Source organism: Lepidochelys kempii, chromosome 3 (genome assembly GCF_965140265.1).
Source record: "Lepidochelys kempii isolate rLepKem1 chromosome 3, rLepKem1.hap2, whole genome shotgun sequence".
Taxonomy (NCBI): domain Eukaryota; kingdom Metazoa; phylum Chordata; order Testudines; family Cheloniidae; genus Lepidochelys; species Lepidochelys kempii.
This window is the reverse complement of record NC_133258.1, coordinates 62,416,978-62,993,693: the sequence shown is the minus strand read 5'-3', so window position 1 is coordinate 62,993,693 and position 576,716 is coordinate 62,416,978. Positions and strand designations below refer to the sequence as shown.

The window sequence follows — 576,716 nt, the reverse complement described above, 5'->3', positions numbered from 1 at the left end:
CCATTATGAAACAATGAGACCTTTTATAATAGAAAATTATCTTTTGACAGATGAGGCAACTTGAGATCAAGACTTTACCTTTCAAGACCTATTTATATAAGATCTGGTTTTTTACATAAAATAAAACCTCTACATCTCAAGATCTGAAAATGGGTTGTGTCTCTCACGTTTTGATGTAGCTCCTCTTCCTAACTTCCCCCTCTCCCATAGGTGCTAGAACTAGGGATGATGGGGGTGCTGCTGGACCCCCTGACTTGAAGTGGTTTCCATCATATACAGGCTTTGCAGTTTGGTTCAATGGTTGTCAGCACTCCCACTATACAAATTGTTCCAGCACTCCTGCCCTTTCCCCTCTCAGATAACTAGCACCTGGGATGGGTCGGGGGTCCTTGGAAGGGGTCATGGTCTGCACTACCCAATGAGATTTTGGCTAGCTATTGTGCAAGAGCAGAAGAACTCCCTGCACTTCCTTGCCTTATGCACCATTCAGGGACTGACCAGAATCTGGCCCCAAATAATCCACTATGGCTCAGGTGATGCTCTTGGCAAATCACTCCGCATCATAGAAGATATTGACTGTTGTATAGACGTGGCACCATTCCTATGTAAGGATACAATCCCGAAAATATGGATATTAATAATATTAATCAAAGATTAAATAATAAGCTGCATTTTGGGCCAGATCTTAAACTGGTATTAATCAGCATAGCTCCATTGACATCAATAGAGTTATGCTGATTTCTGTCAACCGAGAAACAGGGTCTTTCTTGCATGACCTTGTAAAGGACCAGACAATTTGTTAAAGTATTGATAGATTCATGTAATGTGATAAAGATTACCTAAAGCCATATTACACATAGCAATAAATTCCCCCAGGATAATAACTCTTGTACTAAAATAAGGACTAAATTAAATGATGATGATTTTATTACAAGAACAACAGGTGAAACACCTGTAACCACATGTGTTTACATCATATCTGAGACCAGTTAACCTATTCAAGGGTATGTGTTGGATTGTGTAATGATGGTTAATATGACAGGTTTCAGAGTAACAGCCGTGTTAGTCTGTATTCGCAAAAAGAAAAGGAGGATTTGTGGCACCTTAGAGACTAACCAATTTATTTGAGCATAAGCTTTAAGTGAGCTGTAGCTCACAAAAGCTTATGCTCAAATAAATTGGTTAGTCTCCAAGGTGCCACAAGTCCTCCTTTTCTTGATGGTTAATATATAATCAGTTAATTTACATGCTTAACAGTTGTAATAGGGGAATTTTTAAGCTAAATATAAATATACTCTTATGCCATGGGCTATGCTATTAACGTAGAATGTTTGGACAGAGCTGTTCAAGTTGACTGGTGGTGAAAGTTTGTGTAGTTCAAATAATTACATGAAACTAATATATAAAACACCTGGTGACCTACGCATTTGATACATTAACCTCACTAAGATATGTCCTTCTTTTGGACTATACAGTTAAGGGGCAGAAAGTGTGCTTTATTCAGCTAATTGTTCAAGACAAGTCTCTTTTCTTGAGAGGACCTAAGAAGTGAGGCTCACCTAGCAGTACTGCCTTGCTTCTCATGAGCCAGAATACTCCATGGATGGGAGATCAGAGAGAGTTAGGTCCATGGCTGGCCCTCTTTCTTGTACTTATGCAGTGCTATAAGCGTGTGTGGTCCTTTAGAAAACAGATAAAGACTCGTTCCTTAATCTGAAAAGATTACAAACCAAAGGTCCCATTCCTGCAATGAGCTGTGTGTGGGCAGATCCCAGTTAGTGAATATTTAGACTCAGTTGATATATCTAAAAAGACACTAGATTCATGTTTCCTGAAGTCATTTCACTTATGATCTTTGCCAACTGTCAGATCAAAAGGTTTCTCCTGTAAACTTTTCTTGGGTGAGACCACAGATCTCCAAAGACAACAACAGCCTGTATAGGAACACTGCAGGGAATTTCCCCAGACTCACTAGTTCTCCTTTTATTATATATGGAAACGTGATTTGTGACAGTTTAACATTTTTGGCAGGACTTCATACAGCAGACTTTTTCTGTTTGGAAACTGTTATCATGATAAGAAAATTAAGGAAACAATAGTTCTCTCTAAAAACCTGATCCAATATTCATTGAAGTAAATCTGAGTTTTCTTTAATTGACGTCAGTGGAATTTGTCTCAAGCCTTAAATTGTATTTAAATTAGGAGACACTGAACTAGAGATGGGACCAAATAAACTTGAACATAGGGACTCAAAATCCAGATTTCCCACCAGAATTACTATGAACCAAAACCAATGTATTAGAGCTGTGAAAAATGATGCAAAGGAGAATCTAGAGTTTTGGTTCAAAATCATCTTTATAGTGAAGCTTAAAAAATAATTGAATCACAGCTTCATTTGAAAGATTTCCTTGCAGCAGGGGCTTTTCCTGATGAATAAATAATGGAGTCTTATCTTTTAAAAAGACTGGTTTGAAGAGATAAAATGGGACTTTATGGTCAGATTTTTAAAGATATTTAGGTGCCTAAAGACGCAGACTTTAGGGTCAGATTTTTAAAGATATTTAGGTGCCTAGTGGGATTTTCCGAAGTACCTAGGTCCCTAGGTAACTCCCACTGAAAGTCAGTGAGACTTAGGCTCATAAGTGTCTAAGTCTATTTGAAAATGAGACTTGACATAAAATGACTTGACATGAAATTAATATACAATATTGGTCTAGATCAGCGGTTCTCAAACTTTAGCAACCCGAGGACCCCCATTTTGATTCAAAAAAATTTTGTGGCCCCCAAACCACCTTCAAACTTTCTCCGGGAGTGCTCGACCCATGCTCAACCCCAGGCCCCGCCCCCACTCCACCCCTTCCCCCAAGGCCCCACCCCTGCACCGCCTCTTTCCGTGCCCTCCGCCAAGCGTGCCCCATTCCCACTCCTCCCCTGGCCTCCCAGCACCTCCTGCACACCACTGAACAGCTTCAAATTAGACATAGCACAGGAAATCCTGGTTCCATTGAAGTGACTGGGAGCTTTGACATCGATTTCACTGGGGCTAGGCTTTCACATAGTCATGTAAATTTGCTGTACTATCTACACAGGAAACACTATACAGTGCATTTCTGCCTAGTGCTTTCTTGTGTGCTGCCCCATACCTGGAAGATCTCAAGGCCATTATTGTCTCATTATTCAGAACCCTCTGTAAGACTAACTTGTATCAGTATCATTACGAACACACTTTAAAAAAATTCTTTACTCATGTTGGTTTGCACTAATCTTTGCTGAGTAACTGCAAATGTATTGATAGTCTTTCCTCATCCAACCCTTCATTACTGTTTTGTTCCCTTCTTTCATTGTGGCATGTATGAAACAGGTATCACTTTGAGGATAGGGTCAGTAATTTACCCTGGACTTTTGCATTATCCTTTGCATTTAACTGTCCATTAAATCATTCAAGGATATTTCATGAGTCAAGAGTATAGATTCTCAGACTGTGCGGCCAGCCTTTGGATTTTGGGTAGAGATTATTGTTACTCTCCGAAAGATGGCTGAGAAGTTATATTGTTTTAAAACCATCAAACTCTCACATGCTCTTGGTTTGTAAATTTTGCATTTTATCACTCTTTAAAACTGTGCACACTATAACTATGTATCAAAGCCAAAAATTAAACAAATTTTAGTAAAGACGGTTTCTGAGGAAATAAAGTAATCTAAACCACAGAGAAACACTTTTACTTATAATAAAATATGGAGAACAATGGGTGTTTACCCTATTGCATATTTCACTTAGTGCAAAACATCATTTTGGAAAGTGATCAAATTTGACACGTTTGTAATTGACAAAATTGATTGTAATCAGTCTTGTCCCAAATAGCTACCTTCCACTCCCAGTAGACAAGGTTGGAGAACAAACTCAGAGCAGTGGGTTAATTATTGCTGTTTTTACAAATTCTTCAATTTTGGAAGTAGGAAAATGATAACATTGAAACTGCTGCCCATTTGTATTAAGTGATTGTAATTTCTTATGCTATGCAGTGCTACAGTATGTTTCAGGTTGCCCTTCATAACTAAAAGATAGACCCAAACCCCAGATCAGTATGCATAGGGAGGCAGATTCTCAGCTGGTGTAAACTGCCCTAGCTACATCAGTCTATCACAGTATATGAGGATCTGCCCTGAGATGTTTAGATCTAAGGCTGAACTTGGTGGTTGGACCTTCTCTCTTGAATAAATCAGACCAAAACTTTGAATTCAAACACATTCAGAATTCAGATCTGGAGCCTCTGATGCTTAGTAAACATGGCTAGGTGTGGTAGGAAAAAAGAATTTAGTAAAAGTGAAAAATATTACTCAAATCAATTATCAGTTTTCCAGAAATGTTCCTCAAAGAGACTTTTCAATTAACAAGATCTGCCTAAGTTGCACTAAGGGATAAGGCAGAAAATAGAAGCACTGAGGAAGATTTAAAAAGGTATTCAAGCTGGATGAGGCAGACAGGAATGGAAAACTTAAAATGAAATCATTATTCTGGAATTTGTAAATACGTAAATATGTTCCATTGCTTATGCATATGGTTCTGTGCAGTGGCACCCGATCCATGAATATTTGAGAAATTATGGATGTTAAAAAAAATGTTACACTTAGATTCACAAAGGAACTTGGGCACTTAGAAAACCACTGGGATTCACAAAGTGGTAGTTCAGTCCCTTATACAATGAACGGGGAGAGAGAAGTGAAAAGCCTGCACACTAGGTCAGCACATTTAGGTTGCTCCTGGTCTACATTAGCCAATCGGAGATGCCAAAGTGAGGAATGTATCCTAAGTCTCTCTGTCAGGAAGTACAGCACCTAAATCTGGGCTCCCTCCTGCTTGGGATTATCAGTTGCAAATCCTCTCTTGGCTTTGGGCACTGTTAGGATATAGATATTCAGGTCTGTCTGTAAAGGCCTATACTCTAAGAATTTAGGTGTATTCTTATCACTTAGCTAGTTATAGAGGTATAAAAGAGAATCAAAATCACTGACTGCCAGTGTAAGGTCCTTCTCTTACTGTGACAGTCTGAGGCCCTGTTCTTAGGCAGAGATCTCTGGCTAAGCAACAGAGGCAGCCATAAACTGGGAAGCGAACGGTCACACCCTCACATTCCAACCTAGTCACATTGAAATAAGGTGCTATTGGTCTGTTAGGAATACAATCCTGTCCCTATAGTGCCTATCGCCTCCAGAGAAAGGGAAGTACCTAGAAGATGTAAAAGGAAACTTAGTTTGATAGCATCCTGTCTGGCAAGAACTCACTTATCAATAGCTGGGATGTGAAATCCTCACTTCTGTATTGTTTTGTCATTACAGTTTCCACTTTGCTATTGTTTTTCTGTATAATCTCTGTCTGGTTCTGTGATTGTTCCTGTTTGCTGTATAATTACTTTTGCTGGGTGTAAACTAATTAAGGTGGTGGGATATAATTGGTTACATAATCATGTTACAATATGTTAGGATTGGTTAGTAAAATTTCAGGAAAATGATTGGTTAAGGTATAGCTAAGCAGAACTCAAGTTTTACTATATAGTCTGCAGTCAGTCGGGGGGGGGGGGGAATGGGAACAGGGAATGGGGGTGGGGAAATTGGAATCATGTTTTGCTAAAGGGGAAAATGGGAACAGGGAATGGGGGTGGGGAAATTGGAATCATGTTTGGCTAAGGGCAGGAATGGGAAGAGGGACACAGGTGTAAGGCTCTGTGGTGTCAGAGCTGGGAAGGGGGACACTAAGGAAGGAAACTGGAATCATGCTTGCTGGAAGTTCACCCCAATAAACATCGAATTGTTTGCACCTTTGGACTTCAGGTATTGTTGCTCTCTGTTCATGCGAGAAGGACCAGGGAAGTAAGTGGGTGAAGGAATAAGCCCCCTAACAGGCACCTATGTCATTTTGGTAAGATGATGGGGCAGGAGGACCTCCCTCATAACTGGCTAGACACCTGTCAAGTTATAAGATCACTCGTCCTATTAGGAGGATTCCTTTGGGTTGTAAAGCGCAGAGGTTCAGCATGTCTTGTCCTGTCATAGGTAGGTTTATCTGACATTAAACATGTTAAAAGTTTCCCTGAAGTTTTGGAGTGGGGAGTGTGACTACATTGGGTTTGCTGCCAATGAGGACATGGCTTGTTTTCGTTGTGGAAGTGTGACACATCGAGTTAATCAGTGCACTAAGAAGAGCCAGGATAACCCTGGAAATGATGACCCTGGGCCTGATAACGTGGGGGTTTCTGAGAGTGGGGTGGCTGTGGTACAGACTGGGTCCCAACAGGCTTCAGATGTTGAGGATATGTGTTGTGGGGGAGGGTTAATACCCCCTTTACAACCTAGGGGAGACGGTATTCCTGGTTCTGAGAGTCCTGACTCAGGTGCTTCTCAACTTGAGCCTTGAGCCTAACTATGAAATGGAGGCTGAGCCTTTTACTATGGAATCCACAGCCTTTGCTGTGGATTCTGGCTTGCTGCCAAACTCCAAAAGGAAAAAATGGTTGTTAAGATGGAGAGACCTCTAGTTTCTGAGGGGCCTGCCAAGTGGGCTGGTTTGGTCAGTGCATTGGAAAGCGTGCTGTTCAGGGTGCTGCTGAGGGTGCTTCTTTCTTTGGGGACACAGAGAATTCTCAGGTGGTAGTTTTGTCCCAGCAGCCCCCTCCCGCTGGTCTCTCTGAGGTTCCCCCCTTCGAGGTTGGTAGTGAGTCTGAGGGTATGGGGGATGATGAACTCAGCTTCTTTGGGCCTGAACTCCTAGGATGCTTGTCATAAATATAAAGGGAAGGGTAAACCCCTTTGAAATCCCTCCTGGCCAGGGGAAAGCTCCTCTCACCTGTAAAGGGTTAAGAAGCTAAAGGTAACCTCGCTGGCACCTGACCAAAATGACCAATGAGGAGACAAGATACTTTCAAAAGCTGGGAGGAGGGAGAGAGAGGAGGGAGAGAAACAAAGGGTCTGTGTGTCTGTCTATATTCTGTCTTTGCCAGGGATAGACCAGGAATAGAGTCTTAGAACTTTTAGTAAGTAATCTAGCTAGGTATGTGTTAGATTATGATTTCTTTAAATGGCTGAGAAAAGAATTGTGCTGAATAGAATAACTATTTCTGTCTGTGTATCTTTTTTGTAACTTAAGGTTTTGCCTAGAGGGGTTCTCTATGTTTTTGAATCTAATTACCCTGTAAGATATCTACCATCCTGATTTTACAGGGGGGATTTCTTTATTTCTATTTACTTCTATTTTTATTAAAAGTCTTCTTGTAAGAAAACTGAATGCTTTTTCATTGTTCTCAGATCCAAGGGTTTGGGTCTGTGGTCACCTATGCAAATTGGTGAGGCTTTTTATCCAACATTTCCCAGGAAAGGGGGGGTGCAAGTGTTGGGAGGATTGTTCATTGTTCTTAAGATCCAAGGGTCTGGGTCTGTAGTCACCTAGGCAAATTGGTGAGGCTTTTTACCAAACCTTGTCCAGGAAGTGGGGTGCAAGGTTTTGGGAAGTATTTTGGGGGTAAAGACGCGTCCAAACAGCTCTTCCCCAGTAACCAGTATTAGTTTGGTGGTGGTAGAGGCCAATCCAAGGACAAAGGGTGGAATATTTTGTACCTTGGGGAAGTTTTGACCTAAGCTGGTAAAGATAAGCTTAGGAGGTTTTTCATGCAGGTCCCCACATCTGTACCCTAGAGTTCAGAGTGGGGGAGGAACCTTGACAATGCTATTGGTAAGTTTCTGGATAAGACTAAGGAGAAACATGGAGTAGAGGTGGCAGATTGGTTTCCTGACCTTAATCTGGTTTTGGTGTCTGCCCAATGTACTATGAGACATGTTACTGTGTCTGAGTTTGACAAACAGAAGCAGTATAGATTGAAACTGATGACCAAAGTGTGTGTCTTTTTGACCAGTAGAAACATTGGGGATTAATGGGTATAGGAGAAATTTGGCCATTTTGTTTGAGGGGTTTTTTGTGGGGAAGGGCAGATTCTAAGCCTGTCTATTGGCTCGCTGACTGGAGAGGGGAGGTTCTTCAGAGTCATGGTTCCACTGCAAGTGCAGGGATTGCCGTTCTTTTTGAAGACATGGTGAAGCCTGATTCAGCAGCTGTACAGGAAGTTTTCCACACCGTTTTGATGGTTCAAGCTACTTTTGAGCAATATTTTATTATTATTTCTTAATGTCTATTCTCCTACTGAAGGGAAAGCCAGGGTGTGTTTTTAAGTGCTTGAGTGCTCTCTTGACAAATTGTTTGAAAAGTGATATTTTAATGGAGGGGGAGCTATTTTAATAGTATTCTTAACGAGAGATTGGGTAGGAATCATTTGGAACTGCATGCACTGTCTGCTCAGCAAACTGCAGCTCATTTACAGGCTTCTGACCTGACTGATGTGTTGCGACACTTCACCTTTACCTGCCCCTCTACTCTTGGTTGAGTATTAGTGTCAGCTCTTTCTCTATGGCCCATTCGGACCATTTGTGTTTTTCCTTGTCCTTTGTCTCATTTGCTTGCTAATTGTATTGTTTCTCCTGGGATTTCAGATCATGGTTTGGTCTTATTTGTCTTGACTCTTCCGTCTATCAAGACTGTCAGCCATACTGGCATATTAACACTCCTTTTACTAAAGGTTCACTTTTGGGACTCTTTCAATTATTTTGGGGGTGCCTGTTTTGTCTCAAAGGATGCTTTTCCCTCCTTGAGGCAATGGTGGGAGGATGGTATAGTTGAATATTAAATGTTTGTCAGCAATACACTCAGTAGATAACCCTGGGCCTTCGTTGGAGTATGGAGGAGTTAAAGCCGGGGATTGTGGAACTAGAAAAGTATTTCATGGCAGTAATGATGCTGGATTGAATGAGAGCTTGAAATATAAAAAACAGCTCTTGCAGAACCTGTTAGATAGCAAAGGTCAAGGTTCACTGCTTAGGGCCCGATTTCCAGGCCTTTCTGAAATGGATTCATCTGCACAGTTTTTCCTCAGCCTAGAAAAGAAACAATGCTGAGCAGAAGATGATTGGTCTTTCAAGATGATTTCAAGATGTCATCAGGTCAAGAGTTTTCAGATCCTGTGTGGATTAGGAATTTTGCTGTGAATTTTTTCTCAGATCTGTATACCACAGAGCCTTGAGGATCTTCCTAGGATTTCAACATTGAATGAGGACAGACATGAATGGGACCTGTTACTTTCAGAATTGACTTCTGCCCTAAATGGCTTTGCTCCAAGGAAGGTACCTGGTATTGATGGTTTACATTTTGAATTTTATAAGGCCTTTTGGACTTCCCTTTAGGTTTTTCAGGAGAGCATCAGAAAGGATTCGTATCCTATTGCACAAGAAGGGGGACTTTGGGGAGATGAAGAATTGGAGAGCTGTGTCCCTGCTTTGCTCTGACTGTCAACCTTTTACAAAGGCCTTTACAAATAGATTGAAAACTGTGATTGGTATGGTCATGCATGTTAATCCAGACTACCAGGACTAATTTTGATATCCTTTTCCTACTGTGGCCTCAAAAATGTTTTGTTTGCATGTTGAGTTGATTTCCCTTGATCAAGACAAGGCTTTTACTTATGTAGATCATGGATATTTGTTTCACACTCTTTGTGCTTTTGGTTTTGGGCCCAGGGTTGTCTCTTGCATTCACTTACTGTATAATAATTATATATATATATATATATAGTCTGCTTAAGGTGAATATGGTTTTAAGTGCTCCCTTTCCAGTCAGTAGGGGAATCAGACATGATATGCTCTATTGAGCTTTGGTTATGCAAGTAACAAAACTGGTTCCTTTAACTGTGCTAATTTTACATGGGTCTCAGCAGATATCTTGCCTGTCAAGCTTGGTTTCCATTCCTTTCACTGGGTTTCTTGTTTTTTTTCAGAGGTGGAATCACCGCTTTCTAGGGACAATATTGCCAAGCTAGACTGTTGCCTCCTTGAGCGAGCCATTCCTGATTATACTAATGGTTCTATTTTCTACCTGTTGCTCTTACTGTGAATTGGGATGCTGACAAGCGTGGCAGCTTGCCTGCCTTCAGTGAGTCTCTGAATGTACTTTTAATGGTAAATGCTGTAACTCATTGTATATGCTTGTGATAAATATTTGTCATTTTTAAACACTTAGTGATTATCCCTATATCCTATATGGTATGGAGAAGACAGTTTCTAGTGACAGACTCCATCCATCCAGCCTGGTGAACTGTATACAAGCCTCCAGTTAGAAGAGGATGATGCTCTCCAATGTGAATTTGTCATGGAGCTATTGCCATGAATGTGTTTTTATATCATTTGACTCTGGAGGTGTCCTTGCAAGGTCCTTTTTGTGACATGGAGACAGCTTTTCATTTGTTTTTTCACTTGTTCCAAGTCACAGCCATTATTTGTTTTACTGCAGGATATTTTTTGGTTATCGTCACTTGATTTTTCTCCTACTGTATTTTTACTATTAAGTATAGATTCACAAATAAGTCGGTAGTATGCCTTGCAAACTTTATTTTGGGTCAAACGAAGATGTCCATTTTAAAAATATAGGTGATGTAAGTTATTTGGTAATGGGGTTGCTGACATTCTTCTTTTAGATTTTTGTTGGTTTTACACCTTCATTTGGAGTTTAGATATTACACTTCAAAGTGATTTGGATCAGTTTATTCAGCAGTGGGCTGAAATGCACTTTTTACTTTTCGGGAAGGGCACTCATTGTTGAATTTGTAATTTATTTTCTTGTTTTTACTGTGTTTCTGAGTTGATTTTATTAAGAGTATCTCTCTCTCTCTCTCTCTCTCTCTCTGGCTCAATGACTCCAATTATTTATTCACAGTGAAACAGCTTCAACAGAAGAGACTGAGGGGGCCCCCACATCTTGATATCCTATAACCCAGTGGTTAGTATATTCACAACAGAGGTGCCTGGTCTCTGTTCAAATCCCTTCTTCCCCTCAAGTGGAGGGGAGACTTGATCTGGGACATTTTCCACACCCCAGGAGGCTAACCACTGGGCTAAGCATTATGAGGGTGTGACTCTTCTTCACCCTGTTTTGTGTGAGCTCACTTATGGGGTCTGCTCAGGTAGTGGAGCTCTGAGCAGATTTACTGGATTGGATTAATTAGATGGAGCAAAGCCAGTCTTCCCCTGGTTTGTGCATCAGCATATGGGTCTGAACACCTAGAATAGGTCCGTAGTGCACCTGTGCGTAGGAAGAAACTTAGGTGTCTAGGAAACTTTTACATCAGATATTTAGACCCCCAAATGAGTTTTGCAGGGTTTGGCAGCAACTGAGCAGGGATTTTGTGAATCCCAGTGGGGTCTGATTCTGGGAATTTGGCACCTAAGTCCTTTTATGAATCTAGCTCCTAGTGTGGAAGATTAAGTTGAGGTAAAAAGGATAATTTATTAGGTTGAAATAGAATGTGTCTGACAGAAGTAGTCAAACAGGTTTTTAATTGGTTGAATGTCTTCCAATGGGGTTTCACTTAAGCTGCAATTATAAGTAGGAAAAGCTATTTGAACTCAGTTTAATTACTATTGCAGGGGAGATCTGGCAAAGCAGGGCTTTTTCTTTTGTGGGCAATTAAAAGTGAAATGTGACAAAGCTATAAGCAGGATATATGTATTAATCTTCTATATGGTTTTTTGTTTTGAATCTCATGTATTTCTCTCAGATGTCATTTTAATGTAGTATCTTTTATGGCATGTGATTAAAGATTATTTAAAACTTTATACTGCCAGTGTCCAAGCTCTGTTGGATTGTGTGGAATTGAAGAGTTTTCCCAGGAATTGCCATTGTTTTGTTGTCACAGAAACAACAATTAATTCAGTAACTTAAAAAAAAAAGTTCAAAAAGTCTCAGGGAGGTTGCAGGAGGAGATGCTTATATTGTAAAATAAAATATATTCCCAGTATTTTGGGGCCTCAGCAGCAGCTCACAGTTCCTGTCTATCTGATGATGCTGAAAGGGTTGGTCAAAAAGTTTTGCTTTATTACTTTAAAATTATTTCCCTGATTTGTTTTGTGGATTTCACTAAGACTTTAGTTACCACCTGTTTGGACTGCACATGGCTCAGAGGGAGTAATAAAACCCTCTAAAAATGACCTCATGTCAGTTTTCTAGAAGTGTCACGCATTTAAAGTCCATTATCACAGCCTTTCAGAACTAAAAGCAAATACTGCTTCCACTGGAAAGCCAGGAAATTCCCCTTTTAGTTTTAGTATTTCTGCTTCCTTTCTGCCACGTGCCAATTGAAGCACCAAGTGCTGGATTCAATCTGTCCAGGGATCCTTTGCAAAAAATAAATAAATAAAACAATGTTTGAGCCCCCACCCAGAGCTTTACTTCCACTGCCTGTTCTGGGAAATTAAAATGTAACCTCCTTGCCCTTTGCAGGAGGTTCTTCCACATTTGCAAGCACTCAGAGTCCATTGGGAACATGGACCCACAAGAATATTTTTGGGGGGGAGGAGAAAGGGCGGGGGGAAGAGAACTCAATATATATTACATACAACAGACTAAGTAACCCAAATCAGTGTTTTGGGAGTTGGTTAACGCCACAGTTCTAAGCAGTAATTGTTCAACTTACAGAGCTCCAGGTCTTTCAGACCCACTAAAACTCCACCCATTGAAAACCCCATTGCAGTCAAGGGACAGCTTTCTTACTCCAGTCTGCTCTAATCCAAAGAGAACTGCTCCACTAAGTCCCACTTGCTCTTATGTGTTGCTACCTGGTCCAGTTCTGTGATGTGGTATCTCCATTTCTGCTGGTTTGGTGGGCCAAGGTGCTGCAAAGTCAGCTGACCTTTGCCAAGATACTGCACAATCCTCACTGAGTCACCACCATCTTGGTTCCATCGGGCCTAACTTCAAAGGCAGCTGTGCTCTGCTGTTGCCACTGGTTTAAGCTGGGCCTCACTGTAATGTCAGATCTGCCCTACCACTGCCACCACTCCAATCAGACCTCACTGCAAAGTCATCTGTTTAATGCCACTGCTACACACCACACAGGTTGCAGAATCTCAAGATGAGGAGTCAGGAGCAAAATACAACTTCTGGACAGAGATTCTGCTCCTTGGGACGCAGCTCCTGGTCTCTAGGACAGAGCCGTTTTCTTTTCGTCTTTTCTGAGCTTGTGTTTGTTACCAACCAAAGTCCCCTATCCGTAATTCAGGGTGACCCATTCATTCCAGAGCCTATCTGGCACAATTCCTATGCCTTTCATTAGTAAAATATTATCATTTATATAATCTAAATAACAACAAATATCAACTAATGCAACAAAACTGGAGTTATGGATAACAATGTTATAATTCAAGGATATGAAACTGGCCAGAAATTCCTTTTTGCCTTTCTTCTTTACAAAAAGAGCAAAGTTCCATCCCTCTTAGACTTCTGGCCCTGGAGCTTACATCCAGGTTACAATAGTGCCTACAGGCCCCAAGCTTAATCTGGGTCCCATTGTGCTAAATGCTGTATAAACAGGTGGTAAAAGATAACTCCTGTTCAGAAGAGCTGTCTTAAATTATCCAGAGGTTTAGAACATTGGCATGAATTCCATAGAGTTGGATTAGTGGCCAGAGGGCAAGTAAGGCAGTCTAAGGTGCATGATATGTCTATTTATCAAATGACTCTGAAATTTATCACACTGCTGTCAGTTCAACAGATGTGATGGGCATATAAGTAATAAAAATACTTCCAAACTGGCCAATTTTTGTTACTTCTAAATAAGTGTGTGTATGTGACATTAAGCATCCCTGCATTCACATCCTCCATGCTATTGTAATAATCTTTGTACAAAATATGCCTTGCATGGTATCATGAAAATTAATACCTCACTGATCGTTAATATTCTTGTGTTGTATGTACATGATGGGTATTAAAAATTATGGATATCTGCTAGAATTATGACTAAAGTGCATGTAAACCAGACATGTCAGGAGAATTTGTTAAAGAGATCTATCCTAAGCAAATGAGTGGGTGTTTAACTTTAGTTTACAGAGAAGCAGTAAACAGGACCATCAATATAGCAGGCGGAGGAGACTCAGGAAACTGAACAATTTGCATTTCAGCAAACACAAGTGGGAGAAGAAAAAGCATGGAGCTTCCTTCAACACCAGACTCAATGTTGCCTTCCTCACAGTTTGAATAAACTTCCTTTTGTGGGGAACCCTTAGAAGATGCCATTTCAAAGGTTTACTAGTCTATAAAGACATGGGAGCTAAACCTCAAGTGATAAGCAATTGAATCAACTGATTTTACAGAATATTATTTATTTTAAAAAGTGTATACATGGAGGTATTTTTTTAAAGTTAATTACACAGTGGTGATTAATATCATTGTGAAATGTTTGTATTAACACTATATGAGCAAATACGGATAATTAAATATATTATGTTTTAAAGTCTGTAGCCAAACAGGGAGAAACTGATTCCATTCCAGGCAGAAGAGAAGGCACCAGGTTTCCTGTCTCCTCTGTAAATTAAGCATGGTGGAATCAAAACAAGGGGAAGTCCCATATACGTACAGGGGGATGGGAAGCTCACATTAAGAGAAGAACAGCATGAGATCATCCTGCTGCTTGAAACAAAGTCATTGAACTTTAGAAGATACAAGCAAGGCAAGAAGCCGTCTTTAGCACCCATCACTAAACAGACACAAGGGAAGTGTTCTTGCAAGCTAAGAAAAATGGGTCCTTTAACCAAGGTGGGGTTGAAGTGTCTGGGAACTGAATATAGGTGTGAAAAAACATCTTGAACAAAGCCCGAGTCTTGCTGGATTTTTAGTTGTGTGTTTTCATTTTGGTTTTACTTTTAACCCTTCCTAACTTTATTTCTTTTACTTGGCATCACCTAACCTATGTCCTTTTGTTAATGAATTTGTTTGCCTATTACTCTAAACCACCACTGCTATGTTTGAATTAAACTGAATGTTAGCTCCAGTTAATGTGGCAAGCTGGTGGGCTTTCTGGCTTTAGAGGAACAACCAAAGCATATTATTTCTCTGAATTGTCCAGGGGAGAGCTAGACATTACAAAGCACACGGTTTGAGGAAAATTCAGAACTAGGAGTGCGTTGGGGTCACCCTGCATGTGACAACGCAGACAGGTGTAAACCTGAGTGGAGTTGTGGGCTCTAGATAGGCTGCAGGGGGTCAGAGCTGCTGAATCAGGGGTGTCTAGCACAGAGAAACTCCAGGGATGACCTACATGTTTGTAAGCTGGTTGTGAGCATGCCAGGTTGGAAGCCACAGCAAGAGAGCATTTTGAGACACCCAGGGTCGCAGGGAACGTGGTGGCACCACCACTTACTGGCCTGGATTGCACCTGTCATAATATGTATTATACAATATACTGACAGTCCGAAGACGGTTTTCAGAAGTGATAAACCTGGTAAATGACTCAGGGCTGGATATGGCAAAAACTAGACAAACTGCATCAACAATCTGCACAAACAGTAACTTTCTACTTCACTGGCTGCCCTTGCTGTACTCTACAAATGCCATATAGAGTCAGGGATAAGTAGCAATGAAAACGATTAAATGAGTCATGGATTGAGACTCTGCTGCCATTGTTGTTATATTTAATAAGTACCTAAAGAGCAGAGCAATGGCACCATGAAAAAAATATTTTCAAGCACTATAATCTATGCCAAAATGCTTTTTATTTATAAAGTATACCAAAATGAAGCAGCATAGCAACATAAATTAGGAGAAAGTGATCTACTCTCTAGCAGCAACTAGCACTGAAGGAGTAAGTGAGGAGATTTTAAATCCTTCCATGCCCTTGCAGAACATCAGTTCTGGTGCAGAAGGATGGAAAGTGACCTCCTTACCAGCAGCAGCAGAGTTAAATAGCTCACCATAGAGACCCTCTTTCTAACTGTTATACCTTTGTTTTCTGACTACTGCACCTATAATTCTTTAAGGAGTCTGGTGTCCACATAGATATTTTGTATTCCACTCAATCCAGTCTGTTACAGTGGGACACACCAATCCCATGCTCTCTCATGGAGCACTTTTTTCTATCCTGTTTTAATGTTTTTTGTCCAAAATAAAATCATTCTGACTGAAAGAGGAGCTATTCTTTGTGTGGAGAAAAACATATCTTGCGAGGGGCTGGGTCTTGCTATCACCTCAAGCAGCTACTGGGTGGAATCAACTAGCGGTGGTCCCGGCTGTGGAAAAAACCCTCAGTTTCAGTCACAAAGGTGTCTCTGAAGGCCTTTGGGTTTTGTGGAGTTATGTTAAACTATCTGTAGTCAACAATATCTGAAGCACATAACGAAGAAGACATTAAGCAACATACTGAAATATCGCCAGCAAAAGTGTTCTAATGGTGAGACTTAACAGAGCAGGGAGAAGTCTCTCAGGGGTAACGATGGGCACCCTATTGCTTCTGTTATTTAAGGACTGGAGAAAGCAATCAAGAGCGTACTGTAAGGAACAATCCTGCATTAGCGAGTGGGTTCAAATCAGTTACAATAGGGTCTTTGGAAAACAGCTATATTATAAGACCTATCAGCTTCTATGGGAGCCAATTTAAATGTGCATTGTAATAAGAGGGATGACATTATCTGAGAATATTGTCTGTAATTTAGCTGCATTCCTCTCTTGCTAGAGGCTTGATTTTTTTCAGAAGTGCTGACCACCTGAGGTTTCCATGGATTTCATCTGCAGTTGTGGGTGCTCAGAACATCTAGTCATTTATCCTCAGTGATGAGCTCTGGGCATAAGGGACTAGAGCTAAGTGGCGAAAGGTAATTCTGTTTCATGGAAGAATTCTATATTTCAAAATCTGGTTTCATTCTACTTTGGAATGAAAAATGAAAAAAAAAAATTCTCCATGAAAGGAAAAGGTTCCCTGGCTCTGGGGCCCATCTGCCATGCGGTAGCCCAGAGCCACAGACTCTGGAAGCCCTGGGTACCTAACTTCAGGGCAGTCAGATAGATGGATTGCCTAGAAGTTGGGAAGATGAGCTGACAGGAAACAAGGTAACATGTTTCAGACCCTGCTTGTACCATGGGACTTCATCAAAATAGAATCACCTCTGGGAAACGTTTCTGAGCATAGTCTGACCCAGTATGGCAACACCTAGGTTCTGATGTTTCAATTTCAACAAACTGCCAACTTCTGAAGAAAAAATGTTTCATCATTTTTTTCTTACAGCTCTATAAGTAATTGCTGTAGATGGCTATAAGTAATCCTGAGTTTTAACTGGTAAATTTATTTACATCTCTTATATGCTTCCTTATTCAGAGACCTTAGTGTTTGGGCCTACACATTGGCTTGTAGGACTCTTTTCACCATAGAGCCAATTGTTTGTGATTTGACATGGTTTGATTTATTAAGAAGCATGATATTTTTTTTCCAAACATGTGTATATTCAGGAGAGACAGAGTTTTTTTCAAATAAAAAGACGATCAACGAAAATTATTTATGGTAACTTTTTACGTAAAATTGCATGTATCCTGGCCAATAGGGTGGTGGTCCTTTGAGCAGCTCATTTAACATGCTTTCAACCTCTGGCTGTAGACCAGGATTGAACAAGTCACTCCAACTCTCTCACCCATGCCCCACCTATGGAAGCTGCCAAGATGTTCTCATAGTCATGACCATCAATCAGTAACAAGACTGGAATGTGAAATGATCAGTTATACAACAGGCTCTAGTTTGAAAAATGGTTCTTCACTTTCCCATTATGAATATTTAAGAAAATGGCTGAGAGGAGCTCTGCTTGGCTATAGGAATGAAAATTGTGAAACTCATTACTATTATACTTATAAAGGAGGAAGGTGTTACAGACTTCTAATCTGAACCACAACAAAATAACCTCTCATCTCTAAATATTGTTTTTATTAAGCTACCTTGATATAGAGATACTCTGCCAAATTTAATTTTTAGATACAAAGCACAATCCTTCATTTATTCTTGTACACCTACATTTGAGAATAGAATGTGGCCCACTTCATTAACCTTCTAAAGTGTCCGTCTTACACATTTATAGGTATGCATCCGATGAAGTGGGCTGTAGCTCATGAAAGCTTATGCTCAAATAAATTGGTTAGTCTCTAAGGTGCCACAAGTACTCCTTTTCTTTTTGCGGATACAGACTAACACGGCTGCTACTCTGAAACCTGTCACATTTATAGAGTGTCAATGAAAACATCTAGACCCCAAGGTCTATAACAAACTACCCCTTTTAAAACACACAACTATAGCACTTCAGAAACGTGTATAAACTAAAATACCAATGTTATTTAATCTATGAATTTTGTTTTCCAAAAATGCCATTTTGAAAAATTATTGTCATCCTATATTGACATTACCATGAGTACAGTTGCAGTTGCGAGGTAAACCTGCAACTGGACCAGGGCTGCTCACTCAGCTACAATGACTTACCCTTATCTGGCACTGGGCCAGCGCATGGGGCTCTCCACCTCTTGCGTACCACATCATATACTCCAGGAGGTGAGAGCAGCCTTCTGTTTCTGAACCATGCCTAGGAAACAGCTGTACACATTCATCCTCTCTACCTTTCACTTTCTAACCCTCGTGTCTTGCCCCGATACCAAGTGGCAGGACCTCCTACCACCTGTGGACAGTGAGGGGCCCTGGTGGGTTAGTCTGTATTCCACCTTCATCCCCTGGCTTGCCAGGGATATTAGTTGGTGACCCTTTCTTGGAGCTATGAGCACAGGCGTGTAACTGGTGCAGTTCACCCTCCTCCCTTACATGTTCCCCTTTTGCAGCATAAAGGACACACATCTACCTCTAGTGCATTGGGCTGCAGCCCCTTTTCCAGCATCTCCAGAACTTTCTCCTTAGGTTCTGGCTGCACTTCTTCCCATACTTCCTAAATGACACAGACCCTATCTATAGCCCCATCAAGTCATGAGACCTCCTCATCAACCTCTGCCTGGCAGTCGCCAAGGTGGCCACCCATCATACCAGGAGGAAGATGCTGGACAGGGAGGTGCTCTGCAACTGTGGGCCTATTTCTGCTCTGTCCTTCGTTCCTATAGCCAAGCAGAGCTCCTCTTGGCCATGTCCACTGGCTCCCTAGACACTTTCAAGGAGCAATAGATGCTGCCAGGGGTTCTCTGCTCGGTGTCCCTATCTGGCTACCTGATTTTGATCCTATGATCTCAATCCTATCCCTGTTTTATCATGTGTTGCCCCCCAAATTCTTTGACGTCTGGGTTCAGTGGCTCCTTCCCTTAAGCTATGGGAGCAGCCTTTAGATGTAGGCAGGCTTGTGCCCACCCATCCAGAGCCTCAATAGGTACAATGATGCAGCTCTCAGGCATACTGCAGCAGCCTATCCCTGGGCAAAACCCAGGTTAGATGACCCCCAGGCACAGGTATTTCATGCTCACTACCAGATCTGCAAGTTGGTCTGTGTAACAGCACCACGTGCCTTGGAACCTTCCTGCTGCCTCTGGTGTTACAGACTCGCTAGATGTCCAGCCTTCCCTCAGTCATGCCGCTGTCTCTGTTCCTACCCCAGACTTGCCCGAGCCTTGTTCCAGCCCATTTCAGCCCTGTTTGTACCCTATTCAGACCTTGATCCAGCCCTGTTCCTGACTTGCTCCAGTACTATGCCCATCCCCTTACCCCCAGGCTCTGAAACTTATTCCACCCCAACTTTGACCTTCAGCCTGCTTCTGGACTCTCACCGCGATCTTTATTTGGCTTGTCCATAGACTCTGATCCCAATGGTGTTTCCATTATAAAGCCTGGTTTCTAAAGGGCACTAAGCAGAGAAAGTCAAGTGAAAGACAGATGGGAAAGTAACTTAGGGTATGTGTACATGACAAAATTAGGTCGAATTTATAGAAGTCGGTTTTTTTAGAAATTGTTGTTATATAGTCAATTGCATGTGTCCCCACACAAAATGCTCTAAGTGCATTAAATTGGCAGAGTGTTTCCACAGTACCGAGGCTACCATCGACTTCCAGAGCATTGCACTGTGGGTAGCTAGCCCACAGTTCCCGCAGTCTCCGCCACCCATTGGAATTCTGGGTTGAGATCCCAATGCCCAATGAGGCAAAAACATTGTCGCGGGTAGTTCTGGGTACATGTCGTCAGGCCCTCCCTCCCTCCATGAAAGCAATGGCAGACAATTGTTTCGCACCTTTTTTCCTGAGTTACCTGTGCAGATGCCATAACACGGCAAGCATGGAGCCCACTCAGCTCACCGTCACCGTACATCTCCTGGGTGCTGGCAGACGCGGTACTGCATTGCTACACAGCAGCAACTCATTGCCTTGTGGCAGCAGACAGTGCAATAAGCCTGATAACCATCGTCATCATGTCCGAGGTGCTCTTGGCCTCAGTAAGATCAGTCAGGAGCGTCTGGGCAGACATGGGCACAGGGACTGAAATAGGAGTGACTCGACCAGGTCATTCTCTTTAGTCCTGCCGGCAGTTGTATTGCACCATCTTCTGGCAAGCAGCCAGGAGATGAGGATGGCTAGCAGTCCTACTGCACCATCTGCTGCCAGCCAAAGATGTAAAAGATCAATGGAGTGGAGCAAAACAAGAAATAGACCAGATTTGTTTTGTATTCATTTGCTCCCCCTCCCTCCCTCCGTGAAATCAATGGCTGACAATCATTTCGGTGAGGTCTGTCAGGGACACCTTGAAAAGTTTAGTGGCAGTTCAGTCCTGCATGGAATACCAGGCGGGAGGGATAGCTCAGTGGATTGAGCATTCGCCTTCTAAACCCAGGGTTTTGACTTCAATCCTTGAGGGGGCCAGTCTGTGTGACAGTTGTGTCTGTTTTTCCTTGATGTAAAGCCACCCCCTTTGTTGATTTTAATCCCCTGTAAGCCATGTTGTCAGTCGCCCCTCCCTCCACCTGAGCAACGGCAGACAATCATTCCGCGCCTTTTTTCCATGCAGATGCCATACCACAGCAAGCATGGAGGCCGTTCAAATCACTTTGGCAATTAGGAGCACATTAAACACCACACTCGTTAGCCAGCAGTATATGCAGCACCAGAACCTGCCAAAGCGAAACCGGGCGAGTAGGCGACGTCAGCGCGGTGACGGGAGTGATGAGGACATGGACACAGACTTCTCTCAAAGCATGGGCCCTGACAATGTGGGCATCATGGTGCTAATGGGACAGGCTCATGCCATGGAATGCCGATTCTGGGCCCAGGAAACAAGCAGAGACTGGTGGGACCGCATAGCGTTGCAGGTCTGGGACGATTCCCAGTGACTGCAAAACTTTTGCATGCATAAGGGCACTTTCATGGAATTTTGTGACTGGCTTTCCCTTGCCCTGAAGCACCAGAAAACCAAGATGAAAGCAGCCCTCACAGTTGAGAAGCGAGTGGCAATAGCCTTGTGGAAGCTTGCAATGCCAGACAGCTACTGATCAGTCGGGAATCAATTTGGAGTGGGCAAATCTAATTGTTAGTCTCTAAGGTGCCACAAGTACTCCTTTTATTTTTACTGATACAGACGAACACGGCTGCTACTCTAAAACCTGTGGGGGCTGCTGTGATGCAAGGAGCCAACACAATCAAAGATCTGCTGATATCAAGGGTAGTGAGTCTGGGAAATGTGCAGGTCATAGTGGATGGCTTTGCTGCAATGGGATTCCCTAACTGTGGTGGGCCATAGACAGAACCCATATCCGTATCTTGGCACCAGAGCACCAAGCCAGCGAGTACATAAACCGCAAGGGGAACTTTTCAATGATGCTGCAAGCACTGGTGGATCACAAGGGACGTTTCAACATCAACGTGGGATGGCCAGGAAAGGTATATGACACTCGCATCTTCAGGAACTGTGGTCTGTTTCAAAAGCTGCAGGAAGGGACTTTATTCTCAGACCAGAAAATAACCGTTGGGGATGTTGAAATGCCTACAGTTATCCTTGGGGACCCAGCCTACCCCTTAATGCCATGGCTCATAAACCCATACACAGGCAGCCTGGACAGTAGTCAGGAGCTGTTCAACTACAGACTGAGCAAGTGCAGAATGGTGGTAGAATGTGCATTTGGATGTTTAAAAGCACGCTGGTGCAGTTTTCTGACTCGCTTAGACCTCAGCAAAACCAATATTTCCATTGTTATTACTGCTTGTTTGCGCTCCACAATATCTGTGAGAGTAAGGGGGAGACGTTTATGGCGGGGTGGGAGGTTGAGGCAAATTGCCTGGCCACTGGTTATGCGCAGCCAGACACCAGGGCAGTTAGAAGAGCACAGGAGGGCGTGGTGCACATCAGAGAAGCTTTGAAAACCAGTTTCATGATGGGCCAGGCTACGGTGTGAAAGTTCTCTTTGTTTTTCCTTGATGAAATCCCCCGCCCCTTGGTTCACTATACTTCCCTGTAAGCCAACCACCCTCCCCTGCCCCCCCTTTGATCACCGCTTGCAGAGGCAATAAAGTCATTGTTGCTTCACATTCATGCATTCTTTATTAATTCATCACACAAATAGGGGGAGAACTGCCAAGGTAGCCCAGGAGGGGTGGTGGAGGAGGGAAGAACAAGGCCACACAGCACTTTAAAACTTTAAAACTTATTGAATGCCAGCCTTCTGTTGCTTGGGCAATCCTCTGGGGTGGAGTGGCTGGGTGGCTGGAGGCCCCCGCATCATGTTCTTGGGCGTCTGGGTGAGGAGGCTATGAGACTTGGGGAGGAAGGCGGTTGGTTACACAGGAGCTGTAGCGGCGGTCTGTGCTCCTGCTGCCTTTTCTGCAGCTCAACCATATGCTGGAGCATATTAGTTTGATCCTCCAGAAGCCTCAGCATTGAATCCTGCCTCCTCTCATCACATTGCGGCCACCTATCAGCTTCAGCCCTCTCTTCAGCCCGCCACCTCTCCTCCCAGTCATTTTGTGCTTTTCTTCACTCTGACATTGTCTGCCTCCACGCATTCATCTGTGCCCTGTCAGTGTGGGAGGACAGCATGAGGTGAGAGAGCATTTCATCACGAGTGCATTTTTTCCGCCTTCTAATCTTCGCTAGCCTCTGGGAAGGAGAAGATCCTGTGATCCTTGAAACACATACAGCTGGTGGAGAAAAAAAAAGGGAAAGTGGTATTTTAAAAGACACATTTTATAGAACAATGGGTACACCCTTTCACAGTAAAGCTTGCTGTTAACATTATATACATAGCACATGTGCTTTCGTTACAAGGTCGCATTTTGCTTCCCCCCACCACGTGGCTAACCACTCCCTCCTCCCCGCTCCCCATAGCTAACAGCAGGGAACATTTCTGTTCAGCCACAGGCAAACAGCCCAGCAGGAACGGGCACCTCTGAATGTCCCCTTAAGAAAAGCACCCTATTTCAACCAGGTGACCATGAATGATATCACTCTCCTGAGGATAACACAGAGAGATAAAGAACACATGTTGTTTGAACGCCAGCAAACATATGCTGCAATGCTTTGTTCTGCAGTGATTCCTGACTACGTGCTACTGGCCTGGCGTGGTAAAGTGTCCTACCATGGTGGACGGAACAAGGCTGCTTTCCCCAGAAACCTTTTGCACAGGCTTTGGGAGTACATCCAGGAGAGCTTTATGGAGATGTCCCTGGAGGATTTCCGCTCCATCACCAGACACATTAACAGAGTTTTCCAGTAGCTATACTGGCCGCAAATGCCAGGGCAAATTAATCATTAAACATGCTTGCTTTTAAACCATGTATACTATTTAAAAAGGTACACTCACCAGAAGTCCCTTCTCCACCTGGTAGGTTCGAGAGGCAGCCTTGGGTGGGTTCGGAGGGTACTGGCTCCAGGTTCAGGGTGAGAAACAGTTGCTGGCTGTCAGGAAAACCAGCTTCTCCACTTGCTTGCTGTGACCCATCTACAACCTCATCATCATCATCTTCCTCATCCCCAAAACCTGCTTCCGTGTTGCCTCCCTCTCCATTGATGGAATCAAACAACACGGCTGGGGTAGTGGTGGCTGAACCTCCTAAAATGGCATGCAGCTCATCATAGAAGCGGCATGTTTGGGGATCTGACCCGGAGCAGCCATTTGCCTCTCTGGTTTTCTGGTAGGCTTGCCTCAGCTCCTTAAGTTTCACGCGGCACTGCTTTGGGTCCCTGTTATGGCCTCTGTCCTTCATGCCCTGGGAGATTTTGACAAATGTTTTGGCATTTTGAAAACTGGAAGGGAGTTCTGATAACATGGATTCCTTTCCCCATTCAGCGATCAGATCCCATACCTCCCGCTTGGTCTATACTGCAGCTCTTTTGCGATTCTGGGACTCCATCATGGTCACCTCTGCTGATGAGCTCTGCACTCACCTGCAGCTCGCCGCTCTGGCCAAACAGGAAATGAAATTCAAAAGTTCCCAGGGCTTTTCCTGTCTACTGGGCCAGTGCACGTGAGTTGAAAGTGCTGTCCAGAGCAGTCACAATGGAGCACTCTGGGATAGCTCCTGGAGGCCAATACCGTTGAATTGTGTCCACACTACCCCAAATTCGACCCGGCAAGGCCAATTTCAGTGCTAATCCCCTCATCAGGCTGGAGTAAAGAAATCGATTTTAAGAGCCCTTTAATTCGGAAAAAAAGGGCTTCATCGTGTGGCTGGGTGCAGGGTTAAATCGATTTAACACTGCTAAATTCGACCTCAACTCCTAGTGTAGACTTAGAAACAGTCTTTGAAAAGGGACATCAAGAGGTGTACAGATAAGAGTCATATCTATCAATCCAAGAAAATAAATGATTAAAAACATTTACTCATAGAATTTCTGTACATGGCAGCTAAAACAATGTACTGGTAAATAGTGCTGCTTGGAAAATGGTATTTTCCACACACACACAAAAATTGTTTTTTTCCAATTTTTTTCCCAAAGAAATAGTCTGTTTTTCCTATGAGAAGCCAAACCATTTTAGTTATTTTGAATATTGAAACATTTTGGGGTTTTGGAACAATTTAAAAAAACCAGGGTTTTTTTTTTTAAATTCACAAAAATACATTTAGAAGAAAAGTCCATACTAGCAAAGCTTGTGAAAAGGACAAGTAAGTAAATTTGGGATCCAATGTGCAAGCGCAGGCAGGAATGGCATAACTAGCTGCTATTGGCACTAGAAATCCAAGTTGTGTACATCCCACTGATCATCATACTTGATGACCAACCCGGCATTAGGCTCAATATTCACCAAAAATATTTTCTGTGTTTGTCCTGTCCTTTGCCACAGGTATATAAACCTCCACTAGAGAGTGGGATAATATAGCTATACATACACACACCTTCTGAAAAAGAGCACAAAATGTTTTTTAATTGTTTCTTTGGCTCAGTCAGGCAACCACCATCTAAAAAGCTCTTAAAAGCCAATACCTGCCACTTAGGGACCTACTAACACAGAGGCGGACAAACTTTTTGGCCTGAGGGCCACCTCGGGTTTCCAAAATTGTATGGAGGGCAGCACAGAGCACTGGGTCAGGCTGGGGCTCTGCAGCTGCGCTGTCCCAGGAGCTCACAGCCCCTCCCCACCCAGAGCATTGCGCCAGCCGTGCAGTGAGCTGAGGCTGTGGGGGAGGAGGAACAGCGGGGGAGGGGCCAGGGGCTAGCCTACTGGGCCAGGAGCTCAGCGGTTGGGCCGGAGGGTCCCGCGGGCCGTAGTTTGCCACCTCTGTACTAACACATACCAGAACTAGAAGCTGAACTCTAACAGAGGACTCCAATCCTGGGCTCTGATTAGCAGAACCCTTTGAGTCTGATTGGTTCCCTGCTTCTATTTAAACCTAGCACAAGAACAAGAAGTGCTAGGCTGGGTGGGCTATTTTCTGACCCCAAATGAAGTGACTCTGGAACCTGAAGAAGACTCTATTAGAAAGGGAGAACAGATGTAAAGTAGGGAAAAAAAGAAAAGAGCAGAAACAGATTGAAATTTTGATGATTCTGCAAAGGATGTGAGGGAGAGTCAATCACCTGAACCATTCTTTTTAGGTGACATATCTGAGGAATTGTCCCAGATTGAGGTGTCCATAGAAAATGTTTTGGAACAAATTGATAAATTAAACAGTAATAAATCAACAGGACCAGATGATTTTCATTTGAAAGAACTTAAATATGAAATTGCAGAATTATTAACTGTGATATGTAACCTATCACTTATCACTTCTCTGCAAATAGAGTGGCATGTAACCCAACACTTATTTGTTTTGGAATAAGAAATAATTTTTAATTTCAGTCTCAGAGCTTAGGGAGATAGAAAAAAAGGGTGTCTTGGTATGTAGAAGTGATTTAATCAATGAAGTTATATTTCTTATAACAGAGTTGGTACAGATGGGAATACATGCAGTATTCACTTGGATCCCAGTGCATATTGGGATAATGGGGAATGAAATGGCAGACAAAGCACCTAAAAACATTGTAAGAAATGGAAGGATTGACATAGAAATACTCTTGAATAAACAGGAATTCAAAAGCCAAGTACAGAAAAAACTAAGAGGATTGGAAAAAAATATTGGATTAAAGAAAAGAAAGGAAGAAGATTTTTTCAATTGTGCCCTAGAGTTGAGGATGATGACCTACATCAGGGCTTGGATAGGACTAATGAAGTGCTTTTGTTTAGAATGTGAACTGGCTTAAACAAAAATCTTTCTTAAATAAATAGGCACAAAGATGGACTATGTGCATTCTGCAAGGTGGAAGAAACAACTAGTCACTTTTTAAGTAGGGGTTTTGATAAAGAAAGGGAAAAGCTTCCTGAGGAATTCAAATGTGTTAGAGTAACAAAAATTACATTATGCTATTTAGCAGAAATACTGGGGGAATGGGGTATTATTAAAAAGGCATTGTTACAGTACCAGAAAGACACAGGGCGGAGTATAAACAACTCAGTACTGAGGAATTATAGCTGGTGGCAGCTGTAGACTATTCAGTCAAGTCTGCTTCACCTTAAAAAGGAGAAAAAGGAAAGACAAGAAAGGAGTTGTCCTGCTTCCAGGTTTCTCCTGCTTCCCTTGTGCTACCTGCTTCTACTGTCTAATTCTGATCGCCAGGTAACCTGATCTTGCTTACCTCCTGACGCCTGACTCTTGGTTTGCCCTCTGGCATACCCCACGCTCTGATCTCCTACTGTCTGACCTGGCCCGACTCCTGCTCCAACTACTTGGTCAGACTATCCCTGTCCTGCTTGTAACAGGCTCTAGGCAGTTTTAGAAAATTAAATGACATTATATAAAAATACATTCCAAAATATATGTGGAATGATGAAGTGCCTAGGGGATAGCAGAATATGATTTTCCCACCATAACAGTTGCAATAATTATCTGACACAGTAGCCCTCAATCCATTCACTCTCCAAATATCTGAGAAAAGGGGAGCTTTGCAACATACTCACATTAACAGATACAATGAATGCCTGAAGAAAACATTATTAAAGGGGATGTTCTAGAACGTTTGATAAAATGTATGGTCTATTTGTAGGTACATCTTAAGCAGCAATTGTGTGTTGTCCTAGGTGCTTGTAACAGTAATTCATTATAGATGTTGGTGTAACAAAGATTTAATAATTCTTACAAAACACATGCCCCAACTGTGTTAAGATTAAATTTTGTCCTAATTATGGTTGCTCTGTGTAATGTCCTTTTCAGTTGAGTATGGTAATATTACTAGTGAATACTATCTCTAGAAGGATCACAAGAGAGCAGCAGACATGAGGGATCAATGAAGGAGGAGATGAAGCTGGGAGGTGGTCAATCTGGGATTAGGTGGATGCCTCACAAAGGTAATAATAGCCAACAATGGGGATTCAGTTAAAATCTCCTAATACTATCTCATCCTCCTCTTCAAACAGAAAATCTGTATCCACAGTGGTACAAAATTAGAATTTCACTTGGCCTGTCAGATTCTGTAATTTCATCTGCAATTTGACAGTTGAGTCTGTAGCTAGTCTTCAAAATTTACCACATTAAGAGAAATGGAAAACAAAAGTTAACTTCACTAAGTGCTTTTGTTTTGGACTTCTCAGCTGGGGATGAAAGTTGGGCAAAAGCATTATTACAATCTCTCAAATCATATGAAACTTGTTTTTTGGTTTTGTCACAAACTCAAAAGGTTTGCTGAAGTTCATAAGCATTTTGCGTGAACCTGGGCTGTTTTATGGTTAACAATAGAAACCATGCAAAATGTTTGGATTTGCACACAATCATGTGAAACTTGGTGGTTTCAGCTGGAGTTTATCGTTGAATTTGAATATCCTTTCACACCCACTCACTTGGGGCAAAACAGAAGTTTTGTGTGAATCCTTGTGATTCAAAGCCAAGATAAATACAGGGTCAATGATCTTCTGAACTCCTGGAAACCAAAACCACCGAGTTATTTGTTATCCACAATTCATACAGGACAATAGCACAATGCTTCCATTAGCCAGGCTCTCTTCACTACCAGGCATTCTAGAAATTTTTATTTTGGGGCATAGGGTCTAGAAATACCAATGAAACCTGCCTGAAAGTGTTAATTCTACAATACCATATGCTCTTCTGTAAGGGCAAAGGTTCATTTGCCCTGCTGAAGTTGGTGATGACGACTCATGTCAGGCTGATCTGTTTGGTCATTTTGCAATGTTTCTCTGGGAATGGTCCATTTATAGGAATGCAAAAAGATTAGCAATACAAACAATGAATGTGCAATTTTTTTATTACTATGTTTATTTTGTGCTCGAATAATGCAAAAAACCTCAACGTTGGTTGATCAAAACTTCATTTTGGTAAATGTTTAGAACTCACAGTACAGCATAATCCCACTATTAAAATCTTAAAGACAAAGCTAAAACATGGCTAAGATATTTGACATTGGCTCAGGCCACTATTCAGGAAAGCTCTTCAGCACGTGCTTAACTTCAAGTTAACTTTAAGCAAGTGCTGTGATTTGCTAAATAGAGGCCTTCAATTCATGTACAGTGACTATTTTTCATGAGGATTGCTTTTGCCTTTGAACACTCTCAGTTCCCTCTGACCACCCACGAGACCAGAATAATTAATTGTCATGACCTAGCAGGAAAGTAATGAAACATCTTTAACATGTCTACATTAATCCTTTCAGAATAAAAAACAGACACAAGGGGCCTGATCCCAATCCCACTGATGTATTGACTTCAGCAAACTTTGGATCAGGTCCCAAGAAAAACATTGTAATCTAATGGCTAAGATACAATATCAGATTCTTCAATTTACTTTGTTTCTGTTTCACTTTTCATTTTATTGCATTTTATCCATTTTTGAGTGTGTCTGCTACGGAGAACACACTATCCCTTTGTTATTATTTCCATCATAGCAACTAGTATTTATACATTGAACACTGAGCATTGTTTTCTATTTTTCTTTGCTTTCATGAATTCATGGAACAGTAGGCCATCTTAAATGAAATAAGAATACCAGTATTGCCTTGCATCATTTATACTCTGAAGGTAGTAAATAGGATCATGATGTTGTTCATAGCAAACGTTACTGTTCATTTGTTAACTGAAAAGCAGACTCTGGACCAAATTCTACTCTCAGCTGCACTGGTTTTCATTCTCAGTAACTTTATTGACTTTAGAATGATTTACACTGAGGTATCCTAGAGGAATCTTCTGATTTAGGAGAGGGTAAATGTTGTCTTCTGGAAGAACAAGCCAAGCTCTCTCTTCACAAGGACCTTTGTAACAGCAAGCCACCTTCATGTGTTTATTGGTTTTGATCTCCTTTGTATTTAGAGATCTGCCAGTGAAAAGCACTATTTAAGAGTTAGCTATTATTATTTACAGTTTTGTTATAAGATTTTAATGAAAAAAATGAAGTATGAAAAGCATTAAAATGTCATCAATGGTATTATCTGGACAATTTTTTCACTCAGATTGGCAATGTGGGTTTCTTGCCCATAGTATTGACTTTATTGCACAATAATATTATTTATATTTCCAATTATTTCATAGAGAATTTAGATAAACTGTACAATGCATATAGCATGTTTTGTATCCAGTATCGTCAGCAATGGACTACCATGTTAACATAACACAGATTTACCCTCTTTTGTTAAATCCTTTTGGTTTCTTCATAGATCTTCTCTTATCCTCCCTTTAAATCAGTATGTTATCCAGGAATTAATCTAAACTCAGATTTTTAACTGAAGTAGCACTCATGAAGAACAGTGTTTCATACCCCACAATCTCAATAGCATAGCAGGGTTTGCATCAGTTTAACTAACTTGATTTAGTTAAACTAATAATGTTTTTCTTGTATTGACAAGATCTTATTACCCACTGTCCCGAATTGAATCTTTTTGAACTTTAAAAAAACCCAAAAATCTTTTTTTTTTTAAGTGGGAGAGGTTAAGAAGTCATCTTGACATGTCTGCATTTCCTCTACACAGGAAGACCCAGAAGCACTGAGTACTAGAAGAGAGACTACTGGTATTTCCATCTATCCAGAAGCAGAAAACACTAAATCTCATGGGAAAGCTTTGAGCCTGCAGGATTTCCAGAGCAATCTCTGGAGCAAAGAAATTCAGGTAGAGTGTTTATTAAATATGTTTTAAGGTGGAAGTTACTGAGGTGAGATAATTATTACCTAACTTCCCTACTTATGTGGTATAAAACGTGATGAAAAAAAGCAATAACTAATTTTCTTTTTTAAATCTGGATGCTTAATGACCCAAAACAAAATTTGAAACCCTTTGAAAAAGACCCCTGGCTAATAATTATGTAACCAGAGACTGGAATTATAAAGGGATGTTCTCTGTGGGTTTGATCCTATGACAGCCTTTCCACTAGTTTCAATGGGCTTTGGATCAGGTTCTATTAAGGCATTTTTGAAGATAACAATCACTGTGGCATTTAGTTGCCAGTTGCGGTAATATTTATTTGGTGATATCTAGTCAGAGCAGTAACAATGTCTTCAGTCTTCAATCTGTATTTGGTTCTGAGTTTTTAAATATGTTGGTGTTGTCTGGAAACATAGTAATATTGACAAAACTATAAAGAATTTTAGCCCCCACTCTAACTCACATTGAAGTCAATGGCAATAGTTCCACTGATTTCAATGGGAGTTAGATCAGACCTTACGAGAGCTTACACATTTTTCTCATCTCATTTTTCTCATCTAGTGACAATATCTAGGATAAAGCCCCACTCAGAAAAATGAGAAAAAATTAAATCAGAGTAAAAATAAATATTTTTCTCCTAATTCTTTGCACCATTCCCATTGCTAACATAATCAATCTTCTAATAAAGGATCAGCTGATGTGTAAACCTGGGTGAAAATGATCAGATTAATAATTTATTCACTGAAAAATACAGTTTGGGATCAACTGAAGCTATTCCTGAATTCAGGTCAAATTTGGCAAATAGTTTTGGCTGAAAAAAATCTGATTTTCCCCCAAAAAATCTAAATGTTTCATTTTGACATTCTCTAAATGAAATGCTTCAACTTTTCATTTTGAAATGGTTTCATTTTTGCATTTTGATAGATTTATTTTAAAGAACAAAAAAAGTAAAAAAAAATAGCCAAAACCAAACAATAATGAAAAAATATTTTGGATGGAACAAAATGTTTCATTTGACCCAAAATAATTTTTTTTTTTTGGGTGATTCTTTCAGTGTAGCCACCAAACCAAAAACCCATTAATTCACCAGCTCTACAGATAACAGCTCTGCACATACCAGTAGGGGGACACAAAACAGAAGCAGGATTTAATGAACACCACAGCGAAGGGCTGAAGCAATTTCAAAAGTGCTCTTCGAGCACTCGTGCGCAGCCATGGTAAGGCACAGCATCTCATCCAAAATTCTAATTTAGAACCACCACTTCTGAAAGACCTCTGTAAAACCTGGAATCCTACTGTGTGACCCTATTCAAATCTTTTGCAAATACTTATCCCCCAAGCTCTAGCTTTCACCATCAGAACCAGCTCAAGTAAAAAAACATACTTTAAAAAAATCATACTAAAATTGTATACATGTTATTAAAGTCCCGCTCCTAAAAAAACATTTAGACTATTTGTGCCATAACCTGTGCATAACGTTTCTTAGAAATATAATATAATTGCTTTAAATTTCAAAGAATTATTCAAGTCTCATAGCAACCAAATGATAATTTGTGAAAATTTTCTTTGGAAAGGAAGGAAGGAACAGTATAACTATTTTTTCTCCTTTTCCAAAATTCACATGTTAAGCTATTGCCAGAGTAGTTATCTGTTATTAGTCACAAAAATTCTCACTACTTTGAGGAGCTTATTTCACTTCACAGATATCAGAAACATCACTTTCCCTTTGAGATCGATACAGAGTTCACCTGTTTTGTTTATACTGTTTTACTGTAATTATATTACTAGACTGCTTGAAGCTATTAATTTATAGACTCAGTTAAAATAAATATTCACTATCTAGATGAATTTCATAGTTAGGGGTAAAAAATACCATACTGACATCTGAGGAGAATCAGTGAGCTGATGAATTTTCCTGTTTTTCTTTTCAGGTGCTCTGGCTGTCAATACAAGAACTGTAAATACTGTATGAGACACCCCCACTACCAATATCAAAACCCTTTCAAGTCATACTATATCTATCCAGAGAGTTCACAAAATGTACCAGATCATATATCACCCGGAAACAGAGTGCTCCACTCATCGTATCCCAGCATGCACATAGTTCAATGGAGACTCAGGCAGGTGGGGGAGGGCACTGCGGCTGGTCAGTCAGCTGAGAGATGAGTTTCTCAAAGGGAAAAGAGAAAGTGACAGATGGGCAGTGCGAGGACATCAGGTGAGGCAGCCAACCCAGACACCTTTTTACTGAATTAATTGAGAAAAATAACCCCAGCTCCACCTGTCATATCAAAACACCTGCACTCACTTTGGTATTCTGAACTACCCAACTGACTGGCAGAAAGTGGGAGTTGCACTAAGCAATAAAATACCCTAGTGCTTCTGGCCCAGAATTTTTCAACTAAATATTTTTTAATTAGAAAACACTTTATTGAAACCAAAACTGTTTGCAGGAAATGTTTGATTCCAACAACTTTCTTTTAAATCAAAAAAGTGTGAAATGTTGAAACGGGACATTTCTACCATTTACAAAATGAAAAATTCCATTTTTTTTTCAGTTCAAAATGTCATTTTGTTTCAAAATTGAATAGATTGGAAGCTAAACAAAATGTTTCAACAAAACATTCTGATCGACTGAAACAAAAGATGTTGCCAATTGTTGGCTTGCAAACATTTTCAAGACTTACTTTTCTGAACCAAAAAAAAAAAATTGAAATCTGGAAAAAATTTCCTGGGACAGGAAAATCGATTCCCACCCAGTTGTAATCTGTACACCCAAGATTTTGGGGGTAACAAAGCCTCACAAGCCAGTTTAGCTCACTTCTATAAAATTGATCTCGCAAACATTTTTTGTTGTTTTTCCATCCATTGCATCTGAACATGCCTGCAGCAGTGCCTGCCAGCTGGTACAGAGACTAGAACAGACTTAACAAATTAGTAGAGTCCTCCACCTTGTGGCTGAACTCTGTGAACATAGTTGCAATAATGTGCAGGAAGTAAGTCTTTAATTGGGGCCTTCATTATTCATAGGCACCATCTCTACCAATGGGATCTTCCCCGGCCAACTCATTGGGAGCTACACTGATCTTGTCCCAGCTCGAAGTCACTTACTGCCTGAATATCTTGCGTTGTGGATATCACATTCATTCAACTGGTGTTGAGTGTATGAATAATTTTTGTACATGTATTTTTATATTCCCAACTGCACATTATTCTCAAGTCTGTCACTCTCTCCACTTTTACTCTTTGCTAAGAGAATATGCAGAATTCTATTTTTAAGAAGAAACACATAAAATAAAACTAAATCACTAATAGCAGTTTCAGACATTATTCTTGCTAAAACTGATGGGTACAGGTTTTTGTTATGAACCTCAAAACATGTCTGTTGAAAGATTTACAACCCTTTCAGCACCACTTTGCATGACTAGGCACTAAATGAAGATATGGCCCAACAAGTGAAGGCCAAACAAAAGGGAATTGGTAGAAAGGCTAATCTGCTAAGTTTACAGATACACAATCCTGAGTTTACTTGAGTGTCTTTTTTAACAATATTTATTTTTAAAAAAATGCATCAGCAACATTGTTTTAAAGTGATGGCTTTAACTCTCTCATTCAGCTTACAATATCAATCCAACATTCTATCCACCGGTACAGTGCAAGTCTTGTAAGATTTCTTAATGGAGTGGTATGTCTGTCCATAGTCTCTGGCATCAGTGATTAAATGTCCCAAGTAAAGCAGTTATAAACTCAGTCTCCTGTGTTTAAACAGGTGAAAAGGCCTCCCAAAGAACATTGGGGTGAGATGGCAAACAAGATCTGCTTCTTCACTTGTTTATTTAACTGGAAGATATCAAGATCTTTTTCCCGATACCGAGGAAATAATTGGGATATAATTTGGTCCTCCCTGCATGAGTCTTCCCTTGCTCATTTGCAGATTAACTGCAGGTGCAATCGTCCCAATTCCAGTTCATATAGTTGCTGCAATTGCTTTTCTTCATCTTATTGTGCCATTTGCGGTCTCTCACCTCTGGCTGCTGCAGTTTTTCCTGCCCATGCCTCTTTCTGTCTTGCTGCTGAATGTTTTCATTAAACAAAAAAATGAATGTGACAAGGATGGTGAGCCAATATCTTTTATTGGACCAACTTCTGTTGGTGACAGAGACGAGCTTACACAGAGGTCGGTCCACTAAAAGTCATTACCTCACCCAACTTGTCTCTAATATCCTGGGACCAACATGGCTACAACAACACTGCACAATATATATATGTCAGTTACAGTTAATAAATGACCAAAACATGAAATAGACTGTTGAAAAAAACAGTGTCCCCTTTAAAAGTGTTTATTATGTGTTTTGTGTGGACACACATTCAATGCCTACAATTAAAGAATGATTATCAGTTGCCACTCAGTGAAATCTCAGCTCCCAGAATTATTTTCTATTCTCAGTTTAGGTGCCTACATATTATGATGGATGCACTAGATTTAACTTGACGGAATGATAAAAGGGCATTGTGAGTATGGGACTAGAAACCAGAGATTGACGTTTTAAGCCTAGTTCTAATATTTATTTGCTATGTGGCTTTGAGTAAATAAAAAAGGGAGCAGACAGGTTGTGATCTATCTCATAGGGATGGTAAGAGAACTAATTAGATAGGACCAGAAACTGATCTACTTACTCTGTACATGTAGTATCTTACTCTGCCAGTAGTCCCGTTTCAATTGGGACTACATGGAGCAAGGTGTTAGTCTGAGTACAATTATCACAATTTGTTCCTTATTGTTTGTAAAGCATGCTATGAAGTAAGAGTAAAGCATTGTTATGATATTATTTGTTTAGTTAGTTGGCATTACCTTTTACTATACATTGGTGTGTGCTAAAACAACATTAGTGGACTTGTTAATGCAAAGACATTCAAGGTGACTGGCACTCCATTTTTGTCTCAGCCTTTTCAACACAGATGTTTTTTTTATTATTTTTAAATTGAGCTCTCATAACAAAGAAAGGGCCTATGGTGCAGTATCATCTACTGCAACATCTAGACAAAACAATTTGCTTCTGGACGAAAATAAAACATTGCCAGATAATTATTTGTGGCAAAATAAAAGCTACCCTTTCTTGCAAATCTGGACGCAGCATTGAAGTGTGCCCTGGGGAAGGGTGACTATTAAACACTTTCATCAGATGTAACTATTTCAGGAAAAAAAAAATCTGTCTATGGCTTCTGTTCTGGCAACATTTTAGAGCTGTGATGAAAAAACGAATGTAGATACTTTAAATGATTTGTCTTAATAGCTTGAGTTGTAATGAATTTTGTAAACTTTTGCAATCTCTAAAAACCCATGTTAGCCATCATAATTTAATTGGTTAGGGCTTTAGTCATCAGAATTTTTTAATTCCAGTTTTGATAACAGAGTCAGGTTTCAAGTTACACATACACAAAATACTTATATTGGATTACAGAGTCATCTGCTGCCATATTAAATATATGGAAAAGCAGCTCCAAACAGCAATGACATCAAGATCTTTCCATTCCCTCTGCTCGGGGATCTATTATTCTGAACATGTAAATGTTTAACAGAATTACATGAAGACACAGCCACTTCACAATCAATCTAGTCAACAAAGATCTGGCTAACAAACAGGCAAACTCTGCGTGGCAGGCCAAGTTGAAAGGCACTGTGGCCCTACTATTACCCGAAGATTTGAAATCAATTATATCAAGCCAATGAGTTTGCCTAAAAATACCATTTTCAATTTAAAACCTTTATTTTCAATTTATCTATTCTGGTAGTAAAGGTTTTGGCCTGCCCTAAGGGATTTTCCAGGGAAAGCCGCAGCTAGCTAACTTTTTTCCTGAAGGACACAGATACAGCCCTCCGATCAAGAATAGGCAACAAGCAATAAATTCTTCAAAAACAAAAATAATATTTATTTAGAAGTGAACAGTAACAGTAAAAGAGTAGCGATAGAAGCAATAGGGTTACAGTATACAAATGAAGTGGCACAGGAAATAAACAATACTACAATTACAGTTTCAATTAACTCTATCACATATAACAATATAATCATGAACTTAATATGCTATACCTTATAATGTAACAATTAAACATATAACGATATATTAATTAACATTCAATACTAAATCCTTAACACTAAGCATCCAATTATTAGATGGGTAGGAAGATCTCACTCAGACCACAGGCATCCAGCTTTATTTACACTTGAAACCCATACAAACTATTATGTTAAATAGAAAAAGATTTTAACTTACAGAGGCTTCTCTAATATCCCTTTGAACCGTCTAGGAAATGGTCCTTCTGCTCTGTCTATTTTTGGGATATGGTGTTTGGGGAGCATTGTCCAGTGATGGGCTGCTGTCTGTTCAGCTGCTTGCTGTTGCGTCTTCCTTCAGGAAAGTAGCTCCTCAGGCAGGAGAGACGGAAGCCTGTTGGTTGCTGGGCTGCTGCGGAGGTCTCCTGATGGCCAGGCGGCAGAAGCGGCCATTGTCAGGGGCAATCCTGGAACCCTGGGTGGGCTGCTGCAGTAGCTGTTTTTCAAGCAGCCTTTCTTTTGCCAGGTTCCCCGGGAGCTGCTGACACTGTTCCACAACCACCTTCTTTCTTCCAGATATCCTGCAGCATTCCTCTCTCTTGGGGTCCTTATTCCTACAGAGCTTTAGCCTGCTGGCTATATACTGTTGGCCACCTAGGCTCAGCCAATCATCTTTCAACTTTTCGATGACATCACACCCTAGTCATGTGTACCTACATGTGACAGAAGCCCCATTCACTTCTATGGACATCAATGTATTCCTATGGGATTTCGCTTAGTCATTCTGATGCATCATTTACCCTTATTGTATCCTGTGGGGTGCAATGCATTCCTATGTGGGTTTCTTAGCTGACTTTTGGATGAACCCTAGCTACGTCATCTGACCTTTGGATGAACCCTAGCAAAAGTCCCATGTAGTCCTTTGGCCTGCAATGTATCTCCACAAGATGTTTCTCTGAAAACATCCACTCAGTGTGCAGTATCAGTCAAAAAAACAAACAAAATGTTTGGAATCATTAAGAAAGGGATAGATAATAAGACAGAAAATATCATATCGCCACTATATAAATCTATGGTACCCCGACAGCTTGAATACGGCATGCAGATGTGGTTGCCCCATCTCAAAAAGATATATTGGATTTGGAAAAGGTTCAGAAAAGAGCAACAAAAATGATTAGAGGTATGGAACAGCTGTCGTATGAGGGGAGATTAACAAGACTGGGATTTTTCATCTTGGAAAAGAGATGACTAAGGGGGATATAATAGAGGTCTATAAAATCATGAGTGGTATAGAGAAAGTACATAAGAAAGTGTTATTTACTCCTTCTCATAACACAAGAACTAGCAGTCACCAAATGAAATTAATAGGCAGCATGTTTAAAACAAACAAAGGGAAGTATTTTTCACACAACGCAGTCAACCTGTGGAACTCCTTGCCAGAGGATGTTGTGAAGGCCAATACTATAATGGGGTTCAAAAGGTAGCTAGATAGATTCATGGAAGATAGGACTATCAAAGGCTATTAGTCAGGATGGGCAGGAATGGTGTCCCTACCCTCTGTTTGCCAGAAGCTGGGAATGGGCAACAGGGGGTGGATCATTTGATGATTACCTGTTCTGTTCATTCCCTCTGGGGCACCTGGCATTGGCTACTGTCAGAAGACAGGATACTGGGCTAGATGGACCTTTGAGCTGACCCAGTGTGGCCGTTCTTATGTAAGAGATGATCCAATACAGTCTCCTGATTACATCATTCTATAGCTGCCATTACTGGATTTTCTTAATTTAAACTATTCTTAATTTTTATTTAATTAAAGATTTATCCCTAAAACTAATTACTGTTATAAGCATGTAAAAGGGTCCTGATACTATCACCACTCATTTTGTGTTCAGTTAAGTAATTTAATAATTTTTCTGAATTTAAACCCCTTCCGTGGTTTTTCTGCAGATTTTCCCATTTAGAGTTTGGTAAAGCATTTTGGGCAACTTAGTCAATATCTCTTGTCACACTACTGAATAAGGACCTGTGTTCTAGTCCAAGCTCTGCTAATGCTCTACTGTGGACAGGTAACTTTTCTTTATATACCCTTTGTCTGTCTTATGTAGAATGTAAATTCTTTGGGTCAGGGACTGTCTTTTGTTATATGTTTGAACATGACCTAGTACAATGGGGCCCCAATCTCAGATGAGGTCGGTAGGTGCTACAAATAATAATCTGGTTCCACCAGTTACTACATGCATTTCCTTTTTCTCCCTTAGGTTTTACTGGTGATAAATCTGATTCTTCTGTGTCTCTCAACCCAGAAATATTTCACATAGGAACTATTGAGTCTATTTCCCAGCAGTGTTCTTAGCAGTTAATAATACTGTCTCCTTTCCTCTCTCCTGTTCCAGCCTCTCGATATAAGAAAATAGTCTGGCCAAAGACAAAAGGAAAAATGTCCACTCTGCTCTAAGGACATTTGGAAGCTTGCCTTCTAATGTCTTATTACCTTGCCTTCTGTAGCAGGTTAGGGCAGGAAAAGCAGCAAAATTTTCACAAGGAATCTTGAATCTTACAGAAGGGACCCCCAACCAAAATACTTAGTCAGTATGTGGAGATTTTTTTGAACCAGCCCTGCTTTGTGGAGCCTCCTTTCTTCCTACACATCCACATAAAGTTTCAGTAACCCTAAAGAAATATTTCTTTCCTAAACACCTGACCCCGAATCTAATTCTTCCTTCTAGTATTGCTGTTTCCATGTTGCGTTTTTTGAAAGCTTTCCTAATAGGGACGAATTCCCTCCTTTTGACTTGTACTTCTGGGCTCATGTCCAGGAAGGACACAACTTGATAGGATTGTACAACATATCTCTTGCTTTTCCAATTCTGGCTGAAGTTCTCTTGTTATCACTGATGTTTATAATAGTTAATATAAGGGTCATTCCTGTAACCTGCCCAGACTTCTTACTTTCAACTCTTCGTTCGTATATACTTATATCAATATAGAGAGAAAGTGCACATCACACACTCTGCCATTAGACTAGGAATGCTCAGACTGCCATCCCAAATTGTTATAAGAAAGATCATTCTATAATTTTCTAAGGAAATATTCATGAATAAATTTATCAATACTGACAGTACTTTACATGCTCTTCTTCTATATATTTCAAAGACTTTTTATGGAATTAGCAGTCCCATGGGAACATTTATTTTCATATATGATTAATGTCACTTTTTTAACACGTGCCTAGTTTTTGGTGACATAATGTAATCTCTAGGAATTCAATGCTTACTGGGGTTTAGGATATAAAATTCTGCAAATACAGCCATATTTCTGTACTGTGGTTGCTAGCCCAAAATCAGAAAGTGCAGAGATGCACAATTTATTTATTAAATTAAGCATTATGAAAACACTTTAAAACCTGGAAAATGGTGTTTGGTTTGACAGTTAGGAAGTGATTTGGGTCAAACAAAGTAGTCTGACCATCTTTATCTTAATCTGTCCAATTTTTCAAAGAAAAATCCCAAAGGTGTTTTGCATCAAAACAGTTTAGTTGTTTTTAGGAGCCTTTTTTCCCAGAAAAAAAAAAGACCAATTTAGTAAGAATTGTGCCAAACATGTCCTTTAATCAGATAAATCTCTAAATAAACAGTACAAGCCTATTTTGGGTTAAGAAAAGATCCTCTCTCTTTGATAACTGTCACTGATTTAATTTTACATTAAAACTGAACATGTTATGTTTTTACTCAACTATGTCCTTTAAAAAAATTAAAAAGGCAGCATTCTTCAGAGACAACTTGTTCATTAAGAAATAAAACATGTTCTGGACTGGAAGCAGTTATACAAAAACACTGTCTATATATATATATTTTTAAGTATATCAGATCACGAGTTGGGAAACAATGTGAGGTTTGTCTCAAAGAATTGAAAAAATACATATAAAATATCAAGATGGGAAATAATGGCAGGATTGTCTCAAAGCCAGGCATAATTATGCCATTAAACACCTGAAATATTACTGAAATTCCGCCTGGTTGTCTAACACCTGAAATCTTTATATACCATACTTTGCAATAAGCACTATTTTGTGATTATTCCATCTTCTTCTTTTTCCCTTTCATATTACTTGGCATGCATTATATCTTCTGTCTATGTATGCTTTCAGAGCCAAGGAATTCCCATGTTTTTAAAAAACGCATATTGTGCAAGATAAGTTCATATGAGGTCTGAGGAACTATTTGGTTCCAAGTGCATCTTCTGCAGAGGACTTTGTTGCAAACACATTTCGTATAGTGGCATGATTATCAGAGCATTTTACAATCATTCATAAACTTGTATTGATTTTCTTATCAGAACTGAATAAGTTCAGGGGGCATTTCTCCAATAATGAAATTCAATTATATTAAAGTGAATTCTGAAGGAAGAAAAATAGCCAATAACTTTTGAGAAGTATTCAGTGATACATAACGCATGTCAGAAGAATGGCACAGGAGCATTGCTACAATGCTGTAGCTGATACCTTCTTCACTCCAAAGAATGATCTTTTTGCCAGTGAAGTCAATGGGAGTTTGCCGCTTAGTTTGGTGGGAGCAGGAAAGGGCCCTATAAAATAATATAGGTTGTTGAGCTAAAAAACTGAGTCATTTGAATGTTGCTCTGTACTGTTAGATCCACCTTTGAAACAACAGCTATGTTTAAAAATATTTTCTGTAGCTTCAAATTAAAAAGACAAAAACAATCTGATTTGTAATGTAATCAGAGCAGAGTGTTTGTAATTGTAAGTAGGGTTCTCCTGAGCAGTTTGTAAAAAGCAACTGGAACTTGACCTTGCATGCCTTTCTTACACGTATGTGATCTGTCAGAGCCCAAACTATTTAAAGAAAAAATATTTAAGAACATGTTTTAGTACTCATTTTCTTAAACTCTGTTTTTCATTTTTTTCCCCTGTAATGCATAAAACATTTGTTTCTAACCCTGATGATTAAATGTCAGGACTGAACATTGACAATCTTGGAGTTGAGACAAATATAATTTTTGGGAAAAGCTGTATATTTGGGAGAAAAAAGGAACAGTTTTCATAACAATTTTAAAAAATGGTACATGCGTGCAGTTGCTCAGAGGTTTGGAATGTTAGAAGCCATTACAGGGAAGGTGTGACTGTCAAAGTGCCAGGTAGAATTTGTGAAATGACTCTGCAGCTTATACCATTATGCAAAATGACACAATTTTATTCTTATTTGTTTTCTGTTAGGCATTTGTTTTACAATGCTTTCAGGAGAGGAAAAAGGAGATTCTCTTCACCCACGTAAGATATAACAGATAATATTTTCTCCTGATTTCTGTCAGAATGCAGCCTCAGAATGCACTCTCCTTCCATCAGATCTGACTCCTCAAAAAGTGTCTCTTGCAGAACCAGCTGCCACCTAGACTTTCTGCAAGAGATAGAAGAACAGGCTACCCTTGGGATATTTCTTTACAGTCAAATCTGATTTCATTTGGCCCATTGGTCAACTGCTGAAGATCTTGGAATATTAGTGAGGCAGAGAACAAGGTTGCTAATTTGTTTGTGACAATATCAGTGTGAGTGGTGATATGTAACAGAATCTGGAGACCAGTAAATGGACTTGCTAGTTATATGAAATATTGCTATATCAGCACCACAAGTATTGTATTTCTAGAAACATAGCCAGAGAATGAACCCAGTTAAATGAGATGGCGAAGGGTCCATGATCACACCCTTTGCAGCGAGGACTGCACAATGTCCTTGGCCAAAAGGACTAGCTTAGTGGCAACTAGATAAACCAAATATGGATTTGGCAACAAGCTCTGTAGCTGGAACACTCATACCATATGCAATTTCCCTGGGTGAATATGATGAGGAAAGATTAGTTTGCAGTTTGACACAAGTCTACAGTATTCAACACTACTTTTTCGAGCATGAAAGTCTCAGGAAACAGATTGACTCAAGTGGCACAGAATATTATTTTAAATTTTCCTAAAAATTTATAAATCCTAGAAGCCCAGTTTCTCCCAACTCCATAAATTGTCTGCACCATCTCCCTGAGATATCAAAGGACCATTAACTTAATTAGACCCTCTGCCTCTTTATTGCAGTTATACTCATTATATCAGAAAACAGAGAAACACATGACTAAGCTGACAAATCACAGCGACCAAAAAAATAGCTAAATGTATTAAATAAACTGAATCATTAGAAATAGTTCAACCAGATCTATAAAATAGTTTCCATCCAAGGAGCTGAAGGTTCTTTATTAAATGTGAGCTTATGACACTCCTGTGAAATACGTAAGTATTATTTTCTCTATTTTACAGTGGTGGGAATTGAGGAACAAAGAGGTCAAATAATTTGTTCAGGGTATAAAAACCCAAAATAAAACCCAGGTCTCCAACCAACCATGCCTGTTCCTTAACCAGAAAATCATGCTGCCTTTCTTTAACATCCCTTTAAAGTTCCATACATTTTATAACCATCAGAGGAATGTAACTTTTCTGGGATGTACAATATATGGACCATCATTAAAGGGAAATATGGATCACAAATCATCCATGCTAACTGAAACATCCAGATCAAAGAAGAGAAAAACCTGAGCTTGAAAGTAAACAGCAGGTATATTCTCCTGTTTGAGCAGGAGGTGGAATGTGAAACTTGGCTTTTTCCTGAGAGGGTCAGATCAAACTTGGATGGGCTCGGCATGATCCTCATCATTCTCCAGGTGACTCTGCCCAGCAACTGATGATGCTGCCTCTGATGATGGTTAGGCCTCTCTGATATTCCTAAGAGTCATCTCTGATCTTGACTACCTAGATAACTTTGTGCTATCTGACAGGTTTCAGAGTAACAGCCATTTTAGTCTGTATTCGCAAAAAGAAAAGGAGGACTTGTGGCACCTTAGAGACTAACCAATTTATTTGAGCATAAGCTTAAGTCTCTAACGTACCACAAGTACTCCTTTTCTTTTTGTGCTATCTGCAAATGTTTCTACCTTACTATTCAACCACCCTTTTCAACTCATTAATAGATGTATTAAACTATACTTGACCTACTATGGAACCTTGAAGCACCCTGATGATTAAAACTGACCATTTAATTCTACTCTGTTTTCTGTCTCCTAGCCACTTTTTGATCAATGACAATACTTTCCCTCCCACCCCACAACTCTTTGTTTATTTATTAGAACATTCTGAAGGACCTTGTCAAACCCTTGTTATAGCTAATTAGCACTTCATGTACCCATTACAATAATTTTGCACTTGACAAATTCTGACTAGCTCAGATTCAAGATGAGAAGATTATTGTTTTAGTGGGAACAGTTTTTTGAAGCCGTGTAACAGTATCATTGATCATTCTCAAATTGTTAAAAACCTACACATCAAGATTTAGGGAGGGAAAGATCTGGGGTGAATATACACTAGTATTTTGATTATCTCACATATTTTTCCTTTTTGAGAGCCAAAAATAAAGAGCTAGGAGCATTCACATCAAGAGCAAAACAGAGCATGTCTCTGTCTAATAAGACAAAAAGGCAGAATGTAATTATTGGTTTCACAGCCAATACACTAGAGGGTGGGGAAAACAGGGTTGGTTAGAGTAATAATTACCAATTACGCAGTTATTCAAGTTTTAGCTGTTTACATTCACCAGCTGCTAAAGTGTCTTTCGTGCAGCTAATGAGGTGGTATTTTTCTTTTTTGTATAGGATCTCTTGCTTTTTTTGAATAGAGTGACCAATGCCAACAAATGGAGGGAAACAAAAACACCTCCTCATTATCCTGTAATGACTAATACTTTTTATCTCAGGATAGTAAAGTGCATGATTTTGTTTATTAGTGGAATATATTACCTGTGTGTGCCATCAGACTTCTGTTAATGTAATTATGACTCAGTCATTACACAATTTTTTGGTATACATACTAAAGTATTTTGCTTCAGCTGCCAGAATCCTCCTACACATGTTCTAAGGAATAAAGTGTCTGATCTAATCATACTACACAAAAAACTGATAGTAGGCCACTGTTTCTGAACTGTGCGGTGGGATTCCTAGAGAAGCTGCCAACCTGTCTTGAGTCTTGCAGCTTGGAAAGTAAAATAGATGGTGCTCCACAATGGAAGGTAGACGATTAAGGAGTCTTTGGAAGTCAATTGCACTAACTCAGATTAAGTCTACTTTAATTCTGAATGAGAGTATTCACACAGGGGCTTAATGCCGTTTAACTAATCCACTATAAATTCACACTTTTAGGGCTTGTCTACATGGAGGAAAAGCCTAAGTAACGGGTGTACACTAGCTATTCTGCACTAACTACCTGTGTTGACATCTTACTGTTCATTAAGAGTTCCTTTGTGTACATTAGCTTAATGCACATTGGAAGTATATTAAGCTAACCCTCCTGAAGGCACTCTTAGGGTTTGTCTTCATTATGGAGCCAAGCAGCTAAGCAGATCCCAGATTTTCTCTGTGTCCTTTTTATCTGTGCATTAAAAGAATACAGCATAGACAGGGACTCTTTGATTACATTGTTAACATCTAACAATATATATGTTAACACACAAAAACACAAATATTATCTACCCAAATGTCTCTAAGGGTTGAATTTGGGTCAATTAGCCTGCAAGCTGCTTAACACTTCCTAGATATGCATCTCACTTTGTATAAGATTTGTTGCAATTATATAACAGTGGTAGCAACAGTGATTTGCATGGTCATATTTTATTCAGATAATGCCACACTCTGCTCCTGAGGTATTTCAGAGATTGGTCTTTCAGCTCCTAGATAATATCCCCAGTGCATGTTGCTATTTTGATGACATTCTTATCTTGGCTAGGACTCTTCCTGAGCATAATACTATTCTGGACCAATGCCAAAAAGCTGGCATAAAGCTGAATGCAGCCATGAGAAGTTTTACAAAAGATGCTGCAGAGTTTCTAGGGCATTGTTTGCTGGCTGATGGTGTGAAACCAACAAGCTGTTGCTTCGCTACTGTTACCCACTGTTCATAAGCAGTTTATATTTGTTCCTTGGCCGAGCTCAATATATATATGGCCATGTTCTGCCCCATGTTAGTACCCTTGCCAAGCCAATGGCACAAAGATTAAAGAAGCAAAGCAGACTTTGGAAACCCTGTGTCAAATCCTCTGTCAGAGCCAATCCCATGCTTATTTTGACCCTTAGATGCCCTTAGTGATTCAAACTGATGCATGCAATTGAGGTCTGGGGGCAGTTCTGCTCCAGGAGGGACTGCTGGTCATATTTGCATCCCATACTCTCACCCTGGCAGTGGTTTATTCAGTTTTAGCAATGTAACTTTGATTTGGTATACATCAAAGGAAAACATTATAGACAATACACTACCAATCTATAAAAAAGGGAAATAAGGATAACCCAGGGAATTGCAGAACAATCATCCTAACTTCTGTACCCAGAAAGATAATGGAGCAAATAATTAAGCAATCAATTTGCAAAAACCTAGAAGCTAATAAGGTGATAAATAACAGTCAGCATGGATTTGTCAAGAACAAATCATGTCAAACCAAACTGATAGCTTTATTTGACAGGGTAAGAAGCCTTGTGGATAGGGGGGAAGAGGTAGAGGTGGTATATCTTGACTTTAGTAAGGCTTTTGATACTGTCTCACATGACCTTCTCATAAATAAACTAGGGAAATGCAACCTAGATGGAACTACTATAAGGTGGGTGCAAAACTGGTTGGAAAACCTTTCCCAGAGGTCTTTATCAGTGGTTCACAGTCATGCTGGAAGGATATAAGGAGTGGGGTTCCCCAAGGATCAGTTATGGGTCTAGTTCTGTTCAATATCTTCATCAATTATTTAGATAATGGCATAGAGAGTACACTTATAAAGTCTGTGGATTACACCAAGATGGGAGGGGTTGCAACTGCTTTGGAGGACAGAATTAAAATTCAAAATGATCCTGGCAAACTGGAGAAATGGTCTGAAGTAAATAGGATGAAATTCAATAAGGACAAATGCAAAGTATTCCATTTAGGAAGGAACAATCAGTTGCACACATACAAAATGGGAAATGACTGCCTAGAAAGGAGTAATGTGAAAAAGGATCTGGGGATCATATTGGACCACAAGCTGAATATGAGTCAACAGCGTAACACTGTTGCAAAAAAAGCGAACATCATTCTGGGATGTATTCGCAGGAGTGTTGGAAGCAAGACACAAGAAGTAATTCTTCCGCTCTACTCCATGCTCATTAGGCCTCAACTGGAATATTGTGTCCAGTTCTGGGCACCTCATTTCAGGAAAAATGTGGACAAATTGGAGAAAGTCCAGAGAAAAGAATGATTAAAGGTCTAGAAAACACAACCTATGAGGGAAGATTGAAAAAATTGGGTTTGTTTAGTCTGGAAAAGAGAAGACTGAGAGGGGACATGATAACCGTTTTTAAGTACATAAAAGGTTGTTACAAGGAGGAGGGAGAAGAATTGTTCTTCTTAGACTCTGAGGATAGGACAAGACACAATGGACTTAAATTACAGCAAAGGAGGTTTAGGTTGTACATTAGGAAAAACTTCCTAACTGTCAGGGTGGTTAAGCATTGGAATAAATTACCTGGGGAAGTTGTGGAACCTTCCTCATTGGAGTTTTTTAAGAGTAGGTTAGACAAACACCTGTCAGAAATGGTCTAGATAATACATAGTCCTGCCATGAGTGCAGGGGACGGGACTAGATGACCTCTCGAGGTCCCTTCCAGTTCTATGATTCTATGATTATTTACTTGTCAATGCTCTTTTGAGAAATTCTTCTGGATTGGCACTCTCATATGCAGAAACGGCAGAGTACACTGTATGTTTGTTACTGAAAGATACGCCAATTGATTTAGGGAAGACCACTGATGCCACTATTCAAAATTCAGAACTGTGCAAGTTGATATACGTTGTACAAGTGGGCTGGATAAATTCCATGCTTAAGAAAACTTTGTCTACTTTCTCCAAATTTCATCCTGATTCCACACTGAGTACACATGCAACTTATGCAGAGGCGCCCGGGTGAGCATTCCATTAGTATTGTGACAAGCAGTTCTGAATGTGGCTCATGGAAGACAATTTAGGAGTTATGAAAATGAAGAAATTTCTGCGTAGTTATGTTCAGTGGCCAGGGCTGCACTCAGACATTGAGCATCATGTGAAGGCATGCTCAACCCACACAATGTGTAACAGCCCCAAAGCCTGTGGTTTAAACTGGGAAGAGATGCTGTCCAGAATGTAACAAGGGACAAAACCTGCCCTCTCCTCTGTAGCCCCACTGTGAGGGACCTAAACTAGGGTTGCCAACCCTCCTAGAATTAAAGATTAATCTTTAATCAAAGATTGTCATATGATGAAACCTCCAGGAATACATCCAAGCAAAATTGACAACCCTATCCCAAGCTGATTAAACTAAAGTGGGGAGCTGTGCAAGAGGTGTGCACAGAATAGAGCTCTGTCTGTGCCTGCATCCTGTGTGAGCCAGATAATCCACAACAGCTCAGAACACACTACTAAGGGCGGTCCGTGAGTCTGACTTTGTCCCTACATTTATTGGTCTGGGAAAAAAACAGCTGATGTGCCTTGCCTTTGATTATTTTCAAACTATAAATCACAGTAAGATCATTAAAAAAAGATAGAAGAATCACTGAAGGATCAAAAGACCCCTCTGTCTGAGTTAAAAGAAGCCAGCCTAACAATTCACTATTGTACAGTACTGGGCTGGAATTGGCTTCTTGGAGAAAAGCAATATTAATTTTCTGACACTACTGAAGGTTCATCATTGATAATCTTACTTCAGCTTTTACAGCTATTAATATTCCAAACTAATAAAATAAATGCTATAAATCATGCCTAATACATTCTGAATGTGACTGGGCTTTGTTATCAGTTCTTTAGCTCAGTCTCTAGGTTAATCAGTCTTGCTCTCCTTTTTTTTCCTGCCCTATCTAGGCATGAATTATCATACTTAAAGAAAACATTTTATCCTTTATATAACAAAAAAATCAAATCTACTGTATTTGACAGTACTGTCCCCCAAATGTAACAACTTCCAATAAAATTATTGTCATAATTTTGGCCTTTGATATATTATGCTGTTTGGAGTTTGATTTGGTATAGTTTGGCTTTTCCAGTTGCTTTTCTAGGAGCCTCAAAGAAACATGTAAAGATTTAGGGCCAAATTCTCTGTTGGTATAACTTTATTGGAACAAGCAGATTTATGTCAGTGGAGAATTTGGTATAGTTACCACCCTACAAGCTTATATGCTGAATGCAGACATTGCATCATGAGCAAACATTAAAGACAAGTAGGAAATCGTAAGATGGGAAGGAGAAGAGAGAATGGACCAGGGTAAGAATAATCATCAGGATTACTCAAAAAAATGTGCGCACATCATGGCTGTCCAGACAAACCACTTTTCAGATCTGATGCCATGTCCTGGTTCTGAAAAGAAAGGTCTGTAGGACAGGTGGGAATGCTACAAGCCTTTGACTTCTGAGCAAGTGACATATTGGGATTAACTGGTTAAAACCAGGGAAGAGTGTATGACTTTTGCGGGAGTTTTCCTGTATTTCTGTGATTATGAACCTGGAGAATTCCTGCTGGTATTGTAGAAACAGAGTGAAACTGTCTTGGTGGGCCACACTGTACAGCTGATATAGTTCCAAAGGTAGCCAGGGCCCAGACCACTGAGGGTCTAGTACTGTAGATTAGGACTAGAACCTTGGCTTGGCCACAGAGGTAGATGGAGAGCTTTTGGAGAATGCTGAACACTGCTCTTACCCGCTAGTCCTTTTGAAGAGCCAGGCTGCTACAATATTGAAAAAGCTGAAGTTTTTGAACTGGCCTTGACTGATAGTGGTAGATAAGGGGAATTACAGTATTCCAGCCTTGAGGTGGATCATGGTTGCAATGTCCTTGTCCGGGTATTATGGAGGCAGTTTCCTAGCAACATGAAAGTGGTAGAAGGCATTTCTTGCTGCTCTGTTAACTGGTTATCAAAGAGCAGAAGTAAATCTAGTTAATCTTGAGGCTCTAGTTAATCTTTACTTTGACAGAGTGAAGGACTCAGCAATGGGTAGTTCACCAAAGTTTTTCTTCTTATAATTAGTATCAGTTCAGCAGTCATTTCTATTCTGGCTTTAACTCTCTCTGTGGCAAGTCATCTCTTACTCAGTTTCTCCATGATCCAGAAATAGAGATAATATATAAAATTGGAGTAATATCTTACAGGTTGCAGTGAGGATTAAATAGATAATTTTCCAAAATTTCTTTGAAGATGAAGTTATCATATTTATACTAATTATTATATTTTGTAGTTGTTGGGGTAAAATTTTCAAAAGCACCTAACTCACTTAGGAACCTACATCCCATTTTCAAAAGTGCCTATGGCCCGGATCCACCAAGGTATTTAGGTTTCAGATAGTTAGTCTGTATCCGCAAAAGGAGTACTCCTTTTCTTTTTTCAAGGTATTTAGGCATCTAACTCCCATTGTTTTCAATGGGAGGAGCCACCTAAATACCTTGAAGGATCTGGGCTTATGTAACCTTTGAAAATGGGATGTGGGCTCATACGTGAATTAGGCACTTTTGGAAATTTTACCCTTAAGTCTTTTAATGGATGACGTCTCCCAATGCCCCCACAGCAGTAGGAGTGGCAGTCGCAGGATGCAGACATTGCTACTGTAAGTCTAATGCCAAACAACATTTATTCATGCAAGGAAGATTAGGTAAATGAGCTTTCCAAATTTCGTATGTTAAGATCCATATCAGTGTGGCGTTTAGGGTTTTGCGTAACAATACATGGAGGCCAGGTGCAGTACTGGTTATGATCATGCAGTGTTTCACATCTGCTTTTTTTTTACTTTTTCCACAGCCAGAAGAAGAGATCCAGGTCCACCTCCTGACCCAGCATCAATGAATTTTGAATTTGTTCATAATATTTATACAGTGATTGAACTGTTTAAGTTTTCTTAGAAAACATTATTTGGCATCATTCTTCTTTTATTGTTGTATAAATATGCTTATGCTGTAGGACTTCTGCATTTTATGTACTTTGTCAAATCAACATGTTAGTAATTATATCATGGGGCGAGAACCTCATGTGACCGAATAACTAACATGCTGTTTGGAAAGTGAAACCTCACATAGATATCACTTAACCGGGCACATGAGGAAAAATTTTCATTGCATTTCTAAAAATGCACCCAGAAATTTTCCAGATGCACCAGTTTGTGCTCAAATACCAAATCCAAACTCTCCTTTTCTTGACTCTATATTTAATATGTTTGCTTGTACAAATGGGAAGACCGTGGTCTATGGGATTTTGCTGCATTCAAATAGATGTCTCTAAAAAAATTTCCCAGGTATGGGTTATAATTTGTTTGCTGTAGAGGTCATATGTTACTATTGTCACAGAGATAGTCAAATGTCCCTCTTGGCCACCCACTAGTCTGCTGTGAGGGAGTTCAACTGATGGATCCCACATGCTTTAGGAGTCTGAACAGAGTCCTGGCACTGCCCCTCGTTGGGATCTCCAGGTACCCTTTTGAGGTGCAGAACATTTGTCTAGCACCTCTACAGAAAGCTGAGAACTCACAAACCAACTGCCCAGCCCAGAGACCAGTGCTGATTCCCTCAGACTCCTTTGTAACACTCGCTCCCTGAACTCTACCTGTGCAGGTGTTCTGGGTTCACAGCTTACGTCTTCAAGAGCACATGAGAGGTGTAACACATAATGCACCCACAGACTTTACACAGGATTCTAACACCATTGCTCTTTTTGCATCACACAAGAAATACACAGATCTATACAAAAATAATTAATCCTACATACATTTTCCCTACCTTAGTTTCCTTACCACTCTGGAGCATCTTTTGAGCTGGGGTCAGAGTCCTCTGGGGGCATCCGGAGTGCTCCTTCCACAGCACATGCTTTAATCCCACCCACGGACTCTGCCTCCTTCTCGTCAAGTCAACTTGGTTTGATCTTGATTGGTCCTGCACCTAACCCTTCCTAGGTCCCTCTACGAAAGTCTCTTACCAAAACTTGCTATATGGGGCTCTGAGTCTTCCCCCGGGCCCACCCAGCTTCTATGGATTTTAAAAGCTAGCATCAAAACCTTGGTTCTTTTTCCAGCTGCTGTTAATTTTCCAAACTCCAGGAGTAGGGAAAATGATTCTCCTATCTTCAGCCAACCTCCTTAGCATACCCAATGTGTGGTCAGAGTACAGTCATTAGGGTTAACTACTCTCCACTGTCCCTAGTCTGATAGGTATATACTACAAGCCCTGTCAGACCATGCTGGACTGCACATTTACATAAAGCATTCAATAATACAGCAATTTTCATAGTAAGAACTTCATGATGTCAACCATAATTCATAAATAGTACTGACCGAGTCCCCAAATAGTCACAATTATATTTCTATAGACCCTAAGGTATTATAAACCGTTAATAATAATAGAAGGCAATGAATTTTTGCATTTGAAGTTTTGGAAAGCTGTTAGAAAATCTGGAGTGAATTCCTGGCTTCATTAAAGTCAATAGCAAACCTCCCAGTGATTTCAGTGAGGTCAGGTTTTCATTGGTGGACCCTAAGTACACTAGCAATAATCCTAAAACTAATTAAATGACTTGCTGTACTCAATTCAGGATGATATTCAAAATAGCAGTGCAAAATTACACCTACACAGTGATTTAATATCGTTATCATATATTTATACTACCCTAGAATCCTTTAGATAGTATTATAACTCTAAACTTAGGAGACTTTGGCTAATGGCACATACAATTTCTGTGTTTCAACTGCATACATTTATTTATAAGTCCATTTTTACGTGAATTGTATGGATACTAGTATGCAGTAAGGACTAGCCTCCCACTTCATCCAATGTTCATCCCTTTTTGAGTAACTAATTCACACAATCTTATATTATATTAGGTCATGGCAATAATGTTAAGCTTCTGAGTTCGTATATAATTATGTCACAGAGGAAAGAGAAGAATCTATTTTACTGACAAAAAGAGAGAATGAAAGAGAAATGAAGACAATAAAGAAAAAACAAAAATGCAGAAAGTAAATAAGAGAATCATAGGGTTGGAAGGGACCTCAAGAGGTATTCTAGTCTGACTCCAGCCTCCTCCACTGAGGGAGAATTAAATATGCCTAGAACAATAAAATAGAATATCTAGAACTAGTGTGCAGGCAGTCAACCAGATATTATAGGGATCACAGAAACATGGTGGAAAAGAATTCATTACTGGAATACAGGTGTTGAAGGGCATGTGCTGTTTCAGACAGATAGGAATAAAGGTAAAGGTGGTGGGGTAACATTGTACATCAACAAAGCGGTAAACTGCAAAGAAATAAAAAGTGATAGTATGGACAAAACAGAATCTGTTTAGTCAAAATCACTTTGGGGAAGGAAAGTAAAAGGGTTCTATTGGGATAGTATTAGGGGTCAACTATAGACCCCCCCAAGGTCAGACTCAGATATGGACAGAGATCTCTTTGATATTATTAGAGAGATAAATACTTTGGGGAATTGTGTCATAACTGGAGACTTTCACTTCGCAGATATAGACTGGAGAATAAATGCTATTAATACTGGTGGGGGCCAGTTATTCCTGGATGTGATAGATGACCATTTTCTTCACCAATTTATCACCAAACCAACAAGAGATGATATAATTTTAGATTTGGTTTTGGTACATAGTGAGGAGATCATAAAAGAGCTGGTCATAGGAAATAACTTGGGCTCGAGTGATCACAACTTGATTCAGTTTAAGTGAAGAGGAAGGATAAACAAAATCAAGTCATAAGACATGATTTTTTATTTCAAAAGGGCAATTTTGTAAGTCTGTGGGAAATAAGGGAATAAGTTAAAGAAGGCAACTGGACTGAAGAGCTCAAGAACTTAAATATGGAGGATGCTTGGAATTTCTTCTGATCACTTATACAAAAACTATCTGTAATTTGCATTCCAAGAAAGGGGAAAAAACATGTAGGGAAAGGCTCCAGACTGAGCCAGATGAATAATCACGTCAAAAAGATCATTAGGACTAAGCAGAGAGCCTATAAAGAATGGAAAAAGAGGTTGATCAACAAAGAAAGCTACGTCATAGAGATTAGAAAATATAAGAATAAGGTGAGAATTGATAAAAGCCAAGCTCTCTTGTCAAAGAAATTAATATAAATAATACATTTTTTTTAGTTTAAAGGTAAAAAAGATGCGGTTGAGCCGTTATGCAGTGTGAATAGGAAGGAAATTAAAGATAATCTAAGTATGGCACAAAAACTAAATTAATACTTTGCTCCAATTGTCATACTGGAGGGAGGTTATTAGTTGAGTTCCTCAAGGACAAATCTTATAAAATATTTTTATTACTGACATTGGCACAAATAAGTAGGAGTCTGCAAGTGAAATTTGTTGATGATACAAAGTTCAGGAGGAGGATCAGAATATTATACAGAAAGATCTGAATGACCTTGAAGACTAGAATGACAGAAATGGGATAAAATTCAATAGAACAAAATGCAAGGTCATGCCTGTAGGGTTAATAATAAAAATTTCTGCTACAAGCAGGTGGCTCATCAGTTGGCAGCGACAGGTGAAGAGAGAGACCTGGGTGTGTAGGTTGATCACAGAACAACTAAGTGCCAACAATTTAACACAACTGTGAAAAAGGCAAATGCATCCTTAGGATGTACTAGGTGAGGCATTTCCAGCAGAGATAGAGAAGTATTAATGACATTGTAAAAGGCACTGGTAAGAGCTCATTTGGAATACTCTGGTCACACACGTTCTAGACAGTTTATGTCTTATGTTCCTAAAGGTCCAGGCTTCCGGGTTTCAGCCAGCAACCTGCAAAGGTCAGGAAGAGATTCCCCCAAAAATATTCTGGGAACTGGTGTAATCTCCTTTCACTGAAGCATCAGAGATGGCCACAGCTGGAGATGGGACAGGAAACGGGGCGGGCCAGGGCTCTGAGATGGTACTGAGCATTCTCTTTCAAGTGCTTGGCTGCCTGGTTCTTACTCACATGCTCGGGGTCTACCCCTCTTATGTGGGGTTGGGAGGGAATTTTCCTACAGGTAAGATTGGCAGTGACCTTGGGGCTTTTTTGCCTTCCTCTGTGCTTGTGGGTTCAGGTCACTTGCCCGCATTATCTGGCTATAACTCACTTAAATATTTCCCTGCCTTCAGAGGGGGCTCGGGCACTGGTGCACCTTGGTTCCTGCTATTCTCTCCATGTGCTACATAATAGTCTAATCTCCTGTGGGCTGTAATACTTTGGTCTAATTTATGTTGTTATGTGTGGGTGCTGGGTAGTTTTGGTAGCCTGTGATATACAAGAGGTCAGACTAAATGATCTGGTGGTCTCTTCTGGCCTTAGACACTCTGACCATCCCTCACCGGTGTTTGTGCAACCTGTTCTTAAAAACCTCCAGTGATGGGGATTCAACAACCTGCCTTGGAAGCCTGTTCCCGCACTTAACTATTCTTATAGTTAGAAAGTTTTTCCTAACATCTAACCTAAATCTCCCTTGCTGCAGATTAAACTGATTACATCTAGTCCTGCCTTCAGTGAACATTGGGAACAATTGATCACTGTCCTCTTTATAATGGCCCCTAATTTATTTGAAGACTGTTAATTGTTTTAGAACAGCACTGCAATGCCTTTTTTTCACCATACCCATTATAACTCAAATTTTTAGAAGGGAAGGGATGAGTAGTGATTAGCCATGACATTTCATTTGGACTGAATTTTAATGTACAAGGCCTGATACTCTCCTTTGTTCTGCTGGTCTTGTGTTATTCTAACACGACCAAATGCAAACCCACATCTTAAAAAATATTTAATATATGAGAATGAGCATGTTTGAGTATTATTAACTGGTTAAATACTGGGCTGGTTAATTTTAGTTATTTGCTACACAACTTTGACCCTCTGAAAACTCCATCAGATCCCGACAGACCTACTGAGCTTTGCCAGGTTTCAGAGTAGCAGCCGTGTTAGTCTGTATTCGCAAGAAGAAAAGGAGTACTTGTGGCACCTTAGAGACTAACCAATTTATTTGAGCATAAGCTTTCATGAGCTACAGCTCACTTCATCAGATGCATAAAGTGGAAAATACAGTGAGGAGATTTATATACACACAGACCATGAAAAAATGGGTGTTTATCATGCACATTGTAAGGAGGGTGATCACTTAAGATGAGCTATTACCAGCAGGAGAGTGGGGGGCGGGAGGGGAAGAAAACCCTTTGTAGTGATAATCAAGGTGGGCCATTTCCAGCAGTTAACAAGAACGTCTGAGGAACAGTTGGGGGGGGGATAAACAAGGGGAAATAGTTTTACTTTGTGTAATACTCAACCACTCCCAGTCTCTATTCAAGCCTAAGTTAATTGTATCCAATTTGCAAATTAATTCCAATTCAGCAGTCTCTCATTGGAGTCTGTTTCTGAAGTCTTTTTGTTGAAGAATTGCCACTTTTAGGTCTGTAATCGAGTGACCAGAGAGATTGAAGTGTTCTCCGACTGGTTTTTGAATGTTATAATTCTTGACATCTGATTTGTGTCCATTTATTCTTTTACTTTTATTCTTTTACTTTTATAGTCTTTTATAGAGACTGTCCAGTTTGCCCAATGTACATGGCAGAGGGGCATTACTGGCACATGATGGCATATATCACACTGGTAGATGTGCAGGTGAACAAGCCTCTGATAGTGTGGCTGATGTGATTATGCCCTATGATGGTGTCCCCTGAATAGATATGTGGACACAGTTGGCAAAGGGCTTTGTTGCAAGGATAGGTTCCTGGGTTAGTGGTTCTGTTGTGTGGTTGCTGGTGAGTATTTGCTTCAGGTTGGGGGGCTGTCTGTAGGCAAGGACTGACCTGTCTCCCAAGATCTGTGAGAGTGGTGGGTCATCCTTCAGGATAGGTTGTAGTTCCTTGATGATGCGTTGGAGAGGTTTTAGTTGGGGGCTGAAGGTGATGGCTAGTGGTGTTCTGTTATTTTCTTTGCTGGGCCTGTCCTGTAGTAGACATAATCTTCTGGACAGACATAATCTAAAAAGGAAGCAGCTAACAATTCTGAAGGAGGTAAAAAAAACCAGACTGTAGTATGTGCAGCGGCCTCTGAGCATCCCAGTGTCCAGAAGAACCCTAATATTTCCAAATTGGTTTAGCACAGCTCAGTTTCAACTATGTTAAAGAAAAAAGGCAAAAGAAATAGCCAAAGAAAGGTCAGAAATTGGGCAAATCCAAGTCGACAGGACATTACAGGATATGCATTCACCTATGATTTTCTTCTAATGCCTTATAGGTATGGAGAATTGTATTGTATAAACTTTGACAGACAGAGAAGAGGAAACAATATTTTATGTTAAACCTTCCAAAGGGCCATTGTTAAAATGGAGATCTTCCAAATGGCTTTATCATCATTTATTTCTTCCTTCCCTATCTTCCCAGAGTTCAGTGCTTTTCATGTAAAATAATCATCAGACCTAGTCACCCTCGAAATCTTCAAGAGCTTTTGACTGGAAGTGTAGAAACAGTACTTAGCAACAAGTTGGGTGTGTTTTTTTCAAATTGGGGTTGTTGATTGCTCAGAGATATACTGTTGTGAATTGACTCTCTTTATCAGGAGCAGCTTGACATTATTCCTAAAGTACAGAACACTTTCTAGTTTAATTCACTCAGGCATATTGTACCCATGGTGAAAAGTGATTCTTTTTTTGTCAGACACATTAACGTTCTCATTTAGCAGTATATCAGATATTGCATCAACCTCACATACAGAAACATGAAAATTGGAAGTATCAGCCCAGAAGAAAAGTAATAGAGTGGCTTATGTGTGTGTGTGTGTATATATATATATATATATATATATATATATATATCCTGGAGTAGACTATGACAACATAGGTAAGGTATGTGTCAGATTTTCATTTAACAGTAGTGTAAATGTATATTTATAAAATAAAGGTTTATCTTTAAGCACCCTTCAAAAATTCAAGAATATGTCTTCTTCACCTTGTATAAGATCACGACATTGAGAACAGAGCTGGAGAGAGCTCTTGTTTGGAAATCCAGTCACTGGAAAAATGAGCTCACAGACTCCAGCTCCAAAGCTCTCTGTCATGGGCAACATTCAGCTCACATCCAGCAAAGGCAAATACTTCTGACATCATTAGTAAGTGCTCTGATCTGGTCCACTGCTAAAACACTCTGTCAAACTCTGAGTCAAGGAGTAGCTTTCAGCTTGCAAGCAGCAATGGGAGAAGGGCACTTGTTGGTTCATTTTTAGGTTTTTATTTAACATTTTCATGAAACAGAAAAAAAAAACCACACAGGGATCTGGAGACAGAATTCTGCAGAGAGATCATTTTTAGGTTATACATAAATTAGACTGGTAATCAAGAACAGATAATTCCTATATCTGAAAGAAACCATGCAAAGGACACATTACTTGATCCATTTTGGGGGCATTGTGGTGCTGAAAAAGGGACAGCATAAAAATGGATTGGTTTAGTCCTGTCATTTGAATAGTCACTCCAGCTCATTAGGATGCTATACCGTTTATATTTGTTTTCCATTTGTTGAAAACAAACACTGAAAATCTGCCATGAAAACTTCCTGGAATATCTGTTTCTTATTTAAAGAAACAGGTATTCTATTCTCTTTCAAAAGAGATGTGTTCTGTTTCAGCAGATCTGTCCGCAAAGAAAAACAGTTTTATTCGCTAACATGTGGTAGATACCTTCCACGGCAAATGAAAACCAGTCTCAGGGTTGAAAGGAGGTGAAGTACAATGTATATATGCAGTGTGTGGCCCTTATAGGTACATAACTATACAGCTTCTATATATAGCATATACAACTCCAAGGAGACTGCAGAGGGAAGTTATTAAAACCTACCAATGTGCTAAGGAGACTTTATAAAATATTCCATTTTAATATTGTTCCAGCTTATTGGAATGAATAGCACTGAGACCTAGAAAACTTCTTCGTGTTGTCCAAGTAGTTAAAAATACCACAATGAGAATATGGTGAAAATCAAGTCTGACCAAACCTTTTCACTTGGTCTCCAAGTGTAGGATAGTAAGTGATGAGAAGCACATTATTTTGAGTAATTTCAAACTAGCCAATCATCCAGATCTTCTATAATCAACAACTGCGTTGTGTTTTAAAAGTGCAATTTATGTCTTCTTATTGAGTCTATAAACATGTAGGGCTAGATTTTGACACTTACATCAAAACCCAGTGCAGTGCTTTGATCACCCAGGGGAGTGCTAGAGAGATCGTGTCAGGATTGAAAACTTCTCTCTCTCACCAAAAGAAGTTGGTCCAATAAGATATCACCTCCTGCACCTTGTCTCTCTAATACAATTAATGAGGCAGATGACTCCCTCACTGTGTGGAAGAGGATTGACAAGATTACATCCATACCTCTTCCCTACCACTTTTCTTTGGATTCCTCCTGCGGAGAGCAAACAAGAACCTGTGCTCCCTATATATCCCTATGACATTACTTTGTAATGGGTAAGCCATGTGTCCACCATCCCCATTGTACAATAATAGTATCCAGAAATAGTCTCCTAGGCCTTGCTGCAGTACTTGCTTCCTCAGTTCATTTAAAACAGAGGTGCCCAGCTTATGGCCCGTGGGCCGGACATTGCCCACCGGAACATTTCATAAAGGTCTGCGGCCTGCTTCAACAAAATATACTAACGACCGATTCATTAGCGTTTTGACAAAATGAATTGTACATATTTTAATAAGATTTAAAGTCACCTGTGTTGATTTGTATTTTAAGTTCAGCTTGTTTTGTATGTATTTAGATAGGTTGTTTCTATGTACAATATTGTCTAATTACACGCTTGTCATTTTAGTTTACACGAGTGTGTAAATAGACAATACTGTACATAGCTTATTTCTACCTTCTGCCTTGCTCTGGAAACGTCAACTGAATATTTCTGAACCTCAAAAAAGTTTTCGTTCATTGGAGTTCTATGAACTAAATATAATATTTAGAAGAGATTGTTTCATTCAAGATTATTGGAAAATGGGATAAGTGACCACTGGAAATCATGTAAACTATAAGATGCATAAAGAAAAGTTTTAAATTCCACCACCATGTACTTTAGTTTGGTGATAAAAAATTGACTATCAAGCAATTCATAGGATTGCTCTTATCACTATGTGATTTATGGCTATATTCCTCAGTGTCAGATAATAGGCACACATGTTCCACTGAAAGCACCCCTGTTTTTGGAAAACTGATGGGCAGATCCAATGTTTTGAAAAATTCCAGCTACCCTGGTAATAGTGGTGACACTTTGGTATTAGTACAGGCCTTGGAACTCAGCAAACTGCTAAAACTACTGCCCCAAATGTTAATCTACCAGCCGAAAAACATATGCAGTATACAAGGGGCAGATTCATTACACAATCCATGATAGCAAAACCCAGCATAGACTCTCGTTGAAAGCACTTGGTCAGGGAAATCCTCTGGGAGAGAGGCTGAGGCAGAAGACAGTCATAATCTTGATTCTGGTGAGGACTGCAGTCAAATGGTTAGCACTGGCAAGTGTGGCCAGAAATACACTAATTCAGAGATACAGCCCATGGTTTCTGCCAGTAGGATTTAAGGTGCCTTTCCTTCCCTTATGGGAATCTCAACATTGCCTGTCCTCCCACAGCATAAACCTGCATGGAGTGCTGGGGAACTAACTGGAGCAAAGAAGTGCAAAGTACTCATCTCTCAGCTAATTGTCTTATAGCATTGCTCATCAGTGTATTTCAGCCAGGTAAGCTGCAATCCCTGTTTCATGAAACAAGCCAAGCTCTTAGCTCATCTCCTCAGTGAGGATGAAGGGTGTCTTTTTGCACCCTAGGTTGTATCCCCAACAATCTGTTGTCTTTACTCATAAACTGGATCCCACTGCTAGTTGTTCCTTTATATGTTCTCTTTTTTGGCCAATTTTAGTCTCTTGATTAGCATTCAGATCACCCAGGCCACCATTGTGAAGCATAAAATACACAATACACATGACCAGCAAAGAGAGATAAGGGTCTCTTCCCTTCTACCAGAAAGGAACATGTTTATCATATTTTCATAGAATATCAGGGTTGGAAGGGACCTCAGGAGGTCATCTAGTCCAACACCCTGCTCAAAGCAGGACCAATCCCTAATTTTTGCCCCAGATCCCTAAATGGCCCCCTCAGAGATTGAACTCACAACCCTGGGTTTAGCAGGCCAATGCTCAAACCACTGAGCTATCCCTCCCTCAAAGGGTGGTGACCTGCCTTAACTTACATACCTTAAAGACATAATTTTCAGGGTCGAGGCATAACTTCTTAAATATTACCAATCCACACATTTCACAGTGACTACGATGACCAGTAAACTTCTGGCTCTTGCTAGAGACCTTGCATGCCATCCTTTGGTGAACTATTACATAGATGTAATGTATATATGTATATATGTATAGCCTGACCATGGAGATCTCTGTAAACTCCTATGTATCTCTTATGCCCTCCGCCAGTTGGCATCAAAGGGTCCCTGGATCACAGTGAGAGGTTAGGAATTTTATTTAGTATCTATCAGTCAGCTACAGTATGGTAGGCATTTCACAAATGAGACACAATCTCTTCTCAAGGAGCTGGTTTACAATCTATTTCTGATATAGATCAAACAGTTCAGAGGCAGATGAGTCAGGGTAGCATGCTGAGCATTTTTGAAGGGTGTCATTCAAGAAGCAGATTTTAAAATGTGTAAGAGGTGGGGGTGTACAAGAAGAGGTGCTTCAAGTGACTGGAGAATGGGAAAGCATTGTAAGAAGAGCTAGCAGGAGACAATCTTCGGTTGAGTAAAAGAACCAGAAGTGAGAATAGGAGGAAATAAAAGAAGAGATTTTCCAAGGGCTGAGTTCTGCCTTGAAGGTAAAGAAGGTGAAAGGAAGGTGAAAAGGAAGCCACTGGAAGATTTCAAAAAGGGCAGTGTTGCAGTCTGAGTAATTGAAGAGAGAGATTATTTTATCTGCAGAATTTGGGATGATCTGAACGGGAATGAAATGAATGGCATAGAAGCCAAAGAGGAACAGATTATAATAATTGAGGATTAAAGTAATTAATAACAAAGCCATGGGAGGGATTGTAGTCAAAACAACAATCATTCAACCTTTGTTAACCTACTTAGTCACATCACAGTGAAAGAAGACAAAACACTCTCCTCCTTCTGAAATGATTTAAAACCAATGTCCTTTTCAGACATAGGTGATGCTTTATAAATATTTCCTAAAATGCTGAATTCACAAATTACTGATCTGAAAGCAACGTTTGTCAGAGAAATGCAACTTCTTCACTAGAACTGGGTGCATATGGGAAACGTTATTTGCAAACATTCAGATTTTTAAAGGAATTGAGCTGTAGTTGTGTCTGCCCCCCTTTTTAAATTCACATTTCTGTGAATGCTCTAGTCAAAAGGTTTACTGGCAGAAAACAGCACATTTTAAGTAACTAGTGGAGAATATTTGCTGAAAGGAATTTTAAGTTAGTAATTGTGAGCATTCACGCTGGGAGCCAGATTCTGAGAATTGCACTCATTCAGTCAAGGGACTGAACATACTACAACTGGAGCCCTGCAAATCTACGGATATCCACTTTATATCCACGGTTGATAGAATGTGGTTGTATTGTTTACCTTCTTTGCAGATTGTGGATCGAATACACATCCAAATTTTTGAATCCGTACGGGCTGTAACTACAACTCTTCCACACTCCCTCCTCCCCAAAAATATTATGTAACCAATTAAAACAGCTTGAATTGTGCATCTCAAGCAACGATGAAGTGAGCTGTAGCTCACGAAAGCTTATGCTCAAATAAATTTGTTAGTCTCTAAGGTGCCACAAGTACTCCTAATCCTTGTGCTGAAATACATTCACATAAAATAGACAAATAATTTCAGTCAAATTTGAAGAACTCATTATTTCTTCAAGGACAATTTGTGAAGAGAAAAAAGGGTTAATTACAACAAATATCTTTCCCCCTGTGAATAGTTCACTCACCTCTAGTAACCACAGAGAATATACTGGTTTCAGAGTAGCAGCCGTGTTAGTCTGTATTCGCAAAAAGAAAAGGAGTACTTGTGGCACCTTAGAGACTAACCAATTTATTTGAGCATAAGCTTTCGTGAGCTACAGCTCACTTCATCGGATGCATTCAGTGGAAAATACAGTGGGAAGATTTATGTACATAGAGAACATGAAACAATGGGTGTTACCATACACACTGTAACCAGAGTGATTACTTAAGGTGAGCTATTACCAGCAGGAGGAGCGGGGGGGGGGGGGGGGGGAAGAAAACCTTTTGTAGTGATAATCAAGGTGGGCCATTTCCAGCAGTTGACAAGAACATCTGAGGAACAGTGGGGGGTGGGGTGGGGGAACAAACATGGGGAAATAGTTTTACTTTGTGTAATGACCCATCCACTCCCAGTCTCTAGTCCACTTTTCTTTTTGCTAAACAATCTAATCTTTTATTTAAAAAGCACACACTCAACCTGTAGGCTTACAGCACTTGACCTTAAAAACCCGCCAATTTTACCTTAGATAAATAGATACGGTTGTGTCAGTACTCCCTTTGAGTATTATATACTCAGTATAACTTGCAAACGTTGAGTTATTAGCCCAGATTCTCGCTGGTGTAAATAGGCACAGTTCCATCAGCGTCCACAGAGCTACATCAAATTATACTACATGAGAATCTGGCCCAAAGTATTTTGTTACATAAGCCATTATCTAAGCCAACTGATCAGTTATGAAAATGTTGACCCCTTTTCAAGCAAATCCCTTTTCTGCTTCTTTAATTCAGCTTTTAGAATTCAGCAGTGCACAGAATCAATGGCTGTTCCATTAATATACACTTCTAAAGGTTTAGAGACACCCAGAGCATGGGGTTGTATCCCTGCCCATTCTCGCTAATTGCCATTCATGGACCCATCCCCCAAGAATGACCAGTGCTGAACTAAAAAAGTTGAACTGCAATTGTCTGACCACTTTTTCCACCTAATTTGCATGAGCTTCATTCAATAAGCAAAAAATAGAGTCTCTGGATAGCCATTTGTCTCCTTTAATTGACTCCTTTTCCTTTTCTGAGTCCCTTTAACTGTGGTCCACACAGTAATTAACATCCTGTGGCAGTGACACTATTATTGAGTCCCAGATTGACAATGACAACAATTATCCAGTGACTTACTGTACACAGTATTAAAAATGCTTTACAGAAGAAAGGGCCACTGAGATCACAGGGACACATCTCATTAGCACAGGGTCCCAAGCAGCAACAACAAAACAATAAATTATCCTGCACTCACAGTAACCAATGCTGTACTCTTTCAGAGAAAGTCTGCATATGACCTAGAGCTATTTTCCTTCAACTTGCTTTCCAGCTAGCAGTTCCTCCATATAGGAGGGATAATTATGTAAAACAAGAGACAAGGATGTTTGAGAACAAAGTAGTTTGCTTACCACAATAGTTAGGTAGTTGCTTAAGGAAAGAGGTGCTCCTGCTTTGTTGGCTATACATAATTACCCAATGAGATAGTCACCTTTTAGAATGCGTTTGTTGAAACAATGGAGGAGGAGGAAGGATAGAATTAATCTGGAAGGCCACGGACACATAGTTTAAGGGCTGAAAACTCAAATGATTATTTTTTCAGTTTACCCTGCTAAGCCCACACAGCCTCAGAGAAGATATTATTTGTTTCTGCTAAATTATTCATGTGCTCCTTCTTCTCCATCCTATTCAGTATTATTTACACAATTAAAGCTACTGCATGCTTCTTTTTCACCACGTCTATGCTCCTCAGGCAATGGCTTCTTACTCCCATTTATCAGCTGCAGCATGTTAATCACTTCAGTGTATGTGTTTGAAGTGATCCAGGAGTTGTGGTACCGCTTAACATTTGTGCAATAGCTGAATTTTTCTTAATCTCTGCCACTGTTCTGCTTAATTTTCAGCACATTTCCTCAAAGACACTAAAGAAAGAGAAGTGTGGGTTTTTTTCATCCTGCTCCTCTTTCTTCGTCTACTTTGCAGTCAAACCATTTTCCTTCCAAAATTGTTTGTCCTCCTCATGATTGGTTTCCCATCTTCAGATGCCTCGGCATTTGGTAACCTCCTCATAGGAAATAAGAAAATATTTCAAAATATCATTTGTTTTTGTCAGTATCAGTTTTCATACTGACTATTCAAATCCAAGTTAATGGTATCTAGTTTGTATGTAATATTAGTATGCTCTAATAGTCATGGTGGAATTTTGCAACAGAAAAGCTTCAAAAACAGACTCCAACGAGAAACTGCTGAGTTTGAATTAATATGCAAAGTAGATACCATTAACTTGGGTTTGAATAGAGACTGGCAGTGGCTGGGTCATTACATATATTGAATCTTTTGCATAATGACAGGTTTCAGAGTAACAGCCGTGTTAGTCTGTATTCGCAAAAAGAAAAGGAGTACTTGTGGCACCTTAGAGACTAACCAATATATTGAATCTATTTCCCTAAAGTTAAGTATCCTCACACCTTCTTGTCAACTCTAAATGGGCCATCCTGATTATCACTACACAAGTTTTTTTTCTCCTGCTGATAATAGCTCATCTTAACTAATTAGCCTCTCACAGTTTGTATGGTAACTTCCAAATTATCTGTATGTATACATAAATATATCTTACTATATGTTCCATTCTATGCATCCAATGAAGTGAGCTGTAGCCCACGAAAGCTTATGCTCTCATAAATTTGTTAGTCTCTAAGGTGCCACAAGTACTCCTGTTCTTTTACTATGCTCATGACTGTGGTATCCGAGTGTGTATACTGAAATGATAATATGATGTCATTTAAAAAGAATAACGTAGATGATGGCAGCCAGTGCTGGTCCAACATGTTTTTAGAGATGTAAATAGTTAAACCTTTATCATTTTGAGTTTATTTCTTTTCTGTTTGAGACTTGTACCTTTCTGGGTGTCATTGTATCACCCACATGCTCACCTTGCAGCATTTAGTGGTGAAAATAAGGAAAGAAACCGTTGGAGACAGCGTGGTGGGTATAATAGGCCAGAAGAAGCTAAGCTTCCCCGCCGCTCTCCCTGACACTGGATGCCTGGTCCATGGTGGCCCTGCCTCTTCCCCTCCCTACAAAAACGGGAAGTTTTTGCTTATTTATTATGCGCCATGCTGGTTCCTGGGTGACTGAGGAGGAGGTATCTGTTACTCAGCTTCCTGGGTCCCTTGGGCTCCCCAGGGAGATTACTGATGAACCCGGGAACCTGCAAGGCACATATAAAAAGCTCAGGTTCTCTGCCTGGTTGCTCCTCTCTAGCACTCTCCACCCCAACCCCTCTGGAGGTCCCTGCCGCTGTTCGCTGGTTCCTCCTCTCCTCCCTGCTCAGCCTCCTTGCCACCACTCGCCAGTCCCTCCTTCCTCTCCCTGCTAAGCCCCCGCCTCTGCCACTCACCATTCCCTTTTCCCCCTCCCCGCTCGGCCCCCCTGCTGCCAGCCTTTTGATAACAGGGCTCCCCATGCTGCTGGAACCAGCTCATGTAAGTGTAGATTTTTCCCCAGTAGAGAGCAGCTGTAGCAAAATGTTGTTGAGCCAGAGATGCTCCATTCTCCCTCCCAGCTCCAAGAAGTGACAACTTCACCCCCGCTCAGCCACAGGGGGCAGTGATACCCTCCTGAGCATGCAGCATGTAAGGCCTGAAGTCAAGGGAAGCCTTTCCAACATCTCCAGACCCTTAACACCAGCTGGTCCCTCCTCCCACTCCCGGCTCGCCCCCCCCCCGACTCTCCCCATGTCCCTCCACTGGTGGGAGGAAGGATAAGGTGAGGGGCGGCGGGTTGGTCAAGCAGGGGGGGAGGGGGGGAGGGACCAGTGAGCGTTGGTGGGCAAGCAGGGAGGAGAGCAGAAGGAAAGGAGGATCACACGCAGCAAGCAGCCATGTGAGGGTCACGCAGGGGAGGAGGGACCGGTGAGTAGTGGGGGTGTGTGAAAGGAGGGACACCTGCAGTGAGCAAGGAGGGAGCTGAACAGGGGAGGGGGCTGGGGCAGAGTGGGGGTGGGGTGTGGGTGGGGCCATGGGCAGAAGAGGCGGGAGGGGGAGCTGGCCTCCCCAGAGGAAAGCTGGCCTCCCCAAAGGGAAGCTTCACCTGATGACCGTGGTTGGAGGATACATAGTTCTTCTTTTATAGAAAGAAAAGGAGTACTTGTGGCACCTTAGAGACTAACCAATTTATTAGAGCATAAGCACTTTTTGTGCACCTGCAGACTTGCCAGAGCTGGGTGGGCTGACTGCTGTATGGGACAGAAGCATAAAAAAATGCTCAGTACCTATTTGAAGCTGTTTGGCTGCTTTCCATTATGGGCAAGTTGCAGCTCTGAGAATGGAACCAATGGGAACTCAAAAGGAGGGAGAAGAGCCTGTAAATAAAAGGCATGAGAACCAGACTGAAGAACTCTGTGGTTCTCATATAAGGACCATAAGGGTCTACTGTAAAAATTGTGTTCCAGGGACATTTCCAGTTTGCTGGATTTAGACTTCAAACTCATTCACACTAGAGAAGAGGACTAGAATTTCCTGCAAGCTGTGCAATTTGCAGACTGTCCTTGCAGAGCCTCAAGGGGAGTTTGAAGGAGATTGTGAGGCTATTTTTCTCAGACTTTAAGGAGCTTGCATGCCCTACAGAGAATTTGGACGACATTCAACAGAGAGAAAAGGGTAAAGCCTCCCAGAGAAGAGCCCTAGGGAAGTATATGGATATGTGCATACATAATTATATTTTGCATTTGAATGTGTCGCAGTAACAGGTACAATAACTTGGGTGGGGGGGCCCCTGAATGTGTGGTCTTTAAAAAGTTGTTACTCCCAATCTTCACAGTTGTTTCATGAGTTGTAGATAAACTGTTATGCATACACATGCACATACATAGATTCAGTTAATGGTTTTCCTTTACAGATTTTGTGCTACTTTTGTTCTCTTGGAGATTTAGCTCTGTATAAAGATATAAATAAAACTATTTCCCCCAAAAATTAAACTCTGGTCTATAACCCAGCAGAGAAGTAAGCTGAGGTACAGGAAAGGGGAAAGAAATATCGTACCTAACACTGGCACAGTGCTTTCCCCAAGCCTATTACAATTGTACATGTTTGTGCAATAGTCCTAATGGAGCACTCTGTAACCACCTCTGTTCAAGATTTAGTGTTTATAGTGTAAATAAACAAGTCACAGAAATCAGTTAGAAAAATCCCCTGACTCCACACCACTGATTTCTTCTTTAATGAAAAACTGACCAGTTATGCCCCAAAATCTGCTACTGCTCAAAACAGGGTCAAACACAAGATATTTAGATATTTTGAGGAACCTGTTTCTTCAGTTCTCTTTGCCTCCTGCCCACTTCAGGAAGCTCATGCCCCCTCTTCCCTCTCAATGGTCTCCCACTGCTGTTATTCCTTCCATTTTGTTTCTATTTTTAAAAGAAAAACTTACTTTATTGCCACTTCTCCTAAGTACAGCCAAGAAGCACTATGGGCAAGGAAACATCATGTGCAGTCACACCGTTTACACATTGCTGGAACTGCCTTCTGGGGACACTTCTGAAGTTGTGTATGGCAATTTCCCCTTAAGGCAGTGGTTCCCAAACAGGCCAATGGGAGCTGCTGGAAGCGGTGCGGGCAGAGGGACGTACTGGCCACCGCTTCCAGCAGCTCCCATTTGCCTGAAGCAGTGAACTGCGGCCACTGGGAGCCACGATCGGCCGAACCTGCGGATGCAGCAGGTAAACAAACCAGCCCGGCCCGCCAGGGACTTTCCCTGCACAAGTAGCAGAACAAGTTTGGGAACTACTGCCTTAAGGAAAGTCTCATTTTTGAACAGTTTCCCTAACTTCCTCCAAAAGAAACCAGTTCTCCTAAAATTACACATGCCACATCTCATACTTGGGTAAAATTTCTTCTGGAAAGATTATGGAAAGAAAATTAGAAAAGAATTTTAAAGTTTCTGGGCAAGATTATCAGCTGGTATAAATCAGCTAGCTCCATCAATGTCAGCGGGGCTAGGCCAGTTCACACCAGCTGAAGATCTGACCGATTTTATTTAAAATTTTATTTTGTTACTGATTTTTTGAAAATGGTCCTACTCTTTTATGGCTCATCGTATCTCCAAAATGGCCTGGCCTACACACCTTTTGGGAGTGTTGGACTGTGTCTACACTAGAAGCCAGGGGTGTGATTCCCTTGCTTCTGTACACATTCATGTTAGCTCCTATTGAGCTAGTGTGAGCATTTGCACACAATTAGGGGATGACTCCCCAGCTCAGAGTGTAGTCATAGCCTTAACTTGGGAACTACAGTGACGTAGAGCAGGTACGAGACTGCTTCCTTAGGGCATGTCTACACTAGAGCCGCTACAGCACTGTAGATGTGGAGCTGTAGTGTCATTATGCAGATACTTCCTATATTGACGAAAAGGGGGTTTTCCATTGATGTAGGCAATCAATCTCTCTGAAAGTCAACGGAAGAATCCTCCCGTTTTCACCTTGCTGCATCCACATGGGCATTAGGTCAACCTAACCATGGTGATCAGGGTGCAAAACTTTTCATGGCCCTGGGTGACATAGTTAGATTGATCAGATTTTCAAGTGTAGATCAGACCTTAGTGAAAGCTTCCCAGGGCATTGCAGTATGGGGTAAAATTAGTATTAGGGCAGTCAAGCAATTAAAAAATTAATTGTGATTAATCGCACTGTTACACAATAATAGAATACCATTTATTTAAATATTTTTGTAATTGATTTCAGTTACAACACAGAATACAAAGTGTACAGTGCTCACTTTATATTTATTTTTATTACAAGTATTTGCACAGTAAAAAAACAAAAGAAATAGTAGTTTTCAATTCACCTAATACAATTACTGTAGTGTACTCTCTTTATCATGAAAGTTGAACTTACAAATGTAGAATTATGTAAAAAAAAAACTGCATTCAAAAACAAAAATAATGTAAAATTTTAGAGCCTGCAAGTCCACTCAGTCCTACTTCTTGTTTAGCCAATTGCTCAGACAAACAAGTTTGTTTACATTTGCAGAAGATAATGCTGCCCACTTCTTGTTTATAAAGTCACCTGAAAGTGAGAACAGGTGTTCACATGGCACTGTTGTAGCCGGTGTCGCAAGATATTTACATACCAGATGCGCTAAAGATTCATATGTCCCTTCATGCTTCAACCACCATTCCAGGGGACATGCATCCATGCTGATGACGGGTTCTGCTCGATAACAATCCAAAGCAGTGCGGAGCGACGCATGTTCATTTTCATTATCTGAGTCAGATGCCACCAGCAGAAGGTTGATATTCTTTTCTGGTTGTTTGGGTTCTTTAGTTTTTACATTGGAGTGTTGCTCTTTTAAGACTTCTGAAAGCAAGCTCCACACCTTGTCCTTCCGGCACTTCAGATTCTTAAACCTTGGGTCGAGTATTGTAGCTATCTTTAGAAATCTGACATTGGTACCTTCTTTGCATTTTGTCAAATCTGCTGTGAAAGTGTTCTTAAATGAACAACATGTGCTGGGTCATCATCCGAGACTGCTATAACATGAAATATATGGCAGAATGTGGGTAAAATAGAGCAGGGGACATACAATTCTCCCCTGTCACAAATTTAATTAATGCATTATTTTTTTAACAAGAATCATCAGCATGTAAGCATGTCCTCTGGAATGGTGGCTGAAGCATGAAGGGACATATGAATGTTTAGCAAATCTGGCACATAAATATCCTGCAATGCCAGCTACAAAAGTGCCATGCAGATGCCTGTTCTCACTCTCTGGTGACATTGCAGATAAGAAGAGGGCAGCATTAGCTCCTGTAAATGTAAACAAACTTGTTTGTCTTAGCAATTGGCTAAACAAGAAGTAGGACTGAGTGGATTTGTAGGCTCCGCAGTGTTACATTATTTTGTTTGAGTGCAGTTATGTACCAAAAAAAAAACAACTATATTTGTAAGTTGCACTTTCACAACAAAGAGATTGCACTACAGTACTTGTATGAGGTGAATTGAAAAATACTATTTCTTTTGTTTATCATTTTGCACTGCAATTATTTGTAATCAAACTTTGGTTTCAATTACAACATGTAATACTATATATATATGAAAATGTAGAAAAACATCCAAAATATTTAATAAATTTCAACTAGTATTCTATTGTGATTAAAACTGCGCTTAATCACGATTAATTTTTTTGAGTTAATCGCGTGAGTTAACTGCAATTAATCAACAGTCCTAATTAGTATATTACAGATGACATGAAACCAATTCTATATAATACACACGTACAATCTTGTTGCATCCTCCACAACATGAGTTAAGAGATGAGTTAGCATCTAAGCCCCTGGTCTGAATGAGGCACAAATTAGTAGCAAATAAGGTGGTTACCATCTGGCTGCTATTCAGTGGCCCGTACTAAATGAATTGAACGTTGTTGTGAATGTTAAGGATGTAGAGTGACTGCAGTATTTCCAACTGGCCTTTATTCCAGGCTAATTGGAGATAGGTAATCTGAAATAGTTAGTGACTTCACTTTAAGTTTTAGGAAAAAAAACCTCCGGGCCAAAATATACATCTTATATTTGTATCTAATGACTACGCAGGCTCTGAAAACAAGCCTCCCAGCTCAGGTCACAGGCTTGGGCTAGTAGGGCTCGTGTCAATGCTTTAAAAATCGTTGTATAGACAGTGCATGGCTTCCATGAACAAGACCCATTCACCCACAGCGCCGCTGTTTTTGATTTTCAGAATGTTATTTACAACTATACTGACATGAACACTTTTGCCGAATATGTGGTATATAGATATCTTGGTCTTACTGAGCTGGCAAACCCAATGGGTTTTTTTTTTTTATTGCTTTGAGCAGGGGGTTGGACTAGAAGACCTCATGAGGTCTCTTCCAACCCTGATCTTCTATGATTCTATGGCATTGGTTTGTTAAGACAATAAGAGAAATGTTGATTTATTTTTGTATTCATGTAATTTGAATTTTAGCTAAACCATTTTGTAAAGCTCTGGCAAGCTGAGCCAACACACAGATTTTTACTTCAAGTCTCCTTCTCTCTGGACACTACTTTAATGCAAATCTGGAATAGGTGCCATTTAGTCAGTTGCTTTTAAAACATCCTAATTTTATAAGCAGATCATAATATACTCCAGGGAATAAATACTGAGGACTCTGACCCAATTTGTGGATCATCCTGTATTTCCAAATAAACTCCCCAAGTATCAAAACCTAGTTTCAGGTGCAATTTATTCCTTTACAGTGACCATCGGGGTTCTGGAACAATTTGTGTAGTGGAGGTGCTGAGAGCCATTGAACCAGACTACAAAGCCTGTATATGATGGGAACAACTTCAGCACTCCTAGTTCCAGCACCTATGGTGACCATTGGACTGGACAGCTCATCCAGATAATGTACTCTTTATTAAAATAATAAAGTACTCTATAGGAATTAGTCAAAATCCTGCCACATTGCTATGGGCACTTGTACTGTTTTGATCCATTACTGCAGAATAGCAAGTGTGGTGGGTTTGGTTTTTTGCTTTTAAAGGGATAACCTTGGACCAAGAACAAATATGATTTTAAAGAAACGCAGAAAGTTACTTTGATTTAAGCTCTTTTTAGGATTCCCAATCTGGAAAGTTTGTGGAACATATAGAACCTGATTAATAACTGTGGCTTAGATAAAATCTATCAGCAGTTCACAGCACATGATTTTTCCCTGTTGCATTCTGAGAAATCCTGAGCCAGTAATGTCATCATTAACTTCTTGCCATAGATAATAACAAGAAAGAAACCTTGATCATCATTTCCTACTAAAATCAAGCTTTTGATATCCAGCCCTTGACTGGATTACAGGGGTTTAATTAATTATGTGTTTGGATTGGAACAATCTTGTCCAAAATGTCAACTTTTTCCTTTTCCATTTGCAGATTTTTAATGCACTGGTGATACTGCCAAGAAAATTTGACAAAAGTAATTATAAGGTAACTTGAAATGTCCCAGTTCATTAGCCTTTCCCAATGTGAAGTATTCTTTTCCACATGCAAACTTTCATAGACTCAGCATATGGAAATATCTGGAAAGATCAATTAGAAATACACTAAACAGATCTCAACATTTCTAATAAAATACCATATTTGTTCTATTGGCAATGATGATTGCCTCTGTTCCAAATGACTTTAACGGTATTCAATCAACACAGTGTCCCAGAATCTGCTATTAGTCGGAGTGACTTAGTGTTACGTAGATATATGGCTAGTCCCTTTCCTTAAATTCTTTGCAGATACGTGGAGATCAATAGGAAAGAGCAAGAAGTTTGCCAGCACTTGAGAGTCTTTCTGGATGCCTTAGTAAAATGGTCATCTCCTGTTCTGTAGATTAAAAGTCAACGATACAGTAATTCTCGCTTTGGCTTCTTTATGTCTTATAATATCTAGCATTTACTGATGCTGCTGCAGCAAATTAATGTTATTTTTATGAAGCTCTACATTCCAGCAACAGTCAGATTATTCATCGTCAGGGAACATAAGCAAAAACTGTATTTACTGGGGCAGTTCTCTAGGATATCCATGTAAGAAAGCCAAAGGTGATGAAAAATAAGCCCAAGCCTTTTAAAAAAGTAATCAAAGGGGGTTTTGCTAGAAACGTTTTCCTTATGTATTCAAAATTTTCCCCTTCTAATGCAGAAAAAATTGGGAAAACCTTTCAAAGTAAAATCTTCACATGGAGTGTATTTGTCCACAATTGAAGCCTGGCACTGGGAAAGAATTTGGGGGCCAGACGATCAGCTGTTGTAAATCAGTACAGTTGCTTTGATAGAGCGGAACTACACTGCTACACATCAGCTGAAGATTTGGCTCATTGGCTCGTGTAACATATTTAAAGATTAGCGAGTAGGTCAACCTAACACTGCGAGCTATACTATGAGGTAGAAGGTGTGACTGCCCTGTTCACGCACACACGCTCGTGCTAGCTGTCCTTGAGCTAGTGCGCATATAAATAGTAGTGTCGCCACTGTAGCCCTGGTAGTGATACCGAGACACAGCTGAGCCATATGGTTGAGGCACAGCTGAGCTGAGCTGAACCGGTGGATATGTACTCAGCCTGGCTCAGCTGTACCTAGCTCAATGAGAGCTAGTTCAAGTATGTGTATATGAGCAAGGGAATCAAACTCCTATCTCGTAGCATAAACTTAATCTCATAGACACAGTTCCTTATACTGCTGATTGCTTTCCAGGTGGAGTTTAAAGTGCTGGTCATGATCTTTAAAAATGGCCAGAATCAACCTATCTGAGGGATTGTCTCTTCTTCTCGTGCCATACTTCCACAGAGTGTGAGCACGTGAGCTGGATCCCTGTCATCATAAAAGCGAAGGGGCAGCTAGGAGGGCATTCTCCGTGAGTGCTCTAGGCCGCTAGAACTTGTTCTCTCACTTGGTCCAAAAGAACCTGAATTTGGTGACCTTCCAGGCACACTGCAAAAGACATCAGTTTCATCAAGGTTTTGGAGAAGGCTGAAATATGCATCCTATAATAATGAACTTCTGAAAGGAATTTTGTAGGTGGCTGAGTTCCTGCTGAATGGATCATTTTAATGTTGCTGAGGCTTAATTGTATTGCTAATGTTGTGTTGGGGCAGCTAGGGCCATAGATAGGGGTCTTTTTAGTAATTATTTCAATTAAAATGCATAAATTTTAAATATGCTGGGTATACAAAGTGAATAATATTTTTATGAGAAAAGTAGCAAAAGTGTAACTTGTGATTTCAGCACATTCTATTGTATAAACAAATATTAACTTTGAGTTGTTTTATTATTAATTAATAATTATTTTACTTTTCTATTATATGATTATTATTATTATTTATGGAAAATCTATTAGATCAACTAGAACCAAACATTTCCTGGAAACTGCCTTCCCTCATTTAGGAATTATATCAATTCATTCTCCTGTTTGACTTTATTGTCATTGGATCCATCTAAAACGAAAGGCCAATTATTCCATCATGCTGTTACATCAAGGAAGTATAAAGGCCAATTTCCATTTCGTTACTTCTTGCTATAATAAGAACAGAAGCCTGGTTTTCAATAGAGCTCTTCTAAAGTTAATAAGTATGGAAGACATGTTAACTGCATTCCTGCCAAGTGGGGTGGAAAGTAATGAAAGAACAAATGACCCAAATTCCTCATTATGTAACCAGATTCTTCAGATTATCATCAAAATAACTGCGTTATAAAGAATACCTATTTAGAATGTTGTTATTTTGATTTTTGTAGAACTGATTTATTATAGGCTCACCAATGATCTGACCAGAAGATACTTAGGTTCTTGTCCCAAAATCAGGCTACAGAACTACAGAATGTAGAGAGTTCATACTTTGTACTTACCCTCAGAGTGTGTGGCAAGGACATTCACACTGAGGACAAAGCCAGGTGTTTGATATTTTCTTAAATAAAGGAAAGAGTTATCACAACTCCAAACCACAGTGCCAAAAATAAGTAGTACAGTTCTATAGGCACTTGTGGTACCATCCCTTTACCCAAAGCTCCTTAAACTAGCATACTCACACCCTTCCTTGGAGACCTGGTAGTGGGAGACAAACGACCAGCCGCACCTCTGGCATGTCCAATGAACTTGACGGTCCAGGTTCCTCAATCCTGAGATGATGGACATTAGGGTCGAGTGCTGAGTAACTAAGCTATATTGCAAAAGCTGGCCTGATCACTAAAGAAAGAGAACTTGAAACTAAAAGTCGCGTGCCTCCACATGGTGGTTTACCCTCTTATAAAGTCCTGCCATTATCCTGGATATGCATATCAGTGCCCAAACTTACATGCCCAAATCTTATTTGCTCACCCACATAAATCTTGAGGTACAGTGTATAGACTAACATATTCTTACATATTAATAACATATCCATATCTATTCGTGCCAATTATCTCATTCTTGAAACTGTTACCTTTGGCCTGAACTGTTACTTCCACATTCTTGCTATATACATTGTGGTTACCGGTATGTCCCAATATTTTGGTAAACACATTCAGTTCCCCCAAAATCAAAAAGGGTAACCAGTAGGCCATTTATCTATGCCAAATGTTACAAGTACTTATGCTAACCTGCTCTAGCTAATCATACAGGATACGGGCCTGTAGATTCTTGCATTATAGCCAAATATAATGAAGTAATGTCTACTGAAATTATTCAATACAAAAACATAAGCCAAAATAATATAATCAATCAAACCAATAAAGAAACACAAATTATATAATATAGAAAGCTAGCAGGCTAGCCCCATGGGTTACAAATGTCTTTGTGCATAGCTACATTATAAATAATAGTGTGTATATACATATGCACACACCTCAAGTGGTTTGGGTTTTCTGGTTTTGCAAAGTGAATTCAAAACCCTGATGGAAACAAGTTGTATTTTCTTTAAAACATCGACCAAAAATAATGAGGAATATTTAAAACTGATAACATATGACTGGACTGGCCATTCATTTTCAGGAATGCAAAGGAAACATTTCAACAGAGGCTATAGACATAGACCTCAAACATCACTGTGCTATACAGAGTATGACTATAGAGAGTTTACACTCATGTAATTCCCATTGACTCAATAATCTGATATCCAGTGGATTACAGAAGGGAAGAATCTGGCCAACAATACATAGTCTGACAGGTAGGAATGAGATTTGATATAAAGACAAAGTAGTTCATTTGGACTCACCCTGATTAAGTCATACTTTGCATCATATTAATTTGTTTTTAGACCTCCGTCCAGTACAATATAAATTTAACTTCTAACATAAACTGTAAGCTTCTTCCCTCCCACAAATGGTCATGTCTGTGTACTCATAACATTTCTAGTTGATCTTACAAAAAATAAGGGGATTGCCAAGGTGAACTAATGAGCCTTTACAATCTAACCTACCCTAGCTCCCAGTGGTCATAGGAAATCCACTCCTGCCTGAAGCCACCAGTTATAGCAAGCATTAAAGCAGAGTTTATCCCTCTAGCTCTGAGAGGTCAGCAACACAGGAGACAGCAATGGAGTGAGCACAGATAAATCCAAAGTTTGTTCCAAGAGGAAATTAGGTGCTGAGTATTAAACCAAGGTACAGTATTGACAAGCAGAGATAGGAATTTATAAGTTTAGCACATTCAGAAAGTTAGCAGTGAATAGGGGCTACAGAAGTGCTCTTGAGACAGCAGTGTCAGGTGACAGGGACAAGGGCAGCCTAGCCTAGCAGTCAGAGCAGGGATTAGCTCTAGTGATCAGAGCAGGGGTCAGGAATGAAAGAGGAGGGTCAGAGGTTGAATCAGTAGTTGAAAGCTTGAGCCATGGGCCAAGCTGGAGGTCAGGAGATAGATACCAGAGCAAGGGTCAAGCCAGTGTCAACAGTCAGAAGCCAGAGCCAAGGATCAAATCGAAGTCATAAGACGGAACTAAGGGCCAAACCAGAGGGCAGTAACTATTAACTAGAGCCAAGAGACAAACCAGAGTCAGAAGTCAGAGCCACAGGTCAAGCCAGAGGGCAGGAACTGGAGCAAGCAGTGTAGCAGGCTGGGGGAGCTTGAGAGGGACAAGACAGAGGCAAGGCTGAGTGCAAGACAGGAGCAGCAGTACCAAGGTAACGAAGGAGCCATCACAGTAGTGGGTATGAGCACTGAGCATCCAGAGAGCTGCTGCTCCCAAGGGCCTGGCTTGTTGGGTTAAGCATGATGAGCTGCATGCAGCAGATCCAGGGCCTGGACATGTTCTGGAGGTTCCCATGAACACTTGACTGGCCCGTACCCATCCAATCAATTAGCTATTGTAGTTTTCCTCATACTCAACAAGAGGCTAGATTCTGCTGAACCACATATTTTTCTTGTCCCTGAGCGGTTATATGTGGGGCGGAGGAGTAGTAAGCAGTGAGAAGAGATTCTTGGCTAACATTTTTAGAGGAGAGATTGAGGGAATCTGGTAACTTGACTGTAATCTGTTTTGTGATCTGGAAAGGTCCCAGGTACTTATGATCCAGCTTCATGGAGAGGCAAAGTTGATGACAGATTCCAGCCAAACAACCACACCTTATCCCCTACCCCAAAGCAGGGTATCAGCTGGTGAGACCCGTCAGCATATCATTTGTAAATTGCCTTGATGACTTGTAACTGGCCCTGGAGTTCTTGGTGTACCTGGTGTATGTGGGTTGTGAGTTTGGTAACAGTGGGCATTGACAATTCAGAGGGGATCTCTGGATGAGCGCAATGTTGGAAACCAGAGTTAGCAAAAAAAAAAGTGCATATTGGAGGCACTTGTGGCATTGTTGCAAGCAAATTCACTGTGAGGGATCAGAGACAGCGAATCATCTTGATGATAGTTTAGGAAGCAACATGTGTACTGTTCAAGGACCTGCTTGACTTGCTTCTCCTGCCCATTGGCGCTTGGTTGCTAGGCTGCATAGAGTATGTGTTACACTAATAAAAATGATACCAACAGGATCTTGTAAGAGGGACAAGGCAAATTGCCACGTTTATTGTAAATACAACAAAATATTCCTATATGCAATTTCTATATAGATCCATTCACACACAGATTCTACATAAAGGTTATTATAGTTACCAGCCTAGATGTTGCTCGTGCCAAGTCTCGTGCCAGGTGGCCTGGACACGAGAGTGGAGCTGAGTCGTTGTCTGATGCACATCTGATGTCCTGGAGTGTGGTTGTAGAACCAGACTCAAAGAACACAGTCCCTGGACCCAATTTTTATAGGTCTCTGATTCAATACAAGTCTATGGAAGTTGCTTCATCATGCTGAATTTACAATTGAGATGACCATCAATCAGCTCAATCAGCAGGTGGTACATCCATGACGGCTCCATAATGGCTAGGTGTTATGTTCTTGTTCTTCCTTGATGCGTTTTGGGTGGATTCCGGGTCGCCCTCCGAGGGTCATCCAGTTATCTCCACTTTGCCTATTCTTCAGCCCATCGATATCAAGGTTGAAATTCTTAGGATTAGGCTGGCACAATTTACTAACCAATTATTTCCCTGCTTCAGACTCTCAATTCCAGGCACTCATCATTCATTCTTTTACTTAACAACACAATCTATGACTCTTGATTCATTTAACAAGTTTTATCTCACTATCTATTTTTCCCTCCTCGGATACCAAGATTTACATAGGCATGACAAGGGGCCCCCGCAGGGGAAGAGCATCAGGGTGTTGTTTTAAAGAACAGCATTGTTTCCTCAAAGTTCTTATCACTTTCCAGCACAGACTCTTTGTCCTCTACCGGCCTGAAATAATTAGCACTTTGGCCTTGCATTTGTTACAAAGTGAAATTCAACAGCATGGAACTGATGTTCATACCTTTTACAATACCTATATACTCTTTTGTCTATCTTTATTTCTACTACTACATAATTATAATTCTATCATACTTATATAACTTTGAGGGCGACCCAACATATGAAAGCTGGTCTTCAACTTATGTCCCTCACTCATGCGCACCAAGTTATAGGCCCCATGCAGATCTAGTTTTGTGAAAATAGGGGCCACACATATCCATTCTAAGGGGATGGGGAATCAGGGAGCAGTTTCGTACAGTCACCTTGTTCAGGGCCTGATAGCCAATATGTGGTTGCAAAGAGCCATCCTCTTTCTTGACAAAAAAGATCCGAGTACCTGCCAGGAACATGGCCAGTTGGATGAAACTCTTCAGAGAACTTGAAGTTTGGGTTTGGAGAAGGCATATATCCAACCAAATGGAATCGCGGCTTCAGGCTGCTGATCAATCGGGCAATCATAAGTCCAATGCAGGGGCAAGATGTCTGCCTTCCACTTGTCAAAAACATCAGGAAGTCAGGGAATTTGTGGGGGATCTCAGACACTGCAGGCATCAGGGTCTTCCAGTCTTCCTCTAATCATCAGGGTCTTCCAGTGGGTGACATGAAACCACAGAGTATACCAGTCTGGTTCTCAGATCCTGGGAGGCAAGATAGCTGACAGTGCCAGGAGCTAAAGTGGAGGATCCCCCTCTGCCAATGAATTTGGGGGTCATGAGTAGTAAGCCAGGGCATACCTAGAATGTTGGGATAATAGGGGGACTGGATTAATCCAGATTGCAGGGTTTCCTGATGCCCCAGAGAATGATAACCATTTCTAGCAAGGTGTGGTAAGTTAACTATCTAAAGGTTTATTAACTAGGAAAAGGACATAAGGACGTTATTTACAAGGTTAAAGCAGATAAACACAAATGAGTTACAGCCTTAAGTTTCAAAAGACACTTCTATACTAAGAAAGCTCTATATGTCTCTTTTGGCTAACCCAGGCCAAACACTGCAGCTCTCTTGCTTATGCCTAGTAAACCTTTCCCCCAAGAGTCCAAGCACCATAAAGATACAGTTTCTTCTTCTTAGGGCTTTTTATACCATTCCCATTTTCTGAGCAGCCAGTTCATCTGATGGGAGCAATTCACTTGCATGTCTCTTCTTCATGTATGGGGGAGAGCAATCAACACAGTCTTTTGTCCTCTGATGTTCCACAATAGTTCATCTAGTATTGATGGGCCTTCTTTGTTGGGTAGGAGATAACATTTGCTGTTGAAAACTAGTATTTCATACTCATTAATCCTTCTCTCCAGCCTGGTGATTTACAGTTAGAGAGCAAACATTTAAATAATACCTTATAACATGGGAGACAGATTCTATAAGTGAGATTAATGCATGCAGCAACTTACAAGTATTCAATAAAGTCTAATCACTAAGCACGTTTTTGTAACTCTAATATCTATTTTAACAATACTAATACATAGCTGAGCCAGACTGTTTTGGTCAGTTAGCTATGTTTTGGTCAGTGTTCAGTTGATACCTAGGGGCCTTGGCTTGAACTGGCACCTGGTCTGCCAGCATCACCGGGTCATCAGAGATAATGGACATGACTTGAATGAATTCCTCTAATTGTTACAAAAGGGGGCTGAACTGCTCCACGGGGAGGGAAGCCCAGGCCAAGGCCTCCCCAGTCAACAACCTTATGATAAGCCCCACACCAGCATGGTCTGTGGGGAATGATGGAGGGCGTAGTAAGAACAGGAGCCCACACTGGTTCAGGTACCACTGAAACTTGTCCCAATCCATATCAAATTTGTCAGGCATGGTATCTTCAGATCTAGGGAGAGGCAGAGCCAGCAGAGCAACCTACACCTGCAGGGCCGCATTCTGTGATTGCAGGGTGGTTACTTGCACCTGCAGGTTCTAGGTGTTGTTCATGCTTGCACTGAGGACCCTTTGCCCTAATCTTCTGGCGCTGCTCAATCTGTTGGGTGACCAGGGCAAGGGTAGTCTAACCTAGTGATCAGAGCAGGCATCAGCCCACACAGTTAGCAAAGGCTTCAGGAACCAAGAACTAGGATCAGAGCCAGAGTCGGTAGTCAGAAGCCAAGCCAAGGGTCAAGCCACAGGGCAGGAACTGGATACCAGAGTTGAGGGTCTAGCGGCATTCAGTGGTCAGACACCAGAGCCATGGGTTAAGCTGGAGGTTGGGAACTGGCAAGGCGGGTTTTCAAGGCTGGAGCAGGACAGAGGCAAGGCTGGGTGCAAGACAGGAGTAGCAGGAACAAAGTAACACAGGAGCAGGCACAGTGGTGGGCACGAGCATTGAGCAGCCAGTAAGCTGCTGCTGCTGCTGTCTTAAGAGATAGCCTGCTGGCCCCCTCCAGCCAATCAGGTGGGGTGGCCAATCAGGCAGTCCACTGCAGGCCAGCTATACTGAGGCAACTACTTGGAGATTAGCTCTGCTGAATATCCTGCTTCCTGACAAATAATCTTTAACATGCTGTATTTACGACAACAGGCAGCAACAAGAGACGTCTTAGAATAAGAAGTAACTACCTCTAATGGCTCCCAGAAGGATCCAGGGCAGCCTGTTATGCAGTGTTCTGGTTTATAGATCAAGACAAAGTCAAAACTTCTTACTTTTTCTGGAGGAAAAGATGGAGAGCCTGGAAGGCATTAGAAATCACTGGGAGAGGTAATAGAAGCCAAACTGGACAGTGACATAGAGGAATAATTGTGATAAGAGAAACAGATTTTTAAGACTTAGACAGCTGGACAGTGAAAAAAGATAGAGGCTTAAGACTTAAGAAAATTAGAAGCAGTAAGGAGAGCAAAGGAAAACATGTATGCTTACCATTTAACACTGATATCTTCATTAGGTATCCTGCCCTTGACAAGGTGGGAAAATTAGACTGAGGGGAAATCAACGGAGAGCAGTAACCTAACTACAGTTAAACAGGCATGCACTGAAAAGAAGCAATTAGGAAAAAAAAGCCGGAAGAAATTGTAACTGATGAATCCATACCCATGAACATATCTGCAGAAATCTATGGGCCAAATATAGAAAACAAATGGCCAAATTTACAAAAGTAAATAAGCACTTTCTCACTGAGGCACCAATCTGGATCTTTAGGCCCCTTTACAAATCAGGCCCCAAATGCTATGCTGCTTTGCAGGTAGTTAACCAAAGGGTTGCTGGACATCTTGAGGAATTCCCAGTGAATATAAATCATACAGGATCACATGCCACCTTGGGAGGAAGCTCTGACAATCAAAAATAACTTCAGGGATCTGGAAGGGTCAATATAGATGGTCATAAAAATTTTTCCTCTGCCAAGTGTAAGTGAAGAAAAAAGGGCTGATGCTGAAAAACAAACACTGGATGCAGTCATATTATGAGGGGATTTGGGAATTAATATTCCTATTCCTTTTTTTTTCTGCTAAACTGATATCATTAAGAACAAAGTATTATGTTAATTAAATATTCTGTTTGAAATAGAAACCTACAAAAGTAAAGACATTCAGAGAATGTCACAGAGAAATTCATACACAGCAATTTTAATCTTTCCTTTTTAGATATATGAATTTTGCTAGAGTCTTTCATTACAAAAGTTAGTCAGTCTGAGCTACTGTTTGGCAAATATTTATTTTACAAATTTGGTTTAACTATGTGGAGGTATGGAAACATTCCATGGAGTAATTATATTAAAATTCTCACATTTACATATGAAAGAGAGTTTTCCAGAATTCTGTATATGAAGACATTCTTCTAGTAAATAATTTTTATACCAGGACATCTAACAAAGATTGAATATAATAGGCATTTGTCCCATAAAGAACAATAAACAAAATATGAAAAGCGTTGCTCAATAGTAAATACGTATCTATTATGGGTAAAATTCTACTTGTAGCTCTGTACATGAATTTAATGGGAGCTGTGTCTGGGTAGCAGAATTAATGTTGTCCTATATTTAACTGAGCATATTTATAGAAACACTGATGGTGTAACTACGAAAATTACATTCTTTAAAATGTGGCTCCATTCTGAAACCGGGTTACTAAAATAACAATACAGTTTGGCTTGATTACATCTCACCAATTTCTTCAATAAATTCAATCACTTTCCATGAAAAATTGTGTGTGTTTCTGCCCCGCCCCAAGTGCAAACTCACCGAGGGCTCTGAATGCCAAACAAGTGTCTTTCTTTTAAATGAATTTGAAGCCATCAAATGGCAGGAAGCCCAAGCCACCAAATTTCATGTGGTTTCAGGTTGAAATCATACAAAACTATTATGTTCCATGTAGCTTCCTTCACAAGACCCCTTCCCCTGCCTTCATCAGGGAGTGAGTGGGATATGCCGGTTTTGGGGAATCCCTATTACTGGAAAACACTGTAAAGCATGTCAGAGTCCAGAGTGAGGTAAAGCAGAAATCGGCCCTGGGCAGTTGAATCTGGTAGGTTCCTATGATGCAGCATTGAGAAGCATGCTGCCTTTAGCTCAGAAATTTTGTGAGGGTTTGAAGCTTGGGGAGCAGATCTGCCTTTCCAGCTAACCATCTCAGATACTGATGATGCAGAAAGGACAAGTCTTTACTCACTGAAGAACTCATGATGAGAGAGAGCCCATTTGCACATTCTCCAAAACCCTCAGAATGGGACGAAGTAAAAACTTCCAGCCTCCCAACATAAACTAGTGCAAAGGTAAGAGGAGCATTCCTGGGCCTTTGTGGGGAGAGGAGGCTTGTGGCGGGATCTTGCAGTATTATAGTTAATGGGAATTTTGCCATTAACTTCAAAGCAAGCAGGATCAGGGCCTAGATCAGGAGGTTCCAGATGGGACAATATTCCTCCCAAACTCTCTGAAAAATTCAAGAATCTCCAAGAGCCTGGACCAAGTTTCAATGTTCTCTGCTCATGTGGGTTTTGTTGTGAAAGTGTTGCACCATTCCGTTTACAGTATTACCTCCAGAGATGAGTACTCTACAGTTCAGGATGCCTAATTTGGTTTTCCACACACATAAGACAGGATGTATTTTCCCTTCAGAGTAGCAATTGTAACCTGAGTGGCTGCACACCCTGAGATCTGGATCAGGAGTCAGGAGACAACTCGCACTATGTCCACATGCAGAAAGACATGATCATGCTTTTCAATAGTATTTGCATAAAATCCCTTTTACTTCTTTGACTAGAGCTGGGCAAACAATACCAGATATTTTCTGCCAACATTTTTAAGGCTGTTTAATTAGCTTAGGCCATGTGCATGCTCCTTTTTGTATTTCCTTTCTAAGCACATTCAAATGACTGCATTTAATGTTCATGGGAAATGAATTTCAAAGTCAGATTCATGAGTATTTGTAGAAACCAATTTTTCATGTAATGTGCAGGAAGCATTCATGCTGTAAGTCTCTGTGCATTCATCTAATCAGGGGGCGAAAAATGTACCATGTGTCTTATCTGAACAGTTAAGAAACTAAGCAAAACTGACTACAAATTTCAAAATGAAGCAATATATACGGTAAAAAATTTCAGAGGTATTTGGATGACAAATAAATGAGAGAAAAACTGATCTGCTCACAGATGTTCCATGAGCAGAAAACAAAGCTAAATTCTTGGGTGGTGGTGCGGGAGAGGGAATAATTAATTAAGAGTTATTCATTCATTTCTATTTCTGAGCATGGAAAATGGTTATTAAAATCCAGTCAAACTGCCCTGTATAATATAAAGATCTGGTAACAGCAGGTAAATGTCAATTAAAATTATTCATTACTATGTTTAAGCTGAAACAAAAGCTGACTACAAATACATGTCCAAAAGAGTTTCTTTTTCATAATGAACCAGAATCCAGGATCCTGACAGACATCCTCAAACTTTGGTAGGGTATGTTTGAAATCCATGTGCTTTATGACATGTTATCAAACCAGATCTTGTTTCTACTATTTTTGAAGACACAGACACAACTGTAGCCAACTGGATGGCTCCTGAGGAAAAATTGAGCTAAGATGCAGCAAGATTCTAATACCTTTCCTTCTTCCTATCCCAAAAAGGCCACTAAAAGACATGATCTTGACTTCTGCTGTCTTCCTCTTCACAATGCCATGTTGATAGGTCTCAAAGACAAGAGGGAAGAAAGGAAAGAAAATCTCTAATTACTCAATACTATGCATACTCACCTTTATCTGGAACTATTAATGGGATAGGCAAGCACAACAGAGCATTCCCCTTTGCCATTATAAAGATAGGTAGATGAGGATTTTAGCAAAAACTCACAATACCACAGATGGAGCCAGAGAATGTGCCAAGTAATTTGTCAGAGACTCTCAGATATATGTAATATAAAGATGGCTAACATATCACAGAAATGTTTTTGTCTCCTCACTCTAAACGCTCTTCATTCCATTCTTCACATCGCATCAAAGAACTACCTTTGTTTTTTTAGGCTACATAGTTCTAATGAAAACTATTTACAACTAATCACAGCGTCTTCTAAGTGTCAGGATGCTGAATGTATCAGTGATCTTTGACATACTGTTGCTAGACTCGAAGGCAGTGTATATATGCTTTACTTATATTATTTTCTGATATGAAGAACCAGTTGTATCCATTCATAAATGAGACACCTGACCCTGCAAACACTTATTCAAACCCTGGACTTCAATATAACTATTTAGATGAGCAATGATTACTCACAGGAGTCAGGATTTACAGAATCAGGTTCCCAAAATGCCAGATTCCCTATTGTAACTTTTTTTCCCTATATCACTTAGTGGACACTAACTGCTCCTCCCACTCTTGAATTCTGAGCAAGCAAGCCCAGCAAAGCTTACAAGAATTAGCTCTTGTCATACACATGATCAATAAACTCTTCATGGGAAGTTTGAATTAAAGGTTTATAAAATGGTGGGCTCTTGGAGGTAGGTTCCACAAAACAGCTTACCCCTTCTTGCTTAGATGGGGGAATTTGCAAATAGGGGGTCCCCTTTTGTTCCTGAATATGGGATAAATAATTTTGACCAGAAATAATTGCTAATCTTACCTAGCACCTTAACTATTCACTTCAGTGAAGATTATCATAAAATGCAAAGACACACCAATAATTATATTTTAATATGTCTACAGTTCTAATATGGTAGGAATGTCACCTAAATAAATGTTAGTAACCGCCTATCCAATTCATTTTTAAATTGGAGCCCAAACAGTCCTGCCTGTCAGTTATGAAGCCATTCAGCATAGCTCTAGATAAAAACAGTTCCTCTTTACTTTTTCTGACACTTCAAACTGCTGCTTCCCACAGTATCTCATAAACCATAAAATCAGCTAATGGTACCCTGCCATTCTCTCCTCCACTACCACCTGCCAGATTTTGCTAAATGTTATTAGGACACCTGGATGAAGGTTCTTCATGAAAAAGTTAGCATCTGAATGATAAAGATACATTAATATAGGCTTTAAGGAATTAATATTAATATAAGTCTTGGGAAAAGCTTAGAATTGTTCTGCTATTCAGGTGTTTCTGGTATGTATGCTTTGATACACGCTTCCTGTGAAGTAAGCTTGAAACTGCTCCTGTCTTCCTAATTCTAATGATGTACTTATTACCAGATCTACACTTATTAGAAACTTTTTCTCTCTGCTATATTAATTCTGAGTTTTTATTCTTCCACAACCTATTCACAACTCCAATTAGAAAAGCACGCAATGAAATAGCCATTCGTTGATCTACTTTATCTATTCAATCTGACTGTTATGAAAAGGTGTGTAGAAGGAAAGCTGCAACTGGAGTCTGCACCCACTGCAGGAACTGTAAAGGATTCCAGCCAGGGTAATTTGAGAAGGACCAGCTGAAACTAATTAGGCTATTTGAATAGACTATGGGGAAGGAGCGCTTTGAGAGATTGATCAATAAAGGGCTGAAACCAGATTGATCCTCAGAGTAGAAAAAGAGGAAATTTCTTTTTCAAGTTTTGTTATAGGATCTTTGGAGCTGTGGTCTGACAGAAGAGACCCAAAATAGAGAGTTTTCCTCTTGTTTGGGATTTATGTTATATGAACATTATGTTTTGTGGTCTAGGGATAAAAAACTTGAAAGAGACTTAACCCACTTTAACTGACTGGTTGATTTACCTCTCTGTCCAGGGACATATAGCCAGCCAAATTGCAACATTGATACTAAAATTAAAAATATAACTTAAGTTTAGTGGTCTCAGTCTAGTCTCCAGTGAATGAGGATTCACATCAGAAAAACCACCATTACCACAGCTGAAACCTTTACTAAGATTCTCAGCAGAGAGGTCAAGCACAGTGCTACATTATTGAGAATAAACTCTCACCCCAAGAGATAGTCCCTCTTGGTCAGGGTTGAGGCATGTTGGCAGAGTAGGACAGGGAATCTTGCACTGGGTTGTATTTATTCTTGTCCTTTCTGAGGAAACATCTTTTTCCACCCTCCATGTGAGTGGGTTGGTGGGAGCATGAAGAAATGGGAGAGGACACCAAAACCTCTCTTTGCTCAAACCCCTACTGCACTTCAAGTTGGTCCTAAAAAGGATGCTACATAGTTGTATGTGTTAACATACATACATGGTAAGTGTTGCCAAAACTTAGTGAAACATGTTGTGGTTTGCTTTCAGTAAATCACTGTGAGACATAAAAGTAGAGATCCGCATTCCACTTCTGATCTCATCCAATCAAATTTAGCGAGGGTAGCATTTGGGAAGCACTGGAATCTTCTAGTGGCATGTCATTTGCTGTCATTCCTGTCCTCTTGGTCCTCTTTATAGATGATATTTCACCGTCTCCTGCAGACAACCAAAATACATTGGACCAGATCCTCAAACTGGTGTAAACTGGGTCAGTTGAAATGGAATTATGCAAATGTAGATCAGCATGAGGACCTGGCCCATTATTTGTGCACTGCAATGTGCAATATACTGATGACCTTTATGTTGATATTTCAGCACAAATAAATAGCTATTAAGTGCAGCATCACTAAAATATTTTATGAATACAAAACTAATCACTTCTGGAAAGGACTCAATGTAATATTTGCATTTGTCCTTTATTTTCAAGGATCTGCTTACAAGATTTACATTAAAGTGTCTTCAAGAAGCTATCATTGGAATGGCAATATATTACACCTCTTTTTGATCTATGGTCGTAAGCGATCATCACGCTGACCATTGCAACCATCCAAATGCCATTGTGAGTCAGTCCAATAAGAGGACATGTAAGGTGCCCTTGGACTCCTCTGCATCACAAGTAGCAATGCTGAGAGGCAGAGCAACTTCCCTGGGGCCACAACCTTCCTTTCTCCTGCACAGGTGGGGACCTGGGGTTCTATGCCCCTCAGAATGCCAGTCAGCACAGCTGAGCCTGCTGGGAGAGGGAAATTCGCAGAGTCAGGGATGGTGCTGGGGCTGCTTACTTCGCCTCAGGAGCAAAGTCAACATGTAGATACAAGGTGCTGATCAACACCTAAGAGAGTTTGTAATCAGAAGAGGGCCATTGTAGAATTTCTGTTTACTGTAACTGACAGACATTGCAGGCATACTGAGTCAGATCCTTAGACGGTGTACATCACAGGAAGTGACACTGATGTAAATGAAGCTATACTGATTTATGCCAGCTATTTGACCCAATTGTATTTCATACTGTATATATGTTTTGGGGTTTTTTTGTGATCCAAAGTAGAGTATAATCAGTGAAGGATTCTTAAAGGAAAGATGAAGTGAAGCAGTATTATGATCAAAGGAACTAAAATATTTATAATCACAGTCACCAAAATTAACACTTTATTACTGCAATTTTGGGGTTATTTTTTTTTCTTGGTCGTGTTTCTCTTACAATTTTGTGACAATACAATAGCAAGACTTGCTATGAGAGGGAGGCTGGAGAAACCACAGGCATTTTCCACATTTACTAGGTCAGCATACTATGAATTTTATGAGGGACTCCAGCTGCAAGATTTACTGTGTGAGTTTGCAATCAGTACTCTGAATTCTCTTCTTTCTCATCCTTTCCCCAATATCCAAAGCACAATAAATTAAATTCACAAACTCTTAAAGGGATTTAAAATACCTAACTTCCTTCTAAGTCTTTTGCTTAAAATCTAGATCTGTGTGCCATTAATCTATTTGGTTGGCTGAATATTTTCTTCAGCTTCACTTTCTCCGGGGCACTTACCACCTGATTTTCAGGTTGAAGCAACATTCAGTTGTAAAGGATGTTTCACAGGGTATGTCTACACTACAATTAAACACCCGTGGCTGGTCTGTGTCAGTTGACTTGGGCTCATGGGGCCTGAGCTATGGGGCTGTTTAACTGTGGTGTAAAGATTGAGTTGGACCCCAGACCCTGGTTCCCAGGATGGGGGAAGTGTTTAATTGCAGTGTCAACCTACCCACAGTGAAACTCTGCAAAATACAAATGCACAATTTCAATGCAAAACTATAAATTGACAGAGCTGATTGAATAATGAGAAAAATGATTTACCAACTGAGAGGCAAAAACTAAATAGTTTACCCAATTTGCATATAATACATTGTTTAGCTACTAACCCAAAAATGTATTCAATACACCATTCAGAATGTTTTGAATCTGACAGCCTGTAAGATCATCTTCCATTCTGATCTCACAGAGTTGTTCTCTTATCTTTTTTTGTTCTTCTAATAAAGTTCTGTTTTTTAAGAATCTGATTGGGTTTTTTGGGTCTTAAAAATCCAAGGCTGGTTTGTGCTCATCTTGTTTATTCTCAAGCCTCCCCAGGAAAGGGGGTGTAACAGCTTGGGGGAATAATTTTGGGGAAATAGGAACTCCAAGTGGTTCTTTCCCTGTTCTTTGTCTAGATCACTTGGTGGTGGCTAAATTCCATCTAACCTTATGCTCAAATAAATCGGTTAGTCTCTAAGATGCCACAAGTTCTCCTTTTCTTTTTACCATTCAGAATGTTGTTCAACTAGGAAACGGACCAGGTGCACAGGATAAGCCTGGGATTCTTTAGCAAACCCTTCAATAAACTTGGGGTAAAATACTGCTGCTGCACTGACAGGGGCACAAAACCTCACGTGCACAAGGCTTTGCAGAATTTAAAACTGAAGGCCTAGTTTCAATGGGGCTATTCATAGTAGTAAGCACTACGCCTGGAAGTTAGTGTTTGCAGAATCAGGCCAAGAGACTGCAAATAGCAATTTGGGAGGATGGCTTTCTTTGACAGGAAGGTGGAAAAGCAATAGTTTAATATGTCTGAATCAATCTGAAGAACGGTAATTGGTTGTGACAACACGGAGCAGCCTGCAAGCTTGCATTTAGGAAAAACTCAAAACAAAAAGCTTAATTCTGATTGCAACTTGAATTTTTTTAAAAGTCCTTTCTTCATCACGGAATCATTTATGCAACAGTACAGTTTGTTACAATGCTTTTCTGATACTGTGTCTGTGAATGTAATTTTCACCCTCAATGCATTTCTAATGTATTTTTTCTAATGAATATTATTGTGTATTGGATTAATCCCACTTTATCATCCATCATGAAAACCATGTCAGGATCGCTGCATCATTAAAATATTGAGATGGAAAATGCCCATTGTTCCTCCTCTGAAGAAAATTAAACATCCATTGCACCATATAATTATTTTGATCAAATAATTGTATTGTATTTTACATTATGTTATATTCCCACTGTATCACATATTCTTGCACTCTGTTAGTTCAGCTTTCTATATTTAATTTAATTTATTCCTTAACATGTAACTGTTAAACTTCAAAGCATTCGCAAACATTAGCTAAAATTACTCCTAGTATGTATTAAATATTTAGATTACTTATTGACATATATGTTTTAACAAAGAAATAAAATATCTGGGCAAAATTTTCAATGTAGTAGCTATAGTAAGGCATCTCAATAAACTATGGATTTAGACGTCTCGTTTCCAGCACCTGAAATAGAAAATACTGGTCTCAATCAATAAAAAAATCTGAATTAAATTTAGTTGAGTTATGATTATTGAAAAACAGAAAAAAAATAATCATTACCAATGAGAACAAAGTGTTTCAACTGAAGCAAACACAGATTTTATGCTGGCCTGCAACAGGACCATGCTCACTTATTTCATTTTTGGAAAACAGATAAATCACTTAGGTTGAGATTTTGTCTTGGGCACAATCCTGAGTAAGTGGTGACACACAAATTGTACAAACCCTAAAGTAGCTCTTGGAGTGGGAGATGTATCTCTGAGGCCCTGATTCAGCTAGTTACTAAAGGATATCCCAAACTTAAAGTATGTGAGTAATCACATTGACACAATGGCCCAGTTCATTGAAGGGACTTAGGCATTGTAACATGGAGCATCAGGGCATCTGACTTTTAGGTGCCTAGAAAATTAAAGGTACAACACTGCAAATCACAAAGCCTGAGTCCAACACCTTGGCTCCACATACAATGAATGGAGAAAGATAGGCACCTAAGGCTGAGAATCACAAAACCAGCACACTAGGCAGGGAGCCACCTAAGCTAGCCAATAGGAGACGCTGACCAGAGAGTCATATGCTAAGCCTACCCCTCTTGGGAGATAGTGATTCACAGACTGGGGGAAAGTAGCCATTCATCTGACTAAGCTGCGTACAGAGACAGAAACAAAATGGGAGCAAGATGGTGGAGGCGGCCCTCCTTTATTACATTTATCTTAATAGTTAGGGTATTTACCCAGGAGGGGGAGAAGAGATTTGACCATAGCTCACCCATCTCTCTTGCATGTGCCCTACCCACTAGGCTATAGAGTCACTCTAAAGCTTTCACTGGCCCAATTCATATTTAATTATTCAATTGTTTAATTAAGGTGGAACAACTTCAATAGGAGAAATTGAGAAAGACCTAGGTCAGAATAGCTTAATTCCATAGCACTCACCTGCAAAGGGGCAGCTCCCTGTTTAAATCACTTCTTCCCCTCAGGAGGAGTGGGGACTTGGACCAGTGGTGTCCCACTTCCTAGGTAAGTACCCTAACCACTGGTCTAAAGATAATAAGGGAGTTGTTTCCTCTTCCTCCTCCTTGCTGTTTTGTGTGAATTCACCTGCGGGGCCCAGTCTAGTAGGCATGCTCAGAGGCCCCCTACTGGATTGGGTCTTGCACGCGACTTAGGCAGCTGAGTGTCTATCTTTTACAGCTCATGGAGCACTTTGGGGTTTAGGCCGGAGATGGGCACCCACATGCCTATCCTGAGGCAGTAGCACATGGGCTCAGGCAGGAGAGAGGTGCCCAAGCACTGAGAGTGAGGCAGAAATACACATGCCCAGAGGAAAAAAATTGGTGCCATATGAGTTTAGGTGCCTACAGGTTTCAGTAGCAGCCAACCAAGAGTTCTCTGCACTGCAGTGGTGCCTAAAAACAGGACTTAGGCACCTAAAAATGGGAGTTAGGCACCTGAGTACCTTCATGGCTCTCACTCCATGAGACTACTCATGTGCTTCACTACTTTTCTGAATAGGAATGGATTTAAACGTGTTTAAGTGCTTTGCTGGGTCAAAGCCTAAATTGCTAAATGCCCCCATACTCCTTGCTGGCTCATCTAGTCTGGCCAGGCAGCAAAGGGAGGGAGTTAGCAGGTATCTGCCCAGACCTAAGGCCTAGGTAGCCTTTATAAAGATGTAAGGAAGATTTCTATTTCCTCATATATCTGTGTGCAGGCATATAATCTGAGCCTCAGTATAGTAGCAAAAACATTAATGGAACTGAATACTATGACTAGAAAAAAATGTCCTGCTTTCTAAACGAATTTATCTTCTATTAAAGCCTCAGCATTATTCTTACAGTAGAACACTATAATCCAGTTGCAAAGTTCATTTTCATTGACGTCTCTTAATTAAAATACTAATGATAGCAGTTCAAAGGCAAGCAGCAGGATGTATTCATTAGCACATAATGCATACATAGTGGTGTTGTGTTGGAGGACATCTTAAACGTTTACTGTACTTAGCCTATATTGGTTTTTCCCCTATAATTTTCAGTGTCAAAAACAAGGATATCCAATATGCTGTTCTTTTCTTAGTACTTTCACTCCAGGAAAATAACAGTTTTTAAATAACTTTTCCAAGTCAAGTAGACGAAGAAGAAGAAGAAATAAACAGGATCAATGAGGTTTTAAATCTAAATTTAATCCATTTTTAATGGCCTATGGATTTGGTTCACCAAAGTCTCCTGCCAGAAAATTCCGCTATTTCCTAGGAAAAAAGTAATTAACAAAACAAGTTGAAGCTTGTGCAGTCCTCTCCTAAAAGTGGTATTTGTACATTTTTCAATAAGGATCAGTAGCTGATTATAAAAGTACCTATCTAAGTGCTTAGAGCTGCTGGAACAGAACCTTCTGTTCTATGTGGGTTTATTAATGCTGTATTAGGGGTTTTTTCCATCTTTATAGTGAGAATGTTATCCCTCTGCTGCAAAGACATCACTGGATGTCGACTCATCACTGTCTCATCAGTGAGCTTTGACACATCTTGGTAGGAAATATAGACACAATCACTCAGCCAGATTTCATACCCTATTTGGATCCCTGTATTCAGAAAATAAAAATCTATGAAATATTTCAAATTTATGCAAACTCACCAACAATTTGCTTATAATGCCCAGCAGAGTGCCAGACTGTGAATCCTATATTTGCACTGGTAAGCAGTTACTCACCCAAGTAGCTCCATTAAGCTTCACAGGTCCATAAGTACTTACCAGTGTCAGTAAAAAGTTCCCAATCTGGTCTAGAGAGAGAACAGAGGGCTATTTGTACGTGGGTTCTCCCCTTTATACTTTTATTTAAATAAAATTACAAGTATATGATTGTAATAAAGGAAAATGGATGCATTATGAGATTTTGATGATTACAAATAGCTCAGAATTAAAGGAAAAGGGCTTGATCCTGGAATGAGCTAAAGTGGCCACAATCCAGCAAAGCACTTAAGCACATGCTTTATTTTAACCAGCTGCATAGTCCCAGTGGCTTCAGTGGAATTAGTCCCACATTTAAAGGTTAAGCGCATGCTTAAAGTGCTTTGCTGAATCAGGGCCAGCGTACTCAGCTCGTTATTAAAGCCCATGTAGAGATTTAGTACCCTCATTTTCCCTCTGTGCTTCATTAATCATGTGTCCAAGATTGTCCATGTTTTTCCCTCAACAGTTAAATGTCTTTGCTCCAAATGAAACATTTTTTTGCTGAGACCAGATCCAACTTTGATTTGAATTAATCAAATTGAGATTGTGGCATTTGAACAGCAACTAGAATAGTTTAAAGTGAAACTTCTTAATTTGCTCCTGATGGAGTTTGTTGAGGGGAAGTCTCTCAGCAGCTAATTGGACTATTTCAAAATCTATAATGGCAAGAAGATACTGTGAAAGGGACTAGGAAGGAGGACATTATGTGTTGTTCCTTGCATCTCTATTCTCCTTGCGTGTTACACATTTTACTGTGGTGCTTCTCTCCTTGACCTCTGCCTTCTTTCCAGGGATATAATCAAGGAAGAGGAGAGAACAAGGTTCTTTAAAGCCCAAAATCATGAATGACAAATTAGAAATGTAAGTACTTACAGGAAAAACAAAAATGTCTTGGATAGGAAAACTCTGTCGTTGGCTGTGCTGGGAAATTCAGCCTGAAACAATATTGCTATTACGAATACATAATTGGGACTGATCCTTGAGTCATTAAGACTCTAGATCCAGAGATCCATGCTAGCAGGTCTCATGAAAGATAAGGGCCTGTGTGACTTAAAATTTAAAAAGAAAGAAACAAATGCAGAGACAGAAAACAATTTTGCTTTAATTAGCCCACCACTTCCTTGAAATCACTTAATTCTCAAAGGATGAATCCAGTGTTAACAGAGAAGTAACATCAATATATTAAAATACGAGAAGAGACAAACCAACTATAGCACGCAGACTCACACCTAAGAGTGGGCTTTCCTCCTTTCCTAGTGTTGATGTTTCTTTGAGGTGGAGCTGGGTGGTGAGAGCCTCATTCCAGCAACAGCAGCCTTGCCTAAGTTGTATGCAAAATTCTCCTGTCTGATCCACATTGCTTCCTTCTCATAAAAATTCAGCCTGTGATTTGAAGATCCTTTAGTTGCAGCTGAAATGGGGAGTACAGTACTGCACCCAAGACGGTTCGGTTCATACAGTTTCAGGTCATCATTAAAATTTGTAGTGTGAGTTTTTGGGTCACAAAAATGCCAAAAACTCAGCACAAATATTCAGTGTCTGTCCTGGTTGCCCTAACATCCCACTGAAACACAGTGCTGTAGATCTCCAGCTCGTAGCTTGTTACTTTTATTGTAAGAAGCAGCATAAAATTGATCAGGAGAGATTCAAAACTGATTTAGGACTCCATTTTCGCAGCTGCTTGCATTCTGAATTACCATCAACTTCAATGGGAATTCTGAAAGGGGAGCAGCTACAAATTCAGGCCCAAAGAAAGCAGGGGTACATCAATAACTCACCCATCCAGCCAGTTCCAGGCAATCTCTACCTTCTGCTCAATGACCTGCCCTAACTCATAAAATTGAAACAGAGATAACTCACCAAGGGTTGGACACTGACTTACTGAAGATGAAGTCTATCATCATATTCCTTGTGCTTCCAGTGTCAACTTAATATATAAGGAAAAGGGATGGGTGCGAGCCAGTGATCTGAAATAAGAATAGACCAGAACCTTCATTCAAGCCATGACTTTTTTAAGATTTAAAATTTAATTAACATTTTTCCTTTAATCACTTTTCCTTCTCCTGTGCCTCTGCAATTTGAGGCTAGATGTGGGACTTCTTCTGGCCCAAATGAAAGCACAAAGTACTAGCCATCTTGGAAGTACAGATGAACACATACCCCAAAATAAAAATTGGCAACAATGCAAGAAATCAAAGGTGTAAGACGCAATTAACTATAGATGAGCCTGAATTTTTACCTCTAAATTTTCAGAGTTGTGCTGAATTTCAGCTTTAAAACACACATGGATTTGCCTATCAAATGTACTGGATTCTCGCTGTATTAGGATTCCATTTTGACTATCACAATTAACACTTATGACTATTTCACTCATTGTACTCAATTCCTTTGGAAACTTATTTTGTCCTTTTCAAAACTGGAAGCAAGCCTGCACCACAAAGTTCAGATCTGGATTTTGAATATGCCAATATTAGGCGTGTTGAGATCTGAGGTTTTGAGACTGGCCCATTTTATGGGTGGGCTTGCTGTATAATTTGGATCCAGATCTGAATTTGGCTGTTGAGCCCAAACAACCTCCTCAGAATTCAGGGATATTCAGCTCCTGGCTTTTGATTCAGGCCTTAATAATCTCTTTTCTAACAGCAGTGTCTTAGAGACAAGCAATCCCACGCATTCTGAGCCACATCAAGGCACACCAGAATTTCTTGACCTTCCTGTTTACTCTTCTTTTCCTACAGTCCTTCAATAGAATCAAGAAAATTAAATAGCAATATTCTAAAACAGAAAAGCTAGTATAAAATCCAGCCAAATGAGCAATATAGTCCATTAGACACAGAAGGCTGCTTAAGGAACAAGTTATACTCTTCCAACACTCCTGGTCAACTTCACCCCAAATATCGCTGTTAAGATAATGCATTAGCACCACACTGGGGGTGCTCAGTTTGTATCCAATTAGGCTAGCATGTAGAATTAGAACTGCGTAATTGTGTTTCATAAATCTTATCGTTCTAACCTAGGAGAAATTCTTCTTCAGCTCTAGCAAACGGATCTTGTGCTTTAGGAGCAAGAGGACATGTTTTCTGTCCCTGATCATGCTGTGAAATTCCAAGTAGTTGTGATATATAGGACAGTGAGAGTCAGAGTTGTTGGGTGAACAACAATGAAGGACAATTTGGTGAATATAGCTGTTTTCACTTTGCAAATTGTCTGATTTTGCTGCTTTGTTTGCTATTAGCAGCTTTTTAACAAATATTTTTGTGACCAAATTTCAACATAGGGATTGATCATGAACACTGAGACTATACATCCATTATTTGACCTTTGAACTGTGTGACTGGTCACCTATGATCCACAGAGCTACATTGGTTTAACATCAACTGGCATTCTGGCCCATAGTTTTGTTTCTGTTTCCTGCCTGGATGGAAAATCTTTTTAAAAACTACTTTTGCCCCAAACTAATTTGATCTGGTCATGAAACAAATTTGACTTTGTGAATAATCAACCATTGAGCATAGGCCCAAATTCACTTCTCATACAAACAGAAATATGTATCTTGAAAAGCAAATTTTAAAAGGAGAGGGTGGATCAGTGGGGAAAGGAATAGTGCATGTATAAAACTGACAGACTCTGGTTCATAGAATATAAGGATTGGAAGAGACCTCAGGAGGTCACCTAGTCCAATCCCCTGCTCAAAGCAGGACCAATCCCCAATTTTTGCCCCGGATCCCTAAATGGCCCCCTCAAGGATTGAACTCACAACCCTGAGTTTAGCAGGCCAATGCTCAAATGACTGAGCTATCCCTCCCCCGTTCTTGGCAGGTGGGATTGAACCTGGGGCCTCTGAAGCTTAGTGCATGAGCCTCTATCATATAAGCGAAAAGCCAACTGGCTCTTAGCTAAAAGCCAACTGGCTCTTAGATAAGGCTATAGAGCAGACACATTTTATCTCTCTCTCTCTCTCTCTAAGTGGTCTCGGTGCCACTGGATGGGACAGAACACCATACCCAGGAGGTGTGTGGGTTACATACTTCCCCTAGGTGAGGAAACGTGTCCCAAGCTTCGGAGACTTACCAGCTGAAATCCCGGATGAGCCCCCACTTTTAACGCCAACAGACCCCAGTCGTTGGCAGGCGCAATCGAACCTGGGGCCTCTGGAGCTTAGGGTATGAGCCTCTACCGCATGAGCTAAAAGCCAAATGGCTCTTAGCTAAGGCTGTAGACAAGACTCATTTTACCTCTCTCTAAGTGGTCTCAGTGTCACTAGATGGGACAGAATACCACACCCAGAAGGTGTGTGGGTTACACATGATCAAAGTGAAATTCTATTTACAAGTTTTTAAATATCCATGAACATAGTCTCCCATTATTTGCCTATTCCAACTCCCACTGCAGTCAGCTGGAATCTTTCCATGGACTTCAGTGAGAATTGGATTGGGCTCTATTTCTCCAGCTCCAGCGATAACTGTAAAGGCCTAAAAAGAACGAGGAGTATTTGTGGCACCTTAGAGACTTACAAATTTATTTGAGCATAAGCTTTCATGGGCTACAGCTCACTTCATTGGATGCATAGAATAGAACATATAGTAAGAAGATATATATACATACAGAGAACATGAAAAGGTGGAAGTTGCCACACTAACTCTAAGAGGCTAATTAATTAAGATGAGCTATTATCAGCAGGAGAAAAAAACTTTTGTAATGATAATCAAGATGGCCCATTTAGACAGTTGACAAGAAGGTCTGAGGATACTTAACATGGGGAAATTGATTCAAATTGATTCATGGGGAAATTGACCCAGCCACTCCCAGTCTCTATTCAAATTCAAGTTAATGGTATCTAGTTTGCAAATTAATTCCAGTTCAGCAGTTTCTCATTGGAGTCTGTTTTTGAAGCTCTTCTGTTGCAAAACTGCCACCGTTAAGTCTGTTACTGAGTGACCAGAGAGGTTGAAGTGTTCTCCTACTGATTTTTGAATGTTATGATTCCTGATGTCAGATTTGTGTCCATTTATTCTTTTGCATAGAGACTGTCTGGTTTGACCAATGTACATGGCAGAGGGGCATTGCTGGCACATGATGGAATATATTACATTGGTAGATGTGCAGGTGAATGAGCCCCTGATGGCGTGACTGATGTGATTAGGTCCTATGATGGTGTCACTTGAATAAATATATGGACAGAGTTGGCATCGGGCTTTGTTGCAAGGATAGGTTCCTGGGTTAGTGTTTTTGTTGTGTGGTGTGTGATTGCTGGTGAGTATTTGCTTCAGGTTGGGGCGCTGTCTGTAAGCAAGGACTGGTCCGTCTCGCAAGATCTGTGAGAGTGAGGGATCATCTCTCAGGATAGGTTGTAGATCTTTGATGATGCACTGGAGAGGTTTTAGTTGGGGGCTGAAGGTGACAGCTAGTGGCGTTCTGTTATTTTCTTTGTTGGGCCTGTACAACATACTAACCCACAGAATCCTTCCTATCTGCACTACAAAAAGTAGGATTCTGTGTGGACTCCTCCTGAAGGTCGAAACAACAGACTGGACTTCTACATAGATTGCTTCTGTCGACGTCCACGGGCTGAAATTGTGGAAAGCAGCATCACTTGCTCCATAACCTCAGCCGTGCTGAACATAACACCTGGCACTTTTCTCCATGCTCCTGACTGCTGGCCCACTGTGAAATTATACTGCGCACTGCTAAATAAACTGCCTTAATGGTTTTTTATTTCCTGACTGTGTGATGACTGGACATTGCCAACAGACAAAATATTTGTATAAAACAGAGGGCAATCTGGGGCTTTGGATTCTTTAAATAATTACTGGGGGCATTTGTATGTTCCCAGGTACAAAATTGCACATCCCTACAAACGTTTCACATAAACAGAAGCACAAATATAAATGCAAAATGAAAGACATTGTGTCATCTCTTTTGTTGATAACTGCTCTTGGGAATTGCTTCTTTTTCCTTGATGAGCATTTTAGAAACATAATCCAGATCCTAATCAGGAGAACTGTTTCATTTTCTTAGCAGTGACATCGTACCTGAAATTGCCATCTGTGCATCTTGTGGACGTGGTGTGAGTTTCATCCCATCCAAGTGATGTAAATCAGTATGGTTTCCTTCATCCATCAGCTTCTTGTTGAATATTAAGAGACTGTCTTAAACTCTTCTGTAATAAAAGAAACACAATGTATTTGCTTTTTTCCACTTTGCTATTAACAAGGTGTAAAAATACAAAAACAAACAAAACGCACAAGGTACTAAGCTGTCATAACTTAGCACATCTGTTTAGCTGCAGTATGTATGGAAGATCACATTGTTTCCTCATCACTACCTAATTATTTACACTTATTTAGACAGGCTAACTGTAACCAATTACACCTGTTCTAAAGAAAGATAGTCTCTGTTTCTTTAGATAGGCTCAATTTAATTCAACACTATATTTTAATTTAAAACTATTTTAATGTAATATAAAAAAAGCTGAACCACCAAATAAAGAGCTAACATGCAGAGATGATTCATTTGAGCACAGTCAGTTAATCTCTTTTAATGGAGCTCCTTTAAACACAGCAATTTTTTTTATCAGTTGCATTTCTGCTCTTTATACCCTTGTTGTTAAGGAACAAGCATTCTCCCAATGACGCACCAATGCTAGCAGGAAGCACATGCTAAGTGTATTTTGTGACTCATTTCAATTTGCTATCTAGTGCACTTGCAGTTTGCTCATTAGCATCAGCGCTGGTGGCTAATGGATACTCAGTAGGAAGTATTTTTTCTTCGTGACTGTTTCATGGAGAAATGGAAATGAAAACTAGGAAGAACTTCATCAGTGACAAAGCAATTCAAGGCTGACAAAGGCTCTGTGTGTGTGTTTGCGCGTGAGAGAGAGAGAATGGCATTGGTTATTTAGAATAACAGACACCTCTGCATAACACTCTTTGTCGTTCATCATGAATTGAGGTTTGTCAGTAAGACTGATTATTGTGAACCTGAACAGAGAGTACGTTTTGTTGAGTTATGGTTGAGGGTGTATCATTAAAAGACATAGGAGGGATAGAAATGGAGGCACCTGTATTTTACAGAATACTCCTTAGCTGCATTCATTCAAAACTGAAACTGCCAAACATTTTCTACAGAAGCTGTAGGGCTTGTTTCCCATCCTTTATTCTACTGGCAGAAACTGGCACCGCGTTAAGGACCTCGGAAGCCCCTGCAAACCATGTAAAAGAATAATCCTTGAACTAGATTATTCACAAACAGCTCATTGTGAAGATTCCCTATCTGAAATGTAAGCTACATGGTTTAGTTCAGCTGGTCAGAGTTCAGCTGGTACTGTTTGTGTTCCCTAATTGGATGGCCTTTTAAGAGGCCCAGATTTAGGAAAGCATCCCTGCTTAAGAAGGGCCTTTAAGGGTGTGTTTAACTTCCACTGAAGTCATAGAGACTTAAGCTCCTGTGGCCAGATCCTGTAAACATGTACTTGGATAATTTTGCACATGCAAGTCATCCCACTCACTTCATCTCCAAACAACAAATATTTGCATGGATAAAGTTAAACAGATGCATGTCTGAAGCTACCAGGCTCCCACAGAGCAATTGGAGGTGGTGAGGACATAGGTGAAAGAGGAAGATAAAGGAATTGTAGTAAATAGCTAAAAAAGGAGCGGGGGTAGGGGGAGGAGGTGGGGAAGGGTTTCACAGTGGAGAAAACTTGCTATCTAAGGTTAGGTGAGGAAGCTGCGGAAGTGCCAAGTTGATGGGATCAAGAACCACACAGGAAAAGGAGCACAACAGTTGGATCATCTAGTTCCAAACATTCATCTTGTGAAAAGGTCTGAGATTGATTTTTTTTAAATTATATTTATATTTTCATGCCAGGAACAGTGAATGAACCAATAGGCTCATTTAAAAATAAAGCCAACAATGCTTTTTTACACTCTTCTTAAGATTTTCGTAGCCTAAAGACACTTCCTCATGGGCACAACAATGATGTCACCACATGCAGCAACAGGGAATGACAGATATCACATAGCAGTGAGAAAATGCTATAGAACTGCAAAAATGTAGGATAATTCAGGTTCACAAAGGAAACAGATGCTTAGAAAGCATGGCCTGAACAATCAACGTCTGAATGAGTTCATTTAATATCAGATCGAAACCAGTCACACAGCCACTACAAACAATATAATACAATAAAAAAGCAGAATCTAAAACAGTGGGAGGAAAAGCCAAAGTGTATTAGAAGCCAAAATCCTTAATTTGCAACATTTTTTTAAATTCAGGATACTTCCATTGTTTGTTTTCTCCCATGTTCCTTGCCAGACCATTCTGCCCGAAGCCACAATTTACCCTGAGGTCAAACAGTTTCTAGGAATCAAGTAGGACATTCAAATCTTGTTTTCTTAGTTCAATCCTGACATATTAAAAATTCAGTTGCAGAATGAACATTGCTTTTAGCATTCACTCAGTTAAAGCTGTGCTGTTATTATGAGTGTTTGCAAGGCTTGGGCACTCTTGGTTTGTTTGTTTTTTTCCTTCTTATTTCAATAGCCCAGGTTCTATTACAGCATGCTTTCCAGAGCTCTTGTTTCCCCCTCTGTTTATTTTGCAATGCACATGCCTTGCTCACACGTGTATGATGCAGAAGCAGGGGACAGCGCTGTGAGAGCTTTGGGCAAAAAATCTGCCAGGTGAATAAGCTTGTCTCTTAGAGAACAAAAGGAAAAGAAAGATGTTCCCCAAGCCTGTGAGTTTAGGCATTATAGAGGCTAATTAAAGTTGCAGGTGCTGTAGAGAAACAAAAAAGGCTTCAAAGGTCTTTTCAGAGGGAGTCTGATTTCATGCTTTTCTCCCCCTCTGCCCTACGTACTCTCAGAACACCTGTAACAATTAAGCCAGGGCTCACGCAAACCAATCAGGAGAAAAATAACTCATCTGCAGAACAAGATCACAAAACAAGGAAAATTGTTCAGGGGGTGACATTATGGCTTCAGCTGCTTTCCTGGCTCCTAGGCCACTTTGGAGTACTGCAAAACTTTCTAACAGCTCTTTGCCCAGGTTTCAGATTCTCTCTTCATCATCGCAAACCTGGTGGGCACTTGGCAATGAGCTCATAAGCTTGGACAGAGCCTTACGGTTTAGGGTTCATATCTCTATATTTTTAAAGGTCTGTGGGGAAACAAATTGTTTATTTAGATATGGTTGTGTACCAAAACCCCAGGTCCAAATGTACTGAACTTTAGTGATGGTCACATCCCAGCCTGGATCTTCACTTTATGGGTTGGCCGCATCTCTATTTTTAGTTAAGTGAGACATCAGAATTTTATTTTACAGCATAACTGGGATTTTTTTCCCCTAAAGATCTTTTTTTATTTGTTTCATTTTCTTCTCATATTCTGCTTCAAATAGGCATATCCTTTCAATCTGAGGAATTTCATAAACCACAAATCAGAACGGCAGTGTGAGTTGAGTAAGTGCAAACAACTTTCCAGGATTCGTAATAGGAGGAAATGGAAAGGGAAATCCTAGCAATAACTTCTCAATGAGAACTGAGAGTAAAACTCCTTCTCTCCACTAGTCCTGCCTACAAGAACAGAAAGTTGAAAGTTGAACAGCATGAGAAAGAGAAGAAGCTGTTTGTTAAAAATGTATCAATATATTTACAGTGCTGAGTGACCCTCAGTTGAAAGATGTGGAAAGCTCAAGAGGGAAAGCTGTGGAAAGCTGTAGATCCTTCACGTCTAGTTGGTCACAGGACAGATTCTCTTGAATCATCACCAGAAAAAAAAAGACTTTGAAGGCATCTTTGGAAGGATGGAGAGAGGCAATATTTAAAATATAAAAGCAGTCAATAGCAATGGCAAATAAATATTTCTTTAGTTTCATCTGGAAGTGATATAGACTAGACACCAAGAGTAAAACAGAAAACGTGTTCTCTCATCATGGGGCATGTGCTAGTATATCCATTCCTCACACTGGATTTAGCCAGATTCTGACATCAGTGGGTAGCCTAGGACATACTGTGACAACAGTTCCATCAGGACAAAGTGCCTGCAGGCTTTCTTCTCGGCTTCCGTGAGCAGAGAAACCCAGAACAAGCAGATACAGACTGAGGGTTGCAAAAAGGAAAAGAGTACTGGCTCAGCAGCACTGTCTCCATTTTCCTCTGACTCAATGACTGGCGCCTTAGGAGGAGGGCAAGGAATGGGGCTGAAAATAGAGTTGCTTGCTGAAGTTAAAATGGAACTATACTGATTTACACCAGCTGAGGAGCTGGCCCTATATTTCCAGCACTAAGATGATCTTTTGTGAGTATTAAAGACAAATAAAGAATGAATGAGCAGCCTTTGTTGCACATTAGAAAAGGCAACACCTGGATGAAATATGATCACAGGTACTGTGTTGTAATGCAATATGTCAGTCTCACACGAAATAAAAAGGTGAAAACATTTTTACGGGCTATGTTTTAAAGCTTGTGCTACTTTATTTGAGGGGCATATTTAAATCATCAAACTATTAGGATTTTAGTTAGTTGTTTTACTCTATGTCATTCGCAGCCAAACTACGGCGGCAACAAGGAAGCTCCCAACTACTAGAGAGTTAGTATTTTGATCTATTCCTCATTTAACTCCTCCTGGCACAAATCACTCTGTAGTACCGAGCTGTGCAGCCCAACATGGTTCAAGATCAATGTCAGGAAGGACCTGCTCATATCCTAAGCTGCGCGCATGTTAAACATCTTCCCAACCCCTCCCCCCGCCCAAAGGGCAGCAGACTCCACGACTCAGACCATGTCTAGCTTCTGGGAGGTAATGTCAAGGAGACATTGTGCATATGCAATGCTACCCCACAGCTATATGGGTGGTAGATTTCCTCCAGCTGTCAACCCCTTGACTGTATATCCAATTTAAAGGTCCAAACCAGATTTTTGCTGGGAGAGCATACCAAGATCAGGAGTGGGGCAGTCAAAAGACTGTCTAGGACCCGCCCCGCCAAGCTGTGCTTGGGGTTGAGGGACAGGGAAAGATGACCAATTCAGTAACTCAGTCCTGTCCCACCAAAGCAGTTTTGCAAGAATTATTAGAACACTGAAGTAGCCTTTGCTGCCCTCGCAGATCCTAAGTGGCTCCATAATTTGTATTATAGAACAGTCACCTTTGCAGTCTCCATCTGCACCAGACCACCCATTGTCAGGATTGGTAGAAGTAGCTAACATCCCATTTACTCCTACTTAGCCAAAGGTCATGGCAGGTCTTTTCTTGTCCCAGCAGGTATGTTACTCACTTAAGAACAAGATTGTAGGAATTTTATGTCATATTAGCAAAGAACAGAACATGATACTGAGAGAGTTTAGCAATATGTGCTGCTAATTTTTATGATCTTGAACCTTTGGATTTTCTCAAAAGGCTAATTTCAAACTTCCCTCATAATGATCATTTTAAAAGATAAAGTTAAAAATAGACATGAAAGAATCTGACATTTGTTCACCAATTATTTTTCTCACTAGCAATGACAACATAATCAAATACTCATTATCCAGAACTTTAACATGCAAACATCTCCCACTTAACCTGCCTCAATGAAATGTCATATCTGGAAATACTGCCTCCCTGGCATTTGGAATAAAATTGCCCACTGCAGGTGCAGAGGAGAAAACCAAAGTTATTCTTGGGGCTGGCACATCTCTGTCACCCCTTACTTTATTATTATTTTTTTTTAATTTATCAGACAATATAATGTCCATGAAAATGAGAGACTAATATAGCACTGACTTGAATCAGTTATTGCATAGGCTCCTCATCCCACACACAGCTCTGCCATTAAGCCGCAATCCTTATCTGCAGCATTCCTGCTATTACAGCTCTGGGCACCTCTGGAGTAGAAACTGTCAAACATGTTGAATCATAGGCCACCATTTGGTGATTTAAAAAACATCAGGGATTAAACTGAGCTAGGCAAAGTGGGCCAGTTGTTAGGGCCTTAATCTGAGACTAAAGAAACATGGGTTCAATTCCTTGTTCTGCCATAGTCTTGCCTAAAGTCACTTAGGGTATTTCTATAACGGATAAAAGGGCCATGGCTGGGAGTAGTCATCTGACTGCGACTGAAGCTGCAGGACTAAAATCAACTGTATAGGTGCTTGGACTGGAGCCTGATCTTTGGATCCCTCCACCCTCGCAAGGCCCAGAAGCTCCAAGATCAGCCTGGCAATCTACACAGCAATTTTTCAGCCCCAGTGCCTGAGCCCAAGGACCCCGAGTCAGTTTATCTGGGCCAGTCGCAGTTTTTTTATCCCTGTGTAGACATAGCCTGAGGGTGCCTGGGGTGCCAGAGGAGGAAGTTAATATGGAAGGCTGCATGGGGCAAAGTTGTCCTGCCCAGCCACTCATGGAGTCCGATTGCATGGGCCACCCAGCCATGGAGTCTTCCAAGCTGCTTCTGGACTGCAGCACAAGGTAGCATGCAGGGGACTCAAATGATGAATGGGTGATGCAGCAGGAGCCACTAACCTTACGGTCATTACTGATACGAGCCAAACAGCTCTTTCTGCTGAGCTCTGTCCTCCTCTCTTAGCTGCCATTCCTGTTCCAGGAACTGTGAAGCAAGTGCCTGCTCCCATGTTGAAACCCTGTCCTCAAGCTGTGCAGCCAGCCTGAGCCTTTCTTCTTGGCTCTCACCATGCCTTTCCTCTGGCCGCAAGTCCCTCTGTCTTTGGAACTGGACCTGCTTGTGGGGCCTCTCCAGAACTTCAATCATAAGCTCATTATGGAAATGCTTCCTCTTGGAATGGTCCGTGATGGTACATTGGGACAGATTTCTGCTGAAGCGTGGGTCAGCTGTGGAGGTACTGCAAGTTGAGGGACCTGGAACAGGACAAGACACAGAGGGTGATTGTCTCAAATAGCCCACTGCAGCAGCACAGAAAACAATCCTCATGAATTTCAAGAATATAAAATGATACTTTTCCAAACTGAACTTCAGTATATCGTGAGAGGGATGCTTCAGTTCAGAGAAGCTCCTTAGACACAGCCTGCTTAGTCACAGCGAAAGAACTGTGGAGACAATGGCAAGTTAAAAATTCAAAGTTGTTTTTTTGTTTTCTAAAATTTGCAGAGCTACGTGGGTTTGGAGGGAGTGCCATCGATGGCAGTGCTACGAAAACTTTTTCTATTTTGGAGGACATAACAGTTCTTGTCATGCCCGAATGGCAAAAGGAGATGTTATTCCAAGCTACTAGTGGGAACCTGCAGTGTATGCAATAGGAGAAACTAAGAGACACAGCCTGACTCTGTAGCCTAGTGATTAGGGCACTCCACTGGGATGTAAGAGAACCACATTCTGCCTGACTTGCACCACAGTCTTATTGGTTTCCCACATCCCAGCTGAGTGCACTGACCTCTGGGGTGGCTATTTCTTTGCCTCTCACTTTCACCAGAAATTCCTCCCTGGACCTGAGACTAATTCCTGACAAATCTTTTGGTCAAAACCAGTAAGTTTCCACGAAAAAGTTTTGGTTTAGAAAAATCGGCATTTTCCAGCAAAAACCATTGATTTGAAAATTTTCTGACCAGCTCTAGTCAGTTTTTTTTATCTGAGGAAAAGTATGGATTGTGCCTGCTATATGTGAATGAGTGTTTTACTTTAATCTGTCTTCTGCTCTCATTAAATCAATTATTATTTTTAACAGACAGAGAACTTTGGTGGGTTTTTTTTTTCACTTTTAGATGCTTCTATCACATTGAGACTAGTTCTGGCACTCCAGAATATGTACAGCAGGGCCAATGATTCTTCTGCTCTGGATCTTTTAAAGCCATAGACAGAATATCAGTAGCTAAAGCCCCTTTTGCTGGGGAGCCTGAGAAGACTTGTTGCATTTAGAATGTAAGCTTTAGAAAGTGTACAGAATGTACTATGTTAATTAACTATTGTATTGAAGGTCATAATGTAAGCCTAATGCAGTAGCCTAGAATGTCATATAGAAATGGACTGAATTAGCTGCTAAATATTCAGTGACTCTGATCTTATCTACCTTATCTATCCTTCAGCACCTGAAATGCACTACAATCAATCAGTACTTTAAACAGCAGCATCACTTTAAAAGCTAAGATAGCAGATATGAAATCACGGCCAGTCTTCTGTGCAAACATGTCAAAATGTAGACTTTTACTTTTGATATTTATTATGTTGACTAAAGAGGCAGAATAGCATACAGAAATGACAAATAAAAAATAAGGTCTTCTGTGGAATTTTTTCCAGCTTAGTCAAATGGCACTTCCTGGTTCTTGCTGGCATCCTACAGAAAATAACAAGTTGGAGTAAACCAGGAGTCTACTTTAGCACTTCATCCTTATGGATCATTTAAAAAGTATGCATGCTTTGCACTTTTTCAGTAATACCCATCATATGAGGAAAAAGGGTAATACTCAAGCCCAGGAAACAATATTTCAGCTCACGTTATTGAAAAAATAAGGAATTTTGCAACTGAGAAAGTGCTCCAACTTAGGAAGTTCCTTAAACTTTTCTGCAGACAACTTCAAGATTGTACAACCTGCAACATGAGCTGAGGCAATCATGAAAAAGAAACAGAGTTCCCAGCTGTGTGAGCTCCAGCTTACCAATAATAAGAATAAAACCTACACATGCTCACACACTTTTGAACAGGAGGGATCTTTATAGGATCCCTTAAAATTTTGTTTCACTGCCCCACTTTTCAGTTTGCAATCCCTTTGACAAGACTGCAAGACTCAGAGATTCAAAGAATGGCATTTAAGCACACACAGGACAATGCAGTGCAGTGGCACCATTTTAAAAGATAAGATAGCAGATATGAAATTATGTTGATTAAAGAGGTAGAATAGCATACAGAAATGATACATAAAAAGTGAGGTCTTCTGTGGAATTTTGTCCAGCTTAGTCAAATGGTGCTCCCTGGGACAATGTGGTGCAGAACTGGGCACAAAGAAATGGAAGCATTTTCATAAGGGAAAGACAAGTGTCTAGAAAAATAGACATAAAAGATTTCTGCTGCCCAACTGTACATCTTATTTAGGACTCTCAGTTCTGGTCATTCCAGTAGTGCTTAATTTGTAATGAAAGAGGTGCCGGGGCTCAAGCAATTTTTTTACTTTCATAACTGACACGGCAAGCCTGGAGGTGCCAGGGCTATGAACTGCCAACCTTAGAGGTGCTGGGGCTGAGCCAATTGAGCCAAAGGGTCTCTACACAAGGCCTTAAATGCTTCTGCATGCATTACACCATTAAAGTGCTGAAGGCAGTTATCAATGGGTTCTCTGTCATTCTGCAATGCCATTTTCATCTGGATTCCCTTTGATCCAAAGAAAATGTTTATTATTGTTTAAAATGTTTATTACTAGTCTTATTGACAGAAGATAAAATAAGACTGAATTGTTTTGATCATGCTTTACACGCATAACTCATCATCGATGACTACTGCTCCAGAAACTGAACACCTGGTGTGATCCAATTCCCATTGGGTTCCTTTTCATTCACTTCCACAGGAGCTAAATCAGGCACTATAATTTGATTATAATAATGATATAGAGTTACAGATTGTTTCACTTGTGAATGAGAAAATTGCATACCAATTCTGTGACATTTCAAAAGCCTTACGTGACAATGCTAGTATTAAAAGTTCATAAAAATTAAGATGTAACAATATCTGGTGATTGCATTTGCTTGTAAACATGAGTAGTATACAAACCTGAGTCAAAAATTTCTCACAATCGGGTTCCTACAATCATTTGATAGGCCTCATTTCTAAAGGCACCTGCCCTTCCTTTTGATATCTGTAAGATTTCTGGAGGTCAGTACAGTTCTGGAATTTAGGTTTGTTAGTTAACATCCAGTATGTTTCCTCCGCTGGCTGGCTGGCTCTGCACAGAAAAATAAGAGAGGCATTCATAACAAGTGTCTATTAATTCCTCCGTGACTAAGCTGAACATTTTTTTAAAGAGGTACTTTGAATCCCACTAGACAACCACAACTATGTAGTAGATCAGACATTGTTAAAATGGTTCTTTTACAAAACTGAAGTCTATGTGACACAAGTGATTTTACATTCTCAAAATTAATGTGCTTGCCTTTCTTCGATATACTAGACTTGAAATAAACTCAATTAAACAGGGAAACTCTTAATTTTACAGACCGTCTTTACAAAAAGTTCATCATTTTCCTGTCTGAGGTATTTGTGGGGGGGGGGGTTGTTTTGGTTTTTTTCCTGAGAACTGTGGTGGAAAATATAACTAGTCTATGGGTGTATACAGAATGTTTAACTACAGTTAATAAAACTAAACTGAATGAAATATCCTAATACAGGATGCCAAGCCATATTCTAAACATGGAACAAATGGGGTTTAAAGGACTTTTTGTTATGTTACAGCATTATGTGCCAACAATACCTACAGGGTTATAGGTAAATCTCTAATTTATTATGCAGTTTTCCCTTGGCTATTTTTAAGTCTACCACACTTCATAGTGAGAAGCTAATTTACTATGTTTGTGAGAACAACGTTAATGCATTATCAGTGTGGTTCCAATCCTGTAACTCCAGAGATCTCAGTGATAAATTTTTAAAAAAGAACATGTACTTAGGGGGTCAGATGGCTCAGGGTATTGGTAATGGAATACAGAAAATGTCATCTCTAGGTAACCAGTCTGAATCTAGCACATGTCAGTGCCATTATTCCCTGAGGTCTATCTGGTAATCTCTTTTAATTTAATTTGTGTGCCCAGTCCACTGTATGGGAAGACTTTCAGATACCCTGGTGACAGGGCCATATAACAAACAAGATATGCTAGCAAGAAGTGGGGGAAAGGTACGTATCTCTCAAAAGCCACAGTGATAACTTCAACTTTGTTGTATTCTCCTCAGGTAAAAATAAGAACTGGATAGAAAATCAACTATGCGTTTATCCTCACATGTGGATCCTGACTAATAGAATTGGGACACATTGACCAGACAGTGAGGGAAAGTTTGGTCTTGTACCCATTTCTCTGTTTTCAATTTGGCTTTTTTAAGTGATGCGAAATTCATTTATTTGAATAGTTGCTACAGTGTCCTGAAATTATGGGTATTTGGGAAGTTTTTCATTATCATTTTCTATTTATATGTATATTTTCAGATCACATGCAGATTTATAGTTCATGAAAGCAAAGAACTTCATTTTTGTATACACCCACTGCTACTGTTCTTGATCCTGCAGAGTAGGAAATTAGTGAATAATTAAATAAGCTAAATAATGATTGGCCTCAAGGTACCAATCAGTTTTTAGGAAAAGAGGAGGCTTCATATTCTACTGAATCACCTAACCTATTTTCTTTGAGTGAGCTTTATTTACAACACCCAGACACACCAGATTAGAAAGCATACCATCCATTGTTTTCCTGGCATGCCACAAGGCATGCCACTTTGGATGGCATGCTGCACCTGCATCCATAGCAAGCATAAAGAAGACATTGGAAAATCCAACCACAAACTAGAATTTGGAGGACCACTCAGGTGATAAAGTATTTCCACATTTATTACAGTTAAGGCCTGACAGGCCGCATAACACTTTCAGGGGCTTTAAATGTTATTGTGTTTACAAAACTAAGATTCAAGGAAGTCAGTGGAGAAATTCACTAGCCAAGGGAGGTAAATAAGCTTCCAGTTATAAGTCAGTTCAAGTCCCTTTCCTCAGGATTCATTTTGTTAACCCAAAAGAAGAGGAAAAATAACTCAAAAACACTTGGCAACAACCTTCAGAGGCCTTTCCAGCTTTCTGCAACTGCAGGATTTGGATAAGGTGGAAAACAAATACACCCTTCCCCTTAGGCAGCCGTTCCTGGATCTGTCCTAGGCCTCCAGCAGGCCCCTCCTGGAGGGATCTTCTCTCAAGTCTTACCTCTTCTACCACAGAGTGAGTCAGGAGAATTCATTTATATAGTCTCCAGTAGGCAGTCATGTGATCTTAGTCATTTGAACCCTGCCAGTCATGTGACCTGTACAGAGACTACAACTTCCAGCAACCCCTGGATTTAAAGGGACTATGTCCAATAATGGACAACCTAGATGCTGCTGTGCTCTCACTCAGCTCGTGTTACAAATATTATGTCTGCATATATGGGATTGCAAATATACTTTTAATCGAATTACAGTGTTTGCATTAACAAGTCAAGTTTTATCCACAATTAGCTAATTGAGGGATCAATATCGACAGCCAGGAGATAACTGCTGTCAATTAGATACCACTGTGGGGGGTAAATCTTGACTTCCTTTTTTTAATTGTATCCACTATTAATGGCTACTGAACAAGGGCCAAGGCAATAGCCTCTTCCTTCCTTGTGTGCCCTGTCCAAGAGCTAGTCAAAATCATACTTGGAGGAGAGCACGATTGCTCCTCCTTGGGCTCCCAGAAGCACACGTAACCCTAAAGCAGGCCAATCAGAGTGGGGTAGGTGCACAAGGGAAGGTAGGCTACACTATCCTAAAGGTTTTGATTGTCCTTTCACAATGGTTATCATCATTGACTCTACTGAATTTATCCCTGATTTACAGTGGAAGTCAGAACTGCACGTCAGATTTCAGGTCTTACAAAATTCCAGTGCAACGATTTCCTGTAAACTGCTAAAGTTTAAAGACACATCAGCTAAACCTGGTTTGGGTGATCTCTGCCTTATGAAACTTTATCTTAGGAAAATGTCATTATCTAGAAAAAAGAGCACAGAAAGGAAGATTCTGTTTCTGTTTTGTGCTGGGGCAATTTTTACTCAGAAACAGAAACAAATTTCCAAACTGCCCCTCAAATTGAAATACTTTAAGTATACCATGAGACAGTGAGGTTTTGAATGCTGGCTCTAGCTTCAAAAGTGATCCAATTTTTCATACATGCCTTTCATCCTGAGCTTTGGACCCTGTGTGTATGGCATATTATCTGATGTGCTGTGACAGCCAGTGCAAAGGACTCTGGGGTACATCAAATCCCTGAAGGCATGGGCTTCTAAAGCTCAGCAGATAACCATAATTCCCACTGCAACTAGTTTGGAGAGGGGAGCAAAACAAATGAGAAAAAGTGTTCAAGAGGAGGAATTGCTAGACTACAGAGATTGCTAATCCTTCCCTTCCTCTCTCAGCTTTATGGGAGTACTAAAATATTTACTGTGTTGACCAAGATTAAGATCACCAACTCCTTTCACTTAGACCAAAAAATATTTAACATGGGTGGTCTGCTTCAAAAGGTTAAATGAGAGAAGGGGTGATTGCCTCAGGAGACCAGTAATGGAACATACAACTTCTCATATTTAGTACATTTGTGCGCATCTGACTCAGACGGCCAGGGACTGAAAGGCACTATTATTTGGTAGCTATTTGATGACCTATGTAGAATGATTTGGTGATCTCAGTCTGGCTCCCAGGGGACAGTCATCCACACCACAAAAACCATAAACACAATTAGCATTTCCTGACATCTTTTTTGACAATCCAGAAGCCAGCCAAAGGCCTGAATGAGCATTCCAACTGGTAGTCCCTCTGGGTCCTTTTCATGTGTTTGAGCAGGGTGGATCAAACCATCAGTGCTCATTCAAGACAGTAAAAAGAAAAGGAGTACTTGTGGCACCTTAGAGACTAACAAATTTATCTCTAAGGTGCCACAAGTCCTCCTTTTCTTTTTGTGAATACAGACTAACACGGCTGCTACTCTGAAAGCTGTCATTATTCAAGACAGTGTTACTGTAGGACAGGAGAGGGGTACTTCGGTGGGATGGTGAAAAGTGTATTGCTAGTACCTATATTGTGTAGGCAGATTGAGCAGTTCTATCTCCAGCAAGATCCAGCTGGTATCTTTCACAGACAGTAAAAAAATAACTTGGAAAAAGGACAAAAACTTTTTTTCTAGGCATTTCCATTTTGAAATCAGTTGGACACTTGGTCAGGAGTTTCTAACCATTTGATTATTGAGTTTAATCGTTACACATCTGTCTGAGGGATTCTTGTATTTTGGGCTTGATTCTCTTCTCAATTCCACTGTGTGATGGGGCAGAGTGGCCCCGCACTGGTACCACAGGGGTTAACCCTTCCTTCCTGGCAGAGGAAGCCCCGCCCCGGAAGCCCTGCTGGGCATGCTGCAACTGGAGACTAGGTACAAAAGCCTGTAAAGGTGCTCAGTCTGGGCTGACCATTGGAGGAGGAGGCACACTGTCAGCTCCTGAGGCGGGACAGCCAACACTCCAGGATCCAGGGGCCAGCCAAGCCGGGATGCACCCAGCCTCCCAGACGGAGGTCTCAACAGGAGGGGATGGATCGGAGGACCCCCCCACCTCCGGAGTGGAGAACATGACATTGAGGGTAGGAAGTCAGCCATGGGATCTTTCGAGACAAGCAGCGTTAAAGCTGCACTGACGCTCAGCGTGTTGCAGGTGGATCCCCGCCGAGCTAAGCACAAGGGGGAACCCTGCCAGTAGGCGAGCCCTGGGTTGGGACCCGATGGAGAGGGCGGGCTCAGGTCCCCCTACCACTCTGACCATTGGGATACACTTCCCTGCCTGAGAGGAGGAAGGCTATGGACTCTGGCCATTGGGCCACACTGCCCTGATATGTGGGGCGAGTTATACAGACTCTGGCCATTGGGCCACACTGCCCTGATACTCGGGGCGAGCTATATGGTCTTTGGCTGTTGGGCCATGCTGCCCTGATACTTGGGGTGCGACACATGGACTCAGACTGTTAGGTCCCACTACCCTGACCAAGGGGCGGAGCACGGGGAAACCGGCCATTCGGCCACATTGGAATGCCCTTAAAGGGATGGGCGTGGGAACTTAAGAGTGGCAAAGCCCCGACACCCCATCCACCCCTGCCACAAAGGGGGGCTGCGGTGCCAGCCCGTCACACACTGGTTTACACCAGAGTAACTCTAAGGGCTTCGGTAACATGCGCTGGTCCTTAAGTCAGGCAAATGTTCCATTAACTTTAATGGGAGATTTGACTGCGTAAAGATGTCAGGATCTGTCCCTCAGAGTGCAGAGCAGGAGGCTATTTTAATTAAATCATGTATTCTAAGCTAAGATGCAAAAAGTTGTGGATGCATGTACAAAAAAATTAAGGTGTAAAACCTACAAATTAGGACCAGTGTCTAAAATATTAAATCCTCCCAAGACCACCAAATGAAAGCACTTCCAGCCAACCCCTAAACCCTACTTTCCTCTGTCAGGCCCCTTTACATGCTCATGTGGTCTGAATCTGACCCTACATCTGAATCTATCAAAAAACCTATTGATTATGTACACTATCAAATCAATATTTAAGACATGTCAATGGACTGACACATAGCTATGCATCTTAGAAATTATAGCAAGCAATAAAAAAAGCCAGTGGCACTTACAAATCTCTTTGGGAATTTAAAAGACAAGAAGTTACATGAAAGGCACAGCAGGCTAATTCCATAGCCATGCACTACTGGACCCTTGACCACAACCAACAAAAGAATTAAATACATTATATTAGTCTCAGTACAGTGCTTAATGAAGCTCTGTTTATCACACAAACACCCCCCCCCCAAAAAAAAAAGATCAGCATTATTACCAGCCCCTGCTCACAGAGGTCCAATATTGGGACCTCTCCCAATATTGGGATAGCAAGTTACAGGTCAGGAATCAGCTGGACTGCCAGATCAGCATAAGGAAAGTGCCTATCATCTATCTGACAGATATCTGGCTCGTATCTGTGGTGGAAATCTATGATAGTGTCCCTGTCAGAGTGAAATCGAATCTAGAGCTCTGAGGTGATAAGAATAACTCCCTCTGAAGTAAATAGGAATTCAGAGCTTTCAACACTTCAATGGAAGAACTCAGCACTTGGCGAAATCAAGCCACTAGTTATTTACAGGAGAAACTAACACTAACCTGAGTAGCATAAATGGGAAAAGATATGTAGATATATAGAGATGTATAGTTGAATATTTAGCCCCTTCTAGCCTTATTTTTTCCCACAGGTTGGCTTTCCTTCTTTCCTAAAGCCCCTTTAACTCTGGTATAGTCCTTTTATTTTGTACATCTCTTCACAGACTCCTGCTTTCATAAACACTGAAATGTAACATAGTCAAGCAGATTTAAAGAGACTGAAGTTCATCCTCTTTCTGTTTTACCATATCACCCCTGCCCTTTTCAAATAAAGCCATCTAAAAAGTGAACATGAATGCAAGTCTCCTAGAGAAAGCGGTCAACTGCTGACTAGCTTTCATAATCATGCTATGCTATTTTTTCCCTCACTGTTATTATTTTTCCTCCAAATGTTAATTAAAAGTGGATATTCGTGTGTAATCCAATATGAACTACTCACTACTTCCTTGAACCTTACATGAAACAGGACAGCAGACAGTTTAGGGAAAAGGATACTCAGATTAATTAGTACAGCAATTGCTTTTACCTTCACATCGGAGGTTTTTGTTTTATTATAAATGGCCTGCCTGTCAGTTAGTCAGGAAATACTTTTATTTCCTTCCATCCTAACAGATTTGGTACAAATTGTTCACAAGTGGCTTGTTGGGAATTAAATTTATCATGTTTTAACATGTTTATACAAACCCGTGGAAGAAAAGAATAAAACTTTACTAGCCTACCATGTGAAAGAAATATAACTTATTCACCCCATTATCAAAATAAAGCAAGTTACTTTCCTTTAAGTAGACTATGAAGCTGAATAGAAAGCCAGTTTTCAAAAAGTACAATAGTAATTTAGTCTCTCTGAAAGTGGCTGTACTCTGCACCAGAGGCTAAATAAGACGAGCCCATTTCAGCCCAGAGTAAGGAGGTGCAAATCCAATGAGAAGCCTCTGGGTCAAATTCGGTTGTGGTATAAATGGTTGAGTTGCACATCGGGTATAATTTATATATTATTATTTGTATTGTGGTTCTTCTGCCTAAAGTCCCCATGTAGGGAGTAAGGCCCTATTGTACTTGGTATGATACAAATAACACAAAGATAGTCCCTGCCCCAGAGATCTCAAAATATGTGATCTAGACCCTTTCCAATTGGTGTATAAACATACAGCCATCATGGGAAGTCATGGGAAGGGCAGGTGCATTCACATTAGTTAGTGATCTCAGTAATGACAGGTGGTCATCAGCCTTCCTAATACCAGAGTGTAGTGATTTGTAGGCATCATGGCAACGGTTAGTTTTAAGGAGGGATTTAAAAGAGAAGACGATGATGGCTATGCAAACGTTGATGGAGAGTTCTTCCCAGGTGTAAATGCCAAAATAGTGCAGATTGGAATGTAGTGGATAGGTTTTTCTGTGGTGCACATTGACACACCTTCACTGACTTCAGCAAATTTGAACAAGTTGGGGTGCAAAATGAGCATAACTTACATGCCAATGGGGAAGAATGAGAGGTATGAAACAGGAAAAGTAGTTAACTTGAAGGTGGAAGTTAAAGCAGGCTCCCCTGCTATTTTATCTTACTCCGCACCATCCCTAATAATCCTGGGGAAAGACAGAGGGAGGCATCTGGAAACCCACTGCTAAAAGCATGTCCAAAATCTTTAAGGAGCTCATTCCTGAAGTGTCTCAGTCTTGCTCCTATTCAATGTGCCCAACATTACATTGCCCAAAATTTGAAACTTGACAGTGACCAGAATGAGTTTAAGAGGAAATAACCAGTACAAATGTAAAGGAAAACGTTGGCACCACATTTATTAGACCCTCTAGATCTTTAAATACCTTGTACAACTCTATGCTTAAAATTTTACATTTTCAACGTTTACATTCCTATACAAAGGTCACTACTTATCCATACTTATGTGTGTACTCACCCATACAGTTATAATCTATATAATCCATATACATATAGAATAGAGAGTGCGCACAAATTAATTAGCTATTGATTGAATGCTGCAACAATTTCCTAGATCCCAAGTTATGTCTCTATGATTTTCTAGGGTGTCTAATTTCAAAAATGGAATTAAAACTAAAAACTTATGAGTATTACACACATTATACAACTTTAAAAGATGAATAGCTGTTGACATCCATTATGGATTTCCCAAGTTAGTTTCTAATGTGTTGATTAGAAGATTATGGTGTGAGTATTAAATATGTCTAATTTTGTTATCTAATATTCAGGCCTGACCCCTGTGCTTATGCTTGATGGATCAGAGAAAGGTATGAAACAAGACCACCAGTTATGGCTTCCTGATTCTCTGTCCAGACCCTGGCTCCAACACAAATTAATACATGCTACAGGATACTTTAACCTGCACCAGTTTGCAATGGCCCTTGAAGGACTGCTCTCCATCTGTGAACTGCAAGCCCACCTTGTGCTCCTGACACAACCTTCTCAGCCCACGAATGCCCCCACTGAGACCCAGTATGATCTCTGTGCCAGGGACTACAGGGACTGTGGAATTGGAGATAGCTACATAGGAGCCCTAGGTAGTTGGGGGAATCCCCCCAGCTAGAGTCATGAAGTTAATCTCAGTTCCATTTGCACGCCTGAGCATTGCAAATGGAGCAGAGTATCTCCCTCATGCCATTTCAGCTTCTCAAGAAATGATACTGTACTACTGTTGGTTTTCCTTCCATGTCTGATCGTAATAGAGTTCTTGGTACTATAGAGGCAATGAAGAATAGTTGTGTGTGCGGGTGTCTGTATATGAGCTGATATGATCTAAGAAGTGATTTGTATCTTTCATATCAAATGAGCTGAGTTTACACTTCTGGGTGCGCAAACACTAACAGTTGCTGAAACGCACGTATAATATTCAATCTTGAAAAACTCTACGTTATTATGCAAGGTCTCAGAGCCACTTCTCTTGATTTGGAAGGTATGAGAAAAATATTTGAAGCACAAAGTCAAGACTGAGCAAAATAAAAGTAAAATAAAGCTGGTGAACAAACTGTATTTCAGTTTTGTATTTCTGTATTTCATTTGTTTTGAGGAAGATAATGCCCAGAAATCATGTTTTCCTGCTCTTTCACTTTTTGACCTTTCAATTTGCCAAAAATGTAGGAATATGTTCATTTGGGGACAACCTGAAACCTTTTTTTAAAAAAAATCTTTTCAGATCTGCCAGCAAAACGGAAAAATCAGCTGTTGGCACAGCTTTAGTCATGATCCCTGATATTCATTTATACCCCTCTGGGTCAGAATCCATGCTCTCTAGTAAACAGTACTCATGATCTATTAAACTAATATTCACCCCCTGTGATCATTAAAATAGGTTTAGAGTTCTGTTTTATTTTTTTCCCCATGTCTTAGTTTCAAATGTAACCAATTCAAAAACTATCTTCTTCATGGACACATATAAGCTGTGCACTGGTGGATCTCTGTGCCTGTCTTGAGCCCACATACTTCTGCAAACTAAAGACTTTCAAAGCATATATAGGGTATTTCTTTTATTATGCTCTTGGCTAGCCAATGATTTAATATAGCTTTATGATGTAGTGTGTGCTTATTCTTCATATGTCCTATCTAACTATTCTTAGAATAGCACAATTTTGGAAATAATATTTGAAAAGATACATTGACCCATAACACATAGTATAACTTTGTATCATATTTAGACCAAGAGGTTAGAAATGGGTCCCTGAATTTAGGCTCCTTCATCCATATTTTAGGCAGCTGATTTTTAAGAGTGGAGAACCCCAAAATTTCCCATCAAAATCCATGAGAGCTGCTGGGTGTTACCTATTTATGTGCTTCGATATGGATTTAGAGCCTGAGGGGTTGTTGTCTCTATCAAGAGTTAGTATGCAGTAAGCTGGGCTGCAAACTTACAGCACTCTAGCCTGCCACATTCTAACTGTCCATATGAACCCACCCCCACTACACACTAGAAGTTCTGTATTGCACTTTGATGAACTACGCTTACTTGAAAGCACACTACAGAACTTTTATTGAATGATAGCAGGGTCTACGTGACCCGTTAGCATGCAGCCGACTGGAGAGCTATATAGTTGCACCATAGCTTGCCACACACTAACTTTCCCTATACACAAGCTCTGACTTTAGGCACACAAATTAGATAACCTTTGTCTTAAGGTATGTAACCCTCCACCAAGTATCGTGAAGACGCTTCTCCCGCCAACACAGCACTGTCCACACCGGCGCTTATGTCGGTGAAACATTTGTCACTTGGGGGCACCCCTGAGTGACATAAACTATGCCAACATAAGCTGTAGTGTACACAAACCCTTAATCTGGCATTTTCTAGGCAACTAAAGTAGTCAGAATAGCAATGCTGATCTTCTACTGCTTCATCCTGGAAAAATAAAAGTGACCCACCCAGCTCTCTCTTTTTAACAGCCAGGAGGCACTGAGTGAGTTTTAGAGTTTTGGTGAAAACAGACTAAATTGCACAACCTATGGTCTCTCCCATGGTTTATTATGTTTGAACTGCTCCCAGAGAGAAAGAAAAAGAGAAAAAGAAGAGTTAGTATTGAACCAAAGTTATTTTTTCTTTCAGGATAAAAATAAAAATTTCTTTCCACTGCTACCAGGCTTATACAAAATATTTTGCAAAAGAAAGTTTAGCCAAAATAACACACAAGAAAGGTTTTAGATGGATGGTATCTAATTAACTCCTAACCCTAAAAGCAACAGAAAACTCTCCCACAGTCCACTTTGTTTCAACAGAAATCCATTATAGTCCAGAAGTGTACACCCAGCTATTTCACTTGCTGAAAAGTTAGGAAGTATTTGGTTTCATGACTTTCAGTCACTGATAGAGTAAAGGTCATAAACATGTATTTCACTTGAAAACAACTCTGTTTAACCATGCTTCATGCTCTCCACCCAGGGTGGATCTCCACAGATGCATTTGAGAAAGCACTATATAATACAGGATAATGCTATATTATTACAGTACTTGCTATATAAAGCCAGACAATCAAATTACAAATGTACATGCACACCACATTTCCTAGTAAATCTTGCAGCCAACTCCATCAATACTTATGATATGGACAGGGAGGGAAGACTTGGGGAAAAGGTTACTCCTGTTTAATTAATATTTGGGGAGCCATGTTTCCAAAGAAGCTTGAATCCAACCTCTAATTCAGTGCCTAATTTTTTCCCCTTCAGCAATCAGTTGCAGAGGTGAATTTGTGGGTGCCAGAGTTAGACTGTAGATACATAACTGATTTCTGGTCACAACTACCATTTGTGCCTGAAAATCAGGTAGTAAAAGACCTAAATTCTGTCATTTGGGCACACAATCAATTGCACCTGAAAACTGGAATTGGTAGTGAGTGCAAAAATTGAAGGCATAAAATTATTAGTGTGATTGAGTTCTAGGCCTGTTTATACTAAATCGGGGACATACCTAAAGTAAGAAAAATCAATATAGACAAGACAGACAAAAGAGTGGGAAAAAGCTAGTGTTAGGATTCTCATTTAATAGGTGGGAAACGGAGGCAAATACATGACTTGCTCAAGGTCTGATAGGAAGCCTGTGGCATCACCAGGAACTGAATCCAGCTTTCTGGAGCCCCAATCCATTGCCTTCACCAAAAAATACCTTTCCTCATTAGTGAAGTAACCCTGGAGGCTGTTTTTGAGAATGTTACCAATTATTTATAATTGAGGACATCAGAAGTGCATGTGATACTTCAGAAACAATTCAATAATACATCTGTGCTGCAAGGGGCTTACCATCTAGACATAACACCAAAAGGCAGAATGTCAATAACAAAGTGGAGTGGAAGAGGGTATAAAAAGATGACTGCTAAAAGTGAGAGATCAGAAGATTTGCTTTATGTCATATAGTCATGTAAATCAGCTCCTCTTTGCGTGTGGGGGGGAGCGGGGTTCTGATAAATTAATTTAATATTAGGGTTTGTAGACAATGTCCAGGATGGAGGCCAGAAAATCAAAGGCGACTGAAAGAAATGAACTTGCAGGAGAAATTTGAAGACACTGGGTTTGTATAGACCTACTGGTATTTAATGTTAATAATACATACATATAAAGACACAAAAAGAATATTTCAAGTATGATTTCCATTTCTGGTAGAAAAATTCTCTCCCTTCTAGTCTCCTTCTCCTGACACTAAGCAACCAGGTTTCAAACAGATAACACATACCCGACTCCTTTTGATCACGACAATCAGAACGTTGCAGCCTTAACCCATCTCTAGTCAGGGCATTCAATTAGTGTCAGCCAATAAAGTGAAAATCCTGCTTTCAGTCTCAGAATGTATTTATTCGTTTATTTATTGGTAGTCAGACACATAAGGAATAACTCTCCCATGTTTTCAATGAAATATAGTAATAAACAGACCATTTACTTTAGTCTTCTCTTCGGAATACTTTTTAAAATAAATGTTGTGTGTGATTCTATGAATAAACTATATTAATCCAGCATCTTATACACTCACACTAGTCATTTCTATAAATTGGTTTTAAACCTTGAAATGGTTCAATTTCTGGCTACTTTCTGTTTCTCAGTCTTTGGCGGTTTTCCAAACCAGTACATCAGCTTCTCATGTTCCACAGCTCTGTTCATCATATGTTAACTCCAGATAGGAAACATGGCAGAGCCCTTGCTGAATCTCTTAGGTATATGTCATGTTCTTATTCCCCCTTTTCTGTCTTGTCAGTAAGGTCTTTACGATTCTATGATTAACTGGTCAGAATCTTTTAGAAATGTAAGGCTGGAAGGGACCTCAAAAACTCATGATGTCCAGCTCCTGGCAGTGTGGCAAGACCAAGTAAACCTAGACCATCCCTCAAAGGTGTTTGTCCAACCTGTTTTAAAAAACCTCCCATGAGTGGGATTACACACAATCTCCCTTGAAAGCCTCTTCCAGAGCTTAACTATCCTTAAAAAAGTTTACCTAATATCTAATCTAAACTCCCCTTTCTGCAGATTAAGTCCATTATTTCTTGCCCTACCTTCAAGGGACATGGAGAACAATTTATTACAGTCCTCTTTATAGCAGCCCTTAGCATATTTGAGGACTGCTATCAGGTCTCCCCTCAGTCTTCTTTTCGCAAAATTAAACATGCCCATTTTTTTAACCTTTCCTCATAGGTCAGTTTTTCTAAATTTTTTGTCGTTTTTGTTGCTCTCCTCTGGAGTCTCTCTAGTGTGTCCACATCTTTCCTGATGAAGTATAGTCTTGTCTTCCTGAAAACTAAATTGGCACTCTCTCATCAAACTCTGCTTCTCCAAATATTTTGCCACTTGGCCCCTCAACATTTCTTATAGGTGATGTCAGCTAGTCTGTAGTGCCTTTTCCTATGGTATTTTTCCCTTTTTCCTGTTACTCAGTCCTGTTGGCCAATCCTCAGGGGTGCCTCCTGACTTGTGAAAATATCTGTGAAAATTTCTGTTATTTTTGTTTCCACTTCTTTTAGTTCTCAGTTATATTTTCTCTGGACCGAGTGACATGTCAAGTTTACAAACTGATAACATTAATAAGTATTTCTGCTGTTATCCATATAATTCCTAATCCCTCATCTTTCATCCTGTCACACCATGCCTCAGAAAATGGCAGAGGAGAGCTCTAGCGGCCAAGAGCAGCTATGTGGGAAACAACCAATCAGACCCAGCAGGCTAGTATATGAAGAGCTGCAGAGCCAGTGTGAAATCAGTTCCTTTCTGGAGGAGTATGGACAGCTGAGGGAGCTGCAGGACCTCGGACAGGGCAGTGCTGCCAGAAGCCAGGGAGAGCAAGAAGGAGCTCTGGGCTGGCTGTGGGGACTCCACCAGGACAATGCCCTGAGGTGAGGGTAAAGAATGTGCTGGAGCCATGGGGAAGTGGCGCGGGGAATTAGAGCAGCAGTGTGGCTTAGATAAAGGGACATAGAATGGCTGCTATCTATAAGGTCCCTGGGCTGAGACCTCGAGTAGAGGGTAGGCCTGGGTCCCCCCTACCAGTCACTGGGAAAGTGCCCTGGACTTTGAAACACCCAGAAGGGAAACTGAACTCTAGTGGCCCAGCTGGAGAGACCCTGAGAGGGCAAAGACTCTATACTGGAGCAGGGACAACTTGAGAGAGATGTTACAGATGGCACTGAGAGAGGCCCCTGTTGGACTTGTACCCCAGAAGGGGTTTGCTTTAGTTTTATCTCAGAGTGTGTATGACTTGGCCAGAAGGCTGAGTCACTGAAGTCACACCACAGTCAGAGAGAGAGTGGGCAGGTACACGCACTGAGAAAAGGAGTGCTTGTGAGAGGTGAGTGCACCCCGTTACACATCCCCAAAAAACCTGATTTAGGCAAAAAAATCTCCATTATTATATGTAAAGTCACATGCCAAATATTTCTGCTATAATCTTCAAGTTTCTTCTTTTCACTTTGTATAATTTTTAAAAGTACCCATTCTTATTTACCCACTGCATGTCTGGTTTAAAATCCCTTTAAGGCCAGCTGAAATGTTCTCTATTATTTAGGATTTGCTTGTCATTTTTGACTCTGTTTATTTTGTTATATTTTAGTCTTTTCTATAATCTTTCCATTCTCATTTGAAAAATACTTTGTGCAGGTTCCTGATTTTTCCATTGATTCATTGATTAGTACATTTTAAGGCCAGAAGGGACCATTGTGATCATCCTGCATAACCTGACCTCCTGCATAACACAGACCAAAGCACCTATTCCAGCTATTCCTTCAGGATTGATTTCAAGACTATAAGTGATGGAGAATCTACCAGGTCCCTAGATAAGTTGTTCCAACAGTTAATTATTCTCACTTCAAAATGTTTTACCCTATTTTTAGTCTGAAGTTGTTGAGCTTCAGCTTCCAATCATTGAATCTTATTATACCTTTTGAGTGTTAGATTAAAAAACCCTCTATTATTAGAAATCGATTCCCCAAGTAGGTACTATTTCACATGATCAAGTCACTCAGGCCCCTTTATCTTTTCTTGGGTAAACTCAACAGGTTAAATTCTTCTTTAGGCATTCATTAGTAGGCATGTTCCCCAGACCCCAAATTTATTCTTGTAACTCTTTTCTGAACCCTTTCAAATTTTTGACCATCCTTTTTGAAGTGTGGACACCAGACCTGAACAGAGTATTGCAGTAATGGTTTAACTAATACTTTACACCTCCTGACTACTCATTTCCCTGCTTTTGCCTCCAAGGATTGGGCAATCCCTCATGCCTCTCATGTTCAATTAATTATCCACCATACCTCCTAAATCCTTTTAGTATTGCTTCATTCCAGGAAACAGTTCCCCATCCTATAAGTGTGAAGTATGTTCTCCATTCCTAAATGTAGGACTCTGGCTATATTAAAACACATTCTCTTCAAGTGAGCTCACTTTACCAAACAATATTGACTGGTTTGTAGAACTGACCTGTTGCTTTCATTATTTACCAATCAACTAATTTTTTAGGCCATCTACGAATTATACCTGCAGTGATTTTATATTTTCTTCTAGATCATTGATAAAGATATTAAATATTGCACCAAGAACAGATCAATCTGGGACCCCACTAGAAACACCCAATAGGATGATTTCCCATTTGCAATTACTTTTTGAGATCTATCAGTTAACCAGTTTTTAATACATTTAATATGTCCAATATGATTTTGTATAGTGCTATATTTTTAGTAAGAATGTCATGTCAGACTAAGTCAAATGCTTCAAAGAAGTCTAAGTATATTGTATCAAGACAGTTACCTTTATCAACCAAACTTGTGATATATATATATATCAACATCAACTATAACAAGACTTATTTTCCATAAAACTATGTTGATAGGAACCATCCTTTAATTCTTTACTGATTGCGTCCCTTACCAATTTTTTCATGATTTTGTCCAACACTGATGTCAGACGAATGAGCCTACAGTTATCTGGATCATCCTATTTACCCTTCTAAAATATTGGCACATTAGCTTTTTTCCAATACTCTGGACCTTCTCCAATACTCCAAGATTTGTTAAATATCAACATCAATGATTCAGAGAGCCCTTTGGCCGGTTCTTTCAATAGTCTTTTAAATATTCAGAACAAGATAACTTGCAAATGTTTAACCTGTTTACTTAGAATCATAGAATATCAGGGTTGGAAGGGCCCTCAGGAGGTCATCTAGTCCAACCCCCTGCTCAAAGCAGGACCAGTCCCCAACTAAATCATCCCAGCCAGGGCTTTGTCAAGCCTGACCTTAAAAACTTCTAAGGCAGGAGATTCCACCACCTCCCTAGGTAACGCATTCCAGTGTTTCACCACCCTCCTAGTGAAAAAGTTTTTCCTAATATCCAACCTAAACCTCCCCCACTGCAACTTGAGACCATTACTCCTTGTTCTGTCATCAGCTACTACTGAGAACAGTCTAGATCCATCCTCTTTGGAACCCCCTTTCAGGTAGTCGAAAGCAGCTACCAAATCCCCCCTCATTCTTCTCTTCCGCAGATTAAACAATCCCAGTTCCCTCAGCCTCTCCCCATAAGTCATGTGTTCCAGTCCCCTAATCATTTTTGTTGCCCTCTGCTGGACTCTTTCCAATTTTTCCACATCCTTCTTGTAGTGTGGGGCCCAAAACTGGACACAGTACTCCAGATGAGGCCTCACCAATGTCGAATAGAGGGGAACGATCACGTCCCTCGATCTGCTGGCAATGCCCCTACATATACATCCCAAAATGCCATTGGCCTTCTTGGCTACAAGGGCACACTGTTGACTCATATCCAACTTCTCGTCCACTGTAACTCCTAAGTCCTTTTCTGCAGAACTGCTGCCGAGCCATTCGGTCCCTAGTCTGTTGCGGTGCATGGGATTCTTCCATCCTAAGTGCAGGACTCTGCACATGTCCTTGTTGAACCTCATCAGATTTCTTTTGGCTCAATCCTCTGATTTGTCTAGGGCCCTCTGTATCCTATCCCTACCCTCCAGCGTATCTACCTCTCCTCCCAGTTTAGTGTCATCTGCAAACTTGCTGAAGGTGCAATCCACACCATCCTCCAGATCATTTATGAAGATATTGAACAAAACTGGCCCGAGGACCGACCCTTGGGGCACTCCACTTGATACCAGCTGCCAACTAGACATGGAACCATTGATCATTACCCGTTGAGCCCGACAAACTAGCCAACTTTCTATTCACCTTATAGTCCATTCATCCAGCCCATACTTCTTTAACTTGCTGGCAAGAATACTGTGGGAGACCGTGTCAAAAGCTTTGCTAAAGTCAAGGAAAAACACGTCCACTGCTTTCCCCTCATCCACAGGGCCAGTTATCTCGCCATAGAAGGCAATTAGATTAGTCAGGCATGACTTGCCCTTGGTGAATCCATGCTGACTGTTCCTGATCACTTTCCTCTCCTCTAAGTGCTTCAGAATTGATTCCTTGAGGACCTGCTCCATGATTTTTCCAGGGACTGAGGTGAGGCTGACTGGCCTGTAGTTCCCAGGATCCTCCTTCTTCCCTTTTTTAAAAATGGGCACTACATTAGCCTTTTTCCAGTCGTCCAGGACCTCCTCCCGATCGCCATGGGTTTTCAAAGATAATGGCCAATGGCTCTGCAATCACATCCGCGAACTCCTTTAGCACTCTCGGATGCAGGGCATCCAGCCCCATGGACTTGTGCTCGTCCAGCTTTTCTAAATAGTCCCAAACCACTTCTTTCTCCACAGAGGGCTGGTCGCCTCCTCCCCTTGCTATGCTGCCCAGTGCAGCAGTCTGAGAGCTGACCTTGTTCGTGAAGACAGAGGCAAAAAAAGCATTGAGTACATTAGCTTTTTCCACATCCTCTGTCACTAGGTTGCCTCCCTCATTCAGTAAGGGGCCACACTTTCCTTGACTTTCTTCTTGTTGCTAACATACCTGAAGAAGCCTTTCTTGTTACTCTTAACATCTCTTGCTAGCTGCAACTCCAGGTGTGATTTGGCCTTCCTGATTTCACTCCTGCATGCCTGAGCAATATTTTTATACTTTTCCCTGGTCATTTGTCCAATCTTCCACTTCTTGTAAGCTTCTTTTTTGTGTTTAAGATCAGCAAGGATTTCACTGTTAAGCCAAGCTGGTCGCCCGCCTATTCTTTCTACACATCGGGATGGTTTGTCCCTGTAACCTCAATAAGGATTTTTTAAAATACAGCCAGCTCTCCTGGACTACTTTCCCCCTCATGTTATTCTCCCAGGGGATCCTGCCCATCAGTTCCCTGAGGCAGTCAAAGTCTGCTTTTCTGAAGTCCAGGGTCCGTATACTTGTTCACGTGCAACTCCCACTGAAGTGTCTACAAATTATGTAGAGTCCATATGTCTTCCAGGGGCATTTTATCATGTAAGGATCAATACATAGGGTTTGAAGTGCAGATATAGTGAATGACCTTTCAAAAATGACCTTTAGCTCAATTTGTCTACTTCCTGAGCCTGATTCCACTTTTGTTTACACTGTAGTCAAACCTGTGTAATTTCTTTGACTTTGTTGTATTTACTCCTGAGCTACCCAGCTGAACAAGAGGAAATGTAGCCCCCGTCTGTCTCTGAATCATGTTTGCTTTCATCCAACCCTTTCTAATATCATTGATAAAAACATATTCTTATTACTGTTAACACTACAAAACCAATACGCCTACAAAAGGGTGTTATTCAGTTTTGTGTATCATCAAGAGAAGTGTCAGCTAAGTCAGCTAGCTATGGAATGTCTACCATACAGACAGCAAAACCAGGCCCAACCTGGCTCAGCTGTGAGACACCTCCCTCCCCCTTCCAGCTGCTGCAGCTAATGAAGGCAAACACAAGTATAAAGAGGGAGAACTAGAACATGAGGGAATAGAAGAGCTTGGGATTTCAAGGGAGCAATCATTCTTTGCCAGACTAGTTAGCCCCAGGCTGCCTCAAAGATACTCAGAACTTCCTAGGGTATGATGGAGGGAGCTATAGATAGAAGCCCTGACAGTCAAACACTTTTTGACTCATTTACGTTATGTTTCTAGATTCTGCCTTTTATTGATTTGATTTAAAGGGCTGCTGCCCAGGTCCAGGACTGACCCAGTCTGCTTGAACTATGACTTTGCATGAGGCATTGCTGAAAAATCTGTGGTAAATGAATGCAAGGTGGTTGGGGAAAATGCCACCATTAGGGGTGGTATTAGAAACTCTGGGGCGGAAAAGATACAGGCTGTAAAAGAGGAAATAAAAAGATACAAGACAACAATGCCAGCTCTTCTATAAACAGGGAAGAATATGCAAATGATGCTTCCTGTTTTTCCATCCTAAAGTTGCCCGATTCCTGAGAATGCAGCAGCAAGTCCATGACTTTGATACCAAGAATATTACCTGACACAAATCTAAGTAAGTCAGAGTGGTTTTCATTTCTTTGGCTGTTCGCTAAGTTTCTGTCAACCTTTATGATGATAGGAGCTATTTAAAATCCCCAACTAGGATAGGATAAGGCTGTTTCCACGATATAATTATTTACTGTATTAATCACATGGTCAACTCTAACAATTCAGGATACTCAGTATACTAAAGAAAAAGGATACAGGGAAAAGAGAAAAACATGGGGAAAGGATTGTTCACCTGCAAATTATTTGTCCCACCCAAACACATGTGGATTAAAATGATAAAGAGCATCCAGGTGTAAATGTAACACAGTATCACTCTGGCCTCCTACAGTAAGGGAGCCTGTTTAAAGTTTTCCAAGTTTTGAAGAACGCTTTAAAAAGATTCAGTTTGGGTGTGCCATAAGTTTTCACTGAAGGTTCAGGCTAGCCCTCATCTGACCTGCCCTGATTCACTCAACCTTTTACAGGAGCTTACAACAAACCTACCAGGGAATTTCTGAAGCTACTATAACACAGAACCAAGCATACTGGGTGAAATTTTTTAGACAACACTTTGTTTACAGTACAAATGTTTAGATTCAGGTTGATTGAAACATTTTGTGAATTCAAGTTGCAGTGGGGGAGGTTTAGATTGGATATTAGGAAAAACTTTTTCACTAGGATGGTGGTGAAACACTGGAATGCGTTACCTAGGGAGGTGGTAGAATCTCCTTCCTTAGAGGTTTTTAAGGTCAGGCTTGACAAAGCCCTGGCTGGGATGATTTAACTGGGAATTGGTCCTGCTTCGAGCAGGGGGTTGGACTAGATGACCTTCTGGGGTCCCTTCCAACCCTGATATTCTATGATTCTATGAATTGTTAGGTGAAAAGAAAAACTGAAAAAAAAATCAAGATATTTTGTTCTGACATTTTCTCAATGAAACTTCAATTCTTTTTCAGTTCAAAACAACTTTTCATTTTGAAGTTTACTTCAATTTCGTTAAATTGCAAAAGGGTTTTTTAAAAAAACTTGAAAACGAAATGTTTGACCCTAAATGAATTTTCACTTTTGCTGTTCAGCTAGAAAACTCAAACATCAGTTATTCACACAGAGCTACACTGGACCTTATTCTCACCTCACTCCCACTGACTCTATTGACTTCAGCAGCGGTATAACCAATTTACACTGATATAAGTGAGGAGGAGGATTAGGCACCCTGTTTTTTCTGCCTTTCATTAAAACTCTGTGGCTTGATGGCCAATCTGGTATTTCCAAGTTTCAGTGCAAAATATTCAGTGTTCACAATGTTCTTACTATGAAAGCCTGTTTATTTTTTTTGTATGATTTTTATTTTTTTTACTGCTGTGCGCCACGTAAGGAAGCTGGGTCAGCCATGCATTAGTTAGTGATCTTACCAGTGAAAGGCAGGATGGCAAATGGTGGGCAGCCACACTGTATAGCATAACAGTGTTGCAGCTGCGTTGAAAACTGAGAATATGAATTTAAATGTAGCAGACAGCAGCATACACATGGCCAAATGCGGTCTTGCTAGAGCCTCTATTTGTATTACGATAGCACCTAGGACTCCTGTACCCCAAAATTGTTTACAACTGGAACTATAAAACAGGAGACAACAGATGGATATAGACAGATGGGAGGGTACAAGGAAATAAGACATTATTGGTCGGCATGATAAGCAGTGTCTGAGCACACTAGTGGCCTAACCATTGTCAAGATTTTTTAGGCATCGTGGCAAAGGAGAGTCTTGAGGAGGGTTTTGAAGAAGGCGGCTGCATTAGTTTTGTGGATGTTTACAGGGAACTTCTCTCTAGTCTGAGGAGCAGCATGGGAAAAAGCACAAAGGTGCTTGTTTGAAAATTTTACAGGTGGGAGATGGAGGCTGGCAAGCAGAGAAGGGAATCAACAACTTGGTAGTGAATGAGAGATGAGAGGAAGCATGGGGATAGGCTGTGAAGAGCCTTGAAAGTGAAGCCAAGTAACTTATGTCTGATGTAATAGAGAAAGGAGAGCCAGTGGAGGGATGCACAGAGATGTGACATGGTCTTTAGCTGCTAGACTATACCCCCATAGGGCTGTGGTATGTCAACTGACATACATAGCTGCCTTCCTTGGCATTTTTTGAGCACTGAGTTGGAATCTTGTCCTGCTACTGCATGGAAGGTAAAAGAAAGGGCAGAGAAAAGACTTTCTAAGCCTGCTTTCCCTACTAATACAACCCTGCCACCCAGGCCAGGGATTTGGAATACTAGAGCAAGCAGTTGACGACGGAATATTCCCATTAGCGTATATGCTGAAATTATGCTGTTTGTGGCAGGCCACATCTAATTTGGTATCTCCAGCAGAATGTTATTGCTATTTCATTTTATTTTTGCAGCATAGTCAAGTAACAGACATGAGCTTTGTTTTCACATTTTTGCACTACTTGTAATCTGCTTTAGGGTGTTGCCTTTACAAACACTACTTTTGCCATTTCCAGTAATGAAAAACACAGTCCTTACTTTCACAGGAACCTTGTCTCATTTTCTTTTCACCTATGATTGTTCTACCATATGGTAGATGATAAATGTAGATCCTAACAACACACTTCCTTTATTGTCGACAGTTCATTCCATGCAAATTCTTAATGTCTTCAAAAGTCGCATAGGTAGTCATTCTTTTACTTTGACAACAGAATTATGACTCTTGAAGCGTCGTTATATAGCACATCTCATGCGGTTTATTTTAACTGGCTACTGTGCTAATGTTCACACTCTTTGCAACTTGCCTTTGTTTTTCTTTCATTATAGATGAATGAGAAAGTCACTTTCCCCTTGTGGGGTGGACAACTTCAAAAGCCTAAATTCTCAAGCCAGGAATATGTGGGGCTTCGGTTGGAAGTAGTTTGCAATTGGCATGTAACAGGTTACTTAGTATGAGGTTTCAAAGGGATTCCTGTAGACGAGTATTCAATCAAGAGTGTTAAAAACCTTTGTCACAGCTAACCTGGTGGCTGAACTTTGTGACTTTGTACTTACCCATAACTATTTCACATTTGGGGACAATGTATACCTTCAGATCAGCGGCACTGCTATGGGTACCCGCATGGCCCCACAGTATGCCAACATTTTTATGGCTGATTTAGAACAACGCTTCCTCAGCTCTCGTCCCCTAAAGCCCCTACTCTACTTGCGCTATATTGATGACATCTTCATCATCTGGACCCATGGAAAAGAAGCCCTTGAGGAATTCCACCATGATTTCAACAATTTCCATCCCACCATCAACCTCAGCCTGGTCCAGTCCACACAAGAGATCCACTTCCTGGACACTACAGTGCTAATAAACAATGGTCACATAAACACCACCCTATACCGGAAACCTACTGACCGCTATTCCTACCTGCATGCCTCCAGCTTTCACCCTGACCACACCACACGATCCATCATCTACAGCCAAGCTCTGCGATACAACCGCATTTGCTCCAACCCCTCAGACAAAGACAAACACCTACAAGATCTCTGTCAAGCTTTCTTACAACTACAATACCCACCTGCAGATGTAAAGAAACAGATTGATAGAGCCAGAAGAGTTCCCAGAAGTTACCTACTACAGGACAGGCCTAACAAAGAAAATAACAGAACGCCACTAGCTGTCACCTTCAGCCCCCAACTAAAACCCCTCCAACGCATTATTAAGAATCTACAACCTATCCTAAAGGATGACCCAACACTCTCACAAATCTTGGGAGACAGGCCAGTCCTTGCCTACAGACAGCCCCACAATCTGAAGCAAATACTCACCAACAACCACATACCACACAACAGAACCACTAACCCAGGAACTTATCCTTGCAACAAAGCCCGTTGCCAATTGTGCCCACATATCTATTCAGGGGACACCATCACAGGGCCTAATAACATCAGCCACACTATCAGAGGCTCGTTCACCTGCACATCCACCAATGTGATATATGCCATCATGTGCCAGCAATGCCCCTCTGCCATGTACATTGGTCAAACTGGACAGTCTCTACGTAAAAGAATAAATGGACACAAATCAGATGTCAAGAATTATAACATTCATAAACCAGTCGGAGAACACTTCAATCTCTCTGGTCACGCAATCACAGACATGAAGGTCGCTATCTTAAAACAAAAAAACTTCAAATCCAGACTCCAGCGAGAAACTGCTGAATTGGAATTCATTTGCAAATTGGATACTATTAATTTAGGCTTAAATAGAGACTGGGAGTGGCTAAGTCATTATGCAAGGTAGCCTGTTTCCTCTTGTTTTTTCCTACCCCCCCCCCAGATGTTCTGGTTTAACTTGGATTTAAACTTGGAGAGTGGTCAGTTTGGATGAGCTATTACCAGCAGGAGAGTGAGTTTGTGTGTGTATGGGGGTGGGGGGGATGTGAGAAAACCTGGATTTGTGCAGGAAATAGCCAGACTTGATTATCATGCACATTGTGTAAAGAGTTGTCACTTTGGATGGGCTATCACCAGCAGGAGAGTGAATTTGTGTGGGGGGGTGGAGGGTGAGAAAACCTGGATTTGTGCTGGAAATGGCCCACCTGATGATCACTTTAGATAAGCTATTACCAGCAGGACAGTGGGGTGGGAGGAGGTATTGGTTCATATTCTCTGTGTATATAAAGTCTGCTGCAGTTTCCACGGCATGCGTCCGATGAAGTGAGCTGTAGCTCACGAAAGCTCATGCTCAAATAAATTGGTTAGTCTCTAAGGTGCCACAAGTACCCCTTTTCTTTTTGCGAATACAGACTAACACGGCTGTTACTCTGAAACCTTTGCTTTATATACTTATTCAACATAATTTTGCCTAATTAAAGGAAATTTGTGTGCTGCTATGGGCCAAATCCTCAGATGGCATATATCAGTGTAGCGCCATTGAAGTCAATAGCCCCCAACTGAAGTCAGTGGAGCTATGATATATATACAATAGCTGAAGATCTAGCTCTACATCTTCTGCAAAAATTAAACAGCCACGTAACAAATACTTATCTGGTACATCTCCTCTATCCTGGCTTGAGGAAGCCTTTGCATTTACTTAACACCTTTAGCTATTATCAGCTTAGTGGAACTGCGGAAGACTGCTTCTATTACAACTCAGCTAACACAAATACTGTGTGTGTCTTCCCCCATAAGGATTTCCCAGTGGTAAATTTGCATCAGCTTGAAAATACTGGAATCCTTTTCCGAGTACAAGAACGCCATGGAATATAAGCAAAGTCTAGTGACATACCTTTCATTGTGATGTTATTGGAGGAAAAGACAGAAGAAAAATATGTCTTGTGCTGTATTTGGCATGTCATAGGCCAGCTCATGTTTTAATTTGGGATTGCAGATTTTTTTTCTGCTTAAAAAGTAAGAGCAGAGAAAACAGAAGATCTAAAACAGAACTCCTGCAGCCATTAAAAGACATTCTTATTTTAAAACTCACTAGAGTATTTTAATAGAAGTACCATTTATGCTAAGAAAAAATGGGAAATGATGTACTTGCTGTTATGTGCCGATCCCATTTGCTTTTCATCAGACACCACAAAGGAGCAAATTAATCCATTTTGCAGGAACATTCTAACACTGCTGCAGACTTTATTGAGGAAGGTACAGCAAACAGATCTGACAGTACAACTATTCCTAAGCAAGAAAGCTGGCTTAGATGATCACTCCTGATTCTGGGGCTATAAGGAATAGGCAGATAACTTACAAGAGTCTAAAGGATGTAATCATTCAGAAAGAACATCTTGAAGTGAATAGAACATTGAAAGATAACTCCAGTTGAGGCATAGTTAGCTAACTACGTTGGTATTTTTACTAAAATCCTGATTTAGGTCTTATTCATTCTTTGTCTTTAGAGTATTTTAACTTTACTTAAAAACTAGTAAGGAATTCATGCCCTGCACTTGGTACCAGTTATCATAAATAGCTTTATAGTATGTTGGTATTGCTAAAATAGATTGATTCTAGAGAAACAGAAAAATGAGAAATACTGAATGCAAAGAACTTACATCTTTGTCTTTTCTTTGGGTTTAGCATGTGGGTGCTGGGTGTTGTTGGTGGCCTGTGCTATACAGGACATTAGACTAGATCGGGGTGGCCAACCTGAGCCTGAGAAGGAGCCAGAATTTACTAACGTACATTGCCAAAGAGCCACAGTAATACATCAGCAGCCCCGCATCAGCTCCCCCCCCCACTTCCAGTGCCTCGCACCACCAGTAGCCCCACCAATCAGCGTCTCCCCCTCCCACCCCGCACCTCCCTATCAGCTGTTTCATGGTGTGCAGGAGGCTCTGGGGGGAGGGGGAGAAGTGAGGGCATGGCAGGCTCAGAGGAGGGGGTGGGAAGGGGTGGAGTGGAGGCAGGGCCTGTAGCAGAGCCAGGGGTTAAGCAGTGAGCATCCCCCAGCACACTGGAAAGCTGACACCTGTAGCTCCAGCCCGGGAGTCCATGCCTGTACAAAGAGTCACATCTTAACTTCGGAGGAGCTGCATGTGGCTCCAGAGCCAGGTTGGCCACCCCTGGACTAGATGATCTGGTGGGCCATTCTAGCCTTAAACTCTATAACTCTGACTCTAATACCATACTGGCAAATTTAAGATCCCAATCCTGCAAACCTTAGTCACATGAGTAGTTCTTACACCAGTCTGCCCATTGACTTTAATAGCTCTATTCTCATGGGTAAAGGCTTCAAAGTTCGGGCTCTTGCATTCTTAAACTCATAGGGAACTAAGAATAGAAATGAGTAGGGTTACCTGACGCAATGGAGAAATCAAGAGAAGGAGAACCAAGAAGAGGAGCTTTGGAATATGATCTGGGAAAAAAAAGTTCCCACTTACAAGAAAATACTGCAGAAAGGAATTGTTCAGGAGGACTTGATCTGTCTACATTTCTACCCTGTCCCCCAACTCAGTGGACTTGCTTACCAGTGCAGTCATTGTTTCTTTGCCATTGAAAGTTATTGTTGTCTTCTATTTGCACCACAATGGCTTTAAACTATCAGGTTGGTTTTGTTTTCCCTGAATTATAAATTGTGATTCGTCTATAATTCCGATAAAGAATGAAGGTCATATGCAAAGTGGCAGCATGCTGAATAGGAATTCACACTAGCTGTGAATGATGTATTGAAGATTCTCTCTACTGGGAGCAAAATATAAAGCTGTTGCAAGACCTCTATTTAATTTTAAGTAAACTAATATTTTTTTTTCTGAAGGCTGCTACATCTTTTCTTTCATTATTAACAGTAAAGACTTTTCCCCCTCCCATAAAAGGTATTACGTGTCACCGTAGATAACATGCTCATTTTTAACCTCCAGAGAGCTGGAAAATAATCTGACTGAGACCAGAGTAAAACCTGCTCATTATTTTTTTTTTTAGCAGAAATTGGACAATAACAGTCACCTCTGGGTCATCAGCAAGGTAATTTTAAATAACAAATTATTCTACTTGTCAGTTAACACAACTCACATGCAGAAAAAATGATGCTAGATCCAGGTTTCTGAATGAAATTCCTGGATCATCACGTGTGTGTCTGAAAGAATCTGAAATGTCCCTGGCACTAAACACAGGTTTCTAATAGAGACGGGGAGTGAAACATATAGTAAAACAATAATCAGTCTACGCGCACACTAAACTTATCAATTGCCACCCACCTTCTATGTGGTGACTCTGGAAGGTTTCAAAATCCTTCAAACCCTTCCAGCAGAGTTTTCCCCTCTTGGTTTAAGTCTTATCAGTCTGTGGCTCAAACGTTTCCTTGGTCATTTAAGGCTAACTCTTTATACCATCCTTCCTTCTTTGTTTGCTGGGCCTCTTGAACCCAGACAAAACCAGGTTCCTTCAGGGGATGATACATCCCCACAGCTGTTTATCTGTGCAGAGACCTGCAGTAATTACACCCCCCCACACACACACACTAGGATGACCAGATAGCAAGTGTAAAAAATCAGGACCCTTTTTTCTCAGGAGGAGAAGAGGTGTAGTTGCATATATAAGACAAAGTCCCTAATATCAGGACATCTGCTCGCCCTCCCCTCTCCCCACACACAGGGATTTTCATTCCTTCAGCGAGCTCTATAACCCTCTATCATAGAGCTAGACTACAATCCCTAGCTCACAAAGCGACACATAACATTGACACAATAGTCGCAAAGCTACTGCACGTCCTTAATATCTGTCATATCTCAGTATAATAACCTTTGAAGTTTTCATGCGTCTAAGGTGTCACATCTCCCCCTCTGGAAGAGAAAGAAATTAACCCCTTCACTTCTGGCAGGTAACAATACTATGTGAGGTGGCAAACTGAGTCATGCATAATCTTTCATTAAAATAAATCCGAAGTTTACCAGTTCTCCTGATATCATTTGGAAGCAATAACACTGATCCTGGATTGTATCTGTTTCATATTATTCTTCTAAGCAACTGACAGTCTTAAATGCTCATCTTTGTCACATACTATTTAAGGGCCCAATTCTGCCACCTTTATTCACACTTGCTTTTTGTCATGAGTAGGAACGATGCTATAGTGCAGTGGTTCTCAACCAGGGGTAGATGTACCTCAGGGATATACATCAAATCATCCAGATATTTGCTTCGTTTTCCAAGAGACTACATAAAAATCACTAACATAGTTAGTACAAACTAAAATTTCATAAAATGACTTGTTTATACAGTTCTATATACTGTATCAGCGGTTCTCAAACTGTGGGCGAGTTTGTTTTAATGGGGTCTCCAGGGCCCATGTTAGACTCCCTGAGGCCCAGAACAGAAAGCCAATGCCTGCATGGGGCTGAAGCCAAAGCCCAAGCTTTTAAGTGAGGTAAAACTTGGGTTACACGAGACAAATCAGACTCCTGAAAGGGGGACAGTAATCTGGAAAGGTTGAGAACCACTGCTATAGCAGACAGGGCACTGCACTGGGACTGAGGGATACAAGCACATTGGTAGAAATTCCTATTGAAGAAAGCACGGCTCCTCCCAAAGTAAGGTACTCATCAGGCCCTAAGGATTTTGTAATTCCTTTACCATCTGTGCTATAGTAGCAGATCCAGAGGAACACAGCTTTTTGACATCTGCTAATGTACTCCTGCTGTAACACTGAACGTCATGAACTCGTCTATGACATGCAATCTCTGAAGAGGTTCTTTTATCAAAAGAGAGACAAATAGATGAGGTAATAGCTTTTATTGGACCAACTTCTGTTACTGGAAATGACAAGCGTTCAAGCTTCAGAGAGCTCTTCTTCAGATCTGGAAAAGGTAATGAGGGTGCCAGAGATGGGCCATTTTTAAGCACAAGGGGATAACACTTTGCAGAAAACCACTTAAAATGAAGTGGGCAATAAACACTTCTGCAGTCATAGCACACAGGAGGACAAGTAGGTTATGAATTATTGTAATGAGCCATAAAACCAATGTCTCTGAGACCATTCTTTTTTAGTATCCAGCAGAGTTATGAATTTAAGTTCCTACACTCATCTTAACCAGTTGATGATACCCCATGTCGGTTTCAGTGTGAGGTGGTGACACACATTTCTGTATGCAATGTTTTTAACCTTGTCTAACAGGAAACATTTCTGGCCGAGACATTCCAATTTTGAACTGAAGAGTCAAATGATAGATGTGTGGGGTAGGCTATCCTGAAAGTCTCTACAACATTTAAGTCTTAACAGGGCTACCACACCCCGCAGAGCCTGAAAGATCTTCCAAATCATTAAACTACTCTGCCTTTCCTGACTGAGTTTTTAACACAGTTTCTAGTATATATTCTATAGGCATAGACAGTACAAACTGGTCTAGCCAAAATTATGATCTCACAATTCCCTGGCCCAAAGTCTTGGCTATTCAATTTGTTACCCAGTAATAACGCTTAATCCCAAGTTAGTTCAAATGCCCTAGTTCCTTTGGAAATTCTTAAAGAGACAGTAGTCTCAGATTGACTCCTTGGTTGACATCAGCTTCTGCACCCGTATACCTTGTCAATGTGCTGCAAGCCAGAAAGTCCGTAAGGGATGGAGACTGCAGTAGAAGTAGCAGGGTACACCTCAACTCTCCACATAAAACCGGTGAGATGGACAAAGTTACTCCAAATCTAAACCCAATAAAACTGAATATTTTAAAGCCCCTTTCCCTGTAGTCAGGGAATTAATGGTGGTCAGCAATTAATGCTTAATATCCATGGTACATTGCTTTGGCTTTAGGGCCTGTTCCAAAATGACTAGGCTATTTTGAGTCGTTGATCCCCATATCCACTTCCTCCAACTGATTACCCAGGTTCTTCTATCACAGGGGATTTCTGTGGATGGATATGTATGCTTGGGGTACTTTAAACATTATACAGTGCCACACAATTCTGCAGCTCGTAATCCCACACATTACCACCCTTCTGCCTATATGAGGAGATTGGAACATCTAGGCCTATAAGCTTGAAGTATATTATGCCCTAGTTCCTTATTTCTATCTTACCAATGTCAAGAAATGGGCCTTAGTTAACTTCATTCCTCTCACTAACGGGACCTGGTGACGTTTTGAATTTCATGAAGCAGAACTCCCCCTCTATACACACATACCCACTCTCACAATTTAAAATCATTGCTATAAAAAGGAAAATTTCATTTCAGAAATCGTGTGTTAGATACTCAGCTGGTATAAATTAGTGTAGTTCAACTGAAGGTACGTTCTTCCAACTAAACGGGAGCCTGTGTAATGCAAAAGGTATTAATTATTGTTTGAAAAGTATTTCTTGGCCTGCTTCTAGGACTACCTGGGACATTCTTCTTTTTTTAATGCAGCATCACCAAATTTTTCTTCTCCAGGGCCAACCATAACACTGAGGTTCTCAATCTCTTAAACCTAGTCTTATGATGCTGTAACTCCATTGACTTCAGGGTAGAATTTTGTTCACAAACAATATTTCTATTAACATATGGGCCATACTATAAAAGTGTGAGATCCCCCGCTTAGGCCAGTGGTTTCCTAACATTTGTGAGCAACTATGCCAAGTTAACCTGCTACAAAAGGTTAAGATTTCTGGCTCAGCCAGACCAGGTGATGTCCTCCTTTGCTCACCACCCAGCATCCATCACCCCTCACTCATTTGTGCATGCTCATAACCACAGTGGTATTTGGCCTGCTTGTGATGGCCAGACTGCAGTTTGGATCAGCCCGAGCACCACTCTAAGTCAGTGGTTCTCAACCCACAGCTCAATCAGCACAGAGCTCTAGCCCATGTGACATCCTCAGGGTTATACAGCTAGTATCTATATTGTGTGGATGCGGCCCACATAACACAGAGAGCTGCATATGCAGCCCACAATGGTAGGTAGGTTAAGAACCACTGCTCTAAGTTAAAATTGCTACAGTGGAATAGGAGGCAGTAGTGCACCAGGATGAGCACACAGATTTATCAGTAAGTTACATTAAGATTAATAATGGTTAAAGTATGCAGTGTTGTTGTAGCCATGATAGTCCCAGGATATTAGAGAGACAAGATGGGAGAGGTAATATCTTTTATTGGACCTCTTTTTAGAGTCTTAAAGTAGCAGTCACAGGGATTCTAACGTATCAGTTTTGGTACAGGAACCAAGGTGTTTATAAGCTCTAGCTTGGGGGCAGACTGGGCCCAGTTGTCTAGTATTGGCACAAGTGGGATGGGAACAGACAGTAAGGAGCACCTTCCCTGGAGCTCCTCCACAGCAACTGGGCACTATTCCAGTTCCCTTTGCTGCCCAGCACACATGCACAGCCATCTCTGCATACCCCTGAGGAGCAAGACACTCCAGAAGGAATAGGAAGAAGTGAGACCATGGCTCTTTCCTCCCTGCCTCCCACCAGCCTATAAAGTGTACTGCGGCTAGCATGCTAAAGGAGTACAGCAGTAGGAGAACTACCCCAGCAGGCTCTGGGTGGAATAACGATGGAGAGGTGCAGTGGTTCTCTACTAGTTCGACTCGGCACAGCCTACATCTGTGAGACAGAATTCCTCCTGGAACTTCCCCTGAGGAACCACCCCATACGTTGAGGCTGTGCCCATGCAGTATGATGGCGCCCTTGTGGAGTAATAATATTGCATGTATTGTTTTGCATTCAGCCTTTCTGCTACAGCCTATCCAAAGGAAAAGTAAATGCAGTGTTAACCGTCTCTCTGGAAGAATAAAAATAAAGGGTCAGACTGTCTCTTTGGAATGAGAAGTACTTCAGGAAACATTCTTCTGTTTTACTGCTACTCATGATCCTCTGCACTATAGCATTACTAATTCCACAGCCAACGCATGTCAGTGTCAAAAGTAGGAATCAAATGAGGATCAAATTGAAGTACTCAGTCCTACTTTCCTGGTCACTGTGCTTTCAGGAACTGAAGGCCTTTCATTAGCTGTTTAATTGTCCTGTAAAAGTCTTGAGTCAATATTTTCATTTCCTGTTTTCACCTGCCAGTGGTGAACAATCTATGCCCTTTTCAGAGCATCTGAGTAAATTTAACATGGCAGCTGTAACAGGCAGGACAAGGAGGAAAACTCCCACGACTGCTGGATTGGAAAATTGTAAGTATATTTAACAATTTAAAGTATGTATGTAGACCTTGAAAACAACCATATAGCTCTGAATAACACCACTGTTCTCCTACAACTTCTATAGTGTTGGAGGTTAAAAGGTCTGAGTTATACTGAAAATATGCAAAGACAAGAGTGACAAAGACAAATATGCAAAGACAACAAGAGTTGGTGTAGCCTCAATGCTAGAATTAAAGTGATATTTAGGGTCTTTAATTTGAATAACCCATACTCATATGAGCAATCCTATACATTTCAATGGACTTATTCAGGTGAAGAAGGGTCATGCTTTAAAATTTTACATTCAAAAATCCATTGTAGTGAAGTCATTCTCTAACTACAAAAATATGCCAGACAGTAGACAGATGACATTTAACCTATATAGCAAACAAACAGTATTTTTCCCTTAAAAAGTAGGGCTTGAAATCCAGGAGACAAGGTATTTTGAGGTCATTTTTTCATGTTCACAATTTTATTACTGTGAAGCACTGGGATGGGAGAAAGGGGAATCCAAACACAGAGTAATGCTTTTTATAGCAGAGCATTGATCCTCCAGTTATATCAATCAAATGCATGCATGGCTGTCTTTGGTGGAAGTTAAGTCTTTCTGAAGGTAATGTAGCAGAAAACAGTTGCATTTGTGTAATAGTGATTTACTGTATCTTTGTTTTGGATTGTTTTAAAGGAATTCAAAGGGTGGGTTCTCTGGTTCCATGAATGGAAGCCAGACCTGCTGGCACTAAATTAATCCCCCCGCCAAAATGGCTGAACTGTGTAAGTATTTGTAATAAAGTCATCCTACAAACCAGTGGTTTTCAACCATGTACACCTGGGGGTATGCAGAGGTCTTCCAGGGCCTATATCAACTCATCTAGATATTTGCCTAGTTTCACAACAGGCTACATAAAAAGCACTAGCGAAGTCAGTACAAACTAAAATTTCATACAGGCAATGACCTGTTTATACAGTTCTGTATACTATATCAGCAGTTCTCAAACTGTGAGCAAGTTCATTTGAATGGGGTTTCCAGGGCAGGTGTCAGACTCACTGGCTTGAGGGCAGAAAGCTGAAGCCCGAGCCCTGCTGAGTGGGGCTGAAGCCGAAGCCCAAGATTTTAAATGAGGTGAAACTTGGCGTACACAAGATAACTCAGATACCTGAAAGGGGTACAGTCATCTGAAAAGGTTGAGGACCACAGATATAAAAAGATCAATCAGATGGGTTTTTCTTGAAGTAACATTCTCAGATTTTTTTTTTTAATTTCAGAGTTTTTGGGAGTATAGAAATAGCAGAATAGCGATAGATGAGGCCTTCATCGTTGTCAGGCTTTCCTACAGCCTGCAGGCACCTCCAGATTTTAAAGTTACTGAAGCACAGATATCATGGAGTTGATGGAGACCCCCTCCAATGAGCCATCCACCTTTGAAAGAATGATGCGTCCACTCAAACAAGTGGATGAATTTTGTATCTTGAACATTAAAAATGAGCATGAGCTCTAAAGAATAGAGTCTTACACTCAGCAGGTGGCATACAACATACATACCATATGAACAGCGCTTCTCTGACTTCTGTTCTCAGCTGTGCCTAGCACAACGCTAGTCGCAAATGACGAAACAGATGAACATGATCCTAATTCTTCGCACATAAAACCAGAGCAGCCTTACCCAGCCAGAGCTGCTGCTTTGACTTTACTCCATGCTCATTCCTATTAGGGTTGGATGAATAGTTTGGCAAACTGATTGCAGCCTGTTCAGTAAAAAGGGAACGAACTGCTTTATAAGAATTGGATGTGGATATGCTCAGTGAACAATCTTATCAACCCAGTTCCTCCCTAGAGGCCAAATCCTGCAGAGGGAAGCAAAGCCCAAGTTAAAGGGTACTCGACTGAAGATGAAATGTTTAACCTCACCCAATCTAGGTGTCTTCTCAGATGGGCTGCAGCTGCTAGCACAGTGCTCACAGTGAAGTAGCAGCCATGTCCTGCTTCACCACTGTAGTTTTTGATTTTTCTGCATAAAGCCAGTGTAAATTAATCGAGCAATTTAACAATCCCTAAGCAAAACTACAACAGTTGCAATGGGGGAGTTACATTATGAGAGAACACCTAGAAAAGGACAGACAGACATAAAGACCAAGGGAAGGTCATGAAACACAGAAACTACTAAATCAGAGCGGGAAATTTAGCATCAATTAAAAGTAGATTAGTATCCATAAAATGGGGATACCGCACTTAAATTCTGCATAAACACTGTGCTCATGCCCTAAAGTTTGTCAGTCAATCTACTGATGAATAAAGGGATGTAGCATAGCTTGCAATACTTTGATGTTTAATGGGCCTTAATCAGAGACTAGCCACGTTGCTGGGTGTTTCTGACATTCCAACAACAGATACATTGAAGGGTCATGAGTTGTGTGCTCACTGTGTGGAAGAAGCCAAGGACACGTGGAATGGGCTTTAACCAGGCCATAATTTTATTAGTAAAATTATATCCAACGTTCATAGCGAGGGGACAGCCCACTGCACTCATTCATACTCCATTGATCCTTTGTCAGTTCTTGGGGGTTTCCACCCCAGGAGAAACCAATCATCACATTAGGAGGGTCTCTGAGCCCCACCACTCACCCACTGGCAACCCTCTCCTTTTTAGGGGTTGAGGTAAGAGAACACCATGATCATCAGCCAGCACTGCTGTCAAGCATGTTGGCAGCGTGGTCCTCCCAGAATAGTGCCTGCCCCCGGTGTGAATTTGCTTCCAGGGGGTTGGACACGGTGCACCCATTTTGTAGGAAAGGCCACTATGCTACCTTTTTGAATCAGGAACCTAAACCACCTGCCACAAGGACGTGCCAGCATCAGCTTGGCTGCCTCCACTCCACCCTCCACCTAAAAGTTCAGCCAACCCAATACCAAGATGAGTCAGGAACAAATTGGCACTTAGCTGAGAAGTGCACTCCATCCTCTCAATAAAGCTCAGCCGCACTCTGGACTATGCGGCCATGTCTGATAACCATGCCACCTCTGGGCTTCAGCGATGTCTCTATTTACTGGGTGGCATTCTTCCAGGCCCATCCACCTTTTGCTGCTGTACAGCAGTGCACTAAACCCTGTAGGCCAGTGCCTCCAACCCTACTATCCCCACACCAGGAAACGTGTTTGCCAGCTGTCCAATATCCCATTTAGACTTCAAAATCAGTTTGAGGCCAGAGCACATTCTGTGACACTCTGTACCTCAAAGTAGCATCCTGGATTCCCCGCTCCGTCCTAGCGTATTCACCACTGTCATATGATTATGATGTGTTTTGTGCAAAGTATGCCTTGTGTGGTATCATTTAAGAAGTCTTGACTGGTTGAACATTAATATCCTGTTGGATTGTATGTACTATCATTGTAGGTGAAGTTATGAAGTATTGCTATAAGTGTTGTGTTGTGAGGTTGGGAGACGCCCACAGCTGGCCTTTCAGTAGGGACAAAGGAGCAACCATCACTGGCCAGATAGGCATTGCTGGACCATCAAGAAGAATCCACTCTCCCAGAGGCTCCTTAGAGAGGGCACATACGCAGTGTGGGCGGCCAGTTGCCCATGTCACAGCAAGGATCTTTCTAGCAGCTGAAAGAAAGTATAAAAGATGGACAGTGACATCATCACTTGGCCTCTCTCCTCCCCCATATCAACACGGGGAAGATCATCTGGAAGACAAAGAATTTGAACTGGGGAGATTGGTCCCAGCCTGGGAAGGGAATCCAGCCTGTATATTTAGAACTGTGCACTTCCTGTAACAGATATTAGGGTGAGAGATAGCTTGATTCAAATCTTGCTTAATCTGTAGAATTACTGCAAATTTATTTTTATTTCTATGTAACCAACTTTGATCTCTGTGCCTGCTACTTAAAATCACTTAAAATCTCTCTTTCTGTAGTTAAAATATAAAATAGATTTATTATCTAAAACAGTGTGGCTTTGGTTGAAGTACTTAGAGAATCTAAACTGAAGTTAACAAGGGCTGTTGCACGTCCACTACCCTTTGTTGGAGTGGTGAACTGATTAATGAGCTTGCACTGTCCAAGGGATTCTTGAGCAGTATAAGATGGTATATTTCTGGGGTGCAAGCCTGGGAACTGGAGTGATTGGCTGGTGCCACTCTCTGTATGATTCACAAGTGGCTCATGCAGCATTCCTGCAATTTAGCTGGGTGTGGGGCTCCACATGTTGATGACTGAGTAACCACAGTGTCTGGGAGTGGGGGTTGCTGCTTGTCACTAACATAGCTCTGTGAGAGACAAGGCAAGCTGGAGAGTTAAGCGGGCACAGCAGTCCCACCGTTCCAGGTTGTATGCTGGGGATCCTGTCACACATTCCAAGGTCATTCTCTCCTAAGTGGATAATGATGATGTCTGGTGTGTCCTCCCAGGCTACCAGCCCATGCAGGAGGGGCATGAGCTGGCCCCAGTATATAACCCGTCTGCTGTGCCAAGACCAAATCACAAACCTCCCAAGACCTCTCTCTCAATTACACGCTCTCTTGAATGCCCAGTGCATAGTGCTGTGCCTGCAAATCCATATCCTCAGCCAGTGAGTGAGGAAACAATGCCAGGTCTTCCATCAGCTCCAAAATGACCCATATAAAGTCAGATGGGACCCATACCCGACTAGCAGCAGTAGCAAACCGTGCACAGAAGGCACACCTGTGGGCTATGACTTTGTATGCAAATGGCCCAACAAGGATTGGAGATCCCTCAGACAAACCTTTTTGGCCTTGCTGACAGTAACAACCAGAAGTTTTAGTGCTGTGAGCTTGTCCCAAGGAAGGCAGGTTTGCCTTTAGACCATGTTGAGTTCAGTTACTAAGTACATCAACATGGACTCTGGTCCCTCAGTTTTTTCATCAGTAAGTGGAATACCCAGTTCACCAGTAACCATCTGAAAAATCCAAAGCAGCCCCCTCATGCTCATTTGCCCTAGCCCTGCCCGCAAACAGAAAATCATCCAAGTAATGTGTCATCTGTTGGCATCCTGGGCACCTCCTGACTGCCCAGTCCAGCACTGTACTGAATTTTTCAAAGGCTGCGCCCAAAATAAAACAGGCCATGGACACTGCTTTGTCCACATAAAACAGATCATTGAAGGAAAAGCCCAGAAGGCTTCAGTCCACTAGGTGGACCAGGAGATGGAAGGCCAACTTAATGTCACTCTTTGCAAACAAGGCAGCAGGGCCGCATGAGCGTACCAGGAGTCACCCAGTCTGAGAGCAAAAACTATACCATGTGGCTTAAGTGACGGTGCAAATAGTGCAACCCTGTGCCTTTGCATGATTTAAGTCCTCAAAATAGGGATTAAGTGGGACTTCAGTGCTGTCTTGCACCAGCCCTCTGCACAAAGGTGAATTTCATAGTTTCACCATAGCGCAATACAATTAACAAACACCCAAAGGAGTAATGGAGGCAATTTTTTATGAGCAATCTGTAAGAGACACAAAACATCTGACAAGTATGAATGATGACTCAATTACTAAAAACTGAAGTCTACCCAGTTCTGGGCTTGAGACATCCTTTCCCTTTTCCCATTGTTGTTCCCTAGACATTTCCTACTTTTGTTCCTTTAACCTGGGTCTCCTCTGATCTCCCTGCTTACCACCCACTCTGGGTCTTGTCCAAAATATAGCTGCTAAAGTCACGCTCACACACGTTGTTCTGACTACATCGCTCTTCCTGGAAACCTTTCACTTACTCCCTTTCACTCAACCTCATCATCAAAGACCTGCACAGCTTTGTCCCTAGTAAATCTCTTCTCTTAAACCCTCTTCTTATCCAGCCACTTTCTACATTCCTTTTTCCTTTATCTCCCTTTCCCACTGTCAGGTTCTCTGTTCTTTCATATTTTCTCCTACACATAAAATAGCCTTTCCACTCTTCACCTGACAAACCCTCCTTCCCCCGCCCCTGCATGTTTTCTCCTTCAACTCCCTCCTCAAAATCCATGACATTTTCCTGTCTTCTCAGCATGTTCGTCATGGACAGAGCCAGAGTGAAAGTCTTTTTGGGCAGTGACTTGGATTCTCTCTGTATTTTGTATGTGAACATTTACACTGCAGCATTAATAGATAATGGTAAAAAAGCAGATGTGACAAAAAAGCACAAATTCTTTTATTCTCTCAAGGAGGAGGGGTTATCTGAAGGTATGGTAGGAGCTCTATTTTTGTTTAGATTGTGCAGGTTTACTCATGGGGGATAAAGAAAGATGTGATAATGATACAACTGATACAAGTTTAACTATTTACATAGTGTTGTTTGTCAGGACAGGCTCACATCCCCAACCCATATGGATTTTACCCCCATCTAAATCTATCTGGGGTTTTGCGCTCCTTGCCAGATTTCCTTTCAGCCACCAAGGAGAGGGCCCTTGTCGATTGAACTGACATTTTAAAATCAAGATGGAAAGCTTTTCTGAATGATATGCTCGAGTTCAACCACAGATTTTGGACTTGAAGCAGGAATTAGTATAAGGAAATCCTATGCCCTGTGGTATACATACACGTGACAAAATTAGCTTGTTTATAGATATATATAATTTTGATGGATAATATCAACATTTATTTTTAAGCTTTTCTTTTCAATTTTTATCAATGTAAATTTTCATAGGTGTGGGGAATTATGGGGGGTCTTCAGACAATAATTATTTCATGACTGTGATGTTCATATTCAAAAAGCTAAAGCTTTATAACTAAGGCTACGATTTAATAATGAGTATTTCTAGTAAAGGTCATGCACAGGTCATGGGCAAAAAACAAAAAATCATGGCCCCATGACCTGTCCATGACTTTTACTAAAAATACTCAAGATTGAATTTTGGGGGAGGGAGACTGCAGGGCGAAAGCCAGGGGCCCGCCATGGGGGAGGAACCCCAGGGGGCCTGCTGTTGTTCCAGGCTCCCGCCAAAAGGGGAGTCCCCGGGGGAGGGAGGGGAGGAGGGAGCCCTGGGAGGCCCACAGCCACTCCGGCTGCTGCCGGGAGAGGGAGAGCCCCAGGGGTCCTGCAGCCACTCTGGCCACCGCCGGGAAGAGGGGAACCCAGGGGGGCTGCAGCCGCTCTGTCTGCTGCCGAAAGCAGGAGCTCCGGGGCCAGCTGCATTGGCAGGTGCTCGGGCGGTCCCTGGGGCAGCTGCCCAGGGCCACCAGAACAACTGCCGGTGCGGCTGGCTGAGAGACCGCCCAAGCTGCTCTCTGCAGAGCCACTCTAGCACCAGCTGGTGTGACTGTCCCCAGGGCTGCCGAAGCAGCTGGCCAGGCCCTGGGGTCAACCATACTGGCCACTGAAGAAGTCACAGGAAGTATCCAATTGAACCTTTCCAGCATCCCATCAGGTTGTGCATGTGCTAGAGTGATGCAAGCTTTGTGGATCACTAGAATCTCACAAACTTGCTGAAACAGTTTGGATTCAAAATCTCTCCCTTGAGCTGTGTGCATCCAAATCTGGTGAAGAATTCATTCACTAGAACCTCTGCAAATGTCACGGACTCTTGGTGGGTTATTGGGTAAGCTTCGGGCCATGCTGTAAAGTAGTCTATAGCTACCAACAAATACTGAGTGCCAGAAAGGCCCAACCACAGTCAACAGCAGTGAGCTCCATTGATGAACCCCGGAGACACTGCTGTATAGGGGCTCTCCCTGTCTTAGCTGGACTCTTTTTGCCTTACAAGGATCACATTTCCTGCACCACCTTTCTATATCCTGCCTGCATTTTACCCAAGACAGATTTTCTCTTAGCTTGGCTAAGGTTTTTGCAACCCCAAAATGTCCAAGCAGTTTTAAAATGGTGACATACCCTCACAACCTCCTTTTTCAATGTATCTGGGACAAACAGCTGATGCTTGTACACGTCACATGCTGCTTTATCCTATACAACATTTCATCTTTAAACCCCAGACTTTTTGAGCTGTTTGGGGAGAGTAGGAGTTGTTCTCTTTCTCAGGACTGGTTGGTTTCCCTCGGCAGAACAGGACCTGCTGATGGATTGGTTTTCTTTTTGTATAGACTATCTGACACTCGCTAAGAGACAAAGAAAGCCAAGACCCTTGGAAAAGATATGGACCCTTTCGCTTCAGGGCATAAGCCAAACACTAACTAATGGGGGTTAAAAGGAGTACTTATGGCCCACCTTGATTATTATGCACATTGTAGGGAGAGTGGTCACTTTGGATAAGCTATTACCGGAGAGTGAGTTTGTGTGTGTGGTTTTTGGAGGGGGGTGAGGGAGTGAGAGAACCTGGATTTGTGCAGGAAATGGCCCACCTTGATTATCATACACATTGTGAAGAGAGTGATCACTTTGGATGGGCTATTACCAGCAGGAGAGTGAGTTTGTGTGTGGGGAGGCGGAGAGTGAGAAAACCTGGATTTGTGCTGGAAATGGTCCAACTTGATGATCACTTTAGATAAGCTATTACCAGCAGGACAGTGGGGTGGGAGAAGGTATTGTTTCATGGTCTCTGTGTGTATATAATGTCTTCTGCAGTTTCCATGGTATGCATCCGATGAAGTGAGCTGTAGCTCACGAAAGCTCATGCTCAAATAAATTGGTTAGTCTCTAAGGTGCCACAAGTACTCCTTTTCTTTTTGCCAATACAGACTAACATGGCTGCTACTCTGAAACCCCTCATAATGGGGGTTAGGAAAAAATCTCCCAGAGATGTTATTCCATGACTACCTATTGCAGAGCATCTGGCCCCTTCCTCTAAAGCAGATGGTATCAGCCACTCTCAGAGTCAGGACTCTGGACTGGTTGGACCACTGGTCTGATCCTTTTGGACAACTGCTATGTTTTTAGTGATAGATAAAACACCTAGGGTGAAATTGTGATGGCAAAATTCCCATTTACTTCAATGGAGCCAGGATTTCATCACTAAAGCTCTGGAATAGGCACTTTTTATGTATTAAAAACAACATAAACAAATACAATTAATTTATTATTGTTCCAATATTGCAATATTCTTGTACTTAAATAGCCACCAAGATAAACTACATGTTGATACTCAACACTGACTAGCTGAGCACTATGTCATTTTAAGTTAATTTCTTTCTACTCCACCTCAGTTAAAATATTGCACTGGGTTTTTCTCAGATGTCAGATTCCCTCTAAATAATCATTGCCAGATGTCGAAGCATATCAGCCGTCTATTTCCTAAGTGAAAGCCTCCATGCAGCTAATGTAAATATTATGGCATGGTTAGTAATGAAAGTAGTCTCATGAGAATGAGACCTTGAATTAAAGGAGAAGTTTTCAAGAGCCATAACATCTCATTTTACAAATAAAGCTACTACTAGTCACTGCTAATGACTTCTGGTTTCATCATCATTCAATGTAGCGAACACATTTTTGATACGTCCTCTCACTTGCCCAAAGTGATCTCTAGAGGCCCCAACAGGGAGCAGAGCCCCATAGAACAAACCAGTCCAGAGCCCAATGTGCAAACACTTTGCAACTGCTTCAGGGTACAGAGTAACAGCCGTGTTAGTCTGTATGGATGGGCTATCACCAGCAGGAGAGTGAATTTGTGTGGGGGGGTGGAGGGTGAGAAAACCTGGATTTGTGCTGGAAATGGCCCAACTTGATGATCACTTTAGATAAGCTATTACCAGCAGGACAGTGGGGTGGGAGGAGGTATTGTTTCCTATTCTCTGTGTGTATATAAAGTCTGCTGCAGTTTCCATGGTATGCATCTGATGAAGTGAGCTGTAGCTCACGAAAGCTCATGCTCAAATAAATTGGTTAGTCTCTAAGGTGCCACAAGTACTCCTTTTCTTTTTGCTTCAGGGTAGAGACTATTTAAATAGACAAGACAAACAAAGGAAGTTTCTTTTTTTAATTATTATAATTATTTTAAACAAACTTGGAAAGAGGCACAAAGAGACACAGGAAGGTCACCAGGAAGGTGCCAAAGGTCACACAGGAAGTGTGTGGCAGATCCAGAAATTGAACCCAGATCTCCTGAGTCCTGCTCCATTGCCCTAAACACAAGACCATCCTTCCTCCCCAATGTTTCATAAGTGGAAAATTGTCTTTGAAGCATGGTTTGGAGATCTAATTCACACAGCTAAGATAACAAGAATAACCTACATTGACACTGACATGACCAGCATTATAGATGTAAGAAATGTTATTTTTACAATAATCTGTTCTTGAAAAAGCTTTCCAGTGCTATGGTGTTAGAGGAAAGCATGCTTCGTAGATTCTTCAAGTATAAAACAATCCAGGTGTTTTTTGTTGTTCTTACTGGTGTTTTGATTTGGTTTGGTTTTGGGGAGGGGGGGGGAGAGATTACCAAATGTAAGCGGGGGAATAGTCCTGCTATTGTGGGAAACTTTCCTGGCTTCTGCACTACCCCGGTGAAGTGGGCTAGCGAAAGGATCTGAGTCCTCGCTCCCACTTCCTTTACCCAGTGGCCTCCCTGCCCTTGAGGACTCCCCTTCCGCTCTCCTGTGTGGCAGAGTCCTCGTAACCCCAACAAGGCTGGGCCCAGGATTCCTGGGGGGCTCCACCCCCAACCCTGCTGTTGTCACCTAGAACAGGGGCTAGGGTGTCCCCACTCTGGGGTACTCTCTCTACACTGGGCACTTCTCTGATTTAAATTTAAATTTAAATTTAAAGCAAATGCAAGTTATTTAATCAACAATTAATTTTAAAAAGAATAAGGAAAAATGGGAAAGGTTAAAGGAAACACATCAACCCGCTCTGTGGCAGGGAACATCACAAACAGCGTCTCTGGAATGTCAGGGCAGTTCACAGTCTGTTCCTTGTAAGTCCCAGGCCTTCTTCTCAGGCCCTGGCTCTCAGGCTCTAAGTGGTAGGACCCTTCTTCCCAGTGTGGCTCCCGCCCTGTCGGGGTTACGATCCAAGCCTGGCCTGCAGAGCCTCTTGGCTGAGGCGTCTCCCTGTGCTGGGCCTGCTGCCCAGGGTCCCCCTCGCTCTCCCCAGCTGCTCACCGCACCCAGCTCCAGACTGCTCCAGCCCCAGCTGCACCACTCGGTCTCTGCACTGCTGCTGCTGCTGTTCTGCCTCCAGCTCCCTGGGCTGCTTCTTTGGCCGCTCTGCCTCTGGTTACTACAGCTCTGCTCCCAGGACAGGTCTGCTCTGCAGGCTGCTTCTGTGACTCTGCTCCCAGCACTGACCTGCTTCCTGGGCTGCTTTTCTGGCCCCTCTGGCTCTGGTTGCTCAGCTCCTCCCAGGGCAAGTCTGCTCTCTCTGGGCTGTGCCTCTGGCTTTGGGGCTGCAGCTCTGCTCCCAGGACAGGGTCTGCTCTCTCTGGATCTGGCACAGTTCTGTTCCCCAGCTCAGCTTGTGCCGCTGCTTTCTCCTTAGCTCGGCCCCACTCTGTCTGACCCAGGCAATTCCAGCTCACATGAAGGATGGGACCTCCCTGGCCTCCTGACTCCCTGATTAGCCTGCCTGCCCTGTCATTCAGGCTGCCTTGGAGCATTGGCCTCTCCCCATTGTTCCTGGGGACTATCAGTCTCAGGGTACTGATTTCCCATAGACCCTTCCCCTTTTAGTACTGGGAGCTAGCTAACCAAAACACCCCCACTGAATGTTAGCGAGGGGGCAACAGTCCCCTTACACAAAGAATATCCCAATCTTTATATGTATGAGAGTTCTTCTGGCTCTCTCAAACTTTAATAGGGCAGGAGCAATGTGCTGGCTGGTGCTTATGTTTACCACTGCTCTCTGAGGAACAGACTATGTTGGACTGCTCATGGGATAGACATAGGTTTAGCTGATGCCCAAATTGGTTGACCTGCTCCTTTAGATTATCAGGAAGAGGTCTGTATTTTCAGTGCTGGGAATGAGTCATGAATGAGTTGGCTGATGACAATGGCGTCTGTAGTATGCAGCCATGGATCATTACACTGCAATAAAGGACAATATATTGCTCAAAACCTGTCTGGTTTTATTTGGATCCTCATTGACTTTGTAGGCACTGAGCAATGGCTGGTGTTTACTTACCTTTTAAAACAGTAATGCTAACTATAGGAATAAAAATAGACTTTTTTTAAACATAGTATGCAAACGGATATTTCAGGCGCAAACTCAATCACACAAGTGTACACAGTGGCCCTAAGGGTCCTCATAAAGAGACAGAAGAGGAACCAACAATATGAGAAGATTATGCTGAAGGAGTTTTTTTGTATTCTCCTCTGAGAAGACAACCCATCCCTACTCTCTGTGCTTTTGCTCCTGATGAATAAAGTGAAAAGTACGGTCTGCTTTAGGACACTAGTACTTAACTTTTACAATATGTCCAGAAAGAAGAAATCCCTCTGTCACTTAAATACATGTGCAATCATTCCCATCTTAGACTAATAGCAAAAGGGAGGGCAAAAGGAGGGAAGATATGAGCACTCAGAACAAAATTGAGATGTTGAGAACAAAATTAATCAAGGAACCAAAGGATATGAACAGAAGAAATACTTTAGTTGCCTATACCCCAATACTAGGAGCCTGGTAACAAACATGAGGAATTGGGATTGCTCATTTATGAGTATAAATTCAACCTAGTCGGTATTACTGAAATCTGGTAAAATGATTTGCATGGTTAGAATGTTAAAGTCTAAATAGGTTATAACCATTAAAAGGATCAAGTGGGCAAAAGAGAATGGGGTGTGGCACTCTTATGTCAAAAATGGTATTACCTGTTTTCAAGCCACTGATAACTTGGAAGAAAATTATTTTGAATTCTTATGGATCCATGTTCTAACAGATAAAGCAGAAGATGGGATATTAGCTATAGACCACCAAATCACAGTAAGGAACAGGATGTCCATTTCCTTATGCACCTATCTATAATGTCATACAAGAAGTGGAACTAGGTCAAATTACACAGGATGAATATAAAAAAAACACAACACAAGCATGTAGGGACAAAATTATAAAGTCCAGGGCACAAAACAAGGTTAAAGTAGCCAGGGATATATAGGGTAACAAGAAAGCATTTTACAAATAAATGAGAAGCAAGAGGAAGACCAAGGACAATGTAAGGTGGTGGCGGCTCTCTCCCCGTCTGTCAGGGAGGGAGACCATGCCCCCTCACTACAATGTTTCTGGAGCAACTCAGTTCAGGAGAAAATAGGCCCAACTCTGCAGTCCAGGCTGGGCAGCAACTGGGGCTGTGACCCCCGGCTCTCAGCCAGGGCAGGGCAGCAAACAGTTAATGGCTCTGGCCTGCAGTCAGGCAGAGCAGCAGTGAGTCTATGGGGATCAGCTCTCTGGCAGGACAGACAGCAAAACTGTCTGGCATCCTAGCTTGGGCAGGTGACAGACCAGTGCAGGCCTCTTGGCTGAAAGGTGGGGAAGATGCCACCCCCAGGGGCGGGAGGTAGGAGGACGCAGGCCCACCCGACTCCACTGCGTCCCAGCCCAGGGCCCTAACAGTGGTGGAGTGGTCTGCCACTGGGTCAGCAGGAAAATCCGGCTGAGACACGGCTTGCAGTCAGTAACACAGCAAAACCCTATTCAGCTTCCCTGGGCTCCTTCCTACACTCCCATTCAGGACCCTGGGTGCCAGGGTCATTGTTTGTCTCACTGGGGTAAACAGCTAGTGGCAGTCCCAGCAGCTCCTCGGTGTTCCCGGTGCCTCGCAGTTCTGGCAGTCTCTCTGGTGCTGTAGCGGCCTCTGTCAGGTCCGAGCTCCAGCAGCAGGTGGGAAGACGTCCTGCTTCTCTGACAGCTCTCCTCCAACTGAGCTGGAGGGCCCTTATTCTTAACCAGAAAAATGGATGAGAACACAAGCATAGAGTTTAACAGACAGGAAACAATGGAGGAAGAACAGTACAAGTGCAGATAAGACTCCTGTGTGGGGAACTAGGAAACTACAGTGAAGTTGGGAGGGATGGAAGGCCAATTAGTTTGAAGATTTGTTTGGTCGACTATTTGGACTCGTTTGTGCTATCGTGGAAGGGGGTTAGAATTTTTTATGACTTGGCCAGAGGTCTATGTCACAGAACACCCAGCGGGGAGTCGGGAGAAGATGCAGGCTGAGAAGGGCCATTGCAGGCCAAGGAAGTGGCCACCAGGAAGGGTGTGAGTGTCAACGCGGGGACATGCAGGGAAAAAAAGAGCACCGTAGAAGTGAGGAAGCGCAGAGAAACAGCTCCAGCCCCTGGGATTGGAGGAGGAGTGGGTTTGGGGTCATTGCACTAGTCACCTTTCTGAAGCTGTGAAGGAATTTTTCCCTCACTGCCAGACTGACCTGGCCAGTGTGGGGCTCTTCATCTTCCCTGCAGCAACACCAGGTGAGGAGGTAACGTCCTTTTTGTTAAAATTTGGCAGGAACCCAGAGCCCTGATAAATTGGCACTGCAAGTGGATTTAGGGGAAATCATCTCCTGAAGCAGGAAAATGGGGATGAGGCTTCCTAATGTCTGGTAAAGTGAGGGGACAACCCCCTTTCCCCAGCCCTTTATGAAGAGAGGGTCCAGACTGTTATCCAGTCTCTGATAGCAGCCAATAGAATGTTCTTTAAAGGAAGGTACATAACACCCCATAGTGCATTATTATGGAATAGCGTGCATTTAAGAGAAGGTGATTCCTAACCCTAATCAATTATTGGTTGGTTCTCCCCCTAATCATTTCTACCCAGTTTACCTGCAGATGTTCTCATTATCCACACAAATCTTCAATCATTCCCAGGCCCATTGAAGTCACTGGGAGTTCATCCACAGACTTCAGTGGGCTTTGGATCAGGCCCCAGTAAAGAAATGTCCAAAATAAAGTGGATAATTCTGATCATAGATTGTTGAAAACACTAAAATATCTATGTAGTAGACCGTTTAGAGGAACATCAATAATTAAAGCATATAGCCTATTCCCTGCAAGATCACCTCTTGACTTCTAGGATTCAACAAAGGATGGCTATAACCAGCATCAGAGAACACCTCTCGTAACCCTGACCCATGTCAGGTGACTCAGCCAAGAAATAAAGACCAGTTTCTTATAAGGCTGTCAAGCAATCAAAAAAATTAATCACGATTAATTGCGTGATTTAAAAAATTAATTGCGTGATTAATTGTGCTATTAAACAAGAGAATACCATTTATTTAAATTTTTTGATGTTTTCTACATTTTCAAATATGTCAATTTCAGTTAAAACAGTGCTCACTTTATATTTGTTTTTATTACAAATATTTTCACGGTAAAAAAACAAAGACATAGTATTTTTCCATTCACCTAATACAAGTACTGTAGTGCAATCTCTTTATCATGAAAAATGACCTTACAAATGTAGAATTATGTACAAAAATCCTGCATTAAAAAATAAAACAATGTAAAACTTTAGATCCTACAAGTCACTCATTCCTACTTCTTGTTCAGCCAATCACGCAGACAAACAAGTTTATTTACATTTGCAAGAGATAATGCACCCCGCTTCTTGTTTACAGTGTCACCTGAAAGTGAGAACAGGCATTCACATGGCACTGTTGTAGCCAGCGTTGCAAGATATTTATGAGCCAGCTGCGATAAAGTTTCATATGTCCCTTCATGCGTCAACCACCATTCCAGAGGACATGCTGATGATGGGTTCTGACCGATAATGATACAAAGCAGAGTGGAACAACCCATGTTCATTTTCATCATCTGAGTCAGATGCAACCAGCAGAGGATTGATTTTCTTGTTTGGTGGTTCGGATTCTGTAGTTTCCTCATTGGAGTGTTGTTCTTTTAAGACTTCTGAAATCATGCTCCACTCCTCATCTCTTTCAGATTTTGGATGGCACTTCAGATTCTTAAACCTTGAGTCAAGTGCTGTAGTTATTTTTAGAAATCTCACATTGGCACCTTCTTTGCGTTTTGTCAAATCTGCAGTGAAAGTGGTTCTTAAAACTAACATGCTGGGTCATCATCCGAGATTGCTTTAACATGAAATATATGGCAGAATACGGGTAAAACAGAACAGGAGACATTCAATTCTCCTCCAAGAAGTTCAGTCACAAATTTAATTAATGCATTATTTTTTAACGAGGTCATCAGGATGGAAGCATGTCCTCTGAAATGGTGGCCGAAGCATGAAGGGGTATACGAATGTTTAGTATATCTAATCATTCCACACAAATCCTCTGGTGTTTTCTCTCTGCAAGTATCTGGCATGCAAATACCTTCCAATACCAACTACAAAAGTGCCATGCAAAAACCTGTTCTCACTTTCAGGTGCCATTGTAAATAAGAAGAGGGCAGCAGTATCTCCCGTAAATGTAAACAAACTTGTTTGTCTTAGTGATTGGCTGAACAAGGAGGAGGACTGAGTGGACTTGTAGGCTATAAAGTTTTACATTGTTTTGTTTTTGAGTGCAGTTATGTAACAAAAAAAATCTACATTTGTAAGCTACACTTTTACAAAAAGAGTACTTGTAGAAGATGAATTGAAAAATACTATTTCTTTTTATCATTTTGAAGTGCAAATATTTGTCATAAAAATAATATAAAGTGAGCACTCTATACTTTGTATTCTGTGTTGTAATAGAAATGAATATATTTGAAAATGTAGAAAAACATGCAAAAATATTTTATAAATTTCAATTGGTATTCTGTTGTTTAACAGTGCAATTAATCACAATTAATTTTTTTAATCACGATTAATTTCTTTTAGCTAATCACATGAGTTAACTGTGATTAATCAACAGCTCTAGTTTCTTATCAGAACTTCTGTGGGTCATACCTTTGAAGTCAGAACCGTCATATGTGACTTGTCTGTACAGCACCCAAAACAATGGAGCACTGACCCTTGAGTTTTGAACTCACCAGATCAATCGAATGAGTTTTACAAGCAAATGCACATTAAAAACACCCTAGAAGCACATCCTGGACAATTTGGCCAAGATTTTCAAACTTGACTAGTGAATTTGGGTGTCCGGGTAAGAACTTTTAAAGTGACCTGATTTTCAGACATTAGGTACTCAGCACTTTCTGCAAATCAGACACTTTTCAAGTGTCTGGGAGGGGACCCAGAAATCGGGGCACCCAGAAGCACTTGTCATTTGAATATATTGGTACAGGTTTGTTTTTGTTAAATACATAGGGCTGTAGGTGCTCCAATTTTTAAGTGCTTGAACATCTTACCCTGATTTCTACCAGATTGTAGTGTACGTGGCTGTGGGAGGAACTGCTAATACACACATTAGAAACATACAGCCAGAGTCCAGCGGATATACCGAGCTGGACGAAAGTACATTTTGTTAGTTCAAAAAAAACAAAGTTTTGCTTCATTCTGACTTCAAAACACATGACTGTTTCCTTTAGTAATCTTCATAATTTTTGGTACACATTGTTTTCCAAACCACCAATAGTATTATCTTTTCTACATTTATTAGTATCAAAGTAGCAGCTGTGTTAGTCTGTATTCGCAAAAAGAAAAGGAGTATTTGTGGCACCTTAGAGACTTTAACAAATTTATTTGAGCATAAGCTTTTGTGAGCTACAGCTCACTTCATCAGATGCATCCACTGTAGCTCATGAAAGCTTATGCTCAAATAAATTTGTTAGTCTCTAAGGTGCCACAAGTACTCCTTTTCTATTGATTAGTATGTTTGTGCTGAAAGGCCAGGCTAACAAAGGATTATCTAAAAGATTGTTCCATGATGGATTATCCCAGAGAGTATTTAACAAAGAGATGTCACATATTACAAAATGTGTTGACATGACATTTTGGAAGGCTGCCTATGGCAGCATACTATTAGGACTCACACTATGTTGTTTTTGTAGGATTTTAAAAAACTTGTATATGACTCTACCCCAAGCATCCCATTTCCAATATCATATAATCAGACCGTGAATCTAATGACTGATGTGTTTGGTCTATATGAGAGCTTTACTGTTTCCATCCAATGCCCAGTACATGGCTGTCCCCATGACCACCACAGAAGGCATTAATAAACACAGAATAAGCAAAGACACCTAGGAAGGAATGGGACCTGAACAGAACTTCCCTTTAGAAGTGGTTATTCCAGATAGGGATGCAGTAGTGTGGGGAAACTTGAATTGCCATTACTTACGTTGTGGCTAGAGCCTCCATGACACTTTATATGAGTACTAAGTTGACTTTATAGATCTATATATATTATATAAAGAAAACCAAGATAGGCTGAATTCTCTGAGCTTTTGTACTTACACAATATTCCTACCATGTAACAAGTCAAAATACATGAGTAGCTGGAAAAAATCCTGATGTTCCCATTACACAGAAAACAAATTTTGTAGCTGTTTAACTCAAAGAAGGAATATGAGTAACAGAAAATATCCACCCCACCTATATATTCCAAAGCTGACTATTGGAAACTTCATATTTTCCTAACAAAATATTCAACAGACCAGGGGTTTAGATCCCCCCCAATTAAACAGTCTCCTAACACATATGTCTTTGTTATGGTCTCTGTCAGGTTTTCTCTCTTCTTTTAAAGAATATGACAGTTACTTATGACAAGTGAAGACATATTTCTTTTTCTTTTTTTACTCTTTTGGGTTACAGCCCGTCATAATGTATTCTATTATTGTAATAACCAGCATAAAGTAAAGAAATATTAGGGTTTGTATTCATCACCCAAATTAAAAAATAAGCACTTTTAAAAACTCTAAAATAAAAAGGAGTACATCTAAAAAAACCTCTGGGATTATAGAAATCTGTGATTTAACCTTACAGCAAGGTACCCATTTACTGGAACTGGACTGCCTCTGTCTTTCATTATGGTTGCGTTTAAAAAGAGCCTATCATGTTTGGTGATCATATCCTATGATGGAAACTGTACATTTTTCAACCAGTTGTAAGCAGGCCACAAGATGAATGAGAAGCATGAAGAGGTGGAATTGACTAATGTTTAACTTGTTTTAATTGTAATCATGCTCTGTTGAATTAGTAAAATAATGATTCTCTCTCTGTGCATATAAATGCATGAAAAGAACTCTTAAGCTTTGTGCATTGGGTTTACAAGAAGCAGTACAGTCCTCATTTTCAAGAGACCATGAATGCAGCGACTGTCTCTGTTTTGACATACAGACACTTCGGATTTCTAGACTATTATGATTGATGTCATTTCAGGAGGAACTGTGTTTCCAGTTCTCCCTGAGCAGCTGCACTGAATGCAAGGTCAATTACTGAGTTGCTTCCCCTGATCAAGTTGTGTTCCACACTACTCCCATTATTCTGTTGATGGGAAATGTAAATGTCAAATCTTTATATGTTTAGAGAAAAATGACAGAAGCTTTAGGAGAGAGAAGAGACAGATGATCTAGGAAACATGATCTGGACGGTAAATAACACTCTTTCTGTAGTGAGACAGCTTTTAGAAATATCAAGTATTTCAGTTCTTAGTTCTGTTAAGTCATCTAACAGTTATAAAATACAGAGTGACATGAGTTAAATACACAGTTATCAGTAGACAATTCAATAGTGTAAATTGACATTACCATGTCAACATTAAAATGTGAATATTTGCCATGATTCATCACACTGAGGTATCTGAGATGCTATAATTTCCCCCTCTAAGAGGAGGAAATATCTCAGCTATCAATGTGTGAGGCAGTAAATAGATTTGTTTGGAAAATAGTGGGCGGGGGATGAAATGTGAAAGTTTTTGTAAAAAGAAAAATTTGCCTATTTGTCAAAAAAAATTCAAAACTACATCTACATGTGGAGGATCCCCTCTAAACACAGATTCAGATCGAACAATCTGGGTGCATGTGACTACTATATGGTTACCACAAAACAATGTGAACTATTTTATAATTATGAAACTTAAGCCACCATTGCAGCCCCCTTGGTTTCCATGAATACCACAAAAACATTAAAATATCTTTATAGGTCAGGAAAATAGACTTAACAGTGGAAAACACCACACTCTACTTAGCAGATGTTAGGAGGTAGGATAGATTTGTTTTCATGTCTCCATTGCTGAAATACTCAGCAAGGTACTGCGCTAGAAGGCATTTACAGAGGTAGGTCTCAATACACCCAGAAGTAATGAATGCTAACTGCACCATCTTCCGGTTAGTTCTAATAAAGCACTCACCGGTGAGGTAACCACACATGTACCTCTCTGTGCTCAGCACACACAAGGCAGTGTCAGAACTAGCTAGATCCCACTCCAGAGCAAGAAGAGTAAGTAAAACCCCTCTGCAGTGGGGAATGCTTTCTTGCCCTCACCTCCACAAAGCACTGGAGTAACTCACAAGCCAGGCTGGGATGCCTGGGCTAAATTTAATGAGGAAAAAGAAGAGGGAGTAGCTAAGGCTCTGAGGGCAGATGTCTTCCTAGGGAGACAGAGAGAAAAGCAGGAAGGTCAGAGAATAGGAAACTCTTTTAAAAGGAGTTTCTACCAAGAAACTGGATTCCAAGCCACAACCAGAGCAGCTGCAGCAAGGAGATCCAGTGATCGCTGAAACAGAAAGCGTGGGGCTACCTTCTCAGGAACAGGAAGAGAAAAACAAGCTGCCTTGAAGACACACACAGAAACAGCAAGGGAAACATGACTTTACTGGTAAGTCAGAGTGGCCAATATGGATTCAGTATTCTGAGCAGTTCTGTGCTCTATCTGGGCTAGTAATGAGTACCAAGTAAATATCAATATATGCTCCAGGGGAGATGAGGCAAATAACATCAGGCCTAACTTCAGATCAGAAGAATGTGGAGGAAAAAAGTGAAGAAACTGATGTACATTACCTGCATGATTGCAGGGGACTGAACTAGATGACCTCTCGAGGTCCCTTCCAGTCCTATGATTCTATGATTGATTTCACTTGGGCTCCTCCTCCTCACAGAGTAACAAGAGGCAACTAAGGGATATACATTTCAGATGGAAAGAGGGTTCCCAGAAATGCTCCAAGAGACACCTAACATAGAGAACCTGAGCTCTTTGGCAGGAGAGTCATTGACAAGGCTCCTAAATCATGGTTCCAGGGGGTGGACGGGACAGCATGAAACAGGGATGCCTCAGACAGCCTTCTCCCCCACATGCTGCTCCTGTGCCCCTCTTTCATTCCAGAAGGAAGTTAGGGTTTTCTTACAAAACTCACAGCATATCTCGCTTGCCTCTTATTCTTTTACCTGTTGTGAAGGCTTTTCCCCCTTATCATTTTACCTGGGATTTCTGACATCTGAACACAACATATCAACCGAACCAACTGAAAAGGTGAACTGAAGAAAGGGACATCAGTAAGAGATTCCATTACAGCGTGAATCAGTGATTCAGTGCTCGGTAATTTTCTCACCATGGACAGGAGCAAAATGAGATGTGTGGTTGATTGAGCACATTTATCCAGAACTGCTTTTTCTCACTAGGCCTCCATTGCAGTGTATTTTAAATCTTGATTATAAATCACTAATTGCTTATCAACCAATCAGCATTCAGAATTTGCCAGTGAAATGCAACACTTTACTACACCTTGTCCAGACCTCCTAATGCTGCAGGCAGCCAATTCCCTGGTATGTAGATTTTTTCCCCGTGGGTGAATTGCCAAGGTGTGGTCTAGCACTCTGAGAGTGGCCAACCTGAGCAGTCAGGAACTTGTGAGATTTAATCCCAGATCTTGTACAGGTCTCTCTGACCTGGGACACATCACTTTTCAACAGGGACATCTGGGGCCCACAGCAGTAAAATCTTGTGCTTCCCTTTAGCCCCTGCATATTGGAGGAATTTTCAGTTATAAATTAACAGTACTGTTTTTTTTACAATTCAGCTTCCTCCCTGGATGCCCAGGCTTGCTAAGGCCACCATGCTGCAGCAAACTCCACCCACTTGATGCTCATTGTAGGAATGGGGCCTCCCTTTGGATTCCCCTGAGTGCCCAACCTTTGGGAGTTTCAGAGGCAGCTGTCATGTCAACATATGATACCCAGTCACTGCAGCACCCATTTATTGGCAAATGCCAGAGGCAACCTTCACTGCATTGGGCATTCGTCAGGAATCCATACAAAGTAAGTGAGGGAAACCCTGGTCCCGTGCAAGAGAGCCCAAAGGACACAATGCTCTGATGTGCCTGGTCAACCCAGCCCAGATGCTCAAAGGTATTTAGGCATCCCAAGTCCATTGATTTTAATGGGAGTTAGACTCCTAAATAATTTGGAGGATCTATCCCCTGCCCTTCATTTTTATTTTCCCTGCCTGGAAGAAAGGTTGTGGCCAGATAAAGGGTTACTTTCACCCACTGCTTCCCATGAATCCTTCGGTGTAAAACAGGCGTGCAGTGACTTGTTTGTGAATGTAACGCTAAATATTTTAAAACATTCTATTATGATTTGTGTTACGATCATATCAAAATGTCAGACCTCCATTGTTGAAAGACCCACAAGCCTCTTTAACAAATAACTTTCAAAAATTCACCTTGTACTTTAAAGAAACTGTTAAAAAAAATCAGAAACAGTTAGAAAAGGATTTTAACATTTTCACTTACTTACGTAAAGGCCTCACTGTATGAAACATGAGTAAGCCCGTGCTCTGTTTCTTCCTAGAAGGATGTACAGTGCTCCCTCGTATGTAAAAACGTCATATAGGAATGTTTATTTTACAACTCAGAACATTTTGTTAAACGTTTTCGGTTGCTATGTGCATGAACTGTGAGTGCACCATGGCACGTATATTACCGAGAGAGAAGCCAGAGGAGAAAAAGCTGATAACTCATACCGTATGGGGCCGACTTTTAAGGATATTTTCAAAATCATCTAGGTGCCGAACACACATTGGAATCAATACGTTTTAGGTCCCGAGGTGCTTTTGAAAATCCCAGTAGGTGCCTAGATACCATTACAAATCTTTGCCTATGTATACATGCATGTCTCCCTTCTCCTAGGAAAAAATACATGTAAGTGTGGAAAAATGTTACCTCATGCTTATAATTGCCACCAAAACGATGTCAGAGTACCAGCAAAATAGCATTTTTGAAGCTGTAATATGGTTAAACAAAAATAGTACTGCTTTCAGGCAATATGCAGGGCATCTGACTGTAGCTCATCTTTCTTAAGCCTAGATTTATAACACATTCATTCCAATCCAAATTCCAGATCTACAGAGGTACTTATATTTCTATATGGTAACATGCTTAGCCTTTATTTAAAGTGGTACCCTCTAGTCAAATTTGGCTACGTTTCGTCAAGTTGATTTTGTTTTGTTTGGTTGTGTTTGGTTGTTGTTTTGTTTTTTTAAATAAATAACTGAATCCTTTCCCCTGTCCTTGGAAAGTTGCCCTATGCAACCCATCACTCCACCCCTTCCCACATAGGGGACGTATCAGGGATATAATAGAGCACATGGCACTCCACCAGATCCTTGGCTGCCACAGCAGATGGCTTTAGCCAGAGTAAATTAGAGCAGCTCTGATGCTGCTCTGAGTTACACCAGGGACAACTTTAGCCCACAGCCAGCCAAGGATCTGGGGAACTCAGAGGTAATGTGGAGCCCATAAGGTTTTGCAAAACCAGGAGACAAGTAGAAATGGATTATTAAAAAATTCTAATTAAACTTCCATTTAAAATAGAAACATGTTCCCCTAAGTGGAATTATTTTCAGTGTTTGTAATGCACGTACTGCCTCATCCTGCTTCTGTATAAGAATTTGAAAGTGAAATGGACTAGTATTTTCATTGTTGAAGGTTAGAGAAATGTAAAAAGCAAACAAATGGCATAAATAATGAAAATCAAGTCACTTTTCTTTTAATTTGAATCATCTAAATCATCACGTCTATTAAATTATAACACCTGGAGGAAAATTTGCTGATTTTTAAATTACATCAAACAGTGTCCCTTTAATCCTAATATATTTAGTATTCTACAAAACTTCAGTTTTCCTCCTGGGACTTAATTTATAATTCTAGTAATACATCTTAATCAATGTCAACATAAGTTGCCCAAGTGGTCAATATTGGCCTCTGTACATAAAAATCAGTCAGATTTTGCAGATAAATACATCTGAACTGAACCACAGAGTAAGTTACAGCAGTTCTTGGCATAATATCACTATGCACATACTTATTAATAGCAGTGAAAGTATATTATATTGCTTACTTAGTATATACTGTAATGAAGAACAATTCTCCTCTTAGCTCCCTGCTGCCCCAGAAGACCATGAAACTAAATACCTTTTTTTTTTTTTTAAAGTGTAAGGCAGAAACTTTAGCCTAGCTGCTACCAATTCCACTCTGATGACCTACTGCATAGATTTACATTGGCAACATGATAAAAGTCATGCATGTTGAAATAATTTATTTCTGAATCCAATTTTTCTCTATGAATTTTGCCATTTGATTAACATTTTTCCTTTATCATTTTATAAGCTCTGTGAAGGAAGTAAAAATTACCTCTAACTCCACTTAAAAGCGAGATTCAAGCCAGGAACTAAAAAAGGGCAATAAAAAATTAACTCTTCTAGCTGGAACATAAATGAATCCCTTCGAACAAGCACAGGGCTTGTAAAAGACACGAAAGAAATTAATTCAGCCTGGAATCTGAAATATACACAAAGAACTAAATCAGGCACCTGGATAATCTCTGCATGCCTCCTCTACATTGTTCTGATGAAAAGCAAAGGTTACATCAAATAGGGTTTGTAGGGCTGCCAAAAGTCATATTTATGCTTTGAAAAGTCATTTGTGGAGCATGAAGTATGCCACTACTGTGTAGAACATAGAACACCCTGTGATACTTGGCATACACTCTAAGGACCTGGGGTTGTAATGCTTATTGCCAACCATTGTCCTTACATGGGAGATTTTCAAAGCTCTAAATGGAAGTTAGGCACCCAGCTCTCATTGGTTGTCAAAGGGAATTAAGTGCCTAATTGCCTTTTGCGCCTTTGAAATTGTTCCTCTACTATCAAGGGTAATCCAGTTGACTTCCTGGCTCTAAGACATTGATTGTCATTTCTGTGAGAGAGGGTTGATCCTAAATAGGCAGACTTCTCTCAGGGTTGGGGAGATTCCTGTCTCTATGGCCCTCCCTCCTAGAGAGCGGGTTGGACAGAGGCTGTTTAAGACAATCTGCCACCCTAGTCAAAATTTTAGTCTGCCATCCCCCTCCTACCCCATTAGAAGATTTCCAGAGCCCCCCACTCTGCTGCCAGGAAAGTCCCTCTGGCCTCTGCCTCGGCTCTGAAGCAAATGAGACCCACTCCCTGAGCATATGCACCCCCAGCTTGGGCCACCATTCCCAATGGCCCTTTCCTGCGCTTCCTCAGGTTGGGAGAAAGAGCTCTGTGTGACTCAAAAGCTTGTCTGTCTCACCAACAGAAGTTGATCCAATAAAAGGTATTGCCTCACCCACCTTGTCTCTCTTACAAAATCTAAGTATATTACCTCAACATTATTGTCTTTATCAGCCAAACTTGTAATTTCATTAAAAAAAACCCACAAAGATATCAAGTTAGTTTGACAGAATCTCTTGTCCATAAACCCATGTTACTTGGCATTAATTATATTAGCCAGTTCTTTAATAACAAGTCCCATATCAGCCGTTCCATTAACTCTCTTGGGATTGATGTCAGACTGACAGTCCTATAATTATCCAGGTTATCCCATTTACCTTTTTTAAATATTGGCACACCATTGGCCTTCTTCTAGTCTCCTGCAACTTCTCCAGTGTTCCATGAGTTATTGAAAATCAACTTTAATGATCCAGCAAACTCCTGAGCCAGCTCTTTTAAAACTCTTGGATACAAGTTATCCAAGTGATGCTGATTTAAAAACAAATAACTTTAGTAGCTGCTGTTGGCCCGGGAAGCCATCCCTAATGGAACAGTTCAGTGACAGCGCTGTGTGGTCAAACTTGCTGAGTTTATTGGCTCCCCTGCTCCTTTTCCAAGGTGCTGACAGCACACTCTAAGCACAACTTCATTTACACAAGATATGCTGGCTGTGGATGGATCCACCATACAATTAGTTTTAATTTTCTGTTTGTCTGAGGTTTTCTTAGTAAGTGTGACCCATGCATGATGGATGTTTCTAAAGTGAAGGAAAGAAAGTTCTTCACACTCCTTTCCATCATGATGTCCCCCTCACCAAGAGAAAAATACAGACTTTTCAAAAACACAGCCGTGAAATAGAGACATTCCAGCTGAGAAGGACTCAAAGGACATGGTGAAAGAATTTTACTCTGACCCTTGCAAGGGGTCCACATAGTCAGACTATAATCTTGACCTGACCATACTGGACCTGATCTAACACCCATTTAATTCAACAGTAACTTTTTCATTGACAGGAGTTGGATCAAGCCCTTTGTTGGTTGGGAAGTGTGTGTGAAAAAAGATAATTTCCATCTCCAGACCTGCCCTTTTGGCACCTTTCATTAGCACTAAAGGGCAAATGCTGCCCTTGCTTTTGTGTCTGTGGAGGCTCACATGGCAACAGAATGCATGTTTCTATGCTGTGTGTGAGCATGGGAATGTTAGGGTCTGAGGGGGTATATAACAAATAGACTCCCTGTACAGAGCTGATCCCAGCTCCCTGGAGGGGTTTGGTCGGAAGAAGCTAAGGATGGCCATGAGGACGGGGACTGGGACAGAACTTCTGCTGCCTCATGGCTCCTGCTGTTGTCCCCTATCCATAGAAGAGGTGGATTGGGGCGTGTAGGCATGTTTCCCAAGCACATACACATACAAAACCAAAAGAAAGGAGGACATCACTCAGTGTAGAGGCTCAAGTCTGAAGCGTCACACAGAAAGCTGGAAAAACATTTTGGTACAGATGTCAAAAACAGATTTAACTGACCCCTGGCACGAACAGACACAAGTCTTATTGATTTCAATGATTTATGGCAGCAATTGAATCCTGAGTGTAACTTGTGGAGTTACTTTTGCTGGAGTTATATTGGGGCTAAATTTAGCCCAATATTCTCAGAAGAAGAAGAGGGGAATTAAGAGACTTGCATTTTCTGGTCTACTATTTTACATACATAATATTTCCCTAATCCCTATATTCCACTATCCCCCCCCTCCACTTTCTTGCATTGCTACACCATCTGTTTTTCCTTTTTTTGGTCCTACTGTTTAGGTGAGGGCTTACTGACAAAGAGTCACAGGTGATGTGTTTGACTGTTGCCTTGTACCGTTTCTGTTCTCTCTAAGCCTTCTGCACACTGAGCACACTGTTTTCAGGTCAGGTGGACTAGGAGAAGGAACCTACATGAAAAAAAAAATCTAGATTTCCCAGCATCTTACCTCTGGCACTTTGCAATCTTTTCCCTTTAATTATTCACAGTGTTCTACAGTTGCAACAAGTGCAGGGCAAAGGTCTTTGTGTTTACTGGTTGTGTTATGTTTAATATACTCCACATGCACTATACAATTCTGCCAGAAAAAAAAATGAGATGAGTCATTTTCCTTTAGTTTCCCAGTACACGGTCACTTAAGGCAAGCCACTAGTGATCTATATTGATGGCACAGAGTTGTGATAATACTTTGACATCATTACTGGCAATATACACCAGTCATCCCATTTAAAAGCTGTAATATGTCATCTGAAATCTTCCTAAAACTTGTGTGAGGACACAAAAAACAACTGAAAGATGTGATCTGTGTCCCAGCCCCACTCCCCAAAGGAAAAAACCCTCATACGTTACGGAAAATGTATGTAATCTATTAGTGTGAGTGCCCCCTATTACTCACTCTCTGCTGGTTGTAGGTGGCCCCTCAATAGTTCAGACTTTTCCTATAACATTTGGAACCTACAAAAGTCTACTGGGCTTCTATTAACAGAAATAAAAACAAATACCATGTCACCAATTCAGGAAGCAGTACGTGTTCTTAGGAAATGTACCTTTTCCCTAGCACTGAAGTCAGAGCTTATAAATAGTGGTCTTTCAACCCATAGACATACACTTATTACATTACACTTACATGTCCTGAGTCTTCAGAAAACAACAGAACTCAGAGGCCACTTTTGGACTTTGGTGTTTTGCTTTGTTTTTTATTAGGTTCGCCATTGCCTCATAAACATCATCATTTATTAATGCACTGAGAGTCTAAAGCAGCCCAATTGTTTGGGTGCCAGGTAACGTCTGAGGCTGTCTCATTTATAAAGAGCAATGAGTGACTCTGGAGAATGTTTCTTTTCAGAGTACTGTGCTGAGGAAAAGTTGCTCAGAGCTCCTCCAAAATTCTATCTCACACCGGATCTTTAATTTCGTTTCTTTTGGAGGACTTCACGGTGGTTTTTGGGGTGTTTTTTATAACCACTGGTATATTTGTATGCATTTTATTAATGCAGAGATTTGGGATGCTGTGTCAGAGGTTATTTCCTATAGAAATAAAACAATAGCAATCCCACATTAACCCAGTACTGGTTTTATCTTGTACATATTTTGTTTAGTCATTTCTAATATAGGATAGGTATATTTAAAATAATCTGACTTCAACTCATCAAGACGTGGAACCTGTACTATGGGGATAGGTACTGTAAGTATAAATCAATTCATTTGTGCCTTGGATAGTACTACTTGCAAATATGACAAAAGCCCGAAAAGATACAACAGAAAAAAGAATCCTCATTTCTGAATGTGTATGCATGGGAAAGTTTAAGGTCATCATGTAATATTCAGAAGAGTTACTGAGGAAATATGTTTCCCATAGCAACAGCTGCTTTAGAGGTTACAGCAAGATTAGTAAGAACCTATTTCATCTTTTCCTTTGTTTTAAATGAAACTGTGAGCTGCCAAAACATCAGGTCAAAATCGGCAGTTCTACAAAGACAAACAACTCATTTAAAAAAATATATGAGGTTACTGCTATGGATTTGTTTTCCTTATCTGATATAGGCAGTTATTTGCCATGTTGCTAGTCTGCACATAATTATTAATCACACCATTTCAGCTGTACATGTTTAGCAAAAAAGGACCTTAACTCAGTAAAAAGGAATGCAAAAATGTTAATAAACTCAAGATGCTAAACTCTGATTTGTACTTAATTCCATTAATACATTCAGCCCAAATGAAACTGTAACCTCAGACCTTGTGGACTTGCTGGATATAAACAGTCCAATAAAAACAAATCTTGTATTATAAAAATATTATATCCCAGTTTTGCTCTTATCTCTAGCTCTGTTTTTTTTAAAAAAAAAACTAGAGGCAAGTCTTCACTCCTATAAATGAGTCATTACAATAAATTATTATTTAAACAGCAACAAAAATGTGTAAGGCACTTCACAAAGCAAATTAAAACACTTCACAGGGCTCCTGCTCCCAAAAGCTTACAGACTAACATTAGACATGACATAATGAGAATGACAAACTAGAGGTGGGATGGACTAAAGAAAGAAAAGGTTTACAGCAATCAGAATGTATCTTCAGACACTTGCTGGGACCTTCATATTTATTGACTGATACATTTTATTTATGTTAATCAGCTCACATGTTGCGCAAAGAATCACAGAAGTATTTGTTTTAAAGGGAATTTAAATAAAGAACAGGCGGTGGCTTGGTAAACAGGGTCCAGATTTGTGTTCAACGCCAAGTTCACAGCTGAAACCTATTTATACTAGACGGAATCTGAACACCACGTATTTGGGCAAGTTTGGATTGGGATCTGCATTGGAAAACCCCAAGTTTGATAGTTCAGATTCAGGCGGTTGGTTCATCCCATTTTAGGAGAGCGGTACCTGCTCCTCTACCACCTTGTACCTTGTGAGTCATTCAAACCTGAAAAAAGTGGGTGCAAAATGCTGCTGGAGCAGAATGGTAGTGCTTTACACCTGCTCTGCATGGATGTGAATCACTATACAGGATCCAAAGCAGGGGAAATAGAGATTCAAGAAGTTTGGGTCTGGGTTTTGGTTCAGCCCCATCTCTAATCATCACCTAAATGACAAAGAATTAGTTACTTGGCCAGCCAGTTGCATGTGAAATTAGTGCACATAACAAAGAAATACTCAAACAACCCAGTGGTCCTACAAATATATTTAAAGTGGAATTTTCAGAGGTGTTGAGATGGGTGCTCTGTGATAGAAGAGAGCACTCTCTTTTGGCCACCTTGAATATGATACGAATTTTCCAAGGGCTAATAGGATGTGGAAGGAGATATGAAAATGTCCCCAGAGTTGCCCGCTGTGGCAGACTGTTGACACCCCATTTGTTGATGATTTTCAGGAAGGATTTTCAGAAAGGGCTGGTCTGGCCTCAGTGTGGTAACCACACCCAGGGATATCCACAAGCAACACTATATGTCATGACTGCCTCAATGTAGGATGGGGCTATACGGGGATGAGGATACTAAAAGGAAAGACATCTTCTTTGGAGCGGTGAAGACAGATACACCTGTGAAACACACACGATCGGCAGAGGTTATGACTTGTTACAGCCCCTTCCTGTAGAGCTTTAGTTCAAGCTATAGCAGTTTGTGCTTTTAGCTCTGGAGATCCCTGGTTCAATCCCTCACGTGTTGGCTAAGAGAGCAGCCATTACACATGCACTGTCTTAGCTCCTGTCATAAATATAAAGGGAAGGGTAAACACCTTTAAATCCCTCCTGGCCAGAGGAAAAACCCTTTCACCTGTAAAGGGTTAAAAAGCTAGGATAACCCCGCTGGCACCTGACCAAAATGACCAATGAGGAGACAAGATACTTTCAAAGCTGGAGTGGGGGAGAAACAAAGGCTCTCTCAATCTGTGTGTTGCTTTTGCCAGGACCAGAGCAGGAATGCAGGTCAGAACTCCTGTAAAGGGCTAATAAACAATCTAGTTAGATATGCGTTAGATTCTGTTTTGTTTAAATGGCTGATAAAATAAGCTGTGCTGAATGGAATGTATATTCCTGTTTTTGTGTCTTTTTGTAACTTAAGGTTTTGCTTAGAGGGATTCTCTATGTTTTGAATCTACTATCTATGAATCTATGATTACCCTGTAAGGTATTTACCATCCTGATTTTACAGAGGTGATTCTTTTACTTTTTCTTCAATTAAAATTCTTCTTTTAAGAAGCTGATTGCTTTTTCATTGTTCTAAAGATCCAAAAGTTTGGGTCTGTGTTCACTTATGCAAATTGGTGAAGATTTTTATCAAGTCTTCCCCAGGAAAGGGGGTGTAGGGTTTGGGAGGATTTGGGGGGGAAAGACGTTTCCAAGCGGGCTCTTTCCCTGTTATATATTTGTTAGACGCTTTGTGGTGGCAGCAATAAAGTCCAGGGGCAAAAGGTAAAATAGTTTGTACCTTGGTTTTAACCTACGCTGGTAAAAATAAGCTTAAGGGGTTTTTCATGCAGGTCCCCACATCTGTACCCTAGAGTTCAGAGTGGGGAAGGAACCATGACAGCTCCCATTCCACATGTCACACCACATGGCTCCCTTCCCTTCCATGAGCAGCGATGCACGAGGACTGCAGAAATTGGTCTCATGGTTGGACTGGAGCAGCAACCCATGCACGAAATGAGATGGCAGTAGTTCAGAGGCAGGTATCATCACTGGCACAATCCTTGCTACCGTGTACCCTAGGAACATAGTCTATGGGTACGTCTACACTTTAAGCTGGAGATGAAAACAAACTCGAGCTGGTGCACCAAAAGTTGAGTGTAGCTGTGGATGCACAAGTGGCAGAAGGAGCTAGACCCCGAGTATGCACTCAGTCAAGACTCTAGGTTCATACTTGGGGAGGTTAGCCCCTGCTGCTCTGGCAGCTACACACTATTTTTAGCATGTTATCTCAATCAGGGCTAGCATGGGTATGTCTCCTCAAGGTGGAAATGGACTCTTCCAGCTCAAAGTGTAAACATACCCTATGACCCAAAGTCTGCCCCCATTGGTGGAAGATACTCACTTGGCCTATGGCTGAGCTCAGGGACAAGGCAGGCAGCACAGCACTGGCTAAGCAGGGTGCAACAGAGAAACACTATCTAGTAGGCTGCACCTCACAAAGACTGTGCCATATGCACTGGAGAATCCCTGGGGCAGTGCAACTCTACACTGTTGTCCCTCCTCATCAACCAATAGAACCCAACAAGAATTAAACAGAGGTTACCAGCTGATCTCAGGGGGGAAAAGTCAGCAGATCAGATTGTGCTGAACCACCATAAAAGCCTCCCTTCCAAAGTTAGCCTTAGAGGTAATTTTGTCCTGATACTTTATTTCCAGTGAATTTGCATTGAAAAAAGTTGAATTCTTTTTGAATGATGAACTCTCGAGCATTGGTTAGGCTTCTTAATGTACAGAACAAGGCGTAGTTTGTTTTTATATGCTGATGGCTCATAGATACATCATGAATTCACACCAGTCCTGTGTAGACATTTACACTTAGCTTCATTAAAAGGTCTGCATTCTGTAGGCAGAGAAAACTGTTCTGTCTGCTTCTCTAGCTTGCCAAACCTCCATCTCTAGGGAGCATTTCATTACAAGGAGGGCTTTCCCTTCTTTCTCCCAGCATTGTCTGCCATTTATCTCTCTCTCTCGGAGTCCAGGATTGTTCATACACCATTATAACCTCATATCTTTCTTGAAGCTAAGATGTCAATTTTTAAAAACAAAACAAACCTACTATATGTGTGGGAAAGTGCGGATGGCTAAGAGAGCCAGGCTTACAAATGGACCTCATTCAACTTTCCAAATTAACATGACCCCAGAAAGTAGGACATGATTATATTCTGGCAGGCCTCAAAGTACTGAAATCAAGCTACCCCTCATTTTAAATACATTTGCCTCTAGAAATAGAAAAGTATCTCCCCTGTATTTATGTAATATTAGTAGCTTGGGTTTGGAAGTCCTGCCTGAAGACTTCCAGAAAAGAAAAAAAATGTTTTGCATTAATCATCCAAGTTGTGGTCTTCATAAATTTACATCATTACCAAAATTGCCCCAAATTACTGTGTAAATACCAGACTTAAAACACTGAGGGTGGGGGGCAGCAGGGTATTAAGTTATGTCAGAGCACAACTGGTACTAATATGATGGCATAGCAATATCTTTCTGTTAGTCTATGAAATTTCTGTGGTGATACTCTAACTTTAAGACATATGACTTTGATACAATAACAGATGTGGTAATACTCTATTTTACATACAATAAAATCTGCGGTAATGTAACCTCAAGCCATAAAAGCAAAATAAGGCTAAACTTATAGCTTTTCAAATACTGATTACACATTACAGCATTGCAGTGGCAATGTGTGCTATGGACATGATTGATGGAGAAAGCCCCAGAAGAAAGGCTACCAGACACATTGAGATCCTTCTGATAACCAGGGATCCTAGTTTTCTGTGATTAAAAAAAAATCTGATACAAAAACCATAAAAATCTGCATTTTTCTGCAATGAAAATGAAATGCTGAATTTTAGTTTCCCTAGTCACAATACATGTAAGTATCAGTTGAACACAATGTTTTATTGATATACAGTAGAACCCATTTATCCAAGCCTCCATTATATGGCTCCCTCTATTAACCAGACCACCAGCCATCCGGGGCTGACAGCTGGAGCCCCAGCTGCTGTCAGCCCCGGGAGGCTGGTGGTTCAATTAATACAGAGAGCCAGATAATGGAGGCTTGGATAAATGGGGTTCTACTGAATACGTTTTATTTTTTCACAAAATGTAAAAACTAAAGATTTTCTGTAAAAACACAAATTCCACATTTTTCCTTGGCAAACAGATTTCTAGGATCCCCATGATGTACTCTTAAAAGGTAGGAGGTTAACTCACCCTAGGCAACTCTAGTAATGTTTCTGTAGCTACCTCAGGCCATGAATTATAAATTTGGCATGATTTCTCTGGCATAAAATGCACTTTAAAGGACTTTTATTTGGATATGCAATTGCTAGCCACAAAGTCAGATAAGCACATCAATTACTTTCTATTACTTCTTTCTTCTTTTATTAAACACCAAAATAAATATCCATGTAATTTTATGAATGAGATTTTTAAACACAGAGAAGTGTGGACATTCGAAATTATACTTCCCATAGTAACTGTAACTCAGTCACATAAATATACCCACTGTATTAAGGCATTCCATTTACCATTTGAACAACAGAATCGTGGAAATTAGAGATAAGGAACAGCAATTAGATCATCCTTCCACCATGCTCCAGACCATTAACCCCTGGCAAATGCCTTCTCCAAACAAACAAAAGAAAAAACACCAAGGGTGAAATTTTCAAAAGCCTGGCCTTTGCCACACCCCAGCCTACTCCTGGTTTTCCCATCCTGCAGTTCAGCACAGAGAAATGCAGCAGTGCTCTGCTCCACACCTCACATAGGGGATAGAGTCCCCCTGGCAAGCTCGCTCCTTTCCCCTCCATGCAGGGAAAGCATGACATTTCCTCTGCATTGTCTCTCTCCAGGGATGTGTAGTGTGTGGTCTGGATTTGACTCCCTGTTCCATAGTGTGATGCTTCTGCAAACCCACTCAGAGTCACAGTTAGGGTTTGCTGTCCTATTACATTTGAGACGGTTATCTAACCTGCTAAAGTGACAAAGTGGGTGAAGTAATAACTTTTATTGAACCAACTTCTCTTAGCGAAAGAGACAGGCTTTCGAGCTACAGAGAGCTCTTTTCCAGGTCTAATTTTCTACTTGCTATCATCACTAGCTCTCTATGGGGCTGACCTAAAGCCAGTTGACTTAAATGGGAGTCTTTCAATTGACTGCAACAGCCTTTATTTACATCAGTCCCTTGGTGTATTGTTACTTTCTACATTTCCCCCTCACACTGAATATATGTTAATGGATTGTTTCCCCCTGAATCTATTACTTTGTTGTTGTTTTTTCAGGTTGAATCTCATTTTATTATTTTCTGCTCATACATCTAAACCTCTCTAGGTCCCTTTGTATTTGTTATCTTCTTATCAGTGCTGATTCCAATGGCTTCCACTCTAGCCACATCTTGGAGTTTCAGTTCTATGCAGTTAATGTAAATCATTAATGTAGATATTAAATAGGGCTGGAATTCACATCAATCTCTGAGGCACCCCAGTAGTCTTTCCCAGTCCCCCTCCCCCCCCCCCCCCGCCCAGTTTTCTCATTGCTCTTTGTTTACAGTCTTTAGGTAATTTTCAGTCTCCTTTCAGCACTAGTATTCAAACCAGTCTGAACTGCCGTTCCAAGGAGGGATTCATGAGATAACTCTATTAAATGCTTCCCGAAAAAAAACATATTTACCTTAATTAATAAGGCTTAGATTGTGGCTTTGCCACAAGGCCAACATATGGGGCGGTGTGTAACTGTGCAGCACAGCACAGGGAATATTCACTTCCTGCTTCCCCCTTGTTCCCAGAGCGGAGGAAGAAGAAAGAGTATGTAGGAATTTACTACTGTCCTATGCCAGCATCAGATTAGGACACACATACACAACGCCCTCACCATATTGGCTCAGGCAATGCACTCCTCACTCCCTGCCCACCTGCTTGGGGTGCAGTATCAGAGGCACACGAATTAAATGCATTTGCCTAACTGGAACGCCAGTGCGTTGTAGTGAAGATTTCAGTCCTCTCTGCTGTGGCAGCCGGAGCAGAGCAGCTGTTTTAAGCAACATCTGTTACACGCATCCCTCATATGACGAGCTGAAAATATTAAAGTTACCATTAGAGTTGGCATTTCAAGCTAACAGAACCACCAACACCTCTAAGGCTTGTCTACACTACAAAATTAAGTTGACTTTATCTCATTCGACCTCGAGCCTCCAAATGAATTAAGTCGATTGTATGTGGCCACACCATGCTCATCGTCTCAATGGAGTGTGTCCTCACTAGCAGTGCCTGGATCGACGCACAAAGCCGTGCATTGTGGGTTGCTCTCCCAAAGTGCAACTTGCCACAGAGCGTTTTGGGAAGTTGGTGCAATGCCTGATGGGACCAAAACATTGTCGCAGGGGAGAATGGGAACATTGCGTCGGCATCCCATGGTGCACTGTGCTTAACGGCAAACAAGCCAGTGGTTTTCGCACCTTAAAACCGTCACACGTATGCCATAACCCCAGAAGCATGGAGCCTGCTCATTTGTGCACTCTTGTTGTGAGCATCTCAGACACCTTGCGCCTTCTTCTGCAGTATTTCCAGATCCGAAGTAGGGTCCGCCACATGTAACATAGCGACGTACTGCAAGCCGCCCTGCTGCAAGCCGTTGAGAAAAAAAAAACAATTCACAGTTGCTGCTGACAGTCACAGAGCAGCTGCACTCCGCTGAGCGCCATTTCTGGTCCCATGAAACAAGCACTGACTGGTGGGACCGCATCGTTTTGCGGGTATGGGATGATGAGCATTGGCTGCAGAACTTCGAATGAGGAAGGCCACCTTCCAGGAACTTTTTGCAGAGCTTTCCCCTGCCCTGCAGTTCAGCAACACAAAAATGAGAGCCGCTCTGACAGTGGAGAAGTGAGTGTCAATCACTATTTGGAAGCTTGCAACTCCAGACAGTTACCAGTCAGTGGGGAATCAATTTGGAGTAGGTAAATCAACTGTGGGAGCTATTGTGCTCCAAGTGTGCAGATCCATTAATTGACTTCTGCTACGAAGGGTAGTGAGTCTGGGAAATGTGCAGAACATAGTGGATGGTTTTGCCGCGATGGGGTTTCCTAATTGCAGTGGGGCGATAGATGGCATGCATATCCCCATCTTGGAACCAGACCACCTTGCCAAAGAGTACACAAACCAAAAGGGATACTTTTCAATGGTGTTGCAAATGCTGGTGAATCACAAGGGGCATTTCACCGACATCAATGTAGGATGGTCAGGAAGGGTTCATGATGCACGCATCTTTAGGAACTTGGGTCCGTTCATAAAGCTGCAATCCAGGACTTTCTTTACAGACCACAAAAACATTGACAATGTTGAGATGCCTATAGTTATCCTGGGGGACTCAGCCTACCCCTTGCTCCCATGGCTCATGAAGCCATACACAGGCAGCCTGGACAGCAGTAGGAAACAGTTCAACTATAGGCTCAGCAAGTGCAGAATGGAGGTTGAATGTGCCTTTGGTCATTTGAAAGGGCGCTAAAGAAGTTTACTAACAAGGTTGGACCTTAGTGAAGACAACATCCCCACGGTTATAGCTGCCTGCTATGTGCTCCATAATATCTGTGAAAAAGGGGAGAAATTTTCCACAGGGGTGGGCAGTTGAGACAGATCACTTGGCAGCCTTTTTTGAGCCAGACACCAAGGCAACAAGGAGAGCACAGCAAGGGGTGCTGCGTATCTGCGAGGCTTTGAAAAGCCGTTTCAATAATGAGTCACAGTAATGTGAGATGCTTGTCTGTATTGCGCTTTCCCAAATCTTCACCTGGCTTGTATCACTGTCCCTGTAAATCCAACCCCTCACCGAAGCCCACTGCTTCTACTCAATAAAGAACATTTATTTCTCAAATCCATTTACTTTATTTAACAAACATAAGTAAAGAGGGAGAACAGAAAAATAAAGTAACCTTGGGGAAAAGGGTTTGTAAAGTTGGAACAAGAGAAACATTTTCAGCTGTGTAACATAATACCGCATTCCAGACCATCAAAGGTCTGTGAATGAGCGCCTTTTGTTCCTTTTACCCTCCCCCTTAGTTAAGTGAAAGGGATAATGGACTTTTCGCCCACGCCTAATGGAACACTTGTGGGAGAGTGATTCTACACCAGGGTCTGCAGAGGGACTCTACCCTCCTTCTTCTGTTCCTGCAGTTCAACCAGACACCTCAACATGCCTGCTTGGGCCCTCATAATCTGAAGCATCTCATCCTGTGCCACACGCTCTTGCTCATTGGAAGCATTCCTGCTCTCCATGTCCTTGTCTAACTTCTCGGACAGTGAAATCCTCCACTCTCTCAGCTCACTGTCAGCTGTCCCAGAGGCATTCGTTATCTCAGTGAACATGTCCTCCCACGTTCTCTTTCTCCTCCTTCTAATCAGAGAAAGTCTGCTTTCAGGTGTTGATGACATGCTGAAGGACACATTTCCAGCTGTCAGTCATGGGAAAAATAAAGGAGCCATTGTACATGAATAAAATTTTCCATAGCAAGACCATTTTCATAAAAAACAATGACCCTTATTACACTATACTTACCTACATGCCTCCAGCTTCCATCCAGGACACACCACACGATCCATTGTCTACAGCCAAGCTCTAAGATACTACCGCATTTGCTCCAATCCCTCAGACAGAGACAAACACCTACAAGATCTCTATCAAGCATTCTTAAAACTACAGTACCCACCTGCTAAAGTGAAAAAACAGACTGACAGAGCCAGAAGAGTACCCAGAAGTCATCTACTACAGGACAGGCCCAAGAAAGAAAACAACAGAACGCCACTAGCTGTCACCTTCAGCCCCCAACTAAAACCTCTCCAGCACATCATCAAAGATTTACAATGTATCCTGAAAAATGGTCCCTCACTCTCACAGATCTTGGGAGACAGACCAGTCCGTGCTTACAGACAGCCCCACAACTTGAAGCAAATACTCACCAGCAACCACACACCACACAACAAAAACACTAACCCAGGAACCTATCCTTGCGACAAAGCCCGATTTGTTGCAACAGACCAACTCTGTCCACATATTTATTCATGTGAGACCATCATAGGACCTAATCACATTAGCCATGCCATCACAGGCTCATTGATCTGCACATCTACCAATGCGATATATTCCATCATGTGCCAGCAATGCCCCTCTGCCATGTACATTGGCCAAACTGGACAATCGCTACGCAAAAGAATAAATGGACACAAATCTGACATCAGGAATCATAACATTCAAAAACCGGTAGGAGAACACTTCAACCTCTCTGACCACTCAGTAAAAGATTTAAGGGTGGCAATTTTGAAATAGAAAAGCTTCAAAAACAGATTCCAATGAGAAACTGCTGAGCTTGAATTAATATGCAAACTAGATACCATCAACTTGGGTTTGAATAGAGACTGGGAGTGGCTGGGTCATTACACATATTGAATCTATTTCCCTAAAGTTAAGTATCCTCACACCTTCTTGTCAACTGTCTAAATGGGCCATCCTGATTATCACTACAAAAGTTCTTTTCTCCTGCTGATAATAGATCATCTTACCTAATTAGCCTCTCACAGTTTGTATGGCAACTTCCAACTTATCTCAATGTGTGTGTGTGTGTATATATAAACACATTATATATATATATTATATATATATAATCGTCTTACTATATGTTCCATTCTGTGCATCCGATGAAGTGAGCTGTAGCCCATGAAAGCTTATGCTCTAATAAATTTGTTAGTCTCTAAGGTGCCACAAGTACTCCTGTTCTTTTTGCTTATTACACTAGGTGCAAGCCATAACATAATCAGAATCCATAACCGTTCACTGTGCTGTTTTGCTACTCCTGCCATGGTGAGTAGGCCGCCCCGGGTCATGGGTGACAGCGCTTTTAATGAAGTTTATGGCAGGCTCATGTTGGGAGCAGAGGTAGCTGTTTGAACAATGGCCCTTCCCCATAGCACCACGGGAAGCTGTTTACGAACAGGGCAGTGGGGAGGAACGTTTTCACTCTCAAATTGCGGAATCTCTCATGTGGGGCCACAATCCCCTATCAGCCACTTTAAACTACTTGCCGACCCATGCCAACCACAGTAAAGGCACATTAGTGGCCATGTGGCTTGGTGATCTGCAAATGGTGGGCGGGGGAGGTGCAAGGGTATACATGCCCTTTTTTTTTTTTCTTGTAAAATGAAAAAGTTCTTTTAATGAGAACTTCCCCCATTTCCCCTTGGCGACCCTATGTGATATCAGTCTCCCGAGGGTAACAAGCAGAAAGGAAGGAGATGCTGCAGCAATGAGATCCACCACCTCCTGTGCAGACCAGGCTGGAGCACGTTTGGGGTATCTAGTCTCCATGATCAGCTGTGCTCAAGCTGGCATGTTCCCAATGCTGATCAAACAGGAAATGGGAAATCAAAAATTCCCAGGGCTTTAGCAGGGGAGGGGCTGTTTCCTGTGTACCTGGCTGCAGTACAGCAGAGCTGAGAATGATCTCCAGAGCGGTCACAGATGAGCATTGTGGAACACCACCTGGAGGCCAATTAAGTCTAATTACACAACGCTGCATCTGCACTACCTTACAGTCGACCTATGAAAATCGAATTAAGTGCTATGCCTCTCGCAGAGGTGGATTACAGAAGTCAACATTAGAGGTGACTTAGGTCTGCATAAAGGACCCAGTAGTGTAGACACATACATTAACAGGTCCTTCGAGGCAGCGTCCTTCAACCTAACCTTTTAGTGTAGACCAGGCCTTAGTCTGCTAAACATATGAAAGTGGGGGAAATCTATACCACAGTTAGCTTCAATATTTTTGAGAAGCTCTAGCTGAATCTCAAAGTAAAGAAACATACTTAACTGCGGGAAGCTGCAGAGTTCATCAAATTTAACCATTGTCTTGTGCGCATACATGCATATATAAACACTTGAGCTGTTTTAGAGATTTCAGAAGATTCGATAAAACTGCTATAAACGTTGAGACATACATGTTGATGAGATGACCACACCATTAGGAATCTGAGAGAGCCATTCAGGGCCAACTTTTCAATGGTATTTGGGTACCTGGGAATTCAGTGCCTATGCACTTTTGAAAATCCCAAACACCTTTGAAAATCTGGTGATAGAGAGATAGATCCTCAACAGACTATGTGGGCCCAATCCTATTCTCACTACAATCAATGGCAATACCCCCATTGAATTTAAGGGGAGCAGGATCAAGTCTTTTTTTTTTTTTTAATGGTGAGAGCTGACTTCAGTACTAACTCAGGACAGAAGGCTATTCCATCCAAGGAACCAAATTCTTCACTGACTTACACCTTCTACAACCTATTGACTTCAGTGTGGTTGTCCAGGGGTTAAGAGGATTTGGCCCCATAAATTTAAACCATCATAACCATTCTGACACCAAAAAACACAGAAAATCATCAGCACCAGTTGGAAATATGAAAGCTGGCATCTGCCAGCTCTTTCACCCCTAGCACTAGTCTGTGTCCATTGTGTTCATAGTACTATTAATGCATAGTGATGTTTCATTGTTCAAAAATTGGCACTCTGGTAGGATAGTAGCCTGCAAAGAATCCTTCTTCCCTTAGCCTTGGTATTTTTCATTGTTGTTGACCTCCCATAGTACAACGATGGCCACTTGCCTAGAACAGCAAATTTGGGCTAAACAAAAATTCACTCTAAAATTATTTTATTGCAATATCGTATATCTTGTTGGTAATTATGGTCAAGATATTTCATAAAAGCTGTGGTCACACAGTTCTTAAAATGTCACTGTGATTAGTCCAATTTGTTGTGTGTTGTAGAAAATGCTACATAACCACACCATCTACCTTCTTTTGCTAATGACCACAGTTGGGCTTGACATAGAAAGTGGCCAGGAGGAGGTGCCACAGAATTGGAGATGTCCTTGAAATTGCAGGAAAAAATGACTTTCTTACCTTATTTCAATCTTAAATAAATAGCAGGGTACTGTGTGTGCTGAAAGGGAGCCGTTTATGTTGGACTAAAACAGAGGAGGAAAAATAGATGGAAAGGCCAGGACAAAAGTAGGCTGAATGCCTGGAAATAAATATGAATATATTAGACAAATATTTCAAACTTAGGATTTGAAAAGTGGAAAGTCCAAACCCAGAACCAAGGAAGGAAATAAATATAATTTGGTTTTGAGACTTGAAAAGTGGCACTGTACCAATCCAAAATAGGGTAAGGTAACTTATATGATCTGGAAATACAGATCCAATTTCTTCTTTCAGCTACTCTGGTATAAATCTCAAATAACTCCATTGATTTCAGTGGAGTTACTCCAAATCTTGGGCAAATCAATTTGCCTTAAAGCTTGGCAAACACAGGATAACCATAACATTATAAGAACATACTGGATTTGACTTCAGTGGGATTCTGTGAAGGAGCAGAGATCCATCTCTGCTGATCCATTTGCAGAATCAAGGCCTTACACTGGTGAAAATGAGAGCAGATACATGGCCCAGAGCGTATATGTAACAACCATCACCTTGGTCATCACCAAGAATAGACTGGGGATCTTCAGACCTAAAAGCACGAACCCCTACAACTTGAACTAAAGAGACAACTCATGTACCAGGACACTGGAACAGACTAATATGCAAACAGAGAGCAATACGTGACACACACTGAACAATATGTCTCTCAAGCATCCTAACGCGCCCCTTCTCTCTTTGCCTTTAGGGAGGCTTTTTCTTCTAGTTGTTCTCAGCTCAGTTGTTCTCCGTTGTTTAATGAACAATAAAGACACATCCGCCCAAAGCAATTAGGTGGTATGTGACTGGTAATAACATACAGGATGGTAATAACAGACCAAACAGTGCCATGGATTGATGCCTAAAATGAGAAAGAAGAATAGACTCCAACACCCTTTTGAAATTCAAAATATATTTTGAAATATATTGTAAGAAACCTCCTTGTTGTTCCATAAAGGACACTGCCTGTTCTGTGGCTGCAGAATAAGGAAAGAAACTGGGTCATCATGCATATAATAATAAAGGAGAAGGAAAATAGTTCTCTTAAATACAATCAATGTTGAAAATGCTAGAGATAACATTTTGACCAGGAGGCTTTATTGAGAAATTCTGGGGAAAGGCAGCGCTAGAATGAAGAGAGAGAAGTATTTCAAGGAATCCCTGTTGAGGTTACAGGAACAAACCATCCCAATGAGTCGAAAGAATAGTAAATATGGCAGGCGACCAGTTTGGCTTAATGGTGAAATCCTAGCGGATCTTAAACATAAAAAAGAAGCTTACAAGAAGTGGAAGGTTGGACATATGACCAGGGAAGAGTATAAAAATATTGCTCGGGCATGTAGGAATGATATCAGGAGGGCCAAATCGCACCTGGAGCTGCAGCTAGCAAGAGATGTCAAGAGTAACAAGAAGGGTTTCTTCAGGTATGTTGGCAACAAGAAGAAAGCCAAGGAAAGTGCGGGCCCCTTACTGAATGAGGGAGGCAACGTAGTGACAGAGGATGTGGAAAAAGCTAATGTACTCAATGCTTTTTTTGCCTCTGTCTTCACTAACAAGGTCAGCTCCCAGACTGCTGCGCTGGGCATCACAAAATGGGGAAGAGATGGCCAGCCCTCGGTGGAGATAGAGGTGGTTAGGGACTATTTAGAAAAGCTGGACGTGCACAAGTCCATGAGGCCGGACGAGTTGCATCCGAGAGTGCTGAAGGAATTGGCGGCTGTGATTGCAGAGCCATTGGCCATTATCTTTGAAAACTCGTGGCGAACCGGGGAAGTCCCGGATGACTGGAAAAAGGCTAATGTAGTGCCAATCTTTAAAAAAGGGAAGAAGGAGGATCCTGGGAACTACAGGCCAGTCAGCCTCACCTCAGGCCCTGGAAAAATCATGGAGCAGGTCTTCAAAGAATCAATCCTGATGCACTTGCATGAGAGAAAAGTGATCAGGAACAGCCAGCATGGATTCACCAAGGGAAGGTCATGCCTGACTAATCTAATCGCCTTTTATGATGAGATTACTGGTTCTGTGGATGAAGGGAAAGCAGTGGATGTATTGTTTCTTGACTTTAGCAAAGCTTTTGACATGGTCTCCCACAGTATTCTTGTCAGCAAGTTAAGGAAGTATGGGCTGGATGAATGCACTGTAAGGTGGGTAGAAAGCTGGCTAGATTGTCGGGCTCAACGGGTAGTGATCAATGGCTCCATGTCTAGTTGGCAGCCGGTATCAAGTGGAGTGCCCCAAGGGTCGGTCCTGGGGCCGGTTTTGTTCAATATCTTCATAAATGATCTGGAGGATGGTGTGGATTGCACTCTCAGCAAATTTGCGGATGATACTAAACTGGGAGGAGTGGTAGATACGCTGGAGGGGAGGGATAGGATACAGAAGGACCTAGACAAATTGGAGGATTGGGCCAAAAGAAATCTGATGAGGTTCAATAAGGATAAGTGCAGGGTCCTGCACTTAGGACGGAAGAATCCAATGCACCGCTACAGACTAGGGACCGAATGGCTAGACAGCAGTTCTGCGGAAAAGGACCTAGGGGTGACAGTGGACGAGAAGTTGGATATGAGTCAGCAGTGTGCCCTTGTTGCCAAGAAGGCCAATGGCATTTTGGGATGTATAAGTAGGGGCATAGCGAGCAGATCGAGGGACGTGATCATTCCCCTCTATTCGACATTGGTGAGGCCTCATTTGGAGTACTGTGTCCAGTTTTGGGCCCCACACTACAAGAAGGATGTGGATAAATTGGAGAGAGTCCAGCGAAGGGCAACAAAAATGATTAGGGGTCTAGAACACATGAGTTATGAGGAGAGGCTGAGGGAGCTGGGATTGTTTAGCCTGCAGAAGAGAAGAATGAGGGGGGATTTGATAGCTGCTTTCAACTACCTGAAAGTGGGTTCCAAAGAGGATGGCTCTAGACTGTTCTCAATGGTAGCAGATGACAGAACGAGGAGTAATGGTCTCAAGTTGCAGTGGGGGAGGTTTAGATTGGATATTAGGAAAAACTTTTTCACTAAGAGGGTGGTGAAACACTGGAATGCGTTACCTAGGGAGGTGGTAGAATCTCCTTCCTTAGAGGTTTTTAAGGTCAGGCTTGACAAAGCCCTGGCTGGGATGATTTAACTGGGAATTGGTCCTGCTTCGAGCAGGGGGTTGGACTAGATGACCTTCTGGGGTCCCTTCCAACCCTGATATTCTATGATTCTAAGAAAACCCAGGGAAAATACATGAGGAAAATAGTTAGGTGTAGGGACCAGAAAATTCAGTAGGCCAAAAATACTTCACTAATGAAAAATAGATAAAAGAGAGGGGGGAACTAATAAACAGAAAGTTACAAAAATACAGTCTTTAAATATAATCTAATAAAAAGCCTATGAGAAAAGAGGTGATAAAACCAACAGTGGACTGGTGAGGAATGCCAGCAAACTGGCAATAAGCATAGGTAAAGAAATAAGTCAAACAAGACTGGAGCCATGAAAGGTGAAAAAAGCCATGAGATACATTAGTACAGGCAGAGGAAACAGAATTATGAATACAAATACTGCAGGAATTGTACTGTATATAGGGCAAATTATATGAGAGGCAAAGGCGCAATTAGTAGAAAATAAGTCTGTCATTTAATCCTAGGAGCTGGTTAGAACCAAGCAGATGAGAAATGTGGTTTAAGTGGTTTTTCTGCGATCAGCAACTTGGAAGCCTGGCTAAAGAACATAAACAGAAAGATGGTGTCAATCACGCTTGTTGGAAACGAAATGGGACAATAATGGTTTAACATTGTCCCCGCATGGATGAAATATTGATCCTGACTTTATTTTCTGTTTTCAGTCTACAGTGAAGAAAAACTCTTTCTCCACTTACTGCCCATACTCGCTGACATTCTCCTTTTCAGTGCCCTTTCTTTTTTATAAACAGAAATCTTGTTCATCAACTCAAACTTAGCAAATGTCAATGGGGTTCTTTCCAACCCAGCCTGTTACGATAGCATTATCATCATCGTGTGTTGGCAAAGCTCGAAAGCAAATGGTTTTGGACAAGTTGATAACATTAGTTTGTTCTTTTTAAGAAAGAGAGCTTTTCACCCCCATTTTTATTGTTGATATTTCACTCTGAAACAACCAAATCCCTAACCTAATTATGAACATAGAGACACCGGTGAGGTGAATTTGTCCATAAGGTTATATTCAAAGGTTGTTTTGTAATTCTGATGCTGAATCTACACTAAGCCATGAGGCCTGTAAATTCCCACCTAAGTCCTATTTTCAGGGCTCAACTGGGACTTCAATGGTACATAGCCCTTGTTCTGACCTTATACACAGGAGTGACGTTTACTTGTTGAGAATGGTATCTCAATAATGGGAAGATATTTAGTGACTCTCTGTGGACCGTTATCCCACTCCCCTCAGCTCTTTTTCTTGATATAACTTTTCTTTCAAGGCACTTCTCATTTTAAAGCTGTTCATGTCCCTGCTTGGAAACAGGAGAAGATAGTCAAACCTCATTCCATAGCCATTAGGTCAACCAAGACATCAGGACTATGGCACTTAGTTTTACAGCTTTCTATTCTTACGGTAAATGTTATCAGTGCTTTCAAATCAGTAACACAGCATTCAGTCCAGTCCAGTGAAGGAATGACAAAACTTATGCTTGTTTTATAGCTTAACAACACAGGAGCCCATAATAACCCCATATCCACTATCCTAATCTATCATCCAGGTGCCTGGGAGTTACTGCTATGCTGTGACACCAACCAATGTTATGAGAAAAGCCAGATGTGACTGGACTCAGGAGTCATGTGTGCGTTCAGCAGAGAAATATAATCTCCTGCAGCACTATGCAATAATGCTGCCACCCTCACTGAATTTCCCTAATACATTGATTAGATGAATCTTTGTTTTGCTTTGCTTTGCTTTTTGCACAGTTCAAATAATCTAGCAGTGAAAGTACACCACTTAAATTCAGCTCTTACCAGACTCTGCTTCTGCCCTGCATGAGGAGGAGCACAGTGAGTCTTGCTGGAGGGGCATGGGAAGGGTGGTTACTGATGGAGCTGGTTGAAAAAGGGTGAAAGTGTTGACCAGCTTTAGAAGCTGGTTGAAGAACACCAGAAATATATTTGCAAAATGTTTTCATCCAGATGTGAAGAATGTTAATCGGCTCTAGCCACAAACAAAACAAATTATTGATTTGACATTGAATGAATGCAGGACATGTCCAGAAAGAAAAGCCCTCTCTGCGGTGCCCATTACAAGGCAGAAATAGTGGTGAAAGAGTTTTCACCTTCACTAAAAGCTGGTTCTGCCCCCACCATAACAGAAACTGTATGCTTGCACCAGGAACTGTGGTTCTTATCTCACCCAGACACCAGGCATTGTCCATGCCACAGACTAAACTCTCATGCCACGTAGTAAGAAACAGCTTGCATGATACCTGAATCGGAGAGCTCCTTGACCTGTAGAAAGACAGTTTAATCATTCTCAGCTGGCTCCTCTGGTTCTGGTTCTCCACTGTCCACAAGGTTAACAGTTTCTGCGATTGGGCTGGATGTTGAGCTTCTCATAAGAGGGTCAGTGTTGGCCAGCACCTCTCTGTGAGACTGGCTTGTGTTGCAGCGACATGGACTTTATTTTTTTCAGAACTGGATCCTACTTTTTTTGCAAGGCAATCAGATGCTGACAGCATTTAATAGGATTTACATAAGCCAGAATGCTCTCCATGCTCCTGAGAGGGAGCAAAGTCTTGATCTCAATACACACTGAAACTCATCAGAAGTTGGCAAAACCTCTGGAGATGCTGAATCCTAATCCTTGAAGTGGAAAGTGAATTTCCCTTTATGCTTCTCTAGCAATGAGTATTTCTTTTACAATTCCCAAGAGCGCACCAGGTGCCTCTCGAACAATAGAGAAAAGAAGTTGGATCCCTACCTGGAGTAGCTTACAAACAGGATGCAATGGTGGGGAGGTAATAATACAGAAGGGGAGGTTTGTGGGAGGAGGAAGAGGAGCATCATCAATAAGATAACACTGAAAGTCTATGAAGCCTAGTGTAAACCTAGCATGATAGAGCAAAGAAAAGTATTTTTCTAAATGATTTAAACAATTGCCTATTTTAAAGTGGGCATCATGATAGAAGCAGGTTTTAAAGAGATATGTGAATAAGAGGGTAGGGGCCCTGTAGAATAGCTCAGGAAGCATATTCCCAATGTCAAAGGTGGCGACAAAGAAGTATTTGAGAGACTACTTCAATAGGAGCAACCTCAATACCCCAAATATCACAAAATGGCAAGTTCCCTGAAGTAAAATCTGAGCCACTGACTACTTTAGAAATACTGACATTGGAAAATTCATTTCTCAAACATATTTGGTACTTAAAGATTTAATCTGATTTTTTAAAGGAAAACACTCTGTGTTTTATGGAGTAAAAAAAGAATTACTGAAGTTTTTTTTCAATTCAGTCTCTCAAAATGTAATGTTCAGATTTCCCTGTTTAGGGAACTGTGCGTGTCATGACTAAAAAAATTGTTTAAAATGAACAATATCAGTTCCATTGCATGGAAAATGTTCTGACTGAAGTAGATGTTTATAAAATGAATTTAATTTCACACTACTCAAGAAAGCACAGCCTGAATAAAGAGACTCCTTTAGGATTGGCCATACCCCAGGCCTGGTTTTGGGAAATAAATCTAGAATACACTTTATTTTATTTTTAAAAGCAAAGACTGTGCCATTGACTCCATAAGATTTAAAGCTTTCTGTGGTGTGAACCACAAAGATTTTCTCCAGCTTGTAATAGTGCTATTTTGGTCTGAAACATCACCAAAAATAGCTAGTATAAACTCATTATTTTCACGGAAAACAAACTTCAGTTTTGTAGAAATTCAGAATATGCATAAGGGTTCATTTTTACAGGGACATATATATAACCTAATTGAAATTAGCACCAGAAATTAAATATCCTAGAAAAATATAAGACTAATTTTCATGGAGAATTTAGTAAACACATGCACCCAGTCTCCTTGAATTTCTTCAGACTGCAGCATTACAATTATTATTATTTATAGCACAGTAGCACCTGCAGGTTCCCAAGGAGTCCAGAGCCCCATTGTGCTAGGTCCTGTACAAAGACTTAACAGGAGACAGTTCTTGTCCCCAGAGAGTTTATAGTTGAACTACAGAAGAGGGACAAAGGGGAGGGAAACAGAGATTCAGAGAGAGAAAGTGACTTGCCCAAGGTCACACAGCAACAGAGCCAGGACTGGAAGCTAGGTCTCTGCCACCCAGTCTTGTAACCTATCTATTTGAATGTACTGTCTCTCTATATTAATGACCTAATATCAAATAAAGGAACAGGCAACAAGGGGAATGGTTCATGGTGGGGGTAGCAGCAGATGGGGTAATTCAAGATCTTCAAAACCTAGCTATCCTCTTGGTTTCTTAGGGTCTGCAAGTAGACTGCCAGTCAGGCTTCTAGCATCACTCTTTAAGCATGGCTCTTGAGGTACCCACATCTTTGACCAAGTATTCAAGTGGTACTTTTATCCGTACTCAGCCTGCTGCGGAGGGAAGCTTTGGTTGTTGTCACTGAGGAATGTTCTAGCAATGACTGCATCTAATAACAGCAACCATTTCCAAATATCTGAAATAGAGCAAGATATTTGATATCTTCATTTGATAAAGTAAACAGAAAAATCAAAGTAAATAAAAATAAATAAAAGATTATGGGTGAAATTCTTGTCCCATTGATATCAATGACAAAAATTCCCATTGACGTCCCTGGGGCCGGGATTTCATCCACAAAGACTAAGACATGGCTATGGCCAACAGAATTGAAAAACTTAGGCCCATGATCCTGCACCCATTGAAATCAGTATAACTGTTGACTTCAATGGTTATGTGATTGGTCCCTTACATCTCTGTTATCTATATGATGGTCTGTTTCCAGGAAAATGGGTTTCCTGAGTCTTGGCCCAGAAAGCTGAGGCAGTCCAACAGAGCAGTGAGTTTGTGAGAAATTAATCTATCTTAAGGGGTGGGGAGGCAAAGCTAAAGGAGCCCAATGGAGCAGGATGGGGTGGAGGTGAGGAAGAAGAGTCAATCTAGGGAAGCTGAGAAAGGAAAATCAAGGTATCCTGGGACAGCAGGAAGACTTAAAGTGAAGGGTCTGAGAATCTACTGCAAGGGCAGTAGTGGGAAATAACTGCTTTTGGAATGTTTCAACTAATTTATATGCTCAGAAGATAAATGCACAGGTGTAGAATGGTATAGGCTGTAACTAGACTGGTGAGGAAATATGTCAGGACAATTTAAAGCAAAAGATATTTTTCATACCCAGCAATTCCATATACAGTTTGATGTATGGGGATCAAATAGAACAACAGTAAAATATTGCTCAAGGTTAAAACTACTTCCTGAGATTGTACTACATTCCCTGCGTTAATTAATAGATTTTAAGGCCAGAGAGGACCACCAGACCATCTAGTCTGACGTCCTGTATAACAGAGACTATAGATTTTAGAGGGGGTAGCTGTGTTAGTCTGTATCAGTAAAAACAAGGAGGAGTACTTGTGGCACCTCAGAGATTAACAAATTTATTTGGGCATAAGCTTTCATGGGCTATAACCCACTTCATCTGATGCATGGAGTGGAATATACAGTAAGCAGGTATAAATATACAGCACATGAAAAGATGGGAGTTGCCTTACCAAGTGGGGGGTCAGTGCTAATGAGATCAATTCAATTAGGGTGGATGTGGCTCATTCCCAACAGTTGATAAGAAACTGAGAGTATCAACAGAGGGGAAATTATTTTTTGTAGTGACCTAGCCACTCCCAGAGACTATAGAATTTCACCCACTTGCCTGTGGTATTTACCCAATAACCTGAGCTTGACTAAAGCAAGTCTTCCAAAAAGGCTTCCAGTCTTGATCTGAATATTTAAAGGGATGGAGAATCCACCACTTCCTTGGTAGTTTGTTTTAATCAGCCTCACTGTTAAAAATTTGTACCTTTTTTCTAATTTAAATTTGTCTGACTTTGACTTCCGGACATTGGTTCTTGCTGTGCCCTTCTCCACTAGGTTAAAGAGCCCTTTAGTATCTGGTATTTTCCTCATAAAGGTACTTGTTCAACATACTCAAGCAGCTGAAAACAATATTGGAAGAACTCTCTTAATGAGGGCTGGTTGATTTATTGATTCATTGTAAATAATATTCTTTGCAAATTCAGCTCTTTCTCTTATTGTGAGTAGTTTGTGAACCAATACTGATTACAGCTGAAGTATTTCTTCCTTGTAAATATTTGCTGAATAGACTATCCATTTTCAGCCTACTGGTGTTCACAAAATTTTCATTTTGACGGCTTGCTGTTTGTGTTGTGTGATTAGTCCTCCAATGCACATGGTATTGTTTCTACTTCCTGAATGGATGATCAACTTTTTGAACAAAATACTGATGAACAGTAACAATGTGCTTTCAGTACAAATGTTTAGAGGAGGATTCATTTGTGCTAAAATTCATGAACCTTTTCACGATTCATGAACATTTTCAAAAATAGTGGGTGGTAGTCCAAATAATGAATAATGTGAACTCACAAATAATAGCAATCCAGTGCCACTTATTTTCCCAACAATCAGCACAAATATGTCCTGTTAATATTTGGCCAGCTTTAATTTCCAATTTTTAACTTCTGCCATAGTTTTCTAAACCATTTGGAATGTGTTTTATTAACCTTTTAGACTTTTCGTCCCTTGGTATAATGAAATGTTTAGGAAGCCAATGTATTGTTTCAATCAACATCTTTAATTTTTAATAAATGGTTTCAAATAAATATTTCTAGGCAAGACAGATATATTGGCTCATTTCTGAAAGAACATACATCAAGTCCATAAATATTTTGGGGGAAAAAACATACAAATTGGCACATTTCTTTAAAATTTTCTCTACAGAGAAGCACATTTTTCCACAGTTATATAAAAATCATAATTTCAAAAACATTTTTGAATAAAGCAATAAATTTTGTAAAGAAACTGTACTGCTGAAAAGTTTACCTCCACAGCTCTATGTATACCCTCATTGCCCCTTCCCCCCGATGCCCTCCATACCCCCTACCCTCTATGGCAGGGGCACTCTGTGTGCTCCACCTTACCCAGATCCCACAATCTCTTCCCACAACAAAGGATTCTGTGTGCCCTTCATGTCCTTCATCTCCCCCCACACAGCAGGGTCCACCATTTGCCTCATCGTACAAGGACTCTGTTCCTCCGCCCCATACCTTCTTCCCCCAAAATCAGAGTCCCCCATTCTCCACCCCAGGTCAGGGGTTCTGTGGGTCATTCTTCCCCACCAACCCCAAATACTTTTCTTTCTCCGCACTTCCCCCAGTTGGAATGGAGGAGTGGATGACCGGTGCTCTCTCCCTTCTACCTGGCACAGGATTTGAGGAAGTAGGACATTAGGAAAGGAAGGAAAAGGTCTGCTCTTTCTTCTCCCCCCTACAGGCTGCCCTCCTGGCTCCCAACAAGGAAAGCAATTATTTTCCATCTGTCATTCAAAGTGTCAATATATTAAACTCTATTGGAAGGATCAGCAGGGAGATTGTTATGCTGCAAGGTGTTAATGTGTGCTATCAATAGCGAAGAGCAGCTCCATGGGTCCCCCATTTTCACTTTTTCAATATTCCAATTGTCCCCAGAATCAGTAGGCTTCTGGCCACTGATGCCTAGAATATTCCCTGAAATTTTGCAACTGTTTGGATGTGGTTTCAGAAATTATTGTATTGCATACACAGTCAAAGAAAGGCCATCGAGTTGAATGTAAGGCCTCACAAGCTCAGCTAAGCAAGCGTCTATTTGTTAAAGACAGCATGACATGACCTGATAATTACCCTACTGCACTGGCAATGTAATAAGTTATGATAGGGTATGTTGATTATTTTGAGCTCTTGGAAAACTTTTCAGTCTGTCAACAAAAGACAAGGGGGGGAGGGGGAAGTCCTGCACCATACAAACCAGATCTTTTAAAGATGTGTGCAATTGGTTGATGATATTGATCATTTTGGATGCTCTGTTTTCCATTAGATCACAGAGGTTTGTTGTGCACTTCAAATGGTGGTTGCATCTGGTCATTTTATGCCATAAGTTTCTGATTAAAAAGCACAGTGGCCTCATTGTACTTTTCCCCACTTTTATAATAATCAGATCATTTGTCTGTGTTCTTCGTTAATTCTCTTCATTCTTTTAGTCTGGTCACAAATTGTTGTAATGTGTATATTTTACTCTATCCAGAGAGATTTTCTTCAATAAATTAATCAGATTGAGATGAGGCCATTTAATAATTCAGTGGAGCTGCCAATACTAAAACACATACATTTTGCTCTCACTTTTGGTCCTCTTTCCATTCCACCGCTCTTTAAATCTTTGAGGTTTAAATATATATAACTCCTGAGTGACCAAGGTCTAAATATGGAACCCAATGGGCCATATTCTACCCTGTTACAAGGCTAGTGACTTCAATGAAGATCCACCAAAGCTGGGATTGGCCCAGTGTGCAGGGGACCCAAAATAAAACACACCACAGAAAATCCTAGTGCACAAATCTTACTATAATATGGGATTAATTTCTTTAGTGTATGGAACAACATATGCAACCTCATTTTTTATTATTAATTACTATTAATTTGTATTACTCTAGCTCCTAGAAGCCCCAACCTAGGATCAGGATCCCACAAAAACAGAACAAAAAGATGGTCCTTGCCCCAAAGAATTTGCAATCTAATTTTCATGATTCTACATTTCTAATATAAGAAATTAATAACAGAAACAGCTTTAATGTAGGACAGATGGCTATTTAGGTCTCAAATGAGAAAAATAGTTGTTTTAAATGAGAAGTACTTTCTCCAAATGTAAAAATAGCATTTAAAATGCTATGCATAACTTTACAGAAGAGAAATAGAATATCAAAAAAGGATTTCATTCATATAAGAAAATATAAGGGTACTGTATTCTCCTCCAGGATGTCTTGATTTGAATGTCTAAATTTCATTTATGTTAAGGGTGAAGAGACTCCAAGGGCTTTAATAAATCTAGATGTTTCATTTCTTTTCTCACTCCTTTGAATAGTGGCGAGATGTGAAAGAAGGCAAAACCTTCAAGGGAGGCTGCACAACTGTGGAGGTGTTACTGTCTGCACCTGCCTCTCAAAGGTGAATTTCTAGGATTTAGACAGAATTATACAAAGAGAAGAGAGTTAAATCAGTCTGATATTCTTCATGTGTAACCTCAGTGAATATGAAATTGTTTCAAGATAAAAACCTCTGCTTTTTCCATTTTTCCAAGAAAAAGTATATAATGCCAAACTGAATTCTTGACTGTCCTTGCATCTCATAGGCTTGATCCAGTGAGATACTGAGAACCTGCAAATCCTCTTGACCTTAGGGGCAGTTATGGATCTTTGATGCTTCTCAGGATCTGCACACCTATTTGTGAAATGTCATAAAATAATGCAAGGGATCTTTAGCCTGTCTTCCCAGCCTTGCACCCTCCACCTCAGTGAAAATACCTGATTATTGTATGACAGCAATTCAAAAAGCAAAGATGTTAGCCTGGGTGAAGAATAGGACGTAGAATAATGATAAATATTAGCACTCCCACATTCACTAGCTGCCCAACTGTCTAAACATATCCAAGGTTCATCAGGCCAGAATAGAGAGGGGCATGGAAAGGAGACAGGGAGTGCATGCATATTTGGCTCTGTATAATTAACCTGAGGAACTCAGTGCTACAGGAGGATATATCTGAGGGAAATAGCTTAATTAATCATTGCAAGAACTTAGCAATTCTCCATCAATGACAACCTCTAAATCAAGATTGGATGTTTTTCTAAAGGATGCGCTCTAGGAATTATTTTGGGGAAGTTCTATGGCCTGTGTTATGAAGGAGGTCAGACCAGATGATCACAGCAGTCCCTTCTGACCTTTGAATCTGTGAAGTACAGCATGTGTATAACACTATAGCTGAAAGGGGATCATGCCATTCTCTTTTCAGTGTACTACACCATTAAATAGAAAGGTGATTTCCTGCCTTCAGCTGAGGCAGCTGACATTCTGTGTTCTCGTTCCGATTCAGAATATTAAACAAGAAATATCACCGAGTGAGTTATTGTGTTCTTGCTCTCTCCTATTTCTTCTACCTGAAATAAAAATAATCAGACTAAAAATATGTGTCATGCTTATGTAGGGAAAGCCATAAAATTAGTAAAAAAACATCTCAGGCTCTTAGGATGCGCTCCTGAAGTCAATGGGACTTTTGCCATGGACTTCAATGTGGTCAGGATTTCACCCAGGCCATCTGCAGTTACACTAGATGGGTTAAAAATTAATTCACTTGCTTGAGGTCTATCCCCTAAGCTGGTCACTGGATGGATACAGGAGGAAGGCATACATAACAAAATATTACTGTAGTATATTGCAATTTTCTGAATGCAAAATGGAGCCAGGTTGCTGTCCTCTACGTTTTCAGGCATATAGTCCACCGATGGAAGCAGCTTGTTGGACTAGAACAACACAGAATTTTCAAAATGCCAGCTCCTGTTTTTTCAAAGGGTATTTACTTATCTGTACTACAGTATCTGAACCATTTGACACAGTGAGAGGAATCAATCTACACGCCTTGACCAAACTCTGAACACTAAGGCCAACACCTCAGTATTTGGATGCCCAATCTGAGATGCTGTCGTAAAGCCTTTTCAGAGGGCTGGATCTAAGCACTTGCTGTAGATCAAGTCCCTTTAAGGAGTCTCAGATTGAGAACCCCAAATCCTTAGCCCCTGTTGAAAATCTTGGCCAACGGTTTATAATTGGAGCCCAGTCCTTCTATCCAGACCCTCATAAATTATGCAAAGGGAAAAGAAACTTGACAATAATTAAGAAGAAAAAGCACAGAAAGTTTATTCTGGAAGGCAGAAAGTGTGACGGGAAGTAATTAAAAAAAAATATCAGACAACTGCAAAGAGGAAAGAAAATATACAATAGACAAGAAACTAAGTTTATATCCTCGGGTTTATAAAGTCTTATCTGATCATATATAGTTTCCCACAGAACTCATTCAAAAAAATTAAAAGTACCATGCTTAGCAATCGGTGCCTCAGTCCTACAGAGCAATACCATTTTTAAACTTTTATTGCTGTCTGTACATATGTTGAAGAATTTTCTTTTTGTTGAAGGTGCAAACAAAAAGTTAATGGTAGAAAATAATATAAAATAACAACAAAACATTCAAAGGCAATTTCAGAAACAGTGTCCCTCTCATGGAGCACCCACAGAAAATTACAAAACAGACCAGGCTTATAAAAGTTCATAGAGTTCATGGCCTGAAGAAGGAACCATTGTGATCATCTAGTCAAGTGTTTTTCAAACTGTGGGTCATGACTGGGTTGCAGCATGTAAGGCACGGGGTTGCCTTGCCCTGGTCAGCACCGCCGACCGGGATGTTAAAAGTCCCATCGGCAGTGCTGCCCAGCCAAGGCAGGCTAGTGCCAACCAGCTCCGACACTGCATTGCACCCTGGAAGCAGCCAGCAGCCAGTCCAGCTTCTAGGCAGGGGGGCCATAGGGCTCCGTGCACTGCCCCTGCCCCGAGCACTGGCTCCGCACTCCCATTGGTTCCCAGCCAATGGGAGCTGAGGGGGAGGGGGCGGTGCCAGCAGGTGAGAGCCACGCAGAGCTACTTGCGTGCCTCCACTTAGGAGCCGGAACTGCTGGTGGCCACTTCAGGGGCACACTGTGGTCCATGGTGCCAGGACAGGCAGGAAGCCTGCCTCTGCACTCTGGCTGCCCCGCTGACCGGGAACCACTGGAAGTTGGTCAGCGCCCCAACCCCATGCCCCAATCCCCTGCCCCAGTCCTGAGCCCTTCCCAACCCGGAACCCCTTTCTGCACCCCAAACCCCTCATCCCTGGCCCCAGCTCAGAGCCCTGATCCCCTCCTACACCCTAACCCCCTGCTACAGCCCAGAGCTCCCTCCCACACCCTGAATCCCTCATTCCCAGCCCCACAGCCCTCACCCCCACACTCCAACCCTCTGCCACAGCCCTGAGCCCCTCCCACACCCCAAATCCCTCATCCCCAGTTCCGTTGGGTCGTGAGCATCAACAATTTTGGGGGGAGAGGGATAGCTCAGTGGTTTGAGCATTGGCCTGCTAAACCCAGGGTTGTGAGTTCAATCCTTGAGGGGGCCATTTAGGGATCTGGGACAAAAATTGGGGATTGGTCCTGCTTTAAGCAGGGGGTTGGACTAGATGACCTCCTGAGGTCCCTTCCAACCCTGATATTCTATGATTCTATGAATTTTGTTCAACTGGGTCCCCAGAAAAAAAGTTTGAAAACCACTAGTCTAGTCTAACCTCCTGTATTACGCAGGCCAGACAATTTCCCAAAAATAATTCCTCAAACGTATCGTTTAGAAAAACATCCAATCTTGATTTAAAATCTGTCAGTGCTGGAGAATCCTACAGTAGGATCTAAACTGAAATTGACAAATACGTGGCTTGGACAAAATATCCATCCATGAGTCCAAGAAATTCAACCAAGATGTAAGCCAATTCCCCATTTTGCAGACTATAACACTTTTTACAGCAATAACTCAGTGACTGTAATTGAGTTACTCCCTGTTTAACCTAGAATAACAGAAAAGATTTTGGCCCCAAATTATTAACAGTAGTAAATGACAATGAAAAATAATATTCCTATAGTATAAATAATATTAAAAACATCAAATGATATGAATTATAAGATATACAATGCAATTAACACTAAAATAATAATACTAAATTTAGAAAAATAATGTAATTAATAGTCAGAAAAGTTGAAAAGGCAATTTGAATTTATTAGAGCCTAGAGTCACCACAGAATCTGTACTAGCTGACAGAGCCAGCCAGCAGACGCTGAGTAGCCAGGTATTTAGAAAACACATCAATTTGTATATTTTCAAGGCATGGTCTGGCCAGAAGCCACACCCGACCCTCTCCCAATGGTCTGGGGAAGCTATGGCAGGGTAATTAATGCTGCTTCAAGTATTAATAATTCTACTGTGAATTTCCACTCTTAAACATTCTAAGGGTGAAATTCTGGTTCCATCAAAGTTAAGCCTCCCAACTGACTTCAGTGGGGCCATTATTTCATCCCAGGAGTGGCTCATTGCCACAGCACAGAACTCACAGCCCAGGGGGATAAGGTGGCTTTAAGCCACCTTTGTGCCCTCTCAATCCTTGGCTGATCCAGGAGCAGGAGACACCCTCCAGTGTAATTGAGACAGCCCTGAGGTCACGTGTAAGTTAAAAGAGCATCTCCAGGTTGCCCTAGGAGCTGCAGACTTCACAGAATCTCCACACCACTGCTTGCTGCAGCCCCTCCGCCAACATGCCAGAACTCCACTCCAACATCCCCCCCTAAACCTGGACTTTAAGGGGTCCTCAAAAGTCAGCCTTATGGCTGTCTTCCATAGTACCTGCACTGGGAGAATCCTCTCCAGAGAGAACCAGAGCTTTTAGGGCTCCTATAGACCACTCCAACCCATTTATCAGGAGTAGAGGGGTGGAGTGGGGCTCAAGATGTCACCACATCTTAGGTTTCAGAGTAGCAGCCGTGTTAGTCTGTATCCGCAAAAAGAAAAGGAGGACTTGTGGCACCTTAGAGACTAACAAATTTATTTGAGCATAAGCTTTCATGAGCTACAGCTCAAATAAATTGGTTAGTCTCTAAGGTGCCACAAGTACTCCTTTTCTTTTTGCGAAGACAGACTAACACGGCTGTTACTCTGAAACCTGAAATAATCCACACAAGGATCTCATGTTGGATTAGCAATCCAAACATTTTTTTTCTCACTGGAATTTCACACAGGTTTCCCTTTATTTCCTCATTGCAATGAAAAGCAAAAGCAATGGCGGATATATCCCATGGTTCTCTTCCTGAAAGAATAATATTTATCCTGTGAAAAATTCAGATGGATTTGAAGACTCAATACATCATAAAATCTACCACTGCAACTTGGTATGGAAAAAAAGAATCAACCATTTTTTTTCCATGTCCCTTTTATTTTTTGGAGCTGCACATTGCAATTGGGGTTTCATTTAAATATTGTCGGACCTCAGATAACATCTTAAGGAGAGACTCACTGAAGCATGGTTTGTCATGGGAAATTCATGAGAGAGAGTTTCCCAAGATTGCCTTATGATCAAAACATGAAAATATTAACTGATCTTCATATTTCCAGCACAGCACACTATTTCAGAGGGGTGAAATATAAATCATACAATATATTCAAAAGCTGTTATCTTTACAGAAGTGTGACAATAGCCTAAGAAATTATCTTTGGGAAAATATTATTTTTCTTAATAGTTTTTAATCTTGCAGATGAGCGGATTAGTAGGCTTTTAAAGAAACACACTGATGCTACACAATGCTTTTTTGGGCTTCGCCTGTCTTTTCCTGTTGTTTCCAATCCTTCCCTCTTCCCACTCCTCCTCTTTTGAACAGCACTGCATCAGACTCTTCTCTCCTCTCCCCATGTATGTTGCAGTCATCTACCATCCACCCAAATTTCTCCCTCTAAACCTTCCTCTCCAATTTTGATTCCTGGCTCCCTCTCTTCCTCTCCTCACAACCCACCATGTTCACCTTCAGTGACTTCAACTTCCATACATAGGCAGAGTGGCTGGTGGGGGGGCATGGGAAGGTATTCCCTCCCTCCAGACTGCAAGCCTCAGTTCTGCAGAGGAGACAGGGGAGTGCTGCTCTCAGCTTGCACCTCTGGAGGCAGGGAGACAGAATTTTGTTTATACACACAGAGTGATTAACAGGTGATTAAGGTAAGAAAGGGCTGTTAGGATGTAAGTTAAATGATCTGTTCCAAGCTTGATGAACTGCAAAAAGTAAATAGCCTAAGGCTTTGTCTACACTGGCAACTGAAGGACAAAACTTTTGTCATTTAGCGGTGTTTAAAAAACACACACACATCCAAAAGACAAAAGTTTTGTTGACAAAAAGCAACAGTGTGAGCAATACTTTGTCAGCAGGAGCGACAACACTAAGGCCACTCATTGGGGGTGGAAGGTTTTTGTCCGCAGGAGAGCTCTTTCCTGCTGACAGAGGCTACACTGCTCACCTTTTAGCGGCACAGCCATGTCGCTAAAAGCTGCGTAGTGTAGTGGGACCAATCTTATTTAACATTTTTATTACTGACCTTGGCACGAAAAGTGAGAGTGTGCCAATAAAATCTGCAGATGACACAAAGTTGAGAGGTATTGACAATACCAAGGAGGACCAGAATACTATAGAAGAAGATCTGGATGACCTTGTAAACTGGAGTAATAGAAATGGGATGATATTTAATAGTGCAAAGTGCATTTAGGGACTAAAAGAATTTTTGCTATAAATTGGGGACGTATTATTGGAAGTTGCAGTGGAGGAGAAAGACCTGAGTGTATTGGTTGATCACAGGATGACAATGAGCCATTAGCGTGATGCAGCTGTGAAAAAGCTAATGCTGTCCTAGGATGAGACAAGGAAGTGTTAATACTGTTATACAAGGCACTGGTTCAGACCTCATCTGGAATACTGTGTGCAGTTCTGGTTTCCCATGTTTAAGAAAGATGGATTCAAACTGGAACAGGTGCAGAAAAGGGCTACTAGGATGATCTGAGGAATGGAAAACCTATCTTATGAGAAAAGATTCAAAGAGCTTGGCTTGTTTAGTCTTATCAGTAGAAGGCTTAAGGGAAATATGATTGAGAGATATGAGGGGAGATTATTGTATAAATACATCAGAGGGATAAATACCAGGGAGGGAGAGGAGTTATTTAAGTTAAGCATCAATGTGGACCCCAGAACAAATACATATAAACTGGCCATCAACAAGTTTAGACTTGAAATTAGGTGAAGGTTCCTAACCATCAGAGGAATGAAGTTCTGGAACAGCCTTCCAAGGGGAGCAGTGGGGGTAAAAATACCTAACTGGCTTCAAGACTGAGCTTGATAAGTTTATGTAGGGGCTGGTATGACAGGACTGCCTACAATGGCATGTGGCCCATCAGCAACTGCCAGTAGCAAAAATCCACATCGGCTGTAGATGGGGATGGCTCTGAGTTACTACAGATAATTCTTTCCCAGGAGTCTGGCTGGTGAGTCTTGACCACAAGTTCAGAGTCTAACTGATCACCATATTTGGGGTCAGGAAGGAATTTCCCCCTGGGTCAGATTGGCTGAGATGCTGGAGGGTTTTCACCTTCTTCTGCAACACAGGGTCACTGGCAGGTTTAAACTAGTGTCGGTAGTGGATTCTCTGTAACTTGAAATCTTTAAACCATGATTTGAGGACTTCAGTAACTCAGCTGGAGGTTAGGGGTCTATTACAGGAGTGGGTGGGTGAGGTTCTGTGGCCTGCAATGTGCAGGAAGTCAGACTGGACAATCATGATGGTCCCTTCTGACTTTAGTAAGTGTATCCTCAGTCTAGGAAGCCCTCTGTTCTGTCACCAGATATCACTGGGTTATTAATAATCTGGAACAGTTCCGATCACCGCTCTGACTCTGGAGAAACTCTGTACAAGCCAAAGAAACTGATTTTATATTGATTTTATTTAGACTTATGGGTTACATTATTAGGGAGGCGCTTGTAATCTGAAGCCAGGTCCAAATTGTGACAGGGTCAGACCAATAGGAGAGTAATAGAAGGCAGATATATTAGCCCCAGGCTAAGTAGGTCCCTTTTCCCTGGGTAAAGTAACAGGGAAGGTTCCAGAACAATCAGGAACCTTCTGGAGACAATTAAGACAGGCTGATTAGAACACCTGCAGCCAATCAAGAAGCTGCTAGAATCAATTAAGGTAGGCTAATCAGGGCACCTGGATTTTTAAAAGGAGCTCACGTCAGTTTGTGGTGTGCGTGTGAGGAGTTGGGAGCAAGAGGCACTAGGAGCTGAGAGTGAGAATGTGGACTGAGGTGTACAAGCATTATCAGACAGCAGGAGGAAGGTCCTCTGGTGAGGATAAAGAAGGTGTTGGGAGCAGGCCATGGGGAAGTAGCCCATGGAGTTGAAGCTGTCACACAGCTGTTCCAGGAGGCACTCTAGACAGCTGCATTCCACAGGGCCCTGGGCTGGAACCCGGAGTAGAGGGCGGGCCCGGGTTCCCCTCAAATCCTCCCAACTCCTAGTCAGACACAGGAGGAGTCGACCTGGACTGTGGGTTCAGAAAAACGGCCAAGCTGAGGGTTGCCGTAAAGCTCCCAGGCGAGCAAATCCGCCAATAAGCGCAAGACCCACCCAGGTAGAGCAGGAACTTTGTCACAAAATGTGATGGCTGATCCCTGCATGATAACAGCTCAAACTTCACAGTTTTGAGGGAGGTTGAACTGCAGTTGCAAATGTTATAGTTTGAGCCTGTCACTACTTCTGTTAGAAATCCATGTTCACAATTCATACTGCAATACCATGTATATGATGTCACAGAACAAAGAAATATAAATACTCAATTATTTTCTTTTCATGCTGCTGAGTCACTCACTTGGCACAATTATCTTAGCAGTATTCATACCCTTTGCCAACAAGTACAAGTCTCTTTTCCCACTTCCTAGTCAGTGCCACTGTTCCGGTTGTGGAGGAGGAAAGTCAGGGTCTGTCAGTAACCATCAAATAGAAATGCATGGGCAGCAGGCTCAGTGGGATAGGACACTAATCAGCAGGGGTGCCAATATACAAGGCACTGTACATACATAGACAAAATATCAGCCTCTCCTTTGAAGCCATGTTTTATCCAGAGAGAAAGAGTCTGAGCATCTAATTAGCAAAATTAACCTAACATCGACAAGTTCTTGCTGAAGTTAAGGATTCAGCAGAAGACTAAACTGCTTTTCATCGGATCACCAATCACAGTTAAAGGCACCGGTCTATAATGATTCAGCTGTGCAGGTCTACAGAACTCTACAGCATCAGGCTTTTACAGACAGAAACACTGAATATTAGCAGCGTTATTTTTCTATTGCTCTCATTTTGCGTGTCCACATCTCTCTCTATGTGTAAGAGAGAAAGAGTTAGTAGTGCAGACAGTCCTTGTGAAAGTTCACTGTGAACTTTTGCCATTCCCCCACCCAGCAGCCTTCCCTATCAAATTTCTTCCTATTCTATTCAGTGCCTCTCCATTGCAGGCTCCCAATTACACCAATTTGCATGGCACACGTGTATGTCCATGGGGAAGCAAGCTGAGCTCATGAAATTCATTTCCCTTGTGACTTAGGGCAGACTTTCAACCAGCTCTATAGATGCCAAGGATTAAGTATAAGCTTAAACACATCTACTGCCCCTTTACTCCTCCCACTGATTTTCTTGAAGACTGTCGGAACATTGGTGGTGTTGGTTGAACTAGAAATCCACCCTAAACAGCAAGGTCATGCCAAATAACATAGGGCTACATTGTGACTAGATGATCTGCCTTGAGCAAGGGAAAGCAGATTCCTGTGCTGGCCTGGGGTGGCCCATGAGGAAGACTGTGACCCACAGTCTCTGAGCAGCTCTGGAGAGGAAGTAACCTGCACCCAGTCCATAACTAAGATAAAGCTATGATGGGAGGTATGTTTTAGCGTGGAGCCAATGCTCTGCCCAATAAGGGATGTAGTGGCTCTGTGGACCCTGCTTCCTCTCCCATGCTCTTTATCTCTGGGTAGCCCACAAAAACCAGGCCACAAATCTAGCCCGTAACAACTAGCCAGCTAGGGTCTCTCCTGCTCTCTCTCTCTCTCTCTATCTGTTGTCTTCTGCCTCAGTGTAATTTATTTTTTTGAGACCATGAAAAGAGACATATTTTTAGGCTCCAAGGAAAGCAAATCCAGTTAGTTCCAGCTGTTACTGAAATAACTCCAGTTCTATTATGGCATGTCAGAAAGGCACTATTTTGTTTTTTTTACTCTCATGGCTTGCTGTTCACTGCTTTTTATGAGCCATGCAGGTTCCAAACATCAAATTAAAATACAATCAGTAGTGACACCAGATTGACAGTGAAGGCTATGTTTCTTCTATACTCATTTCTAAAAGGATGTTACTTTGTTGCATTCAGCATTAACCAAGTCTTCTGGAAATTCACAGAAAAACCCTTGTAATAAAATTTAACTTAATTTCCCCAAAACATGAAAAGTGACATTGAAGTTTATATATATTACTGTAGAGAGGCTAGCTGGGGCTTGTCTCTCTCTGGAGCGGCAGGGAACCACACCGCCTCACTACCTTGGGGAATAGCTCTTGCGGGGAATGAGTCTTCCTCTACGGCCTTAGTGATGGTACAAATAAACACAGTGAGCCCAGGCCCCGGGGTCAGGGCAGGGCGCTGGTGAGTCAGGTGCTCAGGCCCTCAGGCAAGAGCTGAGCAACAGCTGTATATAGGAACAATAGGCCTAGGCCCTAGGTTCCAAAGGGCCTGGGAGAGGGGGAGACTGCCATCCGCGAGTTGGGTGGCAGCGGGGGACACAGGCCTCCCACTCCACTGCATCCCAGCCCGGGGCCCTAGCAGCTGCAGAAGACCTGCTGCTGAGTCAGTGGGGATCCTGGCCACAACACACTGACATGGGTTCTGGCAGGGCTGCAGCCAGACTAGGGTCGGCTGCCTCTGGGCTACTTCCAGACTCCCCCTCTTGAGGTCCCTGGGTCAGGGTGTTGTCCTCAGGGGGGTCCAGCACCATGGATTCCTTGGCATAGCTGGTGCAGGGCAGGCTCGGCAACTCCTCCGGGTAGCTGGCGCGGAGCAGGTCAGGCCAGCCATCAGAACTTCTGCAGGCCGCTGGGGTTTCCCACTCACGAGCTAGGCTGGAGGCATCTGGCCTCCAGCGGCTGCTTCTCCAGTGAGCCCTGAGGTCGGGCCTTTATTCTTCTGGGCAAAGCCTGACCCTCTGGGGGGGTGGCTCAAAGCTCCCTGGCTCCACCCACTCTGGTGTCTGGGGGGGGCTAGTCTCTCTCCAGGGCGGCAGGGAACCATACCGCCTCACTACAATTACACACACAAAAACTACATTAAAAGTGCATTTAGGTTGCAAAGACCAGCACTTAAAAGTTAGGAAGTGACAGAATTAAGGTTGTCTGTGCACTTATGGATTATAAGTGATGCACCCATAGTTAAATTTGCCCAGTTAAGGTTAACTGCTTCATTGAGAAGCTCTAGCACTGGCGTACTTTAGACCAGGGATTTGAAATTTGGCAGAGGGATTGCCCTAGTATCTGAGCAGTATCTTTTGCCATTCCCAGGAAAAACTGGCCAAGTTATAAACTTCTGCAAAAATGCAGCTCACACATGCACAGTAGAGCCTTGTTAGTTTTTGAGCTAAATTAAGGTTGCAGAGGTAACCTTCATTCTGGCTTTTCCTTACTTTGGAGGGCTTGACTTTGCAACTTTAATAATATTCTTGTACTGTAATATAATATATATATTTGGGTTTTGTGTCATATAGTTATACACAACATTTAGTGACAATTAGGCTTATCAAGGGAGATGAAGCACAAGTCAGGGGGAGTAATTCTCTGAGGGGAATTGTCCTGTCAGGAAGCACACCTAGGTGATATATTTTGTTACCTTTGATAATACACTTGTAATGAAGGTTCTAATCACAGAGCTATGTAACATGTATACTCATCTTCACTAGCTAATCCTTTTTGAGACATTTTTTTCTTTGCCTTTCTTTTGTTCTGTTTCTTTCCTGGCCATCCTTTTGGGCCTAGCTTTATTTTAATGACTGATAGCCTTTGTGCAGTGCCAGATGCATAAGACCAACTCTGTACACTTCAGCACCACACAGGGTCTATAAACTCATCTTAATAGGCTAGTAGGGAATCCCTGGGTGGCACAGAGATGGCATAGTGTTTTATGCCACACCATTCTCTCCCAGCTGTGCTCCAGCTGCTGAAATGGTCCCTGAGGGGCATGGGCATTTGAACACAATTTAGGGCAGCCCTAAGGTTGCTCTAGATTATATGTGGGTTGACCCAGTTTCCAGGATCAGAAAGCCACCTGTACCCTGCCTCCCACTCCCACCTTCTATCATGCAGCAAACAAATCTCACTGAAGTTCAATGGGAGTTGAGTACTTAACACCCTTAGGCTCCTTTGGAAATCCTAGCTGCATAAGTAGGGGCTAGGTCACCCCTTCATGCGACAGACTTACATAGGGGACATAAAACTCTGAGATTCAATTCACAGCCATTCCACTGAATCATTCCACTGGGATTAATGGAGATTGAGCAGGATTTATTTCCTGGTTCTTATGCAGTCTGTTCCAGATCTCATGGGAGCATGTTTTTCCTGTATCAGTGTCTGCCCACTGATAGCTGTCCCCCATACCGCTGTCCCTCAGTGTGCTTACTCAGTGGAGATCACCAGATAAGCAAGATGTATGTAGTGTGTGTGTGGCATTAGATTTGAACGCTTTACAGAAAACATAAGTAATTTCTTGCCAGAGCAGATTGAAAGAGTTTAGCATATAATGATGGAGGAGATTATTCCAGCCACTTGCGTGAAAGCCAGTTTGAACTTGTCTCTGCAGTTTAGAAAACATTTCAGTTCTCTGTCTCTTCTCAGTGACTTCAGTTTCATCATGGGGCATTTATCTTTTTAATTTGCATCCAGACTCCATATATAACAAATTGCAAGTGTGTTTACTCTACAGCCATATCATAGTTAACAAAGCATGCAGTGATGCTTTTCAACAGTGACTTATCTCTTGTAAAGAGACTCTGGAATGCAGGAAAACAAGGGCAGGGTCCTGGACATAATCTCTGCCCTCAGCATGAAGACAAGGTAATTTAGAGGAAAAAAATGGACGGAAATTATAGACATGCTTATTAATTATTGTTATCTATTATTTGTATGGTGGGAGCACCAAGAAGCTAGGGCCTCATTGTGATAGGCACCATGTAGACATATAACAAAAGAGATAGGCCCTGCCCAAGAGAGTTTATAATCTAAGTATAAAATGATAGACAACAGGTATCTACAACAGACAGCCAAAGAGAATGCAAAGTAACAATGCGACAACACTGATCTGTATGAAAAGCAGTGGTCTCAGCAAACCAGCTGCCTGATCATTGCTGAGCATTTTATAGGCATCCCAGCAGATGAGAGTTATCAGGAGGGATTTGAAGCAGGTCAATGAGATGAGCTTGTGGCTCTCTCCCCATGCATAAGGGACAGCATGGGAGAAAATGTAAAGATGCTTGTTAGAAAAAAATATTGAATGGGCACTCAAGACTGACTTTGTTTGGGGACCCAAAGTCAGGGTATAGTACCTGCAGCTAGGTGAAAATGTAAATTTTTCATTCACACCCTTCTTCATGTGAAAGAATGGCAGCTTACCCAGGTGATAGCCCATCTGATTATGTTGATATCTGGCTATGGTGCTGGCTAACCTTTTGTCTCTGAGGAACTGGTCTGGGCTGCTTTTCTACATTTGGAGCATGTCTCAGCAATTTCATACAGTAAAAATAACTTTACATACAATGTTGCTACACACATTTTACCAGGACAATAATATTCAGTAGATTATGGGTTTTCAACTGATACCTCACAAGGCATAGTCTGTAAAAATTTATCATAATCTTGTAAAAGTGGTGATCATAAGAATATAGTCTGTCACAGACTCTTATTTGTTTATCCCCTGGGTCAGAAACAAAGTTTCAAATAATCAGGTCCCCGGAACACAATGGGAACAGTCTATACTCAAATTTGTTTAGCTAATGAATAGTAATAATAAGCTTCCCCCAATTTGGCTTGGGAAAGACATTCCTCAGTTAAGAATATCATTTTTCACTCCTTCATGACGGAAAGCATGGCTCTAGGGGAGGTTTAGTTCTAGATTGCAGGGACTGGAGAGTCTCATGGCATTTTGAGTTTTACAAAGTCTGACTCTGAGGTAGAGTGTTTGGAAAACTGACTTGCACTAACCATTTTGTCCTTAATTTAAATAATTGTTTTTGAAGGAAAATGTTATTTTAAAAGCATCTGTTCCTAACTAAATAGAAGCTTGCACTATCCAAACAATGAGGATGACTGTTTGCTTTGCTTCTGGGACTAGCAAGGGAATTTTTATTTCTTAAACACAGCAGCCAAGCCTAGAATTCATTTTTTGCCAGAGCCAAATAAGAGATGAACTTCAAATGTCTGAAGGCCTATGCTGTTCTGAATCTAGAAGGGGTGCATTTCAAATGGGTTCTAAAATGTCACAAAATGAGCTCTCCCAGCCTTTCTAGCAACTGGGCAAGATTGCTCTGTTTGGGGGTGTTTCTTAGTTTTGCAAAATTCTATGAAAATGGTCACTTGTCTGTGAAAAGACTTGAAAACCAAATGCTATTGATTTTGGGGTGAATGTGAGAAAGAGCAAGCAGAAGAAATGGTCAGTGACTGAAGGTGGGTCTATATGGACCTTTGCCCTTGCCCCACTTGACTTTCTTTGGGCACTTTCTTTGATATGGTCATCATCTGACTGGCTGATGCTCTCCCGTAGACTTTCATGCTGGGCTTGAAGCTATGACATGAGTTGGGCAGAGTGGAAGTTGGGCACATTGGGGCAACCATGGCAAAGCAGGCACCAGAGAGCACCTGGACAGAAGGCAGGGGGAGCAATTAAGTGCAGAAAGGAGAAGGGAAAGTAACTAATAAGAAATATATCTAACATCACTGCAGATATTTCTTGTATGTTGTTTATCTCTAGTTTGTTTTGATTGTTTGATTTGTCTTGTTTGCCTTTCTTAGATTGTAAGCTCTTTCAGGCAGCAACAGCATCTTCCTTTTTGTTAAGAAAGCACCTAACGTATCTTCGGGCACAACTTTCAGTATAAATAATAAACAATCATTTTACATGTTTTCACAGCCTATGTTTAGGCCTGAGTCTTCAAATACTTAAGCATGCAATTATCTTTACTCATATGAGTAGCCCTATTGACTTCTGACAGGACTACTACCAGAGTAAAATTATCCGCCTGCTTAAGACCTATATTTTCAGAAGTGACTTGTTATTTTAGGCGCATAATTTGAGACAGTTTAAAGGGAACTGATTTTCTCAGCAGTTTCTAAAAGTCAGGCCTCTTTAAGGTGTCATCTCAAGCTGGGCCCCCCAAAAAACTGAGGCACCCAAAATCACCAGTCACTTTAAATGTACAGGTGCAAGAGTTTGCAGGACTGAGGCTTAGTAAAAACAGAACCAAATTCAAATTCACAATGAAATGTGCACAAAACTTCTGCACTCAATTCTAGATTCTCTGTCACAGTTACGGCAGTGGCTGAAGAATCCGTTATTGCTTTGCACTCATGAATGGCTGGAAGAAATGGTCATTTTGCAGTATTCCATCACTGAACAGGATTTTCAATGACTGCAAGTTAAAACCAGACAAAGTTAAATTAGAAATAAAGCCCACATTTTTAACAGTGACTGTGATGAACCACTGGAAGAAACTCCTAAGTGAAGTGGAGGATTCTCCATCTCTTTGTGTCTTTAAGATCAAGACTGGATGTGTGAAAAATATACTTTAACCAAACACAAGTTATGGGCTCAATACTGGGATCACTGAGTGAAAGTATAATGCCTGTGTTATACAGGAGGTCAGACTAGACTGTCCAATGATCCTTTCTAGCCTTAAAATCTATGAATGAAACTTAAAGTCCTTAAAGTATGCTAATTTTATGTCACAGAATTATTTTTAGTTTTTGGGCCAGATCCTCAACATGTGTAAAGTGTCACAGCTTAGCAGATGTCTACAGAGCTACAACTGTTTACGCAAGTGGTGGATCTGTCCCTTAGTTTTCCAGCTGGGTAGTGTCCTTTATACATTGTTACAATGCTAAGGAACCAATTTAGTTTGTATTGCCCAAGGCACCAAATCTTTCATAAACTACACTTGATGACGGACACTTAAAAAGAACTTACAGCAACAAAGAATAAGCATACCCACTGAGTGATGAGAGAGACTAGATTTTATAGGAAGTTAACTAGATTAATAGCAGAACACATTACTTCTATCTACAGTGCCCTTGTCTGCTTAAGACACCTTCAAAAACAGCTGGAACGTATTTATTAGTTGACAAGAGAGATTATAAATTGTAAGGTGATCTGAAATTGAGTTACTTAGTGAATTAAAAAAATATGGAGCAATGTTTGTGAGTATAACAGTGCCAGGGCAGTAACCAGAAAGTGCTGTCCACATACTGCCCTGCATGATTACTATTAAATAAATAGGAGGCTAATTAACCTACCTGAAAAGAAAAGAAATGACTTTTGTGCAGAGCATCTTGTTAGTGAAAAAGTAGGTATGTACTTTTATGACACACTCTAAATCTGTGGTCACCAATCCTGGAGACTCTCCCAGTCGATCATGATCTCCGTCCGCGACCGCACAATGGGACTGCAACAGCCCCACACCGCTCCCAGAAGCAGCCAGCATGTCCCTGCAGCCCGGTGGGGAAGGGGGGTCAAGGGGTCTCCAGGCACTGCTCCTTCCTGCAAGCACTGCCCCCACAGCTCCTATTGGCCGGGAATGGGGAGCTGTGGCCAATGGGAGCTGCGGGGGCGGTGCCTGCAGAGAGGGGTAGCGCACGGAGCCACATACCGCCCCCCCCCAGGGGCCGCAGGAGTGCGTTGACCACTTCCAGGAGCGACGTGGGGCCGGGGCAGCAGGAAGCCTGCCTTAACCCCACTGCGCCACTGACAGGGAGCTGCCTGAGGAAAGTGCATAAGAAGGTTGGAGAACACTGCTGTAAATAATACAAGTACTGCCCAATTAAGACTGAGCAAAATCATTGAGTGGTAAGTGCCCACTCTACCTTGCATTCATTCCACATCAAGAATGGTATAAAATCAGTCACAAATATTTATTTTGTGTGCTGTGCCTAGTATCCCACTTGCAAATAGCATGTTTTTAACTGGGGACAAAATGATGCAGGGATTAATCATGTATAACATTGTATGTTACTTCAGACATGAAAACATGTGGAGAAAGAACAAAGCGACAGAAAACTCTACTGTGAGCTGAATTCCAAAGCACTGAGTCACTAACATACAGCTTCAACAGAAATTCAAGGCTGAGTGCCCATGAAGCTGAGTGCCCATGAATTGTGTTTCTAAGGTAAACAGAGGTCTCAAATAACATGTCAGAATATGAACATTCAAAATGCATTTTTAAGCAAATATGTTATCCTGAATTCCTGCAGTGGAAATGAGGCATCAAGACTGAGAATATTATGACAAGTTTAGGAGAACTGAATGCTAGGAACAAATTCTGTAAATCATAGTGTGTAGCTGCCACTTATTCTTTCAGCGCTTGGTAACTTCTTCCTGATAGTAGAAAAGATCCAAGCACAATTTTACTCCCGATAGGTCTGCACTTTAATAAAGCTGAGCCTAGATATACATCATACAAATAGTTATTGCCTGCCCATTGAGAACCAGGGGGTGAGTAACAAAATGACTGTACCCTTATTATAGCTTGTCTGATGCTTTGAATTACAAATGATACCTACTCACAGCCTGAACACAAAAATAAGAGTTTAGTCAATCTACAACCACAACCAAAATGATAGATTTCTCACTCTTATAAAGACCTAATCTGAACCTTACACAATACAAGTTAAGTCTTTCAATTCTGAAGGAAAATATCCCAGATTCATTGCTTTCCTTTCAAACTGAGGGAAGCTCATATTTATTTTCTGGGACTTGGGGTGAAATCTTGGCTCCATTGAAGTCAACGAAATGTTGCCAAAGACTTCAGTGGGGTGAGGATTTCAAATATATTGTTCAAAGTGGGACATCAGAAGCAAGACTGTGCAAGTCTGGAGAGCTGCACGGCAGCAGTATAACTATACATTGCTCATGCATGAGAACTAATTAAAGACTCTCTCAATGCATACACAGTAGGGGGGCCAAATTAAGGTTGCACAGGCAATCTATTTTCTGACAACTATTGAATGCTTAACTTTGGAACCTTAATAATATTCTTTTAAGATTGTGTGTGTGTGTGTGTAATTTCCCAGGCTTTTAAAAAAGTCCAGAAGGAACAGAAATTCCATCCTGTGACATTACATTGCAACCCACCCAGGTCAACAGAAGGGCTGAACCCTTGAGATCCATGGCACAGAGATCAGCCACTTGAGCTAATGGCTTAACCAATAGTACTAGTAGGCTGTCATCCTTGATGTAGATCAGCAGTAGATGGGAATGAGCTTGACTGTACCAATAGCTTTCATGATTATTTGCTGACAGCAAAGGAGGGATTAGATTCAGGAATTTTGAGTTCCATTCCAGGTTCTAGAGGAGAGCCTAATCTAGTGCCTTCCCCAACCAAACTTGACCTCTTCTGGCCCATCCCCTTACTCCTGTCTCTTTCCCACCTTTCCTCTCCTAGCCAGTCCCAGTCTCCACTCCTCAGTCTTCCCTTCCTAGTTCCAGTCTCATTGACCAGATAGTCCTAGTCACTCCCTCCATGCTCCCAGTCCCAATCTCCCAACTGCACTCCCAGTGCCAGTATTACTGTCATAGAATCATAGAATATCAGGGTTGGAAGGGACCTCAGGAGGTCATCTAGTCTAACCCCCTGCTCAAAGCAGGACCAATCCCCAACAACCAATCCCTGCCCCCAGTCCCATTTACTTTCCCCACTCATTCTTAGTTCTCCCTTTGTTATGTTGTAATAATTGGACCTACAAATTTAGCCTAATTGTAAACTCCAGCGTGAGAAATACACGAAGCTCATGAGATGTCACGTTGACTTATAGCAAAAAATGTTTTGATACGAAAAGGGGCAAAAGGGAGACAAAAAGACTAAGGCCAAACAACTAGGCCTGCTGATATAATTCAAGGACTCTGTTAAAATCTTGCTTGATCAACAAGAACAGTGAGCGACTGGGACCTAATAGACCACAAGTGATGTGTTGGAAATTAGACCTAATGGGTGGACAATATAAGGAGAGGATGGGCTATTCCACCTATCGCTGCCTTTTCAGCAAAGGGACTCAAAAAGAGACTCAGGAGGGAAAATACAGATGGCTGCTCTGACAGATATTACAACCCCATGCAGTATCTTTGGGAGACTGTTGTTTTAAATTTATGAATGGCTTATGTATGATTGTGTTCTACTCCATGTGGGAGGGTTACCACAGCTCCTCTAGGAATGAAAAAACAGTTTGGGCGTGGGGAGTTGTTGTTAAGGCGAGTCACAGATTAAACAACTCCAAAGAGTTTCCATCCCCTGGAAGGGTTTGGATATACTGGTTCAGGCAGAGTTTTCCAGAGGCTAGGGAAAAAAGAAAGGGCTTTTGATGTAAAATGATGAGCCTGAACCAAACCGTGACCTTCATTGTGATTCAGCAAACAAACATGACTCTCTGTTCAAAGGGAGGCCCCAACCCTGGCTAAAGGGTTGGAAGGGATGTTGGCCTATGTAGGGCAAAGCAGAGGCGGGGCCACGAGGGCCATTTGGCCTGGGCCTCAAGCTCAAAGGGGACCTCAAATTTAGACACTTGTTAATTTTTTGGGATTTGATAAGTTTCACAGCTTGTTTTAATGCACATCCCTATTGGACCAAAATGTGACACACTCTCTCAGCTTAGAGCTGCAAATTTAAGCAAATAAGAGATGTGATTTGGTAAAAGACATAATTTTTTGTTAACTGATATAGATTTTGTCATATTAAAGAGTTTAAAATATTCATAAATATTAATAAAAATTTATCGGTTCTGATGGCACAAGGTTAGATCGTGATGAACATGTCTTCTCAGATCAGCTGATTATATACATAAACCACTACTAGTGGCTGGTGCTGCATCAAGTGCGTGTTGAAAGGTACAGAATTGTTACATTTTAGTGTCTTTATAGTTTTATGTCTAGTTGACTAAGGAATTATTATGTGTGAGAATTCCTCCTTATTATCTTCATTTGGCAGCTAAAAGAGGTGACTGATTGGTTGGCTGAGCCCTAGCTTGGTAGCTTGGCCATCATCCTAGGCTTTTCTTTTCTATAGGCCCAGATTCAAGGTGAAAATCTGTGAGGACAATCTTGTACAGTGAGTTTCGTGAGGACACACGTTTGAAATTTTTGGACATTATCCCTCTGTCTGTATCCACCTCTGCGTTTACTATATATATCATCCCTTTGTCTTCAGCTCAGCCTGTTATATTATACCTTGCGTGCTTGCATTTTGATTCAGTGATAAGGATAATAACCTGTCTGACAAAAAGAAAAGGAGTACTTGTGGCACCTTAGAGACTAACCAATTTATTTGAGCATAAGCTTTTGTGAGCTACAGCTCACTTCATCGGATGCATACTGTGGAAACTGCAGAAGATATTATATACACAGAGACCATGAAACAATACCTCCTCCCACCCCACTCTCCTGCTGATAATAGCTTTTCTAAAGTGATCATCAAGTTGGGCCATTTCCAGCACAAATCCAGGTTTTCTCACCCTCCGCCCCACAAACCTGGATTTGTGCTGGAAATGGCCCAACTTGATGATCACTTTAGATAAGCTATTACCAGCAGGAGAGTGGGGTGGAAGGAGGTATTGTTTCATGGTCTCTGTGTATATAATGTCTTCTGCAGTTTCCACAGTATGCATCCGATGAAGTGAACTGTAGCTCACGAAAGCTCATGCTCAAATAAATTGGTTAGTCTCTAAGGTGCCACAAGTACTCCTTTTCTTTTTGTGAATACAGACTAACGTGGCTGTTACTCTGAAACCTGTCTGACAGTTTCATTTTGTGTTCTTAATTAGTATTCCTTCATTTTAAGTCTTTTCAGCATTTGTGTACCATTCAGCATTTGTGTACATGTTTACAGTAGAAGATTCCAAGTGTAGTTAAGCTACTTATTTACAGCAGAATATTTCAAGTGTGGATAGGCTACATATTGACCAGATAGATCACTATGAAGAGCAGATTTGAAAGTGGTTCAAAAGAGACGGCGAAAACAACTGAGTGAAGCAGCAGCTAAGAGCTCAAAGCCAGTAACTTAATTTCTCAAACTACTGGAAAACACACCTTACTCAACAAACAATGCTACAGATAATGAAAACTCCACAAGTGCAACAGGTGATATTTCAATGCCAATACCTGAACATTGGTGGTGGAGTCTCCTTCTTTAGAAGTTTTTAAGGTCAGGCTTGACAAAGCCCTGGCTGGGATGATTTAATTAGGGATCGGTCCTGCTTTGAGCAGGGGGTTGGACTAGATGACCTCCTGAGATCCCTTCCAACCCCGATATTCTATGATTCTATGAGGACAGTAGGCAAGAAGGAGATGTGCCAAGAGTAACAGATGCAGCAGAAGATCCTGTGTATGATCAAGAAACTCAACAGCAACAGGAAGATGTAGATCTTACGCAGCAAGAGCAATTCATGAGTACTACAGGTTTGGAATTATTGACAAGAGCAATGCTGCCCAAGTGCAATATTTTCTTCAAATTCGTTGTTTTGAAATTCCGAGTAACATTTCATGAGATGCTGATAATCATGCTTTTCCCCTACTCATCTGTTGACGAAAAAATCTTCCAAAGGTGAGACCTGCACAAGAGACTGGTTATGCTGGAGTATGGAAAAACAATCTCTGTACTGTGCATCCTGCTCATTTTGAACAAAAGTGCTGCAAATGCATCAACAGAGGTTGGAGGAAGTTGAAAGACCGAATACCATCACATGAGAGTTCAGTGTCACACAAAGAAAACTGTTGCGTGGAAATCAGCCAGTAGGGCAGGATCAGCTGAAAGTTCAGTTGAGAATTTACTCTTGACTGAACTCTCTACAGAAATGAACAACCGGAAAAAACTTCTTGAGCGCATCCTGAATGTCATCCTTTTTCTTTCTGAGCGGGAATTGGCTTTTTTTGGTTCCAGTCAATATATTGGTGATCATGAAAATGGAAAATGTCTAGGCATAGTTGAGCTCCTCAGCAAATATGACCCACTTTTATCAAAGCATGTTAAACGTGTTTGAGAATTGCAAGAGAGTCAAAAGCACATGCAAGTCCATTATCTCTCCACACGCATACAAAACTAGTTTATTGAGCTATGTGGGTCATTCGTACAAACAACAATTCTTGATGAGATTTGAAATGCCAAGTATTTTTCAATCATTGTTGATGCCACTCCAGATTGTTCTCACAAGGAACAGACTACTATGGTTATTCGATATGTTAAGATTGTAGACAGCTCAAAATTTTCAATTGAAGAAAGGTTTATTTTGTTTGATAATTTCATGAGAAAAACTAGAAAAGAAATTGCTGCTCAAGTACTAGCAATTCTAGAAGGTTTTAAGTTAGATTTTCAAGTCTGCATTAGTCAAGCCTATGACAATGCATCTAATATGGCTGGGAAGTACAAAGGTGTACAAGCAGTTCTGCTTGAGTATAATTCAAACTGTATTTTCTCCAATTGTGGAAACCACACACTAAAGCTTGTAGGTGTTGACTGTGCTGAATCATGCAAGGAGGAAATTACTTACTTTGGAACTGTTCAGCAAATGTACGATCTCTTCAGTAGCAGTTCACAAAGGTGGAAAATTCTGAAACAATATCTTCCTGTTTCACTGCATGGAATATCCAAAACTAGACGGCCTGCATGGATTGATGGTGTTCAACCAGTTGCACAGCATTTGAATTCAATGAGAAAGGCTTTAAATGAGCTTGAATCTCTCACTGAATCTCACTGCACAGGATTGAACTGAACTTCAGTCTATTCAGAAGCACATGTCCAAATTTGAATGCGTTCTGATGTCATCTGTGTGGATGAAGTTACTTACAATGATCCACCAAACTAATCTGGTAATTGAAGTATGCAATGCTACACTTGATGTTGAGAGGGATAGCACTGAAACTCTTATCCATGGCATTCAACAGATTCATGAACAATGGGATGCAATCCTGACTGAGTCCAAATTAGTAGCACAGAATATTTGGCATTTCATCTGAGTGCTCCACCAATTGCAATTTACCTACTGAATCCGATGCCGAGCAGCATTATAGGGTTAATGTCTTCCTTGTCCTCATTGATTCTATTCAATCAGGTCTTACACATCAATTTGAGTCACTGCAACTAATTTGTACCCTTTTTGGGTTTCTTTGGCAGTTCAACAGACTGAGTAATGAAGATCTACTTTCTGCAGCTGAACAAGTTCAGCAACAGTACAACAAAAAAATCTCAAAAGATCTCCGTGACAAGGTCATCTTCCTCAAACGAATATATTCCACGAACTTTAAATTGGATTGCAAGCCAAAGGAATTGCTTCAAGAAATACTCAAACTTGGATTCTCTGGGGTGTTTCCTAATATCACAATTGCATTGCATATTTTTGTCAGTTTGCCTGCATCAGTGGCTTCAGGTGAACACACCTTCAACGTGTTGAAGCAGGTAAAGAACTATCACCATTCAACTGTGGGACAAGAGCGTTTGAATGGGCTCGCCATGCTTAATATCAACTGTGACATTGCACGAAAGCTAGATTTTTTCCTCAATAATAATTAGTCCCTGCTGCAAAGCATGGCAGCACTGGAGCTTTTCTAGAAAAGGTCACCAGAATTTTTTAATAAAGGCAAAACAATGTATTTTCCCCCAGCCCCATTCTCAAAAATGGCTGAACCATTCTGGCTAAAATTTATCCCATTTCCCCCCCCCCCCCCCCAAAAAAAAAAGTCAGTCCAAGGCAGACACCTGGCATTACAAATTTCAGCCCCAGTGGTTAAATTCTGGCAAAGTTATAAGCAACTGAAAACAGGGTCTCACAATGGGAAATGTCAGACATTCTTACTAACAAGCATTGCTACCAGTCATGCCTACAATACAGAGCGACTGTTCATCCATCACTACAGCGTACCTAGTTCTAAGATGGAACATGGACCACACTCTGTACCAACGATACTACACACTAATTTTTAATGAAAAAAGTGGAGAATCATTTCTCTGTTTGAAATTGCTCTATGGAGTAGTCATAGTTTGGCAGAATGCAAATTCAATTTAGTCCAGGAAATCCATGATCTTGCAAAATGTGGCATGGGATAGTGAAAGCCTGATACTGAGTCAACAGAGAGAGTCAGACCTTTCATGGCTCGTGGTTTGGATCAAACCACAGTTTTAAATCTCCTCCAGAAAAGAGTAGCAGAATTGATTCAGGACTGACTGACAGGGAAGAGTGCTCCTTCCTCATCCAGTACTTCCTCATGTCAAAGCTGCTAATTTATGTGTCTGGTGTTATTCTTGCATGATTTTGGAAGTAGCTGTTGATCTTCTTTAATCTGTGCAAAGATTAAAATAGCCCACTATTTGTAGATGATATGTTGAAGTCTGAGTGCTTTGTCTTTATTCTTTCACAATGTACTTGTCTTTATTCTTTCACAATGTACTCACTCTCTCTCATTTTTATGTTCAGTGTAAAATAAGTTCTTTCAGGCGAAGGAAAGGAATAACAACAAGCACAAAATCATATCTTCAGGGGAGAGCACCGTTTATGTCTCTTCTGTACCAAGTCAGCATAAAATAGCTTCTGTCACTGTACACGAAGTTCTTCAAAATGTAAAGGTACAGTGCACAAACTCATATAACGAACTACTTCTTTTAAACACAATGCATAATGAACCTGTATATCTCTATGTTACTAGAGCTCGCTAAGACTATGAGCTCAATAGGATTAAAAAACAGACTGGACATTTATACAGACAATGAGAATATCTGTACTTATATTAGATAGCATAAAAATTCAGCATATTAACTCTCTTACTTCAGGGCATAAGTTAAACACTGACAGAGAGTTAGGAAGAAATTTCCAGTATGGGCAGATTATTTCACAATTATCTATCCTTGGCACCTCCCTCTGAAGCATCTGACACTGTTGAGAGTCAGAGACATAATACTAAACTAGGGGGACCACTGGGTGCGCCATTCCAGCAGCCCCTGTGTCTTCACAGTTAATATTTATTTGGGAGACGTCCAAGGAAAGCCCATGAGACTCCAGGAAGTAGTGATAGTGATTCCATCGGTGGCATTCTTCCCTCTGACTCAGTACATAACCAATTCTCCTATATGGGGTTAGCAAGCCCGGGATGGTTGGAAGAATCATCTTTTAGTCCAGAAGTCCTGATTATTAGTGTGAAAAACATTTGGAACAAAAGCAAAACTACCTGGTTCAGGGATTTTCATGTTTCAATATAAACCATGCAAATAGGCTCATTTCTTTGCATTTAGTTAAAGCAATACCTGTCCCATTTTCCAATGAGAATGTGGAAATGTTTTAAAGCACAACTAGGCCTGGTTTGGGGATGAAAATGTTTTTTTTCTTCATACATGCAACAATGTATATTTTCTCATGGTGCTTTTTTGTTTTGGAGGGTATATAGTATGTCAGTGAAAAAGCTATTTTAATTGAAATCGCAACCAAATCAACATTTAAGAAAAAGTGAAATTTCATGAAACAAAATCGCAAAAAAGTATGAAAAATTTCATGAAGCACTTATTTTTGTACTGCTCTATCTCCTGACCAATAGTGGGCATTAAAGATCCCATGGCACTTCTCCCAGACAAGATGAATTACAAGAAGGATGTGAAAAAATTGGAAAGCATCCAGCGGAGGGCAACAACAATGATTAGCGGACTGGAACACATGACTTATGAGGAGAGGCTGAGGGAACTGGGATTGTTTAGTCTGCGGAAGAGAAGAATGAGGGGCGATTTGATAGCTGCTTTCAACTACCTGAAAGGGGGTTCCAAAGAGGATGGATCTAGACTGTTCTCAGTGGTACCAGATGATAGAACAAGGAGTAATGGTCTCAAGTTGCAGTGGGAGAAGTTTAGGTTGGATATTAGGAAAAACTTTTTCACTCGGAGGGTGGTGAAGCACTGGAACTTGTTACCAAGGGAGGTGGTGGAATTTCCTTCCTTTGAGGTTTTTAAGGTCAGGCTTGACAAAGCCCTGGCTGGGATGATTTAGTTGGGGATTGGTCCTGCTTTGAGCAGGGGGTTGGACTAGATGACCTCCTGAGGTCCCTTCCAACCCTGATATTCTATGATTCTACGAATATCTTCAGGATTTGCAAACAATAATTATTTACCTGGTGAGTGAGTCATTGTTAACTGGATGTGTTAATGTTGTATTAACTGCGCAAATATTTGAAATAAGGCTCAAGTAAATGTCATTGACACCTCCAGTCCAAGGGCTAAAATTTGGCATTAAGCCACAGTTCTGAGGTTCACTACTCTAGGGGGAATTCCAGGAGAGCTCTCAGGCATGCAGGGAGGAGCACAGCACAGATGCTGCATCACCCTTTAGGTGTGTGCTGTCTGTGCTCCACTCTGCTGGCTGGCATAGTCATGTGCCCATGGGCCCCCTCCTCCTTGCCCAATTTGGGCCAGTGAATACTGCCAGCCTGCAGCAGTCCTTACACTCAGGAGAGCACAAGACTTCAGTTGCAGTCAGTATCTGCTCAAGGTTTACAAGAGGAGGAGGATGGTTTCTGGTACCCACCCCTCCTCTTTGTTACCTCCCCTTTGAGCAGTCATGAGGGGTCAAATAGCCTGAGAGCAGTGTCTAAGTTCTATTTGTTGGTGGCATAAGGCATCTGTTTTAGCATTGGATTGTGGCTTTCTCCATTCTTAGGCACACTGGTTCCCTTTTCCAGGGGTTCTGTGTATGAAGAATGCTGTTTTATGGCCAGACGAAGTATACAAAACAATTCAAAGTGTATCTTAGATGGAAACATTACAGTAAAGGGATTTGTCTTAAACAAAGTTAAAGGTTGCTATACACTATTTCGTGTGCTCTTGGCCACATCTCCCATACTTACAATGTCGTACAAGTGGGGAACAGTTATCTATATCTAACAGTTACTTACATCTATCCTACTACTTAGGCCATGTGGGTTGTCATAACCATACAGCTAAGGGTAGCCTAGAATTCCTCCTTACCTGTAAGGGGTTAAGAAGCTCAAATAACCTGGTTGGCACCTGACCAAAAGGACCAATGGGGAAAGAAGATACTTTCAAATCTTCTTGCTGGGGGGGGGACAGAGAGAGGCTTTGTTGGTGTGTTCTCTGGGGAAAGCAGAGAAGCATCAGGTCAAAAACTCCTCTTCCTATAAACCATCTTGTACCAGCCTCAGATATTACAAAAAGAGTAAGTAAATAAGGCAAGGCATGTTAGATTACCTTTTGTTTTCAAGTTGTGAATTTTTCCTTTGCTAAAGGGAGGTTTATCCTGGTTTTTTGTAACTTTAAAGTTTTGCCTAGAGGGGAATCCTCTGTGTTTTGAATCTGATTACTCTGTGAAGTATTTACCATTCTGATTTTACAGAGGTGATTCTTTTACCTTTTTTTTAAATAAAATTCTTCTTTTAAGAACCTGATTGATTTTTCATTGTTCTTAAGATCCAAGGATTTGGGTCTGTGTTCACCTGTACCAATTGGTGAGGATATTATTCTCAAGCCTTCCCCAGGAAAGGGGGTGTAGGGCTTTGGGGAATATTTTGCGGGAATAGGACTCCAACTGGTCCTTTCCCTGGTTCTTTGTCTAAATCACTTGGTGGTGGCAGCATACTGTTCAAGGACAAGGCGGAATTTGTGCCTTGGGAAAGTTTTTAACCTAAGCTGGTAAAAATAAGTTTAGGGGCTCTTTCTTGCGGGTCCCCACATCTGTACTGCAGCATGAGGAAGGAACCCTGACATGGTGGCAGCGTGGTGGGATTATTTTGAACCAAAAGCACAGTAGGAGTTTAAAAGGACTTTTTTTTGTTCTTTTATCTGAGAGCAGTTGGAATTGTTTTTTTTTGGTTTCTGCCTGAGGGCAGGGTAGTTAACCTCCTGCAGAAAAATTCACAAGTTGAAAACAGAAGCTAATCTAACGTGCCTTGCCTTATTTACTTACTCTTTTTGTAATATCAGAGGCTTGTACAGGATGGCTTATAGGAGAAGGAGTTTTTGACCTGATGCTTCTCTGCTTTCCCCAGAGAACACACCAACAAAGCCTCTCTTCCCCCTCCTCCCACCCCCGCAAGAAGATTTGAAAGTATCTTCTTTCCCCATTGGTCCTTTTGGTCAGGTGCCAACCAGGTTATCTGAGCTTCTTAACCCCTTACAGGAAGGAGGAATTCTAGGCTACCCTTAGCTCTATGGGGGGAGGAATAGCTCAGTAGTTTGAGCATTGGCCTGCTAAACCCAGGGTTGTGAGTTCAGTTGTGAGTTTAGGGATCTGGGGCAAAAATTGGGGATTGGTCCTGCTTCAAGCAGGGGTTTGGACTAGATGACCTCCTGAGGTTCCTTCCAACCCTAACCTTCTATGATTCTATGACATGGGTGAAATAGATATTTTCATACAGTGTAATACAACAACCAGGAGGACTGTGAGAGTTTCTAAGGTGAATCTAGTTATGTGTTGCCAAGTTTCAGTAACGTGTTCTAGCTTAGCTAATAATTTATAGATTGTCTTTATCTGTTCGGCACTGCTAGGGAGAAAAGGATGATCAGCCTGAGCTATGAGTCATTATGAATTGGTCTGGACTAAGCCACTTTAATTTCTCTACCTCTTCTGTGATTTGCAGCAGCTGAAACGCAAGCCAAGAAACATTTCATATCATACTTAAACCAGTGGGTCATTTTTATACAGTAATATTTCCAGAACTTTGTTAGTTACAGTTTGATTAAAATATTCTGTATTGGATTTACACTGACTTTAGCATTCAAACTAGTATGTGATTTTGTTCATAGTTAAGCCTGCCAAAATGTGGGGAAGTATCATCAGCATCATCCCCACTTTACAGTTGTGAACTGCGGCACAGAGCAGCTAAGTGATTTGCCCAACGTCACTCAGAAAGTCTGTAGTACAGCTGGCATTTGAACCCAGGCCTCTAGAGTTCTAGGCCAGTACCTTAATCACAGGACCATCTCTACAACCACAGATAAACTATGTCTATACACACCATGTTCATAACAAGACTGTGCTTGTATTTCTTTTCTGAAATGAGAGAAGTATTTAAAATGCTTTTTGTAAATATTCAAGGAGGGATGTGGTGGGGTATCCCAATTACCCAACCACATCAGACTAGGCACAGGGGCCGAGCTGTGGAAGATCTGGCTCCTTGGACAATTAACACCAGTGGCTATGCTTTGCTCTGGGGTTTCTTGGGTGGTTACATTGCTGGTGGGCTGCTTTGTCATCCTGGACACGCTGTTCCTTTGACTCTTTCTAATTCTGAGGAATTTGTCTGGGGATTTTAAATCCATTTACACAGGGACACATACAGATGCTACTTGGAAATTGTTACTGCTTTAGCACCTACATATTTGTTTCCAGGCAGTACCCTTCATATTAGGTGACTTGCAGGAAACTAAGGGTTAGAAATATAGTAACAACCTGTCTGAATGGTCATAAAAGGAAAGCTTATAAGTTGGGGGGGGAGGAGGGGTAAGTAGAAATGAGCTGTTAGCTCAAGAGTGGTGAGAGAAGGAAACCTAGGACTCTATCCAGACCGGTCTTCCATTCAGGGCAGAGGGATGCCCAGAGGCGTGTCAGGTCCTCCCCGCAAAATATGAATCATAAATGCACACACCACACCTGACTTTAAAGAAGGAAACCTAGTTTTGACTATGGCTAATGACTCTCTTGGCATTACTGCCTCCCATTGTCACCCAACTGTTGAGTCCTAGAGTGATGAGAATGTAAATTATGTAATGTGCCCATTGATCTCATCATGTTTCCACACAGTCCTTGTACAGAATCCCCTTTCTCCCTGCTTTAGGTTTAAATTTCTTGTCCTTGATTTCAGTGCTTAACATTACTCTTCTCCTGCCTATCTAGCCAACCCACTCTCTTAGTACAGTCCCCTCCATGCCTTCCCCTGTTCTGCAACTGGCACCTGTTGCAGGTTTTAAATTTTTCCTATTTTCTCACACCGGTCTCCATGCATTCTTTGCTCCACCCCATCAATGGAACGACCTCCCATTTCTTGTCTGCCAATCCACTACTCTCCCCAGATTCAAATCCTCCTTAAGACTCACTCCTTCTGTAATACTCACAAGAAGGGACTAAACAGCAACAATAAAATAAATAAATAACAATAAAATGTAATAGAACCAGCAAGTTGTGCACATGGCTAAACAGAATAATCACATCATCTTATCAATGCCACCCCCCCCCTCCATCCACTACCCTTCCCTACTGGTTGTTACTCTTTATTGGTCATATCACATGTATACTTGAACTGTGAGCTCTTCAGAGCAGGGATCTTGCAATTCCATTTTGACCGTACTGCATAAAAATGCTTATTACTGCTTAAGGATGCCTAAAACTACTATTATTATTATTCTCATAGTGCAAAGCACAGTAGAGTCACATCATAATGAAGAGTAAATGCAACACACTAGAGTCATTGGCCAGTAATCTTCCTCTACGTTTCACAGTCTTCATACACACTTGAGAAGCATGCCATACCGCATGCCATCTAGTCAGCCACGTCATCAAAAGACACTCACCAAGGGCACCCCGTTTCCCCAGCATCAGACCACACAAAACTTGCTCTGGAAATCTTCCTCTGCTCATCTGATCCAGATGGCCCATACACTCACATTTTCTTCCACTGATCTTCTTGATAATATTGGGTGTCACTCTGGTTATGCAGTAAATTTAGGCAATTACCTCCTCATTAGTCATATGCAAGATATAGCTAGTGCATAGCAATCACCTGTACAATTTCAATTCCAAAGCAGAAAGCCTCTTAATGTTTTGTTTCCTCAGCATGGCTGTGGATGGCATTGTGTTCTGCACGGCTGAGGTTATGGGGCAAGTGATGCTGCTTTTCCACAATTTCAGCCCGTGCATGTCAGTGGAAGCACTCTATGTAGAAGTCCAGTCTGCTGTTTCGACCTTCAGGAGGAGTCCACCTAGAATCCTTCTTTTTGTAGTGTTGGTAGGAAGGTCTCTGTGGATTAGTATGTTGTTCAGAGGTGTGTTGGAAATATTCCTTGAGTCGGAGACGTCGAAAATAGGATTCTAGGTCACCACAGAACTGTATCATGTTTGTGGAGGTGGAGGGGCAGAAGGAGAGGCCCCGAGATAGGACAGATTCTTCTGCTGGGCTAAGAGTATAGTTGGATAGATTGACAATATTGCTGGGTGAGTTAAGGGAACCACTGCTGTGGCCCCTTGTGGCATGTAGTAGTTTAGATAGTTTAGTGTCCTTTTTCTTTTGTAGAGAAGCACAGTGTGCGTTGTAAATGGCTTGTCTAGTTTTTGTAAAGTCCAGCCACAAGGAAGCTTGTGTGGAAGGTTGGTTTTTTATGACAGTATCCAGTTTTGAGAGCTCATTCTTAATCTTTCCCTGTTTGCTGTAGAGGATGTTGATCAGGTGGTTCCACAGTTTCTTTGAGAGTGTGTGGCACAAGCTGTCAGCATAGTCTGTGTGGTATGTAGATTGTAATGGATTTTTTATTTTCAGTCCTTTTGGTACAATGTCCATCTGTTTGCATTTGGAAAGGAAGATGATGTCTGTCTGTATCTGTATGAGTTTTTTCATGCAGTTGATAGATTTCCACTCCATACGGCTAAATGCAGTGCCTTGCATAATGACAGGTTTCAGAGTAGCAGCCGTGTTAGTCTGTATTCGCAAAAAGAAAAGGAGTACTTGTGGCACCTTAGAGACTAACCAATTTATTTGAGCATAAGCTTTCGTGAGCTACAGCTCACTTCATCGGATGCATTCAGTGGAAAATACAGTGAGGAAACTTATATACACACAGAACATGAAAAAATGGGTGTTATAATACACACTGTAAGGAGAGTGATCACTTAAGATGAGCTATTACCAGCAGGAGAGCGGGGGGGGGGGGAAGAAAACCTTTTGTAGTGATAATCAAGGTGGGCCATTTCCAGCAGTTAACAGGAACGTCTCAGGAGCAGTGTGGGGGGGGGGAAATAAACATGGGGAAATAGTTTTACTTTGGGTAATGACACATCCACTCCCAGTCTCTATTCAAGCAGCCCCCCAACCTGAAGCAAATACTCACCAGCAACCACACACCACACAACAGAACCATTAACCCAGGAACCTATCCTTGCAACAAAGCCCCCCCATATCTATTCAGGGGACACCATCATAGGGCCTAATCACATCAGCCACACTATCAGAGGCTCGTTCACTTGCACATCTGCCAATGTGATATATGCTAGCATGTGCCAGCAATGCCCCTCTGCCATGTACATTGGCCAAACTGGACAGTCTCTACATAAAAGAATAAATGGACACAAATCAGATGTCAAGAATTATAACATTCATAAACCAGTCGGAGAACACTTCAGTCTCTCTGGTCACTCGATTACAGACCTAAAGGTCGCAATATTACAACAAAAAGACTTCAAAAACAGACTCCAACGAGAGACTGCTGAATTGGAATTAATTTGCAAACTGGATACAATTAAGTTAGGCTTGAATAAAGACTGGGAGTGGATGTGTCATTACACAAAGTAAAACTATTTCCCCCACCCCACCCCCCACTGCTCCTCAGACGTTCCTGTTAACTGCTGGAAATGGCCCACCTTGATTATCACTACAAAAGGTTTTCTCCCCCCCCCCCTTGCTCGTAATAGCTCATCTTAAGTGATCACGCTCCTTACAGTGTGTATGATAACACCCATTTTTTCATGTTCTGTGTGTATATAAGTCTCCTCACTGTATTTTCCACTGAATGCATCTGATGAAGTGAGCTGTAGCTCACGAAAGCTTATGCTCAAATAAATTGGTTAGTCTCTAAGGTGCCACTAGTACTCCACATCTTTCATGAATATAGTAAGATGCTGACGACAAGAGACTGCAACAATTTCATTTTACATCCCATGGTAATACCTTTGCTTCTCCATTTGTGGCTGAGGGTCTCTAAAGCGGTAGCTATGAGTCCCATTCTATGTCAAATCTCTAACGTACCTTGTCATCAGACTACCTAAGTATTTGTAGTGCTCAGCACACTCCAATGCCTCCACAGATTAGGGTAGGAATATCTTAGTCTTTTCAACAGACTTCAGTGCCACTTTTGTCTTTATCTTTTCATATGATATTATGTTACACTAATAAAATACCACCTATAGGATCTTATAAGAGGGATATGGCAAAATGCTGCGTTTATTGTAAATACAACAGAAAAATCAGCAAATGCAGTCATTAGCACTATTCATTCACATAAACATTCACACAAGTTCTGCAAAGTTGTTATAGTTACCAGCCTAAAGGTTGCTCGTGCCAAGTCACTGGCCAGGTGGCCTGGACACAAGGGTGTAGCTGAGTCTTTGTCAGATGCACATCCGATGCTCCTGGATGGTGATCACAGAACCAGACTCAAAGAACTCAGTCCCTTGGTTCTGTTTTTATAGGTCTTTGGTCTAATACAAGTCTATGGAGGTTGCTTCATCATGCTGATGTTGCATTCGAGATAACCATTAATTAGTTCAATCAGCAGATGGCACATTCATGACGGCTCCCTGACAGCTGGGTGTTACCTTTTTAGTTCTTCTGTCCTCCCATCCTTGATGTGATCGGGTGGATTCCAGTTTGCCCTCTGGGGATCATCCGGTTATCTCCACTCTGCACTTTCTTTGGCCCATTGATACTGGAGTTGTAATTCTTAGGCTGGCACCATCAACTAACTAATTAATTACCTATTTTAAACACTCACTCACATGCACTCATTCTTACATTTCATTTATATAACTATTCTTTTACTTAACAATTTCATAACTTTCAGGGTGTAACAGATTCAATCCAATTCTCTCACCCTTTCTTGTTATACAGAAATCTAAATAAACATAATAAAACACACAAAGGGTGAGAGTGAGAGTTTCAGTGTGCTGCTTCGAAGAGCAGCATTGTTTTCTCAAAGTTCTTATCACTCCTTAGCACAGACTCTCTGTCTTGTAACAGCCTGAAATAATTAGCACTTTGGCCTTGCAATTTTTACAGAGACAGAGCAAGAAAGAAAGGACAGCGAGTGAATCATCATGGCCTGAATTGGCTACAACATATGTCAAGCTAAGGCCTACCACTACTTCTTATTATAAATCCAGGTGTAATCCAACATTTAAACCTAACTTCTCTGCTTCCACGGCTACTCTTTCTAGCAGTTTTTGCACCTCTTCTTGTGAAGATCCAATCAGGTCACTATCATCACCTTCAAGTGGTGGAGGTGTTTCTATCACAAGAGATTTAAAGATTCTTTTCAGTCGCCTGAGACAATGCTAATTTATTATTTTCCAAATAAGACAAGTGCCATTTTCAAATAAAAAGAGTACTTGTGGCACCTTAGAGACTAACAAATTTATTTGAGCATGAGCTTTTGTGAGCTACAGCTCACTTCATCGCTGTAGCTCACGAAAGCTTATGCTCAAATAAATGTGTTAGTCTCTAAGGTGCCACAAGTTCTCCTTTTCTTTTTGTGAATACAGACTAACACGGCTGCTACTCTGAAAATTTTCAAATAAGACAACATCTTTTCAATAAAATTCTCTTATTGCTCTTGCTCCCCTTGCTGAATGAAGGCGGCAACCTAGTGACAGAGGATGTGGAGAAAGCTAATGTACTCAATGCTTTTTTTGCCTCTGTTTTCACTGACAAGGTCAGCTCCCAGACTGCTGCGCTGGGCATCACAAAATGGGGAAGAGATGGCCAGCCCTCTGTGGAGAAAGAGGTGGTTAGGGACCATTTAGAAAAGCTGGATGTGCACAAGTCCATGGGGCCAGACGAGTTGCATCCGAGAGTGCTGAAGGAATTGGCGGCTGTGATTGCAGAGCCATTGGCCATTATCTTTGAAAACTCGTGGCGAACCGGGGAAGTCCCGGATGATTGGAAAAAGGCTAATGTAGTGCCAATCTTTAAAAAAGGGAAGAAGGAGGATCCTGGGAACTACAGGCCAGTCAGCCTCACCTCAGGCCCTGGAAAAATCATGGAGCAGGTCCTCAAAGAATCAATCCTGAAGCACTTGCATGAGAGGAAAGTGATCAGGAACAGCCAGCATGGATTCACCAAGGGAAGGTCATGCCTGACTAATCTAATCGCCTTTTATGATGAGATTACTGGTTCTGTGGATGAAGGGAAAGCAGTGGATGTATTGTTTCTTGACTTTAGCCAAGTTTTTGACACGGTCTCCCACAGTATTCTTGTCAGCAAGTTAAGGAAGTATGGGCTGGATGAATGCACTATAAGGTGGGTAGAAAGCTGGCTAGATTGTCGGGCTCAACGGGTAGTGATCAATGGCTCCATGTCTGGTTGGCAGCCGGTATCAAGTGGAGTGCCCCAAGGGTCGGTCCTGGGGCCTGTTTTGTTCAATATCTTCATAAATGATCTGGAGGATGGTGTGGATTGCACTCTCAGCAAATTTGCGGATGATACTAAACTGGGAGGAGTGGTAGATACGCTGGAGGGGAGGGATAGGATACAGAAGGACCTAGACAAATTGGAGGATTGGGCCAAAAGAAATCTGATGAGGTTCAATAAGGATAGCGAGCAGATCGAGGGACGTGATCGTTCCCCTCTATTCGACATTGGTGAGGCCTCATCTGGAGTACTGTGTCCAGTTTTGGGCCCCACACTACAAGAAGGATGTGGATAAATTGGAGAGAGTCCAGCGAAGGGCAACAAAAATGATTAGGGGTCTGGAACACATGACTTATGAGGAGAGGCTGAGGGAGCTGGGATTGTTTAGCCTGCAGAAGAGAAGAATGAGGGGGGATTTGATAGCTGCTTTCAACTACCTGAAAGGGGGTTCCAAAGAGGATGGCTCTAGACTGTTCTCAATGGTAGCAGATGACAGAACGAGGAGTAATGGTCTCAAGTTGCAGTGGGGGAGGTTTAGATTGGATATTAGGAAAAACTTTTTCACTAAGAGGGTGGTGAAACACTGGAATGCGCTACCTAGGGAGGTGGTAGAATCTCCTTCCTTAGAGGTTTTTAAGGTCAGGCTTGACAAAGCCCTGGCTGGGATGATTTAACTGGGAATTGGTCCTGCTTCGAGCAGGGGGTTGGACTAGATGACCTTCCGGGGTCCCTTCCAACCCTGATATTCTATGATTCTATGATTCTATGATTCTTTCCTGTGCAGTGGTGTTGCTAGTCCTTGATGCTAAGATGCATTTGTATTTAATTGGCGTTCTGATCACACTGTATAGATGGGACGCATTGGCGCAATTTGTTTGCTGTTTTAGAGGGAAGGTGTTTCCATATTAATTTTTATTGTCACACATAGCTCAGTTGTTGATTGTATTGCAGAGGAGAAGACTTAATTGAATCAAAGGCTTTTTGCATTTAGCCACACATGTATAGGTACATGAATCCTGCTCTATTCTTTCCTTCTTCACTCTACTGATCTGCCCCTAAAGCTACAGAAACAGAGCACATGTAGCACGAAAACAGTTGATTATAGAGGGCAATCCACATGACTTTATAGGAAAGACAATTTTTGCTGAAAGCATGCATACGACATTGGGTAATGCAAATTGCTTCTGGACATAGACGTACTAATGAGGAGTTGCTGACGGGTCTCCCAGTTCAACAATTAAGTGTTTCTTTTTCAACAAAGCTCTGTAGGCAGTCAAAGGAAAATGTCTAATTACCCTGCTAAGGACTAAACAGCCACCCACATCCAAACATTTACACTAATGAGCACGTTCTCAACATTTCCCAATTAAACCATTTTTACCAATTAAAAGTTCAGAACGCTCCAAAGTGCTATGGAAAAGATAGCACAGATTCAGAGAAGATAAACTGTAGTGAAGAAAGACTTGAAAAACAAACAGGTTTAGAAAGTGAGATTTATAGTCTTATTTTTGAGAGATGATGTGGATGAACTCAGTCTTCTTGAGTTATACCCAAGTGCATTAAAAAAAATCACACTGTAACAGTGACCTTCTGGAAAAGCAATATACTGGCTCGAGTTATCATGGCTCCATTCCCAAGGTTGGGGGAACTAATGGAGGCTGGGGTGGGGACAAATGTGGCTTTAACCTATCTTTGCACTTCCTATATTCTGGAATCCTGCCCAGCTCCCTGTGTGTGTTACAGCAACCTCAGCGCTTCTCTAACTTACTATCTCATTCCCATGACGACCTATGGACCCTGGGAGACAGAAAATAGCCATGGTGCAATGCACTCTGACCATACCCTACCCCCTAAAATGGGGACTGAGAGCAGAAAGAGTAAAACACTGCCAACAAAGACAATCTCCTGAGCCAAAGGGTAGTATTAGGTGACTTCCTATTTTCCTAACAGAATGGCATACGAGTACCTTAGCATAAGTGAGAATCAAGCCTTTGAAACCACTGGTGATCAGCTGATAAGTTCTCAGGTCCACTGCCCAACTAACAGGCTCAGATGAGCCAGTACTTGTGAGCATTCCCTTTGAGGGTGGTTTAATATTCTTCAGTGCTACAATGTGGCTAGCATTGTGAACATGCTAAAAAAATGACTGGTTTCAGAGTAGCAGCCATGTTAGTCTGTATCCGCAAAAAGAAAAGGAGAACTTGTGGCATCTTAGAGACTGACAAATGTATTTGAGCATAAGCTTTCGTGAGCTTTTCTTTTTTCTAAAAAAATGAGGCTCTGAAACCATTTCATTCAGCCTGCATCTGTGATAAAGGCCCAGCCTTTCAGGGCAGTTGCCTGGGTGCCCACTTACGGAGGTGCTGAATCAGCTGTTCTTTTTTTTTGCTTAGCCCGTCTGCCCCACCAACTTCTGGGGGACACTGAAGACGTTGTTTTCTGCATTGGGCAGAAAACCACCTAGAGCTGGTCCTGTTGTGATACATGAGATCAAGGTCTCGTTTTAACATATTTTACTTCCCTCCCCCCCATTTGTATTGTGTTTGACAGTGATTTTATGAATTGGCTTTGGTGAGTTCAGAGATAGGCACGAATGAAACTCTGTATGTATTTGAATAGCTAATGGTGTTTCAGTGAATCAAATCAGAACTGCTGGCAAGTAGAATGGGAACAATGAAATCATCAGGATAAGAGGGCATTTTTTGGAATATAGCTACAACAGCAATAAAATGCCCATAAATGTAATCAAGGTTTCCTGGCTGGCTGGTTCCAAGGTCACATATACAGAAGCTTGCAATATACAGTAAAGCTTTACACACATTCCACTACAAGAAAAGAGCCCCAGAAAGTAAGTTATTATAAAATAACTTCACAGGCATTGTACAGTAGAGTCTGCTTTAAACCAGCATTTCTCAAAGTTCAGGTAATGATATTGGATCATATTAAAGGTGTTCTGTATTAAAATCACAAATGAGTTTGATTCCCCAGAGTTTAAATTCCAGGGTATTACTAATTAAGAGGTCTCTTGGTTTTTGGTACGGTTTCTCTCCCTCTGTGTGTGAAACTTGCCAGCTGCTAATTGTGTTAGTACATCCTAAGACAGAGTCTGTTCTCAAAGCAATTCTTTGTAACAACAACTCACACAAAGAGAGACTCAAATCAATACTCTGTAACAATAGAAACAGCACCCAGGGTCTCCCTGCCCTTTTGTTGTATTCATCTCGCTTTGTTAACAATTGTGATTAAAATAGAGATAAAGGATGTATGTGGATGGGTGCTTGGTGTGGATAATAACTGAATGATCAGGGAGGTGCCAGCCTAAGAATGCAGTGTCCATCGGCTGAAGAAGGCGTCAAGTGGAAATAACCAGAGGCCCCCGGAGGGCAGACTGGAATCCACCCAACAGCCTCAAGAATGGGAGAACCAAAGAACAAGATAACACCTGGCAGCACGGAGCCGTCAGGAATGTGACATCTGCTGATTGATTCAGCAACAGCATGATGAAGCAATTCCCATAGACTGGCATAGGAAGAAATTCCTATAAAAATGGACTCTAGAAAGTGAGAACTTTGGAGTCTCCAGTTCTGCCACTACCCTTCAGGAGCATCGGATGCGCATCTGACACGGACTCGGCTCCACTCTCGTGTACAGGCTACCTGGCCAGTACTCTGTCACGAGCAACTTCTAGGCTGGTAACTATAACCCCTATGCAGAACTGGTATGAATGAATGAATGAATATATATATATATATATTAGTTAAGTAAGGAATAAGTAACAACACAACAGCATGAGTTTTATATATATTTCTTTTTATTATTATATTTACAATAAATGTGGCATTTTGCCTTGTCCCTTTAATAAGATCCTGCTAGTTTTTATTTTATTGGTATAACAATGACCCAGTACTGGGTCGCAGCATGTAATGCAGTGGGTCGCTCTTGTCAGCACCGCCGATCGGGGCGTTAAAAGTCCCATCAGCAGTGCTGCCCAGCTAAGGCAGGCTAATGCCTACCTGCTTCGAGACCACACTGCACCCCAGAAGCGGCCAGCAGTGGGTCCGGCTTCTAGGCAAGGGGGTCACAGGGCTCTGCGCGTTTCCCCTGCCTGGAACATCAGCTCCGGAGCTGGGAGGGGTGGGGGGGGGGCATTGCCTACGGGCGAGAGCCGTGCAGAGCCGTTTGTGCACCTCCGCCTAGAAGCTGGACCTGCTGCTGGCCGCTTCAGGCGCAGGATGGTCCGAGGTGCTAGGACAGGTGGGAAGCCTGCCTCTGCACCTGCGTCGCTGACTGGGAGCCACCGGACGTAAGTCTGCACCCCAACCCCACGCCCCAATCCCCTGCCCCAGCCCTAAGCCACCCCCCAAACACGGAGCCCCTCCTGTACCCCAAACCCCTCATTCCTGGCCCCATCCCAGAGCCTGCACCCCCAGCCCAGAGCCCTGCCCTCCTCCTGTACCCCAACGCCTTGCCCCAGCCCAGAGCCCCCTCCCACACCCTCAACCCTTCATTCCTGGCCCCACCCTGCAGCCCTCACCCCCACACCCCAACCCTCTGCCCCAGCCCTGAACCCCTGCCACACCTCAAACCCCTCTGCCCCAGCTCCATTGGGTCGTGGGCGTTAACAATTTTCTTCAGCTGGGTCCCCAGAAAAAAAGTTTGAAAACCACTGCTTTAAACTAACCTCATACACAATATTCAGTGGAATGTCTTTATTAGTGGAGTGATACAGTGAGTAAGTTTATAAATCAGTGAAAACTGGGTAAATTACTGTTCCCTTCACCAGATGGCTTACTGAAAAAAAACCATTCATAAATAATAACCAGTACAAGTTTAAAGGATAATAGCAAACAGAAGTGAGACAATAACCTGCACGGATGGTATCTGAATTTTGAAGAGGATATTTATTTAGTTCGTGCCTCAAATAAATTGCACAACATTCCTCTTTGTGTTGTTATACAATCTAGCATGACATGCTGCTTATATTCTGTTACATCACAAATGTGATTGTTTAACTGCAAATAACTACTTGCAAATAATTAGATATTTTGCTTCCATTTGCAGCTCTCAACTACCGTAGTTTGTGCCAGCATGTCCCTAATAACATATTTCTTTTATTTATATCCTCTCTCATTGTACGGGGGAAATGCACAGAAATTGGGTTTAATTGTATGCTGGCTTTCTGATATAGAAAAGCGTTCCACAGAGACTGAACTGAGATTACCAAATCATTTTCAGTCATCAAGCCAAATATGAACCCAGTCCTGGGGTGAAATCGTGACCCCATTGAAGTTAATGGCAAAACTCCCATTGAGTTTAATGGAGCCAAGATTTCATCCAGAGGTGGAATCTTAAGGCATTAACTGCTCTGACACCTAGCTCCCGAACACAGTTTTACTGTTTTGTTCTTTAAGGGTATGTCTACCCTGCAATTAAAAAACAGTGGCTGGCCCATGCCAGCCGACGTGGGCTCATGGGACTTGGGCTGTGGGGCTGTTTAATTGCAGCATGGACATCTGGACTTGCACTTGAGCTGTGCTCTCGGACCTTGTGAGGTGGGAGCTTGGGCTGCAGTCCAAGCCAGAACACCAACATTGCAATTAAACAGCCCCGAAGCCCAAGCCCCACGAGCCCAAGTCAGCTGGCACAGGCCAGCAGTGGGTGTCTAAGTCCAGTGTAGACATACCCTCAGATTCTTTTTCTGTTTTCACAGCCTTCCTTTCTTCTTTGAAATACTACAGCTAATATCAGATATTTTGCTTTCAACCCCAATCTGCCTGGGGCCTGAAACAATGATAGTTTTCAAAAGTGACTATTCTGACCAGGGCTCCAATCCTGCAAACACTTTCATGCATTCTTAACTGTGCGACCATGAGTAGCCCCATTGATTGCAACAAGACTACTCCTGGTAGTGAAATTAAACACGAGCGTGTTTGCAGGAGCAAGGTGCTATTCACCATGAGTAATGTGGTATAATCTGTTCCACTTACAGCTAGACCGCAATGGGGGGAGGATGAATTTCTGTTTATAATGGAGGACATAAAAGAAGCTGGTTGTATTTATTAATGAAGCTAAGAGAGTGTCCCAGGCCACAGGAACATCACTGAAATTAGTCTAGCTATGCTTGACTACACACTCCCTTACAGGCTTTAAAAGGTGATTCATCTTTACTGCCATTTTAAATTTTGTTTGGTTGGTTGGTTTTGATTTTGCCATTTTCCAAAGCCTTAACGGAAGCTGTCTTTTTTCTTTCCCTCTTTTCACCACCAAGCTACCAACAGGGAGAAGGCAGGGAAAAGAGGGAGGATGTTTTAGACATACAGTATTTCACACCACTCATCTTATCATGACTATCATGCTAATGTGGGAAAAGGGAGAAGGCCTTGCCCGCAGTGCCCTCCTCATTTGCAGAAGAGAACCTGGGGATAGCATTTTGCCATATTCCACATCTAACCAGACACTGCAGATGATTATTGCACTAGGAAAACCCTTCAAAAGAAATGGGACACATTTCAAACAAAATTAGACTCTATATTAAATGGATAGCGACATATTATATTCTCTCAGATTGAGAGAAAAACGTCAGTTGAGAATGATAATAAAATTAAGGATATCTCTGTCAATAATGATAGCACTAGACCTCAAACTGGAACACATATGGAACACCATGTGCTGGGTCACCACAAAGTAGAACCTATTGGAAACTATTATATCTACAAACATTCAGACTTTGGTATTGCAGCATCTGTTATGGCAAAAGTTATAGCTTTGACATTTTTATTTTCACTTACTGTAACTTCTTCTCCTTTAAACTTACTGAAAGTGTGTTCTTCTAGGCCATTTGAGAATCACCTGTTTCTCCAACACTTTTACTGTAACTAGAACTGTTATAATCATTTATACAGCATTATATGACAAAGATTGGATATTGGATGAGTGACAAATGAAAAGGTAATCTGGACTTCGATAAAAATTAATGGTTTCCTAATATTTCTATAAAAACTCAATCGGTACACAAAATTATTAATGTATCATTTGAATTCTCAGCTGTGTGTTAGTATTATTTCCGTATAAATGTCATTAAAGATAAATCATACTTTTTTTTTTTACAACGTGAATGCCATCTTTTTTAATGTTCCAGCTCATTTCTCGTAGATAAAGAATGGGATTCAGATGTTGAAATCCCAGGAAAATCCTTGTTCCCTGAATAAATAGTGACTTTTTTTCCTTTAAAATATACTTTGCTATGTTTTTTAATGCAAAGAACTTATGTTACATATTGGGGGGCAAAAACTAGCTAAAGACACTTTATTTATTTTTTTTAAACTGCAACAAAAGTAAAGAACTAGACTGAAGTTAAATATTTAAAATCCTTATGTGCTTTTATAGTAAAGTAATATATTTTGAGATGAAAACATATCTATAATATGGATAAAGAGATTTTCTTATCTGGAACGCAACTAAACAACAAAATACATTTTAACAAGGGGAAACTTTAAATTATTTTATTTACAAATTAATTTTCAAGGAGGATCAAAACTGAGATTTGCAACCGCAGGGCCCCGATCCCACAAAGACTTATGTAAGTGCTGACATCGATACACTGTGGCCCCAATTCAATAAAGCATTTAAACACATGCTTATGTCCACACCTATTCAACAAAATACTTAAAGTTCTACTTAAACCCCATTAAAGTCAATAGGATTTAAGCACGTGCCTCATTGTGTTGCTGAATAGAGATGGTTTGTTGAATTGGGGGGTCCGTTAATTTTTTTTTTTTTTGGAAGTAAAAAAAACTAAGTGCTCACAGTACATAAGAAATGTCTCTTCCCCACAGAACAGCGAAATCCTTCACTAACTGAAGAGAGGGATAGGAGAGGTTAACCTCTGTATAGACCTTTTGTTTTGTTCTCAGCAGAGCTATTTATGCATTGTGACTCACTTAAGAACTATTTTATGGGTTGATGTTCTTCCACATTTTCTAAAATATATTCTACCTTCAAAATAAACTAAAATAGAAACACCAACCATGTGCTATAGAAATACAATGTTGTGAACTGGAAGTAGAATAAAAGCTGTATTTTTAAGCACACCAAATACTGCCTACTACTCTGAGGTTTACTTGAGTTCAAGTTAAAATGAGGCTCACAAATTCCTCCTGGGGGGTTGGGGGGAGATCACAGTAGAAAACCTTCCAGAGTCTCTCTGTATGGAAAGAGCCTTATTTTGTTAGTTAGGGGAATGGGAAGGAGCTAGAAAGGAATGGCTTGTATGGGAATTGTGGTAGGGATTTAGGGGAGCACTGGGAGTCTCTGGGAGGACAGAAGAGAAGGTGACAGGGATGGAGGATGGATAAGAGAATCTCTTGTAAGAGAGGAGATGTCAGTGAAAATAGGAAAGTACCACAGAGTCAAGAAGTAGCTGGCTGAGCAGGGGTTGGGGATGGATGGGGGAATTTTCAGAGTCTGAGACAAGATGGTTTTAGGGGGAGCAGAGAAGTATGGGAAGTCCTAGAAGAGAGACAGATGTAGTGGGAATAGGAAGGATACACACTCAGAGTTTCAAGCAAAGGGCGATGTTTGAAGGGACTTGTCTACACACAAAATTGCCCCAGTTTAATTAAACTGGTACAATTTTGTGGTATGTATACCAGAAATCCCCAGTCTGCGTGAAAAACAGCTGCAGAGCCAGGCTAAATGACACAGCTTGTATAGTTTCTCACTGTAGCATCAGTTACAATCTTCATGATGGAAAACGTAGCTCTTTCGTGAGCTGTCTTATCCAGTTGTTTGCTTTAAGGACTGACCACACAGTCTCAAAAAGTAATAAATACACACACACACACACACACGAGGAAAAGTTAAAGCATGTGTCTAAAACAGACTAGTTCAGATCTCCTAAGAAGAAATCATCATATCATGGGGCTATTCACATAGGGTATGTCCACTCTGCAATCAGACACCTGTGATCGACCTGTGTCAGCTGACTCGGGGTTAGAGTGCTTGGGCTGCCGGACTGTGAAATTGCAATGCAGACATTTGGGCTGGATCCTGAGTTCTGGGATCTTCTGCCTTCAAAGGTTCCCAGAGCTCAGACTCCAACCCAAGCCCAGATGTCTACATCACAATTTTACAGCCCCACAGCCCAAGCCCTGCGAGCCTGAGTCAGCAGACACAGGCCAGCTGCGGGTGTCTAACTGCAATGTGGACACACCCTAAATGTTCATCCTTCAGGAACCAATGCTTTTGAATCTAAAGGTTCCTGGTTGAAGTTCGCACAGGGATAAAATCCTTCTATTTGGCCCGGCGCATTCAAATACTGAGTCTGTATTACATCTGATGCAGTTACCGTGGAGCAGCTCTTTATGGTTATGTGCTCAGGGTAAAGCACTTGAGGGAGAAGAAGTTTGTTATAGTCTCACCCTTAGTGGCAAGAGAATGCTTTTGTGATAGCTAACAACTCATAAAAGTTCCCTGAAGCAGCAGAGCTACTGTTCAGAGATATGAAGGCGCTCAGCTGGGAGAGATTGCTCACAGTATGCTGAGGGTACGCTAAGCGGAATGTTGAGTTATAGTACTTATCGTATTCTTTGCTCACATCCCAGACAAAGCGAGTCAAGAATGCAGTCTCCAGCTACTTCTTTCACTTAGGAGTGATCAAAAAAGAGTAATTAAATTAAGCAGACAAATAAACCACAACGCCCATAGGTGTTTTGTTCAGAGAAAGAGTGCTGATAATGCATCAATGGTGATAAAACTCATTAGGCTGCTGACTGAGAGAAAATTGGTCTTTGTTGTTGTTGCTGTATTGACTGGTGCCCTTTAAGTCTATTAAACCTTAAAACTTGTGTCTGTGTAACACTTGGCTCACTTCAGCACTTGTTCTTTGAGAAATCATCTAAGCCAAGATGTAGATGCATGAAGATACATGATACAAAATGGGAGTAACTCAAGTAGGTTTTATTTCTCTCACCAACCATGCTTATGAGAAGCACCAACTAGGGTCCTGGCTAAAAAGTAAATAAGAAGAAAAGCTAGATGAGTATAGGGGAAAATATCAGTCACACTTGCAGAGTTCTTTTACCACAAATATCAGCGAGTACTAGTAGTGTTTATATGTCTGTTACAAATGGCTGAAAAATATTCACAACTAGTTTATTACATTTTTATTAGAAAATAATTTAGTTCTGATTCTTTCTTTTTATTTCTGAACATTGCCTAACATCTGCTGAAACAAAACTCTGATCAATGTAAACTATGAATGAAAGTTCGGCTGAAGCCTTCAGGGCACAATACTGAGGTTCATCAATAGACTAAGAGCTTGCCTACACTACAGCACAGGGTCAATCTAAGATACGTGAATAGCGTAGCTGAAGTTGACGTACTTAAATCTACTTACCGCGGTGTCTTCACTGTAGTAAGTCAACAGCTGACGCTCTCCTATCGACTTCGCTTGTGCTTCTCGTTTTGGTGGAGTACCAACATTGACGGGAGAGCATTCAGCAGTCAATTTATCGCGTCTATACTAAATGCGATAAATCGACCCCGGCTGGATCGATCGCTGCCTGCCAATCCAGTGGGTAGTGTAGACAAGCTCTTAATGAAGTATTTAATCATCTTCCTACAGCTGTCTGTCTGCGGTTCTTTAGTAGTTAGGCCTCATGCACCTTCAGACAACAATAGTCAAGCTACTAACATGCTGTCTCACTTTTCCTTCCTGTTTACAAGAAAGTATACATTTGCACAGATAAACTTAGTCCCCTTGTTTATTGTCTGACTGACCTTCAGAGAGAGGGAGTGTCTTGAGAATAATAATTTCAGGGTTCCTGCTTTGGCTGCAAAAGCAAAGAGGATGCAATACAACATTCTTAAAGTCAGAGTGTAGAAACTAACATTCTGTTTCCCAGGAACTAGCCTTCTATGCAACATGCACGGTAAACCGCATGCCAAAAATAAAACACCCCCCCACACACAGACACACACATCAACCGATAGAACAAATGAAAAATGTAAGGGAACTAAATGAGCACTGAAGGACAGGATTCAGGCCCGGAACACAGAACAGAGCATTACAAAGTATGGCCACTCTGAGGACGCTAATAATTGATCTAAAAAAATGAACCCTATTTAATAATTCATCCTTTGCTCCCTGTATCTGCACCACCACAGGGACAGGCACTAAGAAAACGGGCTCTCTTTGCCATCAGAGTGAGATTTAAACAGATGGATTTTCAAAAGCACCTGAGTGATATAGGAGCGGATGTGTCATTGACTTTCAGTGAACTTTGTTCTCCTAAGTCACTAAGATCTAGCCTACACCTACAAATTAGATCGACCTAGCTATTTCACTCAAAGCTGTGAAAAATGTCATGCCCTATCTGATGTAGTTAGCTCAACCTAACCACAACAAGCTGGGTCAAAAGAAGAATTCTTGGAGAGATGGATTAACTACAGGGATGGAAAAGCCTTTTCTGTCAATGTATGAAGTGTCTAAACTACAGCAACTCATAGCCATGCTGCTGTAACGTAGACATGGACTTAGGATCTTTTAAAATCCCACTCCATCTTAGGTACTTATATGCTCCTCCCCTTCACCATAGTAGCCTCACTATCTTTAATGTATTTATCCTCAACACCCCTGTGAGGTAGGGAAATGTTATCATCCCTGTTTTTACAGATGGGGAACTGAGGCACAGAGAGACTAAGTGAATTGACCAAGGTCACATAAGAAGTTTGTGGCAGAGCAGGGAATTGAACCCAGCATTCCTAAATCACAGGGTAGCATCTTAACCACTGGGCCAGCCTTCCTCTCTGAAAGCATAACAAATTTTATAAAAATTCACAGACATCATGAATGTTTTTGTCCCTTAAATGTGAGGAGGAACACACGCCCTCTTAAGAAATATGTTGGGGGGAAAGATATTGCACTTAAGCAATAATGTAGACAAGGTCTAAGTCAATGTAAGTTATGTCGCTCAGGTGTGTGAAAATACCACCCCTGTGAACGACATAAGTTATACTGACTTAAAGACACTCTCCCACCAACATAGCTTCTGCCTCTAATTGAGGTGGAGTAATTACGTCGACAGAACAGTACTCTCGCGTCGACATAATGCGTCTTCCCCAGACCTGCTAAAATTGCAGTGGTGCTACATAGCGCGGTAGTGAAGACAAGCCCTTAGCAGATTTGTTAGATCTACATAGTAAGCTAGTGCCATCACTGAGAGATGTTTTATGTCACTCTTTCGCTAAATTCTTTTGTTTTATGGACTTACACCTGTTCCCACTGAACTCATCGGCACAAGGCTGGTTCGAGTTTCCTTTTTTGGCAGCAATTGTTAGAAATTCAGTGGTATCATTAACAATGAACAGCATGGACAGACATGTGACTCTGAAAGGCAAAGTCCCTATATTCTGATGAACCCTGGCAACTAGAACAGCCCTTAGAGATCACTGGCAGCTAGTTAAGTTTAGAGTGGCCCTGGAGCTGCTCGAAGCTACTCTTGGATCCAAACACAGTACAAAATTAGACCCAGGATTGGGGAACCAAACAACTCCTTGGGGATCCTCTTTTTTCAACTAAATCCAACTCCCTGTGTAGTTGAGAACATGCTCCAGGTTTTTGAATTGTGATAGTCCATCGGAGTCAACAATCTATTTTAAAAATATCTATAAATATGCATTTAGAATGTACAGTCAACCTCTAAAAAGTCAGATTTCACATAAGAGAGCAAAAGCTTCAAAGTAATAGTGGTTTCTTGTGTCAGCTCTCCTACACTTCTGGAACTAAAAAAAACCAATAGGAAATAGAAGAAGAAGAAAAAGAAATTAACATGCAGTACTATGGTTTCATACAAGTATCAAACCAGACTCCCTTTAATTGTTCAGCTTAGCTTGCAAAGTAACAGACAACATGTCTTTGATCTTTACAACTGAACAAGTCTCTTTGATATAGAAAAGACTAAACTCATCAAGAGACGAGTATATCCTGTGACTCTCCACGTAATTATAGAAATCATCCAAATGAGGTTTGAGTCTTCCTGGCTTGTTAATGATGCAGATTTGTGTTCCAAAAGATGTAAACATCAACTCTTTCATGGGATCTGTGAAAACTTAACAAGAGACTTACTGTTGGGCATCGGCTAATTTGTAATCTGGGCGAGGCTCTGAATAATGGGGAAAAGGCACAAACTAGCTAAAAACTGGGATGGACAAAGTTTCCTGCACTTTATTATGGGATATAGTCTGGACTGTAAAATGTGACCGTTGACTGAAAAAATCAAGGGCAGGAACTGCTGATAGCTTGCTATTAGTGAGAAACTTTTAGGAAAAGATATAGCTTGCTAGAATTAAGTTATGGAACTAGAAAGTGTGTTATTTTTGTTTTTTTGAATACTTATCTATCTCTTATAGTCTTACCTGGTATCACTTAAATCTCAGTTCTACATCAATGAACTTATTTTTGTTTTATTAGAAAACTATCTCAGTGCTGTTATATTAATATTAAATTTGAGTCCTCAGTGAAACTAATTGACTGGTGTGTGGTCTTTTCTTTGGAGGCAGGGATACTGCTGAGAGATGTCTGTGGGGAACTCGGGAACTGGGGTTCACTGGTTGTTACCTGCAAGGCAAAGTGAAGATCGGCAGAGTCTCAAGGAGTTTGTTGCAAGGCAAACAGATTGGAGTTTCAAGGAGTTGACACAGTCTAGCAGCAGCAAAGCTCCCACTTACTGAGGCAGAAGGGTAACGCAGAGGCTTAGGTTTCAGAGTAACAGCCGTATTAGTCTGTATTCGCAAAAAGAAAAGGAGGACTTGTGGCACCTTAGAGACTAACCAATTTATTTGAGCATAAGCTTTCGTGAGCTACAGCTCACTTCATCGGATGCATACAGTGGCTTAGGGCTCTGGATTCGCTGAGGAGAGCATCACAGTGGCATAGTCAGCACGATTTACACATGCTTGCTGGTTGACTCAGGTTTCCACTTAAAGCACACACTGGTAAACTGGATTTTGAAGTGATCTGGAGGGAAAAGGCTGGAAACTGTCAGAAAAGGTTTGTTGTTTTCTGTTTATTTTGGATACAGGAAATAGAACAAAGAAAAGTGTAAAGATGAGTAAGCAGCAGCAAAAGCAGGAGAAGCAAAGAAGCAGATGCTGAGCTCACCAAGAGGCAGGTAGAAGAGCTGTGTGAAGAGTCAGCAGTGTGCATGGTCAGCTGTTGATCAGAAGAAAGCAGACCTAGTGGCCATGCTGCACTCTACTCCATGAAACCAGTGTCTGAGCTCTCCTGGGCCCCCGTCGCTTACACATGCTCCCTTGGAGTTCCATCTAGGTTGTGGGCACTCAGAGGTTCTAGTTCAACCTCTTCAGAGACAACATGGCAAGAAAGCAAGAATAGCAAGCTTAACAAAGGAATTTCTTAACTGCTTTGATTTTATTAGCGGACTCGAGAGTTACCGTTTTTTCTTTTTTGTGAAAAACTGATTTTTATTTTCTAGAAATATACAAACTCATTCTCTCATTTCTCCATCTTCTTCTTCTACTCCTCTGATGTTCAAGACATTGTTACATCTTATCAAAACGTCACCAAGGTGTCCTGACAATGCACCATCTACGTATTCTTCTGTGGTTGCAAGCTGCATGTTCATGTAGCCGTCGACGGACACCAGGTAGCCCTTGTACTCCATCCCCCACTTCAGCTTCCCCACCACCAGCTTCCCTGTCAGCCCTTTCAGGAAGGGCTTGGGGTTCAGGGGCAAGCTCATGGTCATGCGGCCTGGCACGAGGCAGCAGTAAACAGATTTACAAAACCAACACACGTCATGAAAGGCACCCTTCCTCATTTGAGCCTCCCCTCCTGTGGTTTGTCAGCATTTCAGACTGGGCAGAGCCCCTCCTGCCCTCTCACTCCTGCAATTCCTTCTTCCAGAGGGCAATGCTTGGACTCTGGAGTCTTCTTGCCAAGCGGACTAGGGTTGCTGCGAAAGGAATTAATTTGTGCTGCCTGACAACCCAAGCCACAGGCAGTGCAAGCACCTCTCTCTCAACCTATACAGGCTCCACTCTTCCTCGTGAAGGTTAGTCATTGGCACATTCCGACCCCCGAGTCCTCCAAGCATCCCCCTGAGATGTGCAGCACCTCATAGATTAATTAGACACACATAGAATTACCAGGCCTACTGTCTCCAAAGGAGCAATACCCCACGACTTTCTAGTAGGGTTGCCAACTCTCTAACTGCACAAAACCAAACACCCTTGCTGCACCCCAGCCCCGGCCCTTCCCCGAGATCCCACCCCTTCTCCATGCCCCAACCCCTGCTCACTACAACCCTCCTCCTTCAGTTGCTCGCTCTACCCCACCCTCACTCACTTTCATTGCGCTGGGGCAGGGAGTTGGGGTGTGGGAGGGGGAGAGGGCTCCAGGTGGGGCCATAAATGAGGGATTCAGGGAGAGGGAGGGGGCTCCAGGCTGGGGCAGGAGTGTAGGAGGGGCTGAAACCTCCAGGTGGGGGTATGGGCTCTGGGGTGGGACCATAGATGCAAGGTTTGGGGTGCAGAACAGGGCTCAGGGGTGGGGCAGAGGGTTGTGGTGTGGGGTGCAGGCTCCAGGAGGAAGTTTGCGTGCAGGAGTGGGCTCAGGGCTGGGGCACGGGGTCGGGGTGAGGGCTCTGGGAGGACGTTTGAGTTCAGGAGGGGACTCAGGGCTGGGGCAAGGGGTTGAGGTGTGAGGGGTATGGGCTATGGGAGGGAGTCTGGATGTGGGAGGGGACTTAGGGCTGGGGCAAGGGGTTAGGGTGCAGGAGAAGGTGTGGGATGCGGGCTCCAGGAGGGAGTTTGGGTGCAGGAGGGGGCTATGGTCTGGGGTGCAGGCTCCAGATGGGCACTTACCTCAGGCGGCTCACAGGAGTGGCCGGCATATCCGGCAGGCACCACTGCCGAGCTCCCACTGGCTGTGGTTCTCAGCTAGTGGGAGCTGTGGAGCTGGCATTTGGGGTGGGGGCATCATGCTGAGTCCCCGTGGCTGCCTCTGTGCCTAGGAGCTGGATATGCTGGCCACCTCCAGGAGCCCTTCAGAGCCAGGGCTGCCTTAGCCCTGCTGCGCCACCAACCAGACTTTTAGCGGCCCAGTCAGCAGTGCTGACCGGAGCCGCCAGGGTCCTTATCCAACCGGGCATTCTCGTCAAAACCCGAATGCCTGGCAACCCTACTTTCTAGTTATTCCTTAGTCCTCAACTCTACTTAACGCACACCACCTATACAAAGGTTAGTTAAGAACAGAAATTAAAATAATAGCAAGAAATATTGGAAACAAAAGGTTTACTTATAAAATAATATCATAACATGCATACTCGAACCTAATCTTAACTAACAAGATGGCTTCTTGTCTAATAGAGCACTGCTTAACCAAAGTCCTCTTCACCAAGTTTTTCAACCAGGATGGCCAAGCCCCTCCTTTCAGGATATCAAGCCTAGTGGAACTTGCCTACCAAGATGAAGGATGCCTGAGTGTCTCTCTATACCCTACATATATTAGCTCAGTCCTTTGATCTTCACCTGAAAACTTCCCCACACTCACCAGTGTTCACCTCTTCCTGAAGTCCCTGCAATCTCTTCATTAGCATTTAGGGTGACCAGATGTCCCGATAAAATCAGGACTGTCCCAATATTAAATTCTTTGTCCCGCGTCCCAACCGATGTACGATTGGGACACCATTTGTCCCGATATTGTAAGATTGCCAGGCATCCGGTTGGCATGAGGCTGGCAGGCTCCCTACCTGGCTCTGCGCAGCTCCCTGGAAGTGGCAACATTTCCCTCTGGGTCCTAGGTGCAGGGACGGCTGCGGGGGCTCTGTGTGCTGCCCCCACCATGAGCACCTTCTCCGCAGCGCCCATTGGCTAGGAACTGCAGCCAATGGCAGTTGCAGGGGAGGTGCCTGCGGGAGAAGCAGTGAACAGAGCCACCTGGCCGCGCCTCTGCCTAGGGCCCCGAGGGAGATGTTGCCACTTCCAGGGAGCCACCTGAGGTTAGCACCAGCCTGCACCCCCTCCTGCATCCAAACTCCCTCCCAGAGTCAGCCCCCCGAGTCACCCACCCCACGCCCCAGTCCCAGCTCTCAGACCCACCCCTTGCAGCGGGACTGGAGTGGGGCCAGGTGCCCCCAACCGACCTGTAGCTTGTGGCGGGGGCCAGGGCTGGAAGCTGCAGTTGGGACTGTGCTACCCCAACCCACTGCTTGTGGCGGGGGCTGCGGCCGGGGGCTGCTGTTGAGGCCATGCATCCCTAACCTGCAGCTACCTTGGGCTGTACGCCCCCCTCCCCCATGGCTCTAGTGGGGGCTGTGAGACTGTGACTGGCTCCCCCCCCCATATGTCCCCATATTTTATTCTTGCCATCTGGTCACCCTATTAGCATTTGACTTACTGTGCAAAGAGATTTCCTTTGTAAGATACAAAATAGTCAACTTTCAGAGTAGCAGCTGTGTTAGTCTGTATTCGCAAAAAGAAAAGGAGGACTTGTGGCACCTTGGAGACTAACAAATTTATTTGAGCATAACCTTTCGTGAGCTACAGCTCACTTCATCGGATGCAGCTCACGAAAGCTTATGCTCAAATAAATCTGTTAGTCTCCAAGGTGCCACAAGTCCTCCTTTTCTTTTTGAAAATAGTCAACGAGAGAGATAAGTGTCTCTGATGCCCTGCCTGGTGGAATGGTGTCTTAAGGCACATACCCTTTGGGTGACCTGCCTTTAACTACAGGCTTTAAGAACATCATTTCCAATACACACGCACACACCTCGTTACATATTAGCTGTCTATACATTTCACAAAGATTGTGACAAGTCGGTAGAGAGCTACCAAGACGCTCTTTAGAATGTAAATACCGAACCTAGGGGATCTCTGTAACCCGTATGCACTCTGTTCCCTCGGACAGTTGGAATCAAGGGGTTTTGGGGTCACGCAGCCATTACAGGAAAAGAAGTTTGGTTAGTGTTCATAGCTGACATGAGCTAGACATGAACATTGCATGCCAAGTAAATGTACAAACCTGCTAAGCCTTAAATCCCCAGTAACACACTTTCTCGTTGACAATCATTGCAGGAACCTGTCTATTTTTCTCTGCACTTTCTCCATGTCTACTGATGAGAGACAGCAGAACTTAAGACCTAGGAATTGCTCAGTTTGGTTCACACATTATAACAACTAGGTATATGCCCAGCTGCCCCTTGGTACAGCGTGCAAGCCCTTTCCACTCCTGCAGTACTTCCACGGGGCCCCCATCCTGGTGAATAAATTTCACAGCATCTCTCACTTGTCTTCCCTTTGCCTCATTGAGTAAGACTAGTCTCTTTCTCCTAGTCACCTGCCCCAGGATACCATCATCAAGAGTCAGGACAGCCTAACGGGGACACAGAGAGGATTACCATCCTGATACCCACCCCTCTGATTCCATAGAAGCATCTCAATCACACAAACAAAACTGCAAAACCAAAATGGGGATGTAATTCCAATCCACCCCACTCCCCAACCCACTAAGGAGCAGCGGCAAATAGCACATACAGCAAACAGAAATCCCAGTGCATGCAGCACCTCCTCACTTACCATCTCCAAGATTCCCCCAAGACTGGGAAGAGCCTTAGTGAGGTAAGTCACAAATGCATACTAAAAAACATGCTATCATGACCTGTCTGAAATATGAACAATACACGCCTGTTTTTTCCATACTCCCACAGACACAGTACCTGCAACAGCCAGACCATCACAGACAGGGCCTCTATCTACTGCCATGAGACTGACCAACCTGGGGAGTAGAAAGAGGGAGAGACTGGACAAAATGTTTTTGGAGCTCACGGCTGAGTCCCAGAGGAAGATCGCACTGGCTGAGAGGTGGAGGCCATACATGATGACCCAGAGAGAGAAAGAAAGGTAGCTCTCCTAGGAGATCATGGCAGTGGCCAAGGATAGTGTGGCAGTGGATAAGGAGAGCAAGTAAAAAGATAGGGACATGGTGATGCAACTCATAGATGCAATCCTAAGCCTGAATGCTCTCCTACTAAATATACTTCTGCTAGACCAGCAGACCCTGCTGTCCCATAAGCAGGGACCCAGCCATGACCTGCAGTCCCTGGACAATACTGGCTCCTGGGACCAGCAGAAACTCCTCCCTGCTGTAACTATGCAGCACTTGTCACAGAGGCTATTCCCCTTTCATGTTCAACATCTGCCCACTGAGAACACTGGCTCATGGGAGCCTAATACTTTTGAGCCCTGCAACACACCTGAAAAATATGAGCCATGACACTGAACCCAGAAGTCCACACACACAGTCGTTTTTGCACTGTTGCACTGGCAGTTTGGTTTTGCACTCCTTTTTATTTATGGACTTGCTTTTTGTTAGGTAATTGGTAGATTGTTTTGGTAAATGTATTTTCCAATAAAAATTTATCCATGGATTCAATAAACACTTTTTTTTGGCTTTGTTACTGTTTTGTAATAAAAACCATTTAAAATACGGAATACATAAAATCCTTTTGAAAAAGCTAAAATAATGAATATGGGTTTACCAAAAATATATAGGCAACATCTCACTTCCACCCCCCATAAACAATCCTGCACTGCTCAGTGTCTATCCCAACTGCCCCACTTCCACGCATTAGCAGCTGCATGTACAGCTACACATGTTCAAGCATGAGACTCATAAAATGAATAACAGACCTCCCTGACAATCTTCCCCCGATCGTTAGCATTTTCTATGGGATGTCTTGCTGGCAGCTCAAACTGAAGAAGTCTCTGCACCTCAGCTTTGCACCCATCATTAAGGCTTTCTCTCCCTCGGTCTCAAAAATATTGTGTGGAACACAGCAAGCAGCTATAATTGTAAGGACCTTTTTTTCTGCTGCTTCTAAACAATTCTGTAAGTGGTACCATCTGACTATCAAACGGCCAAATGCTCACTCGCCCACCATTCTGCAGCTACTCAGGGGACAATTAAAATGGTCCTTCATTCTGTCCAAGGAGCCTTTGCATAAACTCATTAACAAGGGCATCAAGAGATCAGTGGGGTCTCCCAGAAAAACTGGACCATCCTCCACACTACTGAACTCTCCTGGCTTCTGCTTTGCTTCCCACAATGCACAGTGAAAGCTGTCCCGTGATGCACATTGCTCAGCCAGGATATGAAGGACCATGCAATACCCCCCAAAATGCTACTCTCTCAGTTCACAGCAAACCACAGCCATGTGTTCACAGGATACGAACTGAAAATAGTACAGGTGTCCCATGTGCATGCTATTGGTGCGGCTTGTGTACTGCAAGTTACCACATGCACAACAAAAAGCTCTGCATTAACCCCCCCCCCAAGTCATATCCTCTCAATATTGGATGACTCTGTGGGCTTTGTGTGCACTGCTGTAAGTTAGCGATGTCTACTGGGGAAACTAAACTACTATTTGCATCCTCTTGGGAACCACATTTTAGTTTCTTGAATCACTACATTACAGTCTGCTTTAGTGGAGCTTTGCCTTTGACACACACGTGAAATGCCCTTTTTTTTTTAAAACTGAGCACACTCCCTCTTCTAGCTGGGAGACTAACTAGAGTTAAGTAACTAACCAGTGAATTCCAAATTGGTGCAATATAGATTTGAGATTGACACTCATTTTCTCACTAACTTGTGCCATGTTTGAACTAATGACTGTGTCCCATGTGATGCAAGAGATGCTGTGTAAGTGCAGTAGAAGATTCTTTTTGTTACCGAGCAGTTCACACCACCGCACGTTAGTGGCTAGAATTTTGCCTCAAGTATCAGTTTTAACTTTAATTTCCTTGCCTTTCTTGGTTCGCATCTCAACTTTCAACAGTGTTCGTGGGTTAAAATATTTCATAAAAATCCAACATGAAAAAGGCTTTTGAATGTTTCTGGCCCAATGTTTTGAATTATACAACTTCAAAAATGTAAACAATCCAAACTATACTGAATAAAACCAGTACAATCACATCTGCTGCATGAAATTCATCTCTTCATTATACCTGAAAGCCATATAGTAGCTGTACTCATGGATTTTCCCCCCCTTTTTTGAAATGCTTCCAAATGTGTCATGAGCTTCAGAATGAAATGTTTGGCACAAATACTGTTTGCATAGGGGTTTTCAACACAACTTGTAATCTTATGGGATCTGCCAAAGTAAAACTACATCTATCTTCCCATGCATTTCATGCTATTTTTCCTGTTAACTTTTGGCATGTTTGTGCAGTAGGAACAAGTTTTTCTTGTAATCTCAGTAGAGCTCTTGAGACTTTGAGCATCCTGACAACTGAATAAAATTCACGTGCTGTAGTGAACCTAATGACCAAAGCACAGGAAATAAATAGGAAATGGTAGATAATTGTACTTATTTCCACATTGTACTGAAGTTGCAAATGCATTAAGGCCCTGATGCTGCAAAGACTTGCCCATGTTGCTTAACTTGCACATTAGCAGTACTATTCAAGAGAATGGGTCTATTCACGTGGCTAAATTTAAGCATACATGTCCGTGTTTACAGGGTTTAGATTGTCTCATTATGCAAAGATCAGAAATCCACTGTGAACACCCAGTTACACCTGTTTTATGGATCGTGGTTATGAACTAAGAGGAAGACAATAGGAGTTTTTCAACTGCTACAGCCTCTCATCACACAATGTTATGTGGAAAAACAACAGGAATGCTGGGCAAGATTAAAAATGCGTCATTCATGACTCTAGATACAGGCATTCTCTGCAATGTCTTCCTATGATTTGAACAGAAGATATCACAGTTCTGCAGTCACAGCGGAGTGACAAGTTCGACAGTTTGTTGTGCCCACTGTATATTAAGTTATGAACTATATTTCTCTACCCCACCTGATTAAAAAAAACCCACACACCTGTTAAAACTTCACAGCTAGGTTTTCTCGTCTCTACCTTCAGTTCTGTAGTCAGCTAGTTACAAATACATTTGGCATAGCATACCTCAGAGCGCTAGTTGCTGTGGTATGTGAGAGGCATTGCCTGAAGTTTCCCTTGCTCAGAAGGCCCTGTTCATTCCAGTCATAATTACATGTTTTTGAGAGGAAGTAAAAATAGAAATATATACACATGATAAACCTTCCCAAATGCCCAGAGACTACCACATGGCAGAACGACTAAACGAAAATATCAAACCCTATAACATCCTCATGGATGTCTTTCTTATCTTTAACTGTAAATGTATTTGAGAGAGAGCGAGAGCACTGAAGGTATCTAAATCTGAGAGCTGGTGGCTGTTAAGAACCAATGGGGTTTATTTAAACACATTTTTCTTTTAAAGGGGCACTGTCAACTTGAAAACAAATCACCATCTCTAACTAAAAAGAGGTGGGGGGGAAGTATTTCTTTCAGGGTGTTTACTTGGTACAATTTACAAAACATTGTGTATAATCAGTCAGTTTTCAGTGTTTGGTTGAGAAGAACATTTACAAAAATAAGAAAATATGACTGTAAAACCACAAAAATTTTCAGGGAGACAATTTTCAGGCAAATGTAGCACCTGAAAGTACTTCATTTTTTTTTTTACAGTAGACTTGATTTCAAGTTGGCCTCAAAGAATTCGTTCAGTAAATTACTTTTGAAATAAATTTCAAAAGTGCTCAACACCAAGCAGCTACCAATATTCTCCGTGAGAACTGCTGAGTTCTTTTGAAAATTTGGCCATGAATCTCTGTGCTCATTTGTGCCAAGTCTGTTCTCCTTGATATCACATTTGTTGAGTGATATGCAGCCAATGTGTTAAAAAGGGACAGAAAAATGTTCTCCATTAGCCTGCGATGAACCCTGTGTCCTGGGTTGCAGGGTGTGGTTCTGTGAGCGAGACACTCTGGGGAAATCTATTTGTTGCTTTTCCCATTTAAACAATGCTTTCTCAGAACAATAAGCAAAGAAAGAGGCTGCACATATATTAAGCTGAACTTTCTTAGAAATGTCTATATGCTGTCCCTGGAACACGATACTGAGTTAATGAAAATATAGCATGGTCAAACTTGCAGACACCAAAACAAGGAGTGGAATTAAATACCTTTTAAGGGTGCGAGCTACCCATATCCAGAGGAGAAGGTGAACTCTAACACTGGTAGGAAAGGTTTCAGAGTAACAGCCGTGTTAGTCTGTATTCGCAAAAAGAAAAGGAGGACTTGTGGCACCTTAGAGACTAACCAATTTATTTGAGCATGAGCTTTCATGAGCTACAGCTCACTAAACTCATCCCAGCCTTTCGTGGACATGAACGGCAGAACTTTAGTGATTCCCCGTCCAGCACATCTCTGTTATTGTCTTAGACCAGTGGCTCTCAACCTTTCCATTCTACTGTACCCCTTTCAGGAGTCTGATTTGTCTTGCGTGCCCCTCAGGTTATACCTCACTTAAAAGCTACTTGCTTAGAAAATCAGACATAAAAATACAGAAGTGTCATAATACACTGTTACTGAAAAATTGCTTATGTTATCATTTTTACCTTATAATTATAAAATAAATCAATAGGAATATAAATATTGTACTTACATTTCAGTGTATTGTATATAGAGCAGTATAAACAAGTCATTGTCTGTATGAAATTTTAGTTAGTGCTTTTTTATGTAGCCTGTTGTAAAACTAGGCAAATATCTAAATGAGTTGATGTATCACCTGGAAGACCTCTGCGTACCTCCAGGGGTATGCTTACCCCTGCTTGAGAACTACTGTCTTAGAGTGCATGCTCCTAAAGGCAAGGGCCTGGTCTCTGTGTGGGTTCTGTAAAACACCAGGTACTTTTATGGCACTCCACGAGTAACGCTAATCTACAGGTGTATAAAGTATAGCTTTTCACCTTAGACTGGGAAGTCCTGCCTCAGCCTCCGCAACAGTGGAGGTACCAATGCAGCAGAAGGAATGTAGTTCCATGGCACCGGAAAGTGGGATTTGGAGACCCTGTATGGGGGGCAGGAAGTCAGTCTCAGTTGCGCCCCCCGGCCAGGCTTTCCTGAAAATCCCTGCACAGCAGAACTGAGAAGGAACAGGGGCAGGACTATGGATCTGCTCCTATGAACTGTGGGACACAGCAGCCGTTTGAGCTATTTCGTCATTGCAGTCAGAGTGCATTCTGCTCCTGCTCCAGGATGTGAAGGGACAATTCCTTCGTCCCCACACTTCCTGGAAACCTTCTGAGCCAAGGCCAGATATTTGGGCGTGTTGCAAGGGACAGGATTTAGCCCCACAGCGAGTACATGTTCTACTGTGCTACAGATTAATACCCAGAGTGATGCAACCTAAATAGGTAAGATGAAATCCTGGCCCCAGTGAAGTCAATGGCAAAACTTTCATTAGCTTCACTGGTCCAGGATTTCACCCATATAGAGTACATTTATGCAACACTCTCCATACAGCAGTGTGTAGAGTACATACATGCTCCCTAGCAGAGGTATAAATAGCAGTGTAGACAGAGAATCACAGCTTAGGTGAGTAAAGACAGGCCAGAACCTATGCATATGTACCCTGTGTGGCTCTCTACATGCCCAACCAGTGCCACCCCATCTACACTGCTATTTTTAGCATGAAGTGCCTCACTGTCTTCCCACTGCCAGACTCTTTCTCTGCCACAGGGAGAGGCTCCGGCAGCAAGGAAAGGCAATGGGGAAAGGCTCTGGCAGCTTCCTGCGACTGGAGCCTTTGCCCACAACAGGAAAACACTCGGGCATCAGGAGGCAACAGGAAAAGTTCCCAGCAGCTTTCCCCCAGCTTTTCATTGTGACGTTTAGCTACATGTGCTCTACACACCACCGTCAGTGGTGTGCAGCGTAGACATACCTGTAGTGTAATTCTGCTTCAGGATCTTTGAAATAAAGCAAAGCTAACATCTGCACTTGGCATATCTGAACACTGGTGACTGCACAAAGACTTGGGGCCTCTACACAATACCAAAATACAAATTAATAAATAATAAATAAAATAATAATAATAATAATCATAATAATGGGTACATTTTTATTTTCATCATTCTAGGGGATCCCACCCTTTCTCTTGACCTTGCCTTCTGCAATGGCCAAGTTCTGCGCTCTGCCAAGATTTCACTTCTGTAATGCAGGTGTTGGGAAGAAGCTTCAGTAAGTTAGTTACTGCTCTCTGATTCTCTGCTCAGTTCCTGGTCCCAGTGCAGTTAGAACAGCCTAGAGTTTTACTCTAATTTCCACCAGCTGACACCCACTGAGCATAATTTAGTGTATCATCCTCCAGCCACCCACTTCCTGCCAGTATGCCCTTCCCAGCCCCTCACCTTGCTCCTTGCATCAGGGGCTAGTGACAGGAAGCTTGAGTGCCTCCTCCTATTAGATGGATGTGGTGCTGCAATCTCTTTTCCTGCTTCTAGCACCTCCTGTAGGTTGCTGACCTCATTAGGTGGGTTTTTGGTGGCTCAGCCCTATGGCCAAATGACCCAGTAAAAAATGGACCCCTTGCAGGGTAGCAAAGAGTTCACCAAAATCTCTGCCCACAAGGGTCTTCAGCCCCATCACTGGACCCTTTAAATCCAGCCCTTTCCACGAGCCCTTATCTCCCCTTCTTGGGGCTCAGGCCCCTTTGCTAGGGGCTGGTGGGAGAACCTGGGTCCACCCACTACTCCAGGTTCCAGCTGAGGGACCCTATACACAGCAGCCATGTACCACTTCCTTCAATCCTTTCATTTAGTTGCTGCTACCTTCCCCGGGCCTCTTCTCACCCAATCTCTGTACCTCCAGTCATTACCTTAGGGATAGGGCTTGTCTACATTACCCGCTAGACGGACGGGTAGCTATCGATCCAGTGGGGGTCGATTTATCATATCTAGTCTAGACGCGATAAATCGACCACCAAGCGCTCTCCCATCGACTCCGGTACTCCACCGGAGCAAGCGGCGCAGGCGGAGTCAACAGGGGAGCGTCTGCTGTCGACTCGCCGCAGTGAAGACACCGCGGTGACTAGCTATAAGTACGTCAACTTCAGCTACGTTATTCACGTAGCTGAAGTTGTGTAACTTAGATCGATTCCCCCCCCCACAAGTGTAGACCAGGCCTTAGAGCTCTCAGGGCCTCTTGCTCCTAGATTTAGCAAATGCATCCCCCGTCAAACCCCCTTTGGCCAGAGAGAAGCACCCTTTCTTCCTTGTCTCTCCAGCCCAGCCAGGAACTGACCTGCTCAGGCCCTGGAGCGCCTTTCATCTGTGCTTGCTGGGTTCTGATTGGATGCTTCTGTGCTGCCTTTCTAGGCAGCCCTGGAGGACCCACCTTTGCTGTTCCTGCCTGGGGCGGGTTATAGTAGTACCTCAGGGCCTCCAGCAGGGGGACACGAAGGGCCAGGTACACCCCGTCACAGGGCTGCTGGAAGCCTGGTGTAAAAGTCTACTTTAGTCAAAAGTAAACAGAGTTTATCCCCTTCTCATTTGGGGAATATGAAGTTTAGTTTAGGTTAGTTTATCCACTTGTTTTTTTTACCACTACACCACTGGTAAGCGCTGACTATTCCCTACATCAGGGGAATGCCCAGCGAGGTGGATCTGGGCCATCTCCGCTCACTTTGTGCTGCCCTAGCAACCCAAGGGGAACGAAGCAGGGTTGAGAATCTGTCCCTGCATCTGCTTGCTCTTTGGATCAGTCAGTGCATCTCAGCCCCGTGACAACTGGATTCTTACATGCTCTTTGCTTTGAGTACAACAGCCAGGACAGAGAGTGGTTTCCAGGACTTTTTCTTCTATTCAGGCTGATCAAAACAATTTTTCCTCACGGAATCACATAATCCCCATAACTTCATAGTCAAGAGGCAGAGTCATAGTTATGCAGGGGCAGAGGAAGCAAAGTAAACATGGAAATTGATGAACAAATTCCTTAAAATACAAACCCAGCTGAGGGGCCTGGGCTCCACACTACTTTAACACCATTTTTAATTCACCTGTATGTGTCTGTGGTTGAAGTGCTCTGAATCTTTCTCAGCCCAAGATTTGTGCTGACTAGACAAACGGACAATCGAGAGGATTGTGTCTGGTTTTTGGAATAAGATAATTACAATCTGCACCCTGCAAATGTGGGTTAGCTTTCACTGAAATAAACCATTCAAATGCATGATGAATATCGAAATTGTAGGCATAAGAGGCAAAGCAGTAAATGGCAGTACGATGAAATAACTACATTTAATTATCTCAAATTATATAGAATTTGAGAGGCTTCTTCAGACGTATTATTTAAAGTTATGCCTAAGTGCATTTCCTTGTCTGAATAAAATGGCTTTTGTTGCAAGTCCTGGGGTTGATAATAGCTACATTTAATAGCTTTGTAGTTTATGATTTACAGGCTTTCCCATGTTTTGTCACCTCCTTGTTGCTGAACATCTCATTTCAGATAATGAGACAATGCAAAGCTGACTTACTATAGACAGTGCCTTCAATGTACTTAGACCAGGGATGAATTTGGCCCAGGATGTTTAAACAATGGAATATCTGGTATACTGAGAATATGTTTTCTCTCTACATATATTATACACACACAGAGTCAGTAATAATCTTACTGTAGATATGCTTTATACATTCTCTCTACTTCGGTTGGCTGGGTCTTGTATTATAAATACAATGTTCTAAATTTTTTGTAAATTCTTTGGTCAAAAATTAAGAGTACATACATAAGCATACATTGTTCTGCTTTGACTCACAACTGAGTTCAGTGTCATCCAGGACCTTCCCAGTTTTAGTGCAAACTTTGGACACCGCCTCAGAAACATATGATGCATAACCAACATTGATCTGTTTCATTCGTGGCACAGCTGCTGAATTGCAAAAAAAGGGAATCTCCATTTCAGAGCAGAAGAAAACGTAACCATTTCCCATGTGGGCACTCATATCTGATTGCGGCAAAAGGAACAGCAAATCTGGAGAATTTGAAATGGCTGCCACCCACACAGTTATACTGAACTAGAATGAAAAGTTGTCTTTATGTAGAAGTGACAGCCTGGAATCTTCAGTGGTCCAATCTGTTTAGTGCGCGTGGACCATTTGAAGTTAATGGGCCAATACTGAAACATAATACGTTAGCAAGAAAGTTAAGGCCAAAGAGTACGCTTTGTCCATGATCAGTGGAGTACGGCATTTGGCTCATGGCAATGGCCCAATCCCGAACTCTTTACTCAGGCAAAAATTCCTATTTAATTTTCCTTGAGTAAGTTGCTCACAATTGGACCCCATGAATTTCTCATTTAATACAAAACATTCAGAAGTCATACGCTGATTCAGGCACTATCACTATGGCACTTGTTGACTGCAACCCAAGTTAATATCTCCATTTCATCACAGATTGTAAATCCCCTGGCCATGCTTCACATCCAAGGTACTAACAAGGTGATTAACTTGGAAACTCTGACATTCTCCAGGCCTACTGTACAGAGAATAATAAAGCTGACACTTTAATTCTAAGAAACAGAGTAAGGCTTTAAAGTATCCCAGCAACTAATTGGAATTCTTAGCATCCATAACTCAATTTATCCAAGAGATTTCAGAGAGGCCTGCTCAGCATGGTACCCAGGGTTAATAAAAGGATTAGAGAGTTTCATCAATAAGTAATAAAAGAACTAAGAAATCTTTAATTTTACTACAGGCAATGATTAAAAAATAAGCAATAAATCCAAAAGACCCACTTACAATAATATTACAATAATGGATGTTTGTAGAAGTATATAGAAATATTTCTAAGAATATTGATGATGTTAAGAACACATCAACAAGAAACACCTAAAACAAAGAGCTAGTTATCATTTAGCAATCTCCACTAAATTCATTTCAAACAATATTACTTTCCTTGCCCCTAAACTTCAAACATGAGGAGCCAAATTCATCCCTAGGGTAACTCCATTGACCTCAGTCAGGAATTCAACAAATGACTAACTCAGCTGACTTCAACAGTGATACCAAACTGTTGAACTTGGGCAGGAATTTTAACCATTTCACTACTTTTACCAGATTGTGTGCAATTCCCACACCACAACTGCTGAACTTTCTGGCATTTGCAGGAACTGTAACAGGCACCAACTTAGAGATAGCGGGTGGTGCCAAAATGGGACAAACTTGTTCTAATCTATATTAGGGTTGTGCATAGCACATATCACCATAGTATCTAAGGGCTTGATTCTGCTCCCACTGAAGCAAATGGCAAAACTCTTACTGAATGGTGAATAACCATAAGTTCTCCACTGTAGACTAACTTGGCTGTGGTACAGTGCTCCTTCCCAAAGGAGTACTCGGTGTACGTTTACAGTGCATATATAGTAGTCAGGTTGTGGACACAAAGCCATATTCTGGGTGGCCTGTTAGATCTTTGGATAATATCACATACAGTGCACAGCTGGGACCACATAAACTGAACGCTCATAAAGAATCCCTACATCCACTAAGGTAAATGGGCATGGAGGGGTAAGGATAAACAGAATAAGGCACTCTTTGTGCATGAGGGTGCTGGCTGGTGACTGGGGAGGGGGAAAAGTGAGGGGCTGAAGGAAGAAGTGATCATGTTAAACCATCTGCGACCCCCAAACTATGAGGCTGACATTTCAGCAGTGGTTTGTTGACCTTTCAACCACTTTTAACTCAAAGGCTAAGGAAAAGCTAAATAGGGAGCTGGTCAATATTCAATATTTGTGTTTTTGTAAAAAGCGAGTGAGTTAAAAATTTGACCATTGGACCAAAAACTGCTGCTGAACTGGTTGCTGACCTTCTGGGGAAGAGAAACTTATGAAATCAGAGACATCAAAAAAATCAACCAAGAAGAAATCTATTCAAAGGAGAGAAGTCTTAATTTATTATTTTTCCTTATCCTCTTCTTAGAGACACTTGCTATAGTGGAATGATATTTGGATTATACTCTTCCCACTCCCTGACCCACCTCTCACACACAAAATTTTTCTTTGAATGAAATGCAAAATTAATAAACCACATTCTAATAGCAATAAGCCACTCAAATATGCACTTTGCAACAATGACCAGCTACTCTGTTCTAGTGCCTTGTTGCTCTCCCTTTTCTGCTTAGAGGGCACCCATGTGAACTGACATACCAGCAGACATTATAGCAAAAGGTCATTGCAGCCCCATGGTCACACTGGATGTGAAAGCCACATACCTTACAAGAGGTAGCTGTAATCTTGAACAGGTAATCAGCTGATGCAGAATGCAGGTGACAAAAGCACATGTTGGTGTGTGGCACAGGTGCAGGACACCGTAATAAATGATGCTCTCCCAACAGTCTCACCTAAACAATAGTGAACAAAAGCCATTCAGGTCATTTCAACTAGACATGAAAGCAGGAACCCAGACAAACCCAGGTCTCCGAGCTGGTTAAGATAAAGACAATCCTAGTTCCTGCATTAGCCTATTTCCTATGGTTCTTGCTGATCGTCTATCAAGTATTGAACTGTTCAATGTGTAAGTATCAAACTGTTTTCTGGATCATAGAAAGGGCACTGGGCGGTCTGCAAGTTGACTGGAGATTTGCATGTGCTGCCATGGCTTGCCCCAGCAAAGGTTACTATTGCAACACACTGGAGTCCCTTCCTTCAACTGTTTGTGGAAAAGCAGCACCCTTCCTGGCATTATGCTTCATGCCTGCTGCTCAGTTGCACCAGCATGACAGCTGAAAGGCAGCGTTCTTTTGCCTAAATTCAAATACAGTTCAAGCACTTTTACAATGGGGAATGCTTTTTGGAAAACCAAGAAGAAAAGAAGTACTTGTGGCACCTTAGAGACTAACCAATTTATTTGAGCATAAGCTTTTGTGAGCTACAGCTCACTTCATCCGATGAAGTGAGCTGAGCTGTAGCTCACGAAAGCTTATGTTCAAATAAATTGGTTAGTCTCTAAGGTGCCACTAGTACGCCTTTTCTTTTTGCAGATACAGACTAACATGGCTGCTACTCTGAAAACTGTAATGAGAGTGATCACTTAAAGTGAGCTATTACCAGCAGGAGAGCAGGGATGGGGGAAGGGGGAATCTTTTGTAGTGATAATCAAGGTGGGCCATTTCCAGCAGTTGACAAGAATGTCTGAGGAACAGTGGGGAGTGGGAATAAACATGGGGAAATAGTTTTACTTTGTGTAATGACCCATCCACTCCCAGTCTCTCTTTAAACCTAAGTTGTGGCTCTTCATTGCCGGTCTCTGGAGTCTGCTGCCATCATTGCACAACTGCATTAGTTTGAAATGGCAAAGGAGCAGTAACCAATGCACAAATCTCTCTGCTTGGGCTGGCCGTGGACACTGGAGACAACTCCAGGGCTGGGCTGCTACATTTTTTCCCAGCCTCCTGAGTGGAAGATTAGATGTCCAACTTTGTGCCCCTTTTCTGCTGAGGTCCTAAACTCTTTTCTTAGGCCTCTAAGAGAAGAGGCAAAATATCCCTTGTTTGGCACCCCCTTCTCTGGCCTTTGTCAAGAGATGGAAGAAGATTCCTTGCCTGTTGTTCTCTCTATTGGCCTCTTATTGGAAGGCGTAAGAAGGATGCCCCAGTCCAGCAATTTCCTGTTCTTCAGGATACAGTGTGTCATGGAGTGAAGGAGGGAAAAATAAATCTCTATTTCCAGATGTCAGGAAAAAGAAGAGAAATCCTAACAGTGGAAATACCTTTTCCTGGCTTCCATATCTGTGTCTGTCCTCCTTTTCCATTTCCTCTAGAGTGCAGAAAATGAGGAACATCTGGCCTGAATACACTAAACTCCTTATTAGCAACTAGAGAACTATACAGCCCATTGGCACAATAAATTCATACTTTATGATTTCAACAAGTGCTCAGTTGCAAGTAAATGAAGTGTCGCACAAAGTACAAGTAAATAGAAATAATTTCACGATTGCATAAAAGTGTCTTATTGACCATATTGAAATCAATGGGCAGGCCTGTTTAAAAACTGGTGTCATATTGCTCTAAGGTTATGTCTACACTTGGAGCCAGCGGTGTAATTCCCAGCTCACGTAGACATACAGACGCTATCTCTCATCAAGCTAGCATTCTAACAATAGTAGTGAAGCCACAATAGCGCCAGCAGGAGGAAGCAACAGCATAGGCTAGTCACCCCAAGTGCAAACCTGCTTGGATCCTGTGGGGCAGCTAGCATGTCCTTCCGCTTGCTGCTGCCTGTGCTACTGTGGCTACACTATTTATAGCATTCTAGCTCAATGACAGCTAGCATGAGTATGTCTATGCATGCTGGGAATCACATCCCTAGCTCCAAGAGCCTGAATGTTTAGAACTTACCAGCCTACATTAACACAAATAAACATCAGTTCTTAACCCGAATTGAATAGTTAGGTTGGCTGACTGATAATTTCTTAATTTATTTCAGCAAAAACAGCAGCAAATCCAAACAACAAAAACAACTCTAGTATTCATTCAATATTCAAGTTGTAAACTAAAGAATGATTTACTATGCAAATATATTAATACTGGAGATTAGTTCAGGGTAATATATTAAGGTTGTTTTTTTTTAAACAAGGGAAACAATAACAGGGATTGGGGCCTTATTTGGCTATACACACAGTAAGACAGTCTAAGCCCCAATGTCCTTACAATCTGCACAGACAGAGTTTTTCCATTGACTTTAATGAAGCCAGGATTTCATCTTAAAGGACTTGCCCAAAGTCACACATGAAGTCTGTGTTAGAACTCAAATCTCTTCACGTAGTCCAGTGCATCTAGCCACAAATTACTCTTCCTCTCCTTCAAAACGTATCACAGACTCAGATTTAATGATGAATGAGACACCTTTTGTACTTACCTGAATTTTGAGTGCTTGAATTTGAAAATTTAGGGCTGTATTAATGAACCTCATATAAACTCAGAAGAAAACATATAATCAGTCTTGGTTATCTGAACCCTGGTTAATTACAACTCTTGATTATATTTTGGTCAGATATGTGTCTCTGATACCTAACTGAAATTAGGAACACCTGAGCAGGAATGGAGCTGCAGAGGAATCATATCCTTATTTCAGATCTATTGAGCTAGGAGAGCTTAAAAACGGCATCAGTTTATTTTGTATTGAACACATCATGCTCATTGTGCTCTCTGAGTCACCCAGATAACAATTCCCATGAGCTTTCCCAACAGAATCTTTCAGTTCCTGCACCTGGTGTTATTTGTCTAGTGCTGACCTTCCACAATATACCAGTGCACGGTAGACACCACCCTTCTTAAGCAGCTATTTGGCCTTCGTAGCTAAGAAGCTCCATAGATTTTAGGTTCAATCCTGCAAACACTTTGAGCTCCTTCAGCTCCAAGGGAGAGACTGCAATGGACTTCAATGGGAGTTGAATTATATCTTTAGTAATGAGTATATAGCTGTCATTCTAAGGAGTCCCACTGAAGTTGCTCTGGTACCACCAGTTAGATAAGTAGATATGAATGTGTCAGCTCCTTGGTCTGGATTTAGTGGGTTTGTGCAGCTACTGTAATTTCTTATTTCTATTCAAGTCCATCCCTCAGGACCTACTGCAGTTCTTCTAAAAAGTTACTAGTGCTAGTTTTAAATATCTCTAACAACGGGAATCTAAAATAGTTTATAAATGAAAACACAATGTAATGCTATTATAATCTCAGGGTATATCATAACAATATCTTGGAGTTCCATTCTGGATGTTAGTACTTTATGGTAATTTGTATTAAATCGGTCATTTTTGGACAAAGATCAGAAAGAATGACAGCAGCTTCCTAGGTTGTGTTCTGGATACACGTACTGTCAGTAAAAGGCCTATTGCTTTGTGTAAATCATGAGAGAGTTTTCCTCTTTTTATTTCTTGCATCTGGTATGTACTGTTTGTAGGTTAAAAAGTATAGGACAATTTAGATTATGTAAGTGGATGAGATGAGAAGTAAATGGGTCCCCCTGCTGAATGCTGAAATGAATAAGATTTTTTTGATTACTCTAAAAATCTTACTTTCTCCTCAAACATTTAGGAGACAAGGTAATAGTTAATAACCCTGATTTATTTGACATTAGATTTCTTGTTGACGGATTTAGTGTGACGTGTTGTATTTGTACATACAGTATACATCCTCCCTTTCAGTCCATGATTGCACATTTTTACTAGTACATATACTTTTAATGGCACTCATCCTTGAACGTAGGTTAGATGGGTGCACACTGCCATCTAGGCAGGATTTTGAGAGCAGCACATATTTCTAAAACCACCACCATTTATACCATGGAGAAATACTCCTGTTATCCAAAAATGGAGAAAAAAAATGGAAAGCAAGATTTTAATTATTGCAATCCCACACCAGTCATTCACTGAAAACAGAGTTGGAAGGGGTAGGGAGGAGAAAGGATACTGAAACATATGTTAAGAACACATTTTATTTTCTAAAGATGTGTATTTTGGATTATTATTATTCTCTTTTTACTTTCACACAACGAACTTTAAATAAATAAAACCACAGACTAAAACTGTTGGACATGGTTAACTCATAGACTCGAAGGTCAGAAGGGACCATTATGATCGTCTAGTCTCACCTCCTGCACAACACAGGCCACAGAATCTCACCCACCCACTTCTGTAACAAACTCCTGACCTATGTCTGAGCTACTGAAGTCCTCAAATTGTGGTTTAAAGACTTCAAGGTGCAGAGAATCCTCCAGCAAGTGACCTGTGCCCCACGCTGCAGAAGGTGGTGAAAAATCCGCAGGGCCTCTGCCAACCTGCCCTGGAGGAAAATTCCTTCCCGACCCCAAATATGGCGATCAGCTATGAGCATATGGGCAAGACTCACCAGCCAGACACCCAGGAAAGAATTATCTGTAGTAACTCAGATTCCACCCTATCTAGTGTCCCATCACGGGCCATTGGGCATATTTACCGCTAATAGTCAAAGATCAATTAATTGCCAAAATTAGGCTATCCCATCATACCATCCCCTCCATAAACTGATTTCATACTTACAATATGCTTGTTCACAAATAAGATTAAATATAAACAGTATTAATACTGTTTGCTAATAAAGTATGCATTACTGTGGTAATGTGTGTGTATTTGAAATCTCTTGATATCTGCTATTAGAACAATTTTAAAGAAAATGCATAGAAAAAATGACATTTTCTATTTACGATAGAAATTTTAGACAGCAAATTTTTATAGTAAGCTTTGGGTTAATAAAAAAAATCAGAAATAACTTCCTTAGGGAGTAAAACACTACATGAAACAGAGAATGATTAGAGCATGTTTAAGTTTTAGACAAATAATCAATACATCCCATAAACAGCTTTCATAAAAAGACTTGACTGATAGAATGCCATCTTAATGGAGGATTAAAAATGAGTTAGTGGGCTTCATTTTAGGGTTTAGCATGTCAAAATGATTTCTTCCTCATTAATTCCACCAGGGCGAAGTGGGACTGTGCAGCGGTGTAAATTAAGAGTGTAATAAACGGCATAAAATCAGATGGTAGGACCTGAATAGATGTATCATCTTTAGCACCTTCCACCTGAGGATCTCAAAGGCCTTTCAAACATTAACGATTAGCTTCAACTCTGCTGTGAAGCAGGCCTGGCCTGATTTTACAGATGAAGAAAGTGAGATATAGAGAGATTACGGTTCTGATCCTGAGGGGTGCTGAGAGCCCGCAATTGCCATTGAGCTTGTAGGTACTCAGCAACTCTGAAAACCAAGCCACTTATTTAAGTGCAATTTAGGACAATTGCACCTAAAATCCTTTCTATAATTAATGACAGGAAATATGGGTTTATGCACCCCAGTTTGAAAATGCTGGCCTAATAGCTAAGACTCCCTTTGAGTTCAATGGGAGCTGGATCAGGGACTAAATGACTTACCCAAGGTCGCCAGGAAGTTGGGAATACAGCCCAGGTCTTCTGATATCCAGTGCTATGCCTTCACAGGGCCATCCTTGCTCTTGTGTAATTTTACCTTATTCTCTAAGTCATGCTGGAAATCCCCCATAGCTGTTCAATGTAGAGAAGCACTTTCCCCCATCTGATAATGCATAGTTTTGAAGGCAAAACTTGAGTTTTGTGTATTTGGAACTCCCTGCCCATAAGAAGTTCAATTAACTGGACATTTGCATCAATTAAAAAAAGAATCTCAGATTTTTTAGCATGAGGACTCGATGAAATTCACCCCCTACCCAGAGGGCCAAAACAATGCCTGTGAACTACTTATGTGGCACTTAAGGCAGGTGGTGGGCAGATGAACAAAGGTTGTGCAGGAGGTATCCATTCTGGTTAGAAGCCATGATGCTGTAATAGGCTCTGCAACCCCTTACAAAGCCATTCACTGAGAGAATGCTCATGGCAATGGATACCCATTCTTCCCTTGGCTTGTTTAAGCCCTGCCCACAGCTTGATGAGGACATGAAAGGCATGACCAACAAAAAACTGGGTAAACCTGAATATTGCAAAACCTCTCAAGACGTCCAGAGGGTCTGAATTCTTTTTGCTCTTCGGGAGGGTCAGTGCCCTTCAGGTTATGTAGCGAGGTCTGATTTTGGAGACATTCCACAACAGTGAAGGTAAGCACTGATAGATTATATTGTAAAATCCTTTCTATAATACTGTAGGCCTAACGGAAAATGGCACCTGCACAGCTCCTTCTCCCACCACTCATTTCAGTTTGGAAGAGACCTGATTGCCCTTCTTTTGATGACTTAACATTGTTTATTCACCATCAGCCAGCACCATCCTACAGCTAAAGGTGAAAATAATTGAAACATAAGGACACTAAGAGAGAGAGATTTAGCAATGAAACCCATCAGCTATACAGCCCTACAGGACAGTATCAGTAGCTCCTCTCCCACTGCACATTTTAAATTAATTTGGAAGAGAGAGGAAAGGAATCAGTACTTTAGTATCTTCTTATTGGAGACCATTATAGTGATGAAAAATGACAATTAATGACAGTGGTCATGTAATAAAATAATGAAAATAATACCAAGTTCTTATACAGCAGTTTTCATCAGTAGCTCTCAAAATGCTTCACCCTCTTTAATGCATTTATCCTCAACACCCCTATGAAGTAGGGAAGTGCTATTATCACAATTTTTTACAGATAGGGAACTGAGGCACAGAGAACCTAAGGTCAGACAGGAAGTCTGTGGGGAGCAGGGAATTGATCCCACATTTCCCAAGTCCTGCCCTCACCATCTGGCCCCAATGTCAGAAAGCGTGCAACCACTGTCCATTTTGACATACACATCAGTTTTGCTGCTTCAACATTATTTTTGTTTAAAATTTATAGTTACCAAATAAGAATTTCTTTGGACTTTTCCCAAAACAGAAAAAGCAAAGAGAGACCACATGAGTACAATATGTTTTACTGAATAAAATCCCACATAATATTTACACAGTGAAGTCATTTAAAGACGTATCCTCGTGAAGCATTGCAAAGTGAATAAAGTTCATACTACATCTGGAATTTATTTTTTTAATACATCTGAAACTATTTATTACAGCAATCACCTGTCCATCATTGATTTCATACTTAGGGGGAAATTTGAGCTTTTGAAGATTAGCCAAGATGACATTCAGGATGGGTTTACTTCAGAGAAGATAATCTGCTATAGGACTTCCAGAACACACACATCTGAATAAATGCCAAGAATTCTAAAGAAGGCTTCTGTATATTCTTGTTCTTCCTCCTATCTCTGCAAAAGTAGAAGATAAAATAAATTACACACATTTAGGGTGAAAATAATACCCACAGCTTAAATACGTACCTCCCCAAACCACAAACTCGTTCTTTCATTTCATGTATAATGTTACCTGCAGGATATAAAAGATGATTTCCCTTTACTCATATCATGTATAAATTTTGATTAAACTCGCTTGTACCTTATTGGTGGCAGGAGACTTCCTAAACACAACTAACTCAATATCTTTTACTCCAATTTATTCCAGTTATACAGTCCAACAGTAAATGTTGTCCTGGAACATTTACCTTCAAGGCTATTTTTGTTATTTCCTTACACTGCGCAAAATAGATAAAATGTTTTAGGTATCTAAACTGTCAGTTAACAATATGAATATATTTATTACATATAGAAAACTACATTAAAAGAGTATTACGATTGCAAAAGGTGAAAGTTAGGAAATGACAGAATTAAGGTTGCCCATGCAACAGTAATTTGGACCATTTATGCATATGTATTATTATACAGTCTTGGCTGGGTAGTCTATGGCAGGTTAAGTTCTCCTAGGTCCCATTCCAGTGCCTTAAGCAAAAGAGAATGTCCTTCTTCTTCATTTAACTCTTTGCCTTAGTCACGCTATTCTGATAAGGAAGGTGTCTTGTTGAAGAAACAGTATGTAATCATATAATGAAATAAATTTTATTGTAATATTTTGTATGTAATTCCCTAGTTAGGGTTTTTTGTTTTTTTTTAAGTAAACTGAAGTTCCATCTGGAACCATGCTGACCCCCCAAGATGGGTCATCCGCAAGGTCTGAACTCAACACATTTTGAACAGCACTACCGATCTCTATCAGCTTAGCTAAAGAAAAAATTGGCAGGAATAACAGGCTGTTATCTGCTATGTGGACCAGACACAAGTGGGGGATGCCAAACACACTTTGCCAGTAGCATATTGGGATGTTGGGAATCAGGACTTCTGGGTTCTATTCCAGGCTCCGGAGGAGAATGTTCTAGTGGTTATAGACAGCACAGCCAAGCACATGAATCTGGTACTTTCACTTTGAAAGGCAGTGTGGTTAAGTGGGTGAGACTTGTTCCTGCCATATTAGACACCTGGGTTTTATTATTATTGTGCCAGAAGTGACCTTGTGTAACCTCTCACATACTTTCTCTGTAAAATGGGGAGGGGGAAGAATGATACTTTCCTTCCTCCTATGACCCATCTGGAGCGCTAGCTGTGCCTTACGTGTAGGAAGCTGAGTGGGACTGGGAGCAAGTAGGAGTTCGGAGGAGCTGGAATATACTCACTGTAGCTAGAATGCAAGGAGTTGTGGGGCCAGAGCATGATCAGTGCAGACGGAATGTCTAGAGATTTTAGCAGCATGTACAAATGGCAATTTTCAGAGGTTTATAATTCACCAAAATCTGGATAGATTTTCATAGGGAGAGCAAAAGGCACCTTACTGGCCCCAGGATTATTGCCTGTCTAAATTTTAGGTCCCTATGCCAAACCAATGAAGCATGAGAACTCTTCAGAGAAATGGTTGGGAAAAAAATTAACATTGTCAAAACTACCAATTTCCCCCCGAACCTCTTTCTCAGAAACAGCTATTTTTGCTGAGATTTAAAAAATCTGCTTGAGGTAGAGAAAGCCAAGGAATTTGAGACTGAATGGCTTAAGTTTGGCAAAATTATAACTGAAAATAGGGAATGGTAGATGGAAAGTGTTAGGTAACTTCCTACATAGGAGTAACTACTAGCACCACCTACACTATCACAATGCACACACAGACATACCCATGTGTAACAGGTGTAGATAAAGTATATCTTTCTCTCATACAGATGAATCTCCATCTGTTGGGGAAAGAGCCTTCAAATGCAGATGTTGGCAAAAGACAGAAAAATATAGTCCTCTAGAATACAAAGTTGTGCATGGCCAGAGGGAGGCCATCTGGAATGGTCTGGTGACATCTCTGCCATCTGTGTTATAACTGCCCCTGATATTGTGTGTGTCACATGAGGGCACTTTCTAATATGTGCTGGCTTTTTTATGAATAGCCACTAACACCACCAGCTATACAGGAAATATATATTCATGTTCATCTCATTCCCTCTTTGCATTTTGATTGCTTTCCTACTACAAAGTGTTATTTGAAACACAGCTGCAGACCTGGAAGCTAACATTTAGCGCTACAGATTTTAACAGTGCCATGTCTAATGTGAGCTCACTAGCAGCCAAGAAACTGTTTACAGGTCTGACTTGGTTATATGGAAACTTTATGCTTCCTATCTTTCATTGATGAGTCAGACAACGTTATATTATCAACTCAGTCTATGAACGGGAAAGCCATGGCAAATGTCAACATCGAGAGAAATGACTGTGTACGTGTGATATATTGTCAACACGTGTGCAACCAGTCAGGGGGAAAAAAAAAAGTGGCACAAGGCAGAGGCTACTTTTAGAAATGAACTATTTCAGTCTCCAGTTCAGAGATTTTCACTAGGCTCAGGCACAAAGCTGCAAGTGAATCCGAGTGCTTACATGCAGCCCCACTGGGTACAGGGTAAACCTGTGCTCAGCCAGCTGCAGGACAAGCGCCCTTGTTTTTCTGGAAAACATTCAGAATTACCTTTTGAGTCAGAAATGCTTAGTCCTGTGAATGGAGAGGGATGGATTTATAGATCATTCCTTCTCTGAATACTGTGTGATAGAGATGTATATTGAAAATATCAATACAAATAACTACAAGTTAGAGAGATACAAAAAATGTACCACAGAGTACTCCCTGCACAGACTCCCCTGATCCCCAACCTGTAACTTGATTAATTGGCACCGTTTTTTCAGGGCGCTTAAAAGTAATGGATACAAGTCTCCAATAGAAGACTTGATCACAGGTGGGAAACACGAAAATTACTTGCTGCACATCTAGTTGTTTTTCACAAGCACAACCAAAGCAAGTGGCTATTTGGGATCCTAAAGCCTTTGCCAGCGCTGCAGCTAACAGGCCAGCCCTACACTCTACTCTGGCAGTATACTCAGAGGGAACAGAAATACGCACCTGTAGATCCCCTCTGTCTTCCCAGCAACAGGATGAGAAAGGGACAACACATGGTCTGATAATCTGCCTTTCTAGAAACATATCCCTCTGCTCTAGTTGGGACCCCATGGACTGTAAGACCATCTTCAGTCTCTTAGAAGGTTGTTATTACATGAGATTGCTGGGCTCCCCGCATATAAATGGCTTTGGGACATACTGACTTCAAAATTCTGGGTCAACACACCACCTCACCAATGAGTATTACACTGAGTGCAGGAGCCAGCAAATGCTACAATTATCCTTTCATTTTCACAGCAATACAGATAAAAACACATTATCCTTCCATCTGAACTCTGTGGAGCAGATGGCTGAACACGGATCTTTTGTAATTACTGCCTCTGACAAGTAGATTAATTTCTAAAAATATTAACTAAACAAGGAAAAACTTGTTACAAGTGGAAATAAAGGCACAGCAATAACAATTCAGTCTTACCTGCACAAGAAACTGTAACATCCATTTATTTATTTTTAAGAAGCCAAAGCAAATATTTACTGTAAAAACTAAATACAGCAATACCCCTAAATAATTATAAGCTGACGGGATGTATGAGCTGTGGATAGGCCAAACCTGGATGCATACCATAATACAGAAATGCTATGGAATTTCACATGACATAGTACAGTGGCTATGTGAGTATGGTAAATGTGGAGTTACTAAGTGGAACCACATTATTTTATGGAGACGGACTCTTTGGATTGAGCAAAACAGACTAGTGATCTGAAAGGGTAAACTTCTGATCACGTGTAGGGGAGCTCTTAAAGCTTCCTACTCTGGGGACAAAAGGAAGGAAAGAAAACAAATACCAGAGCAAAAAAGACCTGAAAAAAAAAATCTACAAAAAATGAAGGACACTGGCCACTTAAGGCACCTCACACATTCAACAAAGACTTCAGAGCTTAACTGGACACTGCAGAATGGTAGTTCCTCAGTTAGTACTTGCCTCAAGCATTAAGACCTGTCCTAATGCTGTCAGCAGTAGGTAGATACATACTATGCATTGGTGAAGCTGTATAACAGCTCAAGACTTTGAGGTAAGAACATTACATTATCCACAGTGTATGTTCTGATACAATATTTGCATGAGACCACAGCCATATACTGGGAATATGAACACAAGAATGGGACCCCAGTATAGGGCATAATCCTGCTGCCACTGAAGTCAATAGTAAAACTCTCACTGACTTCAGTGGGAGCAAGAGGAACTTCACAATGTATAAGGTACCTTTGGATTATGCTATTTTCTAATTTCTTTTTATGTTAGAAAGAGGAGACTCATGAAGTATGGATCCCAGCAACTGCCTCCCATTGTACATCTAACTACAGCTACTATTTTACGCTGTCATTGAAACCCACAATAAGTCAACTACTTGCTTAAAACAAATTTACATCATAACATCAGACAGTAAATACAGAAGATCTATTAAAGTCATTTTCAGCTTCCTTTCAAGACTTTGTTCGCCGATGAACAGACTAACACTATGTATGTTTATGAAGGAAGAGAACAGATTTTTGCTATTATATTGAAGAGAAATTTAAGACTAGGAATGTGTTTTAAACATCCTAATGATTTAGAGACAAGTAATGGAAAGTAATACTGCTTGATAAAGTACTTGCTTGCTTGCAGGATTTTGCAAACAGCTGAAGTCTCACTGGGTGAGTGGGCAAAGTAGCTGGAAAAATTATATAGAAAATGCAATATTTGGTTATTATCTGCAGAATAAACTTTAGATAATAGGCTTACAAGTATCTTTGAACTGAAACATAAGACTAGAGAAAATTCATGTCTTCAGTGCACTGTACGCAGGGTCAATCCTGCAAAGAGCTGAGAGCTTTCAGTTCCAATTAAAGTCAACATGAGCTGAAGATGACCCGCACTTCACAGGTCTGAACCCACCATGAGCCATAGGAGATTTTAAAGTTCAAACAGAATGGGCTTTCATATGTGAAATATTTGAAGCAATATAGATTTTTTCTTTCAATCAATAATTGTTCTTAATCAATTACACTTCTCAGAATGCAAAGTATTTTATATTCTAATGCAGCAAGGTACTCAAACATGTGCTCCACCATGCGCATTGATTTCAGTGGGGCTACTTATGTGTTTAAAGTTAGGCAAGGGGTTAAGTACCTTTCTGAACCATGACCGTAAGCAGCAATAGCCAATTCCTGCTTTAAAAATGACTAGTACTTTAACCTTTAAATCTTCCACTTACTCTGGTTAGAATGCTTGCAGGCTTCATCAATAATTCTATCAATAATTAATCATTTTTCGAAGGGCATCATAGCATTTCCATTTGTCTGGGATGTAGAAAGGTTCAAAGATATGAGGGAAAGGAGTGTCGTAGCCACATACTCTTGAAATAGGAGCCTCTAGGTTCAAGAAGCACTCTTCCTGTTAACAAAAACAAGGAAGAACGTTAGTAAGGCCTTTACTTTCAGAAGCCATGCTTCACAAATTAAGTTCTGGTGAGCTATGTCAGACTGACACACCTGAAAACTCAAACATTCTATTTATACCACAGCATAGATACATCCCAGACAACAGAAGTAAAACTTCCCTTTCTTCTTAGCAGTTTATATTAAAATAACAATTGGTATTTATGTTACATTCATTTTTGATGTGCTTTATGTTAAACTGCATACAGATTATATTTAGCACATCCATTATACATCCAAACAGAGACACTGCCAGGAAACAACATTTCAGGAACAAAGAAATAAAAGTTTATACTTCCCATGCCACATTGAAACATATAAGGAAAATCAAATAATCTAAAAGCCAGTATTATTTGTTATATATGTGACTGTCATATACAAAGTGATTTAGATTTCTAGTGTATTAGGGACTTAACCCAAGAAGTGCTTAGCAGTTGCATCTGGCACTGAAATCCATGAACTTGCATGTGCTTAGCACATTCTCAAAGTCAAAAGCACGGTCTCTAAACAAAAATTATTGTTGCTCTGAGGGTCTGTCTACATAGCAACTAGACACCCATGACTGGCCTGTGCCAGCCGACTCAGGCATGTGGGGCTCAGGCTGCAGGGCTGTTTCATTGCTGTGTAGATTTCCAGGCTTGGGCTGTGTAGGTTCCACTGGACCGATATAATCAATTCCTGTCAAACACCCATGTTTCTCAATAGTGGGATGCTAGACATTTTCTCAGATTGCTCGATTGTTTTGCACACAAGGATACTCTTCAACCCAAGAGTGAGCTATCTGCCTAGGTTTGTAAAAGGTCACCCCCTCACCATGTATGATGGCATGCATAGGAGATACCTGTAACACAGGTGAATTGCAGAAATGTCCTGTTTCTCCATATTACTCACATGCAATTGTATGGTAGCATCTTCTTTCAAAGCAGCTGGAAATAGAAAATGCAGGAGGAAAAGGATTTCCCTACCCCTTCTGACCTCCCCATTACTCCCCCTAGTGGTCAATTAGTTAGCTGTGTTGCCAATTTACTTGTTTTCCAACTAGATCTAATTGTTCTAAAAAAATTCTAGTTGGAAAAGAATTGCATTTAGTTGTTGGCTGAAAATTTGAATTGAAATTGAAACATTAATACACACTTTAAAAGCATATATATGATAAAACACTTTCACCTGAAAAATCATAATAGGTTTGAAAAGTATGAACAAAGACTAGCTTCCTCACACAGCTATGTTTGTTGTGACAATGTTGGCGTATTCATTTTGGTGATGTGGCTAACCTCATAATTTCAAATTGTGATTGATAAACAAGAAGCAATCATCATAAAATCAAATGCTGATGTTTACTGGTGTTTTATGATGTTTAAAATGTGGGGTCAAGAGTTAGCGCCAAATTGCCTTGCCGATGAAAATGTATGAAACTTGCTTACAGCAACCAGGCAGCCACAATAAACTTAACCCCTCTTTTTTTACTGAAATTTCATGAAAGTTTATGTATGCATAGAAGGAAGTAATACAATTTCTCATTCTTGGAACAACCAGATTAGTATTTTTAGTGACTTTGCTTCAGAATGCTAGATTTGTGACTGGGAAAATTTATATAAATATACATTTCCTAGTAGGCTAAGATTTTTAAAATGCATAATATTTTCCAAGGTCATTATCTCACATCGTTGCTATCTCGAGGGGTCGTTATCTCAGGGAGTTTCTGTACTAAACCTTTTAATTATTATGATTTTTCCAAAAGTCAATTTAAATATGTTTTTTAAAAAAATAATATTTTTTGTTTCAGAAATCTAAAACTTATGTTTTTCCAGTTTTTACTACGGTGCTATACAGCTCATCTTCACCCTCACGGTCTCACTCCTTGGCCCTCATTTCCCTGTAAATTTGAATATCCCCTCTAACTTCAGTTCCTGGGGAAAACACTGGGAATAGGTAATGCAATCCAACCCAGTGTCATTGCATTTCCTAGTGAAAAGGTCAACCTATGAACTGTCCATGTGTGGATATATGCTTACTTGGCAATTATCAAAGCTTTTTCTGGGATCTGCTTTCAGGTTGGCTTTCTTGTTGACCTTTCTGTTGGTACAGAGCTTTGGCATAGCAGTAGGGAAAAGAAAATCACTATTTAAAGCTTGCAGAGTTTAGAGTCTTAAATAGCAATATTGAGAGTGGTAAATTAACTTCAGATTGGGACATACCCCTCCCCTATACCAGGAAATCACATTGCTTTCCATATTTAATATGCGTTTGTCTTAACTGTCAACTAGAAGCACGAACATATGAATATCAGTAACCCACTATGTGATTCATTTAAGTAACACCACTTCTTGCTACTTGGTATTATTTTCATTATAATGTGAGTTTAAGCATTTTAAGGTTGGATTTTCTTTATAAAGTGAGATTAATGTTGTGAGAAGTGCTAGATGGAAAGTAACAGAGACCAAACATCCTTTATTTTAACCCCACAGACCAGCTACAGCAAGCTTCCAATGCTGCTTCACCCCTGACTGGTGGAAAATCTTCATGGGGGAGAGGGCAGTGTACTCTCCCTATGCAGTCAGTCCTTGGCCCTCGTACTGTGACTGCTGATAACAGTGCTTATTTGGGACATAGTAATGCCTGTTCAAAAACTATCTGTACAGGGGTGGGGTGGAGTTGCAGCACAGCAGCAGGAGCTCACAGATGCACAGGGCGAGTAGGCCAGCTGCACTCCTTTCCACAGCCATCTAGCTCTCTATGCCGTGACCCTACTTCCCCTTTGGAATACCTAGCTGCCACAGGATCATGGACTGGGGGAGTCCACGCTCTCATAGCACTGCAAGCCTGAAACGGTGGCCAGTCCTACCCCAGAAGTTTAGGGTTGAGTTTCATTGGAGCCTATTCCACACCTTGTGCATCTGTACAGAGGCCTTTTAAGCTCTGGCCTTCAGTTTCAATTTTACTGGAGGCTACTGCAATGTTGCAAACACTTGCCCACCAGGAGCTGGACTAAGGCCACCATCTCATCTCACTTACGCCATTCACCTGACAGCCATCAAAGAACAATGAATTTTTAGTCACTAGCAGGTGGAGTTCCCATACTTCGCTGAATAGGTTCCACAAACACTGTATTCAGGGGCACCACCTGGGGTCTTGAGCAGGGAGGGTGAAGTATAAAAAAAATTTACTGAGTGTTACCCAAAATTTTCCCCGAATAGTATCGGTTTTGCAAGCTAACTAAAACAGTGATTCTTCAGCCTACAAAGTAGTGACAAAACAATCAAGTAATAATTACTTTAAATGGTGTGGGGGGTCTTCTGTTCTGTGGGGTGGGTTTGTGACGAGAATTGGTGATTGGTATGGTGGCTCCAGGAGGAGTGAGAGGTAAAGTTTAGGGGCTGTGGATCTCCGGGTGTCGAGTGGGATTGAGAGGTTTGTGGGGAGGAAACCCTGGCAAAAGGAAAAGATTGGGGTAGACACTGTGGAGAGGGAATATTTATGGACTAGAGTCCAGTGCGTGAAGGGGGGGTGGACCTTACCAGATCTGAGCCTGAGCCATGAAGTAGAATTGCTGGGCAGGATTGGTGCTTTTCTGCACCATCCCCCCACTCCTTGCAGCCAGGCTGAGCCCTTCGCACTAGGCAGATAGCTTGGCTCTGCCCCACGCCATCTCAGGCATTACTAGGAGACAGGGGTGGAGTTCAGATTCCTGGGTGGGTCCTGCGCAGGCTGCACAGCAAAAAAAGAGCGTGGCAGTGACAATGCCATTCCCCAGGCCACCGCTGCCTGCTCCCCATAACCAGCACCCCCAGAGCCAGCTGCAAGTCCTTGGCATCCCACCTCCCGCACAACACTGCCAGTGCCAGTATCCTCCCTCCTCAACAGCACCCCCAGAGCCAGTTCCTCAGTTCTCCACCTCCCCCACAGAACCTGAAGGGGCAGAACCACTCCTGGCTACTGGCAGCCACAGCAGCCCGAGCTCCTCCACTGCTGCCATTCTCTATCAGCAGAGGAAGACGACCTGGTGGCTCAGCACTGCACTGCCTCTGAGGCTGCAGTAGCAGCACTGCCAGCCGGGGATAAAATTTTACCTAATGTGTTAGGAGCAGGTGGGGATTGCCTCTCTCTGCCCCACCCCCGTTTGTCACCCTAACTGTATTTAGAATCATTGTACCCTCTTTCTAGGGTCTGTCTTCCTTGGTAATTCAAATAGCAGGAGCAGAAACTTAACTCTCAGCTGTCTTCCTGAACACAGATACTCCTCAGGGTGTTCCTGAAGAGCTCTCTCTGTCCGAGAGCCCAAGAACCTCCATTCTTGAGCCATTCCTCCGCATTATATCCCTGCCACAATGAGTCAGCAGGAATCAGTCAGCATCACCCTGCAGGGTTCCAACAGCACTTAACAGGTTAATTCAACAGAAGAACCCTACCACCTTCTTACAGTCATTAGTGATCCACACTGAATTCCAACCAGCAACTTAGAAAGGTTCTATATTAATCTCCCTGAACCAGTATTAATTCATTCTAATTGTAGTATTCAAACTGCCCTTACACATGGAGGGAGTGACATCCCAGCCTTCTTTTTTGTTTGGTTCAGGCTCTTAGTTTAATTTATCCAAGTATTTCAATCTTTATAGCCCTCCTTAAGTATTCTACATTGTTTAGTGTCCCTATTTAAAACCTGAAGAAACGTAATTTGGAAAAGTTGCATAATAAATACTGAAAAATACAAATCAAGTGATAACATGGATAGAATGAGTTTGTGCTCCAGTAATGGTCTCTCCTTGCTGACAGATAATGATAAACCTAAGACATTTACATATGAAATGGTTGCAGACTTTCATTCTATTAATGTTATCACTATTATACCTAATTTAAAATAAAATAAATTTTAAGACTTCCAAAACCACTGCTTGGATTTCCTCTTTATAGGGAGAGAATCCCAAATGGCTGTTAAAGTCAGCCTTTATGCTGCAATTTAAAAAATGTGAGAGTTTTATACTGCATTTTAAAAGCTTTTCATCTTGAGCACATACACTGCTTAGAAATTTTTTGGACTTCCAGAAGTCCTAGCTGGGTGTGATGGAGGCTTGATCACTTGACACAATCTGAAAAAAAATAAAAAACAAGCAAAGTGATGGAACTACAATGTATTTGAACTTGGGTTGTTTGGGGCTTTAAAAAAAAATATGTGACTGACTGTGAGGGTTTTCTTCTGCACATTGACAAATAAGAAATTTTATTTTATCAATGACCTATTTCCAAGGTGGAAAATGAGGTCTCAATCCCACATTAAATCCATGTGGGTGAAGCACTGCAACTGCACAGTCCCGCTGAAGTCAATGTAGATCCATATGGATCTAATTGCAGGATCAGTACTGTACTCTGTACTTCACTTCTTGTTAATCTTCTTGGAATAAGTGATGTTTTAGCAAACGGATTGGCTGATAAAAAAACTGCACTAGGTATAATGAAAAATAATATAGGAAGTTAAGGTAACAAATTGGTTATTTTCTTACATAAAACCTATTAAAAGAATGTTCATTATCATGCTTACAATATATTATTTTAAATAATGTGGTGGGAGAGTCCTCTAAGAACATAAGAATGGCCATACTGGGTCAGATCAATCTAGCCCAGCACCTAGTTTTCCACCAGTGGCCAGTGCCAGGTGCTTCAGAAGGAATGAAGAGAACAGGCAATCATAGAGTGATCCAGTATCCAGATATACTCTACAACAGTATATCTTAGACTTATGACTTTATGGCCAGAAAGAACCATCACGATCATCTAGTCTGACCTCCTGCACATTGCAGGCCATAGAAACTGACCCACCCACTCCCGTAATAGGCCCATAATCTCTGGCTGAGTTACAGCCGTCCTCAAATCTTGATTTAAAGACTTCAAGTTACAGAGAATTCACAATTTACACTAGTTCAAACCAGCAAGTAACCTGTTGTTGCAGAAGATGGCAAAAAACCCCAGGGTCTCTGCCATCTGACCTGGGGGAAAATTCCTTCCCAACTCCCAAATATGGCGATCAGTTAGACCCTGAGCATGTGTGAGAGACCCACCAGCAGACACTTGAGAAAGAATTTTCTATTGTAACTCAAAGCCCTCCCCAGCTAGTGTCCTATTTTTGGCCACTGGAGGTATTTGCTAATATCAGACACTTTTACAGGGACTTTAATTATTTATGCCACCATAGCTACCTTTACATTCTCTGGATGCTGAATTAGGATCTGATGCCACAAACACTATAAGTTTAATATTTAGTAGCATGAGTAGTTCCTCTGAAGTCAGTAACAATGTCAATGAAGTCAGTTACTACTGACAGAAGTTCAGTGGAACTGGTAAAACCTAGGCTTTCAAATTTATTACTAGTTTACAGATTTGCTGAAAATATTTGCAAGAATAATTTCACAACAGATCAGAAAGTTTTAGAATATTTTCACATAACTGGGAATGAAATCATACTGCAGAGAATGAGGCATACATTTGGTCTTGCAAGGTGCTGTCTCCTGGTATTCAGGCCTTGTCAAGGTTCCTTCCCCACTCTGAACTCTAGGGTACAGATGTGGGGACCTGCATGAAAGACCCCCTAAGCTTATTCTTACCAGATTAGGTTAAAAACTTCCTCAAGGTACAAACTTTGCCTTGTCCTTGAACCCTATGCTGCCACCACCAAGCATGTTAAACAAAGAACAGGGAAAGAGCCCACTTGGAGACTTCTTCCCCAAAAATATCCCCCCAAGCCCTACACCCCCCTTCCTGGGGAAGGCTTGATAAAAATCCTCACCAATTTGCACAGGTGAACACAGACCCAAACCTTGGATCTTAAGAACAATGAAAAAACAATCAGGTTCTTAAAAGAAGAATTTTAATTAAAGAAAAGGTAAAAGAATCAACTCTGTAAAATCAGGATGGTAAATACCTTACATGGTAATCAGATTCAAAATACAGAGAATCCCTCTAGGCAAAACCGAAAGTTAAAAAAAGACACAAAAACAGGAATATACATTCCATTCACCACAGCTATTTTACCAGCCATTTAAATAAAAGAAAACCTAATGCATTTCTAGCTAGATTGCTTACTAACTTTTTACAGGAGTTCTGAAGAGCATTCCTGATCTGTTCCTGGCAAAATCATCACACAGACAGAGCCTTTGTTCCCCCCACCAGCTTTAAAAGCAACTTGTCTCCTCATTGGTCATTTTGGTCAGGTGCCAGTGAGGTTATTTTAGCTTCTTAACCCTTTACAGGTGACAGGGTTTTGCCTCTGGCCAGGAGGATTTTATAGTTCTGTATACAGAAAGGTGGTTACCCTTCCCTTTATATTTATGACACGCCCCCCAAATCACAGATAGGGTGAACCACTGGCTGTGATTTCTTCCTGGAGCTCTAGGTGAAAACAGAGTTAATAAGACACATGCACCTCTAAATATACTACCAAGTACATAAAGACTAACAATATTTTCCACATCTCAAGGACAATTTTAACCAGTTGATTCTGGGAAACTTTCACGGGAGAGTGCATCATTTGTTAGAAGCTCCTGAGATGTGTTGTATGTCGAAATCAAAATCTTGGAGAGCTAAACTCCACCAAAGAAGTTTTTTGTTATTTCCCGTGGGGGTATGAAGCCACTGTAGCGCAGCATGGTCGGTTTGCAAGTGGAAACGCCGTCCCCAAACGTATGGGCATAGCTTTTCCAGAGCGTAGACAATGGCGTAACATTCTTTTTCACTGACTGACCAGTTGCTTTCCCTCTCAGACAGCTTCTTGCTGAGAAACATGACAGTGTAGGTACTTCTGAAAATATGTTTGGAAGAGAGCCAGGCAGCTATTTGGTATTATAATGATGTAAAACTTTGTCACACTTTTAAAAATAAAAGAACATATCATCCTCTCCTTTGAGGATATGTTTAAAAAGGGACATATGTGGCTGAGAATTCACATGAAAAAAATGGCAGTGATACATATAAAAAGTGTCCAGATAAGACATAAAATCATTCCCCACAAGCTAAAATTTTGGGGATGAAATTCTGGTCCCAATCAAGTAATTGGGAATTTTGCCATTGACTTTAAATCAGGCCAAGATTTCACCTAAAACTTAATAGGAGAATACCTGGTCACACTATAAAGCTACCCATGCTCTCTAATCTTAATTATGTGGCCATTTAGATGCATTTAAGGGGAATGTTTCAAAAGTGACTCAGAGATTTAGGAGCAGAAATCCCTTTGAAAATCCATTCTCAAAATTCACAAAGTGATCACTCAAACCAAGCACTTCAGAACAAAAATGTGCCCTATCTTTACAAATGTTAAGTTCAAGGATTTGCTAAACTTTTTAGGATTATATTCTAAATTTGTTTTCTGTGTCAGATAATCTCCCTTTTTGATTTTTCTAAATCCCTTTTTGATTTTCCCCCACTATTATACATTTGTAGCATGCTGCAGTGGAAAACTTTCACAAAGATTACTCTCTAAGGTGCCACAAGTACTCCTTTTCTTTTGCAGATTTGACCTGATTCAGCAAAGTGCGTAAGCACATACCAAACTTTAAACCATGCGAGTAATCACATTGAAGTCAATGGGACTACTCAAGTGTTTGAAGTTAAGCATAAGTTGAATACCTTGCTGAATTGGGGCCACTGTTATTGGAGAGAAATGTTGAATAATATATTAGAAGTTATAGATATTTGCAAAGAGATATGATTAACATGATAAAACTATTAAACTAATACATGTTTTAAAATACATTATGTTGAATATGAATATTCCCCATCCCTTTCCAACTTGCAAGAGATTAAAATCACTGCAGTTCTTTCCAACAACTTCACAAATTGGACTAAGTGCTTATATGCATCTGGCTATTAACTGAAGACTATTTAGAAATGTTCCCACAGTGCCTCACCTGACAGGCAATTTGCAGCATCCAGTGTTACTGACATACAGAGTTACACATGCAAATGCTTGGCTGCAAATTGATACTGGGTTGCTTTCCAGACTTCTGGGAAATGGTGGACTGATTCTGTGAGTAGCAAATTATGCATTACTTAGTTAAAGGAAGAGCTGGAAAAAAAGAGAAGATACACAAAGGGAGATGATATTTTTCCTTTAATTACCCCACTTCTGTGTCTTTTATTCTTTTCCTTTCCCCACCTTCATCCATGTGTTTATGATCCATTTCTCATCCTCTCTTGCGATATATAAATAATAGCAGACAATACAGAAATATTTTCATTTTTTACAGTTACCTCAGCATTTGACGTCTTTTAAAACTCCATGTTATTGATGTAATATTCTGTGTCCCAGTGGGCACATTTTTGCTCTCAGTTATTATTTTACAGCACTTAGCGGTGTGCTAGGCACTTTATAGAAAAAGTAAAAACCAAGGTCCTTACCCCAAAATGATTATACTATAAATTTTAGCTGTGATACAAGTGAGAAGAATAAATACACAGAAGTGGAGACGGAGATGGGCAGCACAAAGGTTACAATAAGATCACAGAATTACTCAGTTACTGGATGGATACATCTTGATGGCTCTGTAACAATTTTTTTTAAACGTAGGTTTCAGAGTAACAGCCATGTTAGTCTGTATTCGCACAAAGAAAAGGAGTACTTGTGGCACCTTAGAGACTAACCAATTTATTTGAGCATAAGCTTTCGTGAGCTACAGCTCACTTCTTTGGATGCATACTGTGGAAAATACAGAAGATGTTTTTATACACACAAACCATGAAAAAATGGGTGTTTATCACTACAAAAGGTTTTCTCTCCCCCACCCCACTCTCCTGCTGGTAATAGCTTATCTGAAGTGATCACTCTCCTTACAATGTGTATGATAATCAAGGTGGGCCATTTCCAGCACAAATCCAGGTTTTCTCCCCACCCTTCCCAACAAACCCACTCTCCTGTTGGTAACAGCTTATCTAAAGTGATCACTCTCCTTACAATGTGTATGATAATCAAGGTGGGCCATTTCCAGCACAAATCCATTTTTTCATTGTTTGTGTGTATAAAAACATCTTCTGTGTTTTCCACAGTATGCATCCAATGAAGTGAGCTGTAGCTCACGAAAGCTTATGCTCAAATAAATTAGTTAGTCTCTAAGGTGCCACAAGTACTCCTTTTTTTAAATGTAGGAACTCACTTCTTGTTAGTGACAAAGCAAAAATTAATTTTAAAGAGGGGTATGCACGAGGAGAGGATGGCAATATTTTTGTCATCTCTTCTACTATTAGATATTTTCTGATATGTATACAACAGGAACCACAATAACCACAATGCCAAGATCTATTACACTGTAAGTAAAATAATATTTCTTTCTTTTTTTTTTAAAGAGGTTAATTTTTTTTTAACTAGATGGTCCAAACTGTTAAATTTGGAGGGAGCAGATGGCAGGCTGTTCAGATCTATAAATTCCATTTGTCTCATTGGACAGATAGGGACTGGCTGCAAAGGTCAGGACCAGTTCTCAACTTTTTTGAAGTTTGGGCATGTCAGGGTTCCCTCCCCACTCTGAACTCTAGGGTACAGATGTGGGGACCTGCATGAAAGACCCCCTAAGCTTATTTCTACCAGCTTAGGTTAAAACTTCCCCAACGCACAAATTCTTTGCCCTTGGAGGGTATGCTGTATCACCACAAGATTTAACAAAGCCTCCCCAGGAAAGGGGGTTTAAGGTAAATCGGTCAGGTCTTAAAAGAAGGTTTTTATTTAAAAAAAGGTAAAAATCACCTCTATAAAATCAGGATGGAAATAACTTTACAGGGTAACAAAAGATTCAAAAACACAGCAGAACTTCCTCTAGGCTTAGTTTCAAAGTTACAAAAAACAGGACTAAACCTCCTGCCAGCAAAGGAAAAATTCACAAGCAGAACAAAAGATAATCTAACATGCCTTGCCTGGCTTTTACTCACAATTTTTGTAACATGAGAGACTTTTACGATGGTTTATAGGACAAGGAGTTTTCTGACCTGATGCTTCTCTGCTTCCCAAGAGAAGACACAAAACACAGCCTTCTCCCCCCAAAATTTGAAAGCATCTTCTTTCTCCATTGGTCCTTTTGGTCAGGTGCCAACCAGGTTATTTGAGCTTCCTAACCCCTTACAGGTAAGGAGGAATTTTAGGCTACCCTTAGCCGTATGGTTATGACAGGGCGTATTGGATTTGGGAGTTTAGTTAGTTAGGTCAGATCTATAGATTTGAAAAGGCTACTGGAGTCCAAAAACTTTTCAGAGAGACAAGTCAAATTCGCTTTAGAGATTCACTGTGTTTTATGGTATTTTCTAATATATGTTTGTCGTAAATCACATATGTGCAGAGTTGAAGAACAGACTTTTGCATCTCATATTTCTCTACTGAAATGCCATCACGCGCTTCTGCACTCACTTTACCTAAAATTCCTCAATTTAACTTATCACAGGCCATTTAGTGACCTGACAATGAGTTGAATATTATTTGTTAAGACACATTATACTTGAAGAAATTTCTTTTCTATGTGAAAGATTCCTGCATAAGAAATAAATCCGATAAAAAAAGATTGCTAAGAAATTTTCAGCATTCTAAAGACTTAGCTGATAAAATGCAAACTACTTTTAAGTCTGTTTCATGCAAACACAAATTAATAAAAGTCAGATATTTTAATATTTAAAAGATAGAATTCTTGCTCTTTATATCAGAATTCATATGCATCCGATGAAGTGAGCTGTAGCTCACGAAAGCTTATGCTCTAATAAATTTGTTAGTCTCTAAGGTGCTACAAGTATTCCTATTCTTTTTGTTTAAACAGTTTACCTTCAAAATAAGAAAAACGGCAAATATCTCAAATTTCCAAAGAGGTTGAAGTGCCTCAAGTTTGCAGCACAAAACCTTTCCTTACAGCTGAAACCACCAGCTGCTGTGAATTTGTAAATGGAATTTGCTTTGACTACGTGTATATAGTTATATTCTTATGAATGACCACTTGTTCCATGAGCTGTGTAAGTACTGTACTTGTGCAAGTTATTTCCTTTAAGTTATGGTATTTTTGAAGGGAGAAAACTAATATTTTTTTAATTTGCTTGGCAACAACTAACTTCAAATACTTATTGAAAACCTATTCCTAATAGTTCTAGGAACCATATTTCTACTATCTACTACCTACTATCTATAATAGCATGGATAAAGTCATGGTGATACCCTAGCACGAGGGATTCTCCAGTAGGTGCACAGTCACTATAACTGGTCCTATGCCACCATCCTCACAGTTTTCAGAGAAAAAAGGTGAAGAGGAGTATGTTAGAGGTAGAAAGGTGTGGTTAGGGGAGTGGCCAGATGGTAATGAACTCCAACAATCCCCAACTGGCATACACCACAGGCAAACTTTACAGCAGACTCCAGTCTGTTCTAAATTACTCCTGGGCCAAATCTCTGATTCCCACTCTTGCTGGACACTCAGCATAAAATAGGCACTCCTATTTACTTTCTCACCTAACACAAGAACAAGAGGACACTCAATGCAATTGAAAGAACAAATTTAAAGCTAAAAATACTTGTTTTTAGGTGAACAACAGAATATCAACCTGTGAAACTCATTGCCACAAGATTTTGAGACCAAGAGGGCATTAGTTGTCAAAAAAAGATTGGCCATACTGGGTGGCAGCACACAGATCAACACAAAAAAGTGTAATGTAATTTATATAAATAATGAGAACAGTTACAAACTAGATAATATAAAAAATACACAGCAATAATTAAGAATTAGAGTTATACATCTTTGTGTTTAATTGCATAATCCAAATGCTAACTGACTAGGATTACAAAGAAGTCTCTCTCAGAGGAAGGCTATTAAATAATTGTCCACTTTTGCGTCTTCCTGTCAAGCATTTTCTTGGACAGGATACTGGGCTAGACAGAGTACTGGTCAGATCCAGTATCTCAATTCCTATGTTACTACCCTAGGTTCTTGTGTTATTAGAACTTTAACTTTTGAGCAAAATTTTGTCAAAATTCTCCACCTTAACATTAAATTTCCTTATTCTTCCTGAACTTAATTTCCTTGTGTTCTTAAAAAGAAAGGAAAAGAAAAAGGGAGTAGTTTACTCTCTCAGAGGGGTCAGGCATTGAAACATCGCACTGTCTGTAAGAATTCTGCACTTCCTTCAGAAACAGCACATATGCTGCGCTGCTCTGGGGCTTGTGGGAAATTGGGGAAGTGGCATGGGATGGTATGTGGGAGGGTTTGGCTGTACTGGGGACAGCATATAGCTCACCACAAAATATATAATGTAATAATGTAAATTCAAAAGCAGAGATGATCTGAAAACAGATCTTATCTTATCTTTTTATTCATAATAGATGAGGTCCCTACTACATAAATCCCATAATAAAGCAGGAACAGATCATCAAACTACTAGCTGGAAACTCTATAGGAACACAAGAAAGGCCAATCATTTTTGGAAATTCATTTCCGCAGCCATCAGCATTACAGGCAGTCTTCGACTTTACGACATTTGACTTACGATGAACGGCACATAGGACGTTTCTGAATTGACTCCCTGATGACCTCCTGAGGTCCCTTCCAACCCTGATATTCTATGATTCTATTATTCGACTTTGGACAATTGGTTTTGACTTAATGACGCTCGGTCCCGCAATGCAGCGGTTCCGAGTTATGATGTTTTGACTTACAACGCAATTTTCAGGAACCACTTGTGTTGTAAATCTTAGGACTGCCTGTATTAAATTTGGACCTGAAACAATAATACTTTTAAGAGCTGTCATTTGCCTCCCATCTGTTTTTTAACTGGATGGTCCATTTTGAAACAGACTGTCACTGTCCTGGCTTTTAAAAATAATCTTTTTTTTCCTGGCTTCCATTCAGTCTTCTATACAAATGGCATCTCTTTCATGCTACATGCCCAGATTCCTGAACTACCTATTCCTGTAAATCACCAGTTGGAAGTGCTGGCTCCCGAAGCAGCTGATTTAAAATAGCACAGAAACAAGGCAGTGAACCAGCAGCAGGATAACTAAGCACATGGATGATAAATATTTTTAAAAACTGATGCAAAATTTCTGATCCTTTTGCATGTGTCACAGCCTTTAGGGCACTGTGAGACATGTTGATCAGCACCACCAACACCTGCTCTCCCTCAGAATGAACCCTCATGTGTGGGTGGATCTGTCCCAGTCCCCGTTCAGCTCATTAAATCCTTTGGTGGCAGAAAGAAAATGTTGAATATAAACACGAAAAGTTGGAAAAAGAGACACAATGGGGGAAAACAAAATACTAATGAATGATTAATGCCCACAAACAGCAGCAATTAAGACAACTCAGGTAAGCATTCCAAAACATTAAAACATTCTTTCTCATACATATTAGTACTTTGCAAGAGTCTAGCACCTAGAATTCTGTGTCCATATATGGGCACCTCATTACCAGGAAGATGTAGACAAACTGGATGTTGTCCACAGAAGAGCAGTAAAAATAGTGAAGGAGGTTAGAGGAATAAAGTTCTAAGGAAAAGAAAGAAACAGAGTATGTATAACTTAGCTTGTCTAATGACAGGTTTCAGAGTAGCAGCCGTGTTAGTCTGTATCCGCAAAAAGAAAAGGTGTACTTGTGGCACCTTAGAGTCTAAAAAATTTATTTGAGCATAAGCTTTCATGAGCTACAGCTCACTTCATCAGATGCATGCAGTGGAAAATAAAGTGGGGAGATTTTCTATACACAGAAAACATGAAAAATGGGTGTTACCATATAGACTATAACAAGAGGGATCAGGTAAGGTGAGTTATTACCAGCAGGAGAGCGGAGGGGACGGGGGACCTTTTGTAGTGATAATCAAGGTGGGCCATTTCCAGCAGTTGACAAGAACGTGTGAGGAACAGTAGGGGGGGAAATAAACAACGGGAAATAGTTTTACTTTGTGTAATGACCCATCCACTCCCAGTCTTTATTCAAGCCTAAGTTAATTGTATCCAGTTTGCAAATTAATTCCAATTCAGCAGTCTCTTGTTGGAGTCTGTTTTTGACATTTTTGTTGTTGAAGAATTGCCACTTCTAGGTCTGTAATCGAGTGACCAAAGAGATTGACATGTTCTCTGACTGGTTTTTGAATGTTATAATTTTTGACATCTGATTTGTGTCCATTTATTCTTTTATGTAGAGACTGTCCAGTATGGCCAATGTACATGGCAGAGGGGCATTGCTGGCACATAATGGCATATATCACATTGGTAGATGCGCTGGTGAACGAGCCTCTGACAGCATGGCTGATGTGATTCCTGCCCTCCTCCCCCCACCCGCTCTCCTGCTGGTAATAGCTCACCTTACCTGATCCCTCTTCTTATAGTTTTTATGGTAACACCCATTGTTTCATGTTCTCTGTGTATATAAAATCTCCCCACTTTATTTTCCACTGCATGCATCCGATGAAGTGAGCTGTATCTCACGAAAGCTTATGCTCAAATAAATTGGTTAGTCTCTAAGGTGCCACAAGTACTCCTTTTCTTTTAGCTTGTCTAAATAATGACTAAAGGAAGCAGGAGGATATGATAAGAGTACAAATATTTGAATGGTGTAAACGTCAGAGAGGTAGAGAGGGCTACCTTGGATCAAATGAAGAAAAATGAAAATTTAGGATAAATTTAGGAAATACTTCTTAACTGATAGAGAACACAGACTGTTTACTAGTCTCCAAAGAAGCGTGGTGGGAACCTTATACTCTGAGATATTTAAAACTAGACTGGATGAAGCAGTAGGGAAATGTCCTGCAGGAAACGATCCTTTACTAGTAATGGCATGAACCCAATAGGCTTTGCATGCTATACTTTCTATGATACTATAATGTAGGATTGACATGTTTTTTTTTAAATCCTGTGATATACCAGAGGTTAGACTAGATGATCTGATGGTTCCTTCTGGCCTTAGACTCTATGACTCTTATTTGAAGTGGGATTGGTTCCTTGGTTACTAACAGTGAGAAGTTAGACATCTTGGGAGTAGAGCTGTACAAAAATTGATAAATGTCAGCGACACTACATTGCCCTGGTGTCTGTGGAAAAAGTGAAACCTTTTCTGTGCATGTCAAATTCCTTTTCTTTGTCACAAAAACAAACCAATAAAAAACCCTCTCTTCCCTCATTCCCCCATCCCTCCCCCAAACCCTCCCCCCCTTTTGCATGTAGAAAACATCATCATGACTATTTTGACTATAAAATGGCCAACATGCTCAGTGAAAATGATATATGATTAAAATATACCCCTGGATAAATTTGCCCTAGGGTAGACTTGAATGATTTTTACCCCCGAAATGATTCACTGGCAGAAACAATGAAGTTTTGCCCTGGCAAGTTTACAGTTTGTATGATATGGGGCATGACTCTTCTCCACAAAATCTACTGCACAAGACAAAGGGAACCTGCATGGAGGGTCCCCAGAACACTAATACGAGGGTGCAACTGGAGCCCAGATTGCCAGAAGAAGCTCTTACCATAAAGCAATGGTGATTTTTAAAAATGTATTTCTTTCTTTGGAGGATGAATGCTTACCCTGCTGATGGCCACTTCCCAGTGACAATTCTACACAAATAATAGCCAGAATTGATTTTTGGCCCCTCAGCACTTCGCCAGATCTAGATGAAATCTGGATACCATCTAAAGTCTATCTCCCAAATCACATATACTGTATATATGTATCTGAAGTCTTCTTTTAAGATTCTTTGGGGGTCAATCTTTTGTAAAATGTGAGAATGCTGATGGAGCTCAAGAAATAAGTTAATGACAACAGTGGTGGAAGAAAAAAGGGACAAATTACAATACATAGATGTATTTATAAGCAAAAAAGGGAACCTGAATGCCAGGAATGCATATCTTCTCCCTCAGCTGTACCCCCTGGTATCACACCATTAGGATTACTAACTTGAACTCATAACTGTTACTCATACATTTAATACAAAGTGACACACTTTCTGTCTCTGTGTCTGTAATTTAATACCATTACTAATTGTTACTAAGGTCTTGAATGGTTTATCTATTGAAAATCATAGCCATTTGCTACAATGCTAGCCTCCAAATTCTATACACATACTAAAATGTCCTACATGTCACAGAACCATTCCAATTTACAACACGAAAATCAACCCACAGAGAATCAACCTCAACAGATCTGCAAACTCCAAAAAGTAGGGCAGTAGCCTGAAGAAATATTTAAAGAGACATAGCAAAGCCAAAGCATGCTCCTCAGTGTGTGGGCAGAAACAGAACATTATTACTGTGCAGAATTTTTAATGTGCAATCAGCAAAAATATGGCAAAATCAGTATGGCAAAAACTAACTGCATCGGTGGATGTTTAAGTATATATGAAATGTCTGCACATGTACTGGGTTCAAGGGCCTTAAAAAAGGTTGCTGCACATTTTCATACACTGTGGTAGGGCCTTAGTACTGCTTATGTAAGAATTAATATAAGGATCTACATACACTCTATAGACTTGATATAAAGCCCATTGAAGACAAAGATGATAACTTCATCTGACTTTGGCCCAAGCCTGACAAAGTATCTGCAGAGTTTCGTTTTATTTCGTTTTTATTTCTTCCGTGGGTATTTCTAACTACATCTACTCAAGCCTGGATCCTGAAAACAGTCATGCATGTGCTTTACTTTAAGCAGATGAACAAATCCACTGGACTACTACCCTGCATACATTACTCATGAATGTAAATATTTGCAGAATTGGCGGTTTATTTACCACTAACATTTTTTTCTCATGGCTGAACAACATGATACATATTTGCTCACTCTTTGTGGTAAGTGAGGATCTTACCCCTTTCCTGCTCTTTTTAATTACAGAGAGGATATTGTATTAATAATTAAACTCATATTTTAGTATTTAATATTATCACCAGGCAGGGCCCACAATGCTATTTTAAAATCTTTCAAAAACATTTTCTGATTAGGTTAAATGTGCCAGCCAAGAATTCACTGAAAGAACTTGCATTTAGAGTTTTAATAGCTAGTGAATGACATGTTTATTTTCATAGCTGTCTATGCAGATCAGGCTTCCCTGCAATGAAGCACCTTGCCAATCTACATATCCTGCATTTCATACCCTTCCTAGGGGGAGTAACACTTTACTCATCACATGCTAACAATACTCTAAGGAGAAGTACTTCTAGTTAGTTTTATGATGTAATTTTGGACAATACGTTTCCCATTTTGTTCTAGCAAGATGAGTTTTTTGACAGCATACCATGCTGATCAATTTGTCACAAAACGTGAACCTAAATTATTTTGTAAATTTAATATAATCAAACATTTTTCACAACTAGCCATTTTTCACTGGTTGTTAAGACATTTAGCCTCTCAAAAAAGGGCCCAAATTGTCCCATGGAAATCCATGTGTGGAGGAAATCCTCTACGCATAGATGTCTCTGGCTATGATGAAGTTGTGGGGTTATCTTTTGGTGTTCTTCCATAACACTTTTTAAGAATATAACTTCCATAAAATGCATTCAGAAATGACAAAGAAGGAAAAATAGGCTCTCTTTAAATTATCCTTACAAAAATTGTTTACATGTTTATCTTTAAACTGAGAGCATATTTCTTCAGGTTTCCACTATAACTATCACTCTCACAGATCTTGGGAGACAGGCCAGTCCTTGCTTACAGACAGCCCCCCAACCTAAAGCAAATACGAGCAACCACACACCACACAACAGAACCACTAACCCAGGAACCTATCTTTGCAACAAAGCCCGTTGCCAACTGTGTCCACATATCTATTCAGGGGACACCATCATAGGACCTAATCACACCAGCCACACTATCAGAGGCTCGTTCACCTGCACATCTACCAATGTGATATTTGCCATCATGTGCCAGCAATGCCCCTCTGCCATGTACATTGGCCAAACTGGACAGTCTCTACGTAAAAGAATAAATGGACACAAATCAGATGTCAAGAATTATAACATTAAAAAACCAGTCGAAGAACACTTCAATCTCTCTGGTCACGTGACTACAGACCTAAAAGTTGCAATACTACGACAAAAAAAAGTCAAAAACAGACTCCAACGAGAAACTGCTGAATTGGAATTAATTTGCAAACTGGATACAATTAACTTAGGCTTGAATAAACACTGGGAGTGGATGGGTCATTACACAAAGTAAAACTATTTCCCCATGCTTATTTTTCCCCGTACTGTTACTTACACCTTCTTGTTAACTGTTGTAAATGTGCCATCCTGATTATCACTACAAAAGGGTTTTTTTTGATCCTGCGGATGATAGCTCACCTTAACTGATCACTCTCATTATAGTGGGTATGGCAACACCCATTTTTTCATGTTCTCTGTGTGTGTGTATACATATATATCTTCCTACTGTATTTTCCACTGGATGCATCTGATGAAGTGAGTTTTAGCCCACGAAAACTTATGCTCAAATAAATGTGTTAGAAGCTATGGTGCCACAAGTACTCCTCGTTCTTTTTTTAAAATCTATGTACTTCAAATTAATTTGCTTGACTTTTCAGAACAATTGGCTGAAATATTCCAACATAGAAAGCTAAAGAAAATCTCACATTAAATATACTTTTGTACAATAGCAAAATCTACTGTTATGATATTTATTCTGATCTCTGTACTGATGACTCAACTCCGATATTGAAGAATCCTATAAAATGTAATGGAGATGAAAGCGACAGGGTTTTACAGAAACTAAACAGGATTCCATAGCAAATTACACTAAAAAACACGTTGAATTTGATAGAAAATTAAAACTTGTGTATAGAAAGTTCACACCAATATACAGAATTTAACAGAGAATTCTATCCTTACTATAGAATGCTATAAGTTAATTTAAAAATTTTATAGCAAGATTATCATTTCTTATTGAATTATGCGGGACTTTCCCATAAGGAGGTGCTTTTCTTCCTTCTTGTAGAGATGCACTTTTCTGACAGTTTTAACCACTTTTCCCAGATAATATGTTGCATAGCTGCTCCACTGTAAAAATATACATTGAAAAGCATTAGTCTTATTGTCCCATTCATCTAAACAGTAGGACTCTGAGACACACAACTAGCAAAATATTAATGCTTTATTTATTTTTTATTCATTTTTTAAAAAGGTATGATGAAAAGCTTGGCTACTGTATAACAAATTACATATGCAACTGAAATATTTTCTGTATAAAGTACTTCATAAAACTATCTACACAATTTAACGTTCTATTACTGTACCTTACACAGAAATTTAAATAAGGCACCTGGTTTTCACATGAGTTCAGTGCACAACAAAGTCCATGGATGTTAATGGAAGTTGCAGGGTGCTCAGCACCACCACTTATTTAGGTACCTAAATATGGATGTTAGGAGCCACTCAATAATTAAGGCCACAAACCAAAAAAGACCTAAGGATGGGATTCACTTTATGCACTGAGTCCCACTGAAGTATTTGCTGAAACAAGCTTAAGAATATAATTTTGGATTACGTCCTGAGAGTTACTGTTTCAAAAACTAATTTCAGAGTTAAGAGATAATGATCTGAAATTTATGTATGTTAAATGAATTATACAATTCTAATTTCTGCCCCTTTAATAAAATTAGTCTGCCATACAGACAAAACCATAAGTAAGTCTTTTTATGTAACCTTCCACCAAAAATGTTATCAATCACCTAATGAATATTGTTAATGAACAAGCTGATTAAAATGTGAAATATCCATGTAGCTACCCTAATTGTCATGAAAAAACTGGGACCATTTTCTTCTATTTCCTAAAATACCATTTAAAACCTGAAGTTGTTGCATATTCAAGTAGAATGAGATACAAAAATTTCAATTGGTAATATTTCAAAAAGGAGGGTAACATAACCTCCTGCGGTGTTCTACCTTATGTCAATAATTACTATCTGATCAGGAGTAATGAATTTAGCAAATCTTTCCATACAAGCCATGTTCTTTGACCATATATTCTTAAAAAGACTTAGCCTCATCTTCTTCCTATTACTCTAAACACTGAGTTGCCAAGGGGATTTATTTTCTCCTGTTAGCTGTATGTCCAGAGAACTGAGAAGACACTTCACTAGGAATGAACAAGAACAGAATATAGCACAACAGTATAAATAAGAACCTCTGAGGTGTTAATTTACAGATATTTAAAGTCCACACTACAGTTGAGCAAATGTTTAAAACTATACTTGAAATAAACTTCCATTGAGCTGAGGCATTATTTTTCTTACATAATTGCTAAATATCAAGGAGTTTGTATTTTAACAGACTGTTTCCTATTATTTAAATTAGTATGCTGCTCCTGATCAATGTATTCAAATAATTGCCATCAAATTATTTGAGGGAATAATCCATTCTTGTATGGTTACTATGTTCCATGACAGTAAATGTTATCACAAACACAGATTTTTTATAACAGTGAAAGACATAGGTAAGGAGTAGATGAAATTTTTTTTAAAGGTTTAACTTTAACAACTTAATTGATAAATATCAGGGACAGAAAACAAAATGCAAATGTTCAATAGGTATTTCATTAAAACAGGATACTTTTTAAATATTTGCTTCTGAATGGCAATTGCTTTTTCAATATTAAACATTTTTTAAAATGCATTAAGTTTCTCATTTCATGTAATTCCCAAGTACTGTAATTACACAGTAGCAAAAACTCAAACCGTTTGTGACCATAAGGAAATGTGATATATGATCAGAAGCATAAAGAGAGAAACCAACTAAAGATTCCCTGGAACTCTCAGCTTTTATTTAGGTTCATTTCCCTTATTTTTTGCCAAACCCACTGTTGTTATGATCAGAGTTCCTGTCCCATAAAGTCACCATCAATAACAGAGTCAGGGATTAGGTGCATTGATAACAATGTTCTCTTCCAGCTGTGCAACCACAAAATAAAAACAAACATTTTAAACAATGGCTGCCCATTATGGATAACTTCTACTTTAGCCACTCCATATGTCAGAACCTCTCTCAATCATCAGACCACCATGCTATGTCCAGCTGAATGGATGATCTTCACAAAATTGCTGAAAGAAGCAGGACAAATTTATGTAACATGAAGTTTAAGGAGAAGCTAATGCTGACAGCAACAGTCTGACAAACCTCCACAGAGGGATACTACAATAGCAGAAATCAAGTCTCTGCATGCTTTTGGCAGGGAGTTCCATCAAGAGAGAATAAACCACATATGGTTAAAAATAAGAGCCAAATATAGAGAATGGGTAATTTCTTACATGTAAATTTGTTTTCTTACATGTAAATTTGTTTTCACACCACAAATCTGTAGGTTGCTGTAGGGTTTTTCTTGCACATCCATGATGAGTGAGACAGTTCTAGATTTTGTATACAACAGGCAATAGAAATACATTCAACAAATTCCAGCAGAGCTTGCTAACAATTAAAGGAAAAAGATCCTCAACTGGTTGGCATAGCACCACTGACTTCAATTAAGCTACACCAGTTTACTCCAATAGAAAATTTTGTCCTAAGTATCCAGTATTGACATTTTTATTATTAACTTTAACTATGTATAAACATGTACATAAACACACACACACAGAAGTCCTCTTGAGAAGTGTATTCACAAGCCATGAGGAAATAAGCTTATAAAGAATTCAGGGGTTCCTTTAGAACTTAGTGTTTGTGTTCAGTACTGAAAGCTGCAATGAGCACATTTTCCGGTCCAGGGTAAAATCAATATTATTTTGAATGTTGTGGAGGAATAGGGGGTTTCTGTGAACAGGATATATATTTTTTCATGACACGTCTGCTTATTTGAGTGGTCACCGCTAAGTACAGGGAGGAAGGAAAGCTTAGCATTTAGTGGTTAATAAACAACTGCAGCCTGGAAGACCCGTTGACCAAACAAAGCAATGGGTAATGTTGATACAGTGTCTGGCAAACCAGCATGCTGAAGTTCAAATTGTAGCTTTGTCAATTTCTTACCATCTAAAATGCTTCCAATTGTAGTTACCAGCTACCTTCTGATGGATTTCCCCCCGTTTGCTGTCTTGATACAGATGCTTTAGGCCCTTTTCTCTTTGTTTGATTCCTGTAAAATTGAAATATGTGCCTGAATTCCTGATATCTTAGCTCTCATCTACTGTTATTTAACTGGTCTTCTCACAACCATGCTATAATATCTTTTTTTGTTTCTTTCGAAGGAAGCTGACTATAAGTAAAGTTAAGCACTGGAATAGGCTTCCAAGGGAAATTATGTAATCCCTGTCATTACAGGTTTTAAAGACCAGGTTAGACAAACATGTCACGGAAGGTATAGATATACTTGGCTGTTCCCCAGTGCATGGGGCTGGACTAGCCTCTAAAGGTCCCTTCCAACCTTACATTTCTATGCTTCTTTTAAGATATATTTAGCTTTTCCTTTTTTGTGGGTTTTTCCCGTTTGGTGGGTGGCTTCAGACTGTATCAGTGGGTGTGATTTTAATTATATAAATTGTGGTAGACTGCCATGGCGGTGGGCAACTAATAAATCTGTTCAATAATAATAGGACAAAACAAAATAAGAGTGTACGCTGATTAAAAAGGAAAAATAAAGAAAATTTTTGGGGTTATGTCACGGGTTATTTTTGATTAAGAAAAATGTAAAATAATTTATGCTAAAAGGAATACACTTAAAACTTCTGAATTTTATTCTTAATAATTATATAAAAAGTTATGGTATATTGGAGTGTATCTGATAAATTGAATCTATCTTATGCTAAAAGGAATACACTTAAAACTTCTGAATTTTATTCTTAATAATTATATAAAAAGTTATGGTATATTGGAGTGTATCTGATAAATTGAATCTATCAATACTTTGTTTATTAACCATATGGCTTTAGGACAATTTATACATGTCCTAAGTCTATAAGTAACAATTTCTGTGCCATTTCTGTCATGAGGCTCCCATCCTTACAGCATTAAAAAGGATGCCATTAGATTAGTGGCATTGTTACCACTGGTGAAATGCCTGCCCCCCATCCCTGCTGGTGGATGTTTGATTTGATCAGCAGTGGAAAGACATCCCTGGGATCCTCAGAAGAGGCAGGAAGGGAAGGACAGGCTTGTCTGTTTCTGAGCCTTTCCTACTCCCACTCCCACTCTTCAGGTCCAGAACAGATGGTTGGGAAGAGGGTCAAGGTAAGAGGAGAAAATTCTTCACCCCTCCCAGCTGTCACTGGCTTGCCTAGGCTGTGGAGGGGGAGAGAAGAGTTAACTGCCTCTCTGGCCCCTCCCCTTCCTGTTTGCAAAATCCTCACAGCAGGCAGCAGCTGCTCTGTTGCTGTTGTTGCCCCACCGTCCCTACACTGTAGTGGAGGTATAGTTTGAACTGTGTTTCCAACATGTGGCCAGACTGAGCAATCACCAGTTTTTAACAGCAGCAACGAATATTTTTCTTGGGAAAGTTTGACAATGTGGCCAGTGGGATTTTACACCTTCCTGGTAGCATCATGGAAGCATGGCTTTAGGTTAACAAGCAGTAAAGACAGGATTTAAAAGTTGTTTGGTTGTAGTTTCTGCCCAACTTGCAGCCAGTGTCCAGTGTGGGTGAGAGGCTCAGAGTTGTCAGATGCCAGAGGTAAGCATGAGATCTGGGAGATAGCTGCTGGACCCTATTGACCTAGAGGAATGTAGAGCTGCTGACCATGAAGAATTAAATGCCATGCCCATATCTTTTTCCAGCCCTTCCCTCAGGGCACAGTTTATTAAACAAGAGGCTCACAAAGTAGCAGAGAACAAAGCCATTCCTGTGACCAGCAAAGGCTACAGTGGTCTGCAGGCAGACAGACTGGCTAACCCGACTCCATTCCTCCACAAGCAATCACAGAAGCCAAATTCCCTTCTGCAGCTCTCCTCCTGCTGAGCTTTCTCAGCCCTTTATTGGAATCACCTGACCCCCTTCCCAGATATTTTTCAGAACTGAACAAAGTTGGCTGGCCCGAGGCCCCCTTAAATGTGCAGCCTGTCTCTGAAGAGACACCTTAAATCTTCATAGTGTTGCAGAGATATCTTAAATGTTTACAAACTGAGGCACCCTTTATGTGTACCCTCATTTCCCTTAATAGGTGGACAGGGAGGGAAAGAAAAATCCAGATCTGGTCTGAAGCCTAGAGTTGCTGAAGAAGGCCATCCCTAAATATTGGTTATTTGACATGTAGCCAGTTAACACCACACTGGACCCAAATAAATGCCTGGTACTTTGGGAGGTTTGCACCCCCATTAGAGTTAAAAGTTAAAAAAGTTACAGCCTGACACTTTAAAATCCATCCCTGTATATTTCATTCTTGTGTGTCCTGACCAACTGCTAACTGCAATTAAACTTAAGTTTAATTAAACTGTATTTGCAGTTTGATTGCAAAAGGACTTTGGACCTTTCAAACTTCTAGACTGTCTGCTGCATTTAGTAAATTTAGTGTAATTTTCTTTTATAATTGTCTATTCGGGTAAACATGTATAAGACCTTGTTAAATGTGTTGGAGGATTATATAGAGGTGGATAATAGGAGTAACAATTGCCACTGTATGGTGCTTGGGACACCCTGTGTCCTTTAATGTGCCATGTTTTCTGGAGCCCTGATAATCCACAGAGCGGTTTCTAAAAGTACATGATATTTTAGATTAATCCACTTGATAAACTAAACAAATCAGTCTTCTATTGGGAGTTAGTGCTTGCCTAAGAAATGGAATCTAGTTGGCAGCAGAGATTTCTTAACATTCTAATTAGGAAGTAAAGTATGTAAATACAAATAAACAAGAGACAATACTTATCATAATATATAGACTATTCTATCCTCCGGAATGTTTTATGCTTCTGAACTGCAGATGATTTTGTACACAGTGGATAGACACAGATGTTTCCTTCTGGTAGCCTAAAATCCCATGTGAAAATCTGAGATATGCAGAACTTTACTAGTTTAAGTTAAATCAGAGATCTTCTACCATTTCCATATAAAAGTACTCACCACTTTTTCTAGTTTCTGAAAGGGTTATAACATCCGTGTCTTGCATGCACACTTAAGGGTATGTACATTTAAAAACCTACAGTGGCACAGCTGCACCACTGTAGTGCTTTAGTGTAGACACTACCTATGACGACAGGAAGGGTTTTCTTGTTGGCATAGGTAACCCACATCCTGTAGATGCAGCAGCTAGCTCAATGGTAAATTCTTCTGTCAACCAAATACGGTCTACCAGGGGTTATGCTGGCATAGTTACATCTCTCAGGGATGTGGATTTTTCACATTACTGAGAGAGACAGCTATGCCACTGTAAGTTCCCAGTGTAAACCAACCCTTACAATATGTCTATACTGCAATGAGAGGTGTGCTTACAGCACATACAGAATCATAGGGTTAGAAGGGACTGTAAGGGTCATCTAGTCTAAAACCCTGCCAGGATGCAGGATTTGATGTGTCTAAACCATGTAAGATAGATGGCTATCCAGCCTCCTTTTGAAGGAGACACACTTGAGCTACCTTAGATCTAGTTAGCTCAAATAAAAATAGCAGTGAAGCTGCAGCCCAATCCTCCAACCCTTATTCACATAAAAAAATCCTTATATGATTAGTCCCTTTGAAGTAAATAAGGATTATTTACATAAAGATTGGAGGAGCTTGCCCCAAAGGGGATTAGGCTTCTCAATTTCATTTACACTGTTTAATCTACAATCTAAGGGACTACAGCATCAGCTAAAATGGTACCTTTACATATATGTTTACAGTATTGCTGATATACTTGCAGTTTTAAATAACACTGAGTTGTTTATTCTCTTTAATTTATTAGGACCCATGTTTGTATGAGGGTCTTGTAAATATTTTGAGTATGTGGGGCTGACTTACTGACCCCGTGTACAGTATTATATGCTGTTATGTGTGACACAGGTTTAGGTATGCTGATCTCTGTTTTTTTTCACTTCTGCCAGTTGGGACTGAGTATTATATGGTGTGCGGGGGGGGAGGGGGGAGGGGGAGGAGATAACCCCTGGAACACACCCTGGCGGCCTGGTGCAGCACTGTAATTATGCCTCTCCCTGCATTTCCCCTTGTGGGGAATAAGTCCAGTGAGACTAATGTATATTGAACAGTGCCCCTTCCAGGGTATAGTTTATTTGGGGCAACAACACAGCCCTGTTTAACACCAGTATGGATGGTGAATGGGTCCATCTCCAACACATTACAGAGAATGGTGGCAGTCATCCCCATCATGAAGTAGCCTGAGAACATGAATGAACTTCAACGGACAACCAAACCTAGACAGCACTTTCCATAATGCTTCACGATTGATGCAATCAAAGGCCTTTATTAGATCAATAAATGCCATAAACAATGGCTGGTGTTGTTCTCTACACTTCTCCTAGATCTGTCATGCAACAACAATCAAGTCGGTGATGCCCCGAGACAGTCTGAAACCACACTGGGATTCTGGAAGGACATCTTCAGCAAGAGGAAGGAGAAGGTTCAAAAGGATGTGAGCAAAGATCTTCCCAGCAATAGAGAAGAGGGCAATACGTCTGTAATTCCAACACATTGACTTGTCCCCTTTCTTAAAAATGGTCACAATATTGGCATTCTTTAGGTCAGGTGGAATTTCTTCATTAACGCAAGAAGTTGATGAAGTTTCTGCATAAGTGCTATTCCCCACGCTTTGAAGACCTCCACGGGGATGCCATCTGGGCCTGGATTCTTGTTGTTTCTAGTCTGAGTGATGCCTCGCCAAACTTCCTTAGAAAATGGGGGGTGAGCAAGAGGTTCTATTACAGGATGCTGAGGAATGAACCCTTTTTTCCATCTATCTTGCCATAATCTTGATTCTTATTCATGACTATCTTGCTTCTGGAATTGGGATTGAGTATTGCATGAATGGTCAGCTCTTCAATCTGCGATGTTTTCATTCTAAAACTAAAGTAACCAGGACTGTTACTAATGTCCTTCGGTATGCAGATGACTCTGCTATCCTCACACACACTGAGGCTGACTTGCAATCAACCCTAGATCTCTTCTCAGGTGCCTAGCATAGCTTGGGACTTTCCCTCCACATTTGGAAGACTAAGGTGCTCCACCGCCTGCCCCAACAAAAGTTGTCCCCGTTCACCCACAAATTGTCATAGGTGGTAACCCCCTGGAAAACGTTGAGCATTTCCCTTACCTTGGTAGCCACCTGTTCCAGACAATCTTGATGTGGAGATTGAACACAGGATCCATTGTGCCAGCGTATCCTTTGAAAGTTGGTCTTTATTGACAGAGATCTGTGGATAGAAACTAAGATTCTGCTCTACAATGCAGTAGTCATTCCCACTTTTCTTTATGGGTGTGAGACATGGGTGACATACCAAAGCCCTCTTAATCATATGGAGAGGTACCAACAGCACTGCCTTAGGAAGATTCTCTGTATCAGATGGGAAGATCGTTGCACCAATGCCAGCGTTCTCTCTGCAGCTATCACCACCAGTGTTGAGGTGAAGATTACAAAACATCGAGTTTGCTTGGCTGGTCATTGTGTGCAGGTGGCTGATACTAGTCTCCTCAACTTAGTTATGGTTAGAGGACCCATGGGGGAGAGAGGAAATACTAAAAGGACACCCTGAAAGTATATCTTAAGAAGGGAGGCATTGACCCTACAAACTGGGAAGAGCTGGCGGCAATAGACCGTAGTGGAGTCACAGCATACATCAAACCTCAGCCCATTTTGAAGAGAATCCCCTAGCTCAAGAGGCTGAGAAACAGCAGAGGAGGAAGGAAAGGGTACAGCATCCTGGCCAGCAGTTGTGCTCTTTCCAAGTAATCACCTGTCACATATGTGGGCTTTTACATTTACAGGGCTTTTAGAGTTTCTGTGAATATATGTTTTGTGTTAAGGAAAGGGTATGTTGTATCAAAAGAATGTACTGAGGGAAAGCTACATCGAATAAATGAGGTCAGATCTTCAACAGCTCGATGTCTAGTTGGCAGCCGGTGTCAAGCACAGTGCCCCAGGGGTCAGTCCTGGGGCTGGTTTTGTTCAACATCTTTATCAGTGATCTGGATGATGGGATTAATTGCACCCTCAGCAAATTTGCAGATGACACTAAGCTGGGGGAAGAGGTAGATACACTGGAGGGTAGGGATAGGGTCCAGAGTGACCTAGAAAAATTAGAGGATTGGGCCAAAAGAAATCTGATGAGGTTCAACAAGGACAAGTGCAGAGTCCTGCACTTCGGATGGAAGAATCCCTTGACTGGCTAAGCAGCAGCTCTGCAGAAAAGGATCTGGGGATTACAGTGGAGGAGAAGCTGGATATGAGTCAGCAGTGTGCCCTCATTGCCAAGAAGGCCAGCAGCATATTGGGCTGTATTAGTCAGAGCATTGTCAGCAGATCAAGGGAAGTGATTATTCCCCTCCATTCGACACTGGTGAGGCCACACCTGGAGTATTGTGTCCAGTTTTGGTCCCCCCACTACAGAAGGGATGTGGACAAATTGGAGAGTCCAGTGGAGGGCAACAAAAATGATCAGGGGGCTGGGGCACATGACTTACAAGGAGAGGTGGAGGGAACTGGGGTTATTTAGTTTGCAGAAAAGAAGAGTGAGGGGGGATTTGATAGCAGCCTTCAACTACCCAAAGTGGGGTTCCAAAGAGGATGGAGCCAGGCTGTTCTCAGTGGTGGCAGATGACAGAACAATAAGCAATGGGGGAGGTCTAGGTTGGAGATTAGGAAACACTATTTCACTAGGAGAATGGTGAAGCACTGGAATGGGTTACCTAGGGAGGTGGTAGAATCTCCATCCTTAGAGGTTTTTAAGGCCCGGCTTGACAAAGCCCTGACTGGGATGATTTAGCTGGTGTTGATCCTGCTTTGAGCGGGGATTGGACTAGATGACCTCCTGAGGTCTCTTCCAACCCTAATATTCTATTTATTCTGAAAGTGGTGATGTCTGTTGTCACTCTTATTTATAGTGCAAGTCGAGTACGCATGAAAGTTCTGTCTCCCATCTCCCAGGCCTCCCTCAACTGCATTTTCATTATTCAAATGGAATACAGCTATTATTGGAGGTAATAGCTGCAGAGGAATAAATTATCCCCTAGGTACTATACCTAGGGCCAGTCCAACACAAGGCTTAAATTTTAAGGCAGAGAGTTTGCTGATTGTAAGGGAGGAGCCAGCCTTTCTTCTCAATAAGTCGGCATGTTAGCTAAAGATCCCAGAGTTTCTGAGGTAGCAAGGCTGCAGACACTTTCAATTCGATCTAGCCATAATATACAGTGGCATTCAAGCACAAGAATTTGTACGTTTTCAATACAGTTTATTTTTAAGAGAGAACAACTGTTTAAAAATGTATTGGGTAAAGAGACTGATATGCCATACATTTGCTTGCATATTTCATAAAGGAAATGTGATGCTTGTTTCTGTTGAATAATAATACACCAGTCAGTGCTAGCCACCCAAGGGGCCTTCCAGGATTTAATTACAGAAACTTGGGCTTGCAGATAACTTATTTTCTGCGACAATGCTGAACAGTAAAAGTTTGGCTGCATTTAGAGCAGCAGTCAATCATAAAATACTTAAGGATTCATCTATTTCAGCTCTCCAACAAAAGCATGTAGCTTCCACTTTTTTTCTTTTTCCAGCAACACCATCAACGTTATCCTTGGATTTTTACATCCAAAAGCTGTTCTTCGTATTCTTTTGGATTTCACCAATACTGGTATTTTTGATTCCCTGTTCAGATAATTCGAGTCTGAGGTTTTAGGATTCAAGAAGACGATATCACAAAAAGTGAAAGTTGAAAAATTCATTTACAGGTACATTTATATAACCCCCAAGATTTTATACACAGGGATCAGCTTACAAACTACATGCAAGGTAGAGTAGTTTGGATTTCTATTTCATCTTCACCTGAGGCAAATGAATTATGTATAACTGTTTGGAAATACCATGGACTGCACTTCATGAGGGAGATTATTCTTGGATATCTTCTAATTTATATACTACTTTATTATTTTACAATTTCCTGAAATATTTTCTACTCTAAAAATTTGTGCACTAAGTGGCAAAAAATTAAACACATTCAGTTTCTGTTTTGTTATTCAGTTCTGTTCTTGATGCTAACATTGCAGTAGCAGATTTTTCAGAGAAATCCCGACTTTTAGCAGCAACATGTTTATTTATACAAACCAGATTTGATATTTTATGCTCAATGCATTTTTCACTGCATTTTTCCAGTCCTTTGATAAATTTTTCATCCCCTGAAAGCATGGGTTTCAAATGGCAATGTACTGATCCATCAGTAAAGAAAGGGAATATTTTTACCCATGCACTTTGATTTTTGCAGTAAACTGTGAAGTAATACTTTCCCCCTAAGCTATAGAAAAATATTTAGTAACCTTCAGAAAATGATAAACAGATCAACTCAATAAAAAAGGAATTAATCTATTCGAATCAACATATTTTCAGAATTTCTATGCTGTACTTGAAGTTTTTGATAAAAATCTACAGTAAAAAAAAGTAAGTCTCATGTCATACAACCACCAAGAGACTGTTAAATTCAAAAGCTGATATTACAATCTTGAGCATGTGGAAGCAATTAACACAATTCCAGTGCTGCCGCAGTAAATAACACTTTAAAATAATACTTATTTGAAAGGCTGATACATTTGCTAATTGCTACCTTGGTTTATACTTAAAAAGAATTTGGAGTAATTAATTACCTTTTAGTTCTAAGCAATGGAAGTAGAAAAATATGTTTATGGTGATTAACATGCATGATAGCATGTATTTTCTGCTGTATACATTTTTAAAAGTTAAATTATTGCTAATAATATTTAAATAGAAGTAGCTTATTTTCTCTTAATCTTATGAGAAACATAAACAACCTAAATTGCTTCATTCAGACACATCCTTGTTACTATTCTGAAAATGTTTATATTTAAAGATCTGCTCTTTAGTTTTCTGATTGTCAAAAAACATTTTTCTTTTATTTCATCACAAGATCTAAATGTCCCTATGTTTGGAGGTGCTGATTGCTCTCAATTTCCATTGTGCATTTAGGTCAATAAGAGTTGATGGTGTTTAGCACCACACAGATCAGGCAGGCTTTCATCTGTTATTCATAATACAGCGTATGCTGAAATTGAAGCATGTCTGTTTCTCAGTATTTGGTACTTAAAATTTCATATAGAAACTGTTTGTGCCACTACAGACTAAACCACTGTCATTAGCATTTGACACAAATTTATTCCATCTTGATACAGTCAATAAAGGTAATTTTATAATATTGTTATGTAGTGAAGGTTATTTTGAATAGGAAACCATATGAAACAGGTTGTACTCAAACCATACACAAGCTTCTGATTTTTATTCTTTAGAGACTATAAAAGTGATGGCCCACTAACCTATAAATTTACAAAAGACATAAAATTAATCTCTTATTCTCCTGTAAATTGCTTCTTTGTTTTGGTTTCTCTGGGCCCAATCCTGATACCCTCACACCTCCTGTAGGCAAAACTCCCATTGAAGTCTCTAGGTATTTTGCCTATGCAAGTACAGAGAAGGACTGGCATGGATATTAGCAAATATCAGCATCCTCTCTCTCTCCATCTATGCCATAAACTGCATATAGATACTGGAAAAATTGGTCCTGCATCTGTCTTACAGGAATTCCAGCACTATCATAAGGTACCATCTGGTCTCCTTGCACAGCTCTTTGGAAGCAATCATGAACCAAACTAATAAAAACTTGTTCCAATCATCATGTGTTCACTTCAAATAAAACCACTTTGGTTTCGTACTATTCTTTATTTGAAATACACCATCCGTTAAACTTCAAGTGGCAACCACATTGGATGGATTTTATATAGATGACTAAAAGTTTGATCTTCTGTGGAATAGAGTCAGAGCTTTAGTCTTGTTCAGAATTCATTTTGAACACAAAACTGCAACACAGTTGAATAGTTACTGGTTATACTAAGTTTAAGGGCTAAACTTTTAAAAGTGTCCTCAGCTGGCCTCCAAATCAGTTTGTGCAAATACCTGCAAACATGCACAAACAATATTTACATGTATAAATTGGGTAGTTAGATGCCTAACAAGGGAAGGGGGTTGTACATGCAGAAAATAATGCATATGAATTTAGAGTCTGCATCTAAAAGTTCAGCCCTAAATTTCCCCTTTAAGTGTAAGGTAAGTAGAACAAATGGTTAAATTATTGTTGTCATACCAGCTTTTACCTACCTATGGACCCCTTTTCTTCCAGGGGGACCTTCTAAGTACATGGATTACTTATCTACAATTTGATGATGACAGCTAGCACAATAAATTCACTCAAAATTATCTTGAAATCCCTTTTACAACAACTGAGAGAATTATGATCTGTACTGTCATATGAAAGATAAATCTAATGGGGATGATTATGATACACGTCAGCAATAGCTACAAGAAGCCTACATTCTGCTTACACAACCACTAACATCCTTATCCTTGGTAGAGGGTGGGAATGAGTCATACAGCAAGTGATACTGGGCTGATGATGGTAAACTAAAAATCTAAGCACTAGTTGCTGCTGAGTTTTAGTGTCCAGATTGAGTTAACCGAGAGCCAAAAGTGAAATTCAATTATTCAATCCAAAAATATAACTGGGAACATTAGTCATTTTATTGTTATCTACAGAACTGTCATAACTCCAGTGACTTCACAGTTGCTTACACAATCCAACTTTTTTTTTTTTTTTTTTTTTTAAAATACAGAGTAGCAAATCAGCAAATTCTGGCAGACCTAATATAGCATGTCCTAGATCAAACAAGCCACTAAGGAACAGATAAAAGCTATCAAGCCAAAAAACTGTCAAGCACCAGGCCTGGAAACTCCTATGTGCCAAAAGGCTCTGAAGTGTAAAACAAAGTATAAAACATACTAGTGTGGTGCCGGAACGTTCAATAGTTTATGCCTGTGTAACATACTTGCATGAACACATTCATTTGCCTGCCACTATATTTACCTAATTTCTTTTACACTGACCGTTTCATATTTTCCCACTTATCCTTAATGTTAGAAATTGGCTCCCAGGATTTACCATTTTATGACATTTGTGTGTGCCTACATGAACTAACGGAATATTTGTTTTGGATTATATACCTCAATTTGAGTGGCGACAGAACACTGGGTTAGTTGCCAATAATGTGAACCTAGAGAGCTTCACAACTGTGAACCATGTTTTTTAACTCCTTGATGTACTTATTTAGGAATTTTGAGGTGAACAATGAGTAATTTCCTCTCGTTAATTTTCAAAAATGAAGACTGAACACAGAATTTGGACATGGGCTGTTAGAACTTCACCATTTACCAAGTGGTGAATCTAGAGTTTCACTGATTCCAGCCAGACTGCAGATGTTTACAAAGTTGATTCCCACTCTGCACAGAAAAAGTCTACATCAGTTTCTTACTTGAGAACTAGGAATTTGGGAGCAACTTTTAAAATAGGTATTTAGAAACTATAGCACATGTACAAATTAGTTAAATTGCACGCAATGCTTGTTAAGGGAACTAATGCTCATATGTCTATTTCTACAAATTTTACAATTCACTATTAATCTAAAAATCTCAGGAACAAATGACTCTCCTTTTAAGAGTTTGCTGAAATACTTGTTCACCTTTAAAACCAAGCAAATAATCTGTAATCTGACTACATATACTGCGGATGCTGATAAAATAAACCATGTCATATGCAATTATTGAATAACTTTTGTGTAAAAAAATCCTTAATTGTAGACATTTCATGAGTTTTTGCTCAGACTGTATTGCTTCAACTGTGTTTTAATCTTTATTTTTTCTATAACATGTGGTTTAATTTTATTTTCTCCATACTTAATCTAGTTAAAGTATTGTAATTCCATTTCAATGAAAGCCTCAGTTGCCTAATCAAAAATATATGCCTAACGAGAGCATCCACATAATTGGACTATTATAAGGTTATGTAACTAACTGTTCTTTTAGCACTGTTATATTTGTATTCCAGCACTGCAGTTTATAAACTAACTTTCCTTGCAGAAGAATATTTGCACCATGAAAAAACATAACTGGCATGAAAGAAAGCATCTTAAGAACATAACCTACTCATCCATTGGGCAGAGGGTCACAGGGAACAACTCATTTATGCTAGATACAATTTATTTAACAAGAAACAATGAACAAATTTTTTTTACAGCAATGCCCTCCATGCCATGCTTCAGAGGAAGATGGCATATTATCTATCCATTTCACATCAGTTAAATGACCTATGTTCAGCACACTGTGAATCTTTATGGTGTATTGGAGTATGTTCTGGCTCGGTGGTATCAGACACATTCTGTGGAGAGAGCCGAATTCCATTTTTAATTATGGTCCATATACAATTAGAACTACATAATCTCCTCAATCCACAGCACAGTTGCAAATGATGTGAACAGGAGGCTTGCTCATAGATCAAGGGTAGAACATAGCTTTCAATTGTAACTAAACTATTAGTTTATTATAGTTGTGATTATATGTTCAGCTCCTTATTATTGCACTCAGCTCCACTGCGGGAAAGTATACTGTCTTTAGGAACTACTGCTATTTCTGTCCTTTGTTTCTCTTCCTTCCCCATTCTTCCCTTTTTCTTGTCTTTGTATCTCTCCCCTTTTTTCTTCCTTCAGTATTCCATTCATGCGGCAACTCCCAATTCCCGCTTAACACACCTCCCCTGTTAGGCTTCATTCCAATCCCCTTCCCCAAACTATCTAGAAAGAAGATCAACAATTGAATAGTTAATGCTTACTTTAAACTGACATTATTGTGCGGTGTAGTTAACAACCCACGTAGGGCTGGTCTACACATGAAAATTAATCAAGAATAAGATAGGGTGTGAATTTAACTATTCCTGATTAACTCTATGTGTAGACACGCTTATCCTTGAATAAGAGAGCCTTATTCAGAATTGGATTAATCATTTTTTTTTGAGCAACCTGACATGCTTTTGCTGCTTGTTCTCTGTCCCCCTCTCTCTCTGCTGTATAATTTCTAAGTCTGATGCTTCATGTTATATTAAATTGCCATAATTTATTGCTCTCACTATGTGTAGCTCCTCATAATGGAATTCTTAACTCCCACTAGACTTTGTTGTAGATCTCTTCTATTTCTTGACTGCCTGAATACATAATCTAATCTAAATGTTAACCATGTTAATCAAAATGTTAACCATGTTTTAAAAGGTCTCCCTTAAATTATTCTGAAGGCTTAGCTTCTCTTAAATATACCTCTATTCCTTTAAGTGGAAACTAATGCCTACTGAAAAATATTTTGTTTTTCCCAAAGTATACAATGTCTTAAAAATGAATGCCTCACCATAACTGTTTGCCTTCACCAGCAGAGCTGAACAAATAATTTGTAACAAATGCATTTTATGAACATGTTGCCATTTTCTTGTTTATTAACTGTTGGAACTGAGGACAAAATTCTCAAATGTATTCAAAATTTGTAGATTTCTTCAGAGCAGAATTCTTGATATGCACAACCTGTAAACCATTTACTATGAATATTTGCAATTTTTTCTGTGCTGGCTGATTACATAGATCATGTAGCACTGTTTCTGTTCCTTAATTAGATAACTTATGCAACTAGCCAACACATCATTTTAAAACTGAGAATTTCACTATGACACATAGAATTTGAAATTCACTTTCAGCCAATATTCAACCACAGCAACTAAAATATTGCTTTTGGGGAAGACACACACTAGTAAATCTATGTCTATGGAAATGAAATAGTAATGAATTCAGGTGATTCAAAATGTGTTTTGAATATTAAGAAATATTCAGAAAATTCTTCCTTCTGTTCACTATATTACAAAATAATCTAATTAACCAATTAAATTCCCAAATTAAACTCCATGTCATCTTTGAGCTGGAGGATAACAGTCAGGCAAGTCCACCGTTATTTTTTTTTTTGCACTGTTTTGCAAGTTTTTGGAAAAGGTTCAGAAAAGAGCAACAAAAATGATTAGGGGTATGGAACGACTTCCATATGAGGGAGATTAATAAGACTGGGGCTTTTCAGCTTGGAAAAGAGACGACTAAGGGGGTAGATGATAGAGGTCTATAAAATCATGACTGGTGTGGAGAAAGTAAATAAGGAAGTATTATTTACTCCTTTTCATAACACAAGAACTAGCAGTCACCAAATGAAATTAATAGGCAGCAGGTTCAAACAAATAAAAGAAAGTATTTTTTCCACACAACACACAGTCAACCTGTGGAACTCCTTGCCAGAGGATGTTGTGAAGGCCAAGACTATAACAGAGTTCAAAAAATAACTAGGTAAGTTCATGGAGAATAGGTTCAATGGCTATTAGCCACGATGGACAGGGACGGTGTCCCTAGCCTCTGGGTGCCAGAAGCTGGGAATGAGCGACAGGGGATGGATCACTCGATGATCGCCCTGTTCTGTTCATTCCCTCCCGGGCACCTGGCATTGGCCACTGTAGGAACACAGGATACTGGGCGAGATGGACCTTTGATCTGACCCAGTGTGGTTGTTCTTATGTAATTTCTTCCTCCTCAATTGTTAGTCAACATTTTTATTGAAGAGATCAGACTGATGCATAGCCAGCATTGATGGGGCTCAATTATGCAATATTTACTCTTGTTGGTGAGCATTTATTCACACAGGCAGCCCCAGCAATGTCAATAATTGCTTACCAATATGATCACCGGATGCACAGTCTAGCCCAGGGGTTCTCAAACTTCAATGCACCGTGACCCCCTTCGGACAACAAAAATTACTACAGGACCCCGGGGGGACAGAAGCCTGGGCCCTCCGAAGCCAAAGCCCCACTTCCCCAGGACAGGGGGCCAAAGCCGAAGCCCAAGGGCTTCAGCCCCAGGCAGGGGGCCTGTAACTTGAGCCTTACCGACAAGGGCTGTAGCCCTCAGACTTGGGCCATGCCTCCAGCAAGTCTAAGCCAGACGTGGTGACCCCATTAAAACTGAGTCACGACCCACTTTAGGGTCCCGACCCACAGTTTGAGAACCACTGGTCTGACCCATATTCTTTCAGTGCTTGCATGGCTCAAAAAGCTGTGCATATTTTGTGCTGAATTCAGCAAACCTATTTCTGTACCACACTCATTTTAGGCATTAGCAATATAAATGGTATTGTCAAGATGAGCGCAGATTATTTGCACCTCCATAAAACAAAATAATTACAGAAGGGTAATTATGGTCTGAGTTAATGATAAACTAGTGTTTGTGTCTTAATACATTTTTGTTATACCTCAAGGAAGTGTATTTTTAATATTATCTTTTTAATGAGGCCAGATGACTGTTTTCCTTCTAAGGACTTTTGAAAAAATAGATCAAATAAGTTGAAAGTTGCTGAGTGAGAGAAAAGAGAATGGGGATAATTAAAATAAAGATTAACAATAAGAAAAAGAACAACAAAAATGGATAAACAAAACCCACCTGACAAGCAAACATCTGCATCACAAAGGACAAACCAGGAATCCCCTAATATAGACCCCTGCATTCATCTTGAGCCCCAACCCTTTTGATTTTTTTAAACAAACTGTTTCCTTCTCTCAAAAATTATCAACCTTCACTTGGCTCAATTACTTTTTTAATAGTATCCTTTGAAATCCTGTCAGTAAGTGAATCCTACAGAGAAGCATGTAAACATCACTGAGAAACTATTTAAGTAAGAGGAAATCGGCTTGATTGTTAATGCGTGCTCTTGAAAGACTATTAGAGATAAAGAATTTAGGAGGCGAGAAATGCTAACACAGTGTACAGCACAAGCTCTCTCTCTCTCAAGATGGTGACTAAATCTTTTCATAATTTGAACTATAACTGTCACAGATCAATTTCACAAATATGCTTTCAGGAATTTCCCTTTATTTCCATTGTAATTAATGTTGCTCACAAGTAACAAGGTTTTATCTATCAAGAAATTCATTTTAGAACAAATACATAAACTGATAAACTTCGGTGGGCTGGATTTTCCAATCTGCTATACTAGTTTGTACTCCATAAGCAGGAGGGGACATGGTGAAGTGGATCCCCACTATGTCTGATCCTCCATTGACAGAAGGTCCATTACAGATCTGCAAGTGGTAGCAGTTAGCGTAGGCCCTTGATGCTTTATCTTCTGCCATGGCTGGGTGGCTGAGGATCAGGGAACTGCACCCAGTTTCCTGTGGCCACCATTGTTCACTACATCAAACCACAGGGCCTTTATTTTTCTAAGATATTTCTAGGATGCCCATCCCCACAGTATCTAGGCACTAATAGACTTGTTAATCATACCAGACACTTAGATGCCCATCCTATTTTACTACTTTGATTGAAGTTGTAATTCCAATCCAGCATCTTCCCTTTTAGCTAGCAAGTAAAAAGACTGTATTGGTCCATTTATAAAGCTAAGATTCCTTAGCACTGCTACTGGCTGAACACAGCCATATCTTTTAAGAAAAGACATTTTATCTTTTTGCAATAGAACTCCTGAAAATTGAAAAACATAATACAGTTGTCGACCTAGGATCATAGAAACATTTTATAAAGCCTTCTGGTGCTTTACAATACACAAAGCACTCTTGATTCAAAGAAAGAAAAGCAAGATGAAGTGGAAAAATATACTGCTGCGTGTATCTGCTCTTTTCGCTTCATGTATTATTAGTTAAGTGCCAGTAATGTGCTTAGTACTGTGCTAGACACACATCTGAATACAATCCCTTCCCCAAATAACGTACAGTCTAAACAACAGGTACAAGAAAGTCAAGAGCTGCTAGTCTATCCTAGAAGAGCTCTGCTGTGCCACTGTGGCACGTCTGGCGAAGACACTATAAGCTGATGGGAGAGAGCTCTCCTGTTGGCATAATTACTCCACCTCTGTGAGAGGCGGAAGCTATGTTAGCAGGAGAGCTTCTCCCACTGACATAGTGCTGGTGTGGCCAGCGCTTAGGTTGCGTTAATTGTGCCGCTTGGGAGGTGGCTTTTTTTACACTCCTCAGCGACGTAATTATATCAACATATGTGGCAGTGTAAACCTGCCTTTTGAGGTCCAGAAGAGGGAATTAACTTGAATTACCTGTTTAGGGGTGGGAGGTCTTTTGATCTAATTATTTTCTTCTCCAGCGCAAACTGTAGGAGGTAAAGATATTCACCATGATTTACTGTTTGTAGATGTCATAGAGTGAATGACCTTTCGGGAGAAGTTGGAAGATGGGGATCTGGCATATTGGGTTTGAGACTAGCCATGCCTCCATATTATTTCCTGGATTGGCAAAAGTTTTAAAAGAAACTAATATAAATGTTGTGCCAATCCAAGCTCTCTGATGTGCTTAAAGTGCCAGGTATAATATTGGGACCAAATCCTTCCTGTAGCCCACAGCTCAGGGGTTCCCAGACTTAGTTCATGGCTTGTTCAGGGTAAGCCCCTGGTAGGCGTGAGACACTTTGTTTACCTGAGCATCCAGAGGTATGGCTGCTCGCAGCTCCCAGTGGCCACGGTTCACCATTCCTGGCCAATAAAGCGGTGGGAACCTCTGCTAGCTCAACTCACACAGTGTGCACTGGGGATTTCCATGGGAATTGGACGGAGAAAGGTAACTCATGAAAAGCAGCAGAGATATGTGACAGACTTGATTTCATCAGCATCAGAGCTGCAGTAGTCTTTGTTTCAGAGGAACAGCCGTGTTAGTCTGTATTCGCAAAAAGAAAAGGAGTACTTGTGGCACCTTAGAGACTAACCAATTTATTTGAGCATGAGCTTTCGTGAGCTACAGCTCACTTTATCAGATGTTTACCGTGGAAACTGCAGCAGACTTTATATACACACAGAAATCATGAAACAATACCTCCTCCCACCCCACTGTCCTGCTGGTAATAGCTTATCTAAAGTGATCAACAGGTGGGCCATTTCCAGCACAAATCCACAAATCCAGTAGTCTTTGTGGCAGCAATATCGCTCACCCACGTGTTGAGAAGAAAGAAAATGAAGAGTGAGTCCAAGTAGTGGCAGATTCACTGCCTTTGCCCTCATTCCTCCCTGGGCTTTCTCCAAAAAGCTCTGCACAACAGAGTGTAGGTAAGCCCATCCACCTCCCCAGCTAGATAATATACAAGCAGTATGGCCACACTACCCTGCATCCCATTGCTGTGCTCACCTCCCTTTGACTGAAAAACCACACTGTCCATGCTGAATCAGGGCTCATGGAGGATTTGCATCTTTATGATGTAAAGCAGGCTGTGGGTATTACTATGCTGACATAGTGCTTCCAAAACCAGCATTTTTTTCCTCAGCCAACATAAAGAAAAACTGCTGGCCAAGGTGTGTTTTCAGTATTACACAGTTGAAAAAACATTAAACACAACAGAGAGCAGAAAGAAAACTGAGTGTTGAGAGAAACATGGAGGAATGCACAAAAGGAGAAAGCAAATTATAGGGGAAGCCTAAAAAGTCTAGAATTTTTTTTTAACTCTACATGAATACAAATGAAGAGAAAACAAAAAAATTAGCCTCTTACTAGCCCCTTGGCAGGAAAACACAGCTGTTATTCATAAACTACACTATAAACATACTTTCCCTTAAGATAAAAAGATCAATGAACAGTTTAGCACCTGAATAACCTGAAATTAAAATGCACTTCTCACAAATCAAATACCAGTGAATTAGCAATTTTTCCAGTAGACAACATTTTAAATGCCAGATAAGTAGTAGGTAGTAGTAGGTAGGTATGTCACAGATAAAGGCAAAGGAAAAAAAAGTTTTTACTTCCTTTTAATGTTTATCTGATTCTACTGCTTCGCCAAGTGCCACAAACAGTGTTTGCAAAAAATAGAGAATTGACTTTGTAAAGAAACTGAATGAAATTCAATAAGGGTGGATGAAAGCCTTAATTTCAACACTGTTCTACAATCAATACAGAATATATCAGTGTGTGCCCTTCTGAAATAGAAGCAACAAAAGAATCTTTAGACAGAGTGTCAGGGACAAAAGGGGGAAGATATGAAAGAAGACGCCAAGGAAACTTTGGCAATAATAATGAAACACCTTTTGAAAAATGAACAGACAGTACACTTTCATAAATGGGAAGACAAAAGTTGTTAGAATTTTATTGAGGAGAGAGATTGATGTCAAGCTATATCACATTGAATGATACTGGAATTAACTTGTTTCATAAATCACCTGAAATCTTTGTTGGCAAAGCTTACTTCAACTGTCGTACTATTTTGAACAAAACAAAATATTTCTCTAACCATGTATCTATGCATGTCACTATCTACCTCCCTCCCTAAGTACTCATACAGCTCTCATCACCATAGTATCTGAGTGCCTCATAATCATAAAAGGATTTTTTTTATCCTACACTTTGTTGAAGTAGGGAAGTATTACTCCCATTTTATCAATGGGGAGCTCAGGCACACGATAGATTAGGTGACCTGTCCAAGCTCACACAGGATATCATAGAATCACAGAAATGTGGGACTGGAAGGGAAATCTGTGGGTGAGCCAGGAAATAAAAGAGTGTCTTTTGAGTCCCTGTTCAGAACCCTTTCTGCACTAGTTGTAGAAGTGTATCTAATTGATATGCCCCTGAATATCAAAACCTCTGTCCTCTAAAAACTAAAAATGGAGAATTTATGAAATATCATCTGTGATCATGTTTTTCTTTCTTATTCCATCCAGATTATTAATAAAGATGTTAAATAAACTGAGTCTAACACAGATGATTCTTTCCTTATAGCCTTTACCCAGTTCTCAGTCTATTTCATTGTACTTATACTGTGCTAATATGAACGAATTATTCTAGCAAAGCTTTATGAGGCACTGTCTCAATACAAAAATTCAGATTGATTTCATCTACCCATTCCCCTCATCTAATTTTGTAATCTGATCCAAAAGTGACTGAATTTGTTTAGCATTTTGTTCTTTATATTATGGTTATTAATATAGATTTATAAATTACCAACCCTGTACTAGACGTTAAGCATAATCTATGCAGTTAATTGCACATAGTTTTCACATCAAATAAGTATGTATAAACATTTTTCCTTTAATATTTGTTTTATTTTAACAGGGATCCAAGTTTGTTTTGATAATGATTCCCAGGGTCACTCTCTGACCTATGAAGCTACAATAGTGAAAGCTAAAATTAGTAGAACTACAAAAAGATTTCAAATTCATGTACTCCAGCTCTGCAGCTTGCGGCCTGGTTGTTCATGTTGCAAAAGAAATGCCATCACTTCTGTACATGTGCTACAAGACCTAGGAAAAATGGAACACATAGAAGCCCAAGAATCAGCCTGGTTTTAAACTCTGAATTGATTTGCTTTTGTGGCGTCTAAGTCAGATTCTTCATACTACTTGAATGTGGTTTTTGTGGATGAATACAAAAGTCACAACTGGCAAGAGTTATAAGCCAATGGAATTTTTTCACCTAGAACTGTTGCTCTTGTAAATTTAAGAAATTTATTTAAGGATTTCATTTTAAAAAAGGAGAAAAGGAAAAAAAGAAAATGGATATGCCAAAATTTGATTGATGCTTTTTTTTCAATTTCACATTTTGTTTTGCTTTGGACACACACCCCTGCATGAGCGAATCATACAGTGTAAAATCCCCTCACTGTTCATATTTTATTAGTATAATATAATAAAAGCCAAAAATAATTGGCACTGGAGAACTCTTCAGGTTGAAAAAAGTGTGCATAATACATTCCTTGTGTTAGGTCTCCATACTGTACTAGGAACTCTAATGTTCCATTATTACAAAATGTGGTTGTGAAAGAGTATAAAAATAGACAAACAAAAGACGGACCAAAACACTCAAGCTTAGAACATGCAGTGCACAAAGTACAGTCCCACTGTATTTACCCAATCATTAGCTGTCTGTTTGTTTTGTATATGGGGAAGCGCAAAGTAAACTAGAAAGCTTGCTTGCGTAGATACTTCCATCAGTACTGTAGGCTTATTAGTAGCCAGGCAGCTTTCTGCAAGTGAAAGCTTTTACGATTTGAAATCTTTCTAAAACAAACAATATGGCATTTTATCCCTTAGCTACTGTTCTTGAGTCTCGATTTTGAACACATTTATAATCCATAAATATGGATTACTGGTGCTTTAGCTAAAAAGGGTCATTTTGTGTTGCTCTAGTCCAGAGTCCGCTTTGTACATTGATGTCCCCCTACTAGCATGCACAGAAAGAGTGGGGTCAGTCACCTTTATGAAACCATCCCCAAAATCCACAGGTGGCCCTCTGTGGGGTTTGGTTTCATGGCAGGCAAGGAAACTGTGGGAGGACTCGCGTTGAGTAGAGTAGGGCAGAGGCAAGGTGAGAAGAAGAGTGGATGCACATCATCCCTTTGTGGGCTCCGGAAAAATTATACAGATGTATCAGAGGGGTAGCCATGTTAGTCTGTATCCACAAAAATAACAAAAGAGTCCGGTGGCACCTTAAAGACTAACAGATTTATTTGGGCATAAGCTTTCATGGGTAAAAAGCCCACTTCTTCAGAGAAGTTTTTTACCCATGAAAGCTTATGCCCAAATAAATCTGTTAGTCTTTAAGGTGCCACCAGACTCCTCATTTAAGGTTAGGCTTGACAAAGCCCTGGCTGGGATGATTTAGGTGGGGATTGGTCCTGCTTTGAGCAGGGAGTTGGACTAGATGCCCTCCTGAGGTCCCTTCCGACCCTGATTTTCTATGATTGTCTTTATACAGATGTAGTACTTTCACCATGGAGCTTCCTTCCTACAGGGGAGCCCCGCTTTCCAGCTTCCACCCCCATCAAGGTCAGCCAGGGCTGGACAGAGTCCCTGGGGGAGTGGCTCCCTTGAGCAGTGCTTCCAGGGACCAAAGGTGGAGGAATGCCAGCAGCAAGGTGCCTATGTGCAGATGTTCCTAAGATTTGCAGGGTTTCATTTTTTCCACTGTTATTTTTCCTTATAAAAACTTGTCTAAAACACATTCACTAAATGCACTGAAAATTCACCTTCACAAGAAGCTTAATGCAAGAACTGTCAAGACTTTCAGTGAATGATAGGTCTCAGCAGTAATTACACAACCAATTCCAGTTTTAAATCCTGGAGATTACGAAATGTTTTTTTCTTCCAAAGAAAGAAGATCACTTTATAGCTTTTTATTTCAAAGAAGCTCTTCTTCCCTTTTGGAAGTAAGTCAAACAATACTGTTTCATTTGTTATTCTCAGACCTGAAAGCCGCCAACAAAATCTTCAGCCATGTTTCCTTTGTTTTTCCTACCTATCTGAGTCTCCTAAATTTCCACAAAGCAGAAATTAAGCAGTTTCGCTCAAGGAAAATACAGGCAGTTAGCAGCAGGATCACTTTTAACCACACGCTGCAGACTGTAAAGGTGGAATTAAAACAATCAAACAAAACCATTGCAAATGTTTCACATCAGAAATATGCACCAACCCATCCATCTTCTTAGTATGAGATGTTCACTGCTGAAAATTTATGGCAGAAAAAACCAAAAAAGGTCCAGAACGAAACAGATTAGAAAACAATTTTGGTAACTTTGATGGGAGGTGAGGGGGGAGAATCCTAAAAGGAGCTGGCCGGTTTAAGGCTTGCTCCCCCAGTACAGCCAGATGCCTTTGCATAAACTGTCAGGATTTCAGGAAATAGAGCCATCAGACAACGTGGCAGTTTGCAAAGTTTGAACAAGTGTACCAGCACTTTAAGGGGACGCAAATGACAGAGCCGTACACAACTTGGAAGAGAGCAAAAGGGTTTCCCCCTCTTGCTCTCTTGGGCCTTGTCTACACTACGAAATTAGGTCAAATTTATAGAAGTCGGTTTTATAGAAAGGGTTTTTATACAGTCAATTGTGTGTCCCCCCACAAAAATACTCTAAGTGCATGTAGTCGGCGGAGTGTGTCCACAGAACAGAGGCAACCGTCGACTTCCGGAGCGCTGCACTGTGGGTAGCTATCCCACAGTTCCCGCAGTCTCCACCACCCATTTGAATTCTGGGTAGAAATCCCAGTGCCTGATGGGGCTAAAACATTGTCACAGGTGGTTCTGGATACATATCATCATGCCCCCCTTCCCTCCCTCCCTCCATGAGAGCAACGGCAGACTATCGTTTTGCGCCTTTTTTCTTGAGTTACCTGTGGAGACGCCATACCACAGCAAGCATGGAGCCGCTCAGATAACCATCACCGTATGTCTCCTGGGTGCTGGCAGATGCAGTATTGCATTGCTACCCAACAGCAGTTTATTGCCTTTTGGCAGCAGACAGTGCAGTATGACTGGTAGCCGTCGTCGAAGTAGTCCAGGGTGCTCTTTTAACTGAACTCGATGAGGTCAGGGGTGCCTGGGCAAACATGGGAGTGACTCAGCCAGGTCATTTCCCTTTTAAGTTTCGTCTCATGGCGATTCAGTCCTACCAGCAGTGCACTGTCTTTTAATCTGCAGCCAGCAGAAGACGATGGCCAGCAGTCATACTGCACCGTCTTCTGCCGAACACCCAGGAGAGGACGATGGCTAGCGGTTGTACTGCACAATCTGCTGCCAGCAAGATGTACAAAGATAGATGAAGTGGATCAGAACAAGAAATAGACCAGATTTGTTTTGTATTCATTTTCTCCTCCCTCCCTCTGTGAAATCAGTGGCCTGCTAAACCCGGTTTTGAGTTCTATCCTTGAGGGGGCCATTCTGTTTCTCGCAAAGCCACCCCCTTTGTTGATTTTAATTCCCTGTAAGCCAACCCTATAAGCCATGTTGTCAGTCGCCCCTCCCTCCGCCAGAGCAATGGCAAACAATTGTTTCGCGCCCTTTTCCCTGGATTGCTCGAGCAGGAGCAGACGCCATAGCACGGCAAACATGGAGCCTGTTCAGCTCACCACAGCAGTTATGACCATTGTAAACACCTCGCGCATTATCGTGCAGTGTATGCAGAACCAGCACCCAAAAACCCAGGCGAGTAGGCGATGGCAGCACGGTGATGAGGACATGAACACACTTTTCTCTAAAACTGCGTTCCCCCGCAATTTGGAGATTGTTAGGATATAGATATTCAGGCCTGTCTGTAAAGGCCTATACTCTAAGAATTAAGGTGTATTCTTATCACTTGGCTAGTTATAGAGGTATAAAAGAAAGAATCAAAATCACTGTCTGCCAATGTAAGGTTCTTCTCTTACTGTGACAGTCTGAGGCCCTGTTCTTAGGCTAAGGCCTTTGGCTAAGCAACAGAGGCAGTCATAAGCTGGGAAGCGAACGATCACCTCACATTCCAAACTAGTCACATTGAAATAAGGTGCTATTGGGCTGTTAGGAATACAATCCTGTCCTGATAATGCCTGTCACCTCCAGAGAAAGGGAAGTGCCAAGAAGATGTAAAAGGAAACTTAGTTTGAGAGCATCCTGTCTGGCAAGAACTCACTTATCAATAGCTGGGATGTGAAATCATCACTTCTGTATTGTTTTGTCATTATAGTTCCCACTTTGCTATTGTTTGTCTGTATAATCTGTCTGGTTCTGTGATGGTTTCTGTCTGCTGTATAATTAATTTTGCTGGGTGTAAACTAATTAAGGTGGTGGGATATAATTGGTTACATAATCATGTTACAATATGTTAGGATTGGTTAGTTAAATTTCAGGAAAATGATTGGTTAAGGTATAGCGAAGCAGAACTCAAGTTTTACTATATAGTCTGCAGTCAATCAGGAAATGAGTGGGTGTGGATGTGGGGAAGGGAAATGGGAACAGGGGTGGGGAAATTGGAATCATGTTTTGCTAAAGGGGGAAATGGGATCAGGGAATGGGGTAAGGAAATTAGAATCATGTTTGGCTAAGGGCAGGAATGGGAACAGGGACACAGGTGTAAGGCTCTGTGGTGTCAGAGCTGGGAAGGGGGACACTAAGGAAGGAAACTGGAATCATGCTTGCTGGAAGTTCACCCCAATAAACATAGAATTGTTTGCACCTTTGGACTTGGGGTATTGTTGCTCTCTGCTCATGCGAGAAGGACCAGGGAAGTAAGTGGGTGAAGGAATAAGCCCCCTAACAGAGATCATGGTGTTAATGGGGCAGACTCATGCTGTGGAACGCCAATTCTGGGCCCGGGAAACAAGCACAGAGTGGTGGGACAGCACAGTGTTGCGGGTCTGGGATGATTCCCAGTGGCTCCGAAACTTTTGCATGCATAAGGGCACTTTCATGGAACTTTGTGTCTTGCTTTCCCCTGACCTGAAGCGCAAGAATACCAAGATGAGGGCAGCCCTCACAGTTCACAAGCGAGTGGCAATAGCCCTGTTGAAGCTTGCAAAGCCAGACAGCTACCAGTCAGTAGGTAATCAATTTGGAGTGGGCAAATCTACTGTGGGGGTTGCTGTGATGCAAGTAGCCAATACAATCATTGAGCTGCTGCTACCAAAGGTAGTGACTCTGGGAAATGTGCAGGTCATACTAGATGGCTTTGCTGCAATGGGATTCCCTAACTGTGGTGGGGCTATAGACGGAATGCATAACCCTATCTTGGGACCGGACCACCAGGGTAGCCAGTACATAAACCGCAAGGGGTACTTTTCAATGGTGCTGCAAGCACTGGTGGATCACAAGGGACATTTCACCAACATCAACGTGGGATGGCCGGGAAAGGTTCACGACGCTCGTGTCTTCAGGAACTCTGGTCTGTTTAAATGACTGCAGGAAGGGATTTACTTCCCAGACCAGAAAATAACTGTTGGAGATGTTGAAATGCCTATAGTTATCCTTGGAGACCCAGCCTAACCCTTAATGCCCTGGCTCATGATGCCGTACACAGGCACCCTGGACAGTAGTCAGGAGTTGTTCAACTACAGGCTGAGCAAGTGCAGAACGGTGGTAGTGTGTGCATTTGGATGCTTAAAGGGTCGCTGGCGCAGTTTACTGACTCGCTCAGACCTCAGTGAAACTACTATTCCCATTGTTATTGCTGTTTGCTGTGTGCTCCACAATCTCTGTGAGAGTAAGGGGGACGTTTATGCAAATCGCCTGGCTGCTGAATACGCGCAGCTAGACACCAGGGCAGTTAAAAGAACACAGCAGGAAGTGGTGCGCATGAGAGAAGCTTTGAAAACCAGTTTCATGACTGGCCAGGGTACTGTGTGACACTTCTGTTTGTTTCTCCTTGATGAAAACCCACCCCCTCAGTTGCCTCTAAATTCCCTGTAAACCACCCGCCCTCCCCCCTTCGATCACAGCTTGCTTGCAAAGGAAATAAAGTCACTATCATTTAAAAAAACATGTATTATTTATTAATTGATTATAAAAATAGGGAGATAACTCACAAGGTAACCCAGGTGGAATGTGGGGGGATAATAGGAGGGAAGAAAAAGGCCACTTCAAAACTTGTTGAATGCCAGCCTTCCTTTGCTTGGGCTGTCCACTGGGGTGGAGTGGTTGGGTGCCCGGAGCCTCCCATTCCGCGTTCTTGGGCATCTGGGTGAGGAGGCTATGGAACTTGGGGAGGAGGGAGGACAGTTAAACAGGGGCTGCAGCGGCAGTCTGTGATCCTGCTGCCGTTCATGAACCTCCACCAGACGCCGGAGCATGTTCATTTGATCCCGCAGTAGCCCCAGCATTTCCTCATGCCTTCTCTGATCTTCCTGCCGCCACCTCTCCTCACGTTCATCGGCCACCATCCTGTAGACTGCTATTGTGTCCCTCCACCCAGCTATGTCAGTGCTGGATGACTGCATGAGCTCAGAGAACATGTCATCGCACGTACTTTTTTTTCACCCCCTTATCTGAGATATCCTTTGGGACGGAGGAGGGAGACTTGAAACATTTGCACCTGCTGGAGGAAAAAAAGGGAGTGAAATATTTAAAAAGATACATTTTACAGATCAATGGCTATACTCTTTCATGGTGAACAACGCTATTCATATTACATAGCGCACGTGATTTTGGTACAAGGTCGCATTTTGCATCTTATATTGAGTGCCAGCGGCTTTGGTGTTAGAGATCACAAATGCAGGGCCGGGCAACAGAATTCGGCTTGCAGGCGCCCATGGTAAGCCACAGTCTTTCGGCTTCTGCAACCTTCATAACAGCAGCCCCCTCCTTTCCCATATGAAGCAAAGCCCGTTGAGTTGGCCATTTATTGCGGCAGTTTTCCTGTTAACGTGCAGCAGCAGTAAACCCCTACCCCCCATCCAATTCTCTGGGATGATCGCTTTTCCTGTCCCCCTACTGTCTGGCTGGTATCAGGAAAGATCCCTGCTAGTCAAACGCGAACAGCTCAGCGCCAATGGCCCCCCCTCCCACCGCGTGGCTAACTGCAGGGAGGATTTCTTTTCAGCCACAGGCAAACAGCCCAGTAGGAATGGGTACCTCTGAATCTCCCCTTAATCAAATTTCCCTATTTCAACCAGGTTACCATGAACGATATCACTCTCCTGAGGATAACACAGAGAGATAAAGAATGGATGTTGCTTGAATGCCAGCAAACACCGGGACCATACGCTGCCAAGCTTTGTCATGCACTGATACCAGATTACTTGCTACTAGCATAGCATTGTAAAGCGTCCTACCATGGAGGACGGAATAAGGCTGCTCTCCCCAGAAGCCTTCTGCAAAGGCTTTTAGAGTACCTCCAGGAGAGCTTCATGGAGATGTCCCTGGAGGATTTCTGCTCAATCCCTAGACATGATAACAGACTTTTCCAGTAGCAGTACTGGCCACGAATGCGTCCCAAGTCCTCAGGGCTACTTAATCATTAAAAAACACTTGCTTTTATAACATGTATTATATTTTAAAAGGTACACTCACCAAAGGTCCCTTCTCCGGCTTCATTGGGTTGGGAGGGTATTTCAGTCAGGGTGATAAAAAGATCCTGGCTGCTGGGGAGAACGGTGTGCTGTGTGCTCTCCCCAAGCTTGTCCTCCTCCTCCTCATCTTCCCCATCTGCAAAATCCTCAGCCATGGCAGAGTGTACCCCATCATCGGAGTCCACGGACAGGGTGGGGTAATGGTGGCGCCCCCCCCAGAACTGCATGCAGCTCAGCGTAGAAGCGGCATGTCTGGGGCTCTGTCCCGGAGCGTCCATTTGATTCTTTGGTTTTATGGTACCTTGTCTGAGCTCCTTAAGTTTCACACGGCACTGTGTTGCCTCCCTGATGTAACCTCTATCCCTCATGGCCTCTGAGGTTTTTAAAAATGTTTTGGCATTTCGTCTTTGGAACGTAGTTCTGATAGCACGGACTCCTCTCCCCATACAGCGATCAGATCCAGTACCTCCCGTTCGGTCCATGCTGGAGCTCTTTTTCGATTCTGGGACTGCATGGTCACCTGTGCTGATGAGCTCGCCTGGCCAAACAGGATATGAGATTCAAAAGTTCCTGAGGCTTTTCCTGTACACCTGGCCAGTGCATCCGAGTTCAGAGTGCTGTCCAGAGCGGTCACAATGGTGCACTTTGGGATAGCTCCCGGAGACCAATACCTTCGAATTGCGTCCACACTAACCCTAATTCAAAATGGCGATGTCAGTTTCAGCGCTAATCCCCTCATTGGGGAGGAGTATAGAAATCAGTTTTAAGAGCCCTTTATGTCGAAAAAATGGCTTCGTTGTGTGGACGGGTGCAGGGTTAATTTGGATTTAATGCTGCTAAATCCGACAAACTCAAAGTGTACACCAGGCCTTGAAGGAATACATCTGAAGAAAGCAGTCTTTGTCCAAATTTATCCCTGGTGTTTCTCTATTCAAGTCAATGGATTTGCCAAGTTCGTCCCTAGTGTAAAGCCAGTGGATTTAGACTGCGGGTGATACTGGTTCTTAAAGTATGAACTCTAACAGAGGAAAACCTCTTCACTTTGATATTTTGGACTACAGGCCCCATTTTATTTTCTCATTTACTGTTGGTAAAATTACAGCTACCCACTTCTCATGAAGATTTTTGTCTGACATCACTCTGGAGGACTTCTTATAGTAGCTTTATATTAGATAACCTACAATGGTTTGGAGGGAAAAAAAGCTTCCTTTCCTTGAAGCTGTGCAAGAATCCTTGCATTTGTCACACTGCTCTGACAGTAAGGGAAATGTATATGTACACTATTCACTCACTGCAACTGAGTATCTTGTATCTAGCAGAGTGAGGCTGTGACTGTAGTCCGTATGTCCAGTAAAGAATCAACAACAGCCTTTGCTAATGTTGTTTCCAAGATTTTCTGAGCTCTTTTCAGTCTTTCTTCCTTCTGTTTTTATTAAAGGAAAACGTCGTAGCTCAGTTTTAAGAGCTCACTTCTGCAGCTACCCTGGCTCTGATACTATTTTTCAATCAACCGAGAGTCCCATGTGTGTAGAAGCCACTTACCTGGGACCTGAGATAGTTCAAAATTAACTCAAGGTTTGTTCTGCAATATTGAAATCATTGGGACTACTCATCTGAGTAAGTGCTACTCATCCTAACTGCTGCAGATCCAGGACTTGTGTAAGGACCAAATTGTGCAAACTTTGGTAATGAGTACTAACCTGTGGAACTCATTGCCAGGGGATGTTGTGAAGGCCAAAGCAATAACTGGGTTCAAAAAAGAATTAGAGAACTTCATGGAGGATAGGTCCATTAATAGTTATTAGCCAAGATAGTCAGGGATACAACCCCATGCTTTGGGTGTCCCTAAGACTCTGCCAGATGCTGGGAATGGATGACAGGGGATGAATTACTTTATAACTTCCCTATTTTGTTTAATCCCTTTGAAGCATCTGGCATTGGCCACTGTCAGAAGATAGGATACTGGGCTAGATGGACCATTGGTCTGACCCAGTATGGACATTCTTATGTTCTTACTCTTATTTGTGATTAGAATCTCTTATATTGCATTGGAGTTTTTCTTTAAATATACTCTATTATTAATCTGTTTCTGCTACCAGCTACTAATACAGCACAATATCAGTTTTGGCAGTGGAAGATTATATTCTTTCTAACATCTACTGTTTTTTATTTCAAACACTGTTTGCATTGCCACCGCTGCAAATTGTAACCAAACATCAAATTTTTCCAATCAAATTTGCGCAGCTGTACATATTATAAAAGTTTTCATAGCATGTCTCATATCTTTTCCGTTTATCATTTCATCTTAACTCCTCTATGCCGTATTTTTCTTTAAATTGCTATTAAACAAAACCAGATAATTTTGGCACATACATAGACAGTATCAAGTTGTGGTGTAGATAATGTAAAGGGAAAACCTAACGGTCAGTGACAGAATTTCTCTAGCACTAGACAAGAACTTTAATTCATTCCTCTTGCTTTTTATCAGCTTGTCACTGTGTATTAAATACAGTGCACAACACACAGTGTTATCAGAAAAAAAACTTCTATTACAAACCCACAAAAGTATAACCTGAGAGTTGCCAAAATATCTAACATCCCATCCTCCTACACGTATCGCATACAGGGTAAAGTTTGCTATGTCTAAATCCCTAGCATTTTAACTAAATAATTAATTCCTCATAAAAACCGTGATTTTATTCACAGAGTATCAAAATTATGTACACATATACTCTGTCAAAAATGTCAAACTAAGGTAAATAATAAACAAGCAACTTTGTACAGATTACTTCACTAAAATCTGAACATTGCTCACATATGAAACTCACTGCTTTTTGTAGAGAAAGATATCTGGATGTCAATTTACCGTAATCCTGGGCTATCCTGTTCACCAGCCTCTAACTCTATTGTGCATAGCTCATCGTTAGTCATGCTTACTTGGGGGGGGGGGGGAAGAGTACAGTATGTGTAGAAAAAATAATCAAAGAGAGGAAGAAAAGGGAAAGCATTGTTCATTCCAAATTTTAATTTTTTCTTATTCCTAAAGAAATTCTAAGTATATTTAAAATAACAAATTCCTGTATATTCTAGAAAAAAGAAAAGGAGTACTTGTGGCACCTTAGAGACTAACCAATTTATTTGAGCATAAGCTTTCGTGAGCTACTGTAGCTCACGAAAGCTTATGCTCAAATAAATTGGTTAGTCTCTAAGGTGCCACAAGTACTCCTTTTCTTTTTGCAAACACAGACTAACACAGCTGCTACTCTGAAACCTGTATATTCTAGGTATAATACATTTGCAAGGCGAATATACATCTGACCTCTACCCCTGCAAAGCCTAACAAGATCATTTCACCGTGAAGGAGTAAAACACAATGCTGTTCACCATACAACTCCTGCTATCCCAGCAGGAATAACTGCATCCCTCTACTTGTCCATAAATGATTTAATTCAGGGAATCTTCATGAAGAACACACAAGTGTTCTTACTATTTATAAAGCACCTGAGACTTAAGACACACTTTAGAATAATGAACACACACAAATCAACAGACTGAGGATAACAGGTCAAATCCCGCTCACTGCACTCATATATATATATAGAGAGTACTGAGTTCAAATCCATTGTTTCAGAGTTACTCTCCCAAATAACTTTCAATAGCCTGATCCTCCTTCCCCTGAAACAAATAGGAGTTTTGCCACTGAATTCCATCACAGCAGGATAACAACTTTAAAGATACGGAGTGAAATGGTAAAGCTCCTGTCGACTTCAGTGGGGTCAGAATTTCACCCATGAATAGAAACAACACATTAACCAGGTAGATTGATGTCACTGTCAGTGAGTTGTGATGCTTGTTTCTTATCTTATTTTTTTTAAAGGAAAGATGTAAAAAGAAAGTAATTATATGATTTTTTTAAGGTCTATGTTAGTTTTTTTTAAACAGATTTAAATGCCCTATCCATAAATGCATCATTTAATTTGTTTATTTTCAAGAGTAAAAATGTAAAAACATTTAGATTAAGTAGGCACCAATTTTTGACAAAAAAAAGTTATGCTCCTAAATCTATATTTAGGCATCTAATAAGTGGCCTGGCTTTCAACAGTGATGAGCACTCGGAAGCTCCCACTGAAGTCAATTGAAACGTACATGAGCTTCATTGGGAGTTGTGGATGCCCAGCACTTTTGAAAGTCAGGCCATATATTTAGGTTTCTAAAATACATGTAGTTAGAAGCCTAATTTTAGGCACCCATATTTAAAGAAACAAACACAAAAAATAGGCCATAATCTTTTCTTTACCACTTTCAAAATTATTTTAAAAGAAGAAATACTAAGCAGTGAGTGGCTCCAAGTTGGGGAGTCTGTTAGGATAACTGCAGAATATCACAGAATACATTAAAGCCAAACGTTCAAAAAATGCCCAGAAATGTGGGTACCTCCATTTCTGAGTGCCTCACTTGAGACCCACAACAGTGGCCTTTTATTCAGACGACTGAGCAAGTGCTCAGTAAACAGACATATTTGTTAACCTGTTGTGCACTTCATGAAATTGTCTATTGTTCTTTTGGAAAATTAATCTACAATAGCAGCACCAGTTCTTTTCCCGATGTAACTCAAAAGAAGGGTCCTATCTTTGCTGCTGCTCCTGCCAATCGATTTAGTACAGGTGTCATTATGAAATGAATTAACAGTGCCATCTCAGCAGAACGCGTAACATTTAACACACTATTTACTTTATGTTCTACTGGCCGCAGATGATGACATTCTAATGGATAGCTGCTATACAGATTTACTTACTTCTCCTCATTTATAACAAGAGCCAGTTATTTATTGGGTTATGTAAATGGGGACCTACCAAATGCAATGGGCCAAATTCATCCCTGAGGTAACTTCACTGAAATCAGTGTCAGGAAGGTACACCAGGGATGTTGCCTAACGTGAGAAGGACCCTTTGAAAAGGATCCAGTGAAGATACTTTTAGTATAAAATTTGGTCACCACAACATGCTGTCTCAGCATTTTTTAATCCATTCAGCTGTGAGAGCAAACTATTTTATTTACTATAGGGTTGTTCCTACATTCAGGACAGCTAACATTGTTTTTGGCAGAGAAAATGGGTGTGTAAGAAAAAAAAAGAAAAGAGAATGTGGAAGTGTTTGTTTTAATAGCACCCTATCCACCAAACTGTACTGCTCTGCCAATTGATAAGAAAAAGATGTTGCATTTTGGGCCAACCAACTTTATAGTGCAGATGCTGAAGTAAAAGAGATGAGATACTAATAAAGGAGGAACTCATGATGAAAATTCCCACTAATGTGAATGGGGGGCCAGAATTTCACCCTCAGTGACTTAGGGCCTAAACTAAGGCTGTGACAGAGGAGCCACACTGCATCCAAGAAAGTGCCCCTGGAGGTTTCCCGAACTTTTACTTCTCACCATATAAGGTCATCTAGGTTGTTGATAATTGTATGTTTAATCATCGTTGTGTGAACATTTTACCTAGTACTGTAGCTAGGCTCACTGGTCTGTAATCCCCAAGGTCACCCCTAGAACCACTGTTAAAAGCAAGTACAACTCCAGCATTCTGGGATAGTCGCTCATTTAAAAAACTTAGTATGATGCGAGTGAGGAAAGCAGCATGTCTCTCCCCATCTCCCTGCTGGTGTTTTCTATCTAAGGGGGATGCTGTATCGCCCACATGGGCCTTAGGATCAAGAAGCCCCCATTTCCAGACTCAGTGGTCTAGCTGATTAATAAGAGCAGCACTGTGATCAGCATCCCGCCTGCTCTACTGGATAAAATGCAATAATTCTCTGATGACAGTGAGTGAAAAGTCACCTTCGAGCCAACATATCTCAGGAACTATTCCAGCTACCCTGGTAAATTTTTCCAAAATCAGAAACTTCCCTATATAGATGAAGAAAACATGTTTTTTGGCTTTTTTAGAGACAACTTGTTAATTTTTTGAAGAGTGTTTTGGGCTATATGTGTTTTAGAAAGTGCACATTTCAATTTTGGCAGCTTCTTTGAAACGCAGACTTCCCTATCTGACTCAGACATGTTCAATATTAATTCTCCATCAACTTTTGCTCTTTGTGAGATAATTGCAGACAGAATTTTCTTGTGCTCTGTATGGATATCAGCTAAATTTCCTTCTAGAAATAACATTAACAAAACTCCTCCATATACAGATACCTGTGACGCTAGGGGTCTTTCAATGACATTTCCTTGGCTGCATTACCTGTGGCACAGCCAGTAGATTTTAAATCGAGCTTTCAGACTCCTGTATTGTGATGAACACAGCACAACTATTTTAAGCAGCTTTGGTGGTATCTATAATGTAGGAAATACCTATATGTGGCTACTGTACTTAGTAGAAATAGGAAAGTGTTTCATGTTCATTTGCTTTTATGCTAGTGCTACGGCAAGTAAGGAAGGTGGGTAACCCATCACCAGCAATCTAGAGCATTGGGTATATTAGGATCTCAGAAATGCATGTAACATATTTTATACTCCCTCCTTTCTTAGGATTATCTTTATTTCCAGTCAACCAGAAGGTGACTGAAATTGATAAGCCTTTTCTTCTTAGGGAACAGTCCTGGTCCTACAACTACCATTCAGGAACGTAGTATCAGCAGGTAGCACTCTACAGTCTTAACTATGAGTAGCTAGGGTATCACTGAGTGTTTCATAGAAGCTTCATGTGAAGTGAGAATCATTCTCTGGGAATTGGGTTGTTAAGGAACCAATTGTAGTTCCCTCATGATCCAATGTAGAAGATTATGGGATGTTACTGTTATACCAATAAAATAAAAACCAGCAGGATCTTATTAAAGGGGAAAAGGCAAAATACCACAATTATTGTGAATACAGAAAGAATCATAGTAAGCAGTTAGTTATAGCTATAACATTCCATTCAATCTCATATTTATTCACACATTCATTCATTCATACACAGACACACAGGTTCTGCAAGGGTTTTATCATAGTTACCAGCCTTAGAGTTGCTCATGCCAAGCCACTGGCCAGGTGGCCTGGACATGAGGAGAGAGCAGGGCCTTGTCAGATGCTCATCTGATGCTCCTGGAAGTTGGTTTGCAGAATCAGACCCCAAAGTTCTCACTTTCTAGAGTCCATTTTTATAGGAATTTCTTCCTATGCCAGTCTATGGGAATTGCTTCATCATGCTGTTGCTGAATCAATCAGCAGATGTCACATTCCTGACAGCTCCGTGCTGCCAGATGTTATCTTGTTCTTTGGTTCTCCCATTCTTGAGACTGTTGGGTGGATTCCAGTCTGCTCTCCAGGGGTCCTCTGGCTATTTCCACTTGACACCTTCTTCAGCCGATGGACACTGCATTCTTAGGCTGGCACCTCCCTGATCATTCAGTTATTATCCACACCAAGCATCCATCCACATACATCCTCTATCTCTATTTTAATCACAATTGTTAACAAAGCAACATTAATACAACAAAAGGGCGGGGAGTCTCTGGGTGCTGTTTCTGTTGTTAGAGTATTGCTTTGAGTCTCTCTCTGTGTGAGTAGTTATTGTTACAAAGAATTGCTTTGAGAACAGACTCTGTCCTAGAATGTACTAACACAATTAGCAGCTTGCAAGTTTCACACATAGAGGGAGAGAAACAGTACCAAAAACCAAGAGACCTCTTAATTAGTAATACCCTGGAATTTAAACTATGGGGAATCAAACCCATTTGTGATTTTAATACAGAACTACTTTAATATGATCCAACATTACCTGCTTCCCCAGCTCATTTCCTTTCTGTAATCAGTTCAGATCAGGATTGTTTCTTGCCTCTTGCTGTCTTATATGTGGATGCGCACATACACTTCACTTCCTCCCAGAAGACCAATTACAGTTAGACTATAAGCAGCTGTGTACCTTTCTGCAGGCCCCGAAATCTCTGCAAGTGGGGAGAGAAGAGCCGCCACTTGAGAACTCAGCATCATCCTAATATACTCAATATTCACTGGACCAGATTTGTGCTTTAAGAAATTGGTTACAATAAGAGACTTATTCAGGCAGTGTCCTCAGGGACAGGAGACCTCTTTGCAAGAGTGTAGCATACATCTCCCTGTGCTAGCCTAGAAATCAATACAGCCTCTACCTTCTCCTCCGACGCCATGCTAGGGTAGCCAAGAACTGTAGCTTGGAACAATCCTGGCACTCAGGAAAGGCAAGGAGTAAAACTGTGTCTAACCACCACACAAGGGAGCAAGAAACAATGACAGAAAAGAGACTTTTTCTGAGTGACTCCTACCACCAATACACACCTGTGCAGAGGTAGAGTAGTCACACTCAACCCTTCTATGTATAGCTATATGATTTTATATATGTGTACATGTCAATGTATATTTTACACACATATTATACATTAATAAATACATCACTGAGAAGAAATGACTTATAATATGGAAGACAACAGTGGACCCCTTACATGAAAGCCCAGATGGCACTGTATTATGAAGTACATCTATTCCTACATATAATGTTGCTTCAGCCACATCATCAATATAAAAAGATAACTACAGGAAAGTATCAAAATATGAAACAAAAAAATGTATTTTTAAATGAATCAGTGCTTTACAAAACCTAAAAGCTTCACCGTGCAGCACGTGCTTCAGAAAAAAAATCCATGTAGTGAGTGATCTCTAAGTACATATGTGAATCTGACAAGCACTTATTTTTTCTATTAACTTTAGGCACAATGATGTAAATAAATAGTCGTGCAAAACCAGCCATTTCTAGGGAATTAGCACACTCCACTGATGTGCTGTGAGGAATGAGGCCAAAGGCCAAGTGATTTCAAACCCAAGAAGTTTATTATTGCTATGATGAACTGAAAATTAGTAGAGAAAAGAACCATTTCCATGCTTTTACTAGGGATCATTGGGCATGACATCGACAGCTAACCATGAGGCTCTACTTCCATTTAGCAGTCAAAGCAAAGCCATAATTCATTCTGGTTTATTCATTATGCTGCAAAATAAAATGTTATCAAACCTTGCATTATTAGGTTTTTGAAGCGGAAGTGTTCCACGATGCCTTAATTATTTTACAGAGCTGCTGCTTTACAGCAGAGCCTGTCATAGTCAATCTATGTCAGGTTAAAATCATACGGTTTAAAAGCAATGTGAAGCCAATTAAAATAGAAGGGATTTTTTATATTAATTTGAATTAAACACCAAGTCAGTGATTTGACAGCATAATATATAGGCCTGCTCAGTATCAACTATAACAATCTAAAATGACTACTGAAGAGCTCATAACTCAGATAGCTGCCTGAACTATCATTAGTTATGTTTACATAACAGTTTAAAAAATGCTGATGTTACTGAACCATAATAAGCTACTAGAGATAAAATGGAAAAGATCACCACATCACAGCCCAGAAAACACAAGTCCTTGAGTCATGGGAGGTTTGGAGGCTTCCCCCTCTCCCCCCCACCCCCAAATTTATTACAGATCAAAAACTTCTCATTTCTATCAACTTTGTGGGATATGGTAAATTTATGGTTAGAAGCACAACATGGTTCTAATCAGATGAGTCTGAATTAAAATTATATTTTTGCAGCTGTAAACTGTACTGTAAAGAGAAAGCATAATACAAAACACATTGTTTTTTCTACAACAGCAAATTCTAACAGTTGGAGTGAGATGCAAATGCTAAACCCACTAAAAGGGGAAAAAACATTAAAAATGAAGGCCCATATTCATTTCAGTTCTGCTTCGGTGGCCATAATTTTGGTTCTTTTCAGAATCTGTGCAGTGAAGGCCAAGCGCATTGACTGAAGTTATAAATCACAGTGGATAAACATACATGTATCAGTACGACAATGGTGCTGGAGTTCAGCCTTAGGCAAATGAACATTTGGCGTGCCAGATTAAATACCAGCACAAGGAAATACATTCTTAATAAATAGGGCAAGAGTGTACTTTACAATATACACTCTATTGATTAAGATGAATCCAACCTTTAATTTGTTCCACAGCCAAGAAATTTCAGCGTCACATAACCACAAAGAATACACTTCTCTCAATATATCCTACTACTGAACTACTTTCTGCTGTCCTGGGATAAACTTCTTGTGCCTTCGCACACACGTGCATAACTAGTTTAAAAGAATCCATCTGGATCCTTGCATGCCAAAAGTAGGAAAACCGGTTCAGACTGGAAGAGACAAAGGGGATGTTACTGGGGATGGAAGAAATGCTGTCCTCTGCCTCACCATCAATGCAGGTGTAAAATGGGGCAATGATGAGGCAAAAATGAGGAGAGGAATTTTCTTGGCATTGGGCAGAGCAAACTGATTTATTCAGTGACTCTGGAAAAAGTGTGTAAGAACAGAGAAATATTGCAGTAAGTTTTTCTTCTTCCCATTTAATGTTTCTCAAATAAGTGACAGTTCTGAGTGTCTACTGCATACCACAAATGTTTGTCTCATAAGATTGTTGTGCAAATTCAGACCACCCTAATATTTCTGTTAATTAATTGCTGTTTATTTTGTATGAGCTTGCCAAGATCTCTGCCCACCTTGTCAGCTTGTGCCTGTTGACTCGTTGAGTCACCTCTTATGGGCTAAGTAATCTAGTTTGAAAAATACAAGTGTGGTGCCTTTTGCAGATTTTCCACTGTAAGGAAGGAAGGGAAATAATAGCAAGAAATACTAAACTGATCATGAAATACATCTTAAAATCTTATCAGAGGAACTGCATTTTTATTAACGTACATAAAAGTGAAAACTTTAATGTAAGAAAATTTGATGTAAGACTTGAAGAACTATTACATTAGTATAGAAAAAAGTTTAAGAACTGATTCAACAAGCTTACCATTATTCATCCTACAATACAAACACACAAATAAAACCACCAAACACAAGCTACAGTGAGCAACCTTATCTCAGTACTCACTTCACTCTCTCTTCTCAATGACAGGTTTCAGAGTAGCAGCCGTGTTAGTCTGTATTCGCAAAAAGAATAGGAGTACTTGTGGCACCTTAGAGACTAACAAATTTATTTGAGCATAAGCTTTCGGGGGCGAGGAGGGAAACTTTTGTAGTGATAATCAAGGTGGGCCATTTCCAGCAGTTGACAACAACGTCTGAGGAACAGTGGGGCGGAGGGGGTGGTGGTATATAAACATGAGGAAATAGTTTTACTTTGTGTAATGACCCATCCACTCCCAGTCTCTATTCAAGCCTAAGTTAACTGTATACAGTTTTACTCAATGAGTAAAAGCTGCTAACTACACAAACTCTAATGATATCACTCACTTAAAAACCAAATCTCATTCTGCCGTATACTTTATTCTCTATAGTCACTGTTTTTAAGGACACACTTTGAAATAACAGATTTCACTACTTTGCAGTGGGAAAATGGTTACTATCGCTATGAACAGGTTAGTGGGAAATCTGACAAGGAATTATCATGGATAGAGCCGTGGGTTTCTCAGGGAGTCCAGATTCCAGGGGGAGGCAGCATAATACATTTTTTCTCATACACTGAGAATGACCCCACACAACTCAACTAGTGACTTAGTCACTCCTGTATCTGCCTCCCTTAAGGTCAGGAGGCCCAGCACAAGTCTAGACAACAAATGTTCATTCAGTTTATGAGAGAAAATAAGGATCACAAAATAAATAATAATTTTAAATACATACATTTAAAGCAAAGGTGCAAAAAATGACAAAGGAATAGCTAGACAGGCTTGCATGGAGAAGTCTGGAAATATTGCCTTCATCACAACATAAATGAACAAAGCTTCTCAGTCTAAAAGAGGTCAGAATTTCCTTTGTCTTACCAATTTACAAGTTCCAGCTAGTTTCTTGGTGGGTGAAATAACTGACTGCTCAGACCAGGATTTTATACTGTTTCTCATATCTCATCAATAAAAGCTGTGCATCATGTTCCATTCCTTCACCCTTCTCCTCTTTTTATGTCCCTATTGTGCCTTAGATCATGAAGTCAAACGGTTATCCTCAACAGTACTCGGAAAGGGCCACATATGGCTCAGTTCTGCAATGTATTGAGCACTATGGCATGTGATCCAGCAAAGCACTTGAACATGTGCTTAACTTTAAGAAAATTGGTGGCTCCACTGAAGTCTTTAATTACACAATTATAGATAATTTACAAGACCTTTGCTTCCACCAATACACATCCAACTTTGCCTCATTCCTGGTGCATCATTTAAACTGCACAATAAAGCAAGAGCACTGCACAGAAAGAGTATGTGATTATATCAATCATAATTAGGGCCCTACCAAATTCATGGCCATGAAAAATGCATCACAGACCATGAAATCTGATCTTCCCTGTGAAATCTGGCTATTGTAGGGGAGACCAGATTTCACAGAGTTGGGTGGCTGGAGGGCAGTGGCTGCTGGCCGGGAGCCCAGCTCAGAAGACAGTGCTGCCACCAGCAGCAGCGCAGAAGTGAGGGTGACATGGTATGGGGGTCATCACTTGGTGGGGGGGCAGGGCTGGCCTCGTAGGTGGGTGAATGAGTGACTGCCCAGGTCCTGGTTGGAGGGGGGGTTGCCATGGTCACCCCCCACACACAGCCAGCCTAAGGCCCCTTTAACTTTTAAGTCCTTGGCCTGGAGCCAGGGAGAGGCAGGGCTGAGGGTGCTCCAGCCAGGGCTCCTACTGTGCACCGGGCTCCAGCTGCTTGTTCTGGATGGGCTGGGGAGGGACAGGACTTCTTCCTCCTCTGCATGGGCTGCTCCCAAGACTGGGTCAGACCCATCTCCGGGAACCTCCTCCGGCTGCAGGAAGCTTCGTGGCTGCCCTCAGGCTGCCCAGCTCTGAAGGCAGCAGCACAGAAGTAAGAGTGACAATACTGCAAACACCCACCCACCAGCCTTGAGACCCCTGCCCCATTACTCTGTTTTGGGTCAGCACCCCCACAGTTACAATATCATGAAATTTATTATTTTTAACCTGCAAGAGGACAGGCAACATTTGGCATTATCTATCTTTTGCATCTTGAACATCATTTTAACGGGAGTATTTCTGTTGTTGTAATACATTAAATATTTTGGGGGTTATAAACACCACAGACACGTAATACATTCATTGTGCCCATCACAACTTTCATATAAGCAAGTTTTTGTCCGTCTACCTGGAAAAAAAGGGGCGTTGTCCCTTTAAGGGATCCCTTATAATATGTGGGGAGGAGGAGTAAAACTTAAAAATGACAGAAAAGGCAGGAAGCACTTAGGAACAGATCTGTAGAAGACCACTACATTCTCTTTCTGCTGACTGGAAGAGTGGGTGAGGGGGGGTATTTATAAACCATGCAGTCCCAGAAAGACCTTCTTTTACATTCAAATTCCTGTAAGTACATAAGAGGCATGGTCACTAGTCCCTGAATGTCTGTTGATGGTTCCTTGATGATAACAATGTAGTTTCAAAGAATCACCACCCCACAAAGGACAATTCCTTTAGGTATGGATTCCAACTGAGTCCAGTAAACCAGACTCATGATACATAATTGCTGGACTGCAAAGCTTTCAAAGTTTGGATCTCTGCATAGTTAACTCTACCATTCGACTCTCACGAGACAATTAGAAGTAGCACAGAGAAGACTTGCACTGGGATAAAAAAAAAAAAATCAAGAAAGCTTGACAATGTAGCTTAAAAAAAAATCAGTTTCTGAATGAAATTCTAAGTATGAATTCCTAACAGAAAATCTCAAACATTTATTGTAATTTCTAAATGGCTTAAAATGTAGAGTATTTGGTACGACTTTCAAAGATGAATTTATTTTCTGTGCGCTTTTTTCTTTTTATCTTTAAATTTTGCAGGAAAATCTGAATTTTTTAGCACATCTTTTGTAGCTTTGCAAATTGCAATTTTTTGTCTCCTTTCCCCTTGCACTATTTTGCCTCTCTCTTCCATACTTCTACGCTATCTATTGTAATATCCTAAGTAATCTTAATTCCTGTCCTGGATTTTAGAACAATACAGAAAAGATTGTACCACAAGAATCCATACAGGCTATAAACAAAGCCCAGATCATGCTAGATCAGAAATTTGGGAGTTTATTGAATTGCTGCCTGAATATTTATATCACACAGACACAACAGACCTCTTAATTATGTACCTGACTCTCATGCATCACTCAGTGTTTTGGTTCAAAGAGCTATATGTCCCTTTCCGTTCTTACTTAGTCATCTTAAGCAGATTCCTACTACTCTCACCTGCTTTTCTTTCAAATGGCATCATCTCTCTTTCATTATTCAGGGTTATTTTGATCTGTTCCACTTCTCTTTCCCTCTAACCACCCTTGTTATTACCCCCAGCATTGTCATTAGTTCTTGTGTGTGTCTATCCCAGTCTCTTATTCTATGTTATCTCTCTGGACTTTATTTGGTTTTGGCTGCCAACCCAGTGGCACCATCTAATATAGTGATTTATGAAAATAGTGACACAATCCTTTATAGTTTATGATCCCTACCAGCTGGATGCCAAAAAAAAGAGAGATGAGCAAGAACTGAAATTGACTAGGATGGCAGATTCTGAAACACCATGGTTATCTGCCAGTGCTTCAGAGACTAGGATTTTAGTCAGTTTAATTTTACTGCCAACTGGGATTGTGTCAAAATATAAAACAAAATCAGATCACCACATTTAATAATTTTCTTATGTGTCTGTATAAGTAGTGAGTGTGTGAACAATCTTGCACCTGAATACTTCAGTATGCCTTCTTCTGGAGTATCTAAATGATGGTAACTTCCAAACCTCTTCCACTATTTGGCCCAAAGAGGAGAGGCATTGCCATCAAGTCCAGTTAGAGTACTGCAGACATTCAGCACTGACATTCATGCAGCTCTCCAATTTACAGGGGCTGTCCTACCCTGAGCCATTCTTCTAATAAACTGGAAAACACAAGTGCAAGAGCTTATACTACTTCTCTGGCTGACCAAAGATAAACAGAGCCCCAGAAAATTCCTCTGAAGCATCAGTCTCTTCTTTCAGTAGAAGTACTATTTTTTCCTCAAATTCCTCCTCCAAATGTTTAAGATTTATGCATTTCAACAACAGTCTGATGGTCAAATCCAAGTCAGTCTGCATCAACACATATACGGAGGCAGTAAGAATCTTAAAGCATATATTAAGGCTGATTACCCAGAAAATACTTGCTTTCAATAAATTAATAACAGATCCCCAAAAAATGTTTGCATCCTATTTGGGTAAAAATAGATTCCAAATGGGAAGCACTGAAAGAATGGAGGCTAGTCTCTAGAACTGACTGTAAAAGATCCCATAGTTAAAGAAAACTTGAGCACTAGAACTTGACTGGGATTTTCTAAGGTATCATACGATAAACTTATGTTCAAATAGACCAGTCAAATGATCACTAATAATGTCAAAAACGCCTTGGACAGAACCACCTCAACCTCAGATTATGAAGTAAATTGCTTAAGTGAAGTTGTACAGAGTCTCTAAACTTCTCAGTTTTTCAAGCCATGTAATGAAAGAGTTTGAAAAAAAAATAGGATTTTCTAGACAAAAACTGGGTCAGTAGTTTTATGGTTATGAATGTTTTACAGTAGCAAGGTGAAATCCTTGCATTAAGTTTTGTGTGATAAATATAAAACTAGTTTGGTTTAGAATAGTCTCTGTTCAATCTCAAACTCTGGGCCATTCAACTTTAAATGTCCATAACTCCAAAATTACTGAAATCATTTTGTACAAGCTTGATTTGTTTTGTAACTTCCAGCTATGGCAACTTGCTTCAGAAAGAGATTGCTTTGAAACAGATGACTTTGAAGGACATTCTCAATTATATCAGTTTTTCTCCTTTCTGAAGTGTTTCTGACAAAAATGCTCTGGGTTATGTCATTTCTCCCACTGTTCCATTTAAGGTTATTATAGCAGGAAATTACCACTGATATATCATTATACATTTTTGTTTACTATTTTTAATTATAGTATTTCTCACCAGCACCTAAAGAGATTGGGCCCCATTGTCTACTGAATGTATATGTAGAAAGAGACAGTTCTAAACAGATTACGAAGTAAATAATCAAGACAGACAAAGGAGCATTATCCCTATTTTACAGATGGAGAACTGAAGCACTGAGCGACTGAGGAACATGCTTAACTTTAACTTTATGAGTAGTCTCACTGAACTCACTTTGGTGAGGAGAGAAGTTCAGAGTAAGGTTGCAGTGTGTGGTCTATAGCATATGGTGTAAATGCAGCTGCTGACAGAAAGGACTATATGCATCATCAGCTGCCGCACATTAACCCTTCTGTGCCAGGAACTGTACATAAAAGCCTTCTTGCTTATGGACAGAAGCCATTACGTGCCAGCAGCTATACATAAGCGTGCATAGCATGTTTTTCTGTGAAGCACAAAAGCTGCACGTAACTGGCACATCATAACGTTTATGCATAAAAAGTTTCTCCATTAGCAACCTTTTGTGCTTTTTTTTGCTTATGACAAATAGCTGCCAAAAAATCGCAGAAATACAAATTTTAAAAACAAAACAAATTACACATATTGTACCAGACTTATTCGGGATACATCTTTCACCCAATTTTGTGTAGTTATTATTTTTTTTTTTTTTAACAAATAGAAGTTGACTGCCAAGGAACAATTTCAGCCAGAGCCAAATTTCAGACCCTTTCTATGAATAAATTATAAAGAGAAACCAAAGCAAAACTGTACAGAAACCCCCAAGGGCAAATAGCTAATCCTGTGCAAACCATCACACTGAAAGGCTACTGTAGCAAGGGGGCATGGCCTTCCTCCACACAGATGGGGAAACAGTCACAACCGCCCCCTGATGGGCAGAACCAGGACAACCATGCCTGTCCCGCTGGAAGCAGAGGAGCAAGACAGGAACTGGAAATATAAAAAACGGGCCCTCTCGCTCAGTTGGCAAGAAGCCACTGGAGAAGGATGTTTACCACCCACTGCCAGAACTCAGACCTGATGGCAGCCGCTACAGCGCCCGAGAGCTGGAAGGACTGCCAAAGTTACTGGTTGCCAGAGATGCCAAGGAGCTGTTGGGGCTGCCATTAGCTGTTTACCCTTGCAAGACGAACGACAACCCCAGGCCCCAGGTATCCCCCAGGATTGGGGTGTAGAAAGTGACGGAGGGAAGCCGAACATAGCTCGGTGTGCTGCTGAATGACAGCTGGCCAGTGTGTTGCAGCTGGATTCTCCGCTGACCCAGTGGTGGATCATTCTCCCACTGTTAGGGCCTTGGACTGGGACCTGGTGGAGTCAGGTTGGCCCGGGTCTCACCCAGAGGTGACAGGGTCTCTGCTCTAGGCCATAAGGCCTGCCTTTGTCGGCGGTTCGCCAGAGCCAGGATCCCTGTTTGCTGCCCCCACCCTGCCTGAGGGCTTGGGCTTATAGACTTTGCTGTTCTGTCCCAACTACAAGCCAGAGCCTCCTAACTGGTTGGTGCTCTTCTCTGCCTGAGGTCCTGGGCTCAAACGTTACTGACTGTTCTACCCCACTGAGTGGCAGAGGCCTCGTGCTAATTCCCCCCTGAACTGTGTCCCTCCAGAGGCATTGTAGCAAGGGGCATGGCCTCCCTTCCAGACGGACAGAGAGGGACACCCACAACCCACCCTACGGATACCTACTTCAAGAGAAAAACAGTGATTTTGACTGATTTTAAAACACAACTCTAAATTTTTCTTCAAACTTGGTTTGTTTTGTAGATCTCACCGACACGGGAGATCCTGAGTGATTCCATTTGTTTCTTTGCCGACATCAGTTAAGCAAGTACATCACTAAGGTACCATTCCACCATTAGCTGAAGGGTGTTTGGTTATGTAGCACTGAAATTGGCAGGGAAAAGCAATGGTGAGGCAACTGTTTATCATGAGACAGAGTATATTAGAAACTGTGTTGCAATATTGCCAGTCATGAGGTAGTTGGTGATCATGAGGTTGGGTACATTAGAAACAATATTGTGATGTGGTACGCCCTCTACAGAGTTCGGACAGAAAGATACCAGCAAAAGCAAGCAGAGCAAATGTCAATCAAGTCTGTCAGCAGAGTATATAGGAGTATGTTAAGAGCTTCTCTTTGTCGTGGCTTCTATGGTGCAGTGTGGTGCAGGGGTGACAGACTGAGAAACAGATTCATCTGACCGTAGTCGGTACGCCTTGCTGGACCATCCAGCAGGGGGCAGATCTATCTTACTTGCTGTAATTGTAGTCTAGGATCATATATTTAAATCCCATTGTAGTTTTTAACAAATTGTGTGGCAGAGCTCCTTCTCCACCTGGGTGGGTTCCACTCTTCCTCTTAGCAGCAGGCTGGGGGGATTCCTCTCCTCCTAGCAATTTCTCCACACCCGTGAGCTACTGTCCCCACCTTATCTGAGCAGGGGTTCCCCCTGGCCTCCCTGCCACTACCTCTTCCGGGCATAGTAGCAGCAGGCCAGGCACCTAGTTCAGTCTCTCCCCTTTGGCGGGGGTCTCTTCTCCCCAAACCACTGGGGCCTGGAGGCGCTGTATGCCCTGATTGCGGTTTCCCCTGCACTTCACCTCTGTACCTGTGAGGTCTGTCTCCTGCATTTGTCAGTATCTGCCCTGTCCGGTTCTCCAGTAGCATGCCTGCTCCCAACAGCTCCTATTGTGCGCACCTATCTGACTGGTGGGGATGCTTTTAATAGGTTCTGGCAGGCCCTTGATTGGCCCCAGGTGTCCTAATTAACCTAGAGTGACCCCATCACAATCCTTAAAACCACCTGGTCTCTCTCAAACTTGACTGAATTGCTCTGGGGAAAGGGCAGCTCATAACATAAGCAAGATTCTTCCCTCTTTGTAGCCACCTCATATGACCTGGGTGCCACTGCACTACCCACAGCTCCTTTAGCCCCCTCATTATGGTCTCTCTCTAATGGCTGGATCCTCACATGAGTACCTGTCTCCCGAGCTGGTACGTCCTTGGATGATTGGACATACTCTTGTGTCTGTTTTCTCTGATTGTTGGCCATCTCAGTGGTGTTTCCATCCTTCTGGCTTCTACAGGTCTTCCTTCACTGGTAGCAGGGTTTTGGAGCTTCATCCCATCAACGCCTGCAGTGGACTATTCTGGTACCCTGTGAATGTTCCTGTGTGCCAAAAATATTAACAAGGCAACAAAACCAGACAACAAACCAGACAACAAACCAGACAACAAAAACCCAGCATTGTGCAATAGTCTTGTAGCTATTTTCATAGCTGATTACACCTAACTAGTACTCTGTGGGTATACTCGGGAGGTGATGTGGTGGCCATCTCCCATTGGAATGCAAAGTCCTTGACTTCTTCCAATGCAAATTGGGGTCCATTGTTGGTGAATGCCACAGCTCGCAAAGTTTGCCAGTCACTGACTTGCTTCTTGTATCAGGCAGAGCATCAACCTCCTAAACACCAGAATAGTAGTCCACAGTAAACAAGTAGTGCTTTTCACTGAAAGCAAATAAGTCAGCTCCCACTTTTTCCTATAGTCAGGTGGGCAGCTCATGTGGTAACAAAGTCCTTCTGCTTTAGGTTATACACAACTGCCAAGTGTCACACCCTACTATAAGGAGCAGAATTGTATATTCATTCCCAACAGTAAACACACCTTCTAGCCCATCTAAGACAGCTGTCAATGCCCAGGTGTGAGGCATGTATTTTTTTTTTGCATATAACATCCTTATGTCATGAGGTGGGAACAACAGCTCTGTCCTCAAAATATGATTCCATCCTGTACACCCACCTCATATTTAATTTGAAAGTATGGTTCTGCTCCTACTGGTGCTTGGCTTTTGCCTTCTGGTCACCATGATAGTATTGCTCTCCCGTCTGCCTGTAATTGGATATCCTTTTCCATGGCCTCTTGGATGTCCATCAGCTTTGTTGTCGAAACTTGGAGATTGAATCCATTAGCAATGCTGCACTATGTCCTTATCTCCTTCCCTCAGTTTGCTGATGCTAGGTATTTATGCCCTGCTCCAAGTATCAGCTTTCACCAGTAATCACCCTGGACAATATGTGATCTCTACCTGGTAGCACTGGAGGCACATCAACATGAGCTACAATCTCTTTGGGGCACTAAGTAAGGGCTTTGCCATGACTGGCTCTAGTGGACTGAGGTCTGATTGCATTTTTACTGGATGGGCATAGGTGTACTTGCCTATAGATTTAATAGATGAAATCACTCCACTCTAAATACCACACCCTGAAGCACTTTTTCCTATTTGGGCATACCTCTGTTCAGTCTCTGACCGGACTCTGCTGGCAAATGCAACTGGCTGCTTCTGCAAAAGAGGTACACCCACTCCTTTTTCTGATGCATCACACTGGCGTGTCAGTGGCTTTCCTGGGTGATAGTACTTCAGGACAGGAGCATATACTATCCTTTGTTTCAGCATGTTGAATGCTTGCCATTGGGGACCTGCCCAGTCCCATTCAACATCCTGCCTTGTGAGTGGACGTATGAGTTCTGCTGTTGCAGCCAGAACTTGGACAGAAGATTAATCATTCCTATTAAGTGCTGTGCCCTTTTCCTATCAACTGGAGCTGGCATGTCTCTGCTGCCTTAATCTTGTTTGGATCAGCTTCCAGTCCCTCTGCTGTAAACAGATGTCCAAGGTATGTCACCTCACACTGTTTGAGTCACATTTTGGGGGTGAGGGGTAGTTTTACGTTCTTGTCCCTGCATCTCTGTAAAAAAGCTTGTAGTTTTCTGTCATGGTCTTGTTCAGCTTCTATTTCCTTACTCCTTTCACCTATAATGAGTATATCATTTGCAATTATTTTCACCCCCAGCAGTCCTTCCAACACTTGGATGAGTCTTCCCTTACAACTCTGGTGTGAAGCTTATACCCATTAGCATGCACAGTCATCTGTACAGACCAAATGGTACTGCAAATGTTGTCAGCATACTGAACTCTTTATCCAGGCTAGTATGCCAAAACCTGTTCCTCCTATCTCAGACCATAAGGATTCTGGCTTTTGAAAGTTCTGGCAAGATGTCATCAATTGTAGGCTGTGAATAGTGATATTTTTTCAATACCTGGTTCAGTAGCTTTGGGTGTATACAGATGTGTAATTTGCCTGAGGGCTTCTTTATCTTCACCATGCTGCTTACTCAGGCTGTACTGGCCTCTACAAGTGCAGACTTTGAGCACCTTGCATACTGAATTATGTAATGCCACTGGGATTTTCCTTTGTGGAAAATACAAAGGTTCCACTGTAGGATCTACGTCCAGCTGCACCTTTCCTTAAAGCACCCATTGCCTTTGAAAACATCCCCAGATTCTTATAAAATTGTTCTCATTGTCCATGGGACTCCCACTTTTGGTTTTTGCACTGCAGCTATAAAATTCTGATGCTGTACCCTGATCAAGTCTATGGCTTGTCTGGCTTTGTTCCTTAAGAAGGGTCCGTGGTGCTTCTCATCCACCACCACAAATTTCAGTTGGTATCATCTTATTTTTTGGGTTAATTACTATGAGGTCACATTTTCCTTTGGGCTGCTTTATGTTCTCATTGTACATTATTAGAGCATGCCTGCTCTTTGTAATGGGTGTGTTCAAGTCCAATTCACCATAAGGAATCATTTTGCACAAGGTCCAGCTGTCCTCCGCTGAAATCACGCAGGGAGTTTCCTTATTAACACTGTTGCATGCAGAGTTTGGTGCTGTCCCTTGTTGCTTTTCTGTTCCAACACCTTTACCCTGATATGCTCTCAGACTCAAAGAGAGAGTCATGATGTCACCATCACTGTCTGATGTGCCATGCCCTCTTGTACAAGTCTGACAATCTTTCTTGGACCTTCCCCTGCTCTGGCACACACAGCTAAAATGGTTCAACTTGCTACATGACTTGCAATGTTGTCCTTGTAAGGGGCACTTCTCCCTTACCCACTCATGCTGTCTCCCACAGTAAATGCATCTCACTATGGGTGTGGAACCCTCGCTGACTGCTCTCCTTTACTGTTGTCTCACTGCATGTACTTCTGGGGTTGTGGTGTCTTCTAGGGCTTTAATCCTTTCTCTGGAAGCTTTTGCTGAATGTCCTATCTGTTTAATGTGAGTTTGCTTTCCCAGAGCAGCTGCTCCCACACATGGTGATCCCAAGTACTGCAGATTATCTTGTCCCATATCAGGGAGTGTGTTAACTCCGCAAAATTGCATGCAACAGCCAGTGTACATAAAACAGTAACACAGGGATCTACCCCGTCCCCTGCAGATTGGTCTCTATTGAAAACTGAGTTACTTCACAGTTTTGTTCTGCTTTGGGGAGCAACAGTTACCCAGGGCCCTAAGACTGTTATGAGACTTGAGTTTCAGAGTGCTACAGACCTCTATGCCTTGTTCCTCAATAAGTCACAGTTCTACTTTCCTGCTGCTCTCGTCCTTCTGTCTGGCCAGGTCTGTGTATAGCTTGAACTCCTTCCACTGGGTCCATCACTGGGCTACGTTTGTGTCTGCAAAATCCACAGCTCTGGGGGGCTTCAGACCAAGTTCTGTGGTTCATGCTGCCAGCTGCTGCACTGCAGAGAACTCACAGCTCAGATGCTGCTACCATGTTTCATTAGCAAAGAGCGAAGCTGAATGAACGTTAATATGAACAAGTAGATCTTTATTAAATCCCGCACACTGTCAGTGGAACTTGGAACACTGGAGGAGTTAGGCTGGAAGCAAAGCAGCCATATGGACAGAGCATTGTACAGGATTTAATAAAGTTCTACTTGTTCAACTGGGGTCCTGTCAACAATAGTTCTTCCAGGGAACAGGGGCCCTCTGACTCCAGTTCCACTGATTATGATACAACACGCACTTAGGAAAATCCAAATGATTGAAGTTCTTTCTTTAGATCCCTGATCACCTTTGTGCTGCACCCTCAGCTCCAGCTCTTGATTCAACAATAAGATCATTTAAAAAAAAATAAGCCCAATCTTGCAGCCCATTACTCTCCCAACTAGTCCCTCTCAAGCCAATACATTACACTGCCACACATTCACTCACTAGCAGAATAAAGTTGAGATGTAGTAACAGAGTCAAAAAGCTTGAGAGACATGGTTGCTGTTTAGGGGACGGATAAAGAGGCAGATAAACAGGCTATTTTGCAAACACAAAGAGATTGCTCAATAAAGATCAAGGATCCATTCCTTATTCATGCAAATATTTGCATTGGTCTTCGCTTATAACATTCCTGGAATCCCACAGGCCTCTGTTAAGGCCTGGTCTACCTTTAAAATTTAGGTCAACCTAGCTACGGCACTCAGGGTTGTGAAAAATCCACACCCTGGAGCAACTTAACTATGCCGATCTAACCCCCAGTGTAGATGTAGCTAGGTTTTCCGAAGAATGCTTCCATTGACACAGCTACTGTTGCTTGGGGAGATGGTGTTCCTACAGTGATGAGAAAATTCCTTCCATCATGGTAGGCTGTGTCTATACTGCAGGGTTATGCCAGCATAGTTATGACACAGTAGCTGTACTGCTATAGTCCCTGTAACGTAGACCTGGCCTAAATCTCTTACTTTGTGAAATTGTTGGGTCTTGCTACCTCACTTTTGTTTTGTTAGTGAATGACTGTTTAATTGGACAACGTGCCCTGGGGGGTTGGAACATTCTATACTTGACAGGCAGGAATCCTCCCTCAGTGAATACTGTAAAATATTAATTATTGTTTTCAAATATTCAAATTCAAATATTTCAATTATATTCAAATATTCAGATATTTTAGAATTTGTGGTAGCTAAATGTGGGTCCAATTTCAGTTCAAGTAAAGTTCAGTTCAGGTGCCAAGCTTCCCTGCAGCTCAAGAGGGTTCAGAGCTACTGTTACAGTTCAGGACCATCTCTTTAAAGTGTACAAAAACGTGAGATGTTTATCATAATAAGGCTCTTTGAAAATAACGTGGGTGGTTTTATTCACCTTTTTCCTCACGAGAGACCTCACAGCAAGGATGGAACAACAATATGGAAATTTACCATCTACTCCAACTGGACTCTGTGTTGAAGTCTCATTACTTCCATGTGTAAAAAGAAGTTAAAGCCAACTATAATACCCAAGATTTCTGTGCTACATCCAGTAAAAATGAATTTCCCTTTTACTTTTTAATTTTATGGCACAATCATATCAGACATACAGTTCTTAATTCACTGCACAGGGAATATGTGTTATAAATGAATAATAAAGCTAAGTCGCTATTATGCCTAAAGCAATAGTCTGCCAAAAAGAAGTTATGACAGAGAATGTGTTTCATAAATTATATTTCAATTTAAACAAATCTGGTATGTTTTTAAGTATGGATATTATTATCTGTTCATACCAATTATTTTTAAGAAAGTTAAGAAATCGACAAAATCTTTAAAGAAAGAAACAATAATGTTCATTTATTATAAAAAAGAGAATTCAAGCTTAACTAAATTCTGTGCCAAAACCTCTTATATTTAGATTTATTTTAAAGTAGACTGTACGGTAAACTAGTTAAGATTTTCTCAGCTACATTCTCCAGATTTCCATATTAAAATATGAATGTAAAACCAAGAGGTACTATCCCAAAATAGATGCTTTTGGTATAGACAGCATGTAATGTCCCTTCGGTTTAAGGCTTCCTAGGTTTAATTTTTTTTTTAAATAAATTATATTAGTCAAAAAAGAAGTTTCTGATATGAATAATGAACCCATGACAGATTAATCAGATGCTGGGCATATTTTTCTTAATAGAGTTTCAAAAAGATAAAAAGTATGATGTAATGATTCTCCCAAATTATATGATGGAATTTTTAATTTTTTCTTTGTTATTTTATCCCTCCCCTCCCCCCATTTTTGCATTGATGCATGTGATCTATTTTATTTAAATTAATTAGTATGGGACTGTCACATGATTTGAGAAGTAACTTTTTCTTAAGCATTACTACTTTCTAACAATTATTCAGCAATTGCAACAATGAATACCTTGCTGGATTTTGTTTTCTATTTACTTATTTCATAATATGTGGCATATTCAAGTCTTTAAACACACCGCAGACTTTAAAGAGACTTCAAAGACTTTAACAGTGGGCTATACTGTATTTTGGTTCAGTTTCTCCTATTTTTCTTTTTTAGTAGGAACATAAAAAAATCTTGACATGTCAGATTCTGCATTCCCCACTGCCCTGCAAAATATATATCACTTTTAGCAGTACCTTACATCTCAAGTAGTGCTATTGTAATCAATAAGACTTACCCCCAGGGTTAAGACACTACTACTCAATGTCAAGAAGTTTGGCAGAATCAGGTTCTAAAGAGTGAGATTATATTTTAGTGGGGAGCAATACTGTCATCCTGACAGGAGTCTGCATTATCTCTTAGACTGTCAAAATAAAATTAAAACTTCAAAAAACTTGTTTCTTTCACAAAATAAATTTTTTAGATGAAATAAAATGTTTTAGTTCCTTTCAAGAAAGGTTTTTCCCCCCCTTGTTCAGATAATTACAGCAATAAATACAAATGCCAAAGGTTTTTTATTCACCAACACAGAAGAAAAAGTACAAGCCCAAAAGAATACATTAAATGTAAAACAACCCATTGAAGTATTCTTACGTTTGATATTTTCAATGCACAAAGCTCAGGAAATTCAAATATACGGTTCCCCAGCAACTGTAATTCAGCCCTTTTATGCTGTAACTTATTCCCATGTTTTTTTAACTAGTGCTGTTGTGCCTATACGGAGCTGCACTTTTGCAGAATTGGGTCCTTAACAAGTTGTCATTTTTAATACCATACTGAACCATTACATGATAATGTGGTGAAGAAGTATGCTTTGGTCTGGTGGGTTTTAGTTTCTAATTTAAATATGCCGAAAAAAGAAAAGAGGAAAACATTTCTTAAATGATCCTTTTTGAGGACAACAATAAAATGTAAATCAGGTTTTAAGTAAATTCAGCAAGAACTGGAAACAATCCAGCAGGGAGATTTTCCCCCCACACTTAACAGCACATGCTGTACATTTTTCAGTGAATGTTTCAAACGTAAATCCTTACCCACACTAAAATTAAAATTTCCATTTCAGCAGCTGCTATTAGCATAAAGTACTTTAGATGAATGGTATCCTTAATGTTAGGACAAACTAATGTACACTAAATTGAAACTTCTGAATATTTAAGTCCAATCTCACAAAGAATGCTTCAGAAAAAGATTTTGTTTAGTTGAAGAAATACATCAAAAATTCAAAGGACATATTATCCACATAAAGCTATGGTGTATTTATTATTTCTATAAATAAATATTTATTTGTATTAAATACAGTTTATTTATATATTTTTATATATAGGTAAAAATTAGGGTAAGAATATATTGGGCAATCTGGCAAACATTTATTTAATTAAAACTGAAACCTGATCACGTCGATTCCAACCCTTTCCCTTATTTTACTTTGAAGCAAATGACTTCAGTTAGTAGAATTGTGGAAATTATATTAGTTCATCTCCTTTCTGCCAGATTCATTCTCCAGAGAACATACAGTGACAGCACTGACAAGGTGGTGAAGCCAAGTGAGAGATTTTAACATTTAATTGATTAAAACCTTGCCTTTTAATCTACTGATAAATACTCTTTCTGCAAATGTACATGGTCAGGCATGTAAAACATAATAACTTGACTGTACCTGAACAGTGGAACTAATCTCAGATGCAAAGCCTCCTGTCAGAGGGGCCTCATGGCTGATCAGCAGTCGCCCAGTCTTCACCACTGACTGAAAAGAAACAGGAATACCTCTTTTTAAAAAAAATCAGGTAATGTTTGTATCACACTATATCTCTGTAGCAATCTTTTTTTTACTATATTACATGAGAAATAATACAAATTCTGTAATTTTAAGCTGCAATGATAAAATATACACTGTCCTTTACTGCCTCAGTACAACATTTTATTTGCACAGATGAATGAGCCTGAACAGCCAAGTTTTGATATTAGCAGAATGGGAATTAACTGCTAGATTTTCTTCGGGGACAGAGCATCAATAGCGTATTTTATTTGTAAACTAACAATGAGAATTGAATAAAATTCCATTCGTTTGAATTGACCTTATGAATGTAAACAATGACATTTCTGAGGGAAAACAAAAATTGAGTTGAAGAAAAAACCAGCAAGGCCTCATTATCTGGCTATACCAAAAGAAGGACAGGAGATGCTTGATATGGTTTTAATCAGGCTGCAACTTTGTTATTAGATGTCTAGGACAACCAGGCAGATAAAAGTACACAGTGAAGATAACCCCATGTTCATTCAATATCTACCCAGGAGGCTTCTGCCAGCTCCCCTCTTTTGTCATCTAGTTCTCCCACTCAACCCATTGCTGGGACTTTACTGAACTAGGGTTAAAGTGAGCTATAAGAAAGGGGGGATGGCTCTCTTCCGTACCAGTCACAGGGGCCCCGAATGCCCCCCATTATGGTCCTTTTACCAACACCTCCTTTTTAAGTTCATTACCAAGCCATTTATCTGGTCACTGTATCCCTTCCCTATGGAGTACTTGCACTGGGCATCCACCCCACACTTACATAATGAGTTGTGACATCATAGTCTAACTCCCTTTCCTACTCACCATAACAAAACCCTCCCTGAACCCGCTGTGGGGAAGGCAAAAAAACCCAACCCTACTCCACCTAGGTAGTGAGGGAAAAATTCCTTCCCAGACCCCCTAGAAAGGAGTGGCTAGCATGAAGCCCACAGCAGGTCCTGACCAAACCTGGTATTTTGCCACCTCAAAGGGAGGGAGGGTGAGTGCTGCTCCGCCTACTTTTCCCACCAGGCTTGTCCCTTTTCAACTCCCCAGCCCTTCCGGTCCCTGGGGATAAGTCAGCTTCGCCCCGCTGATCCACTCCCACTTTTGCAACATCCTCTCCCTTTCGCCCCTCCTCCCCCCCCAGCCTGTAAAGCATTATTCTCTTTCGTTAGGTAAGCTGAACAATGGTCCCCCCTCTTCAAGGTGTGGTGAATCCTGAAGGAGCAGGTGATAACATTTATAGGATCAGGTCATCCATAAAGCTCACAGACCTTGAAAATATTCAAGTAAAAGTCTGCTTGCTAAAGAAAATTGAGAGCCATAAGCAAGAAGGCAATGATTTTTATGTTGCAACTACAGGCAAAATTTCTTATGAAAAAGACAGAAACAATATGCAAATGTTAGGAGATTTTAATGTGAACTGTTCAAAAAATAGCTACATAATACATAGTGTATACCATGAGTGCCATACAAACAAGCAGTGATTCATGAAAAAGTTTTGGTTATAGCAGATATGTGTTTATGCTTGGTTTGCTGTGAACCATAAGAACAACAGTTAAGTGCCTTTAGCCCCATAACCAGTGCACGACTCCAGTATATCTGACCATCATGAAACGTGTCGTTGTAACTATTTGTTACATCTCCTTGACCCGGGCAACACCAGATATCCACAGAGTCAAAACATTTTGACAATCATGTTTCACTTTTCATAATACTCATTTTATAAAGTGCATATAAAAGTTACATGAACTTCTGGAGTAGCACAGCAGGAAAAAAAGGATTTGTATATTTTAATCTTTTGAGGCCTATTGCAATCAGATTTTTAAAGCTAAGTACAAGAAGCCCCAAGAGTTAGGTACAACTTTTCTAACCATTCTGCTCTTTGATTTAAAATCTGAGTGGATGCTATTTTAGCAAAACCCTCAGAGACAATTTCTCCATCCAATAGGGCAGCCAAGTGATATCTTGAAGCTAAAAGGTAACTGCTATTTACTATAGAACACAGATTAAACCCTGATTTGAGTATGTCTCATTTCTTTAGGAGCCCAGGCGTGCTTTAGTTGTTTTGAACAGCTGGACCACAGATGCATTGGCGAGAGGCAGCCCTGTAAGTACTATATCCTGTAAATGAAGCAGCTTTGCAACAGTCACAGAGATACAAGACAAAATATCATTTAAACATCAAAAAGTAATCTGCAGTTAAGCAGTCTTGAATTCCTTTTCACTTGCACTGGAAATCCATTTAAAGAGCAGGCGCTATTAACTACCCCATAAATCTACCAAAAATTCTTAGAGACAGTTCCTCATTGCAGAACAAAATGTACTAATCGTCTCACTCAAGTTCTTGACTGATGAGATAAAGAATTTTACTGAATCATTTTTTAAAATTTTTGATTTTTTTTTTAAACAAAAGGACATTGTTTTGATATTCTTCTTATATAATTTTGTTCTGAGAAGGGTGTGTACTAGGAATCTGGAGTGTTCCAAGCTATTTTTAAAACTACAGTACACTTTTTAATTTTGAGAATTTCACATGAAACATACACCCATCATATCAACTGTAGCGAATAAAAGGTGGAAACCAACTGTGGAAACCTTTATTCCTGTGAGAAATCCTTACTTGTACAATCAGTCCCATTGACTTCAAGAGGATTGCTCACATGTGTAAAGACTGTTAGAGTGAATAAGGATTTACATTATCAGACCCTAAGATTTCCTCTGATTGTTAAACCAGTTTTAAAACTGGATGAAGACTGGCCCCAGTGCCACATGTCAAATGATGGCACTATTTCTCAGTAAAATGGAAGCAACCAGATTACTGTGGAGAAGTGCTTCACACCACCTGAACATTCTGAAGCTGTGCGGCATGAAAAGGAGTAACAGGATTTATTTTAACTACTGTTGTCTCCCTGAAATTACTAAAAGCATTTCATTTTTACGTACCTGGAAATATACCTTTACTTATAGAAGCAAAGGGACTGATAAATCTAACTAAAATGGGTAGATACCTTATTTTCATTAAATTTTGGTACAAGAAATGTATCTACTTTGAAAATGTAACACTGAGACGCAGTGTGAATTGCCTAATTTCTGTATTTGGAGAAAGGTTCAGCTTCACAAATAATTGTGTTATTATCTACAACACACAATGAAAAATTGTTAACTGTCACTTGTAGAAGGATAATGCTTTGAATAGAAGATTATATGGTCATTTATTTCTAAAATTTAAAAAAAGATTTATTCCCTCTTAAACCTGGGGTCAAAGTCACTCCATATTTGTCTAACAGTTTCTAGCAGTGTCAGGAATAATTGAACACAATCCCAATTCACGGAAAGGCAAAGATGGACCAAGAGGGTGCCCTTATTCACCAAAGACATGCATAACATGCTCGCAGAAGCTCTGTAATACAGCACAGCGGCATATGGCAGTAGGGACCTCATTCTACACTTCCTTAGTCAATTGGAGATGTACTGGCATAAAAGTGGAGAAACATAGTTAGTTAATCAGGTGCTTATTTTTAAAAAACATTGCTGGCATTACTCTCCCCCCACACACCACTCTGTCTGACACCCCTTAATAGGGGAGTTGGGGAAGGATGTTCAAAAAGAATGAATTTCCTAATCCATGCTGTAATTATTTTCTTCTCTTTTTTGCCTGGTGTATGTTTTGTTTGGATTTTCTTCCCCACCCTCTGTGTTTACACTAAATTTCATAGGTTTTCATGTGTTCAAAGTAGAACACACACTTATTTTATGTTATGTAGGGTATTTAAAAGGAAAAAAACACGGTGAATACAAGATGGTACAGAAGATTAGTACTGAGATATAAAAAACTTTTCTTCTTTTTGAATTTAATCCAAGTTACTCATGACGGAAAGTTTGTTGCCATCTGATAGCTAATCAGGACCAAAGAAAAGCACTGGTGGCATTAATGCAGTGCCTAATGGCACCTTGCTGTCAGTTGCAACCCAGTGGCCAAAGATTCAACAGGCCCAGAGACCTTAGCTACCCCTGTCATCAGTCCTTCCAGGTAGTGCTGAGGCACAATTAGCAAGGCACTGCTTCAAAACTGTTATGCCATTGCCTGTGCTGTACCAGCTCAATGGAGAAAGGACTCCAGGGCTCATGATTTCTAAATTCACTCTAAATTTTATTTTTTATATTATATACATATATATATACACATACACACACACACACACAAAGAAAAACAAACAAAATGTACTTTCCCCTTACTACTTTCCTATTGGGATTGCTTTAAAATACTCCAGTATGTTGGTAGGGAATATGAAGATTACAAAGTAACGTATTGTCAGATTATAAAAAAGGCAGCATGTCTATCCTGATAAGGAAATGTGGTAAAATTAAAGCTTCATCTTTGCAAGTCTAATATTTGTGAACTATGCCCTAAGGCTTTTCTGATCTATGGCCCTATGTTTTTGCAATGAAGCATCTTTGCAAATTAGTTTCCTTCTCTCTCACCACTCTCTTTATCCAAAAGATTCTATAATTATTTTAATACCATTTTCCTCCTGAATTCACAATTCATTATTTTGGCAACTTTTTCTACACCTCCAAGTGTCGACAACAGAGGGAAATAATATGATTCTGGCAATTATACAAGTTCTGAAATGTATGTGCTGAAGTCATCACTAACTTACTATGCCCTTATTGATGAGAAAGCAGGCTTAACTAAAACTGACGGTCAGCCAGCTGGATTTTACATTATTACTTTAAACATATCTCAAGGGTACAATTTCCACTGTAACCAGCTGGTTCATTACCAGGCCAATACCCCTGTAGGGAACTATGAAAAGCTAAAAGTACAAATTTTGCTTCTCTCTTGTGTCACAATGGACAAATTGTGTCTATTTTCTAAGCAGTAATAAAAGTCCATCCTCAGAGTAAAAGGATCTTCAGTCCATTATGCACAAGCCTGGCAGAATCTGACGTCTATCTTTTTTATAATTTTGACAGATAATATAGACGTTTTGTTCTTAAAGCATTTTTTTTTCTATTTTTTTATCAATTTAAATTTTCACAGCTGCAGGCAATTACTGGGTGGATGGACAGAATTATTTAATGACAGTAGACATTGATATTCTAAAATTTAAAGTTTTATAAAAACTGTTAAAATATACATTGTCAACATCACACGTCAAAATATACCAAGTAAATATCCTTACATCCACAGATCATACCTGTTTTTACTGTTCATTTACTAGTCTATTTATAACAAGCCTAATTCAAAAAGTCTAAATCACTGGATTTTGACTCAGCTCTCAAGAAGCATTCTTCTTACTTTGCCTAGCTGTTTATTTTATTATTATTATTATAGCTGGAAATATTTTTTCATTAGCATGAGTATGTACGGTGAAATCAACATTTATTGATAAAAATCTAATCATTCCAAGTCTAATTACCAAAAAAGTAATTATCTACATGTGTGCTTTAGAATGGGAAGAAAGTTAAGTATTTTAAGGAGGGGGCACAGGGGCGGGCAAGAAGCGCCCTGCGAGCAGGTAACCCGGGGGGCGGGGGGGGGGGGGGGAGACGCACAGGGGACCCGCTCCTTGCCCAGCTCACCTCTGCCACACTCAGGCAGAGTGTGAAGCCACCGCCTGCTTCTCAGCCCTCCCAGGCTTCCTGCCAAACAGCTGATTCAGGGGGAGGGGGACACACAGAAGCAGAGCAGGGCGGTGCGTTCAGGGGCGGATGCGGAGTGGGGCTGAGCTGGAGCCGGGAGCTGCCGGTGGGTGCTCTGCACCCACCAAATTTTCCCCTTGGGTGCTCCAGCCCCAGAGCACCCACGGAGTCGGTGCCTAAGGCGCCACTTTTGATGTGATCAGTGGGGGGAGTGGCCGCTCCCCCTGTTCCCCCCCCCAGCTATGTTCCCCCACCCCCAGGAGCCAGAGGGAGCTGCCGGATGCTTCCTGGGAGCTGCCCCAGGTAAGCACCTCCGGGACTCCCCACCTCGCCCCGTGGCAGGTACTTCTGACTCTTAGGGGTGGAGTGGGCACCCACTACAGTGGCCCACAAGACCCTCCTGCCTAGTTCTGGGGGCAGTCAGGGGACAGGGGGTGGCGTTAAGGAATGCGGCTGGTTGGATGGGGGCAGGAGTCCTGGGGAGCAGGGGTGGGCCATGAGGGTGAGGAGGGAACCAGTTAAGATTTGGCAGCTCATCAGTGCTTGTGGCACTTTAGAGACTAACGAATTTATTTGAGCGTAAGCTTTCGTGGGCTACAGCTCACTTCATCGGATGCATTGAATGGAACATATAGTAAGAAGATAGATAGATACAGAGAACATGAAAAGGTAGAAGTAGCCACACCAACTGTAAGAGGCTAATTAATTAAGATGAACTATTATGAGCAGGAGAAAAAAAACACACAGTTGGTATGGCTACTTCCACCTTTTCATGTTCTCTGTATGTGTATATATATATATATATATCTTCTTGCTATATGTTCCATTCTATGCATCCAATGAAATGGGCTGTAGCTCACGAAAGCTTACGCTTAATTAAATTTGTTAGTCTCTAAGGTGCCACAAGTACTTCTGTTCTTTTTGCGGATACAGACTAACACGGCTGCTACTCTGAAACAGAAAGGAAAGCAGAGAAAGCCTTAAAATCCAAATAGTTTTGCTTTAGTTATACTGGATACCTGATATATCTGGGATTCATTTTACAAGAGGAACAAGATGTAGAGAAGTGAAAATGAAGGTGACAAGCAAGATTTCTTCACATATGGATCAGTGGACCATCAACTGATGAAGCAGGATTTCTCAATGTCTAGCAACAAAGTAGTCAGATCCAGAATAAATCTGATAAATATTCTTAAAGGGACCTTGAGAGGAATTACAATAAATAAACTGAGGTCCCACACCACAACGTTGGAGATATTAGTGGACATAGATTCTCAGCTGGAACATTGGTGGCAAAAGTTATCAGACTAGACAGCTAGATCCAAGACAGAAACAAACTCAGAGTGCAAGAGAATCAGATACTTACTCTTTACAACACAGCAATTAGGAAGCTATTTGAAACTGAAGTAACTTTAATTGTATCATAAACAGTTAGTTAAATATATCCTTAACCGAAAATTTATATCTGGAAGCAAGAACATTAGCGTTTATGAAGAACCAGACAACATTCTGTAATATTCAAATGATTGGCTTCTTGGCAGAGAAAAAAGAAGAAAATCTAATTTACTTTTATTTCACACACAAATGATTGAGAACATTTTAGTTACTAATGCAATCCATGTTAGCAGAGTATGTTTCTCTGTCTCCCTCTAGTGGTTAAAGCAAATATAAGCTTGTAAGTACCTAACTACCTCCAAGCAGTAAAAAGGCTCATGGTTTTAGAACTAGAGGTCTGTGGGTTCAGTCTCCACACAACTGCCAAGGGTTGTGTTACAAGCAGTGGCCTGTGCAGATCTCTGAACTGCTGAGGACTAGCTTCCCAAAAAACAAATAATTGTGGTAGGTACTCAGTTTATGTTGGAAGATGTTTAGGGCCCCCACATATCATACAGCAGTAAAATGTGTGAGCATTTTTACTGTCTTTCTTACTGTTTTTGGCACATAAGACCAAGAGATATTTCAGAGTAGCAGCCGTGTTAGCCTGTGTCCGCAAAAAGAAAAGGAGTACTTGTGGCACCTTAGAGGCTAACAAATTTATTTGAACATAAGGTTTTGTGGGCTACAGCTCATTTCATCAGATGCATGCAGTGGAAAATACAGTGGGGAGATTTTATATACACAAAGAACATGAAACAATGGGTGTTACCACACACACTAACGAGAGTGATCAGGTAAGGTGAGCTATTACCAGCAGGAGAGAAAAAAAAAAACTTCTGTAGTGATAATCAAGGTGGGCCATTTCCAGCAGTTGTCAAGAACGAGTGAGGAACAGTGGGGTGCGGGGGGGAAATAAACATGGGGAAATACTATTATTCCCCCCCAACACACACACACTGTTCCTCACACGTTCTTCTCAACTGCTGGAAATGGCCCACCTTGATCATCACTACAAAAGGTTGTTTTTTCTCTCCCGCTGGTAATAGCTCACCTTACCTGATCACTCTCCTTACAGTCTGTATGGTAACATCCATTGTTTCATGTTCTCTGTGTATATAAAATCTCCCCACTGTATTTTCCACTGCATGCATCCGATGAAATGAGCTGTTGCTCACAAAAGCTTATGCTCAAATAAATTTGTTAGCCTCTAAGGTGCCACAAGTCCTCCTTTTCTTTTTAAGTCCAAGAAAGTGTCCTTCCTGTGATACACAGAAAAAAGAATGTGGAAGTGGATGGTCTCAACCCCTTTTTAAATTTATTCTGACCTTTTGGAACAAAAGACAAGAACTGGTAGAAGTAAAACCAGGATTCAACAACATTCAGTTCCAAAAAAGCCAACCAAAAAATATTCTAAAGGAAGAAAATCAAATGAATAAAAATGTAGTCTAGTTACTGTATGATGTTCCTTTGGCTCTTTGAAAGTAATTTTTGTTCAGACCCACATTTTAGATATTGTTTTTGATTTATCAAACTGAAATTTGAAATAGGAGTCAAAGATTTCCATCTGATGAATCTAAACAGTGTTGATTCAGCTGCAAAGGGACATTAAGCAGTAAGTGGCCTAATGGAAAAAGCATAAAAATGTTCAGTATGACGAAAAGATGCAATTGCCAGACAACTCAATGAAAACAAAAAAAAGGTGATCTCTCCACTTAACCATATTAAGTCCAGTCAGTTATTATTATTCTCTCTTCTCCCACAAGAAAAAAAAAAGCATTATAGACATTAATCACATACTTTCACAATGCCAGATAATATTCCTGTATGTTCTTCAACTTCAGCCATTTTGCTTTATTATAGATTATTGTACTACATTTTTTTATGTATTTAAATGTTTTATATTCTGTATGCTACATATAACCATTAAATGAAAAAGCTAATACTTTTTAAATGTTTCCAATAAGATTTAAAGGGACATCCCTACCTCAAAAATAATCAAATTTCTTTCAAATTAAGGCTTGGAGCAAACTATAAAATTAGCAAGGCAAATCATTTTAACATGTATAATGAACAGGAAGGCACCACAAATTACAGATGACTTGTATTCTGTGGTGAAAGAATTGGGCCTAAGAGATTTAAAACTGACATTTTCATCAGTTAAGGAAACCAAGGGTGTAAAGAAGACTAATACAGTTACATGAATTATAATGGCCCCGTATTACTCTATTTTCCTAATCAAATGAAAAAGAAAGAATAATTTTAAAAAATTAAAGAATGGTTTAGAATTAAGAATTTCAGGGTTCAGAGCTCTCCATTAAAACAAACTTTCACAATGAAACAAATATGTTTATAGTCATATGTCTATCACCACCCATATCACTTTGACCCTCAATTAGCAAAGTACTTAAGCATGTTCTTAAGTCCCGGGAAAGTTGCACCCCTTTCCACCATTCTTTGCTGGCCTCTAACTTCTTAAGAAGGTTCTGTCTTTGAGGAAGGGACTGTGTCTTCAGCTCTGTGTTGATGCTGTTGCCATACTGTTAATCGTACCCTGTATGACTGAGGGTACCTGTGTTTAGAGTAGTCAGGCTGAGTCTCTTCGCTGTTCCAAGACACACACACACACTTATTAAAGGTGTCAATATGCACATTGCCTAAGTGAACATCTGCTGGTCCATCTCCAATTCTCCTCAAGCTAGGGTTTGTCTAAAAGTCAAGACATTTAATAGTTTATTGTCGCCTGAATAAACACAGCTTTGATCAGAATTTCCTGCTACATCACTTCTAAGTATTAGATTATTCAGGTAGCTTTCTGGTTCAGTTTGGGATTTATGATAACTCCCTGGTGACTTAGGTAAGCCACAGTTGTCACCTTCTGTTTTAATTATTGATGCATTTAGAGGAAACTACATTGTGAGCTCTATAGCTGCACAGCAGACAGAAGAATATACGAGGAGCCTAGGCACTTTCATAAGCAAATTAATAATAAAAAGTAACATCTAGGAGGCAATTACCTGATAGTACTGCCTGCAGCCTTTCAAGTTTAGGCATTTTTTGTATTTCATATAGGCCACTTCCTTTGAAGTCAACCTAACAAGCCCAAGCTGAAAGACAAGTTATCCTAGATGGCTGAGGGTGTGCCAGTTTGACAAATAGCATGTTCTTCTTAGACATTTCTCACAGAAGTATTGATGAACTGATGGAAGATCACCTAAGTGCGAAGTTATTCATTATATAAGTTCCAGTTGTCTGGCATTAAGAATTTCAGGGTCTGGAGCAATCTATTAAAACAAACCTTCACATGCAACTATCATGCCTATCAATTGGAAATATCAGAAGCAATTCTAAACAGATGACTGGAAAGAATAAACCCTGGAGTGTTACAAAATCAGGAGAGAGCAATTAGTTAAGAAATGTTGTAATAAGATCCCCAAGATGACTATCAATCTAAAAATATTAATAAAGTTGATTATAAATTCTTGCAAGTACAGTAACTGACTGGTTTGCTTATGTGCACAATGGTTTTCTTCAGGGGCATTTTAAACCAGTAGGTCATACAGATAATACAGATTTGCATAACAATTGATCCGCTGTAACAAGTGGCATGGCCACAATTTGGCAGTATTTCAGAGGAAACAATGATGATCAGGTTTGCTGGGAAATTAAAAGGAGAAAACTGTAGATAATAATAAAAAGTCTCCAGGAGCCTATTTTAAAGAATATTTATGGAATATTTTTCATTTTAAATTATGCTTTTCTTACAAATAGATTTAATGATGATGAATCTACTAATCTGGAGAAAATGCCAGAATTAAATTATAAAAGTAATACCCCTACTATGGCTTTATGTCCATAAAATTTTGGATTAAAAAGAGGATTGATTTTTTTCAATAAGCTTTCTAGCACTGTGGACAATATATATATATATATATATTAGTGACAACGTTCCTCCTCTACCTTGGTGGATCTTGCGCTTATTGGCAGATTTGCTCGCCTTGGAGCTTCACGGTAGCCCTCAGCTTGGCCGTTTTTCTGAACCCACAGTCCAGGTCGACTCCTCCTGTGTCTGACCAGGAGCTGGGAGGTTTGGGGGGAACCCGGGTCCACCCTCTACTCCGGGTTCCAGCCCAGGGCCCTGTGGAATGCAGCTGTCTAGAGTGCCTCCTGGAACAGCTGTGCGACAGCTTCAACTCCCTGGGTTACTTCCCCATGGCCTCCTCCCAACACCTTCTTTATCCTCACCATAGAACCTTCCTCCTGCTGTCTGATAATGCTTGTACACCTCAGTCCTCCAACAGTATGCGTTCTCACTCTCAGCTCCTAGCACCTCTTGCTCCCAGCTCCTTACACGCACACCACAAACTGACGTGAGCTCCTTTTTAAAACCCAGGTGCCCTGATTAGCCTGCCTTAATTGATTCTAGCAGCTTCTTGATTGGCTGCAGGTGTTCTAATCAGCCTGTCTTAATTGTCTCCAGAAGGTTCCTGATTGTTCTGGACCCTTCCCTGTTAAGGAGCCGGAATCGTTCTTCACTCGCTCCTGAGCTATTTGCTTTCCTTTCTTTCCTAAAGCCCCCCGGCCCGGATTTTTCATACTTTTCCTTTTGCTTAGTTTCCCCCCCCGCGTTTGGGCCGGACGCTTTGTTTTTTTGGTTTTGTTTTTTTTCGTTTTTTTTGAGCTGCGTTAGTGTGCTGGCCGGTCGCCAGCACCCCCCCCCCCCCCCCCCCCGATGCCTGCTTTTGGACTTTGCTCCTTGCTTACTTGAAATCCCCGGAGGAGGGGGGGAGGACTGCCAACCTGCTGTCCGGAGAGGGGAGTGGACCCCCCCAGACCCAGCTGTTTTGCTTTTTGCCTGGACTTTTTCCGAGAGCCTTGGGACAGAGCCAACAGCTGTAGCAGACGCCAGAGGCCGGAGAACTCCCGGGCAGCTATGAATCATCGTGGAGAGAGGCCGTAAGACTGAGGGATTTCTTTTGAATTTCTACCCTCGGGGGGGGGAGTTGACTGCATTTCAGCTGCGCCTGCGGCGGCACAGGGGTGTAGCAGGGAGCTACCCCCAGATCCATCGGTACCCCCCACCCCCCCCACCACTATTACAACTATCACGGCCCCCGCTGCTTCGTCCCTGCTGGCAATCTGCCATCTGCCTTCGGATCCAGCTGTTTGCTTTGGACTTTGCCTTTTGGACCAGGCATAACAACCAACCAAGCGAGACTCTTTGGACACTTGTGGTGGGTTGTCCTCCCCCCACCCCCCACCCCGGATTGTTTACCCCATAGCCTACCCCTACTACCGGACCCCGATTTTTGCCCCCCCCCCCCCCCTCCCAGTGTTTCCCTGTCTCTCCCTGCTTACAATGGCAGAGAAGGAGGGACGCAAGGCCCCTCCACCGAAATTGGTTGCCCCTTCCCCATCTACCCTCCTGCCCACCCCTCAAGATTTCCCCACCGCCTCCATTGTTAGAACCCCTGCCACCGCCCCCGCTGGGGCATCGGCAGTGGGAGGCACCGGGGCGATTACTACTGCTGCTCTGGTTCCTGCCCCACTAGATTCTAGGAACCCCCCCCCAGTTAGACGGAAAAATCGAAGCGGGCCAAAAGGGAAGGGCCCCGCTAATGCCGCTGGACCCTCCGTGGCAGAGGCCGCCCCCACCACAGTGGCCTCGTCATCGATCGCGGCACCCCTCCCAGCTGTTCCCTCCACCAGCTCTGCGACCATCCCTCCCCCGGCCCCCAGGACGTATGCCCGGGTGGCGACAGGCCCCCCCTCACCTGCCGCCTCCTCATCTCGCCCTCCCACTGCCTCCGCTGCCATTACTAGTAGTCGGGGCCCTCTTCCCGCCCTGACCAGGAAGCACGGTGTTCGTTGCCTCCTAGTACCCGCCTCGCCCCACGTGGAGGCATACGTGCAGGCGTTGGCGAAAGTGGTAGGACCCATGGCCATTGTGGCGGCCTCCAAGATGTATGGGAAGGTCGTTCTCTTTCTGGCCTCGGAGACTGCCGCCCAGGAGGCGGTGGAGAAGGGCCTAGTGGTGGGGGGGGTGTTTCTCCCCCTGGAACCGCTAGAAGATCTGGGCGTTCGCTTCGTCCTCACCTCCGTTCCTCCCTTTTTACCTAATGTTGCCCTGTTACCTGCTCTTTCTGCCCTGGGGAAGCTTGTTTCTGTTATTAGCCCTCTCCCGTTAGGCTGCAAGGACCCCGCCCTCCGTCACGTCCTATCGTTCCGCCGGCAAGTGCAGATTTTACTGCCGGCGGGGGTGCGTGACGGAGAGGCGCTCGAGGGGTCCTTCCTAGTTCCCTACCAGGGAGCCCGCTATAGGGTCTTTTATTCCACCGGAGAGGCCCGGTGCTACCTCTGCCGCTCGGCAGGGCATGTCCGCAGGGACTGCCCTTTGGCCCGGGGGAGAGGGGCACCTGAGACCCCCGAGACCCGGCGGGATATCGGCCCTGTTGTTGCCGACACCCCTGGCCACCCGGCACCCGACACCACCCCCCCTCCCACCCGATCCACCGCTGCCCCCGTCCGGGCCCAAGAGGCACCCCTCCAACAACGCCCGGGCGACCACGGGAGTCCCACTCTTGCCGTAACCACCTCGGCAGAGCCTATGGAGGGGGGTGTGGCAAAGCTTTTACCGGGTGCAGGAGAGGGCTCGCCCCAAGGAGAACCCCCCGCCCCTAATGTTGCCTTGCCGCTACCCCCCCAAACCCCTGAACCTCTGCCTCCGCGCCCCGCTCCGTCCCCTGCTACTCAACCCCCGGACGACGCCATGGAGGGCTGGACTGTAGTCCAGGGGAAGCGAGGCAAGCGGAGGGCTCGAGCTCCGCTGCATTCATCTGACGCGGAAGCCCCCCGGAAGACCAGGAAGGGAGGTACCGACCTTGAGCCTCCCGCCTCGGCCACGAGTGAGATCCATTCACTGGTGTCGGGAGGTGAAGATAGACCAGCATTGGAGGGTGGAATCCCCCCTCCGCGGGGGACCCTCCCCTCCGAAGCCCCGGGGGAAGCCCCTTCTAACCAGATACCACCTGAACTCCCAATGAACCCCGACGTGACCGCCGAGGCGGGCCCTAGCGGAGAGGCCCCTGGGGTGGTGGGAGTTGGCCTCTCCTCTGTGTACGCAGAGATTGAAGCCCTGGATTTGACCCCGGTCACCCAGGGAGGGGATGACTTACTGCCGGCCGGCCTCGATTTGGGCAATCTCACCCCAGGCCCCCTCTCCCCATGTTCTTTCCCCCTGACTGCCTTTCCGGGTGAGCACCCCACGGAAAGTGGTTTACCACCTGAGGCCATGGCTGCCACGATCACCCCGGAGCCAGTACCTAGCATTCCTCGGAGCCCCCTCCCTTGCCCCTTAACCCCCGACCCTGCTCGGGAGGCACCTTCTTTTTGCTGCTCGCCTCCTGAAGCCCAGGGCCTTACCTCTGCCCCTGCCCCCACCCCTATTCCGGTTCAGTTTCCCTCCTCCTGCAAGGCTACCGCCGCCCCTGGGGTTATTTTTTTTCCGCCTTTTGCAGATTCCCCCCAGGGAGCAGTCTTTACGTTTTCTAGTTGCGACTCCCCAGGAGTTGCACCTTTCCCCCTGCCATCCCCGTCCGCCCCAAGGCACGAGATGGAGTTAATAACCCCAGCCTGCCAGACACCCCGTCGGCGGTCCGCACCCTGCCTACCCGCCTTAGCTGACCACGAAGCTGTATCAAAAGCCCCACCAGGGACTGCTCTGGGACTTGTAACCCTACCCCCCCATGAGCTGCAGCATGCACTACGGGAGTTCTTGAAACGATGCCGTGGTGCCCGCGATAGGGCACAGCTGGCTCTCCAGCAATGGGGGGACTTTGATCGACTCCTTCGGGCCGCGAGAGCCCTTATGAGGGAGGGTAGAGGGCAAGGGAAGGGCGGTGCCGCGGCCTACGAGCGGGCCCGCAGCTTCCGGAAAGAGTTACTTACTCACGGGATGGGACACGGGTTGCTACGCGACCCGCCGGGGGCCATGAGTACCCCCACCGCTGAGAACTCCCCACCCCCCCAGCCCTCCGCATGACACCTCTCATCATTGTAACCCTGAACACCAGGGGCTGTAGGATGGCTCTCCGCAGGTCCCAGGTGCTCTCCTACCTTCGGGAGGGGGGGTACTCTGTGGTTTTCCTGCAGGAGACCCACACGGACCCAACCGCCGAGGATAGGTGGCGGCTGGAGTGGGGGGACGGGGTATACTTCAGCCACTGCACGGCTTGGCAAGCTGGAGTGGCGACCCTGTTCTCCCCCACCCTGCGGCCCGAGGTGCTAGGAGTCACTGAGGCCGTGCCGGGCCACTTGTTGCACCTCCGAGTTCGTCTGGAGGGGCTCGTGGTCAATTTTGTTAATATCTATGCCCCGCAAGTGAGTTCACAGCGGCCGCAATTCTACCAGCAGGTGTCCGAATTTCTTGACACCCTAGATCCACACGAGTGCCTGATCCTGGGAGGGGACTTTAACACCACCCTCGAGGAGCGGGACCGCTCGGGGGCCGAGCCGAGCCCGGCCGCCGCGACCATTCTCCGAGACATAGTCGACTGTCACTCCCTAGTGGACGTCTGGCGTGACCATCACCCAGATGATACTTCCACGTTTACCTTCGTTCGGGTGGAGGCCCGTCGGTCACACCGCTCTCGGTTAGACCGTATTTATCTATCCCGTCTCCATCTTTCACAGGCCCACTCCTCCACCATTCGGCCGGCCCCTTTTTCCGACCATCATTTGGTTGCCGTCACGGTCTCCCTCCGTGCAGAGGGACCGGGGCCGGCTTACTGGCATTTTAACAACAGCCTGTTGGAGGACGAGAGCTTTGTGATGTCCTTCCGGGAGTTTTGGCTGGCCTGGCGGGAACAGTGGCGTGCCTTTCCCTCGGTGCGGCGCTGGTGGGATTTAGGGAAGGTACGTGCCAAGCTCTTCTGCCGCAACTACACTCGGGGCACCAGCCGACGGAGAAATGCGGCGATAGAGCAGTTGGAACGGGAGGTCTTAGAGCTGGAGAGGCGCCTGGCCGCCAGCCCCGGGGACCCGTCCCTCTGCGGAGCGTGCCGGGAGAAGCGGGAGGAACTTCGAGCCCTCGAGGACCACCGGGCCCGAGGTGCCTTTGTCCGGTCCCGCATCCGCCTCCTTCAGGAGATGGATCGCGGCTCCCGCTTCTTCTACGCCCTGGAGAAAACGAGGGGGGCCAAAAAACACGTCACCTGCCTTCTAGCGGACGACGGCACCCCCCTCACGGATCCGGAGGAGATGTGTGGGAGGGCCCGTGACTTCTACGCGAACCTTTTCTCCCCGGATCCGACCGATCCTGGCGCTTGCGGGGTGCTCTGGGAGGAACTCCCCACGGTCAGCGTGGGCGACCGAGACCGGCTAGAGCTGCCTCTCACCCTGGCCGAGTTCTCGGAAGCCCTCCGTCGCATGCCCACCAATAAATCTCCGGGCATGGACGGGCTGACCGTGGAGTTTTACCGCGCGTTCTGGGACATCCTTGGCCCAGACCTAGTCGCTGTCTGGGCTGAGTCCTTGCAGGGCGGGGTCCTCCCTCTCTCGTGCAGACGAGCGGTGCTCGCCTTGCTGCCGAAGAGGGGGGACCTCCGCGACTTACGAAACTGGCGTCCCCTCTCACTCCTTAACACGGATTACAAAATCGTAGCGAAAGCAATCTCGCTGCGGCTAGGGTCCGTGATGGCGGACGTGATTCACCCAGACCAGACCTATACTGTCCCGGGTCGCAGCATTTTCGACAACCTCTTTTTAGTCCGAGACCTTTTGGAACTCGGGCGGAGAGACGGTTTGTCGTTCGCCCTCCTGTCTCTCGATCAAGAGAAGGCTTTCGATAGGGTAGATCATGGGTACCTCCTGAGCACCCTGCGAGCGTTTGGATTCGGACCTCAGTTTGTGAGTTTTCTCCGGGTGCTGTACGCCTCCGCGGAGTGTCTGGTTAGGCTCAACTGGACCCTGACCGAACCGGTCAGCTTCGGGCGAGGGGTGCGGCAGGGGTGTCCCCTCTCAGGCCAGCTGTACGCTCTGGCGATCGAGCCTTTCCTCTGTCTCCTCCGCAGGAGGTTGACGGGGTTGGTGCTGCGGGAGCCGGAGCTGCGGCTGGTCCTGTCGGCGTATGCCGATGACGTCCTCCTCGTGGTCCAGGACCCGGGCGACTTGGCGCGAGTGGAGGCCTGCCAAGCCATCTTTTCGGCAGCCTCCTCCGCCCGAGTCAACTGGGTCAAGAGCTCTGGCTTGGCGGTGGGGGGCTGGCGGCAGGTGAGCTCCCTCCCACCCGCGCTTCAGACCATCCGGTGGAGTGCCGGCCCTCTGCTCTATCTCGGCGTTTACCTTTCTGCCACGCACCCTTCTCCGCCGGAGAACTGGCAAAATTTGGAAGGCGGCGTGATTGAGCGGATCAGGAAATGGACGAGGCTACTCCGATGTCTCTCCCTTCGGGGGAGAGCACTGGTGCTTAACCAACTAGTCCTGTCCACGCTCTGGTACCGGCTCAACACCCTAGCCCCGGCCCCGGGTTTCCTGTCCCACCTCCGGAGATTGATTCTGGAGTTCTTTTGGTCAGGATTGCACTGGGCCCCTGTTGGAGTTCTCCACTTGCCCCTGAAGGAAGGAGGGCAGAACCTGAAGTGTCTGTACACTCAGGTCCGCGTTTTCCGCCTCCAGGCCCTGCAGAGGCTCCTTTATAGTGCAGGTAGTTCGACGTGGAGCATATTGGCGCATGCCTTTTTACGCCGTTTCCATGGGCTCCGATATGACCGACAGCTCTTTTATCTTTGCCCGAGAGGTTTTCCGCGAGACCTCTCCGGGCTGCCGGATTTCTACCAGGACCTCCTCCGGGCCTGGAAACTGTTTTCAACGACCAGGTCCGTGGCGGCCATCGTGGGGGCAGATCTCCTCACGGAGCCCCTGCTACACAACCCCCAACTTTGTGTGCAGGCGGCGGAGTCCCGCACGGTGCGCCAGAGGTTGGTCCTGGCGGGAGTTACGAGGGTCGGGGACCTCCTGGACTACGACCGGGGGGACTGGCTGGATCCCCTGACGCTCGCTCGACGCATGGGGCTCTCCAGCCTTCGCACCCCCCGGCGCGTGCTTCAGGAGGTGGAGGCCGCTCTGACCCCCGCCGCTCGGGCTTATGTTAGCCGAGCCTTGTGCGAGGGCGCTCCCCGCCCATCCCTTACCCCAGGCCCGCCGGACCTTTCCATCGGGCCCCTACCCTGCCGATCCCAACACACCCCTCATCCTTTCACTGCAAGCCGGCTGCATGAACTGCAACCGGTCGGTTTTCAAGTTGCATCACGGCAATATTTATATACACTCACACTCCATACCCTTCATGCCCGCACCCTGGTGTCCCGCCCCGATACGAAGTGGCGAGATCTCTTACCACCTTTGGAGGGTGAGCAACCTCGGTGGGCCAGCCTGTACTCCACCTTGGTCCCGAGGCCCGTCGGGGACATCAGTTGGCGGCTCCTTCACGGGGCTGTGAGCACGGGCGTGTTTTTGACGCGTTTTACCTCCCTTCCGGAGACTTGCCCTTTTTGCAACGTGAGGGAAACCCTGGCGCACGTCTATTTAGAGTGTGCCAGATTGCAGCCTCTTTTTCGGCTCCTCACAAACATTCTTTTGCGCTTTTGGCTTCATTTCTCCCCCCACCTCTTTATCTATTCACTCCCCATCCGTGGCCCCACCAAGTCGCGGGATCTCCTGGTTAGCCTCCTCCTAGCCTTGGCTAAAACAGCCATTTATAAGACCAGAGAGCGGAGGTTGGCTCATGAGGCGTCCTGCGATTGTGAGGCCGTTTTCCGACTCTCAGTACATTCACGTATCCGGGCGGAGTTCCTCTGGGCAGCGTCCACCGACTCCCTTGACACCTTCGAGGAGCGGTGGGCGCTGTCCGGGGTTCTCTGCTCGGTGACCCCGTCCGGTTCCCTCCGTCTGACCCTCTGAATGAGGGAAAGAGCGAGAGCCGCCGGCCACAGCCGTTAGTTGCTGTGAATACCATTATTACTGTCTTCTAGGAGGGGTCCTATAATACATGGGTGTACCCCCCTCCCTCCCAACCACCCACCCCGCAGCCGTGCCCATCTTGTTGGGCACTCTCAGGAGAGGGAGGGTCAGTGACCCTGGGCGCGGCACTAGGTAACTCGAGAGGGTGGAAGACCACGAGTGTCGAGGAAGCCCCCCCGCTCTAGGCCACCAGGTAACTCAGGAGGGTGGAAGACCACGAGTGTCGAGGAAGCCCCCCCGCTCTGGGCCTGGGCTAACCTGAACACCTCTCCCTCCTGAAAGCTGTTGTATACCTTCTGATTGCGTTGTTTTGTTGCTAAGTTTTTCTTTATCCTTTTGTATTCTTTGTAATTGTTACAAATAAATTTCCTTTCTGTTTTAAAAAAAAAAAAAAAAAAAACCTTTCCTGTTACCTTACCCAGGGAAAAGGGACCTACTTAGCCTGGGGCTAATATACCTACCTTCTGTTACTCTCCTGTAGCCATCTGGCCCGACCCTGTCACAATAGTATATGGATGGCAGTGTGTTAAAATTCTATGAGGCACACTTTTTATGGCATCTAATGTTCATCTGTCTACAGATGAACCAGCCCAAAGAAAGATAATATTTTGTCTGTCATCTCTCCTTCAGGGCTCCTGCGCACAGTACATTTTCATTATCTGTTGGTTGAGATGTTGAAGGACTTGAGACAACCTTCCCCTCCTCTAAAGTTGGAAAAACATTTGCTGGCTCCAGACGAATGAAATCCTTAGCAGGAATGCCTGCTAAATCTGGGCTGGTGGGCCAAAGAGTCTGTACTTCCTGTCAAAGTTATATGTCCCTGTTGGAAAGCTGGAATGAGGAAACAGGTTAATAAGTTTGTATAAATTCTTAAAACATTTCCAAAGGATTCTCCAAACAACTTGATCCTACTGTAAAAGGGGATGAATAAAATTACCTCTAGATGTACAGGGTCCTTCTTATTTCTTGCTTTTAATAATGTTTTTTCTTAGGCTGGGCGACCAGGTTGGACCTGGTTAAAACAGTCCTGGCTCTGCTCAGGATATTGCTACTCTTAGCCAACTGACTGTCCAGAGAACAGCTTTTATTTATGGAGCATTTCCCCTTCTTTCTACTTCATATATAACTGCTTTGTTCCTATATAAAATTTTAGCACAGCAACAAACAACAACAAAAAGAAGCTTCTGGAAACCATGATGAAACAAACTAGACCAAATTCAATGTGACAAAGCAGCAAAAATATCTTCTGTTCTCATGACAGATCCCAGATTCTCATGCTATATGTAACATTCTATATAGAAACAGGGTCTTATAATGGGAAATGTCTGGCTATCTTAACTGTAGGAGGCACTATCAGCTTCCCTCCAGTTAAAAACTGTTTGAACAGAAGATGGTCCCCTGGCTAATGGCTAAGATAAGGAATCTGTTTTGAGAACAGATGACATTCTTGCTGCTTTATGTTGAATTTGAGCCAATTCAACCCATCAGAGTCTCCAGAAGCTTTGGTTTTTTCCCCCCTTTTATTTGGGCTTGGTGTTGTGAAGTGTTATATTAGACCTAAGGCCTCAATCCATTCACAGAAGCACTTAATCATTTGTTTAACTTTAAGCACACCTGTAGGCCCATATGCTTAAATGCTTTGCTAGATCAGGACCTTACGTAGCAATAAGAATGAAATGAAGAGAAATAGAAGGAGTAAATCAGGTACTGAGCCATTTAGGTATGATCCAGTGTCCACTGAAGTAAATGAAAAGACTGTCATTGACTTTAATTGGTATGGGATCAGGTCTCTAGTGAAGGGCAACAGTATTAAACCTGTGACCCAGTAAGAAATAAATGTAACATATTCCTTCCTCCCTGGTATTAGAGGTTACACATTTAGAAGGTTTCACTAAGGAGCACACTTAGTTTGAGTCCCCTAGCTTGGATTTAGATGTACATATATCTCATAAGCAATATTAAGAGAAGACATCTAACTGTATGTAAAGATGCCGAGAGAAAAGAAATCAGGGCACACCTGAACAGCAGGCTTTCACTGGAGGGGAGAATCACTCAGCTCACCACACTGTGTCAAAACAAGTGCTTCTGATGATTATTCACTAAGGATAATAGAATTAAACTCATAAGATAGGTGACCTTTCGAGACACTACTTAAGAGAGGTAGAAAGTATGATTGGACCCCTTTCTCAGACCCTTTACTTAAAGCCACAATACCAGGGATATTAGCAAAAGATACATTTCCCCTTCTCATGTGTGTAAGCTTGTGGAAGATTGTGATGGATGCAGTTCAGCAGTGACAGGGACATGAAAGCTACTCTTCTTCCAACAAAGCTTGTACTAGAGATTTTCGAAGAAGTGAAGGCAACGAGCAGAAAACAGGGAAAGCCACTGTGCTTGTCTGCTGCTCAAGTTCTACCAAAAAGGAAGGTTTCCTTTTAACTCTCTCCATTCTGTCTCCCACATCCAAGCAGAGACTTTGCATAATATGGCCTTTATCAGCCATTTACACAGTCTTTTAGTATTCCACACATACCTTTTTCTCTTGATGTAGCTGAAGAACACTTACTCAGAAGCCTCTTTACATGCTGAAGTCCCTTAAAATAAGTGGGTGGGACTCCTTTTCTCTTTGTTTACCATTACTTTAATTTTCTAAATATGAAGGAAAATCAGATTATTTTCTGAAATATCTTTTCTGAAATACACTTCCATACAAAAGGGTGACTATGTGCTGATGGTGCTTCTACAACTAATTTTTTATTATACTATAATTTAGTACTCTTTGTTCTTGCTTATACCCACATACTAGCATGAATAGGGAGGCCACTGATGTATCCCCAGAATATTCGATATCCCAGTACTTCTGAGAATGGTATGGGTCCTCCCCCGCTTGTATGACCTTGCACCCACCGGCATAACCTCACCTGCATGGTGAGTTTGAGGTCACGCTGGTGGGTATGGAGTGGTGCACTGTTCAAGATGGCCTCCTCCATGCATGACACTGGACAAAACCACATCTGGTTTTGTCTTAGTACCAGACAGGAGACAAATTGTAGAAAAACAGGATTGCCTGGCCTAAAACCGGTCCAATGGCTTGCCGGGGCATGTATGACACCACTAACACAGTTGGTTAGGAAACACTGAAATCAATCTGTAAGTGCATTCTGTTTCGAGGGGGTACTCTTTCATATTGATGCAAAGGTGTTTGATTGCACATCTTTTGTTAACACTAATGGGAGTGTTGCAGCTCGTCACAGGGTTGCTGGCCCTTTGAAATAAAGCAGGTTAAGCTCTCTTGTGCTAGAACAGGTGTGCCCAGCTGGGCCAATGAAGAGGGCAGGGCAGCACCGGGGTATATAAGAGGCCAGGCTGTCAGTAAGCAAAGGGAATATTCAGGGAGCAGGAGCAGCAGGAAGTTCTCTCGGTGAGGCTGCCAGGTTCCCCTGGGAGGGGAGAAAGTAGGAACCTGCTGGAGGAAAAAGGGACACCAGGGAGAAAGCCCTGGGAACTGATACTCAGTTAAAAAAACAAGGAAGACCCTTGCAGTAGGTCCTGAAGTAGGAGAGAGAGGCAAAGGGGAAAATCCCCATGGAGCTGTGGTCAGGGCAGGCTGAGAAACTATGTTTTGCCTTTGTTTGGGAAATAAAACTGTGCCTGGAAAGAGACTTTGGGTGTGGCAGTGGATCCTTCATGGGCTGAGGATGAGAGAGAGCCTTATCACACAGCTAAATCCCTGAGCACCACTTTGACAATTTGCCTGATAGTTTCTTAACAATAATTTATACTCTCTTTATCATGTTCCTCCATTTGTAAATGCAGTGGAAAGGTTAAATTTCTTCTGACAAACTATGCAGATGAATGATGACTAAGTTCACTGAGAACATTCTGATTTGTTTCATACTCAAAATTGTCCAGTTCATTATCTGAGGCTGAAGGCTAGCCATGAGCTATGCTGTATAGAACACTGTTTTAGGTAGAGGTGGGTGGTGGCATGGGGTAAGTTCATTTTGCCTGACTTCACATCCTCTTTAACACGATGGTTTCCAAAAATTTGCCCCCAAACGCTGTTACTGGGCTCACATTTTGCTTAGGAGAAACTGAAAGAAAGAGGTGAAAGAAGATGGGGAAAAGAAGAAAAAAAAATCAAGTGAAAGGTATTATGACCCATCTGACTCTGCTGCTCTCTCCTACTTTCTAATTTCACCTACACCTCTGGATCAATTTCCCACCTGCTTTACTCTTTACACTTTGTGTTTGCCATGCAATAATGCTCCTTCTCAGAGTTCTCACTCCTTGGTTTGCTATTTCTGCCCACCGATGATTTCCTTTAGCGACATTCCCTCTGCCCTTCTCTGAATCATAGCATGGAGCTGCAAAGCTTAAAGAAAGCTACCCTCTGGATTGACCAACAAATTAAACTGTGGACTTCTCAGGGCTGGGAATTTTTTTTTTTTTTGCACAATGCTGAGGATACTAACACTTTTTAATCAATATTAAAAATATATATAGAACACACTTTGACAACATGGCTTTTGTGAGCTGTCCTATTTTTGATACATAGTACAGGCTTCCCTTCAGCTAGAGAAACAGGGTTGTTTCTAAAAATTAATCATCCTTGGGAGGAATAAAAAGAGCATACATTTCAGAGGAAAAGAAAGTTTGTGAATCCAACCCTCAAAGTTCACTAAAGTGACCATCCTAATTTTAACTATGGCAAAGAAAATAGCAATGTCAAGTCTCTTACCAGTAATTTCATACAAGAGATTTATAATGGTTTGACTGCTCTTTATGGGGCCAATCCTACAAACACTCAGGACTACTGTGAGTGATTTCAGTGGGACTACGCCTGGTAGAAAGCACTACATTAATCAGAGTGTTTGTAGAATTGGTCCCTAAGTATGCTCGACATGAAGCCATTGTTTAGAAAATATTATTAAAACTTTTAGTCTTCTTTATGTGTCTGCAGTAGCAGATTATATATCTCATATAACTGAGTTCATGTTCCATTCTACACTGGTAAATTCGGACCAATTTCAAATCCACATCAGTGTGGATTTGTTCCCAGTTTAAAATGTATACACGGCCGGAACAGTTTATTAAGAACTGTGACCACAATTAGGGCATACTTGGGAAAACATGTCAGAGCAAAATGTTAGTGCGACCATAATGCTTTATTGCCTCAACACACCCGGACTTGATTATTCCATAGTGTATCACTTTACACTGCAAATCCCAAATGCAATTCTGAAAGAGTAATGTGGCCGTCTCTGCATAACTGACATTGAAAACACAATACTGCAGTCAGCCTTCTGTGGAGATAGTAGCGTATTACCACTGAGAGATGGGGATAGGAATAGGAATGGATTAGAGCTTCACACTTCAGTCTGGGAAATTCAACAAATGGTGATAGCAACCAGTTTAGAATTAATTAATAGTGATGAATATAGAAGAAATTGGTTGCTCGTTCTCTGATTAAGGTGCAGAGAGGAATGCCCTAAAAAGAACATTGAGGGAATAAATGAAAAAACTGCTTTTGTAAACAGAAATGAATGTACTTCATTGTCAGTGTTAATATATAGTATTGTCAGTGCCTAGCTGGGCATTGTAGATAATGAGATACCTAAAATATGCCTATCATTTAATCAGAATAAGTAATTTGATTTTAAGAATTTATATTACTGGACTGTTCCTATGAACATGTGTAGAAAATATCTGATTTTGGTCATTAAAATTGAGATAATATACATTGCATTAGTTCATCTGAAATGTTTAATGTAATGCAGCCATGGTAATGGAACTAAATTTTCCAGAAGGACTTTATGCCCACTCAGACTTAGAATATAGAATATCAATAGTTTTGAAGACTGAATCTTGGGACCATCTGTTTTTCTTGAAATATTCTACTGTTTGGTAACTGATTCTGTAAATACTTTCTATTAAATTTAGACTCATGTAAAATAACACTAAGACCTAGCCACACCAAAGATCCTGTAATGACAGATTTATGATCCCATCCTAAACATCGTTCTTTGGGTTCATGGTGGCTAACAGACAACTAAGGTATTGGGTAAGAGCTAACTTTCTATTAATGTATGAAGGATATGAGCACCAAAGGAGGAGAGAAGTAATTTAGTGTTGTACATGGGGATACAAGGAATAATTTAAGAAGACTAGCTCCTATCCCTTCCCTTACCGTTCTCCTTAGCCGCTCACAATTACAAGCATGCTATAGTCTCTTCCATCTTAAAAAAACACCTTTGATCTCAATTGCCTCCCCATCTACTACTGCCTCATCTCCTTTTATATCTAAGCTTTAAGCTCATGAATGCACAGTTTTATAATCACTTTCTCTCCTCCGATTCCATCCTAGACCCTCTCCAGTTTGGCTCCTGGCCCTTGCACTCCATTTTGCCAAAGTCTCAATGACCTCTTCCTAGCCAAAGCTCAGGACCAGTACTATCCCCTTCCTCCTTGACCTGACAGGGGCCTGTGACACCACTGACCATGCTCTTCTTGAAACTGTGTCCTCCCTTGGCTTCTGTGACTCTGTCCTCTCCGAGTTCTCCTCCTTAGTAGACCTAACTAATTGATCCACCTTACCCCCCTCTAGCTATCTGTGGAAGTTCTATAGGACTCTATCCTTGGTCCCCTTCTTTCTCCCTCTACACTTTATATCTGGGTAATGTCATCTGCAAACACAACTACCATCTCTATGCTGACAATTCACCGATCTACCGCTCTACTCCAGCATGGTTTCCTTCTGTCCAAACTAAAATCTTGGCCTCTCTCTCTGGCATCTTCTCATGGATGTCTAGCTGATAGCTTAAAACCAACATGGCTAAAATAGAGCTCTTAAACCTCTTTCTGTAAGCCTTCCCCATGACCTCCTTTCTTGATCACTGTGGACAACATCACCATCCTGCCTATCACTCAGGCCTGTAATTTGGGTAGCATCTTCAACTTGGACTTCTCTCTAGGTCCTCACATGCAGGCTATGTTTACATCTTGCTGATTCTTTCTGCATAGCATCTCTAACATACAGCCTTTCCTATCCTCTACACAGCTAAAATGCTTGTCCAAGCATTTGCCATCTCACATCTCGACTACTGCAACATCATTTTTAACTCTGGCCTTGACAAATGCAACCTTGCCCCACCGATTTCCATTCAGAAGGTTGCCTATTTTCCTAATCCATCGCGTTGACCACGTCATTCCTCTCTTTGAATCCCTCCATCCACTGACTTCCCCTTCTTTATGATATCAAACATAAACTGGTTGTTTTCACTTTCAAGGCCCTTCATTGTCTATCCCTATTTAGACAATCATGGCATCATGGGTCTATCTTTCACTACTGAGAAGTTGTCCCTTCCCCTGATTGACCCATGATGCCAGCTTCTACTGCCTGCTTGTTAAATTTTCAAACAAGCACTTTCGTGCTTTCGCCTATGCTGCTGCTCAAGGAGTTCACATAAATATCTGCAAAACTAAATTATTCTACTTCAAAACTCTCCTCAAAACTCTCCTTTGCCATGATGCCTAGAAAAAAAAAACTACAACAGCTAGGCTGGTGTGCTAAGGCCATGGCCCACCACGGTGACCTATACAGTTTCACAGTTTCCTTGTACTCCCCCATCTGTCTGTATCCATCTGTTGTCTCTGGTCTTGTATCAAATTGCAATCTCTTTGGGGCAGGGACTGTCTTTTTATTCTATGTCTGCACAGCACCTAGTAAAATGGGGTCCTAGGTTCATGATTGGGGTTCCTCAGGTGCTATGATAATACAAATAATAGGGTGGGGGGTTGGGGGGAAGAAAAGCTTCCTGTTAGAGCATATTAAAACTACAATAGACAGGACCATGTACTGGTAGAGAGATGGACCGATAACTGGAATAGTATTTTCTATTTCTCAGGCTCCATTTCTATTCAGTTGGAAGTGATGGCAACATTTTAACTGACTTCAGTGGAGATGGACCAGATCTTCTGGGAAGAGATGGGATCCACCTGACCAAGAAGGGGAAGAGCATCTTCATGCACCACTTCACGAACCTAGTGAGGAGGACTTTAAACTAGGTTCAGTGGGGACAGGTGACAAAAGCCCACAGGTAAGTGTGAAAAAAACATAACATAGGGTTAGATGTTGGGAGAGGGGGCGACATGGAAAATTACAATAGGGTCAAAGGAGCAACAAGAAAGATATCCATGGAGGAAACTGGTCAACATTTTAGACATCTGTACACAAATGCAAGGAGTATAGGGAACAAACAGGAAGAACTGGAAGTATTAGTACATAATCTAAATTATAATTTAATTGTCATCAAAGAGACATGGTGTGATAAATCTCATGATTGGAATATTGGTGTGGAGAGGTATAGCTTGCTCAGAAAAGACAGGCAGGAAAAAAAGGGAGGATTATACATAAAGAATATATACTCTTGCTCTGAAGTCCAAAAGCAGGTGAGAGGCAGACCAGCTGAGCATCTCTGAGTAAAGATAAAAGGGTTAAAATACAGATGATGTCATGGCAGGGGTCTACTATAGACCATCAAATCAGGAAGAAGTGGTGGATGAGGCATTGTTCCACCAATAAAATAAAAACCAGCAGGATCTTATTAAAGGGAAAAAGGCAAAATACCACATTTATTGTGAATACAGAAAGAATCATAGTAAGCAGTTAGTTATAGCTATAACATTTCATTCAATCTCATTTATTCACACATTCATTCATACAAACACACACACACACACACAGGTTCTGCAAGGTTGTTATCATAGTTACCAGACTTAGAGTTGCTCATGCCAAGCCACTGGCCAGGTGGCCTGGACATGAGCAGGGAGCAGAGCCTTGTCAGATGCTCATCTGACGCTCCTGGAAGTTGGTTTGCAGAATCAGACCCCCAAAGTTCTCACTTTTTAGAGTCTATTTTTATAGGAATTTCTTCCTATGCCAGTCTATGGGAATTGCTTCATCATGCTGTTGTTGAATCAATCAGCAGATAGCACATTCCTGACGGCTCCAAGATGTTATCTTGTTCTTTGGTTCACCCATTCTTGAGGCTGTTGGGTGGATTCCAGTCTGTCCTCCGGGGGTCCTCTGGTTATTTCCACTTGACGCCTTCTTCAGCCGATGGACACTGGATTCTTAGGCTGGCACCTCCCTGATCATTCAGTTATTATCCACACCAAGCATCCATCCACATACATCCTCTATCTCTATTTTAATCACAATTGTTAATACAACAAAAGGGCGGGGAGTCTCTGGGTGCTGTTTCTGTTGTTAGAGTATTGCTTTGAGTCTCTCTCTCTGTGAATTGCTTTGAGAACAGACTCTGTCCTAGAATGTACTAACACAATAAGCAGCTTGCAAGTTTCACACATAGAGGGAGAGAAACAGTACCAAAAACCAAGAGACCTCTTAATTAGTAATACCCTGGAATTTAAACTATGGGGAATCAAACTCATTTGTGATTTTAATACAGAACTTCTTTAATATGATCCAACAGCATTTCCAAAACAAACAACAGAAATATCCAAAACACAGGACCTATTAGTAATGGGCGACTTTAACTACCCAGAAAAGGGTAATTAAAGTCCCCCATTGTTGGAAAAGTAATTTAGCCATTATCTTTGAGAACTCCTGGAGGATGGGAGAGATCCCAGAAGACTGGAGAAGCACAAACATAGAGCATATCTTTAAAATGAGGAACAAGGAGGACCCACAGAATTACAGATCAGTCAGTCTAACTTCAATACCTGGAAAGATATTGGAGCAAATTATTAAACAATCAATTTATAAGCACCTGGAGGAGAATAGGGTTATAAGCAATAGCCAGCATGGATTTGTCAAGAACAAACCATGTCAAAACATCTTAATTTCCTTCTTTGATAGGATCACTGACCTAGTGGATAGGGGGAAGCAGTAGACAGGATATACTTCTATTTTAGTAAGGCTTTTGACGCTGCATGACATTCTCATAAGCAAATTAGGGAAATGTGGTCTAGATAACTTAAGTGTAAGGTGGGTGCACAACCGGTTGAAAGACTGTACACTCAAAAGAATAGTTATGAATAGTTGGCTGTCAAATTGGGAGAGTGTAGGTAATCGGGTGCTGCAGTACTATTCAGTATTTTCATTAATGACCTGGATAATGGAGAGGAAAGTATGCTTATAAAATCTGCAGATGACACCAAGCTGGCAGGAGTTGCAAGCACTTTAAAAGACAGCTTAAAATTTAAAAGAACCTTGACAAATTGGAGAATTGGTCTGAAATCAACAAGATGAAATTCAATAAAGACAAGTGCAAAGTACTTAAGAAGGAAAAATCAAATGCACAACTACAAAATGGAGAATAACCATCTAGGTGTCAATACTGCTGCAAAAGATCTGGGGGTTATAGTGGACCATAAACTGAATGAGAGTCATCAATGTGATGCAGCTTCAAAAAAGACAAATATGATTCTGGGGTGTATTAATAGGGGCTGTGTGTGTAAGACACAAGAGGTAATTGTCCTGCTCTACTTAGCACTGGTGAGGCCCCAGCTGGAATACGGGGTCCAATTCTGGGCACCACAATTTAGGCATGGTGTGGACAAATTGGAAAGAGTCCAGAGGTAAGCAATAAAAATGATAAAAGGTTTAAAAAAAACCCGATCTATGAGGAAAGATTGAAAAAAAAATGGGCATGTTTAGTCTTGAGAAAAGAAGACTGAATGGGTGACCTGATAACAGTCTTCCAATACATTAAGGGCTGTGATAAAGAGGATGGTGATCAATTGTTCTCCATGTCCACTGAAGGTAAGACAAGTAGTAATGGGCTTAATCTGCAGCAATGGAGGGTGATGCTGGAAGACCAGGTGCCACCTCATGCCAAGGCCCTGGGCCTCATTGAAAACTGACAAATGCACTCTGGTTCATTTGTGTGATAACATAGTTAAAATATATATTAGTGTTATTATAATGTATTTACTGTTTAGATTTCATGGAATGCTTGTAGGATGCTGCATGTATTAATCCATCTTCAAATATCTGTATCCCCTGTATTACATAGATGTTAGCTCTATAACTGTAAAATGCTTGCTCTGAAACTATGTAACTCATGAAACAGGGAAAAAAATACCTTTATCTAATGCACAATGCTGGATTCCTACAGAAGGTGTTATCTCCTGCCCATCAGAGATGACTATTGGATCCAAATGGGCCACTGAGGCATAAAGTCTTTATCAACTGTTCCCCCATAGCCACCCATGAAGAGGTACATTCAGAAGCGCTCATCCCATCAGCTTGGACTCAGTGGAGGTGAGGGTAAAAATCCTTGACCAGAAGGAATTAGGGTATTTTTATGCTGTTTGGATTCTTCCGGTATGTTCACACAGCAAAGAACCCCCACCTTGCAGGGTCCTAGAGCCCAGGCTCCAGCCCGGAAGTCTACACAGCAATTGAATAGCCCCTCAGCCCGAACCCCACAAGCCTGAGTCAGCTGGCACAGGCCAGCCACAGATGTGTAGTTGCTGTGTAGATATACCCTCAGGGGCAAAGATTCCTAAACATAAGCAAGAAATCTCCTACCTTCTTGGTTTGGGTTAGCCCCAAAGGATATAAAAGCTTGCTTATAATAGAAGCTTCTATTAGCTTTTAAACTTAAGATTGTATCTCAACTGTGCGTATATGGTTACCTGCTTTAACCTTGTAAATAACTTATTTCTTTTTCCTAGTTAATAAACTTTTAATTTATTACAGGATTGGCTATAAGCACTGTCCTTGGTATTAGATCTCAAGTGCAAATTAACCTGAGGTACATGACTGGTACTTTGGGACTGGGAGCAATCTGAATAGTTTTTTTTATCTTTGGTGTAAAGGGACCATCTATCAGACAGTCAAGCTTGCCTGAGTTGCCAGGTAGATCAGAATGCTCAAGGGGTCTGTCTGTGACTCCATGTTAAGGCTGCATAGTGCCTAAAGGGTTTACACTTGTTACTTGGTTAGTGTAATCTAAGTATAGAACTCACAGCCAGTTTGGGGTTTGTGCCCTGCTTAACAGTCTGCCCTCAGGTTGAATATTCTTGCTCATGAGTTCACTCCAGACAGTGTGACAGCATCATGTTAGAACATGTGCCAATTAACATGATGTTAAACACATACGTTAACCACAAACATCTAACAGGATTTTAAATATAACCATCCTTGTCCGTCTTATAGCAGTCATATTTAACATCATGTTAATTAACATACTTCCTAACATGATACAGTGTAATGTGTGGTTCTCTCAGTCCTAGACCAGATTTTAACAACCGTATGGCCTACACAAACTACTGAACTACACAGACAGGCCCCTTTAACTAGTGCACATAGATGCTACAAAAATGAAGTTAACATGGACATTTATTCTGTCAAACAGCAGCCTGGCCCACAGCCCTGCCCTCTTCTCAGATATACTTCTGACAGGAGCTATATCAGCCTGATCTTTCTAACAGGCCACAACTATGGAGGCTGCAAAGCTACAGACTGAAACCCCAGGGAGTAGTTGTTAAAAAAACAAAGTATAACCCGCTGTGACACTGCACCCCCTATTATTCATAGTGATATTATGATATGATTGTGGCAAAATTATGATGCATTTTGTACAAGACCAGGCATGTAAGGGGTCATTGGAAAAGTTATGATTTGCTGAATATGATTATCCTATTTGTATGTATGTATCACTTTTGTAAGTGGTTATAAATATTGACTATGGATCTGTATTTCAAATGGGCTTACTCTGGAAAACACCCACAGCCAGCCTTTCAGGTACAACAATGAAGAAGCCAGACAGTGCTAATAGCTCATCAACAAAGACAATGGGCTGTGGAATAGCTTAACCTTCCTGTGGACATTTTGGCCAGCCTGTCAGTAATGGCTGCTATGACTCTGCAAGGGCATGTGACCAGCCCACATAACTCTGGACTCCATTTGGGGTGGGGAGGGTGGGGGGAAATAGAAAAATACTACTTCCACAAGCTGGTGTGGGAACTGAGTTTGGAAAAAAGGGTTCCCACCATATGCTAAAGCTATATAAGGCAGGGAATGACATCGTCAGTTGTTCTTCATTCCCCCACAACTGAATACCTGAGAGAAGGTCCAAAAGAATAGGACTTGGAACGGGAGTGGGGATCCCAAGCTGCAAAGCAAGTGCAGCTTGTGCCTTGAGACTGGGCAAGGCTGCTTGTATAATGTGTCAGGGTGAGAGACTTGCTAATTCATATCCAATCTATCTAGTATGTTAAACTTAGTTTTCACTTTCATTTATTTGCTAGGTAATCTGCTTTCATCTGTTTGCTATCCCTTATAATCACTTAAAATCTATTTTTGTAGTTAATAAGCTTGTTTTTTCTTTATCTAAACCAGTGAGTTTGAATGAAGTGCTTGGAAATCTTAGCTCAAGGTGGCAAAGGCTGTTACATTTCCTCTCCACATTGAGAGGGAGGCGAACTGGATAATAAATTTATACTGGTCGGGGTTTTGACCAGGGCAGGACAGTCCAGCACAACTCTGGGGTCCTAGGCTGGGAAGCTGGTGGTTATTTTGGTGATAGCCTCTCTGTTGTTGGTTAATGCAGTGTCTGGTCAGCCTGCATGTAACTGCAGCTGGGTGTGTCCCTATTTGTGTGAATGCTGGTGAAAATGTAGGACAGGGAGCGGGTCTGCAGCTTTCACAGCAGCACAGTGTTAGAGAGAGCCCAGGATTGTGGGTCAGAGGGCTCAGTGGTACCACAGTTCCAGGTGGTACCCTGAAGAGAACCCATCACACCGCCATCCTGCTCAACAGAGTTTCTTTCTCTGGAGAATCTACACTTCCCCCATCCCCCTCCAATAGGTCTTATAGCACAATCCAAACAAAGAAACTGAAGATCTTGTAAGAAAGCTTTAAAAAATAGCACCTCGCTGGGTTTATTCCTCCCTGGGGTTCCTGCTGGCTTCCAGACTCTCTCCAGAGATTTCACAGTCAAATCTTAATAACCAGTCTCCCTATTTTTGGGTGAGACTTGTAGCAGCTCCATCCACAGGCAGTTTATATCCTGCACCCTGTCCTAGTATAGCCCATTGGGAAGGCCCACAAATCCCAGCACCCTTTTCTCCAGAAAAAAGAAACATACAGAGAGGAGAGACTGCTGTGCCCACACTTTAAGTCTTGGTCCTGGGCCCAACAGAGTTAGCATCCTGAGTTCTCATCAGCCACAAACTGCCACTCTGAACCACTTCCTCTTTCTCATGGTTGCCTCCTTTGTTCTCTGTTCACAGAAAATCATCTGCACAGCATGACATGGCCTCAGAGACTTCCCTCCTTCAATAATCAGTCTCCCCATTGTGATGCTTCCCGGGGTACCCATTGTTGTGAGGCACCTTGCTACACCTGCTCTTAGCCTAAGGAACTTTTGTCTGTGCCTGGTGTGGATCAGCTCCCTGACTTCACCAGCTTCTGGAAACACAAGCACCGCCTTTCAGGCCTCTCTTTCTCTTTAGGAGTAGTGATAGGCACACAGCAATCCCTGAGTCCTCCCAGCATCCCTCTGCAGTGCCCAGCCCCTGATCCATTGAACACAAAATACTCTACTCCCAAAGGAACAGTGGACACCTGCTTACTAGTTTCACCTCTCCGCTTAATATGCAGCACTTCAATATATTTATAGTGAAAACAAGAATAAGTTTATTACCAAAGAACAGAGATTCAGATGATAGTAAGGAAGAATATTAGAAACAAATGGTTACATATAAAACAAAATCATAACATTCTTTCTAAAGCCTAAATTTAACTCATAAACCATTCCCTTGTCTCCTATAAGAGAGTTTATCCCTAGTCCTTATCCCAGTGCATCCCTCTTTGAGAAGATCACCTTGTTTTCCCAGATTGAAGGATGTCAGGTGTACCTCCCTAACCCCAATTATACCCTCAAAAAAGTTCATTGTCCTTTCCTCTAAACAGAAAAACAGTAATCTATTAATTAGCATTTGATTTAATATGCAAATAGATGTCAACTGTAAGATACACAATAATCAGATAGATAAGTGTCTCCTACCTCCTGTCTGGAGAAGTCTGTCTCAAGTCACGCTACTTCTGAGTGATGTACCTTTAACTACAAGGCCTTAAAAACATGATTTCCAATACACATACGTATCTCCTTACACATTACCCACATGTACATGTCACAAAGATTACGATGAACTGTATGATATGGCTTTCAGTAGAAACCATACATAACACTCTTTGCTGAACTAGAATGTAATTACTAGATCCTGGGGGTCCCTGTTACCTGTATCCCCCCTGCGCCCTATACCAGTTGGCATCAAGAGGTCCTTGGGCCACACCCATTAAAAGGTCATTACTAGTTCAGAGGGTATGTACATGTAATCATGAAGCCCAAATCTCTTTCTAGGATTCCTCTGCAAAGGGCCTGCTAAGCAAAATCTCCATGTGTTTTGGGGAAAACAAGAAGGGACAAGCTAACTTTCATCTCACATTCTTCCTATGGGAAGAAAATTGTTGGTTCACATTTACATACAGTAGTTGATAGAATCTGACTCAAATCTTCTGTTAATATGATATTCCTAATGTGAAATTGTCCATGCTCACTTTGGGATTGGTTATCATCATAAATCAAACAAGCATTGTCCAAAGGAAAAGGGCATTAAATCAGCCAAGAAAATAAGTATGATAGCTAAATTTTGAGAAGTTAATTTAGAATTATTTCTTACCATGGATCACTGCAATTCTCTAGTGCAATAAAAGAAAAATATTAAAAAAGGAGAAAAACATTCAAATCTAAAGAGCAGACAGACAGCATTGTGTACAGGATTGTCATGGTACCAATAGTATAAAGGCAGCTCATGCCATAAAGAGCTTGCAAAGTCAGGGTTCAGTTCTATTTTCAAATATGTTCAGAATGTGCTTCATCTTTACTACAAGCTGCTACTGAGCTGGTGAACACATGCCTAAGAACTGAGTTTTCAAATTACGATGTACATCATTGTGAAGGTAAAAATTGAGCCCTAACTTCCATCTTTTTTCCACCAAAGTGGAGTTTACAGAATCCATAAATACCGTCACAACTAATACAATGAGGTCAAAAGAATAAACTCTGCACTAGTACTCTTATTCTACTGTTAAATAGCTTTCAGGCTCCATATTACAAGTATAAACGAGTGTAAAACATGTTTCAGAGTAACAGCCGTGTTAGTCTATATTTGCAAAAAGAAAAGGAGGACTTGTGGCACCTTAGAGACTAACAAATTTATTTGGGGATAAGCTTTGGTGAGCTACAGCTCACTTCATCGGATGCATTCAGTGGAAAATACAGTGGGGAGATTTATATACAGAGAGAACATGAAACAATGGGTGTTACCATACACACTGTAAGGAGAAAGAAAAGGAGTACTTGTGGCACCTTAGAGACTAACCAATTTATTTGAGCATAAGCTTTCGTGAGTTACAGCTCACTTCATTGGACACATACTGTGGAAACTGCAGAAGACATTATAACTGTAAGGAGAGCGATCAGGTAGCAGGAGAGCGGGGGGGGGGGAAGGGGGGCTGAAAGCAAGGAGCAGAGAGCAGCAAAAGATCCTTGTAAACTATCTGCCTAACTTTTCTTTGTGTTCTCTTCCAACAGCTGCTACTAAGAATGCCTGAGCAGGCACACAAGTACCACAAAGATATGAAGAGAGTCTCCTAACTGCAGCCCACAAGGAAGGATCCCCTATTAAGTAGCACAAGGAACAGGGTAAAAAAAGATGAGCTAAATTAGGGAGGGAGGTGAGGAAAAGAAATACTATTCATGATTTGTATAGCACCTTGAGGCCCCCGTGAGACACCAGGGCCCCTTTGTGCTAGGCACTGTACACACAAATAGTATAAGGACAGCTCAAACCACAGACAGCTTATAGTCTCAGTATATGACAAGATGCAGTTGGTGGATGAAACACGCAAACAGATGGAAAGGGGAAAGCACAAGCTTCCTAACTGTAAGAATAGTAGGACAATGGAACAGACTACTGAAGGAGACTGTGGAGAATCCTTCACTGTAGGTTTTCAAAAGGAGGCTGGATAGCCATCAGTCTTAGATGGTTTAGACAACAAATCCTGCATCCTGGCAGAAGGTTAGAGTAGAATCTTGGATGATCCTTGCGGTCCCGTCTAACCTATAATTCTAAGGTAAGAGAAAGATGATATACTGCTTTAACAAAATTCTCCTGCAGACTAGCAGTGTGCACAGTGTAGCTTGTCACCTGCCTAAGTGGAGAGTGAACACAGGAAGAGAGAAGAGGATACAATAGGACAGGAATTAAAACTGGCAGAGAGGGGAGAATGGAGAAGAGCAGATGCACTTTGAGAAAGAAAAAGATAAAATTAGTACCTTCCCAGAGAGACAGAGAAGGGGAAAGATAGTACAGTGACAAGACATCTGGTAAGGAGGACAAGTGGGAAGGAAAAAAAAGTGAAATATGCAAAGCAAGACCCTGCATAAATACACAGAGAAGAGACGCACAAAAAGGGAAAAGGAGAACAGAGAGCAAAAAAAGATGGTGAGGCAAAGGGAAAGAAAATGAACAAAAACAAGAGAGATTTCAGGTTCCAGCATAAGAAGGCACAGCAGGCTGGGATCTGGAATTATGACAAAGCGGTTGGGGATGGACTCCAAGTCAAAATGTCTGAGGATACCAGGAATGGTTTTCTTACAATGGCATATATTTAATTAGTACTTTTAATTTTATTCTTTTCACGGATTTTTTTGGTCTGTCTGTAATGGTCTTTTTTCCTTTTTTCAGACTAAAAGCTCATATGATGAGAGTTAAGATAGAAAAATATTTAGTTTCAGAAGTATTGTCAAATGTGCTCAATGTATGCATCATTTTAAAGAATCTTCTCTGAACAAAGTGATCCTGTGTTTCAGTATCTATATTTACAGTATGATAGCCATGCAGGACATCCTGGAAAAGACGCCAGTTGTTTGTACTAAAGGTTGCATAACGCCTATTAAAGGCTCCTTCCAGCTCTGAGGCATATGAAATTACATCAACATCTGCGGCTTTTTACTAAAAATTAAAATGTGCTTTATTAGTAAAAGATGTGGACTTTCTGTGGCTGTTGCAAACTCGATTATTCATGTATTTTCTTTATATAAATAAAAAGATTACACTACTATTTTACCAAATTATTAAATAAACTGAGAAGGCCTGGGAATCACACATAGAAGCTTCTCAATAAACCCGCAACATTTTCAAGATAACAAAAACAGAAAAAAAAGGTCAAACTAGATGAAGATATGCCAAATCCTCCCACACCACATACTGTGGGTGCAGAGGACCACCCTAAACATAATTGCACTGGTGTAATTCCACTTAGTAGAATGGAAGGTTTAAGACCGTCCATACCAGGGGTTTTGTGGGTCCTCCTGGTAAATCATTATGGAGGGGCTAAGAGAGGGAAGACTTGGAGTTTACTTATCTATAACTGGAGGGTCTTCAATATGTGTGGTCCCTATCTGTATTCCACACGTGGGTACGCATGCATACTACGAGCCTGAGTCCAGATTTTGTTGTTGTTTTTTTTCTTTTTTTTTAAACAAGCAGTATCTGTTGGCCTGCACATACACTGTAGCTCTCCTTGTGCTCTGCACTGAGGGCATAACCAGTGGCAATGGTGCTGGAACACCTTTAATAGTGGGGGTGCTGAAAGCCAGCACCCTTACCCCGGTTTCCCCCCCAAAAAAAACTGGGGCCAGGAGCAGGAACCTGCGTGAAACCTGGGGGTGCTTCAGCGCCCACCTCTACCCCTACTTCCCGTGCCTATGAACAGTGATATGGGTTGACGCCTTTCCAGTTCCTATTCTCACCACAGACCAAACAATCTACAGCAGAGGGCGGGTAGTGGAATACAGATAGGGACCACACATCTCAAAGAACCTCCAGTTACAGGTATGTAACCTCCATTTCTTCTTTGAGTCTCTCGTGTATTCCACACATGGGACATTAACAAGCAGTAGTCAAACGGTTAAGTGGGTGCAAGGACACAGAAGTGATAGCTGACTGTAATACTGCTATTTCCCACAGCTGTATCCACAGTGGAAGACTGGACAAGAGTGTAATGTCTCATGAAGATATGCAAAGAGCTCCAAGTAGCTGCCCTACATATCTCTAATAGTGGTACGTCTCTCAAAGACGCTACAGAGGCTGCTTGCCCTCTGGTGGAATGAGTCCTCACCTCTTCTGGGTGAATTCTTCAACCTCTCTGCTATGGAAACAAATACTTTAGGTGTCTTTCTAATGTTCTTTGTAGATAAAGGGCCAAAGCTCTATGGATGTCCAGAGAATGCAGCCATCTCTCTTCATTTGAGGAAAATGGTTTATGAAAAAATACAGGTAAGTGGATTACCTGACTCATGAAACTCAGACTACTTTAGGAATGAACCTGGTGCATGGCCATAACAAGATCTTTTCTTCATAGAAGGTAGCACCATGAGCACCCCCAGTGCAGTGACTCTTCTGGCTGATGTTATAGCTGATAGAAAGCTGAGCCATATAGCATGTGGCTAGAGGCTCAAAGGGAGATTTAGTAAGAGACAGAACAAAATTGAGTTCCCACTGCAGTGCAAACTTCACCAATGCTGGAAAGGATCTGAGAAGTCCCTTCAGAAGTTTAGTTCGCACAGGGTGCATGAAGTTATGGTTATCCACCTCAGGATAAAAAATGCTGATCACTGATAAATGCTTTCTAAGAGAACTGAGTGTGACACCTGAAGACTTAAGAGTAAATCGATACCCAGGGATAGCAGGGATTCCCACTGATTCCAGGGACAAGTGGCATTGCTGAGCCCAAGAGGAGAATGCTTCCGTTTTGCTGAGTAACAGCTCTTCATAGAGTCCTTTCTGTTTTGGTTAAGGATAGAGTTGCACCCTTCTGGAACATGAGGCTCTGAGTTGCAGTGGGCCCAGATTGGGGCATCTGAACCTGCCCTATGTTGTATTAGAAAGTCTGGTAATTGGGGATGAGAGGGTGTTCATGGATGGCCAAGAGGAGAGCTTTAGCAGATCTGCAAACTAGAACTATCTCAGTCAGTTGGATACAGTAAGGATGACTGGAGTTCCGTCATGACAGATCTTCTACAGAACTTGTGGTATTTGAGGAAAGGCATACCCCAAGGTGATTTTTCCATGACATCATCAGGATGTCTCTCATTGAGCCCTTGCCCAATGCTGCTCTGGAGCAGTACTGAGGAAGATTCTTGTTCACCTGCAAGGTGAAAAGGTCCCAGACCAGCGTTCCCCATTGGGCAAAGACATCAGTGAGAACCAAATTGAGAACCTCCCATCCATAGTTCACAGAAAAATGTCTGCATAGGCTACCCTATGAGAAATCTGTGAGAAACTTGCAACTATCATTGAGCTTACATTTGCAAGGATATTTCACAAGAAAAAGGTCTAGATTTTGAAAGCTTTATAGAATCTGAATCTCCAATGTGAAAAGCATCCTCCCCCCCCCCCACCGCACTCCCAAGGAAGATAAGAAAACAGATGCTAGATCTGCGAAATCAATGCATTTTCTAATCTGGAATACTTGGAACCAGCCTGTAGAAATGCACTACACTTCAGTTAAAACTGCTTATTAAAATTCCCCCAAAGAGCAGAGGTGTTTCCACATCAAGGTATCCAACATCTGCATCCAATTCCTAAAGTCACAAACACTGTACTGATAGCCTGAATTCATATGGCTCATCCCAAGCTGTATGGATTAGCCTCACTGCAGATGGTGAACCCACTGTGCCTGGTATTCACTGAATAGCTATAAAGACTGGATCATAAACCTGAGGCAACCTAACAGAAAGAGCTGAGGAGACAGGCAGCACTAACTATTCTGTGATAAAAATACAATCAGGTGGATCAAGAAGATCAAGTACACTTCTGAGAATGACACCTAGATAATTTTCAATGGAATTCTCTCTCCATTCAACTGAGAGCCAAGCACGAATGGGCATCAGGTGGGCACAGTGTCATACCCTATGAGTTGAGGGACGCAGAATGTTACAGCTCTTAGATTTGTGCCAAATGCCTTTCAAAGATAAGTGCTTTGAGGAAAGCTCAACTGGCAGAAACATCCTCAAATAGCTCTCAGAACTTTCACAGCAAGCCTAACAGCGTCAGCACTTGGCATTTTACTGCCCTGGCTAAACTTTAGTACACGTTGCCAAGGGGTGCAGGCACAAAATCTATCACATCACACCATTTTCTTAATAGAAAGCATAAGTCTAAAATAAATACTTCTTAAAAAAATGAAAAGCAACATACTGTCTTCCCTATGTTTGTTATGGTTCTCTTTCCCTCTTCCATTCCTTTATCCCATTTCCTTTTGGAATCTTTTCTTAATCTTTTTTCAGTGTTTTCTTTCCCTTAAGCTTATTTTTCTATAATGTATAGCAACATACTCTTCTCTTCAGTCCTCTCTCCCTTCACTTGCCCTTTTTGGTGCGGTTTCTCTCCTACTCTCTCCTTTGTTCGTTCAGTCTCACCTTCACTACCCCATCAGCTCTTTTAAACTCTGGAAAAGTAAGTATAATTAGCCAGGACAAAAATAATTTGATGAGCAACTATCATAAGACAAAAACAGCAAATATTTTTAGGTACATTAAAAGCAGGAAGTCTGCCAAACAATCAGTGGGGCCACTGGACGAACAAAGTGCTAAAGGAGCACTCAAGGAAAAGAAGGCTGTTGCAGAGAAGCTAAGTGAATTCTTTGTATTGGTCTTCACTGAAGAGGATATAAGCATCCCACAACTGAGCCATTCTTTTTAGGTTACAAATTTGAAGAACTGTCCCTGATTGAGGTGTCAATACAGAAGATTTTGGAACAAACTGATAAATTTAACAGTAATAAGTCACCAGGACCAGATGGTATTCACCCAAGAGTTCTGAAGGAACGAAAATATGATATCTACCTGTGGTATGTACCCTATCACTTCCATCAGCCTCTGTATCAGATGCTTGGAGGATAGCTAATGTAACGTCGATTATTTTTTAAAAGCCTACAGAGACGATCCTGGCAATTACAGGCAGGTAAGCCTAACTTCAATGCCAGGCAAATGGGTTTAAACTATAGTAAAGAACAGAATTATCAGCCACACAGATGAACACGATATGTTAGGGAAGAGGCAACACGCCTATTGTAAAGGGAAATCACGCCTCACTACTCTATTCAAATTCTTTGAGGGAGTCAACAAGCAAGTGGACAAGGATGTTCCCATGGATATAGTATACTTGGACTTTCAGAAAGCCTTTGACAATATCCCACACTAAAAGTTCTTAAGCAAAGTAAGCAGTAATGGAAAAAGACTCTCCTCTCATGGATCAGTAACTGGTTAAAACATAGGAAACAAACGGTAGGAATAAATGGCCAGTTTTCACAATAGAGAGAAGTTAGTAGTGGCATAACCCAGGGATCTGTACTGGAATGTTGCTGTTCAACATATTCATAAATGATCTGGAAAAGGGGGTGAACCCAAGGATCAAAATCTGCAGTCAATGCAAAATTACTCAAGATAACTAAGTCCAAAGCTGAGTGTGAAGAGTTACAAAGGGATCTTACTTGACTGGCCAAAAAATGGCAGATGAAATATAATGTTAAGTGAAAAGCAATGCACAGTGGAAAAAATAATCGCAACAATACATACAAAATGATGGGGTCTAAATTGGTGATTAACTCAAAAAGAGATCTTGTAGACATCGTGGATAGCTCTCTGAAAACATCTGCTCAACTTGCTGCAGCAGTCAAAAAAGCTAACAATGTCTGGAACCACCAGCAAAGGGACAGATAAAACAGAAAATATATAAATCCATGGTACTCCCATACCTTGAATACTGCATGCATTTCTGGTTGCTCATCTCAAAAAAGATATAAAAATTGCAAAAAGTACAGAAAAGGGCAACAAAAATGACTGAGGTGTGGAACAGCTTCCATATGAAAAGAGATTAAAAAAAGACTTTGACTGTTTATAGAGGTCTATGAAATCATGAATGGTGTGGAGAAAGTGAATAGGGAACAGTTATTTTCCCCTTCACATAACACAAGAACAAGGAGCCAATGAATTTAATAGGCAGGAGGTTTAAAATAAACATAAGGAAATACTTTTCCACACAATGCACAGTCAATCTGTGGAACTCATTGCTGAGGGATGTTGTGAAGGCCAAAAGTATAAGTGGGTTCAAAAAAAAATTAGATAAGTTCATGGAGGATAGGTCCATCAATGGTTATTAGCCAAGATGGTCAGCAATGCAACTCCATGCTCTGGATGTCCCTAAGTTCTGATTGCCAGAAGCTGGGACTGGACCACAGGAGATGGATCACAAAATAATTGCCATGTTCTGTTCATTCCCTATGAAGCATCTGGCACTGATTACTGTCAGAAGTACAGGACGCTGGCCTAGATGGATCATTGGTCTAGCCAGTATGGCCACTCTTACATTTGTATGATGGGGGAGACTAAGAATTAGCATATGTAGGCATTGTGGGAAATACACAGAAGCAGCTATGGGGTGAAAGAATAAGAACCTCCTTCCTTCACTCCCATGTTTTTCTCTCTTTGGAAGAAGGGTTGTATATGAGGTGGGTTAGCATGATGCCTCAGTGCAAACTGATGGACAAATTTCCCCTTTTTTGTCAGGAAAGCCTATGCAATCCATAGCTTAGGCATTCTGGTACTATAAGAGACAGGTGTATCTTTTGAACTGCTGACACTATTTTATTGTATCTCACTTGCTTAAGCTGTTTAAACAAGTTGTTTAGAACATTTTAACTAACTTTTTTTTCTTAAATTTACATATTACAATTGCAATTCTGTATGGATACACTGTACAATAAAACTTTTTTCAGATGCTTAATCATCAAGTGTATAATATATTAACAGTCTCCTAGTTTTGTCACTCTGTGACAAGGTGATCTGCAATTATACATCTTCATATGAAGAGAAGATACATATTGCTCTCAAGATGATGAATTTCAACATGCTGATTTGACTCTCATGACCAAATATAGAGGATCCTTCAACTTTCACTTTGAAGAAGTAGTGAAAAGGGGGGGGCTAATGGCCATAAAGCTTATCTTCTTTTATCAGGGCCGGAGAGAACACCCCTCAAGAAGAACCAAACACCAGAATCATCAGAAACCATCCCAAAAAAGTTGATGCAAGTTTATAATGAAAAGCTTATTATTGCAGCTCGGGTATTTCCTGCTGCTTCTGGAAAGATTTCCCTGTTCAAACATACTAATGAGCACAAACAATGTGCTAATTATATGCAGAAAGCAATCACCACAAGAATTACTTTTTCAAAAAAACACAAAGCAATAAAACTGACAATGGTTGACTGAACTCCAAGAATTTTTTCTATTCTATTCAAGATGTTATATACCATCCAATATTTTCTCCATGTTACTGAGCCAATGAAGTGCCTCTTGAATGTGGAAAAGTGAAATTTATTTATGTAAAGCTATTCCTAGGATACTAATCATAAATAGATGAGCACCTCACTGACATTAATGAATTTATTGAGCTAAATTTTAATCACTTCCTGCATACAATGCTTTGGTCAAATTCTTCAACTATAAAACAATTTTTTCTATTATTTAATTTTGCAACTTATGAAACATTTTCAAAAATTCAAGTATTTGGAGGTGTATGGAGGCGTTTGTTTTAGGAAAAATAACTATTTCAAATAGACAGTCACTTACTATATTCATATTATTTTGGACTGTAACAAATGTAGCTTGGGGGTTTTTTTCATAGCTCTTAAGGCCAGAAGAGAGCATTCTGATTATTTAGCCTGACCACCTGCATAATTCAGGCCATAGAATTTAAACAATTGGTTCCTGCATCAAGCTCATGATTTCTGATTGAACCACAGCACATCTTTTAGAAAGATAGCTAATCTTGATTTAAAGACTTCAAGTGACGGAGAATGCACCACATCCATATGATAACTGATCACTGGAAGAACTGACCTAACTGTCAAAAATTTGCACCTTATTTTTAGTCTGAATTTGTCTAGGTTCAGTTTCCAGCCACTGAATCTTGTTATGCCTTTGTCTGCTTGGTTAAAGTTCTCTCTACTACCAGAAATCATCTCCCCATGTACATACCTATAGACTACGATCAAGTCAGCTCTTAGCCTTTTCTTTTTTTATTAAGCTAAATTAATTGAGCTTTTTTAGTCTCCCATCATATAGCAGGTTTTCTAGACCTTGAATTCTTCTTGTAGATCTCTTCTGAACCCTTTCAAATTCTTCAGTCTCCTTTTTGAAGTATAGATACCAAAACTTGACACAATATTCCAGAAATGGGCTCACTAACGTTGTATACAGTGGGAATAAATCTGCCAGTTCTACTCAATATTCCCATAGTTATATAACTAAGGGTTGGATATACTCAATTACTGCATCACACAGACCTCATTTTCAATTGGTTATCCCTTAGGTCCCTCAGTCTTTTTCCGAGTCTGTTTTCCAGAATAAAGACACTAATCCTATAAGTATGATTTACATTCTTAGTTCCAAGATGCATGACTTTGAATTTAGCTGTATTAAAATGCATGCTGTTCCAGTGAGCATCTTCAGTTTTCAAAGGGGCCCAACTCTATTAAGCCCCTTTGAAAATCCCATCCCAGTTTATAACAGTGATCTCCTGACGCATGAATCAACCTTTACATTTAGATAACGCTGGAAGAAGTAGAAGTACAACAGTTGGATAATAAGGTCGCACTCCTTATCAATTTACAGTGACCAACTGTGGTGAGATCCAACCCAACTCTTCAGAGTAATGGATGAAAGTACCACAATAGGCTAACAATAGATGGAATATTGCCGTACTGTGATAATGTTTGATATACTCTTGTGTTTCTAAAATGTTCATTTTTAATATACTTTACTATTGTTTTTGTGCTGTTTAGTAAATATTCTATATTAGGTATAACCCAAAAACTAAACCCAGCTTATTTAATTTAAAACAGAATTATACTGGATCCCACAACCTCCCTTATTGTGAGGTCCAGTATAAAAGCTACTCAAAGAACTAAAGAAGAAAGAAATAAAAAGAAAGATCTTCAGTGGCTCAAGTTATCCTATGCTGTTTCATTATAAGGGCTGTTATTACTCTGAGGTTTTGGCTGGCCTATTCAAATATCCGAGTATGACACTAGTTTCTTCTTTTGATATTCCCCCACAGATACATAAGTGTTCCTAATTTTTATACATTTTCTCTAATTTCTGGAAGAAAAAGCTAATTTTGGTATGTTTGTTGAATTCACAATGATGCAATATTCTAAAATATTGAGAAAGGACATCAAATTAACACTCAGGTGAAGACACCTGTTAGGAGATATATATATATATATTTTCCTAGGTATATGTTTATCATTTAGCTAGTTATAGAGTTATAAAAGAAAGAATCAAAATCACTGTCTCCCTGCATAAGGGCCTTCTCTCACTGTGACAGTCTGAGGCCTATTCTTAAGCTAAGGCCTTTGGCTAAATAGTGGGAGCAGCCATAAGCTGGAAAACGTACGGTTACATCCTCACACATTTCAAGCCAGTCATACTGAAATAAGGCAATCTGGGGCTGTTATAAAGGTGATCCAATCTCTCTCCTTCAGACAAAGGGAAGAGCCTAGAAGATGTAAAAGGAAATTTAGTTAATAGTTTTCTGTTTGGTAAGAACTCACTTATCAATAGACATAGCTGGGAAACCCTTATGTCTTTATAGATGTAGCTGTGAAATCCTCACTTCTTTATTGTTTTGTCATTATAGCTATTGTTTATTTGCATGGTCTCTGTCTGGTTCTGAGATTGTTTCTGTCTGCTGTATAATTTAATTTTCCTGGGTGTAAACTAATTAAGGTGGTGGGATATAATTGCTTAGCTAATCCTGTTACAATATGTTAGGATTGGTTAGGCAAATCTCAGTAAAATGATTGGTTAAGGTATAGCTGAGAATATTACTATATAAATTAGAGGCAAACAGGAAGTAAGTTGGAATTCGAAAATAAGGAAAAAGGAACTTGGATTTAAGCTTGCTGGGAGTTCACCCCAACAAACATTGAATTGTTTGCACCTTCGGACTTCGGGTATTGTTGCTCTCTATTCACGCGACAAGGACCAGGGAAGAGGGAGGGTGAAGGAATAAGCCCTCTACCATCACCAAACAGCAGGGGGAAAAAGAAGTATGTTCGCATGTTTTCTGTTTTAAATTTATTTCCACATGCACAAGCTTTGAGTCATGTGTAAACAATGGCTGACATCCTGCAGTTTTACCCTCACACATAAATTTGACCTTTTATCTATTAGTTCAACTTTTGGCTATTACTTTAATCTTTTGATGCACGTTCCAACAATGGCAGCAAATCTTACTCATCCAATCTAAAACCGATCAAAGTATTAGTGGAAACCAAGATTCCCTCCCTCACCCTGATTTCTGTGTCACATTAAGAAAGGTTAATTATATGCCTTTTGGTTTTGTTTGTAACAATCCAAAGTCATTCTCCTTCTCCAATTCCATTGGCTTTGTGCATAAAGCAGACCTGTACTTGGACTACATCTCCAGGCTGGTCTACACTGGGTACTCACATCAGCATAGCTATGTCTCCCGAGGTGTGAAAAATCCACACCTGAGAGATGTAGCCTAAACCCCGTTGTAGACAACGCTAGGTCAATGAGAGAATTCTTCCATCAACGTAGCTACTGCCTCTCAGGTAGGTGGATTACCTACTCTGATGGGAGAACTCCTGTCAGCATAGGAAGTATCTACACTGAAGCCCTAGAGTGGTGCAGCTGTGGTGCTGCAACTGTGCTGCTGTAGCATTTTCAGAGTAGGCATACCCTCTGATAGCCAATTAAACTGAGGGGAACAAAATAAGATACCTAAATTTAAAAAGGAGTACCTGAAAAAATTAAATATGGGTCTTATACACTTTCCACAGAAGTGAATAGGAATCTTTGGATGGGACCCCAAGTCTGTCCCCAAAATATTCATGTTGATTTGGAGACAGTGTACAAAGAATGGCTGTATACAGACCAAGAGGTTTGTTTATTTATTTAAATTCTCCTTTCCTAATGTACCTATAAGAAACACAGAACTACTCATGGCCCTCTCAACTGAAACAAGAAATGTCACTGCTATTATGTATTTATACATTTTTCAAATGGTACTCATCCCCACAGCATTGAGTAACCCACTAATGAACCCATTAATGGATGATTATTTATTGAGTTTTATTTGTATGTTGTCTCTATTATGGGTCTACCATGCTAGAAGGCATCTGAAGCATAGAATATTGAGCACAGGGCTCAGAGTCAGAAAAGATGGGTTCAGTTTCCAGCTCTGCCATTGAATCACTTGGTGACATGTCCAAGTTACTCTACTTCTCTGTGCCTCAGTTTCATCACCAGTAAAATGGGGATAATAATGCTTGATCATCTTGATAGAGCACACTGAAATTTAGAGATAAGTGATAATATTATTTTAGTTTCCAAGCATAATGTAAGTTTGATTTCAATCAACTGGGTTTGCTTATTACAGGTTTACAACAGCACACATACCTTATTTTGATATATGAGAGATGGAGGAGCACACTTATCTCTACAGTGCCTCCCTGTGTCCAGGTGCAATAATGCAGGTGTCCTTTCAGTCTAACGCCTCTGGCTTCAAGACAATCTGTCATCTTCTGTGATCTAGCTCTCCGGCTAAGTCACTGCTCAGTCTATCTCCTTTCATGGTTAGCAAAAAAAAAGTCCAAAAATATGGAACTCAAAGTCCAATGGTCTCAGAGTCTCTCCTCCAGCCTCTGTCAAACACACATAGTCCTTGACCATTTTCCCTCTCCCTTTTTAGTTTGGGGAAGATGTGGGGGAACCCATGGCCATTCGCTCCATTGGGTTCCACCTCAGGGCCCTTGTTCAGAGTAGCCAGAGTTAACCCTTTTCAAGTCCCTTGCCTTTTCCTACCTCTGTGGGTTTTCCTGACTCTCATTCAGTTTCCTCTCTCTCTGGAGTGTTAGCTTTTCCAGTGGCTTCTCACCAGCTTTTCCTCCACAGTCCCTCTGCCTCTCTGGCAGCCTCCCCACCCTCCTGCCTTACAGCCCTTTTATCCCACTGGCTACTGTGGAGCTGCCAATCACCTCTGACTGAGCAGGCAGGCAGTTTCTGTGTTAACCCATTGGTTGCCTAACCAACATGGGGAGTACTGACCTCATGACAGAGACCCACGGTAGAGACCATACATAATTACTATTCATTATTTGCATTACCTAGAAGATCTAGTTATGAACCAGGAACCACTGTGCAAGGTGCTGTACAAACACAGAAGAAAATGATGATCACTGTCCCAAAGAGATAACATCCAAGTATAAAACAAGAAATAACTGATAGGTACAGATGACAGAGTACTAGATTACCACTTAGATAGTGTTTTACATTATCAACACACAGAGCAAGGATTAATAAGTCATTGCAACAAAAAGCAAAGTGGTTAAGCTCCAAAATACAGAAATTGATACAAGGAAAGTCTAGGTGACCTGGCTCCCAATTTCATACTTAGTCTCTTAGACCACAGAGATTCCTGGTTTCATGCTGATGCAGAATCTAACACTCTGACAAACTGCTACATAGTATTGATATCATCTAATAAAAAAATAAGTTGGTCTTTCAGTAATTCTTCTTGCTCACAGTCGGCTGTTTTTCAGGTCCACTGTATGTTATATGATTTTATGCTTGTTCAAAAGGTGGCATAAAGCCAAATATGCTCTCCCTCTATGAAAAGCATGCTCCCCAAAGACACACCTCTCCCCGGTGGCACCTTAAAGACTAAGATTTATTTGGGCGTAAGCTTTCGTCTGTAAAAAAAAAACAACCCACTTCTTCAGATGCATGGAGTGAAAGTTACAGAAATAGGCATAAATATATATTGGTAAATGAAGAGAAGGGAGTCTCCACTCCCTTTTCTTCATGTGCCAATATACATATTTATACGTGTTTATCCCATGAAAGCTTATGCCCAAATAAATCTGTTAGTCTTTAAGGTGCCACCGGACTCCCCTTTGTTTTTGTGGATACAGACTAACACAGCTACCCCTCTGAAACTCTTCTGTTTCTCATATCTACATTCAACATGCACAGATATTAGCATTTTTTCACTTGGATCAATAGCTTAATTTGGTAGATTAGTGGAACCCTTTGTACAGTTATCAGCTAGCAAGACAGCAGTCATTTCGGTGATAGGATAAATAATCAAAGTCTGTTTGCAAGTCATCAGTAATTTCAGAGTTCCGTATCTCACAGAATAATAAGGATGTCTTCGCCACCTCCCTTGTTCCTGCCTACTGTATGTTATTAACATATCTGAGAGATGGTGCTTAGAATGAACACTTTGAAATGTGTTGCTTACACATTTACAAAGCAATCTTCAGGCCAGATTCTTTCTTCCTAAGTATTTAAAAAACTTTTAACAGGAATTAGATATAGGAAGGACCCAAATGGGCCCTTCTTGTTGTTGATTGATTTCCCAGAACTAACCTTCTGTGTCAGCGTTATACAAAGTCAGAAATGAACTTGCTTGCATAAATCCTATACCACTGTAGTCGGCGGGTGCTTTGCAGAGAGGAATCGCTGTATGGGGGTGGGGAAGGGAAGAATGTTGGGGAGAACACTGAATGCTAAGGAGCCCAGCTTAATCTTATGTGCACATGGGGATGGGTCAGTGAAGGCAGTGTGGCTGTTGGTCTTATGACTATAGTGAACATTTCATTTAATTAAATAGGTAACTGAACACATTAGCATGAGCACTATCATATTTTCCAAGCATCGTGTATATGAAAATAATTGTAAGCATCACTTAAAATTCAGTAAAGGCTCAGGGAAATTTGTAATAAACTAATATTATAAGAAAAATATTATATCTTTATTAATAATTATTTTTGCATTAATACTGAAGTCTATCCCCAACAGTGGCTTCAAGTTCCTCATCAGGGAATCTACTGTGTGGTTACAAGCCCACTTGGGAGATCTGGTTCCACTGGGTAGCAACTAGCTGATCATCCTAGTGTGCTTTGATTTCAATAGGAGACCCTCCAAGTTAATGATCCGATTGCTCTATATTTCATTAGCCTTCTAGCACCTTTTGGAATCTGAGTCAAAGATGGAAGTAAAAAGGCACAGAACAGTTTACACTCAAAATGCATTCACAAAACACCATGGAGTTTGTAGTTTAAGGTCACACCAAACAAGGTATATTTATATTTTTAAACATACCTCATTTCACAAAGCATTGAAGGCTTGAAATGTACCTTTTAAATATAAAAATAATCCTTTAAAACAAAATTATGTGACAATTTTCCACACTTCTTGTTATTATTTCATAGAATCACAGACTTTAGACGATCATAATGGTCCCTTCTGACCTTAGTCTGCACAACGAAGGCCACAGAATTTCACCCACCCACTCCTGTAACAAACTCCTAACCTATGTCTGAGCTACTGAAGTCCTCAAATCGTGGTTTAAAGACTTCAAGGTGCAGAGAATCCTCCACCAAGTGACCCGTGCCCCACGCTGCAGAGGAAGGTGAAAACCCCCCAGGGCCTCTGCCAATCTGCCCTGGAGGAAAATTCCTTCCCAACCCCAAATATGTGATCAGCTAAACCCTGAGCACTTGGACAAGACTCACCAGCCAGACACCCAGGAAAGAATTCTCTGTAGTAACTCAGATCCCACCCCATCTAACATCCCATCACAGGCCATTGGACATATTTACCGCTAATAGTCAAAGATCAATTAATTGTGAAAATTAGGCTATCCCATCACACCATCCCCTCCATAAACTTATCAAGTTTAGTCTTGAAGCCAGATATGTCTTTTGCCCCCACTGCTCCCCTTGGAAGGCTGTTCCAGAACTTCACTCCTCTGATGGTTAGAAACCTTCATCTAATTTCAAGTCTAAACTTCCTGATGGCCAGTTTACATCCATTTGTTCTTGTGTCCATTGGTACTGAGCTTAAATAATTCCTCTCCCTCCCTGGTATTTGTCCCTCTGATGTATTTATAGAGAGCAATCATATCTCTCCTCAGCCTTCTTTTGGTTAGGCTAAACAAGCCAAGCTCTTTAAACCTCCTTTCATAAGACGGGTTTTCCATTCCTTGGATCATCCTGTTCCAATTTGAATTCATCCTTCTTGACCATGGGAGACTAGAACTGCACACAATATTCCAGATGAGGTCTCACCAATGCCTTGTATGAACGGTATTAACACCTCCTTATCTCTACTGGAAATACCTCGCCTGATGCATCCCAAGATCCCATTAGCTTTTTTCACAGCCATATCACATTGGCGGCACATAGTCATCCTGTGATCAACCAATACTCCGAGGCCTTCTCCTCCTCTGTTACTTCCAAGTGATGCGTTCCCAGCTTATAACCAAAATTCTCGTTGTTAATTCCTAAATCTATGACCTTGCACTTTTCAGTATTAAATTTCATCCTATTACAATTACTCCAGTTTTACAAGGTCATCCAGATCTTCCTGTATGATATCCCAGTCCTTCTCTGTATTGGCAATACCTCCCAGCTTTGTGTCATCCGCAAACTTTATTAGCACACAGCTTTTTGTGCCAAGGTCAGTAATAAAAAGATTAAATAAGATTGGTCCCAAAACCGATCCCCGAGGAACTCCACTAGTAACCTCCTTCCAGCCTGACAGTTCATCTTTCAGTGTGACCCATTGTAGCCTCCCCTTTAACCAGTTCCTTATCCACCTTTCAATTTTCATGTTGATCCCCTTCTTTTCCAATTTAGCTAATAATTCCCCACGTGGAACCGTATCAAATGCCTTGCTGAAATAGAGGTAAATTAGATCCAAATACAAATCCCTACGAATACCTTCTCCTCCAACAGAACACCCACTCAAATTCCCCTGTTTACAGCTCTGTTTGTTGGCTCCTGTGCCACTGCAGCTGTCTGACAATTTTCCATACTTGCTGTTATCATTTGTATTACTGTAGAACCCAGAGGCCACAACCAAGATCAGAGTCCTATGATACCCGGCACTGCACACACACATGGGAAGAGACAGACTCTGCTTCAAAATAGACAAGACAGGAGAAAGGAAGAATCATCATCAATATTTTACAGATAGCCATACGACAAAGATCATAAAGGAAGTCTGTGGCAGAACCAGAAACTGAACCCAGACCTCCTGAGTATCAATCCAGTGCCTTAACCAGAAAGTCACCTTCCTTTGTTTAAGTAGCCTTCCTATTTTATACGTTTGGTTAGAAAACTGTTCAGCTTGCACAACCGAAAATGGGACTACATAGACGCTGCTCTGTTTAGTTAGAATCTGCATTTCTCCATTACCATTAAATACTTTCCATCTTAACCAGTTTACAAATGTACAAAAGATGGACAATATTTTAAAGAAAGCATACTAATTCAAGTTCAGATCCTAAATCATGCCAACAATTTCCTCAGCTGAATCATTAGTTGACTCAATCAACTTGGTTCTGATATTAATTTAGGAGATAATTAAATAAAGATGAACATATGATGAAGCATACAAGGAAGGAAAGCCTTGTTTTACTTTCAGATTGACCTTAATTTAGTTCTCTTCCCAATGCTAGAAAAACTACCTGATACTTCATTAGTGTCTAGTACAAACACAGGTCAAAGACATGACACATATTTACCATAAGTGTGTCTCTTAAATATCATCTCACTCTTAGTAATTTTACAGACAGAATGGAGGTGGTGGAAAAAAACAAAATCTTGGCAGGTTTTGTTGGTGATGTGTGGTGGTGGTGGTGGGGGGGGTGTTTGTTTTTATGCCATAGGTAAACTTCACCAAGATACCCACTCAGTCAGATCAGTGAAAATAAAGGTGGTCTCACACACTGGCTTCGCATTTATTCAAAGATGCTTGCGATAGCCAATGTTTTAACTACAAAGTCATTATCTTAACTTTTACACACACACACTTGCATTTTTACATGTTTCACCCATGCATAGAAATAAAATCATCAGTTAGTCAGGCTTTTTTTTTAGTAACTTCAAAGAAATTATTCTAGCCCATTATTCCAGCTGAGATATCACACAAAAAAAAAATAAAGACTACATGCTACATTAAATGCTCCATGGAAACACATTAAAATACAGAATATATGTTCTACACCAATTGCACATTTTTTGTCTCATTCAATAGAACTCTGCTCCTACACAGAAGCATCACAAATAGTTCCACTCTACTTTGTCAAATATGTGCACTGCTGTTCTTGCTAGGGAGAAGACAGACTGTATGCATCTATAGGCAGCATGCTACTCACCTCCACTCACCATCTATTAGACATAAACACAATTACTTGCTGCTTCTCTCTAACTCAATACATTTTGTTGCAAAACATCATGGCTCTACAAAGTGAACTGAAAAGCTCTTCTCCTGACCAGAAGGACATTTCCTCTTCAAGCTCAGAACTCAATTTAGTTTATGCCAACCCTTCTCCTTTGGGCAAAGCAACTAGCTTCCATCTATTCAAGTTTTTATATCATGTCCACCATCACGGTATCGGACTCCTTTTCACACCTCCCTCAGCCTTTGATAAGAGCCTTCATGTATGTGACATTATTTCCTCAGAGGGAAGATAATCCTATCCACTCTGCAGGTTTCCATCTCTTTAGTTTTGGTATGCATGCTGTTTCCTACGACTAGACGGTGAGGGGGCGGAGGAGAGAGAGAGAGAGAGAACTGAAGCACAAGATCTCCCCTATCACATATGCCATCAATTTAAGAATCCAGATAGGGTGGGAGTGGAGCCCTTCTGACCTTTACACATCTCTTCATTTCCTGGGTTACTCTAAGGTGGAAAACTGTTCTTTTCTTTCGGGGGGGGAAGGGGGCTTTTTATTCTCCCTATTTTACCGACTGTTCTTTACTTCTTCCACTCATCTTTCCAGGGGAATGAGGGAGAGTTTAAAACAGGAAGAGCTGGGAGACCCCTTACCTAATGTACCCTATGGTGCAAACTCATGGATGACAGGAGAGGTCCCAGAAGCCTGGAGAAGGGCTAACACAGTGCCCATCTTTAAAAACAGGAAAAAGGAGGAGCCGGGGAACTATAGACCTGTCAGCCTGATTCCAATACCTGAGAAGCTACTAAAGCAATGTATTCACAAGTTCAATGTTTTATACTTGATGGATGAAGGGGTAATCACTAGCAGCCAGTATGGATTTATTATGAACAAATCGTGACAAACCAGCTTGATTTCATTCTTTGACAGGGTAACTGGTTTGGTGGACGGGGGAATGCAGTGGACATAATATTCCTGGACTTCAGGAAGGCTTTTGACACAGTCCCACATGACATTCTGATAGGTAAGTTGGAGAAATGCGGGCCTGGAGGAACTACCATTAAGTGGATACGTAACTGGTTAAACAACCGCAAAAAGTAGCTATTAATGGAATACTGTCAGATTGGAGGGAGGTCTCAAGTGAGGTTCCACAGGGATCTGTTCTGGGTCTGGTGTTGTTTAACATCTTTATTAATGAGCTGGATGTCCGTATAGAGAGCATATTGATCAAATCTGCAGATGACACAAAGCTAGGAAGGTTGCCAACACTGTGGAGCACAGAACTCAAATTCAGAGGGATCTTGATAAGTCGGAGAACAGAGCTATAGACAGTAAAATGAAAGTCAACAAAGACAAATGTAAAGTGCTGCACTTAAGAGGAAAAAAAACAAATGCACAAATACGGAATGGGGGACAACTGGCTTGACAGCAGCACTGCTAAGAAAGATCTGGAAGTTGTGGTGGACCACAACCTCAACATGAGTCAGCAATGTGAGGCTGTTGCAAAAAAACCAAAACACAAATGCAATTTTAGGTTGCATTAACAGAGGCATATTATGCAAGCCATGGGAGGTGATAGTACCGCTCTACTCAGCACTGGTTAGGCCTCAGCTGTAGTACTGTGTCCAATTTGGTCACCAATGTACAGAAAAGATGTAAAGAAACAAAAAAAAATCCAGATGTGAGCAATAAAGATGATGAAAGGCATGGAATGCAAGCCATATGAGCACAGGCTGAAGGAACTGGGTATGTTTAGTTTGGAAAAAAGATTAAGGGGGGAAATTATAGCAGTCTTCAGATACTTGAAAGGCTGCCATAAAAAAAGATGGAGAAAAGTTGTTCTCTCTTGCCACAGAGGGCAGGACAAGAGGCAATGGGTTCAAACTACAGCATAGCAGATTTAGATTAACTCTCAGGAAAAACTTCCTAACCATAAGAAAAGTAAGAATGGAACAGATTGCCTCGGGAGGTTGTGGAAGTTCCTTCACTGGAGATTTTGAATAGGAAGCTGGATAGCCATCTGTCTTGGATGGTTTAGACACAACAAATCCTGCATCTTGGCAAGGAGTTAGACTAGATGACCCTTGTAGTCCCTTCTAAACCTATGATTCTATGACAAGGTCTAATACAGAATTCCCCATGATGGATGCAACACTTTTTGAGTTAGGAAATTATCATCTGTAATATTTAGAAATTCTGAGTATGATTTAATACTGTCAGGATACGATGTACAGCATGTCTCATTCAAATTGAAGTCCCTCATGATCACATAGCTTTTTTCCCTTACACATTATAGATAGGTGCATAAGGAGGTGATCCTCCTGCTTGCTAGTGTGATTGAGTGGTCTGTAGCACACACCAAATGGTACCCCATCTTGTGCCACCAACTTGCACTTCATACACAGAAGACCCTTCTGGCTTCAGGTAGAAAAGAAAACACAGCACATCCACTGCATGTCACAGCCACTGTTCCATTGCTGACCATCATGGAATCAAGCATACAGCTGGACTGGAAGGAAAGCCTCTCACATTTCCTCGCTATAGTCACTCCAAAAATTTCCTGTTAGCTACCTCTGTTCACAGATCTCAATTTCACCTAACAAGTGACATTTTAAGCTAAATCTCCCTGCTCAGCTCACCACTAAGGAGCAATTAACCACTCAGACATCAAACACCAAGGCTGACCAAAGGAATGATTGAGTTTTTTTGTACCCAGGGATGGTCAGTTTCAGTTCCTTCTTTCCTTGTGTATATTTCAGAGAGGAAAGAAACATCTGCCACCTTGAAGAGAAGGAGTTATAAACCCTCCCTACACAGTATGTATATGTGTATATGTGCGTGCGCACGTAAGGTGGATCATTTAATGAAAAATCCATATGTACATGTGTGTTGAAGAGGAAAAGGGAGGAAATATATGTTTATAAAACCTTCCCCAGGGTGCCTGTCATCTTTACCTGTGTCTGTGAACATGTGGTAAAGTGAAGATTAGATCTAGAAAAACAGAACAGGCCTGGATTCCTAGAAAAGCTGGCCTTTTTTCCCCAGAAAGCTATGAAGAAAGTTTACCCGTGATGTTCTTAGGAGCTAGACACACATCATTAACCCTTACCATACTATGGTTAACCACTAAAACATTGTTTATTTTTTACAAGCAGGAAGAGGAGTGGCCAATGTTCTATATCAATTGTTCTCAACCATTTTCATTCCACATATCACTCTGAACTACAGAGACTCTCTCATTGTACACCGCCCCTTCCAAATTCTCGAAACTAACATTTCATGGTCCAAGGAAGTTCTTAGTGTCTGAATATTCCCCTCCCATATATTGCACTTTATATATTTCCATACGTTTCAAATTTACAACTCTTGTCTTCATACTCTCACTTCCCATCCCAACTTCTCCAACCCCGCTAGTGCCAGCCTCCAACTCGTTAAATGATCCAGCCACCTGGTTCAGATGCTTTGCTAGTTGTATTGATGGAGTACTTGGCAGCTGACTGGGAGCTAGCAATGAATGGAAGGAGGAACCTATCAAAAACTAGACCGATAGCTCTCCAAAACAGATCACATTCCAGCAGTACTTCCACTAAGCATCACTGGCGAATGCAGAAAGGAAAGGAACATACGGTAGCAAGGTTAACAAAATCTTATTTACTGTGTAAATTTTAGTAATTTGTTATTAAATCTAGTACATCACTCTCAGGACCCATTTTAACCCCAGACAAAAAGTTATTACTATGTAAGTGACATTTGTGTCAATGTTTTTCATGAACTTCCACCTACTTTACTAGAACCTGCCAGTAAACAATGCATAACATTGGGAGCCATGGGTGCCTTTTCTATGTTATAAAGCTAAATAATTGTATTTAAAGATACTTCATTCACCCTTACAAACATTTATAATGAAAAGTATAGTAATATGTTGGGATATTTCCACTACCATTGTTAAGCATCAGTATTCAAAAGAATGTTCTTCCTGTCAAATGTAACAAATGCGTTCCAACAGAATTTATTTATTTCATGGATTTAAATTAAAACAATATGCCAACGCATCTCTCTTTCTCGGTCCCATAACTCATCTCTGTCTCATGTTTCAACAATATCCAACATTTGGGACCTTCACTGAAAGCTTGTTACTTCACTAAATGAAATTACAAACTTCTTTCACAAATTAGTCAACAAAAAAATTTATATAGCTACTTCTTTAGAGAAGGAACTGAGTACTGCCACTCTTTAAGCATGCTATTTCTTCAGGCAGACTACCATTTTAGGAATAGACTCAATTTTTAAGAAGATTTGTATAAGCAAATTCATGACGACTTCAGAGGAGAGCAGACCTTTTGGTCTGGGCAATCAAAGCAATTATATTTTAAAATTATAACACAAACTATTAAATCAGTAAAAGTTGCACTCACAAAAGGATTCCGAATTTCTCTTATAAGATAGAAATACAAGCCTGCTTTACACTCATATAGTCATAAAACATTGCATAGTATAGCCTTGTGATGCTGGCATTATCACTGAAATGTATAAAACTTGCAACAATGCTAATTTCACTAATGTTTAACATCTTTTAGGTGACCTAAAAGTCATCTGTACACAATTTTAGGGAAAAAAAAATCACAGAATTACTAGTAAACAAATGACAACTATACCATAAACTTAAATGATGTATGCCAATAAAAGTAAACAAAATTAAGCTTCAGAAACAACATCAGCAGCTTTTTTGCATTATCCTCATGATTCTCACTTTCTCCTGCCTTGAGCTCTTGGCAACCAAAGAATAAGAAAATGGGGGGGGGGCTTAAGAATAAGAAATGCATGCCCTATATAGTAGGATGACTTATTTTTAACCCTTTATTGCCTTGAGTCTAGATTTTATAAACTAATTCAGAGCGACAGTTGTATTAGTGATCATTAGTGGTGGCGGTGTCTTGCAGCAGCAAGAACAGAATTAAATAACTCTACAAAGAAACACCTATGATGAGGATAAAACTCCTTACTGAGTTACTTTGAATGGAGATTTTTACAAAGCAATAGTTTGCATATATCCACATTTTGGAGGTTAAGAAGATTTGAAACTACCATGACCACCAATAGAGATGGATCAAGCTCATATATATGTATATAACCAGCATTACAACCTCAGCGCATTTAGACCCATCCACTACCCACAGTGAACCCTTCAGTTTCATAAGAACTCCAAACTCTGAGAGACAGCAGATGAAAGGAAAAATGTTTTCCTATGTGTAATTTTGGTCTCTCTACTTTAGCAACACCATGCCAGAATGACAGTTCACTCAATAGGAAAGACTACAGTCAGCACTAATCAAATGCAAAGTTGTCTTTGCAGATTTTCTTCTGGTTTTATAGCAAAATAGGAGAGGGTTAATAGCATAGCAAAGAGGGGAAAGTATGTAATAAGAGCCCACTAAGAGAAAAAAGAAAAAACAGTGAATGCATTATTAATTTTTTTAATGTAAAAATAAGAAAAGCATTCCTATACATGGAAAAAAGCATATTGTTGGAAATTCATCTATACAACACCTAAGCCAACTTACGTCTGATTTAAGCCAGCAAGTTCATCTGCTATTTGTAGAAACTCATACTGAGAGAATGTTATTCTCACATCTATTTTTCTTAATTCATGTTTGTTTGTTATATGTATAAAGCTCACCCTGATGTAGCTGAAATGGTGCATAAGGTTTGTGCAGGCTTCTGACTCTGCACAGGACTGCATTTCATCACAAACAAGGGTTTCACAGGACTTCAACTGCCTACAGAGACCAACCTATGGCCTCTAAATCTTTAAAAAGGGTTAAAAAAAATCTAAATCATATTGTAGACTAAACTTGGAAAGTCTTTGAGAGTACTCCAGATGAAGTGCACAAACCAAAATTACAGGTAGGAAATGAAGGTTCTTTTTTCCTGCAACTTTGGGTTTCACCAGCCCGAAATGACAAAATTCTACTACCAATTCCTTAAAGGCAAGGCAAGGAGGAAACTCTTTCACCACATCTGACAGCTAATTCTTGAAGGACTCTAGTCAGCCTCAATAGAAGGCAATGAATCTAGCTTGCAATGCTAAGAGAAAATGGAATTAAAGATAGCTTTCTACTGATATCCACGGAGATGTCTTCCTTACTGTAAAGGCAAAAGATACACATCTAGTTGTGTAGGCCCTTATTTTGATAGGACAAATCTCCAAGAGAATAACATTTTTCAACACAAAGTGACAAAATACCATGATGCTGAGGTCAATGTAAAAGGACAGATTAGAAAAAAAAAAAACAGCCTTTATTCGATGGATACTGTTATGACATCCTAATTTAGCCTCTCCAAATCAGGAAAAGCCTATTTCAAAGTGAATGGATAATCTGTGGATCAGTAATGGGGTACAGAGCTTTTCAGTATTAGATGACTGGTTTAAGTATAACTTATTCTACAGTGACAAGATCATTCCCATCCAATGACTGATCAGTGGTCTACACAAAGTATTACATGCCTGCATTGATAAGAACATAAGAATGTCCATCCTGGGTCAGACTGAACGTCCATATAGCCCAGTATCCTGTCTTCCAACAATGGCCGATGCCAGGTGTCCCAGAGGGAATGAACAGAACAGGTAATCATCAAGTGATCCTTCCCCTTTCACTCATTCCCAGTTTCTGGGAAACAGAAGCTAGGGACACCATTCCTGGCCAACCTGGCTAATAGTCACTGATGGACCTATCTTCCATGAATTTATCTAGTTCTTTTTTGAACCCTGTTATAGTCTTGGCCTTCACAACATCCTCTGGCAAAGAGTTCCACAGGTTGACTGTGCGTTGTGTGAAGAAATACTTCCTTTTGTTTGTTTTAAACCTGCTGCCTATTAACTTCATTTGGTGACCCCCTAGTTCTTGTGTTATGAGGAGTAAACTACACTTCCTTATTTATTTTCTCCACACAGTCATGATTTTATAGACCTCTATCATATCCCCCCATAGTCATCTCTTTTCCAAGCTGAAAAGTCCCAGTCTTATTAATCTCTCCTCATATGGAAGCTGTTCCATACCCCTAAAAATTTTTGTTGCCCTTTTCTGAACCATTTCCAATTCCAGTATATTTTTTGATAGGGGGTGACCACATCTGGACGCAGTACTCAAGATGTGGGCGTACGGTGGATTTATATAGAGGCAATATGATATTTTCTGTCTTATTATCTATCCCTTTCTTAATGATGCCCAACGTTGTGTTCACTTTTTTGACTGCTGCTGCACACTGAGTGATGTTTTCAGAGAACTATCCACAACTATCCACAACGACTCCAAGATCTTTCTTGAGTGGTAACAGCTAATTTAGACCCCATCATTTTACAGGGATAGGTGGGATTATGTTTTCCAATGTGCATTACTTTGCATTTATCAACATTGAATTTTCATAATGTTTTGCAGGAAATCCAGGATAACAAGACGGAAGGCGCAGTCAATCTTGATTCTCCCCATAGATGGAAAATCCACAATGACCCCTGGTAAATTGTTCCAATGATTACTTACCTTCACTGTTAAAAAATTACACCTTATTTTCTGTCTGGAAAATAAAAACAAAAACCACAGAATCCCCACTTCCTGGCACCACAGAAATTTGAACCCAATACCTTCAACACTAAAGGCAGTACCCTTACATCTACGCCACTAGGCAAGCTTAGCTAAAAGACCCAGTTGTCTGAAAATAGCCACATTAGTCCTCATCATGAGAGTAAATGTCACCATATGGTAGTGAGCAGGGAAATCCCAACAGCACCCTAATGAAAAATTAAATTATATAGTTATTTGTAAATGTTTAAGCAATGTTAAGTGCCAATATTGGTGTGTGAAGAAAAAAAAATGAAACACTGCGTACATTTTTAAGAACACAATGAACAGATGCTGTATCTATGCTATGGAGAGTGTAGAACCATCTAGACTCTTGAGAAAGAGTTATCTCTGTACTGCCTGTCCTAAGATAAAAATGTTAAGATTAAATCAGGAGAATCTTAGGCACTCCACACGTGTCATATTACACAGCATTTTCTGTAAGTAAATGACGACTTCCATTCACGTCTAAAGGGACAAGACAAACCTAAACCTCATAAACAGTGCTTTTCCTGGAGTGGTCCAATGCACTTTACTTTGATTCTCATGTCATTCCTGTTGACGGTAATGAGAAACATGCACATCCGACCACTTGTAAATAGTTATTTTGAACTAAGACTGAGCTAATATGTTGGCGTCTGCTGCAGCAGAAAGATGGATGAACTATTTAAGAAAGGTTTATCAGTTCTAGATAAAAAAAGAAGGCAGTATTTCAACTTCCACTTAAGAATACAGCTTATTTGACTGGCCAGGCCAAAATGTTCAGAGAACAATTAATAAACCACCTTGACTGAAGTATTTTACTTACAAAAACATAATGAGGTCAGTAATGAGGTGGAAATGTAAAAGAAAATGTAGAACCCAGATTTTCAAACGTGATTTGTGATTCTGATTGCTTAACATCAGACGCTTTAAGAGGTCTGATTTTCATGGAGTGGGAGCTCAACACCTTCTGAAAATCAGGCCCCTTTAAATTGTCTTAAGTTGGACACCCAAAATTACCAGTCACTTTTGGAAATCTTCCCCATAGGTATGAACATCTCAGATTCAGCTAGTATACTTATGGCCATTCAGAAGACCTGAGGTTAATCAGCTTCTGATTTCTAAATAGAGCAGCCTGATGATACTGGGTACATCATGGAAGTGATGCTCAAAGCCCACAAAGAGGAATGTGCTTATTCTTTCTCATGCTCACTGCACAGGTGTGTCTTAGAGAGGGAAAAGGGAGCTGTCAAGGTTCCTTCCCCGCTCTGAACTCTAGGGCATAGATGTGGGGACCGGCATGAAAAACCCCCTAAGCTCGTTTTTACCAGATTAGGTTAAAAGTTCCCCAAGGTACAAACTATTTTATCTTTTGTCACTGGACCTTATGCTGCCACCACCAAGCGTCTAACAAAAATAACAGGGAAAGAGCCCACTTGGAAACATCTTTCCCCCCAAAATCCCCCCAAGCCCTACACCCCCTTTTCCTGGGGAAGGCTTGATAAAAATCCTCACCAATTTGCATAGGTGAACACAGACCCAAACCATTGGATCTTAAGAACAATGAAAAAGCAATAAGGTTCTTAAAAGAAGAATTTTAATTGAAGAAAAAGTAAAAGAATCACCTCTGTAAAATCAGAGTGGTAAATACCTTACAGGGTAATCAGATTCAAAACATAGAGAATCCCTCTAGGCAAAACCTTAAGTTACAAAAAGACACAAAAACAGGAATCTAACGCATATCTAACTAGATTGCTTACTAACTTTTTACAGGAGTTCTGACCTGCATTCCTGTTCTGGTCCCGGCAAAAGCATCACCCAGACAGAGACAGGGGACGGTTCCCCCCACCCCCCTCCAGCTTTGAAAGTATCTTGTCTCCTCATTGGTCATTTTGGTCAGGTGCCAGCAAGGTTGTCTTAGCTTCTTAACCCTTTACAGGTGATGGGTTTTTCCTCTGGCCAGGAGGGATTTAAAGGTGTTTACCCTTCCCTTTATATTTATGACAGGAGCCATCTGTCTGATTTCTAATTACAGGATAACAGTCAGACATACAACTACTTCATGGGAGAATTTAAATTAAAAAGGACATGGAAGCTTTATGACTCCCTCCGAAAGGATAAATCTTAACTTCAGTTAGAATGACAGAGGATGTGAGATGAAGAGAGGAAACCTTATCATTCCTTTTCCTAAGGCTTGATGGCTATGAGCTGCTTCAGTAATAACAAACAACAATGTAATACCTAGATTTTATATAGCACTTTTCGCTCATATATGAAAAAGTGCTTTACTAAGGAGATCAATATTTTTTATCCCTGTGATCAGGTATACAAAACCCTCCTCAAAACTCTCCTTTGACAGGATTCCTTCAAAAAACTTGATAACAGCTGGGCTGCTGGTGCGCTAAGACCACCACCTATTATACTATCTTACTCTTTCCTGGTAATTCTCTGTTTAACTGTTGCTGTCCATCCCTTGTCTCTGGTTTTATACTTAAATTGTAAGCTCTTTGGGGCAGGGCCCATCTTTTGTTGGGTGTTCGTATAATGCCTAGTACAATGGAGACCTGATCCATGACTGAACTCCTTGGCACCATGATAATACAAATAAAAATAATAAAAAAGACCTAATTAGAGATAAGTATGTGGCAGCATGTTTGATTTTAAGATTTACTAATGTACAAAAATGAAAAGCTACATTTAAAGTTCAGAAACAAAAACTGGACTCTACATAAACAGCCATAGAGAACAGAAGTTTTCATTTATTATTTTACTGCAATAGCAACTGTTTCTCAATGTTCAAGAACTGGATGTCTCTCTTAGTTCTGGGCATCTCTCCCAGACAGCTGGGAAACTGTAACCTAGTTAATATCGCACATCCATAGGGCTCTTATACAACCAGAATGTCCACGCAAAAGATTCCAAAATTTATAGAATTTGCTATGTGACTCTTGAAGACCCATGAGTAAAATCATACCACCACAAAAGCTTGAGTCCTTTATACTTCATTTGATTATAAACATGTGCACATAAATACATACACAATATTAATATAGGTAATGTTTTATAGAAGTTGCCTAAAGTTAGGCACTGAAATTCAAGTGAAGCACCTAAATAAGCGGCTTTGATTTCTGAGGTGTTGAACATCTATCATTCCCATTGACTTCAGTGGTACTTCTAATGCTATTTCTGTTGGGGCTGAGTTAGAAGCCTGACATTTAAATCTGATACCAGGCATTTCAAATTAGATGTATGGAAAATATATTGCTCCATAAGAGTCACTACTGTTTTCCCCTTGTTACTACATACTTGTAGGAATGTGCTCAGTAGCAGGAGTTAGGCATTCTAAACAAAACCCAGCACAGATTCAGTCCAGAGAGCACTAGAGATAATCAAGTATAGCCACCTGACACATGTTGGGAAAGCTAGGGTGTGTGCGCGCGCGTGAAGAAATCTCATGGTGACAGCAACATGAGGCACGCTATTAATGAAATCTTTGAATAGGTTTCTGAACATTGACACAAATTGCAGATCCACACTACTGCTGAGGAAACTCCAGCTTGCTGTACTGGAAGCAAGTAAACACTCCACTTGGTAGCTGCTTAACATGTGCTCCCTCTGGCCTCTTCCACACCTCTGCAAGATCTAGACCTTATTAATTATTATTATTAATGACATTACAGTAGCCCCTAGAAGCTGCAACCCAGAGACAACCCTACTGTGCTGGGAACAGTATAGACTTTCTGTATTGTAAAAGACAATCCCTACTCCAAAATGGACTCAGTCTTAAAAAGTAAGACACAGAAAGTAGCGGAAACAAATAAATGGAAGAAGAAAGGAGATGTGAGGAAAAGGTAACAAACACACATTTGTTTTTACAGAAGTCAGCAGTATCCACAAATCGTAGGTGGAGAGGCCCTGGGGATTTATTCAACCTAAAGAAGTCTCCATGGATGAAAACTCCACTGAGCTCCTGAATTATACAATCACAGAGACTGTACTCTAACTGAAGCTGCTGTGTAATATCTAAATTGGAATTCCATGGCTGCCCAATTCTGCCCTCTACTTAGGGGAAGAGTATGGTCTGATTCTCCTCTCCCACCAGGAGTAGCTCCACTGAAGTCAATGGAATTACACCAGCATAAAACTGGTGCAAGTATGACAAGAACCTGTCCAGCCCTAAGAAAAAGTCAAGTGCCTAGAAGCAGCAGGAGCAATGCACTCAGGATACTCATGAACTTTGTTCCCTAAGTCCTAATTCATGGGTTTAAGGTAGATACATAAAGTGGAGAAATGGTTGGAAGCACCTGTTCCTGTGTGACTGCTCTAAACTGGAGCTCAGCCAGGAAGGTGAAGACGTTAATCTCCCTCCTGACTTGGACAGTGAGGGACAGAAGAGTGAGCCCTTTGAGCCTGGAGAAGCACCTCCCAGCAGAGGCAAGATTCCCTACCTCACCACTCAGATACCCAGCAAGAGACTCTTACCACACAGGGGCCGAAAGCCTTCACCACATTCCCAGGAACACATATTACTGTACAAGGAGACAACCATCTATAAGACACTGATCACCCTGGAGAGTAACTTCAGCCCTGCGCTTGCGTAGTTGCAGCAAGAGAGGCCTGGACCCTGAATAAGGAGTTCCAGTGTACAGAAGCCAGGGCACTCATTTATATAAGCTTCCTTTTCTTCACCCCTCCCCATGTGTCCTGAGTAGCACTGAAATATCTTGCTTTTGAGCTTTTTCTCTTTCATGGGCTCACAAACAAACAACTTTTCTGTTGAATAGGTAGGCCCAGCGCAGATGGTAAATATCTCTTCTTCTGATCAAAGCCTATACTCTATACATTTTCTGACAGACTGTATTTGAATTATGAGAATACAAAATGAAGCACTTCCACTTACTTTTAGATAGAAAAAAACCATAGGTGATTTGTGTACTGATTTGCGAACGGTGTCTTTTTCCTTCTGCCATATTTAATCCATTGTTTCCAAGACATCATTAGCCTTTGAGCCAAAAATGTTACAGCATTTCTCTGCTAAGAAAAACTTAACCTTATAGTTGGTAATAGGAAATGAATGGTTTTCACAGGCATTTTAAAGAGCAATAACTGCTTCCATCATGTTGCAAGTCAACAGTGAAGCATTAGTAAATGGAGAAATAAACCTCTGAAATGTTTTACTTAGGGTTTTTCTTCTCCAAACAAACGCCATTCTGTTCTCCAGGAGGAAGATGATAAACAGAAAGAAAAGAACCACACCACCCAGATTTATTTTATTAAAGAACACTAACTTGAAAGGAATAAAAGAAAATACATCTGAACAGATGTAAAAATAGTTAATATCCCCATTTTCATTTTTAGTATGGATATCACACGAGTTAAAATGCTAAATGAAGGAGGTCACTCACAGACAATAGCCCTAAACCTTCTATACTTAAGCAATTATTATTGACATTTTCTTTTTCCGCATGTAAATAAGCCAGTATACCAGGTTCCAAAATTCCTGGCAATTTTTCTTTTTTGTAATAATGTTTTCCAAACCTAAAGTCACTCCTTCAATCAAGAACAAAAGAAAATCTTAACACAAACTTTCCCTCTAGGTACAATTGTAACCTCATCCAAATAAATTATTGTATTTGCCAATGTCTTGTTGCCCACCCAGGCCTTTCTTACATTGGTGCATTATAGCTCCAATCAAAAGAGCTCCCTTAAAATTCAGAAAAACCTCCTTTAAGGATTAAATCATTTAATTCCTGGTTCATTAACAAAGGAAATTTGAATTCTTCAAGCAGCATAAAGCTATTGTTAATCATCCATACCGGTGCCTGGATAACCATGGTGATTGATGCATTACAACTGCCAAAGAAAAGGATATAGTTCAGATTTCTACCTAGTGGACAAAAATTGACCAGATGATCAAACACAGTGGTTGGAAGTGCCAGGGTCGCAATTTTTTTAGTTGCTTGCAAGGGAAGTTACTTCAAGAAGAAAGACAGTATTTTTTTCACTTGGATGATGGACCCAGAATATACTCAAAGTACATGATAGAGCAATAAATGATTTATAGTAGGTTGGCCACACTATCTGGAATGTCTATTTACTAGACTTTATAAACAACAACACTTAAGCCATAACCCTTTAACCAAAGCACCTTTCCAATTTATTGTACATACAGTTTGAACTACACTTTTATCAGAATACTGACAATAGTTTTGAAACTGGAGTATATTTGCTTTAGTCAAGTAGATACATAGGGCTAGCGTCACAAAGGACCTAGGTGCCTAACTGCCACTTTATGCATTTAAATTCCAGAATCAGGCACCACCAGGATTCACAAAATGCTTGCTTAGCTATCCCTGAACCCTGCGGGCACCTGAATTCCCTTGGCACCTCAATTTTTGCAGTAAAAGTTCCCTAAGCACCAATGTTATTGAACCTTGTCCTTTAAAAAAAACAGTATATGGAGGCCCGGAAGTTGGGGCCTTAAGCTCAGACCTCCTCCTGGCAGAGGTTATGGCCACCAGAAATGCCACCTTCCATGAGTGATAGAGCAATAAGCATGTTGTTAATGGTTCAAAGGGGGGGCCCCCATTAGTCTGGAAAGAACAAGGTTAAGGTCCCGAGCAGGGATTGGCTGTCATACTTGAGGGTATAACCTGCCCAGACCTTTAAGAAAATGGCCAACTATAGGATTGGCGAAGATTGATCGGCCAGCAACGCCTGGGTGAAATGCAGAAATGGCAGCCAGGTGAAACTTTATCGATGATATCGAATGCCTTTGCTGCTTCAGGTGCAAAAGGCAGTCCAAGATAAAAGGTACTGAAGTGTGCTTCTGCAACGACCAGATCGCAAATCTCTTCCACTTAGCTAGGTAGGTAGCCCTACTGGATGGCTTCTTACTGCCAAGGAGGACTTCCTTAAAGGGATCTGAGCAAGCAAATGCCAACGGATTTAACCAAGGAGCTTCCAAGCCATGAGGTGGAGAAACTCGAGGTTAGGATGCTAAAGATGGCCGTGGTCCTGAGTTATCAGGTCTGGGAGCAGTGGTAAAGTGACCAGAGTTTCCACTGACAGCTAGAGGACAGACGTGTACCAGTTCTGATGGGGCCAGGCTGGAGCTATCAATATCACCAAGGCTCCGTCCCTCCTCACCTTGAGTAGCACCTTGTGAATAAACTACAGCGGTAGGGAATCACCTGAGACCTTGTTATTGAGATATGAAAGTACTGTCCTTCAAGTCAATGACAGCATACCAATCCCCAGACCCAGGGAAGGGATAATGGAGGACAAAGAGACCATGTGGAACTTCAGCTTCTTCATGAATTTGTTGAGGTTTCGCAGGTGTAGGATAGGTCAGACAACCTCTGGCTTTTGGGATCAGGAAATAACAGGAGTAGAATCCCTTGCCCCTTAGTTCCTGAGGAACCTCCTCCACCGCTCCCACTCATAGAAGCATCTGCACCTTTTGCATTAGAAGTTGCTCGTAAGAGGGATCCCTGAAGAGGGATGGTGAAGAGGGGTGGGAAGGAGGTGGGGAGCTGAACTGGAGAGAATTTCCTAGTTATCACTGGGTGCTCCACACAGTATCTGACATAATACGGGCCCATGCAGGGTAGGAATGGGATAGTTGGCACAAGAAAGATTGGACAGTTGGATCCAGTTCTTGAACTTGTGCACCACCTTCAGGCACACCTTCAAAAGGCCTGTTTCTGTCCGGAGGGCTGTTTTGCCTGTCCAGAGCCCTGAGCAGAAAAAGGAGGAGGCCTCCTCCTATCATTTCTGTTATGCCTCCTGGAATAGTCCTGCTTGTTCTGAGGTTGATAGAATCGAGGCAGGGGCTAGGGCTTAAAATGCCTTCACTGCGGTGCTGGGGTCTGAAGGCCCAGGGACTTGAGGGTAGCCCTTGAGTCTTTAAGGCTATGAAGCCATGAGTCAGTCTTCTCTGAAAAGAAAGATGAGTCCTCAAATGGGAGGTCCTGAATGGTCTGGTGGACCCCATATGGGAGTCCTGAGGTCTACAGCCAAGAGCTTCTTTCTCATGGCCGTGGCCATGGTCCAGGCGGCCGAATCAGCAACATCCAGGGCTGCCTGTAGCGAAGGTCGTGCCACCTGCTTGCCCTCCTTCACCAAGGCAGAAAACTGCCCTAGATTCTTCTGGCAGAAGCTCTGTAAGCTTTGACATAGCTCCACATGAATTGAAGCTATAGCTGCTGAGGATCACCTGGTGGTTCGAGATCTGAAGCTGAAGACCCATGGTAGAGTAGATTTTCCTCCTGAAGAGGTCCAGCTTCTTAGCATCCCAGGCTTTGGGTGAGGGCCCTTGATGCCCCTGACACTCGTGTTTGCTCGCTGCTCCCACCACTAAGGAGTCCAGTGGTGGGTGCGTAAAAAAATGTTCAAATCCCTTAGAGGGGACGTAATATTTCCTCTCTGTCCTCTTTGCCATTGGTGGCAGGGGTCTGCTACAGCCTTTTGGTGGTAATCTTGTATCATCTTAATGAGTGGCAGGGTAACTCAGGAGGACCCTGAGGGATCCAGGATATCTACTATAGGGTCTGAGGAGTCAGACTTCCTCGACATGGAACCTCTGGTTCTTTAGGAGATGTTGATGGACCCTGCTGTCCCAGCCACTGCTTCATCTGACAATGACAAAGACGATGCTCTAGCAGGGACTGGTTCTTGCTCCTGACCTTCCGTGCCGAGAGGATCATGCAGTGCCTGGTCTTCAGATGCAGTGAGCAGTTTGGCATGGGGTGGTGGGGCAGCTAGTCCCAAACTGATGGAGATGGAGGTGGTGTGTGGCTTTCCAATGCCACCGACAATGACCTCCTAGAATAGGACCCTTGGGCTTAGTGGAACACCCAGGGCATCCACAGAGCTGGAGCCTGCTATTGCCATGGCATGAGGGAAATTGCTGTATCTCCCTGTCCAACATTGAGCATCTGCATTCTGATCTGTGCTGGCTCCACCTGGACACAAAAGACTCCGCCTCCGAGTCCAATTGGGAGGACTCACTCTGAGAGGGCCATAGGGGCATAGCTCCCGCCTGTGCCTGGGAGTGGTGCTGGGAAACTGGGGACCGGGGTGGCTTCCGTGCTGGTCTGCTGCCAGAAGGCACCAAGGACCAGTGCCAAGGTGATCACGACCGGCATGGTACCATAGCTGGTTTGCACCAGGACAGCACCGAGAGTCTCTGGGGTGCCGTTAGTCTAGAGCCCAGTGCCCGGTCTCACCTGGGCAGGGAAGGCAATGAGCTCTCTCGCTGCCTTGAAGGTTTCCGGCACGGAGGGCAGCTCCAAAGCCTCTCCATGCTTCTCCCAGGTAGGGGAGTCTTGCGGTGTCAGACTCTACTGACCCCTTGTTGGGGTAGGAGTCAATGGTGCCGGGCTAGATGGTGCCGCGCTTGCATGGCCCAGCACAGGTCTCACTGCGCTCAAGACTTTTTGCCCCAGACTCGGCATGGGTGAGCATAGGCTTGTTACAAGCTGCATGGGGTTTAAACTCCAGGGACTGAGGCATGCCCCGATACTGGGGAAGTGGGGTGGAAAAGGGGGAAAACCCCAGAACAATTTCTTACTGGAATTCGAACTATACTATATTATAAGACCAACTACAACAACTAAACTAACTAAGATAACTATTTACAGAGAACCACTGGCTACAATGACCGTTAGGGAGAAGGCTTGCTGAAACAAAAGAAACAAGCATTCTGGCTAACCGTCACAGGTGATAAGAAGGAATTGAAGCGGTGTGGTTGGGACCTATATATGGCGCCATGGAGGCATGACTCCAGGGGGCGCCTGGACCAACCCAACAGGATACAGCTAGTGAAAAAACCTTCTGGCAACTGTGCACGAGGTGCATACACACCTGCTTGGAATAGACGTGGGCAAGCACTCGAAGAAGAATCAATAGTTTCAGTCCAGTTTCTGAGGTGGAAAAAAATAATCATTAAACAGATACTGACATTTGCTGAATTTGTCTTTGGAAAGGTCAAAGATTGAACTGCGTACAGAATTAACTATCCTCTTACTTCAAGAGGAAGTCACGTTTGAGCTGCATGGATGAAGCAATGTGGGGTAGCTTGCATCACTACTGCCATGCGGTGCCTGTCTTGTGGATAATTCAGTTTCATACAATGTTAATTGGGCACTTTTCAACAGAATTAAATTCACTTTTAAAATTATAAAGGGAAGGTCACAAGTGGCTATTTCAAAGATGAGCTCATTTTCAAGTACCTCGTGTGACCGGGTGCCTGGAATAGACCACACTGAAAATGTCACACTCAAAGCAGACTACAAGAAACAGGGCAGACAACCCCCAAAAACTGGTGGTTCATTCTGCAATTACATTAACCAATCAGTAGCAAAAGAGCATCTGTAGCACCACACTGGTTAACAAAAAACCAAACAGTCCTCTTTAGACATTCCAGCCCTTTCCCATCCATACACACAGGTCTAATATAGTGAGAGGTTACTGGAAACCCAATTCACCACATGTGAAGTTCCACTAATCCAAGGAATCGGGCACTTGCCCTCAGGTCAAGATGTTACCCAAATATCACGCTGTCAGCCAATCCTTAGTTAACTAACTAAAGATTTATTAATAAAAGAAAAGAAGAGAGTTATTGAATAATTAAAAGATTATATACAGTACATTACAAATGCTTGCAAGGTCCTTATATCAGATTTGTAGCAGTGATGGACGAGTCTACTGGCTTGCAAAGGTTTCTCTGGAATCATCCCAAAAGGTTAGACTACAAATGCAGTTTAGATGTAGAGTCTGTTAGAGTCTTTTCTTGCATTTTCCAGGGAATTCCAAGTAACTACTTGGAGATCCCAGTCCTATGGTTTGAACCTTTGCCTGTTTAAAGTTCAGCAGATTAGAGGTGCAGGATCAGGCCCGAGATTTCTCTTTTATAGCTGAAGCTAGCTGTTGAGTGTTTTGAGCACAGCATGTGACTGGGGGGTGATTCTTCCTTGAGCACACACTGACCCACCACTTTGAATGTTAACTTCAATTTCCTATGCATGCACAGGTAATCTAGTTACACTCATTTACATAAGGCAACAGCCGGTCATTCATTATAACAGGGATAGATAATATCTACATTGTAATTCAGTTTATTAGTTTCCTGCAGTGTCTAATATCTTTGATCTTAAGGTTAACTGAACACAGTTGCATACATAATGTAAGGCAATTTAGACATGAAAACGATTTAGCATCTAAAAGCTAATCTGGTTACACTGGTAAACATCTAACAGGATACAGGTATACAAACAAGCACATTTAGCATCTCGCCTTGATTTCCATTGCTGCAAATGAATGGGTTAGTGATTGCTGGTCTAGTACATCTTCTCTTTGATATTCACATACAAGTGCATTGTCCTGATACAATTGTAATGCCTCTTGTCAAGTTTCAGAGTAGCAGCTGTGTTAAGTCTGTATTTGCAAAAAGAAAAGGAGTACTTGTGGCACCTTAGAGTACTCCTTTTCTTCCTGTTAAGCTATGAGTCATACACAGGTTAGCTGATTTGCTAGCATCACACCTTGCATTCAATATATTTGCAAAATTCACAAGACTCTAGAATCTAATATCTTAAAATCCTCCCGCACAACCTTAAATTACGTTAAAAAAATAAATTTTTAAAATCTTGTGCTGATTTATAGTAGGCGTATGCATTTTTACCCCAAATTCTTGCTGAATATAAAGATAGGGCCTGATCCTGCACCGCTGTAGTGAATGGGAGATTTGCTCTTGATTTTAGTGGATGAAGCCCTTAGTCACAGAACAGCCAGTATCAGAAATATATTATTTCTTCAAATATAACATTACAATATCCATTCTTTTCATATTCCCTAAAGATCTGATATCTTGCAGAAAACTGGAAAAGCTCCCTAACATTTAAGAGCATTCACATCACAAATCAAATATCACTGGAATCGAATTATTTATTCTATCTCAATTTCTAATAACCCAACTAATTTTTAAGAAATATATCATGAAACACTCTCGTCTTTCAGTTACAGTCACAGCAGCAGCAGATGCTTAATAATTACTAGCCTTCATTAAGTGGTTGAAATTAGGCGCAAAAGGATATTATGTTCTCCTCAATGTATGCAAGAATGTTCCATACTGCTGCCTGTCTCAATACAAAATCAGATCACTATATGTTTACAAATCAGGACAAACTGTTTTGTTTCCTGGATAGGAAATAGCAACCTGAAGGAGGCCATGCAATTGGTGTTCGTTTATAACTCTTCCGAGTCCTCTTGTTTTTATTAAGAATTACCATTACCACATTTTACCAAAAAAGAATTTTTTTTTAAAAAAAAGCAACAAAAAAAGATCAGATTTCATACAATAAATGATGCCCAGGTTCTGGGCCACTAAATACATTTCACTTGTCAAATTTCACACACCTACTACAATGACATTTAATCTAAACATTTAAAAAAAAAAAAAAAGCTTCCATGGAACTCAGTTGGAAATCTCAAAATAATCAGGCATTGACAAAGTGAAAACTTAACAATAAAATCTGGTGCACCATCTGATGCCAGCCAAGCAAAAAAACCGAACAATAATTCTCTTCAGCAAGTTTTTAAAAAAAGTGATTGCTATGTGCTCTAAAGATGTACATTGTCTGGAATCAGATCAAGAGTGCAGGGAGTTTACCAACTTCATTGCATTTTCTGCACCTTAATAGTTAAGATATTGGATTTTGAAAAGTTAAGACAGAACCAAGCACAGTTTGGTCTATAGTCCATGCCCCTATGTTTCCTAACAATATAGGCAGGTGTCAAATATAAAGGGAAGGGTAAACCTCTTTAAAATCTCTCCTGGCCAGAGGAAAAATCCTCTCACCAGTAAAGGGTTAAGAAGCTAGGATAACCTCACTGGCACCTGACCAAAATGACCAATGAGGAGACGAGATACTTTCAAATGCTGGGGGGAGGGAAAAACAAAGAATCTGTCTGTGTGATGCTTTTGCCGGGGACAGAACAGGAATGGAGTCTTAGAACTTAGTAAGTAATCTAGCTAGATATGCGTTAGATTATGATTTCTTTAAATGGCTGAGAAATTAAGCTGTGCTGAATAGAATGGATATTCCTGTCTGTGTGTTTTTTTGTAACTTAAGGTTTTGCCTAGAGGGATGCTCTATGTTTTGAATCTGTAAGGTATATACCATGCTGATTTTACAGACGTGATACTTTTTACTTCTACTAAAATCCTTCTTTTCAGAAACTGAATGCTTTTTCATTGTTCTTAAGATCCAAGGGTTTGGGTCTGTGGTCACCTATGCAAATTGGTGAGGATTTTTACCAAACCTTCCCCAGGAAGTGGGGTGCAAGGGTTGGGAGGATTTTGGGGGGAAAGACGTTTCCAGACAACGCTTTCCTAATAAAAATAAACCCAGATAAACGTTTGGTGGTGGCAATGGAAGTCCAAGGGCAAACGGTAAAATAGTTTGTACCTTGGGGAAGTTTTAACCTAAGCTGGAAAAAGTAAGCTTAGGACGTTTTCATGCAGGTCCCCACATCTGTGCCCTAGAGTTCAGAGTGGGAAAGGAACCTTGACATGGTGGCAGAGCAGCGGGATTAACTTGAAATCATTTTTTGAGATCAATTTGAGATTTTTTGAACCAGAAAAACAGATTTTAAAAGGAAATTTTTAAAATCCTTTGGGCTGCTAGAAAGCAGGTCTCCAACTGGAAATAGTTGGAAGTTTTTTTTGCTTTGCTTTGGGGCCAGAGCAGAGACAAAAGGGAATTATCTTTTGTGAATTGTAGTTTCCTCTACCTAAAGGCAGAGTAGTTAACCTCCTGCAGGGAAATTCACAAGTCTTCACAGACCTGAAGTTTTGTTTTTTTTTACTTAAAAATGGAGGCAAAGGACAAAGAAAGGGAGGCAGCAAAAGAGGCAGAACACCACCAAGCGGCTGCTCACGGGACAGCTATGGAGGCCAAGGAAAAAGATATGGAAGCAAAGGAAAAAGAACTGGAGGAGAAGGAAAAAGAGAGGAAGCATGTGGAGGAAGAGAAAGAAAAAGAGAGGAAGCATGAACTGGAGATGGAAACGGCAAGGGCTCAGCAGAATATACCAACAACCCTAGCAATCCTTCTCCAGGTACCAATTCCCATCCCAGAAAGTTCCCCACCTACAAGGCAGGCGATGATACCGAGGCCGCCTTAGAAAACTTCGAAAGGGCCGGTCTTGGGTACAGCATCTCTACAGACCAATACATGGTAGAGCTGAGGCCGCAGTTCAGCGGACCCTTAGCTGAGGTGGTGGCTGAAATGCCTAAGGCACAAATGAACCAGTATGAACTGTTTAAAACCAAGGCGAGAGTCAGAATGGGGCTAACACCTGAGCGTTCCCGTTGGCGATTCAGAGCCCTAAGGTGGAAACCAGTAAACTACTACGCACACCACTGAACAGTATCTCAGAAGCTCATGGTTTGTTTTTTTTATTATACAACAGATAATTTCCAGGGATTTCAGCTGAAATCTCCCTGCCACTTGCCCAAAGAGCTGAATTTCAAGGATGAATAATAACAAGAGCATTCTAGCTGACTGCAAAGCTTTCATGGTGGAGGAAAAGGGGGAGAAGTGGTCCCCAGGATCAGCATTTTTCACACCATTTATGTCTTAATAGATCATTATAAAAACCACTGAATTGATTCTGAACATAAGGAGCCCAGGCAGACTGCCGAGTAAAGATGTTATGTGCTTATTCTGGTCTCACCCACCAACCAAAGGTCTGCTCTCCTCAGTAACTAAAGCATCTGGGTGGTCTTCACAAGCAAAACACATTACATTAATCCATCCAGGAGATAATCTAGATAGGAAAGGTAAGATTCACATTGGAAAGGAAAAGCAGAGAGAAATTCAGGCAATTGCTGCCAACTAGGAATCCAGGAGCAGCAAACCAGGATAATTACAATCCAAAGACTGCAAATCACTGATACCAAGGACTGGGAGCTATCACAACCCCATCAGGTCATCCAGAGATTTCTATTTACACAGTTTCGCCTCAGTCTTGTCTGAAGTGATCATAAACCAATTACCTTTCATCCAATACCCTAACTCAATCAGACGGGGATAGCAAGTGAACTGTAGAACTCAGGTATGAGGAAAAGCAGATGTAGAGCAGTTAAATGTGCTGCCACATATAAGTGTGGTATTGGGGTTATATTGTCATTCTCGAGTTCACTGACACTGAAAAGCCTATTAAGAAACTATACTTTCTGTAGATCCTTACAGTGTGCCGATGCGCAACACCAATAAAAACAGGTGCAGACAAAAACAAAGCCGCAGGTTTTCAGTTCATCTGTAACTTCACTAACATGAACACAGGACTGGGAACTTCTACATTCTAATCCCAGCACTGCAATAATTTCCTCCATAACCTTAACCATTGTGTGCTTCAGTTTTCTCATTTTTTGAGCTACCACTTACTTTTCAATCACCTGCAACCTCCTCTGAATTTACACATTGGTCCTAAAAGCCCACTTCTTTGGCCTAACTTTGCATCATTGACTACCTGTGAATGTTTCCTCCAATCAATCTCAGTGTTCTCCACAATGAATTTGCAGTTTAGACAAGAGCACATAATTATATGGCTAATAAAGTAGCATGCATACTCTATAGTACTATAAAATAAATAATATTCCATAAAAGGAATATGGTAATGATTACTTACCTAACTCCCTGGGGTGTTTGTGAGAATGATTGCCAAGTGCTTTGACTATGGATAAAGTATTATACAAAGTATTATTATAACTCTATGTTTCAACAGTGACTAATCACTTAAAGCCCTATTTTGCTCTTAGACACTCAACATAATCAGTACCTATGGATTCAATGCAAAAGAGTAATTCTGCCTATTTTATAAATTAATGTCCCTATCAGATGTAACAAATATCCTACTACTGAGGCTAACACCATTTTCCCACTTGGCAAGCCAAATCTATGTAACTGGTATCCACACATGCCTAGAGGAAAAGATCACTTTCAAAAGCACTTCAACCAAATAGATGTTATAATCCCATTCTGTACTAGTAATCTTGTTAATAAATAAGAAGCTAACACTGGAGCAAGTTATTCTGAGAACTAAAAAATTGTCTAACTTTCTAAAACAGGACAATTGGCAGATTTGCTCTTGAAAACAATAACTCCTTTTATCAATCCAAAAGCTCAGTTTACATTAAACATTTTTTAAATACTATGATTTACTAATTGGGCAAACAGTCTATTGCATTCAATTAGCTACAACTTGAAACAGGTTTGCACTAAAAATGCCAGATCCAAACAACTGTGAATTTTGGGGGGACATTTAGATCCAGATGTGAACTTTGCAGGTAGGAGCCACTTACAAAAAAGGGAAGACTGTCTTTATTTAGTTACAGGTCTTGCTTATTAACATGTTGATATGACAACATGAATGAAAACTTTCCATAATCTATTCCAAAGGATGTGGTAAATTCTCCATCACTTGCAGTCTTTTAGAAAGACCTTCAGTCATGATGTAAAGATATGCTTTAATACTACAACAAATCGTTGAGCTAGAAGCTAGGAATCACAAGGTAAAACTCTGTGGCTTGTATTATTTTTTCCACATCTCTTTAATAATGAGAATGTTTCTCACATTACTGTCACCCAGAACACAGCCCTCCAGGCTGGGAGCGGAGAGGCCATGTCTCTGCCCCAAAGGCAACAGGTCCCGTGGCAGCCACCAGCACACGATGGACAGAGTCAGCTTATGCGGAACAGACTTTAAGAGTTCAGCAGATAAATTGGAGAGACTACTAGGCAATGTTTCAAATACTGTGCTTCACTATTATCATCATCAGTATGCAAGCACTCTTATTCCCATTTTACAATGGACTCAGAAGCCAAGTCTCCTGATAGACCACTCAGAATTCTCCTGATAGACCACTCCTGATAGACCACACAAGATTCTGAGTGGTCTATCAAACCAACCTCCTCCTCTCATGGGGAAATATTTTAGATATTATTGCTATTTTCCTAGATATGCATTCCCATATAATAAGGAAATGTTACTTAAAAGAAATGTATCATCTTAATTATGTCTGGTTGAGGTTATTATCTTATGATTTTGTGAAGACACTGGAGTTGTATACTCAGTTATTGAATACATTTGGCTATTGAATGTGTTGGATGACTCTCATACTGTAGGTCATACACGTTCCTGGATTTTTTATTTTTTTTTAAGAAATGAAGCATAAACCCTCCAGACTTCACAATATACAGGGGGGGAAATACAAGTAGCTTCAATTCATTTCTTTCACTGCTGAACAAATTCTAGTTAGGAAGAGGTACACGTGATTATATAACATATGAAATAGGTTTGTTTGCACAGATGTTAGTCTCCAGATGTTAACATGTTTAGAGAATCTAAGCTATTGTGACTTTCAATTTGAGGATTATTCTAATGACAGAATGGATAAAACAGGCCAAAAAGAAAATGTTTTGACTTAACACAGATTTCATGTTTGCAGTGTTGTTGTAGCCATGTTGGTGCCAGAATGTTAGAGAGACAAGGTGGGTGAAGTAATATCTTTTATTGAACCAACTTCTGTAGTTGAGAGAGACCAGCTTTCTAGCTTCACAGAGCTCTTCTTCAGGTCTGGAAAAATATACTCAAGGCGTGTCTACATGTGCAGCACCACTGCAGCGCATCTGGTGAAAACGCTCTATGAAAATGGGAGAGAGCTCTCCTGTCGGCATAATAAAACAACCTCAGCTCTGACATAGTGCTGGGCACACAAGCGCTTATGCTGTGTAAAAAACGGTTACTTTCTCGTAACTGTTGTTCTTCGAGATGTGTTGTTCACATCCATTCCACATTAGGTGTGCACGCACCGCGTGCATGAGCGACAGAAACTTTTTCCCTTAGCGGCTTCCGTCAGGCTGGTGGGCCACTGCGCCATGCATATATACCCCTGCCGGCCCGACCCCCTCCAGTTCCTTCTTGCCGGCAACTCTGACAGAGGGGTAGAAGGGTGGGTGGTGAAATGGACGTGAACATCACATCTTGAAGAACAAGTTACGAGAAAGTAACCAACTGTTTTTTCTTATTCGAGTGCTTGTTCACGTCCATTCCACATTTGGTGAATTACAAGCTTTCCTCTGGAGGAGGGTAGGAGTCACGGAACAACTGCTCTGAGGACCGCTCTGCCAACTGCTGTGTCCTCTCTGGCCTACTGGTTGACCGCATAGTGGGTCGTGAAGGTGTGCACCAAGGACCAGGTGGCTGCTCTACAGATCTCCTGGATCGGGACCTGTGAAAGGAATGCCATGGAAGTCGCCTGCGCCCTGGTCGAGTGGGCCAAGACCGCCTGGGCGGAACAACTGCAAGCTCATAGCACGCCCGGATGCAGCTTGTAATCCAAGATTAAATCCGCTGCGCCGACACTGGGAGGCCTTTTATCCTCTCGGCTACAGCCACAAACAGCTGCATGGATTTGTGAAAGGACTTGGTGCGCTCCAAATAGAATGCCAGCGCTCAACGCACATCCAGGGTGTGCAAGCTGCAGTGACTTGGGTCCGTATGGGGTTTCGGGAAGAACACTGGCAGACAAATGTCCTGGCCCAGATGGAATTGGGAGACCACCTTAGGGAGGAACTGGGGGTGAGACTGGAGCTGCACCTTGTCCTTGTGAAATACTGTGTACAGTGGCTCAGAGGTGAGTGCCCTCAGTTCGGACACCCTTCTGGCCAAGGTAACAGCAACCAGAAATGCCACCTTCCAGGAAAGGTGGAGGAGAGAACAGGTAGTGAGGGGCTCGAAAAGGGGTCTCATGAGCTTAGAAAGGACCAGGTTAAGGTTCCATGGAGGGACCGGGGGCGGGAATACAGGAACACCCTCTCCAACCCCTTAAGGAACCGTCCCACCATTGGGTGGGAAAACACCGAGCCCCACCCAGAGAACCCCGGATGGAAGGCGGAGATGGCGGCCAGGTGCACTCCAAGCAAGGACGGGGCTAGCCCTTGCTGCTTGAGGTGCAGGAGGTACTCCAGAATGGCCTGCACTGAGGCCTGGCCCAGCCGCACCTGTCGAGGTTCACACCAACTCGAGAACCTTTTCCATTTGACCATATAGGCCACCCTGGTAGAGGGCTTTCTACTGCCAAGCAGAATCTGCTGCACAGGAAGGGAGCACTGGCTCTCCAGGGCATTTAGCCACAGAGCCTCCATGCCATCAGGTGCAGCAACAGCAGGTCAGGGTGGAGAAGCCACCTGCCGTCCTGTGTAATGAGGTCCCGGTATAGGGGCAGGACTACTGTGGCCTCCACCAACAGCTCTAGGAGCGATGTGTACCAGTGTTGGCGGGCCCAGGCTGGGGCGATGAGGATCACCACCGCCCTGTCCCTGCGCACCTTGAGCAGCACCTTGTGCACCAAGGGGAGCAGGGGAAAGGCATACATCAAGCCCCCTCTCCACAGGATCACAAACGCGTCCGTGAGTGAGCCCGGGCTGCGGCCCTGGAACAAGCAGAACTGCGGGCACTGGACGTTGGCCCTGGTGGCAAACAGATCTACGCGGGGAAACCCCCACCTGCGGAAGAGCAAAAGCACGATGTCCACCCTGAGTGTCCACTTGTGCATACGGTACGACCTGCTGAGGGAGTCTGCCAGCTCGTTCCGCACCCTCGGGAGATAGGAAGCCTCGAAGTGAATCGCATGGGCTATGCAAAGGTCCCAGAGGAGAAGAGCCTCACAACAGAGTGGCGAGGAACGAGCCCCACCATGCTTTTATATATAAAACATAGCAGTAGTGTTGTCTGTCAGAACTGTCATGCTGTGACCACTCAGGGTGGCATGAAAGCTCTGGCAGGCGAGACGAACCGCCCTGAGCTCCTTCACGTTGATATGGCGCAACCGCTCTGCTTTGGACCACAACCCCTGCGTCATGAGGTCCCCCAGGTGAGCCTCCCATCCATGGTCTGACGCATCCGTTATCACCGTCAGGTCCAGAAGTCGGGCAGCAAAGGGGATGCCTTCGCAAACCGCGGGCTGGGACTGCTACCACAGCAGGGAGTCCAGCACATCCCTTGGGGCTGTCACTGGCAAGTCCAGGGGGTCCCTGCCTGGGTGGTACACCTGAGCGAGCCATGCCTGCTGAGTCCTGAGTCTCGGTCTCGCATGCCTGACCACGTGCGTGCATGCTGCCATGTGGCCCAGCAGCCACAGGCAGCACCTGGCTGCTGTTTTGGAAACTGGCACAGGGAGGTCACCGCATGCTGGATAGCCTGGAATCGGGATACTTTAAGGCTTACCCTGGCTTGCACCACATCCAGGACCACCCCTATGAATTCCACTCTCTGCGTGGGTACGAGCGTGGACTTTGGGACATTGACCAGGAGCCCCAGTTCGCAGAACAATCTCAGGGCCACCTCCACGTGGCCCCGCACCTCCTCCTCAGATCGGCCTGCCAGGAGCCAGTCATCGAGGTATGGGTACACCCACATTATCTGCCTCCATAAGAAGGGCGCCACGACCGCCATGCACTTCGTGAACACCCTTGGGGCCATGGCTAGACTGAACGGGAAAACTGCAAACTGGTAATGTTCTCGACCCACGGTGAAGCGTAGGACCCATCTGTGTGCTGGGAAGATGGCGATATGAAAGTACACGTCCTTCATGTCGAGGACGGCGTACCAGTCCCCTGGATCCAGGGAAGGGATGATCATGCCCAAAGAGACCACGTGGAACCGGGCCTTGACCAGAAACTTGTTGAGCCCATGCAGGTCTAGGATGGGGCAAAAGCCCCCTTTGGCCTTGGGGATGAGGAAGTACCGGGAGTAGAACGCTTTTCCCCTTAGGCCGTAAGGCACCGCCTCTACCGTCCCTGCCTCTAGCAGCAAGTGGACTTCCTCCTCTAGGAGATGCTCGTGAGAGGGGTCCCTGAAAAGGGACGGTGAAAGGGGGGGAGGGGGAGGGAGGCGAACTGCAGTCAGTACCCGTTCCGCACCATGCGTAAGACCCAACCGTCTGACATAATGGTAGACCATGCACAGGAGAAACAGGACAGGCAGTTCACCAAACAAGTGGACGGATCTGGTGACTGATCTGGTACGCTGTCCTCGAGTGCACCTTCAAAAGCCTGGCTTAGTGCCCGGCTGGGGTTTGTGCTGGCCTTGGTTCTGGCCCGGCGCATTATTATTATTGTTATAGCGCCGTTGCCTGTTATCCCTGCCTCGCCTACGGTAAGGCTCATGCCTATGGCAAGGCTGGTACTGGTGCTGAGGGGGAGGCTGTGGCTTAAAGGGCTTCCTCTGGGTTGCTGGGGTGCGCATACACAGCGACTTGAGTGTAGCTCGCGAGTCCCTGAGGCTATGCAGCCTCACGTCTGTCTGGTTCGAGAAGAGCCCGGACCCTTCGAAGCGGAGGTCCTGGACTGTATTCTGGACCTCAGGGGGCAGGCCTGACTTCTGGAGCCACGCCGAGCGCCTCATGACCACCCCTGACGCAACTATTCTAGCCGCAGCGTCTGCCGAATCCAGGGAGGCCTGGAGAGAGGTCTTGGCTACTGCCTTGCCCTCGTCCACTAGGGCCGTGAATGCTTGTTGGGAACCTTGCGGGAGGTTGTCCTTAAACTTCCCCACCGCCGCCCAGGAGTTGAAATTGTGCCCGTTGATGATGGCCTGCTGGTTAGCAATCCTTAACTGAAGGCCCCCAGATGAGTACACCTTTCTACCAAAAAGGCCAAGGCGTTTTGCCTCCTTGGCCTTAGGGGCCGGGGCCTGCTGACCATGGTGCTCCCTTTCATTCACCGTTGAAACCACTAGAGAGCGTGGACTTGGGTGGCAGAACAGGAACTCATAGCCCTTAGATGGGGCAAAGTATTTACGCTCCACTCCTTTAGCCGTTGGAGCGCTGGAGGCTGGGGTCTGCCATATAGTCTTATAGTTAGACTGGATGGTCTTAATGAGCAGGAGCGCTATTCTGGACGGACTTTCGAGGCTCAAAATGTCGACCAGGGGGTCCTCCTGCTCAACTGTCTCCTGGGCTTATAACCCCAAATTTTGGGCAACTCTGCGCAGCAGTTCCTGGTGGGCTCTATGGTCTATCGGTGGAGGGCCGGACACCTCTGTACCCGTCACCGCCTCATCGGAGGAAGACGAGGAGGCTCATAGATTCATAGATATTTAGGTCAGAAGGGACCATTATGATCATCTAGTCTGACCTCCTGCACAACACAGGCCACAGATTTCACCCACCACTCCTACAAAAAACCTCACACCTATATCTGTGCTATTGAAGTCCTCAAATCGTAGTTTAAAGACTTCAAGGAGCAGAGAATCCTCTAGCAAATGACCCGTGCCCCATGCTACAGAGGAAGGCGAAAAACCTCCAGGGCCTCTTCCAATCTGCCCTGGAGGAAAATTCCTTTCAGACCCCAAATATGGCCATCACCTAAACCCTGAGCATATGGGCAAGATTCATCAGCCAGATACTACAGAAAATTCTTTCCTGGGTAACTCGGATCCCATCCCATCTAATATCTCATCACAGGCCATTGGGCCTATTTACTATGAATATTTAATTACCAAAACCATGTTATCCCATCATACTATCTCCTCCATAAACTTATCGAGTTTAATCTTAAAGCCAGATAGACCTTTTGCCCCCACTGCTTCCCTTGGAAGGCTATTCCAAAACTTCACTCCTCTGATGGTTAGAAACCTTAGTCTAATTTCTAGTCTAAATTTCCTGGTGGCTAGTTTATATCCATTTGTTCTTGTGTCCACATTGGTACTGAGCTTAAATAATTCCTCTCCCTTTCCGGTATTTATCCCTCTGATATATTTATAGAGAGCAATCATATCTCCCCTCAACCTTCTTTTAGTTAGGCTAAACAAGCCAAGCTCCTTGAGTCTCCTTTCATAAGACAAAGAGTACTTGTGGCACCTTAGAGACTAACCAATTTATTTGAGCATAAGCTTTCGTGAGCTACAGCTCACTTCATCAGATGCATACTGTGAAAAGTACAGAAGATCTTTTTATACACACAAAGCATGAAAAAATGGGTGTTTACCACTACAAAAGGTTTTCTCTCCCCCCACCCCACTCTCCTGCTGGTAATAGCTTATCTAAATTGATCACTCTCCTTACAATGTGTATGATAATCAAGGTGGACCATCTCCAGCACAAATCCAGGGTTTAACAAGAACGTCTTGGGGGGGGGGGGTAGGAAAAAACAAGGGGAAATAGGTTACCTTGGCTTTGTATCATCCGCAAACTTTATTAGCACACTCCCACTTTTTGTGCCAAGGTCAGTAATAAAAAGATTAAATAAGATTGGTCCCAAAACCGATCCTTGAGGAACTCCACTGGTAACCTCCCTCCAGTCTGACAGTTCACCTTTCAGTAGGACCCGTTGTAGTCTCCCCTTTAACCAATTCCTTATCCACCTTTCAATGTTCATATTGATCCCCATCTTATCCAATTTAACTAATAATTCCCCATGTGGCATGGTATCAAATGCCTTACTAAAATCCAGGTAAATTAGATCCACTGCTTTTCCTTTGTCTAAAAAATCTGTTACTTTCTCAAAGAAGGAGATCAGGTTAGTTTGGCACGATCTACCTTTTGTAAAACCATGTTGTATTTTGTCCCATTTACCATTGACTTCAATGTCCTTAACTACTTTCTCCTTCAAAAATTTTTTCAAGACCTTGCATACTACAGATGTCAAACTAACAGGCCTGTAGTTACCCAGATCACTTTTTTTCCCTTTCTTAAAAATAGGAACTATGTTAACAATTCTCCAATCATACGGTACAACCCCTTAGTTTACAGATTCATTAAAAATTCTTGCTAATGGGCTTGCAATTTCAGGTGCCAATTCCTTTAATATTCTTGGATGAAGATTTAGTCCCATTAAGCTGTTTGAGTTTCGCTTCTACCTCAAATCTGGTAATGTCTACCTCCATATCCTCATTCCCATTTGTCATCCTACCATTAACCCTAAGATCCTCTTTAGTCTTATTAAAGACTGAGGCAAAGTATTTGTTTAGATATTGGGCCATGCCTAGACTATCCTTGACCTCCACTCCATCCTCAGTATTTAGCGGTCCCATTTCTTCTTTCTTTGTTTTCTTCTTATTTATATGACTATAGAACCTTTTACTATTGGTTTTAATTGCCTTTGCAAGGTCCAACTCTACTTGACTTTTAGCCTGTCTCACTTTATCCCTACATGTTCTGATCTCAATAAGGTAGCTTTCCTTGCTGATTCCTCCCTTCTTCCACTCCCTGTATGCTTTTTGCTTTTTCTTAATCACCTCTCTGAGATGCTTGCTCATCCAGCTTGGTCTACAACTCCTGCCTATGAATTTTTTCCCCTTTCTTGGGATGCAGGCTTCCAATAGCTTCTGCAGCTTTGATTTAAAATAATCCCAGGCCTCCTCTACCTTTAGATCTATAAATTCTTCAGTCCAATCCACTTCCCTAACTAATTTCCTTAATTTTTGAAAGTCAGCCCTTTTGAAATCAAAAACCCTAGTTGCAGATTTAATTTTGTTAATCCTTCCGTTCAGTTTGAACTGATCACTTGAGCCAAGACTATCCCCTACAACCATTTCTTCTATGCGGTCCTCACTACTCACCAAAACCAAATCTAAAATGGCATCCCCTCTAGTCGGTTCAGCAACTACTTGATGAAGGCATCCATCAGCTATCGCATCTACGAAAATCTGAGCCCTATTATTATTACTAGCACTTGTCCTCCAGTCTATATCTGGGACGTTAAAGTCTCCCATGATCACACAGTTTCCATTAGTATTTACTTTATTAAAAACATTAGAAAGGGCTCTATCCATATCCAAACTAGATCCCGGCAGACTATAGCACACCCCAAGCACTATCCCAGGGGAGGCTCTAATAGTTTTCTTCCCCAATGTAATTTTTGCCCAGACGGACTCTGTCTTATCCATTCCATCGCTTCTTATTTCTTTACATTCTATCTCATCATTGATATACAATGTTACTCCACCACCTTTACCTTTATTTTGGTCTTTCCTAAACAGCACAGACCCCTCAATACCTGTAGTCCAGTCGTGACGACTATTCCACCAGGTCTCTGTTATCCCTAGAATATCTGGTTTCACTTACTGCACCAGTAGCTCTAGTTCCTCCATTTTGTTCCCTAGGCTCCTCGCATTGGTGCACAAACATCTTAATTTTTGCTGTTTGGCCTCGCTCACATTCTGTACCCGATTAGGCCCGGTCATTCTACAGCCAGTACAACCTATTAGACTGGTATCCACACTGCCCTTCCTCCTACCCACGGCTGTATCCTTTCTTACTTCGTTTTCTTCCCTCTCAATGCTAAAATCCAGCGTGGAGATTACCTGGACATCTCCCAACCATCTCCCCCAAATTCCTAGTTTAAAGCTCTCTTAATCAGTTGTGCCAGCCTCCATCATAGAAGTCTATTTCCTTCCCTACTCAGATGAAGTTCATCCCGAGAGAACTGTCCTCTATCCATGAATGCCTCCCAGTGGCCATACATCCCAAAGCCCTCCTTAGAGCACCACTGCCTGAGCCATCTGTTGATAGTCATAATCTTGTCACACCTTTGTTGCCCTTCTCTAGGAACAGGCAGAATCCCACTAAAGATCACTTGAGCCTCAATTTCCTTAACCATCTTCCCCAGCCTAGCATAGTCTCCCTTAATACTTTCCAGTGAGAATCTAGCCGTATCATTTGTTCCCACATGAAGGATAATTAGGGGATTCTTTCCTGCTCCCTTTAGGATCCTTTTCAACCTCAGGTCGACATCCCGTATCTTAGCACCTGGAAGACAGCACACCCTCCTATTCTCTGGATCAGCTCTGGTTACAGGCCTATCTATTCTTCTCAGTAAAGAGTCCCCAATCACATAGACCTGCCTTTTCCTAGTGACGGTGCTATTCTCCAGACTATCCCCTGTTCCCTCTGGCTGCAAGTTCTTTTCATTCCTATTCTCCCTTGTAATCCTCTTCAACCCATCCTGTATCCTGCTGGGGCTCATATTTGGTGTAATCTCCATTGACTCTTCCCCTTTTCCTATAGGACTAGCCACTCTACTCTTCTTCCTTGCCCTTCCACCTTCAGTGACTACCTGCTGAGCCCCTTCTTCATTTTCCAACTCTGCAAACCTATTCTTGAGCTCTATTTCTCCTTCACTAGCCCGTCTTTTCCTCTACCTGTTTCTTTTAGTCACTTGCTTCCACTGACCACTTTCCTCACCCAGTCTCCCCTCAGAATTCCCCATCCCTGATTCCACCTGCAAGTCTGAGCTTTTCCCTTCAGATACCTCATGTCTTCGCTCCGTAATCTGCTCAAACCCCTTCCTAAACTCTACCAGACTTTCCACCTGCATCTCCAAACCTCGAATCTTTTCCTCCATCAGCTCTATCAGACAGCATTTCATACAGACAAAACTCTTACCAGGTGCCCCTTCCATGATCATGTACATACCACAGCTTCCACATCCAGTCATCCTCATTGTGTCTTCCGCTACATGGGTCACTCCCACTGCTGCCTCTGTATCTGTCATAGCCTTGCCACCTAAATCCTATTAATCTGGTTAGCAGCTTCTCGACCCCCTCTGGTTGGTCCTCCTGTTCCTCATCTCCCGTGGGAGGGGCCTCCAGCTCAAGCCGGGGCAGGAGTCCATGGGACGGCACTGGGCTCGGTGCCAGACTCTCTGGTCTATGTTGGAGGCCTGGATACTATTGCCTCCGGCACAGTCTGGCATCGGTGAGGGGACCAGGACCGCTGCACCGAGTAACTTGCCCTGGATGGGGTCCCTAGGCGCTCCTGATTGGCCCTTCTGGACCCCCTGGGCCTATGGCCTGGTGGCCCCCATTGAGGTTGCCAGCTCCCTTGAGGGTCCCTGCTTTCCAGGCCCCGGTGCAGGTAGCTATAGCGGCCAGAGCTGGACCGCGGCAACACTGATCGCAAAGGCCATGGCGGTGCCAACAATCTGCGCCAGCAGGAGAACGAGTGCCTCCTGGCTGAGCAGGACCGAGAGCAGTACCGGTATCCCCGGGACCGGGATCGGGGCCGGTGTTCCCTGGACCAGGACCGTCTGTGGGAGACCTATGGTGAGGGCCATCTCGACTCCTCCCGGTGCCAGTCTCTGGGCGGTGCCGGAGAGCGGCATGCCCTTTCTGGTGCTTCTTCGCGTCGATCCGCTGCCGGTGCTGCAACCTCCTTCTGGGCCACGGGCAAGTGCGAGTCTGCAGTGTCGGAGCTCAACCAGGACCAACTCCGGGAACGGTGCCGGGACGGTGTCCTCGAGCGGCACACCATTGCCGGCTTACCCCTCGACGGCACCTGAGGCATGGACGCCAGAGGGTTCTCCCCATACGGGAGGGGGCTCGCTGCCGATAGCTCGATGAGGTCCTTTGCAGCCTCAAAAGGTGCCAGGCATGTTATGCCCTCGAGCCCATTGTCCGCACTGAGCTCACTTAGGTCTGGGCTCGGTGGGGCTTGTGCTGCCGGGACTGCCTGTGTCAGCACCAGTACCGCAGCCTTCCCGCTCTTGTCAGCGCTCGGGGCCTTGGGAGGCACCAGCCTCCTGTGCGGGGAACGACCGCGCCTTCCTTTAGGCTGCGCCGGGGGCCACACCGGGGAGGATGATCAGTGCTGGGGCCTAGCCTGGCGCTCCGAGGCTGACAGTTTACGGTGCTTAGCCGTTGGCAGGTCTCCCGACGGCTCCGGGGCACTACGCACCGAGGAAGCCTGAGCCAGCGTCGGGCGCTCCGGGCCCAGCAGCTGCAATGCGGCCTCCATCAACAGTTGCCTTAGGCGAAAGTCTCTTTCTTTCCTTGTCCTTGACTTAAACGCCTTGCAAATCCTACACCTTTCAGTCTGATGTCCGTCCCCCAGGCAATGTAGACACAAGTCATGGGGGTCACTAACTGGCATAGGTTTGCGGCACGTGGTGCAAGCCTTGAAGCTGTGAGCCAGGGCAGGTGCTGGAGGCCTCCAAGCACCTAATGACTTAAGTGTCCATAATCTGTATGTAAACTAACTGATAACAGCTACTCTAAAGGCTAGGGGACTGCTCTTCTATGAGAGAGGTCGTTCCAACGCCACTCCGGACGGTAAGAAGGAACTGGAGGGGGTCGGGCCGGCAGGGGTATATATGCACGGTGCAGTGGCGCCACTTGGGGGGCCCGCCGGGAGCCGCTAAAGTAAAAAGGTTCCGATGCTCGTGCATGTGGCACGCACACCCCTAATGTGGAATGGACGTGAACAAGTACTCGAAGAATTTATGTCACTCAGGGGGTGGTTTATTCACACCTGTGAGCAATATAAATTATGCTGACATAGGGTGTAGTGTAGACATAGCCTCAAAAGGGACACAGCTAAATACAACGTGGAAAAGATTGTTTGTGTAAGTAAACGTATATTTCAAGGGACTGTTCAAAGTGAACTGTCCCTTTAACACCTCTCCAGTCATAAGGGGGGGGGGGGAGAAAGGCTGGGGGGAAGGGTTAGTTAGTGGGATATTGATTGTTGAAATAAGCCATAAATCCAGTGTCTTATCCAGTCTAGCAAACTTATGAATTTAAGCTCCCAGGTTCATCATCTGAAGGCGTTGAGCAGGTTTCCTTTGAGAATAACCACTGAGAGGACAGATATAGAGTGATCGTTTTGTATACTTATTCGAAACAATCTGTTCCAGCTTGTATTTAGCTGTGACACTTTGGGTATGTCTACCTAGGGATAAAACCCCTGCAGCTGGCCCAGGTCAGCTGACTCAGTCTTGCGGGGCTTGGGCCCCTGGGCTGAAAATGCTGTGTAGTCATGTGGGTTGAGGCTGAAGCCCAAGCTCAGGGACCCTGTGAGGGTGGAAGGTCCCAGAGCTCAGGCTCCAGTCCAAACATTGACACAGCAATTTTTAATCCCACAGCCAAGCTCTGTGAGCCTGTCAGTTGACCTGGGCTGGCCACAGCTATGCCACGGGCTTTTATCCCCATGTAGATGTACTCCCAGAACACATTTCCCAGACCTTAAGAAAAGCTCTATGTAACCTCGAAAGCTAGGCTCTCTCATCAACAGAGGTTGGTCCCACCTTGTCTCATAGACTTCATATCAGAAACAGGAGTTTATAACATCCTACCAGCTTCTCCTACTACTCCACTCTAGAAAATATGAACAAAGTAAATGCTCTTATAACTTCTAATTTGCAGAATCAAAGCATGAATGTTAGACAATAAAGAAATAGAACATATACCCATTCCTTTTCCAGTGGCTATTATACAACTTTCAAATAGACCCACAATATTTTCAAACTTGGCATTCCACAGAAGGAAAAAAAAAATAGACAAAACCACAAAATTCTTGGGAAAGCAGAGGTACCATTGAGACCACAGGAAATACAATCTCCCTGATTTCAATTCCTGTGACTGGTGGCACAGCAGCAATTGCAGGGAAAATCCTGCTTAGCCCCTGCAACCGCTGGAATGAGCATGGCCAGTACTAGTCTCTACTAACCATGTGCAAACTGATTTTTTCGAAAGGGTTTAAAATTTGGACTCTGGGACATATAATACTCATGGCCATAGGTCCTTGGATTTTTGAGGCACAACCAAAAATGTTCAGGCCAGCTCTGCACAGAGGAATAATAATTGAAATACATCAACCTGCCAGAAACTACTGAATCTCTGTGAGGAAATACAATGGAACCCAGAGAGGGAAATACAGCAAAGCTGTCTACCCATGGTTGTCAAGGTAACATGAGTCTTTGGCTTCCTACAAACAATATAATTCCAGATGAGCTCTCTGTTCACAAAACAAAATCATGCATGTCATTTATTACTTGCATATTGTTTACAATTGAGGGCTCTTCATAAACTAAGTGTGTTCATGATTTGGCCTGCGAACTCTTTTAGAGCCTGGAGGTCTTCAATAACTGCTTCAGATTGGCAAAAATCAATCTCTTGAACATTTGAACTAGTACTACGACCAGTCTCCTCTGTAAAAAATTGAAAATTAATCCTCAATATGTTCAGCTGCATTGAAGCAGCTGTTCCGTTTGGTTATTATGGGGGTTGGTGGGATGGAAGGACTTTTCCCTCTTTCCATTAGAAATGTGTAACTGGGCTTTTCCAGCAGGATAGGCAGTGAAAGCACGTTTTACAGCCACAATGAATTAATTTACTTTCAAAAGTATCTTCCTCCACAGATCACCCACAAGATTAAGCAAATGTGCCAGGCATGTAAGGTACATAGCATTTAAAAACAAAGATTTTAAACCTCAATCCCAAACTTTCCCCATGTATGTGGCATTATCAGTAACAAATGCAGTAATGCAATCAAATGGTATTGCGAATTTTTCAGCAGTTTCCCTTATTGCATTGCTGACTGTTTTAAAATTGACTGCTTCCAAAATGTCACAATGTAATAAAAAAACATCCAACTTGTCTTCACCTGCATCTGAAGTGTCTGCATTATCACTACTTGTTGGAACAGGGACAGCAAGAATGTTAAGCACAAACCTATCTTCAGCAATGGTAGTTTCATCTGCCACAATGCTAATTCCTTAATAGGACTGCAACTTTTCCTTTAATTCTTCAATACAATAGTCACACACTTTGGGTAAGTAAAACTTTCTAAGCTGATTTGCACTTGGTAGATCTGCTGTTCTCCTAGTCTTACTTCAAATTAATCACTTTTAAAAGATGGGTGACTTTTGTGTGTGAAATTCCACAAAGGCCACATGTAACAACCTGAGTTATTGTTGCTCAGGGCTGGCATTAGACATGTTGGGGCCCTAGGCAGGAACTAAGGAATGGGCCCCTATGGAAGGCGCCTGCACTAGTCTCTGGGGAAGGAGCCAGCACTTGGCAGGAAGGTGTTGATGTTGACTGACCTACAGGCTGGGTGGCCTGCTGAGGTGAATCAGGGGTGGAGGTAGCGCTCCCTCTCTGTGTCCTGCCGCACCCAAAGGGCTGACAGCTGGAGCTGAAAAAGCCAGAGACATCTGTTAAAGTCACGTAACCTATGTGATCAGATCATATCCTTAATCATGAGAGAGGTATTTAGTGTTACAAAGATATTGTAAAGTAATCCACGTCTTGGTTTTACTGAGACAGTCCCAGTTTTTCCACAAAATGTCAGTGAGCCATGGACTTCTCTTGGCCCCTGGAAATGTCCTGGCTTTTCATTTTCATCAATCAAACCTTTTTTTAATGGGTACTCAATATATATTGCTGTTCTGAGTAGAATTCCCTCTGTATACCAGAACAAACAGCCCAGTGAAAGATGTGTTCAGTGTGCCAAATAGTGTTTGGAGTGAAAAGTCAAATTAATACAGATATTATCAAAGCTGTTCTCTTGTTCAACATGAAGAGTCACAAGGCGTACATTTTTAACAGTAAGAGTAATTAACCATTTGAACAATTTACCGAGGTTCATGGTGGGTTCTCCATCACTGAATTTTTAAATCAAGATTGGATATTTTTCTAAAAGATATACTTAATCCAGGAATTATTTTGAGAGAAGTTCTATGGCTGGTGTTATAGAGGTGGTGATCACATAGATTCCAAGGCCGGAAGGGACCAATGAGACTTGTTCAGTATTTTGAGATAAACTCATTCAAAACAGTGTTCCTAAGGGAAAAAAATCCTCCACTCGAGAAAGAGGTGTGTCTGTTGATTCAGCAGCTGATGTGACATCAGCATCCTTTTTTTTAAAAGGCTTTTGTCTTCTGTATTGTTATATTGTGACCCACAAAAAAGTGTCTCCATTTTTTATTTTGAAAAATATGGTCACTTGATTTCTTGGGTATTGTATTTGAGAGAAACTACCTTGTGAGGAGGCCTCTGATCTGTATGTTTTATATGGCAATACAGCATGGAAGAGGTTACTGTACATGTGGATGTTAGTTTCCAGTGACAATGGTGTCACACATTTATACTGTTCATAGGGAGATATTCAAATTAGCACTATCTGCTGCCATAAAGCCTAACCTTGAACATAGTACAATAAACAAATAATATTCGGAGATTGGTCCCTGAATGGTATACTGTTTGTTTTTTAAAATGTTACGTTCCAAGTGCATATATGCTTCATTGAAAGTTTGGTCAGCTCTGCCACAAAATATTCCTATTGCAGTGACAGAGAGATGAGCAATATTAACGTACATTACATGTAACTTACTGTTCAGCTATTTAAATCTTTTCCATTATAGTTTCTCCATGGATTTCATGCCAACCTATTAAAAGGGTAAAAAAGGAAACATGGCATGTACATTACAACTCAAACCACCTCATAATCTCATTTATGTAAAACCTCTCTTGCTCCACCTTGCCCCATGTCATCTATCCCTGTATCTGAAAGCACCCATAGGTGTGCACAGCACAAATGGAAAGACAAGCTCCCTGATGGAAGAGTAAACAATCTAAATGTCAGATGTGATGTGATCTGTGGGGATAATGAATAGTAGGAAGAGGATATGAAGAAGGAAGAAATATCTTCAAAATCATGCAGTTACTAAACTAGTTGTGTACATGTCCTGGTGGTTAAATTACTAGAGTTTTTAAAATATTTTATAGTCGCTAATATTAAAAAAATTATTGTAGGCCTGTTATAAGAGATTTATCTGAATGAACTATTTGAATTAAGAGAGCATAGTGGCCTGGCACAACCGAACAAGAAAGTATTCCAAGCGAAGGGCAGCTAGAAAGAAGGTAGAGGAATAGAATGTCAAGGCTGGCACCACCGGTAGAGCGAAAGCAGCAGAGAACAATGTAGAATACTAGGCCTGAGATGTAAGATTAGCATTTGGATTGTGATCTTGCAAGTTTCAGACCACTTCCTGCGAGTTATTGAGAGCCTCCAAGTCCTGTTGACTCAAATGCAGAGTTGGTCCCTTAGATTTCAAGCTACTGGGGGCAGGGACCGTCCCCTCAGTCTCTCTGTACAGTACCATGGGCAACATGCTACTGCATACAAGTGTCCTGAAGAGTATTTATAACATGGAGACACTGACTTGTGCCTTATACACACTCTTCATGTTGGCTCAAGAAAATGATCATTTGAAAATGTTAGGATGTAAAATGCCACCTGCCACTCCAGGTGGCTACCATGGCTTCGGTAAAATGGTGCCTGACAAATGACCATCAGTGCATTTCCACTGTGTTTGTGAACTGGTAACTTACAACCCTGTGCAGAGAATTTTAAAATCTTTATGTAATTATTCAATTAGAAAGAACGTTATTATATAGGAACCAGGATTCTTGATCATTTTGCTTTATATTGAGTTTGCAATGTAATATATGTCAATGTATCTTTTTATTTATATGTTAAGTATTCTGGATATGAGACAATGCCTGCGCAGTATTAAATATAAAATCAGGTAAGTCTGTGGTATGGCAAAAGTATTTACACTAACATGGTTATGCAATGATTACAAGATGAAGTAGTTTGTCCTGTAACTGGGACCAAAAAATAAATAATAATAATAATTAATAATGTGGACATAATGTGACAAAATACAATCAGAAGTCTTTTTTTCCCTGTATGCCCAATTCTCAATTGAGCATGAAAGTAACCTCTTTCCCCATTATGTGTAATTGCATACCCAGAAAGAGGGTAATTTTCATTGTCTTTAGTATTCTAATTATCTGTTTCTGTTTTATTGCAAGTAGAATGTTCACCAATGTGCATCTTCCTCATTCACTCTTGTAAAGACAAAGATACTCTTTTGTAAGATATAGTACTAAGTATTATCATACATAAATGTTCTTCACTGGTAATAAAATAAAGTATCATAACGATAAGATAAGTTTTATATTCATGGGTAGTACCAATTAGTCTTGGATTTGATAATAGATCTTAAAAGGCTTCAACGTTCCTATGTTTTATGTAACATAATCATCAACAGTTCAGACTGTCCTCACAGTAGGCTCATCAATACTTATTGCTAAATTAAGAAAAAACACTTACATTAAACTAAGAAAATGCATTTACATTAAACTAAGAAAATGCCATGAAGCAATTATCCGGCATAACACAATTTCAATACTATGAATATATTTTTAAACTAGACTACATCACTTGGGTCAGAGTCATAAAGGTTAATAGCCCTTTTACATCCACTGACTCCAGGGATTACTGTTAAACTGGAGTCATGACTAATAAGGAAAGTACTAACATTTAAATAAGTGTAGTTTGACTTAGTAATTACTATTATAGGGGAAGAGGACAAACATCTACAGATATCTCAGGAGTGGAAATGCCATGTAGGGAGAATAATTTATTACAAATTAAGCCAATTTATTCCACCCAAAATAACAGGATGAAATTAGAACACAAAGTATAGGCTGAATATCAAGGAAAAGCTTCCTGAGTTTTTCCCAAAACACCCACCTCCCCTCACATAATTCCTTCCTTAGCTGGTCCACACGGTCTCCTCATTATCCAGAGACCCAGATAAGGATTAGGACCCCTTTCTTCTTTTGTTTAATCACAAAAATGTTGCTCTATTTTTCATCAAAATTTTCAACCAGTTCTAGTGCAAATGAAAAAAAGAAAAGTCAAACACACATACAGATACCTTTCTGTAAAAATAGATTTTTGACTCTGGCCTGGCATGACATGACATGTTATGTAAGTGCTGCTCAGATTGCTGTTTATTGATACATTATAATTATTAAAAAAAAAACTTTTACTGATCTGGAAGATCAATCTCTTTTCCCACTAACCCACAGACTACATTACCTGTGTCAAGGTTCCTCCCCCACTCTGAACTCTAGGGTACAGATGTGGGGACCTGCATGAAAAACCTCCTAAGCTTATCTTTACCAGCTTAGGTCAAAACTTCCCCAAGGTACAAAATATTACACCCGTTGTCCTTGGACTGGCCGCTACCACCACCAAACTAATACTGGTTACTGGGGAAGAGCTGTTTGGACGCGTCCTTCCCCCCAAAATACTTCCCAAAACCCTGCACCCCACTTCCTGGACAAGGTTTGGTAAAAAGCCTCACCAATTTGCCTAGGTGACTACAGACCCAGACCCTTGGATCTTAAGAACAATGAACAATCCTCCCAACACTTGCACCCCCCCTTTCCTGGGAAATGTTGGATAAAAAAGCCTCACCAATTTGCATAGGTGACCACAGACCCAAACCCTTGGATCTGAGAACAATGAAAAAGCATTCAGTTTTTTACAAGAAGACTTTTAATAAAAAAATAGAAGTAAATAGAAATAAGGAAATCCCCCCTGTAAAATCAGGATGGTAGATATCTTACAGGGTAATTAGATTCAAAAACATAGAGAACCCCTCTAGGCAAAACCTTAAGTTACAAAAAAGATACACAGACAGAAATAGTTATTCTATTCAGCACAATTCTTTTCTCAGCCATTTAAAGAAATCATAATCTAGCACATACCTAGCTAGATTACTTACTAAAAGTTCTAAGACTCCATTCCTGGTCTATCCCCGGCAAAGACCCAGCAACAGACAGACACAGACCCTTTGTTTCTCTCCCTCCTCCCAGCTTTTGAAAGTATCTTGTCTCCTCATTGGTCATTTTGGTCAGGTGCCAGCGAGGTTACCTTTAGCTTCTTAACCCTTTACAGGTGAGAGGAGCTTTCCCCTGGCCAGGAGGGATTTCAAAGGGGTTTACCCTTCCCTTTATATTTATGACAACCTGTGTGACAGGAATTATGTACAGATGCATATCGCTCTCTGTACTCAGGCATAATCCTTCCTTATGCACAATTTGTAAATAGATCCACGAAAGACTAGACCTGAAAATTTCAATGTTAAAAACTCCTATGGAATTTCCATTGGGGGAGGAGGTTAAATTAAGCACCCATGTACAAAACTGATTGTGACAGGGTTGGGACTCACCACCGCAGCGCCTCCTGCTGTTCACTCTGAGAATTAGAGGGCACTCCTCATGAACTGAGCTACCGGTGGTGTCCCATCCGTCTCTCGCCCTAGACTGGCGTCTCGGCCCACGTTGCTCCCAGCTTGCGGCGTCCTCTTCAGGACGCTGCCCTCCAGCAGTGCCCACTGCTCCGCTCTCAACCCCTTCTGGGGGTTTGGTGTTATCAGCAGTCCTTCTCTTTGCCCCCGCCACAATGGCCAATCACACTCCAAAGTCTAACCCCTTTTGGCAGGGGTCTGATGCAGTCCATGATGGCCACTCCAAATGGCCAGGTGGAAGTGCAAGGGGGAAGAGGACCCAGGCCCGCCCTCTACTCTGGGTCCCAACCCAGGGACCCTTTGGCAGCAGCCTTCCTGTCTGCCCTCCTTCTCTCCCTTTGTCCATCTCTTGCCCTGGGCCATTTCCCCTTCGCACCGGCTAGGCCCTTTTTCTCAGGGCCCGCAGCCCGGTACCGGACAGGAGTTCCCTTCTGCTCCCCCAGCCTGCGCTGTCCCTGGTGCTAGTCCCTTCACACAGGAGACAGACCTTCACCCTCTGAAGGTCTGGGAGAGACTGCCTGCTCCCTTTCTGGGCAGCCTTTATATAGGGCCTAGCCTAGCCCTGATTGGCTGGCTGTCATACTGGCTCTGACTGGCTCTCTAACAGACCCTCCCTGATTGGCTGCCGCCTTGCGCAGCCACTCTGGCCTGTTGTAGCCCAATCTGGCATGGGGGTAGGGCACTGCCCCACCACACTGATCTTAGTTCAAACAACTCAATCATTTTAAAAAATTTTCCTAAAGCAGCCAGAAATGTATTAATGGTCTGCAAGGTTTCAACTCAAAGCCTTTTTGCATTTCTATAACTCAAATAGTAATCTGAATCATCAAAATTTTAATATTCCACACTCCTGGCTCAAAAGTGGCAGTCTACTTTAAAAAAATAGTTCTAGAGTGCTGCCCTTGTAAGCCTAGTAGCCTGGAGCGTACTTTTTATTAAACCTAAAATAGGAGTTTACAATGGAAACAGTGACAAACTTAACTCTAATAGCACAAGTGGTACAACTATAATGTCATTTTATAGACATAGGCATTGATTTACCACAAAACCTTAGAAGCAGTGTGAAACGGTAGAGAACAGTAGCTTCTGGCCAAGGCATATGTAATTCTGATCCTGAGATACCTACACTGCAACTACCGGGTTCAATACTAGGAGGGTGCCTTTGGTGGGTGCAATGAGAGTGCACAGTCATGGTTGCTAAGCTTGATGTTCCATTTGTCACAGTCCAATAAGGTGAAGTAAGCTGAGGGGAGTGGGAACTTCAAGTTGGTGGGCCAGCAAAAGCACAATTGTACGTCATTGTAGCCAGACAGCCGCCCCCCGCCCCCCCCACTCAGACCAGCATTGCTGGAAACACAGGAGGAAGCCGGAACAGGGCACTTAACATATATTCCAGCACAGCCTTTGAAGCTGTGAAAGCACAGGTGTGCTGCTACAATGTGCCTCTGGGAACAGATACGACGATTAAGCTCACAGCAGGCAGAGGCCCTGTGACAGACATGGCTCTTAGCCCCTACTAAATAGCGTGATGCACACACACCAACATCCTAGGTGGGAAAATATTTACCCTGATAAAAGAAATGTCCAGTAGTCGAAACTTATTGTTTCTCTTCTTTGCAAGTGTAAACTACTCTTGCGAAAGCTGGCGTCACCCCGACAGACCAGCCTCAATTTGGCATAAGAAAGGAGAAAGAGAATAAAGGAGTACAGAGGTATAAGTAGGGGACCTACAGCACCATGATTTTTGAGTGCTTTTCACTATCTATCTGCTGGTCAGATAAGTGACAGCCTCCCAAGGCTTCTGCAGCTAAGAGGGTCCCTACGCCTTGTCCCTTATTCGTCTTTCCACGGAATTGAGTGACCGATCCTGGCTTGGCACCGCTGGAATCGAGAGATGCAAGGAGGGTAAGAAGCACCCACACCTGATCTCCTATCTTTAGTGTACACATATTTTGAAATAGAGCTCTATACTTTGTTTTCTTTCTTTGGGATTGTGGCTTCAGTTTTGTAACTTGTTTGTGTGTGTAACATCTCTACATTTAAATAAGTAGGCACTAGCAATTTTGTAACCACATGATTAGAATCTAGCTTAATAAATTTTGGTAACCATTTGTGCATAAGCCTGACTTGTTTTCTCTGGTTTACTATAAAGCAGCCAACACAATTAAAGAACCTCAGCCGTTTTGGCTCTAAAGCCTGGCCATTAGGTGAGAGTACTAAGAGCCTAGCGTTGAGTTTTGCCGCCTCCACGGGGCAAACTCTTGGGGCACCTGTCAGTCAATCCTGGCTGCCCGCTGCGAAGGAGCTCTGAGCTCTAGCAGTTAAAGTCACGGGTGTGGAGAGGCTCTTAGTGCTGCCATTGGGGCACCTGTCAGTCAGTATTGACTGCCCGCTGCGAAGGAGCTCTGAGCTCTAGCAGTTAAAGTCACGGGTGGTTAGGACCTTGGGGCATCCGTCAGCCTAGCCCGGGCTGCCCGCCGCAAAGGGACAGTGCGTCCTAGCGGTTAAAGTCACGGATGGTATAAACGGGCATAGCTGGCACCTCACCAAACATCCTTGGCCGTCGGCTAACAGTCATAAGCATTGAACAGCTGCCTGTGGGCAATAGATATCATTCCCTTAGAATACTTAGACATATTTTGGTATTAGCGGCTGGCCCTCAGGGCTACCCCGGCTCTCAGATTCTTCAAAGTGCAGCTCTGGAGCACACTTGAGAAAACCACTACTCCCAAGTGGAGTAGACAAATGAAAATCCTTTCCATGGAGTTTGCCTTCACAGGATTGCATTTGGGCACTGTGCTTTGGCCACCCCATCTCCGTCTCCTACCTCTAGTGCTTTCCCTCCTGCTCAGGAGTGCTCATTTCAGTGCAGGTGTCAACGTTCGCTCACACGGTTAAGCACTCGTATAGCTGACATTTGTGGGTGCACGACTGCACCCTCTCCAGCAGTCTCTCTACTCAAATGTATAGCAAATTGCAAGTGCCCAGTGCTAGCATTTGGCTGTCCCCACCTTTCAGCAATGCTCAGTGGACAGAAGAATCGAGCCCATAATTTCTTACTGAAGAGAATAATCCACCTGTGAACTATTTTCTTCCTCTTTGCATTAACAGATAAGGTTAAACACAAAAATCACAATTATCTTGACCGTTTCGGTCCAGAGCCACATTAACCACATGAGATCCACTTCCTGGACACTGCAGTGCAAATAAGTGATGGTCACAAACACCATCCTATACCGGAAACCTACTGACTGCTATTCTTACCTACATGCCTCCAGCTTCCATCCAGTGCACATCACACGATCCATTGTCTACAGCCAAACCCTAAGATACAACCACATTTGCTCCAATCCCTCAGAGACAAACACCTACAAGATCTTTATCAAGCATTCTTAAAACTATAATACCCACCTGGGGAAGTGAGGAAACAGATTGGCAGAGCAAGATGGGTACCCATAAGTCACCTACTACAGGACAGGTCCAACAAGGAAAATAACAGAACACCACTGGCCATCACATACAGCCCCCAGCTATATCTTCTCCACCACATCATCAGAGATCTACAGCCTATCCTGGAAAACGATCCCTCACTCTCAAAGACCTTGGGAGGCAGGCCAGTTCTTGCTTACAGACAGCCCTCCAACCTGAAGCAAATATTCACCAGCAACTACACACCACATCACAGAAACATTAACCCACGAACCAATCCCTATAACAAACCCCATTGCCTACTCTGTCCATGTCTACTATAGCAACATCAGAGGACCCAACCACATCAGCCACACCATCAGGGGCTCATTCACCTGCACATCTACTAATGTGATATATGCCATCATGTGCCAGCAATGCCCCTCTGCCATGTATATTGGCCAAACCGGACAGTCTCTACGTAAGAGAATAAATGGACACAAATCAGACATCAGGAATGGTGACAAACAAAAGCCAGTAGGAGAACACTTCAGTCTCCCTGGACAGTCAACAACAGATTTAAAAGTAGCCATCCTTCAACAAAACAACTTCAAAAACAGACTTCAAAGGGAAACTGCAGAGCTACAACTCATTTGAAAACTAATTTTTCACTCCATGCATCTGAAGTGGGTTTTTACCCACGAAAGCTTATACCCAAATAAATCTGTTAGTCTTTAACGTACCACCGGACTCCTCATTGTTTTTAAAAAAAGAAAAGGAGTACTTGTGGCACCTTAGAGACTAACCAATTTATTTGAGCATGAGCTTTCGTGAGCTACAGCTCACTTCATCAGATGTTTACCGTGGAAACTGCAGCAGCCACGGTAAACATCTGATGAAGTGAGCTGTAGCTCACGAAAGCTCATGCTCAAATAAATTGGTTAGTCTCTAAGGTGCCACAAGTACTCCTTTTCTTTTTGCGAATACAGACTAACACGGCTGTTCCTCTGAAACCTCTCATTGTTTTTGCGGATGCAGACTAACACAGCTACCCCTCTGATATTATTAACTAACAGATCCACAAGGCTTCAGCTTAGTTTACAATTTTTTTGGTACAGCCAATTCAAAAGGAGAGAATGACAAGGAACACTAAGGATGTTCTTGGCACTTTTTTGACCAATGCTATAAGCAGCCTAGAGACTGGAAGGATTTAAAAAATAACATCTTTAGAAATGATGTGCAATCAATTATGTAAGTAACACAACTCTTCAGGGTTATGTATTGCATAACTCTACTATCTAAGAAGCACACTTGAAAATGCTAAATGATCTCACCTTCTGCCAATGACCCAATTCACCTGAACATTCTCAACCTCACTTCATGCCCAAAGCTTGCAGTTTTAACTACTGTGCCTGTGGTGGTGCTGGGGAGAATTGGGTGCCCTCAATTAGAAAACACTGAGATGATTCAATCTTTGTCTGGATTGAACAGTCTACCTGGATTTGTGCTGGAAATGGACCAACCTGATGATCACTTTAGATAAGCTATTACCAGCAGGACAGTGGGGTGGGAGGGGGTATTGTTTCATGGTCTCTCTGTGTATATAATGTCTACTGCAGTTTCCACGGTATGCATCCGATGAAGTGAGCTGTAGCTCACGAAAGCTCATGCTCAAATAAATTGGTTAGTCTCTAAGGTGCCACAAGTACTCCTTTTCTTTCTACTAAAACAGACATTTCAATACAAATCAACATGTTTAGAACAACCAGATAATCTCATGTAGGGTCTAATCCAAAGACCAGTGAAGTAAACTGGGAGTTGTTCCATTGGCTTGAATGGTTTTTGGATTAAGCCCATATTACTCAAAATTCTGGAACAGAGAAAATCCACCCAATCTAATCTCTAGTGCTTGAAAGCATCCATGGCTAGGATAATGTAGAAGGAAAACATGTGCTTCCTGAAGTCATGGTGCCTGGGAAAATAAACAGTATTTTTAAATGGTTTTGTGATTTATAAAGTAGCAGCAAATATTTAATATAAAATACATACACTAAAAATTCAGCTTCTGAATACCTTCTACCACACAACAGTCTTCTGCTAATTTATTGATATATTAGAATTTCTACTGAATAACTGAACAGTAACTTCATTTCTTCAAAGGGTCAGATTATATTAAAATAAAAGCATCATACTAATAGTGTAAAGAAACCATCTTAAGACCGAACCACAAAACCAGTAAATAAAAAGTAAAACAAAAATATATTCTTTTCTGGGGGGGGGAGGGAATTATGATTTGAAGACAATTTCCTAGGTCATAGAACAACAATAAGCATTATAAAAATAATCAGCTTTGAGACTAAATATACACAAACTCTGATACAAGGTTTAGAAGATATATATCACTCCAAGCTTTCATTAGATTTGGCAAATCATTCAAATACTAATGTGTAGAAAAGCTGCAATTTCAGTTATTTAAATATTGCTCACAAAGATTAAACTGTACAATTAAACTTACAAACAACTAAGGGATGGCCTTCAAATCTGGGTAATATGCTTTCTATACAAACACATTTATGTTTGTAAGTATTTGCTGTGACAAGCAACTCACAGGATAAAACAGAGTTACAGCTTAATTAGACAAGTGAAAGTATTTCTCTTGCCATCATTATCAATATTTATAACATTTTATCTTACATTTTTGCTATTCTCAGGCTGAATAATGAGTAATCTTTTATCAGAAACCAACATCCTGATTATTATTATTATTTGTATTACTATAACACCTATGAATAGACCTGATCAACACCAATTTTAGAATCAAGGGACAGTTTTCTTCACTGCATACAAACAAGAGATGAAGTATTTATCTCATGAGAAACCTAATACCTAAGATTAGTAAAACTTTACATAAAAACGCAGCAGTGACGCAAATTCTTTGCTTTTATTCTGACAGAGAGTCAACAGCACTTTCTACAAACTGAACGCTTGATTTGCCATGGTCAGAAGAGGGATTTGCCATGAGCAGGGCAGACAGTGAGTGCACATTTAGCCCCCCACAGTATAGCTTTCAGTTATGGCTGGGATTCCACAAGAGCCCTGCTGAGGTAGTCTGTCCGGGAATGCACCGACAACCCCTTCCAGGTAAACTTTCCACCACAAGTGCCTTAGGGCCCAGACGACAACATATTTCAGAACTAAATCTGGCCCTGAAACCTGAAAAAAATTAAAGCAACGAGATTAGGCAGCAACTTTTTCTGAATTATTATTTAGCATAATTTCACACTCCGAGTTCCTCACAGGACAGTAGTCAGCAAGTGCAAAGTCAAATCAAACCAGTTGTTTAAGTTGGTTTAAGAGAGGCCTCCAGTGGCCGCTGTGAAGTACAACTTTGTGAAACTAGAGAATTGTTGATGCTGTATTTTTAAATCACTGATATTGTACAAAAGTTCCCAACTAGAAACAACATCTCAAAAGGTAGATTAACTAGTCAGCCATTGCAAAGAAAAATTCCTGACATGTTGCTGCTTGTCTCCAAAGCACTAACAGTTTTAATCCACTTTTTCCCAGCCCTCACCAAAAGCTTTAGTTATGTTAAGTAATTCCTAGAGTTTGAGATTTCTTATTTAACAAATCTTACTTAAATGACTTCATTTTAAATAGTGAAATTGAAAATTTAAGTCCTAATGCTACTTTTAATGATTAAGTAGCAATAATTATTAACACCAAGTCCATACCTGTACATTCTGAATTTAAATGGTGTGCATCTGTAGCCCATACAGACAAAAAATAAAATGTCTCATTCTCACTGTAACTTATGTGACTTCTATGACCTTGAATAACTACTAAAGCCCCAAACATTTTTTGTGAGAGAAAACGGTTACCTACCTCTCTTAATTGTTGTTCTTTGAGGTGTGTTGTTCATGTCCATTCCAATAGGTGTGTGCATGTGCTACAAGCATGATCTCAGAAGGTTTTTCCCCTAGCAGTACCTGTCAGGTCAGCGCTGGAGTGGCGCCTTCATGGCGGTGTATATAGGTCCCTGTCAACCCGCTGTCTGCTCAGTTCCGTCTTGCCAGAATTCTCCAACAGAGGGGAGACGGGTGGGATTTGGAATGGACATGAGCAACACATCTCAAAGAACAACAGTTTACAAGAGGTAGATAATCATTTTTTCTTCTTTGAGTGATTGCTCACGTGCATTCCAATAGGTGACTCACAAGCAGTTTCCCTGGATGAGGGGTCGGAGTTCATCTGGTTGCTGAATGCAGGGCTGCCCAGCCCAAGATTGCATCTGCCCTCGCCTGTTGGGTGATGGCGTAGTGCGACATTAGGGTGTGGATGGAAGACCGCGTTGCTGCCTTGCATATGTCCTGGATAGGGACCTCTGAAAGGAATGAGGCAGACGAAACGTGCTCTTGTGGAGTGTGCCGTCAACAGCGGGGCTGGAATCTTAGCTAGCTCTTAGCATGTTCTGATGCAGGACACGATCCACAACGAAATGCACTGGGACAAGATGGGAAGCCCCTTCATTCCCTCTGTGATTGCAATAAAGAACTGTGGTGACTTACAAAACAGCTTTGTGCGCTCAGTGTAGAAGGCTAGGGCATGCCTGACATCCAGGGAATGGAGCATTCACTCTCTGTTACTGGCATGTGGCTTAGGGAAGAACACAGGTAAAAATATGTCCTGGTTCACATAAAACTGGGAGAATCCCTTTGGTAAAAACACAGGGTGAGGGCATAGCTGCACCATGTCTTTATAAAAGACCATACAGGGGAGCTCCAAAGTCAGCGCTCTGAGCTCGGAAACCCTTCTGGCTGAGGTTGTGGCCACCAGAAATGCCACCTTCCAGGAAAGGTAGGACACAGGACAGGTCACTGTGGGCTCGAAAGGGGGCCTCATGAGCGGGGACAGGACCAGGTTGAAGTCCCACTGGGGAATGGACTGCCGCACTTGGGGATAAAGCCTGTCCAAGCCCTTGAGAAACCGTCCCACCATGGATTCCCAGAGACTGACCTACCCGATGCCCCAGCAGGTGGAAGGCTGAACTGGCAGCCAGGTACACTTTGATATTGCCAACCCCTGCTGCTTCAGGTACAGTATGTAGGCCAAAACAAGGGGAAGTGACGCTTGCTGCGGAGGGCTGCCCAACTGCAAAGACAAGATGGAAAACCGCTTCCACTTTGCCAGGTACATGGCACGAGTGGAGAGTTTCTTACTGCCCCACAGAACTTCCCTAACTGAATCCAAACACTGGAGCTCTAGTGAGTTCAACCATGGAGTTTCCACGCCGTGAGGAGGAGCGACTCCAGGTTGGGGTGCTGAAGATGGCCGTGGTCTTGTGTGATGAGGGTCAGGCACATGGGAAGGGTTACTGGTCTGTCCACTGATAGGTTCAACAGCATGGTGAACCTGTGCTGGCGGGGCCACACTAGTGCTATGAGGATCAAGGAAGCCCTGACCCAGCGTGCCTTGAGGAGGACTTTGTGTATGAGAGGGAAGGGCAGGAACGCGTACAGCAGATGACACGTTGCACTGTTACACCAACGTTGGGCTTGTACACACTGGAGCTTACTTTGGTATAACTTATAACTTATGTCACTCGGGGGTGTGAATAAGCCACCCCCTGGTGTGGACAGTGCTATGTCGGCGGGAGAAGCTCTCCCACCAGCATAGGTGCCACCGCTTGGGGAGGTAGAGTAATTATTTTGATGGGAGAGCTCTCTCCCATTGGCATAGAGCATCTGCAGTAGCAGAACTACAGTGATGCAGCTACATCGGTACAGCTGTGACGCTGTTGCAATTCTAGTGTAAACTAGCCCTTAATATGGGTCTCTCCACAGTAGCCAGGTAGAGGGCTACAAAGCCTAGAAGGAGGACATATGAGACCCTGTTTTAAGGGGAAAAAGAAGACTAATTCTTCAGGGGCATAAGGGACATGCTATAGGTCTCTAATAGTTTCCAGGTGTTTTCATTTATGTTGCTCTTGTTTTGAACTCGTTTGAAAATAAAACCAACACTGAGGAAAGGGATTTGGACAGAATGGGACCTTTATTCTACTTTTTCTGGCTAATGAGTTTGCCCATTGAGTTACACACACTTACAAATGAAAAGTCATTTTATATTATGCAGGAAGGTCAGATCCAATGAGGTGTTAAGTACCCTTAACTCCCTTTGCCCTCAATGAGCCTTTAACTACTTTGTCAGCGAAGTCAACAGGAGTAGCCTACACATATGGCAAAACTTGGCTGTAAGTTTTCTAACCAACTTTTTAAGTCCAAAGTAAATTACCCTTTAAACACACAGGACCAGATTCTGGACTGCATCTGAGCTGCACTTGGTGCCGGAGGGGATGCAGGGCAAAAGTGCTTTACATTTGATTCAGGAACTGGCTGGCCAAAATATTAGAATGTGGTAGTCCCCAGCATTAGAGCATGGTATATCAGAGCATACCTAGTAAATAAATAAATAAAAATACTTAACTCTTCTAGAGCTCAGTAGATCTTAATGTAAACAGTAAGGTATCATCCCTGTTTTAGAAACAGGGAAACTGAGGCACAGAGGTGAAATGACTTGCCTAATGTTCACTCAGCAGGCCAGTGGCAGAGCCGGGAATAGAACTCAGTGCATGAATCCCAGTCCTATGCTCTATCCACTACTCCACACTGCCATCACATACAGATTTTGGATGAACTATGTTAGTTAGGGGTGTGCTTTTTTACTGAAATAGTTATACTGGTACAGCCCCTAATATGGATGCAGCTTAGCTGATAAACGGTATCTTATACCAATACAGCTTATTCTCCTTCACCTTTATAACAGCATAATTGCATCCACACAATGGGGCCGGACAGAGCATCACTTTAACAACTGGTATAGTTAAAACAGTACACCTTGTCTATGTAAACAAAGGCTTATACTGTTTACAAAACAGCCCTACAGCAGGCAGGAAATCCTTCTTCCTGGGCCATGTCCCATATTTCAAGGCTGGGATCAGGAAGATCAAGCACTGTTATGGAAACCCTATGCTACCAGAAGGTTCATTTTGCACAAAGGGAAATCTCCACTTATCTGTTTTCCTGCTCGCCGGACGAGGCACTGGCGGATACCACCACCACCCTACCGGCAATGGATACCAGGGGGCACCAGGACCTTCTTAGGAGGGTGGCTCTAAACCTAAACCTCCAGGCGGAGGAGGTCACAGGGGAGTCGACCTGATAGTGGACATCCTTGCCCTGGAGGGTCCATCTAAGGTGGCCTTGCCCCTGATAAGAACTATCCAGAACACCACTAAGGTGCTCTAGCAGACCCCGGCCTCAATACCACCCATTGCTAAAGGGGTGGAGAGGAAGTACTTTGTGCCGCAGAAAGGGTTTACTGCTGCTATGCACAGGCAGGCCAGCACAAAGACACTGCAGCATTGTTAATATGGACCACACTTCTCTGAGTTCAGAGTAACAGCCATGTTAGTCTGTACTCGCAAAAAGAAAAGGAGTACTTGTGGCACCTTAGAGACTAACCAATTTATTTGAGCATAAGCTTTCGTGAGCTACAGCTCACCTCATCGGATGAAGTGAGCTGTAGCTCACGGAAGCTTATGCTCAAATAAATTGGTTAGTCTCTCAGGTGCCACAAGTCCTCCTTTTCTTTTTACTTCTCTGAGTGTTCAGCTTTAGAGGGCAGTAAAGGTGTGAGATATATACTTGGAGATAGGTTTACTATATTTGGATACTTGACTGCTATTCTTATGTTAGTAATTATCATACATTGTTTTTCCACCTTGTTTTAATATTTCAAGATCATTTGCTTTGTCACATTTTTTAAAACAGCTTTTATCTTTAAAGAGATTGAAGAATTAATATCAATATTGAATCTCAAGTATATATATCCTCTGAACAGAATTATTATTCTATCAGGTTAATTAATCTATGAGGGGGTCTCAGTCAGATATTTGAGGACACTGTTAATGTCACTTATGCATCATAAATGAGTGAAATGTATGAGCAAGTCTTTACTCCTACCAAGAAGTCCTTATAAACATCTAGAACTGGAAAGATGGACAATTTGCCTAGTGCAGATTGACCAGATTAAAATCTATTACTATTTTGAACCTATTTTATCAACATTAATTTATATCCCTCTATATTTTGAATGCCACATCTTAAAATAATAGGGAATAGAACAGAGCCTTAAATTAAAGGTATACAAAAATGTCAGCATTCAAGCAGCCTTTGAAACGTAAACACTGTATTAGCTTACTGCCCTACTTGGTTTAAAATAGCCCAAATCTTTTGACATTCAGGGAATGCAGCAAGACCTACCTAGTTACCCAGGCTGATGTATAGCTAATATTTATAAGTTAACTGGGGTATTGTAGATTTAATTTTATTCCATGGTTTAGAGAGAGGAGAAGCTACTGTCCGTAATGTTTATCTGATTGCATTTATGGAAATGAAGTAGGTTCTATGTAGCAGCCACAACGCTGCTCCAAAGGACTGGGGGAAGTATGCCTCTCTCTTTTCCTCTTCCTCAAGCATCTACCCAGACCAGTTACTTAAGGATCTACGTATCCTGAAGGACGACCCAACACTCTCACAAATCTTGGGAGACAGGCCAGTCCTTGCCTACAGACAGCCCCCCAACCTGAAGCAAATACTCACCAGCAACCACATACCACACAACAGAACCACTAACCCAGGAACCTATCCTTGCAACAAAGCCCATTGCCAACTGTGTCCACGTATCTATTCAGGGGACACCATCACAGGGCCTAATAACATCAGCCACACTATCAGAGGCTCGTTCACCTGCACATCCACCAATGTGATATATGCCAGCATGTGCCAGCAATGCCCCTCTGCCATGTACATTGGTCAAACTGGACAGTCTCTATGTAAAAGAATAAATGGACACAAATCAGATGTCAAGAATTATAACATTCATAAACCAGTCGGAGAACACTTCAATCTCTCTGGTCATGCAATTACAGACATGAAAGTTGCGATATTACAACAGAAAAACTTCAAAACCAGACTCCAGTGAGAGGCTGTTGAATTGGAATTCATTTGCAAATTCGATACAATTAACTTAGGCTTGAATAGAGACTGGGAGTGGCTAAGTCATTATGCAAGGTAACCTATTTCCCCTTGTTTTTTCCTACCCCCCCCCCAACGTTCTTGTTAAACCCTGGATTTGTGCTGGAAATGGCCCACTTTGATTATCATACACATTGTAAGGAGTGTGATCTCTTTAGATAAGCTATTACCAGCAGGAGAGTGCGATGGGGGGAGAGAAAACCTTTTGTAGTGGTAAACACCCATTTTTTCATGCTTTGTGTGTATAAAAAGATCTTCTGTACTTTCCACAGTATGCATCCGATGAAGTGAGCTGTAGCTCACGAAAGCTTATGCTCAAATAAATTGGTTAGTCTCTAAGGTGCCACAAGTACTCCTTTTCTTTTTACTTAAGCTGTGCACATAGCCTCTATTTAGAGCATCTCATACCCAAAGCATTTTACAAACATTTATCAAGACAATATTTAGACTAATTTAGTTTCCAATTTTTCTTCAAAGTCCTGGCTGACACTGTTAATTTAATTATAACACACAATATTGGCAGAGCTTTTAAAATGTTTGGCTACCTCCCACCAAGCTCTTGCTCTGACCAGCTTAGAGCTAATAAGTAGCAATTTACGTTGGTTTTCTTTCTATAAACATATTTTTTTAAATACTAGACAACATCACATTATTTAACCTGAATAATGCACAGGGATATCCAGCCCTAGCCTTTCACAACCATAAAACGTATATATTAAAATACTAATGAGAGATTACTGACATTTGTCTTCTAATACAACTGCAAATAAAATTTTCATTATTTCACTGCAGCTTACCAGAATTAATATTGCCTGAACTCTTAACGAATTCCATAGTGTAAATTCTCCCTTAGATATTTAGTCATATTAAATAAAACAATACTAAAATTATTTTTAACTTTTAATATTACATATTAAAATAGGGCACCTGGTTCTTTTTAGTTGAACAAAATATACAGGATATTTGCAGGTATTCAAAACAGAATTCACAAATTTAATTTAAAAAATAGAAGAAAACAGTTTCCACAAGAATGGTCACATTTGGATCCTTAGGAAAATGGGAACAATTCTAGGCACTACTGGGTATAGAGCCTGCTACCACAAGCATTCACACTGACTTACAAATAATAAATAACAATATGCATATTTGCATGACCCTAGCACTTAACAGCCTGTTGTGTTAATTTAGATGAAATAAATAGACCCAAAGAGTCAAAGGTGTTAACATAACTCTGTAACTGCCCCACATCAAAGAGTGTTAACAAGGTTTGGAGTTTGGCATAGAGAGACCTCAGGTTGCTTAGTACCATGGCAAACACACCATTAAACATCCTTTTAAACCTTTTATTAAAGATACAGAAAAGAAGGAAAAGCAATTAACGCATTTGAAATGTAAAGCATGAAGTTAGGCTGTCATTTTAACATCTGTTCTTTCCTTTATCTAGAAAGGGTCGGGGGGGGGGGGAGGGAACCTTAGATGTTATTAAAGATGCCATAACTGTCCTTTGTGGGGATAGAGAAGATATTAGTTCACATGGGCTGGAACTGCTACTGTTATTGTTGTTAAAGCCCAGTCCCATGTCCTAGAAGACAAAGCAAGATAAACACACACAAAAGGGGTTAGAAAAGAAGAGCAAAGATAGAAAATGCAGCTTCTGCCTCTGGTGTTGACTCTCACTTTCAACTAGGATGACCAGACAGCCAATGTGAAACATCGGGACGGGGGGTGGGTGGGGGGTGGTTATAGGAGCCTATATAAGAAAAAGACCCAAAAATCGGGACTGTCCCTATAAAATCAGGACATCTGGTCACCCTACTTTCAACCACACTGCTGGAAAAACATAGGCACAGCACATGGTCTCATCAGCCACTCGGGAGACCTGGCAAACTTGTACCAGCCTCAGGCTGAGGGCATTGCTTTTAGCTACCTTTCTGGTCACAGGCTTACAGCAGTGTTTCAAAATATGCAGTCTTAGCTGGCTAAGCCCAACTCAGATTAGACAGAAGGAAAAAGGAGAATAGGAAAGAAAAGAAATAAGGTAAGGAAGGAAAAGAACACAGTGGGGAGGGCACAAGTCTCACCTCCCAGGTGGTGTTCAGTTGGTGTTCAAGATGAGGTGGATTAAGGTGGATTAAGGTTTACTGGGTCCTAGGCACAAAGAATATTTGGGCCCCCTACACTCTGGAAATCCGTGAAGATTACTCTCATTGTCCCAAAAATCTAAAAATGTAACAAGAAATTGTACTTTTCCTTGTAGGAAAAGATTTTAGAGTGGAGATGAGAAGTTCAAATTTCTTTATTATTTCTAAATTGACACACAAGTATACACTCTATGTAATATATTTGCCAGAAGGGACACAGTGTTTTACTCAAGTTTCACAATATTTAATTTCCAATCATATTAAAGCTTTAGCCTTTCTCAAAACACCATAAACACATTTGAAATTTTCTAACTTCAACTGAATGTTTTGAATTCTCACCCCCCTCTGAAGTTTTAACTTCAGCGTTCAGTGCCTCATATTTAATTCTAGCTTCCCTCAGAATATACAGAAGTACCAATCTTTTTGCCAGCTACTTTCTGGCAAGTGGCCAGGTGCCATGAGTGCGGGAGTGAGGTTACAGATATTGAGAACCTTCTTTAAGTGCCTCTTCCACCCCATCCAAGCAGAATCTGTTTTCAAAAACACCTCCAATATGTTTGTTTATCCATGACCCTTCTGCTGGCAACTCTATGAAGGTGAAAAGGAAGCAGCACAACAAAGAAAAGTCACAAGTACTGTAGAGCAAGGGACACTTGAAGAACAAAGCTAAGCTACTGCTGCACTTCACACATGGTATTTCAACTTCCAGTCAAGCTGTTCAGTACCTTATTTTTTTAAAGTCCCATCTGAAAGACTCTTATACCGTAAGCTATTATATTTACAAAAATAGCTACCTTAGAAGACGAAAGGCGCATACAACCAAGCCAGAATTTGAACCTGTGGTTCCAGGGAATCTGAATTTCAAATCAAATGCCAGACCAGTAAACGTTCACCTCTAATGATGTGAAAAAACAAAAAATGCTAAAGTGCTGCTCTCTTTTAAAAAATAAAAAATAAAATATCAAAACCACTTTTTTCGAGAAAACAGGCTTAACAAATCAGCCAGGTCATAAATGTCTTTACCCACCTATAAATAGATAAAACGGTCACCATGGAGCGGCAAAGAAAAAAAATCACACACAAAAAAATAATTTCCCACTAAATTCCATGGGCCTATGGATGCCAGAAGAGGATAGAGAGAGCCAGACACATGCGGAGAAAAGTGATTTTCAAGCACTCTGTTTACCTGCCTTAAACCTATATTGTTAAAACCCTGGAATGCTGTAAAGAAATTATAAAAATCCTTCAAAAGAACATGCTGGTAGACCACTATTGGTTAATGGTCTAAACGGTTATCCTCCCTCTAGTGATAATGAGGCACATAGTGTTCTGCAAATGTTTCCTTTGTATTTACTGTGCATATAATAATTTACAAACAAATATAAATCTTCAATTATATATACATATGTATATGTATATAGTGCTGTCCCCATTACCCTCAGTATTAAATTATTGTAGATACTCATGGGTACATCAACCAAAATAATGTTTTATGTATTAAGTAGCATTATATTTCTACCTTGCAAACAGCCTCTGTATCCCAAGGTAAAATGGTCTTCAGATCAATTACTTCGCAGGACACACCTAGCTTTTCCTGAGCCATGGTTGCCACCTCTCGAATAACATGCACCTGAAAAAGCAAGATGATGCAATTGCCGAACTATCTGAAAAATTAAAGGGATACTTAAAAATAGCTATTGCCAACAGGAGAGTGGGTCTGTGGGGGGGGGGAGGGAGGAAGAGGAGAAAACCTGGATTTGTGCTGGAAATGGCCCAACTTGATTATTATACACATTGTAAGGAGAGTGATCACTTTAGATAAGCTATTACCAGCAGGAGAGTGGGGTGGGGGGAGAGAAAACCTTTTGTAGTGGTAAACACCCATTTTTTCATGCTTTGTGTGTATAAAAAGATCTTCTATACTTTCCACAGTATGCATCCGATGAAGTGAGCTGTAGCTCACGAAAGCTTATGCTCAAATAAATTGGTTAGTCTCTAAGGTGCCACAAGTACTCCTTTTCTTTTTGCGAATACAGACTAACAGGGCTGTTACTCTGAAACCATTCATTATTTATTCACGCAGTCCATTTAGCAGTATATTCTTAAGAGCTTCTTAATATACATATGAAACAGCATGCACTTCCTGACATCCTTTTTACAAAGAGTGTTTCATTGATTTGTACGATCACCCAGACAAACAATGGGTCAACTCTATAATGGTAAAACATAACATTGAATGCAAATATTATAAATCAACTTCTAGCTTTTCGTCTACAAACCCTTTAATGTGTGTACAGCCTTTCACAAAACAAGCATTATAGTAGCTAGCAAATATTCTGACTCTAGAAGTAACCATCATAGTAGCTGACTGGGAATTCATTTTTCGCGTCCTATAAATTATTACCCACATAAAGTGTTTGTTTGTGGGGTAGAAAAGTAGAGAAAACTTGTTTTCAAATTTAAATTTCTACAAATTCAGACCAGAAGGTTCCTAAAAACTCTGATTTGTGCAATGCACTTCCTCTACTAAATAGTCAGCTAGCACATTAAAAGGATAAATGAAAGTCAAATGTTGACTGTCACCTTTCTAGATCAAATTTGATTTTTCCTACATCTTTAAGGACTAAGATGGCATTAAAAATGACCCAGCAAGTTTGGTTATTCTCTTATCAGCTCTACGTATCCTAACAATCATGAAAAAAAACTGCATGCTATGTAACATGAGACCACACACAATCTAGACTGAATGTAGAAACAGCAATCATATTCAAATTAACGTAGATGGAGTGGAGGATGATATTAAAGAAAAATGTTTGACCAGTGAGGAAGATCTAGAGATTAGTTTCAAGATGGACTAACTGGCCAAAACTCCATTGAATCAATGTAGAATACAGAAAAAATGAGTCCCTGTGTAGAGCTCCAAATACATGCATAAGAAAATGGACTACATATTTCTATATACTTCTCAAAGAAGTTACTGAGGTTGCTTGAGACCTGGCAGATTTGGCTGTGACTCCTTCCAGCAGGTTTACATTCACTAATTCATAGCATAGTCTAATGCAGCCTGTAATCCAATTAGAAAGTCTGAGTTGAAATCTGTTGATCTTTCATCCGTTCTGCATAAACTATAAACAATCTAGGCCCTAAATGATCCAGTTTGGTCTAGGTAGCATGGCAGCACTATGTGCATGCAAAGTGTGTAGCTTAGCTTCCCTTTTACCAGAGTATGACTTGGAGAGGAAAACAGTGAGGTGAATCACTAATTTGAGATGGAAAATCAGAAACTATTTTTAGTAGAAATTTGGGCAGAAACTGTCCTATAAGGCAATCCTGCAATAAGGGCCTGAATATCGCCCACCTTTCTAGCAAATATTACTACCACCAAAAACCTTGTTCTGACGAACCGGTGAAAAATAGCACATAGCTACAGGCTGAAAAATTGGTTCCATCAATCCAATTAGTACAATGCTTTGATCCAAAAGTAGTCTGATTAGGGGATAAACCCTGATAACGCTCTTCAGGAATTTAGCTAATGTAGAATAAGCGAAAACTGAGTACCTTTGAATCAGAGGGCGATTAGCTAATATGGCTGTTAAATGGAGAGTGAAGAAGAGATTAATTAGGTCTGAGAATGAAAACCAGCTCAGCCAGGCTGATACATTTTACCAGCATTATCATTTTAGCCAAGATCTATCTGAGTTTTCTGATTACTCTTGGGATTAGAGGAACTGGAGAATAAACTGAGGACCAGTGAATCAGAAGTGCATATGCTACAGAACCTTGGTCTTCACATCCTCTGGAGCAGAACTCGCAACATTTTCTTTTGTTCATTGTTGCAAACAGATCTATGGAGGACTGACCCCAATCAGCAAATATTTCTTGGATGGTGGCATCCTTTACTGGCCATTAGTGACCATTTGCCTCACCAGGCACTTTTACAATCAGCCAGCACATTTTGTAGACCTGGTCGGCGGAAAGATGCTAGATTTATGTTTTATACAACAGTTTCATGATGCAGTTCTTGACAAAGAGGAGTGAATCTTGCTTCTTGTCAGTTTCTGAAAAACAGTGATTTACTGTTATCCATCAAGACCGAAACAGATGATCCTTCGAGCACTGGAAGGAATGCTACGCAAACATGACAAAATTGCTTGCAACTCCAGAATGTTTACGTGCAATTAAGACCAGATGCACTTGATGAGAAAAGAGACCTTCAATCTGTAAGTAGTCCAGGTGAGTCCTCCATCCCAGATTGGGAGGTATCTGTTTCTAGATCTTGGATGGTAACAGTGGAGAGAAGGGCACACCCTTGCAAAATATCTCAGGATCCTTCCACCAATTTAAAGATGAAAGTGCAGGTTTCTTCTTTGGTTATGTCTGATGTGATGATATACTGACTTCAAAACCATTGCACGCAGTGAAGGTGAAATCTGGCATGCTGAATTACAGAGATGCAGAAAGCCATGTGGCCTAGAAACCTGAGGCAAGTTCTCACTGATGTTTGAGAATGTGCCTTCAGTTGATTGACTAAATCTAATATGTTGCTGAATCTTTCCTAAGGCAGGTAACCCTTGTTGTTGAGTCCAAAACTGCTCCTATGAAGTTTTATTCTTTTAACAGGGACAAGAATCCATTTTTCCTAACTGATTTGGAATCCTAGTAATGCACAGAGCTGGAGAGTCTGCTGATATCCCTCAGCTGAGCCAGTCATCAAGGTACAGATAACTAACTCTTCCCTTTCTCAGTGTAGCCTATACAGATGATGCTGGCTTGTGTTTATACAGAAATGTGTTCAAATGTAAGCAGGCCTGTCAAGGTTCCTTCCCCACTCTGAACTCTAGGGTACAGATGTGGGGACCTGCATGAAAGACCGCCTAAGCTTATTCTTACCAGATTAAGCTAAAAACTTCCCCAAGGTACAAACTTTGCCTTGTCCTTGAACCCTATGCTGCCACCACCAAGTGTGTTAAACAAAGAACAGGGAAAGAGCCCACTTGGAGACATCTTCCCCGAAAATATCCCCCCAAGCCCTACACTCCCTTTCCTGGAGAAGGCTTGATAAAAATCCTCACCAATTTGTACACGTGAACATAGACCCAAACCTTTGGATCTTAAGAACAATGAAAAAGCAATCAGGTTCTTAAAAGAAGAATTTTAATTAAAGAAAAAGTAAAAGAATCAACTCTGTAAAATCAGGGTGGTAAATACCTTAAAGGGTAATCAGATTCAAAACATAGAGAATCCCTCTAGGCAAAGTTACAAAAAGACACAAAAACAGGAATATACATTCCATTCAGCACAGCGTATTTTACCAGCCATTAAACAAAAGGAAATCTAATGCATTTCTAGCTAGATTACTTCCTAATTTAACAGAGTTTCTGAGACTGCATTCCTGATCTGTTCCCAGCAAAAGCATCACACAGACAGACAGACCCTTTGTTTCCCCCCCACCTCCAGCTTTGAAAGTATCTTGTCTCCTCATTGGTCATTTTGGTTAGGCGCCAGCAAGGTTATCTTAGCTTCTTAACCCTTCATAGGTGAAAGGGTTTTGCCTCTGGCCGGGAGGGATTTCATAGCACAGTATACAGAAAGGTGGTTACCCTTCCCTTTATTTTTATGACAAGGCCCAAAACTCTCTTTCCTAAAAACAGGCTTGACAATAGTCAAGTGAGGCCCAGTAAAATATAAGTAAAGTGAAGTGAAAAACTCAGCAGCAAGTTAGAAATAAGTTAGGCCATAACCCTAGGTTGTGTTGTAAACATGTTATGGTCCTAACTGGTTTTACAAGTGTTTTAGATAAAATGTTAACATTTTGGAAAACACTACCTTTATCGGTAGTTACTGGTATGGTATTTATGCAGATATTAATTAAGATGATTCTTAATGTTAAGTAGCCAATGGAAAGCAAAAAATATTTTATGAGAGCAGAAATGTAGATATGGTGAAAGGTAGATTTAATGATAATAAAGGGCATTATTAAAATTGATTATAAAAAAGGGTAGCATGCTAATTTTACCTTTGGAGAAAGGCTATAATCCTTTCTCCTCATTTAGGGACTGAATACCCGTAAATGCATCATTTCACCTGATAATGTGAATATCAATGCATTACCAGCACCTTTTTCTTTGGTATCAGAAAATAGTGGGAGTAAAACCTCCTCCCTCTGAATTCTGTTGGAATTTCTACTGTACTGAGAGCCAGAAGTGACTCAACTTCCAGCCTGTGTAGCATGCTCTTGTGAGAGGGGGCTGGGAAAAGGAATGAGGAATGGTATGCAGAATAGGAAGTGTGTGGAATTGAATGGAGTATTCTAGTTCTATTATCTCCATAACCCAACAATCTGTCATTACAGTACTCCAAACCCCACAAAAATGAAAATGGTGATTGCCAAAAAGTTGGTTGGGGTTGGGGGATTACAAAACAATCCACTAGAAGTTGCACACAGTTCCCAATTGACAAGTCAAATTTGCTGCCTCAAAGACAAAGCTGGATGTGCAGAGGATGCTGATCCTTTTGCCTTTGACACTTTCTTGAAGGCTCAGAATGTCTATGTTCAGCGTAGTAAGACTGCCTATTAAAAGATTGGGGCCTAGTTGGTTTCCTGTTTAAAGCAGGAGTATACAACTCCAAACATCTCAAGGTGACACAGGTGTCCTTTAAAGGATGTAAGAGTGCATCAGTCTTGAAAATGAATAAATTACATCCCTCAAAAGGAAAGTCTTCTATAGCAACCTCTACTTCCTTAGGAATGCCAGAAGCTTCGAGCCAGGACAATCTTCTCATGGTAATCAGGTTGCCATAGAGACCTGGCCACAATATCTGATGCATCAAGAACTGTGGGACGTACTATTAGCTGCCTTCTAAAATTAAAGACTTATTCTTCCCTGTGGTTCTGCAGGATTTTATCAGCAAATTTGGAGATGTAGTCATAGTCCAAATGGTCATATTTCTCCAACACCACCTGGAATACTACGATTCTCATCTGCAGGCTTGCATATGAGCAATTTTTAGGGCTCCTTGTCACATAGGGCTGATCTGGGAGGACCTTGATGCTTTGTTCTTTTGTGGACCAATAACATCATGAGGGATACTGGAGCCAGACTGTAAATAAATTTGCTGAAACCCTGTAGATGGTACTTAGTGTCAATATCTACATGTTTGCAAGTTGGACTTGGAGCAATAGATACTGCTGTCTGCCAGAGAAATTTTGCAAGGTCCAGGAGATCTTTATTAATGGGCACTGCTAAAATTACCTTACATGGTGGTATGCAAGATGTCCATGAGCTTGTGAGACATCTCCTGCACACCTTCTACCATGATCTCTAGCATGCCTGACCTCCTTGCAGATTGACAGCCCCATGGAGCCCAGCAGGGCCAAGGGTACTGATAAGCATAAGGAGAAGGGGGCCATGGTGGAGTATACCTAGGTAGGGATCCTGTGAAGTATAGAACTAGAGTAAAGGTAATGACACTAAATTCCCACAGGACTATGGGTCTATGGATAAAGATCCCAGGGAATGAGAGGGAAATGGCTCTACTGTTTTCAGAAGCTGAGAAAAAGGAGTATTCCTCCTTGAGTGGTGCAGCTGATGTGGCAGGGGTGTGAGGCAAACCCTCAATCTAACCTCTGGACAGTACCACAGGTGTACTTGGTACCAAGGTATGTGAAGCAGTCTGTATCGAAGGGGGTACCTTAGTGACCAAAAGCAATGGCAAGACCAGTACCAACGTCTCTGGGTGCTGTACAAGTCCTTGGTACTGAAAATTCTGGTTGAAAGGCTTTAGTATCAGGGTAGTTGGTACAATGCACTTCAGTGCCACGTGGCAATTTTTTTACACTCAGACTTGGTGACTGAAGCCTGAGTGATTTGCAGAAAGACCCAATCTGGGCCTTGCAGCACCCTTCCCCAAGGCTAAATGTGGAGATTTTGGCTGACTTTGCAAAAGTCTTACATTCAATTTGACAGCATTTCTGTGTCTGTCTGCCTGTAACACCATAACTTTTTCATGCCACATTCAATTAGTTCCAAAATTTCAGGAATTTTCTAGGTATCAATGGCCAGAACCCTATTATTTTTTGGGAAAAACAAAAAATGGAAGGGAATGGGCGACATGTGGAGCCCGTCATCTGGTTTAGTAGAGCAACAGCATCAAGCACAGCTGCAACTGCCTACAGATCAAATAACTGGTTGACTGCACCCATTAACACCTTCCAGCATAAAGATATCCCTGCTCATCCTCCCAGAGTTTAACATGTTTACATCCTGAATGAACTTATCTCCCAGACAAAAAAATAAGAGGAAATGGGGACATGCACATAGTCCTGCACGCAGGGAGAATGGGGGGGCACTGGTAAGGGTGAGGGGGATGCAGAGTCCCTAGCATGAGAGGGAAGGGGGATAAGAGGTGCACACAGAGCCTCTGGCAGGGTGAGAATAGAGGATGCTGCTATAGGGAGGGGGGCTGGGTGAACACAGAACACAAGGTAGGAGGGAAATTTGGGAAAAGGGAATGAAGGCCAGTGGACAAGGTAGGAATGGGAGGCATACAGAGCCACTGGTATGAAGAGATGGGGGGGAGTGTTTTGTAGGAAATCCTTGATATACAGGGAACGGGAAGGTGGAAGACAGGGAACTTATGGGGTGGGGTGGGGTGGAAGAACAGAAGAAGCCCCTGGTGTGTTTAGTAACCTTGGTCTACAGAAGCTACAAAGTGAGAGACTTGCTAGTATGCTTTTCTGAGCTGAAGACCCATGAAAGATCTAGACCTAGATTTCCTTTTAGAGTGAGAATACTCTTTCTCCCTATGCTGGAGTGTGTACCCCACACAGGCCCTGAATGGGCTAATGTGGGCCTGAGAGGCCAATTAACATACCAGGCTGCATCTGGAGGAGGAACAAGGATTAAGTGATCATAGAGCGCAGCTGAGCAGAAGCAGGCTGTTTAGTAGAAAGAGAGCACATTTGTAGCAGAAAGGAACTGCAGGGGGAGTATCTGCAATCACTGTCTGGGAACAGAGAGGAGTGAGGAGGAAACCCAAGGGAAGAGAAAGCCCTGGGATCCTAGCCAGGGTCGGAGAAAGCTGGGAAGAAAAGCTATGCTGCAGGTGAAGGGAACACCCCTTAGCACCGGGCCCTGAGAGAAGGGCAGGACTGGGTGAGGGCTGGGAGTTAAGCCTTGAAAAAAAGAGGGGAAGGCTAGGAAATATTTGGCTATGGAAGAAGGCTCAGACTAAAAGGGAAAGGAATAATAAAGGGGCTTGCAGGAAGGGGTTGTCCTGAGGGTCGGTGGTTCAGGAGGAACCAGCCCTGGGAGGCAGCCCTGTGCGACAGAGTGAGGATGAACTCTGCAGATCCCAGAAGTGGGGAAAAGAAGTTCAGAGGATTGATTCTGGGAAGGACAGACTTTTTTGTTCCTTTGAGTTGGGACATCATCATGTTGCTGCTACTGCTCTCTCCAGTTACCCCTTCAGACTGCTTCTGTGGGTGCTGCCTTCTAGAAGTCTCTAGCTGCCACAGACGCTTCAGTTGCTGCTGCTTCTTCAGGTAGCTGCTTCTCTTCTCCTTGCTGATTGATCTTCTCTGCTTGATTCCACACACTCACTCACTCATCAGTCTGCTGGTTGTCAGACTTATATTCAGTCCCTAGTCTCCTATGATTTGTTGCTTTTCCAAAACTAGAAATTAGCATAGAACCTCCCTGCCTAATTATACCAGCTCAGCCAATCAGCTTGAATTTATTAGCCTAAACCCTCATATCGTCTAAATCTCCTTCTAGGTATTAGCATAAGTCTTCGTCCTAATTCCACCCTTCAGGCATTTTTGGAGAGGAAGGTGAGTCATGCCTGTTGAACTCTATTTCACCCCTATCTCTTATCTGCCATTGGTCAACTTAGTCTGTGTCCTCCATTTTGATGTTTTCTAACAGAGAATCATCATTGGCACCATTTTGGATTTTTAACTATCATTAATTATTACTTATCTAAAACCTTAATTCTACAAGTAACTACTGTTTTATTTAAGTTAAAGCATTATGATACCGTCACCCCCATTATGATGTAAATTTGGAGAGGCGATTTTCACGATATTTTTCAACCCCTCTGTTTTCCTCTGCATATCTCTGTCCTAGGTGCGGCAAGCTTTTTTTTCCTCTCTTTTTTCAGCGCAGCTAAAAGCAAAATCTCCTGTTTCACATCGGATGTTGTAAAGATTAGTGAATGCTTGCAAAGCACTTTTATAGTGCTCTACATGTTCAAAGTGCTAAGTATTATTAATCATTATTCAGATCAAAAGAACCTCCAGTTTATATTTGGACTAGATTTTGCAAGGCCCAAGACACTTGTTTCTCTAAAGAGATGAAACTCTGAAAGTAGTATAGTCCTGATACACTGTCGGCAGCCAGACTGTTCTCTACAATATTACATGTTAGGTAAACCTGGAATATTTCTCTCTCTAATCCTCAGAGTCAGCTGTTAGGATAGTTGCATCTGAGGAAGTGAGCTGTAGCTCACGAAAGCTTATGCTCTAATAAATTGGTTAGTCTCTAAGGTGCCACAAGTCCTCCTTTTCTTTTTGCGAATACAGACTAACACGGCTGTTACTCTGAAACCTGTTAGGATATAGATATTCAGGCCTGTCTGCAAAGGCCTGTCCTTTAAGAATTTAGGGGTATTCTTATCACTTGGCTAGTTCTAGAGGTATAAAAGAAAGAATCAAAATCACTGTCTGCTGGTGTAAGGGCCTTCTCTTACTGTGACAGTTTGAGGCCCTGTTCTTAGGCTAAGTCCTTTGGCTAAGCAGCAGAGGCAGTCATAAGCTAGGAAGCGAACAGTCACATCCTGACATTCCAAACTAGTCACATTAAAATAAGGTGCTATTGGGCTGTCAGGCACTATCAGGACAGGATTGTATTCCTATCACCTCCAGAGAAAGGGAAGTGCCTAGAAAATGTAAAAGGAAACTTAGTTTGATAGCATCCTGTCTGACAAGAACTCACTTATCAATAGCTGGGATGTCAAATCCTCACTTCTGTATTTTGACATTATAGTTCCCACTTTGCTATTGTTTGTCTGTATAATCTGTCTGGTTCTGTGATTGTTTCTGTCTGCTGTATAATTCATTTTGCTGGGTGTAAACTAATTAAGGTGGTGGGATATAATTGGTTAGCTAATCATGTTACAATATGTTAGGATTGGTTAGTTAAATGTCAGTAGAATGATTGGTTAAGGTATAGCTAAGAATATTACTATATAAATTAGGGGCAAACAGGAAGTAAGTTGGGATTTGAAAATAAGGAAAAAGGAACTTGTATTTAAGCTTGCTGGAAGTTCACCCCAATAAACATCGAATTGTTTGCACCTTCGGACTTTGGGTATTGTTGCTCTCTGTTCATGCGAGAAGGACCAGGGAAGTGGGAGAGTGAAGGAATAAGCTCTCTAACATCAGCTTTCAGAGTATTGCTGTAGATAACCTTTAAACTACTTTTATTTCTGATTTCACTGTATTGGAAATATTACTAACACATTCTGCTTCAGATTTAATCTGAGTTGACCTGAGTTTTGACAGTTTTATCTGGGAGAAATTTTCACACAGATTCTCAGAAGGGAATATATTTCCCTCTCTCCAGGGAAAAACAGAGCATTCTTCTGCTGGAGAGACAGGTGAACATGGTCAAAAGCATTAAGACAGTGTCACACAAGAGCCAATAGGTATTATAGTGGGTGCCAAGAAGATCAAGTGGCCTGAAAATACAAAAACACTGTTCTACAGAGCTATGGAGATTATAGATGTAATGAGGCAGTGGCCTCCCTCTAAGCATGAGTCTGTGGGACCACTACACTCTGGTGGGCAGAGCCGCGCTAGCCCCATCCCCCAAGCCAGAAGCATTGGAGTATGACAGGAAGTAGACAAGGCAGGCCCTGCAGCTCAGTTTGCTAGAGCTAGGGAAGGAGACAGACATCTCCAGCCCAATGGAGAACTCCAGAACTGAACCTGTGCTGTGCAGCACTCTGCCCCGGAGGAGACGGACCCTGGAGAGGAGTTGCTGGGACTGCTGTCCACAATGTACCCGGAGGAGACAGAGGACCCTTGGACTACGGAGTCCCCTGCCCTGCCCAGATTGTGGTAGGAAGTAGCCCAGGGAAACCAGACTTTAGTCCGGTTTTGTTGCTGGCGCACAAGTCAGTGTGTTTCAGTGGGATCCCGACTAACCCAGTGGTGGAACCATTCGCCACTATTAGGCCCCAGGATTGGGGCCAAGTGGAGCCAGGTGGGCCCGGGTCCCCCTACCTTCTGCTACCAACCCCACTCCTGAGGTGGTGGTCTATTCACCCCTTGGCCAGTAGGCCTGTGCTTTGCTTGTGGCAGGCCCCAGACTGGAGACTGCGGGCTGCCTTAGCCAGGAGGCTTAGGCAAAAGCCTGCTTCCTGCTCTCCCAACCCAGAAGGCCAGGGCCCCTGTGATTGCCCCTGCTCGAGCCCTAAGGCTTTGGCTAGGGACTGCTTACAGCTCTGCCCGCCAGAAGGCCAGAGCCAGACTGTTAATCGACTGTTTGTTGCCTGACACAGAGTGGCATCCTTTTGAGCCTAAGCCCAAGGGACCACTACAGGGGACGGCAACCTTCGGCATGTGGCCCATCAGGGTAATCCACTGGTGGGCCGTGAGACATTTTGTTTACTGCCTGCCGCTTCCCACAGCTCCACTGGCCAGGAACAGCACACTGTGGCCACTGGGAGCTACGGGGAGGCATGCCTGTACACGGTCAACGTAAACAAAATGTCTCGCGGCCCGCTAGCAGATTACCCTGATGGGCTGCATTCCCAAGGTTGCCGACCCCTGGACCACTACAATAGAATCCCCAGCGAAAAGCAAATTGACCTAATACTATTCTTTAGTAATAGAAACTATGCCACACCCTCCTAGAAGCTTTCCAACTAAGTGACATAAAGAGCATGAAAATAGTGGCCGCCCATACACAGGTCTTCTTCAAGTGAGAGCATAAAAGAAGATATTGATCAGAATGCAAAATTTTATATTCCAAGTCATAAATATCCTCTATAAAGAGCTCAGGGATAAACATTAAAAGACATTAAAAACTATTGCCCCAAATGACATCAAACTGAGAAACTACAGACCCTGAAATTCATTCTTTATACTTTTGCTTTGGAGGGTATTATTTTATATCCTTCCAACTTTTAGAAGATTTTTCCACATCTTGAATTTTTACGAAGTTCACAGAGTAACAGGGGCTTTGAATGTTGCATGCAGTCTTGGCAATTAACCACTAGAATCTTACAGCTGTAGATTTCTTCGTAGTGAATGTTTGAGATAATCTGTAAAAACTATAAGAGCTATGCTAATAGCATCTAAAAGGTGGCCCAAGAATGCTCAAAGAGGGTCACTAAGCAACGAACCAAGTATACCAGCCAGGATAGAGCATATTTTGTTTTAGCACTCAAACATCTACAATTTTATTTCAGTGTGCTACTTTAAACTGCTCGTTTCATTTTCATGCTCACAGTCAAATGCCATTACTACATTCCTACAGCATGCAACAGGCCCCATGGCATATCTTAAACAAGAGTTACTGACCTGAGTCCCCCAGGCAACCAGTGTAACATCACTTCCCTCCTGCAGTACCTCAGCTTGAGACAGTGGGATGTAGTATGGTTCCACAGGAACTTGTTCCACTGAATAAATAAAAGTTTACAAAGGAAGCAACAAAGATTAGATTCTCTTACCATGCAGTATTTGACCAAGAAAATGTACTATTCTGAAAATCAAAACAGATAATCTTTAATGTATTTATTAACACTGTACTGGAAACAATAAGCCCAAATTCATGTGAAGTAGTAATATCACAAATCCCAAACTGTGTCAGATTACAAAATTATGTTTGACAATGATACCGTTATTTGTTCATCACAGTGCTCCATGCCTCATATCCAATAATCTTGAAAAAATAAATGCATACCACTGATACTCAGTAACAATACCCTGATCATCATTAAATCAAAAGATAGTATGTAAACAAAGTATACACGGTTTTGTGGTGTAATTAAAGGTTTTATCAGCTAATTAGAATGACTTGAAATAGCTTTTTCTAAACAAATATTGCTTATTCACCCAAAGAAACAGTGATCAGAGAAAAGGATTAAAACAACAAAAGCGTATGTGGTCTCATCTAAACTTTATCCTATCTTTGCAAGTTTAGGAAGGGTATGCTAACTCAGACAACCCCACCTCTGGGCTGGGAGAGAAAGATTGCTGCTGCTGCCGCCGCCGGCCCCCCCCCATTCTCTTCTCTCTCTCTCTCGGCAACTCACCCCGTTCCTTTCGATCGCTAGAATCTGATCTTAGTAAAACAGCTATGTAAGTTTTAGCAGGCACCTGGGAAATCCTCTTCCCAATTAATGGTTCAGCTATCGTTCCCTTACTTCCTTAAAGTTACAGATATCTCCTTCATTGTCCATAACCACATATTAAACAGGAAAAAAATAAGTGTTTCAGAGAGTTTTTAAAAGTTTGCTTTGTACTCATTTTCATATTCTTCTATCTTTAAAGCCAGAATACCTCAATATCATCAGTCTAACCAAAGGGGACTTTGAGGGCAATGAAAATGCTACCTAACATCTTAAATAGATTTCTATATAGAATCATGTCAGGATTTTAAGATCAATCTCAGGACTTTCTACAACTAGAAGTAAATGCTGGAATATTCCACTGTAAAGATTGGATCACTTTGCCAAAAAACTACATCTCCCATTTCTAAGCTTGGATCACAAAACAGAAAACCTTAATACCACCACTGGTGCAAGACTAAAGATTGTCTACCTATTTCCTTAGTCCAGTATATGAAGAAGGTGAAATTGCACTCTCAGTAGGTTGCTTTTAAAAATAAAGTAATGACAATGGCTTGAAGGAGAGTTATTCAAATGATTGATTCCATACACTGCACTAGTAAAATGCCTCTATCATATTCTGAAAAGCTCACTTAGACATGAGAGGATGCTTCAGTTTCTATGCCTTTTCAAATTCTTGGTTTTTCTGCTGAGACTCAAGAAAAGTGCCCATTATGAAGCCAGCTTTCCAACCAGGATTTAGATAAAAACAACCAACTTATTTCCTAAAGATCTTATCTGAGCTTATCTGCTACCTGCAAAGTTCTCTCTACCTATCCCCGCTCCCCAAACACAAAATGCAGCTCTGATCGTGCAAGCAGCTCTGTATGGGCAGACTTCCTCTCCTCAGAGCAGTGGGGAACCTGGAAGGTAGAGTGTGACTCAAAGTCTGTTCTGCTTCAGGAGGAATACACCATCACACTCTGGCACCACCACTCTAACCTTGTGGCAGGTTCAGGGCAAAGAAAAGACTGAGCCCTCAGCAAATACATTATTTTAAAAATAAATAAATAAATAAATAAATAAATAAATGCAAAATTAATTGACACTATTTCAAACAACGTTTTTTCTGCTATTTGATCTGCTCTAGAGGTAAAACGTCCTTCTAAAAATATATATTAAATGAAAAGTTGATTGACAATGTTAGATTAAACTACAGAACACAATGAAATTAGATTCCTGAAAAGTAGAGGAATCTCTCCATCCCTTCACTCAGTTTTAGGGTGTTTATTCCCACTTCTGCTCTTGGATTTCCCAAGCAGCAGGAAATGTAGCTGACCAATCTGATTATTCAAATTCAGCTTCTGACCCAGTTCCCTGAAATTAGAACAGGTTCAAGTTTTGTTCCATTTCTAGTTTGCACAGGGCTTGGAAAATGTACATGTAAAATATAAATGACTATCAGGTTTAAAAATCTCATAGTCATATTTACACACACACGCACACACACGCTATTAGGCCTGATCCTGTGAAGAGTTACACACATGCTTAACTTTATCTAAGTGGTTCACAGGGCACTAAGTTAGGCACATGCTCATGTCAACACAGGGTTGGGGCATTGTGCTCTTTACCTTTAGAGGCACCTTTAGTAAGGGAACACATATGAGTCACTATGACAAATAGTGCTGTTTAGCTTGTCTCTTCAAGCTGTGAAGTGGCATAAATTCTATCTTCATATCTGAACCAAGCACTTTCATGCACCACAGAATCAACAAGATAAGACAAGATAAGAACCCACCTCTGATCAGAGGAACCAACTTTTAGTTATTCCTGGGTGTGCTCCACCCCGTTCTACCCGAGGCCTCGCCCCACTCCACCCTTTCCCCCAAGGCCCCACCCTCACCTCTTCCTATCCCTGCCCCACCCCCTCCCTGAGGCCCCTGCCCACTCATTGCTCTCCACCCTCTCCCAAGCTACTCCCCAAGCCACCAAACAGCTGCTCAGTGGCACCACCGATAAGCACTATTTTTTTTCCATGGGTGCTCCAACCCCAGAGCACCCACGGTGTCAGCGCCTATGCCTCGGATTACTATATTTGTCAAATCTTTTATAGCCATACAAGAATAAATCATGATAGTACAACCTAATTTCCTTCTTGGACAGGGTTACTGGCCTATTGGATACAGGGGAAGCAGTAGATGTGAAATATCTGATTTTACCAAGGCTTTTGACACAGTCCCATTGACATTCTCATAAGCAAACTAGGGACCAGTGATTCTCAAAGTGTGGGGCACACCCCACTCGGGAAGTGCAGAGGAACATTTGGAAGGGCATGCGGCGGGGCAGGGAGGAAGGGCCATGCTTCCAGCTGTGCTCCACCTCCAGTCTTGCTCCGCCTCTAGGCCTAACTCCTCCCCCATCCCTGCCTCCAATCCAAACTCCACTGCTGAAGAAGCCTTAGCTGTGCAGTAATGGGGGGGAGGAGGGAACGTGACAGATTCTGTTACTGGGGGTGGGGGGGCACGACTGGGAAAGTTTGAGCACCTCTGGTCTAGATGAAATTACTATAAAGTGGGTGCACAACAGGTTGAAAAACCATACTCATATTAATCATCAAAGGTATGCTGTCAAATTAGGAGGATGTATCTAGTCAAATCCTGCAAGGGTGTGTCCTGTGTCTGGTGCTATTCAACATTTTCATTAATGACTTAGAAAATGGAGTGAAAAGTATGCTTATAAATTTTTGCAGATGACAGTGTCACAAGTGGTCTGAAGTGGCTCAGGAGAATGAGTACCAACCTCGGGGCAGACTGTTAAGAAGCAGGGCACAAACCCCCAACTGGCTATGAATTCTATACTTATATTTAATCAGCCAAGTATAAGTGTAAACTCAGGCACTAAAACAACCTAACCATGGAGTCAGAGACAGTCTCCTTGGGTATTCTGGTCTATCTTGCCCCTAGGCAAGCTTCCCTTGGTGAGAGATGGACCCTTACACAAAAAATCACAACAATATTCAGGTTACTCCCAATCCCAAAGGACCAGTCACTTACCCCAGATCAACTGCACTTTACACCAAAGACTCTGAAGAAGAGGGGAAACCAGGCAAGGAGTGTGAGCATGCAGAGTCCATCTCAAAGAACTCCAATTACAAGTGAGTAACCTTCATTTCTTCTTGAAGTGGCTTCTGCATTCCCATGCATGGGATAGTTTAGTAAGTAGTAACTGTATTCAGGAAGAAGGGACATGAACTGCTAATTAAAAAGGGGTGGAAGAACTACCTTGCCAAACCTAGCATCCAATGTGGATGCTAAATCCAGGGAATGATGTTTGGTAAAGGTGTAAATGGAACTCCAAAATCCCTTCTGGGGGGGCGACCAATGCTAACTTACAGGCCTCCTGCATGCATAATCTAGTCCATCTTGATGACGTTTTCAAAATAATAGCCAAGCCCATTTTTCTACATGAATAAGGGGTGAATAGACTCGGGGACTTCCTAAACTCTAGTTCTATCTATATGATAGGTTAGAGCCCATTCTGCATCTGGGATGTATAATCTAGTGTCATCTGGATGATTACGCAGTCTTGGAAAAGATAAGTAAATTGACTGACTGGTTAATGTGGAATTTAGTAACCACTGTGACACTGCACCCCATATTCTTCACAGTGATAGTATTATAGGATTGACATAGCTTGCATAAAATACATCATTGACTACGTATTGACTATTGACTACGTATCTATTTCACATATGGCTATTCCTGGGCAACGCCCACTAGGCAAAAGGCTCTCAGTCTAGATGGCTGGCTGGAAAGGGCCCATTCAAGTTAAATGAGCCATTAGAGGGAACAACAGGCCTTAGGAGAAGCTTATCTCTGACCTGGGGAGCCTTCCTGAGGACGCTACAGACCGCCTTCGAGTAATGGCTGCTGTAACACTACAAGGACATGACAGGGATGTCAGTATTTTTACACTGATTGGCATGAGAACCAAGCTTTGAAACAGAAGGTTCCCGCCCTATACAAAAGTTGTATAAGACAGGGCAGTGACATCGTCTTGGTTCTTCACTGACTTCCCCACCCAAGAAAACTCCTGGAAACACCTGAGGAGCAAACACTGAACTGGGGGAAGTGCTGGACCCAGGTTAAAGGGATTTTTAGCCTGTAAATGGAACACTTGGGGATTCCAAGCTGTAAGCAAGTGCATCTTGCGCCTTAAAAGTCTGGAGCCTGCATGTATCATCATTTTGGATATGAATAGCAAATTCTCACCCTATGTAGTATATTAAGCTGAATTTGCATTTTTGTTTATTTGCTAGATAATCTGTTTTGATCTCTTTGCTATCCTTTATAATTACTTTAAATCTATCTTTTGTAGTTAAAACTTGTTTTTGCTTTATCTAAAACCAATGTGTGGGAGTTATAACGTGGGGCAGAAAGCTGTTGTATATTCCTCTCCACACTGCGGGAGGGGGTGAATTTCATGAGCTTAGGCTAGAGAGTTCCCTGTGCAGCGCAAGACAGTATAATTTTGGGTTTACACTCCAGATGGGGTGCGTGCCTTAGTAGCTGGAAAGTACCCTCACTGGAGCCTTCCCATGCCATAGCTGATCAGAGTGACTACATGTAACTGCAGCTGGGTGTGTCCCTACATGTATGTGTACTGTTGAAAGTGCCAGCTAGAGCCTGGAGAGAGCTTGGCAGCTTGTCACAGCAGTAGAGTGTAAAAGGGAGCCGAGCTGGTGGGTCAGTTTCAGCTGGCACCCCAGGGGGAACCTGTCACAACCACCTTAGACTTTTGGGTGAGGGCATAACAGAATGATTTACAGATATATGAGAAGAGTAAACTCTTAGGACATCAAGAAACCAGAAGATGTAAGACGCAGCAAATATTCTAATTTGGATTGAATTAGAGCCACAAGTGATGGCCCTTAGCTCAAGGTCACTGATCTGATGACCTCAAGGGATCCAATGACTTCAAACTGTTGTTTAGATGTAATCCCATCTACACTAGATGCATCTGATTTGATCATCATTGAAGATGTGGGAAGATGGAAGGACACATTAGAGAGTGCAGTACATCCTTTGGAATGACTAATTTCTGAAACTGCCTCTCCTCTTAGGAGTTCCAGGATGAGCTGCTCTGAGAAGCAATCATTTATGGTGTCTAGAAAGTTACTCTCTGCATTGTGTCATGCAATGAAATATATCCAGTCAATATGGGGATGGTTGAAATCCCCTTTATTATTGGATTTTCTGTTTTTGTAACCTTTCTAAACCCCTTGAGTATTTCACCGTCACCATACTGGTCTTGTGGTTGGCAGTATATTCCTATTACTATACCCTTATTATTCAAACATGGATTTTCTACCCATAGCTATGGTTCAGTTTGAGTCATTTAAGTTAACTATATTTGACTCTGATGTCTTTCACATATAGTGCCACTCCCACACCAGTGCAACCTACTTATCATTCCTGTAAATTTTGTACACTGCTATTAACAAGCTCTACTGTTTATCATCATTCCACCAAGGTTCTGTGATGCCTATCAATATCCTCATTTAATGCCAAGCACTCAGGTTCACCCATCTTACTCTTTAGACTTCTAGCATTTGTATACAAACACTTATAAAATTTGTCAACATTTAGTTGTCTGCCTTCACGAGATGTAATTAAATGACACACTTTTTAATTTGACTGTTTCTCTTCGATTCCTACCTGTACTTTATCAACTTCTATTCGCTCCTCTTTACTAAAATATAGACTATCCTCTTTAATAAATCCTTCACTAAAGGATTTCTCTGTCCAAAAGCACAGATCTTTACCTCCTCAGTTAAAAAATACAACTTATCTACAGAAATAACAAGCTTTTATCCTCTGTGTGGACCAACCACTAGAAGGTGATATGAAACAATGTTAAAAATGCATTAATTGCAGAATTTTTCAATCTTTTTTCTTGACACTTTCCATATTCTTACTGTTCACAGAAAAACACATTGTAAATTTGCAGAAAGCTATAGCATATTGTGACAAAGCTCTTCCTCTGCCTTGGTGGGTCCTGCACTTATTGGCGGATTTTCTCGCCTTAGAGGTTCACAACAGCCCTCAGTCTGGCCACTTTCGTGGCTCAAATCTGATGTTCACTCAATTAGCCTCATCACTGGCCAGCATGGGGAAAGGAAGAACAATCCCCAGTCTCTGCTGATCCACCCAGTGCATCGGGGAACAGGCCAGAGACCTGGTGGAACTCACAGTCCAGTTCAACTCCTCTGGTATCAAGTAGGGAGTTGGAGAGACGGGGGGAATCCGGGCCAGCCCTCTACTCCGGGTTCCAGCCCAGGGCCTTGCAGATTGCAGCTGTCTACAGTGGCTCCTGTAACAGCTGTGTGACAGCTACAACTCCCTGGGCTACTTCCCCATGGCCTCCTCCCAACACCTTCTTTATTCTCACCACAGGACCTCCCTCCTGATGTCTGATAATGCTTGTACTTCTCAGTCTTCCAGTAGTACACCTTCTCACTCTCAGCTTCTTGCGCCTCTTGCTCCCAGCTCCTCGCACGCACCACAAACTGAAGTGAGCTCCTTTTTAAACCCAGGTGCCCTGATTAGCCTGCCTTAATTGATTCTAGCAACTTCTTGATTGGCTGCAGGTGTTCTAATCAGCCTGTCTGCCTTAATTGTTTCCAGAAAGTTCCTGATTGTTCTGGTTACCTTCCCTGTTACCTTACCCAGGGAAAAGGGACCTACTTAACCTGGGGCTAATATATCTGCCTTCTGTCACTCTCCTGTAGCCATCTGTCACAATACTTAAATTAATATAGCCATAGATTTTATGGCCAGAAGGGACTTTTATGCTCAGATATTGTGACCTCCTGTATAACACCGGCCAAAAACTCACCAAGAATTTCTGCACCAAGGTGCCTATAGCTTGTTACGCTGTAGGAGAGCAGTACATTTACATAGCAACCATGAATATTTTGTAGTCCAGGATTTGTTTTATTATATACACGTTTATCTGTTCCTCCCAGAAACAACAAAAAATTATCTGGCAAAGTAACAACTGGTTTAAGTCTAATACACATGTAAAAACTGTTAAGTGATTAAAAAAATTAATCGTGATTAATTGCACTGTTATACAATAATGAATACCATTTATTTAAATATTGTTGGATGTTTTCTAAATTTTCAAATATATTGATTTCAATTACAACACAACACAAAGTGTACAGTGCTCACTTTATGTTTATTTTTATTACAAGTCCACACAGACCTACTTCTTGTTCAACCAATCACTGAGACAAACAAGTTTGTTTACATTTGCAGGAGATAATGCTGCCCTCTTTTTGTTTACAATGTCACCTGAAAGTGAGAAGAGGTGTTCACATGACACCCTTGTAGTCAGGGTTGCAAGATATTTATGTGCCAAATGCATTAAAGATTCATATGTCCCTTCATGTTTCAACTATCATTCCAAAGGACATTCATCTATGCTAATGAGGGGTTTTCCTCGATAATGATTCAAAGCAGCGCAGACCGATGCATGTTTACTTTCATCATCTGAGTCAAATATCACCAGCAGAAGGTTGATTTTCTTTTTTGGTGGTTCAGGTTCTCTAATTGCCGCATCAGCGTGTTGCTCTTAAGACTTCTAAAAGCATGCTTCAAACCTAATCCCTCTGATTTTGAAAGGCACTTCAGATTCTTAAACCTTGGGTCAAGTGATGTAGCTATCTCACATTGGTACCTTCTTTGTGTTTTGTCAAATCTGCAGTGAAAGTGTTCTTAAAATGAACAACATGTGCTGGGTCATCAGCAGAGACTGCTATAACATGAAATATATGGCAGAATGCAGGTAAAGCAGAGCAGGAGAATATCTCCCCCAAGGAGTTCAGGCACGTTTTTTAATGAGCATCATCAGCATGGAAGCATGTCCTCTGGAATGGTGGCTGAAGCATGAAGGGTCATACGATTTTTAGCATATCTGGTGCATAAATACCTTGCAATGCTGGTTACAAAAGTCCCATGTGAACGCCTGTTCTCACTTTCAGGTGACATTGTAAATAAGAAACTGGCAGCATTATCTCCTGTAAATGTAAACAAACTTGTTTATCTTAGTGATTAGTTGAACAAGAAGTAGGACTGAGTGGACTTGTAGGCTCTGAAGTTTTACACTGTTTTGGTTTTGAGTGTAGTTACGTAACCAAAAAAAATCTACAAGAGGAGATTATTCACCCTGTGCAGTAACTGACATTCGAGATGAGTATCCCTGTGGGTGCTTCACTTCAGGTCAAGGTGCGTCCCAGCACCTTCCATCGGAGATTTCTACAGCAGTACCCTTACGGGCCGCGCACGCGCTGTGCTTGCCTCACGAGCAGTCAGTGTTTGAACAACACGTGCATGTCCCGGGCTCCTCAGTTCCTTCTCTGAAGCGAAGTGTGTTCCAGATTCTGAACTAGAGGGGAGAAGGGCAGGCTGGGGAGCACCCACAGGGACACTCATCTCGAAGAACATCAGTTACTGCACAGGGTGAGTAACCTCCTCTTCGAGAGAGAGATGTCCCTGGGAGTGCTCCACTTCAGGTGACTGAAAAGCAGTATCCCTTAAGGTGGTTGGGACTTTGGCTCAGGTAAGATGGCTGTTGACAAGACAGTTCTACCCATCTTGGTGTTGGTGAACATATATTCACCATCCTCCTCCTCCTCCTCTTCATTTGAGAGCCTTGAAGCAGTAGGAGAGTACTGCAAATAGGGTGCTGAAGATCTCGGTGATAGATTGGTGCCGAGTAGTGGAGACTCAGGGGCATAGGACACCTTTAAGTCCCCTGGATGTAAAAACTGAGGCGGTGCAGTAGGACCAGGTGCCAAATGGTAAGGTGACTGAAATGGGGCTGATGCCGCTGTAGATGATGGAGGCAGAGTCTGTGGGGGCATCTGCTGATGCACCAAAAGTTGTCCCAGGGGGTGCAAGTTGTGTCACAGGAGTAGGTGTCCCGGACGTGGGTACTGTCAGGGAGGCAGGAGACATCAGGAGGCTCGATGCCGGGAGTGTCGGCTGCGGCGGGTGAGAAAGCAGCACCACAAGATCAAAGAGTGGTGCCGCGGCAGCCGCTTATGTGCTCAGCACTGTGACAGCTCTCAGCACCGTATTACCAAAGGAGAGCTGTAAGAGGCGGGCAGCAGAAAGCCCTGAGCCTCGGCAACGGGCAGTTGAGCAACTGACTCACGGCTGGTGCCTGAGATGCCTGCCAAGTCAAAGGTGCAGAGTCGCGGAGTGGCGGGTACCAGTGAGACTGAAGCCAGTTTAGACTTTTTCCCTGAGGAGCGGTCCCTGAGGGTGGAGGAAGCTGGCTGTTTTTTTGCTTTGCTCTTGTCCCTTGAGGGTTTTACACAGCTTTGCTGGCCAGAGTCAGATGCGAATCTGAGGGAATTTTCTAACAGGAGCAGTTTGAGTCTTAGCTCCCTATCCTTGCAGATCCGCACTTTGAGCTTAGTACAGTGGACTTATTTTGGGGTACATGAGACTCCCCCAAACAGCGTACACACTGCAAATGACTATCCGAGATGGGGATGGCATCACTACAGGAGGCACATCTCTTAAAACCTGGGGAGCCAGGCATGTCTGTAGCCGCAGAGGTTGTTTTTTTTAAAAAAAAGTCTAATAACGAAGGTATTTTACCTAAATAGTAACTCTAATAACTAAACTATCTAAATAAACTGAGAAACAAAACTAACTAGCTAAATCTCAGAGGACTGCTGAACTCCGTCTCTAGCCGGAGACGGTAGAGAAGGAACTGAGGAGCCCAGGCCGTGCATGTCCTATTCAAATACTGACAACTCATGAGGCAGGCACGGTGTGCGTGCAGCCCATAGGAGTACTGCTGAAATCTCCGATCGAAGGCGCTGGGACGCACCCTGACCTGAAGTGGAGCACCCACAGGGACATCTCTCAAAGAAGAATTGTAAGTTGCACTTTCACAATAAAAAGATTGCATTACAGTATTGTATGAGGTGAACTGAAAAATACTATTTTTGTAATCATTTTTACAGTACAAATATTTGTAATAAAAATATAAAGTGAGCACTATACACTTTGTATTCTGAGTTGTAACTGAAATCAATATATTTGAAAATGTAGAAAAACATCCAAAAATATTTAATAAATTTCAATTGGTGTTCTATTGTTTAACAGTGCGATTAAATCTGCAGTTAAATAGCGATTACTTTTTTAAATTGTGATTAATTTTGAATCACAGAAGCAGAGAAATATTGAATTGTGGTTTCTGCCATCAGCAATTCATTCTGTTGCTTATCACAACATTTGACATTAATTGGCACCCTCACAGGCAGTTTCAGCAGACAAGCCAAGGATTTATTGTTACTGGCCAGGACCACGTTCAGTCATTTTAGCAAAAAACTGAAGGAAAATTTTGCAAATGTATTAAATTGTGCAACAGGTGCACATGGAAAGTTTAGAAGAATTTTGTATCTCCACTCTGACCCCCATACTAGCTCCCATCTATTTTCCCCGCTTATTCACCTACTAGTTACCTTCCCCATCCCCCATTAAAAAAATCTCCCAGTTTAACTGTAACCAACTTGTGTGATGTATCAGCTAGTTCTCACAAACACAAGAATTTTCATTAAGTATAATGTTTCCCTTATAGTCTTGCGGGTAATAGTTAAATCCTCAGGAAACTTTGATGAGAAGTAGTCACTATGTACATTGCCTGGTGATGTACAGGGCACTGGTCTGGTAGTTAGGAAATCAAGTTAGGTGCCTGACTCTGCCACCAACTTGATCTATGACTTGGGCAGTTTTCCCACCTGTAAAATGTGATACTGCTACTTACCCTACAGTGAAAATGTTCTGAGTTCCAAGCATGAAAAATGCCATACAAATCCTAATTATATGGACATTTTTTTTCCAAATAAAATATAGTTTTTTCCCCTAAAAGCAATCAACAAGATCAGTTTAGTTCCTAATGTGGGATAAATCAGTTATAAAACTGTGATCCAAAACATTTCACACAGGAAAGAGCAGTTCAACCACATCAAGAAAACAAAACCAATTTGGCTTTCTAGAGAAACATAATGCAGCCACAAATATAGGAACTGCCATTCTATATCAAACTATTTAGCACAGGGGTGGGCAAACTTTTTGGCCTGAGGGCCACATCGGGGAATAGAAATTGTATGGTGGGCCAGGCTTGCTCACAAAATTGGGGTTGGGGTGCGGGAAGGGGTGTGAGTTCTGGGGTGGGGCTGGGGATGAGGAGTTTGGGGTGTAGAAGGGTGCTCTGGACTGGGACCAAGGGGTTCAGAGGGGGATCACGGCTGGGGCAGAGGTGTGGAAAGGGGTGCAGGTTTCGGCTGGGGGTGCGAGCTCTAGGGTGGGGATGAGAGGTTTGGGGTACAGGAAGGTGTTCTGTGCTGGGATCAAGGGGTTTGGAGAGCGGGAGGGGGATCAGGGCTGGGGCAGGGGCTTGGGGCATAGGGAGAGGCTCAGGGGTGTAGGCTCTGAGCGGTGCTTAACTCAAGCGGCTCCCGGAAGCAGTGGCATGTCCCTTCTCCGGCTCCTAGGAGTGGAGCAGGGTGCAACACTCTGAGTGGAGCCAGAGCTGCATGGTGCGGCTCCCGACCAGGGCCCTGGCTGGCATGCTGGAGCGGGGCCGAGTCACATCGTGTAGCCCCCGACCTGGCGACCCGGCTGGAGCAGGGCCAAGCTGTGTGGTGGAGTCCCTGACCTGACTCCCCAGCAGGAGCTCGCAGGCCAGCTTAAAACGGCCCCTGGGCCATAGTTGGCCCACCCATGATCTAGCAGGGTGTCCTGTCTCGTATGGTGACCAGTATCAGATGTTTCAGAGTAAGGTGCAAGAAAGCTGGCAGCAGAATAATTTGGCAACGAGGAAAGTTTCTTCCTAGTTCCTACTAATCAGAGGTTGCTCTGAAGCATGAGCGCTCATGTTGCTTCCAAACAAATATCTGCTGAGATATGCCACACCAAGCTGTGAGAGCGAGAGTGATGCTGTACATGTACATGTTTACATACTGATTTATTACAGCAAATGCTGGGTTGACTTATTACTAACAGTGTAACAGGACCAATCTTTCCATTTGCCTGTATACTTTTGTGTGTTCCTGTTTACATCATTTAGATGTATAACTTTAAGTACATTCTTTCTGTAACCATCTCTTTTCATCACAAAAATGGCTGTAAAAGGGAAGAAAAATAAAGAACTATGGGCCTGATTTTCAGGGATGCCAAAAATCCATTATTCCAGTTGAAATCAACACTAGATCGCCATGCATTGACTGAGGTGTTTTAGAAACTGGAGATCCACTTGGTTTCTCCAGATTCTCTCTCACACCACAATGCAGCAGGGAATGAGGTGCAAGTTAATACAGCCAATTATAGAAAAACCTACATTGCAGTGTTCCCCCTTGGGGGGCTGCCATCCAGGTGGTGTCTGGCAGGTGGGTAAGCCCTTGGTAGGTGCTTCATGAAGATGTCATGAGGTTCCACAAATAAAAGAATCCATGGCTTCTTGCACAGAAGGGTTTGGGAACTATGTAAAGTTGCCCCCAAGTTAAACAATTCAAAGGCAACTGTGAGGTGAAACTGATGGTGCTTCCTCTTCCGTCTAGGGTTTATTCCCATGTAGAGAAGGATGGGGCATATAGTTTTTTGAGCCGAAAGGCCTATACAATATAACATACTATGATGATAAGCAGTTATTTTGTCATTCTGTCTGAATGGTTCTGCTTCCTTGGCAATATTATGTTGTTTGTTTTGGATCAGCTTTCCTTGATTCCTATCACTTTTAAAGCATCATCTATATTTGCACCAATGGTAAAAAAAAAAATAGAGAGTTTTAAGAAAACTCCTTTCAAGGCTGAGCTTTATTTCACCACCATTGCAAAGCCTTCATTTACCAGACACGGTGAAAACATATGGCATTAAATTAATGTATCTAGTCTCTCCCATAGAATTGGATTTAACTAAATCCAAACAACACTGGTTTAAAATATACACTAAGCAGTCATTCTCTTAATACTGAATGTATAAATAAAATATTTAAAACTAAAATCTTTTGAACAAATTTCAGCAGAGCAATCAAAGAACAATTTTCATTCTCTCAAAAAAAGTACATGAATTTTACATACTACCAGTACCAGTGTAAGTACAAGTTACAAGAGGCTGCAAATATGCTGTATTTGTCTAAAAGGGTAGTGTGAACACCTAAAAAAACAAAAAACAAAAAAAAAAACAAAAAACCCATGCTTTTCATCTCACCTGCCTTGTCACTATATCAACCATTGATGCAAGTCATATTTATTTCTACATCACTGATGTCATATATAGTACAATTAAATGAAACTGAAAAGGTCAAAAGACATCAGAATAGGTAAGCCATAAGATGATAATGTCAAGGTGACTCATTTTCTCCCTTGATTCAAAATCATTATGTACTCTTGGCACCACACAGACTATTAATTATCTTTTAAAAACAAAAACCTCTTCTCTTATTTGGATATTTTCTAAACAGCTCTGACATTTAGAAGAGTCACAATAGTACTTTCAGTAACATTGTTTATACTACCAGAAAATTACAAGAAGCCCAATACCACTATTTTTTAACCTCTGATCTTTTAATCATATGGAGACTCTTTTGTTTTTATAGATTCATAGATTCCAGGGCCAGATGGGATCATCTAGTCTAACCATCTGTATAACCTACTCTATTGAACTTCCTCAAAATGATCCCTAGAGCACAGCTTTTAGAAAAACATCCAGTCTGGATTTAAAAATTGCCATTGATGGAAAATCCAACAACCTTTGATTAATTGTTCCAATGGTTAATTACCCTCATTGTTGACAATTTATACTTTATTTCCAGCCTTAATTTGTCTAGCTTCAACTTCCAGCCATTGGATCATGCTGTACCTTTCTCAGCTAGATTGAAGAGGCCATTTTCAAATATTTGCTCCCCACATAGGTTCTTATAGAGTGTGGTCAAGTCACCCCTTAACCTTCTCTTTGTTATACTAAACAGACTGAACTCCTTGAGGCTCATGGCTCTTCTCTGAGCTTTCTCCAATTTATCAACATCTTCCTTGAATTATAGACACCTGAACTGGACAGTGGTCACACCAGCAGTGGTCACACCAGTGCCAAATATGGAGATAAAATAACCTTTGTACTGCTACTCAAGATCCCCCTGTTTACACACCCAGGAATTACATTAGCCCTTTTGGCCACAGCATCACTCTTGGAGCTCATGTTCATCTGATTATCCATCATGAACCCAAATCTTTTTTAGTCACAGCTTCCCAGGTTAGAGTCCTGTAAGTATGACCTACGTTCTCTGTTCCTAGATATATACATTTACACGTAGCTATATTAAAACACATAATGTTTGCTTGCGTCCAACTTAACAAGTGATCCAGATCAAACTTTATCAGTGATGATTTTATGTTTTCTTCGAGGTCATTGATAAAAGTGTTAAATTAGCATAGACCCAAGAACTAGACACATACCCACTCAATGATTCCCCATTGTGATGGAGCGTCTACCCCACACAGGACTGAAAAGGTTAAGGTGGCCAGATAGGCCTGTTAACACCAAAGCTGCACATGGAAGGAGTGCTGGGAGCAGGGAATTGATTACAAACAGGTTCAGGTATGCAGGAATAGGTGGGGCCTATAAAACCAGGAAGCTGGCAATAGAAAAGGGCTACTGCTGGGAAAGGACAGTCACTCCCTGGGAAGAGGGAGAGGATTTGGAGCTGGTACACTCAGAGCCAGGAGGGAAATCAGGAGCGATAGGAAGCAGTCCAGAGAAGGATCAGTGTGGAGTAGGAGAGGAAAGCCCAAGTCTGCTGGGTTGAGGGTCCTTGGACTGGAACCTGGAGAAGAGGATGGGCCTGGTGAACACTTGCTCCCACGTGAAATCCTAAATAAGTCAATGGGGTTCCACCCAGGCTCCATGTCTACTCTACAAATCCAACTGCGGAATCAAGGCACAAGCTCTTTCATGCCCTGTTCTAGTTCAGGAGGCACAAAAGTTTGTATTCTAACCTTCTGCTTTCAGTTTTTCAAAACTTTCACCTTTAGGATTGAAACACTCTGGAGAAATCTGAGCAAAACCAGTTCACTCATTTCTAAGTATGAAAAGGGGGAAAATTCACTTTGCCCATTAGAAATAAAATCTTACAATTGTCTAAGGATCAATTCTGCAACTTTGCGTGTTGTAGAGAAAAATGATTTTGATTTGACTAAACTATGAGCCTCTTAAAACTGCATTATTTCCATGTTCTGTTGAGTTTTTTGCTCAGTTCATGAAATGTAAGATCATGCTGCACATGTAGTTTATAAACCAGGCACGTAAAAAGCTTTAGAGAACAATTGTTAGGAAGCTCCTGGTACAGAAAAACATCATATATCTAGTACAAAAAGACTTTAAGCCATCATATTTTCACTGTCTGGGCTCTTTATAGGCCAAATTGTTCTCTGTTGCACAGGTGTAAATCGGGAGTCAGTCCGCTGAACTAATACACCTAAATAGCTGATCACAGAGTTCTACCCTATATGTATTTCTTTTCTAAAAGGGAAGGCCAGGCATACAGCAAGCAGTGTTGAGAGTTCCTGCAAACTCAGAAGGGTGACACCAAACTCTGATACACCTTAGATGCTGCAAAGGGCCACCACCAAAGACTGGGACAGAATCCCTAGTCAGGGCTTTGCAAGGAAAGGAGTGCTCCGCAGAGCAGAAGTTAGGGAGCTAGGAGTCCTGAGCAAAAGTCTGCAGCTATCTGACAACTAGTAATGACAAAGGAAGTGGTGCAAAGAAAAATGGAGAAGCAGCTAAAATACTGGGGCAGGATGTAATGGGCAGCAGGAGACAAGTGTCAGCAAAAGGGAAGGGGAGAGCAGCTAAAACAAACTGGAAGAAAAGAACGTGTCTGCCAAAGTGAGAGGGGGTATATATACAAATCACATTCATTATGTCAGGCAAGGAAGAGGTTAACTGCCCTGCTGCCCTCATTTCCAATCCCTCAGAGGAGCTGCTCAGCCAGCTGACTAGAAAGAGAATTCCTGACTGAGCTCTCCTAAAAGCAGGTACATAGATAAGAAGAGGAAGTACTTCAAGGGATATCTCAAGGAAGAAGGAAAGGTTTTTCCATTTTTTCCTATTCCAGTTAAAATGGGAGCTTCCTGACTCATGAAAAACCTGTACCCAATCCCCATCTCATCCTCCATGGTTGGATAAATGCTTTATAAAAGTCTTTCCAGTGTTTATTCTGGGTGAAATCCCGGTCAGCCAGTGAAGACCATGGCAAAACCTCTATTGATTTCAATGGGGTCAGAATTTTATTCTCTAAAGTTACCTTTTTACAAATTTAATCCTAATTATCCTCCTGCTTATGCCACCCTAAAAAAATTTCTCACTCCTTGTTTCTGTAGGTTCATTATGATATATTAGGGCAATTGAAGAAGAATGATAAAATCTACAAGGTGTACATATGCATGAGGATGCAGAAGTGATTTTAAGATGTGTTGTATTTGTGATGCAGGACATAATGATATGTTATTAAATACAACCTAATCACAATGCATATGCACAACCTTCACTTTAGCATGTCCTAACTGCTGACAGCTTAACCAGATAGTCTAACATTCTCTGAACACCGCTTTCTGCATGGAAAATGTTACATAAAGGGAACGTCTCATCTGGCAGGAAACAATTGTGAAACTACCACCTGCTGACAAGGAGCCAATGACACTTTCATAAATAGCTTGAGCTAGGGCAAGTTTGACATAGATCACTGGTTCTGAAAGCTTTTTTTCTTTTCCTCCACGGACCACTTGAATATTGCTGAGGGTCTCAGCAGACCACTTAAAGATCTTTCCAAATGTTGTTTGTACCGTTAATGAACTATTGTAATGCGCTTTGGTTAAAAGTGCAATATACAAAAAAAACTTAATGAAGGGGTTTTGTTCTACAAATAAAAGCACAACTCATATTTTCATATCAGTAGTTTTACCTTTCTAATGCGATAGATGTGCCCTCTCTCCCCAACGCCGTAGGAAAGGAGGGGAATCTCTCCCAAGCTGGAGCTGGGAAGGAGGGGGGTCTCTCCTCCGCCACAGCAGCCACAGAGCTGAGGCTGGGGAGGAGGAGGGCCATCTCCCCCCGCAGCCCTGGAGCTGGGGAAAGTCTACTCTTTTTCTGGCCACCGCAGCCCTGCACATCCCAAATTCTCCCCACCCCATCTTCTCAGCCCACTGCCCCTTCCCACCTACCCCTTATTCCCCCACCTCAGCTTACCTTACATTCCCCCACCACACCTTACTTTACCTTCTCCAGGGTCCCAGCACCTAATTAGCGGAGCCGCGCGCCACTAGGTGGATGGCCCTTCGTTCTTTTGTGTGCAGCCGCCCAGGTTCACACGTTAGAGGGAACTATCCGCGGACCACCTGAATTGAGCTCACGGACCACAGCTTAAGAACCTCTGACATAGATGAAGCAGTTGCAGCAAATTACAAACATATTTATCAATGTGACAGAAAATTCAACTACAGCTGCTGTCTCCTACAACAATAGCTGTCAGCCAGTACATTTGGAAACCTGTCTCCATTCATTAAATAGAAATGATGGTCAAGAGCAACACATTAGGACCCTACCACTTGTATACTTAAAAAAAAAACAAAAAACATTTTTACTTTTCAGCTCCTTCCTTAGGATTAGAGTCCCTGGTTAAAACAAATGACATTTTATAGGGGCCTTATCCTTTATAGAAGATAAAGATTTTGATATAGCAGCATTTTACAAAAGGGTTTTTGAGATTTCCTCTAAGTGATGTGCAGTCTGGAACCTATGCTTGTTGATAAGCAAAGGGCTTAGTTGGGTACCGAGCTGCTGCTGCAGCAGCAGCATTTCCAGGTTGCAACAGATGTCCAGGCTGCACACAGGCAAGAAAGTGTGTTCTTTTATTTAAGATGCATCCATCATAAATTCTCCATATCTGTCATCTTGAGGTTTGGCTACTGCACTGTGCTCTACATAGGGGTATGACTTTAAACCACCTGCCAATTGCACCTAGTGCAGAATGCAGACGACCATTTTTTATGAGGTGTTTAATGCAGGGAGTTCATTACACCTCTGTTCCATGGATACCACTTGCTCCTGACAGAACCCCAGGTGAAGTTTAAGGAATTGGTGTTGACCTAAATCATTTGGGTCCCAGTTTTCTAAGGCTTGTCCCTATGCTTGTATGTTACCAGGACCGTTGACCATGTGAAGTGTGCGAGTTAGTTTGTCCCTCCTTGTACAAATTGGAAGAGGATGGTGGCAAGACACTCTCAGCAAGGTGTCCTTCACTTTGGAATTTGCTTCATTCCTTGGTTCATCACAGTATGGATCTGGTGACCACCAGGGCATAATGCAAACCCCACATGTTCTCCCAAGATTTTTTGGGGATGGCTGATTGTGGCAAGATATAAGACCCTTAGTTTTGCTCTAATTTTCTATGGGCAAAAACCTCACTTGGGCATCCACTTTTAATATTGCAATAAAAGCTCTTTCACATAAAATCTATACTGTGTCCAGAGTCTGAAATAAATACAGTTAACACATTTGTATGCAAAACACAGGGAAGATATCCATTTTGGTTGGTTATTTGAGGAAATATTTTACAGTATTCTTCGAAACAAAACAAGCAAGTCCCTAAGCAGTGTATTAGATGCATGCCCTGTTTCTTGCATTATGCTTCACCCTAGAGACCATCTTATTTCTCAAAACACTTCAAGAAACATCCTATTAAATTCAGTGCTTTTCTGCACAATACCAGATCCAAAATTGTTACTATTCAACAGATGGGAATTGATGAAGTAGCTTTGATGATAAAGATCGTATTTCACTGTGATCGTTAGATGTTAAACTTTTGTTTTTTAATCATTCTTCTACTAAAAAGAGAAACAGCAATATAACAAACAGAGTTGCTGTTAAAACTGCAGCAGGTCAGGGTTAATAAGAGGAATGGCATTTGTTTCTTTTTAATAAGAAGTCTCTTCTACGGCACACATATGGGCAATGATTTTTTCCCCTTGATGTCTTCTTTATCTAATTGTGCTCTTTTTCAAAGTGAATTTCAGTACCAATGCAAAGTAACAGATTAGCAGCACTGCAGTGAAGTCAAAGAACTTGCAAACCACAGCATTCTGCCAGTGTGCTTCAAACTTGACCAAGATAGATCATTTCTAAGGGAGGCTGAGGAGTGTCAAATCTTTGGGTTCCAGAAATCAGGCTGCTCTAAATACAGCTAGTTGCAAAGATGTGCCCCCTTCCCCCCCAAAAAAAATCTGTCCTACAGCCAGGGATTGCTGGGAGTGCAGAAGTATTCTGTCCATGTCCCCTTCCTCCTGTCAAGTCCTTAATGTGTCTTCTGATCCAAGCCATGGCATAAGTCTAGGTACAATAGTTCGCACTTCCTGAGGATGCTCCTACAACAATGAAGCAGCTTTGCATAGCCAGAGTGGCTAAAGCAGCTTTAACAGATCTAGCCCAACAATTCTCTCTCTCTCTCTCTTTAATAGCTAAATTATTAGCCAGATGAGCTGAAGAAGCTGTTGCCTCTTCATGGAGATTTCAGCATATTATTTTCCACCAGAACTACGTTCCACAATCAAATATCTTCCAGCTTTCCACTTTAAGAAAAATCTCCAAATCCTCCTTCTGCCTCTCCTTGCTCAGATAAGAGTGTGTTCCTCGAATGTAGTATGAGCTCTCCACTCCATTTGGACACAACTGAACATTACAGATCCTCACACACTTTGTATTTGATACTGACAATCAAAGCAGAGACAAAACCTACTACATCATCCATTACCACACAGATACTATTTTGAATGTAGCTACAAAAGAAAACTCAAAAATTTTAATAAGGCTCTAGTGTCATCTAGGGCTAAGACAGAAACTTCTTCTTTCATGGAAAATCTACAAAGCAGCCTCATAATGTCTATTTGTGAACCATAACAACAAACTGGACAGAGGGGCCTTAATGGATGCCTCATTTGGCAGCAGAAAATAATGATGCTCTCCACCTAAAACATACAGACACATTCTGTATTCTTTCACTAACTGGGTTCATTTTTTGGTGTGACCATTGTCACTAGAGGGGCTATCCACTAACATATGCCAGAACACCAGGCTGGAGAGAGAAGGCAGGAGGGACTTGCCTAGCCTGAATCACTGATCCAGACCTCAGACTCTCAGAAGGGGTGAGATCAGACTGGGAAGGTGAGGGGCTGTGGGAAAGGAAAGGAAAGGTACATCTCAGGACTGTTAGTTATTTTACAAAGATTGATCTATAACTCTCTAGTGTTTCTTAAGAGTAAAAGTGACTGTGGTTAAGAAATGCCTCTGCTAATCCTGTATTCCTTACCTGCCAGGTTGTCCCTGAAGGGGTTAATCAAAAAGCTCAGTACACCCACAGCAGGAACTAGGGACTCGGGAGGGCTGAGGCACTGGTTTCAGAGTCTAAGGCAGCTGAGCTATGGAACCCCACATTCCAAGGAAGGATGGCAGAAAATAGGTCTGCCCCTGGGGGCATGACCCTGGGAGGAACAGCAACATAGCACTGCCCAGATCCAGTTGGGTTTGCAGCACATGGGATCCAGCAATTGAGTTCACTCTCAGCAAATTGGTGTCTGTCCATAGAGGGGATGGGGCCATGTTATGACAACAAGCACCCTCACCAACTCATTTCCTCTTTAATCTTACAGCTTCTCTCTTTGAGTACACCCACTGCAGCCTGATGGCACCACCACTCATTGGGAGTGGACTCTCTATCACCCTTGACAGAGACTAAGAGGGGTTATAAATTCCAAAATCTCTTTACTCTTTGGCACCTCTCCTTAGAGGTTCTGGGGTCCTTTTCTCCTGGGGGACATCTGTGTGAAATTACCCACATAGCGGTAATCTTAACAAAAACAAGATTAAAACAGAAGGAAAATGGAATTAAAACTAATGAAACCTGCATGTATAACATCTCGGGATTTATACATCTCATAAGATAAGCTGAAAAGGCCTTCTCAGTTTATCTACAGAGCAAAAGGAAAGTAAAATGAACAGTTTACATCCCTTGCAAACAATCCTCTCTGACCACTCTGATCAGACTGACAGAGTTGCTTGCTATCTAAATACCAACAACCCCCCATTTCTCCCCACTCCCCATAGACACTTATTAATTCCTATCTCCAGTTTTCTGATGTCAACGAGACATAAGAAATGGTCCACTGAGAAAGAGAAACCCCCTAACAATATTAAGGAATGGCTGCCTTTCGAAGGCTTATTGACTCTACCTCAGACACCACCTTTCACAGAACACCTTGGCAATCAGACCTCTTGGCAGTAAACCCAGAACCAGGTTTTTATTTTTGTCATGAATTACGAAATACAAAGACCCATAGCCTTTGTCACAGTTAGTAATTCAATTTAGAGCTCAGACCATCATACACAGTGTAGAAGCTCTAAAAGCAAAAGGGAAATTTTCCTACCTGTATAAGATTGTGCTCCCATTGTCTGGATTGCTTCAAAATGACTTGTTTGATATTTGTTTAACTTTGTTACTAACAGAAATCTCTTGTCTAGTGGAATCTACTCAGCTTTTGGGGCCTTACCTAATCTAGGGCGATTTTCTAAAAAATTCCCACAATAACTTACATTCACTGATGAGCTCCAATGTTGTTAACCATGTTGGGGTTCTAGTTTAGACAGGCCACCTGCTGCTTTCACTATTTTAAGCAGTGTACTGATTAGAACTGTTCTGAGAAAGGTTAGACAACACTTTTAAATGGTGTAGTAGTAAGTGGACCATTTACAGCAGGGCTCCCTCAGTTGTTAACATTTGTGGAATTGAGCCCCACAGACAGGGTCTTACTGGTGAAACTCTTCAGTCACCTGGACACAGGAAGTACTATTAGAATTGACTGCAGGAGTTCAATCACATAAGCCTGTTTTAGAGCTAGAGAACATCCCCTCCAGTCTCCATGCTCATGCAAACCTTGGTCTTTCGGATTATACCAAGAAGGATTCCAATTAGCGCTGGTGTGAATTTCTTTGCCATAAGGACATCTGTCCACCAAAAACTGGACAGAAAGATTAGTATTTTAACACAGCATTTCAAGTAAATACATTTGAATACTGCTACAGTTTTCTTATTATATTTACCATCATCATTACTGAAGCACAGCAACTGAGTTTTCATATGTATTTGTACAGTGTCTAGCACCATGAGGCCACAATCCCACAATGGGGATTTTGCGTACTACCATAATGCCAATAATATTAACACAATACACCATTTGCTCACAAAAATGTTTTTTAAAATACACTGACTTTTTCCTACTAAAATAACATGTAATGAAAATTACCAGGGGAAGTCGATAACCTGCCAGGGCAAAATAAATCTAGCAACAGAAGGTCTGTGTCCATTGCAATCGAAGGTGTGAAAGCAGCACATGGAGACACATCCAAGTTATCCTGGACCTAGCTACCACAAATACCAAATAGTAATGAAGCCATGGCAGCACAGACTTTAGCAAGGGCTAGCCACCCGAGTAAGTACCCAGGGTGCCGGGCAGGCTTGTAGAGCCCACACTGAAGTCTGTGCTGCCACAATTTTGTACTTGTACTAGCTAAGTCAAAGCTAGCTTAGGTATGTCTATACACACTGCAGTCACATTTACAATTGCAGTGTATACTTGCCCAGAGTAAATTTGACCTCCCTTGCCTTTTTTGTTTTCAAGATTCTATTTGCTTCTGACCTTTTGTAGAGACTTCTTCACTGCCAGAAAGCTGTAGAAAGAAACAAAGCTACTTCACACAAGATATATTTTGTAGCAGAATATCTAAAGTGGAAAGTAGTTTTTCCTTTGAGCTAAACATACACAATATTGTAAAGGAATTGTATTTACAGAATACATTTATTTTAAAGTTGAGTGGAACTTCACTAATCTACACCAATGCGCAGACAATTTGACAGTTACATTCAGCAAGTGCCAGGGGACAGCCAATGTGAATGATACTACACTCATTTGTAGGCTAAGGTCTGAGTCTACTCCATTAAGTTAGGTATACCTAAGTTGCCTTGTATTGACCTATGTGTGCACGTATTTACACTCAAATTTGTCTCCAGCAGATATAAGCACCCCATTACAGTGACACGGTAAAACCACCTCCTTAAAAGGCATTGAGCCGTAATCAACGTACTTAGTTGGACGTAGTGCAACTGTAGACACTGTGTGACCTATGTCAACCTTAACAGTCTTCCAGCAATGCCTGACTGACTGCTCTGGTCACAATTGTAAACTCCGCTGCCCAGGGTCACAGAGATCGGAAGCCACTATTCCCCTTAAAACACCCCACATATTTTAGAAATGCCTTTTCCTGTTTGTCCAACTTGGCAAGCACAAGATGGCGCCTGCCTCATCCCAAATCAACAGGACACAAGTATCAATGTTTCATTGTTGCATTCATATGAGAAGAGATAGCAGTACAACAAACTGGAAAGCGGGTAGTTTTATGTACATTGGGATGTCCCTTGTGTCCTCCTGAGAGATCTCAATTAAACTTCCATGGAGATACTCTGCAATATTCTCCAGAAGGTTTCAAGGGATGACTTGAAAGGATATCACAGCAGGACATCTTCCCACTCCACTCCACGATAAGTTCAACTGGCACCATGGCAGTAAACAGGCTAGTGGCGTACAGGTCAGGGCAGTTTCGGGACACCTAGGGTGGCTGTGCTCTCTGTGTTTCTGTTACCCTCAGGAGTAAGACAGCCACTAAAATCACTGCCATCTGTGGAAAATAGTACCAATATTCAGTACCATTACCCTATACCTGCACCCCTGGAAACAGGGACCAAAATTTTACTGTTTCATGCAACCAAATGCCCTCCTCCTCACCCTGCCTCTTAACACTCATGACTGGGACTGGAGAGTGGTGCCATTCAGAGACACTCTAAAGCTGAAATGTCAATAAGCATATCCTGTTAAAAAAAGTTTATGGGAATAAGGGGAGTTTTGAAAATTATCTTTCACTTTCCATTGTGCCTGTATATCTAATAATACATCTGTCCGTTTTATGCATATGCTGTTGTGACTTTGAGGGATGCTCCCTCCACACCGGCAGAACACCTGACTCTGAAGAGGAAGAAAAAGATGACGACGAAGGAGGATATGTTCAGTGAGATCCTGCAAACCAGCGTTGCACTGAACTTAAAACAAAGGCCCGACTTGGTCAACATGGCAAACAGCATGTAGATGGACAGAGAAGACAGGAGAAAATGGAGAAAGACCCAGGAAATCCAAGCATGGATTCGCCACCCTTTACAGTCCCTGGAGAACTCCATGGTGACAGCTCCCTGCATCCCCCAACATTCTATGTGGCACCAAGGTTCGCGTTCCTACTCCTACAACTCCACACTGGGGACAGTAAGGACAATCACAGCTTCACATATGCTAACTTGTGAGGCAAAGGCTCTTAAGAAAAGTAAGCAGTCATGGGATAAGAGGGAGGGTCCTCTCATGGATCAATAGCTGATTAAAAGCTGGCGAACAATGGGTAGGAATAAATGGTCAGTTTTCACAATGGAGAGTGGTAAATAATAGGGTCCCCCAAAGATCTGTACTGGGATTAGTGCTGTTTAACATATTCATAAATGATCTTGAAAAGGAGGTGAACACGAAGGTGGCAAAATCTACAGATGATACAAAGTTACACAAGATAATTCAAAACTGACTGCGAAGAGTTACAAAGGGATCGCATTAAACTGGGTGACTAGACAACAGAATGGCAGATGAAATTCAATGTTGATAAGTGCAAAGTAATGCACATTGGAAAAAATAATCCCAACTGTACATAAAAATGATGGGGATGTAAATTAGCTGTTACACTCAAGAAATAGATATTGAAATCAATGTGGATAGTTCTCTGAAACCTTCCATTCAATCTGCAGTGGCAGTCAAAAAAGCTAACAGAATGTTAGAACCATTAGGAAAGGGATAGATAAGACAACAAAATATCTTAACACCAGTATGTAAATCAATGGTATGCCCACATCTTGAATACTGCATGCAGTTCTGGTCACCCCATCTCAAAAAAAGATATATTAGAATTGGAAAAGGTGCAGAGAAGGGCAACAAAAATAATTAGGGGTTTAGAACATCTTGCATATGAGGCAAGATTAGAAAGACTGGGATTGTTCATTTTAGAAGAGAGTCAACTAAGGGGGATATGATGAAGGTCTACAAAATCATGAATGGTGTGGAGAAAGTAAATAGGGAAGGGTTATTTCCCCCTTCACAAAACATAAGAACTAGGTGTCACCAGATGAAATTAATAGACAGTAGGTTTAAAAAACAAACAAAAGGAAGTACTTCACACAATGCAACCAATCTGAGGAACACAATGCTATGGGATGTTATGTATAACTGAATTCAAAAAATTATTAGATAAGTTCTTGATAGACAATAGCTATTACCCAAGATGGTCAGGGATGCAACCTCATGCTCCAGATGTCCCTAAACCTCTGACTGCCAGAAGCTGGGGCTGGACAACAAGGGATGGATCACTCAAAATTGCTCTATTCTGTTCATTCCCTCTGAAGCATCTGTCTCTGGTCGCTGTTGAAAGACAGGATAGCGGGCTAGACGAACCATTGATCAGAACCAGTATGGCTGTTCTTACATACTGCAGACTGCATAGCAGTACCCAAAGCACTGAGTATTTGAGTGTACAGCACCACAAAACTCACAAGTATAAGAAAACATCCAGCTGGATGTGTAAACATATAGCACACGTTGCATAGTTCATAGTTTCAGTGAAACGCAGTGTAATGATAAATGCACAGCAAGCGAAAAAAAGGCTTCACTAAAAGACAGTGTTATATGTATAAATGTACACCAAGCACTACACAATTCCTAACAGCCAACAAACCTTCAGGGCGCAAGTACAATTAAGTGTACCACATTAATGCAGCTGACCATTAAAGTATGCTTACAAAGTCTCCCTCAACCACGTGGAGCACAAAGTGGAACTGTCTCCACCCTCAACCCCAGCAGCAGCTTTATCTCACAGGTATTACGCAGGACACAACAAGCAGCTATCATCATTAGATCTCAGTGAGAAAAATATTCCAATCTCATGAGTAAACATTTCAATATCACCAAAGATAATCTGCCAAATAGGGAAGAACATCCCTGGTTACAGCTTTCTGTACAGTCCTATGTTCTTAAACGGCAAGCATCATGCGCCTTCTCTGGCCAGCCAACACTTATATCAGTGAAATGTCCCCAGTGATCCATCAACACTTCAATCATCATAGAAAAGTGGCCCTTGCTGTTGACATACTCAGCGGTAGATGAGTACCAAAATAGGGATGGGTGTGCTATTGCCCCACTACAGTTCAGAACTCAATTACTGCAAATCCATCCACTACGTCCTGCTCATTGCTGAGAGTCACAATCCTGTGTAGCAGGACGTGAATAATGGCAAGACACATTTGCATGATAACGGCCCAGCGCGATGGGCGTTACAACTACAAAATGATTTCCCACTGACTGGTAGCAATCCGACCCTGCAAGCTTCTAGAGTGCAATCACAACTCCCTTCTCCACTTTCTATGGAGCTCTCATTCTAGTGTCCCAGAGCTGAAGGGTTGGGGAAAATCTCACCACACAGATCCAGGAATATGGTCTTTTGCATTCGAAAGTTCTGCAGTCACTGCCATTGTCCCAAACCTGCATTACAATGCAATCCCACCAGTCAGTGCTCATTTCCAAAGCTCAGAAGCAGTTGCAGCTGCTCCATGAACACCACCACCAACCATGAATTGGTTTTCACTATGTTCCTTCACAAACTGTCCTCAAAAGAAATAGTCACGTCCCCCAATGTTGCAGTTCTTCCTGCAGGTCTGGATATACCTGAGAATCATTCTACCTGTATTTGCGATGTTCATGAGCATAGGTGCTGGACCTATGGATGCTGCTGCACCCCCTGGCTTGAAGTGGTTACCATTATATAGAGGGTTTACAGTTTGTTTCAATGGCTCTCAGCACCCCCACTATAAAAACTGTTCCAGCACCCTTGTTCATGAGAACAGTAAAGACCTGTGTGGGCCCCATGCATCTGCCAGAGATGATAGGCAGTGAGAAGTACCATGTGGGTTTGTGGGACTTTTTTAAAAAGCGGAGGGTGTCAAAAATTGTGAGATATGGATAGCATTATGGGATGGAGAAAGTTGCATGTTGGAATGTGACCCCTTTTACCCAGAGATCCCTGGGTAAGTCATTTCTATCCCTCAACACATTGACAAAAAACTTTCCAGAAGGTATTGCAACAGACGGCAGCACAAGGCACACTGGGATACCTACCCACAGTGAACCAAACTGCATCAACACAAGCACTCCTGGTGAGTAAACAGAGCTAAGGCAAGCAGCCAAGCACACACATGCACAAGCAATGTAACAACTTTGGCAGCCCTACACCGCTGAGACTTGTGTTGTCCAAAGTCTGCCGTGCAGACACAGCCTTAGTCAGACACTGCGGCTGGAGATGTAATTTCCTGCTCGGGTGCACATACACACTGTAGCTTTGATTGAGCTAGTGTACTAAAAACAGCAGCGTAGCTGTGGCTGCATAGGCAACAGAACCGGTAGCCACCGGAATACAATTCTGTCAGAGACCATAGGTAAGTATTCTTCCGGCTAACCTGTGCCATGCTCGTGTTACTGCAGCTACACTGCTATTTTTAGCACACTAACTCAAATCAAAGCTAGCACATGTATGTCTACCCAAGCTGAAAATTACACTTCCAGCTGAGGTGTAGACGTACTCTTACATAAATTATGCACCTCAAGGCTCAGTCCTGCTCTCTGAATGAGGCATTGCTTCTGCTCTTAGTTCCTCTCTTACCTCTTCCTGCTTGTGCTGCTAAGGGGAACAGGGCCAGGTTCCTGCATGCCTGGCTGTACTAGAGCCACTACAGGTGTGAAGAAGGCCCCAACAGAATAAAGAAGTGGAACATGTACCTTTAAGAAGCCACTATGTTTCTTTCTCCCACAACACATCAAAATAAATCCACTGATTCTGTGCCATCGCTTTCCAGCAGCTGGGATCAATGCATTTACGAGGGACGATAAAAGATGGTTGCCACATCTGCCCTGTGATTAGGGAAATGACCACAGGACAGAGGCAATAACAATTTCAAATCTTCTCTCAGCTGCACTGACATCTTTCACACAGAACTGGTGGCTCTGGTCCCTACCTGAATTCACTAGCTCCCTCTCTGCTGTAGTGGCCCCACAGGAGAGCCTGGCAATGATTCTCAGTTCAGCAGCACAGCAGGGAGCAGGAAGAGAAACACCAACCAGTGAGCTCATATAATTTTCCACAAACCAGAGCAACTTCTAGCCTCTTCCACTGTTCTTCCTCTTCTGTCAACTGATCCAGCTCCCAAGAGCAGCAAAACAGCTCAAAAGATGAACAGCTAGGGAAGGGGAGGAACTGAGCCATAAAGATGCCATTAAATAAAGGTAAAAGCCTAGAAGTATCAAAACCCTTGTCCCCTCCAATCACCACAAATGTACTCTAGATTATATCCTAGCTCACATGATGGTCTCAGAAATTCTCAGAGCAAAAAAAGATAATGCCCCTGAAAGGCAGTTTCTGGTAAAGAAAAATGAAATGGACATAATTTATATTTCAAAACACACTTGAAGATTGTCTTCCTGAAACTCAGCAGGTGGCTATGATGTACACTCAAACTGTCTTTACTTAGCCAGGACAGTTCCTCAGACCAGAGTCTGTTACAAGGCTGGTTTGCATTTGTGTGTCTTGCATGTATTAGAAGGCCTAATTATATGATTTTTAACAAGATCCCTTCCCTAATCACGAAGAGTAATTCCCACTGGTCTCTTGACTCATGTTTTTACTGTTCAATTCTTCATTCCAATATGAATACAAAACTTTTACTGACTTTGGAATCAGTACTTCACTAATTATGATTTACAAATACTGAAGTCAGTGGGAGTTGGATCAGGTGTTTAATATGGATTTGGGTACCTAACTTTGACACCCATATATTAAAACCTTGGCCAATTTTTGAGCAGCTTCTCTAAAATACACACTAAATAATTAAACATGTAAAAAAAGAGACAAATAAATATAAAGATGGATCCCATAACATAAAATGAATCAATTTACATTGAGTACACACTTACACACACACATCCCCTACATTTTATTGGAGCACACTACATACAAGAAACATTTTTACCTGCTGCTCTGTAAAGTATTTTAGGTTCAAAGAATATGCAGGGGTTTTTATCTTCTATGCACGATAGTAGTAGTCCTTTGGCCTGAAGAGGACTTCTTGGAATAACAACCTGTAAAAATTATTTATAAAAACTGATTAAAAATATAATTCAGCTATTTAAGAATTAGGTACAGAGATAATATTAGGTTAGCAGGCTACTCGAGTTTACACAAATACTTACATAAAATCCACTACGGTCAGGCTTTACCAAATAATTGTTTAAAGATTAAAAACAGCTCAGAACTTTTTTCCTTTTCTACAACGGGTTAAGTTTGTGCCGCTTCCTAGAAAAAAAAAAACTGACTAGAAGCAGCATGAAGGAGACTAATGATTAATATCAGGAGCAAGCAAAGCAGGAAAAACAAAACCGTGATTTTCATCTGAACATTTGCCAAACCATCACTAGCTGTTGGAAACGCTACTTGTTGCTATATGTATTTTGCGCTCTATCTTGTTCCATTTTTCTAAAAGTGCAATTGCAATTAACAATAAAAAAAATTAAAAAATAATCTTTGTTTATGCCTGATGTAGCAAAGCACTTACACACATGCTTAAATCCATTCCTCGTCAGCAACATCAGCGTGACAAAATTTAAGCACAAGTTTGGGGGTTTTACTGAATCGGGGCCTATATTTAGGAGGCTTATTTTAAGTTTAATGGTAATCTACAACTAAAAGAGGTTCTCTCTATTCTTAAATGCTACTACAGTGACCATTTGTAAATAATGTGGAAATTCCTATCTGCTACAAGACTCTTGCTTAAATTGTTTTTTCTTAATCCTGGTACGGCTGCAACGTTTATACTACAAATACAGTATATTCAATATTTAGAGAGAGACTTTAATGCAGAATACTTAAAACCTTTACTAGTACTGTTGACGTGTATCATACTCAAAAGTGACACCACACAAGTCAGTCAAATTTATATCATCTCACCGTTCAGCAGAAATTATTTCACTTAATGTCAAATAGCAGCAATTGTATTGCTTTAAATAATTTTCATCCTTATTGTCTACTCATTACTTAAAGTGTGCTAACAAGGGTAGTAAAATCAAAGTATGGTACTTAAAATGCTTTTTTGGTTCTTGAAAGTATTTTCTTCCCCTCAAAATAGACTTGGAACAGTTCTCTTGTCTGCAGTGGGTCAGACATTGAGGAATTCTGCTCACATAAGGCAGTTTGGATTCTCCAGCTGGCACTTGTGCTATCATGGGAGCCCTCTTATCATTTACTTGAGAGGGGAGAACCAGAAATGGTGAAAGTCCAACAACTTTTATTAGAGTAAAACTTTATTTCACTGTAAGATAGAGGAATGACAATTGCAATCAGCAACGTGTTTTCCTCAGAGAACAGTGTTTCAAAACAAAACAAAGAGTTAATGGAATCAGGAAGTAAACAGAAAAATCCTCCAGGATGAGGTTAAACCACATCCTATAAGCCCTGTCATCCCAAAGGCATTCTTCCCCTTTCTGACTCCCAACCACTCATTCTTATAGCCCTTCCTCTGAATATCCATGCAAGGGTAGCAAGAGCTGAGTAAATTTCATGTACTCTGGGAACCGTACACCTTGTCTCTCACACTTGAGGAAACATGGTATGAAACCCAATATCAAGGGTGAATAGTCTACTAACATGTATGGCTAGTTTTTTAAAATTAGGCAGGTGCAATTACCCAACTATACAAAGGTGTGCACATACCTGATATTTGAATGCACACAAGCCATTTATTTGTATATGCACATAGCCAATTAGGTAGCTACCACACCAGGCCACCTGTATACACAGACAATTGATGCACAATTTCATTCTGGTATCTGGATGCACACATTAGATATGTGCAACTGCAGTTCTGCAACTCATGTACCCAACTTTGAAGATCTGGCCATCATCCACCTACCTACATTGAACTGGAAGGACCTTTGATACTCAAATTTAGACTGACAGAAAAAGAAATGAAAAGGGAAAAGAAATGAAGAAGGAAAGGAGAGGAAGAAAATTACACGAATATTATAACATTCACTTCTGATTGCTGACCTTTTGAGTTTGGATTAGAAAGCACTTCCAAATATAGATGTGGGTATCAGGAAAGACATCTGATTTCAGTAAAAAAATGGCTCAAAGACCTTAGTCCAGAAGGCATCATTAATACATGCTGTCAGAACAAAGGTACCAAGAGTCCTAGTTTCACAGAGGACTTCAGATTCTGAATACAAATGTGACAGAGCCACTTAAAAAAAAAAAAATACCAGATGCCATGTGTTTTTTTTCCTACCTATTTATCAGATACATATAAAAGGACCTACAACTTTGGTATTTAAGCACCCATACCAGTTAGCAGATATGAATCTTAATAGATAATGTGAGACTGTGACATAACTAACTAGTATTATCTCATGCTAATGTTATGCCTCGCATGAAGCATATGCCTATATATGCAGAAATACCAGAGCTTAGGAAACAATTCAAGGAAAAGAATGCTTTTACAATTTTTCAGAATTTTAAATTTTTTGTTTGGTCAGGACCTCTTTCCCTACCCAAATGTCATCTGTCAGAATTTCAGATCTACTCAAATCAAGTGTTTTTAATCGACACAATAATACTAGTTATACAATAAGAAACGCGAAACCAAGTTTGACTTCACTGAAGTTTATCCAAACCCAGAACTGCCAAATACCACCTGAATCTGAATAAGTTATCAAAAATAATGCCAACAAAACTCTCTCTTGAACAGATTTAAGCAGGAATTCCCCTGCAGCTATTCCTCCAACCACCAAATGCTGTTGTGGCATCAACACCACTATCATCTTTGCTCTTCTGTTTTCGATGCTCTACCTGCTGGTGTCCACCCAGCATGGAGCGACCAAGGAGAGTGGGGAGAAAGCGGTTGTCACCTTTTACAAAAAAACTGTAGTCCCTATTGTGCAGAAAAGTTATACAAGTTACTTAATATTACTTACAAAAAAAGTTAAAAGAACATCAAGGTAGAAAAATCAAGCATTCCAAAGTTTGGGAATACAACAATTATTACTATTGGTGTAACCTTAATACAGCCTCCTTGTGCACATGCATTGAGATACAGTCTTTAATTACATGATCACATACTAAAATTTAACAAAACAAAGCAACTGAAACAGGGTCTGGTAGGGGGAGTATTGGACAACCTTAATTATAGATGGTGCTACCAGCTCTACCTATAATAATTTGCATAAAATCATTAACTTAATTTTTTTTTTAATTGTGTATGGATTTAGTGCTGGTGAAATGTCCCCGAATAACAATTTAAGACTGTTGACATCTCAAAAATCCTAATTCAGCCTTAACTCTGAACTTAATGCAATTTAAACATTAGCAAATGTTGCGGGGGTGCCAGAAGCGTGGGTTGACTCCTGCTCAAGGTTCTTAATGTATTCTAATGTGGTAACTTTTCACTCCAAGTTTTTCTGGAAGACATGAGCGTTATCTGCCTCTGTACAATAAGCCTGAAGACATCTGTGACCAAGTGACTGAAAAGCCGATGTGAATTTCAAGTTTACCCTGAACATTAAGCTGTTGCAAATTTGCATCTGATTGTTTTTTATGAATTATATAAAAAGTAGCAATTTAAAATATCATTCAATTTGCCTTTCAGGGAATTTGTTAACAGAACATCTGAAACTAACACAAATGTGTTCTGATAAGCTTATGGTGGTACTGTCTTTCCTCTTTAAATGTGCAGTAACCGTTTAAACACAGTTCTAAAATGCAGTAGGAGCCACGCTATGTAAGTTTTTGCTGTTATTCAAGAAGGTATTGTTTATGGCAGGTTGCCAGTTCATACAGGGGAAAAACATGCTATAACTATATTAGGGAGTCTTCTTTTAACTCTGGTAGATATTCAGAATAAAAACAAGAATCCCTATAATGATTACACTACCACTGTTAATTTTCTGTCTACAATGGGAAGAAAAAGACATGGAACTCAGTAGAACCACAGTTCTGTTTAAACATGATCACTTCTGTTCTGTACAGAGAACCTTAAGCCACTATAGAAAGTAAGGGTATGTGTACTGTGTCATTTACTTCCAGGGTGTTCTTTTGCATGGTAAGTGAGCAAGTATTACTCTACTTTGCAAAAGGTATTAAACGTTTCGTTCCCTAATGTGAAGAAAATCTACAGGTTAACTAGATGTAATACCACAATTTTCAGATACCGCCCTTTCGCTCTCTTTCACAGGTTTTTAAAATCTTTCTTGAGATGACTTTTTTGGAAAAGCATGATGATAGAAGGAAATAAGGCTGACTACACACATCACCCATTCCTTCTCCAAAGCCATTATCAAGAAAGCTTAAAAAAAAAAGTGTATAGACAAGGTGAGTGAGGAAATCTCTTATTGAGTCAGTCACCTATTGTCAGCTGCCATTCTTTTATTTTCTGTACATGCACTATTTCAGTTGGTAGCATGTCTTTTACATTCTGGAAGAATTCTTTCCTTTATTTTTTTCCTTTCAAGGAACGTGGGGAGGTTATCATTTTCTTCCCTTTAGATCAACCTAAATAACCTGTTATTCCTATGCACCCTGTTCTCTAAATCAGACACTCTTAGGAAGGGACTCACAATAATCTTTAGAATAGTCTCAACATTTTGAAGGTTATCTTGTGCTTTAATAAATGGATAAATGGGAAAAGATAAATGGGAAAAAACACCCATAACAGGAATCAGTCTGGAATGAGGTTTTTTGCATGACAAAAAGCAGCATTTTGAAAGCAATATCACTGAAAATGCCAGGTTGTTTAAACTACTGATCCACCAAAACAGAAAGATGCTTGCCGGTGGGGAGAAAGATGGGGCTGGCTTTAAGGAATTAATATTCAAGTGCCCTTCTTGGATCATATCTTGAGTTGGACACCTTGCTAATTTTCTTCCCCTGACTTCCTAAGGTGTCTGTGTCCTCCCTATCTGAAGTTAAAAATACCGTATTAATTTTCGGTATTGCATTCTTTTTGGAATAGTTATCTTAATCTGATGCTTGTATTGCTGTTTGTCTTTTGTTCAGTGTTACAATACTGTTAATTCCCCGGATCTGTGCTAACAGAGAAATTTTTCTCACCAACATATGCAACGCTTCATTTTCCCTAGCAACAAAACAAAACAAAAATCAATACCCAGCTTCCTGTCTCAGTCATGAAATAATAAGAATCTGGCGGTAATAAAGCACCTGAGTCTCTTACTCTTACATTCCCAATGAAAACCGCTGTAGGGACAGCTCTACAAGCTCCTGTTTTGAAGAGATTGTATGTCAAACGTGGACCAGACACATTATTTCTTGAAGTCTCTGAGACACTTCTGGGATATGATAATGAAATCCAATATACAAAAATAAAATGCATTCCCACCCTGAACCAGCTGCATAGAATAAAAAAAACGTTTTAGGTGAAGGGGACAAGGGGTGGGGAAGGGTTCCCAGCAAGAAATATTATACCTAATCTGATGCTCATGAGATACGAAAACATGTTGGGATTATCTCTGTACACCAGAGAAAACAAGGAACAGCTGTGATTTTTTTAAAATGACATACAAACACTGCTTTTGCTTCAGAAGTCTTTCAATTAATCAAGTGATGAAACATTTCCTTTGTGCTAAAGGCTGGAGGCTGTGTAACCCAAGGGTATGAACCCATAGATAAAAATTAACTTGAGAGAAATGGAGTTAGAAATGGCGATATCCTAGCACAGCAATATTTATTTGAGTTAGCCCACATTACAGTGTTTATGAAAATATACACCTAGTCAGGTTTCCTCTCTCTCTCTCTTCCACCTCGCACATGTGAATATCACATCACACATTTGGGAAGAGAAGATAAAGGAAACACACACGACTTAAAAATTATTTACTCTGCTGTTTCTTCTCTAAAAATATTGCAACCTAAACCTTACGTTCATTAACTATTGTGGTTAAGGATGTATAGAGGCATAAAAACTGGGAAATAACTGGTTCCAAATCTACTATACACTGGTATGGTACATTAAAACAAGATACCATATATGCTTACTGGGGACAAATTACGATTACCTGAATGCTGTGCATTCTCAACAACAACAGTGCACTTAATGTAGTCTTCAATTAATAGATATCTATGTTCAATACCAGATATTAACCTTAACTGCCTTTGTTTTCCTTGTCCCTTTCTTCACCTGCTCCCAGACACACAGTTAGGTTCAAAGGATTAAATTCACCCAAAAAGAGGCTCTGAACCCTGTTTAGTCTCCTTTCCATAGACAGTATTTACTCATACTGTGAACTGTAAATAAAGTTTAAACATGAAGATTACTGTACCTTTATTCCTGGACAATGAGCAAAAAATGCTTCTGGACTTTGAGAATGATATAGCGCACCATGACCTACGCAACCCCATGGTGCTCTTATAGTGAGACTTCCACAATTAAAAAGATCTCCAGAGCGATACCGATATTTTGCCGCTTCATTAACAATCTGAAACAAGACAATCATCATTTAAAAATCCTTCATACACATTAGTAATATTCATTCCACTAACACAAGCCAGGTATACTTATACTGTTATACAAGCTGGAAATACAATCCAAATATTCCTGTTTCTACTACTATATCTTTTGTACTGGACCATGCTGTGTCTAAACTCTGGATGCCTTGCCCTGTAAGCTGAGTTCAACTTTTAGCCTGGACCTGCACGTTTCCGATTAAATTATATATAAACATTAGTAAAGCTGCGAGTTTGGCACAGAGATTGCGGAACCCACAGATTCCGTGACTTTCCATGACCTCTGTGAAATTCCACAATTGCAGCAGCCAGTGTGCCTGACGCCAGAGCCAGACGCACCAGCCACTGTGGAGCCACCCCCACAGCCAGTCACACTGGCTGCTGCTCAGTGGCCTGGTCCCCCAGGAGCAGCGGCAGCCCGGGCAGAGGGGAGTCGGGGGCGGGGAGAGCAGCACTGGCCCCAGGGCAGCTAAGGTTTAGTCATGAGTATTTTTAATAAAAAGGTCACGGTTTACTAAAAATACCCATGCCTAATCTTAGCCTTAAACATTAGTAATACTCATCATTGTGGACGTATTTGCAAAAATCATAGTATAAAACTTGGTTTAGCGGATTATATTTTCATCCATCAGAAAAGCCACTCTCAACAACAATTTGTTTCCCTTTACTTCCCTAAACAACCTATGATAGGTACTAACCTGATCAAATGCTGGAAAAATGTAGTCTGCAAATTGAATTTCTGCAATTGCTGTAGCTCCAGCGACTGCAACTCCAATACCAAATCCCACAATTCCTTGCTCACACAAAGGGGTATTGAAAACTCTGTCTTTACCTATAAAAGAAAGAGCTCTTTTAAATACACCAAACTGCAAAAAGAAAACAATTCACCTTTTGTCCCCATAAAGTATACAATTTACAATATGCCTAATAGATTGACAAGTACATGGCTCTATGGATGGCTTGCATACACCTATAATAAGGGTTTACAACGCATTTACAAACATTAGTTAAGCCTCATAAGTACACCTGTAATGAAGGGAAGTATTATTACTCCCATTCCAGAAAAGAGTTAAAGCCACTTGCCCAAGTTCACACAGTGAAAGAGCTAAAACAGAGCTAATTTCCAAGCCCATGCTATAACTGCATAAGCACACCCGCTCACATGTTGAACTGCTACCTTTGAGGCAGGTCAAACTACAAAAAGGAGAGACCATAGTCTAATTCCTGGTGCACCAATTAATAGAAACCAAACTCCTAGAGTATAAAATTCAAAGCACGGAGTGGAGCACAGGTGCAATGACGAAGTGGTGGTATCGTGCACTGATACGCTGGGCGGAAATAGGCTTCTTATCCATTGCATCAAGTTCAAATTACTGTACTCATGGATCTTCACAGCTAGAACCCTTCTTAATTGGCCACGACTCAACTTGCTGTCTGTTTGCTCCACAAATAAGGTACAGCCACGGAAGGGAAAGTCCTGCATTGACTGCTGAGCATCAGAGGACAACCCAGAGAGGAGCAGCAGAAGGCTCACCACAAGGAGACAGCGGAAGCCATGGTGCGGGCAGCAGCAACAGCGGCATCCGATGCCACCTGGAGGACCACCCTGGCCACGGTCATGCCCTCATCAAGGATAGCTAGGAACTCCTTCTTGGAAGCCTCGGGGGTGTGACCCTTCAAACTTGGCCATGGCTTGCTACATATTAAAGTCATATTGGCCAAGGAGGGCTTGGTGGTTTGCCACTCTCAGATGAAGGCTGGAGAGAAGTAAGTCTTATGCCCAAAGAGATCCAGCCTCCTCGAGTCTTTATTTTTGGAGGTGGCCCTGGGTTGTCATTGTCTCTCCCTGTGATTAACTGCTTCTACCACAAGGGAATTCAGGGCAGGGTGGAAGTATATGCCCCTTGGTTGGCACAAAGTACTTGCATTCAGCCCCTTTAGAGATAGGGTCTAGGGAAGAGGTGGTCTGCCACAGGGCATTAGTGATTTTGGAAATCCCTTCATGAAAAGGTAGGGCCACCCTGGCAGGAGCCGAGGAGCAGAAGACAACAAACAGGGAATCCAAGGGCTCTTCCAGTTCCTCTGCCTGAAGCCCCAGGTTGGACGTGACCCTGTTCAAAAGTTCCTGGTGCACTTTGGCGTCATCTTGAGGAACTGGGTGAGGGGCCCCCTGTGATAGCCTAGTCTGGCAATGATGAGGAGGCTGCTGGTGCCGCAGCAGCCTCTACTTCCATTAGTGGTCCAGCAGCTTGCTCCCCTGGGTCCTCCTGGATCTGTGCAGTCTTACCCACCGAAGTCTCAAGCACTGGTGGAGACAGGAGACTGAGGCCACTGGCCTCTCCGAGGCTCCCAACACCGATCGGGCAGCCTGGGAGGGTTGGGTGAACCTCCAAGGGTTCCACAGGTACCATGGTGCCGGCCACAGTACCTGGGGCCACGGGACAGGTTTCAGTGCTGATGATGTAGGCTGACCGCAGGTACCGGGGCTTGTCCCACGGTCAGGGAACCTCACTCCATGCTGAAGGTATAAACGAAGCAGTCAGGACCGGGTGACAATGATTGGGTTGAGCGGTGGCTGTTGTCCAAGCTCAAGCTGATATGCAGCCCAAGGGTCTCAGTATGGCCACAGGAGTGGTGGCATAGAAGTCAGTGGTGGTGCATATTGATGGCTATACCAAGATAGTGGTAGTTGTGCCATCTGAGGATATCCTCAACTGCTCTGCTGTCATTGGGCACCATAAGGAGCCTGTAAGGAGTACTGAGATGCCACCTCCTTTGGTTTACTGTCAGATCCCTCAATGGAGAGTAGGGAAGCATGACAGGGCAGTGGGAAAGATTCCCATGCCAAGCAAAGACTTGGTGTGGAGGTCCCAGCAACAAGGAGACCCCAGTACATCTGTTACACAGAAGTCCCTGAAGTGTTGGAATTCCTGTGGTGCCAAATGACTTGGTGGCGCTGGCAGTACCGGGGGGATGGTGATCTTGCCCATACCAAGTCGCTGTGGTGCCAGATGAGGTGTCGAGGACAGTACCAATGCAGGACTGCATACCGGTGCCTTCTCAGAGGAGTGCTTACTCTTGTCTTTGTCCCTCAGGGCTGTCGATTCTGTGCCTGTGCCCATCTCCAACGGGTCCGTAGGCTTGTCAATGGTATCTGCCATTGAGGACTTCCGTGAGCCCTGGGTACTAGACTGAGAAGGTCTCAGTGCCGGCGGCGCAGAGGATACTAAGCATGCTGGAGAACGTTTACAGCTATCTCGGGGCTCACTGTAGGCACTTCCCACTCTTTTTTGATGAATTGTGAGAGGGATCAGTGGCTTGTTTCATCAACCCACAGTCTTTAAGACCTTGAGGGCTGTTGGAAAGACTCATATTTGCCAGGTGATTCATGGAGTGGGTCCATACAAACCCCCTATTACCCCACCATGTGGACAAGCCCTAAGTGTACCTTTGACCTCCAAGCAAAATGCTGTGTAACCTTTGGTTAGAGCCTGGAGGTAGTATCTTCACTGCCAATAGCTCAGCCAGTCTTGTAATCACACTCAAGTGTTTGTTGGGAAGTTGCTTATCTAGACCTATTGTGTTGATTCCTGCTGGTTCTTCCAACCACCCATTACTAAACTAAACCAGTACATTCACACCAGAAAACCCAATAACACAATAAAGCGATACAGTTACGATCTCACTGAACAGATCACATACAGCATTCATAAAATTATTACATAGCAGCTCCGTGTCTGCAAGAGGCCAGCGACACATTGTTTTTGTTTTGTTTCTAGTAAAATCATGAATTTTAATAAAGCAGTTCACAGAATTTCACATTGTTTTGGATATTTTGCCTTGAGAGATTAAAATAATTTAGTTATATTTCAAATATATTTTAAAAAGGAATTAGATGTTCTTAACTGGAAAGGTCTGTGGCTTTCATTTGTAGGAATCAGTTTGACAGAAAGCCCCATCCTGCAACATTTGATCTCAGCATTTATATTGTCCTTACAATTGCATCATCCAAACACCAGCCACATCTGAACTTCAAAACTAGGAGGTGTTCGGATTCTGTGGTTTGGAATAGGCATATCTCTACTACTTATGCTTTCCTCACAATACACTTCTTTAAAAAAATGAAAAGATTCTTGCCATGAGATTAAACCAGAGAGATTACTACTTCTGCAATAAGGGATCCTAAAAGGAGCTAGACACCTATAACTACAGTTGATTTCAGACCATAAATGAAGTGATGGTCATTTCCCTCCTCTTTCACTGAGCAATTCCTAAAAGTTTTAAAATACATTAACATGTTCAAGCCACTACACTTTTCCACAAAAAGAACAGGAGTCCTTGTGGCACCTTAGAGACTAACATTTATCTGAGTATAAGCTTTCATGGGCTACAGCCCACTTCATCAGATGCATAGAATGGAACATATAGTAAGATACACACACACACACACACACACACACACACAGAAAAGGTGGAAGTTGTCATACCAATTCTAAGAGGCTAATTAATTAAGATGAGCTATTATCAGCAGGAGAAAAAAAAAGGTTTGTAGTGATGATCAAGAGACCTATTTCTTACAAGGTTATTTGTAGACCTATGTACTTAGCATTGATTCGCTTCTTTTATCTGAACTCTTGCTCTTTTTCCAAAGTAATCACAGCACATCACAAAGACTCCCTGTTGATTAATACCTGTCTAACAGAAAAACCATTTTCTCTCTCATTTATAATTCAAAGGGAATAGCAAACACTAGGACTTTCCAATAAGGAAAGGTAGAATACAAATTTTTTTTTTACTTATATCACATTCCTCATTTACCCAGTGTGATTATACCATCTGAGTCAGGTTCCTCCCTCTCAGGCACTGATATAATCATCACCATACTGGGGTTTAGGAAGCAAAAATCTCAACTGAACTGAGAAATACAATAAGCACCAAGGAGATAACACAGGCTATAAGAGGTAGGAGTAGAATTAAAACAAATCTGAGATGTTTCTTTATCAGATGAGCACACAAAATATGTCAAATTACCAGGAAGATCTAGAAATCTTACTACGTGAACAGAACAATTTGAGTAACACAGTAGAGAGATGGTGGGTGGCTAGATCACACTTGTCTGGAATGTCATAAGAACACCCATACTAGCTCAGAACAATGGTCCATCTAGCCCAGTATCTGGTCTTCCAACAGTGGCCAATGCCAGTTGCTTCAAAGGGAATGAACAGAATTGGGCAATTTCAAGTGATCCATCCTGTCATCCATGCCCATCTTTTGACAGTCAGAGGCTAGGGATACCCAAAGCATGGGGTTGAATCACTGACCATCTCAGCTAATAGCCATTGATGGACCTACCCTCCATGAACTAATATAATTATTTTCTGAATCCAGTTATAGTTTTGGCCTTATCATTATCCCCTGGCAAGAAGTTTCACAGGTTGACTATGCACTGTGTGAAGAAGTGCTTCTGTATGTTTGTTTTAAACCTGTTGTCTATTAATTTCTTTGGGTGACCCCTCATTCTTGCATTTTGCTAAGGGGTAAACAACACTTCCTTATTCACTTTCTCCACACCATTCATGATTTTATAGACCTCTATCATATCCTCCCCCTTAGTCATCTTTACAAGCTGAAAAGTCAGTCTTTTTATTCTATCCTCATATGGAAGCTGTTCCATACCCCGAATCATTGTTGCCATTTTCTGTACCTTTCCCAATTCTAATATATCTTTTTTTTAAAATGCTGATGAATAAAGCATGACAACCAGAACTGCACACAGTGTTCAAGATGTGGGCATACCATGGATTTATATAGTAGTATTATGATATTTACAGTCTTAAAATCTATGCCTTTCCTAATGGTTCCTAACATTATTAGTTTTTTTGACTGCCACTGCCAGCGGTGCTGGAACAATTTGTACAGTTGGGGTCCTGAGAGACATTGAACCAAACTATATCCTGTATATGAGGGAAATCACTGCAAGCCAGGGGGTATGGTAGCACCCTTAGTTCCAGCACCTATGACCACTGCATATTGAGCAGATGTTTTCAGAAAACTATTCACAATGACTCCAAGTTCTATTCCTTGAATGGTAACAGCTAATTTAGATGCCATCATTTTGTATGTGTAACTGGGATTATGTTTTCAAATGTTGCTCAGTTACCCAGTTTTGTGAGATCCTTTTTAACTCCTTGCAGTCTGCTTTGGATTTACAAAATTACTCAGGATAGTTATTGTCTGCAAATTTTGCCACTGTTTACCCTTTTTTCCAGATCATTCATGAATACGTTGAACAGCACTGGTTCTGGTGCAAATCCATAGGGGACACCACTGTTTACCTCTCGCCATTCTGAGAACGAACCATTTATTCCTACCCCTTGTTTTCTGTCTTTTAATCCATTACTAATCCATGAGAGGACCTTCCCTCTTACCCCATAACTGCTTACTTTGCTTAAGAGCCTTTGGTATGGGGCCTTGTCAAAGGCTTTCTGAATATACAAGGGTATGACCTGTTCAAGAAACAGAGCAAGGGAAAAGAGCAGGGGGGTTTATGTTCTACATCAAGATCATACCCTTGTATTCACATTTTTAGAGGTGTAAACATATGTCTTTGGGTTACAATAAAGGGAGGAAAAAGCAAAATGTAAGGAACACCAAACGTTATAGTAACAGAATACTTTATGCAAAAAATCAGAGTGGGAAAAGGGAGATGTTACATTATAAAGCATGTTCAGAAAGGAACACATTGGAAAGTACCTAGGTAACCTGTATGGTTCAAAGTAGCAAGACCAATGAAGGCCTCACTAGACTTTTTTTTTTTTTTTTTTTTTTTGAAACAAAGGGGGGGGGGAGGAGCTAATGTATCTAAACCCGAAATCAACTCCCTTTATCTGTTCCCTGCATGAATTTTAAGGTTCATTAACATAATGAAACACATACATAATGCAGATTTAAAGCCTCACTATATAGTATCCAGAATTACTGAAGTATATGTTACATACTACAGGAACGTAAATTTGTATTTTGACTTATTATTATAGGAAAGCAAGTACTCCATGCTTAATGGATAAAAACAAGTCAAATATTTTTGGAGCATTTATGATGAATGAGTGAAGTCCCAGAGGGCTGGAAAAAGGCTAATGTAGTAATTAATATTAAGAAAGACAAGGGATTGACCCAGAGAATTATAAACCATTGTTTTACTTCTATGTGTGATAAACAGAACAATAAAATAGTTGATTTGACAGTACTGTACCTAAATGAACAAAAGGACAAAAGTAGTAAACAACGGAGACAGTCATACATAAATGATACTAAACTGACCTAATTTATACATGTTTAGTTTATAAATGTTTGAAACATGGAAGGGATTGGTTGGGTGGGGGTTGTCATTTTGGCAAGAGACTGTTAGTTATCTTCATTGCCTCTTGTGAGCCATTTACTCAACAACTGAAATTTAAAGTCAAGTAGACTGAAAAGCTAGACACACTGCCTTTTTATATCTTTTTTCATTTATATGGAAATGAGAGGTTTCCTAAAGGATATCTGTTCCTGATGCCTGCGTCAACCAGACAGCTCAAAACAAGGGCATACAAATTCCTCAAGCTGACTTTTGGCTATAGGTGAAAACAGTATCCCTATGTTATCTGAAACCATGTCCGTCAGCCTCCAAGGAAGGCATTATGGTGCTGCCAATTTCAATTAACCTGCCTAGCTTTATAAACAGCCCTAACCTCAGCCATCTGAACAGGTTGGTGCCCTTTTTCAAGAAGTGAAGGAAACACTATGACAAATAAAGCTGCATGAAAATTGGTAATTCCCCCTCCCCAACCACTTGTAAACAGGGCTAGGTATATATGTCAAACAAGTAAACAGGCTCATCTGGAAGAAGTATTTAATAAAGTAAATCTCAAAAACTTGAAAATATTACAGAAAAAAATACAACACCAGCTGAGTAAATGTAATTATTTTTTAAACCAACTACTGGGTCCCTCACCAAAATATATACCTCAATATTTATATGTGGACCAGAGAAAGCTGAGCCTGACAGAAATTTCCTTGTAATCTTTAAAACAGGATGACAACACATTATACCTCAGCACCCATAAATGATTAATGCTGCCTCCCACCCAAAGGAGAAACACAGCCATTTTAACAGAATCTTTTACTCATGACATTGTCTTCCCGAGACAGAAAAGTTTTTGTGGCATCATAACTGTTGTGACTGTACACACGCTGAAAACAAACAGATCAAAACCTGTAAATGTTTAAGTCTTCAACCACTAGTGATATAATGGTTCTCTCTATTTTTGAATTTTATGCTGAAAGCAAGACATTAAAACATCAAATCCTCTCTCTGCAGCAGTGCAGTCATACCACCTGAGGCTCTAACCTTGTCTCTTTTCACAAGCTAAGCAGCATCAGGCTTGGGGCTGCTTTAATCGGAGATTTTCAAAGAAGACCCAAGTGTTATAAGCAGCTGCGTCAGTGATTTAGTATGGAGTTTCTTCCCTCTGAGTCAGTACCGAACCAGTGCCATAACTTTAGAGGGTACTGTGCTGCAAGAAAAGCTACCTTACAGGCGAGACTTAAAACCAAAGACCTGACCAGTTATAGTTGTTAAATTGCTATCACTTTATACAGCAGTTTTGTTATTAGCCCCAGTGTCCTGGATAAATTCAAACGGATTATTTAAAATCTACTTAACCTAAAACTCCACTGTTGTTTCCCTTGGAGAAGGACTGATTCATTTTCTGCCCTGAACCATTGTGTGCTGTAGATCAGCACAGTTTAAAAGCTGCTATCTTCCATTGCAGACGTGGCTGTGTGCAGACTGTACAATATGGATCATTTCACCCACCTCAGGAGTAAAGTTAAACAACTGAAGCTTCAGTTAAGTTTTAGACAAGTCGATTATAACTATTTCATTGGATTCAGAGTAACAGCCGTGTTAGTCTGTATTCGCAAAAAGAAAAGGAGTACTTGTGGCACCTTAGAGACTAACCAATTTATTAGAGCATAAGCTTTCGTGAGCTACAGCTCACTTCCTCAGATGCATATCGTGGAAACTGCAGCAGGCTTTATATATACACAGAGAATATGAAACAATACCTCCTCCTACCCCACTGTCCTGCTGGTAATAGCTTATCTAAAGTGATCATCAGGTGGGCCATTTCCAGCACAAATCCAGGTTTTCTCAACCTCCACCCCCCCACACAAATTCACTCTCCTGCTGGTGATAGCCCATCCAAAGTGACAACTCTTTACACAATGTGCATGACAATCAAGTTATTGCCCATCATCTCAGGCATTGGCACCCTGACAGCAGGATTGTCTGGCTATGTAGACTCCCTCCTCAGGCCCTACGCTACCAGCACTCCCAGCTACCTTCGAGACACCACTGACTTCCTGAGGAAACTTCAATCCATCGGTGATCTTCCTGATAACAGCATCCTGGCCACTATGGATGTAGAAGCCCTCTACACCAACATTCCACACAAAGATGGACTACAAGCCGTCAAGAACACTATCCCCGATAATGTCACGGCTAACCTGGTAGCTGAACTTTGTGACTTTGTCCTTACCCATAACTACTTCACATTTGGGGACAATGTATACCTTCAGATCAGCGGCACTGCTATGGGTACCCGCATGGCCCCACAGTATGCCAACATTTTTATGGCTGATTTACAACAACGCTTCCTCAGCTCTCGTCCCCTAAAGCCCCTATTCTACTTGCGCTATATTGATGACATCTTCATCATCTGGACCCATGGAAAAGAAGCCCTTGAGGAATTCCACCATGATTTCAACAATTTCCATCCCACCATCAACCTCAGCCTGGTCCAGTCCACACAAGAGATCCACTTCCTGGACACTACAGTGCTAATAAACAATGGTCACATAAACACCACCCTATATCGGAAACCTACTGACCGCTATTCCTACCTGCATGCCTCCAGCTTTCACCCTGACCACACCACACGATCCATCGTCTACAGCCAAGCTCTGCGATACAACCGCATTTGCTCCAACCCCTCAGACAGAGACAAACACCTACAAGATCTCTGTCAAGCTTTCTTACAACTACAATACCCACCTGCAGAAGTAAAGAAACAGATTGATAGAGCCAGAAGAGTTCCCAGAAGTTACCTACTACAGGACAGGCCTAAGAAAGAAAATAACAGAACGCCACTAGCCGTCACCTTCAGCCCCCAACTAAAACCCCTCCAACGCATTATTAAGGATCTACAACCTATCCTAAAGGATGACCCAACACTCTCACAAATCTTGGGAGACAGGCCAGTCCTTGCCTACAGACAGCCCCGCAACCTGAAGCAAATACTCACCAACAACCACATACCACACAACAGAACCACTAACCCAGGAACTTATCCTTGCAACAAAGCCCGTTGCCAATTGTGCCCACATATCTATTCAGGGGACACCATCACAGGGCCTAATAACATCAGCCACACTATCAGAGGCTCATTCACCTGCACATCCACCAATGTGATATATGCCAGCATGTGCCAGCAATGCCCCTCTGCCATATACATTGGTCAAACTGGACAGTCTCTACGTAAAAGAATAAATGGACACAAATCAGATGTCAAGAATTATAACATTCATAAACCAGTCGGAGAACACTTCAATCTCTCTCTGGTCACGCAATCACAGACATGAAGGTCGCTATCTTAAAACAAAAAAACTTCAAATCCAGACTCCAGCGAGAAACTGCTGAATTGGAATTCATTTGCAAATTGGATACTATTAATTTAGGCTTAAATAGAGACTGGGAGTGAGACATTGGTGAGGCCTCATCTGGAGTACTGTGTCCAGTTTTGGGCCCCACACTTCAAGAAGGATGTGGATAAATTGGAGAGAGTCCAGCGAAGGGCAACAAAAATGATTAGGGGACTGGAACACATGAGTTATGAGGAGAGGCTGAGGGAGCTGGGATTGTTTAGCCTGCAGAAGAGAAGAATGAGGGGGGATTTGATAGCTGCTTTCAACTACCTGAAAGGGGGTTCCAAAGAGGATGGCTCTAGACTGTTCTCAATGGTAGCAGATGACAGAACGAGGAGTAATGGTCTCAAGTTGCAGTGGGGGAGGTTTAGATTGGATATTAGGAAAAACTTTTTCACTAAGAGGGTGGTGAAACACTGGAATGCGTTACCTAGGGAGGTGGTAGAATCTCCTTCCTTAGAGGTTTTTAAGGTCAGGCTTGACAAAGCCCTGGCTGGGATGATTTAACTGGGAATTGGTCCTGCTTTGAGCAGGGGGTTGGACTAGATGACCTTCTGGGGTCCCTTCCAACCCTGATATTCTATGATTCTAGTGGCTAAGTCATTATGCAAGGTAGCCTGTTTCCTCTTGTTTTTTCCTACCCCCCCCCCCCCGATGTTCTGGTTTAACTTGGATTTAAACTTGAATAGTGGTCAGTTTGGATGAGCTATTACCAGCAGGAGAGTGAGTTTGTGTGGGGGGGTGGAGGGTGAGAAAACCTGGATTTGTGCTGGAAATGGCCCACCTGATGATCACTTTAGATAAGCTATTACCAGCAGGACAGCGGGGTGGGAGGAGGTATTGTTTCATATTCTCTGTGTATATATAAAGCCTGCTGCAGTTTCCACGATATGCATCTGAGGAAGTGAGCTGTAGCTCACGAAAGCTTATGCTCTAATAAATTGGTTAGTCTCTAAGGTGCCACAAGTACTCCTTTTCTTATTTCATTGGAATTTACTCTATCATGGAGTCTTAGGGTAGAGAAGAGCAGAACTCTGGCCTACAAACCCTTTTAAAGGTCCTCACCTTTTCCTTTCCCAATCACTGTGCATCCTACAAGCTCTGCAGAGACTGACCCAGGGTTCCTGACAGTCCTTTACCTCTGCCCATGCCAACCTTCAGTACACTTCATACATTCAAAGACCAGAACAGATTATGACTATCTACACTGTCCTTCTGCACACACTGGCCATGGAATTTTTTCCCAGAAACTGGATTAAAACATATTTTAGAAAGCTATTGAACCTCATTTTAAAGACTCCAAGTGATGGGGAGTCCACAACCGCCCCTGGTAAGCTGTTCCAATGTTTAGCTATCCTCACTGCTACAAAACTTCTTGCTGCATAATTAGACCAGTCACTTAGTGCACCTAAACTACATTCTTTTGGCCTAAGCCAACTCCCATTAAAGTCAATTAAAAGACTCCTGTCAACAGTGGGGCAACTGGATTGGGTCCTTTACAATAATGGCACCCCAAACAATGTGAAATCAACTGTGCATGCATAGTCTGAGTTTTTCAGAGGTTATTAACTCAGTCAAATGAAATCAAACTCAGAGGTTCTTCTTTTAAATATGGGCTACTTCCAAGCCAAATCCCAACTTTTTAGACCATGTCATTTCACTTGTCAAGCTGATCATAATAAATAAATACTTATACTTTATGGAAAATAGTCTTTTTCCACACCCACTATCCCACAGACTTCTTTATAAAGCATTATTAACACTCTCTCTCTCACACACACACACACACACTTTCGGGAACAGTCATCTTCAGGCAGAATCAAAGACTTGAATATTTCAGTTAAAAAAAAAAGTATTTTTGCAAATTATGAGCAAAAAAGACAGGAGATGGGAAGAAGCGTCTGAATGGAAACCTCTACGCATCTTTAACTATATAGATTGCTGCTGCATGCTATTATCATGTTATGTCCAATAACAAAGGACCAAGATGTTTTTGTTTCCTTTTGTTAGGAAAAAATACACTGAAAATTACAGCTGACAGATTAGGTTCCTTACTCATTTTTACTGATTTGTATATGAACGAATTAAGTTCCAAAATGAAAAATAGGAGCCTAGCAGGTTCTAATCTTTAAAGCACCTAGTCACCATAGTCTACCCAATGAAAAAGGCACTTGCCTCAATAGCTGTCTAATCAAGATTGAATTCTCCACAATCTGTCTGGGCTACACTTGGCCCACTGACAGAACCAGCACTCCTGGGAAACCTCTAATGTGAATAAATATGATTTAACAACTGCTAAGATGTCAAGTTTATTTCCTTAGCACTGTTGGGAGGTTTTTCTCTTTTAAATCAGTCATTATTTCCTATTTCATGAAAAGATTTGATCAGACCGTTGAAATTAAAGAAAAAAATCATTCCGTTTAAGAGGGTATATAAATGTCATTCCCTTATTATTCAAGATACTCTATGTACATTTTTCTTCTATATTTATTAGAGGCATCTGACTTCCTTTCCATGTATGGTAAAGTTGTTCTTCCATCTTTTTTCCCCTTCCTCTCTCAGAAAGAGAACAAGATTACTTAAATTCTCAGATAAATCAATTCAAATAATAAAGTAATAGACTTTGCATAACTTTGGTTTCTGCTTTCCATTCCCTTAGAAAAAGAAAAATAATGATTTGTTCAGAAACGTATCAAAGTGAGAAGAATTTATTCTTTTCCATATTCTTGTTTGCAAATATTTCACTCCTGTAAAACAATATTGTATGTCTTTAGGAAGTATTATATTTACCAGTTTGCGGGGGGGGGTTAAGTTTAAGCATTCTGTTAAATATTTTCTTAATTTACAGACATCAGCCTTCATTTTCTTGTTTTGTTTTCCATTCATAATTACCGATTAGCTAGCAGAGACACCTTTATAAAGCAAAAGACAAAAACTTGAATTTTGCGGTTATAACTTTTCTGTCATCCTGTGACAAGCCTGCACCTTAATAGATTTTCAAAAGGTGTTGAGGAGCTAAAGGGAAAACATGATGTGTCATTATTCCACTCATTATGAACAAAAATACGTATTCTTAGAATCAAAGGTTGACTTTTTATTTGCAATCTATACTGTGAGAGATTAAAGCACACATGGAGGAAGTGTGACTGATCTAGAATACTTCATAAATATTGTAAGGTGTCCTGATTACTGGGATGTTTACTGTATAACTATACATGGGTAAATCAATGTTTTTGGGAAACATGCAAGGCAATAAAAGAATTATTTGAAATCAGACATCTCCCAGCAAACAACTGGGGCTTGTTACAGCACAGTGGAAGAGCCATTGGCCCTGAAAAGACTGGTTCAACCGCCTACTAATCCCACCAAACTAGTTTTGGACTAGCAGGGCTAAAATGCCCAAGAACTGAGAAGACAAAGGAACACTAGCTCGATAAAAATAGACTCACTCCCTCTAAGGGTTCACATACCATGAACACTTGGTTTGCAGCATGCCAGCATGTTTAGCCTGCTGCACATGAAGTATCTGTGTGCACCAGCAGGGTTTACATAAATACTTAGTGCACAGCAGGCTAGCGTAGGGTAGATTCACACCGCAGCATGCAGCAAAGTAAGTATTTGTATAGACAAAACCCAAGGGAACAGCTGTCAAACTCAGTCAGGCTGCCACCCAGGACCTGATGATGTGTCTTAAGAAATTAGGCCTTCCTCGGCTTCCATCAGGGGGCTAAGCATGGTTGATATACAAGGTACCATAACTCCAGACCTGATCTAAGAGTGGGAGACTCAACTGATTCTGCCTCAGAAGTAAAGGCAAGAAGTCAGACTTCCAAGTGGGTATACTCAGAGAGGGAACAGAGATGCAGCTAGCCCTATAACCATGACAGCATGTATGGAAAATTCAAGTACTGCTGATCTCATAACAGTTTCAGATCATGCACCAGTTTTAAAAGAATGTTTAAGAGAAAGCAGGTAGTCTGCCACCACTGTGGGGCTCCATGCCATATAAAACCAAAAACTGTCCAAAACTTAAGGTTACCCCACAATCTGCACCCATAACCCGCACTGAGAGTGCTAATGCTACCACCTTGATTTCCTTGAGGAAACTGCAGAGGAGGAGAATAGCCTCAAACTATATTAGGACTTGAGTCTTGGGAAGGTAGTGAAGAATTTAAGAGTGCTAGAGTGAATGGCATTGAATGCACAGAGTGGAGAGAGACTGAATCACAAGTCACTTTGGTTAAAGAAAGTTTGGTAAGGGAAGAGGGAAGACCTCCTGGCAAAAGTGAAAATATTTTAGCTTTGGCTGAATTTTCTGTGACTGTGCCTGTGGCTAAAGTGCACCTTAAGTGGGAAGATTTTACAGGTGATAGTGTGGTTAGCATCAGGAATTTGCTGCCCACTGATATTTTAATAGATAACATTTTATTTTTAGCCATGTCTAAGCATGTTAATGTTGTAACAAGATCCCAGGGAAAGTGCGGATCTGATTCACCTTCTTTGTCTGTGGTCAGCAAGCAAGTCTGGGAAGGGGAGGAAATGCCCTCAAGTTCTTGTCGGAGGAGGACAGCTCCTTACCTTTTGTGGAGGAACTTGAAAATTCTTCTGTTGTACCAGAGTCTGCTCTGGGCTGAAGTGAAACGTAAAAGGAGTTTGTGACTGCTCAGCAAGCTGATACTTCTTTGGAAGAAGAGAGGATTGCAGCTCAGAATGATGCCCCAGCTGGGGAAGGAAAAAGGTAGATTTTTTTATGCAAGGTTTTTCTGTAGGGAAGCTCCGATAGGGAAGAAGAGGTACCCTGGTAAGATTTGCAAGCTGGTAGTTGTACTTGAAAGATACAGGAGAGAATTAATCCAGATAGCCCATGACTGCCCATTTGCAGAACAGTCAGGAGTGGGGGAAAAAACTGAAAGACTGAAACAGAATTTCTATTGGCCTCACATGTTTGAGACAGTAAAAGATTATTATAAAAGTTGTGACTTATGTCAGAAGCGTAAGGGATTAAAGGGACATTGCAAAGCGCCACTGCAGCCTTTTCCCATTATTAAAGAGGCATTTGCCAGAGTGTCTGCAGATATTGTGGGATCTCTCATTAAACTTTCCAGGAATGGAAAGAGATATATATTTCTTATGGGGGATTCTGCCACTAGGTATCCTGAAGCCACAGCCTTCTTTAATATTGAATTTGAATCAGTGGCTACTGTTAGGGGGCTTATTCCTTCACCCACTTACTTCCCTGGTCCTTCTCGCATGAACAGAGAGCAACAATACCTGAAGTCCAAAGGTGCAAACAATTCGATGTTTATTGGGGTGAACTTCCAGCAAGCATGATTCCAGTTTCCTTCCTTAGTGTCCCCCTTCCCAGCTCTGACACCACAGAGCCTTACACCTGTGTCCCTGTTCCCATTCCTGCCCTTAGCCAAACATGATTCCAATTTCCTTACCCCCATTCCCTGTTCCCATTTTCCCCACACACACCCACTCACTTCCTGATTGACTGCAGACTATATAGTAAAACTTGAGTTCGGCTTAGCTATACTTTTATCATTTTCCTGAAATTTAACTAACCAATCCTAACATATTGTAACATGATTATGCAACCAATTATATCCCACCACCTTAATTAGTTTACACCCAGCAAAATTAATTATACAGCAGACAGAAACAATCACAGAACCAGACAGAGATTATACAGACAAACAATAGCAAAGTGGGAACTATCATGACAAAACAATACAGAAGTGAGGATTTCACATCCCAGCTATTGATAAGTGATTCTTGCCAGACAGGATGCTATCAAACTAAGTTTCCTTTTACATTTTCTAGGCACTTCCCTTTCTCTGGAGGTGATAGGCACCATCAGGACAGGATTGTATTCCTAACAGCCCAATAGCACCTTCTTTCAATGTGACTGGTTTGGAATGTGAGGATCTGACCATTCGCTTCCCAGCTTATGGCTGCCTCTGTTGCTTAGCCAAAGGCCTTAATCTAAGAACAGAGCCTCAGACTGTCACAGTAAGAGAAGGACCTTACACTGGCAGACAGCAATTTTGATTCTTTCTTTTATACCTCTAACTAGCCAAGTGATAAGAATACACCTAAATTCTTAAAGTACAGGCCTTTGCAGACAGGCCTGAATATCTATATCCTAACAGCTACAGCTTTATTCACCATTTTCAGCAGAGTAGGTTTTCCCAGAGAAAACTTGTCAGACCATGGTGAAAACTTCATGTCTGAAGTCTTTAAAAGGTTACAGGTTTCAGAGTAACAGCCGTGTTAGTATGTACTTGCAAAAAGAAAAGGAGTACTTGTGGCACCTTAGAGACTAACCAATTTATTTGAGCATAAGCTTTCGTGAGCTACAACTCACTTCATCGGATGCATACCGTGGAAAATACAGAAGATGTTCTTATACATACAAACCATGACAAAATGGGTGTTTACCACTACAAAATGTTTTCTCTCCCCCCATCCCACTCTCCTGCTGGTAATAGCTTATCTAAAGTGATCACTCTCCTTACAATGTGTATGATAATCAAGGTGGGCCATTTCCAGCACAAATCCAGGGTTTAAGAAGAAAGTCTGAGGAAGCGGGGGGAATCTGTAATCGCATGCCCCTCTGCCATGTACATTGGACAAACTGGACAGTCTCTACGTAAAAGAATAAATGGACACAAATCAGATGTCAAGAATTATAACATTCATAAACCAGTCGGAGAACACTTCAATCTCTCTGGTCACGCGATCACAGACATGAAAGTTGCGATACTACAACAGAAAAACTTCAAAACCAGACTCCAGCGAGAAACTGTTGAATTGGAATTCATTTGCAAAATGGATACAATTAACTTAGGCTTGAATAGAGACTGGGAGTAGCTAAGTCATTATGCAAGGTAACCTATTTCCCCTTCTTTTTTCCTCCCCCCCCTTCCTCAGACTTTCTTGTTAAACCCTGGATCTGTGCTGGAAATGGCCCACCTTGATTATCATACACATTGTAAGGAGAGTGATCACTTGAGCCCTGGTCTACACTAGGGCTTTAAGTCGAATTTAGCACCGTTAAATCGATGTAAACCTGCACCCGTCCACACGATGAAGCCCTTTATTTCGAATTAAAGGGCTCTTAAAATCGATTTCCTTACTTCACCTCTGACAAGTGGATTAGCGCTTAAATCGGCCTTGCCGGCTCGAATTTGGTGTACTGTGGACACAATTCGACGGTATTGGCCTCCGGGAGCTATCCCAGAGTGCTCCATTGTGACTGCTCTGGACAGCGCTCTCAACTCAGATGCACTAGCCAGGTAGACAGGAAAAGAACCACGAAATTTTGAATCTCATTTCCTGCTTGGCCAGCGTGGCAAGCTGCAGGTGACCATGCAGAGCTCATCAGCAGAGGTGACCATGATGGAGTCCCAGAATCGCAAAAGAGCTGCAGTATAGACCAAGCGGGAAGTACAGGATCTGATCGCTGAATGGGGAAAGGAATCCATGCTATCAGAACTCCCTTCCAGTTTTCAAAATGCCAAAACATTTGTCAAAATCTCCCAGGGCATGAAGGACAGAGGCCATAACAGGGACCCGAAGCAGTGCCGCCTGAAACTTAAGGAGCTGAGGCAAGCCTACCAGAAAACCAGACAGCCGAACGGCCACTCCGGGTCAGAGCCCCAAACATGCCGCTTCTATGGTGAGCTGCATGCCATTTTAGGGGGTTCAGCCACCAATATCCCAGCCGTGTTGTCTGACTCCTTCAATGGAGATGGAGGCAACACGGAAGCAGGTTTTGGGGACGAAGAAGATGATGATGATGAGGTTGTAGATAGCTCACAGCAAGCAAGCGGAGAAACCAGTTTTCCCGACAGCCAGGAACTGTTTCTCACCCTGGACCTGGAGCCAGTACTTCCCGAACCCACCCAAGGCTGCCTCCTGGATCCAGCAGGCGGAGAAGGGACCTCCGGTGAGTGTACCTTTTAAAATACTATACATGGTTTAAAAGCAAGCATGTGAAAGGATTAATTTGCCCTGGCATTCGTGGCTCTCCTGGATGTACTCCCAAAGCCTTTGCAAAAGGTTTCTGGGGAAGGCAGCCTTATTGCGTCCTCCATGGTAGGACACTTTACCACTCCAGGCCAGTAACACGTACTCGGGAATCATTGTAGAACAAAGCATTGCAGTGGATGTTTGCTGGCGTTCAAACAACATCCATTCTTTATCTCTCTGTGTTATCCTCAGGAGAGTGAGATATCATTCATGGTCACCTGGTTGAAATAGAGTGCTTTTCTTCAGGGGACACTCAGAGGAGCCCGTTCCTGCTGGGCTGTTTGCCTGTGGCTGAACAGAAATGTTCCCCGCTGTTAGCCACGGGGAGGGGGGAGGGTTGAGGAGGTAGCCACGCGGTGGGGGGAAGCAAAATGCGACCTTGTAATGAAAGCACATGTGCTATGTATGTAATCTTAACAGCAAGGTTTACCCTGAAAGAGCGTAGCCACTGTTTTATAAAATGTGTCTTTTTAAATACCACTATCCCTTTTTTTTTCCTCCACCAGCTGCATGTGTTTCAATGATCACAGGATCTTCTCCTTCCCAGAGGCTAGTGAAGATTAGAAAGAAAAAAAACGCACTCATGATGAAATGTTCTCTGAGTTCATGCTGTCCTCCCACACTGACAGAGCACAGACGAATGCGTGGAGGCAAATAATGTCAGAGTGCAGGAAATCACAAAATGACCGGGAGGAGAGGTGGCGGGCTGAAGAGAGTAAGTGGCAGGCTGAAGCCAGGGCTGAAGCTCAAATGTGGCGGCAGCATGATGAGAGGAAGCAGGATTCAATGCTGAAGCTGCTGGAGGATCAAACCAGTATGCTCCAGTGTATGGCTGAGCTGCAGCAAAGGCAGCTGGAGCACAGACTGCCACTACAGCCCCTGTGTAACCAACCACCCTCCTCCCCAAGTTCCATAGCCTCCACACCCAGACGCCCAAGAACGCGGTCGGGGGGCCCCACCACTCCGCCACAGAGGATTGCCCAAAAAAAAGAAGGCTGGCATTCAATAAATTTTAAAGTTGTAAACTGTTAAAGTGCTGTGTGGTATTTTCCTTCCCTCCTTCACCACCCCTCCTGGGCTACCTTGGTACTCATCCCCCTATTTGTGTGATGAATGAATAAAGAATGCATGAATGTGAAGCAACAATGACTTTATTGCCTCTGCAAGCGGTGATCGAAGCGAGGAGGGGAGGGTGGTTAGCTTACAGGGAAGTAGAGTGAACCAAGGGGCAGGGGGTTTCATCAAGGAGAAACAAAGAGAACTTTCACACCGTAGCCTGGCCAGTCATGAAAACTAGTTTTCAAAGCTTCTCTGATGCGTATCGCGCCCTCCTGTGCTCTTCTAACCGCCCTGGTGTCTGGCTGCGCGTAACCAGCAGCCAGGCGATTTGCCTCAACCTCCCACCCCGCCATAAACGTCTCCCCCTTACTCTCACAGAGATTGCGGAGCACATAGCAAGCACTAATAACAGTGGGAATATTGGTTTCGCTGAGGTCTAACTGAGTCAGTAAACTGCGCCAGCGCGCTTTTAAATGTCCAAATGCACATTCTACCACCATTTTGCACTTGCTCAGCCTGTAGTTGAACAGCTCCTGACTACTGTCCAGGCTGCCTGTGTACGGCTTCATGAGCCATGGCATTAAGGGGTAGGCTGGGTCCCCAAGGATACATATAGGCATTTCAACATCCCCAACAGTTATTTTCTGGTCTGGGAATAAAGTCCCTTCCTGCAGCTTTTGAAACAGACCAGAGTTCCTGAAGATGCGAGCGTCATGTACCTTTCCCGGCCATCCCACGTTGATGTTGGTGAAACGTCCCTTGTGATCCACCAGAGCTTGCAGCACTACTGAAAAGTACCCCTTGCGGTTTATGTACTCGCCAGCTTCGTGATCCGGTGCCAAGATAGGGTTATGGGTTCCATCTATGGCCCCACCACAGTTAGGGAATCCCATTGCAGCAAAGCCATCCACTATGACCTGCACATTTCCCAGGGTCACTACCCTTGATATCAGCAGATCTTTCATTGCGTTGGCTACTTGCATCACAGCAGCCCCCACAGTAGATTTGCCCACTCCAAATTGATTCCTGACTGACCGGTAGCTGTCTGGCGTTGCAAGCTTCCACAGGGCTATTGCCACTCGCTTCTCAACTGTGAGGGCTGCTCTCATCTTGGTATTCATGCGCTTCAGGGCAGGGGAAAGCAAGTCACAAAGTTCCATGAAAGTGCCCTTATGCATGCGAAAGTTTCGCAGCCACTGGGAATCGTCCCAGACCTGCAACACTATGCGGTCCCACCAGTCTGTGCTTGTTTCCCGAGCCCAGAATCGGCGTTCCACAGCATGAACCTGCCCCATTAGCACCATGATGCATGCATTGGCAGGGCCCATGCTTTCAGAAAAATCTGTGTCCATGTCCTGATCACTCACATGACCGCTGACGTCGCCTCCTCGCCCGGTACCGCTCTGCCAGGTTCTGGTGCTGCATATACTGCTGGATAATGCGTGTGGTGTTTAATGTGCTCCTAATTGCCAAAGTGAGCTGAGCGGCCTCCATGCTTGCCTTAGTATGGCATCCGCACAGAAAAAAGGCGTGGAACGATTGTTTGCCATTGCTCTGATGGAGGGAGGGGCAACTGATGACATGGCTTACAGGGTTGGCTTACAGGGAATTAAAATCAACAAAGGGGGTGGCTTTACATCAGTGAGTATTTCAGGCAGGACTTCACGGAGGGTTCCAATAAGAAATGGTGCACCTAAGTAATTGTTCTTATTGGAACAAGCAGGTTGGTCTGGCCTCTGATTGACACACGGCTAGATTTACCTCGCTGCACCTTCTCTGTGAGTGACTGCAGTGTGACCTAGAGGAATGAGCCCCCTAGACGGGGGACGGGGGGAGCAAATGAGTACAAAACAAATCTGGTCTATTTCTTGTTTTGATCCACTCCATCTATCTTTTACATCTTTGGCTGGCAGCAGAGGGTGCAGAAGGACTGCAAGCCATCCACATCTCATGGCTGCTCGGCGGAAGACGGTGCAGTACGACTGCTAGCCATCCTCATTTCTTGCCTGCCTGGCAGAAGATGGTACAGTAGGACTGCTAGCAATCCGTATCGCCTGCCTGCTCACCATAAGATGGTTCAATAGGACTGACTGCAGGACTAAAGAGAATGACCTGGTCAAGTCACTCCAAATTTAGTCCCTGCGCACGTCTGCCCAGGTGCTCCTGGCCGATGTGGCCAGGAGCACCTCGGACATGACGATGACGGCTACCAGTCGTATTGTACCATCTGCTGCCACAAGGCAATGGGTTGATGCTGCTGTGTAGCAATGCAGTACCGCATCTGCCAGCACCCAGGAGACATACGGTGACAGCGAACTGAGCGGGCTCCATGCTTGCCGTAGTATGGCATCTGCACAGGTAACTCAGGAAAAAAAGCACAAAATGATTGTCTGCCCTTGCTTTCACGGAGGGAGGGAGGGAACGGGGGCCTGACGATATGTACCCAGAACCACGCACGACAATGTTTTAGCCCCATCAGGCATTGGGATCTCAACCCAGAATTCCAATGGGCAGCGGAGACTGCGGGAACTGTGGGATAGCAACCCACAGTGCAACGCTCCAGAAGTCGACTCTAGCCTCAGTACTGTGGAAGCACTCCGCCGAGTTAATGCACTTAATGCATTAGAGCATTTTCCATGGGGAGACACACACTCGAATATATAAAACCGATTTCTAAAAAACCGAATTCTATAAATTCGACCTAATTTCATAGTGTAGACATACCCTTAGATAAGCTATTACCAACAGGAGAGTGGGTTTGTGTGTGTGGGGAAAAAAAGCGGGGGGGGGGGGAACCTGGATTTGTGCTGGAAATGGCCCAACTTGATTATCATACATATTGTAAGGAGAGTGATCACTTTAGATAAGCTATTACGAGCAGGAGAGTGGGGTGGGGGGACAGAAAACCTTTTGTAGTGGTAAACACCCATTTTTTCACGGATTGTATGTATAAGAACATCTTCTGTATTTTCCACAGTATGCATGCGATGAAGTGAGCTGTAGCTCATGAAAGCTTATACTCAAATAAATTGGTTAGGCTCTAAGGTGCCACAAGTACTCCTTTTCTTTAAAAGGTTACAGGAATTACATAGAGTGAAGCATACAAAAGTTGCTCCTTATCACCTAGAAACTAATGGGTTTGTGGAAAGATTTAATGGAACTATAAAAACTATGCTAAAAATTTACATCTCCCAGTGTGAAAACGACAGACCTATTACTTCCTTAGTTTTTATAATCATACAGAAGTGTTCCCCAAGAATCTATTGGGTTTGCCCCCTTTGATCTCCTCTATGGGAGGCAGGTGAGGGGACCCCTTGATTTGATTTGAGGCTCTTGAAAGGGCAATACTGAGGAAACAGGGCAGCCAATAGGGAAACAAGTCACTCATTTTAAAGAGAATTTGAGGTTATGATGGAGTTAGTCTAACAGAACCTTAAGAAAAGTCAGGAAACCCGGATAGTTTGGTATGAACGGCCTAATGAAGAAAGTTCATTTGATATTGGTGATCTGGTGTAAATGCTGATTCCTGTGAGGAAAAACAAAGGATTATTGGGAAAGACCTTCAGAGGCCATTGAAAGAGTGAATTAAGTCACACACAATGTAAGGAAGCCCACTGGCAGAGGAGATGCGCACACAGTGAGTATCTATAGATTAAAAGCTTACCAGGAAAGGAAGACAGCAGTAAACATGATTTATTGTGATGAGAAAACATGAACCCCTTTAACTGATTTGGTCAAAGAGAGCAAGGGAGAAACTTCTCTGGAAAGCATTGAGTTTGGGGAAGGTTTAAATTCAACCCAAAAGCAGGAAATGCTCACCCTTTTAAAGCACCACAAAAACAGGTATTTTCCAAACAGCAAGGTTTAACTGACAAGACCGTGCTCTCCATTCAAACCTTAGGGCCCCACCCACCGCTTAGAAGAGCGTACTGGGCTAAAGGAGAAATGCAGAAACAATTCCAGGAGGAGGAGGGAAGCATGCTTGAAAGGAGGGTAATCACAAAAAGGGAAACAGCAGTGCTTTAATGTTGCTGTGTAGTCGAGGCATCATTCCAATGCTGTAAAAAAACCACCCCCATGAGATGAGTAGCTCCCAGCACTGGGAGTGCAGCTCCCAGCGCTGGTGCACTATCTACACTGGCATTTTACAGTGCTGAAACTTGCAGGACTCAGGGGGGTGTTTAACACCCTTGAGCGAGAAAGTTTCAGCGCTGTAAAGTGGCAGTGTAGACAAGGCCTTCATCGAAAAGCTCCTGCTGTTGTAATGGTACCTAAAAAAATACAAAGCCATAAGATGTGTAGATTAAAGAAAAACTAAATGCTATCACCTAGCCTGACCCATAACCTATACCCCAAAGAGAGGACTTACGGGACCTGTTGCGGGGGCAAAACTTATAAGCACACCAGATTTGATTTGTGGGTACTGGCAAATTCTTAGATGCGGATGCCCAGTAAAAAAATAAATAAATAAATAATAATCTGCTTTTGTAATGGAATCTGGACTATATGAATTTAAATTTATGGCTTTTGGATTAATAAATTCAGGGACTACTTTTCAGCAGCTTGTTAATGAGGTACTGCAGGGGTTACAAACATTTGCCAGTGCCAATATAGATGATTGACTTGGCTATCTTCAGTAACTCCTGGCAAGACCATGTGTGAATTGCATTACAAAGGCTCAGAGAAGCCAACCTCACTGTCAAGATCTCCAACTTCAAGATGGGGGCTGCAGAGGTGTCCTACCTACAACACAGATGGCCAGTGGGTTAGTTCACCCCAACCCTCTAAAGGTAGAGGCCATTCAGAGCCGGCCTGCCCCTCAAACCAAGAAGCAGATCCAGTCCTCTATTGGTCTGGCCAACTATTGCCGAAGGTTTGTAAAGGGGTTTAGTGACATTAAAGCCCCCATAGCAGACCTTATAAAACTAGGCCAGGTGATATGGAAAGCGGCCTGTGAGAAAGGCTTCCAGAACATAGAAGAGGCTTTGTGTAAAAAGAGCCTGTTTTGGTCAGCCCTGATTTCAGCTAACCATTCGTGCTGTGTACTGATGCTTCCAATGCTGGTTTAGGCACGGTAGTGATCCAAGTTGGAGTAGGGAGCAAGAGGCAATCCTACTGCCTACTTAAACAAAAACTCACCCCCCACTGAACAAGATTATGTGGTCTTTGAGAAAGACTGCTATGCCATTGTCCGGGTTCTTAGGCAACTTGAGCCTTATTTGCGTAATGAAAAAAATTTATGTTTTAAGCGATCATGCCCCTTTGACATGGCTGCACCAACCAAGGGTACCAATTCAAGATTACTTCATTGGAGTTTAACCCTACAGGAACTTAATATGGAAATAATTCATAACCAGGGAAAGGAGAATGTAGTGGCTAATGCCTTATAAAGAATGGGAGAACCCTGAGGTGTATTCAGAAGCATCAGTGACTCCCATTCATATACAATTTTTGCATTAGGGGTATGACACTAGCTGATCAGGTCATGCTAGAGCAGGGATTCTCAGATTTTTGTACTGGTGACCCTTTTCACATAGCAAGCCTCTGAGTGTGACACCCCTTATAAATTAAAAAAACACTTTTTTATATATTTAACACCATTATAAATGCTGGAGGCAAAGCAGGGTTTGGGGTGGAGGCTGGCAGCTTGCAACCTCCCATGTAATAACCTCACGACCCCAAGGGGTCCCAACCAAGTAATGGTTAGATGTATAAGTACATATTCAGATGTTTAAACTTCATGAAAACTAGTGGAATATTACTTGTATGTTTTCACTTATCTGTTCCGGTCATAATGTAATAGAAAATATTTAGATGGTAAAAACCCTTATAACTAAATAACCCATCAAAAACCTTGTGAAATGCTAATGAAGGACTTGAAGACTAACAGAAAATGCTAATTTCAAAGCAAGTGGTTATTATGTATATAGCTGGAGATCAAAAGTCGAAGTGCACTCCCCACCTCACCCTCAAAGGAAAAGCTCATGTGGTTAGAGACACAGCTTGCTTTCTGTATGAAGATACAATAAATATGGATTCAAAGATCCTTTATCTCTGGACTGTTTGGATTCTAACAGGACAGAATAAGTAAACAAGAAGATGGAGATCCCCAGAGTTATTCTGAGTAGCCCTGAAAGACTTTTGATAAATTGGTATATTACTACATCTCTGCCACCACTGGTAATCATAGATTGGTTAAACCAGTTAAACGATATGTACAAGTGAGTCATACTTAGTAACTCATTTCCTTCTCTTAGCTAATAAGCCTAGAGTTAGTTATAGGCTTGGCTGCCAGCCTCGTCTTTGATGCAACAATCCAGAGTACCAATTGATCTGGAATAAGTGACTGGTCTCTTGGGACTGGAAACCAGATTAGTGTGATTTTAAGTTTAAGTAACCTTTTATCACAAAATTCAGTTTGTCTGTGTGGCAATATAGACTGGAGAGGCTAAGGGGAGTGTCTGTAACTCCAGGGTAAGACTGGTAAAGTGATGCAGGAGTTCACATTTATTACCGGCTTAGTGAAAGCTACTTACAAAATATACCACTAGTCTGGGGTGTCTGCCCTTGTTTTCTGACAGTCTGTCCTGAGATAGCAACTAAGCTGTAAGGTGCTCTAGACTGCATGACAATTAGTACATTAGCTAAATTATGACTTAACTGGCATCACAGAGACTTGGTGGGATAAGTCACATGACTGGAATAATGGCACAGAAGAATGTAGCTTGTTCAGGAAAGAAAGGCAGAATAAAAATGAAGGAAGCGTTGCATTATACATCAACAACATATATACTTGTTCTGAGGTCCAGAAGAAAGTGAGAGACATACCACCTGAAAATTTCTGGGGAACGATAAAACAGGTAAAAAAATTAGGGATGATGTCACGCTAAGGGGTCTGCTACACCACCAAATCAGGAACAAGAGATGGATGAGGAATTTCTAGAATACCAGAGATATTCAACGTAAGACCTGACAGTAATGGAAGGCTAACTATCCAGACACCTGTTGGAAAAATAATATGATAAAACAAAGTTTCCAGTAAGTTCTTGGGACGTATTGGGCACAGCTTTTTTTTTTTAGTAAGTGGAGGACGCAACCAGGGGACAGTCATTTTAGACTTTATTCTGACCAAAAGGGAGAAATTGGTAGTCAGTCTGAAGGTGAAAGACAATTTGAGTGAAAGTGATCATATATGACATGACGAATTCCATGATTCTAAGGAAAGGAAGGAGTGAGAGCAACAGAATACTGACAATGGACACCAAAAAGGCAGACTAAAACTCAGAGAACTGATAGGTAAGGACCTATGGGAAGAAAAGCTAAAGGAAAAAAGGAGTTCAGAAGAGCTGATAGTTTCTCACAGAAACTGTACTAAAAAGGTACAACTGAAAGCCATTCAAACATGAAGGAAAAACAGAAACAATAGTAAGTGTCCAATATGGCTCCTTCAAAAGCTCTTAATGATGGCAAATTCAAAAGGAATCCAACAAAAAGTGGAAATATGGACAAATTGCTAAGGAGAAGTTCAAAAGAACATAAGTATGTCGGGACAAAAATCAGAAAAGCTATGGCACAAAATGAGTTACACCTAGAAAAGGATATAAAATAAGAGATTCCTTAAATCAGTGGTTCTCAACCAGGGATATGCATACTACTGGGGGTACTCAGAGGTCTTCCGGGGGGTACATCAACTCATCTAGTTATTTACCTAGTTTTACAAGAGGCTACATAAAAAGCACTAGTAAAGTCAGTACAAACTAAAATTTCATACATACAACTTGCTTATATTGCTCCATATACTATACACTGAAATTTAAGTACAATGTTTATATTCAGTTGATTTACTTTATAATTATATGATAAAAAGAAAAAGCATTTTTCAGTAATAGTGTGCTGTGATAATTTTGTATTCTTGTATCTGTTTTTGTAAGTGAACTTGCTGATTTGCAAGACAAAAATCAGACTCCTGAAAGAGGTACAGTAGTCTGGAAAGGTTGAGAGCCACTGCTTTAAATACATTAGCAGCAAGAGAAAGATGAAGGAAAGTGTAGGTCTACTACTTAGTGGGGAAGGAGAGCTAATAACGGATATCAAGAAGGCTGAGGTGTTTAATATCTATTTTGCTTCGGTCTCCACTAAAAAGGAGTAATGATGACCAGATACTCAACACAGTTAATATTAACAAGGAGAAAGGAACACACTTGAAAAATTGGGAAAGAACAGGGTAAAGAATATTTAGTAAGTTAGAGGTATTCAAGCGGCAGGAAATTCATCCTAGAGCTCTTAAGGAACTAGCTGAAGTAATCTCAGAACCATGAGTGATTATCTTTGAGAACTCTTGGAGAACTGGTGGACTGCAGAAGTGCAAACCTAGTACCTATCTGTAAAAAGGGGGACAGAGGACCCCGGGAATTTTAGACCTGTCAGACTATCTTTCCAGGTATCAAAGTTACTGGAACAAATTATTAAACAATCAATTTGTAAGCACTTAGAGGATATATAGGTTGGTAATGAATAGCCAGCTTGGATTTGTCAAGAACAATCATACCAAACCAGCCTAACTTCCTTCTTTAACAGGGTTACTGACCTACCCGATACTGGTGAAGCAAGAGATGTGCTATATTTTGATTTTTAGTAAGGCTTTTCACACAGTGATACATAACATTCTTATAAGCAAACTAGAGATATGCAGTCTGGATGAAATTATATATGGTGAGTACAAAACTGGTTGAAAGACTGAACTTAAAAAATAGTTACCAATGGTTCATTGTCAAACTGGAAAAGCCTGTCTAGTGGAGAGGTCAATCCTTGGTCCAATACTGTTCAACACTTTAATCAATGATTCAGACAATGGAGTGGAAAGTATGCTTATAAAATTTGTGGATGACACAAAGCTGGAAGGGGTTGCAACCATTTTGGAGGACAGGATTAAAGTTCAAGATGACCTTGACAAATTTGAGAATTGATTTAAATTCAACAAGATGAAATTCAATAAAGACAACTGCGAAGTACTTCACTTGGAAAGGAAAAATCAAATGCGCAACTACTGCTGACAAGAATCTGGGGGTTTGGATCACAAACTGAAAGAGTCAAAATGATGCAGTTACAAAAAAAGACTATCATCATTCTGGAGTGTATTAACAGAAATGTCAGACACAGGAGATATTTGTCCCATTCTATTCAGCACTGATGAGGCCTCAGGGGGACTACTGTGTCCAGTTCTCCAGGTACCACACTTTAGGAAAGATGTGGACAAATTGGAGACAGTCCAAAGAAGAGCTAAAAAATGATGAAAGGTTTAGAAAACCTGACCTATAAAGGCAAGGTTAAGAAAAAATTGGGGTATGTTTAGTCTTGAGAAAAGACGACAGGGGGTGATTTGATAACAGTCTTCAAATACATTAAAGTGCTGTTATGAAGAGGATGGTGACCAATTGTTCTCCATGTCCATTGAAGGCAGGACAAGAAGTAATGGGCTTAATCCGCAACAAGGGAGATTTAGGTTAGATATTAGGAAGAACTTTCTAAGTAGAAGGGTAGTTAAGCTCTGGAATAGGATTCCAAGGGAAATTGTGGAATTCCCATCACTGGAAGTTTAAGAACAAATTGGAAAAACACCTGTCAGGGATGGATGGTTTAGGTTTACTCAGTCCTGCCTCAGTGCAGGGGACTGAGTTTGATGATGGCTAGAGGTCCCTTCCAGCCCTACATTTCTGTGATTCCATCCCCACTATTAAACCATTCTCAAAAGGGTTGATTTCATTCACAGCTAGCCCTTTACTCCTTTAATGGGATATCCAGAAATTAGCTTTATGGCCTTGAAAAATATCACTTGAAACAGATACCTCCAACTTAAATTTCAGGCAGACTATTGTTCTGGATTGGTCTTATTGGAAGACCTTCCCATCACTCACCATTATTAGCTAGAACAGGTGGGATCACAAGACAACAAATCATGAGAGATAAACGGTTTTCTTTTAACTTGATGAAAATAGACAAATCCTGCCATTTTGTGTTTTTTCCACTCATTGAAATACCTTGCATGCGTCCCCTCTCCGTCTTCCTTATTCTTTTGTTTTTCCTACATGGAAAACAAAGAAAGAAAGAAACAAACAATCTCCTCACAGTTTTGTTGTAGCTTTATCTGAAAGCCAATACAAACTTTAATGATAAAATAAGGATACTGTTAGATCCATAAACTGGACCACTTGAGAGTGCTATCTGGTGGGTTGCAGTTTAAGTGTAACATGGTATTTATGCAAAATCTCCAGAAAAGGAACACAGAGCAGGAAGGGGGAATCTTATTTATGACTAAGATACAATAATTAGTCTGGTATATCAGGAGAGTGCAGGGAGATATATGGTATCCTTCACCTAGGAGACCAGCAGCCAGCATGCTTGTCACAGGGTCACAGCGAGCCTGGCTGTTACAAGCTGAGAGAAAGATTTTGGGTGTGCTAATCTTTGAGACGGAAGAATGTCTAAGTTTATACTTGTTTTCACTATAAACAAATTTAAGTGCCATGAGTTAAGCAGAGCAGTGATCAAGGTAAGCTGAGGTGTACTGTTCCTTTGAGAACAGTGGATCTGTGAATTCTGTGAATGTCCCAGAGAACAGCAGCAGAACATTCCAGGGCAATGCTTGAAGGGCTCCGAGACTGGAAGTTGCCTATCACTAACCTGCAGAAGATCAGCAGGTCCTTAGCAGATTGGGAAGAGAGTGCTTGTGTTATCTGGGCACTGATCCCAGGCAGGGACAGACAAAGCTTCTGCACACTAAGGGCAGGTGTAGTAAAATGCTTCAGTACCCTGGGTGCCCCCAGGAAGTGTCACATAAACAATTTAAGGATATTGTTCAGATGTTTGTGTTCAAGAGAGGCTATTTTTAGACTTCAATTTGTAAACATTTATATTATAATAGTGCCCAAGAACTCCACTGTAATTCAGGTCTCCAATTATGTTAAGCACTGTACAAACATAGTAAGAGACAAAAAGAAAAGGAGTACTAGTGGCACCTTAGAGACTAACCAGTTTGAGCATAAGCATAAGCTTTCGTGAGCTACAGCTCACTTCATCGGCTGCATTCAGTGGAAAATATAGTGGGGAGTTTTATATACACACAGAACATGGAAAAATGGGTGTTATCATACACACTGTAAGGAGAGTGATCACTTAAGATGAGCTATTACCAGCAGGAGAGTGTGGGGGGACCTTTTGTAGTGATAATCAAGGTGGGCCATTTCCAGCAGTTAACAGGAAGGTCTGAGGAACAGTGGGGGAGGGGGGGAATAGTTTTACTTTGTGTAATGACACATCCACTCCCAGTCTCTATTCAAGCCTAAGTTAATTGTATCCAGTTTGCAAATTAATTCCAGTAAGAGACAGTGCCTACAAACATCTTACTATCCAAATAGACCAAAGAGGGATTAATTGTGATCTCCAATTTACAGATGGGGAATGAAAGTATAGAAAGAGTGAATGGGATTTGTCCAAAGTAATGCAGGAAGGCAGTGGCAGAGCCAGAAATTGAATCTAGGTCTCCAGTGTAGTATGCTACACCCTAGACCAGAGGTGGGCAAACTACAGCCTGCAGGCCTGGGACTGTCCTGCACTGCCCTGCCCCTGAGCTCCTGGCCAGGGAGGCAAGCCCCTGGCCTCTCCCCTGCACACTTCTTGCCCCACCCCCGTTAGAAATGACAGAAACTGGGTTTAAACAAAACAAATTTTATTAACTATAAAAGGCAGATAAGTAGTAAAAGGGGTAACAGAACAAAAGCAGATTACTAAGCAAATGAAACCACACACACTAAGCTAGTTTCACTAAAGAAATTAATTTCAAATAGTATTTCTCACCCTAGATATTGTTGCAGACAGGTTGCAAAGTTTCCATGGTTCAGAGTTCCAGTTATATCCCCTTTCAACTGCACCCGTCTCAGTGTGGATGCCCCCCTGCCTTCAGATTTTCTTCTTGGGACGACAGGCCATGGAGAGGAGTCCTGTTTGCCTTCCTCCCTACCCTTAAATAGGATTTACATAAGACAGGAATCCTTCAGTTTCCCCAAACTTGACCTCCCTTCCCTTGTCTTGTAACATTCCCAGATAACGTTTTAGTATCAGGTCACAAGACCACCTGACTCTGTAGAATCACAGAGTCCATGAGTCAGTGGCGATATGGAATGTCCACAGGAAGGCCAAGCCTTTTGCAGTTCATTGTCCTTGCTGATGGGCCATCCACCCTATCTGGCTTTTCCATTGTTGTACCTGAAGTGTTAGCAGTGGGCGTTACCCGAAGTAGCACAGTTGAAATACAGATATATAGTCAAAAAGAAAAGGAGTACTTGTGGCACCTTAGAGACTAACCAATTTATTTGAGCATAAGCTTTCGTGAGCTACAGCTTACTTCATCGGACGCATACTGTGGAAAGTGTAGAAGATCTTTTTACATACACACAAAGCATGAAAAAAATACCTCCTCCCACCCCACTCTCCTGATGCTAACAGCTTGTCTAAAGTGATCACTCTCCTTACAATGTGTATGATAATCAAGGTGGGCCATTTCCAGCACAAATCCAGGGTTTAACAAGAACGTTGGGGGGGGGGAGGGTAGGCAAAAAGGGGAAATAGGCTTGAATAGAGACTGGGAGTGGCTAAGTCATTATGCAAGGTAACCTAAGTTAATTGTATCCAATTTGCAAATGAATTCCAATTCAACAGTTTCTCGCTGGAGTCTGGATTTGAAGTTTTTTTGTTGTAATATCACAACTTTCATATCTGTGATCGCGTGACCAGAGAGACTGAAGTGTTCTCCGACTGGTTTATGAATGTTATAATTCTTGACATCTGATTTGTGTCCATTTATTCTTTTACGTAGAGACTGTCCAGTTTGACCAATGTACATGGAAGAGGGGCATTGCTGGCACATGATGGCATATATCAAATTGGTGGATGTGCAGGTGAACGAGCCTCTGATAGTGTGGCTGATGTTATTAGGCCCTATGATGGTGTCCCCTGAACAGATATGTGGGCACAGTTGGCAACGGGCTTTGTTGCAAGGATAGGTTCTTGGGTTAGTGGTTCTGTTGTGTGGTATGTGGTTGCTGGGGAGTATTTGCTTCAGGTTGGGGGGCTGTCTGTAGGCAAGGACTGGCCTGTCTCCCAAGGTTTGAGAGAGTGTTGGGTCATCCTTCAGGATAGGTTGTAGATCCTTAATAATGCGTTGGAGGGGTTTTAGTTGGGGGCTGAAGGTGACGGCTAGTGGCATTCTGTTATTTTCTTTGTTAGGCCTGTCCTATAATAGGAGACTTCTGGGAAGTCTGGCTCTATCAATCTGTTTCTTCATTTCTGCAGGTGGGTATTGTAGTTGTAAGAATGCTTGATAGAGATCTTGTAGGTGTCTGTCTGTCTCTGTCTGAGGGGTTGGAGCAAATGCGGTTGTATCGCAGAGCTTGGCTGTAGACAATGGATCGTGTGGTGTAGTCAGGGTGAAAGCTGGAGGCATGTAGGTAGGAATAGCAGTCAGTAGGTTTCCGGTATAGGGTGGTGTTTATGTGACCATCGTTTATTAGTACAGTAGTCTCCAGGAAGTAGATCTCTTGTGTGGACTGGACCAGGCTGAGGTTGATGGTGGGATGGAAATTGTTGAAATCATGGTGGAATTCCTCAAGCGCTTCTTTTCCATGGGTCCAGATGATGAAGATATCATCAATATAGCGCAAGTAGAGTAGGGGAGTTAGGGGACGAGAGCTGAGGAAGCGTTGTTCTAAGTCAGCCATAAAAATGTTGGCATACTGTGGGGCCATGCGGGTATCCATAGCAGTGCCGCTGATCTGAAGGTATACATTGTCCCCAAATGTAAAATAGTTATGGGTAAGGACAAAGTCAAAGTTCAGCCTCCAGGTTAGCCGTGACATTATTGGGGATAGCGTTCTCGACGGCTTGTAGTCCATCTTTGTGTGGAATGTTGGTGTAGAGGGCTTCTACATCCATAGTGGCCAGGATGCTGTTATCAGGAAGATCACCGATGGATTGTAGTTTCCTCAGGAAGTCAGTGGTGTCTCGAAGGTAGCTGGGAGTGCTGGTAGGGTAGGGCCTGAGGAGGGAGTCTACATAGCCAGACAATCCTGCTGTCAGGGTGCCAATGCCTGAGATGATGGGGCGCCCAGGATTTCCAGGTTTATGGATCTTGGGTATTAGATAGAATATCCCAGGTCGGGGTTCCAGGGGTGTGTCTGTGCGGATTTGATCTTGTGCTTTTTCAGGGAGTTTCTTGAGCAAATGCTGTAGTTTCTTTTGGTAACTCTCAGTGGGATCAGAGGGTAATAGCTTGTAGAAAGTGGTGTTGGAGAGCTGCCGAGCAGCCTCTTGTTCATATTCATATAGTCAATATTCCTAACTTCAGATACAGAAATGATACAGGCATACAAATTGGATAATCGCATTCAGTAAATCATAACCTTTCCAATGATATCTTACATGAATCATAGAATATCAGGGTTGGAAGGGACCCCAGAAGGTCATCTAGTCCAACCCCCTGCTCAAAGCAGGACCAATTCCCAGTTAAATCATCCCAGCCAGGGCTTTGTCAAGCCTGACCTTAAAAACCTCTAAGGAAGGAGATTCTACCACCTCCCTAGGTAACGCATTTCAGTGTTTCACCACCCTCTTAGTGAAAGTTTTTCCTAATATCCAATCTAAACCTTCCCCACTGCAACTTGAGACCGTTACTCCTCGTTCTGTCAACTGCTACCATTGAGAACAGTCTAGAGCCATCCTCTTTGGAACCCCCTTTCAGGTAGTTGAAAGCAGCTATCAAATCCCCCCTCATTCTTCTCTTCTGCAGGCTAAACAATCCCTGCTCCCTCAGCCTCTCCTCATAACTCATGTGTTCCAGACCCCTAATCATTTTTGTTGCCCTTCGCTGGACTCTCTCCAATTTATCCACATCCTTCTTGTAGTGTGGGGCCCAAAACTGGACACAGTACTCCAGATGAGGCCTCACCAATGTCGAATAGAGGGGAACGATCACGTCCCTCGATCTGCTCGCTATGCCCCTACTTATACATCCCAAAATGCCATTGGCCTTCTTGGCAACAAGGGCACACTGCTGACTCATATCCAGCTTCTCGTCCACTGTCACCCCTAGGTCCTTTTCCACAGAACTGCTGCCTAGCAATTCGGTCCCTCGTCTGTAGCTGTGCATTGGATTCTTCCGTCCTAAGTGCAGGACCCTGCACTTATCCTTATTGAACCTCATCAGATTTCTTTTGGCCCAATCCTCCAATTTGTCTAGGTCCTTCTGTATCCTATCCCTCCCCTCCAGCGTATCTACCACTCCTCCCAGTTTAGTATCATCCGCAAATTTGCTGAGAGTGCAATCCACACCATCCTCCAGATCATTTATGAAGATATTGAACAAAACCGGCCCCAGGACCGACCCTTGGGGCACTCCACTTGATACCGGCTGCCAACTAGACATGGAGCCATTGATCACTACCCGTTGAGCCCGACAATCTAGCCAGCTTTCTACCCACCTTATAGTGCATTCATCCAGCCCATACTTCCTTAACTTGCTGACAAGAATACTGTGGGAGACCGTGTCAAAAGCTTTGCTAAAGTCAAGAAACAAAACATCCACTGCTTTCCCTTCATCCACAGAACCAGTAATCTCATCATAAAAGGCGATTAGATTAGTCAGGCATGACCTTCCCTTGGTGAATCCATGCTGGCTGTTCCTGATCACTTTCCTCTCATGCAAGTGCTTCAGGATTGATTCTTTGAGGACCTGCTCCATGATTTTTCCAGGGCCTGAGGTGAGGCTGACTGGCCTGTAGTTCCCAGGATCCTCCTTCTTCCCTTTTTTAAAGATTGGCACTACATTAGCCTTTTTCCAGTCATCTGGGACTTCCCCTGTTCGCCACGAGTTTTCAAAGATAATGGCCAATGGCTCTGCAATCACAGCCGCCAATTCCTTCAGCACTCTCAGATGCAACTCGTCCGGCCCCATGGACTTGTGCACATCCAGCTTTTCTAAATAGTCCCTAACCACCTCTATCTCCACAGAGGGCTGGCCATCTCTTCCCCATTTTGTGATGCCCAGCGCAGCAGTCTGGGAGCTGACCTTGTTAGTGAAAACAGAGGCAAAAAGCCATCTTGCATAAAGTATACCTCAGTTATGTCATTCATATCATAAGCATATTTTCAAAAAGAATATGGAATGACAGGTGTCAGTCCCTAGCAGACATAGTAATACACTGTGGAGTTCAAAACTTAGGGATGCAATTTCCCTCCAAAAGAATAAAAAAAATAAAAAGTAGTGAGAATTCAGTTTCTTATTACCTTTGCAAACCTCAGCCCAGGATCAGTGACGATTGAACATTTTCAGTCCAGTGTGGTAAAGTCCATCCCTGCTTGTTGGGGAGACAAGAGGAAGCCTGGTGACCCAATGTCCCTCCCACTCCACTCGTGGGAAAGAGTTGGCCACTTTGGTTGTTCCCGTCATGCTTTCTAGCATGGTCAGGCATCTAAGAGTGTCTTCTTCATGAATCTACTACAGCTTCTGTACTTTGGGAACCAGGCTAAGACCAGGGATATAAAGTTTAAACCACAACTGTCTTTATCAGAGACAAAAGACTATGTCTCCTACGGAGCATGCAGACCTCAAGTGTGCCTGCATCATGTGTGATACCCCTCACAATGGGAGGCCCTCTGGGGATTACACAGGACTAATTTTAAAGACCGTATCACACTGTTCCAGCCCAGCAATGTCTTCAAGAGTCTCAACATGGAGCACTGCCATCCTTCTTCCTAGAAGTTATGGATCTTTGAAGGAGAAATTAACACTCAGGGAAATACTCTTGACCCTTCAGCCAGCAGTTCTCTATGACCTAACTGCAGATGCTCTGCATAAACCTCGCATGGTAGCGAAAACTTATTAGCAAGTGATCAGTACACTTAAAGCCTGCCACTACAGTTATTTACAAAATCCCCAGCATGTCAAATTTACTCAGTAAAGAAGGCTAAATTCCACTTTTAGTTACAGTCCATTGACCTGAACACAGCTTTGAGACTCTATATCCCCTTACATTCACAGCAGAACTCTCTACTGTGAGCATGAAGATTTAAAGGAACAGGATAGAATTTGGCCTTTACTAGTAACTAAAAGTTTCATCTTTAATTACTTCATTGTCACATTCATTGGGAAATAAGCCCATCCCACCCAACTATTCTTTGTTTCTCTTGCCTCCCTCTAGTCTATTTGTCTTTCCTGTCTCTTTCTTCTTCCTTCTGCATTTCCTTCCCTACAATAATCCTCCTCTCCCACCACTAGATTTCTCACTCCTTTCCCCAATCCAGATACTAAAATTATCAGCAATATAATAGTTAATGTTGACAAAGTGTCCTTTACTTCATACTCTGATTAGATTAATAGGGGACATGGGAGATCATCTCTCAAAGCCACAAACCATATACAGACTCAGGAAAGTAAACGTTTTTACTCTGATTTGGGAAGGTCTCACAACCATGAAAGCTAGAATTGTATTTCAGAAGCTGACATTCTGCAGTCTGAACAGGTCATGCAGAATACAAATACACCAGGTGGGCCTGACACAGGCTGTGGGCCATACATTTGATGCCCAAGCACGTTTATGAAAAAAGAGAAAGAATAGACCACCCAATGCCCATAAAGTCCTGAGGCAGAACAAAGAGGGAAAGGGCATGCATGACCTTTTCTACTCTTATCCCCATAAGGGCATCCATACATATATCTCATGAGTCCCAGAGCAACACCTTCACTGTTGAGAAGTGGCAAAAAGTGTGTTTGCGGGTTCATGTGCGAATACCAATACATAGTTGGGTCTGCCACAAAGGGACTCTGAAGAATTACCATAGGTTTAATTCAGACACTAACAAGTTACAGCTGCTGTGAGAAACAAACTTCTATTTACTAACTTCTGTGCATTTAAATTCTAAGCTAAAGTATTTAATTATATGTAGTCTCATAAGCCACTTTAAGTGTTGACCTGATTTAAAATGATTTTATTTTTTTCCTCTTGACACCTTCTTCCTGAGATAAGCATAAGATACATGTACGGTTTAACTGGCTTTCATAGCACACAGTTAATTTAGACTCACTGAAAGAAGAAATCTGTTTTAAAATACTTCCCCTTCTCCCCCCCCCCCAACTTCTCTGCACTGTAGTCTTGATATTGAGTAACATCTGGGTAGTTCTGAGCCATTAATAAACTAAATTCTGCCTACAAGTATATAAATTGGTATTTAGATCTTGCTCCCTGCATTTAATTAAAAAGGGACTACAGACTTGCTCTTAAGAGTACTACTTTCAGAGCCAGACTGCCATCTAGTGATCTTGATGATTATATACCAGAAAAAAAACACAAAAAGGAGGAAAAATAAAAACACCCTCACATTTTACACCAACACATTGGTATGATATAAATATTGACAAATGATCTTGTATTTGCTTATTGCTGTTTTGCTGGTTAGTGGAAAAAACCTTCAACAATAAACAAGATATTCTTACCAATGAGGGCCAAAAGGATCTTAAGGACTTTATTTTTTGCATACACAATACACTGCGTAAACAGTCTCCTGGTAATATAACTTGTATTTGCTTTCCCTTGTGCTTTACTACTAGAAACATTTGCACAGAAACAGGATATTTGCTTGAGAACCCATCTGCTCCTGCTGCTTATTTCCCTGTTGAAATCTTGTGTTAATTTTTGCAGCAACCAAATGTAATGTCACAGAGATCTTATTCTAATGCAAATATTAGTATTCAAAAATTTATGGTGTTTGCTTTCTGTAGCTATGATTTTTAAAATTTGCCTACCACGAACAAAGTTACAGATAAAAGATAGACCGGTAGCCTACTTGAATGTTATAGTAAGAAAGAGGGTGAGGCATAGAAAGAAGATATGCCTAGTTAAGTCAGACAGGCTTAGGGCTGGTCTACACTGCCCCACAGTTTGGACTACAGTGGGGTAAATTACATAAACACCAGAATGCTGTGCTGTAACTCCCCATGTGAACGAAAAAGTTCCTAGTTCACATTAAAGTAGTCAATGTGAACTAGGTACCTTTTTGTTCAGCCCACAGCATCCACACAAGGGAGTTACAGCGCAGCACTTCAGAGCTTGCTGTAATCCACATCCCCATAGTCTGAATTGCAGGGCAGTGTAGACATGGTCTCCCTTATGTGCTTAAGGCGATCACTGATGCATACTATCTTATCCCCTATTACTCTTAACCACCATGCAGGTAACTATAGATATTACCCAGCATGTAGTACATGAAACACTGACATTTTATACTCTGATAATGTTTTTTTTATTAGAACCACAAAAGCCAAGTTAAAAAAAACATACATTCTATGGGTAACCAGAAGAGAGCTATTTCAATTGTAAAGCAGAAATTCGGAAAGGACGTCTTTGCATTTTCTGAGAAAAAACACCATTAACCAGAAGAACAGAGTCTAACAAAAGAGCTATGAGCCTGACTCTTCTCTCACAAATCAGGACCAACTCCACTGAAGTCAGAATTACACCAGCATAATTCAAGGAGAATTCCAACCTTTCCCCAGGCAACTGAAAGAAAAAGATCAGTTGTATTTCTGAGTCCAGATTCCTATAATGGGACAAAAGGATTCTTGAGAATGTGCCATTGAAGAGATGCTCAGACAGCAAATGATTCCACAAGAGGAAGTAACAGTTAAGATTCCCAAGTGTTTTAAATAAACTTCCTCCTGTCTTCCCTCATTACTAAGCCAAGCTTCATGAGATTTACCACATCACTCAGTTCTTGGATAAAGTAACATCTTATTTTCCATACAGTTTCTCAAGTTATGCTTTTCATGTCTAGTAGGTTACAAAACTGACTATCCTGGTTAATTTGTGAACAAGGTAACTAATATTTTTTCAGGCTCTTTCTACGCAGGGCCAGAAAAATGAGTAAAAGAATTAAGTTTTAAGGACAGTTCAAGTATGGTTCTAACACTGGCTAGCTGAACCACATGAGAAAGTGGTATACTTCGGGGGAGGGGAAAAAAAAGTGTTAAAACCGAATTGAATATAGGGCCTAAACTCAGTTCCTGGTCAATTATACACAGGATCCAGAAATACATGTTACCTCATTTTCTTTATGGAAACAATACAGTTGGTATGAATGACCACAGGTTACTAGTTGCGAGTAAAGATAAATATATCTTATCTGATCTTAAGAGACACTACAACCTGGAATCCTTGTAAAAGCCAAAAACAACTTTTTGCAAGCCAACTTAGTTGAAAATAAAATTTAAGTTATAAACTTATGAGGCCAAGTTCAATGCCTAATTTGGAAATTCCTATTAAACAAAATTATTAAATCTGTTCAAAACATTAATCTTCAGCTATATCAAAACAAAAACAAACTCATTTACATGATTTTCCCCACAAGACTCATCTAGGATCATAGCTATAGCAGGAAAAGGAAAGATTTTAAATCTAATATTGCTTGTACAGAAGCAGCTAACTCACCATATTTGTCTCGCAACCCAACAGTGCACCTGAAGACTCCACCAAAGGCTACATCTTCGCCAAATATTACTGCAAAATAAGTCATACATAGTTTACTTTTATTTATGAATACAAACACTCGTCTAGTATGAAAATTAAGATAATCCTATTTATTCTATTCTAACCATTTATAAACTGTTAGCGCAGTCCTCACCTGAATTTCACTGTTTCCATTTATATTCAACATCTTAAGTTTCAACATTCATGATTGAGCGAGAACAAGTTTTAATAGATTTCTAAACAATTTACTGAGTATATGCTACTATAAAATACTATAGTTAAAAGCATTGAATTTTAGATGTTTCACCATGTCCAAAAGGGGGATTAATTTGACCTCAAAGTACTGTATTTTTATCAACAAAAAGTTCAAAGCATTTTAAATATAGTATGCGCATTAGCAAATCAAGCTTTTCCCCCACCTCTCCTACACTCAGATCAGCACCACCTTTTAAAAAAAACAGTACATTACACAAAAGGGGAAGAGGAGGAGTTAGTATGACAATACACTTTCTGGCCCAAAATAGAACGTTTAAACTATTCTAGCTATGTTTCAGAAACTACTGCAGGAACATTTCAGAAAAGTATTTAAGTAATACCACAGCACTATCAATTCATTTAAAAATTCCAAGAAGTTTAGTGTATGAACTAACCAAACATCTGCTGAATTTAGACATTCCATTTTAAAAAGTTTAAGATCTGATGCAATCTTTCCTTTTAATCAAAAATAAAATGACATCACAAGTAAGGACTCAACCACTAATTTTTAAGCTTCAACTGGTTTCATTTCCCATTTCATTTCTATGTGATTTTAATGCTCCTGAAAAATGCTGAACTGACCACCACAAATGTTAATTGATCCATTAAATAGCAAGTTTCTCCAAATGTCCCACCCATGTGCTACAGCCCTGATCTGGAGGGACCACCTTTAGGGAAAAGAAGGTAGTTCAATAACTGTGCAAGTTGCCAGCTTAAATACTCACCATTATTATGCTCTTTGCAATGTGGACTATCCATCCACTAGGAACCATACAAACCACCAAAAAGCCATTAGACAGTAAATGGATCCAGATTTTAAAAGCAGTCTAGCCCTTTCCATTAAATTGGTTGATTGCTGAACTTTGATCCCTTTTAAAAAGTAATTTTAGGATTTTTAGGGCAAGGCTACTTTTGATTTCTCATTGAAAAATACAACACTTATTTATATTAAATATATAAAACTAGAGCAGGGGTTCTCAAACTGGGGGTCGGGACCCCTCAGGAGGTTGCAAGATTATTACATGGGGGGGGTCACGAGCTGTCAGCCTCCACCCCAAACCACGCTTTTCCTCCAGCATTTATAATGGTGTTAAATAGATTTTTAAAAGTGTTTTAAAGGTATAAGAGGGGTCGCACTCGAGGCTTGCTATGTGAAAGGGGTACCAGTACAAAAAGGTTACAGAGCTGATCATGCGGGCCAGCAACTGGCTGCAGAAAATTACGCGGGAGGATAACGTAGAGGCATACCTCCTCGTCTTTGAGAGGACAGCCCTGCGGGAGGCATGGCCCCGAAAACCGTGGTCTGGCATCCTCGCTCCATTCCTGTGTGGGGAGGCCCAGAAGGCCTACTATGATTTGCCTGAAGAGGCTGTGGCAGACTACCCCCAGCAGAAAGCAGAGATCCTGGCCAGATCCGGGGTAATGACCACAGTGTGGGCCCAGCGATATCATGAGTGGAGGTACCAGGAAAACAAAACCCCACGGTCCCAATTATATGACCTCATCCATCTCGCACGAAAGTGGTTACGAACTGAGTCCCGGAGGAGATACTAGAAGCTCTTGTCATCAACCGGTACATGAGATGACTACTGCCAGACCTTTGTGCCTGGGTAAGCCAGAATGAACCCTCTACCAGTGCAACAACCTTGTTGTAGGTGGAGAGGCAAAGGATGGCGAGGGAGCTGACCCGACCAGTTAAGGAAGAAGCACCCCGGCTTAAACTAGCAGCACCAAGCCCTAGAGCTTGGATGACTGGGCCACCAGGAGAGCCCAGGTGGAAAAAGAGAGGGGCTGAAGGCCCACCAGAAGCCACAAAGTGTCAGAGCACTGAGGGGGAAGAGGATTGTGATGTTAGACTGCCCAAACCAAGAGACTGGGGAATGCATAGGGCTCCATACAGATGTTATGCCTGTGGGGAGTGGGGACACAAAGCTGCATAGTGTCTCAATGCCGAGGAGCCTATGCAGTGTAACCTGGGGAACTGGGTAGACCCATGCTCCCTAATCCACCTTGTGTGGTCTCACTATCCCCACATATGTACACCAGACCAGTGAAGCTAAATGAGGTAGAGACCACAGCACTGGTTGATTCGGGGAGTGCTATCACACTTGTCTCAGGGAAGCTCGTGAAGCACAGTCAGCTGCTGTGGGCTAAGTGTACGGGGATAACATGTGTCCATGGGACAGTTGGTTATTACCCCACCATCCCAGTAAAAAGAGAGATTCAGGGGAACACTACTGAGGTAGCAGCAGGTGTAGTCCCTAAACTTCCATACCCAGTGCTCATAGGGAGGGACTTCCCAGGGTTTGGAGACTTACTCCCGGTAGGGGAATTAGAGAGAGGGGGAAGCCCTGAAAGTAGTGAGGCATCCACAGTAGACTGTCAACCCTCAACCTTCTCTGAAATATCCCCAGATTTGTTCTCCACTCCCAGACAGTGTAGAAACACGAAAAGGGAAAGAAGTACAGCTAAGGCCTTGGGAACCCGAATACTGGCCCAAAGCCAGAGGGTCGCTCTCATAGGTAGGTGGACCCGAGCAGCTGAAAAGTAGGTCACCCAGGAGGGAGAAGCACCCAAGTCTGACCCACACCCTAATGCCTCTGAACCAGTAGAGACTAAAGAGACTGGCCCCCTAGATCTCGAGCAGATTAACCCCGGGAGAGGAAATTTTGGATGGGAGCAGGCTGAAGACCCAAGGTATGACAACATTAGGAAGGAGATGACAGAAATAGATGGGGTCCCCGTGGAAGGGAAAACCCAGGGACCAGGACCCTACTTCATAATGAAGAAGAATCTCTTATACCAGGTTGCACCAGTACAGGGGCAGAAGGTACAGCAGATCCTAGTACCTCAAAAACACCAGAATGCTGTATTAAGTCTGGCCCATAGTCTTCTTTTCGGGGGGCATTTGGGGGTAGAGAAGACCCTAGCATGAGTCCTGTGATGATTCTTCTGGCCAGAATGTCAGCTGCACAGTCCACATCCCCACTTGAGGGCACCTTTAGTACCCCTTCCCATCATAGAGGTCCCTTTCGAGTGAATAGCCATGGACCTAGTGGGACCCCTGAAGAAGACAATCCAGGGCTACCAGCATATACTTGTTGTTCTGGATTATGCTACTAGCTACCCAGAAGCCGTCCCCCTGCGGAACACGACCTCTAAAACGATAGCTAAAGTGTTGGTGGGGATCTTTGCCAGAGTGGGGCTACCAAAGGAGATATTAACAGACCAAGGTACCCCATTTATGTTGAAGCTAATGAAGGATCTCTGTACAATGCTCCATATACATAGACTGAAGTTCTCAGGGTATCATTCACAGATCGATAGGCTGGAAGAAAGGTTTAACTGAACCCTCAAGGCAATAAGAAAAGTCATAAGTCGGGACGGGAAGGATTGGGATACTCTACTACCCTACCTTATGTTTGCAATCCGGGAGGTACCTCAGGCCTCAACTGGGTTTTCCCCCTTTGAATTATTATACGGTCACCACCCCTGTGGCATACTAGATATTGCCAAAGAAATATGGGAAGAGGGGAGAAATATAATTGACCGTGTGTTGCAGATGCAAGAACAGATAGTACGGGTCACCCCTATTGTACGTGAACATTTGGGAAAGGCACAGGAGGCCCAGCGAACCCATTAAAATCGCCAGGCAAAAGTCCGACAGTTCCAAGCAGTGGATCGTTGGTACCCACGGCAGAAAGCAAGCTTTTGGCCCAATGGCAGGGGCTCTATGAGGTGGTTGAACCCATGGGGGAAGTAACCTACAAAGGTGCGGCAGCCAGGACGCCGGAAACAAGAACAAATTTATCACATTAACCTCTTAAAACCTTGGCACCAACGAGAGGTGTGTCTAGTGGCCCAAGAGACCCCGATTCGTGGAAATAACAGGCAGGAGCAGATCAGGATTATCCACTGATCTGACACCAGACCAGAAGAAGGAGGTAACTGAGATGATTAACCGACACCAGAACGTGTTTTCAACCAAACCAGGCTGGACCACCGAAGCATATCACCACATTATCACAGATCCTGGGGCAAAGGTAATTTTAAGGCCCTATTGGGTCCCAGCAGCAAAAAGGGAGGAGATCAAGGCAGAGGTAAAAAGGACGTTGAAGCTGGCAGTCATCGAAAAGTCCCACAGTCAGTGGTCAAGCCCAATTGTGTTGGTGCCCAAACGCGATCGCACCAGTAGGTTTTGTAATGACTTTCGCCGGCTGAATGAGATATCCAAATTCGATGCAAACCCCATATTAATGAGTTAATTGACTGCCTGAGCAATGCCAGATCTGACCACCCTCAATTTAACAAAAGGGATACTGGCAGATTCCCCTTGCCAAAGATGCGAAAGAAAAGACGGCACTCTCTACACCAGAGGGTCTGTTTCAATATACTGTTCTTCCTTTTGGACTGCATGGGGCACCTGCCACCTTCCAGCGTCTTATGGACAAGCTCCTACGGCCCCATACCAGTTATGCAGCGGCCCTGGATGATGTGATTATTCACACCCCTGACTGGGAAAGCCACTTAGGAAAGGTGGAAGGGGTTCTGGACACGCTAAGACAGGCTGGCCTCACAGCAAACCCAGCCAAGTGTGCTATAGGACTAGCCGAGGCTAAATACCTTGGCTACATTGTAGGAAGGGGCATGGTCAAGCCCCAACTAAACAAACTAGAGGCTATCCAAAATTGGCCCCGGCCAAATCGGAAAAAACAAGTCCGGGCATTCCTGGGTGTGGTGGGGTACTACTGACAATTTATTCCCCATTTTGCTACCAGAGCGAGTCCCCTGACAGACCTGATAAAAGCCCGGGGTCCAAACATGGTGAAGTGGACAGATGCCGCAGAAAAAGCATTCATGGATCTACAGACAGCCCTCTGCAGTAACCCTGTGCTTATAGCCCCAGACTTCAACAGAGAATTCATTTTACAGACAGATGCATCTGAAGTAGGATTGGGAGCTGTCCTATCGCATATGGTCGGAGATGAAGAACACCCAATCCTCTACCTCAGCAGGAAACTCCTCCCGAGAGAGCAGAAGTATGCCATGGTTGAAAGAGTGCCTAGCTGTGAAATGGGCCATGGAAACACTACATTACCACCTTCTGGGATGACTGTTTACCCTTGTGACTGACCATGCACCCCTCCAGTGGATGCAGCGAAATAAAGAGAAGAATGTAAGGGTGACCAGATGGTTCCCGTCCCTACAACCTTTCCAATTCACCATACACCACCAGGCTGGAAGCCACCATGGCAATCCAGATGGCTTGTCAGGAGTACACTGCCTGACGTCCCAAGTTGCCCAACCCTGTAGTGTTGGGCGGGGCAGGGGGAGAAGATATGTGACAGGGTCGGGCCAGATGGCTACAGGAGGGTAACAGAAGTCAGATATATTAGCCCCAGGTTAAATAGGTCCCTTTTCCCTGGGTAAGGTAACAGGGAAGGTTCCAGAACAATCAGGAAACTTCTGGAGACAATTAAGACAGACAAGCTGATTAGAACACCTGCAGCCAATCAAAATGCTGCTAGAATCAATTAAGGCAGGCTAATCAGGGCACCTGGGTTTAAAAAAAGGAGCTCACTTCAGTTTGTGGTGTGCGTGTAAGGAGCTGGGAGCAAGAGGCACTAGGAGCTGAGAGTGAGAACGCATACTGTTGGAGGACTGAGGAGTACAAGCATTATCAGACAGCAGGAGGAAGGTTCTATAGTGAGGATAAAGAAGGTGTTGGGAGGAGGCCATGGGGAAGTAGCCCAGGGAGTTGTAGCTGTCGCACAGCTGTCCCAGGAGGTACTCTAGACAGCTGCATTCCACAGGGCCTTGGGCTGGAACCCGGATTCCCCCCAAACCTTCCAACTCCTGGTCAGACACAGGAGGAGTTGACCTGGACTGTGGGTTCACGAAAACGGCCAAACTGAGAGCTGCAGTGAAGCTCCAAGGCGAGCAAATCCGCCAATAAGCGCAAGACCCACCAAGGTACAGAAGGAACTTTGTCACTCTAAGTTACAGGTGTGCAGAAATATTTAGAGCAACAAAATGAAAAACCAGAGCCAGACCTCAGAGGTATTTCTGATCATCACTACAAACATGCACATTTACAATCAGGAAAATTCAAAAGTAAATGCATTTTTGGAAAAACAAAACTCAAAAACCTTTAACATCTGAAGTGTTCTAAAAGTGTACTCTTCAACTTAAAGTAGTTTTGTTTTTTTAAGATGAGAATTAACTAGTTTATCTGCTAGGACCTGAATTTCCCCTGACATATTTGGATCACTACTCATATACTAAGCAAGCTAAGCAATGCAGCTCTCTGCTCCACATTAGATGTTAATAATGCAGTCAATTGCTGTAGGAGAAAAAGAACTGCAGCTGAGTTCCAATGTGGTACATAGTCTTTCAGTACACTGTTTATACATTTTTAATCCTACAGGCATATTCTCTAAGTGATTTGGAACCTCAGTTTATTTCTACATTTTATTAAAAACATTTCAGATAATCTTAAAAATGACTAATTTCACAGTACAGAGAGACACATAATTACAGTTATAGTGTACCTGCAGTTGGATCTCTGGACAAGGTATTATCCAAGGCACTAGTTATGGACTGGAAAAGATTCATTTTCTGGGTTTGCCCTGCATGAGAGAGACGACATTTAGCTATTTATCTGTTTAAAAAACAAAACAAAAAACTTAGTAATAATTTAAACGAGCCAGCAGCCACTGAAGCCCTTAAAAGGAAAATGCTAATGAGGATCAAAAGGATTGTTTTGCGGCGTAGACTTTAAATGGACGAGATACAGTTTGGCACACTTGATAATCCCAGTAACTGCAATACTGATAGCCAGTATTTCAGATCTCTCAAAAGTTACAAAACGATGACAGCATATGCTGTAACTTCCTTCGAGCCTCCAGGTACAAGAGAACAGATGTAACTTTGCAAGGCATTTTCAAAGGCTAACACCTACTGGTTATAAGACAATAAGCTTATGTAAAACTGTTTCCTTATGAAAAATAACCATTTTGAGATAGTTACCCACTCCGTTAAAGTTTACCAAAGTATGCCCAAATTTCAGTCCACGGCCTTCTTTCCTACAGGATACCACAGCTATTAGACCCAGGATCCTCATTAACATAGAACATTCCTGTAAGGGCACAGAAGTAGCCTTACCCACCCCTCGCCCCCCACAGAGCCCATCCACCATCATCTGGATCCCCTGCAGAGTCCCATTGTCCCTGCACCCAAACGAGCCCCTGTGCATCCAAATCTCCCACTGAGCTGCCTGCACGCAGATGTCCCACACAGAAATCTCTCACCCCACACTTGGACTCCCCAAAACTAGGATCCTGCTGGGCTGAGCCTGCCCAGCCACATCTGGCACAGAGGGGCAGGACCCCAGGGTGCTTCTGAGGCGGGCCCAGCCCTTGCACTGTGTCAGGGTCAGGTGCAGCCTCACTGCCAAGTCCCTGTACTGGGAGAGGTGAGAGCTTCAGGGTGATCTCCCACCTCAATGCATCCAGTGGCCTATGCTCCCCACTGCCATGCTGGAGCCACATTTATTTAATTTACTGACAAATAAAATTTGCAGAATTTTAAAATATTTTAAAATAGTGTGCATAATTTTAAGTTTTGAGCACAAAATTCCCTCAGGAGTAAGACCTACAAGGAACTGGTGATGGCAATTCTTTAGCGGTAGCTCACGAAAGCTCATGCTCAAATAAATTGGTTAGTCACTAAGGTGCCACAAGTACTCCTTTTCTTTTTCCCCCCTCCAAGTTATTACTGAATCTTTGCCCAGCTGTAGATGGGCCTGTCTTCTGAATGACAGTAAAATGGAGTTCCAGGCCATTCACGGTAGTAGTAGGAACCTCAATATTTTTAAAAATTCTAACTAACTGAGTTAGTTTTAACTCTCTAAACAATCCATCAGCTTAAATTTAGTAAAGAGAGCTTTTCACTTCCTCTCAGATTGCTGTATAGGTTGCCGTACATGGCTAAAGAACTGTATCATTCCAGCCCAGAGCTGGCTGCTTTGATCCCTATATATCCCCAGTATTCGTTAGTTGTCATTCATAATACACTTTGTGATCAGAGAGTGGGTAAAATGCCATGGAAGCTCAAAGCAGCAGGCAGAGATGGAATGATATAGTTGTAATTTACAAAAAATTGACACTCTCTTGCCCCTCCCCATACTAAGTTATTCACAGTATGACAACCCAGTCTTTCCAGAACTGGTGATGAGCAGAGATTTATTTAATCAAACATTGTAAGGAGAGTGATCACTTTAGATAAGCTATTACCAGCAGGAGAGTGGGGTGGGGGGAGGTATTTTTTCATGCTTTGTGTGTACAAAAAGATCTTCTACACTTTCCACAGTATGCATCCGATGAAGTGAGCTGTAGCTCACGAAAGCTTATGCTTAGATAAATAGGTTAGTCTCTAAGGTGCCACAAGTACTCCTTTTCTTTTTGCGAATACAGACTAACATGGCTGCTACTCTGAAACCTGACTATAATCTGTATTTCAAAACATAGTTACACCTGGGGAATGCCCACTAGACAAGATGCTTTCATGATAGATACGTGGGTTTGGAAGGGCCTATTCAGGGCAATGAGCCATTAGGAAAAAAACAATAGGCCTTCCTAAAGATTGGGGGGAAAAGGGTAGTAATAAATGGTCAGTTTAAAGAATGCAGAGAGGTAAATAATGGTGTCCCCAAGGGGTCTGTACTGGAGTCCTATTCAACATATTAATAAAGATCTGGAAAAAGGGGTAAACAGTGAGGTGGCAAAATTTGCAGATGATAACTATCTTAAGTTTTGTAAGTCCCAGGCAGACTGCAAAGAGTTACAAAGGGACCTCTCAAAACTGGGTGCATGGGCAATAAAATGGCAGATGAAATTCAATGTTCATAAATGAAAAGTAATACACATTGGAAAACATAATCCCAACTATACATATAAAATGATGGGGTCTAAATTAGCTGTTAATATTCAAGAAAGATCCTGGAGTCACTGTGGATGGTTCTCTGAGAACATACACTCAATGTGCAGCAGCAGTCAAAAAAGCTAACAAAATGTTGGGAATTTTTAAGATAGGGATAGATAATAAGACAGAAAATATATTGTCCCTATATAAAACTATGGTACGCCCATATCTTGAATACTACGTGTGGATGTATCTCAAAAAAGATATATTGGAATTGGAAAAGGTTGAGAAAAGGGCAACAAAAATTATTAGGGGTATCGAATGGCTTCCGTATGAGGAGAGAGTAATAAGACTGGGACTTTACAGCTTGGAAAAAGAGGGGACTCGGGGGGGGGGGGGGAATATGATAGAGGTCTATAAAATCATGACTGTGTGGAGAAAGTAAATAAGGAAGCTTTATTTACTCCTTCTCGTAAGACGAGAACTAGGGGGTCACCAAATAAAATTAATAGGCAGCAGGTTTCAAACAAACAAAAGGAAGTATTTCTTCACACAAGGCACAGTGAGTCTGTGGTACTCTTTACCAGAGGATGTTGTGAAGGCCAAGACTAGAACACGGTTCCAAAAAAAGAACTAGATAAATTCATGGAGGATAGGCCCAACAATGGCTATTAGCCAGGATGGCCAGACATGGTGCCCATAGCCTCCGTTTGCCAGAAGCTGGGAATGTGTGACAAGGGATGGATCACTTGATTATCTGTTCTGTCCATTCCCTCTGGGGCACCCGGCATTGGCCACGATCAGACGACCAGATAGTGGGCTAGATGGACCTTTGGTCTGACCAAGTATGGCTGCTCTTATGTTCTTATGGCCTTAGGAGAAGCTCATCTCCCACCTGGGGAGCCTTCCTGAGAACACATCAGACAGCTTCCAAATAATGGCTGTTATGACTCTACAAAGACATGTAATGAGATCACATGTCTCTAGACTCTATCTTGGGATGTCAGTATTTTTCCAAGACCAATCCGGGGAACCAAGCTTGAAAACAAAGCATTTCCGCCATATGCATCTGGCGTTCTTCGGTCCCCACACGAGAAACACTTGAGGAACAAAGACTGAACTGGGGGAAGCACTGGACCCAGGCTAAAGGGATTTTTAGCCTGTGAATGGAACACCTGGAGATTCCAAGCTGTAAGCAAGTTGAGCTTGCCCCTTAAGAATCTGCAGCCTGCTTGTATCACCTCTTAGGGTAAGAAGCTGCTCTTCATATCCAATCTATTTAGTATATTAAGTTTAGTTTGAGTTTTTTGTTTATTTGCTAGGTAATCTGCTTTGACCTGTTTGCTATCACTTATAGTCACTTAAAATTTATCTTCTGTAGTTAATAAACTTGTTTTTGCTTTATCTAAACCAGCGTTTGGGAATCATAGCTCAAGGACAAAAGGCTGTTGCATATTCCTCTCCACAGCGAGGGAGGGTAAATTTTATGATCTTACGCTGTACAGTTCCCTGTTCAACGCAAGACAGTATAATTTTGGGTTTATACTCCCGAGGGCTTTGCAGCTTGTCACAGCAGTACAGCGTAAAAGGGAGCCCAGGCTGGTGGGTTGGGAGGCTCAGTGGTACCCCAATTCCAGGTGGCACCCTGGGGAGAACCTGTCAATCTCTTCTGACTAGAGCCCTGACTGTTAAGCTGTCTGCAAACTTTTCCCACTGTTGGTAGCAACTCCACAACGTGGAACTGAAGTGCTAAGTGTCTCCTGCCCACATACCAGAACCTGCAGCTTCTCCAACATACACTGAAAGTTTCTACAATTGCAGTGATGTGTCAAAATTCTGTGGCATATTGGAAATTTGAGGGCAATGTAAGATTAACTGAATATTACATGAAAATAATTGTATTTGGCATTCTCACCATTAATTCTATGAAAATGGCAAACTGAATCTGCCACAGAATTTATAGCTTGTTATAACATGTCGCAGAACTTAGGGCCAGCCTGCCACAGAGTGCATGGGAACTTGGCTACTTTATAGCTAGGCTTGACAGGATCCAATTGAAATCATCAGATGTCAATAAATATTAATTTCAGCTGACACACTGAAGTCAACAAAAAACAAACAAAAAAAAATCAGAACACTCAGCATTGAATGCAGCCTCCTACAGCTTGTGCCTGCAGGGCATTGGCCCTGCAGCAGCGCAGACACCCCTTGGCAGCCCAGTTCACTCACCAGCGGGGGGGGGGGGGGGAAGAGAGCAATCCCTTGTCAGGAGACATTCAGCAGAGACACCCCCCTCCCCGGGCCAGGGGCTCATCTTTCTCCTTGCAGCCCCAGCTGGGGGTCTCTGCTCCACCAGATCAGGACCACTGCCTCCCTTGCTACTTTCCCCAACTTGTCTTGGGCCCTTCAGCCTCACAGAAAGCCCCCTACAGCCCCCACTGTCAGCACTGCCCCAACAGTAACCCCACCGCCAACCCCTAACTTCCCATAACTGTAAAAATAAAAATTGGCAAAAATAAAAATCCCAATTAATCAAAACTGAAAAAAAAAATCAAATTCAGCCAAGCCTATTTACAGCAGAACCAACAAAAGATAATGGTGCTCCTCTCCACTGGAGTCTCTCATTACTCTGTACAACAGAAACATCTTCTCTACACCTTTTAAGTGATTCCCCCCCTTCTTTACAGCAATATTGGCTTCTGAACTTAAAATGTAATTATGTCACACATCTACGTTTCCTGACCCTAAGTGAAAACAAGTTTTAACCCAAAAGTGGCAATGATCAGCTGTTATTGCTTTTCTACCTGGTGCCTCGCTCCAGATCCTAGCCAAAAAATCAAATCAGACCACTCATCTTCAACTTTCGGTCATTTCAGGGGAATGAGTTACTCTTCCAGCGTCATCAACTCGGGTAAGTTTGTCGCAAGGCTCGCACCGAGCCCAGCGGCTGGAAAGGAGGGATGGACCGGGGGATCTCAGTCCCCCCCTTTACAGAAAGGCCGTTTTCACCCTAACTGCAGAGAGCGCCTGCCCAGGTGGCGTCAGCCACCCCAGAGGCTCCCACCCCAGAAGGCTGGCGGCCAAAAACTGGCCTTTACTGTTTGTCGGGAAAGTCTCCTGGCTGCCAGCGCGCTCGTTGCTCAGGGGAGCGGGCTCGTGGTTCTGGGGTAACAACACGCCCGCTCCGCGCCGCGCCGCCTGCCTGGGCCGCCGCCAGGGGACGTTTAACGGCTGCCCCGGGGGGTGTCTGTTGGGGGGGGGGGAGGGGGCACGCCTGGGAAATCCAGCGCCCTTGCCCCCAACCACAGCGGGCGCTGACAGCGCGGCGGGCGGGGAAGGGCGGCTCCCCTTAACGCCTAGGACCCCTCGGGACAAGCGGACCCAGAGCAGCAGGCGCTGCGCCGGGAGCCCGATGCCCTCCGCCAGCCCGGCAGCCCCTCTCCAGGGCCAGGCAGGCTGCAGGGGGTAACGGGGGCTGAGCCCGGCGCGGCCCCCCCTCACCGTGCGCGCTGGGCTCCGCGTCAGGCTGGAACGTGAAATGCGCCGCGTGTCGCCGCGGCCCGGCGGCCAAGGGGAGCAGCCGGCCCCCCATGCCGGCCCGCAGCTGCCCCAGTCTGGAGGCGAGCACCAACACCCGACGCAGCCCGAGCCCGGCCGCCGCCATCTCCCCTAGGGTCAGGACTCAGGTGTGACAGCAACAGCACGTTGTAAAGAGGCGGGGTAGGAATGCGGCTTTCCTATTGGCTAGCTGGGCAACGTAGAACGGACCAATCAGATCCCACGGTGCTGTGGGCGGGGTAAGGCCGGAGGGCGAGTAGTCTCTACTACGCCCGCGTATAAGCAAGGTCGTTGCGAATAGGCTCAGCGCGACGGTGGAGGAGGAAAGTGTGAGGCGCGGGGCTGTGAAGGGGTGGAGCTAGGCTGCTAGGGGCGCGGCTGCGCTGATAGAAAATGCGCAGAGTAGGGGGAGGGGCCGCCCGGAGGAAGGAGACGCGACGCGACGCGACGCGACGCGACGCTGGGGGGGGCGGGGCGCAGGAAAGGGGGGGAGGCAGCAGGCTGTGTGTCACGTGGAGAGGTAGTATTGTGCCAGGTGGGCAGGAGCTAGGTCAAAGCACAACCCTGTGCCTTCCCGGGTGCTACCCCTGGGATTGACCTGCTGGGCTTGTGGTGCTGTTCTCCTGGGGAAAGGCCTGTTTTGCAAGGCAGCACCTTGCTGCACAGAGGTACTCAAGGCAAGCAACCAGCCCAAGTTGCTGCTCTGTGATGCTTCAGTTAGCCTTCAAACCAGGGCAGCTGCGGGGCCAGGAGCAGGCTCCTTCCCCCTGAGTTTTGCACCCAATCCGCTGGACCAGCCTCTCTTTCTGCTGCATGCTGACAAAAAAAAAAGGAGGATTCTGACAGATGGGAGCAAAACCAAGAAGGCCACTTCTTTGAGACTCCAGCAAATGGTCCCAGGCTGTTGGGAAGGTTGTCATGGTTGACTGCATGAAAAGCAACACAATGGTCAGGAAGGATGAAGAAAGAGAATCCGAGTCAGATGAGAGGAGATCACTTAGCCCCCGAGGGGTAACTGCCCTGTGCTGAGTTTTAGAGCAATGGCTGCTGTGCAGTTTTACATTTTAACTGAAAACCATTTTCTTGTGTCATTTTTTTGTTCTCTGTATGAGCAAAGGAAAAATGAGAAAGTGTTGTCTGAATATCAGCTGTGTTTATCCCTCAAATTCTTAGGGTTTCAACTATATCCAACAAGAAAAGGAGTACTAGGGGCACCTTAGAGACTAACCAATTTATTTGAGCATAAGCTTTCGTGAAGTGAGCTGTAGCTCATGAAAGCTTATGCTCAAATAAATTGGTTAGTCTCTAAGGTAGCACTAGTACTCCTTTTCTTTTAACTGTATCCAAGCCAATTCTAGAAAAAGAACAGAAATTGCATCCGTAAAGTCCATAAAGTCAATGATTATTGTCAAGATTTATATCATTCACTAAGCACCATCTGTGTACTCAGCACTGATCAGAATATGCAGACAATGTCCCTGAGCCAATGTGTATAAAATGTGTAGCCCTGGATAAAATGGCTCTGATATTTAACTATAGCTATTGAGCACATGTTAATATCTATGACTGGAGGCACTGATGGGAATATGTTTTATCTTATTAAGGACTGGAAGATTTGACCCTCCAATGTTCTTTCAAGAGGAAGAGCTGCCCAGAACTCCTGTCCCTGTTTATTTTCCTTTCCTCCCTGCAGTGGCCTTGATACACCTCAGAAGACTCAATTTTTTTCCCTCATCCTAAAATAAGGAATTTTCCTGCTGTTTGGTTTTAAATATTCGCCTGTGAGAACTGCAACTCGATTACTGTAGTGTTGTGTTTAAGAGCCTTCTGGAAAGTAACTATCCTTTAAACAGAAGTGGAAGCAGTGTTGCCAACTCTCATGATTTTGTCATGAGTCTCATGATAATTATTGTTCTCCTTAAAGCCACAGCTCCTGCAGTCAAGTGGATATGTGATTATTTCAGCCTTCATTCTTAAAGAAAAAGTACGTTTCTAGCCCTCAGGGTTGTGGAGAAAGCTTCAAAATGTGACCCAGTACACCCTAAAGGCTCAAAAATCAAAAGGCAAATAAAAAGAACACCAAATCTATTTTACATAATCTTGTGATTTTTAAGACGATCTTGTGATTTTTTTGGTGAGCCTGACTCTTGATTGTTGAACATTTGGGGTGGGCAATACTGTAAAGTGATTTGAAAGTGTCAGTTTCACTCCTGTTTAAAATCCATTTCTAGTCTATTATTTGTAGTATAGTACCACCTCTAACCTCTATTACCAGCAGGACAGTGGGGTGGGAGGAGGTATTGGTTCATATTCTCTGTGTATATATAAAGTCTGCTGCAGTTTCCACGATATGCATCTGATGAAGTGAGCTGTAGCTCACGAAAGCTTATGCTCTAATAAATTGGTTAGTCTCTAAGGTGCCACAAGTACTCCTTTTCTTTTTGCGAATACAGACTAACACGGCTGTTACTCTGAAACCTCTAACCTCCAGGCAGGTGCAGTATAAACTCACAGGGCTTTTACCTAGTATGATGTTTCCAAACATTAAATGATCTATTCCAAACTTGGAAAACTGCAAAAATTAATTAGCCTAAATGATAGAAATTAATATAGATTTTTCTATAATTGTTCAAATTATTCTATTGAAGAGTTAGTAACAAAGTAAGAATATACATTACAATTTTAAACCTAAGCAGTGTCCCTTAAGTGACTTGTCAGAACATGTTAGTATTTAGAGCTGAGTGGGTCTAATATTTATTTAAATTTCTTTCTTTATATAGGAATTAGATGCAGTGCTCCTGTCAACTAATTTTTAAATTATTTTCTGCCAAAAAAAAAAACAAAACCTAGAGTTTTCAGCTGCCTAAGTAGCCCTGGGAATTATGGTTAAAGTTTCCTCTCAATATCAAAATCTGAAATGGTGCCCCTGGGCCGAGCCCATCACTCTGTGTCCCAGAGATAGAAGATACCTATCTTCTGTGTCCCAGAAGATACCATCACTCTGTGTCCCAGAAGATAGAAGATACCTATCTTCTCCCGTGCACCCCTCAGTTTGGCCAGGACTGGAGCACCCATGGAAAAAAATTAGCAGGTGCTAATTAGCAGGGTAGGGGCTTGGAGGAAGGGGTAGAGTGGGGATGGGCCTGCATGGGGAGTCGAGCACCCTCCAGATAGAGAGGAAGTTGGTGCCTAGGCTGACAGCTTCTTGCAGCCTGCTTGCAATCTTGAACCAGCAATTTCCAAACTGGGGGGTCGCAAGGTGATTATGTGGGGGTTACAAGCCCTGAGCCCGGCCATGCGTGGGGCTCTCAGCCTTGAGTCCCGCCAGCCCAGCTCCACTCCCAACCCTGCTCTGTCTTCAGCTCCTCTCCACCTTCAAAGAAAGGGTACCAAAATAGAAGTTGGCCCAAGGTGCCATTTTCCCTAAGGCGAGCCCTGGGACTGAGACAACATTAGAGGGCTTGATTATTCAGCATATGAAGAGCTGTATTAAACCGCAGACCAATGAAAACACTGAGATTGGAAGGAAAAATTACATTAAACACGGTTTTACCGGCATCTTACCTCTGGTATTGAAAACAGGCTATGTGTTATTTGTGGTGAAGTTTTGTTTTCTGAATCGATGAAACCATGCAAATTGCAGAGCTATTTTGAAACTAAACATTCTGAGCACAAAGATAAAAACACAGAGAAGACGCAACAAAGAAAGCCAGGCTTGATGCAGGTGGAAGTTTCTGACCGCAAATATCCTCAGCTGTGGAGGCTTCTTATGCTATGTCGCTACAAATCATCCATACCAAGAAGATACATACAATACAGGGAGGGATAGCTCAGTGGTTTGAGCATTGGCCTGCTAAACCCAGGGTTGTGAGTTCAGTCCTTGAGGGGGGCCATTTAGGGATCTGGGGGGGAAATTGGGGATTGGTCCTGCTTTGAGCAGGGGGTTGTGATCTCCTGAGGTCCCTTCCAACCCTCATATTCTATGATTTTATGAATAGGTGAGGAGCTTATTCTGACAGTGTGCAAAGATACTGTGTCGCTTATGCTCGGCAATGATAATGCCAGAAACCTTAATATGCTTTCTATGGCAAATGATCCTGTGAAACGCAGGATATGTGAGATGTCTGAAGATATCAAAGAACAAATTGTGCATGAAATTAAACATTTTGCTTTCAGTATGTTCAGCCTGCAGCTTGATGAAACTACTGATATTACTAACTGGACAAGCGGCAAAGAGTCCTGTGGCACCTTATAGATATGAGCTTTCGTAGGTGAATACCCACTTTGCGGATGCATGTAGTGGAAATTTCTTCCCTCTTCTAGTAGTTAAGGTGTGAACACCAAGGGAGGAGAAACTGCTTTTGTAGTTGGCTAGCCATTCACAGTCTTTGTTTAATCCTGAGCTGATGGTGTCAAATTTGCAAATGAACTGAAGCTCAGCAGTTTCTCTGAAGTCTGGTCCTGAAGTTTTTTTGCTGCAGGATAGCTACCTTTAAATCTGCTATTGTGTGTCCAGGGAGGTTGAAGTGTTCTCCGACAGGTTTTTGTATATTGCCATTCCTAATATCTGATTTGTGTCCATTTATCCTTTTATGTAAGGACTGTCCAGTTTGGCCGATGTACATAGCAGAGGGGCATTGCTGGCACATGATGGCATATATTACATTGGTGGACATGCAGGTGAATGAACCAGTGATGGTGTGGCTGATCCGGTTAGGTCCTGTGATGGTGTCGCTGGTGTAGATATGTGGGCAGAGTTGGCATCAAGGTTTGTTGCATGGATTAGTTCCTGAGTTAGAACTATGAGTTAGAACTATGGTGCGGTATGTAGTTGCTGGTGAGAATATGCTTCAGGTTGTCTGTGGGCGAGGACTGGCCTGCCTCCCAAGGCCTGTGAAAGTGAGGGATTGTTGTCCAGGATGGGTTGTAGATCAGTGATAATGCGTTGGAGAGGTTTTAGCTGAGGACTGTATGTGATGGCCAGTGGAGTTCTGTTGGTTTCTGTCTTGGGCTTGTCTTGCAGCAGGAGGCTTCTGGGTACACGTCTGGCTCTGTTGATCTGTTTTCTTATGTCCTCATATGGGTATTGTAGTCTTGAGAATGCTTGGTGAAGATCTTGTAGGTGTTGGCCTCTGTCTGAGGGGTTGGAGCAAATGCGGTTGTACCTCAGCGCTTAGCTGTAGACAATGGATCGTGTGGTTTGTCCGGGGTGGAAGCTGGAGGCATGAAGGTAAACATAGCGGTTGGTGGGTTTTCGGTATAGGGTGGTGTTAACATGACCGTCACTTATTTGCACCGTGGTGTCTAGGAAGTGGACCTCTGTGTAGATTGGTCCAGGCTGAGGCTGATGGTGAGGTGGAAGCTGTTAAAATCGTGGTGGAATTCTTCCAGGGTTTCCTTCCCATGGGTCCAGATGATGAAGATGTCATCAATGTAACATAGGTAGAGAAAGGGCGTGAGTGGACGAGAGCTGAGGAAGCGTTGTTCCAGGTCAGCCATAAAAATGTTGGCATATTGTGGGGCCATGCGGGTGCCCATAGTGGTGCCACTGGTCTGGAGGTATATATTGTCACCAAATTTGAAATAATTGTGCATGAGGATAAAGTTACAGAGCTCAGCAACGAGCTGTGCTGTGGCATCATCAGGGATACTGTTCCTGAAAGCTTGTATTCCATCTGTGTTTGGGATGTTTGTGTAGAGAGCCTCTACATCCATGGTGGCTAGGATGGTGTTTTCTGGAAGATCACCATTGCATTGTAGTTTTCTCAGGAAATCAGTGGTGTCACGGAGATAGCTGGGACTGCTGGTGGCGTAGGGTCTGAGTAGAGTCCAAATATCTGGACAGTCCTTCAGTGAGAGTATCAATGCCTGAGATGGTGGGGCGTCCAGAGTTTCCGGGTTTGTGGATCTTGGGTAATAGAATAACCCCGGTCGGGGCTCTAAAGGTGTGTTGATTTGTTCCGGTGTTAGTGTAGGGAGTGTCCTGAGTAGATGGTGCAGTTTCTTAGTGTATTCCTCAGTGGGATCTGAGGAAAGTGGCCTGTAGAATTTGGTATTGGAGAGGTGTCTGGCAGCCTCCTTTTGGTAGTCAGACCTGTTCATGATGACAACAGTACCTCCTTTATCAGCCTCTTTGATTATAATGTCAGGGTTGTTTCTGAGGCTGTGGATGGCATTGCGTTCTGCACGACTGAGGTTATGAGGCAAGCGATGTTGCTTTTCCACAATTTCTGCCCGTGTACGTCAGCAGAAGCATTCTACGTATAGGTCCAGACTGTCATTTCAACCCTCATGTGGTCGTTCTTCTTCTTGTGCTGTTGGTGGGAGGGTATTTGTGTATCAGTGTGCTGTTCAGTGTTATCTTGAAAGTATTCTTGGAGTCGGAGATGGCAAAAGTAGGCTTCCAGATCACTGCAGAACTGTATAATGTTTGTGGGGGTGGCAGGGCAGAAAGAGAGTCCCCGAGAAAGGACAGACACTTCTGCCGGGTTGAGTGTGTAGCTGGATAGATTGACGATACTGCTGGGTGAGTTGGGGTACCACTGTTGTGGCCCCATGTGGCAGGTAGGATTTTAGACAGCTTACAGTCCTTTTTCCTTTGTAGAGAGGTGAAATGTGTAATGTAGATCTCCTGTCTTATTTTAGTAAAGTCCGTTTGTATGGAAAGTTTGTTATTTATGAGAGTTTCCAGGTTGGAGAGCTCCTTTTTGATGTTTTCCTGTTTGCCATATAGGGATGCTGATCAAGTGGTTCCTCAGTTTCTTTGATAGTGTATGGCATAATCTCTCCCTGTGGTCTGTGTAGTATGTAGATAGCAATGGATTTTTCACCTTCAGTCCAATTGATATGATGTCCATCCGTTTGCATTGGGAAAGGAAAATGATATCTGTCTGTACTTGTGCAAGTAAACCCTGGAAGAATTTCCACCACGATTTCAACTGTGAATGGCTAGCCAACTACAAAAACCTCCTCCCTTGGTGTTCACACCTCAACTGCTAGAAGAGGGCCTCATCCTCTCTGATTGAACAAACCTCGTTATCCCTAGCCTGATTCTTGCTTGCATATTTATACCTGCCTCTGGAAATTTCCACTACATGCATGCGACGAAGTGGGTATTCACCCACGAAAGCTCATGCTCCGATACGTCTGTTAGTCTATAAGGTGCCACAGTACTCTTTGCCGCTTTTACAGATCCAGACTAACATGGCTACCCCTCTGAAGCTTAACTGTGCACAATTTATAGTGTTCATATAGTATGTTAATACTGGGGATGTTAAGGATGAGTTCTTATTCTGTGAACAACTTGAAACAACCACAACAGCACAGGACATTTTCAATAAGATGAATACCTTTTTCAAAAGCAATGGCATTGAGTGGAAAAATCTTTGTGGTATATGTACCAACAGTGCTCCAGCCATGATGGGTGCTGTCAGGGATCCCCGCCCACCCATTCTGAACTCTGGGGTACAGATATGGGGACCTGCATGAAAGACCCCCTAAGTTTATATTCTACCAGCTTAGGTTAAAAACTTCCCCAAGCACAAATTCCTTTCCTTGTCCTTGGATGGTATTGCTGCCACCACCAAGTGATTTACACAAAATTTCAGGGAAGGGACACTTGGAATCCCTGTCCCCCCAAAATATCCCCGCAAGCTCCTTCACCCACTTTCCTGGGGAGGCTTGCGAATAATATACCAACCAATTGGTTAGGAATGTGAGCACAGACCAGACCCTTTATCTTCAGGAACTGAAAATTATTCAGGTTCTTAAAAGAAAAACTTTATTTATAAAGAAAAAGTAAAAGAATCACACCTGCAAAAGCAGGATGGAAGGTAACTTTACAGGGTAAATAAAAAGATTTAAAACACACAGGATTCCCCTCTGGCTCAGCTTCACAGTTACAAAAACGGGAATTAAACTACCTCTGTAGCATAGGAAAATTCACACGCTAAAACAAAAAATAACCTAACTTATTTCCTTGCCTTAATTACAATTTCTGTGATTTTTATATGGAATATTCCAGGCATATTTTCAGGAGATGTACCTGCTTGGCTTCTCTCTCCGTCTGGAGAGGGAACAACAGAGAGAGAGAGCGCACAAACAAAACCTTCCTCCCCACCCCCGCAGATCTGAAAGTATCTTCTTTCCTCATTGGTCCTTCTGGTCAGGTGCCAACTAGCTTATTTGACCTACTTAACCCCTTACAGGTAAGGCGATATAGTACAGCTGCCAAGGAGGGATTTTATGCTACCCTTCTCTATATATTTATGACAGGTGCACAGTCTGTCTTTCAGCAGAAGGTAATGTGCATGTCACCTAATTTGATTGTGACTCACTGTGGAATCCATTGTCAAGTCCTAGCTGTAAAGACATTCCCAATGTGCCTTAATGCTGTGGTGGTGGATGTTGTTATACAAGCAGTGAACTTCACTAAAGCATATGCTCTGAATAGTTGTCTCTTTTGAGAGTTCTGCAATGAAATGGGTGGTGAATATGAAGTTCTGCTTTTCCACACTCAAGTCCAATGGCTCTCTAGGGGGCATGCATTAAAGCATGTTTTTATACTTTGTGAAGAGATGGCAGAGTTTTTTCTGCAAAAAAGAGAAACAAGACCTGAACAAAAAAGTCAGTGACAAGAAATGGCTTATCTGCTTGGCATACCTAGTCGATATCTTTGATAGTCTTAATGACCTCATTCAAAGTTAATAGACCTGACTAATAAAATCAGAGCCTTCCAGCTGAAGTTTGATCTGTGGTGAAATAAGTTGGACACAGATATGGCACGTTTCTGACATTTTCCTCATTCAGCAAGAAGGAAGTCAACATTGATAGTGCTCCCAAGTCAGCTATTAGTGAACATCTGAGAAATCTTTGTGAAGCGGCAAAGAGTCCTGTGGCACCTTATAGACTAACAGATGTATTGGCATGGATCTGATGAAGTGGGTATTCACCCATTAAAGCTTATGCTCCAATACGTCTGTTAGTCTATAAGGTACCCCAGGACTCTTCGCCACTTTTACAGATCCAGACTAACACGGCTACCCCTCTGATACTTGTCTTCATGAAGAGTTCTCACACTACTTCCCAGCACTACCAGAAGCACTTCATTGCCTGGGGAAGAACCCTTTTAGTGTGACAGCTGAGCAGTTACCTATTCAGGATATTCACACACACGAACAATTTATTGACATGATCAATGATGATGAAGTGAAAGCAAAATTCATACAGCTGGCCCCAAGCCAATTCTGGTGTTCAGGTGCAAGTGAATACCCACTGGGATCTGAAATAGCCCTGAGAGTCCTTCTGCTATTTCCCACTATCTATGAATGTGAGAGTGGATTCTCCAGCCTTCTCACAATAAAGAAAAAAATCCTGAAACTGGCTCGATATGAAGGACAACATCAAATGCATCCTTTCTAAAACAATGCCAAGAATAAAACTTCTTGTGCCAGATAAACAGCATCATCCATCTCACTGATTTTTTTCTGCTTATGGTGATTAATTGCTATCAAGTATTAAAATAAAGTTCTACTTAACAGTAACTATTTAAAAATAACTTTATGCTTATAACAATAAATCGATAAACATGTGTTTGTCTCAATTTAAAAGCAGTGAGAAAAGAGAAATTCATTTTAAACAATAGGGTTTAAATTTAGCATTTAAAATAGTGTTAAATATAAATAATGTGTTTTTAATTTATAAGTGAGGGGTGGGGGTCGCACTTGGAGGCTTGCTGTGTGAAAGGGATTGCCAATACAAAAAGTTTGGGAACTATCTTAAACAATGTGGCCAAAACACCATCCCTTGTCTTCCCTCCTGCACATTCCTCTCTTCCTCTAGCCTCACTGACAGGCCCATTGTCAATCAGACCAGAAGAAGAGCTCTGTGTCTCTCACCAACAGAAGTTGTTCCAATAAAAGATATTCCTTCACCTGCCTAGTTCCATCCCATCTGGTTTACCCACATATCAAGCTCCCTCCACATGCTTCTTCCTTATCAGCTGCTCCAAGATCTTTTTCTCTTCTTCAGGCCTCCATTATACTTTGTTTTAATTACTGAAACATCCTCCTCTCGGGCCTCCTACACACACTGCCCTCTTCTATTGTTAACACAAAATGCAGCTCTAAAAGTAACTTTCTTAAGTCATCAATTTAATCATGTCACTCCCCTCTTCAAATCCACCAGGGCTCCTCATCCACTAGTTCATCAACTTTAAACTTCTGGGGTGGGATTCACAAAAGTACTTGGTGCCTAAATCTCACTTTTGGCTCCACTGAAATCCACAACCAGAATGCTGTAGGATCCTGAACTCACCACCTAAGTTTTTCCCAGGTAAAGTTTCCTTGGCGCTTCTGTGTCTGCCTTTAGGATTGCTGCTTCACTCTGAGCAGCTGGAGGTCTGTCTCCCACCTAAGTGATTCACAAACCAGGGGGCAGATAGGCACTCAGCCACCTAAGTTGCATGCAGGCCCTCTGAGCAAACCTACCAGATCAGGTCCCATTTAAATTCCAGCCAGAGGAGGAGCCACTGATTATTTTGCTTATTGCCAATAGTAGCGCCTGTAAGGCCTTTGTACCAGCCTTAGCACGACTGAGACAAAGCCAGGAGAGGGGGGAGGTAGCGATCATGAGTGAGCCTGATTCTGTTCCTCCCTAATATGCTGGGGTACATGTCTATGGAAAAACAGAAAATCTATCTATATTTGACTTTGGGGGTGGGGGTGTGTGTGTAAGTCTATCTATATTTGACTTGAGTGTGTCAGGGCCCGGAAGACTGCAGACTCTGTAAAAACACACCTGTATTACTAACAGCTTTAAAAGTGCTTGCTTAATGGTTTTTCTTCAATTGACGTGGTGTTCAGGGCCTTTCCTACCTGTATGC

General features: G+C 41.8%; 1 protein-coding gene, 1 long non-coding RNA gene and 1 pseudogene across 17 annotated transcripts; all 3 read right to left on the bottom strand.

Annotated features, from left to right (window-relative positions):
* Window positions 1-87,643: 87,643 nt before the first annotated feature.
* LOC140908171 (uncharacterized) lies at window positions 87,644-106,431 on the bottom strand. The gene is made up of 4 exons (XR_012157792.1): window positions 106,165-106,431; window positions 99,697-99,824; window positions 95,525-95,631; window positions 87,644-87,768 (listed from the first exon to the last, which is right to left on the bottom strand). It is a non-coding gene; the product is annotated as an uncharacterized lncRNA (long non-coding RNA).
* A 138,238-nt stretch (window positions 106,432-244,669) lies between these two features.
* Window positions 244,670-244,942, bottom strand: LOC140908170 (small nuclear ribonucleoprotein F pseudogene; annotated as a pseudogene).
* A 22,549-nt stretch (window positions 244,943-267,491) lies between these two features.
* Window positions 267,492-565,996, bottom strand: BCKDHB (branched chain keto acid dehydrogenase E1 subunit beta). 16 transcript variants are annotated; one of them, XM_073336523.1, is made up of 12 exons: window positions 565,778-565,993; window positions 559,906-559,983; window positions 553,061-553,129; window positions 513,386-513,519; window positions 512,504-512,659; window positions 506,152-506,260; window positions 476,063-476,160; window positions 463,994-464,104; window positions 350,726-350,812; window positions 301,486-301,585; window positions 296,285-296,390; window positions 273,205-273,304 (listed from the first exon to the last, which is right to left on the bottom strand). In XM_073336523.1, the coding sequence occupies exons 1-12, from the start codon at window positions 565,938-565,940 to the stop codon at window positions 273,289-273,291; spliced, it is 1,227 nt and encodes a 408-aa protein (XP_073192624.1). In that variant the 5' UTR covers window positions 565,941-565,993; the 3' UTR covers window positions 273,205-273,288. The 16 variants fall into 16 exon arrangements, 12 of the variants coding, with proteins under 12 accessions (XP_073192627.1, XP_073192628.1, XP_073192624.1 ...); XM_073336526.1 differs by lacking the exons at window positions 296,285-296,390; window positions 301,486-301,585 and adding an exon at window positions 267,492-267,826 and having other exon boundaries at window positions 273,126-273,304; window positions 565,778-565,986; XM_073336527.1 differs by lacking the exons at window positions 296,285-296,390; window positions 301,486-301,585 and adding an exon at window positions 270,459-270,514 and having other exon boundaries at window positions 273,126-273,304; window positions 565,778-565,987.
* Window positions 565,997-576,716: the final 10,720 nt, after the last annotated feature.

Coding starts and splice junctions, on each gene's coding strand:
- BCKDHB (XM_073336523.1), bottom strand. CDS start 565,940: ATGGCGGCGGCCGGGCTCGGGCTGCGTCGGGTGTTGGTGCTCGCCTCC. Junction 512,660..513,385: donor TTTTTCCAGCATTTGATCAG/GTTAGTACCTAT, acceptor GTCTTGTTTCAG/ATTGTTAATGAAGCGGCAAA. Junction 350,813..463,993: donor ATACAGAGGCTGTTTGCAAG/GTAGAAATATAA, acceptor GTTTCTTTTCAG/TCAGTGGTGAAGACTGGGCG.